Source organism: Lobosporangium transversale (assembly GCF_002105155.1).
Source record: "Lobosporangium transversale strain NRRL 3116 chromosome Unknown BCR41scaffold_3, whole genome shotgun sequence".
In the NCBI taxonomy this organism is placed as follows: domain Eukaryota; kingdom Fungi; phylum Mortierellomycota; class Mortierellomycetes; order Mortierellales; family Mortierellaceae; genus Lobosporangium; species Lobosporangium transversale.
In genome coordinates, this window is record NW_019028981.1 from 884,634 (window position 1) to 1,410,049 (window position 525,416).

General features: G+C 41.3%; 144 protein-coding genes and 2 non-coding genes across 146 annotated transcripts in view; 80 read left to right on the forward strand and 66 right to left on the reverse strand.

The window, feature by feature from the left end:
* The window catches only part of BCR41DRAFT_418819 (hypothetical protein), a gene marked incomplete at both ends in the record, with an annotated part of 1,442 nt that extends 124 nt beyond the window's left edge, over positions 1-1,318 (reverse strand). The window contains 4 exons of the mRNA XM_022029675.1: positions 1-313; positions 425-850; positions 1,062-1,110; positions 1,262-1,318. The exon at positions 1-313 is cut by the window's left edge and continues 124 nt beyond it. Of these exons, the coding sequence (XP_021885522.1) occupies positions 1-313; positions 425-850; positions 1,062-1,110; positions 1,262-1,318 (845 nt within the window). The remainder of the gene's footprint in view (positions 314-424; positions 851-1,061; positions 1,111-1,261) is intronic.
* Positions 1,319-1,642: 324 nt separating this feature from the next.
* BCR41DRAFT_409744 (hypothetical protein) lies at positions 1,643-2,472 on the forward strand. The gene has a single exon (XM_022029416.1). The coding sequence runs from the start codon at positions 2,133-2,135 to the stop codon at positions 2,388-2,390; it is 258 nt and encodes an 85-aa protein (XP_021885523.1). The 5' UTR covers positions 1,643-2,132; the 3' UTR covers positions 2,391-2,472.
* A 5,314-nt stretch (positions 2,473-7,786) lies between these two features.
* Positions 7,787-8,576, forward strand: BCR41DRAFT_409752 (hypothetical protein; the record flags this gene model as incomplete). Its single annotated transcript, XM_022029417.1, has 2 exons — positions 7,787-7,789; positions 7,881-8,576. 2 exons carry the CDS (start codon positions 7,787-7,789, stop codon positions 8,574-8,576), a joined length of 699 nt encoding a protein of 232 aa, XP_021885524.1.
* Positions 8,577-29,907: 21,331 nt separating this feature from the next.
* BCR41DRAFT_346053 (hypothetical protein) lies at positions 29,908-31,124 on the reverse strand. The gene is made up of 4 exons (XM_022022811.1): positions 31,020-31,124; positions 30,850-30,914; positions 30,331-30,744; positions 29,908-30,242 (listed from the first exon to the last, which is right to left on the reverse strand). Exons 3-4 carry the CDS (start codon positions 30,739-30,741, stop codon positions 30,132-30,134), a joined length of 522 nt encoding a protein of 173 aa, XP_021885525.1. The 5' UTR covers positions 30,742-30,744; positions 30,850-30,914; positions 31,020-31,124; the 3' UTR covers positions 29,908-30,131.
* Positions 31,125-35,619: 4,495 nt separating this feature from the next.
* Positions 35,620-38,195, forward strand: BCR41DRAFT_346055 (ras family-domain-containing protein). Its single transcript, XM_022022812.1, has 5 exons — positions 35,620-35,842; positions 36,130-36,204; positions 36,808-36,889; positions 37,585-37,778; positions 37,871-38,195. Exons 1-5 carry the CDS (start codon positions 35,782-35,784, stop codon positions 38,104-38,106), a joined length of 648 nt encoding a protein of 215 aa, XP_021885526.1. The 5' UTR covers positions 35,620-35,781; the 3' UTR covers positions 38,107-38,195.
* Positions 38,196-44,382: 6,187 nt separating this feature from the next.
* On the forward strand, positions 44,383-48,208 carry BCR41DRAFT_299137 (SNF2 family N-terminal domain-domain-containing protein; the record flags this gene model as incomplete). The annotated part of the gene is made up of 4 exons (XM_022020511.1): positions 44,383-44,686; positions 44,793-45,065; positions 45,202-46,004; positions 46,124-48,208. The coding sequence occupies 4 exons, from the start codon at positions 44,383-44,385 to the stop codon at positions 48,206-48,208; spliced, it is 3,465 nt and encodes a 1,154-aa protein (XP_021885527.1).
* A 2,672-nt stretch (positions 48,209-50,880) lies between these two features.
* On the forward strand, positions 50,881-53,070 carry BCR41DRAFT_367386 (major facilitator superfamily domain-containing protein; the record flags this gene model as incomplete). Its single annotated transcript, XM_022026299.1, has 2 exons — positions 50,881-51,432; positions 51,625-53,070. 2 exons carry the CDS (start codon positions 50,881-50,883, stop codon positions 53,068-53,070), a joined length of 1,998 nt encoding a protein of 665 aa, XP_021885528.1.
* Positions 53,071-53,249: 179 nt separating this feature from the next.
* BCR41DRAFT_331523 (magnesium transporter NIPA-domain-containing protein) lies at positions 53,250-56,112 on the reverse strand. Its single transcript, XM_022021803.1, has 5 exons — positions 55,583-56,112; positions 55,318-55,408; positions 54,735-54,895; positions 53,951-54,242; positions 53,250-53,803 (listed from the first exon to the last, which is right to left on the reverse strand). Exons 1-5 carry the CDS (start codon positions 55,803-55,805, stop codon positions 53,419-53,421), a joined length of 1,152 nt encoding a protein of 383 aa, XP_021885529.1. The 5' UTR covers positions 55,806-56,112; the 3' UTR covers positions 53,250-53,418.
* Positions 56,113-59,252: 3,140 nt separating this feature from the next.
* Positions 59,253-60,179, forward strand: BCR41DRAFT_299266 (hypothetical protein; the record flags this gene model as incomplete). Its single annotated transcript, XM_022020519.1, has 3 exons — positions 59,253-59,786; positions 59,913-60,018; positions 60,106-60,179. 3 exons carry the CDS (start codon positions 59,253-59,255, stop codon positions 60,177-60,179), a joined length of 714 nt encoding a protein of 237 aa, XP_021885530.1.
* A 230-nt stretch (positions 60,180-60,409) lies between these two features.
* On the reverse strand, positions 60,410-61,639 carry BCR41DRAFT_346064 (hypothetical protein). The gene has a single exon (XM_022022813.1). The coding sequence runs from the start codon at positions 61,494-61,496 to the stop codon at positions 60,525-60,527; it is 972 nt and encodes a 323-aa protein (XP_021885531.1). The 5' UTR covers positions 61,497-61,639; the 3' UTR covers positions 60,410-60,524.
* A 69-nt stretch (positions 61,640-61,708) lies between these two features.
* On the reverse strand, positions 61,709-62,593 carry BCR41DRAFT_299432 (hypothetical protein; the record flags this gene model as incomplete). The annotated part of the gene is made up of 4 exons (XM_022020522.1): positions 61,709-61,842; positions 62,018-62,133; positions 62,228-62,268; positions 62,465-62,593. The coding sequence occupies 4 exons, from the start codon at positions 62,591-62,593 to the stop codon at positions 61,709-61,711; spliced, it is 420 nt and encodes a 139-aa protein (XP_021885532.1).
* Positions 62,594-62,762: 169 nt separating this feature from the next.
* Positions 62,763-63,967, forward strand: BCR41DRAFT_418828 (hypothetical protein). Its single transcript, XM_022029676.1, has 2 exons — positions 62,763-62,973; positions 63,059-63,967. The coding sequence occupies exons 1-2, from the start codon at positions 62,892-62,894 to the stop codon at positions 63,901-63,903; spliced, it is 927 nt and encodes a 308-aa protein (XP_021885533.1). The 5' UTR covers positions 62,763-62,891; the 3' UTR covers positions 63,904-63,967.
* On the reverse strand, positions 63,918-66,259 carry BCR41DRAFT_346068 (hypothetical protein). Its single transcript, XM_022022814.1, has one exon. The coding sequence runs from the start codon at positions 66,080-66,082 to the stop codon at positions 63,983-63,985; it is 2,100 nt and encodes a 699-aa protein (XP_021885534.1). The 5' UTR covers positions 66,083-66,259; the 3' UTR covers positions 63,918-63,982.
* A 356-nt stretch (positions 66,260-66,615) lies between these two features.
* BCR41DRAFT_383529 (P-loop containing nucleoside triphosphate hydrolase protein) lies at positions 66,616-70,320 on the reverse strand. Its single transcript, XM_022027477.1, has 5 exons — positions 69,515-70,320; positions 68,876-69,419; positions 68,639-68,790; positions 67,269-68,543; positions 66,616-67,144 (listed from the first exon to the last, which is right to left on the reverse strand). Exons 1-5 carry the CDS (start codon positions 70,211-70,213, stop codon positions 66,779-66,781), a joined length of 3,036 nt encoding a protein of 1,011 aa, XP_021885535.1. The 5' UTR covers positions 70,214-70,320; the 3' UTR covers positions 66,616-66,778.
* Positions 70,321-72,128: 1,808 nt separating this feature from the next.
* Positions 72,129-74,762, forward strand: BCR41DRAFT_346070 (citrate synthase mitochondrial precursor). The gene is made up of 3 exons (XM_022022815.1): positions 72,129-72,379; positions 72,593-72,655; positions 73,226-74,762. The coding sequence occupies exons 1-3, from the start codon at positions 72,335-72,337 to the stop codon at positions 74,531-74,533; spliced, it is 1,416 nt and encodes a 471-aa protein (XP_021885536.1). The 5' UTR covers positions 72,129-72,334; the 3' UTR covers positions 74,534-74,762.
* Positions 74,763-74,969: 207 nt separating this feature from the next.
* Positions 74,970-76,008, reverse strand: BCR41DRAFT_346073 (hypothetical protein). The gene is made up of 4 exons (XM_022022816.1): positions 75,726-76,008; positions 75,468-75,547; positions 75,224-75,334; positions 74,970-75,125 (listed from the first exon to the last, which is right to left on the reverse strand). Exons 1-4 carry the CDS (start codon positions 75,886-75,888, stop codon positions 74,982-74,984), a joined length of 498 nt encoding a protein of 165 aa, XP_021885537.1. The 5' UTR covers positions 75,889-76,008; the 3' UTR covers positions 74,970-74,981.
* On the reverse strand, positions 75,941-78,283 carry BCR41DRAFT_346075 (hypothetical protein). The gene is made up of 6 exons (XM_022022817.1): positions 77,899-78,283; positions 77,392-77,559; positions 77,157-77,288; positions 76,824-77,006; positions 76,310-76,711; positions 75,941-76,201 (listed from the first exon to the last, which is right to left on the reverse strand). The coding sequence occupies exons 1-6, from the start codon at positions 77,982-77,984 to the stop codon at positions 76,129-76,131; spliced, it is 1,044 nt and encodes a 347-aa protein (XP_021885538.1). The 5' UTR covers positions 77,985-78,283; the 3' UTR covers positions 75,941-76,128.
* A 917-nt stretch (positions 78,284-79,200) lies between these two features.
* Positions 79,201-80,850, forward strand: BCR41DRAFT_299521 (kinase-like domain-containing protein; the record flags this gene model as incomplete). The annotated part of the gene is made up of 6 exons (XM_022020525.1): positions 79,201-79,368; positions 79,540-79,786; positions 79,930-80,055; positions 80,158-80,460; positions 80,509-80,570; positions 80,704-80,850. 6 exons carry the CDS (start codon positions 79,201-79,203, stop codon positions 80,848-80,850), a joined length of 1,053 nt encoding a protein of 350 aa, XP_021885539.1.
* A 107-nt stretch (positions 80,851-80,957) lies between these two features.
* Positions 80,958-82,025, forward strand: BCR41DRAFT_346080 (hypothetical protein). The gene has a single exon (XM_022022818.1). It carries the CDS (start codon positions 81,058-81,060, stop codon positions 81,874-81,876), a length of 819 nt encoding a protein of 272 aa, XP_021885540.1. The 5' UTR covers positions 80,958-81,057; the 3' UTR covers positions 81,877-82,025.
* A 164-nt stretch (positions 82,026-82,189) lies between these two features.
* Positions 82,190-84,252, reverse strand: BCR41DRAFT_346081 (3-phosphoglycerate dehydrogenase). Its single transcript, XM_022022819.1, has 3 exons — positions 83,948-84,252; positions 83,140-83,500; positions 82,190-83,034 (listed from the first exon to the last, which is right to left on the reverse strand). The coding sequence occupies exons 1-3, from the start codon at positions 84,161-84,163 to the stop codon at positions 82,253-82,255; spliced, it is 1,359 nt and encodes a 452-aa protein (XP_021885541.1). The 5' UTR covers positions 84,164-84,252; the 3' UTR covers positions 82,190-82,252.
* A 1,983-nt stretch (positions 84,253-86,235) lies between these two features.
* On the reverse strand, positions 86,236-89,535 carry BCR41DRAFT_299809 (hypothetical protein; the record flags this gene model as incomplete). Its single annotated transcript, XM_022020539.1, has 3 exons — positions 86,236-87,447; positions 87,640-87,975; positions 89,479-89,535. The coding sequence occupies 3 exons, from the start codon at positions 89,533-89,535 to the stop codon at positions 86,236-86,238; spliced, it is 1,605 nt and encodes a 534-aa protein (XP_021885542.1).
* A 3,168-nt stretch (positions 89,536-92,703) lies between these two features.
* BCR41DRAFT_418837 (hypothetical protein) lies at positions 92,704-98,029 on the forward strand (the record flags this gene model as incomplete). Its single annotated transcript, XM_022029677.1, has 10 exons — positions 92,704-92,885; positions 92,959-93,044; positions 93,312-93,332; positions 93,440-93,506; positions 93,618-94,439; positions 94,583-95,636; positions 95,760-95,934; positions 96,044-96,678; positions 96,787-97,785; positions 97,937-98,029. The coding sequence occupies exons 1-10, from the start codon at positions 92,779-92,781 to the stop codon at positions 98,027-98,029; spliced, it is 4,059 nt and encodes a 1,352-aa protein (XP_021885543.1). The 5' UTR covers positions 92,704-92,778.
* A 1,898-nt stretch (positions 98,030-99,927) lies between these two features.
* Positions 99,928-103,038, forward strand: BCR41DRAFT_376558 (Hsp70 protein-domain-containing protein; the record flags this gene model as incomplete). The annotated part of the gene is made up of 5 exons (XM_022027056.1): positions 99,928-100,086; positions 100,200-100,457; positions 100,543-100,642; positions 100,770-101,134; positions 101,245-103,038. 5 exons carry the CDS (start codon positions 99,928-99,930, stop codon positions 103,036-103,038), a joined length of 2,676 nt encoding a protein of 891 aa, XP_021885544.1.
* A 277-nt stretch (positions 103,039-103,315) lies between these two features.
* On the forward strand, positions 103,316-105,293 carry BCR41DRAFT_418839 (hypothetical protein). Its single transcript, XM_022029678.1, has 7 exons — positions 103,316-103,591; positions 103,700-103,831; positions 103,968-104,228; positions 104,377-104,598; positions 104,714-104,798; positions 104,905-105,029; positions 105,136-105,293. The coding sequence occupies exons 1-7, from the start codon at positions 103,427-103,429 to the stop codon at positions 105,214-105,216; spliced, it is 1,071 nt and encodes a 356-aa protein (XP_021885545.1). The 5' UTR covers positions 103,316-103,426; the 3' UTR covers positions 105,217-105,293.
* A 135-nt stretch (positions 105,294-105,428) lies between these two features.
* BCR41DRAFT_379832 (casein kinase II regulatory subunit-domain-containing protein) lies at positions 105,429-107,883 on the reverse strand. The gene is made up of 5 exons (XM_022027232.1): positions 107,296-107,883; positions 106,812-107,003; positions 106,585-106,697; positions 106,214-106,388; positions 105,429-106,103 (listed from the first exon to the last, which is right to left on the reverse strand). The coding sequence occupies exons 1-5, from the start codon at positions 107,435-107,437 to the stop codon at positions 105,868-105,870; spliced, it is 858 nt and encodes a 285-aa protein (XP_021885546.1). The 5' UTR covers positions 107,438-107,883; the 3' UTR covers positions 105,429-105,867.
* Positions 107,884-108,610: 727 nt separating this feature from the next.
* On the forward strand, positions 108,611-109,834 carry BCR41DRAFT_367402 (hypothetical protein; the record flags this gene model as incomplete). Its single annotated transcript, XM_022026300.1, has 5 exons — positions 108,611-108,788; positions 108,980-109,083; positions 109,193-109,224; positions 109,409-109,524; positions 109,797-109,834. 5 exons carry the CDS (start codon positions 108,611-108,613, stop codon positions 109,832-109,834), a joined length of 468 nt encoding a protein of 155 aa, XP_021885547.1.
* A 36-nt stretch (positions 109,835-109,870) lies between these two features.
* On the forward strand, positions 109,871-111,985 carry BCR41DRAFT_122670 (putative poly(A)-binding protein-dependent poly(A) ribonuclease). The gene is made up of 4 exons (XM_022019456.1): positions 109,871-110,139; positions 110,384-111,054; positions 111,208-111,748; positions 111,846-111,985. The coding sequence occupies exons 1-4, from the start codon at positions 110,044-110,046 to the stop codon at positions 111,972-111,974; spliced, it is 1,437 nt and encodes a 478-aa protein (XP_021885548.1). The 5' UTR covers positions 109,871-110,043; the 3' UTR covers positions 111,975-111,985.
* A 269-nt stretch (positions 111,986-112,254) lies between these two features.
* On the forward strand, positions 112,255-112,586 carry BCR41DRAFT_122688 (hypothetical protein). Its single transcript, XM_022019458.1, has one exon. The coding sequence runs from the start codon at positions 112,323-112,325 to the stop codon at positions 112,545-112,547; it is 225 nt and encodes a 74-aa protein (XP_021885549.1). The 5' UTR covers positions 112,255-112,322; the 3' UTR covers positions 112,548-112,586.
* Positions 112,587-112,660: 74 nt separating this feature from the next.
* On the forward strand, positions 112,661-118,060 carry BCR41DRAFT_122685 (DNA replication factor Dna2-domain-containing protein). The gene is made up of 11 exons (XM_022019457.1): positions 112,661-113,122; positions 113,209-113,634; positions 113,759-113,823; positions 113,934-114,896; positions 115,028-115,141; positions 115,277-115,361; positions 115,482-115,900; positions 115,999-116,299; positions 116,453-117,739; positions 117,840-117,878; positions 117,978-118,060. Exons 1-10 carry the CDS (start codon positions 112,768-112,770, stop codon positions 117,851-117,853), a joined length of 4,029 nt encoding a protein of 1,342 aa, XP_021885550.1. The 5' UTR covers positions 112,661-112,767; the 3' UTR covers positions 117,854-117,878; positions 117,978-118,060.
* Positions 118,061-119,801: 1,741 nt separating this feature from the next.
* On the forward strand, positions 119,802-121,753 carry BCR41DRAFT_346098 (hypothetical protein). Its single transcript, XM_022022820.1, has 4 exons — positions 119,802-120,224; positions 120,433-120,601; positions 120,802-121,411; positions 121,586-121,753. Exons 1-4 carry the CDS (start codon positions 120,095-120,097, stop codon positions 121,637-121,639), a joined length of 963 nt encoding a protein of 320 aa, XP_021885551.1. The 5' UTR covers positions 119,802-120,094; the 3' UTR covers positions 121,640-121,753.
* BCR41DRAFT_346100 (ribonuclease P 40kDa subunit-domain-containing protein) lies at positions 121,604-124,030 on the reverse strand. The gene is made up of 8 exons (XM_022022821.1): positions 123,851-124,030; positions 123,561-123,705; positions 123,397-123,462; positions 123,095-123,187; positions 122,807-122,935; positions 122,452-122,650; positions 122,167-122,325; positions 121,604-122,060 (listed from the first exon to the last, which is right to left on the reverse strand). The coding sequence occupies exons 1-8, from the start codon at positions 123,971-123,973 to the stop codon at positions 121,814-121,816; spliced, it is 1,161 nt and encodes a 386-aa protein (XP_021885552.1). The 5' UTR covers positions 123,974-124,030; the 3' UTR covers positions 121,604-121,813.
* A 489-nt stretch (positions 124,031-124,519) lies between these two features.
* BCR41DRAFT_331566 (hypothetical protein) lies at positions 124,520-128,950 on the forward strand. Its single transcript, XM_022021804.1, has 4 exons — positions 124,520-125,309; positions 125,566-125,651; positions 125,789-128,077; positions 128,212-128,950. Exons 1-4 carry the CDS (start codon positions 124,784-124,786, stop codon positions 128,713-128,715), a joined length of 3,405 nt encoding a protein of 1,134 aa, XP_021885553.1. The 5' UTR covers positions 124,520-124,783; the 3' UTR covers positions 128,716-128,950.
* Positions 128,951-129,002: 52 nt separating this feature from the next.
* On the reverse strand, positions 129,003-130,936 carry BCR41DRAFT_409810 (hypothetical protein). The gene is made up of 6 exons (XM_022029418.1): positions 130,736-130,936; positions 130,391-130,622; positions 130,014-130,264; positions 129,647-129,916; positions 129,385-129,503; positions 129,003-129,282 (listed from the first exon to the last, which is right to left on the reverse strand). Exons 1-6 carry the CDS (start codon positions 130,862-130,864, stop codon positions 129,018-129,020), a joined length of 1,266 nt encoding a protein of 421 aa, XP_021885554.1. The 5' UTR covers positions 130,865-130,936; the 3' UTR covers positions 129,003-129,017.
* Positions 130,937-131,423: 487 nt separating this feature from the next.
* BCR41DRAFT_122830 (hypothetical protein) lies at positions 131,424-133,324 on the reverse strand. The gene is made up of 5 exons (XM_022019459.1): positions 132,911-133,324; positions 132,413-132,768; positions 132,053-132,282; positions 131,806-131,945; positions 131,424-131,652 (listed from the first exon to the last, which is right to left on the reverse strand). Exons 1-5 carry the CDS (start codon positions 133,025-133,027, stop codon positions 131,563-131,565), a joined length of 933 nt encoding a protein of 310 aa, XP_021885555.1. The 5' UTR covers positions 133,028-133,324; the 3' UTR covers positions 131,424-131,562.
* A 3,128-nt stretch (positions 133,325-136,452) lies between these two features.
* On the forward strand, positions 136,453-138,252 carry BCR41DRAFT_299617 (drug resistance transporter, EmrB/QacA subfamily; the record flags this gene model as incomplete). Its single annotated transcript, XM_022020531.1, has 3 exons — positions 136,453-136,669; positions 136,775-136,795; positions 136,922-138,252. The coding sequence occupies 3 exons, from the start codon at positions 136,453-136,455 to the stop codon at positions 138,250-138,252; spliced, it is 1,569 nt and encodes a 522-aa protein (XP_021885556.1).
* A 216-nt stretch (positions 138,253-138,468) lies between these two features.
* Positions 138,469-143,987, forward strand: BCR41DRAFT_346107 (kinase-like domain-containing protein). The gene is made up of 4 exons (XM_022022822.1): positions 138,469-138,729; positions 139,629-139,889; positions 141,266-142,227; positions 143,068-143,987. Exons 1-4 carry the CDS (start codon positions 138,621-138,623, stop codon positions 143,728-143,730), a joined length of 1,995 nt encoding a protein of 664 aa, XP_021885557.1. The 5' UTR covers positions 138,469-138,620; the 3' UTR covers positions 143,731-143,987.
* A 1,015-nt stretch (positions 143,988-145,002) lies between these two features.
* Positions 145,003-147,958, reverse strand: BCR41DRAFT_392315 (hypothetical protein; the record flags this gene model as incomplete). The annotated part of the gene is made up of 8 exons (XM_022028440.1): positions 145,003-145,305; positions 145,440-145,617; positions 145,763-147,128; positions 147,261-147,323; positions 147,456-147,470; positions 147,602-147,682; positions 147,759-147,801; positions 147,914-147,958. 8 exons carry the CDS (start codon positions 147,956-147,958, stop codon positions 145,003-145,005), a joined length of 2,094 nt encoding a protein of 697 aa, XP_021885558.1.
* On the reverse strand, positions 147,940-150,817 carry BCR41DRAFT_122944 (hypothetical protein). The gene has a single exon (XM_022019460.1). It carries the CDS (start codon positions 150,563-150,565, stop codon positions 148,280-148,282), a length of 2,286 nt encoding a protein of 761 aa, XP_021885559.1. The 5' UTR covers positions 150,566-150,817; the 3' UTR covers positions 147,940-148,279.
* A 2,902-nt stretch (positions 150,818-153,719) lies between these two features.
* Positions 153,720-154,199, forward strand: BCR41DRAFT_367412 (hypothetical protein; the record flags this gene model as incomplete). The annotated part of the gene is made up of 1 exon (XM_022026301.1): positions 153,720-154,199. One exon carries the CDS (start codon positions 153,720-153,722, stop codon positions 154,197-154,199), a length of 480 nt encoding a protein of 159 aa, XP_021885560.1.
* A 2,376-nt stretch (positions 154,200-156,575) lies between these two features.
* On the forward strand, positions 156,576-157,202 carry BCR41DRAFT_299149 (hypothetical protein; the record flags this gene model as incomplete). Its single annotated transcript, XM_022020512.1, has 2 exons — positions 156,576-156,684; positions 156,793-157,202. Coding segments are annotated over 2 exons (519 nt in total), but the record flags the coding sequence as incomplete, so codon positions are not given.
* Positions 157,203-158,140: 938 nt separating this feature from the next.
* Positions 158,141-159,736, forward strand: BCR41DRAFT_346119 (ribosomal protein L7/L12 C-terminal domain-domain-containing protein). The gene is made up of 6 exons (XM_022022823.1): positions 158,141-158,230; positions 158,561-158,776; positions 158,942-159,025; positions 159,142-159,261; positions 159,385-159,521; positions 159,605-159,736. The coding sequence occupies exons 1-5, from the start codon at positions 158,228-158,230 to the stop codon at positions 159,499-159,501; spliced, it is 540 nt and encodes a 179-aa protein (XP_021885562.1). The 5' UTR covers positions 158,141-158,227; the 3' UTR covers positions 159,502-159,521; positions 159,605-159,736.
* Positions 159,737-159,814: 78 nt separating this feature from the next.
* BCR41DRAFT_418851 (hypothetical protein) lies at positions 159,815-160,837 on the reverse strand. The gene is made up of 3 exons (XM_022029679.1): positions 160,458-160,837; positions 160,172-160,357; positions 159,815-160,074 (listed from the first exon to the last, which is right to left on the reverse strand). The coding sequence occupies exons 1-3, from the start codon at positions 160,684-160,686 to the stop codon at positions 159,968-159,970; spliced, it is 522 nt and encodes a 173-aa protein (XP_021885563.1). The 5' UTR covers positions 160,687-160,837; the 3' UTR covers positions 159,815-159,967.
* Positions 160,838-162,268: 1,431 nt separating this feature from the next.
* On the forward strand, positions 162,269-163,380 carry BCR41DRAFT_383551 (hypothetical protein; the record flags this gene model as incomplete). Its single annotated transcript, XM_022027478.1, has 2 exons — positions 162,269-162,329; positions 162,494-163,380. The coding sequence occupies exons 1-2, from the start codon at positions 162,308-162,310 to the stop codon at positions 163,378-163,380; spliced, it is 909 nt and encodes a 302-aa protein (XP_021885564.1). The 5' UTR covers positions 162,269-162,307.
* Positions 163,381-166,727: 3,347 nt separating this feature from the next.
* BCR41DRAFT_346124 (hypothetical protein) lies at positions 166,728-167,568 on the reverse strand. Its single transcript, XM_022022824.1, has 2 exons — positions 167,363-167,568; positions 166,728-167,267 (listed from the first exon to the last, which is right to left on the reverse strand). The coding sequence occupies exon 2, from the start codon at positions 167,265-167,267 to the stop codon at positions 166,974-166,976; it is 294 nt and encodes a 97-aa protein (XP_021885565.1). The 5' UTR covers positions 167,363-167,568; the 3' UTR covers positions 166,728-166,973.
* A 378-nt stretch (positions 167,569-167,946) lies between these two features.
* BCR41DRAFT_346126 (hypothetical protein) lies at positions 167,947-168,399 on the reverse strand. The gene is made up of 2 exons (XM_022022825.1): positions 168,373-168,399; positions 167,947-168,254 (listed from the first exon to the last, which is right to left on the reverse strand). Exon 2 carries the CDS (start codon positions 168,252-168,254, stop codon positions 167,961-167,963), a length of 294 nt encoding a protein of 97 aa, XP_021885566.1. The 5' UTR covers positions 168,373-168,399; the 3' UTR covers positions 167,947-167,960.
* A 370-nt stretch (positions 168,400-168,769) lies between these two features.
* On the reverse strand, positions 168,770-171,053 carry BCR41DRAFT_346128 (hypothetical protein; the record flags this gene model as incomplete). The annotated part of the gene is made up of 8 exons (XM_022022826.1): positions 170,997-171,053; positions 170,738-170,860; positions 170,555-170,619; positions 170,373-170,457; positions 170,089-170,250; positions 169,834-169,971; positions 169,594-169,752; positions 168,770-169,454 (listed from the first exon to the last, which is right to left on the reverse strand). Exons 2-8 carry the CDS (start codon positions 170,800-170,802, stop codon positions 168,773-168,775), a joined length of 1,356 nt encoding a protein of 451 aa, XP_021885567.1. The 5' UTR covers positions 170,803-170,860; positions 170,997-171,053.
* BCR41DRAFT_346129 (AAA domain-domain-containing protein) lies at positions 170,992-171,963 on the forward strand. Its single transcript, XM_022022827.1, has 3 exons — positions 170,992-171,239; positions 171,391-171,536; positions 171,667-171,963. Exons 1-3 carry the CDS (start codon positions 171,012-171,014, stop codon positions 171,857-171,859), a joined length of 567 nt encoding a protein of 188 aa, XP_021885568.1. The 5' UTR covers positions 170,992-171,011; the 3' UTR covers positions 171,860-171,963.
* Positions 171,964-172,708: 745 nt separating this feature from the next.
* On the forward strand, positions 172,709-176,732 carry BCR41DRAFT_418855 (hypothetical protein). Its single transcript, XM_022029680.1, has 8 exons — positions 172,709-172,851; positions 172,985-173,075; positions 173,182-173,276; positions 173,382-173,497; positions 173,607-174,108; positions 174,212-174,418; positions 174,517-175,032; positions 175,156-176,732. Exons 1-8 carry the CDS (start codon positions 172,747-172,749, stop codon positions 176,668-176,670), a joined length of 3,147 nt encoding a protein of 1,048 aa, XP_021885569.1. The 5' UTR covers positions 172,709-172,746; the 3' UTR covers positions 176,671-176,732.
* A 1,305-nt stretch (positions 176,733-178,037) lies between these two features.
* On the forward strand, positions 178,038-179,174 carry BCR41DRAFT_383555 (hypothetical protein). The gene is made up of 3 exons (XM_022027479.1): positions 178,038-178,290; positions 178,416-178,620; positions 178,729-179,174. The coding sequence occupies exons 1-3, from the start codon at positions 178,112-178,114 to the stop codon at positions 179,062-179,064; spliced, it is 720 nt and encodes a 239-aa protein (XP_021885570.1). The 5' UTR covers positions 178,038-178,111; the 3' UTR covers positions 179,065-179,174.
* A 60-nt stretch (positions 179,175-179,234) lies between these two features.
* BCR41DRAFT_346154 (mitochondrial carrier domain-containing protein) lies at positions 179,235-181,374 on the reverse strand. The gene is made up of 6 exons (XM_022022828.1): positions 180,948-181,374; positions 180,742-180,794; positions 180,415-180,566; positions 179,945-180,280; positions 179,659-179,825; positions 179,235-179,522 (listed from the first exon to the last, which is right to left on the reverse strand). Exons 1-6 carry the CDS (start codon positions 181,170-181,172, stop codon positions 179,262-179,264), a joined length of 1,194 nt encoding a protein of 397 aa, XP_021885571.1. The 5' UTR covers positions 181,173-181,374; the 3' UTR covers positions 179,235-179,261.
* Positions 181,375-187,731: 6,357 nt separating this feature from the next.
* Positions 187,732-191,084, forward strand: BCR41DRAFT_367422 (hypothetical protein; the record flags this gene model as incomplete). Its single annotated transcript, XM_022026302.1, has 5 exons — positions 187,732-187,747; positions 188,259-189,007; positions 189,120-189,801; positions 189,858-190,997; positions 191,047-191,084. 5 exons carry the CDS (start codon positions 187,732-187,734, stop codon positions 191,082-191,084), a joined length of 2,625 nt encoding a protein of 874 aa, XP_021885572.1.
* A 2,677-nt stretch (positions 191,085-193,761) lies between these two features.
* Positions 193,762-197,196, forward strand: BCR41DRAFT_418860 (hypothetical protein). Its single transcript, XM_022029681.1, has 4 exons — positions 193,762-193,876; positions 194,011-194,966; positions 195,071-195,457; positions 195,596-197,196. The coding sequence occupies exons 1-4, from the start codon at positions 193,767-193,769 to the stop codon at positions 197,116-197,118; spliced, it is 2,976 nt and encodes a 991-aa protein (XP_021885573.1). The 5' UTR covers positions 193,762-193,766; the 3' UTR covers positions 197,119-197,196.
* Positions 197,197-198,662: 1,466 nt separating this feature from the next.
* On the reverse strand, positions 198,663-201,122 carry BCR41DRAFT_123433 (hypothetical protein). The gene is made up of 2 exons (XM_022019461.1): positions 200,565-201,122; positions 198,663-200,480 (listed from the first exon to the last, which is right to left on the reverse strand). The coding sequence occupies exons 1-2, from the start codon at positions 200,762-200,764 to the stop codon at positions 198,908-198,910; spliced, it is 1,773 nt and encodes a 590-aa protein (XP_021885574.1). The 5' UTR covers positions 200,765-201,122; the 3' UTR covers positions 198,663-198,907.
* Positions 201,123-203,817: 2,695 nt separating this feature from the next.
* Positions 203,818-205,617, reverse strand: BCR41DRAFT_392331 (hypothetical protein; the record flags this gene model as incomplete). Its single annotated transcript, XM_022028441.1, has 4 exons — positions 203,818-204,503; positions 204,605-204,826; positions 204,960-205,020; positions 205,159-205,617. 4 exons carry the CDS (start codon positions 205,615-205,617, stop codon positions 203,818-203,820), a joined length of 1,428 nt encoding a protein of 475 aa, XP_021885575.1.
* A 1,500-nt stretch (positions 205,618-207,117) lies between these two features.
* BCR41DRAFT_346161 (hemolysin-III related-domain-containing protein) lies at positions 207,118-209,755 on the forward strand. The gene is made up of 2 exons (XM_022022829.1): positions 207,118-207,783; positions 208,854-209,755. Exons 1-2 carry the CDS (start codon positions 207,368-207,370, stop codon positions 209,713-209,715), a joined length of 1,278 nt encoding a protein of 425 aa, XP_021885576.1. The 5' UTR covers positions 207,118-207,367; the 3' UTR covers positions 209,716-209,755.
* A 380-nt stretch (positions 209,756-210,135) lies between these two features.
* BCR41DRAFT_299494 (hypothetical protein) lies at positions 210,136-211,978 on the reverse strand (the record flags this gene model as incomplete). Its single annotated transcript, XM_022020524.1, has 5 exons — positions 210,136-210,408; positions 210,552-210,741; positions 210,862-211,444; positions 211,570-211,636; positions 211,775-211,978. The coding sequence occupies 5 exons, from the start codon at positions 211,976-211,978 to the stop codon at positions 210,136-210,138; spliced, it is 1,317 nt and encodes a 438-aa protein (XP_021885577.1).
* A 793-nt stretch (positions 211,979-212,771) lies between these two features.
* BCR41DRAFT_346165 (hypothetical protein) lies at positions 212,772-213,950 on the reverse strand. The gene has a single exon (XM_022022830.1). It carries the CDS (start codon positions 213,854-213,856, stop codon positions 212,987-212,989), a length of 870 nt encoding a protein of 289 aa, XP_021885578.1. The 5' UTR covers positions 213,857-213,950; the 3' UTR covers positions 212,772-212,986.
* Positions 213,951-217,271: 3,321 nt separating this feature from the next.
* On the reverse strand, positions 217,272-218,410 carry BCR41DRAFT_392335 (hypothetical protein; the record flags this gene model as incomplete). Its single annotated transcript, XM_022028442.1, has 3 exons — positions 217,272-217,502; positions 217,790-218,078; positions 218,175-218,410. 3 exons carry the CDS (start codon positions 218,408-218,410, stop codon positions 217,272-217,274), a joined length of 756 nt encoding a protein of 251 aa, XP_021885579.1.
* A 5,379-nt stretch (positions 218,411-223,789) lies between these two features.
* On the reverse strand, positions 223,790-225,488 carry BCR41DRAFT_346168 (hypothetical protein). The gene has a single exon (XM_022022831.1). The coding sequence runs from the start codon at positions 225,342-225,344 to the stop codon at positions 224,031-224,033; it is 1,314 nt and encodes a 437-aa protein (XP_021885580.1). The 5' UTR covers positions 225,345-225,488; the 3' UTR covers positions 223,790-224,030.
* Positions 225,489-228,983: 3,495 nt separating this feature from the next.
* Positions 228,984-232,658, forward strand: BCR41DRAFT_367429 (hypothetical protein; the record flags this gene model as incomplete). Its single annotated transcript, XM_022026303.1, has 4 exons — positions 228,984-229,114; positions 229,258-229,653; positions 229,757-230,519; positions 230,625-232,658. The coding sequence occupies 4 exons, from the start codon at positions 228,984-228,986 to the stop codon at positions 232,656-232,658; spliced, it is 3,324 nt and encodes a 1,107-aa protein (XP_021885581.1).
* A 1,216-nt stretch (positions 232,659-233,874) lies between these two features.
* BCR41DRAFT_392339 (hypothetical protein) lies at positions 233,875-237,927 on the forward strand (the record flags this gene model as incomplete). The annotated part of the gene is made up of 1 exon (XM_022028443.1): positions 233,875-237,927. One exon carries the CDS (start codon positions 233,875-233,877, stop codon positions 237,925-237,927), a length of 4,053 nt encoding a protein of 1,350 aa, XP_021885582.1.
* Positions 237,928-241,624: 3,697 nt separating this feature from the next.
* On the forward strand, positions 241,625-245,723 carry BCR41DRAFT_392340 (hypothetical protein; the record flags this gene model as incomplete). The annotated part of the gene is made up of 3 exons (XM_022028444.1): positions 241,625-242,179; positions 242,291-243,428; positions 243,523-245,723. The coding sequence occupies 3 exons, from the start codon at positions 241,625-241,627 to the stop codon at positions 245,721-245,723; spliced, it is 3,894 nt and encodes a 1,297-aa protein (XP_021885583.1).
* Positions 245,724-248,012: 2,289 nt separating this feature from the next.
* Positions 248,013-248,575, forward strand: BCR41DRAFT_123586 (hypothetical protein). Its single transcript, XM_022019462.1, has one exon. It carries the CDS (start codon positions 248,208-248,210, stop codon positions 248,511-248,513), a length of 306 nt encoding a protein of 101 aa, XP_021885584.1. The 5' UTR covers positions 248,013-248,207; the 3' UTR covers positions 248,514-248,575.
* A 1,079-nt stretch (positions 248,576-249,654) lies between these two features.
* On the forward strand, positions 249,655-252,903 carry BCR41DRAFT_383565 (kinase-like domain-containing protein; the record flags this gene model as incomplete). Its single annotated transcript, XM_022027480.1, has 6 exons — positions 249,655-250,191; positions 250,533-250,926; positions 251,142-251,302; positions 251,395-252,037; positions 252,135-252,528; positions 252,615-252,903. Coding segments are annotated over exons 1-6 (2,388 nt in total), but the record flags the coding sequence as incomplete, so codon positions are not given.
* A 1,235-nt stretch (positions 252,904-254,138) lies between these two features.
* BCR41DRAFT_346175 (calmodulin-like protein 5) lies at positions 254,139-255,614 on the forward strand. Its single transcript, XM_022022832.1, has 4 exons — positions 254,139-254,340; positions 254,475-254,902; positions 255,082-255,103; positions 255,237-255,614. The coding sequence occupies exons 1-4, from the start codon at positions 254,338-254,340 to the stop codon at positions 255,255-255,257; spliced, it is 474 nt and encodes a 157-aa protein (XP_021885586.1). The 5' UTR covers positions 254,139-254,337; the 3' UTR covers positions 255,258-255,614.
* A 37-nt stretch (positions 255,615-255,651) lies between these two features.
* Positions 255,652-257,019, reverse strand: BCR41DRAFT_299656 (mitochondrial carrier domain-containing protein; the record flags this gene model as incomplete). The annotated part of the gene is made up of 3 exons (XM_022020532.1): positions 255,652-255,724; positions 255,925-256,709; positions 256,867-257,019. The coding sequence occupies 3 exons, from the start codon at positions 257,017-257,019 to the stop codon at positions 255,652-255,654; spliced, it is 1,011 nt and encodes a 336-aa protein (XP_021885587.1).
* Positions 257,020-258,816: 1,797 nt separating this feature from the next.
* BCR41DRAFT_346178 (hypothetical protein) lies at positions 258,817-260,147 on the forward strand. Its single transcript, XM_022022833.1, has one exon. It carries the CDS (start codon positions 258,880-258,882, stop codon positions 260,107-260,109), a length of 1,230 nt encoding a protein of 409 aa, XP_021885588.1. The 5' UTR covers positions 258,817-258,879; the 3' UTR covers positions 260,110-260,147.
* A 2,014-nt stretch (positions 260,148-262,161) lies between these two features.
* BCR41DRAFT_383569 (hypothetical protein) lies at positions 262,162-264,206 on the forward strand. Its single transcript, XM_022027481.1, has 5 exons — positions 262,162-262,422; positions 262,532-262,691; positions 262,816-263,227; positions 263,352-263,631; positions 263,763-264,206. Exons 1-5 carry the CDS (start codon positions 262,278-262,280, stop codon positions 264,152-264,154), a joined length of 1,389 nt encoding a protein of 462 aa, XP_021885589.1. The 5' UTR covers positions 262,162-262,277; the 3' UTR covers positions 264,155-264,206.
* A 680-nt stretch (positions 264,207-264,886) lies between these two features.
* BCR41DRAFT_t19 lies at positions 264,887-264,958 on the reverse strand. The gene has a single exon. It is a non-coding gene; the product is annotated as a tRNA-Met (tRNA).
* Positions 264,959-266,532: 1,574 nt separating this feature from the next.
* BCR41DRAFT_367437 (hypothetical protein) lies at positions 266,533-268,465 on the forward strand (the record flags this gene model as incomplete). Its single annotated transcript, XM_022026304.1, has 2 exons — positions 266,533-267,559; positions 267,669-268,465. The coding sequence occupies 2 exons, from the start codon at positions 266,533-266,535 to the stop codon at positions 268,463-268,465; spliced, it is 1,824 nt and encodes a 607-aa protein (XP_021885590.1).
* Positions 268,466-268,742: 277 nt separating this feature from the next.
* Positions 268,743-270,210, reverse strand: BCR41DRAFT_346180 (translation protein). Its single transcript, XM_022022834.1, has 4 exons — positions 270,076-270,210; positions 269,823-269,917; positions 269,391-269,644; positions 268,743-269,206 (listed from the first exon to the last, which is right to left on the reverse strand). The coding sequence occupies exons 1-4, from the start codon at positions 270,170-270,172 to the stop codon at positions 268,783-268,785; spliced, it is 870 nt and encodes a 289-aa protein (XP_021885591.1). The 5' UTR covers positions 270,173-270,210; the 3' UTR covers positions 268,743-268,782.
* Positions 270,211-270,535: 325 nt separating this feature from the next.
* Positions 270,536-272,237, forward strand: BCR41DRAFT_317601 (3-oxoacyl-synthase-like protein). Its single transcript, XM_022021284.1, has 4 exons — positions 270,536-270,836; positions 270,941-271,120; positions 271,207-271,627; positions 271,730-272,237. Exons 1-4 carry the CDS (start codon positions 270,585-270,587, stop codon positions 272,203-272,205), a joined length of 1,329 nt encoding a protein of 442 aa, XP_021885592.1. The 5' UTR covers positions 270,536-270,584; the 3' UTR covers positions 272,206-272,237.
* A 208-nt stretch (positions 272,238-272,445) lies between these two features.
* Positions 272,446-274,118, reverse strand: BCR41DRAFT_299747 (NADH dehydrogenase I, D subunit; the record flags this gene model as incomplete). Its single annotated transcript, XM_022020533.1, has 3 exons — positions 272,446-272,615; positions 272,721-273,537; positions 273,807-274,118. 3 exons carry the CDS (start codon positions 274,116-274,118, stop codon positions 272,446-272,448), a joined length of 1,299 nt encoding a protein of 432 aa, XP_021885593.1.
* Positions 274,119-274,527: 409 nt separating this feature from the next.
* Positions 274,528-277,438, reverse strand: BCR41DRAFT_346184 (hypothetical protein). The gene is made up of 5 exons (XM_022022835.1): positions 277,179-277,438; positions 276,871-277,028; positions 276,594-276,738; positions 276,271-276,341; positions 274,528-276,022 (listed from the first exon to the last, which is right to left on the reverse strand). Exons 1-5 carry the CDS (start codon positions 277,264-277,266, stop codon positions 274,646-274,648), a joined length of 1,839 nt encoding a protein of 612 aa, XP_021885594.1. The 5' UTR covers positions 277,267-277,438; the 3' UTR covers positions 274,528-274,645.
* Positions 277,439-277,624: 186 nt separating this feature from the next.
* On the reverse strand, positions 277,625-282,322 carry BCR41DRAFT_346187 (formate--tetrahydrofolate ligase-domain-containing protein). The gene is made up of 9 exons (XM_022022836.1): positions 281,814-282,322; positions 281,521-281,665; positions 281,076-281,260; positions 280,810-280,963; positions 280,462-280,657; positions 280,052-280,350; positions 279,213-279,934; positions 278,255-279,089; positions 277,625-278,158 (listed from the first exon to the last, which is right to left on the reverse strand). Exons 1-9 carry the CDS (start codon positions 282,248-282,250, stop codon positions 277,916-277,918), a joined length of 3,216 nt encoding a protein of 1,071 aa, XP_021885595.1. The 5' UTR covers positions 282,251-282,322; the 3' UTR covers positions 277,625-277,915.
* Positions 282,323-285,638: 3,316 nt separating this feature from the next.
* On the reverse strand, positions 285,639-285,710 carry BCR41DRAFT_t18. The gene has a single exon. It is a non-coding gene; the product is annotated as a tRNA-Met (tRNA).
* A 4,314-nt stretch (positions 285,711-290,024) lies between these two features.
* Positions 290,025-292,559, forward strand: BCR41DRAFT_392351 (hypothetical protein; the record flags this gene model as incomplete). The annotated part of the gene is made up of 7 exons (XM_022028445.1): positions 290,025-290,142; positions 290,357-290,509; positions 290,617-291,040; positions 291,145-291,431; positions 291,508-291,959; positions 292,166-292,339; positions 292,434-292,559. The coding sequence occupies 7 exons, from the start codon at positions 290,025-290,027 to the stop codon at positions 292,557-292,559; spliced, it is 1,734 nt and encodes a 577-aa protein (XP_021885596.1).
* Positions 292,560-292,816: 257 nt separating this feature from the next.
* BCR41DRAFT_392352 (hypothetical protein) lies at positions 292,817-293,340 on the forward strand (the record flags this gene model as incomplete). Its single annotated transcript, XM_022028446.1, has 2 exons — positions 292,817-292,987; positions 293,071-293,340. 2 exons carry the CDS (start codon positions 292,817-292,819, stop codon positions 293,338-293,340), a joined length of 441 nt encoding a protein of 146 aa, XP_021885597.1.
* A 208-nt stretch (positions 293,341-293,548) lies between these two features.
* Positions 293,549-295,286, reverse strand: BCR41DRAFT_331616 (hypothetical protein). Its single transcript, XM_022021805.1, has 4 exons — positions 294,965-295,286; positions 294,513-294,866; positions 294,133-294,399; positions 293,549-294,031 (listed from the first exon to the last, which is right to left on the reverse strand). Exons 1-4 carry the CDS (start codon positions 295,245-295,247, stop codon positions 293,610-293,612), a joined length of 1,326 nt encoding a protein of 441 aa, XP_021885598.1. The 5' UTR covers positions 295,248-295,286; the 3' UTR covers positions 293,549-293,609.
* A 534-nt stretch (positions 295,287-295,820) lies between these two features.
* On the forward strand, positions 295,821-299,991 carry BCR41DRAFT_346195 (hypothetical protein). The gene is made up of 11 exons (XM_022022837.1): positions 295,821-296,092; positions 296,229-296,248; positions 296,582-296,620; positions 296,777-296,882; positions 297,011-297,144; positions 297,230-297,587; positions 297,685-297,765; positions 297,914-298,440; positions 298,558-298,810; positions 298,919-299,749; positions 299,864-299,991. The coding sequence occupies exons 1-11, from the start codon at positions 296,070-296,072 to the stop codon at positions 299,961-299,963; spliced, it is 2,472 nt and encodes an 823-aa protein (XP_021885599.1). The 5' UTR covers positions 295,821-296,069; the 3' UTR covers positions 299,964-299,991.
* A 357-nt stretch (positions 299,992-300,348) lies between these two features.
* BCR41DRAFT_418881 (hypothetical protein) lies at positions 300,349-301,179 on the forward strand. Its single transcript, XM_022029682.1, has 2 exons — positions 300,349-300,583; positions 301,050-301,179. The coding sequence occupies exons 1-2, from the start codon at positions 300,485-300,487 to the stop codon at positions 301,173-301,175; spliced, it is 225 nt and encodes a 74-aa protein (XP_021885600.1). The 5' UTR covers positions 300,349-300,484; the 3' UTR covers positions 301,176-301,179.
* Positions 301,180-309,985: 8,806 nt separating this feature from the next.
* BCR41DRAFT_294195 (hypothetical protein) lies at positions 309,986-310,138 on the forward strand (the record flags this gene model as incomplete). The annotated part of the gene is made up of 1 exon (XM_022020395.1): positions 309,986-310,138. A coding segment is annotated over one exon (153 nt), but the record flags the coding sequence as incomplete, so codon positions are not given.
* Positions 310,139-310,788: 650 nt separating this feature from the next.
* BCR41DRAFT_346205 (hypothetical protein) lies at positions 310,789-313,890 on the reverse strand. The gene is made up of 2 exons (XM_022022838.1): positions 311,480-313,890; positions 310,789-311,375 (listed from the first exon to the last, which is right to left on the reverse strand). Exons 1-2 carry the CDS (start codon positions 313,717-313,719, stop codon positions 310,832-310,834), a joined length of 2,784 nt encoding a protein of 927 aa, XP_021885602.1. The 5' UTR covers positions 313,720-313,890; the 3' UTR covers positions 310,789-310,831.
* A 7,462-nt stretch (positions 313,891-321,352) lies between these two features.
* Positions 321,353-323,485, reverse strand: BCR41DRAFT_124067 (hypothetical protein). The gene is made up of 2 exons (XM_022019464.1): positions 323,363-323,485; positions 321,353-323,285 (listed from the first exon to the last, which is right to left on the reverse strand). Exon 2 carries the CDS (start codon positions 323,264-323,266, stop codon positions 321,446-321,448), a length of 1,821 nt encoding a protein of 606 aa, XP_021885603.1. The 5' UTR covers positions 323,267-323,285; positions 323,363-323,485; the 3' UTR covers positions 321,353-321,445.
* A 115-nt stretch (positions 323,486-323,600) lies between these two features.
* Positions 323,601-325,264, forward strand: BCR41DRAFT_379848 (histone deacetylase 8; the record flags this gene model as incomplete). Its single annotated transcript, XM_022027233.1, has 6 exons — positions 323,601-323,690; positions 323,796-323,919; positions 324,004-324,229; positions 324,331-324,458; positions 324,554-324,796; positions 324,885-325,264. The coding sequence occupies 6 exons, from the start codon at positions 323,601-323,603 to the stop codon at positions 325,232-325,234; spliced, it is 1,161 nt and encodes a 386-aa protein (XP_021885604.1). The 3' UTR covers positions 325,235-325,264.
* A 336-nt stretch (positions 325,265-325,600) lies between these two features.
* BCR41DRAFT_331626 (hypothetical protein) lies at positions 325,601-327,125 on the forward strand. The gene is made up of 3 exons (XM_022021806.1): positions 325,601-326,137; positions 326,251-326,708; positions 326,805-327,125. Exons 1-3 carry the CDS (start codon positions 325,686-325,688, stop codon positions 326,930-326,932), a joined length of 1,038 nt encoding a protein of 345 aa, XP_021885605.1. The 5' UTR covers positions 325,601-325,685; the 3' UTR covers positions 326,933-327,125.
* Positions 327,126-327,468: 343 nt separating this feature from the next.
* Positions 327,469-328,610, forward strand: BCR41DRAFT_383581 (hypothetical protein). Its single transcript, XM_022027482.1, has 2 exons — positions 327,469-327,727; positions 327,800-328,610. The coding sequence occupies exons 1-2, from the start codon at positions 327,680-327,682 to the stop codon at positions 328,241-328,243; spliced, it is 492 nt and encodes a 163-aa protein (XP_021885606.1). The 5' UTR covers positions 327,469-327,679; the 3' UTR covers positions 328,244-328,610.
* An 833-nt stretch (positions 328,611-329,443) lies between these two features.
* On the reverse strand, positions 329,444-330,042 carry BCR41DRAFT_346213 (hypothetical protein). The gene has a single exon (XM_022022839.1). The coding sequence runs from the start codon at positions 329,995-329,997 to the stop codon at positions 329,473-329,475; it is 525 nt and encodes a 174-aa protein (XP_021885607.1). The 5' UTR covers positions 329,998-330,042; the 3' UTR covers positions 329,444-329,472.
* Positions 330,043-330,835: 793 nt separating this feature from the next.
* BCR41DRAFT_317623 (hypothetical protein) lies at positions 330,836-332,820 on the reverse strand. The gene is made up of 2 exons (XM_022021285.1): positions 332,128-332,820; positions 330,836-331,983 (listed from the first exon to the last, which is right to left on the reverse strand). Exons 1-2 carry the CDS (start codon positions 332,397-332,399, stop codon positions 331,104-331,106), a joined length of 1,152 nt encoding a protein of 383 aa, XP_021885608.1. The 5' UTR covers positions 332,400-332,820; the 3' UTR covers positions 330,836-331,103.
* A 1,293-nt stretch (positions 332,821-334,113) lies between these two features.
* On the forward strand, positions 334,114-335,234 carry BCR41DRAFT_418888 (hypothetical protein; the record flags this gene model as incomplete). The annotated part of the gene is made up of 2 exons (XM_022029683.1): positions 334,114-334,275; positions 334,992-335,234. 2 exons carry the CDS (start codon positions 334,114-334,116, stop codon positions 335,232-335,234), a joined length of 405 nt encoding a protein of 134 aa, XP_021885609.1.
* Positions 335,235-337,730: 2,496 nt separating this feature from the next.
* Positions 337,731-340,632, forward strand: BCR41DRAFT_346218 (hypothetical protein). Its single transcript, XM_022022840.1, has 2 exons — positions 337,731-337,963; positions 338,060-340,632. Exons 1-2 carry the CDS (start codon positions 337,761-337,763, stop codon positions 340,374-340,376), a joined length of 2,520 nt encoding a protein of 839 aa, XP_021885610.1. The 5' UTR covers positions 337,731-337,760; the 3' UTR covers positions 340,377-340,632.
* Positions 340,633-340,867: 235 nt separating this feature from the next.
* On the reverse strand, positions 340,868-342,533 carry BCR41DRAFT_124244 (ELMO/CED-12 family-domain-containing protein). Its single transcript, XM_022019465.1, has 6 exons — positions 342,164-342,533; positions 341,934-341,996; positions 341,787-341,832; positions 341,551-341,644; positions 341,323-341,447; positions 340,868-341,232 (listed from the first exon to the last, which is right to left on the reverse strand). The coding sequence occupies exons 1-6, from the start codon at positions 342,167-342,169 to the stop codon at positions 340,988-340,990; spliced, it is 579 nt and encodes a 192-aa protein (XP_021885611.1). The 5' UTR covers positions 342,170-342,533; the 3' UTR covers positions 340,868-340,987.
* Positions 342,534-347,729: 5,196 nt separating this feature from the next.
* Positions 347,730-351,939, reverse strand: BCR41DRAFT_418891 (magnesium transporter NIPA-domain-containing protein). Its single transcript, XM_022029684.1, has 4 exons — positions 351,043-351,939; positions 349,908-350,602; positions 349,557-349,791; positions 347,730-349,455 (listed from the first exon to the last, which is right to left on the reverse strand). Exons 1-4 carry the CDS (start codon positions 351,482-351,484, stop codon positions 347,948-347,950), a joined length of 2,880 nt encoding a protein of 959 aa, XP_021885612.1. The 5' UTR covers positions 351,485-351,939; the 3' UTR covers positions 347,730-347,947.
* Positions 351,940-354,873: 2,934 nt separating this feature from the next.
* On the reverse strand, positions 354,874-355,431 carry BCR41DRAFT_346222 (S25 ribosomal protein). Its single transcript, XM_022022841.1, has 2 exons — positions 355,222-355,431; positions 354,874-355,197 (listed from the first exon to the last, which is right to left on the reverse strand). The coding sequence occupies exons 1-2, from the start codon at positions 355,252-355,254 to the stop codon at positions 354,892-354,894; spliced, it is 339 nt and encodes a 112-aa protein (XP_021885613.1). The 5' UTR covers positions 355,255-355,431; the 3' UTR covers positions 354,874-354,891.
* A 1,480-nt stretch (positions 355,432-356,911) lies between these two features.
* Positions 356,912-359,346, reverse strand: BCR41DRAFT_331640 (nucleoside transporter). The gene is made up of 3 exons (XM_022021807.1): positions 358,868-359,346; positions 358,172-358,613; positions 356,912-358,057 (listed from the first exon to the last, which is right to left on the reverse strand). Exons 1-3 carry the CDS (start codon positions 359,015-359,017, stop codon positions 356,925-356,927), a joined length of 1,725 nt encoding a protein of 574 aa, XP_021885614.1. The 5' UTR covers positions 359,018-359,346; the 3' UTR covers positions 356,912-356,924.
* A 3,215-nt stretch (positions 359,347-362,561) lies between these two features.
* BCR41DRAFT_418894 (hypothetical protein) lies at positions 362,562-367,350 on the reverse strand (the record flags this gene model as incomplete). The annotated part of the gene is made up of 3 exons (XM_022029685.1): positions 362,562-365,148; positions 365,703-365,816; positions 366,993-367,350. The coding sequence occupies 3 exons, from the start codon at positions 367,348-367,350 to the stop codon at positions 362,567-362,569; spliced, it is 3,054 nt and encodes a 1,017-aa protein (XP_021885615.1). The 3' UTR covers positions 362,562-362,566.
* A 1,940-nt stretch (positions 367,351-369,290) lies between these two features.
* Positions 369,291-372,350, reverse strand: BCR41DRAFT_346232 (hypothetical protein). Its single transcript, XM_022022842.1, has 7 exons — positions 371,851-372,350; positions 371,564-371,713; positions 370,861-371,000; positions 370,638-370,735; positions 370,104-370,377; positions 369,675-369,883; positions 369,291-369,526 (listed from the first exon to the last, which is right to left on the reverse strand). The coding sequence occupies exons 1-7, from the start codon at positions 372,135-372,137 to the stop codon at positions 369,353-369,355; spliced, it is 1,332 nt and encodes a 443-aa protein (XP_021885616.1). The 5' UTR covers positions 372,138-372,350; the 3' UTR covers positions 369,291-369,352.
* A 1,080-nt stretch (positions 372,351-373,430) lies between these two features.
* On the forward strand, positions 373,431-374,779 carry BCR41DRAFT_331644 (thioredoxin-like protein). The gene is made up of 4 exons (XM_022021808.1): positions 373,431-373,814; positions 374,021-374,244; positions 374,364-374,497; positions 374,654-374,779. The coding sequence occupies exons 1-4, from the start codon at positions 373,681-373,683 to the stop codon at positions 374,747-374,749; spliced, it is 588 nt and encodes a 195-aa protein (XP_021885617.1). The 5' UTR covers positions 373,431-373,680; the 3' UTR covers positions 374,750-374,779.
* Positions 374,780-376,245: 1,466 nt separating this feature from the next.
* BCR41DRAFT_346237 (hypothetical protein) lies at positions 376,246-378,256 on the forward strand. Its single transcript, XM_022022843.1, has one exon. The coding sequence runs from the start codon at positions 376,422-376,424 to the stop codon at positions 378,150-378,152; it is 1,731 nt and encodes a 576-aa protein (XP_021885618.1). The 5' UTR covers positions 376,246-376,421; the 3' UTR covers positions 378,153-378,256.
* A 2,082-nt stretch (positions 378,257-380,338) lies between these two features.
* Positions 380,339-381,019, forward strand: BCR41DRAFT_299762 (hypothetical protein; the record flags this gene model as incomplete). The annotated part of the gene is made up of 2 exons (XM_022020535.1): positions 380,339-380,536; positions 380,633-381,019. The coding sequence occupies 2 exons, from the start codon at positions 380,339-380,341 to the stop codon at positions 381,017-381,019; spliced, it is 585 nt and encodes a 194-aa protein (XP_021885619.1).
* A 1,065-nt stretch (positions 381,020-382,084) lies between these two features.
* BCR41DRAFT_346239 (hypothetical protein) lies at positions 382,085-382,611 on the forward strand. The gene has a single exon (XM_022022844.1). The coding sequence runs from the start codon at positions 382,173-382,175 to the stop codon at positions 382,599-382,601; it is 429 nt and encodes a 142-aa protein (XP_021885620.1). The 5' UTR covers positions 382,085-382,172; the 3' UTR covers positions 382,602-382,611.
* Positions 382,612-385,167: 2,556 nt separating this feature from the next.
* BCR41DRAFT_346242 (hypothetical protein) lies at positions 385,168-386,063 on the forward strand. The gene is made up of 2 exons (XM_022022845.1): positions 385,168-385,412; positions 385,521-386,063. The coding sequence occupies exons 1-2, from the start codon at positions 385,212-385,214 to the stop codon at positions 386,004-386,006; spliced, it is 687 nt and encodes a 228-aa protein (XP_021885621.1). The 5' UTR covers positions 385,168-385,211; the 3' UTR covers positions 386,007-386,063.
* A 72-nt stretch (positions 386,064-386,135) lies between these two features.
* Positions 386,136-389,179, reverse strand: BCR41DRAFT_124572 (hypothetical protein). The gene is made up of 3 exons (XM_022019466.1): positions 388,487-389,179; positions 388,259-388,393; positions 386,136-388,115 (listed from the first exon to the last, which is right to left on the reverse strand). Exons 1-3 carry the CDS (start codon positions 388,706-388,708, stop codon positions 386,202-386,204), a joined length of 2,271 nt encoding a protein of 756 aa, XP_021885622.1. The 5' UTR covers positions 388,709-389,179; the 3' UTR covers positions 386,136-386,201.
* Positions 389,180-389,407: 228 nt separating this feature from the next.
* On the reverse strand, positions 389,408-390,414 carry BCR41DRAFT_379853 (hypothetical protein; the record flags this gene model as incomplete). The annotated part of the gene is made up of 1 exon (XM_022027234.1): positions 389,408-390,414. Exon 1 carries the CDS (start codon positions 390,338-390,340, stop codon positions 389,408-389,410), a length of 933 nt encoding a protein of 310 aa, XP_021885623.1. The 5' UTR covers positions 390,341-390,414.
* Positions 390,415-390,492: 78 nt separating this feature from the next.
* BCR41DRAFT_392378 (NmrA-like domain-containing protein) lies at positions 390,493-392,344 on the forward strand (the record flags this gene model as incomplete). Its single annotated transcript, XM_022028447.1, has 2 exons — positions 390,493-390,511; positions 391,782-392,344. The coding sequence occupies 2 exons, from the start codon at positions 390,493-390,495 to the stop codon at positions 392,342-392,344; spliced, it is 582 nt and encodes a 193-aa protein (XP_021885624.1).
* Positions 392,345-393,822: 1,478 nt separating this feature from the next.
* Positions 393,823-395,028, forward strand: BCR41DRAFT_346246 (hypothetical protein). The gene has a single exon (XM_022022846.1). It carries the CDS (start codon positions 393,911-393,913, stop codon positions 394,853-394,855), a length of 945 nt encoding a protein of 314 aa, XP_021885625.1. The 5' UTR covers positions 393,823-393,910; the 3' UTR covers positions 394,856-395,028.
* A 2,214-nt stretch (positions 395,029-397,242) lies between these two features.
* On the forward strand, positions 397,243-399,448 carry BCR41DRAFT_346247 (hypothetical protein; the record flags this gene model as incomplete). Its single annotated transcript, XM_022022847.1, has 5 exons — positions 397,243-397,362; positions 397,629-397,764; positions 397,924-398,001; positions 398,102-398,356; positions 398,469-399,448. Coding segments are annotated over 5 exons (1,458 nt in total), but the record flags the coding sequence as incomplete, so codon positions are not given.
* Positions 399,449-400,315: 867 nt separating this feature from the next.
* On the reverse strand, positions 400,316-402,555 carry BCR41DRAFT_383594 (hypothetical protein). Its single transcript, XM_022027483.1, has 4 exons — positions 401,958-402,555; positions 401,770-401,883; positions 401,053-401,665; positions 400,316-400,953 (listed from the first exon to the last, which is right to left on the reverse strand). The coding sequence occupies exons 1-4, from the start codon at positions 402,430-402,432 to the stop codon at positions 400,395-400,397; spliced, it is 1,761 nt and encodes a 586-aa protein (XP_021885627.1). The 5' UTR covers positions 402,433-402,555; the 3' UTR covers positions 400,316-400,394.
* Positions 402,556-404,353: 1,798 nt separating this feature from the next.
* Positions 404,354-406,245, reverse strand: BCR41DRAFT_124617 (hypothetical protein). The gene is made up of 3 exons (XM_022019467.1): positions 405,886-406,245; positions 405,004-405,793; positions 404,354-404,846 (listed from the first exon to the last, which is right to left on the reverse strand). The coding sequence occupies exons 1-3, from the start codon at positions 405,900-405,902 to the stop codon at positions 404,709-404,711; spliced, it is 945 nt and encodes a 314-aa protein (XP_021885628.1). The 5' UTR covers positions 405,903-406,245; the 3' UTR covers positions 404,354-404,708.
* Positions 406,246-408,006: 1,761 nt separating this feature from the next.
* BCR41DRAFT_392383 (hypothetical protein) lies at positions 408,007-408,837 on the reverse strand (the record flags this gene model as incomplete). Its single annotated transcript, XM_022028448.1, has 3 exons — positions 408,007-408,207; positions 408,327-408,542; positions 408,664-408,837. The coding sequence occupies 3 exons, from the start codon at positions 408,835-408,837 to the stop codon at positions 408,007-408,009; spliced, it is 591 nt and encodes a 196-aa protein (XP_021885629.1).
* A 2,249-nt stretch (positions 408,838-411,086) lies between these two features.
* BCR41DRAFT_346254 (hypothetical protein) lies at positions 411,087-411,651 on the forward strand. The gene has a single exon (XM_022022848.1). It carries the CDS (start codon positions 411,153-411,155, stop codon positions 411,612-411,614), a length of 462 nt encoding a protein of 153 aa, XP_021885630.1. The 5' UTR covers positions 411,087-411,152; the 3' UTR covers positions 411,615-411,651.
* Positions 411,652-412,502: 851 nt separating this feature from the next.
* BCR41DRAFT_346255 (hypothetical protein) lies at positions 412,503-413,709 on the forward strand. The gene has a single exon (XM_022022849.1). It carries the CDS (start codon positions 412,592-412,594, stop codon positions 413,534-413,536), a length of 945 nt encoding a protein of 314 aa, XP_021885631.1. The 5' UTR covers positions 412,503-412,591; the 3' UTR covers positions 413,537-413,709.
* Positions 413,710-416,240: 2,531 nt separating this feature from the next.
* BCR41DRAFT_317653 (hypothetical protein) lies at positions 416,241-417,232 on the forward strand. Its single transcript, XM_022021286.1, has one exon. It carries the CDS (start codon positions 416,275-416,277, stop codon positions 417,208-417,210), a length of 936 nt encoding a protein of 311 aa, XP_021885632.1. The 5' UTR covers positions 416,241-416,274; the 3' UTR covers positions 417,211-417,232.
* Positions 417,233-417,662: 430 nt separating this feature from the next.
* On the forward strand, positions 417,663-418,603 carry BCR41DRAFT_409859 (NmrA family transcriptional regulator; the record flags this gene model as incomplete). The annotated part of the gene is made up of 2 exons (XM_022029419.1): positions 417,663-417,853; positions 417,934-418,603. 2 exons carry the CDS (start codon positions 417,663-417,665, stop codon positions 418,601-418,603), a joined length of 861 nt encoding a protein of 286 aa, XP_021885633.1.
* A 1,848-nt stretch (positions 418,604-420,451) lies between these two features.
* BCR41DRAFT_346257 (hypothetical protein) lies at positions 420,452-421,524 on the forward strand. The gene has a single exon (XM_022022850.1). It carries the CDS (start codon positions 420,457-420,459, stop codon positions 421,399-421,401), a length of 945 nt encoding a protein of 314 aa, XP_021885634.1. The 5' UTR covers positions 420,452-420,456; the 3' UTR covers positions 421,402-421,524.
* Positions 421,525-422,337: 813 nt separating this feature from the next.
* BCR41DRAFT_418909 (hypothetical protein) lies at positions 422,338-423,365 on the forward strand (the record flags this gene model as incomplete). Its single annotated transcript, XM_022029686.1, has 1 exon — positions 422,338-423,365. The coding sequence occupies exon 1, from the start codon at positions 422,424-422,426 to the stop codon at positions 423,363-423,365; it is 942 nt and encodes a 313-aa protein (XP_021885635.1). The 5' UTR covers positions 422,338-422,423.
* Positions 423,366-424,946: 1,581 nt separating this feature from the next.
* Positions 424,947-426,186, forward strand: BCR41DRAFT_418910 (hypothetical protein). The gene has a single exon (XM_022029687.1). The coding sequence runs from the start codon at positions 425,036-425,038 to the stop codon at positions 425,975-425,977; it is 942 nt and encodes a 313-aa protein (XP_021885636.1). The 5' UTR covers positions 424,947-425,035; the 3' UTR covers positions 425,978-426,186.
* Positions 426,187-429,728: 3,542 nt separating this feature from the next.
* Positions 429,729-431,522, reverse strand: BCR41DRAFT_418912 (hypothetical protein; the record flags this gene model as incomplete). The annotated part of the gene is made up of 2 exons (XM_022029688.1): positions 431,154-431,522; positions 429,729-431,024 (listed from the first exon to the last, which is right to left on the reverse strand). Coding segments are annotated over exons 1-2 (1,614 nt in total), but the record flags the coding sequence as incomplete, so codon positions are not given.
* A 494-nt stretch (positions 431,523-432,016) lies between these two features.
* Positions 432,017-432,938, forward strand: BCR41DRAFT_392393 (hypothetical protein; the record flags this gene model as incomplete). The annotated part of the gene is made up of 2 exons (XM_022028449.1): positions 432,017-432,371; positions 432,532-432,938. 2 exons carry the CDS (start codon positions 432,017-432,019, stop codon positions 432,936-432,938), a joined length of 762 nt encoding a protein of 253 aa, XP_021885638.1.
* A 1,798-nt stretch (positions 432,939-434,736) lies between these two features.
* Positions 434,737-435,812, forward strand: BCR41DRAFT_317659 (NmrA family transcriptional regulator). Its single transcript, XM_022021287.1, has one exon. It carries the CDS (start codon positions 434,766-434,768, stop codon positions 435,702-435,704), a length of 939 nt encoding a protein of 312 aa, XP_021885639.1. The 5' UTR covers positions 434,737-434,765; the 3' UTR covers positions 435,705-435,812.
* Positions 435,813-436,214: 402 nt separating this feature from the next.
* BCR41DRAFT_279252 (ubiquitin-like protein) lies at positions 436,215-436,942 on the reverse strand (the record flags this gene model as incomplete). Its single annotated transcript, XM_022020212.1, has 2 exons — positions 436,215-436,360; positions 436,849-436,942. Coding segments are annotated over 2 exons (240 nt in total), but the record flags the coding sequence as incomplete, so codon positions are not given.
* Positions 436,943-437,681: 739 nt separating this feature from the next.
* On the reverse strand, positions 437,682-439,299 carry BCR41DRAFT_346271 (ribosomal L28e/Mak16). The gene is made up of 4 exons (XM_022022851.1): positions 438,893-439,299; positions 438,641-438,761; positions 438,171-438,353; positions 437,682-437,803 (listed from the first exon to the last, which is right to left on the reverse strand). Exons 1-4 carry the CDS (start codon positions 438,910-438,912, stop codon positions 437,705-437,707), a joined length of 423 nt encoding a protein of 140 aa, XP_021885641.1. The 5' UTR covers positions 438,913-439,299; the 3' UTR covers positions 437,682-437,704.
* Positions 439,300-442,357: 3,058 nt separating this feature from the next.
* BCR41DRAFT_299541 (ribonuclease H-like domain-containing protein) lies at positions 442,358-443,919 on the reverse strand (the record flags this gene model as incomplete). Its single annotated transcript, XM_022020527.1, has 6 exons — positions 442,358-442,477; positions 442,596-442,773; positions 443,007-443,168; positions 443,283-443,439; positions 443,587-443,623; positions 443,809-443,919. 6 exons carry the CDS (start codon positions 443,917-443,919, stop codon positions 442,358-442,360), a joined length of 765 nt encoding a protein of 254 aa, XP_021885642.1.
* A 492-nt stretch (positions 443,920-444,411) lies between these two features.
* On the forward strand, positions 444,412-446,229 carry BCR41DRAFT_331681 (translation initiation factor eIF-2B subunit beta). The gene is made up of 5 exons (XM_022021809.1): positions 444,412-445,070; positions 445,286-445,390; positions 445,503-445,627; positions 445,738-446,041; positions 446,174-446,229. Exons 1-5 carry the CDS (start codon positions 444,574-444,576, stop codon positions 446,214-446,216), a joined length of 1,074 nt encoding a protein of 357 aa, XP_021885643.1. The 5' UTR covers positions 444,412-444,573; the 3' UTR covers positions 446,217-446,229.
* Positions 446,230-449,953: 3,724 nt separating this feature from the next.
* On the forward strand, positions 449,954-453,906 carry BCR41DRAFT_124849 (hypothetical protein). The gene is made up of 3 exons (XM_022019468.1): positions 449,954-450,321; positions 450,579-452,929; positions 453,054-453,906. Exons 1-3 carry the CDS (start codon positions 450,102-450,104, stop codon positions 453,429-453,431), a joined length of 2,949 nt encoding a protein of 982 aa, XP_021885644.1. The 5' UTR covers positions 449,954-450,101; the 3' UTR covers positions 453,432-453,906.
* Positions 453,907-454,206: 300 nt separating this feature from the next.
* Positions 454,207-456,530, forward strand: BCR41DRAFT_379860 (malate dehydrogenase, NAD-dependent). The gene is made up of 5 exons (XM_022027235.1): positions 454,207-454,355; positions 454,535-454,750; positions 454,928-454,974; positions 455,430-455,578; positions 455,933-456,530. Exons 1-5 carry the CDS (start codon positions 454,346-454,348, stop codon positions 456,495-456,497), a joined length of 987 nt encoding a protein of 328 aa, XP_021885645.1. The 5' UTR covers positions 454,207-454,345; the 3' UTR covers positions 456,498-456,530.
* A 1,316-nt stretch (positions 456,531-457,846) lies between these two features.
* BCR41DRAFT_331686 (armadillo-type protein) lies at positions 457,847-462,819 on the forward strand. The gene is made up of 9 exons (XM_022021810.1): positions 457,847-458,170; positions 458,707-458,765; positions 459,453-459,551; positions 459,666-459,743; positions 459,848-460,048; positions 460,160-460,462; positions 460,628-462,067; positions 462,180-462,276; positions 462,377-462,819. The coding sequence occupies exons 1-9, from the start codon at positions 458,128-458,130 to the stop codon at positions 462,649-462,651; spliced, it is 2,595 nt and encodes an 864-aa protein (XP_021885646.1). The 5' UTR covers positions 457,847-458,127; the 3' UTR covers positions 462,652-462,819.
* A 572-nt stretch (positions 462,820-463,391) lies between these two features.
* BCR41DRAFT_317684 (hypothetical protein) lies at positions 463,392-464,407 on the forward strand. The gene is made up of 2 exons (XM_022021288.1): positions 463,392-463,650; positions 463,837-464,407. The coding sequence occupies exons 1-2, from the start codon at positions 463,450-463,452 to the stop codon at positions 464,365-464,367; spliced, it is 732 nt and encodes a 243-aa protein (XP_021885647.1). The 5' UTR covers positions 463,392-463,449; the 3' UTR covers positions 464,368-464,407.
* A 247-nt stretch (positions 464,408-464,654) lies between these two features.
* On the forward strand, positions 464,655-466,960 carry BCR41DRAFT_346281 (dehydrogenase E1 component). Its single transcript, XM_022022852.1, has 5 exons — positions 464,655-464,972; positions 465,124-465,318; positions 465,591-465,770; positions 465,895-466,214; positions 466,314-466,960. The coding sequence occupies exons 1-5, from the start codon at positions 464,898-464,900 to the stop codon at positions 466,864-466,866; spliced, it is 1,323 nt and encodes a 440-aa protein (XP_021885648.1). The 5' UTR covers positions 464,655-464,897; the 3' UTR covers positions 466,867-466,960.
* Positions 466,961-467,115: 155 nt separating this feature from the next.
* On the reverse strand, positions 467,116-468,524 carry BCR41DRAFT_299429 (ubiquitin--protein ligase molybdopterin-converting factor; the record flags this gene model as incomplete). The annotated part of the gene is made up of 3 exons (XM_022020521.1): positions 467,116-467,747; positions 467,862-468,266; positions 468,419-468,524. 3 exons carry the CDS (start codon positions 468,522-468,524, stop codon positions 467,116-467,118), a joined length of 1,143 nt encoding a protein of 380 aa, XP_021885649.1.
* Positions 468,525-469,594: 1,070 nt separating this feature from the next.
* Positions 469,595-470,200, reverse strand: BCR41DRAFT_367486 (hypothetical protein; the record flags this gene model as incomplete). The annotated part of the gene is made up of 1 exon (XM_022026305.1): positions 469,595-470,200. One exon carries the CDS (start codon positions 470,198-470,200, stop codon positions 469,595-469,597), a length of 606 nt encoding a protein of 201 aa, XP_021885650.1.
* A 3,245-nt stretch (positions 470,201-473,445) lies between these two features.
* Positions 473,446-474,859, forward strand: BCR41DRAFT_317694 (ribosomal protein L18e/L15P). The gene is made up of 4 exons (XM_022021289.1): positions 473,446-473,739; positions 473,902-474,068; positions 474,199-474,352; positions 474,492-474,859. The coding sequence occupies exons 1-4, from the start codon at positions 473,560-473,562 to the stop codon at positions 474,756-474,758; spliced, it is 768 nt and encodes a 255-aa protein (XP_021885651.1). The 5' UTR covers positions 473,446-473,559; the 3' UTR covers positions 474,759-474,859.
* Positions 474,860-476,581: 1,722 nt separating this feature from the next.
* Positions 476,582-477,233, reverse strand: BCR41DRAFT_299749 (protein-tyrosine phosphatase; the record flags this gene model as incomplete). The annotated part of the gene is made up of 3 exons (XM_022020534.1): positions 476,582-476,719; positions 476,840-476,999; positions 477,118-477,233. The coding sequence occupies 3 exons, from the start codon at positions 477,231-477,233 to the stop codon at positions 476,582-476,584; spliced, it is 414 nt and encodes a 137-aa protein (XP_021885652.1).
* Positions 477,234-477,312: 79 nt separating this feature from the next.
* BCR41DRAFT_383613 (hypothetical protein) lies at positions 477,313-478,468 on the reverse strand. The gene is made up of 2 exons (XM_022027484.1): positions 478,008-478,468; positions 477,313-477,896 (listed from the first exon to the last, which is right to left on the reverse strand). The coding sequence occupies exons 1-2, from the start codon at positions 478,440-478,442 to the stop codon at positions 477,357-477,359; spliced, it is 975 nt and encodes a 324-aa protein (XP_021885653.1). The 5' UTR covers positions 478,443-478,468; the 3' UTR covers positions 477,313-477,356.
* A 52-nt stretch (positions 478,469-478,520) lies between these two features.
* Positions 478,521-480,474, reverse strand: BCR41DRAFT_317697 (ribosomal protein S5 domain 2-type protein). Its single transcript, XM_022021290.1, has 7 exons — positions 480,350-480,474; positions 480,101-480,245; positions 479,516-479,954; positions 479,306-479,396; positions 479,081-479,194; positions 478,836-478,989; positions 478,521-478,722 (listed from the first exon to the last, which is right to left on the reverse strand). Exons 1-7 carry the CDS (start codon positions 480,419-480,421, stop codon positions 478,529-478,531), a joined length of 1,209 nt encoding a protein of 402 aa, XP_021885654.1. The 5' UTR covers positions 480,422-480,474; the 3' UTR covers positions 478,521-478,528.
* A 580-nt stretch (positions 480,475-481,054) lies between these two features.
* On the reverse strand, positions 481,055-482,251 carry BCR41DRAFT_299879 (fatty acid desaturase-domain-containing protein; the record flags this gene model as incomplete). Its single annotated transcript, XM_022020541.1, has 2 exons — positions 481,055-481,314; positions 481,498-482,251. The coding sequence occupies 2 exons, from the start codon at positions 482,249-482,251 to the stop codon at positions 481,055-481,057; spliced, it is 1,014 nt and encodes a 337-aa protein (XP_021885655.1).
* Positions 482,252-483,488: 1,237 nt separating this feature from the next.
* BCR41DRAFT_418927 (hypothetical protein) lies at positions 483,489-485,903 on the forward strand. The gene is made up of 2 exons (XM_022029689.1): positions 483,489-483,843; positions 483,936-485,903. Exons 1-2 carry the CDS (start codon positions 483,641-483,643, stop codon positions 485,797-485,799), a joined length of 2,067 nt encoding a protein of 688 aa, XP_021885656.1. The 5' UTR covers positions 483,489-483,640; the 3' UTR covers positions 485,800-485,903.
* A 2,504-nt stretch (positions 485,904-488,407) lies between these two features.
* Positions 488,408-489,919, reverse strand: BCR41DRAFT_418928 (Tho complex subunit 7-domain-containing protein). The gene is made up of 3 exons (XM_022029690.1): positions 489,838-489,919; positions 489,559-489,664; positions 488,408-489,412 (listed from the first exon to the last, which is right to left on the reverse strand). The coding sequence occupies exons 1-3, from the start codon at positions 489,848-489,850 to the stop codon at positions 488,452-488,454; spliced, it is 1,080 nt and encodes a 359-aa protein (XP_021885657.1). The 5' UTR covers positions 489,851-489,919; the 3' UTR covers positions 488,408-488,451.
* A 211-nt stretch (positions 489,920-490,130) lies between these two features.
* BCR41DRAFT_331708 (WD40-repeat-containing domain protein) lies at positions 490,131-492,855 on the forward strand. Its single transcript, XM_022021811.1, has 4 exons — positions 490,131-490,552; positions 490,777-491,284; positions 491,419-492,623; positions 492,726-492,855. Exons 1-4 carry the CDS (start codon positions 490,286-490,288, stop codon positions 492,804-492,806), a joined length of 2,061 nt encoding a protein of 686 aa, XP_021885658.1. The 5' UTR covers positions 490,131-490,285; the 3' UTR covers positions 492,807-492,855.
* A 229-nt stretch (positions 492,856-493,084) lies between these two features.
* Positions 493,085-495,211, forward strand: BCR41DRAFT_418930 (cwf18 pre-mRNA splicing factor-domain-containing protein; the record flags this gene model as incomplete). Its single annotated transcript, XM_022029691.1, has 5 exons — positions 493,085-493,238; positions 493,300-493,499; positions 494,367-494,485; positions 494,737-494,896; positions 495,005-495,211. 5 exons carry the CDS (start codon positions 493,085-493,087, stop codon positions 495,149-495,151), a joined length of 780 nt encoding a protein of 259 aa, XP_021885659.1. The 3' UTR covers positions 495,152-495,211.
* Positions 495,212-495,341: 130 nt separating this feature from the next.
* On the reverse strand, positions 495,342-498,395 carry BCR41DRAFT_379867 (amidophosphoribosyltransferase). The gene is made up of 7 exons (XM_022027236.1): positions 498,111-498,395; positions 497,857-497,986; positions 497,442-497,527; positions 497,022-497,244; positions 496,530-496,906; positions 496,013-496,423; positions 495,342-495,862 (listed from the first exon to the last, which is right to left on the reverse strand). Exons 1-7 carry the CDS (start codon positions 498,204-498,206, stop codon positions 495,644-495,646), a joined length of 1,542 nt encoding a protein of 513 aa, XP_021885660.1. The 5' UTR covers positions 498,207-498,395; the 3' UTR covers positions 495,342-495,643.
* Positions 498,396-498,696: 301 nt separating this feature from the next.
* BCR41DRAFT_346297 (chaperonin-containing T-complex theta subunit Cct8) lies at positions 498,697-501,428 on the reverse strand. Its single transcript, XM_022022853.1, has 8 exons — positions 501,303-501,428; positions 501,036-501,126; positions 500,760-500,896; positions 500,447-500,591; positions 500,076-500,330; positions 499,362-499,960; positions 498,960-499,247; positions 498,697-498,830 (listed from the first exon to the last, which is right to left on the reverse strand). The coding sequence occupies exons 1-8, from the start codon at positions 501,351-501,353 to the stop codon at positions 498,762-498,764; spliced, it is 1,635 nt and encodes a 544-aa protein (XP_021885661.1). The 5' UTR covers positions 501,354-501,428; the 3' UTR covers positions 498,697-498,761.
* Positions 501,429-501,555: 127 nt separating this feature from the next.
* BCR41DRAFT_346298 (WD40-repeat-containing domain protein) lies at positions 501,556-503,666 on the forward strand. The gene is made up of 7 exons (XM_022022854.1): positions 501,556-501,589; positions 501,971-502,015; positions 502,137-502,161; positions 502,263-502,353; positions 502,452-502,603; positions 502,724-502,813; positions 502,965-503,666. Exons 1-7 carry the CDS (start codon positions 501,587-501,589, stop codon positions 503,495-503,497), a joined length of 939 nt encoding a protein of 312 aa, XP_021885662.1. The 5' UTR covers positions 501,556-501,586; the 3' UTR covers positions 503,498-503,666.
* Positions 503,667-504,241: 575 nt separating this feature from the next.
* Positions 504,242-506,834, forward strand: BCR41DRAFT_346302 (concanavalin A-like lectin/glucanase domain-containing protein). Its single transcript, XM_022022855.1, has 2 exons — positions 504,242-505,392; positions 506,485-506,834. Exons 1-2 carry the CDS (start codon positions 504,480-504,482, stop codon positions 506,826-506,828), a joined length of 1,257 nt encoding a protein of 418 aa, XP_021885663.1. The 5' UTR covers positions 504,242-504,479; the 3' UTR covers positions 506,829-506,834.
* A 709-nt stretch (positions 506,835-507,543) lies between these two features.
* Positions 507,544-509,580, reverse strand: BCR41DRAFT_392418 (hypothetical protein; the record flags this gene model as incomplete). Its single annotated transcript, XM_022028450.1, has 1 exon — positions 507,544-509,580. One exon carries the CDS (start codon positions 509,578-509,580, stop codon positions 507,544-507,546), a length of 2,037 nt encoding a protein of 678 aa, XP_021885664.1.
* An 8,826-nt stretch (positions 509,581-518,406) lies between these two features.
* Positions 518,407-520,333, reverse strand: BCR41DRAFT_392420 (hypothetical protein; the record flags this gene model as incomplete). The annotated part of the gene is made up of 5 exons (XM_022028451.1): positions 518,407-518,849; positions 518,973-519,186; positions 519,392-519,782; positions 519,925-520,084; positions 520,198-520,333. The coding sequence occupies 5 exons, from the start codon at positions 520,331-520,333 to the stop codon at positions 518,407-518,409; spliced, it is 1,344 nt and encodes a 447-aa protein (XP_021885665.1).
* Between the last annotated feature and the right edge of the window lie 5,083 nt (positions 520,334-525,416).

Sequence of the window (525,416 nt, forward strand, 5' to 3'; positions counted from 1 at the left end):
TGCTTATAGTAATACGTGATACGGAGTTGCTTCTTTCCCTCCTTCATTGCTAATTCGGGATCCCCACTATCGTCTTTCATGTTGTGGACTAGAAGCTTGGCTCTACATCCGACTTTTTGGCTCTTCTTAAAGACGCGCCTCCTTTTCTTTTGCCTTTGTTCCTGCCCAGGGTCTTGAGGGGAATCTTGAGAGGAGTCTTGAGGGGAGTCTTGATGAGCGGTTTGAACGCGATTTTGGCCTCGCGAGTCATGGTTAGGGTGGCATTCGTAGGTTTGAAAATAAAAGTATTTGCTTCTGCCATCTGCCTTATTATCTCGATGTACACGGCGCATCCAAACAAAATAAAGATCGCGACTATTCCTGTTCAAGCCAAGCGCTGAAGTCCTCCTCGTTCACGTAAAAAATACGGGGCAGATAGTCATACGGTTCTGTACGGGAGTCGTTACAATGTCTTTGATCGTTTTCATCATCGAGAGTCGACTTAATCCATTGGTAATCATGCACCTCCGAGCACAAATCTCAGTTGCTATTTCATTGGCCTTCGCAATGACACTCTCGTCTAGTTCTGGACTCTCTGAGCCACCCGGCATAAGTGAGCTTTCCCCGGTACCAAAATCCGCAGAAGGATGGATGCTAATGGCTTCAACAGGAGCTGCAGATGATTCAGGCTCTATTTCTGGGTCGGAATCCGAAGCCCCACTCGAATAGTCATTGTAGTCAACGTTCCACGAGTCCCGGTCAGAGTCTGATTCCTCGCTCCCATGCTCACAGTCAGAATCGAATTCTTCTAGATCATCAGCGCGATCTATTTCATCTACATCATCAACGACTATCCTCAATAACTTCTGCACTCTACACAGAAAGCAAGGTCAAGGAGAACCGAGAGTGATTAATATATGTGCAAATATATATTATTGATAAGGTAACATTGCCTCCGCACCATAATGCTTGTTCGATGAAATGATCTAAATAATACACATGTTGATTTACATTCAGAGTTCATTCAACATTCGACGCGTAATGGCAACAGTTGCGAGCTGAATATTATCAACGATTTTTACCTGGAGAGACAGAGGTGTATAAGAAGAATTGATTATCAAGATCGCATTTCTGCGTGAAAAAAAAAAAAAAAAAAAAAAAAAAAAAAAAGTATGACGTATTAGAATCGCCTTTATTATCACCCTTAATGGTACCACATCTAAGGGAATTCGATATTTATTCGAATTAAGCAAATTAAATTTCAGAGGCGGAAGTTTATTACCTCTTCTCGCAGGTCTAAGGGACTCCAATAAGACTGCGAAATTTTTTGGAGTGTCATGCAGAAAATCGTTTTTCAATGAATGTTATCGATTTTTTGTTGGCCGGTTCAATGTAGCCTGATACAAGAAGCTGTGCAAGCTCTTTTTGATTCCTGTTAAGCTCTTCATTCCCGATTATGGGAATTGTTTGCTCTCCATTGATTCAGTGTTGATGCTGCTCAAAATTTCTGAAATTTGACTTGGTTTCTTACATAACGCAGAGATTCCTGTAGACAGAGTGCTCCAATTTCGCAAATTCCTTCTTCGATAATACACTGACTGCAATCTGGTTGAACAAATGCGCTGCGGCCCGTCTGCTCCTTTTCTGAGCTGTAGTTACTCACAAGAGTGAAGATGCTGTAGGGCTGCATTAAGTGACTTGGAGTTAATGGGCCCCATGCTCGACAAAGGAGGTATGATTGTAGCTTGTCAATTTGCTTCGAATTTGACGGATTTGCTCCACTTTATTTTCATGCTCGCTATACCAAACGTCCTTGTCACTTGCAATCTCCATTGCTCTATCGATGGATTCCTGTCAAGATAAATCCTTGTGTTGAATGAGTCCTTTCATCTTCAATCAAGAAGAAAGAGTTTTGCCGCCTACGGATGGTTTCTCTTTTCGGTCAATGCGGATTGATTGATGTGACAAGGGCGTTCATTGTGTGAGTTCCGATTACTAACCTCTCACCATCGTTTGAATGCATTGTTGTTGGATACACGCCCACATATCGGTGCTCGTGACTTCCTGGAGTTGATGTTTTAGTGGCGATCCCTTTGGAGACTGGAACGGTTCACACATGAACATCGATATGCTTCTTTCGTCCATACACTTCGATGCAATTTATTAAGAGGGCATGGGAATTGCTTGCTGTGGTTTTCACTAGTATGCATCCTGCAAGGATCTTGGCACATGCACATCTCCGTGCTGTACTCTCTAGAGCCCAGTCTTCATTTAGAAATTGGCTTACTTTCTTGTCCAGCTCACGTACTTCCTCTGTTCAAGAATTGAAGCGTATGGTGAACTCTGAAATACTTCTTTCAAATCTGGTGCTTGAGAAGGTTGGCATTTGGAACATTGCACATCGGCAGTAATATTGTCGGGCAATGCTCTTTCGGTGGTGATAGAAAGGGCCCATTGGAAGAAAGTCGCTCCAGTTTCTTCACATGTGCAAGAAGAACCTCTTCATCCCCTTGATTGTTTTTTACAACGATGGGAACTGCCTCTAATAATCAACAAAGAGCAATGCTTTTTTTTTTTCAGTTTGCGAGCCATGACTTTGCTCTGATGCTTCCAAAGCTAGCTCCCTGAAGGAACGTTTTTTTTGGTCGGTTGTTGCTGTAGACGAGTTCTCCCAATGAGAGCTGGATGTAGCAGGCGAAGAAAGTTGAAGCCGAACTTAGTGGATTGGTTGAAGGAGTAGTGAGACTCTTGATTTCTTGTTGGTTCAAGACGATTCTTTCAAGTTGTGCTTGGCTTTGCTCCTCGATGCCCCCATTTGCTGAAACGTTTGGGTAATCATGCAAAGATGCTGGGTCAGGACCGTTGATGACGCCTTCCTTTGCTGTAGCATTTGGGTGATCATGCAAAGATGTTTGATCAGGAGCGTTATTGATGATTTTCAATGGTATTAGTTCACAGTTTTTGGAAATGTGCTCCTTGATTCCTTTCCTCGTTTTAATTGCCTTTTTGCAAAAAGGGCAAGAAAATACCATTCAACGGGACACGTGCAAGCTTTCGTTGATGCCATAAGAAATTGGAAAGTGTAATGTTAATACTCTCCTTGTGATAGTCGTCATTGTGTCTCTTTAGATGTATTCTTTTTTCGAAGACCTTTGGGCAAATTGAACAGTTCCAGGAACGTGAGTGGGTTTCGCGTTGATCCATGTTTCATGTAGCGGTTACTCTTTTCGAACTAAAACAAAGGAAGAATGGGTTAGTGGAAGCAAAGCAGCGGCAAATGAAAAAAAATAGGGCGCATAGTGAAAATTAAACAGCACAAAAAAAAAAAAATAGGGCGGATAGTGGAAATTAAACAGCACAAAAAAAAAAAAATAAGGCGGATAGTGGAAATTAAACAGCACAAAAAAAAAATAGGGCGGATAGTGGAAATTAAACAGCACAAAAAAAAAAATAAGGCGGATAGTGGAAATTAAACAGCAAAAAAAAAAATAAGGCGGATAGTGGCATCAGCACAAAAAAAAAAATAGGGCGCATAGTGAAATTAAACAGCACAAAAAAAAAAAATAGGGCGGATAGTGGAAATTAAACAGCACAAAAAAAAAATAAGCGGATAGTGGAAATTAAAACAGCACAAAAAAAAAAAATAAGGCGGATAGTGGAAATTAAACAGCACAAAAAAAAAATAAGGCGGATAGTGGAAATTAAACAGCACAAAAAAAAAAATAAGGCGGATAGTGGCATCAGCACAAAAAAAAAAATAGGGCGCATTGTGAAATTAAACAGCACAAAAAAAAAAATAGGGCGGATAGTGGAAATTAAACAGCACAAAAAAAAAAATAAGGCGGATAGTGGAAATTAAACAGCACAAAAAAAAAAATAAGGCGGATAGTGGCATCAGCACAAAAAAAAAAAATAGGGCGCATTGTGAAAATTAAACAGCACAAAAAAAAAAATAGGGCGGATAGTGGAAATTAAACAGCACAAAAAAAAAAATAAGGCGGATAGTGGAAATTAAACAGCACAAAAAAAAAAAATAAGGCGGATAGTGGAAATTAAACAGCACAAAAAAAAAAAAATAAGGCGGATAGTGGAAATTAAACAGCACAAAAAAAAAAATAGGGCGGATAGTGGAAATTAAACAGCACAAAAAAAAAAATAGGGCGGATAGTGGAATTAAACAGCACAAAAAAAAAAATAAGGCGGATAGTGGAAATTAAACAGCACAAAAAAAAAAAATAAGGCGGATAGTGGAAATTAAACAGCACAAAAAAAAAAATAGGGCGGATAGTGGAAATTAAACAGCACAAAAAAAAAATAGGGCGGATAGTGGAAATTAAACAGCACAAAAAAAAAATAAGGCGGATAGTGGAAATTAAACAGCACAAAAAAAAAAAATAAGGCGGATAGTGGCATCAGCACAAAAAAAAAAATAGGGCGCATAGTGAAAATTAAACAGCACAAAAAAAAAAAATAGGGCGGATAGTGGAAATTAAACAGCACAAAAAAAAAAATAAGGCGGATAGTGGAAATTAAACAGCACAAAAAAAAAAAAATAAGGCGGATAGTGGAAATTAAACAGCACAAAAAAAAAAAAATAAGGCGGATAGTGGAAATTAAACAGCACAAAAAAAAAAATAAGGCGGATAGTGGAAATTAAACAGCACAAAAAAAAAAATAAGGCGGATAGTGGCATCAGCACAAAAAAAAAAATAGGGCGCATAGTGAAAATTAAACAGCACAAAAAAAAAAAATAGGGCGGATAGTGGAAATTAAACAGCACAAAAAAAAAAAAATAGGGCGGATAGTGGAAATTAAACAGCACAAAAAAAAAAAAATAAGGCGGATAGTGGAAATTAAACAGCACAAAAAAAAAAAATAGGGCGGATAGTGGAAATTAAACAGCACAAAAAAAAAAAATAGGGCGGATAGTGGAATCAGCACAAAAAAAAAAAAATAGGGGCGGATAGTGGAAATTAAACAGCACAAAAAAAAAAAATAGGGCGGATAGTGGAAATTAAACAGCACAAAAAAAAAAATAGGGCGGATAGTGGAAATTAAACAGCACAAAAAAAAAAAATAAGGCGGATAGTGGAAATTAAACAGCACAAAAAAAAAAATAGGGCGGATAGTGGAAATTAAACAGCACAAAAAAAAAAAATAAGGCGGATAGTGGAAATTAAACAGCACAAAAAAAAAAAATAGGGCGGATAGTGGAATCAGCACAAAAAAAAAAAAATAGGGCGGATAGTGGAAATTAAACAGCACAAAAAAAAAAAAAATAGGGCGGATAGTGGAAATTAAACAGCACAAAAAAAAAAAATAGGGCGGATAGTGGAAATTAAACAGCACAAAAAAAAAATAGGGCGGATAGTGGAAATTAAACAGCACAAAAAAAAAAAATAGGGCGGATAGTGGAAATTAAACAGCACAAAAAAAAAAAAATAAGGCGGATAGTGGAAATTAAACAGCACAAAAAAAAAAAATAGGGCGGATAGTGGAAATTAAACAGCACAAAAAAAAAAATAAGGCGGATAGTGGAAATTAAACAGCACAAAAAAAAAAATAAGGCGGATAGTGGAAATTAAACAGCACAAAAAAAAAAATAGGGCGGATAGTGAAATTTAAACAGCACAAAGAAGAGCTGCTAATGTCAAGGTGCTCGAGGGGAATCTAAGGGTACTAAAAAGGTGTCTTTATTCAAGCGAATTGTGCTGCTGAACTAGATGGAAAAGTGGGCCTATTTATTGCAGCTAATTTCCTGCTGCAAGGAATTCTCCAGAAAATTAGAGGAAATACTGTTGCACAAAATTTGTGATGTAATTTCGCTTGCAAGGAACTTTTTTTGCAACTTCGAAAAAGGGGTGTTAAAATAATACTGTGTCTGGTGGGAAAAGTGTTTTTTTGGTGATTATGAAACTGTTCAGGTCAAACAAGTTGCTGGAGAGCAAAGGGAAAAACAGAAGTTGAACGAGAGGACGTCCAATGATGTAAGGGAAAAAAGCGGTGGAGCAATAAAGAAAAGCGTTGAAAAAAAGAAAAAAGAAGGGTGTACCAGAAGAATAAAACGATGCTGTCAAGACTGACAATGAAAAACAATGAAGAGACAAAGACGTAATATTTTGGAAAGAGGGAAAGAAAGATGCGGAGAAGGAAAAGAAGAAAGAGGGTGGAAGGCATTGAGAACAAAGAAAAACAAAACATCGTGTGAAACAAAAAATAAAAAAAAAAAAAAAAAAAAAAAAAAAAAGAAAAGAAAATGCCCCTGAAAATGGTCTGAACTGCAGTGAAGTTAATCGAGTGCAAAAAAATGAAGAAAAGAGCGGGTTCGAGATTAAAATAAATAACAGCAAAGGACAGGGCAAAAAAATACAGCAATGGACGGGGCAAAAATTTGAAGAGGATGTGGCAAGGAGCTTTGCAACATGGAATTCACATGCAAAAAAATAAAAAAGAAATCGAAATAAATGAAAGGGTGAAGTTGAACAGAAATGGAAAAAGTAACAAACGGTGGGTAATTTGTTCAAATTAAAAAAATTTTGGTGCTTATCCCCATCCCGTCCACGGCAACGCACAGTGTCAACTCTTTTACATACCCAGGGAGATTCAAAGCTTCTCTCGGTGTTAATTAGGCAAGAAGGACAAGAAAACTTACAGAAAATGAGCCGCAGCAGCACTGGAAAGCAGGGAGGGAAAATAAGATGAAAGAGTAAGAAGAGAATAAGCTGATGAAAGAAGGCGACGAATGAGAATATGAATGTGAATGTGAGTGCGAATGTGAATGTAAATGCGAATGTGAATGTCAATGGTCAATGTCAATGTGAATGTGTGTGGAAGAGCAGAGGAAGACAAAGGCAGAAAATGAAAAATGATGGAGGACAAGGAAGAATAAAATATCGTGAGAAAAAAAGAAAAAAAAGGCCCCTGAAAAATGGTCTCTGCGGGATGACGTAGAGGGCATGTTTCCTTATTTTAGTGTGACTATATGAGTACGTAAGCGTGGACTGACAGCGCCAGGCTCTGAATAGGTGCATGTAGGGGACGTAGGATGGTTGCACTTGGAAGAAGCTCTGCTACCATAAAAAAATATATTTTTCTTTCGACCGGTCAAGTTGAAGGACTATAAATCCTCAAATACTGGCTCCTAGGACCTGGTTCCTACATCAATCGATAGGGAATGCTCGGCTATATCAGCATACTAAATTTTGAAAAATTTGGCAAAATCCCCATTGCACCCACCCTAAATGCAGATTCTGAACATTGCACTTACCACAGCACGTGGACACGAAAATTTTCTCTCGATCAGTCACTTTGGAGACCCATAACCTCCCAAATACTGGGACCAGAGACCTGGGGCCTAGATTACTCGAAAGAGGATATTCTGGGCCATATTGCAGCTTAGTGTTCAGTCACGTGCTATTATGATAAAATATTTTCTTACTCTCGACCGGGAACTTTAAACGTCCATAGCTCCTCAAATACTGGGATCTGTTACTCAGGGCTACCGATCCACAAAATTTCGCAAAATCCGGCACAACACCCCCCTTTATTGTCCGAATTCCCTGGGTTAAGGGGGGTGATAAAAGCGATTCTAATACGTCAATCTTTTTTTTTTTTATGCGTTTGCACTTCTCCCCTCCACTCCCATATTCACTTTTCGCTATACACAATTGTAAGCGCATCTTGCCGTCGCCGCGTTGAATGTTGAATGAATCACTGAATTTTGAATGTAGGTTAACAAGTGTATTTTATTTCAGCATTCAATTAGATCATTTCAAGCACATTAATAGAACATCTTCGAACAAACACCATGGTATGTTGACAATGTTATTTTTCTGTCAATAATAAATGCTCACACAGCTTATTTATTTTATCTCAATTTCTCGTTACTATGTTCTTTGTAGAGCTCAGAATATGCTACCTTTAGCTTATTGGATGATGAATTAAACGAAATACATAGTGCTGATGACCTAGAAGAGCTTGCCTCTGACGTTGATTGTCTGAGTGAGGAGCCGGATTCTGACTGTAATGACTATTCGAGCGATGCGTCGGATTCCGGGTCGGAGACAGAGCATGAAACACCTGCAGCACTTGGTGAGGCTAGTAGCATCCATCCTTTAGCAAATCCTGATATCGCGGAAAGCCCACTCGTACCAGATGGCTTAGAGAGTCCAGAGCTAAACAGGGGGGTCGATGCAAATGTCAATAAAATAACAACCGAACTTTTATCCCCTCAATTGCAAGACTATCAATGGATCAAGTCAACTGTTGATGATGCCGTGATAGATGAGATTGTAAGGAAAACCTGCACCACTCAGTACGACTACAAGCCTCGTGTTTTTTACGTAGACAAGGAGGACTTCGACTCATGGCTCGAACGAGACGGTCGTGATCATTTTTTTACTTGGATGTTACGCAAACATCAAGATAATCAGCCAGGCGGTAGAAGCAAGGTCTTTTATGTTGAAACCTACGAATGCCATCGTGGACAAGATTCACGAGGCGGAAGTCGCATCCAAAAGGCTTCTCAAGGCTCTCTTCAAGGTGTCTCTCTCGACCCAGGGCAAGAACCAAGGGAAAGAAAAGAAGACGCGTCTTAAAGCCTAGCCAGAAAGTCGGTTGTACAGCAAAGCTCACAGTTCACAACATGAAAGACGACAGCGAGGATCCCGAATATGCAACCAAGAACGGAAGGAAGCAACTCCGAATCGTGTACTTTTATAGACACACAGGGCACGTTCTAGGCAATGCTGATGATTTCCAGTACTTTACCATGACGGAATCAACATGAGCGCGGATTAGAAACCTGGTTCGTCTTGGCCTGTGCACTAGAGGATGCAAGCGAAATCACTATAATAATTTTGTGCAACATAGTATTTCGCCCATATTTCTAGAGCATTCCTTGCAACAGGATATTAACTAGTATAAATAGGTCTACTTTTCTATCTAGTTCTGTAGCATAGTTCCCCCTGAATAAAGATACCTTTATTGCACCCTTAGATCCCCCTAGAACACTACCTTGACTTTTGCATTACTCTCTTTTATTCCGAGCTCCCCGTTGGCGAGTTCCATGAAGTTGCAGGTGACGTCCTTGGTATTCTCCTCATTAGGCCTAGAAAGAGCATCGGCAACAGGATTATCCTTGCCCGGACGATAGATGATAACATGATCTTGTTGCTCCATGTGTTGGCTCCATCCCGCCATGCGTCTGCTCATGCCTTTTTTGTCGTTTTAAGAACACCAAACTGTGATTGTCGGTCAAGATGTTGACTGTTCTGCCCTGGATATAAGTACGCCATTCGTCGCAAGCGCGCACAATTGCATACAATTCGCGCTCATGTGTTGGCCATTTCTGCTGACCCTCATCTAATTTCCTCGACATGAAAGCGATAGGGTGCATTTCCTTCCGGCCGTTTGAACCAAAGTCCTGACTCAGGACGGCACCAATGGCAGTGAGGGACGCATCAGTCTCGATGAAAAAGGGGTGAGAAAAATCGGCAAGGCGTAGAACGGGAGCTGAGGCGAGGGCTTGCTTGAGGTCGTCGAAGGCAGCTTGTTCTCTCTCGCCCCACGGCGAGGGGAGAGGTCTGGTCTTGATTTTGTTGTTGTCTTTTTCTTTTGTGAGATCTGTGAGGGGAGCGGCCCGAGAGGCATAATTTTTAATAAATTTGCGGTAGTAGCCAGCCATACCTAAAAATCGACGAACCTCTTGAACATTGGTGGGCGCCGTCAATGATTGGATGCTTTCTGTCTTTGAGGGGTTGACTTTCAAGCCTTCACCGCTCACAACGTGGCCTAAGAAGAGGAGTTCAGGCTTGCCGAATTCGCATTTGGACATCTTGACCTTAAGTTGATATTTCGCCAGACGTTCAAGTACCCAACGCAAATGTTCCTTATGGTCCTCAGGGTTGCGACTGAATACTAGGATATCATCCATGAAGACTAAACAAAATTTATCTAGACCGCCTTGCAGAACTTCATTCATCATCCCCTGGAAGGACGCAGGTGCGTTAGTCAAACCAAAAGGCATCACCAAATATTCAAAGTGACCATAGCGGGTACCAAAAGCGGTCTTTTCCACGTCGCTGGGGTTAACTCGAATCTGATTGAAGCCTGATTGCAAATCGAGTTTAGAAAACTCGGTTGCACCTGAGAGTCGGTCGAAGAATTCATCAATGAGTGGCAGAGGGTACTTATTCTTGACGGTAATTGCATTGAGCGCGCGGTAGTCTACACACAGACGGAGGCTTCCGTCTTTCTTCCTAGCGAATACAACGGGCGCTGACCAAGGGGAAATACTGGGCCGAATGAAGCCTTTCTTCTGCAGCTCTTCTAATTGCTCCTTTAATGCATCCAGTTCCTCAGGCGACATCCTCCGCACCGGCATGGCGATAGGGAGGGCCGAGCCAGTCTCGATGCGATGATCAACGTGACGGTGTGGGGGAAGTTTGTTCAAGTCGGCGAAGACGGAGTCTGCGAATTCCTCTATCAGCGCGCGGTATCTCTCTGGGACCTTTTCTGCTCCCTCACCGACGGCGTCAACGGAATTGACCACTAACTCTACTTCGTCCCCACTGATAAAGCAAACTCCATAATCCTCTGTAGTATTCAGGATCTTCTTGAAATGCTTCACTCCGACGAGGCGAACGTCTGTACGGTTCTTGGCCTCATGCTCTGCAGAGGTTGAGATCAGATGATCTTTTTCTTTTTCTGTAGATTCCCCATTTTTTGTCTCCTCATTTGCTTTCACCATTTCTACTTGCTCCATTCCATCGCTCTTCACATTTCCCATTGTTGCTTCCTCGCCCTCTCTTACTGTCGTATTCCACAGTTCGTCTGTGCCTGCCACTGTCTCTGCGACACTTTCTATGACGTCTCCTTCCATTGTCCTTTCTGCAGTTTCCTTAACGCTCTTATTGTCGCTCGCCCCGGTAGATTCAATATTTGAAGCCAGCTGGCCATTATTTTCCTCCCTTACGCTGCGTATCGCCTGCCAACCTTTTCGACCTTGCCATTTGTATATTCCAGTACGCCAATTTACCTGCGGGTTCCACTTTCGCAGCCAGGGTTGCCCTAGGATGATATCGTATCTCAAATTATCAACGACGACTCCCGTTTCTCTCATTACCTCGTCGCCCATACTGAGAGCAAGAGTAGCCGTGGTTGACGAGACAGAGCTTTGGCCACGAGCCATCAGGATCCTGACTGGTTTAGGTAAGGGTAGTAAACGGTAGTCTTCCTTCTTGAGATCCCTTATGAATTCAGAGCAGACGAAGTTACCGGAAGCACCGGAGTCGATCAGCACGCGTGCCCCTAAGGTTCCGACCTTTGCGCGTACTTCGTGCACCGGCCGGTTCAACTCTTTATAATTTTCTGGGGTATTGCCATTCTTTAGGTGATAGGACTGTAAAATATACGATGAAGAATTGCGACCTTTATTGCCAGGGCAGTACTCTATTCTATGTCCAGGGATCCCACAACCGTAGCATCGCGGCTTACTTCTATCTGGACAGTTTGCTTTGATATGGCCGTTCTTGCCACAGTGGAAGCACTTTCGACCCTCACTATGCTGGCGAGTCTGCATGGCCGCAACCTCAAGCTCTTCCTCCGTGAAACGCTGCCGGACATGGTCCAAATCCATGGACATGTCTGGCGCACTTGGCACACTGGACCTGGGGGCGCCGGCATTAGTACTAGCGAAGGACTGCGACCTAAACCCAAGGTTACGACTGCCATGGACTGGGTTTCCCCCCGCATGGCCACTGGTGAGGGATCTGAAGGCCGACAGGTCTTGATCCTTCAAGGCAATCTTGTGAGTGAAGGTCTCGAGCGAATCCTCAGGCCTCATGATATCAACAAGTTTGTTTCGGATATATTGTGGGAGTTTTCTGGCTAACTCCAACTTCTTGTCCATTGTAGACTTGTCATGGATTTTGTTGGCTAACGCTACGTATCTGCTCATGAAGCTGATTAGGGCCTCGTCTTTCTCCATCTTTAGCCCGTCTAACTGGGCCCTCAGGTTCTGTGAAAGATGGGTCTGCGTCCATCTCTTAACGAAGTCTTCCTTGAACGCATCCCAACCGATGTCTTCGCCCTTGTCATCGATATATTGGAGGGCCCACGACAGAGCACCTCCCTTGAGGATGGTGACAAAACTGGGAACTTTCTTGTTGTCCGGCCACGTCTGACTCCGGAACTGCAGCTCGATGAACTTGAGCCAAGCATCAAGGTCGAAGGCGACTTCGTGCCCCGAGAAAGTAGAGGTCTGAGCGGCAAACTGCGGGGCTGGCCTGTGAGGGTCCAGCCATCGGCTTACTGCCGGGGGCGCTGGTGCTGAGGCCAATTGATTATTGGCGAACTCGAGCTGCCTAGTGAGCTCCTCGACTCTTCGCGCGAGCTCCTCACTCGAGGCCTGCTGCAACTGTTGCTGACGCTGTGCAAATATCTCTGCTGCATCCATTTCTGCCGTGGTATAACTTGATTCCGATTCTGTATCACTTGGTGGGCTAAAAACCACCATAAACTATTTGTAAACTGTGTAACCGAATTACGGACAAATAACTGTGGACAAATAAAACTGTTGACAAATAAAAACTGTGCGACCAAAAAAAAACTGTGGACTGATCGTTGATTATTGGGCTCGTTAAGACCGTGGTGCCTTTGCTACCATTGAAAAAATCACTGTCTTAAGAACCGGGGGGTTATACTGAGATGCCCTTAAAAACCGCAACGAGACGCAAATACATAGAACACACTGAAGTGTTGTACCAAGATAAAGGTCTTTATTAGTTTATGATACATATAATACTATACAAGTAACTAGTGCTGAGATGAATGAGGTTGCATACCTGAAGTGTTGTACCAAGATAAAGGTAAGGAACACTTCAGGGACGGAGAGTCCACTATTTATTATAGCGGGGAGGATCGGGTGGCTGAGCTCACGTCCAGGCAGGACGGGGTGGGTTTGAGGGTACCACTATAGGTATACCTCTGGTCCTACCTACCATGACGTCACTTGTTATAGGACGTGAGCTTAAGTTGCCTCGATTTAGGACAACAATGTCGTAGAGCATCTACTAGTGATCTCTGGAAACTAGTAGGTAATGATGAAAAATGAAGAATTGGGCAAGAGCCTCGTGGTTTTGGGATACGATAGTGATCCTAAGTAATGCTTTGAATGATTTTGAGGATGCTGCAAAAGGGCATCGATAATAAGAAGAGAGATCTTTAATAACTGCTAATTTTCTGAGAATTCATAATGAGAATAATGAAGATAAACTCACCTGCAAAAGGGCATCGATAATAAGAAGAGAGATGCCGTTTTTGCAGTGAAGGAAAAAGCTACTTAAATACTATTTAAAAATGGTAGAAAATAGGATGATAGGAAATAAATAAATTGAAAGGAAATACATATTTAGGTAAATGAATAGGCGTCATTTACGACAACAATGTCCTAAATCGAGGCAACTTAAGCTCACGTCCTATAACAAGTGACGTCATGGTAGGTAGGACCAGAGGTATACCTATAGTGGTACCCTCAAACCCACCCCGTCCTGCCTGGACGTGAGCTCAGCCACCCGATCCTCCCCGCTATAATAAATAGTGGACTCTCCGTCCCTGAAGTGTTCCTTACCTTTATCTTGGTACAACACTTCAGGTATGCAACCTCATTCATCTCAGCACTAGTTACTTGTATAGTATTATATGTATCATAAACTAATAAAGACCTTTATCTTGGTACAACACTTCAGTGTGTTCTATGTATTTGCGTCTCGTTGCGGTTTTTAAGGGCATCTCAGTATAACCCCCCGGTTCTTAAGACAGTGATTTTTTCAATGGTAGCAAAGGCACCACGGTCTTAACGAGCCCAATAATCAACGATCAGTCCACAGTTTTTTTTTGGTCGCACAGTTTTTATTTGTCAACAGTTTTATTTGTCCACAGTTATTTGTCCGTAATTCGGTTACACAGTTTACAAATAGTTTATGGTGGTTTTTAGCCCACCAAGTGATACAGAATCGGAATCAAGTTATACCACGGCAGAAATGGATGCAGCAGAGATATTTGCACAGCGTCAGCAACAGTTGCAGCAGGCCTCGAGTGAGGAGCTCGCGCGAAGAGTCGAGGAGCTCACTAGGCAGCTCGAGTTCGCCAATAATCAATTGGCCTCAGCACCAGCGCCCCCGGCAGTAAGCCGATGGCTGGACCCTCACAGGCCAGCCCCGCAGTTTGCCGCTCAGACCTCTACTTTCTCGGGGCACGAAGTCGCCTTCGACCTTGATGCTTGGCTCAAGTTCATCGAGCTGCAGTTCCGGAGTCAGACGTGGCCGGACAACAAGAAAGTTCCCAGTTTTGTCACCATCCTCAAGGGAGGTGCTCTGTCGTGGGCCCTCCAATATATCGATGACAAGGGCGAAGACATCGGTTGGGATGCGTTCAAGGAAGACTTCGTTAAGAGATGGACGCAGACCCATCTTTCACAGAACCTGAGGGCCCAGTTAGACGGGCTAAAGATGGAGAAAGACGAGGCCCTAATCAGCTTCATGAGCAGATACGTAGCGTTAGCCAACAAAATCCATGACAAGTCTACAATGGACAAGAAGTTGGAGTTAGCCAGAAAACTCCCACAATATATCCGAAACAAACTTGTTGATATCATGAGGCCTGAGGATTCGCTCGAGACCTTCACTCACAAGATTGCCTTGAAGGATCAAGACCTGTCGGCCTTCAGATCCCTCACCAGTGGCCATGCGGGGGGAAACCCAGTCCATGGCAGTCGTAACCTTGGGTTTAGGTCGCAGTCCTTCGCTAGTACTAATGCCGGCGCCCCCAGGTCCAGTGTGCCAAGTGCGCCAGACATGTCCATGGATTTGGACCATGTCCGGCAGCGTTTCACGGAGGAAGAGCTTGAGGTTGCGGCCATGCAGACTCGCCAGCATAGTGAGGGTCGAAAGTGCTTCCACTGTGGCAAGAACGGCCATATCAAAGCAAACTGTCCAGATAGAAGTAAGCCGCGATGCTACGGTTGTGGGATCCCTGGACATAGAATAGAGTACTGCCCTGGCAATAAAGGTCGCAATTCTTCATCGTATATTTTACAGTCCTATCACCTAAAGAATGGCAATACCCCAGAAAATTATAAAGAGTTGAACCGGCCGGTGCACGAAGTACGCGCAAAGGTCGGAACCTTAGGGGCACGCGTGCTGATCGACTCCGGTGCTTCCGGTAACTTCGTCTGCTCTGAATTCATAAGGGATCTCAAGAAGGAAGACTACCGTTTACTACCCTTACCTAAACCAGTCAGGATCCTGATGGCTCGTGGCCAAAGCTCTGTCTCGTCAACCACGGCTACTCTTGCTCTCAGTATGGGCGACGAGGTAATGAGAGAAACGGGAGTCGTCGTTGATAATTTGAGATACGATATCATCCTAGGGCAACCCTGGCTGCGAAAGTGGAACCCGCAGGTAAATTGGCGTACTGGAATATACAAATGGCAAGGTCGAAAAGGTTGGCAGGCGATACGCAGCGTAAGGGAGGAAAATAATGGCCAGCTGGCTTCAAATATTGAATCTACCGGGGCGAGCGACAATAAGAGCGTTAAGGAAACTGCAGAAAGGACAATGGAAGGAGACGTCATAGAAAGTGTCGCAGAGACAGTGGCAGGCACAGACGAACTGTGGAATACGACAGTAAGAGAGGGCGAGGAAGCAACAATGGGAAATGTGAAGAGCGATGGAATGGAGCAAGTAGAAATGGTGAAAGCAAATGAGGAGACAAAAAATGGGGAATCTACAGAAAAAGAAAAAGATCATCTGATCTCAACCTCTGCAGAGCATGAGGCCAAGAACCGTACAGACGTTCGCCTCGTCGGAGTGAAGCATTTCAAGAATGATCCTGAATACTACAGAGGATTATGGAGTTTGCTTTATCAGTGGGGACGAAGTAGAGTTAGTGGTCAATTCCGTTGACGCCGCCGGTGAGGGAGCAGAAAAGGTCCCAGAGAGATACCGCGCGCTGATAGAGGAATTCGCAGACTCTGTCTTCGCCGACTTGAACAAACTTCCCCCACACCGTCACGTTGATCATCGCATCGAGACTGGCTCGGCCCTCCCTATCGCCATGCCGGTGCGGAGGATGTCGCCTGAGGAACTTGATGCATTAAAGGAGCAATTAGAAGAGCTGCAGAAGAAAGGCTTCATTCGGCCCAGTATTTCCCCTTGGTCAGCGCCCGTTGTATTCGCTAGGAAGAAAGACGGAAGCCTCCGTCTGTGTGTAGACTACCGCGCGCTCAATGCAATTACCGTCAAGAATAAGTACCCTCTGCCACTCATTGATGAATTCTTCGACCGACTCTCAGGTGCAACCGAGTTTTCTAAACTCGATTTGCAATCAGGCTTCAATCAGATTCGAGTTAACCCCAGCGACGTGGAAAAGACCGCTTTTGGTACCCGCTATGGTCACTTTGAATATTTGGTGATGCCTTTTGGTTTGACTAACGCACCTGCGTCCTTCCAGGGGATGATGAATGAAGTTCTGCAAGGCGGTCTAGATAAATTTTGTTTAGTCTTCATGGATGATATCCTAGTATTCAGTCGCAACCCTGAGGACCATAAGGAACATTTGCGTTGGGTACTTGAACGTCTGGCGAAATATCAACTTAAGGTCAAGATGTCCAAATGCGAATTCGGCAAGCCTGAACTCCTCTTCTTAGGCCACGTTGTGAGCGGTGAAGGCTTGAAAGTCGACCCCTCAAAGACAGAAAGCATCCAATCATTGACGGCGCCCACCACTGTTCAAGAGGTTCGTCGATTTTTAGGTATGGCTGGCTACTACCGCAAATTTATTAAAAATTATGCCTCTCGGGCCGCTCCCCTCACAGATCTCACAAAAGAAAAAGACAACAACAAAATCAAGACCAGACCTCTCCCCTCGCCGTGGGGCGAGAGAGAACAAGCTGCCTTCGACGACCTCAAGCAAGCCCTCGCCTCAGCTCCCGTTCTACGCCTTGCCGATTTTTCTCGCCCCTTTTTCATCGAGACTGATGCGTCCCTCACTGCCATTGGTGCCGTCCTGAGTCAGGACTTTGGTTCAAACGGCCGGAAGGAAATGCACCCTATCGCTTTCATGTCGAGGAAATTAGATGAGGGTCAGCAGAAATGGCCAACACATGAGCGCGAATTGTATGCAATTGTGCGCGCTTGCGACGAATGGCGTACTTATATCCAGGGCAGAACAGTCAACATCTTGACCGACAATCACAGTTTGGTGTTCTTAAAACGACAAAAAGGCATGAGCAGACGCATGGCGGGATGGAGCCAACACATGGAGCAACAAGATCATGTTATCATCTATCGTCCGGGCAAGGATAATCCTGTTGCCGATGCTCTTTCTAGGCCTAATGAGGAGAATACCAAGGACGTCACCTGCAACTTCATGGAACTCGCCAACGGGGAGCTCGGAATAAAAGAGAGTAACCACGACGCAGGTGTTGAGGCGTTCGAGGAGGCATTATTGATGACCATGGAAGAGGCAGAGTTTGACGAGACACTGGAAGATATGGATTGGCCTCTATTAATGGTCGAGTATAAGGAAACGGGCACCCTCGCCGACCCCGCACACCAGGACTTCCTAGGTTTAATGAGGGAGGAAGAGGATAATTTTGTGGTGGAAGACGGGAAAGTGTTTAGAGTGATGGGTGATACGCAAGTAGAATTTTTAAATTTCGCTCGGCGCGCAGATTACATGGCCAAAATGCATGAAAGTATGGGACACCCCGGTGCGCAAGGCTTATTTGAACGCATCCAGCCTAGATATTGGTGGCCTCGTATGCGTGAGAGCATTCAAGAAGCATGCCGTACTTGCAAGGAATGCCAGCTGACTCGCGGAGGAGCAACGGTCACCGAACCTCTCCACACTTTCTCGGTGGCTAAACCCTTCCAACGCTGGGGTATCGATTTCATCGGACGCTGTCCCAAGACTAAGAATGGAAACATGTGGATAATAGTCGCTGTAGATTACGCCACTAGCTGGACAATAGCCAAAGCTACGCCTGACGCCACTGCCGAGACAGTCTCAAATTTCATTTATGAGGAAATTGTCATGAACTTTGGTTGCCCCGCAGAGCTGATTTCCGATAGAGGCAGTCAGTTCATGTCAGAGGTCCTGCGAGAATACCTTAAGAAGATGAAAGTTAAACACCGGCTCACCTCCGCGTATCACCCGCGCACAAATGGCAAAACCGAACGCACTAATGGCATCCTCGGCGCCGCATTAACAAAATACGTCGGTGATAAGATGAAGCACAAGTGGGACCTCTTTCTAGATCAGGCACTTTTCGCCTGCCGCACCAGAATGCATAGCGTATCTAAGAAGTCACCATTCTACCTAGTCTATGGAATCGAGCCCACGATACCTGGCGACCTCACTCGTCCTTATGTATTCGATGGAGCGGTTTTTACAGAGGTTCAAGCCGCGAGAGAGGCCGAGCTTGAAAGATTGAGACTTGAGAGGCTATCAAACGAGGAGCGGCAACAGGAAGCCGCAAGGCTCATGGAGGAAAGGTATAATGAGAGACATGACATCGACCCCGAAGCTCCGAGGCAAGTGTACGAGATTGGCGGCTGGGTTTTAGTAAAAAACATAGCGAAAAGGAAATTTGAATACCCTTGGTATGGACCATTGCGTGTCGAGACGATTACCCCTTTTGGCGCCTACAAGCTTATCTGGCCCGATGGAAAAGCGAAAATGGACCTTGTGCATAAAGACCGTCTGAAACCAGTGAATCTACCCGCGGGTAGTCCAGAACCGACGCGCGCATGGTATAAAACCCGCAACAGTCGCGATGAACTCACCATCCCCATGGAGACCATTCAAGAAGAAGACGAGCGAGGGCCTCAGTCGGAGCCAGAAGTAGGTACAGCAGTGCAACCCATACCCCTCGAAGGTTCATCGCGTACAACGGCCCCATCATCATCAGCAAGGCCCGCAGCTACCGCATCGCCCCCTCCTGCGCGACCACCACGTTCCCTCTCAAGGCCCAATCCAAAGATTGACGCCGCAGGGGCGGCTTGGATTTCTCGTGGGGAGTCTGTCCTAAATCGAGGCAACTTAAGCTCACGTCCTATAACAAGTGACGTCATGGTAGGTAGGACCAGAGGTATACCTATAGTGGTACCCTCAAACCCACCCCGTCCTGCCTGGACGTGAGCTCAGCCACCCGATCCTCCCCGCTATAATAAATAGTGGACTCTCCGTCCCTGAAGTGTTCCTTACCTTTATCTTGGTACAACACTTCAGGTATGCAACCTCATTCATCTCAGCACTAGTTACTTGTATAGTATTATATGTATCATAAACTAATAAAGACCTTTATCTTGGTACAATTTTTTCCTGTTAACAAGAACCCACAGAGGTGAGGAATTTTATTTCATAATCTCGCTCTAAAGTAATGATATCGCCCTCAACTATGAAACAAGCGAAACTCTCAAAGTTCGCACGGGATGGCTGTGAAGAGCCAATTCGTATCCATGTTTTTCTCTACCAATGTACACCGTGATCGGTACTCGAAGTCCATCCTTCCGATGTGGCCTGTTGCGCCCGTGAAAAGCCGCGGAGGCTGGCGTGCCGACTCTAGCTAAGGACGACTTTTAATTTTTTCTATTCGATCAAATCCACTGGCATGTGGACCCAAATCTTGCGGGATTGGTCTGAAATTTCTACTTTGGACTCCGTCAAACTTTGTGATCATCGCTGTCCTAGTCAAGTGGGTGGATGGGGGGATGTGCTGCCAGATGTACCGCTGGTTCGGCTGGGGGGTGGAATATATACCTAAGACATGTGGCCAGCCAGGCGACTTAGGGTAGTGCACCCACGATCTTAGCCTTAGCGGAGAACACTAGGCTGTCTCGGAGAGAAAGTATAAAAACTCAAGCAAATCCCTGACCTGGCACATGTTTGCTTCACTTTATGTGCCTTAACCAGGACTCGAACCCGGCCCCTGGGCTAGACAGGGGGGTGCCCTGACGAGTATACTACTCAGCCATTGGGCAGACCTTTATCTTGGTACAACACTTCAGTGTGTTCTATGTATTTGCGTCTCGTAGCGGTTTTTAAGGGCATCTCAGTATAACCCCCCGGTTTTTAAGACAGTGACTTTTTCAACAATAAGAAATAAGATAGCCCGGTTAGCTCAATCGGTAAAGCGTAAGACTCTAAATCTTAAGGCTGTGGGTTCGACCCCCACATTGGGCGAAAACATTTTGCTAACTCACTTATGAATGAAGTTTAGGATTAATCTATTTGGCAGCCCATACCAATTATAGTAATTTTTGCCTCTATTTGGCAGCCTACTTCGCACTCTTGGGTGGCAGCTGGGCTGCCAAATACATTACTTTTTTTTTTTTTTTTTTTTTTTTGATAACAGGGTCATAACATCAGTGGTAAAACAGGCAGCGTTCTGTGGATTCATTGCCTTGCACAGCTAATGCCACCGGAGGTACTAAGGGCAGCGGCGATGACATCTTCACAAAACAGCCTTCAATGTACACGGTTAGGGAATGATTTATTGAAGACGTCTAGGTAGCAGGTGAGACGCGTTTGCTCCGAGCGAAAACCTCTCATAGGCATTGATCTCCAAATGGCACCTCCAAAACTGTATGAGCTGAAAAATATTTAGACAGTAGTTATCAGAAGCTAAGATAAGTGAGAATAAGATGTGGGTCCACACACCACATCCATGGGGTATTTATTCATTTTCTGGTAGCGAGACTCGTACCAAGTAACTACATATCTATCCAGAAGCGACATGGGATTATTCAGGAACCATGTCGGTGTTTTGTCGCGTTTCTAGTGACGCGTTATTATTATTATAGTTTTCTTAGCGTATTAATTTTAGGAATTCCCCTAGTGCGTTCCTAGTGCGTTTTTAGTATTTTTCTTAATCTTCTAGCTGGGCCGTTATTATCTTGTATATTGAAATATACACTATCATGCAAAACTGATTCAATAATTCATTCCCATGTGCATTTCTTTTTTTCATTCCTCGAAACCGTATATGCATACAACACTCATACTTTGGTTTAATAAAGCTCCCGTCTTCTTCTACGTCATAGTGATGCGTTGTGACATTAGCTTGTCTCATTTGAATAGCTAATGACTTTTTTGTTCATTCAGGTCATTGAATCAGTTTCACATGTGCCCATTCGGTGGCCAAAGATCTTTATTCTTTTGTGAGCCATAATGCAAGCGAAATCACTATAATAATTTTGTGCAACATAGTATTTCGCCCATATTTCTAGAGCATTCCTTGCAACAGGATATTAACTAGTATAAATAGGTCTACTTTTCTATCTAGTTCTGTAGCATGGTTCCCCCTGAATAAAGATACCTTTATTGCACCCTTAGATCCCCCTAGAACACTACCTTGACTTTTGCATTGGTAGCAAAGGAAACCACGACCACACCCAGAGAACTACAATTACCATTGAATTTCACCCCTCGCCATGGAACACTTGAATAACGCCCTTTCGTCCATCGATCTTCCTCTGAACATTCGCGAAGCCATAGCTACTGCTTTTAATCAGGCCCTCTCTACTGCTAAAGCCAACGAAGCCGCTGAGAATGACCTAGCCAGAACCCTCGCCACGGTCCTAAAGCCACAGAAGCCTACGCCTTACGAAGGAGCTATTAACGCTGTTGCAGCCTTAAACTTTGTCGACAGCCTGGAGGAGTATTACACTATTGTCACACTCACGCCATCCAAATGGGTTCGATACGCTGTCCTCAGTCTCAATGGCGAAGCCAAGGCATGGTGGAGAGATTCCGGGTTGAATCTCGATACACCTTGGGCTGACTTCCGTAAAGCATTCCTCCGTCAGTTCACCCCTCCAGATTCTGCGAATGCAGCTCGCCGAGCGTTGGATAAACTTCGCCAGGGAAGGATGAGTGTGGCAGAATATACGAGCAAGTTTAGAAGCCACCTACGACTGGCTACAAATCTCGACAAAGACTCTGCTTTGCAAAAATACATGCTAGGCCTTGAGCCCGAAACAAGCAAGCAGGTGAGACTTAGACAGCCAGAGACGTTGGACGATGCCATTGAGCAGGCGACCATTGTCCACAGTATTCTACATCCCATCGATGCCACCCCTGTATCCGCTGCCCCGAACGCCTTATCACCCCATCATGAGAATAATTCTGGCCCTACACCAATGGATCTCGATAACATGAGAATGTTGGTTGCCAACCTGTACACCTCTCTCCATCAGCAACGACCAAACAGAAACCACTCCAAGCCAAGCTCGCTACCAAGCTCACAGCAGCTGAACGAGAACGTTGCGTTCGTGAGGGGCGTTGTTTCAGATGCCGGAACCGAGGTCATAGAGCCGAACAATGCCAACGCACCTCTGTCTTTAATATAGAAAACAATGACCATACGCTTTCTGAGTCGGGAAAAGAGGAGGGCGAGCAGTAAACCAGGCCTGCCTCGCCCCCTCTAGCCCCAGCCTTCAAGCCCTGGATAATAGAGGGCATGGTCAGTTACAGTTGATGACTACAAATAAAAATCCTTTGTGCACAAATATAACATCCATGCCCCTTTCTGATCACTCTATTGCTCCCACTGCATCTACTTCCTTACATCTACTCTCTAAGTATTCACCTCATCCTGATCCCCATTCCCCTACTCATTCCTCATTGCTAAAAAACAATCCCCTCTCCGACCCTATTTTCCCCTCCACTGATCCTTTCACTGTTTCCACTTCACTCACTTCCACTCATTCATCTACCCCTAGTTCATCCAATCGCCACTCCCATTGTCGTAACGAAATTCGCCTTCAATCCTTCAGCCTTACCTATGACAAACATAAAAACTCTCGCCGACTTCTTACTTTCATTGGAGCAGTGAATGGTCGACCTGCGCGCATTCTTGTAGATGGAGGGGCCGAAGGCAATGTCATAAGTTCCTCTTTCTGCGAGAACACACATGTTCCGCTAATTGAGGGTAGACCCATTCCTGTCATTCTTCCCAACGGTACCGAGACAATTGCTCAGCACACAGCCACGTTCACCCTCGCCCGCAACACGTATCAGGATAAAATCAACGCCATTGTTTATCCTCTATCCAAATACGACCTAATTTTGGGTAAACCATGGCTGACGGATATCAACCCTCGCATCAATTGGCGAACAAATGATCTGCATTTTGAATACCAAGGTACCCCGGTCTTGTGGGCTTGCACTGGCATCGACAGGAAGCCTAACAGCGATCTTCCGTCATATCTGCTCTTAACTTCCTTACCGTTGCCTCGGAACCTGATGCCTCTGTATTCCTCGCCCAAGTTCGAGTTCCAGTACCTGTCTCTAGCAGTAGTTCTGAACTACCGGACTCTATCAAGCAAATCGTTCAAGTCGAATTCCCTGATGTCTTTCCTACAACGCTTCCCGATGGCCTTCCCCCTGACAGAGGTGATAGCATGCGTATAGAGACTGACCCTTATGCTGACCCACCTGTCCGACCTGTCATCAGATTGTCGATCGCTGAGCTTGATGAACTGAAGAAGCAGCTAACTGATCTTTTACAAAAAGGATTAATCTCACCGAGCACCTCACCATACGGTGCTCCAGTCCTCTTTGTGAAGAAAAAGGATGGCTCGCTTCGAATGTGTGTTGATTATCGGGGCCTGAACAAGATCACAAAGAAAAACAGGTACCCCTTACCACGGATCGATGAATTGATCGACAGATTCAGAACAGCTAAATGTTTTACCAAGCTGGATCTACTCTCGGGCTATCATCAAATGCGTGTCCATCCTGATGATAAACACAAGACCGCGTTCCGAACTCGCTATGGCCACTACGAGTTTAACGTCGTACCTTTCGGTCTTACAAATGCACCTGCAGCGTTCTCGACTATGATGCGTAACATACTTGATCCACTTCTTGATAAATGTGTTGTTGTGTATCTCGATGATATTTCAATTTACTCCGATAACGAGAAAGATCACTTAGAGCACATCCGACAAGTACTCTCCCTCTTGCGTCAAGCTGGGCTTTATTGTAAATTATCCAAGTGTTCCTTCATGCAGGAAGAGACTGAGTTCCTAGGCCATGTCATATCCAAGGATGGACTCAAGACGAATGGCGGACTTGTCAAGGCAATAAGGGAATGGCCAGTACCAACAACCCAACGACATGTGATGCAATTCCTTGGTTTGACTAATTTTTACCATCAGTACATTTCTCATTACGCTGATATTGCTCTTCCCCTCACACAATTGTTAGGCTCCAATAAGGAATTCCACTGGGGAAAATCTCAACAAGACGCCTTTGAGACTTTGAAAAGAGCAGTGAGCTCAGCACCAGTTCTTAGGATATTCGATCCTGCCCTCTCTACAGCAGTCGAAACGGACGCTTCAGGTTTTGCAATTGGTGCTGTCCTGTTCCAGACGGACCAAAATGGTGAATCACGACCAGTAGCTTTTACTTCACGCAAGCTCAACCCAGCGGAACGCAACTATCCTACACACGAACAAGAACTGCTGGCTGTGGTGCATGCTCTGAAGACATGGCGATACTACCTTGATGGTTCTCACTTTGTCGTTTATACCGACCATGCCACTCTACAACATTTTCCTAGCCAGCCGAACTTGACTCGCAGACAAGCAAGATGGATGGAGTTGCTTCAAGAGTATGATTTCGTATTCAAGTATAAACCTGGTAAAGATAACGTCGTCCCTGATGCTCTTTCACGAAGACCGGACCTCAAGGACTTGGAGGCTACACCTACTACTTTGAACTCCTTGGATATCAATCTAGACCCTGGCATTCGAAAACAACTAGCCAGTTGCTACCTACACGATCCAATTCTAGGTCCCCTCGTGCATCAGTATAAGGATGCCTCTACCTCGGATCGTTACTTCGTGGTGGATGGTCTACTCTGGATCAACGCTGGACAAGGCCCTCGCCTCTGCATACCCAAGGACGACGGACTCCGTTCACAACTCTTGCATGACGCTCACGACGCTCCTATATCAGGCCACTTGGGATTCGATAAAACGTACAGTAGCATGCGACGAACATATTTTTGGCCACGCATGGCGAGGGATATAAAAAAATACATTGCTTCCTGTGAGCAATGCCAGCGTAACAAGCCTTCACTAAAGCCTCCTGCAGGGCTTTTCCAACCTTTGGCAATTCCAAGCCAACGATGGGATACTGTAACAATGGACTTCATTGTCAAGCTTCCGAAGACAGCCAGAGGTTTTGACGCGATTACGGTCTTTGTGGACAAACTGTCCAAGCAAGTTCATTTCTGCGCTAGCCGAACTACCGACACTGCCTCTGATGTTGCACGACTCTTTTTCGACAATGTTTTTAGACTGCACGGCATGCCTCGGACAATTGTGTCAGACAGAGATTCACGTTTCACCGGCAAGTTCTGGACAACGTTGATGAAGCTCATGGGCACCAAACTTAACATGTCTACTGCCTTCCATCCACAATCAGACGGACAAACAGAGCGCGCCAACAGAACATTAGAAGAAATGCTCCGCTCTTACATATCGTACAAGCAAAACGACTGGGATCTTTTACTGCCTATGATGGAGTTCGCATACAACAACTCTGTCAATCCTACGACAGGCTTCTCCCCATTCTTTCTGAACTATGGTCACCATCCACTAGTCCCTGGATCTCTTTTAAAGCCACCTGATACCAATGTTCCGGCTGTCAGTGATTTTGTTCGAACCCAGTCGATGAATTTGGCGCTAGCTCAGGATGCCATCATCGAAGCGCAGAATAGGCAAAAGGCCCAAGCGGACAAAACTCGCAGGCCTGCTACGTTTGCTGTGGGTGACATGGTGCTCTTAAGCTCGGAAAACATCTCTGTCGCGGGACATAAAAATAGGCCGTCGCAGAAACTGGAACCTGAGTACATAGGCCCTTACAAGATCATTTCGAAGGTCAATGAAAATGCCTACAAGCTGGAACTACCGCCTGACATGCATCAGCATCCAGTCTTTAATGCCGATCTGCTTCGCCCCTATATTGAGTCACCTCGTGAATTCGGCGACCGCTTACCACCACGCCCTGCCCCCGAGCTTGTAGATGGAGAAGAGGAGTATGAAGTCGACAAAATCATTGACTTCAAAATGTTTGGCAAAACTCCTAAGTGGCTCGTTCTTTGGAAAGGCTATCCATTAGATGAAGCCACTTGGGAAACAAAATCTTCGCTCGCAAACGCTAAAGAGGCGCTTGCCGTCTTTGAGGCTTCAAGAAAAACAAGATAATAGGTTTCTTCATGACGGGAAGGATGCAAGCGAAATCACTATAATAATTTTGTGCAACATAGTATTTCGCCCATATTTCTAGAGCATTCCTTGCAACAGGATATTAACTAGTATAAATAGGTCTACTTTTCTATCTAGTTCTGTAGCATAGTTCCCCCTGAATAAAGATACCTTTATTGCACCCTTAGATCCCCCTAGAACACTACCTTGACTTTTGCACATAACCTTACATCAATAAGTAGTATTCCAACCATGGGCATCACTGACAGCTTGGAGTCTCTTATGGATACCTATGATGAGTTTGCGGCAGAAGTCCACTGGGATCCTGTACCATTCAACCGATATTCGCTCCCATAGTTCATCACAGCTCTTAGCTCGCTCGGGACACCTAGAGAGCCGCCTATCCAATTCTGCCCACATGTGTTCAATAGGGTTGAGGTCAGGGGATTGTGCTGGCCACTCTAGAAGTGTACCTTCCTCTTCTGTCAGATGTACTGACTCCAAATACTTCCTAACAATCTTCGCCGTGTGCTTCGAGTCATTGTCGTGCTGAAAGACGATATCGCTTTTAGTTAGGCCCCAGTCATCAAGCGACATCTGTAGATCCTCCTGGAGTAGTTTGATGTAAAGTTGTGCGCCCATATTATTGTCAATCTTTGCAATGTATCCAGGTCCGTACCATGAGAAGCATGACCACACTTTAACATTACCACCCCCAAACTTGACAGTGCCTTGCACCGACCTGCGAGTGAGGCGTCCCGGATTGTCGTCCCAGATCCACTGCACGCCATCAGAGCAGATTCGGTTTATTTTCGATTCATCTGACCAAATAACCTTTTTCCAATCTTCCAGAGTCCATTCCTTATACTAATTGATAAAATGCAAACGAGCTTTAATATGCCGTCGACGTAAAGCTGGCTTATGTACACGCCTCTTTGCTGTCAATCCTAACTCCTTGAGCCGTCGTCTAACGGTGGTCTCAGAAACAGCCGCTGGTATGAGCTGGTTGGCTCTGACGGTGGCCTCAACTGCAGACTTGAGTGTACCTCGTTTCATGTTCACCTTAAGATTCTGCATGATACCTCTAGGTACTTTCCTTGGTCGACCGCCTTTATTGACTGGCATGTACTCCTTATTATGTGCATAGATCCTGGTGGCCGTCGCTATTGATATACCAACATGTCACGAACAGCAAGCAATGTCTAGCTCATGAATTGATGAATGACTTTTGTCTGATTCGAATCTGAAAAAGATCACGTGTGCTTGATTAATTTGTTCCGCTCATTTCCTTCACTCATTCCTCCATGCATAGTTTGCCTGTCAAGCCAAGTCGCGTCTCCTAGTTTTCTAGCTCCGTGAATAGCTCCAAGGATTCTAGAAGAGCTATAAACCAATAACCAAGGCTTATAGTGCCAAGGAACCTTGAAATAAGATTGCACCAGATATCTTCCTCGGATCCTGTGTATTAAGTTAACTCAACACTTGAAGTTCCGCATATGGTAAAAGTCCTTAGGAAATATTTGAGTAAGCTTTATTTAGAGTTCTTGAAGCGCGTCTCCGCTTCAGTCAAACAAGTATAAATATGATAGATTTGTAACATAGTAAACCTCAGTCTGCAATAAAACTATTCGTGAATCCATTCTAGTTCTCAGCTCATTATCATTCTTGTTATTCATTCACTTACCTTTCCTTGCAAACCCTTTGTCAGTCCTTGACATAACACTAGCAGCAGTTTCTCTAGTAGACATGCCTCCCATCATTAACCTCCTGGCTTCGTTGACTTTCCTTTGTGGAGTGGGTCTCATATTCTGTGAAGGTATAGTTAAGAGAGAGTTAAGCAAGTGTTCATAAAGGAAAGAGAGAAAAGTCCTTTTTTTACTGGCATTAAATGACGTCCAAAAGTTGTCATGGGCAACATTTTAGACCACATGTGAAACTGATTCAATGACCTGAATGAACAAAAAAGTCATTAGCTATTCAAATGAGACAAGCTAATGTCACAACGCATCACTATGACGTAGAAGAAGACGGGAGCTTTATTAAACCAAAGTATGAGTGTTGTATGCATATATGGTTTCGAGGAATGAAAAAAAGAAATGCACATGGGAATGAATTATTGAATCAGTTTTGCATGATAGTGTAGGAATGAAAAAAAAAAAAAAAAAAAAAAAAAAAAAAAAATAGTTAGAGGCCAAATAACGCTGGGTAGACTGCCAAGTAAATAATGAATGTTATTTGGCAACTTGGCTGCCAAAGAGAGTCTTGAAAGTTGACTATATTTGGCAATGGGCTGCCAAATAGATTAATCCCGTGCACATCTTATTTGTACGGGGTCTCTATTTTATCTTCAAGCAGCAACGTGTATCCTACAGAGTACATGATTCTAGCTTTTTATTTCGAAGGAAATAAGCGAAGGTCAGTCTAGAGGGACTTTGGAATGATTACTGTTGGGAGTTGCAGCGTCGTAGGAGCTGTGATACTCATCGCGGTCTATTGCATATTCCACAGTATGCAATATTATGATAGAAAAAAATTAGAGTAAAAAACACGAATGCGCTAAAAAGATTAGTAGTAGAAGTTAGTGGCAATAACGCGCCACACAAAGACGGGATAAATCTTTGATATGAACTTTTTAGAACGAACCAATGTCATCCTATGCAAAAGTGAAGGTAGTGTTCTAGGCGAATCTAAGGGTACAATAAAGGTGTCTTTATTCAGGGGAATTGCGCTGCAGAACTAGACAGAAAAGTGGGCCTATTTATACTAGCTAATGTCCTGCTGCAAGGAATGCTCTAGAAAATTGGGCGACATACTATGTGCACTATATAGACCCATATATCGTATACGATGATTTAATTTACCACTCACGTGGGGCAGACGATATCTTATAGTATATAAGATGTCGTCTGTCCAGAAATAAAGACCCCTCTCTTTGTCCTATTGAACTTTGGTTCCATATACATAGTAAGCTATATCAATTAGGTTAAAACATTGCACTATGTTGTACAAAATTATTATAGTAATTTCGCTTGCATCCTACAGATAGATACGTAGTTACCTAGTATAAGTCCCTCTACCAGAAAAGAGTATTTATGTCTCTTTTCTATCACTATAAGTCACGGTCTTACGTCCTGAGGCTAGGGAGTGTACCCAAATGGAGTACTCCCCTTTTTATTCATAGATCAGAGCAATTAGTGACGGCTATGTTGGAGCCTATATAAGACTCCGACCTAGCTAAAATAATAAACAACTTTTGATCTCCTTGACTTCCGACTTACCATAAAATATTTCAGGGTTGATTGTGGACCAGTTTAGAGCTAGAATTTTTTTAAAAGAAGTGGGGAACTAGATGTGTTCAACAACATAATCAAGGTATCATTACAAAGCGTTATTTAATATTGCGGCACTCACAGGTACTGCAGGACTTCAAGCACCCTGTCCTGTATTTTAATATCCTCAGGCAATGGCTCATCTAGGTCATATGGCTTCTGCAGGTCATATCGGTCCCGACTGAGTAACTGACCTAGATACTCAGCACCGTGGCCCTTCAGGGCATGCAAATAGCGTGGTAAGGTATTTAGGCAACGGCGTTGCTCGAAGCTTGAGATGGCGATAAGGCTCTTTGCCTGTCTAACGGTATTTTCTCCTTCGTTGACTAGAAAATGCTGAACAGCTCGAGAGGACATAGTGTTCAACACGCAGGACATCGCCACTCTATATAGTATTAAGATAGAGCATAGTAAATGATAAAGAGCCAACAGACTGAAATGCGAAAGAAATGACATCCAATGAAGACAACATGATCGCATCAAGAGGTAAGATATACTTCTGGACGTCCTTAACCAGGCTCTTGTCTTTGTAAGCCTGTTCCTAGCACTCGTACTCTTTCAGCAGATTGATAGCATGTTGAAAGAGCTGCACATGGAGAAGGGACATGCCTGGGCCAACAACAGCAAAGCGCTCCACTTTTTGGGCATTAATCTAAGGATTGATTAAACCGTGTTAATACCTGCCCCCACATAAACAAAAAAAAAAAAAAAAAACACTTGAGGAGCCTATATAACATTACAACTTGGTGGAGATTCACCGTGAGCTCCTTCCATGGGCTATCCCTGATAATAGCGGTTTTCTTCTTCCGGCCCAATTGTCCCCTGCCCGCAATGTTCACAGTAACCTTCTCTGTTGCATCATCGACTACGAAGTTCGCCTGCCGGGAAGCCCAATACTGTACGCCTTCATTACGCCTCCAACCTTCGTATCTGAGGCTTATCGACGTTCGCACTTTGCTCGGTATATTGTTTGAAGATAAAGGAACCATAAAAGCCTCAAGTGCATCATTTTCGCACAGAAAATTAAATGCTTCACAAAATATGGGCATAGTGACATCTTGCTTCGCTGTGATCTTGTCTTGAAACCATTCCTGTACTATTATCCGAGTGGGATTACTGATGACGGCATAAGGGGACTCTTTTGATTCCATTTCCTACATCAATTTTTGAAGGAAAGTACATTAAAACCAAGAGCAAATATAAGTCGACTATCTGTGATCCACACTGGCCACCAATTTGGGAATGACTAATTTACTCACGAGCCTTTTATCCAACAAAACGCCTCATCGGTTAATGGTGGTATAAGAAAAAAATAATTGCTATACTTTAGAAATGAGAAAAGATATTATTAGTTGGTACAACCATTTTACTCCTACCTCTAATTAAAAATAAAAATAATAATAAAAATAAAAAAATAAAAAATGCTAACCTTCGACGTTCAGAGGAAGTTTTTAAAACAAGATATAGAACGTTCTTGACCCCTCCCCACAAGGTCATTCTCCTCGTAAATCTTTGAACACTCGGCGAGGAAGACCTGTTTGCCTGCTGAATTGCTCTCCGTAATATCTGCAAGAAGACATCTGCTGAATTTGTCTGACTCCTCTTTTCCGATGTTCCTTCGCACTCCAGAGCCGACGATTAGGATTTCGCTTATGTCATCGAACCCCTTCGACGCTGTTTATAGTCCCTAAACAACGATCCAACGTCTGTCTATGTTCGAGATCCAATGAAGTTTTTTGAGACTCACTTTTAGTTGATATTCACTAAAAGTATTATCAAGCCTCGAGACACGTCTTGGTGCTAAGATAATGTTTCATCCTATAGAGAACAATGAATTAAATTGTTAGAATGCGTAGCGACCCATCGCGAATTCATCTACATCGGATTATCTCTATACCTGGATACGCTCAGGTTCTACAGTACCCCATCGCCTTTCCATTCCATGACCAATATGAACAGCACTGGAATCATGAGATCCTTTACCTCATGGTATAGAGAGAGATAGCTCGACATCGGACTGGCTTTGCCTCGTCCTTCACGAAACGTCTCAAAGAAGGCTATGGAACGTTGGGCGATCTTTCAGGAAGTCGGCGAGAGCAATATGTGTCATTTTTACTTGAAGCTAATATTCGATTGTGCAAGATTTGGGATTTGGAAGTAGGTTAGAATCAGAGGGTATTGCAGTTTGAGTCTCTCGAAATTCATTAGAAGTAATCAGGAATGAGAATGACAACCCTAGTCTCCAACCACAGCTTTACCCCTAGCCATCTGAACCAGGAAGGATTAGGCTGACCGCAGCCATTGTTTGAGCATTTGTCATCCAAAATTATCTGAATGTAAACGTGCAAACTTAATTATAAACAGACTCTCTCAAAAAAAAAAAAAAAAAAAAAAAAGATGACCAAGAGATGGAGAAAGAAAGGTAATTAAGAATTGAAGCTGCAAAAACGCAAGGTCGAAATTAATCAAAAAGTTCATAATGACCGTTATTACCTTTTTCTGAGAGAGAGAATGAGAGAGTGAGAAAAAAGGAGCAAAAGTATCCTTATATTTTTTGAATACTTCCAAGTGTATTGGCAGCCTCGTGAGCACATTTACCTGGCTATGTATCAACGCTTGAAGGCGAAATTAATTTAAATATTCGTAGGGAGAAGAATGGTATTGCTCAACCATACGAAATACGATTGTTAGACTTTCAAATTTGTAAAAGAAGAGTTGATCAATTAATCATTGCTACCTCAAGTACTAACGGCGCCAATGAGGAAATCCCTTGGAGTCCTCACTGCTACCATCCTGGGCTTACACTTCTCAGGTCGCATTTGAGATGATATTTGCGCGAGGCACGTCCCACCAAAGTTTCCGGCACCAATCGCATCACGATCAAATACACGACGTATCTACAGCAGTATTTTAACCGTGGCAGGATTGATTCTAGAGGGCTGGTATGGTTGGTATGGTAATAGCGTACACTCACCTAGCGGCTTGCCTTGATACTATCGTTATTGGAGACAAAGACTTGAGCATGCAATCAATCGGTTTTTTAAAGCCTCGAATGACAACCATTTTTAGATAGTATGGAGATTCGGTAACATATCTCTAGCGAAAAAGGACCCAGAAACGTGCTTTGATTTCTTTAGGATGGGGGAAGAAGGAAGGAGTGAAGGCAAGTAAATGGTGGACATAGCTATATATAGGTACAAGCGAAGGGTCAGTCTGGGGAAGTCAGAAGATGTTTATTGTCTGAAGTCTCTCACGCTGCTACGATGGTGCTGACTATTTATACTAATTGGTAGCGGCGCGAGAGCCGGTACTAATATGAGTGATGTACGTTTGCAACAGTGAATCGTGATGATATAGCTTGATATATGGTTTTTGCTGATTTTTTCACTGATTGATTTTTACTAATTTTTTTCTTCCTTGGCATGCAATAGACGGCTATTTTCTGCTAGTAGAAAGCACAGAGAGCCAATGGAGGTTAAATAGACAAATTTGCCTGGTTTATGGCCCAAGGGAAAACTAAGTGTACATGGAAGACATCTCACAATACTGGTACATTTAACATCGTGGCGTTTTTTTTATTTATAGACAATTCGAATCAAACGGGAACCATAACACAAGCATTCTCCAATGGAGCCCCAGAAGAAACAAACAAACTTTATTTTGGTGACCCACTCCACAGTCATGCGAACATCAGTTCTCGCTTTCGCCACGACTATAACAATTCCTTGGAAAGACATTGAAACGCGTCGGTATATTTTATCTCGGCTGTTGTTATTTCGTATACCATATTGTACCCTATGTTTCTGTATGCCTATATTTTGTCGACTGTCCAATTCAGACACACACACCAGAAGGTTACCAATATCATCTCTTGCTCTCCCATCCATCCACAAGGAGCACTGTACAACATTACCAACAAGGCACCGCCCAGCATGAAGAGAGTGAATAAATTGCTTTCACTCCAAGCAATAAAGATAACCAATAATACCGCCCTATCCCCCCCATTGACGCCATTATCTGAGAGCCAATGAATGAATATCTTTGCTTTAACGCATATGTGGTGAAGCTGTTGATAAAAAAGAGAAAAGCTTTTTCTTTTCTTTTATTGCTGCTCTTGACAAGGATTTGATTACTTTCCATACATTTATTAAAAGCACAACTACAAATCCGTGAACGAGCAACACAAATAGAGTGGTAAATGCTTCCTAGGAGATGAATGTTCAGAAATCTTTTATGCAACGGACGTTCTGCAAAATTATAGTTTACTATTTTATTTCAACCAGCAAGAGTTACGTATCCGATCTTAAATGTAACTCAGGAGTCGACCGTGGCTCGTTTTTACTTTTTTTTTTTTTTTTTTTTTTTTTTAAGAACTCAGAAAAGAGATGAAAAGTAATCCCACAGCTCGAAGCTGCGAACAAATGGCTTCCAAATATTTACCCCTTTTACAACAGATCTTAGGGACGATGTCTACTGGATAGGGCTTTTTTTTTTTTTTTTTTTTTTTGACGATCCACACCGTGTCGGTTACAACGTCAATGCTCATAAGGCCTTTTTCAAAGAAAGTAAAGCAAAGAAAGGTAAAATAAGCTAGCGACAAGTGTCTGTTGTTAGTGCACACTTAGGTCCCTGGGGAAGCAAAAAACAGCAGCAACAGATATGTAATACATGTAATAGTTAATTAGATCAGTATAATGAATGGGAAACTCATAATAACTTGCCCATAAACACGCGGAAACAGTTTAGGATATGTGGGGCAGTTCTCATACCGTAAAAAGTTTATGCTCCATACATTGTAGACAAATCTGGCGACGCAGAACAACTGGCAAGTTAAGCTTCATAGTACAAAACTTGAAAGAATGCCCATCAAGAGAGAAGGTTGAATATGCTACTCATTACTTTGACGGCTACTCACAGGCTACCCTTACAAGATAAAGAAGCAAAATGTCGTGGAAAGATAATGTATGGCCGAAGAGCCACAACAATGTTTGTACGATGCGAAGAATACAACCTCAGCATTGAGTTATTGAAGGGCCTACATTGATTGATACTTTAGAACAATCGAGGATGATGGCAGTCGGAAAAAAAGACAATGGTGATAAGCATCATTAGTGGCGGGGCCAGAGATGAAATGAAGTATATGATGTTGAGTGTATTCGGAACGCACAGGATGTGACATCAAAGAGAAATGTGAAAGTCGCCAAACAAAACCAGTTATCACAGCGTTATACAAAGACTTGTATGATGACCTGTCAATCGTAATCTAAGAAGGATATTTATGGATATTCATCCAGCAAAGAGTAATCTGGTTTTTGCAAAGAGGATCATTAAAAACACAAGGCGGAGTAAAATGAGAAAGCATCTTTGCGTTATCGTGCTCAAAATCAACCAGATTGCAACTTTATTATTCCACGTTGCGGCGCTGGTTCCGGACGGCGAAGCAAAAGAGAAATGGCGCGGGAAGTTCATAAATGATACAAGTGTTGATGATAGAAGCCCAAAGCTAAAAAAAAAAAAAAAAAAAAAAAAAAAAAGTTGGGCACTGATGTATATACCAAACTAAGGCTGTCATGTATATCCATCCATGTTCAGCAGCTTCAACTTGATCAACAATGGATCAACAGTGTTGTCTTTCACGTGACTCAAGCTACGCCAGATGGCGGCCAGAACCTCAAAAAAGAGGAGCAAGTCTATGTAGTATGAATTACGGTTTCTTTTTTAGTTGCTTTCCGCTTGGCTCAGCATTTAACGAATCCAAAAGTTGATGATGCAAGAGCAGACACATTAGGGTAGAGCAAAGAGAAATGCCCTGTTGTTCTTTCTCTTTTTCTGAATGCTTCCTGTCCTCTATTCCTTCATCCTCCTTTTCTCTCTTTGCCACATCTCTCTCTCTCATCATCTGGAAAAAAGAAAAAAAAAAAAAACCTTAGCCTTCATCTAGATACATTCCAGCTGCTTCTTCCTTTGCTGACCAAGCCAACGCCAAAACAAACATCAAACAACATCCAGCAACTTTTTTTTTTTTTTTTTTTTTTTTTTCTGCTCTCTCTTTCATTCTCACTTTCTTCCTTTCCATTCCTCTATTCCTCTACACATTTTTCAATTTTTTCCCTCCCGAAATCTTTTCTCTTATTTGCAAACCTTAATTATTATCGTCTGAACCCTTCCCATCTTTTTTAATTTGCAACATCATGGCCAAGCAGCCCAATCAACTCATGCGCGAGTACAAACTCGTTGTCGTTGGCGGAGGAGGTACATGACAATTTTATTTTATTTTATTTTATTTTTCCTTCCATACCTTACACTCTCAACGGCGAGTAGACAAGTTCTATGCCTAGAGGGACTAGACTGGTCCAGCTTTTATTGCGGGAATGGATCATTCAAACATACCAACATACCAGCATACCAGCATACCAGCAATGCGACGACAACAAGAGTGACAAATACATTATATTTATCTTAATAACTCCTGCCACCACAACACAAGAAAGAACACTATCATTGACCTTGGTTTTTATTTTTATTTTTTTTTTTTACAGGTGTCGGCAAATCGGCATTGACCATCCAATTCATTCAGTCACACTTTGTGGACGAGTATGATCCCACCATCGAAGGTAGGTTATTTTTCCCTCTCCTCTCAACGTTCTGATAAGAATATGGATATATTACTTTGACTGAATACAAGAAGGATACCTTCACCCCATCCTTGTTGGTCTTGTACCAATTACTATCTTGGTCTCGGGTTTGACCGACAAAGACATGAATAGTGACAATCTAACAGAAACGTCCAAAGGACTACAAAGAGAGCAAAACAGAGTTTTGTTATTGGGTGCTAGTAACACTTGCAAGAGCATCATGGTGCGATTGTAGCCCAAAAAAAAAAAAAAAAAAATACAGCGGTTGTGACAACTTCATCTTTCTGATACCAGAGACGAGGCCTGTTCCTTGACCTTACCTTAAGCTCAGATGATACATGCGTGCAACTGGATTCGTTATGGAGATCATGAAGGGGAGTCTCTTCATGTTAATGCAATGATTGGGACCTGACACGCACAACTCCCTAATCATTTTTACTGCTTGAGCTTACTGCATACCCCTCTTGATAATATTGGGGTCTCCCTCCTTTTTTTTTTTTTTTTTTTTATCTCACTTTGCTTGAGATGGTGCCTTCTGGAGCCTGATTGTTAACCACGATGTGTTTGATATTGTGTCGTTAGATTCGTACCGCAAACAGTGCGTAATTGACGATGAGGTTGCTTTGCTTGATGTCCTTGATACTGCAGGTCAAGAAGAATACAGGTAAGGCATTGTATATTTTTTTAAAAACGACCTTTCCACACTTGAGTTCATACAACACCTGTCAGTTATAAACAGGGGTTGTCTTGTGAACCTCTTTGTTCTTTTTGTGGGACAAGGATGGTCATGAGAAAGAAATACCACCCTTGAAAAAAAAAAAAAAAAAAAAGACTTTGCCACAGACTTTGGATATTCAATTCATTCAACACTCTGGATTCAAAAATGAGAGGATATAACAGAATAAAGCTAGAGAGCTGGTGTGAAAAGTGAGTTTGGGCTCTAGTATCTTACATACAACCGAGAGTTTTTTTTTTTGGAGAAGGGGCTGGTCTTCAGCACCAATTCAATGAAGAGTCGTCGAACCATAAAAAAAGCTCACTATTCCTGACATGAGCAATGCTCACTATATTAAACCTCCTCTCCCTCTCCCCCCTATCTATCCATGTAATCTAGGGGTTTGCTTTTTTTTTTTTTTTTTTTTTTTCTAAGCTCACATTAATGTTGCAGAGTTATTGAGACAGTTCATCCTTTAATGTCCATGATGATAAATCATGGCCTTGAGCGACTACATTTAATTTCTTTGGGCAATGTATGGATCTTTGAAGAAGGGAGCCATGGTTGAGGAGCATAGAGAGAGTAGGGTAACGATGCATAGAACAAACAGTCTAAAGCCTTTTATCCTCCTTATTTATTTATAGTGCCATGCGTGAGCAGTATATGCGTACTGGCGAAGGTTTCCTCTTGATGTACTCTATTACGTCACGTAACTCATTCGAGGAAATCTCCACTTTTTATCAGCAGATCCTTCGTGTGAAGGACAAGGACTTTTTCCCCGTTATCCTTGTGGCCAATAAGTGTGACCTAGAGCATGAGCGTCAAGTGTCGACCCATGGTATGAATAGCTGATATATAGAACATGTAACTTTGCTGAACAATCGAAATATATATCATAAACTAATCACTTCTTTATCCATGGGGATATAGAGGGTCGAGAGCTAGCTAAAACGTTCAACTCTCGGTTGATTGAAGCCTCAGCCAAACAGAGGATCAACGTTGATGAATCTTTCTACAATCTTGTACGAGAGATCCGTCGCTTCAATAAGGAGACACACAGCAGTCCATCATCAAACGGTGGCTTTGGCTACTCTCAACAAGGACAAGGCTATGGTAACCAGATGGAGGACAAGGGTGAGAAAGGTTGCTGCTGCCTGATCATGTAATAAAATATACTAGTTTCCGTTGCCATAGTGTACCGAGTATTGGCGAATGCAAATACTGGAATAATATATAAAGTAATACTTGTTAGGATACTCAATATGTCCATAATAACTTTTAAAATTGTGTTTATTTGATACCTCAAGGATCAAGTTCTTAATCTCGAAACCTTCTTCTCCTCCCAACACTCTCGTACTTTCACGTCATATAAACCTTCGAATACAATTTTCTTTGCAATGCTAGCCATATAAGCTTGTTAGGTAAGTTTGCATTACGCGATCTGTTCATCAAAACCGGACGGGAAAAAACAATAAAAAGAACAAGGCAAGGTACATGTAGTTAAGTAGCAAATTATGCTGCGCTCATCTTACGGCGCCTCACATTGGAGAACAAGTGGTACAGTTAATGCAATTTTTAATGTTAGACTCCTTTCTTTCTCTGAAAAGAAAAATATAAATATATAAATGACAAATGACAACCTTGGTCCACTTGTCAAGACTATGTCCGTTCGTACTGATTCCAATTCATACTTGTTTTTCTACCTGTCTTTTTGTTATAAATACCCAAGTGCAGCTAAAATTCAGTAGCATGTAAGATGCAACTAACGATGTGTCCGATTTGATAGCCTGCTCAACTTACTCTAATAACGGTTGCTCATTATTGTCCATGTCTTTCTTTCCTCACTTCTTTCTCTTGTTCTTTACTTTCTCTGATTCCAGAATAAATATGTGCCTCTCATTCGATTATCTTTACAAGTAATTTGGAGATATTCGTATTAAAAAAAGAACTCTATATCTTCTACCAAAACTGAAGGTTGCCTTTGGCAACTTAATTATATTTGTTCAGCAGCCTTATCGACGCTCTGTCCACTTGTCGGCGATCCTAATGGCATTGGACCTCCTTACTTCTTTGCTATTCTGTAATGCCAAGCTTGGCGGCACTTTAATCTCTCAACTTTATAAGCAATTGAAAAAAAAAAAAAAAAAAAAAAAAAAAAAAAGATAAATGAAACTGAGCAGGGATTATTGTTGTTTGCAAGTTTGTCTCTCATAGCCACGCTGATTATCCACCTCATCGCGTTAGTCATGATCAAAGGGCCTTTTAAAATGCGGACGGCATAGTGTGGCAATATTATGATTTTCGAGAAACAAAATAGGGACAAGCATGTTTTTTTTTATCTTTACATACTGGTTTTTATTGCTTATTTCCATTTCTACCACCAACACTTAATAGGAATGCATCAAGGCCTTATATCAGCTATTAAGCAACTTTGTAGGTGTTCCATCCGCAAAGGATAGAACATTCCTCTCACTCTGAATACGGTTCATCTTGAGAAGCCCTGACACAATTTGATATCAGATTCTGACTAATGTTTTCCATCAATAGATAAAGTGTAAGTCCATTGGTGTTTACAACGGCATCATCTCTCTCAATTGCCACCTTCCGATGGTTTGGATCTTTTGAACCGATCAGGTCAATTGCGTTTTGAGTTGTCTTTTTTATTTCCAATGGGACTGCATTGCTGAACAACGTAATCTTAGATTGTTCCCGACAACAACATGTTGGATGGCTGCTGGCCACTTGGATATTGCGTTTAACTGCAATTTTACCAAACATTATTAATGGATTTTTTTTACTTTTTTTTTTTTTTTTTTTTTTTTTCAAGCACTATTACAAGTCTGCTTAGTGTGGTGATGGTGTTCAAGTGTTGGGATTCAATTACCAAGGAGGAATATGTCTTTAATCAGATCGAAGCAGAATGTATGGGAGATCAAGGAGTTGTTGAGAGGACGAAGTGCTCTATGGGTGGCAGTAGAACAACACCACAATTACCGCTGCCAAGATGGTTTTGATCGCAATAACTCGTCCATATTGAGTTACATGGCTATAATGGTTTTGATTGGTATGAGTGGCCGTTAATAAATGTTGACTTGGTAGTGCGCTTCGGCCAAGTGAATATGACAACCGGCCCAAGTCTCGCACGACCCATCTGTTATTCATAGTTAGTTTATGGTGGACTCATTGGGAGACATGCTCACATGTACATCGAGAACATGTACGCGTCTGTGGAACGTCTGCATGCCTTCCTTATTTTTGACCAAAGTTGCTTTGTAACCGTCGATGTCTTTAAAAAGCTGTTGGAAACTTTTTATTAAAGGACAGCATTCCGCAGACTGAAGTCATTCATTATCACTCTCACTCTCCACTCTTTTTTCGCGCTGGTGTGTAGGAATGTAAAGAAAGGAAAAAGGCTGTTTAATTTTTGTTTTGGAAAATGTCTTTAACAAAATAAAAAAAACCTTTATTATTATTTTTTTCCCCCCAGCTTTCCTTTCATTATCTTTCTCTCCTCTCAATGTCTTTTATCACCATCACCAAATAAAATATCGCATTACTTTTATTTTCCACAATCACGCATTTCCATTCTAAATATATTCCTTCAACCGATCAAGCCATTAGTCCTTGCTTTGTTTTAGAAGCAAGGCTGATCTGTATTGCATTGGCTTTGCAATTACCCAATCTGATCAACCCTCTTAAGCCTATACAATTTGCATTGGCTTCTTCTGACTGAAACCTTTTACATTCAGTCCTGTTGATTGATGGAGCGTCGCAGTGACAGGGACACGCTCCACAACCCTGTTGGTGACAGCTATCCTGCACACATACATAACCACAATCCCATTCCGTCTCCTCACCACGTCCCTTCTTCCCCACAGGCTCATCTTCATCCACAGCTGTCAACACATCAACATCCCATCATGAACCCACAGCGTGCTAATCCTGCATATTACCGCCCGGTTTCACCTGATCCAGCACCAGCAGCATCCTCTGCTGGACCATCCACATCAGTGCCCCATTACCGCAGACCTTCGTCTCCTGGCCCATACGGAAACCCATCTGGACCCTATGGCTCTGCACAAGCGCCTGCTACAACAGCACATTCAGCTCACTACAGTCAATCTTATGGACGTCATCTCGAGTATTCCAAGGATGACTACCATTACCATTCACATGAACGGCGGCGTGATTACGAGTCGGCAGAGATGGCTCATGATTATTCTCCGATGACCAGGGATCTCTTCCGATCCTCGTCTCCTACACGTATGCATCATGCTGCTAGGTCTGATGCAGCTGTTGCTTCCACTATGCGTAGACCAGCCACAAGTTCTTCCACGCCGTATCACCAGGGTCCACCTACAAGTTCTTCCTCTCATGGCTCAATCTATGATCACGAATTGCGCGATCGTGATCGTCGTGTTGCTCATCCGTCATATAGTTCTGGCCGTTATACTGCCCGCTCACCTTCACCAGGACCCTACGGCTCCCCTCCAGGAAACATTTCCTATCGCCATTATTATGAACAACAGCAACAGCAGCACCATCAACAGCAGCGCCAGATATCACGATCTTACAGACAAGAATACTATGCATCAGATGGTGAAGGCGATGGACCCGTCATGAGCCAGCATCATCACTATCAGCAGCCGCCATCTCATTCTTCAAGAGTATCTTCCTATCGTACTTGGCCCGCGGGATCTCATGAAGCAGCCTCTCGAGACTACACTCCTTCAACAGCAACACAGCAGGTAATGACAATCAAAACAAGTAGGATTGGTTCAGATTGCACAACAGAGGATGTTGACAAGGCACCCTTTTTAATTATTTTTTTTTATTAATCACTTTGATCCACTAAAAGACACCATATTACTCGTCATCACGGCAGCCATTGCCATCGGATCGTTACGAGAGTTCAGGATCAGTACCACCTCCGAGAGCAACATCGCCTTACCAACCATATGCTCAACGTTCTATACCTCACTCAACTCACCCGTCAACAGGGGTATGGTCTGCACAACGTACTCCAGAGCTGGCTTCTCGTCCACCGATGCATTACCGCCGTCGTTCAGCTAGCGTGGATGAGGGTGTTGACAGAGAAAAGGTTCGTCTATTGTGCTTTGTCTTATGGGTGTCTCTAAAAATGTGTGTGACAAAGAAAGAGAAGCAAATTCATAACAGATGCCTCTCTTGTTCGTATGTGATATTCCCTAGCAATACTACTCTCATCATTATCATGATGCTTCATCTATGAGACCCCGTTCGAGGAGTCCACCTCATCGGACTCATTCTCCTCCGCGATACCAGGTAATTTTTATTTTTTTTTATTTTTTTATTTTTATTTTTATTTTTTAAACTATGTTTTTAATCTGAAATATTTTGTATTCATTGATCCTTATAGTATGAGACGAGCCCGTACAATGACCGGGGTCCGCCATCATCATACATAGAACCAACATACATACCTTCAAGATCTCCATCGCCTGTTCGAGTGGTACAGAATCGGAGCGAAAGGAAAGCGCCTGCTATGTCGATTGCACAGCTTCTAAGCGATAAACCTTCGCGGGAACCATCACCTGAGTTCATAGATGAATCCCCTGTAGACGATAGACGATCGATCTATCGCCCTTATATTCAGGAGAATCGGCCTCGTGACATATCGCCTCCTGTACGTTTTCCTGAGCGTGAACCTAATCAGGAAATGACGGCAATCCAGCGCTACAACGAATCAATTCGCAGACCAGGCCAACTCGCCGAGCGTGCCAGAATACTTCCTGCTACAAATCATACGGCAGTTACTGGATCACATGAAGTTTCTACTAGGAGAGAACGCCCTGCATCCAAAGACACAAACACAGGAGCGATAGATAACTATTCTTCAGAAGTCACTTCCGCCTCGACACGTCCTCGGGAGGAGAGAAAGATCGAAGCTTTATTAATACAGGGAGATATACAATCCTCTTCTACCAATTCAACCAAGACAGAAACCTGGCCAGAACAAGGGAGTGAAGATATCGCATCTACAGCCAAAGACATTACAACTAAAACACTATCGCAATCGGTAAAGCGTCGTCCAAAAGCTGCGGAGCAGGATAAGCGCACTCTCAAGCCCAAAGCAGAGGAAAACGAAGCTCCAGTAGAGGAAGCCAAGATCAAAGCAAAGAGAGGAAGGAAGCCCAAATCGAAAGATAATCCATTGGAAGGCTCCGCTCTTTCATTACCGGTGACGCCTGCCCTAACAGAAGCAGCTCCTCGTCCAGAGTCTATATCTAAATCCACTAATGGTGGAGTTAAGCGACAACGTGCGCCTGATACTGCAAATGAAGACCGAGACTATGTCGCCCCTATGATCCAAGGATCGCAGGAAACAGGAGAGCAGGATATTGCGGGCGCACATCCTGACGTTTCTGACTCTGACCAAGATGATTATTCACAACACAAAGAATACATGATCTATATGCTAGAGGTGCACAAAAGAGGGCAAAAAGTACAGAAAGCTTATGAGAAACAGTCATCTGTAAGTCATCTTAATATGCCTAAGCGAAAAATGCCTATTTGCTTGTTTTTTTTTTTTTTTTTTTTTTTTTTTTTGCTAGAGCTGATTTTTTCTTCTTCTTCCCTTCAGCGCAAACGTCGGAAACTCCATGAAAAGTTCTTGGCGAAGCAAGAGAGGCGCTTGGAAGCAAAGAATACAGCCGAAGCCTTAGCCGAGCCTGGCACTGAGGACGAGGAAGTCTTCCTCGGGACACAGGAAACGGCTGTGGGTTCTCCAGCTCTTTCTCAGCCACTACAACCTACAGTTGGAAAGGGTCGTGGCCGTGGAAGAAAAAAGCTCCAACCAGACAACGCTGTCAAGAGAGAGCAGGATGAAGATGGTCTGCCCAAGGAGAGCAAAGCTGAACGTAAAAGGCGTGAGCGCAAAGAAGCAGCAGAAGCAGCAGCTATGGCTCAAGTCCAAGCAATCAAAGCCAAAGCCCGTGCGCAACAAAATGAATTGGCAGCTGCGGCTCTCCAAGAGGAAGTTGAAGAAGAGGAGCAGGATAGGCATGTTCCTCGATCTAATATTTCCGAGGATGAGAGTAATGATGATGACTTTGTAAACGATGGGCGTATTGATTTTGAGGCTTCAGAAGAGGAAGAAAAGGGAACAGCTGAGCAAAGCGTTGAGCCTGATGAAGAAACTCTGTTACGTCGTCAGGAGAAAGAGTATGAAGCCAAGCGTCGCGCCATTTGGGATCTTATTGCTCACAGACAAATTCGTGAGGTAATGATTTTCTCGAATTTAATGTTATATTTCTGAAATGGGGAGGTATTGATGGAGGCCTTCGAGATGAAGATAATATCAATTTGTTTTTGTTTTTGTTTGGTTTTCCTCATTTCTTTACCTTTTTCGTTTAATATTGCAACAGGTCACCAAGATTGTCGCCAACGCAACATCAATCAAAATGCAAAACTGTAAAAAGGTCGCACAACTGTGCCAAAGAGAGGCAAGGAAGGCGGCGGCTCGTTCTGTTAAGCCAAGTAAAGAGGTTCATTCCCGAGCGCGAAAAGCAAATCGTGAAATGCTCTTTTTCTGGAAGCGCAATGAACGTGAGGAGCGGGAGATGAGAAAGAAGGCTGAAAAGGAAGCAATTGAAAAGCTACGTATTGAGGAAGAGATGCGGGAAGCCAGACGTCAGGCCCGCAAGCTCAACTTCTTGATTACACAGACAGAGCTGTACAGTCATTTCATCGGCAAGAAGATCGGAAGTATGTTTTGGCTGAATCATAATACATATAAGCTTGATTCCGAAAGAAAGATTCATTCTGAAACTGAGACATTTTTTTTACTTTGAACACTATTCAACTCATATAGCTGAGGCAGCAGAAGCAGATGATGATGCAGCCCCTGTCCGAATGCAACCATCAAAGGAACCTCATGAAGATTCTATCCAACAGGATCCAAATCATGCACCTGTGGAGGGCGATATTGATTTTGAAGAAGCCACAGATGAAGCACTAGAAGCTCAGGCCAAATGGGGTGCACAACAAGCATTGCTAGCAGCTCAACAGCGCACAAAGACATTTGATGAAGAGGCTAAGGAACACCGAGAGCAAAAGCCTAACATGGCTCTTAACCAGAATGACTGTAAGCTCATGCACAAGTCCTTGCAAACCATTATGTTTTCGATATGTTGCTGAACATTCGATTTAATCAAAGTGCGATATGTACCTTTATACTAATAACATTTATTTTTTCTTTTTTTTTTTTAAAAAAAAAAAAGTGGACGAGATGAATTTCCAAAACCCATCCAGTATGCCAACAGTGGCTGAAATTGAGCAGCCTAAGATGCTTATGTGTCAACTCAAGGGTTATCAGATTAAGGGCCTTAACTGGCTAGCCAATTTATATGAGCAGGGTATCAATGGTATTCTCGCAGACGAGATGGGTTTGGGAAAGACAGTCCAGTCTATTTCGCTTATGGCGTACTTGGCCGAGACACAAAACATCTGGGGCCCATTTTTAGTGATAGCTCCTGCGTCAACATTGCACAACTGGCAGCAAGAGTTTACAAAGTTTACCCCAGATCTGAAAGCTCTCCCGTATTGGGGCAATATCAAGGACAGAAAGACGCTACGCAAGTTTTGGAACAAGAAACAAGTGTACAACAAAGATGCGCCTTTTCACGTCCTCATAACGTCTTATCAATTGGTTGTCTCGGATGAAAAGTATTTTCAGCGAGTCAAGTGGCAATATATGGTACTGGATGAGGCACAGGCAATCAAAAGTTCATCCAGTGCACGATGGAAAACATTACTGGGCTTCAACTGTCGCAACCGCCTCTTACTCACAGGAACCCCAATCCAAAATAGTATGCAAGAATTGTGGGCATTACTGCATTTTATCATGCCTAGTCTTTTTGATTCCCATGAGGAGTTTAGTGAATGGTTCTCAAAGGACATCGAGTCCCATGCTGAAAACAAGGGTACGTTAAATGAGCACCAACTGAAACGTCTTCACATGATCCTTAAGCCATTTATGTTGCGTCGTATCAAGAAAAATGTGCAGAACGAGCTGGGCGATAAGGTTTGTCAAATTAGTGGATTAATTACAGAACAATCGTCGATACTTGTAAACATTAGCTTAAGAATTCATTCATTAACGCCTTCTTTTTTTTTTTTTTTTTTTTTTTATGGTACAAATAGATCGAGTTGGAAGTGAGCTGCGAATTGACAGCGAGACAAAGGGCGCTTTATCGTGGGCTCAAAGAAAAGATTTCTATTTCAGAGCTCTTAGAAAAGGCGTCGTCTCTGGATGATAGCGATTCTGTCGACAGTTTGATGAACCTTGTTATGCAGTTCCGTAAAGTTTGTAACCACCCTGAGTTATTTGAGCGTGCCGACGTAGTATCACCTTTGGCATTATGTGCCTTTAGTCAAACGCCATCAATCGCACGAGAAGGAGACGATCTGTTTGTGGCATACACAACGCGTAGCAGGATAAATTATTCTATTCCTAAGCGCTTTTACCGCGAGGGCGGGCTTTTGCGAGTTCCTTCGGAGCAATCGAATGCAGGAACCGACACCAAATATCTGGATCATCTTTTGAATATCTGGACACCTGATCATGTTGCACAATCCATGTTTGAAGAAGAAGGCACGTTCTCTTTCTTGCGATTCACTGATTATTCACCTTCTCAGGTCACTAAGATATCCCGCAGCCACCTACTGGATCGGTTTGCTCTCCATCTAGAGCTGGAAGACTCACGATCAAGACGTGGGTATGGTCTTGACAGTGTCTGGGACGGCGATGATGTGGCATCAGCAAATTATCCGGGGAATACTTTTGCAAAGTTTGTGATTTCCGAGTCAGTGGATCCATTTTCACAGAACAATCGATCTAGTTTGAACCATATGAAGCAGCTTGGTCATACCCTCTACAAATCCGAACTGGGCGAGTATTTGCCAATGATGGAGGCAGCCTATAGACCCAAGGCGGTGGCCCCTCCAATCGAGATGATCTGTTCTGATCGTACTTTTCTTGTTGACCAATATGAGCAAATGTTTGATACCAGAATACGACGACTACTGCTTGGTGTTCCAGAATTTAGAACAGAGGCTGTGCATCAAGAATATGTTGCTCCAATAATGGATTTATGGCAGGTGAATCAGGGTCGTGGATTGCTAGGTGAGCCATCACTCAGCTCCCAGGGCTATTCGACCATCGAAGTACCTCAGATGAAACAACTGATTATGGATTCTGGAAAGCTGGCGGTCTTGGACAAATTGCTTGTGGAGCTCAAGGCCGGTGGTCATCGCGTACTTGTGTATTTCCAGATGACTAAAATGATTGATCTGATGGAAGAATATCTTACTTATCGACAGTACAAATACTTGCGTCTTGATGGATCTTCCAAGATTTCTGATCGTCGCGATATGGTGACAGACTGGCAGACACGACCAGAGATATTCATCTTTTTGCTTAGTACTCGTGCGGGTGGTCTAGGAATCAATTTAACAGCGGCGGACACCGTTATTTTCTATGACAGCGATTGGAATCCTACAGTGGATCAGCAGGCTATGGACCGTGCCCATCGTTTGGGCCAGACACGTCAAGTCACTGTGTATAGGCTCATCACTCGAGGAACAATCGAGGAAAGAATTTTGCAGCGAGCCAAACAGAAAGACGAAATACAAAAGGTCGTCATCTCTGGCGGAGAATTTAAACAGAGTGTCGAGTTCAAGCCACGCGAAATTGTTTCATTATTGTTAGACGACGACGAATTAGCGACTAAACTGCAGGAACAGCAGTTGAAGCGCAAGGTCGAGGAAGAAGAAGCCAAGAGTTCACGCAAAGGCACATCCAAGGCAGACAGTGGCCGGCCATCGAAGAAACCTAGGAAGGATGGTAAAGACAACAAGGACACTGCAGCTTCTACGCCTACTGCCTCTACAAGTGGTTTGGCGACAAAAGGAAGAACCTTGGATGAGATGTGGGCTGAGATGGATGCACAGGCGGCGGGTGAAGGAGCTGGTGCTGGTGGCGAAAGTAATTCAGGGGCAGGAGTAAGTCCTGTCACGAAAGGCAAGCGAGGCCGCACTCCTAAAGAAAAGCCACCCAAGGAACCAAAACCCAAAAAAGAAAAAGAGCCAAAAGCTAAGAAACCGCCCAAGATAGGCAAGAAGGCTCAAGCAGCAGCAGCAGCAGCAGCAGCAGAAGGAGGAGGACAGCAAAGAGAGAATGGTGATGATGTTGATGTGGACATGGATGCTGATGTGATGGATATGTAATTACAAGGACTGAGAGTGATCGATTGAAGACATTTGTTATTATTATCTTTTTTTTTTATTATTTTTATTATTATCTTTTTCCTCTTTGTAGCTTAATGTCTGAAGTAAATGTTTGGGATGCATTAATTAAAATAATCCAATTCAGAAGGATGATACGCCATACACTTCGTAGAAAGAAACAGTATTCTCTCATCAATAAAGTACGGTGCAATTTCGTAAAAGACAACCACGCAAATACATTTTAAAAAGATCATTCTATCGAACGCACACGCAGTCGAATCATCTTTTACCTGGTCAAGGCTTTAACAAAAAGTCAATGTCGACTATTTAAGAACGCCTAGCTTTAGAAAAAAAAAAAAATACATGTAACCACAGAATAAGCAACTCTTTCGAGAAACATGCCACCATGAATTGTACTCTCTATTTTAGAGTTCACATCATTTTTTTCCCGCCATTTTTTTTTTTTTTTTTTTTTTGAACTAATGTAGACAAGTGCAAGGGTAGAAGAAATGTCAATAAAACACTGCTTTATTCGTGTAGTTGCAAAATAGTAACTTTGGGGACTTTGATGGCACAATGTTACGAAGCACATAGAGGATCAACTACAATTGTTAAATCTCGATTTTCAGTGTCGAAAACAACTGAGAAACTTTTGAGTGACTATGGAAATCCCGACTCAAACTGCTAGACAGACCAGATTGCCTAACTTCAAGTATGGCCATGCCTAAGTTTACACGTGTCGTGTCTATCACAGGGATTTAGCTGTTTTCTTCATGACGTGAATAGTCTATCTATACATGTATAAACCCTTGTTACAGACAACCCAATGCGTACGAGTATTTGTTTGCGCGTTTGTCAGCTGAAAAAAAGGTTTTTCTTTCAAGATCTCGAATGTTTAAATCGACGATTTGCACATTGTGACACACAACCAAAAACAAAGGAGCCTCGCAAAGATAGATCGACCTTCGTGATTTTTCTAAGTTCTGACTTTAGTTCACAAACATAAGCAGCTATGACCGAAGATGCAAGGGCCATTTTTTTTTTTTTTAAACCCAAGGAAAAGGAATAACCTTTGGAACACATTTCGCAGTTATTTTGAGCAAATCATCGGCTATGTATCATGGCGCTGGAGCCAATTGACACTCATGCAAGGACCAACATGCTCACATTATTCGACAACAGGAACCGACCCAATGTCACATTATTCATATAAATGTATATGCAACTCATAACAGGACTCGCCTATAGATTCATTTGTACCACCCCTCATCGCTTTCTGCCTGTCGAGAAAGTTGTGTATAAGTATATATATATATATATATAATCATGCTTCCATTTCTAATTGGAGTCTCAGTCTTTTTTCTGATCTTAAGGATAAGAACAACAATAAGTGGGAAAGAAAGAGAAAGAGGGAGACCCGTTTCAATGTACTCGGATCACACTCATGTGTAGTCAACATTCATTAAGATTAGAGCTACATTACTTTTATTACTTCTCAGGAGCTGTTTAGAGACTTCCGAAGCAGAATAATATGAGCTCCTTATTTTGATTATAAACTCTTGAACCTGTTGGGGAGATAACAATGTCGTTGACTGTTTGTTTGGTTCGTAGGGACAAGAAAGGAGTAGACGATGCATGGATTAGAAGTTGATTAAAAAAAAAAAAAAAAAAAAAAAGAATAAACGTTTATATATTTATATATACATGTACATGTACTATATACTATAGTTCACAGAACATTATTGCGATGCAATATTAGCATTCATAGTCTGTGCCAGAACAGAAAGACAAAGAGGATAAGAGAAGAGAGAACATTCAGCGTGTCTGTCTTTCTGCTTTCCACAATGCACCATTTAGCAGCCACAGGTCAGCAACGTGCGCAGATCAGGGGTTACGCGTGGTGCTAATTTAGAAAAATGTGATGTGTTGTGCAACATTCGAGATTCCATGTAAATAACTAGAGCTCTTTCTCTCTCTTCCATTTTGCTTTTTGTCCATTCAGGACTGGAACAGATAATTCGTTGCTCCTTTCCTTGTTTTCTGGTTCCTTTCGCTTTGTTTGTTGCCTTGTGTCTAGGCGTGGCGTCAATTGTTCTTTTTCTCTTGTATTCAACCGCCTCCAATCTTTACATAAAGATGCAACCATCCCACTCTCCTTTCTTTTTCTCTCTCTCTTTTTTTTTTTCTAACTTGGATTCTTTGTCCTGCAAATCCTTGATCACCTCTGATGAAAGGCTACTCGCAGCTTCGATACCTTATTTGCTTTTGCATCGCATAATCCTCCCTCAGCTTACACTGTATTCATAATTAGCCCTTCTTTTTACCCTCCGTTTCATATTCTTTCTTTTCATCTTTTTCCCTTGACCGTTGGCACCAAGGTTCCACTCAATTTGCATTCATTCACTCTTTCGCTCATTTTCTCACTTTCCGTCTCTTCTGTCTGTGCCATCCATCCATCCATTTATTTATTTATTTTTTTCCAACCTGTTCACGAATATTTATAGCATTTTTTTTGTCCTTTTCCTCACACAAAAATTCTTTTAATTAATTAAAAAGAGGGAAGAGATCCTCCTGGTCCTTTTTTGCCCTTTTCTTGTTGTGCCATCACCATTCGCAGCCCAACTATCACACCACTCCTTCAATCTTCGGGTCCGCCACACACAGATATCGAGATGAACGAGCTTTCTTCTACCCCATCACCTTACCATTCGTCTCTCCGGCCACCCCCTCGACGTGGAACCTCTGGAGCAACTGATCACCATCATCCACACGATGACCCCCGTTCACAATCTTATACACCCTCATACCCTCAACATTCCTATTCTCCAACAACCTCCCCTGCACCTCATCATGCACCCACTGGCTTTGGACAAGACTCTGTAGAAGTTGAAGCCGGTCAGACCTCAACAACCTTCTCCCGTGGCAGCGTCTATGACGATCCACGGAAGCGCCGTCTCGACACGTTGGCACTGGTCGATAATGCAGAATTTGGATGGTTCCATGTCCGAGCATGCATGGTTGCTGGTGTAGGGTTCTTTACGGATGCATACGATTTGTTTGCCATCAACTTGGTTTCGCCAATGTTAGGTTATGTATACTTTAGTCACTTGGGCAATTCCGTACCTGCTGATATTGACCTAGGCCTAAAGATCTCTGCTTCAATCGGAACTTTTTTTGGTCAAATTGGATTCGGTTACCTTGCTGATGTGCTCGGACGAAAGAGAGTATGTGCTTTTGTTTGTCTTGTTGCAAATCATGTCTTTAGAATATATTAGAGAAGGGATCTTGTTTTTTATTGATCTAAAATAGGGGCCTTCTGTTGTTTTTTGTACTTTGTTTCTTAACCACCATCTTTTCCTGTCATTTATCTGTCCATGATGGATGATGAAAAAAAAAAAAAAAAATGATTCTTTTAGATGTACGGTGTTGAGTTGCTCATTATTATTGTTGCAACCTTCGGTCAAGCCGTCTCTGGTGACAGTTATGCGCTGTCACTTCCTGCGAGTATCATTCTTTGGCGGTTCATCCTCGGTGTCGGTGTAGGAGGCGACTATCCCTTATCAGCTGTCATCACGTCCGAGTTTGCAACAACTCATCGACGAGGTGCCATGATGGCAGCTGTCTTTGCAATGCAAGGATTCGGCTACTTGACTACAGGTATCGTCGCCATTGTCCTTTTGCTCGGTTTCCGATCCTTGATCGAGCTCGACCCTAAGAATTTGGACTATGTCTGGCGATCTCTCATCGGCCTCGGATGTGTCCCTGCTCTGGTAGCAGTTTACTTCCGCATGACCATCCCAGAGACCCCACGTTTTGTGCTTGATGTCGAAAATAATTTGATCAAAGCAGAAAATGACGTTGCAACTGTTCTAAAGACAAGAAATGCGCTGCAGAGTGATCGGGATGTGGTTGAGGAACGTCACGCTCAATTCAACATTGTTTACCCCCGAAAAGGCAGTGGCGGTGGCCGTAATGAATATGCTAATGCCATTGAACTCGGTCATATGAACGACGACCCATCTCCCAGGCTCACGGGAGCACAGTCGTATACTTCTCAAACAGCATTGAGAAGGAACAATGGCAGCAAATTTCAGAGCCATCAAAGTAGTTTGCGTGACTTTTGCCGTTACTTCTCTCGCTGGGAAACGTTCAAGGTGTTGATGGGTACTTCCATGACTTGGTTTGCATTGGATGTAGCGTTTTATGGCATCGGACTCAACAACACTTTTATCCTCTCGACCATCCACTTTGGCGCAGTTGATGGTAATGCATATTACACCATGTGGAACGCCACGGTCGGACAGGTCATCATTGTTCTATTGGGCGCCATTCCTGGTTATTGGGTCACGGTGTTTACAATCGAACGCCTTGGACGGATCAAGATCCAGGTTATTGGCTTCGTCATGTCCTGTGCTCTCTTCTGTACTCTCGGTTTTGCTTACAATGTTATCCATGATACGTCTCCTGTGCTCTTTGTGTTTTTGTTCGCGGTTACTCAGTTCTTCCAAAATTTCGGTCCTAATGCTACGACTTTTATCATCCCTGGAGAGTGTTTTCCTACTCGGTACCGCTCCACAGGTCATGGTATCTCTGCAGGCATGGGAAAGCTTGGCGCTATCGTTGCCCAAATTGGCTTCTCCAACATGAAAGACCGTGGTGGCAAAAACCAATTCATCCCACAGCTGCTCCAGATCTTCGCCCTCTTCATGTTCATCGGCTTACTCTTTACGTATTTTGTTCCTGAAACCAAAGGCAAAACTCTGGAGGAGCTCTGTGGGGAAGATGATTATGCAGAGAGACAACTCGAGCGAGAGAGACCTTTTAATAATAATCATCTTTACGAGGAGAAGGAGGATGATTAAAGATTACTCTAGTCTCCTTTTTTTTCTAAAAAAAAATAAATAAATCTGTAATACTAGTAATAATAAAAAAAAAAAAAAAAAAAAAAAAAAAAGCACAGAAAGGTTGGATTCGAAAATGTACAGCGGATATACATGTGTATTCTTTATTGTCATAACGGTCGTTGCGCCTTTTTTTTTTTTTTTTCGTCTTTTTCACCTGCTACTGATGATGCATTTAATGTCCTCATTATTGATCCTTTCTTTCCTTTCCAGCCCCCTGATCTCATTATATCAGACAGACTGAAGATTTCTAGTGGCATATCCAGACCCCTAAATCCCGAGATTGATTGTCTGATGAAAGTATTTTCTTTAATGAAGATGGGAATGACTGCCTGGCATCCTTACTCTCCTGTCCTCATCCTCTGTTAGATCTTCATCTTCGTCATCGTCTTCGTCATGGAGCTGTGTCAAGCCCAAACTCTCTTCATCAAAAGCATTAAGCATTGTCGATTCGCGTGACGTCCTCCGGTCTGCAAAACCAACCCCTCCGTTAGTTATACTGCCGCTCTTGCCGTGTGATTCTACTACTGGGTGTTGAGCATTATTCAGCAGTAGTACACCCGAAAAGATTGTGCCAAACCCACAGAAGAGTGAAACAACATTCACTGTAGATGTCGTGTTAAATCCCTGAAAGAGAATTACAGAGGCTGTGATGGTTGCTGTCGTGAACATGACATAATAGATGGGCATCACACTGTTTAATAGAACCAAATGTCCAATAGTAATAGCAATGTTAGCTTGCTTATTTTTTTTTTAAAAAAAAAAAAAAAAAAAAAAAAAAAGCCATTTCTCATATCTCTCCAGAGAATATTTGAAAATAAACGCGCGATGGGCCACTTACACATTGGTCGAAAAAATGTCAAGAGCCTTGTTAAAGTAATTCATCTGGACAACGATGCAGACACCCACCAAAAGAGCAAAGACATAGGTAGAGGGATGCGTCAGCTGATTCGAGCCAGCAAAAGTCAGCTTGAGCGCAATTCCGAAACCTTTGGATGCCATGACAGTAATTGAGCCGACAAGTGAGCAGATCGAGATATTGACGATGGGTGTTTTGTTGCCCCACTTTGGTACTACACGATAGATCATAAATGTTGAAAAGCCTAATACAAACAGACTGTACATCATAAATGCTAGATAACGTGTGCCAGTAGGAATAGTTATGTTAGTTGCTGATCCAGTTTATTTCTTTGATATATTCAGCACTTGTCAATAGACCATGCTTCAGATCAACTATCCTTGTGAAAGATTTTGCCGTTCTTGTTTTAATACGGTCCAATCACTACAGTTCGTATTTAATCCTGTTGATTAGAAGTTATGAAGTTATCCATTCAGCCAAAGCCCAAGGTCCAGTCTAGGCTGTTGTTGTATTTAAAGTTGATGCTTTCACAGTCTGACATATGTCCTCAATTGTGGGCCATTGCTCTCATTGTACGACCTGAACACCCCAATTGTGATTGATCATCCTGATTTCACTCTGTTTTCACAAAGACCTTATTGCTGTGTGATTCTGTTGGAGAGATTATTCTTTTTTCCAAAAACTTTGGGCTCCATGACAACCTCCTTCCTGTCTTGTGAGCTAGATAAGCGAGAGTATTCATTCTATTCATTCAGTTGAAACGTACCAGGCTGAAGAGCATAGTTGAGAATCTCATCTACAGAATTGATATCCTTGTCCTCGGGAGCATGTAGGACAATTACGACAGATCCAATCAGGCACAGTGCACACCCGACCTTGCCAACGATGCCGAGCTTTTCATGAAGAAAGAAAGCAGCAAGGACAGCACTATTAGCAACAAAAAAAAAAAAAAAGAAGTCAATTTGTTATTTATTTTTGAATAATCTAACACCTGTATCCTCTGGCGAGGCACAACCGCTTTATCTCTATTCCGTTCTAATCCCAACGGTCTTGCCATATCTATTTTTTTTTTCTCGTTCGATTCCCAAGTATGCGAGGTGTTTTTTTTTTTTTTTTTTTTTTTTTCTTTTTTTGTTGTCGAGAGAATATAGAGCTGAAGCAGTGCATACACTTTTATGTTTTTATGTATGTCAATCCTATTCCTATTCCTTGCTCTTACTCCTATTTAATCGTCTTTGAGAGAGTGATATGATTCGAGAAAAAAAAAAAAAAAAAAAAAAAAAAAAAAACAGAGGGGATGGATGTAGAGAATTACAGCGTGAATTTTTGTCTGTCTGCATGTGCCTTACCCAATAATGACGCTCAATGCGCCCAGCGGAGTGACCAGAATGGCAGGAGCAAAGGAGTAGGCAGCAAAATTAGCAATCTCACCAGCAGCCACTAAAAGTGATTAAAGATTGAGATGAGATAAAAAAAGGATGTTCAGATGGGAGTCATGTTAACTTTTGTCGGCTTCATATCCCATCCATGATTGAATTAAGCCAAACTATTTTTTTTTTTTTGATCTGTAAAAATAAAATAAAATAATGGAACAGCAAGAAAGAGTGAACGTACTGGTGAGCATGCCAAGTAGCCAAATGGGGTTTTTAAGGAAGAGATATTGGTCGGATGAAGAGCCAATACCTCCATGTCTATTGGTGGAATCAATAAGGCCCTTTTTGGTGATGACGAAGGAGATGCCGATCATGAGAGATGAGGACACAGCCAACAAGAGTCCCACATACTTGTCGTGCTGAGCATCAAGCGCGGCAAGCGAGGTATTGTCTTTGCTGGACATGTGTGAGTGTGGAGATAAGAATGTGGGGTTGGTGTTAAGAAGAAAGCGTAAGGAAGAGATAAAAGAATAAAAGAGAGAAGAGAAGGATGGAAGGGACGTTAGTTTTTCTTTCTTTCTTTGGGAGTGGATACGAGCGATGCAAGCAAGCAGACAAAGGCAAAGCGAGCAAAGCAAGTGATAAGTAAAAAGAAAAGAAAAGAAAAGAAAGGAAAGGAAAGGAAAGGAAAGGAATGAAAGGAAAGGAAAAGAAAAGGAAGAAAGGAAGAAAGGAAAAGAAAGAAAGAAAAGAAAGGAAAGGAGGATGAAGAGAGAGAAAAAAAAAAAAAAAAAAAAAAAAAAAAGAATGAAGAGAGTGAAGGAATGAACAATTAATAAAAAAGTTAAATCTCTTGAAGGTATGAGAGCATAGTAAAATAAAAAAGAAAAGAGAGAAGCTTGTAGAGACAATTGCTGATGAAATAGACTACGGACTAAACTATTGATAATACATTTTTAATAACAATAAGAATAATTACAACTATAATAATAATTTTATATACTGAATATGGACAGAAGAGCGTTTGCATATAAATCAGAAAGACATGCATCCATTCGTCGATCCATTCAAATGGAGTTGTATACATGGGTTCATCAAGGATCTGTGCCTGTGTTGTTGTTGTTGTCCTAATAATAGTTTTTCTTTTTCTTCTTCTTCTTCTTCTTCATCAAAACATTGATCTACAAAACATACTTGTTTTACATGTCACAAATAGCCTGTGGCCTTTCCTATCTTTGCATAAAAATGTCTTTTCCTCAGCCGACAGGGCCAATGGTCCCCCTTCCTCTTTGCAGTTGCCACAAGTTCACAAGTCTGTGTCTAATTTGATCGTCATTAATGAAAAAATGTTTGTGGGTCCCTGAACAATCCCCCAGGTTCACGCCATATTTGTTTCAACATGTATACATACCTGTATATATTATTTTATACATGTATTATTATATATATTAGTAATTATATATATATATATATATAGATATATATATTATATAAATATGAACTTTTTAAAATGTGTACAACGTTGATCATGGTGATTGAGTCAAAGGAGGCTCACAAAGCTGTGGTCAGTCTGTGCACATGGACCTGGGTCATTTTATGCCTAGATTAATTCATTGGCGGAGTAGACACTTAAGCTTTGGGTATATCTATTAAACGTTTCTTCTTTTTCTTCTTTGCAAAGTGCCTGTGAGGAGCACAATGTGAAGTCTAATAAGCATCTTGCTCTTCTGGACTCGAAATTCATTGGCCTTGACCTTGGCCGTGTCCAGTATCCCACAGAACAACCTATTCATACTCGGCACTCGAACCATATGAAGCCATAATAAAAGTCAGTCAGGAAATCATGTGCCAGCAACCAGACATCGAAGGCTTGAATACTCTGTGGTGCCTCTCATTCACTTGAATATCTGATATTGGAGGCTACAATCGCTTTCCCTACCATTGATGTCGATATTAAATTAGTCAACTCATCCAGTCGACCTGGCCAATTCCCGCAGATGATCTCAGGCTCACAGTTATGGACAAGATCGTTATATACCCGTATGACTGGATGCATCTTGGAATGTAATCTCATCAGCCTCACCATCGCCACCATCGCTAGCACGCGAACACTGTCATTGATGCCGTTGCTGACTAGCTCTTGTCCTTGGGATGGCTCATTGTCGGGCCTAATGGAAATACTACTATCACCATTGTCACTGCACCGTCCTCATCACTATACCTGCACCCTTGACCTCACTAAGACGCGGAGCCGAGTACGCCCTAATAGTGCGTACTACTTTGTGACCAATGATCACCTATCAAAGCCGGCAAAGGAAGCCGAATGTGGAATATGTGTCTAGGATCTGATTCTCATCTGGAACTTATCAATTCTGCAAATATACCTGTCCTTCATGTCGGTCGTTAGCACATTGTATCCCATAGGAGACGTCTCTCTAGAGCCGTCCCACCGCCGATGCGATAACGAGCTTCAAAACCTGCCTTCAAATCAGGCTGTGATATGTATTTAGCCGTAATTGCATATGGTGTTTGTCACCTTGTTGATCTCAGTGGCAGTGGCGTGTAACAACTTCAAAGCTGTAGGTGACCGCGATTTTTTTTTTTTTTTTTTTTTTTTTTTGGATTCTTTTCCACTCTGACCTTTACGGCGTCATCCCGTGATCTTTGGCGTAAGATAATCCAAAGACTTGTCCAAATAAAGATGGGTCTTATATCAGAGAATACTGCCGCAGGCCATCCCAGTCGCTAGACAGATCCATGGAGCTGAGGAGCTGGCCTGTCACAAAGCACCAATTTCTATCTTTCCTTGATCCTCTTAGTTCGACTCACTCAAATACACACACCCGCCAAGCCAATTACAGTGTCAGAGATTAGGTTCAGCCAGTTGACTGGTTCTCTGTCATGCCTAATACATTCAGTAGGCAAAGTTTTATTAATGTGTTCATGTACGTGATAGCACACGAGGTGCAATGTCAGAGACTGTGGCTGTGATGCTGTGTTACTGGTTGATTGGATTGCCAGGTGAACGTATAAAAAAACACTTGAACAAAGTTGGGACGTAATGTCATCCAAAGTTTATTTTTGAAATCTACGCTTTATCTTTGGCTTATCTTCTTACTCTTTAAAATTGCATCTAACATCATTTATCATCATCGTCATCTCTTTCTCATTCATCACATTCTATTCATTCCATTCATCCATTCATCCATTCATCCATTCATCGATCCGTTGTCCTCTCTCACCATCAGATCTACTGCTGGACAGTGCCTGAAAAAAGAAAAAAGATTTTCTAAAAAAAATTTTCAATTGTTCAATTGTTCAATTGTTTAGAGCATTCCTTCGGTGTAGATCTTCATGATAATCATGTCAAGATTGAAACTGCATCAGACTTTACTGATCGCCCTCATCTTCGCTTGTTTTATACTCTCCCCTGGTTCCACTGCCAGCCCTGTTAATGCTGTTGCAGTCGCTCAGAATGATGGAAATCTAGAACGTGTAAGAATTGAATTTTTTTAATTATTCCGAATACAATTCTCCATCAGAGATCATGATCACAAACAGGAACACAGGAGCACGTATACAGCACGGCGCGTCATCAATCATAAACTGACCAGAATATTAATTGTCAATGCTTGCCTTTCTTTTTCCCTTTCTCTCTTTTTCTCTTCTTACGGTGGCCGCACCTATTCTGGATGCATATTTGATATTAGTATCCTCTGGACTTTGGAGATAACTTTGAGGGCGCCTCAGGATCGTATCAAAGTCAAGAAGTGCCACCAGGGCGCCATAAAAATGTAGATGAATTTAGCAACTACGACGCTGGCGAAGAGAACCCCATTGATCCTTCGCAGCGACTTGGTGGAATTGACTTCAGCTCAGAGGAGGCTCAGTCCTTCTTCCTCTCGCTCGCCATGATTGTTGTATCGGAGATTGGTGACAAGACCTTTCTCATTGCTGCCATCATGGCTATGAAACACCCTCGTCTCCTCGTCTTCTCAGCCGCTCTTTCAGCTCTCGCTATCATGACAGTCCTCTCTGCAGCCTTTGGCCACGCAGTTCCAAACCTCATTCCAAGGACATATACCAATTATCTGGCTGCATTGCTCTTCTTCTGTTTTGGTATCCGCATGTTCTATGATGGATACCACATGACCGAAGAAGATGCTAAGCATGAGCTCGAGGAAGTTACGCAGGAACTGCAGGATAAGGAGGATCTCGAGTTGTTGCAACGTGCAGAGGCTGGATCGGCCAATGCAGATGGGAATGCTCAGGACAATGACGTTGCACCGCCCAAAACTCGCTCCAGGAAACAAGAATCATCTGGCTTGATCAATTTGTTCCAGCTCTTGTTCTCACCTGTCTTTGTCCAAACTTTTGTCATGACATTCTTGGCAGAGTGGGGTGATAGATCCCAAATCGCTACCATTGCTTTAGCTGCTGCACATGTACGTCTGTTCCCCATTTTTTTTTTTTTTTTTTTTTTCTTTTTGTTAATGACATAATCAATATAGTCAACCTTAGTGAAAAACAACATGGATTACGATGACCTTTCTCTTTTTTTTTATGGCTAGAACATGACCTGGGTCTCTATTGGTGCCGTATTTGGCCATTCACTCTGCACAGGGGTCGCCGTCATTGGAGGAAGGATGCTGGCATCTCGGATCTCCGTCCGGACTGGTAAGTATTCAAAAAAAAAAAAAAAAAAAAAAAAAAAGTTAATTATGAAACTTTGTTCATAACGCCTATTTTGTTTTCTAATCTTAGTGACCTTGGCCGGAGCTGTCGTATTTGAACTCTTTGCTATTGTTTCGCTCTATGAAGCATATTACGATGTATAAGCTAGAAATACCATCTCTATTTGTCTGATTGCCTGTCTGTATCTCTTCTCTGTCTGTTTCTGTCTCTTTCTGTCTCTCTTTTTCTTTTCATCTTTCTTATTTTATCAACTTTTTAGCAGCTTCTTTAAAATGCCAAATGTACTACTACCTGTTATGCGTAGCTATACATCCCATATTATTTATCAAGTATTTTTCCATCATTGTCAAAAATAGTATTTATTACTCAATTGAAAGAGCCACTTCAAAATTGTTACTCAGGAAAATTCCATCTCTTTTGCTTTTATTCAGAAAGAAAAGAAATAGAAGAGAAGAAGAATATAAAAATCTATATGTATTTGTTGTAAATCAGCCACGTCGAGCAAGCACAGCCGTATAGTTGGAATAGAGAACATCCATAAACTGAGGATCGTTTTGAAGCAAACCCAGAAATTGCTGTGTAAATTCAGCCTTGGATAGTACCTCTGATTCTTGACCCATAAATCCACGCTGTTGCTGCTGCATGAATCCAACAGCACCCATGGCTGCATGCATAGCATCTGCTGGGAAATTTAGTGCTGCCTGAGGGGGTGGTGGCGGAGGTATACCCATAGGGTGACCTGGATGGTGCTGGAACGAAAGAGGAGGGGGCGGTGGCGGACGCATCATTGGTCCACCCTGCATTGGAGGCATCACCAAAGGTGATGGCATCATGCCTGGGGAATATGCGAACGTCGGCCCCTGTAATGGTGATGGATGCGACATCACACCATTGGGTCGGTTTAACATAGTTGTAGTTGTAATGGCCCCAGGAGATGGATGCGAACTAGATAGCTGTTGATGGCCTGCTTGGCCTCCTGTAGACATCTTGGTAGTATTGGAGTAAAGACCATTAGGCATGACAGATGCTGGTAGAAGTTCTGCGGAAAGAGGAGGACCACTCTGGCGAATTGCATTACGGTCCAATGTTGGCGACTTCTTTCCGGTTCCTGTCAATGAACTAAGCAATGATGATTGCGTCGAATCTTTGCCTATATCCTGGGATTTAGGCTTTGGGGAGGAAAGTGACGCGTCTAAGAATTTAGAAGGCTTGCTTTCATCCTTGGATATGATTGCTAGAAGAAACGAGGGTATTTCATTTTTATCCAATGATTCTTCAGAATGTCCTGCAGTTCCTCCTGTAGCCATTGGCTTGATTTCATGTTGCGCGCTAGAAGATGAATGTGTAATTACGTTTTTAGCTGACGACTGCTGGTCCTGATGTTGTGATGGTACCCCTGAGACCTCCGATACTCTTGCTTTAGACATGGCTTCACTGAGCATTCTAGTTAAAGGATCCATAGAGGCTGCCTGCAAAGGCGCCGAGGAATCCTTAGTTTGTTGCGATATCTTTTGCTCGACTGGATGTTCCTTAGATGTTGTCAAGGAGGGTGCAGCACATTGCTTTACAGCGTAGTGTGAATCCTCATCCTTGGCCTTTTTACAGCAACTAGGGAGTATTTTCATGAAGATGAAGGGGAGGGGGTTTTAGGTAAAGTCAGGAATGATAGATATCATGAAACTGCTAAAGGCTCTTGCAACAAGAGTTGGCATGATATTAATCCTGTGAAGATTGCGACATACTCCAAGAGCTTTTCACCGATCCTATCTCGATCTGCCGGTTCATAGATCCAAATGCCATGAATATCTATACAAAATAGAACAAAACCATGATAGGATGATAAAGGGAAAGAGCGTAAGTATGCATAACAAGCAGGATCGAAAATAAGAAGTTCTCTCTGAACTGTGGCATTTACAAAATTGAAGTGCTGAGGTGACAAAAAAAAGAAAAAAAAAAAAAAAGCTCATGCCTTTATCATCACGGTAGATAATATAATCAGAGGTCAGTTGCAGAGCCATGTCGCCAACGAGATCAGCCATCAAATTATCAAGGCCAAGGCGATTCATAATGAAAAATCCATAGGTTGGAGGTGAAGACCTGTTCATTATGATAACAAGAAGAATGAATAATTGTAATATCGAGACCAGCCATTTATCAATAAAAATTGACATATGGAAACAGAACAGCTCACCTCTTGAAGACAAACATTGTTCCTTCGACACCTTTTTTTGTCTGCAGCAGATGAGCACATATTTCCACATAATCAAATTATATTGGGCACAGCACAAGGTAGTCAGACGATAAAGTAGTAACCAGGATGGAGAAGCAGGAGCAGGAGCAGGAACGAGTGAGGAAGAGTAGTGCATTGAGATAACAACGCGCGAGGAAGAGTGAAGTGTACTCATCGATGAAAACGAGCTCTCGTTACCCATGCTTGTGAGTCCTCGTCAAACTTATAGACGACAACATAACTGGAGCTGTCGAGAATGTCAGAGATGTGCGGGTCATGCCGCTGAAGCACGCTCAGGTTAACAGCCTTGCGGGCAGATTTGTTCATGATGGAAAAGAAAAAGAGTGAAAAATCAAAGGGCTGATGGATGATGTCCAATGTTAAAGTGATCGAGCCAATGTCAATGTTAATATCCGCTCTGCAGGAATGAAGAGAGATGGAGTTGGAGAGATGAAAAAAAAAAAAAAAAAAAAAAAGAGCTAACATTTTTTAGCCCTTTCTCTTTTCAACCTTCTCTCCTTAATCGCTCGCTTGCTCATCTTCTCAACTCCATATTGTTGAATCCTCACCAAGGAAAGGTGACCAATCTGGCTATACAAGCCACCATAACGAACAGACACCTGCAATGGCGGCTACAATAAATCCCTATAGTAGCAAACCCAGAATACACCTTGTTGGATCAGAAGCTCTCGTATGGGATATCCAAGGTAAATATCGTGATGACCATTTTTATTTTTGATGGACAGCCGTATTTAGTCCCATCATGACACATCATCTTATGATTATTGTTAGATGTCCGAAAACTGCGGCAAACATACAGGATCGTGGGTTCGTTAACAGGATCTTTAGCCCGTAGTCCAATGCAGAATATCTTCCAGGGCCTTCCACTCCGGTTATTGCCAGAGGAAGTGTACGTCCTCCGGAGCCGCGATCTTGTTGATCTAGTTGATGAAAACCGTTCTTATAATGTGTCTGATTCTGCACCAAGACCTGATGGATTTCAAGCTAGCAATCTGATAGCCCCTGCTGCTAATAACTTGATGTCTGCTACGAGGAGCACCAGTAGCGATAATAGTAGAAATAACAATAATAATAATGCTTCAGAGTGTGCCCATCTCTATCTTCACACGCTATCAGACTGCCTTCCTTATTACAAGCCCATATCCCCTACCGAGATGTCTGTCTCATGGACTTACCCCAATACAACAAGGCAACAACAAAAAGTCGCTATATTTATGCATCTTTGGGAAACGCACAAGTTCTTCCTTGCTCCAGGAATGAAGTTTGGGGGCGACTATCTACTTTACAAAAATGACCCATTGGTGTGTCATGCCGATTTGATCGCATCTGTCGTCCAATGTTCTAACCAATCACTGCCTTTAGTTGACCTGGCGACGCATGCGCGACTTGCCACTACGGTCCAGAAGCAGCACTTGATATGTTGCTGCCCTTCTACTACTGCTGACACTACAACTAATGTGGGTAAGATCTATGAACCACATGAGTATGAAAAAGCCAAAGAAACAAGTACGATCAATTCAAGTCCAGAGTTATGGCCACACGTTAGCCCTCCTGCACTCCCAGTTCCGAATAAGGGCCATATCATGATGTTTGTGGTAGAATGGGCTGGCTTTTAGCCCACAGAACCCTTCCCATTTAAAGCTTTATTTTTTAAGAAAATAAATCTAAAATCGACACGATAGTAATGAAAACCGCTTAGCACGATAGCCTTCTCTCGATGCGTGTTATATCCAGCAGCGCTGCTGCTGACACTGACGCTGACATTGATTGAGGCTGTTTTGTTGTATTGACAATCGCAGTGGTGAAGCTTTCAAAAGGATCAGCAGTACCTTCGACAACTTTCTTGAAGGTATGAATCTGCGAAGCGATAACAATCCGGTTGATCGACGGCCAATGTTGTTCAAACCATCTATTCATAGATTCGCAAGTCCTTAGCCTCTTATGGCCATCCACTTCTGATCCTGCAATCGAGAACTCTCTCAGCCTCTTGAGTGATGCTAACATCTCGACGCCAGCGCCGAGTTGTAGCCGTAGAAAGGATGGTGAACGGATATCGAGGACTTGTAGTTGGGTTTGTAAAGATAGCTGGCTGTACACAATCTGTTCTGCCCAAGCGATCGAGTGATGATTATCGCTGCTGCTGATGACATCAGTATGAGCATGATTGTAATAGCCATTGCCGTTATTGTTATTGATGCTACTGGTGTTGTTTCCCTCGCCCTGTGATCCTGGAGCGATTCCGAATGCGAGCGACAATGTTTCAAGGCCTGTGCAGCCCCAAGGCTGAAGCTTTCTTCCCTTTAATGGATCCTCAACCATATCCTCTACCTGCAGGACTACTCCATGAGCACGAAGATGGCGTAGCCCTATGCAAGACCGCAAAAAGGCTTGCAAGGTCTTACTATAGATCTTGCCAGAGCTTGCTTGATGAAGATCCAACCTCGTCAACCGAGGGCAAAACTGCAGCAGAGCCATAAGGCCTGCATCTCCAAATTGAAAGGACTCTATTCCCTGATGTATAAACGTTGGAAGTTGGCACACGGGATCTTTCAAGTATTTGCATATGCTATCATTTCCATCGGCGCTGTAGTTGAGCATATCCGCGTGACTAGATGGACGTTTCCGTTGCCCCGAAACATCATTAATAATAGTAAAAGCATGCGTCTCAATGTCGCGTAAAGGCGATATTTGACCATATTCGGTCATTGCGAATGACTCGAGCTCAGGACATTGTGCAAGAATGGATATCAAATGGACACCTGTCAAAGCCCGGATATCCAACTCAAGTGATTTGAGCTTTAGAGGCGGCCTTGATTGTCTCGGCTCTTGTTGCTGAAAGTTGGTTTCTCCCGTGACATGCGATTGTGGTATTGGCATTGTATAGAGGACAATTTGAGCATTGGTACGTATAGAGCAATGTTCTAAATTTGGTGACACTCCGAGCAGATTATCTAACAGCAGGGTCTCCCGTTTCACGTAGTTCGTATTCTTAAGACTAAGGTGTTTCAGGGGGATACGGGACCTCTGGATTGTCTTAAGCAACAAGGTCAATTCAAAAGGCCCATCTAACACGAGCGTCCTCAACGAGAACGCATTTTCGAAACACAGTTGATGCAATGTTTCAGTAGTTGGAAAGGAGACCACCGATGGGTCCTGGTGAATTGGCCGTCCTGGACCTGATAATGATTGCATGTTGTTCGTCAGGAATATGGGCGCAGCAGCAACAGTCTGCGACATGGACTTTGGTTGTGTAAAGCTGCCGTTCAGAAGCCTTCCTGATATAGTACTCATCATCACCTTGGGACCAAATGCCCTATATATGGAGACGGGAGGCGCTAAAGAAGCAGAAGGGAAATGAGAAGGAGAAAGATCATGCTGTGAAACCCTGGTGACATGATGTAACTCCCACCAGTCTGCGTACTTCCATTGAAGTGAGTGGACTAAATTCAAGTTTTTACGCAGACTCTTCAAAAAATCAGGCTGGTGCCTGCTTTCCGAAATAGTAATGGATTGCCAGAGAACCGAGTTGAAAATTGCATACCAAGCAGATGAGACTAAGGTGCAGGCATTAAGGTCATGCAAGGTGAGAAAGGAAGAGATGTGAAGAAGGATCTCAGGTATCTCGAGGGCCCTGAACGTCGGGTAAATGTACGAGGAAGTGATTACGGTCCTTATCGACGTAGGTATCGATGGGGATCCTATTGACAAGGGCGCTGACGAGGGTGATGATAGTCTATTGACAAGGTTGTCTTCGGTATTGGAAGTAAATCTGCCAGCAAGGAGATCTTCTGGCATGGCAAAAAAGCTGGATCTTATTTATGCGTGGGAACACGTTTCTCTGAGGTGGATATGCAGGACAAGGAGGCAATAATGCAATGTAGACGAGCTGAAGGATGCGAAGCAGTAGGGGGGGAGGTTGTAAAATGAATTGCGTCTGTTCGTTACTGTTAGGATGAGTGAGTTTGTCAGAGGAAAAGGAGGCAGAGGAAAAAAAAAAAAAAAAAAAAAAAAAAAAGAACAATTTCATATTGAATTGCTCAAAAATGCTCACTATGCATTGTTACAATTTTAGCAACATCCTGCAAAATCAGGGACGTTTCCGAAGTAACGACATTGCACATGGTAGAGAGACATGTTCGATTATGTACTCTATTTGTGCTCTGGAAAGATTAAGTTCAAATTAACTCTAGTCTAATGTAACATGTAAAAAGGAATCAGCTCAGGCCCTGTTTTGATTTCAACCTGCCGTTGGAAGGGTGATCAATGTGCTGTATGCTCCATAAGCTACATCTCGACCACAGATATGCGTCGCATCAGTGGATGGAAAAGTCGGATTTTATTAGCAAACTCATTTTGAGCTTCTGATATACGATGGTGTTTAATTAATGAATGCGAGAATATTTAATTGGTTTTCTAATGGAATAGATATGCTTTACATTGTGCACGCGTTCTTACTTATAGTTTCTATAGCTGGGGGCTGAAATGAACGTTTTAATGCGTTTTAGCTTGGGTCTGCTTATTCCTACAAGGCCGCGTCTTAATATCCTCTAATGCCGTGGACTTGATATGTGCAGGCATCAGTGGATTATGGTGGGCGCTATCGCGAAGACGATCAGCCAGATCACGGATTGAGCCACTAGTAATATACTTGGCACTAGCGCCCATCGGCATTATGCGTTTCTGCAGCATAGCTTTAAGTTCTGCCCGCATAGCTTTGAGGTTGTTCTTACGAGCCGTCATGGCCGAGTTGTCTTCTTCTTTATCCTTTGATTTTGGCCCCGCATTCAGCATATCCTCATCCACAATAATGTCCATAGCCTCAGCAGACTTGAGCATCCAATCATCTTGATGTGCAGCCTAAAGGAAAAGTCATGATCCCCATGCAGCAAGCAATGTAACGTATCATATTTAACTGATTAGTTCGTAGCATGACTTACATTTAACAGCCCATGTCTCTTTTTTTTTTTTTTTTTTTTTTTACCTTCTGGATACGATGCTCTTGCTCATCAATCTTTTTGGCCAAGGCAACGCGTTTCTTCATCTCATTAATAACGCTACGGTCAATTGGGAAATCAACAATACCATTATCCTTCTTAAGTGTCACGCAAATCTTGCGGTATAGCTGTGCTTCATCGGGTCCACAGATCAGTAACGAAATACCCTCATTCTGAGCGCGAGCCGTACGTCCACTTCTATGAACATAGATATCGCCAGAGCGAGGGACTTGATAATGAATGACATGGTCCACCATCGGGATATCCAAACCACGCGCAGCAACATCCGATGCAATCATCATCGCGTGAGAATTTGCCTTGAATCGTTCTAGGTTCTTGAGACGCTGTCGCTGCTGCATCTGAGCATGCATACCCAAGGCTTCAATACCCAACAATTGCATCATCGGTGCCAGATGACGGATTGCATCAATAGAGTTGACAAATACGAGTGTGCGACCAGGATACTTCGTCGCAAAGTAATACAAGTAGAGATCCTTCTCTGTCGTTAGACAATCAATTTTAGCCTCCAAAAGTGTCGAGGCCACGATCTTGTCTGTAACAATATTAACAAGTGCCGGTGATTCATCGTGGAACTCAATCCTGTTCATCAGATCCTCCATTGTACCTTCGCCACTTTGCTCTGCTGATTTGGCTTGATTCTTCTTCTTTGAAAGATTCAAGCTGAGCTCTTTGCTCAGGGTTGCAGTGAAGATGAAAGTTTGGCGGTTGTGTTCATAATCCGTCTGAGCGACTGTTTTTGACACTACAACCCCGTTTGTATTATCTTGTGAACCCTCGTCCGTGACGGCGTGCTGCTCCCAATCGCTGGTCCTTTCACGCTTGCGTTCAAGCAGCTTCAAGATATTGGATAGTTCCTGGAAATGTCCAGACTCCAGCATACGATCTGCTTCGTCCAGGACTAGAAATCGGGTATGAATGAGTCGATCCGAATAGACGGTGTTGGTCGAGATTAATTCCCAAAGACGCCCTGGTGTTGCAACAATAATGGCAGGATTGCGATCCAGTTGACGAACCTGTTTTTGGATCGACATGCCTCCGACAATAGGTACAACATGATGTCCTGTGAATTGAGTAAATGCCACCAAATGATCTTTAACCTGAATAGCCAATTCGCGTGTAGGAGTTAGGATGAGTGCTGTCAGAGATTCCTGGAGCGGAGTATTGTTTCCTACTGCAGAAGTTGCCTGTTCTGCCAAATATTGAATAATGGGAAGCCCAAATGCTAGAGTTTTACCGGAACCCTACAGACACAAGATAGATATTAGCACTCATCTCATTTGTTTGATCCGGTTGAATCATCTGGATAATGCCTATTAATACGAAAACCAAAACGTACTGTTTCTGCTACACCAATAACATCACGTCCTGCCAAGCCCAAAGGTAGGGCTTTCTGCTGGATAGGAGACGGGTTCGCGAACTTTTGCTTTTTGAGGGCATTCTGGATCATGGATGAAAAATTGTAATCCATCCAGGCAGAAATGTCAAACGCTATTTTACAATGATGTACAATCATAATGTCAGAGGCATATAACAATAAAAGATACAATACTGAGAAGGTGGGAAGAAGGATTACATGTGTCGACGCCTTCCATAGGGTCAAATGGCGCCTTGGGTTCCTCTTGAGCCTTGAGGGTTGCCTTGGCTGCCTTTTTTGCTGCTTGCCTAGCCTTCAATGCTTCTACCTTGAGACGCTGCTTCTCTTTCCTGTCAAGTTTTTTTTGTCCCTCATCTCCCGAATGCTCCGTGTTCTTCGCTATGGAGGTGTCAGCCAGGCCGTTCTGTCCGGTTCTAATAGGCCCATCAGTCTCTTTCTCAACAGCTTTCGGATCATTAGCATCCTTTTTTTGACCTTTCTTTTCTTTTACTGACTCGGCTTTGCTTTCTGGCTTGGATGGTTTACTGCATACATCTAAGTTTGAGTCTGTCTTCAGATGCTGCTCAGTTTCTGGTTCATTCATAGCCGTATCTACATTCTGTATCTCCTGTCCCTTTTGGTGCATTAGAAGATCCTCGTCAAATGTATCGATGTCATAATAAATCTCATTATCGCCAACATTTAATGGTTCTGAGTGTCTCACGCTTTTGCCTTTACCAGCTGCCGCCTTTTTAGGATCATGCTGACAGAAGTGTAAAAACAACATTCCAGAAAATTTAGTACAGTTAAAAGACAAAAGTCTACTTTAATGACTTTAACCAAAGTAGAGATCCATACCTTGAAGACAATAGTTCTCCCAGTCTCTTCTGTCCCTTGATAGTCGACCTCTACACCATCCAACTCCTCTAGACATAAAAACCCTTCTGTGTCGTCCATGAACATACCCTCGGTATCCACAGGAGTCCAACCCCAATCGTCCAACTTTCCGTAGTCTGCAGTAACAAATTGGCCCCCTTGCTTGGATTTTTTCGATCCTTTATTTTTTAAGTCCTTGCTATTTTTCCGTGGCTGATCTTGTTTCTTGATATTAGTTGTTGCTGTCTTATTCTGGTCATGCTGATTCTTCTTCTTGCTAGAAGACGCTACAGGCTTGTTGATGATAGGGTCGATCTCGGATGCCGCGGGTAATGCCGGCACATCAAAGAGCGAAATCCTGTTCCAATTTTTTTCATCTTCATTCAGAGGGCGTGCGATCTCATGACGGGCACGTTTACGCTGTGATTTTGACGGCTCTTTCTTGACCTCTGCTTGTTCAACTGCAGTGCCTGTGATTATGCTACTATTCTCACCGTTTTCATCATCTGGACCATTGTTATCATGACTGCTCTCTTGGACTGCAGAGGAAGCCATCTTTTTCCTCTTTGCGTTTGAGCGTTTTTGTGAAGGAGCTGTCGAAGTCTGAGCACTATTACTAATCTCAATCGGGGAGATAGCAGTCTCTTTGACGCTAGCTTTGTCTTGTACAATCCAGGTCATGGCAATGAATTAATGACGATAGAGATATGATGAATGAGTGAAAAGAATGGTCGTCTAAAAGACTCAAGAGATATTGACCTGATGCATTAAAGTTTTCAAAACACACAAAGCCACTTTTTTTTTTTTTTTTTTTTTTTGCTTTAACAGCCACCAAAGAGTGAAGGGCACGCATACTTTGATTAAAAACAGCGTATTCTTTAACCTCTTAAAAAAAGAGTGTCATATCTAATACCCTGATCAAAGTCATACGTGATCTTTCTCTTCTGGAGGACAAAATGAGAGATGGGTGTTTATATAAAGGAAAGAGGAAGTGCCAAAGGCATTTATCCATTTTTGTTGAGATATTCAAATATATATATACTAGCTATGCTATATTATAGATAGGAATGTAACATTTTAGCATGTAGTCGGATGAGCGAATAATGGGAAAGAAAAGTCTTTGTCTTTTTTTGACGTGGAAAAGAACTGTGCTTGGCTCACAGAAACGGTTTACAGGCAATAATCCACGTACATTTCTGTTTCAACGTATCAGGACCAAGAACGGTGATCATCCTTCAGATGAAAGCATTTTCTGAGATCCAGGGATCCGCTAGTATACATGTACATATCTTATTCCTCTTATCAAGAGTTTAATCTTGATATATTTTTAAATTTAAAAGGGAATGAATACAATCACAAATTCACAATTGAGCAAGAAGGTCGGCATTTCCTTTTGTGGCCATTTACCCCGCTCAAAAAAATTTTTTTTTTTTTTTTTTTTTTTTTTCTATTTCTATTACGGCGCATGCACTGTATATACGGATCCGCCATGACGGCCCTCAAGAGTTGATCCTGAGTTGGATTCATGCATGGTATCTAGTATTTATCAGAGACATGAAAGACTCGTGGTAGTCCATCTTATTGTAAATCCATTATAAGTTATATGGCTCTAGAACATGGAGTCGAAATACCGTTGCGAGAGACACATCATTTCAAACAAAGATGCATACAACACGCAGATCGCGTCATGCAATTCTATTGAATCCGTTTTCAGATGTAAAAGCTGATGTGTTATATGTATAAACTGTCAGTTGTTGAAGTGACCGTATTTGGTCAATTGCGGGGCAAGAGAAATAATCATCAGGTTAAAATTTTTTATGGCATCAAAACATGTAGCACAAAGCATAAAACAGAGCAGAGGATGTTTAGGCTTGAAATAGAAACCCTTTGATTATTATATACAACCGAAGATTCTCTTATGTATGAACATTGATAACATTGATATTGAGGAGTAGGAAAAAAAAAATAAAAAAAAATAAAAAAAAAAATAAAAAAATGCAGTGCATTGTCAATGGATCAGTGCGCATGGAACGGTTAAGGCTGAATCTGAGGGTAAACTCTAGAGAAGATGGGTAGATAGATCAATTGTAGTTTTCAATGTGTCTTGCTAAATAGGTACATCACGAATGTGGTGTCAATGGTGCCTGAATATGGGCAAGGCAAAGCAAAGCAAAGCAAGGCAAGGCAAGGCAAGACAAGGCAAGACAAGGTCAGACAAGACAAGGGTTGATCTCTCTTTTCTTCCCCATCCCCAGTAAATGCCAAGTTTGCTGACCAACAGGATGTAGATGTACGTCACTTTAAATGTGTGTGTGTATTGATGATTGAATAAAGCTGAAATGTGTTTCTTTGTCCGGTCCTTATCAGGAGAGGCAGGAGGGTAAACAGCAAAGCCATTTATTTTATCCAATTCAACCGAAGAGGTCATTCAAAGTCCACATGCAAATGCAAAATGAACGTAAATTTTATATATTTATATATATATAAATTATTATATTTATTTATTTATTTATTTTATACTGTTATATATATTATATATAATAAAATAATATATATATATATATAAAAAAAAAAAAAAAAGATTGAACTGATCAAAGCGACAATATGAATGAATGTGAATGTGATTATAGAAAATAAACAAACAACAAAGACCAAAGACCGACGACAAGGACATGACGGGTATAATTATTTCGTCTTCCTCCGATCTTCCTTTTCTTTCTTTCTTTCTTTCTTCCTCTTCTTTCTCTCATCATTTCCTCTTACTTTCTCTCTCCACTCCAATCTTATTCATCCCCTCATACCATGGCTTCTCTCCGCGCTGCCTTCCGCCTCCCTGGCCTTGCCAAGGTATTTTACTATACTCCATTCTTTTACCAGTCTTCTTTACTCTCTAATCTTTGCATCATGGACCATAATCATAGTGATCAACAAATTCACTCACACTTGATCTATCCAAAGAAGAATTCTTGAGTCGCGTTGCAACTATTCAAAGTAATAGTCTTTAATCTTTGCTTTACATTCTAATTTTGATTTTTTTTTTTATTTTTTTTTGTCTTTAAGGTTGCTACTCGTCATAACACTTTCGCCGCTACTGCCATCCGCGCTTACTCCACCAAGCCTCAGGTGCGTTACTGATGATTGATTTTTTTTTTTTTTTTTTTTTTGTTTTTATGGGATGATGGGATGGTTCTGTCACTCCTAAAAATTGCCGGTTCAGTTTCACAGATCACGTTAAATGTATCAAAAGAAAAAAAAAAAAGAAAAAGAAAAAGAAAAAGAAAAAAAAAAAAAAAATAAAAAAGCAGAGGGTTTTAATTTGAATGCGAGGGTTTTCTTTTTGAAAGAAGCTCCTTGTTGCATTAGTCATCGACTAGCGGATGAACGTCCAGGAAGGGGCATATTTCTTAAAGACAACCAGCACATAGACGGAAGCGGTGGCTTATATTTGCTCTGTTTTTGGGGTATTTGTGTTGCTGTCTCCGGCAGGTCACAGTTTTCGTACTGTGGGAATGTTGTTGGGTTGAATTTGTAATTTTTTTTTCTTATCATATCATGAATGGTGATAAAAAAAAGTTATTAGCTCCCGTGGGCGGGCGCCGCTGAGGAAATTGATAGAGGATCATCCGTTTATTATGATCCATTTTACTGATCCAATATCTTTTCCATTAAATACATCATCCCCAACATAAATAGGGCTTGAAGGATCGCCTTCGCGAGTTGATCCCTGAGAAGCGTGAGGAGGTCAAGCAGGTCAAGGCCGAATTTGGTAACAAGGTCTTGGGCGAGACCACCGTCGACATGGCCTACGGAGGCATGCGTGGCATCAAGGGTCTCATCTGGGAGGGCTCCGTTCTCGATGCTGAGGAAGGTATCCGCTTCCGCGGCAAGACCATCCCTGAGTGCCAGCGTGATCTCCCAGCTGCCCAAGGTGGTAGCGAGCCTCTCCCAGAGTCCCTCTTCTGGCTCTTGGTCACTGGCGAGGTCCCTACTTCGGAACAGGTCCGTAGTCTCTCGGCCGAGTGGGCTGCCCGCGCTACCCTCCCCACTTTTGTCGAGGACCTCATCGATCGCTGCCCCAAGACCCTTCATCCCATGTCTCAGTTCTCTTTGGCCGTCACTGCTCTTCAGCATGAATCTCAGTTCGCAAAGGCATACCAGGATGGTGTCAACAAGCAGGAATACTGGGACACCACCTTTGAGGATTCTATGGACCTCATTGCCAAGCTTCCTAATATTGCCGGCCGTATCTATCAGAATGTTTACAAGAGTGGCTCTAGAGTTGGTGAGATCAACCTCGATAGGGACTATGGTGCCAACTTGGCCAGTCTCCTTGGCTTCGGCGACAACAAGGAGTTTGTTGAGTTGATGCGACTTTACCTTACTATTCACTCTGATCACGAGGGAGGCAACGTTTCTGCTCACACCACCCACTTGGTCGGCTCTGCCCTCTCTGACCCTTATCTCTCCTTCGCTGCCGGCTTGAATGGTCTGGCTGGTCCTCTTCATGGCCTTGCTAACCAGGAGGTTCTTAACTGGATCATCAAGATGCGCGAGGAGCTCGGCAACAAGGATGTCTCGGATGAGACCATCAAGGATTACATCTGGAAGACACTCAAGAGTGGTCAGGTCGTTCCCGGCTACGGCCACGCTGTCCTCCGTAAGACCGATCCTCGTTACACTTGCCAACGTGAGTTCGCCTTGAAGCATATCCCCAATGACCCTCTCTTCAAGCTCGTCTCACAGATTTACACTGTCGCCCCTGGTGTCCTCACTGAGCACGGCAAGACCAAGAACCCCTGGCCCAACGTTGATGCACACTCTGGTGTTCTCCTCTCTGCCTATGGTTTGACTGAGCAGCAGTTCTACACTGTCCTCTTTGGTGTTTCACGTGGCCTCGGAGTGTTGTCCCAGTTGATCTGGGACCGTGCTTTGGGCATGCCTCTTGAGCGCCCCAAGTCATACTCGACTGCTGCCATCAAGGCCATGTTCGCCAAGAAGTAAGCTTTTGTGAACATATCCTCCCTCATTATCCAATTCATTCTATAGACGATTGAAAGATCACACCTCCCTATTTCTTGTTCATTATCTGTGTTTTTATTTTATATTGTTATTATTATCATCATAACCATTCACCCACGTCCCCCCTCCATATCCTTTCTGCTTGATTCCATCCATCTGCACATACAAACAAACAAAAATAACTTAATAAAAAAAAAATGTGTGAAATTGACGTATCATGGCAGCTTTGGTATACTTGAAGGTGATGACGATGAGCGAATAGAAGAAAAGACCTATTAGGATCATAGAAGCAGGAACCAGGATCATTATTGACTAAGAGGAAGGAAAGAGGCTGCTAACCTGGAATCATTTGAATTCATGAGTAAATCGATTTATATGTGTTCGATTTTTTTTTTAATTTTTTTTTTATTGATTTGGTATGGAAACTACTTCATCGACTGAACCCATATCCATTGCCAACACCAGCAGCCCTTGATCTCATGTTTGTACGTCCTCTTGGCTCTGTGCCGTTGGCTAGCGGATGTTCTCTATTGTAGCGCTGCACATCAACTAGGCGATTGTCCTGTAACCAATTCTATGCAGTCATCAGGACAAAAATATTTGCGTCAGTCTAGGCAGGGTAATTTGAAGACTACAGGACTACATGTTACAAGCCAAATTAACAAGACTTACTGCTAGGATAGACAGGTTGTACTGGTTGGATTTATAAAAGACGTCAAGGATGTCGCCAACCCAAGGAATCAGACCAACTACAAAATCAATTATTACATTGAGCAACATACGCTAATGAGACGATAATCATTAAAATATGAACGTTAGAAAAGAAATTCAAGGGGATACTGAAAAGAACAAAAAGTCATCATTTTGGATTCTGTGGACATATTCTTAAAAACAAAACAAAAAAAAAAGTCCTTACTAGCATGAGCTGTATTGGGAGACCAAAGAGGAAGCAGAGGTAGACCTGATATAACGATGCAACCAACCCCAAGAAGTCGCCTAAGATATATAGAAAACATAACAAGCCAATAAAGTGTAAAGAAGCACGTGTCAGGCAGTAATATTTTGTAAAAGTAAAAACACATGCAAGAGTTTTTGTCATGTCGTTGACATGCCAAGGTCACTCCATGTTGTTCAGTGTATATAAATGAACGTCCATTGTTGAAACTAAACTAACCAACAACAGGAATAAAGCCAATGATGGCCTCCACTCCGAGAGGGAACCCTCCGACGACTGCAAAACTATCGAGCCAGTATGCAATCTTCCGGATCCGACCATAGAGAGCCTCACGCTCCTTCTCCGTTCGAGGTTCAAGATGATATTGGCGCACAAAATTCATGATACTTTAGTTTGTACTTTTTGCTTTTTTACGAGATCCGATAAATAAGAATGGGGAGTTGCGCTTCGCCTTTTTACTGTTGCAATATAATAATTGTTGAAGAAATGGGGAAAGAAGAGGAGAAAAAACAGTTGAAAGATAAAAAAATCGAAAAAATGAAAATGATGTCATGCCAATGAAACTACAGGACTTCTAATATTTCTATATTGGACAAGATTGATTCTTTCTAATCTTTCCTATTTACTTGAGGCCAGTCATGTAGAACCCAAACTGAACCAGACCCATAATCACAGGTTGCCATACAATCATATATCTACAAAAACAAACAAACAAAAATAAAATAAAAAAACATTAGCCCAATCATCACTTTCTTTGCAACAGTAATCCTTCATTCTGCTTGCAATTCTTTCAAATCAAGTACCGGAGCGCATCCAAGAGATTCAAATAGAGCTGCTGTGTTGTATCCCAAGGATTTGTCTTGAAGGCGCGCAGATCGACCTTTTCTTTGCAGTATGGGCACATATCCTTCTTCCCGATCAAACACCATCCACGAATACACTCCTCATGAAATTCATGACCGCAGTTGAGTTTGATACTTGGCTCAACTGTTCCTGCTACGCCATTTGCCAAGGGCTGGAGGAGAACAGGGGGTTGTAGGTGTCCATGTGCATCAATCGTGCTTATGGCATTTGACACATGAATACCACAAATAGCACAGACACCCAGCCGCAAGTGCTTGCGTGGGAATCCCTCCTTGGTGTAATAGCCCAGTGTAGCCGCCATTGATTCCGTACAAAATTCAACGAAATCTCGACCCAAAATTCTAATTTCATGTAGGATTTTGAAATGGTGTGATGCATAAATATGTATACTATTTTTTTTTTTTTTTTTTTTTTTTTTTTTTCCAAGTAATACCAACTCATTGCGCAACATACCCAAAATAAATTCCGTATGACAAAAATGTTAAGCCCCAAGTGATCAGTCCTGAACTTGCAGGGTCCTCGCCCTCCGGATCCGGAGCACCAAAGCCCATAAAAGTCAAAAACATCATAACGTAACCAATGATTCCAATGACATACGAGATCTGATAAATGATCCAGAACCATTTGTACACAATCCTGGAGAATGTATGAAAACAATAAGTAGATTGATAAGTATCAAGGATCATGTCTTTCGTTTATATCCGTGCATGGCAATGCTTGCCTTCGACGGATCATGAGTTTTTTTTTTTTTTCTTTTTCCTTTTCCTTTTCCTTTTCTTTCCTTACTTGGGTGTCATATGATGGAGTGGTTTTCGGGTGGCCTTGTAAATAATCCATGAGTTGAGGATGGTAAAAATAGCCCAAATTGATGCAAACTGATCCATACGCCCATGAAGTGCAAACATGAACGGGATCAACCTAAGAAGAAAAAGAGTTTTTTTTATTTTATTTTTATGTCAACACTTGAAACAAACCTCAACTGGTTTGCACTCTCATAAAATAAAAAGAAAAATGTATATACCAGAGTCCAATAGTTGTTGTAGCTTGGTATGATCGGTAATGGTGTTTCTTCCAGTATAATAGCACGAACTGAAAGGAAATGAGAGATACGATGATAATAAGCGCCATCCGGCTGTGTGTCTCCTCGTGTCCTGCATGCTCATGAAGGTACTTGGCTTGGTTTTCGATACTAGCCCAAGCAAAAGAAATATCAGGATGGCAAGAGAGCGTCAATGAATGAGGTTCATTAACTTGGATCACTAAAAAAAGCTTCGTTGGTCAATGATCTGTGCGTCAATAGACTTTAGCTGTCCAGGGGGTATCAAGGTCATCCAAACCCATTGTTGCCGTTGCTGGCAAAAAGTCTTTACTTTTTCTTTTCTTTCCTTTTTTTCTCCATTTCCTGTATGTCTTTGGATAACATGCAGTGACATGGCGACTGTAACTGGTTATTGTTGCAATGTTCCTTGTCTCGTCTCTGTCCTGTCTTTTAAGCCAAAGTGTGTGAGTGGGCGTGATGTATACTCACTTGTGAATCTGACCCTCACTCAAGTGGATCTTGCCTTCATGGGCTTCCTCAAGGATGTGATCCAATCGTTGCGCCTCTTGTTCCATTTCTAATCTCTATCGACAAAAAAACTCTCTGATTCTGACAGACTGATTCGACTGGCTCGAGTGGCTCAACTGATTGTCTGTGTCTTTTGTATTTTTTCTTTTTGGTTTGAATGGATATTAGATGGCAATTCAAGATGTCAATTAACCCTTCGTTGTAGTTGTTTCTCCTTGCAAGCGCTCTTCGGTCGAGGAATAAATTAAAAGACGATAATGAGGATGGTGAGGATGGTGAGGATGGTGAGGATGATGTAAAAAAGAAAAAGAGATGGAAAGAAGAGAAAAGAAAAATAAAGTTATTGTTTTCAGTCGGTGTGCACTGAACAGGAAAGTGTGCAGTGTGTCACATACACACAGAAGATCAGCACTCTGTCCTTGTGTAGCTTTGCATCAACCACCCCTTTTCTGATGAATCAAAACAGTCCATGTACATGTTTGTAAAGGCATATTCTATACAAACGTGCCTTGTGCTTCTGAGCTTGAGGCTGTAGGAGGGTGTGGTGTATACTAGGTGTCTTCCGCAATGAAAACGGATCGGAAAAACTAAAAAGACCCATGACGAGATGTGTTTGTTTCTGCCTCCCTCTTTCTCTACAAATATATATATACCTAATGAAGGATATCATTTTACTTGCAGGAAGAGAGAAAGAGACAAAGAGAGAGAGCAATGAAACAAGAGCCTGAGTTTGGGTCCTTTGAGACAAAAAGGGAGTGGAGTATTATGAGAAATCGAGATGGGCACTGTAGTTGTCTCTAGTCTTCTGGGTCCTGTCCAGCTGCCCTGTCCAGCTGCCCCTGTAATCCACATTGTAAAAACCTTTTTCTTTTTTTTTTTTCTTTTTCTTTTTTTTTTCCTTCAATTGCAATTTCCTCCTTTCCCAACCCGACCATGAACATTTCAGTAACACATCCTAATGAACTGCTGGGGCACATTCATAACAACAAGGAGGACAAGACCTCGGTACTATCTCCGCCAACTATCTTGCAGGACGATATGCCTCTTCAGGACCATGACAACAACACGATAATGTCATTTGATTGTGTCCATTCCGCCATGATGGACACAACCGCGCCCTCCGCTCTCACTGATACACTCTCTTCCTTTTCTTCTAACCATTCTGGCTTCTTTGGCGGGGGTGAAAGCATTAACTTTAACAATGGCAACACTCTCTCCACTTATTCCTCCACCGCATCCACAACCGCATCCAGGCGTAGCTCGATGCAGTTCACAAGACCCGTTGAGGTCAAAGAGACGCTCGATGCCTTCGTCACCGAGAACGCTGATGGGCTTCGACAGTTAAAGCAATATATTCTCAAGCAAGAGATTGGCAAAGGCGCCTTTGGAAAAGTTCATCTTGGTGTTGACGAGAACACTGGTACTCCCTATGTAAGCAGTTCTTTTAACTTTTTTTTTATTTTATTTTTTTATTTTTTTCTCTCTCTTTTTAAAAAAAAAAAAAAAAAACCTTTTGGTTCTGTCATTTGGACTCATGAACCATATGTGATGGGAATATCTTTTTCCAATGAATTATAACCATCTTCCTTTCAATAACCACAGGCTGTCAAAGAGTTCAGCAAATCCAAACTCAGGAAGAAGGATAAGACAAATCTTTTCAAATTGGGTCCCCGCGGACGTGGTCGTGGCATGAGAGGACCCTCTGCACCCAGTCCAACCTCTACAGCAGAGTCTTCACCCCTTGATCTGATTCGTGGTGAGATTGCTATCCTCAAGAAATTGAATCATCCCAACATTGTGAAGCTGTACGAAGTCCTCGATGTAGCTAACGATGATTCGATGTACATGGGTAAGTTTCAATACTGAAATACAAAATGCTTTCTTTTCTATTAGCATGCTTTAAAAAAAAAAAAAAAAAAAAAGTAGAGATGTGCTCTATCGTTTGATATGACCATCCTATTTATCTTCTCGGCTATCTTTTTCCCCCTCTAGTCTTTGAATTTTGCGAGAAGGGTGTATTGATGCCCGTATCTTTGACGAAAACATTCAACAAGAGCCTTTTTACGGATGAAATGTGCCGCGATTTGTTCCAGCAGATCGTTCTTGGAATTGAATACCGTAAGCCTCGTTTGAAATATGCGAAATAGGAAATACTTGTACTTCATAGCTTGTCATTATCATATCCTCACTGACATGTATGGTTTTTATACCCGTCTCTAGTTCATGAGCACGACATCATCCACCGCGACATTAAGCCTGACAATTTACTGCTCACAGAGGGAAACATCGTCAAGATTGTTGACTTTGGAGTATCCGAGATGTTTGACAAAAAGGGCAATGACATGACCAAGAAATCTGCAGGAAGTCCGGCATTTATGGCTCCAGAGCTCTGCCGTCATGATCACGGAGAAGTTTCTGGACGTGCGACAGACATCTGGTCTATGGGTGTGACTTTATACTGTCTTCGGTATGGTCGTCTTCCATATGTCTCCGAGTCAATTTTGGAAATGCAGAGGATTATTCGTGAAGAAGACTTTGAACTACCGGATGAACAAGATGCACGGTTCGTAGACTTGATCGAAGGTCTTCTTGAAAAAGATCCAACTAAGCGTGTGACTATCGATCAGCTCAGGGTATGCATTAGTTACCAGTCTCACCAACCTATGAATTCGATATTTGGAGAATCCGAAACTCTGACGTTGATAAATAGCTAACGTTTACTTCATATGCTTCTCATTCCTGCCCATTCATCGGTATTTCCTGAAGGATGACCCATGGCTAACCAACAACGGCAACGACCAATTGATCAGTAAAGAAGAAAACACGATACATGCAGTGACAGAGGTCACAGAGGAGGATCTTCGTGGTGCCATTCAAAAAATCAATGGATTAGTGACAGTGGTAATCTTTTGACTTTAATTCTTGTTTCCCATATGCTGAAAAATTATAATTATCAGTATTGTATAAAGATCTAAAAAGACCCATTAATCTCGTTTCTTTAATTAATCCATCAACATCCAGTTCAAGGCTATTGCCCGATTCAAGAGGGGTCTTAGGAATTCTATTGTGCATTCTGCTGCAGTCTCACCCACTTCTGACATTTTGCCCGAGAGTGAAAGGATGCAAGATGCAGACGAAAGTCCTGACAACAACGAGCAAATTCTCACGCCTTTAGAAGGAACTAAGAGCCATCATGAACAGACACCAAGTGGTTCATTGGAGAGGATGTTGAATCGTGTCAATCTCGAAAATACTTTCAATACGGAAAAGAGTGACGAGAACAAGCCAAAGACTGAAGCAACAACAAGAGTTGATTTGTGTTTAGGGTTTAAAAACTTTGAGCAGGAAAACCCAACATTGGTTGCAACTCAGGCAAGCCAAACCAAGAGTTCACACGAAGTAGCAGAGACAAAAGATGAGTCAGAAGAAGTATCTTTGGAAGAACACAATAGCACGCAAAAGGGACCAGTAGAACCAGAAGGGTACCAGGTGTGCGATATGGAGACTGGATTGTGCTATTGGGTGCCCGCAAACAAGGTCAAATTTGAGCCAGATAATGCTACGCAAGAGAAAGCCAAGCAGGAAGATGTGTCCAAAGAAGGAATCTACGACACACGTCCTTCAGAGACATCAGAGCAACTGCAACCGCAAACACAACTAGAACCAGTGCCAGCTATCGGGATAGCTGATGTACCAGCGATAGTGACCGCAAGCACTACAGAATTCGATCCAGAGCCTCAAGAGCTCGATTCCCATCAATATGATCAGCCTCATGTTAAAATGACTTCAAAGCATTCTGTAGACGACGACAATACCAACAGTACTGACATAGAACCATCTTCTAGCGCCTCTGCATCAGTACGATCTCTGAATCCAGGTCCACGGTTGGTAGGGAAGCTCTCACCTGAACGCTTGGCGATGTTTGAAAAGAACAAATAGGATAGAGAAATGTGTAGTTTAAGTATCGATTATAAAAACGTGTAACTGGGGGTTTGAATGGCTTATTTTATTTATTATCAATGCCAATTTTTATCTTGATGAAAAAAAAAAAGCTGCGGCCGGCCATCAATAGATTAAATATGTAATGCAAGCTTGGAAAATTGTACAGGATTTAAATAATAAACTATGCTTAGGCGTATATGAGTGTGGTATTTGAGTGGGGAGTTGAATCTCACGATGATCCTGTGCTAATGTTGTTCTCCCATTCTTGCTGATAGTGGTGAGGACAAATGTCTTTAAAGCTGTTGAGGCTTTTTTTTTTTTTTTTTTTTTTTTTTAAAAAAAAAACCACGATAAACGCCACCTACTCCTGTACTTAGTACAAGACACGAGTGACGATGTTGGTGGGAGTTTCGCTGACTCGGCGGTAGATTTCTTGAATCTGCTCTGGTGTGACATCTGAAATATCGGCCATAAGATAGGCAATCTTGCCCTTCGAATCTGAGAACTGTTTGTCGACATTATGTTCGGCCAAGATATCGGTAATCTGACGCAAAACACCGGGAACGTTCTGATGGGTGTAGCAGAGACGGATCGAGTTCTCTTCCTCATCACGAATGGCACGGAGATCAACCTCTGGGAAGTTGACAGCTCCGATGGAGGTGCCATTGTTAATGAATTTAATCAATGCTTGTGAAACCTCAATACCAATCATGGACTGGGCTTCTTCAGTCGAACCTCCGATATGAGGTGTCAGAAGAGTGTTAGGGCATCCGATCAACTCTGATTCAAAGAACTTGCCGTTAGCAGCAGGCTCCTTAGGGAAGACATCGACGGCTGCACCGCCCAGATGACCGGAACGAAGAGCCTTGGCGAGGGCAGGGATATGGACGACTGTGCCTCGGGAAGCATTAATCAAGAAGGAACCCTTCTTCATCCTGTTAAGCTCGTGCTCTCCGATCATATTCTTGGTTTCCTCTGTTTCTGGAACATGAAGAGTGACAAAATCTGAAATCTCGAGGAGCTCATTCAACGAGTCGACTTGTTTGCTAGTGCCCAGAGGCATCAAAGGAACCACATCATGGAATCGGACACGCATGCCCATGGCCTCGGCTAGGACTGACAATTGTGATCCAATGTGGCCATATCCGACAATTCCTAGAGGTCAAGGGGTAAAATTTTTTTTTGATTAGCTGATTTTTATTTTGCGATAGAACCTCTTCAAATGTTGTATGGTATTTTTCTTTATCCTCATATTCTTACCAAGAGTCTTGCCACGGATTTCATAGCAATTGGCAGAGACCTTGGACCAGATGCCTTGATGCATCTCCTGGTTACGGTCTCCGAGTTGTCTGGACAATAAAACGATTTCTGCAATAACCAACTCTGCTACAGACCTCGAGTTGGAAAAGGGGGAATTGAAGACTGCAATACCCCTCTGAGCCGCGTACTCCAGATCAACCTGATTGGTACCAATACAGAAACATCCAATGACACCCAGTTTCTCAGCAGCTTCAAGAACCTTTCTGGTCAGTTTAGTCTTGGAGCGGATACCAATACAATGAATATCACGGATCTTTTCGATCAACACATCCTCTGACAGGGCCTTTGCATACGTTTCAACCTGGCGAGAGAAAGAAAAGAAAAAGATAAAGTGCGTGAGCCAATGAATGCATGCGTCGTCAAAGATAGAATAGTACGCTAAATTTTTAAATGTATTTCGAGATAAAAGAGTTCCTTTGGTCTCTCAAACTTCCAAAGGAGGACAAGTCCGGGATAGAAGAAAAAAGATGCTTATCAAAATCTTTCCTTCACTTCCAGGACAGTCATACCAACAAACATCGCAAATCCTCTCCAAATGATAAAGAGAGGGATAGAAAGACAAAGACATTGAATATTCATCTGTATAAAAAAGTTGAAGAGGAAGTGTTCCTTTGTTCGAATCTCCAATAGTTTATTGATTTGGAGACCCAAAAAATAAAAATAAAAATAAAAATAAAATGGACAATTGTCATCTTCCTTCCTTTACAAAATTTGCTTATCTTTTCTTTTCTTTTTTTTTTTTTAATACCTGGTAACCCTGGTTCCTGAGACCGGTGACAGCAGTCTCATTAATATTTTCGAGCAAAAGGATCTTGATATTGGCAGTGTTAAAGGGCTTGAGAAGTTTGACCTTGTTGGATCCACTAATGGATCCTTTTCTTTCAACATTTGCTGGTGCAGAGGATGCAAGTGATCCGTTGGCTGGCACTGCGGGTGCACCGTTGGTTTCATTAGTCGAAGGCATCGTTGTTAATGGAGTAAAGAGACGAGTGAAAGAAAAAGGCAGAGAATGCGTGTGGGACAGGGAGTAGAAAAAACAGAGAAATGAAAAAAGACGTTTTTTTTTTTTTTTTGCTCCGCATCATCTTCCCGTTTTATATGAGCGACGGACAATGAATTACAGAGACAGTTGATCAGCAAGTAACAGCCATCTTTGAGCTCTTTTTTTTTTTTTTTTATCAAGGCTGAGTATTTCTAGAGTTCATTGCAAGCTAAAATACAAGCTAACCTTGTAAACATTACCCCTTCATCCTTTACATTGTACACCACATCCAAGTAATACACCCTGATAATAAAAAAAAGGCGCCATTCGTGACTGCCCTCGTTTCTTTCTTTTGAGATTGAACAAATGTTATCGACCGAAAGAATGAGACCTTCCTAAGGGATCTCTTCTCTCTTTCTTCTTTCTTTCATGTCATTCATGACAAATCAAATGAATACATGACATGTCATATATATCCACATCTCTAAAACATTCGCACGCACAAGGCGCAGGCTGAAATTTTTTTTTTTTATTTGAAAATTTTGATTTAAGAAACCCACATGCTAAAAGAGTCATCGCACTGACTGTTGATATGAAATTTTGTGGGGAGCAATTGCCATGGTGCGGAGATTTTTTCCTTATCTTGTACAGACATCTTAATAAGGAAAGACCTGGGGAAACTGAACTGTTTACATAAACCATTGAAGGATATACAAAAAACAAAAAACAACACTCTTCCTCTTCATGTACTCTTCACAAACAGCAAGTCTAAAGCAATTTGACAACTTTTATGATCTTTATCAAAAAAAACCTTTTTTTTTATGAGGTGTCTACAATAATCTATGATACAAACTACAAAGCAGTGCATTATTATACAAAATAAAAGAAAAAGAAAAAGAAAAAAAAAAAAAAAAACAACAACGAATAAATGCAAATATAAACAACATGTCAATGCAAAGGACTCTCATTAAAATAATTGCAAGGATAATAATAAACAATAGCCAAAAGAGACATTCATGTTGTGGAGGGTGGTCCTGCAAAGACTACGGATATATTAGTGGTTCGCTTCAGATAGACTCAATTTGGGTGATGGTGGTAATGGACTTGACGTCGAATCCAAGCATCCACGAGCAATATCAAGTGGTCCACCTGGCCGGTAAATTTCTTGACACCGGCCGTAGAAAATATTACCAGGAAAGATCGCTGGTGTATTACTACGCATGCTAATGTGGTCAAGATGATACTGTTGATTTGCCGGTTGGTTAGAATTAAATGTCGGATCATTAGCAGCCGTAGGTGCTTGTGAGGGGTGATATAGAGACGGATGTAGAAGCAAGGGCGGCGAGGTTGGCGGAGGATCTGGCCATTCACCAGGTATCGATGATGATGTGTGGAGACGGTTTAAAGGCCTTAAGTTTGCATTCGCACCATCATTATCACAAAGGGCCCATGCTCGATCAGATGAGGAGTCTAGATAGTTAAGGATAACATAGCCATCACCATACTCTTCTCGAATGCTTGTGTGTTTTTCTTCAAGCTGTAGGCTACCATATCGACGTTGCCGAAATGGTGACTTTGGATCAAGATGAGATGAGCACGACACAGGAACAGTCTGTTCGGAATCCTTTAGCTGTAGTTGCTGCTCGCTTGCTTCGAGCAACACCTTTTCGTCTTTATCCCCACTATCACAACCCTTGCTGATATTGATGGGTGTGATGGCAGTGTTGTTGGACGAGCAGGCGCTAGGGAGATTAACAGTCGCATCCTTGCCAGCAAGGGCTACCTCTCGTTTCAAGGCATTTATAACGGCATCCTGATTCATAGTACCATTGTTGTTACTTTCTGTAAAGCGCGAGTGGTCTTGGAGGTCTCGAAGGCACGATAAAGACTTCCCAGAGAGCGACCGCTTAATCTTCCGTAGTGAATGATGACGGTGCGAGCGGTCCATGTATCGTAGTCTCTTGTGATGGATTGGTCGATGCGTACCGGCGTCGTCTAGCACTAATACACCAGCGGCCACTGCAAAAACAAAGAGAGGGTATTGCCATTAGCTTCTACCAAAAGGAAAAAAAAAAAAAAAAAAAAAAAAAAAAAAAAACAATTAACTTGCTCATGTTAAGAACAAGAATGGATCGATTTGCTATCATGCCAAAAAAACTTTTCCCCCCTTCTAAAAAAAAAAAAAAAATACCTGAAACGCGACGGCCAGTTGTCAGATGCGGTTGTATAGGTGAGCTAATGCCGTTAGTCTCATGTGTTTCCGCGACGGTGGCAACACATGTATTCATGGACATATCCTTCGCCGCTTCCAAGGCTTCCTTTTGAAGGAGCCATTGTGCTCGGTTACTGGCCAGTGTCGTAAGGAAAGGCGCTGCATCGGGTAAAAATGCGGCTAAGCTTTCGAAATACGGCCGTACCACAAAGTCGGCAAATCCGAGTGAGATTTGTGCCTGATTATGCTGGTTCCGATCCATGTTGGGAGAGATGGGCAGATTCCGAGCCTTTTCAATATCACCCTGTCGAAAGAACTCTTGAACGATCATATCAGACCATCGTTTGCAAAGTCCCCATGGCTTCACGGCGTTCGAAATATCAGCGGCATGCAAGAGGCAGTTACATAAACTCTGCCGAAGCTCTGGGGTCAAATTAAATGATGGGCGACCCATGTCGAGGCTGTGTGTTGTTTGAGTTGACTCTTCGGAGCATCCAGAGTCACTTGAAGATATAGATGATGTTGAGCTGATTGAGGATTGTCGACGATGGTGATCATGGTGATGGATATGCGATGGTTGCTGAGCGACAGGACAGGATGAAAACCGTGAGCATAATGATGGGATTTTGTAAACAGTTGGTGATGATAATGCTGTACAATTGCAGCTAAAGCTAGACTGTGTGGGTGATGATTGAAGGGAAGTGTCTGGACCAGATTCAGCTTCTGTGGGCTCATTGTCGGAAATGGATGGAGAAGACAAAGGAGTGGAGATGACTTCGATAAGAGTGTTGAGGTTGTTAAGCATGTCATAGTGGAAGGACATGTCTGTAGCCATGATGGCCTTGATCATGGCATCCTTCATTCCGTCCTCGGTCGGATGGTTACCCTCAGGGAGGATAGCATCAGGAGAGGAGGCAATGTTACGGAAGAGCTTATGTTTTGCAACAAGTTCCATAGCGAGCGAGCATGAGTATTTTTCAAGGACTGAAGCCTCTCCGTATCGTTCATAGAGCTCTGTCTTTGCGTTCACTTGAAATAAATTGTTGAGGCCAGGCTAGATGCGAAGCATAAAGAGAAAAGAAAGAGAAAAGAAAGAGAAAAGACGTTTGAGAAAGTAATGGACCCATTCCTTTGTTAATCAATTGAACGTTCTATGTGAAAGAGTAAGAAGCACGTTGATACGTTTTTAAATACTTTTTTTTATTTTTTTTTTTTATTTTTTACTTTTTATTTATTTTTTACTTACATGTCCAATATCATGACAAAGGCCAGCGAGTAAGAGCGTAGCCATGTCAGGCTTGGTCAGGTATTGAGAAGCATTCATGTCAAACAAGATGCGATAGAGAACAGCAGTGACATCGGCCGCATGGTAGAATGAATGATAGTATGTAGCATGATAACCCTTGTCGACATCGATGATAAAGTCAAGGAGATCACTTTCGGAAATGCCTAGACATTCAACCAGACCCAACTTGGTAAACATGCCGAGGATGATGCCGTATATCTCGGGCATGGAGTAGTCCCAGACATTGAAGTCTAAGCCTCTTGGCTCGCATTTGCCCGACAAGAACCTGAGCATCACCTTTGATTGGATGAAAAGTTTAAATTTGTTGTAATCAATTAGAGAGATGAAGAGATTGGTGAGTGACAGAATAGATGATGAACGATAGTCGATAAATGCAGATGTTGGTAAGGGTAACAGGGATGTGAGAGAGAGAAAGGATGAATGATGACACAGAGTAAAGAGGATATGGGATAAAGGAGAGATAAAAAGAGAAAGAATGGGATGGTAGTCTAGTCTTTATATGAATTAATTCCCCTACCACATCTCATCTCCATTCTCCACCCCCCAATCCACCTCCCCTAGAATGGACAAGAGGAGAGACTATAGAAATAGAATATAATGTAATAGGAAAGAAAAAAAAGAGGAGAGAAAGAGGCAGAGTATATTTAAATCCAATCCATCCCTGCCCAATCCAATTCAGGAGGAAAGAAATGAATTTATGGATTGTGGGGTGCAAAGTAAAAAACCCAAAAGCCGTCGCGTGTCTTTCCTCTCCATCACTCCATCAGAAAAGTAATAATAAAAGCTCTTTCATATTTACTCTGAAAGGATCCGTGCAAGGTATACCCAAATGGCTTTAATGGTATTGTAAAAAAAAAAAAAAAAAAAAAAAAAAGTATTCTTTTCTCCCGACATCAACAGGCCGTTAGGCAGTTGAGCATCTTTTTTTTTTTTTTTTTTTTATCGTTCAATATCTCCTCTGTATTGTCCTAGGAACGGACAGACAGTGGAGCAGATGCATGCATCAACGCGACTCGCATCCTTTTCCTTTCCTTTCCTTTGCTCTGTGATGGTTGTGAGCAACAAATAGTCTTTCTCAGTCTCTCTCCACCATGCCACGAAAACAAAAAAACAAAAAAAAAAGGTGCATTGCGTGCATTGACCGACATCCCTTCTTATCCTATCCTATCCTATCCTATTCTATCTCTCTCCAGCCATGTTGCACATGCCGAAGTAAATAAAAGGGGTTGTGATGGTCAAGAACAGGGGGAGGAGCAGAGGTGGGAGGAAGAAAGACGATAAAAAAAAGCTTCTTGCACCCCTTTCTAGTTCATACAAAGTTACATCATGTCATGCCATGCCATGCCATGGACTCATGGGCACACGTTTCACAAAGGAAAACGCAAATGATATGGAGATGGAGACTTGATGATCCAATGTTCCTGCACATCTGAATTTAACCGTTAACAGCAGCCGATCTGGCGCAAGAGGCAAAAAAAGTATATTATAACAATATACGGGCCCATATACAACTCCCTCACTCTCTCCATACCTCTTTACTCATCCACTGAGGCGTTGAGGAGAGGCAATTTTGCATCTTAATGAAAGCAGGGGTAGAGGAGGAGAAATGATGTCGTCGAACAGGATAAAAAAAATTTTTTTTTTTTTTTTCTCATTCCAATGCTCATCCTCATTTTGCCATCCACCATTCATCAAACAAATGTGAATATAAGCCAATGGGGTTCTTTTTTTATTTTGTTTTCTTCTACAAGAAAAAAGTGCATTACGATGCACACTTACCCGTTCACATGTAAATAAGTCGTCTGAGCTCTGTTGACAATGCCGAGTGATAAGCATGACGCTAAAAAGAGAGATGGTAACTTGAAGTAAGATAGGTCTAGTAATGGTTTAGGAAACACAATATACAATTAAGAGGAAAGGAAGAAAAAATGAGAAACGAGAGAAAAAGATAGTTGTGCAATTGCAGACGAGTTCACTCAGTTAGTGTGGTAGGTGGGAAGGCGCATGCTCGGGCACACAACTTCTAAGAAAAAAGTTCGCTCTCAAAAAAAGACTCCGACAGGTGGTCCAAGCGAAGAAGCAAAAGAAATAACACACGTACACTTATTTTTGTTTTTGTTTGAAATGGCAAGGTTAATTCCATCAGTTCATACAATCAAAAAAAAAAAAAAAAAAAAAAAAAAAAAAGAACACGGGCCTTATGCCGATGTCATGCAATGTTTGTATGTTTGCAAAAAAGAAACTGAAGAGAGTTTATATACGTGTGCTTTTTAGATGAAATCGAATGTGTGCAGCCATGCGAACTATCACCCACACAAACATGAGAGAGAGGGGTGGTAGGATAGTGATCTAGTGATATGCTTCAAACCATAATGGTTTAGTAATATTAAACAAATAGAAGACCACTCTTATATGAAGATGTGGTTTCCGCTCATCTAGGCTTTTTTTTTTTTTTTTTTGTCATTCGCGTTATATAGATTACATTTGATGAAAAAGACAAGCATGGAGCAATGGTGACTATATTAAAATTATTCGCCGGGAATTTTTTGGTCTCTACTGATTCACCGTTCAACATGTGTTCATACACTAAGGGAAATTTTTTTTCTTTTCCTCCTTGACCAACATTACGTTGTGATGAGCAGAAGACATGTGTTTGCACGAACTGAAGAACGAGGGATACATCTATTTACCTGTTTCAATCTTCAATAGCTTTTAATAAAAAGAGCAGTTTATAACCCAGATGTTCGAGTGAAGATGAAGAAGAATGTTGTAGTCAGAAAAGAGGACAGATGTTGAGCAGAATCGTGAATAGGGGAAGAAAGAAGGAGAAAAAGGGGAAAGTATTAATTGTGTTTATACTTTATACATTTTTATACATCTTATTGAACCTCCGTTGGGTGTATTGTAATTGGCATTGAACTGAATTGAGGCATTTATTTATTCAACGTGGTGCACTAACATGCATAAAAATACAGATGGCATTGTATTGATCATGATGATGTTGGAGCCACCATCATCATCCTTGCCAACTTTCGTTCTCTGATCCTCTCATTACTATTCGCAGGTCTCTATTTGTTTGCAACAGTCGACTGCACAATTTTTTTAAACATACAATACTTATACGCCACAAATCATTATCGCCTTGACCACTCAACGCATGTGTTTTTTACGTGTATTCATTGCTTTACTTACAAATGTACATTTCCATTGCGTCGTTACTGATTTGTCGTGTTTCTTCTTCTCCAATGTCATGTTCACGGATCACGGATCAGGAATCTTTTGTCACAACAAAATAAAGAGTGTGTGTTCCATCTTTAAAAAAGACCTGACACCAAGACAGAGTCTCACCAAAGAGATCGTTTCTCTTTTTTTTTTTTTTTTTTTTTTTTTTTTCACCTATCCCTCACAAGGGCCATATCGGTACTTTATCTTTTTTTTTGCCTTTGATATCCATCTAGGATAACCAAAGGGGAAGGGGAAGGGGAATGGGATCAGAAGAATGGCGGGAAAGAAGGTCAATCATCTGTTGTTCATTGATAAAGTTTGACAACTACAATAGGCTTTTTTTTTTTTTTTTTTTTTTTTAGAAGGCTAGATAGGCAATAGAAGGGAGTTTTTCATTGGTCATCCCTTCAATTCTGTCACGGTTTAGAAGACCACATTAGAAGATTAAATAGTCAAGCATCCCTAAATGAAATCAATTGGGTTCATGCAGTGTGTAATCATTCCATCCTCTCTTTAGTCAATGTGTGACAGACATCGGACTAAAATAGGGAAGTTTATGTAAAAGTTCACGAACAGTCTGAAAGCGACAGCAACTTTTTTTCTAAAAAGAAAGCGATAAAGCCAAATGAATGGAACCGTAAAGTCCAAAATAAAAACAGGGCTACAAGGGGTTTGCAGGAACAGAATTACAAGAAAACCACACGCACATCCTCATTAAGCCATTAGACCGTTAGGTAATTCAATTGTGGTTTCTGATTTAATTGTTGTTATAATGCAGTAACGATGGATGACCTGCCTCCATGTATGGCTCCTATTGCCGGTAACGTTTTTCTGAGCTGAGAGAAGCCATATCTTTCAGAATCTGTGTTGGGAGATAAGTAGAACGGTCAATATAGCGGATATATGATGGATATCTACGAGAGAAAGATGTACATTTGGCGAGGTCTGCAAGGCTCCCGAAATTCGTGTGGACTCGATATTATGTCGGATAGGGTGTGACTTGGCAAGCCATTCCACCATCGCGGATGGGTGGTTTTCATGATAGTCTTGCAGGCTACATGTACCAAGGTGGACCCATTGTTCCCGTAAGGTTCTCTAGCAGGCATATTTGGTTCTTTTACTAGAGACAGGCATCGGAGAACTTTCTACTCGACGCTTTTAGGGCATCAGCATGATCCGTTATAAGCATGGCAGGAAAATTAGATCCTGTGACCATACAGCGGTATGATTTATCCATCATTACGCGAGCCTAGAAAAGTGTCTGACTCTCCACAATTACGCGAGCATTCAGCGACGTAATTTGGATATTCGATAGTTGATTTGTGTGTATGTCCTTGGGGAGCATTCGCCTGATTTTGGTGTATGGATTTTGATTTCAAGGGATTGACAAAGCTATCAGTCTCTTTATAAAAAGAGTAGAGTAATTCAAATCATTACTTTGCGCTGTTCCTTTCTAAACTGACTCGTGTTGCTCATGTTCTAGCAGCTGGAACCATAGTCATGACTAAAAGCATAATTATTACTATCGTTGTCATCGGTCAAAGACAAAAGTAGGGGGATATCCTCATCTCTGGCGTGGGTCTGGGTTTACTAAAAGTTGATCTGAAGGCATCCCGGTTGGCCTTTTTCGAGAAAAGAAACATCCAGTTAGTAGGATGTCACGTGCGATTTGCCTATAGTACTACTCGCAGCAGTTGGGGGCAAGCGCCGTCAAATAAATATCCCGTAGTCATTACCATTCATGGCAAAAGATTGTAAATTCTTTAATCTATTCATTCCATTCCTCATTCTCCTCTCTTTGCCTACTTTCTCTTTTGCCTACTCTCTCCTCATGCCAACATAGAATAAAAAATTATGGAGCGTGAAAAAGAGGATGATCCATACGAAGCCATTGGATATGGAGACTTTGGATCCTACTTTCGTCGCAAGAAACAAAAGCTACGGCTGCAGCAGGAAGAAATGTAAGGAGTCGATTTAAAGATTTATCCTATTTAGTAGTCCTGTGTTAATTGTATTTCCTTAATTTCATGACAGAGCTGCACAGATTGCACCGGGTGTCCAACAGATCTTTGAGGGTATTGTTGTCTATGTGAATGGATACACATATCCCCCCATTCATGGTAACAACAGATATCTTTTTTATTTAATAATGAAAAAAACAAAAAAAAAAAAAAAACAAAAAAAGGTTAAGTAATCACTTGGATATCTATTGTTTTATCAAGAAAGGTGAAATAATACATCAACTTGCTCTTTATGATAGAACTCAGAAACTTGATTGTACAACGAGGCAAGTATACATGCTCACGCACTATGAGGTACAATGCATCACCTTTTTTATAATCAGGCAAACATTTCAATTGTACTAAACATTGTACATAATATGATAGGAGGTGAGTTCCGGCAATACTGTAAGTAGTGGCAAACCATCTTCAATTGATCAAAGCAAAGTATTTATTTATTTTTTTCATTGCTCACTGCTAACAGATTTATTGTATCATTTCAATATTACCATTAGTATCAAAGAGTTCCACGACGCATATCATTGCGTCCAACTTGACGCAAGCTAAAATGAAGGAGTTCCAGTATGGCTATTACTATCCGATATGGCTTTAAGACCCCTTCTTTAATTTTATACATGGCTGCTTCATGAGCTCACAGTGTTCTTATAATTTATGGCTGGTTCCTTGATTTAGAAACTATAAGGTTGCGAAACCTGAATGGATTGTAGAGAGCGTCAAAGCCAACAAGCTTCTACCTTGGCATAAATTTAGTACTCTGAGAGTCGCTTCATCATTTACGAAGTTCGGGGAGGTATCTTCATCATCAACCTCCGTATTATCCCCAGATGCCTCTAGCCGCTTCTCGAATGCCGGAACAACTACTATCCCGTCTCAGCCTGCAAGTTTTGTGAGCACAGGTAGATTGGCCAATATCCAGAACGAAGCATCAGTTCGAGAAGTTACTCAGAAGGTGGATGATGCGCTCTATGAAGATCAAGCCTCTGAGATGCAAAGGTGCAATACCAAGCTTGAAGAGGGCGAAAACCAGTCAATTGGGGTTCAATACAATGAAGATGAGCTCTTCTCAGGCGAGCTTGATTTGGAGGAACTTCAAAGTCTTCTTACACCTCCGAACGATAATGAAGATCATGAGCTGGAAGGACTACCTGACAAAAATCAGGACCCATCTACCATCAATACGACTTTCGTTCACAATCCATTTGTCAATGTAAATATGCAATCACCAATGGATGCAATGACAGGCGCTGGTAATGATGTGCAGACAAGCGTAGATCACATCGCATCATCTGATGATCGCCATCCTACCCTGATCGAGCTCTCAGTCCCATGGAATCGTCTCAACTCGTCTGTACAGCCTGGTTTTGTTGAAAAATTCTACCAATCATCACGTCTGCATTACCTTTCCGCGTGGAAGGCAAAACTGAGAGAACTCACAGCAGAAATACAAAAGGACCGGGTTCCTCTTAATTACAAGAACAAAGATAAGATCATAATGTAAAATGATATAATTCAAGCCTTCTTAGGCCCATTATTCATGGATCGCATTATTATTACTATTGAAGAAATGCTAATCTAGAGTCTTTTTATTTTTCGATATGTTTGGCGGATTTATTTGCCGCTATTGATATACAATTTAGGCATATTGACTTTGACTGTTTCTTCGCGTCAGTCGCGACGAGAGGAAAGCCCGAGCTTCAAAATCGACCTGTTGCTGTCGCGCATGGGTCAGGAGGGTCAACCTCCAACAGTGAGATAGCATCCTGTAATTACTTGGCCCGCAGTTTCGGCGTTAAAAACGGAATGCATTTGCAGCGTGCCCGGACTCTTTGCCCAGATTTGATGGTTGTGCCGTACGAATTCCAAGAGTACGAGGACATCTCAATTGAGTTTTACAAGATCATCTTAAGTTACGCGGATGAGCTCCAGGCCGTCTCGGTAGATGAAGCGCTTGTCGATGTCACATCAAAGTGTATTCCATATTGGAGTATGGATGGTCATCATCAACAGGCTGAAGAGCTGTCAGTCCAAATGGATCCTGGAGCGTTAGCTGAGCAAGTGAGGAAAGAAATTTTTGATGCTACAGGATGTCATGCAAGTGTTGGCATTGCACCTAATATCCTTCTTGCTAAGTTGGCTACAAAACGTGCCAAGCCTCATGGACAATACATCTGGCCGAGCACTCCAGGCTCTGAGAGGACTCTCCGTGAGCTTCAAGGCTCAGTGTCACTACTGCTACCTGATGTTGACGACGAACCCGATCTGACATTGCCTGGTAGCGACAATGGCTCTCAATTCCACAAGCCCGAGACGCCAGTGGCTAAGAAGTCAAAGTCGCAAAAAGAATTTGCTGTACAAGATCTACCGGGCGTTGGCTATAAAACAATCCAGGAGCTTGAGGAGCGCTTTTCGGCACGAACGCTGTACGAGCTTCAACAGATACCCAAAGAGGAGCTTCAGCGGGTTTGTGGGGTAAAAACAGGGGAAATGCTTTATAATTCTTGTCGAGGAATCGATGAAACAACCCTTGCATCTGACCGTGAAAAAACTCGACAGAGCGTTAGTGCCGAAATCTCTTGGGGTGTACGCTTTGAAAACCAGGAGCAAGTGGATATTTTCATTGCTGATCTAGCTAAAGAAGTTAGCAAACGTTTGAAGGAAATCAACCGAAAGGGCAAATCCGTTGTGCTCAAAGTATGGGATTCCCCTAAATGACATAATTTTAGTTAGCATCCTTTTGGAGGATCTTTGTATGTATTTATTTTACTATTATTATTGCTTACTAATCCATGAAATGGTATTGTGAATAATACGCAGGTGATGAAGCGGAAAGAGCATGTTGGTGGGCAATGGAAGCATCTTGGCCATGGGCCAGTTGATCAATTTGCTCGGACAGGCCAGCTTCCCATCTACACAGATGATCCTGAGCTGATTAGCACCGAAGCACGCAGATTGCTATTGTACTTCAAGTTTAACGTATTGGATTTGAGAGGTAAATCGATCGACTTGTGTATTTGAGCTACAAGCACACGAGGATCCTGGGCAAAGGAATATAGAGGGCTAAGCATTACCTACATTATGGATGCTTGTTTATTGTATAGGGATTGGTATTCAAGTTCTCAAACTCAATAATGATGCTATCAACACTACTCCAAAGCCTATATCCGTTACTACGGACTATATGAATCAGACCACCTTGACATCCACCCTATTCCAACCCAAGCGGCTCCTTTCCACCAAAGCTGCCAAAGATCCTACACCGCCCATCCAGGTTTCTGCTCAAGACAACGCACCCACTTTAAAGCCCACTGATCAAACAAAGGTTATTGCTAGTTACAACTACACTGAGGGCGGCCCAACAATGGAGATTGACAGTGACACTTTCAAGGAGTTACCACAGGAAATCCAAGCAGAGCTCTCGCTCCAATACCGTTTAGTGTTTGTTAACCTAGACCAAAACAAGTCAACAGATGTGCAGGTCGATGTACAAGGAGAGTCTAACACAGTGCCAGTCCAGGAAAAAGCTAAGAGTAGACATATGTCGATTGGAGACGATGCTCTACCCCCGTGGTCTCAAGTGGATCCCAGTGAACTTATGGCCATGTCAACGCCAGCAATACGAGACACCCTGAAGGGATATGCCGTGAAGCATAAAGATAATAATGAAACTGATATTCTTAGAGATACCAACTCTGATCATTCTCTGGATAGTGGTGTTCTGCCGTCTCCATCAAAAGTAAGTCTACGAAGAATTCAGAGCTATTCTGCCAATTAATGTTTCCTGATCGGAGATACTATGTTTCATTAAACATTCTGTTTGTTTTCTATTCTGGATCCATCATAGTTGGATAAATCAGTCCTACAAGCTTTGCCTCCTGAGATACGAGCTGAGATTGAGCAAGAGTATACCCTTATTATGGAGAACCAGGAGTTAATCCAAAAGCTTGCTCAATCTGGTTCGGTGGAGTCTGCTAGACCTACTCCTGGTGGGTTGCTCCTTCAATCATCAGCCTTGATGGAGCGCCAGGGTCTCGGCCGAGGGAAAGGTAGAAATGTAATACGTGGTTCCGTCCGCAGCCGTCCTAGAGGTAGAGGCCGTGGCCGAGGGAGAGCTATTGGCGGAGATATAGTTCCAAAGCGGAACAAGCATGGAGGTATGGAGGGCTTTGAAAACAGTGGGCGATCACTACACCAAAGAGCTGGTCCAAATGATGTTACAGATGCTCAAACCAATCAAATACCGGACCTTGATGAGAGCTTCTTGCTTGCATTGCCTGAGGACCTTCGAGCAGAGGTAGTGGCTGCACATAGATTGGAGGTGGTGAAGAGCCGACGGAGACAGGCCGATCTAGCTGATGCAGCCAAGAACAACCGACCCCAGGACTCGAGACATGGTGCAGAGCACAATAATTATGGAAGAGGATTAGGGGAGAAAGGATTTGTTCTGCTAGAAAGACCAACGCTTATGAACATGCGTGGAGTGGATGAGCTTCGCGGGATGTTGGCGGAATGGGTGCAGTCCACTCTTGTATCAGGCAGCGAACAGCCTTTACAGGAACGTCTTACTTCTGCTACTGCTGAAGACCACTCATCATCATCTTCTAAAGTTGATGTCACACTTTATGATGAAGGACCGAATCCAGAGGATGTGCAGTCTTTCCTAGAATTCCTTGTAAAGATTATTTACATGGAGCGTGATTTAGAGAGAGCTCGATTGCTTCTGCGGTACCTTCGAAGGAAGATAGCACAGAACCAGAGCAGAGCAGCGCCGGCGGATGCGAATCCCAAGCACATTCAGGTGCTCATGAGCTGGCCAGAGGCTCTGCAAAAGGTGACGAGTATTGTAAAAACAGTGGTACTACAGATCTACGGGGGTTCATTTGTCCTAGATTGACTTGCTGTTATCAAAGCCAAATGAATAAAATGATATAGAATTGCTTGTAGAATTGGTAGAGCTGGGGGGCCAGGGTGACATATGTACTTTATGTACTTAGAGCTCGTTCGCAAGGAGCCTGACTCATGCACAGGATTTTGGGGATAGTCATGTTATCTTTATTTTCTCAACACGCTGTTTTGATAAGGATTGACGACTCTACTGAGCTGCACAAGATAAAATCTAATCATTCATTACACTGCTGTTGCCATATTCAAGGTACCACCTTCTTTACCCATAGACTTTGGAGGCTTGAGGTTTGCTTAAACGTCATAGTATTTGATTCCCCATAACACACTGGAATAGCAGGACCCCAGGAGCCAAAAGGCCATGTGTCGGCTGCCCCTGAGGTTACAGAGCATCTGACTGGACCTACTTTTTTCTCTTAGTATTATTAGTAAATAAGCTCTAAAGACAGAATTGCTTCACGTTAGTTCCAACACAGCAACACGGCCAAAAAAAAAAAAAAAAAAAAAAAAAAAAAAATTAGGTATACGGGCCAGAGAGGGACTGCAACAAAGCCTCTTGAGAATTGTTTTTTTTTTTTTTTTTTTTTTTTTGCATTTTATGTTGAAAACTTGAATGCAGCAAACGGGACGGTGTTCCCTATTAAAGCTCGAAAGCCGTGGATCTCACACCGTTGAAGCAGGTCTTAAGATCTAGCCTGCCTTCAAGGATAGTAATACTGATATCTCAGTGTTCGAGAAGTATGAGGTCTTCCATAACTCTTGAATCTTTAGGAGCTTTTCTGGGGGGTGCAGCTGTGATCGTATGCAAATGCGCAGGCACGAACTTCAATAGCACTTATGATATGGAAGTGGGAGAGTGATGGTATGATGGTACTGAACCGCCCACGCACGTTGATCCCTCCAAACAAAATCTCGATATCATCTGCCCTCTTGATCTCCGTATCTAGAGCTGGGAGACAATCCTAGTTTCGGACAAGGTATTCGATTATCATATCCATACTTTGGGAATTAAAAGATGGGAATACCAGAGGTGGCAAGCATGTAGCCTCCGTTAAAGGCAAAGACTGTAGGAAGGATTGCGAAGTATGGAGGGTACCATAGCTTTTCCTTACTGCCCAAGGGGCGGAGTAAAGAGGTAGTGACATGAGTTAATTTTATTTTTGAAAAGAGATGAGCTTAAAGAACAAATATGCTCAAGGTAAAGCTTATGTGGCACCCCAAACACCTCAAATGACTCGAAAAACCAAAAAATGTGCAAAGTATTGGCAACCTCCATGAAAGATACTGATTGAGCCGTGCTGCTAGAGTATATTTTTTATGCACAGGTATTCCTCTTCCACATTCATGTACATAGATATATTTAAGCTGACAATGCTTGTGTGAGTATTTAAGTCTCCGGCATATGTTGTATATTCCCAGTTCAATGGGGGTTATATGTACAAAAAGGTCCTCTCTTGATCACCACTGTCGACTCACCGACTCACGCAGGCGTCCATTGAATTGTTCTAGTGGGTTAATTATCGACGCGTGTTGTAACACGTACAAGAAGGATCGTCAAAACTTTGATCAGGCAAACTTTAAACGACGAACATACGTGCAATTGTGAAATGGGGGCCAATAGAAATGAGCCAGGGCAGCATCCCAGTCTTTTTTTTCCCTCCCTCCCAAATCACATCAACGTGGAAGGAGGCGAGTCGCCCAACGCTTGAAAGAAAAGTTGCCAGAAGATAAAAGAAGCTTTAAAGAAAGGGAGATCTATTTCAGTCTGAGATGTAAAAAAAAATTACATTGCTTTGCTTCTTTCATCATCTCTCCTAGCCTTTTTATTTTGTTTTATTTCTCATCAAGACTGATCAGTAACCATTTCATCTCGCCACATAAATATACAGACAATCCAATCCAATTTCGCTGATATTCCAGTCAATTTGTGCAAACAAAACGAAACGGGCAACTTCACACAGTGTACATACATTAAGCCATAATGGTGCAATCAAAGATCAAAAAGAAGTCCCTGCTGGCACTGGGCGCTGTTGCTGCCCTTGCTGCCTTGTGTTTGGACACTGTGCCGGTCGATGCCGCGGTCATGTCCATTGACTATGGTACTGATTGGTTCAAGGTTGGTCTTGTCAAACCAGGCATTCCCTTTGATATCGTCCTCAACGCAGAGTCAAAGCGAAAGACTCAATCTGCCATGACTATTCGTGGTAACAATCGCGCCTTTGGATCGGAGGCAATTAGTTTGGTAAGACACTTCACGCCTTTTTTTTCATATATATATCATATTTGGATTTTAAACAAAAGTAACCACCAACCTTTGGTTTTATTTTTCTTACGCTTATTCGCCCATTCTATTAGGCTACTCGATTCCCTCAAGATTCATTCATCGGTCTTAAGAGAATCTTGGGTCGCGATTATGATGATAGTTATTGCGCTGAGTTCCGTAACACATTTACCAATAAAATGCTCAAGGATGAGGTCCGTGGCACTGCAGTGTTCGAAACGACGGCCGGTAATAAGTATTCAGTTGAGGAACTGGTGGCCATGCAACTGGCTCTTGCTAAACAGCAAGCTGAAGAGACCGCTGGAGAGACCATCAAGGATGTGGTCCTCTCAGTAAGTAATAGTTGGTACTGAAATGCCGAAAAGTACTTGAAGGAAAAAGAAAAATATCTAATTATACATTTCCTTCAATTTCTAGATTCCTCCTTACTTTAGTCAGTTTGAGCGTCAGGCATTGCTCGATGCCGCCGAATTAGCAGGATTGCATGTCCTGTCTCTAATCCACGATGAATCTGCTGGTATGTACACAGAATAGGAGCTGATGGACTTAAAGCATAAATGGGAGACTAACGAGATGCCTTTTTTTTTTTTTTTTTTTTTTTTTTTTTTTTTAAAAAAAAAAAATGATTTGGTATTGAATTATAGTTGCGCTCAACTACGCCATGACTAGATCATTCCCTCAGGAGCAATGTCACATCTTTTACGACATGGGTGCTGGAAGCACCGTTGCTAGTGTGGCTTGTTTCCAGGACTTGTCCGTGAAGGATGTTGGTAAATTTAACAAAACTGTTCAACAAGTCGAGATCAAGGCTGTGGGTTATGATCGCACTTTGGGAGGACATGATGTTGACGTCCGTCTTCAAAAATTCCTTGCTGAAAAGTTCCAGGAGCAGTCTGGCTCCAAAATCAGTGTACCTGTTGTTCAAAATGAACGTGCGATGGCCAAGCTCCTCAAGGAAGCTAACAGAGTGAAGCAGATCCTCAGTGCTAACACAGAGACAATGGCATCAGTAAGTCTACATTATTATCTTATCGTTTGCGAGCTCAAAAAAAAAAAAAAAAAAAAAAAAAAAAAGAATCCTTAATTGACATCACTCTGTCATATCATTCTGTTGCATAGGTGGAAAATTTGACTGATGAGATAGATTTCAGAATTAAAGTGACCCGTGCTGAATTGGAGGAGATTTCCAAGGATCTTTTTATACGTGTCAGGGGGCCCATTGATGCTGCATTAGCAGAAAGTAACATGAAGCTAGCGGACATTCAATCGCTTGTTTTGGTGGGTGGCGGTGTACGCGTGCCTGCTGTTCAGGCGAATCTGGCTGCTGTTGTGGGCGAAGAGAAGATTGCCAAGAATGTCAATGGAGATGAAGCTGCAGTCATGGGCGCAGTGTTCCGAGCTGCCAGCTTGAGTAGGCAGTTTAAGGTGAAGGAAGTCCGCCTCAAGGATGTTTCTCTCCTCCCTATTGAGGTCAAATATACCGGCGAAGCCAAGGATGCTGCCACTCCTGGAAAGCTTTTTTTGACACCGATCTTCAACAAAAATTCTGTTTTGGGTACCCGAAAGACCATGAGCTTTAAGCGCGTCACAGACTTCAGCTTCGATTTGGAATACGGTCAGGTGTCGAATGAGCATGAAGCAGAGCTTACGAGCAAACAGATTGCACATGTCTCCCTGTCGGGGTTGACGGAAGCCATCAACAAATTCAAGGATGTAAGTGTGACTACTCCTACTGTTAAGGTGACCATTGAGCTCTCTGACTCTGGTTTGTTAGGTGTTGGAGAGGCAGTCGCTAGCATTGAGACAGACAATTCCAAGAAGGCATCTCTTGCAGACAAAGTCAAGTCTTTCTTTGGCGGAAGTGACAAGAATGGAGATGTTAAAGATGCTGAGCCCAAGGACAATGGGGACGAACAAGAGGGCAAGGATGATCAAGAACAAGGTGATGGTAAAGATACTTCTGACAAGAACGAAGACAAGACAGAGAGTAACAACAACAGCAGCACCGATCCATCAGCTAAGAATGAGACTGTTGTGACCACTCAGATTGAGAAGGTTGTATTAAAAGTGCAGACAGAGTATAGGGGCATTGCACCTCTTAGTGATTCTGAGATGAAAGAGTCCTTGAACAAGATTCAGAAGCTGGATGCGTTGGATGCAGCGAAGCGTGCACGTGAGGAAGCCAGGAATGCACTCGAATCGTTCTTATATCGTGGCCGAGAACTATTGTATAAGGACGAGATCATTGAGGTATCAACGGAGGAACAACGGAAAGAACTGTCTGACATGTTGTCGACTGTGTCAGAATGGCTGGATGATAATGAGGATGCGGAGACAAACGAGTTCCAGACGCGTTTGAAGGAACTTCGCAAGATTGAGCGACCTCTGTCAGTCCGTGCTGCTGAGCATGTCTCGAGACCAAAGGCATTTGCATCGCTTACTTCGTCTGTGACGATGGCACGTACAGTGGGTGAGCAATTGTTGTCTGGCGAAGGTGCTTTCCATGATCCTGCTGATGTGCAAAAACTATTTGATGCTTGCGATGATGTATTGGCATGGATCAAGAAGAAGGAGGCTGAGCAGGCAGCGCTTCCTCTCTGGCAAGATGGTGTGGTGACGACACGCGAGATCCAATTGCGTGGAAGTGTTGTGGAGCGGGAAATGCACCGGTTGATGACCATGAAGAGGCCTAAAGTTGTCAAGAAGAAGGAGGATGAAAAAGTCAACACGACCGAGTCGGAGGATGAAAAGAATAACCAATCTTCCAAGGCTGAAGAGGGCGTCAAGGAGAATGAGACGAGGCCTCTGGAGGAAAAAGATTTAGAGGGTAATCAGGAAGACCAGGGTGAGAAGGAGCAGGAAAAGTCAGAGGAGCCCATTGATTCTGTGAAGCACCCAAAGGATGAGCTGTAAAAAAAAAAAAAAAAAAAAAAATCTTTTAAATAGTCCTAGTATTATAAATTTCAGCATCTAAAAAGTAGAAAGTCATGATCAAAATAATCCACGATACAGTATTGCAGGCAATGCAAGCAACAGCTGTTGAACCAAAATAAATTCATAATCAAACATGTATGCAACAGAAGAATATGATCAATGCGTTGATGTTCAAACGAAGCATTTGTCAAATTATAGTGGCTGGTTTTTATGTGTAACCATCGGCTTTTTCACTCTCAGCCTCAGTTGAAGTGAACACATTCAAGGAAGCAACCCATCACTTTTTTTTTATTTTCATCTGAGATCATCTAACATCCTTCCTCTCGTTTCAAAAAAGACACGTTTCTCATTTTAGTATCACCATACCATGACCTGGTCACCTGCCGACTTGCTCTGGTCCCTGACTAATAGAGCATCCCTAACGGTGTTTGAGTCGATATGTGCTAATCTGTTCCTGGTTCTTGTCGCTTCTCTTGGTGTGACTCCGGTGTACAATCTATTGAAGGGCAACCAATTCCCAACCAAGGGCAAGGTAACTATTATATTCATTATAATACCCATAGCTAAAATGGTTTTTATAATGAGTATCAAGCATGATTGTTTGACCTAATATCGCTTTTGTAAAATTGCTTTCAAATAGCATGTATACGTTACTGGAGGAAGTATTGGATTGGGGCGTGCTGTAGCGATCGAGTTGGCCAAACAAGGTGCTCATGTCACTATCGTAGCACGTAAAGAGGGCCCATTAAAGGAAACCGTTGAACTTATGAAGGTTTGCTATTTTTTTTTTTTTTTTTTTTTTTTAAAAAAAAAAATATTAAGATATCCTGGATCAGCTTTTTTTATTATTATTATTAAAAGCTTTTTCTTGAATTTTTTTTTTTTTTTTTTTTTTTTTTTTCTAATAGCAAGCTGCCGCGGCACAGAAAATCAAGAGCAAGGATCATCATGTTGAGCAAAAGTTCCATTGGATCAGTGCGGATGTCTCGAACAGGGAGCAGTCGATCCGTGCGTTGGATGAGGCTTCTGCGTTTCACAGTGGTCAAGTTCCAGAGATCATCATCATCTGTGCTGGCACAGCCATCCCAAAACTGTTTGTCGAAGCTTCGATTGAGGAATTTGAGATGCAGATGAGGCTCAATTACTTTGGAGCGTTATATACAGTTCATGTATGAAAATCTCCTTCAGGATCTTTACAATATTTTTTTTTTTTTTTTTTTTTTTTTTTTTTTGATGGACATAGACCCAAGCATACTCACTCTAGTAATATGGCATATATATGCCTATATACTTATTACTATTATTATTATTATCTAGGAAGCTGTGCGACGCATGGTCGATACGGATGTCAAGGGTAAGGTTGTGCTCACAGCGTCAACCATGGGTTTAATAGGCTTTGCAGGATACAGCAGCTATGCGCCTACCAAATTCGCCGTACGAGGATTGGCAGAATGTTTGCGTAATGAATTTTTGATGTATGGTCTTGGTCTCCACATTTACTTCCCGGGAACCATGTTCACTCCTGGCTTTGATAACGAGGTATTTGTGTGTGTGTTTTTTTTTTTTTTTTTTTTTTTTTTGTTTCTAAAAAAGAGGAAGGGAAAGATATATGGATATATCAACCAAGTCCTAAAATAACGTGCCATTCCTTTAGAACTTGACAAAGCCTTTGGTGACCAGAGAGATTGAGGGAAGCTCAGGCATAACGTCCGAGGAGGCTGCCAAAGGAATGTTTAAAGGTAAATATGGATGGGACGGACTGATACTTTTACAATACAAACAAAGGTGTTTGTATCTATTTACATGTATTAACGACTTTTCCCTATAAATTTACAAAACCCAAAGGTCTCCGAAAGGGATATTACGCAGTAACGACTGATTTTGAGACCGACTTTTTACGGATCTCTGCAAAGGGAGTTACACCCATGTCTAGCGTTGGGTGGGATTATCTTTTAGGACTGGTAGCACCTGTAAGTCATCCCTTGATTAGTCCTTACAGTGCGAGGAGGTTTTTAATAAACAGACAGAAAAATATTCATACTTTTTTATTTTTTATTTTTTTTTTTTATTTTTTAGTTTGGAGCAGCTCAATTTCTATGGGAAACCAACTCCAAGGTCAAGAACTTTGGCAAGAAGCTGCTTAAAAAGGATCTTTAATGCAATCTTTTATGTAATCTGTAGACATTTCAAAGTTCAAGATCTTTATAAATAATATTTTAATAAATAAATGTATGAAAAAGTCGCTGCAATACTGCCTATGGACACGCAAGTGCCTTAACGCGGTCCTGGCCCTGTGTGCAGTCAAGAATTATATTTAATATAATTTTTTTTTTTACTCTTGGCAAAAGAACGATTGTCTTTTTCTTTGGCGCCACTGAGAAGACACAGAGGAAATGTTCAGTCAATGGCCCATTCTTTCATCTTGGTTTGCCGTTGTGATGCTCTTGTAGAAACATCGATCAGACATCTTATCATCACAAAATATCTTTCAGATGAAAGCAGGGAAGAAAAAAGGTAAAAGTGACAGCGCAATAGTATTATGGTGAAAATTTAAATAGTGTGAGTGGGGTGTTGGTGTGAGTAAATGCTTTTTCGTGAATATGAATTTTGAACAGGTTTTTTCCTACTCTATTGCGCCCTTTCTCATACATAAACGATATCAACAACAGCAACAACAACAACAACAACAACAACAACAGCGACGAAGAAAAAAAATAAATAAATAAATAAATAGAGAGGTAGAGAGAGAATTGCCTGGTCAGGAAAACAAAAATGACTAATGTTTTGATTTTTCTTTTTCTTTTTCTTTTACTGTTTGTCGTTTTCATCTTGCTCCTTTGCATCCTTAATCAATCTGCCACTGGCATCCAATGTATTAGGGTCCTGTTTAATCCTGAGCCATTGCATACGAGGTCCACAGCGGCTATACTCTGAAATCTTGAATCCATAGATGGCGGGTGTATAAATCTTGTTTGGAATATTGGGGACCAACTCCGGATAGATGTGGAACAGCATGTGTGCAAACGTTGTTCCAAAGTATGCACCTGATGAAAAAAGAGAGGGAAAAAAAGGGAAAAATGTAGTCAGACATAAAGTTGTAGAGGGCACGGGTATGGTTGGGTACGAAAGCTATCGACTGGAAAAATGATCTTACCATCCAAATTATGATAGCGGGAACTAGGAGGCGAATAAATATCCTGACAGTTGGGGCAGTAAAGCTTTACAGTTTCTACACCTGGAAGGTCATATCGTCCACATGGTACAACGTTTGTTGATTGACAATAAGTTCGGGGACAGCTTCCAAAGTGTCCAGCTTGGTATTTATCCGCCTATCCGAGAGCGAAAGAGAGCGTTAAAGTTTTTTTTTTTTTTATTTTTTTTTTTTTAAAAAAAAAAATTATTCTCTTGGTGTTATTCCTTTTGTTGAGGTATGGCTTCACAGATTTTTCGGAGTATGTTGTGTGTGTGATTGTTTAATTGATCCGATCCTGTGAAAGCAAGGGTTTAAATAAGGGATTACGTTACCATCTGCTGTAGACCTTGCCGTGTGACGATGAACCGTTGGTGAATTAGACCGTAAAGCTGCTCTGCTGAAGCCTCTACAATTGAAACATCTGGGACTTTTGTGCTATCCTCCTCTATTTATCGCCAACATTCAACCAAGAATTGAAAGGTGAAAGTGTCAATGGCTGAGGTGATAGTATGCATTTTAGCATCAGGAAAATGCTATTTCAAATCAAATGTTTGCTCACCAGGCTCAAGGTCAAGAATCATCTCCAAGGCCTCCTTGTAAAAGGGCACGATGGAATTGAGACCTGTCAGGTTGAAGTCATCCTCCACAAATTCGTCGGCGACCTCGGCAAAGTACTGATGTCCTCCAAGGGAACAAAACCAAGCGATCCAGGGCATGGATTCTGTGCCTGAATCGTTGGAGGCATCTGTTCCTAATGTGAAGTGGACATGTAGATGATCATGATGAGCAAGTAAATAAAATCATTATAATAAAAATGTAGCTTGAATAAGTACAGGAACTGAAGTGGTTCGGGATAATGTCGTATCACGAGAAGGCATGAAGAGAGTATAGGATATATTTTTCTTGAGGGATGTTGTGATTCCATAATAATCCGTGATTGTCTGTTGCTGCACTGGGTTTTGTTGCTTCTTTAAGAAAATAAGGGGGATCTTGGCTCAGAAAACGTTGGGGAGTAAGATAGAAATCAAAGAGTTTTTGCTTACCATAATACTCATCAGCTGCATACTCTCCTTGCAGTTGCTCCTCCTCCTCCTCCTCCTCCTCCTCCTCCTCCTCGACATCACCAGCATTACGCATATCTCTCACTTGCTGCTGATGCTGAAGGTGAAGGTCGTGTGAAGACATGGCTCAAATCCCTTGTATTTTTTTTTTATTTTTTTTTATATATATTTATTTTCTATTGATTCCAAGGAGGCTGTTTATTCGTCCTTTTTTCTATGGTCCCTTGTCCTTTGCAGTTTACAATCCAGAGTGATTTGTATGCTGGTTGCGAGAGAAAGGGAAAGGGAAAGGGAAAGGGAAAGGGAAAGGAAAAGGGATAGGGATGGAAGAAAAGAAGATGAGTGTGTGGCCGTGTGGCGAGGCAGGGAAAAAGTTTGTCAAAAGAGGTTATAAGGTTATATGCACCTCTATATTACAATGTATTTAGTGGTTACAAGTCAATGAAGGCAAGGACAGAAGAAGAAGGAGAAAAGAAAAAGAAAAGGAAAAGGAAAAAGAAGAAGAGGAAAGAAAGAAGAAGAGGAGGAAGGAAGGAAGAAAAGGAAAGGAAAGGAAGAGATCAAAAAAAAAAAAAAAAAAAAAAAAGTTAATCTTCAATCGATGGAATGGAAATAAAAATGAGATGAAGTTTAATTTTTTGTGCTTTAGTAATGACTTTGTATTGCAACAGCAAAGGACAGCAAAGCAAAAGCAAAGCAAAGCAAAAGCAAAGCAAAGCAAAAGCAAAAGCAAAGCAAAAGCAAAGAGGACAAAATAGCACGGATGATAGCACGATGGCACAAAGCACGATAGCACAATAGCACAATAGAACGCAGCAGTCTACAGTAATTTTCTACACCCCAATAGCAAAAACCGATGCATTCTGATCTGCTTTGTTCATCTTGATCAGCTTTTTTTTTTATTGTTTTCTTTTAGAGGCTGAAATTACGTCACCATTCTTTTTTTTTTTTTTTTTTTTTCTTCTTCTTCTCAAGAAAAGAGTGTATGGTATTGTATGGTATGAGATGGAGAAAAAAAAAAAAAAAAAAAAAAAAAATCTAAAAAAAAAGAGGACGTTCATAGAGAGATGAAATAGGGAAAGGGCAGATCTCTTCATTGCCTCAAAGAAGAACTTCATTAACACACAAAAGAGTTTAACTCCTTCTCTTTCTCTCTCTTTTATTTTTTTACTTTCTCTCTCTCTTTCTTTTCTTTTTTTTTTTGCTCCCCCCTTTTCCCTTCTCTTCTTACAATTCTTTTTTATTTTTATTTTTATCTTTTATTCTTTTTTGGCTCATTCCATCTTTGCTCTTCGCAATGGCTTCTGCTATTCCCATCATAGCCCCTCCAGGGGTATCAGTCAACGACAATAACCCTAATCCTACCAACAACCCTAATGTCAACTCTTCATCCGCCTCTGAAGCTTCATGGACAGCAAAGACCCCAACCGCTTCCACTCCAAAACCATCTGCTTCAACCACCCCTTCCACTAAACGTAACGGATAACTTTTTTTATTTTTATTTTTTCTTTTCCTCTCCTTTATCTTTTACTGTCAATATCCTAATTGATTTAGAGTGTTCTTTTTTTTTTTTTTTTTTTCCTTTTTTCCTCGCGTGTTTGTTCGTTCAATTGACTGATGATAATCATGTATTTTATACTCTCCTATTGTCTCTTTTCAATCTTAGCTGCCTCCGTGACAAATAGTAATAAAGCTCGCACCTGCCGTAATATCGTGATCCATGGCTTCTGCAAGTACGAGGGCAAAGGTTGCGAGTTCAACCATGACGTCGTAAGCTACTTTGAAGTATTTCAGTGTGTGTAACCGTTGTGGGTGAGTTGCAAGACATTTTTGTTTTAAATAATTCCATGCATATCATGTATCATTTCACATATTGTAGGGAAAACCAACTTCGGTTGCAAGTCCTGAAGTGTAAGCAGCCCCATTTTGTTTATCACCATTTCTATTAAAGACAACCCTCGGACCCATCCTGCCCACCTTTTTTATTTTTTATTTTTTATTTTTTATTTTATTTTATTTTTTTTATTACTCTATCAGATCATACAACAACTCAACTTTTTTTTTTTTTTTTTTTTTTTTTTTTTTTTATTATCAGATCAAAGGCAAAACTTCATGTCAATTCGCCCATCTTTAAACCCTCAAACCTCAGCACAGGCTCTGTCAAAGCGGATGCTATTCATGCTCCCGAGTTTGTTCCCAAGGGAAGTCAAGGTAATGAATAGTCTCTGCATCATCCTTCTTCACACAATCATTTCATATAGTTCTCTTTGGTTGATTGTGCTTTTTATTTTTTCAGATCTTCTAACCTTCAACCTGTCATTATCTCGGTGTTAACCTTAGATTCCAACACGGTCACTGGAGCTGTCTATCCTGATGCGCGTCAAATGTATGAGAACGAGGATACTCCATCATTTAATTTCGATTTTTTATTTTTTATTTTTATTTTTTTATTTTTTTATTTTCTGTCAATGTCTATCTTCAAGAAACCATCTGGACTATGTCGAACCTGCTTTCGCTCTAACGGATCCTTACATCTTGCGTCCCATAATGATAGGACCCATCCTTATACAACACAAAATAATCTTATGACCAATATCAATAATCTCTCTGGCAACTTTTCGCAATTTACTATTAATGATGTGAGTGCCATTATTCTTATCGCTGGATCAGATGGAGGGAGCGATAGGCAATTTGGACTCAAAGGACGTTTCAACCAACATTGTTTGATAGATGTCCATTCCTGGAGCAGTACCCGGGAACTACTATGCTGAAGGTTCCATGAACAACTATTATTTTCAAGGAGGTGGAACTATGGTCCAGCAACCTGTAAGCCTTTTTTTTTTTTTTTTTTTTTTTTTTTTTTCTTTTCTTTTCTTTTCTTTTCTTTTCTTTTCTTTTCTTTTCTTTTCTTTTCTTTTCTTTTCTTTTCTTTTCTTTTCTTTTCTTTTCTTTTCTTTTCTTTTCTTTTCTTTTCTTAAGCAGAGTCTTGAACGAAAGTATATTAATACAAAGATTAATGAAATGAAATGACCATTATGATTTGTGTTATTATTTGATGTTCCAATAATAGCTTCAATATCATTTATATAATACACCGCTACCTCACGTGTCCAACTTGTCACCACATCAAAAAACAATCCATGGATTCTTCATTTCAGATAGTCTTCGTGAAGAGCTGCATCGTAAAAACGAAATGATTCTACAAACCGTCAACGCTCAGGAGTATGGGCTACCAGAGGAACTGCATGAATACCATTCTTTGTATCCACTGGATCTTACACAAGAAAAGTCGACTGAAGTCTTTGGATATCAGTCGAGTGTATACAAGTGCATGTGCAGCGTTGATGGACGGACCTATGCTCTCCGTCGGATCGAGGGCTTTAGACTAACGAATGAGCAGGCAATGCAGACCATCGATGGCTGGCGTAGGATAAAACACGCCAATATTGTTTCGATCAAGGAAGCATTTACCAGCAAAGCCTTTGGCGATCATTCACTTATTTTTGTTTACGACTACCATCCTTGCTCCAAAACATTGTACGACGTTCATTTCGGGCCCCAGGCCCAGTTGGCTTCCCAAGTTGTTGTTGGAGTGCCCAAGACCTCGGACCATATCATTCACGAAAGAATCCTTTGGTCCTATCTGATTCAGCTCACCTCTGCACTCAAAAAAATTCACTCTGTTGGTCTAGCTGCACGTCTAATCGATCCTACAAAGATTTTGGTAACGGGCAAGAACAGGTATTTGCGAAAACCATAGTGAAGGCGAAATTAATTCTACATCTGAAAAGGATTGGCTATCGTTGATGTTTGCAGGCGTTTATTATAAAGCACTCGCTCTGATCTCAACTTTTCCATATTTTTGCAAAAAAAAAAAAAAAAATATTCATGTAGGATTCGACTGAATTGCTGTGGAGTCATGGACATGTTAACATTTGATTCAGCCCCCAACGTTGCTCATTTGCAACAGGATGATATCTTAAACTTGGGTCAACTCATGATGACATTGGCTTGCAAATCCCTCACAGCCACGCACAACATTTCAAAATCAGTCGAATACATTACTCAGCACTACTCACAAGATCTGAAGAACATGATATTATATTTGATGAGCCAGCCTGTACCGATGAAGACTGTAGATCAGATCATCACCATGCTCGGACCGCGTGTTTTGCAGGAAATCAATGATGTACAGAATGCCAATGATATTCTGGAAAGTGATTTAGGACGAGAACTTGAGAACGGACGACTGGTTAGACTTCTCATGAAGTTTGGCTTCATCAACGAGAGACCAGAGTTTGATATGGATCCTGCATGGTCAGAGACTGGAGATCGATATATTATCAAACTTTTCAGAGACTATGTGTTCCATCAGGTTGATGAGGCTGGCTTGCCCGTACTAGACGTCGCTCACGTCCTGACATGTCTCAACAAGGTATATTTGACAATCAAAAAAAAAAAAAAAAAAAAAAAAAAACGCTTTACTTTGCCATGATCTCTATTAGTAACTAATTCTCATGTTGATCATATAGCTGGATGCCGGTGTAGATGAAAAGATTGTGTTGATGTCAAGGGATGAACTATCTTGCCTGATTGTCAGCTATCGCGAGATCAAGGCATGTATCGAGTCAGCATTCCGTGACCTCTCAAAGTCTAAATGAGCTCATACCTATATTTTCTTCCTCAGGACTGGTTCTTATGGGATGTATTTACAACTTTAGAAGGAAAAAAAAAAAGAAAAAGAAAAAGAAACACCAAAAACACTTGAAAACCAAACAAAAAAGAAAAAAAAAAAAGAAAAGAAAAGAAAAGACATTAAGACAGAAATAAAAAAATTACAATTTTGAATCACACACCTGATTTTTGAGATTCAGACAATTTTCCAGAGTCACAAAATTGATCTTAAAAAAAAAAAAAAGCACACCTTGATGCTCTTCCATCCTCCTTTCATTTATTGCATTCCATTTGAATATTCTATAGTAATTTGATTCTTTTGCTTATATTTCTGCATGGGTACCAGCTCCTTGTGGCTACTCCTTTGTTCATCAATATACTCACAATATCGTCTTCGCCTCGCATACCCTCTTACTTTCCTCCCCTATTCCTCCTGTAGTGTGAGGCCGCTATTTAAACACACATGCCCAACGCTCCTAAACGAAAGGCCACAACCAATGCCTCAACAGGCAGGGAAGGTAGCTCGGCAAACACCTTCAAGCGGAGTACCAGCAATGTAGCCTTGGGGACGCGCGCTGACAGCAAACTGAGTCAGGTAAAAAAACTAAAAATAATAAAAGGGAGAAAAACACCCTGATAAATTGATAAATGATTGCATTTTTAAATTTGTTAAAGAATCTCTATAATCTTCAACGGTCATAGCCAACTCTTAGTACTTTTTTCACAAAGGCCCGAGTTTGCGATGCATCAGGAAAGGAAGCACCTCTTTCTGAAGAAAAAATGGGAACCAAATCGTCCTATAGTCTTGTATCTTCCCCTGTAATCAATACATCCTCAGCTCCACGAGCTATCACGTCTACGGCTTCTCTCACAAAAACGCACACAACAATAAAGCCACGCAGAACAATTATCTTGGACGAGGATGGTGGCAACAACGGTGGCAACAGCCATAATACGGATCCACGACAGGAACGAATAGCTGCAAGGTCCGTATTAGCGGCTAGACCATCTCGACCAACGTCAAGGGCCGAAATATTAAACAGGCACTCTACAGGTGACAGGAAAAGGAGCATGGGGCTGAAGCCCTTACGTAAGGAAGATGATGAGACTTTGCCGTTTGAAGAGCGTATGCCAGGTAACAAAAACTTCCTATTATCACTCTATGGCTGGGGATATTCATTGAGCATCTGATATTCAACTATATTGACATGGAAAAATCAGTTTCACCACCAGGTTCCCCTGGAATGAATGCGCGACCACCGTTGTTTCAAGAGCCAAAGCAGGATGCACTGATAACAGCCCAACAAGATCCAAGAGTTGAGTCAATATCAGCGTCGATGATTGCACCTTCTGAGATTATGAACACGGGACCATCATCGGGTCCCTGTTCAACAAATACCGGCCCATCTACGCCCCCAAAGAAATCAGATTCCAACTGTAATACTTCTACAAGTGTGAACACTCCGCCTCAACGGTCAAAGAAAAACCCAAGTCCCTTTAGGACACCAGATAAATCGCGTAGATCCCGCTCAGCCATGGAGTCTCTTGGCCTCTCTCCTCAGGACTCAGTCTTCTGGGTCAGGACCCCACCTATGGAGGCGCTTAAGAAACTAGGAAGAATGAATACAGGACAGTCTCACGAAGAAGGTATTTATTAAAAAGAAAACTTATCATGTTTGTGGATCAAAATGTGGTAATATTCTTCATGAAAATAGCATATCGATTTTTTTTTTTTTTGAAACTTATCTTTTTGGGTATTTTCACCTAATAGAGGTTGCGTCAATCGTCGGTCGACTATATCAAACATCATCCGCAGGTGCGGCACTCAGGTCAATGGTATGACACGTTCGAGCAATTGCACATGTTTATTTTTATCCACGCTATGATATACACATGACTTGAGAACAACCAAGGCTCAATATTGTTTTATTAACTGCACCTTATAGCCTCGGGGGCCCAAAGACAGGATCAAAGATATGCTCAACACCATCCGCATGTCTAGTGCGCCCCCTTTTCAAGACTTACATGAAGACTTGGATGACACGGAAGATGGAGACCCAGCATCTCCTACAAAAAAATTAATGGAAAGGCGCAAAAATGTGTCCAACAGTCGTCAAAGCCTAGTTAAATCAAATACTGCGCTGGAACGTGGGAGGGCTGGACGACGATATGGGCGCGCACATCAATATAATAAAAAGACCTTGAATCAACTCTCTCCGAACCACTCAACGCCATGTCCGCAACGTCGCGAGGATATCCTCAAAATGATTGATCAAATCAACGCCAATATGGCTGCACCTTCTAATCCCGGGACCTCGGATTCAGATGATGAAGCAGCACCTCTTGATTCTCGTTCCTCAATACGTCCAACTGAGTCTGACAGTGTGCCCAAGACACCATTGCGTGACCTTGTCTCGGCCTCATCTCAACTGCACTTTTCACCTGGAGAGTTTGACAATTTTTTCGATGATTTGGACATGGATGATCATGATTTTGAGGAGTTGACACAGCTCGAACTAGTGTCGTCCATGAGTCCCGGCTTTGCAGCAGCGGACATGTCCATCTCTAGCGTATCTACGTCTGCGGCATCATGTGGCGGTGGTGACAGGACTTTCTACGATGTTCGACAGGAATTATCGGAGCTGGGGAGAGAGAGAGCAGAAAATCTGCGAGAAGGGTGGAGAAATGTAACTGATTCTGTAGCCGATAATGTTACTACCACAACAGACACGACCGCTGAGCCTGAGGGGGCAGGTTTAAGCTTGAATGAGGAGCTCATCGTGGAAGAGGTGACTGAATACCAGGAGAGAATCAACATCAAGAAGGCTAGTACATTGTCAAGTGGTGACTTTGATGACTTTGCAGATCTAGGAGATGATTTTGAGCTTGAGGATGATGATCTGTATGATGTAAGGGACTAAACTATGATGGACAAATAGTGTGTCTTCTGAGGGTATATCCTATAGCCCTGTGTCAGCTACATAGCTACATACATCGCTTATGACAAAATCTTAATTCAATAATCTTTTATCTCTTGCAGACCCCTCTGACTTTCAATGTGCAGGCCCACATTGACAGTGTAAAATATAGACGCTTTAAGATCATCAAAATCATGGATGGTATTATGGACCCAAGGTGGTATGGTCCCAGTAAGGTAATATTAAAGTTCATAATCAAGAGAGAATCAAGAGTATCGAACCCGGAAAAAGAGTACTAATATTGCAAAATCCTTTTTTTTTTTTTTTTTTTTTTTTTTGGGGGGGGGGGGGGGGTCACGAATGGATCATAGGCTTTGTTTGTTACAGATGATCGGAATCAAACTCCTGCAAAAATATTTCTACGAGACTCATGGATGACTAGTCGTATTGATATTGGTAAGTCAAGAATACTTGGAGATACTATTCCTCTGCCGTCAGTTGTGGCATCTTCTGTCGAACAATTAATAATCTTTTACTTTTTTTTTTTTTTTTTTTTTTTTTTTTTTGGTACTTCAGGTGACATTGTTCATACGATAAGCGCCTTTATATACAAACTCGATATACTAGAGCTAATGTTGGATGACCATCAAGGGTTTTTGATTGTCAAGCCTGATAGTCTGGTCTCAACGTCAGTTCTTGCAGAGAGCTTCAACTGTATCCGCAAGCCCATCATTGATATCCGTGCTCGAAAGACAGACGAGACGACAGTGCCCTTGATTCATGGGACGATGCTGCATGAGCTCTTCCAACAATCACTGCGGAGCAATGATTTTTCGACTGAATCCATGGAGGCAAGGCTGGACGATATTATAAAATTACATTTGAATGACCTTTGCCTAATTAGCGAGTCGATCGATGTTGCACGGGAGAGGATCTCGGAACTGATACCAGCATGCCAGGATTGGGCTCGAAAATACTTGCGGAATTCACCTTGCGTAAGCTTTGGCTTTCTTTTTTTTTTTTTTTTTTTTTTTTTGCTTTAGGCTTGACTAACAACTATATATTTTTTACTCTTTTTTACTCCCTATAATAGGCAGAAGCAATAGTTGATAATACTATGGGCCATACCCTCAATAATGAATACAGTTTGCTTTGTGTTAACAAAATCTTGGACATTGAAGAAAACATCTGGTCGCCAATGTTTGGGCTGAAAGGCAAAATCGATGCAAGCATTCAGGTGGTGCTCAAGACAATGAAAAAAAACATGGACCCTGCTATAGCAGAGACAAAGATATTGACGGTTCCATTTGAGCTCAAGACAGGGAAAAAGTCAAACGTGATTTCACATCGTGCCCAAACTATGCTCTATACTCTACTCATGACAGATCGATATGGTAAGAACAAGGCCAAAAGGAGATATGATAGAGTGAGAATGTTGATTTAGACACTCAACCACAAGTAGTGGCTAACAACTACTCATTCTATTATTTATTCCTAATAACTGAACTAATGTATGCTAAAAAAAAAAAAAAAAAAAAAAAAAATAGATGTAGATGTTCAATGGGGCTTACTCTTCTATCTCAAGGCCGGGGAACTGATCCGTGTCAATGCACCACATGATCAAATTCGGGCAATCTTATTCCAACGCAATGAGATTGCTGCATATGAAGAACAGAAGCTGTCATTGCCTCCTATGGTGCAGGACTCACAAAAATGCGGACGGTGTTTCTCATTCTCATCTTGTACTGTTCTCCACAAGCTGTTAGAAGATGGGACTGCAGAGTCTTCAGGGCTTGGAGCTATGTTTGATGAGGTAACTGATCACTTGAGCAGTACGCACGCAGAATTCCTGCGCAAATGGAACCGACTATTGGCACTAGAACAAGGAGATGTCGCCAAATTCCAAAGTCAGATCTGGTCCATGCTCTCAGTGGATCGACAAGCAAGCGGGAACTGTTTCAGCAATTTAGAACTAATCGAAGAGCCTAAAGAAAGTAACAATAGGCCCAGAGACCTGTCAAGCAGCAAGGATATTGAGTTTTCAATGTCAGGGCGGTTTGCTCGACATCAGTATCGATTCAAACTTGGCGCTCCTCCATCATCTCTCAGCCAACAGACTCTCTCACAAACCCTTCGAGGCGGCCTGTCACTTCTAAGCTCCAACATTTCTGTAGGAGACCCTATAGTTGTCTCTTCTGAAGGAAATCATTTTGCCCTAGCAATGGGCTATGTTCTTGACATGAGTCTTACGGAAATTACTGTTGGATTGGACCGCCCGCTGCTTGGACCACCTATGAGGCTAGAAGGCTTCGATCAGGAGCGTAATCAATCTTATAGAGGTTTGATTAGTATTGAAAATCCAGTACCGTCCTCTGGTAATACTGAGGAATATTATTCTAATCTAGCCAAGAACAAAGTCATGTTCCGGCTAGATAAGGATGAAATGTCCGCAGGCATTGCTCGGACACGTAATAACCTTGTACAACTGTTCCGTGCAGATGCTGACGGAGGTGATTCGAAGCGAAGACGGTTGATAGTTGATTTGGAGAGACCAGAGTTTGAGCCAATTCATGACTTTAAGCGACAGGATCTTCTTGATCTGAACGGAGACCAATGCCGAGCAGTGGAGGCTGTACTGGCAGCAAGGGATTACGCGCTTATTTTGGGCATGCCAGGGACAGGCAAAACAACAACAATCGCACAAATCATTCACATCTTGGTGAGACAGGGCAAATCCGTGTTATTGACGTCGTACACTCATTCTGCAGTCGATAATGTACTCTTGAAGTTCCTGAAACTGGGACAACGACCAGACACTAATGTTGTACGACTTGGTAATAAGGACAGAGTGCATCGCGATATTCAGAGATTGATTCCAGATTTTAGTCAACCACCGCTGAACACTGTCGAAGCAATTCATAACTTTTATGGAAGGTGCCAAGTTGTAGGAACGACCTGTTTAGGCATTGGAGAGTAAGTAAATCCTGAGTTTGATTTGTATTCTTTAATATATTATAACAAGTGGTCATTGACAGCCCTTTTTTTTTTTTTTTTTTTTTTTCGAACTGCCAGCCCCTTGTTTACAGAAAAACGATTTGATTATTGCATTGTGGACGAGGCTTCGCAGATCACGCTGCCGGCTTGCCTTGGACCGATCCGATATGCAGACATATTCGTACTAGTTGGAGATCACAATCAACTTCCACCATTGGTAAATGAGGCGGCTGCTGCTTAGTCTTGCGTCATTTCAATACTCTATTTGTACTTTTTCTTATACGATTGACATTAACACGCGACTTTGATAATTGCTTTTTCGTTCAAATCTTATGCAGGTCAAGAATGTAGAGGCTAAGGAAGATGGATTTGATCAAAGTCTGTTTAAGATGCTTTCAGATCGATATCCTGAAGCTGTGACCAGTCTGACACAGCAGTATCGCATGAACAAGGATGTCATGCTTTTATCGAACACACTTGTTTATGAAAATCAGCTCAAATGTGCGACAGAAGAGGTGGCGAATAAGGTGCTCGATATTCCATCCATGAATAACTTTAGAGACTACTGCCATTATTATAATAACTCTAAACCAATCGTTCCTACAGCATCTAATGGAACTGAAATCAAGGCTACTGCACAGTGCTTTGGCCATTCTCGAGAAAGGCCCTGTTGGTTAGAGCAGATACTGAACCCAAAGCAGTCTGTCGTCTTTGTGGATACGGATGATGTTCCTGCACGTGAGATACGGGTCGGTCACTCGACACAGAACCCGACAGAGGCATTGCTTGTACGACAGTTAGTGGAGGCATTCATCGGCGGAGGAATTTCTGAACAAGATATTGGTATCATTTCAGTACTACGAGCCCAATTGAAGGTGCTGTCAAGACTCTTGCGGACACGGCCATTACTAGATATTCATACTGTAGATCGATACCAGGGTAAAGACAAGGAATGTGTGATTGTATCATTGGTTCGATCGAATACAGAGCAGCAAGTTGGGGAACTGTTGAAGGACTGGCGTCGAATCAATGTTGCGTTTACAAGGGCTAAAAGAAAATTGGTGGTATTTGGATCGAGACAAACTTTGCAAGGATCACCTGTGTTTGAGCAGTTTTTGAGGTTGATGGAGCAACAGCAATGGACCCTGAAGCTACAGCCGATGGCTCAAAACCAGCATCCATGTTTGTCACAAGTCTCAACAACATCAGCAGCGACAGCAGCGACAAAGGTCGGTATGCTATCGTCATTGGAGTCAAAAGAGACTGGTTGTGTAAAAATGAGACAGCTAGGTGTCTTGGATGAGGGTGCAGAAAAAGGCGATGACGGTGATGAAGAGGTAACAGACAAGGAGAACATTATCCCAACTGTTAATAGTATGAAGGCAACCACATATGCGAGAGGAAAGGACACTGAAAAGGAAAATAAGGAGAAGGGGTGTATAGATGTGGATTCGAACAGGACAAGAAGACAGCCCAAGGTATCACGTCTGCATGCAGAGACTGTGTTGAAGAAGATGCCGATTGTGAAGAATATTGTAGATAGTATGTAGGCGGGTTGATCTTGTTTCATGCATTTAAAAATGAGATAGGATATCAAGCACTTCTATTTCATTTGATAGATCAATAATCAGATAGATGCATTCAATCGATTCATGTCTTTTTATTTACTCCGCCTTTCAGGGACGGAGATTGTTGATTGTGTACAGACCATGTGTTGATGTAATACTGGTAATACATGTAATTGCGGGAAAATGAAGCCCAGCTCGTTTTCTTGTTTGTTGTTTTATTGGCTTATTATCTTGTGGAAAAATGAGGCTAAATGGCACGCTAATTTGATGAGGAGCAAAAGCAAGCAAGCAATTAAATTATCTTGTCTTTTGCTTTTCTTTTTTCTTTTCTTTTCTTTTCTCTCTTTTTTATATACCATCTTTTATTATTTATTTTTATTTTTTTTTATTTTTTTTATTTGATTACCCATTTTATTGCATCCTACTGTCACTTTGCTCATTGACAACACGCTGCATCTGATTCTGTCATAAAAGACGTATTGATTGTGAGGCGAAACAAGTGGAAAAGAAAAGAAACTCTCAGGAGGTCCAACAACCAACTAACGGCAACGGCTTCTACCCTACTCACAGGAACTCTCCATTCCTCTTTTATTCTACAATTTTTTTTACTTTTAACATCCTACAACAATGACTACACCTCGGGCTGTGGAGAGATCACTCTCGGAATTAAACTTGCTTGGTCCTGATGGCTGGCCTGCTTGGACTCAGGTTTTGCAAAAGTCATATAAGACAAACTATGGTCGTAGTGAGGACCCTGGTAAGAAAAAAAAAAAAAAAAAAAAAAAAGAAAAAAAAGTCAAATAAACATGAGCAATATAGGACCCGACCCGTTAATCAAAAGTGAACTATCGATACTTACTATCTTGCTTTGGCTCTTTGTTATGCTTGTTGGACATGAATGACTTGCACTTATTACAACCACAACTATAACTTTCATTAACGTTACCGGCTACAACTTTGCATAGTTTACCTCCATCTCGCGTCCAAGACGCGACTTGGCGCAGTAACCCTGCTGGCAGTACAGTTTCTGGATTTCTTGCAGGAAGATGGGCGATACGTAATGTTTCAGATGTCCATCACTGACCAAAATCTGCTCTCAACCATTCAGAGCAACCAAGTTGGACAACTTGCATGGTACGTCCTTCATTAACTCCCTGTCTCCAGAAGATGTTTTCGTGCTCAAAAAAATAAGTTTGCACGTCAAAAAAAAAAAAAAAAAAAATCTTTTACGTTGTATCAACTGTTTGCGGAAACATGTGAAATCACTCAAGACTGACAAAAAAAATCTCTTCATGACATTGCATGTATTTTCAATAATAAAAACGGATTCACAGGCAGATGCCCAAGTCGCGCGAGTACTTTCATTTGACTGGCAAATTTTACATCTGCTCCGCACCCCGCCAAGTTACTCGTTATTCGCCGCCCGTACTTCCTCATATCAGTGGCACGGCTGAGGATTTGGCTACACAGCGCCAGGTTTCCAACCAATTCTGGGAGGCCAAACGTGTGGAACAGTGGCGCAAACTACCACCCAAGATCAGGGCATCATACACTTGGCCAATGTCAGGCAGCACACCCAAGGCACCTAGTACTTCGTTCCAATGTCTAGCGATGGAGGACTTGACACAACAGGAGGCGGTTGGCAGGAACAATAATCGGGATAGTTTAATGTCACAGGATGGCACACCTTATCCCATGTCATCTCCTTCGTCACCTTCTTCCGTCACATCGTTCCGTTCACGCTGGAATTCTTTTGCAGGCGGTGCAACATCACCAACAACAGATGAGGCACCAGCACCTTTGTCGCCTATCTCGGCCAAGATTCGAAACGACAACCCTGCCAAAATTCTACATGATATTGCCTTGGATAATTTCTGCCTGCTACTATTCAAGCCCTTGGACATTGTTCATTTTGAGTCGTCGCCTCTTCCACCCAAGAGAACTGTAAGTTTTAACCTTGTTGACTTGCAATTGTTTATTATTGTTATTTAAGTTCTTTTCTTTTCTTTTCTTTTTTTTTTTTCTTTTTGCGGTCCGTTGCGCATGGTTCTTTTTTCTTTTCGACCTTACTTGTACAATGGCTAATGTTTCTTAATTTGCTGGATTTTATCCAATTAGATCTACACTGTAGACGCAGCTGGCCAATGGGTAGTGACTGAGGCGAACCCATAAAGAGGGAGGGGGGTTATGTTTTTTTAAGTATCGAAATATTGATAATGGCGATTTGGAATACTTCCTCTCTGATATTATTTTATCCGCCATCTATCTTAATAAATATATACATGCATTTCTATAATTGGTCTATGCTAAGGTTTTCAATTTCTTGTTCTCGTTCTCAATGCAGAACTATGAGTGTAGGTCATGGGCAGCCACATTCTCGAACATGACATATACGCCGGTGTCTGGATGCTCTTTGCCTTGAGGTGAGATATTTGAAGACCAAAGGAAAAAGGAATACATATTCTCGCCGCTGATCAGATGTCCATGTTCCTTACCTCGCCACGAGATGGGCGAGTCCTGAAATCCCCAGACTGTGAAGTTGGCCCACTCTGGCATTAGTTCTGGATCCGGGCTGCTTTCATTAAGCACGGACCTAACAAAAATCATTTTATTAAAACAAGCTTAATGAGGTAACACATAAACAATAAAGCAACAAACTATCGTTTACAAGTTGCATATATAAAAAAATTCATCTTTACCGAAGCAATTCAAATATATGAAGGACAGATGGAGCTGGGATCAAGCCTGTGATTTCAATCAAACAAGCTCTGGATGCTATCGGTGTTTCATTTGCGTTTGCCTGAGGAGGATTAGAGTAGACGCAGAGGTAAGGGTCGATTTTGTCACCTTGGACGATACTATCGATAAAGAAGATCAGATATAACTTGTTTAAAAATCATGTAGAAGGATAGCTTTTTTTTTTTTTTTTTTTTTTTTTTTTCCTCTCATTTTTGACTAAGGACCAGATACTGATGATGATTTACCGATCTGACTGTATGGAAGCCATGCCGATCCATTCAAATAGCCCGGACACGTTTAATCGCCAGCGAAGATTGTTTTTACCAATGGTGCGGATGGTCCGGGTATCTGGGATGATTATGTTGTTGAGAGAGGTACATTGGATTTTGAATCCCATTTTTATTGCTTTGACAGTATCCGGAAATTCGAGCGGCAGGGAAACTCCTTTTATGGAGAACATGAGGATTTAAGAAAAAGAAAAAAAAAAAAAAAAAAAAAAAAAAAAAAAAAAAAAGGGGAAAACAGGTCAGTCGAATATGATAAAAATAAGAAAAAAAAAAAAAAAAAAACATTCATGTATATTTCTCATGCATGTCTTACCATGTCCGTCTACGCTAGCCAAGACCATAGGGAAGACAGTGACAAGAGTGTTTTCAAAACACCATTTGATCCGATCAAAGCCTCGCTTTCCTGGAACCATAGCTGGTGAAAGCATATCAATTTCAACGACTGTAACGTATTCAGGTTGAAATTGAAAGAGTTGCAGGGAAGGCAATGGAAGAATGATTTTAGTAACTTGACTAAATAGGGGAATGAGTCAGTGCAAGGATGGTGTTAAACATTTAAAAAGGTTGAATTGGAAAGGATATAACACTCTGTATTGTATACCATAGCGATGACGGTTCGGATGAAATTTTGAAGGTACACCGGTGAGTCCAAGTTGTTCGTACGTGTCCTTTGTGAGTGAGAGGATCATCCTGCCTGAATGGAAAAAAAAAAAAAAAAAAAAAAAAAAAATAGATAAGATAAGATAAGGTGGAGAAGGTAAAGTAAGGTAAGGCAAGGTAAGGCAAGGTAAGGCAAGGCAAGGCAAGGCAAGGCAAGGTAAAGCAAGGTTTAGGTAAGGAAGGGACAAAAATCTACCACAAGGAAAATTGTTTTCGCGTATCTCTAATTCGTTTGCTATTTACCCTTGCCATCGATACAGATCACATCATGAGTATCGATTCCTCCTTGGACAGAAAGTGCAATCAGTCCTAAAAAAAAAAAAGAAAAAAAAATGTAAAGTTTGTATCGTTCTTTAAAAAGAAGCAAGGATATATGAAAGAAAGAAGGTTATTTGTACGGCATTTACCATTGCGGATGAATTGCATGAAATTTGAAGAGAGGAAAAGCGAGAGCGGGAGATGTGCATGATAGTAGTATGTGTCCTTTTGTAGCGTCTGTATCAATTGGGATGTGATGGCTGGAGAAGATGCTGTGGGAAGAAAAACTTGGATCTGTTAGAAAGTTGGAAAGTAATAAAGTAAATTAATATTATGATTACTATTATTATTATTATGATTATTATGATTATTATGATTATTATGATTATTATTATGATTATGATTAACTGATCTGTTTTTGTAGCCCTTTTGTATTTACTTTTTGGTTAAAAGGGTGCGATAGTATTCCGGTGGCATGTAGTTTCTTTGGTGAATTGAAAGAATAATGAGTCATGTACGAATATGCCTTTGGCGGGTCTGCTTCTGGAAAGAATGTTGACATTGTGTGTCTGTTGCTGATGTTGACAGTAGACCTGTAAAAGATATTTTTAAAAAAAAAAAAAAAAAAAAAAAAAAAAGACAAGAGGGAACCAATTGCAGCCACATCGTCTGTATTTGAAGGATACAAATTTCATGAACCCATGGGCACAAATGAAATGTCAAAGTAAGGTGGAGCAAAAGGCAAAGGTACTGTTGTTGACTTGCTTGCTAATTACTGAATGCTGTTGCTGTTACTGTTGCTGTTGGTGCTGTTGGTGCTGTTGGTGCTGGTCCTGTTCCGAGTACGGCTAGCGACTAAATGCGACTGCGAAGGACTACTGCCTTTGTTGTCGAGTGCTCTTTCCAATAGCTGATACTCTTCTGTACGATGTCATTGCACACGTTTTAACGAGTTTAAATAGGGTTGTGAACTGGGGTTGGATGTCTATCTGTTTTTGTATTCGTTTGAAATCCATTTGAGCTTTTTTTTTTTTTAAAAATGTCTCTCATCAACTTGTCATCACTGTCATCACTTCCCCCCCTTCCTTCCCTTCCTTCCTTCCCTTCCTTCTCCTTCACTCCTTCACTCCTTCTCTCCTTCACCCTCTCACTTTCTCTCTCTCTCTCTCGCTCTCTCTCTCTCTCTCTCTCTCTCTCTCTCTTTCCCTCTTTCTCTCTCTCCCTATCCTTAATTTAAACCTCGTCCAATTCATTGTCTTTGCTTCATTTCATCATTTACTAATCTGCCTCTTCTCATTCATACTGTACAAAAGAAATTAATTAATTTCTATTCTCTATCCATATTTATCCGTCAACAAATACGCCATCTACCATGGGCCAAAAACCTTCCTCGGAGCACCAGCGCATGCATCGCGACTTTGGCTCCCGTCCAGAGGATTGGTACCTACCCAGCAGCCCACAACACTCTTCTCATTCACATCATCACTCTAACCAACGATCATCCCCCAGCAGCTCAACCACTGGACATTACACCGGATATCCTCGTGGAAGAGCCTCGTCCCTAACAGTCAACAAGAACCACTCTACGACCTCCTTCGCCAGCAGTGCACCTGCTCCACCTGCCCCCAAGAGTCCCGCCTATTTACACACTAATCAATCTAGCTCCAGTCTCTCTCAATGGTCTCCTAGTCGCAAGAACTATGCCAAAAAGATTGTCAGCATTGGCAAGCCCACAGATGTGGAACATGGTATCCATGTCGAATACAATCCTGAGCGACGCAAGTTTATGGGCATTCCCGATGTATGGCAGAACGAGGTTCCAACTGATGATCCCCTTGACACCACCTGTATCAGTCCACATCTAGTCCCCACTACCCGCCAGCCAAACCCGACCGAAGGTAATGACCCTTTTTTGCTTCTATCCTAAAATCAATCGATCCATACAAAAAAAAAAAAAAAAAAAAAATTATTAACTCTCTCTCTCTCTCTCTTTCTGCTTTTTACTCCCGTTTCCAATATATCCATTTTTTTTTTTTTTTTTTTTTTTTTTGTTTGTTTGTTTGTTTGTTTTCTTTACTTGTCCTTTTTTTTTTTTTTTTCGTCTCTCTTCTTCTCTCTATTTTATATATATATCATCATCATCTTTAACAACAGAGAGCAGGATTGGATGGCCATACAACGTCCAACATAAAGCTCACGTTGACATTGACATCTCGGAGAATGGCAAAGTAGGACTGAAGGTAAAGAGAATATACTATACTCCAATATACATTTTCATCCCTTTCTTTCATCCCCTGTCTATGTTAACAAAGCCTAAACTACCTTTCGTATTGACTCTCTTTCTCTTCTTCGCTTTTCCTTTTGTTCTCTGATGTAGGGGCTTCCGAACGAGTGGAAAACAGTCTTGGAATCACAAGGGATTAGCGAACAGGATATCAAACAACATCCGCAGGCACTTCGTAAACTCATGCAGTTGCAGCTCAACGATCTGGAACTCCCACCTCCTTCTCGGCCACCGCCTCCTCCTCCAAAGCCGTTTCAGAACAATTTATCTGTACCTTCACGATCTCCTCACGCTCTTTCAACCGCTGTCAACTCAAATTCAACAACACCAACATCAAAACCTCTAAAGCAAAAACCTGATCTGACCATTAATCCCAACCCAAGACGAACCTCTAGCCTCAATCCACCCATTCGTGGCCTACCCTCCCAACCAGAATCCCCTCAATCCTCTAAGCAGCAATCCCAGGCGAGTCGACCTCTTCCGGCCTCGCGAACAAATAGTGATGGCTGGGACTCAAAAACTGTCGTGGGATCTGCATCCAAACCATTCACCAATTACCCAATGGGGCCTGTCAGGGAACATGGCGAACATTATCAGGAATATGCCGCTCGCACCCGCAATTACTCCGCAGGGACGACTGCAGCAGATATACGTCAGAGCTGGCGGCCAATGTCCCGTGCAAGCGAGGAATCAGCTGCATCATCTACCTCACGAACCGCCGACTCAGCATCCACGACACCGAAATATCAGAATTCATCCGCAGTACAACAACTATCAAACACCACCGATCCACTAGATACAAGACGAAACCCAGCATCCACCGTAAGGACACATCAAATGAATGGTAGCGCTCATAATGCCACTACAGCAAAAACTGGTGAAAATATACCCACAGAAGCATCGGGGGCGAGTCCAGGACCTTTATCGCCCGCTACGAATATATCTGGATCTGGATCGACCCCAGCCTCACCTCTACCAGCTTCAGGACTACCAGCACGACCTGCTCCACGCTTACCAACTGACTCTAATCCATTACCAATCTCATCCTATTTTAAGGAACGTTCACAAACCAATAAAAGCAACAGTGCCGCCTCTACAGCAACCAGTAACAGCAATAGCAGCAATGTACAAGACCCCAAAGCACGACAACAACCACAGCACGCTCCCTCATCTGCATCTGCCTCATCATCTCCCACTTCGGGCGCTAGTACATCCAATACCACTCCAACCTCCCAACCTATTTCATTGAATAATGCGCAACATCTACGAAGAAAATCTGTCAAAAGTATGTACGTCAATATCCCTACACCGAGCGATTCAGCCTTGGAAAATGGCGAACGCAGAACAGATGGATCAATACTGGATCCGAACAAGGAACCATTTTCACCTGAAGAAGCAGAGCAGCATCAAAATTTGATGCCAACGCTTTCGGACGATCTATTGCGCAAGTATGCTATGGAATCTGCTGGAGCATCACCCCTAGGCCCCGGAGTGCAGGCAGGAAGCAAATCAGGCACAAATTATTCAGGAGGCAGTAGTGCTAGTGGAAGCAATACTAGCAACGCCGCCTCGCCCTCATTGGACCGCTCAAAAGGCTCCGAGGCTAATCTTTGTAAAAAATCAACTACTGCTGCTACCCCAAAGTATGATATTGCAAAAGAAGATAAGGATGATCTGGCATTCCTCACAGAGTATGGTCTTCAGCATCTGTTGAGCCGTCCACGACCCAAGGATGCGTCAGCTTTGTACTCTGATATTGTTAAAATTGCGGAAGGAGAATCAGGGTTTTTGTTTTCAGCAACTGAGAATGCAACTGGCAATTTAGTTGCCATCAAGATGATTGCCAAGACCGTAGCTGCCAAAATGAAGACCATCCGCAACGAACTCGAGTTGATGAAGGCCAGTCAAAGCCCTAATGTTGTGGCATTTAAGGATTGTCATTTGACTCCAACAGAACTCTGGATGGTTATGGAGCGTATGGATATTTCACTCGCTGATGTGATTGCAATCAATCCATATCAAGGACAACGAAACCCAGATCAAGGACTTTTGCAGGAATGCCATATGGCACGCGTAGCCAAAGATATACTCGAAGCAGTTGCGTATCTGCATCAGCATGGGCGTATTCATCGTGATATTCGAAGTGACAACATTCTACTGGATAATCAGGGCAGAGTAAAGCTTGCAGATTTTGGACACTCTGTACAACTGACGAAGGAACAACCGAGACGGAATTCAGTTGTGGGTACACCTTACTGGATGGCCCCAGAGGTCATTCAAGGCTGGAATTATGGCACACCGGTTGATGTCTGGAGTTTGGGCGTTGTTATGCGTGAAATGTTGGAAGGAGAGCCACCTTACCTTAACGAGCCTCCATTACGGGTACTTTTTTTTTTTTTTTTTTTTTTTTTTGTTTACTTGACCTCTCTTTATCAAATGATACAAAGCAATATGAATTGTATTACTAATTTTATTTGTACTTTTACTTGCGCTTTTATTTTCGATTTTAACCTTAGGCGATGTTCTTAATTGCAAGTGGTGACCTCCCCAGAGTTAAAGATGGTGGTCTCGCATCAATGCGATGCATCACATTTGTGGAGGAATGCACAACAGGAGAGAGTGAGAAGCGACCTACTGCTAAGGAACTGCTCGCGCATCCATTCCTGGATTTGGCTTGTGATACATCCGTGATGGCTACGTTGCTCAAGCGGACATATGAACTAGAGGCAGCTGGTGAGGGTGAGGAAGGAGGTGACGGAGAGGAAGAGGAAGAAGAGGAGGAGGAGGAGACACAACAACAACAGCAGCAGCCTATAAAGAATGGCGCTATGCCGGGAGGATCTGTGGCGACTATGGATTCAAAGACAAGCGGAGTAGGAGGATCTGATGGTGGGGTCATAGCAGGCGATAAGCAAGAACTAGAAGATGAGGAGGAAGGAACAGTGATATCTGTGGCGACTAAAATGTCAGCAAGAACCACTTTTGGTCGAGCCATTTCACCACCAGCGACAGCACACTAGATCCCTACCCTTGGAGCAGATATTTTGCCTTTTTTCATTCTCCCATTATCACTATCGTCTTCTTACACATACACCTCTTCAACCCTTGTTTACCGTTGTTCCGCTAGTCCACATTTTATTTTATTACTGTCTTCCTCCATTGTATTTGTTCCTGTTATTAACTCTTATTACAACATAGATACATTGTCATAATATTATATACTTGAAAACAATGTTGTGTCGATATTATAGCACCATTTAAATGTTTTTTTTTTTTTTTTTTTTTTTTTTTTTTTTTTAATATATTTGCATTGAATATTTCTTTACATGAGACCAAACCCTTCTGCGTTTCCAATGGCTGTCATAAGTCGTTCTTGTAATCGTTCTTTGGAGGAATAAGCACATAGCATGAGGGTATTATAGCAGGTATGAGAAGTTGGTAGTCGCATTGAATCTGGCCCATTCTTAGAAATAGTAAAGGACAAGTGACCAAGACCGCCAATCGGCACGCGGTCAGATCCTGTTGCAAAGAACAGCAGTCGCTTCTTGTCTTTTTCATCATATGCGTGAACTGTTTCCCAGAACCAACTATGGTTTCGTACAAGCACACAGTAAAAACAAATTAGGAAAACCTTTGAAAAATCAACGAGAGGCAGTTTTTTTTTTTTTTTTTTTTTTTTTTTACCTTACCGGATGATCCTTGACTTGGCGTGAAACCCGCCCTCATACTGTGTGATCTTCTCCAAAGCCTGAAAGTCCAGATCCGGAGAGCCACAGATTAACTGCTCAACTTCCTCAGGTCTGAAAAGCTATTCGGATAAAAAGGTCCAAATCCCAGCCGAGTAAAGAAACAGTAAGTAAGGATTGTTGTTAAGGTTTTCTTACTGCGGACAGTATTCAAAGACTGGAAATTACTCTTTTTTTTTTTTTTTCCTTCCGTATAAGTGTATACCTGAATTGCGCTACCCAAGGTGACATGATGAAACCCTTTACTAAACGCGTTGAACTGTTTGGCAATAGATGTTGTGAAATAAAATTTGAGGTATTCCTTGATAAAATCAGAACGGTTATGGTTGGTCAACGGGATGGACGCTCCGTTCGGTACAAGATCATGTTGGAATGTTTGGCCTAAAGATTCGTACTCGATCTGGAACGTTCGATCATATGCTTCCCCAACATCTCCCTCAAATGTCTCTAACTGCCTCAACCCCTTGGCAAGCGTCTATTTTAAATACATGTAAAAAAGTAAGTATGATTAAACTTTGTACATTTTAAGGAGGGCCAGCCGTGGGGGCATATCAACAAAAAGGGTACGTTACTGGATCAATCTCAGCTAAATCATCTAGATCCCACGACTCATCCAATTTTTGCACATCACTATGTGTCTCTGCAGCAATGGCTAATTTCTTATAGAGAGCCAAAGGGAAATGAATATCCAAGATAATACCATTATAGATGGCGAGACCGATCAGTCTACCGATCATGTTGTATTCATCCAGAGCCAACTCATCGTTTAATGGACTCTGTGCAAACCAACAAAGACGGGATTCTTCGTTTGTCGTAAACATCCCTACGAAAATATATATATATGAAACCCATCCACGTTAAAAAAGCTAGCTGGATGTAAATCAAAACATATTGAAAGGGTTGTAAAGCCAAAAAAAAAAAAAAAAAAAAAAAAAAAAAAAAACTATACCGTATTTGGGGTCAATAAGTTCACGCATCGCCAACTGGAAAAACTCCTTTTGGACACCACCCTCATCAATACCCTCTTCATTGACGAACTTGACTTTTAGCTGTTTCTTGAGATCTTCATGAGACTTATTCTGAAGTTGTACAAGCGCATCTTCAATAATATGATCTCTCCGGATAGTCAGCAGTAGGTAAGGTGGATTTACGCCCGCAAAGAGTGCACGAAAGAATGCGAGCTATGTTTTTTTTTTTTTTTTAAAAAAAAAAAAAAAAAAAAAAAAAAAAATTAGAATACAAATTGATTACCATTCAGATCATCCCAAACCCCAAAGGAGAAACCAGATGTTACTTGTAGCTTCTCGCGCATCAGAACGGAAGATTCGAGCTTTAAAATGTTGGCCTTAGTGGTGACAGTCAATACAAATGGAAAGTTACAGAGCGCAAAGTCCTGTTCACGGAACCGCTTAAAATCGTCCATGAAATCAATGAACCGGTTCAAGGACTCGTTGTAGAATTCTGTATATTTGATTAACCGCGCCTCTTGGTTAATGTAGTCTAAAAAAATATAAAATAAAATAAATAAAGTAAGGAATCAGTCGAAAATTTAACAACTCCAAACACATTGGAAGAATCTACACCAATAGAATCAGTCGACTTTTATCATACAGAAGAAGTGAAGGCAATGAAGTGCCGAGATCACGTTATCATCCAGACTTGCAGTACTAGAAGGGATCCCGACCCTCGATACATATCCTTCAATCATTTCCACTCTCATATTGATGAATCGATGCACGAGCCATACAAGCCACGCCATTGTCTCTTCTAATGATGCTACGCCGTTACCAGATGTTGGTCGAGGCGTGACTAGATAATGTTTGAGAACTTGTTGACACTCAGCTGATGATCTCCATACAATCTGGCACAAATGCGCCACCAAACTGCTCTGCCACGGCTTTTCTTTCAGGATTGGATACTATGTTCACATATAACACAAAAAGTTACAAGAATAGAGATGGGAAATAAACATTGAGATTCTGCTCATGACCACTAAATAATGAAAAGAATTGAGTCGAGACCATACCATAAAGATAATAAGAATGCCTTTCATTAGCCTTGGGGTGACAAGGTCAGGTCTTGCTGATACCGAGCTCATGATACGTTCAGCAGCAGATGCGATCAGTATCTGAGCCTCTGGTGGACACTCACGCAGTAACCAATAAGCCTGCTGAACATCCGATAGCAGCAAAGAGAAAGGGTTTTTGGGGCCTTTACTTTGCTGCAAAATCAAAAAAGTGGATTAATAAAAAAAGCTTTTGGTATACTAATCTAAGAATATACAATGCAATGATGTAGCACATACATTTCTGTTGCAATGCAAAATGGAAAAAGTAAAAAAAAAAAAAAAAAAAAAAGGCTTACATCTGCAAAACTCATCGATAACCGAGAGAGCGATGAAAATACGACTTGGAGTCGCGCGAGCAGGGGACCGTAAGATTGCTCAGCCTTACATTGATCAATGAGTGCTTTGAACGATACAATGTCCAAGTCAATTGTCGGATCTAATTAATTTGCAAATTGAAAGACATGAACATCGGTCAAAACTAAAACAAGGCCTAACCTTTACGATATCCAATATTACATATTATTATCCGACTTTTCATATTACCTGCAACGATCTCACCCTGAGGTCCGCTCGATGAAGATGACGATGAAGATGAAGTTGATCGGCTACTCAGTTCAAGGCGCGGACATAATTCGCCGGGACCTTTACTCGCCATTTCGGCAGCCTTGTTCGCTACCTCTTTAGGATCCTTTAATGAAAAATTTACATTTGACGCGCAGTATGGCGTTTGGCAAGAGTTGATGCCACAGCCCTGAAGAAGCTGACGAAGATATCTTTATACACACATACAAGAAGAGTAGGTAGAGACAAAATAAGATGTCAACACAATATTCTTTGTTCCCATCTCCATTTTTGCTACGAATTTACGGCGTTCAACCAAGAATATGGTAATTTTGTGTTTACCTGGTAATCAATTGCTGATCCGCACGAGCAGTCAGCGTTGAGAATGAGGATGATGGTGTGGGTTGTATTGAAGTAGGGGTTAGCGAGCTCAAGTCCGTTGTCAACGTATCTTGCTCATGTGAGGCAGTATCCTCCGGCCGGGTTCGTACGTTGGATAATGACGACGGTACAGAAGAGGATGAAGAGGATAAAGAAGATGGTCCGACAGTAGCTGCATTTGCAGTATGTGAAGATATGCCACCGAGCGTATCCGAGTAAGTTTGGTTCCTAGCATGCCGAATGACTGAGGAAGACTGCTGTGATCTTGGCTGGCGCGCTCCAGTATTGAGGGATTGTGTTCGCTGACGAGGATACGGCTTGCAAGCATTACATATAAAAGCAGCCAGAAATTCAAAAACGAAGACGACTGTCAGTTGGGTAAACATTCCTCGGCTTTTCTTTTTTTTTTCTGTGCAAATCTATTAGTGCCTTTTCGTTTGCTCTTCACTTTCTGATTACCAGCCCCGTTATAGAAGTTGGTGGGTGTCGTCTCCGGCTCTGTGGCGCTCTAACGATCCAATTGCAAAAAAATACAATAAAAGTTAATATAACTTGAATAACAATGGTATCAACCATTATATCTTGTCAAGACTTCCTTGTTCCTGATATCTTTCTCTTTTTCTTTCCTTACGTAGGAGTAGTCGTTCGAGGCAGGCCTACAATATTCTGCATGCCATTATGAGTCATTGATGCAGCTTCATGAATGGCTTCGGGTTGCTGCTGCTGCTGCTGTTGTTGTTGTTGTTGTTGCTGTTGCTGTTGTTGCTGTTGTTCTTGGTTCTGTTGTAAGAGCGATGACGGTGGCAAGCCGCCCATATTTGTCGACTCTAGTGATTCATTAATGCCATTTTCTCCATTGCTTGTTCTGCCATCGTTGTCAGAAGAACTAAGATGGCCTGATGGAGATGAGCCTTGGTTTACTGAACTGTGGTCAAGCGATGTGTCCATTACACGGTCACTCTGATGAGCAGCATCCATGTGATTTGAATCAGCCATTGCGTCTGCCTTGTCCATGTTGTAGGTCCTGTCTGTTTGTTCTTTGTCAATAAATGGTTGTCCTGTCAGTTGGTTCTACGATATTGTGCTATTTAATAATGACCATTGAATATTTACTAGATGAAGTAAAACGTGGACAAGGAATAAGAGTATCAATTGAGTCAACCCAGGAATCATGCATATCCAGCAGCTGACTCAACAGTGCTTGATCTTGATATTGGGTGTGCTTTGCGGTGTTACCAATATATTGAAAAAGCTTATTTTGAATGACACTTCTTACATCCCTAATTCTTTCCCCCAGATGAAGCTCATCACTCTCATAGCATATAACTCTCTCACTATGCAGATTTGGATAACGTTCGGCATATTATATCGTGTATGAGTGTAACGTCGCTGCGGATTTAGAAAAAATATGGTTCAAATGGATTCCCTAAATCCTCAGTCCTATAACCAATATCTTACATTATCAGTCTTTCCCTCCTGTTCACCTCATTTCTCCTTTTCAAACCGAGGCATATGCATAATATGATATGAGCCTTTGCATACACCACAGCAGTGCTTGGCATCGTTCTTCATCCCTTAGGATGCATCGCAAACTTGGAAGGCAGACGCTGCGTGATGCACACCAGATATTGTGTGCTACCTTGCAGCTCCTTCAGATTTCTGGACGGCAGCTCATGAAAGCTTCAAGCTTTTAGGCCCTTGATCTGATTGCTGAATGTAACATTGAGCACATCAAACATTGAGGCAGGTAATTGATGTGCATCTTGTAGCCGAGAACTTGGCGTATTCAGAATCATGACAAGGCTGTCTGAGTTAAGATGGCCTTATGGTGCAAATCATGCGAAGCGCACCACTCCTTCGAGCATCTGTGCTTCAAATATAATATTTGAGCTATAAGTGGCCACAACCGCATATTGAGTCCAGCCAAACGGCCGCCACACATTTGCTATCTTTGGATTTAATTCTTTCAGAACAAACATTGAAGTGAGGTCTGCTATCAGGTTGTCCAGTCGTCCTTGTTCAATTTGGCGCCTCATTCTACCCAAAGACTCATCTGCCCGCGACAGTTGAGATCACTCGCAGGCTCAGATGTAGGATGTACTAAGCTGAAGCAGCACGCAAGCTGCTACAGCACCTACATATATCCTGACTAAAGATTTTTGATAAATGAAGCCATCATACAGTTTCGCTGAACCTAACGTCTTGATGGTAAGCGTTGTTTCAAGTATTACTTGATGAGTCGACCTAGCTTCATACCTTGGTACCTTCGCTGTGTCTCTTAATATTGTCAGAATGGCCTGAGTTGTTCAGTTATATGGCATCCTTGTACAAAGCAGCCACGGCGTACAATGTAACGCTCCAGATCTGACAATATCCCCATTTTTTGATATCTTCAATATTATTCATGTGCCCTAGGTGTAACAACAGACGACTGTCTATAGCCTGTTAATAGTACCCGTTACTGTATATAATTTCCATCCCAAGCACATCACTGAGATCTCACATGTATAAGCCTTATCTACCTTATCCCTCCAGGGGCTGCTGACGATTAATAGTTGATGGTGGAAGCCTTGAGTTGAAATATCATCCTTTTTCTATTTTATTTTTCTGCTTATTGAACGTCAGTATGACTTTAAAGTAATTGTATCCTTTCTACCTTCAAAGAGGCACAATGAAGAAGAGAAAGAAAATGATATTCGGTGTGGCACATTTACACAACGGATTTCTGTCCATGTTGCAACTCTTCACAATGTCTTATTAGCATCATTTGTTACTAGACCTTGTGGAAGCTGCTGTTGAAACGCTTAAGTTGATTACTCGCTTCTTGCTTAATCGGTCTTATTCAGTCCAACCAATTAAATGAGACGTAGCGAGAAGTTTCCTTCCTCCACAAAAAAACCAAATGTTTGTGGTATTTCTAGTCAATCTTATCCGCATGATTGAAATAAATGCGTGGAGTATGCATATTCAATATCGAGGTTTTTTTTTGTAAGGACATCCATGGTTCCGAAGGACAAAAATGCACTGTATTTGTATTGTTTGTCCAACCTTCTTCTTACTACATGTACCTTTGTATGATGCAATAAACAGGTTTGTCGTGCAGAGTCATGCCTAAGAACTGGTATTTTGTGTCCTTTGTTTATCTCAGCTTTTTTGGCTTTGCTCTGTTCAATTTTCTTATTCCCATTAAACTTTTAATCGCGTTAGAGGAATGGTTGTTCTACAAGCACAATATATATGATGTATATACATAACAATGTAGACAAAAGGCTGAATGTCTGAGGTCTCATTTCAGAAATCATTTCTTTCATACATTCGTGCATTCCAAGGCGCAGAAGCGCAGTTGTTTCTGCCTGCTCCTGTCAATGCACCGTATATCCGTCAAAGTGTTGACGAACAAGTTTGGCATCATATCTCCATTTTTTTGTCTTACATGTCTTCATTTAGTAGACAGAAAGGATAGCAACCGACAGAAGGGTAAGAAACTTGTTCAGCAACTGTTGCACATAATGTGGTAATGTATTTATACTCATTATGTCCCATCACTCTACGTTTCTTTCGCTCTTACTTACTTTTTTTCTTTTTTTTCTTAGTTTCTCAGTTTTTTTTTTCAACTCATCTCTTTTTACGACACATTTGCAAAGAAACTGGGTAAACCACAGCTTTCAATCCAGTCAAGCAGCCTTTCTTTTGCCTTATACCCTTCATTTTCCCATACAACTGATGCCCCCGTCTTTACCACCCGAGTCTTCACAATTAGAGACATCAATGCACAATACACAGGATGTAGATGCTTCGTCCCTGCACAATTCTAATGACAAGAAAAATAACATAGTCTCAGCTATCGAAGGACCTCAAAGTGTACCACAGAAAGAAGAACTGGAAACTATTCAATGTGATATCGAACAGCAAGCAGATGGTGCTGATGTCATCAAGAAGGGATCTCAGGCAGCCATTTCCCGTAATGCCGCGGTCCTCTTGTTTATCGGGTAAGCCTATACATGCTCCATTTAAAAAAAAAAAAAAAAAAAAAAAAAAGGACGCTTCCACTCAAAACTACGCCTGGACTTTCCTTATGGCCTCTTAGATTGGCCATGGCCTCGTTCCTGGCAAGCCTTGATGGAACAATTATTGCTACGGCTCTACCCAGGATTACCTCTGACTTCAGAGCTCAATCGGAAATGGCATGGGTTGCTACCGCATACTTGCTCACATTCAGTAAGTTTAAGTTAACTTCTTGCAAACCACAAATATGCCTATATGAATTTAACGTCTCCTTCCTTGCTTTTTTTTTTTTTTTTTTTTTTTTTTTTTCTCAAACAGACGCGTTTCAGCCTTTATATGGTATGCCAAATCTGTAGGATACCTTTTGTTTTTTGCCTTGGTATGAAGATACACCTCTTTGCAATATTAATAACAGACTGCCCACATATTACCTGTATCTCCCTGCTCAACACGCAAAACGTAAAGGCAAGTTCAGTGATATCTTTGGTCGCAAGGCGAGCATACTTTTTGCAACAGTAACCTTCATGATTGGCTCTGGTGGTGCGGGTGGCGCCAACAGTATGACTATGCTCATTGTTTTCCGTGCCATTCAAGGACTGGGTGGATCAGGACTCCTTTCCATTGTTCTGATCATTATTTCGGACATCTTTCCGCTAGAGGAGCGACCCAAGTATCAGTCCATCATCTGGTCTGTTTTTGGTATCTCCTCTGTCATTGGTCCATTATTGGGCGGTGTATTTGTCCAACAGACTACATGGCGCTGGTGCTTCTTGATCAATCTGCCTCTCGGAGTGGTAACCGTCGCCGCAGTGGTACTATTTTTGAAGTTGCCGTTCAAAGCGCAGCGGCTAAGAGAGCAACTGGCCCGTATTGATTACCTTGGTACTCTTTTAATCATTGTTGCGGTCATCTGTTTACTCCTGCCTATCACTTGGGGAGGCACGACTTACGACTGGGACTCGGCTGTGATTATTGTGTTATTCTGCGTGGCCGTAATCTTGATCGCTATCCTGTTGTGGATTGAGAGTCGTGCCACGGAAGCTATTATCCCTCCTAGATTGTTCCGTAATAAGACAGTGTCTGTGTTGTTTGCAGTCAATTTCTTAACAGGCATGAGCTTCTTGGGTATAATCTTTTATGCGCCACTTTACTTTCAGGTTGTGAAAGGAGTGAGCGCTACAAGGTCGGGGCTCCATCTGCTACCCATGGTTCTTGGCCTGGTGGTAGCATCGATTGGTTCGGGTGCGATGTTAAACAAAGTGGGAGACTACCGTGTTTTTATCTGGATCGGGACCATCTTGATGTCAATCGGTATCGGACTCTGTATGCTGTTAGACGCTGACTCCAACATGGGAGAACAGATTGGATTTCTCTTGGTCGCTGGATGTGGTATCGGCTTGATCCTACAGACATGTATGTTGGCGGCTCAAGCAGCGGTTGAAAAAAGGGACATGGCAGTGGTGACCGCAATGTGCGGGTTCTTCAACAGTATTGGAGGAGGGATTGGTATTGCAATATGTTCAGCATTGTTCAACAACCATCTGAAAGATAGCTTCAAGAAATATCCTGTGGAAATACTACAAGTGATTAATGAGTATCATATTACAGAGGCAATCACAGCAGTTCAGCTTTTACCACCGGAAGTGAAGGGTTTAGTGATGAAGGCATGCGTGGAATCATTCCAATTTATTTATAAATGTTTGACGCCAATTGCCTGTGCTGCCTTCATAATGTCATTATTTGTACGCAAGTTGAGGATGCTGGACCCCTCTGAGATCATCATGGGGGCTGCATAGATCGTTAATAAACGTTTTTACTAAATTTTATTTTTTAAACACATCTGTTTCACGGTGCAAAAAAAAAAAAAAATAAGAGACGCGTTTGTTTAGTTAAACGTCGTTCATGTGATTTTTTTTTGGTCTCATCTATTTCTTTTTTTTTTTTTTTTATTTTTATTTTTTTATTTTTATTTTTTTATTTTTTTTTTTTCCTTTCCCTTTTGCATTTCCAAACATCTTTGCGTTCACATAAGCAACCGCTTTGCTCTCTTTAGTACATCCCTTCCTTTTTGCTCCATCTGATTAGCTCTCATTTTCTTCGCTAATATCTTCCCAAAGAAACTCACACAGCAAATAAGCTCTTATTACAACACTCAAGGATTAAAATGTCCTTATTCAACAAGCTTTTGGATAAAACAATCCACAAGTATGGACACAACCATGGCCATGGCCATGGTCATGGTCATGGCAATACCATGGATAGGGATCATGGAGGTAATACTCAGATAAAAAAATATAAATATATATAAGCGAGGTAACATGGTTAACGGGAGAGAGAGTATCGAGGTGATGTAATCTTGCTTCCATTTCCATTGGTCTCTTTTTTTTTTTTTTTTTTTTTTTTTTTTTCAGATTCATCTTAAGAGCTTAATCTAGGGGATCAACGCGGTGGACACCATTTGTTTATCATATACTCTTGTTCGATCTACAATCTCCTCTTTGTTTGTTGAGCAGGACTTTATCTTATTTATTTATTTTTTTAAGCAATGATGTCAATATGTTGATGGATGATGACCGTGCATAAAAAGGGAAATATTAATCAATTATCATTGCAGCCAATCAAAACCGAGACTTTTGATAAATGAAAGAAACGGAATGAATTGTGTGGATCAAGGATGCGTGTGTGTGAATGGCCAAATGCGTGATCAATTGGATATCAATTGTATGCATGAGGATAAATGCATGGATCAACAACCTTTTTTTATTTTTTTTTATTTTCCGTAAGCCAAAGATGGTCGATGCGTTGAAATGAAATTAGCATTGGCATAAAAAAAAAAAATCGGACATGAAATATGAGACCCCAGAATAAAATTAGGTGTACAGGAAAAACAGCCCCGACCAGACCCGACTAGACCAGGCGGATGGCTTTCTTTTGATATTCATAAATGACTCTTTTTGCTATATTAAAAAAAAGAGAGAGAGATTCATGATCGTAATCAATCCATACGTTTGAATATTAGAGCGAATCGCTCTCTAGTTTTTCTTATTATCGCTTTGAATGCCCAAGTTCTTATCAGTCCGGCTATTGTCTCTGCTCTGACAAGTCAAAATTAAAGTGATATTAAGCATAACCGTTTATCAATAACAACAATAACACGATGATACTTATATAGCATCTGTCGATACAAATGATTTTGGACATGACGAGCAGCCTCAATATGAGGCACGATCGACGTCGTCCTCAACCCACATGAATACCGTTCCTGCTGCCACCACCTTGAAAGGGCCGGTTAATTATGCCAATGGCACAACCACGATCAACCACAGCAGCAACATTGGCATCGGTAATGATGCCTATACAGGCAAGCCTGGACAAGGATACAATAGCAATGGCCACGGAGACACAGGCTCTGGGTATATACAAAGCTGTCGAAGTAAGTGGAAACAATATATGAATTAAAAGTACTCTCTAGAGTAGTTTGGCTTTACTTTTCTTTTATTCTTTGTTGTGTTATCAAGAGCAGTTGTGAGGAGAGAGAGGAGAGTATGCTCATATGTTTATGCGTCATTGACATACCAAAGATCTTCTTACCCCTGCGTTGTTGCTGGAAACATGTTATACTTTTTTTATGCTCTTTATGACAGGGTTTGCTTTTTCATTTGCCAAGTGTTCTCGGCAATTCGCTGGAGCTGAAAAAAGAAAAAAAAGAAGTCAATCGCTCTGTTTTATTTCAAGAAACGCATCATTTTTGTTGCATGATTTTATTTTTTGTCCCATCTATTCTTTTTTTTTTTTTTTTTCTTTCTTCCTCCTCTTGTCTTGCACATTAAGGTATATTACACGAGTATATGACACTCCTATTATCCATTTGTACATACACACTGCTATTATTACTTGCTCCATCAAGGCCTTTAACGTTATGAATTTACTGGAAGATTTTCTTTACTTCAGCAGAAGTAATACACTGGAGAATTGGAAATTGCAAAAAGGACTATCAATATTTTCCCTGCGAGAATGCAGAAGCAAGAAACCCATGCTTTATCCACTAAAATTATAGTTATATTCTCTCAGCCCTATCCATCTCGTAGTGTGGGAGTTTTTTTTTTTTTTTTTTTTTTTTTTTACATGAGCACAACAGGTCTATCGGAAAAAGAAGGGTTTTCTCATGAGTAAAATGAATATTGAGTACATCCAAACATACACAAACACTTATGCATTCACCACATATCATTATAATCCCTTCTTTCTGCAAAGATATTTATTATGGCCTTGATTCGCTGTGGTTATTCCCAAGCCCTTGTGCTACTTTTTTCTTTCAGACGCCTTTTTTCACAAAAAAACAATGCAATGTCACGCATTGTACACATTAAGAAGGTTATGACCAATGCGCACTACACCCCCTTTTTTTAGTAACCCTATGGGTGCTACTATGAGAATTCTCGAACCTGTGAATTAAAGGGTGGTGGACATTTTATGAATGAAGGGAAGAGGTGTCTTCAAAAGTGCATTAATAGCATGTCATTGTTTGCTCAGACTAAGCTGCATAGTTCTGATAGCAGAGAAGGTGCAAAGCTGATCATTAATGGAGGAGAGTGGATGCGCCCGATACAAATATTTGTTTTCTTGACGAACTACAGTTTATTTGAAGAGTACGAGAATTCTTGTACAAGAGACTAAACGGAGAGTGTGGGGGTTCTTTACACAAGAATTTTTTTTTTTTCTTTATTACTCTCCTTTATTCACACCCTTTACCATTTTTCTTCTACTTTGTCTCTCTGTATCGCTTCTCGGTATCACTCCTTCGCTTAGCCTCGAACACGTTTCCGGTAACTGACTACAGCACCCACTTCAACGGCTACGGATACAACCACGGCGATTCTTTTGTCCAGCCTACAGTAGAGCCCACTTTAGAACAAGTCAGCCTCAAAGAGAACAGTGTGCCATCTCTTTCAAGTACATTTGGAAACAAAACTACATCCTCATTTCAACCATCGTTGACAGTACAGCAACAAGTGCCCGCTACGACTGTTCAAAGTCCTGAGGGGAATAACATATCTCTCGACCAATTGCAGCTTCACTCGCCAAAGTCATCCTCACCGTCGCCATCGCAGCCTCAGTTCCAGACACTCTTACCACACTCCCAGTCTCCGCAGACAGAGCAGCAGCAACAGCTTCAGCAAAGTGGTGGTATTCCCTCAGCTAGCATGCAATCGGTTGAAATGGTCTCTGTAGATACCAATTTGCCTGAAAATCAACAGCTGGAGCAACAACAGCAAGAGCAAGAGCAACGCCAGCAGAAGCAACAGCAGCAGCAGCAACAACAGCAACAACAGCAGCAGCAGCAGCAGCAGCAAGCACAGCTTCTGATTCAGCAGGCGCAGGCACAGGTACAAGCGCAACAAGTTCCACAGATTCAACAGCAACAGCAGCAACAGAGACAAACACAGCCTCAGCAACAAGCAACGCGTCGCAAGTTCAATTTAGATGACTTCAGGATTCATCGGACATTGGGCACGGGATCGTTTGGCCGTGTTCATCTAGTCCAATCGCGATACAACTCTCGTTTTTATGCAATGAAAGTCCTTAAAAAGACCGAGGTTGTACGTTTGAAGCAAGTGGAGCACACCAACAACGAAAAGATGATCCTGGAACGGGTAGAGCATCCATTCCTGATTAATTTATGGGGGACGTTTCAAGACACCCGGAATCTGTATATGGTGATGGACTACGTTGTTGGAGGCGAGTTGTTCTCGGTACTTAGGAAATCACAGGTAAAGTTTTTTTTGTTTGTGTTGAAGTTTGCTCTTTAAAGCTTCAGAGCCATCAAGTGATTTCCGTATTACCTCAGCAATATGATGCACAACACCATCTCCAGGACTTTCTTCCTTTGCTCTCTAACCTCATTGCTCAGAATGATACCTTGGATCAATGTCTTTGGTTGCGAATGTTTATATCATTCTTGTGCGCGAATAAGCAGGATCTTTTAGAGTTACATTGAAAGGATATGGAACCTGTTTTATTTGTTTTTATTTTTCGCATGAATACTTTAATCTTCTTTCGGGTTTTTTTTAGTCTGGTCTAGGCTGGACTCTTTTTTGCCTATTTGTTGAACTTGAGAATGTGAGAGTAAAATTGAAAGAGTGACATTTGTGTCGCTGCTGAAAGTCTGTTGCACAGATCTTTCTTTCAATGGGATCGTGAGTGCAGGACAAGACAGCGGGAGAGAAAAGGAGTTATGCATGACCAGCCACCATTGGATTTGCATGGATTCGGTTAGTTTAGGTTTGATCTGATGCATGAGTGCGTGGGAGAGGAGAAAAAAAAAAGGCGCGGCAAGAGGAGAGGGCAAAGGGGGCGGCATCACATTGAAATACAATGCAAGAAACGCCAGACAAGGCGGATTTCTTTTTTGTTTGTGTGACATTCACAAATCCTGCTGATTCCGCGTATTATTCTCCCTGCTTCATTGAACCAATGAACCCTCAAAAATTGTACATCGTACATACATATTTAAATGAAACATCTGGATGACTTGATTTATTTACCATACTCGTCTTTTTTTTTTTTATTTTTATTTTTATTTTTTTTTATTTTGCTTATGATGAGCGTAGCGTTTCCCTGAACATGTTGCTCGATTCTACACGTGTGAAGTTCTTCTTGCACTGGAGTACCTTCATTCTCACGCAGTCATCTACCGTGATCTTAAGCCTGAGAACTTGCTTTTGGATTCGATGGGCCATATCAAGATTACAGATTTTGGATTTGCAAAACATGTTCCTCAAAACATGACATGGACCTTGTGTGGCACACCCGACTACTTGGCGCCCGAGATTATTCAATCCAAAGGATATGGGAAAGCTGTGGATTGGTGGTCTATGGGCGTGCTGATGTTTGAAATGTGTGCAGGATATCCACCCTTCTTTGATGAGGACCATATCAAGCTCTATGGCAAGATCATGGCAGGCAAGGTCAAGTACCCGTCACACTTCTCATCAGCATTAAAGGATCTATTGAAACGGCTGCTGACAGCTGATCTAACGAAACGCTACGGAAACTTGAGAGGTGGAGCAACCGATATCAAGAACCATCCGTGGTTTGAGGGTATCAACTGGGACTTAGTATACTCTCGGCAGATTGAGGCTCCTTATCGTCCAACCATCTTGGGCGAAGGTGATGCCAGCAATTTTGATGACTATCCAGAGGATGCAGAGCCTTATGGTGTCTATCCTCCTGGAGAGGTTGATGACCTGGGATCTTATTTCCCGGGGTTTTGAAAGAAAGAAAAAAGAGTACTTTCTATTTTATTTTTACAATCCATTCTCCTTGTATTTATGTCTTTTCCCTTCCTGTTGTTCTATGCTTATTTGTTTGTTTTCAGTTGTGGTTGTGACATCCTTGCAACTTGTATCCTAATACATGAAAATTTAAAAAAAAATGATGGGTGAGTTTTACTTGTCTAAATTATACATACCAATTAAGTAAAAAAAAAAGATCGCATTTACTCTGCTACACTGTCTAATTGAAAGAATCAACGTAATTAAGGTATTTTGTTCTCTCTCACCTGTGTCTCACAACCTTTGAACTTGTTTAAAGCTTGAACTTGGTAGATACCATGTTGTCCAGTGCAGAAGTATCACTACCACCACAAGAACAAGCTTGGCTCTAGCGTGATACTCACGGTATCAATAGCTGGTGTCTTGATGTCGTATCTATTGAGTAAATAGAAGAGAGTGCTAGGCTTGGTTTAAAGTATAAAAAAAAGAATCGTCTTTAGATTCCTGAATCTCTGGAGGCACCCTTTTTTGTGTGTTAGATGAACCAGCTCGATTGTAAAAGCAACAAACTTCCTGATCCTTTTAACCATTGTATATGCTTCAGGATGGCTTTGATACCATATGATCGCATGTCATTGCACATGTCCAACCTCGTTTTGAGATACCAAAGATGTGTGTAGGAGTCATAGTGCGCTTCTATCGCAATCCAGGTCAAGCAATAGGATTGAGTGGGATAAGAGTAGATCCAAGCTAGGCCAGCCCCTCTATCCTGCTGGCACTGCGATTGGGACATATAAACAGCATCAATCGCACACACGTCATTCAGAAGTGTAATTCATATCAAAATTATTATTATAATTTAAAAATACAATATGGATGACGAATACTTCTAGATGATAAGGAACCTTAGTACTATAATACAATAAGCTACATGTGTTGCATGAGGATGTCCTGCATTCTTTTTCTCATTTTCGCAGGCACAGGAGGCTGCTTTAGGTCACAAATATCTGCAGCTTGTTTTCTTTCCGAACGCTCTACTCTTTGATCTTCCTGAAAACGCGCTGTTTCTCTCTTTTTTTTTTTTTTTTTTTTTTTTTTTTTTTTGGGCATTTTTGTCCAATGGAAGACGTCGATAACTCCTGCGACAATAAGGACTCCATCATAAATGTAATCCATTTGTTTCTTTCTACTCCTAATCCTCCGTATTTAACTTTTGCTTGAATGATTAAGGTGGAAAAAAAGATCCCAATGTGTCATTCAACATCTCAAAACTCAAACAATTATATCCATGTCCATGTCCATCTCTGCCTGGATCGCTGCATTATCCTGTTGTAACTGCTGCTCCGAGTCAAGTGATTGTTGCTGTGGTTGATGACTGACGCCGCCGTTGGCCCAATGTGAACTGGCTGGGACATATAGTTTTTCAACTTCACCATCTGCAACGATACCACTTGCAAATCGTTCACTGGTGTTATTTGTAGATTTGTTTAACACCAAGGTCCTATTGGGTGCTCCACTTCCACCAGCAAGATGACGGAATGGACATCCAGGGCGTGTACATGGATTGAATTTGCACTATTTATATAAGCCAGACAAAGACAAAGACAAAGAAATAATGAATTAAGGAAGTTCAGATATCGCAATATGGACTATGAGAATATCGGGGACTAAACTAACAAAAATAGATAGATAAAAAAAAGTATGATTACCATGGGCATATTGGATTTTGCTGCTACAGTGCCGGTGCCATCACGTGGATGTGTAAAATGGCAACCAGGACGGGTACATTGGTCTCCAAATCGACAAGCTGTAGGGATTCGATTCACTCCTTCGCCATTGGTGGAGCCTGACTCGTCCATGCTTACATCCTTTGCTGCTAGTGGCTCACTAAAAAAGAAAAGAAAATATAATATAACAAGATAAATTAAAATAAAAAAATAAAAATAAGTCAATGACAAAAATGTCAAGCATATGATGGAAAACCTTTCAACAGCTTGCCCTCTAAAAAAAAAAAAAAAAAAAAAAGCCTTACCCATAAGGAGGATGGAAGAATGGGCAGTTGGGTTTAGTACAGTTCGGAAAGAAACGGCACAGAGGTTGGCTTGGATCGCCTCCCTGAGGATGGCGGAACTTGCAATCTGATCGAGTGCATCGTGCTCCAAACTTGCATTCCTGAAGTGTCGTTGATCCCAATGCGAATGGCATTTGCAGTGCGTTCGTAATTAATGCTGAGCTGTCGTCTCCTCCCGCACCATTCATCAGGTTGTTATTACTGTTGCCGATCTCACTTTTAGGGCTACGTGCCTTCATAGATTGCACCAGAGCCTGACGAGCAGCAGCAGCAACCTGCTCCGCTGTTGGCTCTGCAAGTGGATGAATGTAGAGGCATGTGTCCGCTGTCTTAGGACAATTGGGAAATTCTGCACAGAGCTCGCGTGGATGCCAATAATGACATGCATCTCCCTGAGAACAGCTAGGCCAGAACCGACATCGAGTCTTGTTCGCTATAGCAGCATCCACGGCCCGGCGTGTAATTTCTGCCTCGACGCGAAGCATCTTCTCTGGGTCTCTAGACCATGAGGCAGGTTGGCTAGGAATATCGCTATTATTATTATAGCCATCGGTATCACTGTCATCATGTAGAGGGCGAGTGCGTGTGCCAAGTCGACGTTCAATATCCCTTAATGCATCCCGATCAGTGCGCTTGCTGTTGCTGTTGTTTTTGTTCTGACGATCTCTCCTGTCATGATAGTCATTGTTGGTGTCCCATGAGCGCTCTCGAGAACGAACACGTCTAGTATCATCATTATCAGTATGGTTATCTCTCCATCCAAGACGACTGTCGATATTTCCCAAACGTCCTTTTAAACGATCTCCTGATCCTCCGCCTCCCCCTCCTCTCCCTCCCTTGATACCCAAACGAGCATTGATTCTAGCTTCATCCTGAGCACGTTCAGCACTGGTCCTTCGGAAACGGATTCTCTCCTCCTTTCCACGACCTGTTGTGAGCCCCTCTCTAGATCGTACGGGACTGGAACTCATTCCACGCGATGTTGCGGGTCGTCGAGGAGACTCGTGTCTCCTTTCCCTCCCTCTGCTGTCGTCTTCATAGATTCTGGATGGAGCCTCTCGGTGTCGAAGAGATGATGTTGAAATAGGTGGTGATGACTCAGATCTGGTAGCACTACTGATTGCACTCTGTAAGAGTCTGCCTGGCGCGCGTCTCTCAGAATTGTGATGGTGATGACGTTGCTGACGAGAACTTAATGATCCTAAATCTGGAGATGTTGCAGCTACAGGAGACTCTTTTCTTACTAGTTCCATTGACTCTGGTATATCATTTGAAATTTGGTCTTGAGAGATGGCCTGCTGAGGAGCTGCAGGATGCGATGAAGTTTCTATAAAAAAAAAAAAAAAAAAAAAAAAAAAGAGAGAGAGAGAGAGAGAGATTAAGTATCAGTCTTCAATTGCTTAAGAGAAGAAAGCAAAAGATCCAGAGGGATTAGAGGGACTAGAGCGTTTCAATATACCTTGTGCCCCTTGATCCACAATATTGTCGATAGCTCCAAACAACCATTCAGCAAATAAGGGTGCTATTTTAATTCAAAGAGAAGAGATAATGTAAAAAGTCAGGGATGAAAAAAAAAAAAAAAAAAAAAAAAAAAAAAAAAAAAGAGATTCGAATTAATGATAATAACTGATACTAATGAACCTATAATACTAACCTTCTCCAGGCAAAACTAATGGGTACAAGAAGAAAAGGCCAAAAAAGAAAATAACAGTTCAATCGATGTGCTCCATTAAGCGTTTGAGCATACCTTTTTTTACCAACACTCAAGCAAGTCAAGGTATGAAGGAATAAGAAACGTACTGTCATTTAGCTCCGTGATTATATCATCTCTAGACTTATCATTAGCGATCATGACCACGATGAAATTGGCGAGAACATCATCTGTTAAAAGAGAAAAAAACTGTTAGTTGTAAACACTAAGTTTCTGTATATCATGATAAAACAGCAAAAAACATACTATCTGCCCATCCATAGTCGTTCAGCTTTGCCAGCACGAGAGCCTAGAGTGTAAAGAAATATTGGCAACATTCTGGTTAGTTGGAGTGCACTTTTTCTTTTCTTTTTTTTCCTTTAAAAAGAAAATAGAAGAGTAAAAAAAGCGCAAGAAATTACAGTCAGCTCTTTTTCCTGAGGTGTTCCAAGCTGAATTCGTGTCATAGTGGGTCTTTTTTTTTGTTGGAATGGATTGAGTCTGATCTGTCCTTATGAACAAAGGAAGCTGATTTTGATGAATGAATAAAGCGTCCTTTCTATCTCCTACATACAGGACACTAATGGCTAAAATTACATCATCAAAATAGCGTCTACATCCTGTTTCTTTATTCTGTTTACTATTGGCTGGGGGAAATAACGATCGACCATGCACGCGAAGCTGTTTGCCCCGAGGCAACTACCCATCCAGAGGCCAAGCTTTATTATCATTATGAGTAGAGGCTTGGATATGTCATTATTATAATATATTAGTATCTCTAATTTTATTCAAATCTCAAAGGCTGTGGCAATAGCTCTTTGGATACCAGAGGACAAGTGTCCGTAGAACGAATGAATTTGCGCTTGAACATTATAAACTCGAGATTTGCTCGAGAGAAACTTCGCCCCTTTTGCGTTTGCGCTTACATCTCCGTTTCCTCCCAAGGATGATGCCGATACTGATACTGAGGCAGGTGAAAGTGCAGTCGTTGTTGAGCATTTGGAAGCCGCAGAAGCAGTTGTAAATGTGGTAGTCGCTGTGGCTGTCGACCGAGTACAGTAACATGTTTGAAATGATGGTAGTAAAGCGGGGCGAAGGGCTTTTTTATGGTTAGATTGTGTTTGGAATGAAGAGGATAACAGCGATGGCTTTGATATTGATTCGGGTATAATCTGGTATTCCAGAGATGGTAACGTTACAGATGTGCTAGTTATGGTACAGTTAGATGATCTGGCTGACTTGAGAGTAATAGACTTCTCCTTAGATAAAAGATGTTGTAATGGGTATCGCTGTTCAGGTGAAAACCTTGGCAGAGAGGTTATGATGTTCCTCCCGGCCTGCTCTCCTTCGTTTTCTTCTTCTGCTTCCACTTCCTCTACTTTAACAATACTACTCTCCCTCTCATTGCCTATGGCTAACTCATCCAGTTTCCTAAACACAGACTTTTTAGTCCTTTTCAACGCTGACGTCGACATCTTTTCATGATTAGCTAATCGCCTCGTCGCTATCGTCATATCATTGTCTATTAAAAAAACTCGTTCTTCTTGATCTGTAAGATGCCGATGGTGGTTCCGCTGGATAGGCCGATACTGATGAGTTATTCCTACAGAGAAATGACTTAATGAGTGTAGGGCAGCTGAATTAATGGTAGAATTTAGAGAGGGTTGATAAATAGGACTCAATTCTGGATCTTCTCCATTGGATTTGGAAGCACTATGGTGGTAAAGCCTTGTATCTTTTAAATTTTTGTTGTTGATGGTGGGGATCGAGTTGTTTGAACCATGTTGTGTAGCCGAATGTTTCTCCGTCTTGAAAAGGCTTGAAAGTAGACTCTGTCTCCGTGGCATCTCAGATGTAGGTATATGCCTCAGCGACGGCGGTGTAGTCGTCTCTACCATGTTACAGGTACTTGCGCCTTGGTGACTATAACCTGGGTTTTTAAATTCACCCATATCACATCTATCAAGGCAGCCGTCCATTGACTGTCTGAGAGATATCGCTGCAGGAGGTGATTGAGAAGCTCTCGGGGATAAAGTAAGAGTCTCAAACTCATCCTCTAACTCCTCTTCGCTATCGTCATCGCATACAAAGAACTTTGGCTTTGAATCTGATCGTGCTGCCATCAAAGGCCCAGTGAAGAAGGCTGTAGATTGGTTTGGTACCTCTGCCTTTTGTGGTAAGGATAATGCATTGGTTACAGCTGTTTGCCCGTTATCGAAATTATAATATGACTTGAGGCGGGATTCAGCCATCACAGCCGTATTATTCGTCACCGAATCCAGCAATCTACTAAAACTTGTCTTTGGTCGCTGTGCCAACAACCCTCTTTGTCCACTGACATGCCGTACAGTCTGCAAAGAGGACGAGATGATAGAGGAGGATGACAGGTACTGTGGAGGTGTTTTAAAGTTTTGGGAAGATGATGGATGCGAAAATATGGGAGGAAATGTTGTTGCAACAGGCATTTCAGAACTAGGATCACGACATGGGCTGCGATATCTTTGTTGTCGTTGCTGCTGCAAGGATAAAGAAGAGGGGAGTGAAAGTGAAGAGGAAAGAGAGAGAGGTGAAGTAACGGAAATAGTCCCCGTCGGCGAAACATGAGCAAAAAGTTGAGGCTGTCGAGGGTCAATTGAAGAAGAGGGAGAAGTGTTGGATGAGAGCGTTGTTATTGTGCGGAGTATGCTTGATAACGCTTTTGTGCCTTGTTCTTGCTCCTGTACAATAATAGTCCTATCGGATCTCATTGGTGGCTCACGGGCCAAGTGCGAGCCCGCATTTGGCCTAGCATCCTTTCGAATTCCTTCTCGGCTATCCTTGTTCAGCATAGCCTCGCTTTCTTTGCTTTCTTTGCCTTCTACTACATCCACTTCCGTGCCCACTACGTCTTCAGTCAAACTTTTGTCGATATTATCTCTCATTGGTCCATGTGCAAACCCGTCAATGTACACACAGGTGCGGGGTCCAAAAGTATTATGCGGAGTATTGCTCATCTCTGCTAGATTAGAGGCAAAGCCAAGAATAACACCCGCTGGTAAGAATGTCGTTGTACTATGAGATGCAGCAGACATCATGTGGCTCAGCACCTTTGTCAGCCCCGATCGTATTCGTGCTCACCAAAAGGTAGCTCTCGATATCAGAGGTACCACTACCAGAATATATTCAAAGTACTCTACTGCTGTTACGGTGAAGGATCGAAAAGTTTTGAATTTGATGTTCTCATAGCTTGAAATAATATTAAAAAAAGAACAATTTACCGAGGAGGAAAAGCAGCAAGTTAATGCATGAAAGTTTTCTGCTATTGGACTAAGCTAAGGCATAGTTGACAGAAAGAATAGCGCAGCCCAATGCACCATTGTTTACAACAAGGCGTGTGCGCCATTTGTACGAGCGCAAAATGAAATCTTATTTATCATCATAATCCCAACCACCAAACACATGGATCTACACACAGACAATCAACTGCACTGTAGAAGGAAGAGGTTGCAAATCTTAAGACAAAGAACTTCCTTCAAAGAAAAAAATCAGGGATGTTGAATGGACAGATGAAAGAAAAAGCCTGAGAACGTCAATATATTATGGGCTTCGCAGAGAGAAAAAAAAGCAACGCACATGTTCTTCCCATTGAAGCAGTGATTTTTAAATTGCTCAGCATGGATGGCCATTGTGACACACAGAACGCGGAAATGAAAAACTTGCATAAACACATGCCATCAAAATGCTCCTCCTTTACGTTTCCCTCTCTACAGAAAGTATGATAACGAAAGTATGGATAGCGGTAGGAAACTCACACTTCTTTCTTCTATCAGGCTGAGAGTGAAAGGCGTGAATTGAAATTTGCAGAATGAGGGCAATGAAGAGGCGATGGTGGTGTAGAAGATGTTTGCCTGAAAAAATACATTGCATTTGAGAGAGTTTTTTAGCCAAAGAAAAGAATAAGTGTTTGATAAGAAATAGATAAATCTACGCTTTTTTTTCTAAAAAAAAAAAAGAAAAAAGAAAAAGAAATGACAACATTTGGATATTCCCCTCAATTCATTGAGCTGGTTGACATGTGGAAATATATGGCGCATAGAGGGGGAAAATGATGGATTGCACTTTGTCCGAATAGTGTGCCTAGAGGTTTTTTTACTGTGCTTTTATTTAGCTTGATGATAGTGATGGATGATTAGAGTGACGTTGATGATAAAGACACAAAACAAATCGTCAATGGCGAGTGTCAATGATGCGTTTATCCATTCAGTGTAAGCAGTGAACAGCGAGTGAACATGTTGTTGACAGAAGTAAAAATAATAAAGCACTAAGTGCGTTGCCTTTGCGTTGTGCGTGTTTGTGTGATTAAAAACAATAAAATGTTTGTGATGAGCAATGGGACAATGGCGTGCGTGATATTTATACTCTGATTGTCTTTTTTTTTTTTTTTTTTTTTTTTTCCACGTTGGGTTTGATTAGCATGCTGCTTTCCAGTTTTGGAGTCTTCTGCTCTCTCTCCCGCAAAGTTGAACAACCAATTTTAATTAAAAAAAAGTACTTTGGAAAGAAGGTAAAAGGAGAGAAGAAAATGGAAGAAGAAAGGGAGAGAAATAAAGAAGCGGCAATCGCTTTCATACCTCAATTTTGTTGTTATAGATGATAAAACTGGGGTTACGAAAGCAGTGATGGATTGAAATATTCGAAAGTCTGTAAAGGAGAAATAGCGGCTTTTGGCGTCGTTGAAGTGATTGGTCAATGACAAGATTGAGGGAAGGAAAAAGATAGAAGAAGAGATGGAGGAGAAAAATGAACGAACCATGAAATGGGTCATGGCTCGAGCAGTAGCAGATAGTGTGGCTGATGAATGGAGTAAGGACGACTTTGCCACCATCTCTTCTCTTTTTCTTCTACCTATTGACTCGAAAGCCAATGTTAATGCCATCATTTTCAGCATTGTTATCTACTACTTATTGCTGGTCCTCTAAAAAATTAGATACGACTATTGTGTTATTCAACAGATTATTGATGAAACTACTATGGGTGCTTCACATCCCTTTCCGGATCCTTGTACTGACATTGGCAAGACTTGATGTTGAGATTTGGTGGGATAAAGTTCATTCTTGACCCTTCTTCAAGTAGGCTGATACATGCGTAAATAGGAAGAATACCAACTCAACCAATCACTTCTACCAACACTTGATCTACTCATATATAGACTGTTGGACACCAACAATACTAACAATACTACTGTAGAAAATGAATTTGAAGTTACAATTACGAATGGTTGTCTCAAATGATAAACCAACGTGGATGATAACCATCGTAGTATCGAGAAAATGATTCTTGATGTTTACACTCGTAATCGAGAAATGTTGTCGTATATACAAACTTATTTTAAAGAGCTTAATAAATAATCAACATTTCGTATCAGCACCTTCAATCGACAATCACAAAGGCAACGGTTGACCATGTCTATTGGTGACTACGGAAAGATGTGTTGCCCTATTGCTGCCAGGCGGCTCCACTTTCCTGAAAGGGCGATGGTTCAAACATGTTGAGTGCGTCCCATTTACTCTTGTTGATATCTCATGCAACAGTGTGTACATGAATGTTTTCTCTTTAGTCAAATGGGCATATACACTGCCATATGAAGCAAAGGACTGTTCAGGCACAGGCACAGTTGATGTTGATCACCATTGACATTGTCAAATAGATCGTCGATTGATACCCTTTGGAATATAAAATAGACCTAATCACACCCTTTTTAGCTCGCCCTGTCACACCCTGGTGTGTGCCTGAAGGGCAACATCAATAAATACCGCCCTTTTTCAAAAATCTCTTCAGCCTGTAGTATCTTTCTTCCATGTTTCGTGTTTTTTAACCCATAGCGACAGAGTGCTCTATAGATTCGTTTTCTACAGTTGCATGGGATGGCTCAGCTATGCCTGAGGGCTCCACGATAGATACCATACTTTTACAACACACTGAAAAGAGCTCTGTCCTGCTTCGCCGCTATGTCCCGAGTCACCTGGGATCGATCCGGTTCAATCTTGGCCCTCAAATTGCTCCTGGAAGGTACTCACTGCTGCTAACAGCCTACAAAGGCCGTATATCTACGGTTGTGGGATGCTCTCTAGTACTCACTCTATGCGTAGTGGATGAACAGCAGGACCAGAAAGTAGTGTCGACGGGGGAAGCGAAGGGAATTTTGAATGAACCTTGTTTCTTAACACCCATTCTAAAGAGTCTAAAATCATGCATGGATCAAAGGATGCTAAGAGCAGAGATCAGTTCCATTTCGCAAGGGAATCAAACGAGGCAATGCTGGTCAAGAAGTCGCTCAGACTCGATTATGAATCCGGCGGCCATTCCATGGTGCTGATGGCGCCTTATATGGTTGGTTGGACTATTCCACCAGAGCTCAGGAGCGCTCTCCACACACGCGTCAACATTCTATTGGTTACGAACAAAAGAGACGTCAATTATAATGGTAGACAAGGTGACAATGGCAGTAGTAATAAGGATAATTCACTCAAGGCTGAGATCGTGCGCATCTTGGCAGCCAACCTGGATGCAAGAGCCAGGCCCCACTTTGTGTTCTCACCCAAGGATCTTTCTAGAGGCAAAAATTATATCTATCATATCCAAATTGAGATGTATGGAGGTGGAAAAAAGTTTATTGGTCATACACATCGCTTCACGACACAGCTGCGAGCGTTTGCAATGGATCCTTGAGCTGAGAGCAATGAACCAAGAATACCTTTATTGTAAAATATATTTTATGTATACTATGATTTATCAGTTGGCATCCTTCATTGTGTTTCCCATTTCAACAGACACAGTTATACTAAAACTTGTAGAAAATAATAATGATAAATTAAAAGTGGTCAGTTCTCCAGAGATTTGGTTTCAATACAAACCGATACAAATGGAAGAAGCTCACTCTTCTCATTCCACATTCTTGGTGGCACACCGTCAACCATGTGCCTGGTGTCTGCCTCTTATTGCGACTTGGGCTGCCTACCAAAACACGATTTTTCTTTTTTTCTTTTTCCTTTGTAGAGGAATTTCCGGTCAGGATTCAGGAACAAAAGCTATGAAGACGCTGATGGATACAAAGCAAATTCCAATAGTAATATGCCTGCTAGTCTCGATCAGATCCTCTCCAATTACAACTGCAAGTGCTTATAGTACTCCAGTTGCCGTTACTGCTATAATGCTTTGTAGCGAACACATCCATGCAGAACATAAGGAAATGCGACATGGAAAGGGGGCGTGTCGGATGGCTATGGGGAATTGGGGCATGAAGAAAGCAGTGAGCTTGCAGTGACATGGAGAATGACATGCTACTTCACACCGCAGCATTGCCTATTCAACGAGAAAGCCGAATTGGAAACCCAAGGCGACAAACACAGGAACAGTTACAAAGAGATAATGGAGCATCATGATAGGAAACCGATCAATTTTGACCATAGCCACCATCAATATCGAAATCGAAAACAAAAAGAACTCAATCATTCTTACTGGTATGCGCCAACAACCAAAGAGGCTTTCCGCAGAAAGGGCAAGATATATGTCTTGCATCAAGATTGGTATAGGGGTTATCGCCGGCGCCGTGGACCTTATTCTGTGGTGCGTGGGTTAACCCTGAGGAATCCGCATAGGAAAAAGCCAGTGGCTAAAATACCCTTAGCAGATGATGGCAACGTTGAAGAAGACATCAAGGACGAGGATAGTAACGACGGTGAGGGCGACTATGAAGGCAATAGCCGTGGCAACAATATTAAAGGCAACAGTAATAACGATATTAATAATATTAGCAGCAATGGTAGCGATATCAACAACAGTAGTAACAACCACAGCAAGAAGAGCTCAAAAGATAAAGGTATTCAATCTCTGGAGCCAGAGCAAAGAGCCTCATCGAAGCCGAGCAATATCCGACACACAGGACTTATACCCAAGGCGCGATCGGAGGCAGCACAGGGGCAGGGCCGGTCGAACTACTGGAGCAAGGTCTGGATGCGTAGTCTTGTTTTGATCGTGGCACTAACCGTGACAAGGATGAAAGTGCCGTAAATAATCTCCAAATCAATAGACTCAGTACACGTACAATTTGGCATAAGACATGCGATCGGTATTCTCTACGGTGATCGTCATGTGTCACAAAAAGCTGTTTTTATTTTATTTTTTTTCCTCATTGCTTCGTTCTCATCCTTTCGTCCATTTATTGATCCCTTTGTTGATTCTAACTGCAACTGTTTGCAATTTGACTTGAATACACTGGTATGTTTTATAATTATACTCACTTTGAGGATAACTCTGTATTCTACCTCAGACCTATCAACCTGTTAATAAGGTTCTCTACGTTGGAGGCAGTTCTACACGAAATACCTCATACCATATGAACTGCTTTCGCATACAAATTGCAACATATCAACGTCAGTCTTTCTCACTGTATGCCACATAAAGCATCTCTGACGTTCGCGAGCTGAGGAAGTTTCGGCTTGAGGATGGCACATCTTTGGATCTTTGAACGGTCAAGACACGTCAGTCTATATCCTGTAGCTGCGTTATTACTTCCATTTTTTCCTTTATTTGAACGCTCGACTTTTGTCCATCTGTATACTTCAAGTTTATCGGCGGTTAATGATGAAGCTAATGGAGCTGTTAAATCTTTTGCCAATCCGCACTTTATAATCAACTTGAACCTTCGACCACACCTCCACATCTGATTCCATTATGAGATATTTATTTTGTCTGATGCGTGCGGAAGATCTTTTTCATGGAGTTAATATGATTGCAATGCTGGTACAACCACATCAAAGATGATGAAGCGAACCTAATAATATTTGCATTACACTTATATAATTTCATTTAGTTCATCACATTTGTTGCAATACCACAACATGTCTGCAGAAGATAAGAAAGTATCCGTCGCGGCTGATGATCTTGAGAGAGATATTGGCGACGAGGTAAATAAAATACTTTCTGTTCTTTTGCACAGAATAATGAGGGATTAATGTTTTGGTCTACATGAAAGTTTGTAATAAAATAAACTTATTCCATCTGCCATGTTTACCAATTCTTTGATTCTTTGCCTGGATCATTTTGCAGGAAATTGAGGCTATGAAACAGCGCGTCAAAGAAATGGAGGCTGAAGCTGCCAAACTTCGAGAGATGCAGGCACAGGCCGAGAAGGAAATGAACATGGTTGAAGAAGGTAATGACTGATGAACTTATAGCAACCATCTGTCTAGTGTTTAATATTTTAATATATCTGGAAGTATTGCTGATTTGGACAGCCGTCTGTTTCCGTATGTGAATGTAGACAAGGAGACTGTTGATTCCAGATCAGTGTATGTTGGAAATGTCGACTGGGGCTCGACACCAGAGGAGCTTCAGAGCCATTTCCAGTCATGTGGAACCATTAATCGCATCACAATTCTGTGTGACAAGTGGACAGGACATCCAAAGGGCTATGCCTACGTGGAATTTGCTGATCCCTCATCTGTCGCAAACGCCATGGTCTTGAACGAGTCTTTATTCCGCAGCCGTTTGATTAAGGTTACTCCCAAGCGTACCAATGTTCCTGGAATGGCTGCCCGTGGTCGTGGTCGTGGTCGTGGTGCATATCGTGGTGGGTTTGCAGGACATGGAGCATACGGTGGATACGGGCAGACGCCGATGTATGGTGCACCCACACCTTATAGCGGTGGATACCGCGGCCGCGGAGGGTAAGCATCAGCAAACGATTTTACGACGAGGAATGAAAGATTGGTATAGTGGATAATACAGAAGTCTAACATTGCCTTATTTATCTATACAATTTTCAGACGTGGTCGTGGTACTCGAGGAGGCTACTACGCTCCTTATTAAGTGGGCAGCCATGAATATGTTTGAACCTTGGACTGGACATTTGGATTATTGCTTAGATTCCAAGGAGCAGGACAAATGCCAGGACTCATGAGAATATTAACGAAGGATATTATGGATATCGTTTAAGCAAAGAAGACCCTCCTTCTCGGCCTCTCTATCTTTTTTTTTTTTTTTTTTTTTTGAAATATTTGTAATTTTTTTCTTTAACCATGTGCATTTAGGAGAACCGATGCTCCGATATCAGTTCAAGATAATAAGAGGAGTCGGCGACATGGTATATGGGTGCGGGTAAAATTAAAATAGGGCAATAGGCATAAGAGGAAAAAAGAAAAAAAGAAAAAAAAAGATACAGCATGATAACTCAAAGCATTAAAGAAAAAAAGAAAGTAACAAAAAAAAACAAAAGAATCAAAGATAAAAAGGCAATGCAATGACACAGAATAAGATGAAGAAAAATTACTCATAACGAACAGGATATGAATAGGACAACAGGAGCAAAAAGAAAAAGAAAAAGAAAAGCAAAGAAACTAACATTATTTCAAGGAATGAGCCATGGTCGAGGCCTACAACTTTTTCGCGTTTTGCTTCCCTTCTCCTCTTGGTGTTCTATGAATACATTGTGTTATCAAGGATGGAGAATGACAACTCAAGAAGGTAAGCAAACCACTGGAGCCTTTGTTTGTCCTGGCTGTATACTCCATAGAAAGATATAAAATAAAATATTGTGACTGTCTCCAAGGGTAGTACATACGATGAGTTGACTTTCTTGCCTTGTCTTTTGTTTACTCTTTCTCCGGTCTCCTCATACCCTTCTTGTTCCATTGTGGACAGTACATTCATTTCCTTTCTACAACCTCTCACACATCCGACTTCCTCAACACTGCACCATGGTAATGATTAATATACATAAGAAAGTGTGATAAAAAAAAAAGATGGAGCAGGACCCTACACTAGACATAATAAAAAAGAAAAAGAAAAAGATACATTGCAGATCGAGCCTTTTTGGTAAAAGCGAGGCAAAAGCTATTGATCAGGACCCCACCCTAGCAGATCAACTATCAACTATTCGTCATGTCAGCTACATTGAATTCTAGAATGGGACTTTGACGGATCATCAACGCGATCTGTCACGTCTACTTGTGCAATTCTAGAAGAAAAAAATGTGTATATTCTCTAATGTTTTTCGATTGGTCCCATTGTTGTCATTTTTTTATATACAGCTGCGTACTATCTCTGCTCGCCTTGCTCCTCGCTCCGCTGCAAGAATCGCACCTCGCGTAGTTGTCAGCAGAGTCGCCAATTATTCGTCTGCTACTGGAGACAAGTTGGATGCCCCTGGTTCCAGTAAGGATGTCGATCCCAAGATCGTCTCCATCGTTGATCAGATCTCTGGACTGACCCTTCTTCAAACCGCTGATCTGGTTTCATTATTGAAGGTAATTATATGTTGGCTCATTCTAGAGGCGCCGTTATATATATATATATATTTTTTTTTTTTTTTCTCTTTTATCCCTTAGTCGAGTAAGTTACATGGGATACATGGTATTGATCGATTGGATAAAGGAGCCTAACTCGTTTTTTTTTATTATTATTGTCTGTAGACTCGCTTGAATATCCAGGAGATTGCCATGCCTGTTGGAGGCGTCTCTCCTGCAGCTGCCCCTGCTGCAGCTGCTCCTGCTGAGGTAAGGTTACGTGCTAGGCTTCTAAATGAAAGTCTTATGGACATGCTTGACCTATTCTAGTCAAATTGTCAGGGGTCATAATTACCTTTTTTTCTTCTTACATTCATGTTTTATAGGAGGAAAAGCCTGCTGAGAAGACCGAGTTCAACGTCAAGCTTGAGAAGTTTGATGCTGCTGCCAAGGCAAAGTTGATCCGTGAGATCAAGAACATCATCCCTGGCATTAACTTGGTTGAGGTAAAAAAAAAAAAAAAGCCGATAATGAGATGATTACAGCCATGTGAAGTCAATTGATTTGGTCCGAGATTTAAAGATGGAAAAATGAAATTGATTGATTTCTTTTTTATATAAATGCAACAGGCCAAGAAGTTTGTTGAGAGCGCACCAAAGGTTGTCAAGGAAGGCTTGCCTAAGGCTGATGCTGAGAAGTTGAAGAAGACTCTTGAGGATCTGGGTGCCACAGTCTCTTTGGAGTAAATCAACAGGAAAAGCATCATGTAAATGAGAATCAACGGAGGGTTATGAGCATTCATGGAGATAGAAGCACTCTTATCACCCAGTATTTACCAGTTTCTCATAGGATCAAACAATAGGTGAAGGCGGAGGATTTGAAACCATAAAGCGGTTTAATACTTGCCAGTAGGAGAGTATGATTTTTCTTTTATTTTAAACGAATCGCCTCAAATATCAACTGGATCTCATCTTATTTTTTTTTTTTATAAAGCATTTTGTACCGTTGTACCGTAGTTTTTATTATTATTATTGTTTTCTTTCTTTTCTTTTTTTTTTTCTTCATTGTTTCTTTTATCAAACATAGAACCCTGTCCGGATATTAAATATATATATATATATAAAGGAAAGAAAAAAATAGCCATTACATATTAAGTACTGATACTGCCATGAAAATGCGGATAATGATACTTTGATGCAAAGGTTCTTTTCTTCAACCCAAGTAGTAGCGTATGTAAATTGCTGCCCATAAGGCGTTAATAGCGGTGGCAGCAAGAACTTTTAAAATGAACGATTTTTCTTCACCCTTGTACTTGAATACTATATATGATTGATTGATTTGAATTTAATAAAGGATACTACAACGTTTTTATACACATACAATATGCAAAAAAAAAAAAAAAAAAAAAAAACTTACAAAGAATTCCAGCCCAGGCACCAATAACTCCAGAGAGAGCCGTGAAGCGCCAGAGATCGCCATCGTGAATCTTAAGGATACCAATATCCCCTCGACTCCTTGCAGAGACCATCACCAAGAAGAAAGTCCAGATGTTGATCACTGTAATCGTTCCGAATGTGAACAAGCTCCAGACTCCAATAGCTCCTGATATATGTGGATATATTATTATATATTTTAAAAAAAGACTTTGGTTAGTTAAAGTGATCGACTATTTTTTTTTTCTTTTTTTTGTAGAAAACGTTACCTTGATGACCACTCTGAACAGCGACAGCTAATCTCCAGATGAAAAACAAGAGGAAGGCGAGGATGAAATAGGCCATGTCCTCGAATGGTTTGCCGTCAGGAGCATCCTTGATATATTGTTCTGATTTTTCGAATAGAGAGGACCCTGCAAATGGATTGGAGTTGACTGCTTGTCTGCGCTGTTGTTTTGCAGCCTTACTAGGCTTGAGTGGTTTTGCTGCTTTGGTCATCACTGGAGATGTAATTGTATAATTGTCTCCCGTCCTCTTCTTATGATTAGCAATTGCTTTGATATGTGTGTTTTCCTTCTTCCTGATCCTGCTCGAGTCTGACGATACAAGAAGTAAAAAATAAAAAAATAAAAAAATAAAAAAAAAAAAGATGGGAATGTGGGATTAGACAAAAAAAGATGATGTGTATGGTGGGAAAATGAAGTGGACCAACCAATCAATATTGTGTGACCAAATTATCTTTAGTGGTGTGCTCTCAAACATTTCAAGATTGATGTCCTTTTTGTCCCACCACGTGAGAGAGAACAAAAAGAGGAAGGTGAGAAAGCAAAGGCAATCATAGTAGAAAATCAATCTACACTCCGTTGAAGGAAAAGAAGGAAGATGTTAAAGGAGAGTAGCATGATCTTATCTAAGTCCTAGTACCTGATTATATCATTCCTTGAACATGAAGAGCAAGCGTTATTAGCAGATGGATATAGTGCTGATGAGGGATGTAACAATATGCAGTTGGCTCCAGCTGTTCCTAGAAAACGTGCATCAACACATTTGAATAAAAAATATGGGTTCATTGAATTTTAGTGGCCATTTTAAAGACTACTTTGTAAATAATACTGTTGAACGCGTCAACTATTTTTCTCTAGGAAAACATGTTGGAAGCCATTAAATATTTGATCCGAATTTCAAGAACAATGCTTGTCCGTGGATCGATATCAACCTTTTTTACGTGCATTAGCATGTAAACAAATTAATAAATAAAATAATAAAAAAGGCTGTTGACCAGAAGCTAGGAGAGTAGAAGAAACAAAAGATCCAGACCACTTTGGTTTTTATTTTTTCCTCTTTTCCTCGCTTCACGAGGTAGAAATGATCTTTAAGCTGAGACTTTACTGTTGCTTTGTCACCTATTTTGTCTTCCTCAGAATGCAACAGCCCAAATGCACATGTATGTTAAAGTTAAACAATATAGAACTTTAAAGATTTGGTGCAGCATTAAAGAATCGGATGCAATAAATTTAAGCTCCAGGTGGATGGGAGCTCAAAGATTCAGGTCATTCCAGAATCCAGAATAGAGCCCAACCAAACTGAGAATTCTCTACCAACAAGTCCCTGAACTTTATTCGTGTCTAGCATATGTACTGTACATGTACTGTACATTCCTATTGCTAACCAAATTTATCTATTTCAAGCACAGTTTCTGTCGAAGAGAGTTTTAATTGTCTGTTCACGCTCTCATCTGATCCCTCTATTCCCAGGATTTGGAGCTGTTTCAAACCCACCAATCTCTGCACTTTACTTGAAAAGTTAACTTGTGCTTTACTTCCTAAAGATACAACAATTGTCCCTTCATTCCTCTCAATTCACTCATATGATTTCTATTATTATTCAGCACCGAAATGCAAGCCTCTGACTCTGTCCCAATCCTAATATAGCACCCAACATGCGTATGTTAAGTACAAACAGATGTTGAGATTCTTGTGATAAACAGGTAACGGCTCTTGTTGAATAGAAAGAAAATATAAAAAGGAGGATATATCCCTGCTCCTAGGATTCTTCATTACAACTTCGATCCTCACCTCCTAGATCATTTTCTCCCCTGATTTGCTCCAAGCCTAACAAGATGCTTTTTAAATCAGCTAAAGGTATTGTTGGGATCAACAACCGTCCTTTGCTCTGCCTTCATCTTAACATGCCTAAAGCTGCTTAATACTCTTTTGTGCGTTAAATACCGTAAAATACACTACTAACCAAAAGGTGATCATTTTTTTTTTCTTTATTTACAAATATATAATTATGATTTTTCCAGTCGCTCTTGCCATAGCACTTCTCGGTACACCGGCCCTTGCTATCTCCCTCGAAACTGTCGGTACTGTCATTGGCAAGGCCTTCGACCTCTACAGTCTCATTTCAGCCGAAAAGTCCAAGACCGCCATTACTGCTCGAGGGGTGCTCGCTAGCGTTGACTTCTCTGGTGGATCATCCCTAGGTGTCTGCTACCATGGTGGTGGGGGTGGTGGATGCACCTGGCTTTCGACTGACCCTAGTCTTACTGGAAATGGCGAATGCTGGCAATCTGGAAAGACAGCTATGAAGAAAAAGTCTATGGGCTCCGGCTTCAGAAACACGGTTATCGAGGTCCATGCTGAAAAGCATGCGCTTTGCATTGATCACTTGTCATTCAGCTATGGAAGTGGTGACATGCACCCCTATGACGAGAAGATCATTGTCACTGGAGATATGACATATGAGTGTGGTCATCACTGGGCTTATAACACCCACTCGACCGGGAACTACCAACACAAGTGCATGTTCATCGGTAACATTGGGTGGTTGCAATTCAAAAATACCTACTCGTTCAATGTCGAGAAACTGCGCACGTTCCGACAGAGTATGACCTCAGGTGTGATGCACGATGCCAGCAAGGGCTATGATGCGATGAAGGATGTCTGCAAGGGCATGTCAAGCTGGAAGAGAGATTCTCTGCCTGGCACCTACAATCGCTGCGATCTCTATGATGTGCTCACCCCTAGAAACAAGGTCAGCAACGCCCGCTACGATGGCAAGATCCCCAAGATCAAGAAAGTCAAGGTCTCAATGGAACAGCATAAGGCTAACCTTAAATCTAACCCCAACTATGTCGGCAATCCGGTCATCGATGGAGTTGTCGAAGTCGAAGTCTATGACAGCGAGTAAAGCATAAAAAGTATTCATATATTCCTCACTTTAGTTCCGTTAATCAGTAATAAGTATATATCAAAGGATCAAAAAGCAACGTCGCAATGGTTCCTTATCTGCTACAAGCTAGCTATTATTAAAATCGGGCGAATCCCTTAAATACACTTACCCTATTTCAACGGCCAAATCAATCAAATGACCCAAAAATGATTTATATTTGGCAAGTCAACATTGTAGGTCTCTATTAGCACCAGAGCCTCTTGGCTATCGACCAAGGCTCCCTCGTTCATGAATGGCCAAAGTCGGGTTGGCTTTGCGTGCCTCTGACAATGCCATTCCATCAACCTCATACTGGTTGTCCCCAATTAAGTTGTCTCCCAAGTTCAGACTAGCCAAAGCTGTGTTAATCTTGAGTGCTTCTGATAGCGCAAAAGCTCCTACATCTCCAATTCAGTTACGTCACAAGCCCAACGTCGTCAAACTTGTGTTAGACTCCAGTGCCTCTGATAATGCCAGCGTCCTTCCTCCACTAATGAGTTGTTAGTCAAGTCCAAAGTGGTTAAAGTCGCATTAGGCTTGAGCGCCTCTAACAATACAAGAACCCCTTCATCTCCAATTGAGTCGTATCTCAAATTCAAGTCGTCAAAATCGTGCTAGTCTTGATTGCTTCTAGCAGTACTAGGCTCCTTCCCCCCAAGTGAACTGCTCCATACTTTCAGATCGGTCAAAGTTGTGTTGATCCTGAGTGTCTCTGACAGCGCTATAATTCTTTCTTTTCCAAATGAATTGTGACTCAAGTTCAACGTGATCAAAGCTGTGTTGCCCTTTAGCGCGTAAGATAATGCCAGAGCTCCATCATTTCCAACTGAGTTATGCCATAAATCCAAAATGAGCAAAGTTGTATTGACCCTAAGTGGCTCAAAAAGCGCCAGAGCTTCTTCAACCCACCTAGTGGTGCGAAGACCAATGTGACCATGCTAGACAGGAGAGTTATTTAAAGAGGTATTGATTTTTATTCGGGCCTGACCACAGCTTATATAATTGTGTGTAATTGTTGTTTGTAGCAATTCTGCCTAAGGCGAGCCCCGGCAAAGCATTAGACTGGTGTGACCGTAAACGAAGCCACCCATACTCACAAGCAGTTTCCTTACTCTCTTCGTTTTCCTTTCTTTCTCAGGAGCACAGGCATGGAAGCTTATTATTATTATTTCTTTCTTGTTTGCTTCCAGTGTTCTTCTCTCTTCAATGATGGACTCTACTGCGGCAAGCAGAACTTTTCAGAGTTGGCATATGTCAATTCTCTGCGCTTTTTTATATCTATGCTTTTTGTGTTTTTGTTGACTAAATAACCAAACGATATATTCTTTATTTCTGACGCTGACAATGTAACATGCCCTCTATATGTACCCCATATATTACTCAATGTCAAGTTGCGGCAAGCGCTAGATTAATAAGCCATACCGCTCCCTAAATGCCAATTATCCATCTTTTTACCCATGGGAGTGTATGCACCTATATCTTTCTAACCTACGTTGCTTGCCTGCCTATCTTCTTTTGCTTTCCCGCCCATTCTACCTCCGCGGGAGCTACCCTCTGTTGGGCTGAACTGTGCTATTGCAGAAATGAAGGTTAATAAACCGTGCCTTTGGGATCACCACAATACCAATTGTCATCTTTATCTGAAAATAATTAGGAATGCCAATCGAGATAACCCTGTACTTTGTTGAAAAATGGTTGCAGATGTGAGGTATATAGTCGGCTGCCGATCCTCCGACTGGTTTTCTAAGGGAGGTCGTTATGGGTCTTTTTTCTTCTATTTGATCAAGTTGTCGATGTTTGGCGATGGCTTACGCTTTAGTTTTTCTTTGAACTACTTCTGATATCCATATTTTCTTGTATCCACTCTTCCTAACTCATTAGGCTTGCTTACATTGGCCACAGTCCTTGTCCTTTTCAAAAATAGTCACTCCACAATACATGTGATTTAGTCGACCATGAATTACTGTGCAGTAAACGCCCGAATGCCGTATAGTTGCGCAGAAATAACCCAAAGCCAATAAGTAGAGGTGAATGTTGACCTTTCTCAAGGAAGTTATCATAGTTATCTAGCCGAATGTGCAACTAGACACGTAAAAAGAAACAAATAAAAAAAAAAAAATGTGTACTAGATGGATGGACCAATAGGTTAGCAGGACAGATGAGATTGCATCCAGATCACGGTGCTTGACCATCATGCGAACAATTATGTCTTTCGCCTCGCCTTTATTTATTTTTACTAGATTACCACCTATAACCACGCGGTCCACGAACGAAGAGGATGATAAGAGAACAGTGTGGCCCACTGATCTACTTTTCGTCACTTGCCAATGAGTGATAGGATTATAATACATACAACCATTCCCGAAATCCATGTTCTAAGCATCTTTTACATTTGCATGCTTCTTCCTCTAGAAGCACGCTCGATGGAAAGTTTATGCAAGCTGTCTCCTTCATATTGATCAACCTAATAAGTTGAAGAGTATGCGTGTGCACGAACTGCGACAACATGGCACGAATTGCTTTTTCGAACTATGGTTGAACCCCTTTAACTTTGGTCAAGTAGAGCTGCCTTTAACCGAGAAATTTTCATTCAGCACCAGCTAGATAGTATTGACAAAACCAGAAAGCTATATTTTTGTGCCTGGCTAGGACTATTACTGAAACTATAGAAAGTCTTTCACGATGGATTGGTCTGAGCCTGAGTGCTACCATCAAAATTTCAAAAATCCATATTGATTCACAAGGGAGAGCTTCATCTCTCAGACAAAAAATATCGATATGGAAGGGTTTCAATCTGTTTACTTTTGTTTTTTTTTAGTTGAACAGCTTTTCCCCATGGAAACAGGAATTTGATTTAATCATTGTAGCATCAAGAAAACATGGCTTAATTGTAGTCTATGTCGGTTTATTGTTGTTATTGTTGTTTTTACTTTTTTTTTTTAAAAAAATAAGGGCACGTTAAGGATGGACAACTTCGATCCCTTTAGGGGCGCACCGGCATGTGTTGTTTCCGGAATAGCACGGCCATTTACCAGTACCTTTGACCTCTTTACATCTTTCAAAGTCGTATGGAGGACAAGCTATCTTAGTGCTAATAAGCCCGTACTGACCACAAGAACAGAAGTTGCAAAGATCATCGCAGATAAAGGTGGAGGGGCCATATGCCTTTATACATCTTTTATATGAATAGCCTGGGTTAGCTGCGACGAGGGAGGCAACCAACAATGTACAAAATACAATAAAAGACTTCATCTGGGTATAGGAGAGATTTTTTTTTTTTTTTTTTTTTAAAAAAATTATAATAAGTAAATCCAAGCAGAATAGCTCTACATGCGGCGAATAAGGGAAAGCAATGAAGGGTTCTCTACCTTGGATTAAAACGAATAATGTCGAAGAAAGACAAAGAATGAGAGTGGAAAGCGGAGAGAAGAGAAGAGAGAAGAGAAGAGAATGAAGAAGTAGAGGTGTACAGCCCTCGATAGTCAAAGGACGCTTTTATATAAATTTAAGGGTGTATTGTAAAACATGGCCTTTAACTTGGAGCTTTTTTATTTTTGGAAGCTTCAGTGACTTTACAGAACGAGGATTTTTACTCCTCTAGGGGCACACCGGCACATATTGTTTCCGGCATTACACGGCCATGCACCAATGCCTTTGACCTTCTTGCATTTTTTGAAATCGTATGGAGGACAAGCTTGATCAGTGCTAACTAAACCATCCGGAGCGCACGCACAGGTGTTGCAGAGGTCATCGCAGGCAAAGGAAGAGGTACCATATGCCTTAATACATCTTTTATATGAATAATCTGGATACGCTGCGGCTAGAGAGGCAACTAGCATCGTGCAAAGTACAACACAAGGTTTCATCTGGACATTGGGGGAGATTGAGAACAAAAAAATATACCCAATTAGTCAAGCTCTACATAGGGGCGAAAGGAGAAAAAGATCGGATGATTCCGTACTTAGTTAGAATTAAACTGAACGATTTTGAAGAGTGATAAATAGTGAAGAGTGAGAAGTGAAGAGTGAAGAGTGAAGAGTGAAGAGTGAAGAGTGAAGAGTGAAGAGTGAAGAGTGAAGAGTGAAGAGTGAAGAGTGAAGAGTGAAGAGTGAAGAGTGAAGAGTGAAGAGTGAAGAGTGAAGAGGAAATAGAGATGTAATGGCGTTTTTATAATCAAAGGGCATCCATTCTTAATATTTCATTATTTTACTTTTTATTTTAAAAAATCATTCATTTTTTGATCTTCTGAGTGACCTTCAGCTTACTTTCCGCTTTTTTGAGACCCTTGACCTATGATTTGGTTGCAGGATGTCCTCCGTTCTTAATGCTTTATGTTTGTCCAACTATTTGCTCACTATATCCCATCATACATTAGGAGATACAGACATTAGCGGCTTCGTTTTGCCGATTGTGCATTTTAAACCCTCAATTAAAAAAAATATCTATTCTGTCCAATTCTTTCCGCAAAAGCCAAAAGCGAATGCGTGCATCAGGAGCTCTATAGATGTTTCTACCTTGTTGAAGGGTTCCATTTAATATTTTTAGGAACTTTATTGATTTTAAAGACCACAAACTTCAATTCCTTCAGGGGCGCACCGGCATATGTTGTTTCCGGAATAGCACGGCCATTTACCAGTGCCTTTGACCTTTTTGCAGGTTTCGAAATCGTATGGAGGACAAGCTTTTTCGGTGCTGATTAATCCGTACCGAGCGCACTTACAGATGTTGCAAAGATCATCGCAGACAAAGGAAGAGGGTCCATATGCTCTTATACATCTTTTATATGAATAGTTTGGCTTAGCTGCGGTGAGAGAGGCAACCAGCAATGCGCATAGTATAATAACAGGCTTCATCTGCGCACAGAATAGGTTTTTTTTTTTTAAAAAAAAAAAAAAAAAAAAAAAAAAAAAAGCCCGATCAGTTAACCTCAACATGGCGACGGAAGAGGGGAAATATCGGAGGATTTTTTACCTTGAATCGAAATGAATAGTGTTGAAGAGACAAAGAGTGGAGAGCGAAGAATGAAGAAGTGAGGATGTAAAGCTGTCTTTATAAACAAAAGGAGTCCTTGTAAAGCTGTAAAACAACACAATGACCTTTGATCGCTCTACTTGCCTATGGCTGTAAGGATATTCTCCGTTCCTGTTCTTTACATCTGCTTAAGTATTTATTTGCGGGATGCATGGGCTATAATCCAGTCTTGGGATCAGACGCATTAGTGACCTTGATTGCTACTACTCCGATTTTTATAAGCTCATGCTTCCATCACACCCATTAGGATATATTTTCTTTCTCTTTTCCTTCTTTATTGTTGTCATTATTATTGTTACTAAAACAGATACTATCTATTGTTAAAAGTTTAAAAAGACTCTTACAGCAGATCTTCATCCTCTTCATCCTGATAGTAGTTGCGACTTGGCGGTACTCCGCCTTGCTGCCCATGTTGCTGTTGAGGATAAGGTTGTTGGCGTTGTGGTGGCTGTTGTTGATGATGAAAATGAGGTGCCGGTGCAGGAGCTGATGGCCCACCTGTTAGGGCTTGCCAGTCAGATTCACTACGTTCCTCTCCAGGGTGCATAGGGGCTTGGCCACCCATAGTAGGCGTAATATTGTATCCGCCACTAGAGATCGTACTGGGTTGCGTGTTATAACCACGAGACTCGGGTCGAGGTGGCTGTTGTTGGTAAGGATTCGGCTGATGTGAAAGATGAGGTGGCTGTTGATGGGAGTAGGGTTGGTTTCCATTATGAGGTGGCTGCTGTTGCTGATATCCACTGTTACCATTGTTGCTGTTGCTATTGCTGTTGTAGACCCCGCTGGGAGGACCGGGGGAAGGGTTTTGTGGACCAGAAGATGGATCAACATATCCACCTCCCGAGATGAGATCACTCGAAATAACAATATTACGGGCGAGACGAGCGACCTCATTATCGAGGAAGCCAACATGTTGGCGCGCAGCGGCCTGATTGTAGTAATTTTGGTCGCGGTGCTCAAATGCATCTAGCATGGCATGTGCTACTGCAGACTCCTCGGAGCGAATAAATCCATCAACGCTTTTTTTTTTTTTTTTTTTTTTTTTTTTGAAAGAAAACAAAAATATGTAAGCGGAGGGATGATCATTAAAAAATAATAATAATAATAAAAGCGACCCAATTCACTAAAAATAACTGCAGCGAAGGGAGAGATCCTTACGCACAAAACTCCTGGAATCTTTTGCCGGCTTCGACTTCGTCTCCTGCTGCGAGCTGTACAATAACAATACTCAAAAGGGTTTTGTAATATGCATGTTTGTTGGCAGAGTCACTCTGCACCTTTCCAAGTCGAAGCAAAATCTCGGTTGCCTTCTCATATCTGCATTGGATTAAAATCAGTAAGCTAACTCACTAATTCAGGCGCATTGGTAAATCACAAAAAAACCTGCAGATTTCTTACCTCTTGTTTCTGACGAGAAGAGCAATGGTTCGCTTATATGTGTCTGTGGCATATTTGGCACGGTCCTCACTTTCATATATGTTGCAGGCTCCGATATACAAATCCATGGCAGCATCTACAGAAATGGGTTCCATAGCTCTATTGTTTTGACAAGAGATGTGTTTTGCCATAGGTGAGGATTTAAACAATAATATGTTGATGGCACATAGTAAACGCCTTTTAACACCATAACAGAGTTTGTCTCTCTTCACGTACTTCGCGCCCTTTTCCAACATTTCCGCAGCACGATCAGGGGTCATGTTTTGGATAAATAATTCACTAGCACGCTTGAAAATGTCTGCGGCACGTTCGGGTTGTCCCAGGTTCTGCAGACATACATTTCCAGCGTTTTCGAGAGCACGACCCGCCATGAAGAAACTATGTAGAGTGATCAAAAATAAATAAACAAATATATATAAAGAATAATGAATCAGAAAGAGATGATAGAAAAAGCACAGAAATGTGGAATTTTACTGGATACTACTTTAGCGGAACCATACCTAGTGGCATTGACCATAGCATCAGAGGCTTTGATAAAGGCTTGAACTGACTGCTCATATGACTTCCCAGCTTTGAATGATTGCGCTGAAAGGATTAAAACAAAACAGAATGTATGAGTGATACAGGTTCAAGTGTGCACATTGAGCTGCATGGTACCTCGCAATTTGGCTGAATACCTTACCTGCTTTCTCGTAGTATTGCGCAGCAATATCCCAGTCCGGTTTCTTAAAGAAGCTCTTTTGGGTGCTGTGGCACAGAAAGGATGAAGAAATGACATGCGATGAGACTCATGGCGTTATGCATTCATTTGACCACATGTTATTTCACAGAATGTTTGTGATAAAAGACAAGCAAATGGCAATACTTTTTCTCTGCCTCATGCATGAACTTGATGGCATCCTTGAGACGCGATTCTTCCAATGCTGCCATGATAGCTGTGTTTGTTGAATTTGAAAAAAAATAGTGGATGTGGTGACGAAGAAAGAGACTAAGGAGACGTTTGCATCATCAATTTGGAGTTGGGCGACAACCGATTCAGCACAGCCCATTTTGTCCTAGAGTGGCTTTTGCTTTTGATCAAGTTGCCTTTTCTTTTTCTTTTTTTTTTTTACATCCTTACCCACCTTCAGAAAGAAAATATGGACTCTGATTCAGGCTCGGATTACGGCGATGTGCCCAACTACCCCCGAAGTTTACCCAACATTCTCATTACAGGGACGCCTGGGACAGGCAAGACTACTACTTCGGAAATGGCAGCTGAAGCGACTGGTCTGACCCATCTTAACGTTGGCGACTTGGTTAAAACAAAATCTCTACATGAAGGACTCGATACTGATTTTGATAGCTATATTCTGGACGAAGACAAGGTAAACACCAGCATACCATTCTTACTTTTAGCTTTTTGTATATTTCACTTTCGAGGCTCGAGTATTAGTAAAAGATCTGAAAGGAAAAATCATTTGTTACTTGCGCAATCCAAGGACGTTTATAAATTAACAGAAAACTACACCTATATAGCTCATCGACGAGATGGAAGACATGATGAAACCAGGGGGGAAAATCGTAGATTTCCATACCTGCGATATCTTTCCTGAGAGATGGTTTGATCTTGTAATTGTTCTTCGCACTGACAACAGTGTACTCTATCCACGTCTTGAATCTCGGTAAGATGTGTATCATCAATTATTCATTCCAAATCAGCTGCCACATCATTACTTTGGTTAATGACATGGCTTTATTCAAATGAATAATAACCATTCTATCGCCTTTTTTCTTCTTCTTCCCTCTCCATAGTGGATACAATGCTAAAAAGATTAATGAAAACATGGAGTGTGAAATCATGCAGGTGGTTCTTGAGGATGCTCGCGAATCGTACGCAGAAGAGATTGTGATTGAATTGCAAAGCAACAGTATTGATGAAATGGAGGAAAATGTGGCAAGAATTAAGGCATGGAAAGAACAGTGGGTTATTGACAATGCCAAGTAAAACCAGCAGTGTTGAAGCATATCCAACTATCGCCAACTCAGTCGTCTCCATCACAACGATGTAAACCATTTGTAACAATAGCTGAATAAAATAATCATATAGACAATACCCGATTGTTTTCTAGGTCCCATCCCTGGATAGACATTTGAGTTATCCTCTCATAGTCATCTACAGTTTTACCTCCACACATTTTCGCTTTAGAAAAAGGTATTGCTTTTAGAAAGGAATGCCATTAAAAAGGAGTGAAAAGATTTGCTCAAACTCTCTTTAGGTCAGTGTCAAAGATTTATCAAAATGACAAAGAAAATATTCCAGTTGCAAAACCAAGGCTCCTTCCATTGGCACCTAATTCATTCAGATGGTGCCTTGCAATAACTGGAAGGGCTACAGTCTCTCGTTGAGCTGACAGCATTTGCTCGAATAGGATCGAGATACTCATGTACATATTCAATTTAAAGCAATACCATTCAGGGAAATATTAAAAAAGAAGGATTTAAACCCGCATTGAATGGAGGAAGGCGTAGTTGACTGAGGTCCATCATGCTTCTCGTCACATATTTGAGAAGGAACAGTTACCTTGGACAGTCCGACCGGTTTATATTCGCTGACGAGACTATTCATCAGATTGGGACCCGCCATTCTTTACACGAAGCCTAAAACAACTTTTATACCCGAAAGAATAGCGAAATCAGTTCCTGTTGAATAAAATTTCTAGGCTTGACAATAATAATCTGATCACCTAAACCGCTCTTTCTTCGTTTACACTGACATGTAACAGAAAAGATTAGGCTGTGGCTTTGACTCTTAAATGGCGCGGTACTTTTTTTTAGTATGCCATGACAACCACACTTTTCATTCTTTAAAAGAAACTTCATTCAACACTCGCAATGTCGGATGAGTCGTATGTACTCATTGGAACACCATTACCGCAGATAAAAAAGACCGACATATATGGTGAACCAAAAAAGCCAAACCCAACTAGGGATCTAGAGGCAAGTCAGTGTTCACCCAATAAAAAAATAGGGCGCTTTTAGACGTACAATAGCAAACACAACACACGCAAAAAACTAGCATGTTCATTTTCCCTTTCAAATACTTTATATCAATTGAAAATATCAAATGCAGGTGCGAGACGAACAAGGACGCAGGAGGTTCCATGGCGCTTTCACAGGCGGATTCTCAGCAGGTTATTACAACACTGTGGGATCGAAAGAAGGTACCAGTTATTTTTTCACAAAAAAAAAAAAAAAAAAAAAAAGAGCGACCAATTGCATTTTCTTTAAGGCATATAAAATACTGACGGCGGAGTTATGACACTGTAGGATGGGCGCCATCAGAATTCGTGTCTTCCAGAGACAAGCGATCGGAGAGGAAAATCGCAAGACCTGAAGATTTCATGGATGAAGAGGACAAGCAGGTATGGTAAATTAACAGATAAGTGTATAGATGCATCAGACTCCAAGCATGGCATCATGGAAATTAATTAATTGGTTGGTATGATTGTTATTTAATATTGCAATAGATGCTTTCGGATTCTGCTCGCCTTGTGGCAACGAGCGACTTCGATACCATTGGGTCTTCCAGGCGTGATCTGGAACACAAGCGCGCGACTGCAAGGCACATGCAAGAGTCCGGAGGGTATGATCAAAGATGTCCCATGCAAAGTTTGAACTGTTCATTTTCTATGGTTTTACTAGGTTTACCATTCTAATGCCTCACGTCATATTTTATATCTATACCGGAATAGTATACTAGGAGCCCTTCCAGATACCTTAATTGATGATCTGGTAGTTCCTAGCTCCGAGCCAGTAGGGATTCGTCTCTTAAAACGGATGGGATGGAAGCCAGGACAGGGAATTGGTCCGCGTGTTTCGAGGCGACAACGAAAACCAGAAGATGGGCCTATCTCAGATGAAGATATTCCCACGAATGTATCATTCGCTCCCATAGATTCTGCTATTGTGATCTTCACCAACAAAACTAATCGCCAGGGGTTAGGTTATGATCCATACAGGGATGCACCAGAATTTGATAGGTCTTTGCAATCAGAGAAAGAGTCAAAATATCTCTCTTCGCAATCAGAAGGCAAAAAGGCTACCTTTGGGTTTGGGGCGTTTGATGACGACGACGATGAAGATGATGTGTATGGATCAGGACCTGGACCTTTGCGCTCGTTTGATCTAGCCATGGATTTAGAGGATAGACCTAGATCTCGAAGGAAAAGTCTCGATGAATCAAAAAGGTTTCAGGTAAAGCAGCTAGCTACTGATAAGAAGTATCTCTTTCTTACTGGGTAACCAAGAAAGAGATTGGTAAATAACAAAGGAAAGATGTTTTTCTGATGACCAATAGCCAGAAGGTTTGAGTTCAATATGCTGCAGCGATGGGAGACGTCCTCTTCCCGGATTTGTACTAGCAGCAGCCCCTTCCAAGCCTATGAAGTGGTATTCAGCTCCGAAAGTGCCTGATGATTTTGTTCCGCACCACATTTTCCCCGATGATGTAAAACCCGTTCAACAGACCAATAAGCACGAACAGCCCAAGCTTACTGCGGACGATGTGTGTAAATTGCCATTTCATGAATGTGTTGGGATCAGAATGTTAATTCTATATCGTATGCAACTCACTCATATATTCCTTAATGTCTTACTATTCAGCGTGCATTGATTCTAGGGGAAACCCCTATCGATGCACCTCGTAGATCTGTGTTTGAATACATGTCTGCTGAAAACAAGAGCCACTTGGATAACATTCTCGGTTTTGTTATGGATACAGAAGGTGACAAGCGCCTTAGAAAAGATCATTGGGAAGTACCTAAAATCGAAAAGGCCGCAGCTGAAGCTGCATTACGAGGCTTCATACCTTTTGGCGACAACATCCCAAAACAGAATCGGTATAAACAATATTTAAACATACAAGCTGGGATCTTGGACGAGAAAATCGAATTGGTTCCAGGATTTTCAGCAGAGGATATGACTAAAGAACTGAACGAATTTGTACAAGCGGCAAGGATATTCAAGCCTCTGTCATCGTCAATGGCTAACAGATTCACAGCTGCCACTAAGGTGATTGAGTTTGCACAGCCTACAGCTGGTCTGAGGTCTGCAGAAGATATCAAAGCCGCAGAAAGGTCAGGGGCTCAAAAGCCAGTTGTCGAGAAAATAGAAGTTCCGGTAAGTTTTGTTTCCCTTCCGCATATCATACTTTATATGATTTGTTAAGCGTCAATGATATACTTACAACGTCCATACACGCATATTTATTTATTTTTTTTTTTTTTTTTTTTGTTTTCACAGAAATCGCAAGCTGCAAGAGCTGCTGCAATGGGTATGTTTGGCCCATTGACTCGTACGGTAGTTGATTTCTATCCGTCGAAACTACTGTGCAAAAGGCTCAATGTCCCGAATCCGCACCCAGATCATAAAGGTTTGGGTTCTGAGGCAGTCAAGGACCTTTTGGATAAGAAGACCATGGAGAGGATGATGATGAACAGAATCCCAGGCGAAGGCATGGCTATAGAGAATAAAAGTACCAAAGATCAGCAGCAGGACATCGCTTCTGGAGAACAGGAAACGGAGGAGGCCAAACCTGAAATGGAGCCCGAAGTTATTCAGGAACGTCCTCCGATGGATATCTTTAAAGCCATCTTTGACGACTCAGGTTCAGATACAGATACAGATTTAGAGGCTGATGATCCCGGATTCAATCAAGGTAATACCACGGTTGAAGCGGCTGAGAAGGAAAAAATACCAGAGCCGGCGTCAGAACAGGGACCTGGGGAGCCATTCCGGCCCGTGTTCACGAGAAAAGCTGACAGAGCTGGTGGATTGTCTGCATCACTACCAACACGTATATCCCAGACTCGATCAAGTAAGCCAGATCTTTCTCATTTGGACGAGGACGAAGAGGATGCGGATGAGATTGGGCCTAAATTATCCATAGCCAAACCAAAAACTACGGCTAGTAAGAGAACCACATCTGAGACTGATACTCGAGTTTCCAGTCAACATGAAGTTGAGCATACTGTTACTTCTGAAGCAGATAGCTTAACTACAGAGGCGCTACGAAATAAGCGCGATCGCTCTGAAAGTCCAGATGGTTTTATTGGGCCACCAGCGCCAGAACTGTCACAGGCACAAGAGAAGCACACAATATTGGATGAATCAAGTGTATCTTTTGGATCAAAGGAGACTGATTCTCATTCCTTAAAGCGGCACAGAACATTGTCACCCTCATCTTCCCATCGACCATCCTCGTCTTATAAGGAAGGATCATCCTCTCGGCACAAGTCAAGGTCAGAAAGAAGTCGTGAACAACTTTCCAACAGCTCCAAAACTCGACACCGGTCGACGTCAAGGTCTCGAAGAAAGAAATCAAGACATCATGATAACGCAGAAGACCACAACAGCGAGAGCTCTGACAGAGATGAATTGACAGACCATGAAGACAATACAGGTCGGAGGAGAAAGCACAAAGAATCTTCATCGTCCTCAAAAAGCAAGAGCAAAAGGCATCGGGAGCATAGGTCCCGTAGTAGAAGCAGAAGTCCATCCAGTCGATCACATAAAGGAGATAGAGATAAGGACAGGGAAAGGGGTAAAGACAGAATTCGAGAGTCAGATAGAAGCAAGCGATCGAAATCAGGCAAATATAAGTCACGACATCGTGATAGGGCCGAAAAGGATGAAGGTTCAGATATGGAGAGTCTTTGGGTGGAGAAGAAGGTTGATATTCCAATTTCCGCGGAACAACTACCGCCTCCTCCTCCGTCCCGACCTCTCCATCGTGTTCGTGCTTCTGATTTCTTTTGAATATACTTTCCTCTTTGTATAAAATAATAATAATAAATAAACCAATCAATCGATCGGTGGACAAGGCTGATTGAACTGAGAAACCAGGGGTTAGAAATGTAGCACTTTGACCTTTTTTTTCAATTTAACGTTTTAAGCTAAACTGTCTCACAGCTGTGCGTGTTTTGTGTAACACGAATGAAAACAAACAGAGCAAACAGAGCACAGCAATGGAATCAATCGAGCTCTGGGCCATTAATCATTTTGCAAGTTTCCAAGTATATCAGATAGCAACTTTAGACTGTCTCACCAAATGGAATGGTTGTCAACCAATCATCTTATACTTAACACAGCAGTTTCACGGGTCCTCCCTTGACCTGGAAATGAATAAAAAGGCGAGCATAGCGAAAGTCAAACAGTATCTCAACTCTCCTCTAGACTATCAACGCCTACAACCACTGTTTTAAATTAACCCTCCATTTTACACAAAAAGGAAAAAGAATATGTCTTCCCAAGCCAATGCCGTCGATGCCATTAGTTCAAGCGAATTCAAGCGTTGTAAATTGAAACATCTTCTAGAGCTTTAGATCTCGTAACTCGAACTCCTTAGTTGCATTTATTAAGCCTTTTTTTTTTTTTTTTTTTTTTTAAAAAAATGACCTCATTGCCATCGCCTTGGACTCCCTTCAACCCATGTTTGACATATCAAGTGAACAATATTTATACAAGCCGAGTCAAGACAGGGACCAGTCTAACATCTGAGGTCGAAAAAGATATCAAAGTGCTGGATGTACTGCTCAAACTCTTGCAAGGCCATGATATTCCCGCAAAAGGCGATGCAGGAGGGAAGATCAAGGAGGTGTTCAAGACCCATGCAAGGATGGATCTGTATACTCCCGATAAAGCGGGTAGCGTTAAAAATGTTACAGAGGAGCGAAAAAGCCTCGTAGGTTATCGAGCGGCGCTCGCGAGTGGACGGAAAGAGGAGTGATCAGTATATTCGAGTGAAGCACTTTATGTAACAGAATCTATTAGAATATACAACGCTTCGCTCAAATTCTAGAGTTTTCTATCGCCAAAATAGTTTAAATAGAACCTCGAATAAAAATTGACTTTATTTCCCTCAGATTACCAATGTTACTTTTGCACTTTATGTCCCAACATAGGCATTTATTATTAGCTTTAATCATTTTCTTATCTGCATCCCGCGCCGTGGTGGAAGCCAGAAGTCAATGCAGTAATGTTAAAGATTCTGAGGTGGAAAGCTGAATGATAAGTTTCATATACGACGCGTAAAGTTTTCTATTTTGGGCAATGCTCACGTGAGTATTTTTTCGATCTTTGTAAGAGAATAATGACATGCTTTTTACTTTTTCATAAATAATTACCTTCAACATCCATTTATACCTCTTACTGATTTGTTTTTTAATCTATCTTAATCTATTTTAATATATTTGTTTGCATGGCTTCTCATTCTTCTTCAACCTCTCCTTCAAGTTCCACTTCTACATCGGTTAATCCTTTGACCATCCGTAAAACACAGCAGCATGGTGGCTCATCAGGAGGTTCCACACAAAAAGGATCAGCTGCGATAGACGACAAACGTATATATGTCGGCAACCTAGACCCATCTCTTGACGAGTAAATATCGAATTCTAGATCTATTGCACTCGTATATTAATTTTGAACTCCATTGCTGGTTCTTTCAATGTCACCCACTCACTCACTCGGCTAATTTTTTTTTTTTTTTTTTTTTTACTCTATAGATACATGGTATTGAAGCTTTTTTCCCCATTTGGCAAAATCACAAAGCTTGACTTCATGTTTCATTGGCATGGCGCCAAGAAGGGTACACCACGAGGATATTGCTTTTTAGAATTCGAGGCTGCTTCTCAGGCTGCAGATGCAGTCAAGTATATGAACCGTAAAAGTATAAAGATGCGTCCATTGAACGTATCATTAGCCAACATGGTATACATTAAACTTTAAAGTTTTTGATCGAAAAATGGGAGGGGATTCTCCGTTATTGTTTAATCGTTAAATATTAACATTTAACGCTTTATTCTCTCTCTACTAAAGGCACCACCAACAGCATCAGATGGGGAAAAAGGTCGTAAACGAACAATGGATCCGAATCGACCCACAGCATTTTCGTTACTCAAGGCTGGAGGCACATTGAAGAATGCAAGCACAGATGAAAAGATCAGGGCTATGGAACGAAAATTGGCACAAATGTCAGAACCAGTCAAAGTACCAGTACCTCCAGCACATGCTTCCTTGCCTCCTAAACCCAGCCATAAAAGTAATAGTAATAGTAGCAATAATAGTAATCATAACAGCCATAGTAATCGGGGCGGGCCTCTCCGTGGTACAGGATCGGGAGTGTCATTAGCAAATAGACGGAAACCATATTAGATTCTTTTTTTCTTTTTCCTTTTTCTTTTTTTTTATTCTATATTTCGTTTCTTGTCTATAATTCGTAATGAGGTGTTGTTAGTTGATAAAAACCAATGTTCTATACTGTGATTGCGCGAAATTTTTAAAAGATTTTTTCAAACTTTTTCTTTTTTTCTTTTTTTTTTTTGTGTTGGTTTTGCTTTGCTTTGCTTTGTTCAGCTGGACGATCCGAATGCACTTGATCCATAAGGCCATTGTCCGAAATGCCGCATGTTCTCTTGTAAATGCAATGCCTGTTCATAAAACACAAACATGATAGCACTCTGTAATGAAGTCCAGAAGACACGAGGTCCTACGCCTCTGAATAACCCAGAGATGATGCCATGATGCTTCAAATTCCATTTGAGTCCATCCCAGATTCCGACATAGTACTTTTGGGTGATGGCAGGTGCTGTTCCTGTTATACTTGAAGTTGGCTATGACCAGTCATATTATTCGATCGTAACAAAAAAAATATATATAGTGTTAACTTGCGAATAAAATAGCGATAATAATAATAATAATAAAAGATTAGGCAAAAAAAAAAAAAAAAAAAAAAAAGTATAAACGTACTGAGGGCTTCTTGACCTGAGTTTGCAGTAAAGTCTTCATAACATCCAAAGGTGTGGTTAAGAATCCAGCCATGCCTCCTGCAATTGCTCCGCAGGCCATCTCAACGGGTATTGACATCTGACCATCTGGACGCCCTTCCCACTTCTTTGCCTCTACTTTAAATCTCTCTATAATTGTAAAAAAAAAAAAAAAAAAAAAAAAGTCGATCGATTAATCTTTTTTTTTCCCTTTTTCTTTTTCTTTTTCTTTTTCTTTTTTTTTTTTTTTTTTTTTTTTTTTTTTTTACCATAGAATGCAAACTGGAGAGCAGAAAAAGGAACGTCTCTGAGCAAAGTAGCACGGTATCCCTGGTACAAAGCCCCTACGCCATCATATTTGATGATCATCTGAAGTGCATGCCATGTATTTTTGTAATTGTATCCACTGATGAATGAAGGGTTGTTGTATCGTCCTTGCAATTGCATCCTGGTCTTGAGAACTTCGGATGGGACATAGATAAATGAAGCAATGAAATCTCCTAAGGATCCTGCTGCAAGGTGAGCAATGACATCAGGGCAACCAGCCCCAGTCAATGTGCGCTTAGTATATTCATATGTTCCAAAGTAAAGCGTTGTTCCTGGGACTGATTGTAAACGTAAAAGGCAAATGTAAATGTAGTATAAAACTGTTAATGTAACTATTTTCTAATGAAAGAAAAATATTTAGACTTTTTTTTTTTTTTTTTTTTTTTTTATAAAAAAAAAAGGAAAACGTTACGAGATCCAGTCATGGCTGGGGCAACACCACTGTAGAGTCCACGAGATATGCCTTCTTCTCGGAGAATGGTACTGTAGGCATGGAACATGTTGTGGTATTTTGGAGGGTTGACGGCTGGCTGTCCTTGTAATCGTGTCTTGACAGTGTCAACACTAGGGGGAAAAAAGTTTATTGTCAAGAGCCATAAGATTAACAATAAAAATCCGGGTAAATATCTTGTCCGTGCACGTGGAAGCGTTCCTGCACAATTTTTGTTTCTCAGGGTCCTAGAATAATATTTACATTAGATCAATAAAAAAAATAAAAAAAAAAAAGATTTCTCATTACCTATGCAAGAGAAAGTCGGCAAGTGTCCCTCCCAATCCTCCTGCAATCAGGACCTGACAGAGAGAAAAGAGGTCCAGATCATAGACCATTAAAGCGAATGAGTGAACAACCAAATCAGCAATAACAACAATACTAATAATAATAATAAGTAATAAAAAGGTTCTCGATTCATCCTTTAATGACTCTGAAAGAATTGAGCGTCTTACATCAACATATGGTGGATCCATTTCTGCATTGCCGTTAATGTTTGCAGGTGTAAGGGCATGTTTTATGGAATCGGATGGGAGTGTTGTAAAGACGCTAAGGGAGTGATTATGGTGTTGGTGTTGTTCACCACTACTGCTACTACTGCTGTTACTATTACTGTTACTAGCTGTGGTGATGGTGGCATTAGGATGTGTGGATGTGAAAGAGTTGCCATTGGAGGACATGGCTCTGTGAAAGAGCAAGGAGACAATAATATAACAGAAAAAAGTTTCTCGATCCGATTAACTATTTGATGAACTGGAATGAAAAACAACCGAGAACGAAAGCAACACACAAAAAAAGAGGGAGGGAGAGGAAGGGAGGGAAAGAGAGTAGTGGGAGTGGAGCGAAGTGGAAAAACGCAGAGGAAAGGAAAAAGAATGATTTCAGAGAAAGCGAACGAGGAAAAAAAAAAAAAAAAATCATTAACGAGGAAAAGAGAGCCATTGAACACCTGCCATAAGAGGGAAAGAAATACATGTAGAAATACATACGATATATGCTATTTTTGACGCGTTCCGAGTGGTCAATGGCCAATGGCATGGTTCTAGTATTTTACGAGTCACATGATGACGACAAAAAAAAGTATAAAAGCATTGAGAACATTCTTGTTCTTTGTTTTTTGTTTTGCGCGATAAGATTATCATTATTGTCTCCTTGGAAAGAACAATACCCTGATGCTGAAGGAAATTATACAACATAAGCATGATGAGGTTTTGATCTTTATTAGCACTACTATGTAATTTAAAAAAAAAAGAAAAAGAAAAGAAGAAGCCAGAGTTTGTCAAATATTATTACTGCTATTACTTTTGTTGTTGTTTTGGTGTTGTTTTACGCCATGTATTCATGTATCGTATGGAACGAGTTATCTGCAATTTAATTTCCTTTTTTTTTTTCCTTTTTTTTAACGCATCATCATTTTTTTTTTGATCTTGGCACAAACATCTCGAAAGATTCGATTACCTTTTTTTTCTCATTTATATGTTCTCCTGATCCTCTAATTGATATTTTTGTTTCTCAAAGAGTGAAGACTCTAGATTGAAAGTAAAGCAGAAAAAAAAAAAAAAAAAAAAAAAAAACAAAGGTGATGTCCAGATCAATTCTACATGATCAGTTTATAAATTCTGATGAAACTTCTTTGCCACCAAAATTGCAACCAACGTAAACAACAGAGGGCAAAGAAAGGAAAAAAAAAAAAAAAAAAAAAAAAAAAAGCTTCTTTCCCCCCCCCTTTTCCTTGGCAAAACATCTTTTCTCTCTTTTCCTCTCTCCCTGTTAACTGCACAAGAACAAGATACCCCTGCTCACATGTTTGATTTTTAACGGATGGACTACAGATACACAGCAAAGAAAGAAAGATCCATGAGGGGCGTGGATATTTATGTTTTGAAGCCTATTGACGAAGCTCCTCTTTCTTTCTGCGACATGTATTTTTGATCATGTAGGCTACGACGTCTTTTTATACACCAACACCAAGTACTAGCTGTCACATTTATCGCTATCCCCATCATCGTCATCATTCCTCCCTTCACTCTACCCAGCCTTGTCCAGCGTAAAAAGACAATAGCAAGAAAGCAATCCATGACACCATGGATAAAAAAGAGGATACCAGCAACAGGTAACTTGTTTGAATTAGCTCAGTTGATCTTTTTCAACTCTTTTACTTCTTTTTTTTTTTGTCTTTGTCTTTGTCTTGTCTTGTCTTGTCTTTGTCTTGTCTTGTCTTGTCTTGTCTGTTGTCTTGTCCTGTCTTTTATTATTATTATTATTTATTATTATTATTATTTTTAATTTTTGCATCGCGATGGAATTGAGGGTGGTTCTGTCAGAGTTAAAACGGGTGTCTGAATAGCGAGTCGTCACAGCTCTTCGATCCTTCCTTTGTCATCCTGGTAGAATAATTGGATTGCAAAATTAAGGAGTTAAGAAAAGAGAGAGCTTATCCCATCTACAACTCTCTTCAACTTGGTCCTCGACCATTGCCAACGTGACTTCTACTTTTTTCTTTCTTTCTTTTTTCTTTATGCCTTTACTCACACTCAAACACATCTTTATCCGTTCAGTCTGTGCGCTGATGCATGCAATCATCACCATCTCAATCATCACATGTGAAAAATGTCATTGTCAAGGGTATATAAATGAAGGACAATGTTGTGATCGTGTTGCAAAGAAAAAACAGGAAAGAGGGGAACAAAAAAGAGGGATAGAAATGGGAGTAAACATAGAACAAGTGAGCGCGGAGTATAGATCTGTTTTTTGCTAATGAAAGGTTCAGATCCGAAAAGAAATAGCTCAGAAGTATATATTTTATATATACAGTATAAATATATAATGCAATACTTTCTTCAGTTTTCTCAATGACCCCCGGTGACTCTCCCAAAGGATGACTCCGATGCCGTTCAGTGGGCAGATCCATTTTGATTAGACTTTTTTTTTTTATTTTTATTTTTCAATTGCTCCAACCTTATGTCGTTTGTCTGTCAGGTTGCTACTGATTTAGGCTTGAATGCAGCTCTATTTTATATATCGTTTTGATTATGTACGCCGTTGGCTTTGTTTGTTTTCCTGTTTACTTTGGGTTATTGATTTTCTCTATTGTACTTTTTGCTCTTTCAATAGGACTGAAATACTCTTTTTCTGTCAATTTTTTTTTTTTTTCTTTTTTTTTCTCTTTGATTGAGCTTTTTTTTTTGTTAAAAAAAAAAAAAAAAAAAAAAAAGACTGCATGCACATGTATACAAAGAAAGACATGCTCTTTTTGTATTCAAATCAATGGTTCCGTATTAGAGCAGAGTGCGAGAGTGATTTTGTTTTGAGAAAAGTTATTCTAACTTCTTACCATCTGACTTGTTTAAAAAAAAGAAAAAAGCCCACCGCACAGCACTAAAGCGTGCCATCAAAAAGCCATTCAGTCACGAATCGGTCCATCGGGCATGTTTATGAGCATACTTCATGATCATGGACTGAAAAAAAAAAAAAAAAAAAAAAAAAAAAGATCGCTCTCTTATTTGCTCCCAGATCCAGCGCATATTCTGACTCTCTCTTCGTATTCAACTTTTTTTTATTTACACCACCAAACCAAACTGTTTGCTGTTACACCTGTTTCCTTCAATCATATTGACTTTTTTCCCACTCCTGACATCTGACTTGTACCTGTAAGAATGTATTTTTACAATTTTTTTTTTTTTTATATATTTCCGTCTATTTCCTTGTCTGTTCGCCTACTCGCTTGCTGTTCTCGCCGGAGAAAGTTTTTTTTTTTTTTTTGTCTTGGTCCTCAATACTGTACATTTCCTTCCATTTTTTGACAAGGAAAAAATCGTTAAAACTGTCACGACAATCGCTTTTTAAATGGAACTCTAATTCTCCAATTTATTATTCTTTTTTAACGTCGTTCTCTCTTTTTTTTTTTTTTTTTTTTTTTTCTTCTTTTCTTTTCTTCAATTGCATTGGCATTCTCGTCCATCGTTACTCATAATCATCTTGTGCTTTAATAACGAATTGTCAGTCTTTGTGGATCAACAACCTCCTTTGTATCTATTTTCTTCAACTCCCAATCCCAATTACTGTCTTTTTATCTTTTTTGTGCCTTGTTGCCTATACTGCAATTCTTCATCCTGTCCATCTCTTTTTCTTCTCTTCCTCTTCCTCCTCTCGTCATCCACATCCATTCAATCTAATCCAACTTCACGCTCTTCTTTTTCCTCGTCTATGTTTGAACAACCTCATTCACATACGCACGCATATTCACTCTCGCATTCTTTGACAGCTTGACTTTATTTTATTTTATTTTATTTTTATTTTATTTTTTTTTTCCTCCATTGTACAAGCATATTTTTTCTAACTCTTATTTTTGTTTTTATAAATTCCATTTCTTCTTCATGACCGCCCCTCTGTCATTTCCTCCACCCATCCAAATCTCATTGTCATCATCTAACACCGTTATCCATAGTCAGCACAATCCCATTTCACCTACATTTTCTTCTCTCCAGCAACAACCACCACCACAACAACAACAGCCACAGCAGCAACAGCAACAGCAACGGCAGCAACAGCAACAACAGCATAAAGCACAATCGAGTCCGACCCCACGGACCAACCATGCGATTGATCTACGCATGTTTGAACCAATTCCGCCATCGAGTTTGCTCAAGATCTACAAGGGATGCGCCAATTGCCGCACCCAAAAGATAAAGTGCAATGGTCAAGAACCATGTGCCCGATGTCATGCATTTGGGCTTACATGTCAGTACATTGTCCTTCCAAATCAAGCAGCTCACCGTCTTGCAGCCCTTGCGGCCGCTACAGCCTATTCAACAGACTCAACGAGCACAGCGAAAGGACAGGAGTCAAAGGCTGGAGCAGAAACAGCAACAACCTCACATGCCTCGCACGCTACTATTCCTGCTTCAATTTTAACCACTGTATCTTCCCACAAATTGTCAGCCGGAAGTGCAACATCACCCATTACCACTACACGAATCCGTGGCGCCAGTAAGTGCACGCTCTTTTTCTCTTTTTTCTTTTCTCTTCTTGTGTTTTTTTTTTTTTTTTTTTTTTTTTTTCTTTAAAAAAAAAAAAAAAAAAAAACACACCAAAGCGACATTTTTAAACGAGTTGTTGTGAACTCGAAATCGACAACGGCCATTAAGATCAACAATCATCTACAACATCAAAAACAAAACGAAAAAGACATTCATTGGTTCCCAGTTTCTGGTTCCTCCCCCTTTTCCTATTTGCCCACATTCAATTACGTATCACACAATCCATGTTTAATGTAACATTCAATTTCTTGTATCAAAGACAACATTATGTGCATTGTGATCCTTTTTCCCCCTTGGGTCCTCCTTTTTTTTTCACTCCTTAAATTCAAAAAACTATGCCGTTTTTTATAGGAGGAAAATAATAATGAGCATGTTCAGGTTATTTGGCATTTTGTGCTGTGTGCATTTTATTTTTTTTTATTTTCTCATTTTATTTTTTCCATTTTATTTTATTTTATTCTATTTTATGTAAAATGCGTTTATTTATTATTTTTGGGGGGACATTCAAACATTCAATCAACCAACACTAGTTTAAGTTTTTCTACGATCCAGATTGAATTTTATTTGTTTTATTTTGAAGTCCATGCAGAGTGATTATTACATTCAAAAATCTCGCATTGATGAGCATCCCCCTCTCTGCTCCCTTCCTCCCCAAAAAAAGGTACAAATGGTCTAGATGGGCAGGTCTAGTACGACAAACTTGCCATTGGTGGACAGAGCACCATGTTATTGAGTACATTAGCATGGACAGGTTTTAAATATTGTAGACAGACTGGGTTACCTATTAATACCTATTAACCAATTATGGTCATTATGATCTTGATGGTAGATTCCATGGGTGGATGGGGTTGGAAGATGGAAAGCAATTGTGACATTGTACACGACAATTGTAATTGTTTTTATTACAACCATTGTTTTATATCAGCAACTCCAGTCGACTGCTGGGGTTGAATGTATATATATTTATATATACAGGTGTATGCATAGTAATCTCGAAAAAGGGAGATTTGATGGATGTTGTCATAAGTTTATGCAAGCTGAGGAAGCAGGGTGCTTGGCTCCAAATGATGGGAACTCTCCTCGCACTCTCTACCCGTCCCCCCGTTGTTATTTGCTTAGTGCATTTTATTACTGCTATTTGTTTGTTGATTGTTGATTTGATATTTGGCTCTCTTGTGGGTCTAAGCTCATTTTTTTCAGTTCACTGTCACTCATCACTCAACAGCAATGAAATCTGGAGAGCAAAAAAAAAAAAAAAAAGAAAATCAAGTCAGGGGTTCTAAACAAGAAAAGAGAAAAACAAACCAAGTCTTGGACTGGTTAATGAAAAAAATGTCCACTCGTTTTTAATTTTAACAACTCTATTTTACTTTACTGTATTACAATTACACATACAATGTATATTATTTATACACAATTAAGTTATCACTTTCCTATCCTCACCTGTCAACACTTTTTTATTTTTTATTTTTTTATTTTTTTCAGCCCTAATATTTTTTACTTCTCGCCCTTGCCCTTGCCCTTTAGAATTATAATACTTGCATTTATTTACATTGGTACATTGACATTTACATTCTAAAGGCGCAACTGCTGTGTCTGTTGTTATCTCTTGCATCCCATTTCATCCCCCTTTTTTTATTCTTGTATTTACTCTTGAATAACTATAAAACCATTATATTGTTTAATAATTGTTTCCAGTGTGTGTGAGTCAGTCAACAACTGCGGAAACTAAAAAAAAAAAAAAAAAAAAAAAGTTGATAAGATGAATGAATGGATATAGTGGAGAAGGGTTTATTTATTTTCGGAAAAGACATGATCTGGCCACTTGTTTCTAATATCCTCATTCTCCTCTACTTCTTTAAGCTTTTTTTTATATGCATTCCTTTTTTTTATCCTCTCTATCTCTATCTCTCTCTCTCTTTTTTTTTTTTTTTTTTTTGCGCCGACGTGCATGTTCGGCTTACAATGATGACATTTTACCAATTGGGTCTTTTTTATTTACTTGATGATTTTATACCTCTGGATATTTTATATATTTTCATCCGCGTGCTTATTCTCGAGTATTTTGTTTTGTTTATATTCATATCCACTCATACATCCATGGGAGAGTGAAAATGACGACACTAAATGGGACAATACTATTAAAGTATCCAACTTTGTTTTATAAAAAAAAAAAAAAAAAAAAAAAGTCGCGTCTACTATGCATGCATGCAGTGGTATGTTTACACAAGGTGGTTGCTTATTGAGACACACACTCGATCACATTTCTTTATTTGTAGAATGGGAGTGGGCGATCTAACGGTTGTACCCTTCATTGGGCACTGCAAATGTGGTTTTATTGTTGATGATGCACAACCTCGTACAATCATCTACTCATCTGTGATATTCCACAAAAACAAACACACATTCCCGTCGCATTCGCATTTACATCCGGCATTTACTGCTTCCCATTCTTTGGTCGCGGCTTCTCGCACACACATGCATTTATCCCACATCCCGCATTCCACAACCATGTCTATTTTTGTGTGGTTTTTTTTTTTTTTTTTTTTTTTTCATCAATCTGTTACCCTGCCACTTGTCTAGTGGCTGTACTTGTTCTAATTGTACTTTGTCATGCCTTCATATTGAACACTACGTTGGCTTTATGGTTTACTATAAACTAAACTAAACTAAACTAAACTAAAAATCGATTCCTTACTCTCATGTTTTTGCTCGTGTCATGACTAGATAAAAAAGTCCGCACAGTTCCTCGGAGAAAGGCTGAAGTGGCACCTTCTCAGCCGCCGCGCTCCCCCAGCCCTGAACTGTCATCTACTCTCGAGACAGTATTTTCGCCAGCGGCACAGCAGTTTGTCAAAACTGTATCTGGGATACCTAATGTTATTCTTCAATCGCTCATTCAAGCTGCTGATCCCGACTCATGCATTGCGAAAGGGTCTCCTATCCCTGATGAACCAACTCCTAATCCAGAAGTGATGCGCGAGCTCATCCAGCTTTACCTGCGCTATTCCCATCCGATTCACCGGATAGTGAACGACCAAGACCCCGATTTTTGGCCACGGCTGTATGACCGTCTCACTCCCGAAGCGGCATCGATTGTCTATGCCATGTGTACCGTAGGAGCTCTTTATAGGAACAGGCCTCCTGGCGCAGAGAACCTCGACGAGATGGTGGGATATTTTTATCGCCGCACAATAGCTGTACATGAGACGCGGTCCGAGGATATCATAAGCATCCAGACAATGTTAATCCTTCAAAACTTTTTAGTGATCACTCTTCGGTCAGAGGAATGTGCCAAATTCCTTGGTCGAATGCTAAAGATTGCAAATGATATTAGGCTAGCAGAGACGGTACAAAAAATAGCCTCTCAACCCACCATGTCCCCAGAAGATGTTGTTGTGCGCAACACATGGCGGTTGCTCATTTGGACAGAGATTATGGGCAACATGCTCTCTTTGAACAACGGCCCTGTAGATGTACGTGTTCTTTACTGTATTTATCTATCATGTCTATCCAGGATCTAACTAGCAAAATGTCACTAAAACTCCATTTACTTCCTCCTCTCCCAATTAAAACTCAACGCTTTAGCCTATGAAAGACCTTACAAACGCATATCTCGATGCACGTCCTGAAGAGATGCCAAGCTCAAAGCTCTCATCGGGTGAAATCGCCTATTATCATTTTGGGTGTCTACTCAAGATCTTTCAAAGCATCACAAGAATCCGACTGCCAATGTCGGCAGGGTACCTTTATCCTGTGACTACCACATTGGATGCTCTTGCCAATTGGCATAATAGTCTGCCAAAGCATATGCGAGTTAATCCTAGGACTGGTGGGGCAGCGGCGCTGTCATCTCATGCATCCAATCTAGATCTTTATTATCGATTGGGCCATATTGTTCTATTGAACAATCTACCTCAGTCAGTGCGATCAAGCTCAACGGGCCTAGGCCCCAGGCGTGATTCACCCTTGCGGATGCTAGCTACCTTTGCCAATGGCATTACCGCCACAGTGGGTGACATCGTTATGGAGCCGGACCTGCGCAACTTTTCCATTATCATTGGCATGCGTTGCCTGACAGAAGCCGCCACGATTCAGACAGCCAACTCAAAGGAGCCAGACCCCGCTATTTCGACACCCGCAAAGGTGAATCTAATGAAGACCCTCTGGTGCATCAGGCAATTCAATTTTGCAGTGACGTCAAAAGCTATAGGAGGCATTTTGACATCATTCGACTTGGCTGCCAAACAGGCATCTGTTCCACAGACAGGTGTGTAAATGGTTATACTACTATATTTCGCTATACATATACACATATTGCATCAGCTAACACTCTCGTATGCCTTCAAACAGCCATACCTACGGATTCTCCTACGCTTCCTGGACCTTCTCATAATAGGCGCGAGCATTCCTTAGCATCAGATTATACCTCCTCAACAGCTTCTACACGTGAGAGATCTTATATGACCAGTTATGAGATAGACGATGCAGGCAATCCAGACAAGGAGCGACCTTCACGTGATAGCGCAACTGCCCCGACGGTTACTCTGGAGTCCCCAATAACTGGTCAGCACAGATCCAATATACCTATGCCCGGTTCAACTTCTCAAAGTGCTGGTGGCGTAACAGACTCATCTACGAAAACAAACCATCGGGTAGTAGATGGTGACCGATCCAGATCGTCCCCAGTATTGATGTTTTCGCCCAAGTTAGAGAGCCCTGGCGGTGCAGCGTCTACCGCTACCTCTGGTAGCCGCTCGCCTATGCCTCCTCCCCCTCAAGCCACCTATGATCGCTCACAGTCTAACACCCAATATGGACAAGACCACAATCAGCCCTATCATAGTCGTCGTGCTCCAGAAACTATTCCACAACGGCACTATCTTGATGGCCATGGCAGCTCACAAACAAATGAGCATGTGTCTAACCCTAGAGCATCTGCCTGGCCGCAACCTCATAGGAGCGACGGGACTGATGGTCAAGACTACTTTGATTCATCGCATCAGCAACAGCACAATCAAATAAAACGTCCTACTGGACCGCAGCCACCTCACCTCAGCACAGCAACCTTACCCCCTAATTCCTCCCACCCTTACCAGCAGAGTTCGCATACGCCGCTCTCTGATGCGTCAGATATTGGCGCTCATCATCATGGATTTAGTACTGGATACTCGCGTCCGTCATCATCTCCTTCTACCTCTTCCCATGGCAATTACTCTCGCCCGCCACGAAGCAATAGAGTTGAGATTGATCCTTATATGGACAGCGCAGGTGCATCCACATTGCCTATGACACAGCCGGACACTGAATATACTTCGCCTCAGCAGAGCACGTCTCGTCCAGGACAAGCACAAGGGCAAACACAAGGGCAAACACAAGGGCAAGCGCCATCCGGAACCGATTCAGCGTTTCATTCATCGCGGCCAATCACCCGTCCTGAATATTCTAGCTCGGATTACAGTCATGGTCAACATTATGTTTACCACCAAGTTAGCCAACCTTTTTTCCATCATAGGACACAAGGAGCAGATTACAATAATGGGAACATTTTGAACAGAAATAGAGAAGAGCGCCCAAGCATTGCGGTTGATACATCAAGGGTGGGATTACGGACCATGTCCTCGAGCTCATCACCACGATCACCGATATCGATCCGCACAATGACCATGGCAAGCGGTAGCACAAGTAGAAATTTTGGCGGAATGGATCCACGTGGACCAGCGTTAGGGGCGCAAGAAATGCCTACAACTCATAATGGTAGGGCAGTTAGGATGGGTCCAGCAGATTATTCACCAACAGCACCAGGACCAGCACCTGTAGCAGGGTTAAAGAGACCGTTAGGATCGATGTACAGCGATAATGCCAATGGACGTGAGGAGCATTATACTGTAGAACACCCTAGCCCTTATGCACCTCTTCGTCATGGACATGTAGGCATCAATGAGGAGGGAGCACGTGGTGATGAAGTATTGATAGTGGAAGGAGGCCAAGAACGGTGGCACTCTGGCGCTATAACACATAATGCAGATTTACATCAAGGTAGGATGGAAGCAGGGCGACCACGAGAATTACGGGGGCCACAGATGCATGAGGGCCTTGTGCAGCAGGGGCAGTACCAACAAAGTCATCCTCGACCAGTACATGGGCGCATCTCAGGATCGGGACACTCACCTGTGGTAGAGCGATATCCATCACCGCCATCTGTGTCCCGGTCACTATCACGTACACCTCCTGTTCCTTTAATTGAGAAGGCTTTACGAGGTCAGCTTGGGGGACAGCAGAATGTCCATACATTTGTTGTTCATTCACATGCACAGCATCAACAGCAGCATCAGCACCCACATTCAAATGGGTCACATTCGCCTTCAGCGAGTCATTCACGTGCAGCTGAGCATGCTCCACTTACTCTTCTTCCTCGTAATCATCAGCAACAGCATCATAAAGATGACTATAATTACGGACAAACCAATCAAGAACAGCATCATCCAAACTACTCAGCCCAAGAGCCACAGTCTCCTTCCACCGGACCTTTACATGTTGGTGGTCGAGAATATGTTTCGCCAACGGTGCCTGTTGGATTAGGATCGTCGGTTCAGGTGGAATATTATCAAGCGATGCAATCACAGCAACTTCAAAAGAATCAGCAGCAGCCATATCAACATCATCATCATCAGCAACAACAACAACAGCATAGGGAGTTTGATCGAGGGATGATGGCTCCAGCAGGCTCGAAATGGCATGGATACAATGTCAGTCATGTGAATGAGGATGGTCATATTGGTGTTGATAGACCGATTAAAGGACCGAATGGAGCAATTGAAAGGATGAAAATAGAAGAAGGAGAGGAGGAGGTGTTGAGACCATCAGTCCGACGCAAGTATCAGTAGATAAAAAAAGAATGAGAAAAAAAAAAAAAAAAAAAAAAAAAAAAAGAAAGATTATGTTAGGTGTAATGACAACGACAATGAGTGATATTTTTTTTTATGTAATTGGGAGTATATTGGGCATGGTAGAGTGTATAAACAAATTGGATGTGAAGAAGAGACTCCATTTAACAGCTTCATTCCGTGTAAAATAAAAGTAAAAAAAAAAATAGTTATGGATATAATACGGATTATAAAGATGTACGTAAATATATATATATAATATATATAAAGTATACATGTTATACATAGAACATGGTAAATGTAAGCTTCTCCCCTGGGAATGTTTGGATGTAAAAAGAGAGAGCACATGTCATTTGTCATTTATTCATGATTTTGAGTGCGTGTGGGGTCTATGTTTGCTGTGTTAGTGATTAATGGCTCTTTTGGATCAAAAAATAACCAAAGTTTATGGGTATAAATACAAGATAAACATGTACATGTACTGTAAATAGTAGATCTACTTTAGTAAACTTTTGATGGTGTACTTTGTAGGGAAAGGGGAAGGAGGCATTAGCATTGGACATAATAAACATAGGAGACGTTTTTAAGCATGATGCAACGAGCATGATAAGCAAAGATTGGCATTGGTGGGCATAGATGAGCAAGCAATGGAAACGTGGTCTGATCTGCTCTGCACAGCTCTTATGGACTATGGGCAGGATATCCATGCCATGTCCAGTGATGTGTTTTGAAAAGAACAAACATTTTATTTCCCCCATGAATGAATCATTCGATCTGGTTTGCATGAAGCAAACAAACAAACAAACAAAAAGGCTTTAAAATCCATCGACCCCTCCTCCCATTGATCGAATCCTTTCTGATGCTGTTCCTTCTTGTTCTTGTTCTTGTTCTTGTTCTTGACTAAATAAAAAAGAGACGGGATAAAAAAAGCTTTTAAACTTTCTTCCCAGCCTCTTTCCTTTTCCTTTTCCTTTCTCCTTTTCCTTTTACTTGTTCCCAACACTTGTTCATCCTTCTGACATTCATCATCTCTTTTCCTTCCACAAATTCATTCGATCTCCTCCCTTTCTTCCTTCTTTTTTCGCTTCGAGTGACCTACACACGTCCAATTGTACGCGTCTATCGGTTTCTCTCTCTCTCTTCGTGTTACGACGATACTCTTCTTCCTTTTCTCTCTCTCTTTCTCTTCAATTACTCAGCGGAAAACAATCCTTCCTATCCCCTAGCTCCTCTTTCATTCACAACCATTGACATTAACGCCTTATTACTTCATACATTCATCTTAATAATAATCATCTCTTAGCTTTTCCTCTTTTTTTTTTTTTTTTTTTTTTTTTTTTTGTGCATCATGTCTTCCGATGCAGAATCTACACTCGATGATCTCGCAGAAAGATCATCTGCTGTAAACAATACATCAGCATCCATTTCTGATAATGACAACCCATCAGCAACTTCAAGGTAAAAAAAAAAAAAAAAAGTTACTTTATTTGTAAAATACAATAGATGCTGATCTTTCTTTATTGTCTCTCCCTTCAAAAAAAAAAAAAAAAAAAAAAAAAAAATTGCACTAAACTTTTTATTCTACAAATCAGAGTTGGACGAACAAGAGGTGGCGATAACAGTAGTAGCAGTGGCGGAACTGGGACTGGATTTGGGACTGGATCTGGATCAGGAGTAGGGTCAAGAGGTCCAATTGGGCCTCGACCTGGTGTGTTCCGTCCATGTGCACGCTGTAGAATGAAAAAGACTAAATGCGATCGACTGAAACCAACGTGTTCCAGCTGTCTAAAGAGTGGAGGTGAAAATGTTGTTTGTGTCTATGATAATGACGAACCTACTCCTGGTGTCATCACAGCATTACAGGATGCTAATGAGTCCATAGCTCCGTCTACGTCTACGTCTACACCCACATCCACTACTGGATCTGGTCCTGGTCTTTCAGGACAGAATAATGAAGGTGGATCTAGACAAGGCAGACAGAGTAGGGCAACTGCTGCTGCCGCTGCTGCCGCTGCTGCTGCTGCTAACATGACAGCGGGAGAAAACGGTAATGGTCATAGTGCCAGTAGAAACCAATCCAAAACTCAATCCAAAGGCGTCGCAACAAAAGGAGTGGATGATTCCTCTACAAAGTCACTGGTTACATCATCATCACCAGGGAACACAGGGAACAACAAAAAGTCATTATCAAATTCAAGTAATCAACAACAACAGCCACCATTGAAAAAAATCAAGACAGGACATACAACATCTGCAGCGATCAAGCCCAGCCCCTTGAGAACCTCCATTACAAGCACAAAGTCCCCACCACCTTCCTCATCATCAAAACGGAAAGCCAGTATTTCAAATGGATCGTCAACAGTAATAGAATCGAAGCCATTGAAAAATGAACAAGATAAAAATGATAGCGAAGGAAGAGACGTAAAGCAGGAGGAGGACGACGACAATAATGACGATGATGCTGGTAGATTAGTCAAGAAGGAACTTACCGAGGAAGAACAAGAAGGCGATGAGGATGAAGATATGGAAACTGAACAAAATGACAAAGGTGAGCAAAATCTTTTTATTTTGAAAAAAAAAAAAAAAAAAAAAAAAAAAAAAAGTCGATCTCAAAACATAATAAAAAAATGTCCTAATGATGGTTATCATTAGACGATGTTGTTTCAGAACTATCGATTAAAGATGTCCGGGACCAGGACATGACGTCTTCGAGAGATACAATAACCGATGCTAACACTGTATCTACGAGCACAGGCAAAATGAATACTACTTCATCTGGACGATCTAACAAGAAACAGTCTTCAGCAGTGCAACAAAATCCAACGACTACCTCTTCTTCTACATTGGGTGGAAGTAGTGGTGGTGGCGTCAGCACAAAGTCAATCACAGGTGGGCAAAACAAAATCATTGTGGATTTGACTCCTAAACCTCCTCCAGTATTTGTCATCGACAAAACTCGGCGAGCACGCAAATGGGGCCGAGCTTCCAACGTCTTCCAGACTCTGGGCGGCGAAGTTATCGTCCCTCTATGGACTTCGGGTAAAAAAAAAAAAAAAAAAAAAAAAAAAAAATCCGATGTTAGCACATGACAGCAATTACCAACAACGTTACTAACTTTTTTTCTTATTTTTTTTAAAAAAAAAAAAAAAAAAAAAAAAAAAAAAATTGCAATAATAGATCAAGAAATGCTTCTCAATGAACCCCGACCACTGTACGTGCAGCAGGGAATCCCATCCATGATGATGAACATGACAGGACGGAAGGATTCTAGTCTAGCAAGGCTGGCAGTGTTGAGTCAACTGGATATGGACATTGACTTGGATTCGCCAGAACGAGGCAACACCCCCGATAGTCTCGATGGTGGTGCTGTTGGTGGTGGAGGTGGATCACCTGGCCCAAGTCCAGCACAGCCTCTGAAGAAGAAGCGTGTATTCAAAAAGCTTAAAGAACAACAACAGTCTTTGAACGAAGACTCGGACACTGGAACCAATACCACCACAAGTAGAATAACTAAACTTGGTAAGGGTCAACAGAAGAAGCGTGGAATGGTATCGGCATCAACATATACAGCAGAATTCGGTAAAAAACCATCTGCAGGGAGTGCTGATGGAGGAGATGATGAGGAAGATGAAATCGATACTGGTACGACAAACAAGGCAGCGAAGTCAGGTGTCCATAAGACGAGTGGTCGATCAACACCAGTACCGCAACGTCCTCGCAAATACCCGTGCTCTTTTGAAGGATGCTCCAAATCATTTATGGACAAGTTCCATTTGGATCGACATGAGGCTCGTCATATCACAGAAGAGATTGTTTGTGGGATCGATGGATGCACCAAGGCTTATAATTCAATCAGCACAGTCCGTCGACATCAGAGTATTATGCACAAGGATCAAAAAGAGCAGGTTGAGCAGGAGCAAGAAAGATTGTTGGAACATGAACGTTTGCAGAAAGCGAGAATGCAGCAAAAGAAAAAGGAGCGGCTATTGCGGGAGCGAGAGGAGGAAGAGAGAGGAGGGGTGAAAAGAGGTGGAGAGGGGGAAGAAGAGGAGGATGATGGGGATGATGAAGATGACCAGGATGAGGAGGATGAGGAGGATGAGGAGGATGAAGATGAGAGGAATGAGGAAGAAAGAGAGATGAAGGTCGATAATGATGAGGACGATGAAAATAATAAGCTCGATGATAATAATAATGAAGAAGAAGATGAGGAGGAGGAGGCTTTGATCCGCTCCAACAGTAAGGACATTAATGATGATTATAATAATAAGACTAAAACCAAACAAAGTGGTAATGGTCGCCGAGGCGGAAGTAATAGCGTTAGAGGCAGTAGAACGGACGCGGGCGGTCCAAAGAAACGAGGTTCAAGGAAATCCAAGGCGACTGCTGCCACTGCAGCGGCTGAAGATGCAGAGGTTGAGAGGGTGAAGATGGCACTGGCCTTAAAGGATGTTAAGGATGCAGCATATAGACCTTGGATGGACAGTAAGGACGCTCAGATTCCGATTCCGATACGAACGTCGTCATTTTCGCCCTCATCTTCTTCTTCAGTTCCAAGGGATGCGATGAAGCATAATAGTACTGAAGGACCAAGGCTGCTGCAACAACAACAACAGCAACAGCAACTGCAACAGCTGCAACAACAGCAACGGAAGGAGCAAGAAAGGAGACATGAACAAGAATCCATCATGATCGATTAGAAATACACAGATGTGTGTCCTTTTATTATTCATCTATTTTATATTCCCTTGATTGTTTTGTGTATCATAGACTATGGCTTACCTTAATTAAAGAGTATTAAAAAAAAAAAAAAAAAAAAAAAAAAAAAAAAAAAAACCATCGGACTTTCTTTGCCTCGAACTTGCACTTGAAGCGATTCTTTACTTCGTTCTACTCTCAAAGTTTGAAGAAATATGACTTTAGAAGGCAGGATAAAGTGCTTTTGAAGGACGGCAGGTCTGTTGAGGGCTTGACGCTGTGTTTTATCGTTGAAAAATATTTTGTAGGCAGGTATGTGAATACGAGGGCAAGTGAGCGTAAGATGTGGGCCCACATACCACACCCAAGGGTTATTTATTTTATTATCAGAAATCAATACATCTAAATCTCACAAGTCTACACGTTTAATCGCAGAACGTCGTATATAGAAGGCGTACACGTGAATGCTTGTATTTACAAGACGTACTATGGACATGTTAGATTTTGATTAAATGATTAAATGATTAAATATACTTTAGTTTTAACGATTTTGCTGGTGTGGAGCTGGTGTCATTTGCGTATTATGAAATATACATCAATCGTCCTTCTCCTCCGCCTCCAATTGCAGCTCAGGCACCTTTCCTTGTAGTTTAAGTATCTCGCTATCCTTTTTCTTTGCCTTTCAGCAGCAAGCCATTCCCCTTTTCAGCCTTCTCTTTGGCTTCCAGTAGCCGACTACTCATCTTGTTGTCCTTCTCTTTGGCTTCTAGCAGCAATTCCACAATCCTCTCAAGATTAGAATTGGTTATCTCGAACCGTGTGTTGTTTTGCATAGATAATGGTAATAGAGGGCCCTGAGAGACTAGATTTGTCGACTTGCTTGATATAGGCAAATGGCTAGCCATGCTTGCTATTGTTGTCGTTGTCACTGTCACTAACTGCGACACTTCTGTAATGACGTCCAGGACCTTGTAAGTATAGAACACAATGCGCAGATGCTCGATTCTAATGAGATGCAAGTATGCCAAATTGGTTTCCTTCGTTTTCTATGTTGAAAAAGTCGCAATTGGTGCGGCACGTACTATAATCAATAATAAATATGCCTGTTTCCATCAGGAACGGAATAGGAAGTTCCTCCAACTTATATCGCAACGCACCGGGAAACACGTCTCGGATGTTTTTGCAAAGTCACATAGCAAGATGAGTTGGCATTGCCCGCAAAAGTGGAAGCAACTCTGACACAGACTTTTTGAATGATGCCAGCCTTTCGAAATTGTTGATACTGATACTCCGCCATTTCGATGCATCGATGCATTGATTCCCTTCCCCCCCTTTTTTTTTTTTCAACTTCGCGTGCAAGTGAAAATACTTATTCGTCAGAAACCTTTTTGGACTAGCTTGATGGAGCTATTGTACTTGATTAACCGTCTTTACTGTTTCTATGTCATGTAGCCTGATATTTTATCATTGTAAGAAGCAGCCTTTCCTTGAATAAGAATGAAGTAATGTATTATTAAAATAAATGGGCTTTCAGCAAAGCTGACATGGGGGAATTACTCTGCAAGTAATCGAAGAACCAATATCGAAGAACTAATATCGAAGGACTAATATCGAAGGACTAATATCGAAGAACCAATATCGAAGAACTCATTGCTTTGAAAAGTCAGTTATTTATTTAATTTTCTTAAATACTATATAAATGATCAAGTTACTCAAATGACGAAAAAAAAAAAGAAAGTCGTGCAGTATCTCAAACAGCAATAAGGCTCTCTGGTTATCGATTGAACACTCTCATTTATGGATGGTCAAGGTTGTACGAGCCTTGGTTGCCTCTGACAGCGCCAGCGCTCCTTTCTCTCCTATTGTATTGCCCTTCAAGTCCAAAGTGATCAAAGTTTTGTTAACCTTGAGTGCCTTGGAGAGCGCCAAAATTCCTTGATTCTCAATTAAGGTTTTCCCTAAGTTCAAAGTAATCAAGCTTGTATTAACCTTTAGTGCCTCTGACAGTGCCAGACTTCCTTTCTTTCCAATCGAATTGCTACTCAAATCCAAAATCGTCAAAGTATTGTTAGCCTTCAGTGCCGCTGATAATGCTATGGCTCCTTTAACCCCAATAGAGTTGCTTCCCAATTCTAAAATGGTCAAAGTTGTATTAGTCTTGAGTGCCTCTGAGAGTGCTACAGCTCCCTTATCCTCAACTGCGTTGCGACATAAGTTTAAAGCTGTCAAAGACGTGTTAGTCCTCAGTGCCTCTGACAGTGCCACAGTTCCATCAACCCTGATCAAGTTGTTCTCCAAGTTTAAAATAGCCAGAGTCGTGCTAGTCTTGAGTGAATTTACAAGTACGGGTAATCCGCTGGCTCCAATTGAATGAAATCCCATCTCAAATGTTAGCTTATGAAGGTGCGGCGGTCTCCTGGGCCATAAAATGAGCAGTTTTATGAGATCTGGAGGTAGAACAATATGTATCATTTTCATATTGCTGAGTTCTATGATGCGAGCAAGCGTTTCGTGCCCTTTGGATGTTGAAACCACTTTTTTGCTGGTGTTTCCTTGAGATCGCCCAAGCCCAAGTCGAAGAATCGATATACTTGAAAGAGTTAGCGCGCTCCCAAATGCTGCAAGATCAGTCTCTGTCCAATCCCAGTCGAATGTAACGTCCAGGTCATAGACACGTTTTGCATTGGTTAGGGCATTGAAGAACTCTTCAGCTCTGTCTCTGGATTTTAATGTGATAGTCGCTTTGCCAAGGTGCAAATCATAACTGCCGCCATTCGTCTTCATTGCATTTTCTAACACTTTCTCTCCACTCTCTTTGTACGTCGAATGATGTTGCACTTTGTCATCCTTCTCCTTGGCCTCTGATTGCAGTTTAAGTATCTTGTCCTGCAGGCAAAGCACCTTGTCTTGCAGCCTAAGTATATCATCACCTTTGTCTTTGGCTTCCAACAGAAGACTAACTATCTTGTCATCCTTTTCCTTAACTTCCAGTAGTAGATTATTCATTGTATCTCCCTTCGCTTGGGCTTCCAACAGATTAATTTTCTCATCCTTCTTGCTGGCCTCCAACAGCAATTCTGCAATCTTCTCAAGATTAGAGTTGATCGCCTCGATTTGTGTATCGCTGGGAGTAATAAGAAATAAATTGAAAGATTGAATCAGATTTGATAATGGCAAAAGTGATTCTTGCGAGGCTTGATTTCCCGGCTTTCTCAATCCAGGCAAATGAATGACTGTATTGCTGTATATGTTGCTGTTGTTGCTGTTGCTGTTGCTGTTGATGTTGATGTTGTTGGGCTGTGGTGCCTCTGTAATGACATCCAGGACCTTATTAGGATAGAACGCAATACATGGAGGCTCAATTCTATTATAAAGAAATATACTGAATTGAATTGGCTTGTCTTCTTTCCAGAGCAATCGATAAGGCGCGTCATAAGTAGCAGTATACCTATTGCCATTAGGGTCTATAAAGAATGGAATAGGAAGTCCGTTCAACTTGAATCGCGCTGCATCTGGGAACGCGTCCCGAATGTCTTGCAAACTCACATAGCAAGATGGGTTGCCATTGCTTGTAAAAGTAGAAGCAATTCTGACACAAACTTTTTCAATGATGTCGGCCTTTCGGAATTGTTGGTATTGAAGTTCCATTTCGGTAACAACTCGATTGATGAAGACAGGATGACAAGTGCCCCCTCATTTCTCTTTTGAGTAAGGGATGCAGTGTAGCTGTTTCTTGTTTCTGTTTTTGTTTTTGTTTTTCAACTGGGCGAGGTCTAATGTGGTATGGTCTCTGAATTTCAGATGCCCCTTCGCAACTTGTTGGGCTTAGTGAAGTTGTTGTGCTCAATTAGCCGATCTTGATCCCATCCAAGGCTCAATACCATTCTATACTATCCATTTATGATCTTTGACCGAGGTTGAAGTAGACCACTGTTGGTTATGGGATTGTTCTTGAATGATATCGGATCTATTATGACTAGCCATGGTGCCTTCCCCCACATTGGCTGGAGAATTAAAAAGCAACTTAAACTATTGAAATGAAGAGGATAGACGTATGATGCGGCTTTGTCGTCCTCTCTTTGGGGATTTCTGGCGTACAGAGTTACAACCAGCAGGCCTAAAAGCTTCATGATGGGCTTGTTTTTGGTTTGCTCGTCTCGAGTTGGCAATTACTACTATCTGATGCAATTAAATGAGCATCAATCAGATCTTCTTCTTCTTCTACCTTCAGCTTGGTATCCAACAACGTTCTTACGGCTGTAAGCATTATTATTGTCAACACTATGTGCTGTAAGTTACGTCCTAATCAATTCAAATGTTTCCGGAATCGTAAAATGAAAACATGGGTCTAGAGAAAGGTCACCAGATATACGATAGGCCTGTATATACAAGCATACTTCTATCTGTCAGCACCATCACATTCTCTGATCTGTTTTCTGACACGGCTGTAGGAGTTGTGGCTGGATCAAAATACCGATCATTAATATTAAGGCTCACTCTTTACTGCTTGGATATGAGCTTGTGTATATGTCTTGGATATTTGCATTTATCGCGTCCCAACGTTGAGAAGTATTGTGATAAAAAGCAATTTCATAACCATCCAAGCCATCTTCCTTTTTGCGAAAGATGGAGCGAGAAATGGAGAAGTGACCTGCAGACAGTGAAAGCACTGCGCGCATCGTATTCGAAGGAGCGCTAGGAGAAGTCAGAACATTAGAGAGATATATAGTATCCAAAGCCAAAGAATCTGGATAAAACATGACCTTCCAAAATGTAGGATACAACTATGGCTTGTTCAAACGACCAGCTCCTACTGATTATGATCGCATCAGAGAACACTACCTTCTTCCAGTAACCGTCTAGTTTAGGCGGCTCTTGGCGAAATGCTTCTTCGAAAGGCATTGTGTTATTTGCTGCCACCCATTGTAGGAAACTGTGCGTTGGCCTTTCATTGAATTAAAATAATATCCCGAGATATCAAATTTTCAAAACATTGACATGTAGACGCCGCTCTGACCATTTGGCTGCATATCCTCCTTAAATACCAGGCAAGCAACTCAAAGCCTGCCAGTTTTGAATGTCTCTGACAGCATCAAGGCTTCTTTTTTTCTTTTTTTTATCGATCGAGGCGCCTTCATTTATAAAGGGTCAAAGTCGCGTGAATCTTGACTACTTCTAACAGTGCCAAGGCTGCTTTCTCCCCTCCAACTTCAAAGTGCTCAAAGTTGTATTAGCCTTGAGTCCCTCCGACAGTGTTAAAGCCCCTTTCTTCTCAATTGAGTTACACCTCAAGTTCAAGGTGGCCAAAGTGGTGTTAGTCCTGAGCGCCTTTGACAGTGCCACAGCTCCTTCATTCCCAATACACACTATGATCAAATAAATAGCAAAATGACTAAATGTATGAACAATCAAGAGCATTGTACAAGAGTAATAGTCGAGGAGTGAGCTGACAACCAAAAAGGAAAGACATGAAGGATAAGAGAAGACAACTCATTTATAGAGATGACCTTGTGGGCCCTCGTAATCAAAAAAAAAAAGGAAAAAAAAAAAGAAAAAAAAATGAAGGTTAGGTGAAGAGGTACCGTAATAACTGAGATTAAATAAGGTACTGTCTATCTACAAAGCATTCTAATAAACAATGCTCCATGTGTAATATCCTAGGTTTTTCTTCTTTGTCATCCTCGATCAGCACCTCGAGTATTTGGGCCTTTATATCATGGGATGGTCATAAATGAAAACTTCTTGAGGAAGACAAGGGGTTCAATAAAGGTTAGGATACAAGACTCATTTGCCACACGACCAATATTCGCCGCGAGACATTGAACAGGGATAGGAGATGGCAACTTGGCAAGTAACGTATCATGCATGCTTCTGCTGCACAGTGTTAATGAATGCCTCTTTTGTAAGCAGATATAGCGGGGTATTTCCTTGTACAGAACCCCTTCGCCAAGGCCATCACCATCGTGTAAAAGCGACGATAGTGCCACTGACAGAAGTATTGGCCAGCTCTGCTGAGATACGTTCATCTGCGAAAAAACAACTATAAGCTCTTCCTTTTTCGGTTATTCCACATATAATACATCCTCAAAAGCCTAACAGATAATCACATGGACCTCTTTGCCAAATGTATAAACTTACATGCTGATTGAGCTGTTTGTCGAGGTTTTCAAAAAAAAAAAAAAAAAAAAAAAAAAAAAATCCATTGACTCTTTTTAGGCAACTGTAGAGGCCACATCGTAATTTTGTTTGGATGATACGGTGGCTAGGTAGTGTCTTCTTCTTTGATCTTCTTCCTTTCCAACTCCTAAAAGACATTCTAGGACCCGATCAATGAAGCCTAGCTTACGTTTCGAGACTTCTGAGCTCTAGTTGCCTGAGTCTATGGCCAGACCGCCGAGGCATAGGGAACACTCGAATGAACAACACTCTGTTTTCCTCAAACAAGCAAATAGAAAAATCCATTCTTTAAGAAGCAGAAGATGAGGAGATCGCTCAGGAGCTTTAATATATAAACATAGCGGCTCCAGGCCTATTTTTTACACAAAGGGGATGAGAAATAGGATAGGTACAACGGTAAGATCTTTATTACTTTTCTTTTTATTACTAATGTAATGAAGATTCTCTTTCCTTTTATCAATGGTAAGAACTGTATCTAATTATGAATGGTATCTAAGCATCATTTTTTATTTTTTATTAATCTCTTAACGTACATAGGCCTTGCCATATTTTTGTCGAATGATCTCGCAACTGGGTGTTCCCATTTTTTGAGCCTCTTGCCACAATTTCGGATCAGCGCCCCAGAAGCCCATAGCTCTATTCCGAGCTTCATCTTTCTTCCGTCTTTCATCCTTACAACGAACCTGCATATCTCTGAGATAAGCCAGCTCCACGTTTTCTTCCATCCGCTTAAACAATGGTCCGACGTGTAGGCCCTGGAGTGTGACATGATCCGGCTTCACGTTCATTTGTCGAGCACCTGTGGATTTGAATTCGAATTGCTGTCCTGGAAAATAAGTGTTCATGAACCGGACGTCGTTTACGAAATAAGGAACATTTCTGATGGTAGTATGACGGGCGGTTGTGTATTGATCTTTTGGACGTAATGAAAAATCAGTAAGGATAGAGTTGGATGGTGATGATGAAGAAGAGTAACTGGAATCAGATGAGAACAAACTTGACGTTAAGGTGACAAGGATGAGTAAAAAGAAAGGGAGCAGTTGAATGAAGCTTCCAAGACCACTTCCAAAGTCATCGTTATTGAAGTTATTGTTCCTAGCTGCACGCTGCTGGCGCTGTCGTTGATGTTGTTGACGATAATGTTGTTGACGTTGTTGGTGATAATGTGTTTGTTGGGCCCGTGGTCTGGCAAAAGTTGTTGAATGTAATGCTATATATATTTTTCGATGAAGAAACCTCTCAAAACGTTAAAAAAAGAAGGAAAAAAAAAAGAAGGCAAGTACCGAATTAGCGAATAATAAATCCACTTACGGGTTCCAAATCCTCCGCCACCGAAAAACATGTTGAAGAGTTCTTCTGGTGAAATTTCTTCTCCATACGCTCCCCCTCTACGAGAATATCCAAATGGATGATGTCCTGTAGGTGTTGCGCGATCATAGTTAACACTGGAGTTCTTATTTTCATCAGGTCCATGCTGATCAAAGATAGCCCGTTTCTGAGGGTCACTTAATACCGTAAAGGCCTTGGACACGACTAAACAATGTTTTTAGAAGGAAAAAAAAATAAAAAAAAATAAAGCTTGGTGGATGAGTATTATAGAGTGGACCATAGATCTGAGGCAAAAAAGAAAAAAAAATTGATAGTAATAATCTAAAGATCATCTTACTCTTGAACGCTTCATCCGCTCCTGGTGCTCCATTTTTGTCCGGATGCATTTGCAATGCCAGCTTTACAAAAAAGAAAAGAAAAAGAAAAGAAAAAGATAAAAGAAGGTCAGAGACGTTGGAGAAGAATCCAAAGGTCTTATAATCAATTGTTGAAAATAATGAGATGTTGGCATTTGGCCTTTTTGTTGCTTGCTTTACCCTGCGATATGCCTTCTTAATCTCCGTATCTGTGGCGTCTTTCTTTACTCCAAGGACCTTGTAGAAATCACCTCCTGAAGATCGAATGGTCTTGACCATGGCCACCTGTTCTGGCGTATAATCTCGTTCTACAGGCTTATGTGTATGTGCTGTTGAAGGAGTCGATCGTGACCTTAGTGGACTTGACGTTGGTCGAGCGGATGAATGCCCTGTCCCTGAAGTAGCTGGTGAGCTGTTTGTTCTATGTGAAGCATTGCCTGAAGCTGATGCCGAAGTTGTCGATGCTGATGCTGATTCCTCGGCTACTGCAACTTTTGTGATGAATGCTTCTCCTTGCGGTGTTGGGAAGAGCGAGATGGACTTGAGGCCAAACTTCCGAGCACTTTGAAAGTTTCCATTGTCCAAATGCCGCTGCGCAATGTCGAGGCATCTTAGAGCCTCATCCTTATTGACTTCCATGGAGATGAGTTTCTTTATTATTTGAAAGTAATCGGATGTTTCCTTTCTGTCTGCGTCTTGTATCCTTTGTGCTTTGTCCGTTACACTTTTAATCTTTTATCGAAATGTTGCCTGGATTTTATTATTGACCTCACTTAGTTTTTTTTTATGACTTGGTTCAAATGAGCTTTGATATGGAAACAAGGAAAGGAGAGTGCCAGTTCTGGGATAGCTTAAGGCTGATTTGGATAGGAAGCCTCGATATCGTGAGAGAAACACTAAAATGACTGGTGTAAATTGGCTTGTTCAGGACAAGGGCAAGAACCAACCTTCCATGGCCACAGAACAGTTAGTTTTCAGTCCAGTAACTGTCACAACAGTCTTAATCCAAAATCTAAATCTGATCACCCAAATTTTGAACGAGAGACCCAAACGAACGATACATGAAAAAAAAAGACCGAGGTTATCTAGGCTTTGGTATCTCCGCGTTTATTAATTGATGAGAAGTATTTTGACAGCCAGTAACGTCTTTCAACAAAAAGGAGGAGGGTCCGGCAGGTTGTTGAGGAGATATTTATTATTGGTGTTTACCGGGTTAGAGATCATTGAGATGAGTCCAAGTCTGTGCACGTCGTTGACTGATGTGATCTTTTTTGTACATGAGTGTACATGTGGCATGCGTACGCTCTAAAATGTATACCTCATGATTGCAATTGGGCATTAAGGGAGTTTAAGGGCTCTTTAGTCTACGACATCGAAACTACTAGGCGAGTTTCTTTAGTATGACTTATGTGTGGAAAAGCTTTGTATACAAAAATGGGTCGATGAATTGCCTCTTTGTCAGCACAAATGCAAGAGATGGAAAACAAATATAAAGGTATATTTAAAGAAAATAAATATAAATTTGAATCTCCTCAATGCTTAATCAAGCCAATTTTATTTTATTTTTAAGAACTATACGGTAGTAAGCCATACTTGCTAGTCTAAAGCAGAGACTTGGGAATGCTGTAAATGTGCATGTTCAGTCATATTCTCATATTCATTACAGGAGTGTAGGACACATTTCATTTTAACATCCACACCATACGCCAACCTTCCCGAAACAAAACAAAGGCTAATGGATTGAGGCTTACACAGAAGAAAATAAAAATCGTCATGGCTGTCGGTGGGCTATTTCATCCGATGACAAAGATCAATGTGTGGAAAAATAAAAAAGAGAGAAAGAGGGTGGAGAAAGAGACATGTCATCCATAGTCCAGCTGCTTTTTAACTAACGATATTTTTTTTAGTGTAGAATGTATTTGTAGATTTGTAGACGAGAGAAAGTTCAAAAAAGGGAGAAAATGAACAACGTTCACCCGTCCATGACCCGACATTGGTCACTGGTCTCTTGCTACTCGATTTGCTCGACTTTGCTTTAGTACAAGATGAGCATGTTACATCCACGCAGTGGGTCGGATGAAGATCAGCTCTTTTTTTTTTTTTTTTTAAAAGACACTTGTTCATGACTTTTTTTTTTTTCTTTTTTCTCTTTTCTCTTCTCCTCTCTTCTCTTCATAAGGTCCCTTGCTCTTTGACCTGTGCCTCCTTATCCCCATCTTCATCCTCACTCTCCTCTCCTCCTTATCTCTCTCTACACTGACATATCTCGATATACCTCTTTCCATCTTTAACATTAAATCGCATCCTAATTCTCAATTTATACATTCATCCCACATCTTTATCTTTATCTTTTTTATTTATTTATTACTTTTGAACCAACAACGCACAAATGGTATCTACGCTTCGTCAGAGGCCAGGCAGAGCCCTTTCCTCTTCCGCCACTACCACTGCCTCTAGCCCATTAGTATCACAACAGCGTCCAGCTTCATCTACTAAATCTAAACTCGACGATGATGATGGCCCTGATGCATATATTGAAGTGGAATCCAATCTCTTGCACAACATGCAAGATACTATTGGGGATTTGCAGGACACAATTGGCGACTCTATCTCTAAAACGAATGAGACTGTCGCAGCAACTTGGCGATCCACTAAAGCCTCTGCAAACGAGACCATCCGGGTGGTAGAAAACCAAATGAGCGAGACCTGGGATGCTTCCAAGGCTGCTTTTGAAGGAGCAAAACGATTGTTGCGGTTTGAGGAATTACCAAAAGAATGGCAGAGTAACCCATACATCTTGACAGGGTAAGCAAAACATCTAAATCGGATTAAATTCACGTCCACTTTATTCCCATCTCCTTCTTTTTCACATATCCCTTTCCCCTTGTTTTCTTTTTCTTTTTCTTTTTTGTTTCGTTCATGTTCTCTTTGTTGTTTTTTTTTTTTTTTTTTTTTTTGTACTCGGGGAGAAATGAAACCTTATCGCTCCACTCTTTTTTCTATCTCCTCTTCCCTCTGCAATACTCTCCTTTTCCCTCTCCTCAGAGCGTATGAAACAGAAAAGATAGTTTCAAAAAGAGAACATTGGAAAGCAACGGGGGGAGAAAGAGGGAAAGAGGATTGATAAAGGATAGAGGATAAAGAATGAAAGAAGTGACCATGATTCAGATTGGTAATTTTTTGCTCTTCCCTTGTTTTGGATTCTTTTCAGAGTCCTATTTCTGTATCATACGATATAACACAACCGTTGGATTTTTTTTTTTCAACACTCGCCCAACTGGATCTTTTTTAAAGTTCCTCTCCTCTCATTCGATCACCCACCATACAAGGAAGAATTATTGTGTATATATCTCTTCTGGCGTGTACCAGTACCAAAGCAAGTCTCCAAACTGCTGCTGTGTTATGCATAGCACTCTTTCTTTCTTTCTTTTTTTTTTCTGATGTAGTTTGATTGTGCAATTTTTTTTTTTTTTCTTTGATATCATTAAAATGTAAACCGGCGAGATCTAAGAAAAACAAACAAAAACAAAGGCGTTCATTTTGGATCATCTCAGTAAGCATGGTGTGACAAACTACAAACTACCCCATTCTCCATAAACGTTGTGCCCGCTTTTTTCTTTTTTACTTTGTTCGTTCAAAGGTTTTTCCCACCATCAACCTAAATGAGGAAGAAGGCTAAAAGGCAGGCGGGCAATAATCTAAATCCAGGCACATTTTTTTTATAAAAAAAAAAAAAAAAAAAAAAAAAAAACGTGCGAATCACATCGTTCGACTTTGTTTCATTTCTTTATATTCTTTATTCCAAGAACTATCATTAAATGACAGAATGGAATATTTACATCTTGACGTTTATTTACCATATCCTACCCGTTTAGGTACCGTTTCTTGTCCTCAAAACGACAGTGCTTGTGGAGCATCTTCAAGATCCATAATGAAACCTGCAACATCTGGACACATATGCTTGGTCTCTTTGGCCTCATTGGCCTCGGTCTATACATCCATACCACGTTCCTGCAACATGGCTCACTCTGGGACCATGCTGTCTTCCTCTTCTTCTTCCTCGCTGCTTCCAAATGTCTCATCTGCTCAACACTCTATCACACGTTCCTTTGCCATTCACGTCTACCAGTGATGCGCTGTGCTGCCACACTGGATTATATCGGCATCGGTGTCCTCATCACCGCCTCGGTCATGGCTACTTTGCACTATGGATTCTTTTGTGACACAGAGCGCTGGATCTTCTTGGCCTTTTCATTCGGCATGGGCATTATTGGTTGTATCCTTCCCCTGTACCCGTTCTTTGATCTACCGAGCTTCCGTTACTTCCGTATCTTCATCTTTGTGGGCATGGCTTGCTCCGGAGTTGTACCCTTGAGCTACGTAGCCTACATGAAGGGATTCATCAACACATGGAACTTTATTGCACCTTTCTTCAAGTCAGGATTGGCTTATGTCACAGGATTGTTGTTTTATGGACATCGCTTCCCTGAGAAGCAGTTCCCAGGTCTGTTTGACCGATGGGGTTCTTCTCATCAATTCTGGCATGTGGCTGTTGTTGCAGGCATCTATTACCATTACATGGCCATGGTCCATTTCTACAACTCTCGATTCACATTTGGATGCCAGGCTGTCTATGGTGGATATGAACATGAACATCATCATCAAATGATGTATGCTGGACAAGGTGGTCCTTCTGCATCGTGGTTTCCAACTGCCACTCTAGCCCCCAGCGCTTAAAAAGGCACAAGAAAAAAGAAAAAAAAAAAAAAAAAAAAAAGTTCAAAAACGAGAAGAGTCTGGCAGGATACTTTACAACGGGAAGATCCTTTTTCGGAATGTGCTGAAAATAGCTCGAGAAGCTATTTAGCCACCTGCATATCATTTACTTCAACCTTGTCCCCTCTTGCATTTCGGAAAGAAGTCTCATTTTTCACTCTAACATAGACTCAATACTAATCATTGTATTTTTACCCCCTCCCAACAACATTAACCGTTCTACCCCATTTTTTTTTTCTTTTTCATCCGATCCACCCTTCATTACCCATTCAAAGATAATTCAAAACAAATAAAGTCAACCTAGATCAACAAAAAACAAAAAAAAAAAAAAAAGAAAAAAAAAAAAAAAAGTTTATTTATTTCTTTTTTATTTTGTTTTATTCAAGGTGTAGGCGCATCTGCAACAGCAGATTGCTTTGCCTGCTTTTCCTTTTCCTCTTCAGACTCAAGCCATTTGGCATATCGATCCAATCGTTGCTTCTCTTCCTGTTCCAATTCCTCTTTTGATTTCTTGACATCGTATTTTGTATGGCCATCATAGATCTCTGCAACCACTTTTTGACCTGCAAAATACCGTCCTGACATCAATCGAACACAGAGTTCTGCAGACTCTTTGTCCTTGAACCGTACTGACACGACTCCTTCAGGATGATGCTATATATATATATATATATTATTGGTATAATGTGAATATAAAAAGAAAGTATGCATTAGTGGATAGCTCACATTGTAATAAGAATATAGAATTTTTTTTTTTTAAAAAAAAAAAAATAAAAAAAAAAATAAAAAAAACTTACGTCGTAGATGATCACGTTGGTAACCTCTCCAACCTTTTCACATTCTTCCCGGATATCTTCCTTCAAATCCAAGAGCAACGTCGGATCTGCCTCCAGTTCCTGAAGTGTGAACATGTGTTTGAGAATACACACCTTGTTCCACTTTTCAGCCTTGACCAAATTCTCATCATCCTCAAACCAATCCAATTTCCTAATTATATACAACAACAACAACAACAAAAAAAGTTAAAAAAATAAAATAAAATAAAATAAGGGTAAACACAATAAACACAAATAGGATAGTAATAACAGGTTTGTTGTATATACTTACTTCTCCAATTTTTGATACTTCTTCTGCACCTTCTTCTTTTGATCCTCTGACAAAGTTGATTTAGTTTGCTCAGGCTTCTCTTTTTCCTTGAATTGTGCTTGTTGCACTCGGACCCGTCCTCTTTCCACTCCAGGCCGGAACTCTGTATCGTCCAACAGATCAATCGCCAAAGCAACGGATTCAGGTCTCAGATAGGAGACCAGACCCTCTCCCGTCCGACGGCCTTCCTTATCTGTGTATAACTTGATCTTGGGCACTCCCTTTTCATCCTCCATAAAAACGCCTCCCTTCTTGAATACATCGGCTACTTCCTCAACATCAGTATCGAACGGCAATCCAGTCACAAAGACAGATGAGATCGGTTTTGGTTTCCGTTCGCGTTCCTGAGGGTTATTATTGTTCTTCTGTCTCTTATTATTCTGTTTGTTAAATCGATTGTTTTTGCCTCCATGCATCGATTCGATCTCTGATAGAAACTCTGCAACATGTTCTTCACCATTGTCATCCTGCTCTGCTGTTGAGTTGTTATCATTGTCGTAATCCTTACGTTTAGATTTGTTCCGCTTTGAATTTTCTGCGTATACTGCGTCCTATAAAAGAATGGTAACACAGGTTAGAGAGTTAAGAAAAATATAATAAAAAAAAATATAAAAAAAAACATTACTTTCCTAAATATGGATGAAAAAAAAAAAAAAAAAAAAAAAAAACTTACATAACTGTCTGGTACTGTCTCTCCATACGCTGATTGTTGCGCCTGGACTAATTGCTCATTAAACTTGATAAAATAAACATAAAAGAAAAAAAGAAAAAAAAAATTCGGCATTAGGAAGACTCTGTCTTTAAAAAAAAAAAAAGAAAAAAAAAAAAAAAAAAAAAAAAAAAGTCTGTGGTCCACCGATTAATACCCTCTTACCATTGGAAACCATGCCTTCAGGTTCTCGTCATACTCGTAGGAAATACCCTCAGCATCTGTGTATGTCCAGCGGCCAGTTTCTTCAATAAAATGCATATTCTGTTGGGCCACCTGTGGTGCGCCACTCATGTTGGCACCGCCACCTACTCCTATTGCTGTTGCTGATTCGTTTGCTGGGTCGTCTGCAGTTGAGTCCGTATTCATATAACCGGCTGTATTGACGACATTTGAAGGATCAGTTGCTGCTGCTGCTGCCACTGCTGCTTCTGCTTCCGCTGCTGCTGAGGCGAGGGCGTCATAAATGTTCTCTGTTGGAGCACTCATACCGACAGCTCTGTTCCTCCTAGTTAGTTGTCGTTGTTTTTTTTTTCTTTGTCTTTCCAGATAAGAAAAAAAAGAAAAGAAAAAAAAGGCGTTCGTTGAATAGCGCGTCGATGAATGATGTCGACGTGTGAGAATGATGTGTGATGCAGTGTTTGAGTAAGTTTCTGAGAGCAGTCACTAAAGACTTCAAAGGCACAGCATTTTTGTGTAACGTGTATTTTTTTTTATTCATGCAGCTAAATCAATCATCAACATCGAGGCCAAAGATTTCATATTGCTTCTTTATGGTCGTTCCTTCCAATTCAGCACACTTTTTTGTTTGTTTGTTTTGAGAATAGGAAAGCATCGAAATAAGAAATCGAGCTTAATGTTAGCTCAGCAAGTTCAACTCTTCACAAGAAAATTGACTTTTAAAAAGATTTACAACAGAATCCTTCTTATTTGAGGAGCATAAATGTACCTTCCCGAGGATAATCTGGCCCACATCCTTGATCTCATTGTATCTGCGTAAATCCTTCATGTGTTTGTCGATGATTTCAGCCGGTGTCCCTTCACCTCTAAGGAAATATGAAAAATGGAATAAAAGTTTGTTTATAAATGTTAGTTGCTGTGGATATAAGTACAGATAAAAGAAAAAGAAAAGAAAAGAAATATGACTAGGCGCTTCATTTACAAAAGATAGACCTTATCGATTTGATGATTTCTTGCTCCTCTCTCTGTAAATCCTGGATTTTGGCTTTCAGTTCTGCAATTCTGACATCCTCCTCGTTTTCCTATAAAGCATCAATAAAAAAGAAAAAGGCGCAGAGACAATCATCAAGTCTATCAAAATCAAGTGTTACATTTGCCCCGAATGAACTTCCATTTATCGAGTGGATCCGAATAAAGCTATATTCCTCCTCTGAAGCTTAAAAGTATAAAGCTTTTTTTTTTTACCATTGTTTCTGTCAGCGCAACCTGGTTCGTTTCTGGCGTATACTTCATTGCAACAGTAGCTTTAAATTCTTCAGGTCTTGTTGATGGTAATACTTCATTTGTATCCCCATCTTCTCCTGTAATTACTGTTGTTTCTATCTCTTCTTCTATTGACATTGGTGGTGGTAGTGTCGCTGTTGGTATTGGTGTCGACCCTGAAGCTATTGACGCTCGTTCATCTCTGGGGCTAAGTGGTGTACTAATCGTCTCTTCAACATTGGTCCGCAATCGTGGAGGAGAGTTGAAATCGAAATTGAGATCTTCCTCTTCAATGTGATCAAGACTGGGCCGACCGGTTGGCTGGTCGGATGTGTCCTCGAGCGTATCCTCAATTGTATCCTCGAACGCATGCTCAGACGTCTGTTCGAGCAGCTCCTCGAGTGTCTGATCAAGTGTTTTCCCACGTGTCTGCTTAGAAGTCTGCCCGAGTAATTGCTCAATCGTCTGGTCAAGAGACTGCTCAAGAGTATGATTAAAGCTGATATCGTTGCGTCTTCGTGATGACCGTGATGAAGTTGGTGACGATGGCTGTGATGATAAAGTTGATGGTACTGAGCCATGATGATCTCGACTTTCTCGACTTCTCTGCTCTCTATCGCGTTCTCTCTCCCTACGTCTTTCTTCTCTTTCTGCCCTTTCTCTCTCTCTTCGTTCCCGGTCTCGCTCCCGATCTCGATCGCTGTCTCGTCGTCCATATCTCTCTCTTTCTCGTCGATGTTCACTCGAGTATGGGCGGTGATCCTCTGGGGAGCCAGGGTAGTCTTGTTGTTCTTCAGACTGCATGAGAATATATTTACGTATTTGAACGTTAGCAAAGAAGGAAATGAGCTAATGAGGAAATGTGAAAATGGAGATTAGAAAAAGAATGAGGAATTAGGATGCTCACAGGTGCAAAAATATTGTTCCAAAAATATTACACTTGCCCTTATTCAAGACATTAATAGCGATAGTATTAAAGAGGACTGCCGCGGCTCGTCCTGCTCCCTTCACAATACCACCGCAATTGGCGAGTGCAAATAGACTATTGTATGTGCCTGGATGAGAGGCCGCCATGCTCGGCAAAGATTATAGGCTGAGAGCTCATAGATTTACTTCGATTTGTTTCGACATGGCAAGTTTTAATCATTCTCTATTTCCGCAAGTTTCATTATCTATTCAATTGAGCCCCGATCCAAGTATATCTTTGTGTTGAATGAGCTCATTTCGTCCTTTAATATGAAGGATGCAGTTTTGCCACCAAGTGATGGTTGCTCTTTTTGATCCAGGCGTAGTGAAGAGGTGATGAGGGCATTAAGCGTCTATGCCCAATCACCATCCTTCAACATCATGGCTAGCGGCAATATGTCTTCATATCGTATTGAATCAGACTCTGGGATTGAAGTCTGTGAAGCTGCCCCTTTTGTGATCTTGAAACTTCGCAGTGGGCATCGACTTTCTTTTTCAAGCATAAGCCTCAGCGCAGTTGGCCAGAATTGCATAAGTGAAATATGCTTGGATCATAATAAGTAACGAGAACGAAAGTAAGATGTTCCGTAGATCTTCGTTAAATAAAAAGGATAAAAATCCTATGTAAAAATCCATATAGAAATGACTGCTAAATGCAACAGTGAGTCTTTCTGGTGTCACTCTGCAAGGATTTTGGCACAAACGATTCCCATAATGCTGACTTTGAAACCCAATCGTCATTAAGAAAGCCACTGAACTTCGTGTTCATCTCAACATATTCTCTCTGTTGAGGAATGTTGGTATAGAATGAGTTTTTATAAGATCGCTTAGTCCTGGGCTGGAACTGGCGTGCACCGAATGCATAATGGCTTTTCAGGGACAATGTGTGTCAATGTTGTGTCCACAGAGACATAAAAAGGATCCCTAGAAGAAAGTTACTAAGCTTGTTGACGTGAGCAAAAAGGATTTCCTCATCCCAAGATAATATTTTGCACAAGCTGGAACCACCTCCATGATCTGAGCTTGCAACAGTCCTCTCTTTCTTTCTGTCAGATCTAGTTTGTTCGAACGCTGAAAGCACTTGCTTCTCTAAGCTTCGCTCACTGGGGTGATCCGAATACTGAGAACCGCTTGTGATGGGATCTGTCTGTGTAGATCAATGAGTTCAGATGATTAAATATCTTGTGGGACAGGCAGATCCAGAGCGTTGATGAGTGTTTATTGAGAATCTCGGAAATTACAGCTGCATTTTCCAAGTCTTGTTGACAGACTTTGTTGAAAATGTGTTTTTTCATTCCGGTTATTGTCTCGATTGCTTAGAACAAAGAGGATATGACAAGCAATCATTTTTTCGGATAATTGGACAATTTCCATTGACACCTTGCGGGCTGACAAATGAAATGTCAAACTCATTGCAATGATAGCCCCTTTTGTAGTACTTGAGTGCCTTTTTGCTGTTGAAGATTTTGGACTCGGAGCAGAATGTACATTTCTGAGGAGAGAGAGGTTGTCTGCATCGGCCATGTTTCGAAAAAAAAAAAAAACTTTGATTGAAGGGAATTCAAAAAGTTGCGAACGAGAAGAGGGTGCAGTGTGAGGGCGACGGTAGCAAGAAAAAAAAATGCCACCACAGAAACAGTTGAAAGAATCTGAAACAAGTTTTTTTTCGGAACCCATCACTTTGAACTCCATAATTCCCCAAATACTGGCTTTTGGGACCATATCCTGACATATACCATTTAAGAGGAAATGCCGAGCTCCTTCAGTTGCTCAAATGTGGGACAATTCCCTAAAGACTCAATAACGAGCAAATATCACAAGAAGGCTGTGAAAATGGACCTGAAACAAAAATTTTTGTTACGTCTCACATTAATTTACTCGCCAAATACTGCGAGCTCTCACAATCAGTCAATTTTCGAATAATTCTTTATAATCTAAAAATGAATGAAATTCAAAGGATATTCCAACATCAAAGAAAAGTTATGAAGAAAGAGGCTTGTGGCGCCGTTGCGGTCGATATCGGCTCTTTCAGTCCTTGCTTCATTAGAATTTCAGGGCGCGTTGTCGATGCCTTTGTTCACCACCGTGACTACTAGAATTTGTTTTTTTATTCAAGGGTAAGTTAATAACATTTTTCAGGACTATTAAAAGCTTGTGATAGCTGCGTGTTTTCAGTAATGTCTTTCATTCCTGGCTTTATTAGAACTTTAGGAGGAAGCTGTCGATGCTTTGTTTTACAGGTAAGAGTTTGATCTTTAAGGGCTTTGCAAGCAGTGTGCGTTTGTATTTTAAGGGCCTTGTGTTTAGGATATGGTTTTCTATTATCATTTCACGCTTTATTTAACGAAGACAGCTAAAAGGGGTGCTACCGCGTCCAAGGCTCAAATTTCATCCCGCAAAGATATGGCACCATCATTTTTCGTGTTCCTACATTTGTGACAAAAGATCACACCTATTTGTTGCTTCGAACTGCAGGTTTGTGTGCTGGTTCGCCCTTATATATTAGTCATAATTGAGCTATAGCGATCTACCTTATCTGAATGACACATAATTGCATCGCCACTATTTTTTTTCTTATTAGAAAATGCATACTTCCTACACTCTGATTAGTACTTGTTAGGGCGTCCTTTGTTCGTGATGATCGATAAGATTTTCATATGTCGAATAAAACAAACAACAGAAAAGAAAAGAAAAACTGGAGCAAATGCAAACATATACCCACGAAACCGCCCCCAAATGTATTTATATTATCACCAGCCGCATTCATACCCTACCTAGGCAGCCCCTTTTGTTGGGCCATTTTACGTCGCAGTGTTGGATCCAGTGATCACTAGCTGGATCTAGCTCCATCTTCTTTGTCCTTTCAGACGACTTGTTTAATTACCTGTCACTCTAAAATACAATCATCATCTCTTCTTCTACTTCCTAAAATACAAGCGCATAGTGTTTGCTTTGAAATCTATGACAAGGGAGCTGAAAAACATCCGCGATGCATGTTCGAAGATGGATGGCGGCGACGGTGAAGATTTAGGATTATTTATATTAAGGAGTCAATATCATATAATCACTTAATGTAAGGAAAAATATAGCGAATAGGAAGCTTGAGAGCGACAATTAATTAAGACTGTATCGGAAGACTGGCAAACTAAGGTGTGAAGTCGTTCATTGTAGCCGACTTCCTTAAAAAGTCACACCTTCAACGTCCGTTGACTGCTACTTACAAAGCCAAGTCGTCAACATCATGGATGCCACATCACTGAGACTTTGATGGAGAAAACACAACAAACGGTAAGTCACGCTTTCGGAGTGGAGGAGCCGTTGATTTTTGTGGTGGCGGCACTGCTGTGGGTGTCGGAGAGACGGGCGCAACAGCATCGAACATGCTTCCTGGAGACGAAGTGGTCTGAGGTGTTGATGCCGACGAGGGCCATACCACAGGTGTAAATGTCGAATGTAATGTAATTGGTGGAGAGGTGTGGTATGCCTGGGGTGGACGCAAGCATAGCAGTGGCCTTTTTAGCATACAAAGCCATGTGCGCCTATGCAGGTCAATCCAGGGTTAGTCGTCGTTCTTGAACAAATAAATATCATACAGTTATCTCGAAGAAAAGTACCCACCCGAAAGCCAAGCAGTACTTCAAACGAACGTGTTCAGGAAAGCATCCAACTTGTTGTATCCAGACGGCAGTCACACCTTCTCTTGCGTCGCTCGACCAGCACCGATAATGTCGCCGTAACGTCGGAGTGCGTAAAAATCAACAGTTAGAGTACGAGTTTCTGCAATAATAGGGTGCCATTGTGCGATGTCAGGGCCTTCTCCTCTAGGGTCAAGAGGATGGCGGTGTTCAGACGGACACTCTCTCGTTGCACGTGGCGGACAAGATCACTGGCCTCGGGCTTGCACTCAAATATACAGATCTTATCTGCCCAGGGCTTATTGACAAAGATTCTGATTACCATGTCCGCTTTTTTAGGGTTCGTACTGGTCGCCATCTTATGGCTGAACGCGCTTTCGGTCAAGAAGCGAGACTCTCGTGATGCCTTACTGCTTAGCTCGCCACTATTCAAGTAAAAGCATAGATGAATATAAAAGTGTTAGACAATAAGTGGTGCGATATTCCGGAAAGAGGCTAAACTTGTAATAAAATCCACTTACGGAATACCACCTAGACCAGAGTGAGCAAAGAGCGTGTTGAATACATCGCTCCACGCACGGACAAACACATGTCCGGGTAAAGGTGCCGTAAATACATCGTTTTCTAGCCAATGCAGGGCTTGGGAAACAATCTTGAGAGCCAAGTACTTCTCTTTAGCTGTCCGCAGTGCTCCTAATTGATTCGAACATATCGAACTCGAATGGTTTCGAATGCATTCGAATCGAAAACGAATCATGGTAAGTTCGAATCGGTTCGAATAAGCCCTTATCTGGATCGATTCGAATGACGGCCTTAAGTTACAGATCTCTGGATAATTCGAGTCGTTCGATTACTTCGAGTACCGAATGGCTCAAATGGTTCGAGTATCGAATGTTTCAAGTATCATGAGAAGCAAGAAAGGAAAAGGAGTTTTTTTTTTTTTTTTTTTTGATAACTAGGGCCCTCAGGAAGAAAGGAAAGGAAGGAAAGAAAAAGCGGGAGATGAGACATTATCAAACGTAGCATTGCTACGCGTAGCGTAAGCACGGTTCATGTGTCATTATTATACCTAATCAAAAAAAAAAAAAAAAAAAAAAAAAATTCATCAATAAAATCATTAAAGGCCCCCAAAAGGTTCTTGTCAATGCTCTTGAAGAGAGCCTTTTGGATGGCTTGCTTCCTTTTGACCCTCACTTCGAACTGCCCGGCGAACTTGATCGCTTGAGCCAAAGCTTTCGCGCGCAACTCTTGTCTTTTGCCATTAGTTGCCTGCTTCTCTAAGCAGGGTCTCCCATCAAGATAAAGGACGGAACTTGCTTTAGAAGCGGTTTCTGAGGTCTTCTGTTCTAGGATAGTATGGGCCGTGTCGCGCGGGTGTGAGGTGTAGGCAAAGCGAATGGCAGTGAGGGAAACTACCTAGATGTCTACTCTTTGCTTATTTGGGCCGAGTGCGAGCAAACGAGAAGCAATATTTGAGCGGCTGATGAAAACTGGATCTTATCCTTTCTCCTTTAGAAGCGGTCATAGCCCTACGATTCCCACGTTGAAAGCTTTGATAACTGGAAAACAACATGGAAAGTGTGGAGATGTCAGGAAAAAAACAGTGGATAGAGTTGAAGGCTTGTATAAAAAAAAAAAACGTACCGAAATCACCAAGGCCTTTTTATACAGCGAGCGCCAAGCAAGAAAGATGGTAACAGATGCGAAGCAGTTGAGCTGGGCTGATGACTGTTCCCATCTGTTTGTAGAATAAACACTGTGCTTTGTTCGTTTTAACCAATTATGTGGATCTGCTCAATCCGACTCCCTTGCGATGTATAATTGAAAGAAGGCTCGCAAGGCAATATTATAAGGTATCCTCCCTCTGTACTATCTTCCTCAAATCTTCCATCAGCTCTTCTCTTCATGTTGTAGATCAACCATGAGATAGTGATTGGTTCTTTGAGTGATTTGATGAAACTCCTAACCTAATATTTTAAGCTTCTCTCTTGACCTTGACGCGTCACTTCCTTTACACATTCCTGTAGTTAATTTGATGCTTTCAACACCTCACATCCATTTATCCTTATCTCCTACTTGATTCAAAGAATGCAAATGAGTGGCCCTGCCAGTAAATTAATTGCGGGTAGGTAAAGACGCACTCATACATAGAGAGTCAAGTTATCAATTTTCATGGCTCTGAAGCTGGTAATCGAAGCCATATAACATTAGGCGAACCCATGTAAAAAAGAAGGGCACAGCAGCAACCGTCTTGAACAGATGAGCAGACTTTCATCCTCCAATAGGGATGCTAGTAAGGATAAAGTTTGAGGAAAGTGGTGACCTTTTTGGTCTACTCGATTGGTTCTTCTGCTGTAGAAGTTCTTTTCTCTATTTTGTACAGTCGAACTCTGGTTTTCCGGACGATACACAATGGAAATCGTCCGGATAATTTTAAATTTACAAAATATAAATGTTCAGGTGACAATGCACTTATTTTTTCCCTTAACTGCATATTCGAATAAATAAGTGCAATATCATATACATACTTTTATTAATATCTGGACGATTTCTACTGTGTATCGTCCGGAAAACCGAAATTCGATTGTACATAAGGTTAATGATGAAGAGTATCAATGGCTTTAAAAATTTCTGCTTCTCATGCTTTGAAGATGAACCCACATTGTTTGATGAGGGAATGGATTTTAGTATCGCCCACAATCACGATGAAGACTCGATTTCGCTTTCAAAATATCACTTCGGGTGGGGTTGATATCGCAGACCAATTCCGCTAATAGGTCCAGTTGTTCTTGAACGCCGCTTTTCTTGTGGCTATTAGATACAAGTATCGTCAATTCATACATGCTATGGTGTACCAGGAACAAATAAAAAAAAAAAAAAAAAAAAAAAAAAAAAGATATCGCCAATTTCGACTAAAGCTTGTAAACCAACTTTTATTATTATCTAAGTCCCAAGTTGTCATCGAGCAAAGCAATTCAAAGAGGAGCCTAGAAGCTGGTGAGTCCCCGGAGGCTACTTTCAAGGTATCAAAAGGCCCATACATTACTAAAAACTCTCTTCTAAATCCTCAGTGACATCTACCGGAATTTCGTTTCCCGATAAAACCAAAGAAAGTAATGGTAGGGTTAAGAGTAGAAGGACATGTGAAAACTGCAGGATTAAGAGCCTTAGAGAAGACAAGAAGCCCACCTCGCGATCAGAATGGGCATGCGTTATATGTAAGGCTCCTCTTTGCTTGAAAGCAAAGTAGAATAACTTTGAAGAATATCACATCAAATAGAGAGAAAAAATAAACCATATTATTTTCCGAACAAAATACATGTAAAAAACTACATGTACCCATTTTTGGTCGCAAAAAATCTTATTTTCACATTCAGGATACGAGATATCATTCCATGTACATAAGACAGTTGCCACCAATTTGCTCTCAATACTACTCAGATTGAATTTCATTGGTTACAGAAACAGATCAGTAATCATCACAAGCAGCGAATGATAAAGCATTATATGCTTTGAACAACAACAATGTCGGGTAGACAGAAACGTTTCTCGCTTCATGGTGGTTAAGGATTCTTTGCAGGCGAATGATGTGGTGGATCCACCGAGACGTAAATATTGAGCTATATTTCTGCTGAAGCGGCATCTCAATGCGTTTATAGCATAAGCCTTTGCACATTTTTATACATAATTAAATCGTGGGAAATAAACTTTCCATGTGGCATCTGATCGTTCGTCACGTGTGTATTTAAATGCTTTCATAATGGAGATAAGGGAAAGATTGTTTAGAAGACAAGCTTTGTGTTGTTGTTGACTGTTGCTGCTGCGCCGACTACAAAGGCTACCAAAGACAAGTATCAAATATCACAAGAAAATAGCTAAATATTTTAAAAACCTTGCCTGTCTCTATAAAGCTCATGATTCGCATGATTGTGGCTGGGATCCAGATTGTAAAAAAAAAAAAAAAAAAAAAAAAAAGAGCAAACTAAACGCCCTCTCATGTCCTTTCACCTTGAAGGAGAAACAAAGCGATAAAAAGATGCAAGTGCTACAGGCCAGGCCCTTTAATTGCGATCACCAGTCCAGAATGCACAGAAGCCTTTGAAACAAAGAAATTTTTTTCTGGAAGGAAAGGACAAGGGTTGGTGTGATTATCACACACATTCAAAAACATAGAAAACCCTTATTTTATTTTTTTTATCTCCTCTCTCTACTGTAAGCAAAAAAAAAAAAAAAAAAAAAAGATTAAAAAAACAGAAGCAATACCAGAAGCAGAACCAGGAAGCGAAGTAGCAATCACCTACGATTGCAAATCAATCTTTTTTATTTTTTAATATTCTCATTCACTCACCCACTCGCCCATTCACCCATTCACCCATTCACACTCATTCTACGTGAACCTATATCTCTGACTGTTTATCTTACATGAGCAACAGGACCAACGCGCCTTTCAGGAATGAATCCAGCGGTTACAATCTTCGGAGTGGGAGCATGACTCAGAATCAAGGCCCCAATCAACATCATTCATATCACCAGCAACATCCCTCCTCATCAGCCACCAATCTAACTTCTCTCCATAGTAACGACAGAGACACAACCACAACCCCTTCCCCAACCTCGGTGCCTGCGCCTCATCCTGCCAATATTTCCGCCGAAGCAGGGCCAGGACCTAGTCACGTTTTGGGTATGCCCCAACAACAGCAACAGCTCATATCCGAAGAGTCTTCTACAGAACAAATGTTATTGGCTTCTTTCAAAGCTGCGGCTCAGTCAGTGACACAGCTCTACAAAGATTCTCTCAAACATCAAAAAACCGAACATGTCAAAGGCTATGATGCCGCCTTACAGGATCTTCTGACCTTTATTGCGAACCATCCATTAGTCCAGGCAAAGAAAAACCAAGGACAGACAGAGGATGAAATTCGACATAATACCAGTCTTTCTGTCGACGACATCGTCACCTATTTGACCAATGCTCGATCCATGAACCGTGCTGCCATGGGGAACGATGTCCAACAGCAGCAACAGCAACAGCAACAGCAACAACAGCATCAGTTGCAAGCTCAAGCTCAGGCACAGCACCGTGCACATGAGCAACAATTACAGCAGCAACTAATGGAGCAACAACAACAACAACAGTTCCTTCGACATCAGCAACAACAGCAACACCATCAACAGCAAGAACAGGACTACCAGCAACCACAACAACAACAGCACCAGCAACAACAACAACAACAACAACAGCAACAGCAACCGCAACAGCAGCAGAATCAATCACAGCAAGATCAAGAACAACAAGAACAGCAGCAACATGGCTTGCTTCAAACTTCATCCGACATTTTAGGAGTGTCTACTCCTGCATCTCCTACACCGCCTTTTCCAAGTGATGCCTTTACATTTACTGCGCCGATTTTCCACCCAGGTTTAGATCAGACCAGCTTTCAAACTATCTTTCCAGGACCTGATGGTGGAATTGGACAGCAGATGTATGTGGATTCATTAAAACGACGGTATGCATTACAAGACTATAATGGGGCGTCGAGTCGGATGACGATGGCAGGAACCAACGCAGCAAGGCTCTCGAACTCTATGACCATGGATTCTTTTTCTGCCTTTCATGATCAACCACCTTTCAAACGTGGTAGAAGACGTGAAGGTGAATAAGAAGGGAATCCTTTTTATCCAAAGGGAAAAAAAAAAAAAAAAAAAAAAAAAAAAAAAAAAAAAAAAAGGCAAGTCGACATGTGGAACATTTCAATTTGCGCAGGGAATATTTGCGTATCAAAGCTGGAGAGAAGGGCATTTGTAAATGATAATGTACCTTTTTTTTCTCTTTCTTTTTATTCTCTTTTTTATCCGCCAAGCTTAATCACTCAATGTAGAACAAAAAAAAACACCTTTGTATACTTTTTTTTTTTTTTTTTTTTTTTCTTTCTTTCTAAAGTACTGTTCTTTTGCATTTCCAACTCTATATCTCTCCTCTCTCAATTTTCTTTTTTCTTTTTTTTTCCTTTTTCTTTTTTTTTCTTTTCTTTACCACAATTGTAAATGTAATATGGCAATAAACTTTTACTTCAATAAATGTGCGCATGCTTTTTGGTTTAGTTTTTTAAGTGATAGATGTATATTGATATTTCTGTGTTCAGATATCTCATGTTTATTTAAACTATTATTTGTCTATGGTTAATTGGTTAATTGTAACATGTAAATGAATGTTCATATTTCTCCCTTTATTGGAAAGATTTTTTGTTATTGTTGTTGTTGTTATTGTCTATTCTATTTCTATCATGTCTATTTTCTTTATTTTAGTTGTTATTGTTGGATGATGGATGAATAATAATGCTGTACTGTGGTAAATATATTGTTTTGTATTGTATTGTTTATGCAAACCAAGACTCAATCTCCTTTGCAACACCATCGTCCGCATTAGAACCGATCACTCGGTCTGCCAACTTCTTCATGTCGGCATGTCCATTCCCCATACAAAGTCCCAACCCTGCGACCTGTAACATCTCTGCATCATTCAAAAGGTCACCAAAGGCCACCACGTCATCGTGTGCGATCCCCTGAGACTTACAGTAGTTGATTAGTCCAAGTCCCTTGTTGACACCTGCAGCTGAAATTTCTAAAAAGTACATCCCAGAGTATGTGATGGATATTTGTGGTGATGCAATTGAAATTGAGTTTGAGACATTTCCTGCTAGTGCTGCTTCTGCATCTATTCCCGCAGATTCGACCCCTGTTGTGCCTGTGCCTGTGCCTGTCATTCTCTCTGTGTTCGTCGTTGTCGGGTTGATTGAACGTAAAGTAGGGGGCAAAGATTCAAAGAGATCTGGTGCAGATCGGTTGCGATCCAATGCCATCAATTTAACAATTCCTCCTTTTGGCATCCCGGTACTTTCAGAGGGGACCAAAAGGGATTGCAGGAATGTCTCCATAGATTCTCGCAAGACTGTATACTCGTAATAGATGGCATGCTTCCGATGAAGCTCCCAGGTCCGATCACAAACAAAAGTTGTGTCTGGAGCGTAGATGACCTCTCCAGTCTTTTCGTCCTTGCCCAAGAACCAGATGACTTCACAGGCAAAGCCTGGTCTTCCAGCCATTCGCGGCTCATTGCTTTGATCGTTTTCAAGGGGAGGCAATGGTCTTAAATCCCCGCCAAGGCCCATTTCATTTGGATTTTTACTGAGAGGAATCCGACTCTTGGGGGTTCCGTAGGTTGAAATCTCTGAGCGGAGTTGTTGAACCACAACAGTAGCTTGATCCAGGGGGATGAACTGAGGATGAGTGATGACTTTAGTGCGGGGGTTATAATTGAGAGCACCATTGCAACAGATCACCGCATCGGGAATTACGATTCCTTCAAAGAGATCGATCACTAATTGGACCGATCGTGGAGATCGTCCGGAGGCGAGCATGATCTGGACATTGTTGCTGTTGTCATGGCTGTTACTACTGCCACCATTGTTGATGATGTCACCCTGGCCATTGATCTGTTGATCGCTTTGATTGTCAGTAATGGGAGAGGATTGAAGAGCAGGACCGGCTTTGGCCTGTTGAAGAAGGGAAAGTGCGTTGATGGAACGACGGGTGATGGAATGTTGACGATTGAGAAGAGTGCCATCTAAATCAAATACGACTAATCGAGGCAGCCTTGTTGTATGGTGAAACGCAATGGGCTTCTTGTGCATCGTTTCTTTTCAAGTAAGCGTCTTTTGGTTGGTGTTGTGTGGTTTTGTTTTGCTTCTTGCGTGTTTTACTTTTTATTTTTTATTTTTTTCTTTTATTGAATGGTCAAATGGTGTGAGTTGTATGGTATAATAATAATAAAAAAAAATAAAAAAAAAAAAAAAAAAAGACTTTTTTGATGTTGCTGAAAAGTAAAGAGTTTTTGTTGGTTGACTTTTTTATTTTTTTTTTTTTTTCCTTCTTCTACTTCAATGCTAGTCTACATTTAAACAGTAAATATATCTATAATATTTATCTTGGGCTTGCATAGCATAGACTTTTTTTTTTTTTTTTTTTTTTTTACCTGACTTACAGATCGATAATCGGAAATAGTTTTTTTAGATCATTAGGTCAATTTTTTTTATGCTTGCTTGCACTTTTTTGCTCTTCCACATGGATATTTCCAGAAGACATGACATGAAAGCTAAAAAAGTAAAGTACAAAAAAGCAAGCCATATCCCAACTATGTTGCGGTACATGAACTGAATGTAGACTAGAGATTGACTTTGGACGCGAAAGTAATTGACTAGGAGTCATATGCTTTTTTTTTTTTTTTTCCTTCAAGTGGATATGTCATTACGGAGGGCTGGGAGGCGCAAGAGGAAGAGGAAGGGGGTGAGGAGGCGAGGAGGTGAGGGGGGAGGGGGAAAGTGAAAAAGGGAAGGGAAGGGAAGGAGGGAAGGGAAGGGAAGGGGAGGGAGGACTTGTAGACCATAGCTGCGGGAAATGAAGGATCGACAGATCCTAAAGAAAAGAAAAGAAAAAAAAAAAATGCAAAAAAAAAAATGTAAAAAATACGCCACCAAAAAAAAAAAAAAAAAAAAAAAGCTGTAATTTGTTTCAAAGGGTAGCTGACTCAAAATTCAAGACATTATCAAGATCATCTTGAACAAGGTCAATCAAATGGTTGCGTTACAATGGAAAAAAGAATAAGGTCCATTTCTGCAAGTCAAACAGACATTCACATACTCGAGTATGAGAATGATTGTAAGATCGTAACGAGATATAGTTCAGCTCTTTGGGTGTCTTGGCTCCGAACATGGATCCGATATGCATGTATATATCATAGCATGTACATCTATACATGTGTATTAACATTCATAGATATTTATATACCATCAAATACCGCCATGATAATAAAGTTTGTTTAAAATTATTGGGCCATACATAAGGTATATGAATTACTCTATTTGTTCATCTTGTGGGCAGCGACGATCACTCTCAATAAATAAAATAGATTAAAAAAAAAAAAAAAAAAAAAAGAATCGTTTTTTGCCTTTTTTAGCAAAAAAGTAAAAAGGGTTACGCAAGAAAGGTTAGTCAAGGCATCGCGCATCGAGATGAAACATGACGCAGGGGCACAGGCATGAATATCTGGGACCAATCATGCATGCATGGCTTATGCTCGGTGGATCCTGTTTGTCGTAATGGTGCATTTCAGGTTCTTGAGAAAAAAAAAAAAAACCCTGTGCAATGCAGTATTGGATCCTGACATGAACTTTTTTACACCAACTGACCGACATGCTTTTCACTTGACTCATTATATGCATCAAATGGATTCATTAAATGCATCAAATGATCTTTATTTTTTTTATTTTTTATTTTTTTTTTTTTAATTTACAAATTTATAAAGACGTTTATTTGTAATGGTTGAGGAATGGTCTATATTTTAGCATCACTTGATTTATTTGTAAGTGCCACATTAGGCTTTTCTTGAATGCTCTTTCCAGGTAAAATATGGGAGCAGGATTAACCGTCTGGAATATGATTTGTCCATTCAAATTAAAGAGGGTTAGTCGTATATGCAATTATCAAAGTAACAGGCGTCTTTTTTTTTTTTTTTTTTTTTTGACAATGATGGTTGAAAAAAAAAAAAAAAAAAAAAAAAGGGGGGGGAGGGCGAACAAGATCCAAAGACCTAGATTCACTTGAATGCAGGCCGCAGGGTCCATCAACGAAGCCTCAAGATTCAAACAATGGACAGATCAACGATACGATGTACAAAACAGTGCAATTGGTTCTCTTTTTTTTTTTTTTTTCTTGTGAAAGGCACATGGAATATCAGAGCCCAAGGCGTATCGTCTATTCTGTGGCTCTGCAAGTTCTACTTGCTGCTATCCTTACTTCTACTCCAGTGATACAAAACACTCACAAGGTATGTAATGAGGCACCAATAGAGGTTCTCCTACAAATGTGTGCCTCTATGCCTCAATGCCTCTCCTCTATGCCTCTAGGCGCTTTCTTTCTTTGGTGCCTCGTGTATGTGTTTGTCTGTCTGCTCCGCTCTAGCCTCCATGCAAGCAATTTGCCTCGACCAAAGAAAATAGCGCGTCCATTCTTCTGGAAACCGAAGATCGGTAATCTATAATGGAATATCCTAATATGCATATATACTTATTTCCAATTTAAAATTTTTAATTCAACGACTATCAAGTGAACTAGGAGGTTTTTAAAAAAGAGGACAAACTGAAGACATGAATAGACACCAAAGCTGGTCATGGGATTGGTTTAGGAATATTAACATCCTTTTTTGGTCTTTATCAATGTTGATCATTTCGTCATCTTAGCGTATAAAAGGGAATGTTACAAGCTTTACATTGAGACAACAGCGACGAAGGAGTTAAAAAAATTAGACCGATTTTTTTTCTAAAATGATCAACAGTATTTTTTTGGTGGCACAAGGACGATGATCAAAAAGTAAAAAAACGATGAACATTAGAAGTCTTTCTTTTTCTTTTTTTTTTTAGTTGTCTAGAAAGGAGTATTTAAAAGATGAACGAAAGTAGTAATGAGTGAGAAAGCGAAATGTGGTTACTGGAAAAGCAGGTCTTCTTGCCCAAGAAAGCTGGACAAGACAAGCAAAAACTTTGTGTGTTGGACTGTCTGGACAAATGGGAGCATGCTTGACTTGGCCATAAAAAATTTATAACCAAAAAAAATAAAAAAAATAAAAAAGGACAAAAAGAGAGTATAAAAAGCCATGGCAAATGCTTCAAAACCTTTGATTCTCTTTTCGCCTTCCTTGTTACCTTTCTAGCCCTTTAGATTATGCCCTCTCTGTTCATCCTTTACACTCACTCTCTGCCGAATTACTTTCATTGCTACCGTTGCTGTCTCTTTCTTTGGTAAGAAAAATATTGTTAGTCGTCACCTGACCACATCCGCCTTTGAATACTGTCATAATTGCAATGTTGTTTCCCCCTTCCTTTCTTTTTTTGTTGATCTCTTAACATGTGTGTGGTGTGGATAGACTTGTGGATGGTCTGTTCGTAACATGTGGCGAATGACATGTAGCCTCAGAAATAATAATAAAAAGAATAAAAAGATGCACAGCTAGACAGTGTACATACCAAAAGTACCATCTCCAATTCAGAGTCATAACCTTTCTTCCTATTTAATTTCTTTCTGCATTTTAGTTTCATCACACTGAATAGTGTGTAGCTCTCACGAGAGAAAAAAATAAAATAAAATAAAACGTAAGAACGGCCTAAGCGTTACATTTTTATTTTTTTACTTTTTTAAAATTAAACGACGTACTCATCAAGTAACAGCATTCATACACTTTACGGCATTATCACCACCTTGATTTTTCATTATCGACCATGTCGACAACGCCGCATCCTTCCCAACAACAACTGTCTTCTCCGTTGTTCATCCCAGAGCTGTTTCATCATATTACATACTATCTCTTGATTGACACTACTCGAAGCAAACAGGACCAAGATCTTAACCAGTATGCGAGTCTGAAGTTTTCCTATATTCCTATTACCTTTAAAATGCTGCATCGCGATATATCCGAGCACGGGCCCAGTCTCAGGAGTTTAAAGTCCTGGCCCATCCTAATACGTGATCCCTATGTCATCTCATCTTTATTAGACTTGAATTTGGCGGAATTGAACTCGCTGCCCATCATCAGTCCTTGCATCAACAACAGAAGTATAAACACGAATACTTGTCTGATCCTGCCGATCTCTACCCCGAAAGGCTGCGCTTAAAACTTCATACACCCGGACAAACACTCGTTATCTGTGCACAAGTCTGTCGATTTTGGTCTCAGCAACTTCTTCCGTTGCTTTGGCACACGATCCGCATCAACCAGTTTGATAAAGTTGAGTCTCTCCTTTTATCTGCGTTCAAGTTAACTACTCCAGCCTCCCTTGGATCTGCCCTCTCATTTCCGAAGGACGCCCGTGGATCTCCTTACTGTTCACGCCGCTTGGATACAGCTCTTTCCTCTCAGGAAGAGTCAACGTTTGTTTATTCTGAAAACAGGTCCGTACCATGTATTCCTGGACGCTATCAAACGTATCATTAACAATCAAGCAATTCTGACACTGTAATTTTTTACTTCCTATCCTTTTATTTCCTCATTCAGTTCTTTGATCCACTCTTCAGCTCCGTCTATTCCTTCTTCTTCTTTTCCACCACCCAAAACTACTCATAGTACCTCATCCCCTATCAGCAGTATTTCTGTGGTACCAGGACACATCTCTGCTGGCATAATCAGCAACGGTCACCTCATCCGTTGTATCTATCTAGTCAACGCTGACTCAGCCTATATATTTAACCATCCCAACGTCTCAGAGTTATTGGAATTTACTTGCACTTTATTGCCAAGTATGGATAACCTGGAGCAAGTCGAGAATATTATCGCTAGGAACATCCATAAACGACTGAAGCGACTAAGAATTGGTCGGACTCTCAACCGTCGATGCAGTTCCGATACACAACACCATCCTAACTCTTACCCTGTAAACCGCTACGGCAGCGCCGGTAATAGCGGCAATATTACAACAATACATGACCAGCCTGAACCATTGATCCATCATAGTGGTAGTGAGACCGGATCAGACTCAAGCTCAGATGTACGACATTCCCGAGGAGCATCTCGTCAGTTTCAACAACGACAAAGCACACATAGATCTTCTCACAGAGCCCATCGCTCCAACCGTTACCATGCCAACATTCTTCCTACATTTCCTCACCCAGAAAGCAATGCCCGTTCATGTCCCTCTCTCCAAAAGGATTTACATTACTCTCCATACAAGGCTCGAAGGCTTAATCGTATCTACTCCGACGGCGACCTTTATGCTTCTAGATCTCAAGTCCTGGAGCCAAATGTCGAAACAAGCTTTTCTGTACGTTCGTAGCTATGCTTCCCCCTTTCATTCTTGAATTTAATATCGTAATCTTCGGGAATATTTTCTAATCGGCCGGCATTGTCCATTTTTTTACTTTACAAGCAGCATTTCTGGTCCGCTGAGGATCACAGAGATACGACAGTGGGGTCTGACCACCAGAAACAACAGCAGCATTATCCAAACTCGCATGATGGAACTTCAGCGATCCGAAATATCCTTATGGAGGGTATTATCCGCCAAGCAGCTCGACCGGTGCTCTTGACCCATCTTTCACTGATGCAGTATGAATTTATAATGGAAGAATGGGTTGAGATGATGCAACTGATGCCCTTACTACAAGAGTTGGATCTAGACATTATCGCAATATTACCAGAAACAGCAGCAGAAACGTTTAGTGACGAGGATCATGTGGGCAGGGGAAGCGGTGGACATATAGCTTTACCAGACAGCTACCATGCACAAACGCATTACAGAGGGCAAGCTCAACCGCAGCAGCATGATAGGCAAATCTCTTCTTCTTTACATGAAATGGACACTTCCCCATACGACACCATGATGGATGAGGCAGAGATAGTTCATGATTCGACGCAAAAGAGCACAGTAGTAGATGGCGAAAATTATTTCGACATGTTATTAGCTGATGTGAATGTTCAACATGATGCTACATATTCGACAGCAAGTGCCAGTGGCTGGCCTGGTAACAATGCAAGATTATCCGCCGGCAGCAGCAGCAGCAACAGTGGTAGTGCGGGAGAAAGCTTCAGCAGTTTCCAGCGTCAATTTGAATATCAACGACTTGTAGATGACGACGAACTCGACGAAGATATTACCGATGTCCGTTCATCATCAACACATAAAATTCAGTTCCAATCTATCCGATCTTTAATCTTCCGCGGCAAGATCATCATCCCAGAGCTGCTTGAATACCTTCCCAACCTTGAGAATTTAGCATTAGAGGAAGCTCCACAAGAATCAAAGGAATCAAGGATGATGGAACATGCTGACCATCAGAAACCCGCACAATCATTACAACCATTCGCAATCTCAGAACTGGGTAACATGATATCAAAGTATTGTCCCCACATCTGTCGCCTTGTCCTAAATGAACCCTCGCTTCAGACAAACTGCCGATGGGCATCACATGTATCACTACTCCTGCGTGCAATTCCTCAGTTGCTTCACTTTGTGGCTGCAACGCAGTTAGTGATCCAGAATCAGGACATTATGGAGGCCTTGCTTCACTTCCATGGAGAGCATCTTCAGTCCTTCCTTGTTCTGGATGAATCCATGAGCCCAGATGATGGATTTTATTCATCTCAGCAACAACAGCAGCCGCAGCATGACTCCTCCTTTTCCTCCGAGAGTGGCTTTTACCATCATCCACTCCACAATGACTCCTATGGCCATGGTCAATATCATCAATGGGTTCGACTTCGTCAACTTTACCTTCAAGTATTGGAAACATGCCCTAACCTGCAGGTATCGGACTGCAAGATCCCATTGCCCTTGCGCGACGTCATTGCCTCCATCCCGAATTGGGCATGTCGATACAACCTTGCGGTTTTACGGCTTGAATTCTCTGAACTGAGTGGTCCAGGAGTGATGGAGATGGATAGTGAGGAAGAAGCTGTCATGGAGATGTTCATCAAAAGCTTGTTTCTTCAGTCACGAAGAGTTGACCCCTCTTCTTCTTCTGCATCTTCTACATACACATCTGACCCTGCTACATCCGCATCCGCACCCGAGTCTGGATTGTCAACAAAACTCTCGTCGACTCCTACTTCTGATTTTTTCGAAGTAACAGTCCCTTCCGAGACATACCTAACTCCAACCTCTACCGCTTTCACTGCCACGAATTCTGCTAACGCATCTTTAGGCGATATTGATGCCTCTACCAGTGGAAACCCGGATGAAACGAATTCATTCCGCTGGCAGCAACAGCAACAACTTGCCAAGGCAACGGCGTTTCTGTCGACATGTGCTAACTATTATCAAGTAGAAACGACTGGAATATTAATGGCACTCCAATTCTTAGTGGAGCACCAACTGTCGATAATGCCTAGTCTGGATCATTTCTTTCTTGGGAGCAAAATGTTTCGACTCCCTCGAAGAAATATAGCGCCTTGCGTTGCGTGAACTTTTTCATCATCATTTAATATGCTTAGATGTATCATATATTATATTATATTATATTATATTATATATATATACATAGTTCTCTTTTTCGCTATTTTTTTTTTTCTTAAACCTGACTAAAGAATCATTTATGATTAAAAGATCTATAAAACCAATAGTGGGATCATTTCGACGTAGTTGTTGTTCTTGAATTTCAGCATTCAGAGTTGGAATAACTAGTTTTTTACAACGCTCTTTGTTCGAAAAATAAAATAACTCGCTATCTGACAAAGTGTTGCATTTCCGTTGTTCTTCTTGAAATATCCTTTCGAGAGCGTTCAGAGAGTCTAAGGAGCATTAGATAGTTGCATGTGGTGCAAAGTGTGGCTTTTTGGTCTCCCTTGAAAAAAAAAAAAAAAAAAAAAAAAAAGTAAGGGTCGCGTGGCCCTAGGGATTTGTTTCTTAGAGCTGCAGAAGAAAATGAGGAATGGGATCCACCGCTCCATGTGACACCCCTTGTAAAATATAGGAAATATCCACACCTTATAGTGTCAGGCAACATATGAATAATGCTCCTTTATGTACCCTAAACTGCCCCACCTTGCTTAATGTACAATGGTGGTGCGCATTACAGAAAAAGTAAAGAAGAGAATGAATAATATACGATAACCACGCTGAATGGAATCGAATATAAACCCTAATCTTGGTGCTGCAACCAACTAAGATAGAGCTATATCAATAACATCATGACACAGCGCAATAGAAATGCAAGCGGAGTATTGAAAAAACCAAAGAAAAAAGAAAAAAGAAAAGAGCAGCCACAGATCTTCCAAAAAAGCGATAAAGGAACTATATGGACAGCAGGCAAGAGTTACAATGAAGTCCGTGCCTATGCAATATTATTTAATCAACTTCTGGCATCAATATGCTCTGTCCACATAGCCCCCCCTCTAAGGAAGAGAACGCGACGCGTCGAGAATAAGAAATAAGGGTCTTTTAAAGAGTAGAAAGGGTCAAATTACACCTCCATCTTTCTTTGTCTTCTCTTTCTCGCCAGAAGGACCATCACTCTTCTTTGTATCAAGAACTATCTCCATATAAACTTCAGTAAGTGCATGCAAAAAGCCAAACCACTCTTCACTCCTTTCTTCTTCATCGCAGCTTCTTATTCTCTTTTCCTTATTACGTACATTCATTTCTCTTCGCATCTCTGCTAGAGAACAAAATAAAAAAAAAAATGGACAACATAACGCGCCAGGAAGCATCGAAGTCTCATGAGCATGTTTTACGTGTCTCACCCAACGTACATTACAAGTCTAAAGCCCCTGTAGTGCCTTCACGGGCCGAAAGTAGATCTATAGTCAGTGATAGTCAGCCTTCAAGTCCCGTCCCCACAGAAAGCGCTGAATCTAGTAGTAGTAGTAGTAGTAGTAGTAGTAGCGGTCGCAGCCACAGTGATCAGTCTCATCGAAACAGAAAAACTCATACGACTCAAGATCCTGGAGATGATTTTGAGGGAGAATCTGATGGTATCGATGACGACGACGAACAAGACCATGATTATCATCCTCAAGCGGATAGGCCATCTACTTCCAGCCATCAGCGTCAAAATACTCACTCGACCCCTCGTCGCCGAGGCCGTAATGCCCAAGCTTCCCTGACTAGAGGGAAACGGCAGTGCCCAGGGCCTACGGGCCAGACCGGTCAGGACCCTGAGCCTGGCGCCAATAACAATAACAACAATAGCAGCAATAACATTAATGATAACCAAACCGAAACAATCCCTAACCATAATGGAGATGGAGAGGACTCGGGTGAATCGGATCAAGAGCCTACAGACAACGATGACATCGCGGATTATCGCAACATATCTTTTGTGGATCCAGATGACCTAGGGGTACTACCCTACGTACCGCGCACCGCTGAATCCATCTATGGCCCTCAACTCATAGAAGAGGACTATACCCCCCACCACGTCTTGGTCCGGAAGACCATTAATCAGCTCTACACTAGCCTCAGGGAGTTGAACAACTCCTTCGTACCTATAAACGCCCAAAGCCAAGTGACGAATGTTCAGCAATTGGTCAATCGTCTAATCCAGGACCATTTGCCCCATTTCTGGCAATACCGAGAAGAACTATTCTATGCCTTGATGATGGTACGAGAGGATATGAAAAAGGAGAAAGACATTCTGAACAACAAATACAATAACGCCGATGCTGTAGATATTGATATTAATGGACACAGTACCAATAAGCGTCCACATGGGTCAGCTATCCTGACGACCTGTGTAGAATGCGGCTTCAAGTTCCATAAGGAGCTGCTGTATGATTGTCCCGCGACAGTAAGGCATGGCCAACGCCGAGCCCGACAGGAAAAGCTTCAGAATGGTCTGGCAACCAAGGGTAAAAGGGGCCCATGGCGGAAACGAGAGACAATTCGCGCAGTAGAATTGTTCCGTCTTAGAATTGATCCAAGCCAACGCGAAGGGGTCTTTGGAGCAACTGAAAATACATATTTTAGTCCCGACGACATTGACAACGCTTTGAACAACAATCGCAGGGACAAGAAATACGATGGTAATTTGGATTACATTGGGATTAAGGAAGAGGGTCATGGTATGCTTGCACGAGCCAAGAAATCGGACCAGGACAGTGAACTGGATTACAGTGCCCATATTAAACAAGAAAATATAGGGTCTATTACTCATAGTAGCCAAAATATAGTCCCAAGAGTTGGGAGTCAGCCACAAAAGAGGGGAAAAGGAAAGGGGAAAGAAAAGGCATCTGAGACTGTAGAGAACGAGATCGGGGAAGAATCTGATGACGACGAAGATCCGCATGACCACATGATGGAGTATGAATACTGCTCTCCAAGCACGAAACTTCATCTTGGCTGGGAGGTTGTATTAGGCCATGACCATTCCAAGATCCCATGCGCCTCTCCAGCTAGTTCATCGTCACCTCTGTACCCCTACTACCCAGCCAGGTCTTTGATGGCTGCCTTTGCTCACATACTGCCTCACAATATCGAATTGACTCAAAACCAACTCAGAAAGCTATTTAGCTATTTTGTCTGGCATCCATGGTTTGATTGTGACCTTCAGGCGATAACCATTCGAAGGGCTTATAGAGAGCTGTGGCCGTTGTTCTTAATTCGTGATGAAGATGAGCTAGGGACTATACCACCATCCTACAACGTTGTCAAGCGTAGTCATCAGGTAGCATTTGATGCTGCGGTTGGCATTGAGGAGGCCTCTCAAACCAAGCGGCAAAGACCAGAGGCTGAAGGGGTGGACCACCCACTTTGCCCTGCTCCATCAGGAACTTGGGCTACATCATCCTCGATGCAACCATCTCCATGGCGCCTACAAGCAATGCCTAACGAAAGTGAAGATGAGAAGAAGAAGCGTGAACAAGGAGAGGAAAAGAAAGGAAAGCGGGCCTTGATAAGGCGCAAAAGGCTTCTATCATTGGAACAGCGGTTTACCACTTCGTTGAATAATGGCCTGAAATTCCACGGCATCACCTGTGAGAGTCGTGACCCGCCGGAGCAACAACGATTACGTCGTGATACACAGGCAAAGGCCTATGGATGGATCTTAGGTCCATCTCCATGGCTTGATACAGAGGGTCGGATTATCGTTAGTGGCAAGCCAAAGAAAGACCAAGAAATCCTGAAGAAGAACCACAAAGAGTTCTATTACGAGATCCGATCCAGCACTATAGATAAGAGCCTTGCGCCTGAACTGCATAATAGGGCTTTTACACAGCCGTGGAGGCCAGACTCGCTAGCACATTTAACAAGGAATCTTCGTAGATTGTCTAAAAGAGCACAGGATAGACGAGAGCTGTCTCTATTCGTCGTCCCGGAGTACATGCAGACCACAAGGATTAAGGCAGAGAAAATATCTGAGACTAGGATCAAGAAGAGATCCCAGGATCAAGATGATCCTGATGTTCACAAGCGGAGGAAAAAGAATAGCAAAACTAATCGAGGTGCCAGCGCTTTAACAGGGCTCAGTAATAGTGAAGTTTCCATAAGCGGGACCGAGAGGAAACAACATAGGAATCAGAAAAGCAGCTCTGGAGGAACTCTGGATCCGGAGAGAACCATATCCACAGCAGAAACCTCTATGTATGATCTACCGAGCCCACAAGATAATGGGGCGTCTTTCTACGGTCATGACCTCACTAACCGCTCCCTTTCCTCCTCTCCCGGTGTACATTCTTCATCCTCAGGCTACACTGGATTGGTGCAGCGATCCTCATTGATGATTTCATCGCTCGGAGGGCAGATGTATGTCCCTAGCCTAGCTCAAAATCATGGTCACATGCATGAGCATGAGCAGGGCCCAGGACTAAACCAAGTAGACCAAGCAGGAGGCCTCCGAGATGCGCTACTCGAGCTAACTAGGTCTCATAACGCGCCATCAGCTATTGCCACAACGCCGGTGACTATGCCGCAAATGGCGATGCCCTTGTATTCTGAATCAACCCTCCTCACAAACTACCCCATCCTTCAGCCGACTTATCCCAATCGCCAGCCAGTGTACCCCTTCCCATTGACTACACTGCCTGCAATCAACGCGAACGCCACCCAAAGCACAACTATGCGCGCGTCTCAAGGATACTCTTTCCCCAATCTACAAGCTCTTGGCATGACCCCTACCCTGAATATTTATGGGATTAACAACAGTAGCGGCAGCAATGACGCTAATAGCAACGGCGATAACAGTAACAGCAATAATGGCAACGGCGGTATTGGTAGTAGTCACCACAGTGATGCATTCTATACCAACCCGGCATGGGCGAACGAGGATATAATGGCCCAATATATCAATTTAGACCCAGAAGATCTTGATGGTTTTACATGCGGAGCTTGGAGTCCACTCCAACCCACCTTGATCATGAAATCACAAGCAGTATCCCCATCATTTTCATTGCTATCGGAACCCCTGGTAGCTCACACCCAAGGCATTGCAACAAATCCTCAATCAATGGTAGTGTTGCCAACTATCCAAAATGATGCCCATAGCCCAACATTAAGCGATGGCTCTCTAAGCAGTGTAGCATCACGATATGTAAACAATCATATCACAACCACAATAACTAAATCAGTTGTACCTGTCGGCAATACTGTGACTAACATGGAGTCTAATTCTAAATTCACTGCGACAGAGGAGGAGGAGCTTCGGGTAATGGATGAGTTCTTGCAGTCGCTTCACCTACACGCTTCCTATCACAATAATACTGAGGAGGACTCGGATCATCATCAATGGGCGTTGTGAAATATCCAAATGCAATGTCCTTTACTTCAAATGCAATCAATATCCACACAAGCGCATGCATATTGACATACACCTTCTTTAGGAAGAAATAGAATAAAATATTTGCTGCACACAAACATTCCAATAAATCTGTACCTTTGTTTTTTTAGACAAAACGGCAAACAATCATTTAAAAGAGCAGACTCGAAAGTTCCTGAGCGGAAGATGAATCCATGTATCTTGGAATAAACATGTATATATACATATATATATATATTTATATAATATATTTGTATATATATAATATATATTATATATATATGTATAAAATTATATTTAGGGTGATCTGCAATTAAAAAAGCTGATGTTTTTTGAGTATGGGGTCTTTGAGAGACAACTCAAAAAAAGAGGAAGCTCAACATGTGGGAAGCATTTGTCTTAAGGAAGCAAATTGAGGGAATTTGAGGAACGTTGGCCCACACGTGGCATGTGGCATGGTTCGAAGAGCCATCACCATCTTGTTTTCAGAATTTCAGATATTGGCTTGAAAGAGCAACCAACATCGCTGCTTGAACTTTGAATATTCACTTTGATTCTGTTACTGTCTATTGTAATCTTATTGCGTTGTTGTTGAATAATTACCTCTTTCTCTCTCTGTTTGGCTTGATCAGGTCGTCACCGTTGTACACAGCAAATCTATACACTGAAACAGAGAATCTACGTATATCGTATTTGAACAGATAACTCAATCCATCTCATCATTGCGCACACAGTAATAGATAGAGTCCTCTCTTCAATATATGTATCTAAAGTTATCCTCTATCTATCCATCTATCTACATCTTTGTTCTCCATTATCTTTCCAGGTGAGGCATATCGCCCGTATATATGTATGAAATAACGTGTTTGCTCAATATCCTCTTGATTAATCTGGTATTTTCTAAAAAAAGAAAAGAACGTCTGAAGAGAGGTGAGCTATGGCGTTATTGAGTGTGAATAGACGAGAAGTCTACATGTATATTTACAAGTATGTCTGCATGTCAATGAGTAAATAACTAGGAATATTATAGATATAACTTTTTTTAATACGATGTTCGAACATGTATCCTTCTGTGTATAAAAACTCTTTCCATGCGAGGCGTGCGTTTTATTTTATTATGACAATAAGTAAATACAAATATTTTTATATATCAATTGACATATTGCGGATCTTGCAACAAGCGCTTCAATATTCTTTTTTCCCCTCAAATGCATTTCTCCTTTGCTGCTTCCTATCATTTAAAGGAAATATTGGCCTGTCTACATTGAGCAAAAGAGCAGCTTGAATCGGGCCAAATTAAAACGTGGCAAGAGACCAAAACTATTGGTAAGGATATCATAACACACATATTGATGGACTGGCTTTGTAGCCGATTGTACCACAGAGAAAGAGGGTATGATAAAAAAAAAAAAAAAAAAAAAAAAAAAAAGGAACAAAATGCATGCATCGATCGACGTAAAAAAGAGAAAAGATGTAAAAGAAAAAATAATGAGGTGATTGACTGTTCAGGACAAGGGCTCATTTTTTTTGACACCACCACAATCAAGCAATGAGTTGTAAGCTGCAATGCTTTGTCATAAACCTCGCCTTTGTCTGGCGCAATTATTAAGTCGGTTATGACGAATCTGCCCACAAAGCTGCGCACATGGGCATATTCAATACGCATTGCATGCCACGAGGGAGTTGTTTACATGAACACTGAGTAAAAAAGCTAAGAACAGGTGTTTAAACAAAGATGCTAGAGGATATAGAGGGGAAAAAAGTCAAGATAAGGCACATTTCTAGGCTACCCTTCCTAGGCCATCCAGAGAAGAGTAAGTTGGGGTATTTGAACCCAGATAGAACCGGATACCCAAGCCGTATCGGCGAAGACTGAGGAGGGACACAGTGATACAGGTTGTTTATTAGACTAGCAGCAGAGTGGAGAGCGTTAATAAAGAAGCTGGGAACACAAGAAAAGGGACCATCGTATACACTCCTGTACATCTCATGTAAGGGACAGACAGGGAAGAAATGGTGCAAGACATTATTGTTTTGGTGAACCATGATATAAAAATCATGCGGCATATGTGTATGTATCCATTTGTTTACAGGCGGCACATTAAAATGTTCAACTTAGCCAAGTTGACAAGAATTCATTGACCATGATTTATATACCGCTATTGATGTTTATGCGGTTCCATAAGAGCGTTACCCCTCTTCTCTCTAAAAAACGATCTTCACTCTCTTCCCCCACCCTCTTCTTCTTTCACTCGATCGCTCCTTCTACTTCTCTTCTCAATCCTCTTCCTTTCAAATCAGCAACATCAACAACGACAGTCATAGACTCATATAACTCCTACTCTGTTGCTTTTTAGCAATCTCATTGACTTGTCTTGAATTACTTAATCACACCTTTACACACCCATTGTCTTTCACTTAATACTTTGCATCTACTCTCGTGCTCATTATTCTGACCCTTTTGCCCCTCGCGCTTTGATTATCGACATCTGCACCCTTCCTTGCGCTTTCACGCCCACTGCTGTTTCAATTGCAAAGAAAGATATCCCTTGTGGCCAAACTGTATACCAATCCGTAAGAAATACATCCTTGAAGGTTTCTTGCTACCAAAAAAAGATGCCATAGATCAAATCGGTCGCACTACTCCTTCATATTGCCATACATACCTCTGCGCGAGAATCATACACTAGCATCTATACATAGCTCTTTTTTTGTGTTCATATCGTCCAGGCAAGAGAGGCGATAAGAGGGTGTGTTTAGTGTTTTTACTTTGCTTGTATATAAACAGCTTAGTCGATGTCCTACTTGTTGTGCCTGATTTTTTTGTGTTTCCAAGTTGGTACAGCCGGATGGTGTGATTTATCGAACCAAACCATGCCAAGGATTGCAGCGTTAATTGTCTGTGTGTCAATTAAATTATGGAATTGCATGTCCTATGCCATGCCAACTGAGGAGCCCTGCTTTCCTTCTTACTCTATATTACATACATTTCATCCTCTCTGATGGTACCCTACAAGGTCCACGTTGCGTGTTGGTGCCTCCACCATGGCCCTCATTCTAAACATGCAAAAGCGATGCATTCTCTCATTCCTCTCTTTAACGATGTGAATGCATTCCGCTCTCTTATGGAAATAACCATCCTGTTGTATTACGTTTTTTTTTTTTTTTTTTTTTTTTTTTTTTTGATAAACGAGGAATGGACATCGCTTGTAGATCCTTCTCCTTACTTTTGACATTAATATATTTCTATTATACTTCTTAATATGCGACCTATGCCTTTCAAAAAAAAAAAAAAAAAAAAAGGGCAAGCACTTTCTCTTTCTAGTCATTTCATACTCTTCTATGCCCCATTCAGGGTCCAAACTTGCCCTCGTGTTACAATTGCTACGTTTTTACAAATTATTGTGGAATGAGGGTGTGCGCAGATGAAGAGCAATTTGCCTCTCTTTTTGATGAATCTCATTTTGACAGTTACACCAACCATCAACATCCTTAACCCACCTATCCTCATCCACTATCCAAGCAAGGAGTTTACATGGCACCAGAGTGGTGTCCATCCACTTGACACCCTCTCCCCTCTTCTTGTTCATCTATTTCATGATCGGGATCCTAACCCAGGTCTTTTTTTTTTTTTTCACCTCGATATTCCTTCTCACTCTAGTCTTTCTAACACTTGCTCATGATCCCACCTGTACAGCAGAGCTCAAGCATCCTTTCCATGTCGCAATATCAACTACAGACCACCAACCTTAACTACAAGTCAACTACATCAATATCATCAGGGGCAAACATGGACCATCATAATAAATCCCACTCGGGGATGAAAGGTTTTTCATTTTTCAAAGGCCATCATCAACACAATAATGAAACTTCCTCCCCACTTGACCACAACAGTAGCATTCCTAGCCAAAAAGGCTCGAAACAGTCCAGCAAAAACAAACCAAGTAAACATGATCACACACCTCTTCCTTCTTCACACATTGACAGCGAAAACCATCACCTTAATCCCATGAGCAGTCGATATCACCATGCGCATACACATACACAACGGGCCCAAACAGACAAATCAGGTGTTGCCTCCTTTAAAGCCATTTTTCAATGCCAAAGCAATCGATTTGATGAGCGGATCATACTGGAGGAATGGCTGCAAAAGCGTTCATCTTCATTGCAACTTGTTTGGAAGCGACGATGGTGTGTTCTACGCGATGGGTGCTTTTATTACTATCGGTCAAATGTAATGTTCATCTACTTTTCGTCCTTGCTTTCCATTAGTCTTTTGGTGTACCAACCGTGATAAAAAAACAAGAATCTTCAAACTTATATACATAATTGACACAAACTTTAGACGGACACAAAGCCCCTAGGTGTGTTGCACTTAGCCGACTATTCAATCCTTTCATACGGGCACGAGGTATCTAGGAAGTCCAAATTCGTTTTCCGACTTTCATCTGTAGAACCCATGCCGAACGAAAATCAACATCATTTGTTCCATGCTGAAACAGCTCAGGCTCTGGATCTTTGGCTGGATGCGATCCAGGGACATATCAATCATGCCTTGGCACATCTAAACGGTGATTTCCTAAACCCATTGGGCATGGAATCAACCTGGGGGCTACCAGGGCCAGGGAAGAGGAGTGATAGCATGTGCTCATTATTGCAGCACCCACCAGAAGAGCAAGAGCAAGAGCGAAACATTATTGACGAAGTCCTAGAGCGTCTACAGCTCGAAGATCCAACCCTGTCGGATATAAACGACCCTTCTACATTAATTATGCCAGTCCAGGAGCATCCATCGAGCCCATCCTATCCTGCTAGCCAACACCTATTGCAGAGGTCGTTTCAAGAAATGCAACTTAGCTTTGACGACAACCTCGATGGCTGGGGTCCATTTTCAACACCATCACTGACGAATCGACTGAATATTGATACCAATTGTGGCGTCAACAATCTCAGTTCAAGCAGCACGTCCCTCAGTGTTGATCATCCGCTACTGGTATATGACGCCAAACAAAGTATAGGCTTACCATTGTCCCCACAAAGAAGTCCAATTGCAACCCATAACGAGGATCGCATCCACAGCAGTGACGTCCCAACCAGCCATTCGGGAAGCTATACTCAAAGTAAAGCTTCCAGTTACACTGATTCCCCTCCTGCACATTCGAGTTTCTCGGAGATTGGCATCCTCACTGGAAACAGCGGTACTATTAGTAGTAGTAGCAAGATGGTAACTATTATCACTTCTAAAAAAGGCTTAGCACCTTATCACCCAATTACTGATTCATACCATCAGGGAGGGGGGGAGGTGAGGGCCCAGATGGACCGCGGAAACCAAGGTCAAGGTGGACGCCATCCGACGTCGCCTTCATTCTCAGAAGAGCAATCCTCGTGCCAATACAGCAACAGCAGCATTGGCACTCCTCAAAGTCCACTAATCTGCCCTTATCGAATAAACGGGCAAGGGCAGTCGATACTATTAGAGATTGGTAAGTTCCCGCCGCTCCTTTTGCAGCCAACCAACAGCTAGCCGTACAGGTAGATTGCTAACACCTACGGGCCCTTTTCTGTTTTTGTTTTCAGGCGGCATTCCGCCATCAAGCAGCAACCCTGGCTCACCACTCGGATCACCAAGGCTGTCATACATGAAATCTACCCCAAGTAGCCGTGACAATACTATCGCTACACCATCCCGAATACCGTTTTCCATGGCCATTGAGGCGGACACTACTCCATCTCATAAACGTACCCAAAGTGAGGCATCTTCAGTATCTATTTCCACGATTGATTCGATCACAGGTGATATGGACGCAACTAACGACGCCAGGATCAGCGAAACGGTTTCCGAGATTGGATATGCTAAACCAACCATACACCATGATCAGAAGAAGAGCAGCAACGGAAGTAACGACAATCATGCCCAAAGCAGTAACTGCTCTCTGACTAACCATATTGATGGTAGGGAAATAAGCACTAGTAGGAGCTATTGTACGGATAATGATTACGACGACCTATGTTACCTTCCATCAGTTGATGAGGAAGGCAATTCGCCCACGGCAGCATCAGTACTAGCATCAGCGAACCCAAAGAAGGCAAAGAAGCTGTGGTCAGTATACGGTGGAAGTGGAAGTGAATCAAGGAAAGCAGAGAAAGCCAGTAATGGCAGTAAGAGGGCCGTAAGCCAGGCTCTGGATGCAGACAACCCGATGCTCAAAAATCTAGTCCTCATTTCACCACCTTCCAAAAAATCTTCTCCTAGCAGGAAAAGCGATAATGGCAAGAAACACAATAAGGTATTCTCCAAGTCCATGACCTGTCTGCCCAATGAACCTACATCGATGGGTCATTATTCCGTGGATACAAGGCCGACTGGCGCGGGTCCTCACTCTGCTGCGCCGTCGTCCTTAGCATCATCTCCAAGGGCCCTGGCCTCAAGGGCACGCTCACCCTCAGTCTCCATTCTAGATGAGGCTTATCAATTAGCAAGCATTGATTATTCACAGAAGCGTGTCATTTTAATGCATCGACAAAATGGGAGTGCTAGCGCTGACCCCTCTGCTGCATTTGAATCATCATTCATTCAACAGTCGGGCCAAAAGCTGCCAATACCTTACCAGGGACAAAGGCAGCAGCAGCATGGTCTGCAATTCAGGCCGTCGAGGGCATCGACCGCACCTATACATACAATCAAGAACGATTGGGGGACACATGTTCAAGACCAAAGATTCTATTCACAACCACAGCGATGTATTGCCCCTGCACTTATTCGACAACAACATCATTCTCAGCCTGCCCAAGTCACTGGAGATGCGAATGGAGCTATATTACGACATATCATAGCTCCTGATGAACTTGCGTTAGCCATTGATCTGGAAATGGAGGAGAGTAGGCGGAAGCAGGAAATAGAGCGATTAGGAAAGCTTCAGGAGCAGGAGCAACAGAAATGCAACGACCAAGAATCCAAGCTGATTGAGTCAGAGCTATTACCGTCTGGATCCCAAGATACAACCGCAAGTATTATAGCCTCCACTACTATCGCAGCCGATGATACTATTGTGAGTGATGTCATATCGCTGAATTCGCTCACCATCCTGGCTGCAACGAATTCAGAGCTACCGCCAACCTCCACGGCCGTAGCGGAGCCAATTAGTGGCAACTGTGACCTTATCCTGGCAGCTGTACGCCCACTGGGCCAATTGAACGACGTTGGGAAGTCGGATGTACCATCTCCATTATCGCGATCCCTTCCACCCCCGAAACGCAGCCTTCGTCGCCAGCCATCCATAATAACAGGTCCCGAAGGCTCCGCGCAACCATCGCTGCACAGAGCAACTATGGTATCACAAGCTTCACAAGCCTCACGAGTATCATATATTTCAATGCCAAAATTAGATGCGTCTTTATTAGAAGACGAGTCTTTCCATATTTTTGAAGATGGACCAACTGAAACCACGACCATAACGAGGAGAGATGATCACATGGCAATACTGGAATTCGCAAAAGGTGATAATGCCGGCGATGGGCCTGAAGACTTAATGGCAATTGAAGCCTCGGTTGCTACGGCTATGACGGATAGTGCTACCACTACTTTGATGGATTCAATTACAACTCTAGCCATGAATAGAAATGAACTAAGTCGAGATGGATCTTCTGCAGCATTATCTCCTGTATCTCCTGTGTCCCCTGCATCCCTGGTATCAATAGATTCCCCTCCCATATTACCAAGGCGATCTCCCTTCCGTGGCATTGTAGCAACGAACACAAGTCCTGTCAGCTCATTGTAGTACAATCAGTTTTCATGCTCTGTTTCCTAGATGTATAATACACAATAACAAATAACTGTTCTCTTCCTTTACAGACAACCGAAAATAAACAGAGTTCCACAGTTGCTTGCAATTGATATCCACATATCCATTACATAGGAGCGTAGCAGGTGAGGTGCCTTCTGGCTGTGTTTATTAGAGCAAATCCACCGGGGTTAGATCTTAGATAAAAATAATAATTTAGGACAGCTGTAGCAGCTCACGATAGATTTTTTGAAAGCAACACCGCAAGAGATCGGGTCATTCTTAAAAAATTAAACGGCATTTTGCTGTCTGGCCCCATTTCAATCGTATCACATCAAAGATCAATATTACATGGGCACTACCTTTTAACTCTGGGGTGTGGTCTCATTCTCCTTATCCTTGAGGTAGATATTCTCCTCAATGTTTCTAGTAGATCTTAAGACCAACTTTATAGTTTTTTCTTGTCTATGGTTGATACTGTATTTACATATTTTGCCTACTTTGAACCCATTGGTCTGCCAACTTTCATGTAATTAACGAGTCGCTGAGCAGAAGGGGACAGAGCGGGAAATTGAAAGCCAGAAAATGTTTTTCATCCGGTGATAAAAAATAATGAGGTTCAACACTGCAAAAGTGGCGCCGTTGTGCAACAAATGAATTTTCCCACTGATCCATGTGCAAAAGATCATGCAAAGCTTCAAACCCAAAATGTTCCAGACGCCCCTGGTCTATTTTATTCCTCCTTCCCAGTTTTGTTAGAATATGGCTATGCCTGTTGTCGGTTGAGAATCGGAAGCATAGACTTAAAAAAAAAAAAAAAGAGAGACGTTTCAATGTGGCGCTCCATACAACAATCTAAATACAGGGGGGGTGATAAAGCTTTCCGTTATTGTATCCTTTCAGTCAGTATCAAGTCTCTAGGTGCCCAAAACGCGTGCTTTTCTCATATAGACGCGTGTGCAATCATACTAGAAAGCACCCACCAAATCTTTGAAAAGAAAATAATGTGAGTGATGGAGGAAAGTAGATGAGATTATAAAAAAAAATAAAAAAAAAAAATAGCATGTCGGCGATTTGATATTGACCGATAACGGGAAGCTGACACATGTTCTGCAGTGAGCGTCATGCACGCGTGTGCTTGTGTGTCCAAACTATGAAGGTAAAGGAAGGCTCTTCGTTTAAGGAAGGGAAAAGGAGGAATGAGGGGGAAGGAGAAAAATAAGGGAGCGAAGGGGAAATATGACGGTGATCGGATCGCATCCTTGGCAGCCTGACTTCGAAAAACAATAAAATGAAGTGTGGCCATCCAGGAGTTGAGTGCAGCGCGTATAAGCCAAAAGGGTGCACGTATGGACACAAGTTATTTTTCTATTAGTGAAGTCTACGACCTTTTTCGAGGGGGTGGGATCAATATATAAGATAGAGCCTAGAACTAAGAATGACTTGGTGTACCTCTTCAGCGTTGAAAGCTTTGTCATCCTGACAAGAAAGAGACAGTAAAAAAAAACTGACTTAACAATGACAGAAGCGAGTGGAAGGCTCTTTTCATCTTTTCTTACATCCCTTCCTCTAAGAAACATTCCCAGACAAGAACTGGAAAGTGGATTTGGATATGTGGGTATTAAGAAGGGGATTTAGAAGCCAAAGGTGCTGCTTCAAACAAACAAAAAAAAAAGGAGGAATGAGAAGATACAAACCATTTTTGCCCCTCGATACAAGAGTTAAGAAACTATTGGGATGCATGGTGTGTTTGAAATGAGGGCTGTGATGAAGGAGTGAAATGTTGAGGATTTGTGCACCAATAACATGTAAAAGAGAGCAGGGGGTTGCCTATACTAGCGAGAGTGGTTCTTCCTTTCTGTACGCTCATATTCATGTAGTCATTGAATAGCAGCATCGGCGCATCCTCTAAAAGTAAGGCTTTACGTTGGAATAACGCAAAAGAAGGAGGATGCCGAAAAAGAAGTAATCCTCGCACAGACCCTGTACACAAACAATGTATGGATGAATGGATAAGTGTATAAACAATCCTCCTTACTCATGTTCTTGGCCCCATGAACAATCTCATTTTGATCTGCCTTGATCATTCGTTTTTTGTTGCATGAGGATCTCATTGTCGTTATTGAGCATTGTTACTTTATTTTATTTAACCTTTGTGTCCTTGTCCAGACGTGAATTTAATATTTTGCCGCGTTTAGTGCAAATTTTCTCCATCTACACGTTGCTCACGTGCATAAATTGATCTCAATCCCATCATTCTTTACTGTAATAATGTGTCTTTGAGCACATCAATTCGTTAATCCGTTATTGTATTACTATTGTTTGCTTCGCCTAAACCCATCCAGGAAAAGGAAACAACGTGTTCTGTTCTGCGCTTCGACCTAAGATATGGTTATTTTTTAATTTACTTCACTTGTAAATATTACATCTGTTCTCAATCAGCACCATTAGTCTAGCCCCTCTTCTCCCTCCTTCCTTCAAATGAAGCGGGCTCAGTACAGTTGCTTGCTACTTTTGCTACTTCTACTTTACTACATTTTGTTTTGCTTACTTTGTTCTCACGAAGACAAAGAAAACCCGCTTACTTCATTTCTCTGCTTCTCCTTTCTTTGGTTCATTCTCCCACTTTTTCCCCTAACTGTTGCCTTCATTCACTCTTTCGGTTACTTCCTCTTCCCTCTGCCCTTCCTTCCTACGCTCAACCGCGCCCAATTTACCGAGCTGCATCTCCGCAGCGACGCTATGCCATCACAAACATCATGCCGCCTGTGTTTCTTCGGGTTTTAAATTTTCTTCCTTTCAGTCAAAGAAACACCTCCTTCCAACGGACTAGCGGCAGCGCATTCACCTCAGCTCCGGCCCCAGTCTCAGCCTCCGCCTTGGTCCAGCCTCCAGCACTACAATCCACACGAAATGAACGGGTTCTATCCTCAGCACCATGCTCATCCCCACTCCCTTCCACTAGCAACGGCAGTAAAAAGAAAAGTCCATGGTCAAGGCGGAGCTCAAAAAAGCCTACACCACATCGTGAGCAACAACCATCACAGCCAAATAAAAATGGACACCCTAAACTAGCCTCAATATCGTCGCTAAAACTGTATATCAGCAGAGCGTTTTCCCCTACGCGCCGCGCGTCGCAATCTACACCCATGGAACCATTGCACGATGGCTATATCACAGCGCCAACAGTACCAACAATAGCGTCACTCCCAATTCAGATACATCAGAAGAAAGCTTACGCTTCAGTACCAAATAATATCATTGATACTATTGTCTGCTGCAATCGGTCTTCTTCGGACGATGTTGACCTAGGGGGTGTCATCATTAAAACTAGTCGCGCGAACACGACGCCCGGGCAGTGGCAGGAGCAAGTTGACGCCTCGCCTTTATTATCCACATCGCCTCCCTCTCCCACATCCTGTTACGTATTAGAGCCCCCATCACACCTACCTTTGGTCTCGACGCATTCAAACATCGCCGATTGCCACAGTGATAACAAAAATAACAATAAAAGCAATGCGCAATGGTTACTAACTGGATCCGTTGACACCCTTGAGCAACTGCAGCAACGCACTGAACATCTCGAACAACACGAGCGTGACGAACACAAGCACAGACATGAACACAAGAACAGCTGCTACCTTCAGGGTGATCAGAAACCCCGTCAACCGCATGAACATGAGACGAAAGAACCGCTTGTTATGGGTCCAGCGCCGAGGCCCGCATTGTTGGGTTGCACAAGGGTAGCAGAAGACGGCGGAAGCAGTGATACAATTCATGCGGGTACAGAAGCAATTACCACAACAACACCTGTATCAACAGTATCACCAGAATTAACGTTACTTCGGCATTCGGCTTTTCAAGCATCATATGGAATACAAGGCGATGGTGGGGAGGGAGAAGTGAAAGAAGAAAGGAAAAAAGATGTAGGGGGGGGAGAAGAAGAAGGGCAAGAGATGAATGGAAAAGACATAAACAAACGAGATGAACACAACCCGCGTCACCACCACTATGCTGAGTGCTCCAAAGATAAACAAGAGCAGTACAACGGTCAGCAGTATCAACAATTTGATAACAGGGGTGACCAACTGAGAAGGATGGATGATACTAGAATAGTACAAGACAAAAAGAAAAAGGCGTACGGTGTCCATTTCTCCAACTCTCACTATGTATTTGATTCTACCTTTTTGCCTCCCGTTTCACTTTTGCCACCATTACAAACCCCCTCTTTCTCTACTGCCAACATGCCAACAGCACATGAGTGTTTTCCGCAGTCAGATTTAAACGAGATAGGACCACGGCAAACCAATGGAAGCAAAAAATGCAGCGGTGTCGAAGAGGTCAGGGAAACCAAAGAGACCAAAGAGATCAAAGAGATCAAAGGGATCAAAGAGAGCAAGAATATTGATCTTTTGAAGAAAGATCCAACAACTCGCTTCCAGATTCTTGAAAAACTTGGATCCGGGTACGTCCTCTTAGCTGTCAGTTTCCATGCATCAAAAGTAGACACACCAAACGGCACTACACATTCTTACTCTATTCATCGCATGCTTTCTTCTTAAAATTACTTTAATCATTCCTTGTACACTCTCGAGACTGTTTCCTGCTTCTTATCATCTAACCTTTAAAAAAAAAAAAAAAAAAAAAAAAAAAACCACCCCAAAATGCAATGCAAATATGCAAGACAAAAAACCTCCGAATTTTTTGTTAATGCTCCCATCTTATTAACACCTTTTTACGGTTTTTATTCGTGTTCATGTGTGCGCACCCCTTTTAAATATTTGACCTCTTTTGTTAAAAAAATAGCTCAAGTGGATCCTCAATCTTCAAGGCATTGGACAGATTAGATGGAATGAAACCGGTAGCTCTCAAGAAGATTCCATTATTGACCTTGAGTGACAGCTTAGAAAGTAACGTTCCTGCTCAAGCAGATGTTGATGCTTTTATTAACAGTATTGCGTATCATAACGAGGATTGGGGACAAGGTGGCGACGAAGTAGTAAGGGAAGAATACATAACTGATGATGGCGGTGATAACAGCAAGAGTAAAATAAGGCAAGAAGGAACAAGATGTTTGGACAGACAGCCGTCAAACAACTGGCCAATATCATCAATGATAGCTTCAAAAATCGCAAGAAAAAAGGGTTATAATCAGGTCATGAAGTGTCAGGACTGTTTTCTCATTGGTAGTGAGTTATGGGTAAGCAATATTTTTTTTCTAGCCTAGTGTAGAAATGGTATCACCATGATAGAAAAGTCGATCCACTCGGAAACTGGGTTAAAAAGAAGGATGTGAGAAAGAGAGGCAGAGTTGGTTTGTTTGTTTGTTTGCATCAACACGCCATCTTTATATCATCAGTCATTGCTCTTAAGTTTGACCATGAAAGCTTTTATTTTTTTGGCCTTATTATTTAGCTACTATTGGAATTTTGTGCCGGAGGATCAGTTGCTGACCTCATTCGACTCTCAGATGGGCCTTTAACAGAGTCCGAGATCGGCTGGATCATGAGCCAGGTTCTTCAAGGGCTTACATTCCTGCATAGCAAGGACCATGTTCATGGTGACATCAAAGCTGGGTATTTTTTTTTTTTTTTTTTTTTTTTTTGGAAGGCTTCTTTGATAAAATCCTAATTTCATTCCTTAAATCTCTTCCATTCTTCTTCTTCAGTAACATTCTACTTACAATGGATGGTCAGGTCAAACTTGGCGGCTCTGGCACAGTCTTGAATCATAAAGAAGGTGCAGGGGAGCGTAAGCGCCGTCGACGATCATTGGCCATGACCGAGTTCCCAGTAAGCTGGCTAGCACCTGAGCTCAACAACTCTGCAGTCTGTTGTCCTTCAGTAATCTCTGGGACAAGGGTCAAGAATTGCCCATTAGGACATGACAACACAAACAATAATACTGAAAACCCAAACAGCTCATCGTGGACACCAAGAGCAAGCACAGAGACAGATATCTGGGCTTTAGGGATTGCTTGCATTGAGCTCTCACAAGGCCGTCCACCTAGGCCAGAAATGTTACTCCTGGCAATGCTCGATGAACAAAAACCTGTGAGTCATCAACAAATAGCGTTATCGTCACCCGCATTTGATATCGTTGATAGGCTTGGTGGGATTAAATTTGGTGGGATAGGATTGGAGTCAGGATCAAGGACTCCAGGATGGGAGAGCCTACAGTCCACTGCATCCTCTGCAAATGAATCACTTGGCGCAGTAGGGTTGGGGATGTCGGAGGAGATGCGGTCGTTTATTGCAAAGTGCTTGACTCCAGACCCCAGGACCCGGCCTAACGTGTATGATCTGCTTCAGGTAAAAAAAAATGACTGGCCTCCTTCCAAAATTTGATACAGATGCGAATGGCCCTATCTGGTCGCTGTTGTCTAATGAAAAATCTGCTTTCCTCCAGGATCCATTCATTATCCAAAACCAGGGAGGAAGTGCAGAACTGGTGGAGAGGATCCAACAGATGATGGAATTCGTGAACCAGTGCGCGTCTATCTCTTCAGAAATGCCGCTGCATCTCCATAACCAGCATCAATCTCTACCTCTTCATGCTTCATCATCGTTACTACCAACAGTAGGCTCTTCCGCATCAGCCGCGGCAAACTCAACTTCGGCTCTGACATTGTCACTCAGTAAGGCATCATTGATGATCGATATGGACCTGGATGAGGCTAGTATCGGACCATGGCTCATTCCCATGGTCCGACCACGTGTTGATTCTGTCTATGACGCATCCAGTTTCTTTGACCAGTCTGGGTTGCCCATAGCCCCACCCGAGCCAAGCACGGCGAATCATAGTACGTAAAAAAAAAAAAAAAAAAAAAAAAAAAGGAATGGTGATCATTTTTTTCTTATGTATTCTGTATTTTTTAAATTTTTCTAGTATCACATTGGAAACATCAACGGGTCAGTCATCCTGTTGTAAAACAAGCCCTGATGTGTGATCAAGCTGGGTACATGATCTTTCGTCATTCGCGTTCACCATCCTTGGCGACTATTGTAGAGAGTCACTTGGAGGATGATAGCTGTAGCTGCAACAGCACCAGCATTAAGGACTTTGAGTGTAATACCACTAACAGCAGTGGTAATAGTAGCTATAATAGTAATAATGGCACAGGTCTTCATCGCATAGGCTCGGATGATCTGAAGATCGATTACGGTGACAATGGGAGTATTGGGCCATTAGATAGTGATGATAACCTTTCAAGCGCAAGCTATCATGATGTGCATAATTGGATTGTTACATGAACATAAAAAAATTAATAAATAAATAGTTGAAGAGGTTTAAAACTGCGTAGTAATGTTATTAACAGTGCAATTGATGTATTAACCAAATTCATGTGAATATTAATCCTGTGTACATAATGTGTTTTCTGTAGGGCTAGGTTTAGGTCCATGTCTGAGAGTAAACTTGTTGGGTTTCCGAAGGGGCGAAGATCAACCTTTAGCCTGGTGGTTAAGTTCAAGATGACTTGCAGAATGGAATCCATCAAGGATTCATTTATACCAAGCAAGCCCATCCCGATCCTCCGAGATCAAATTAAGGAGGTATTCCCCGGCAGGTTGGTCAAGTAGAAAGCACTGACTTCATGATTCAGCAAAGCAAGCAGACCACAATTACTCTCTGGTGTGGACCACTAAAATGATAAAAAAAGGAGCTTTGGAAATCTCTTTATGACAATGTTATTAATATTATGAACAAAGGCTCCCTTATGCTACAACATGCAAAGAGCTTGCATACCTTGTCTCAAACTAATAAAAAAATGGAAGATTCGAAGAATGTAAAAAACAAAATTTTTTTTAATTGCATAGCCCGATGTAGAATTACTTTGCTCTTCACATTTTCGCAGTATGCTCAAATGCCTCACTTCTATTTCTGTCTTTCTTTTCCTAATTTTCTGGGGCTACAAAAAAAAAAAAAAAAAAAAAAAAAAAAGCGTTTTGTGGCATCAAGAGATCGATTGCGAACTGTACAGGCTGAGCAAACAAAAGAAGTCGACTTTTGAAAGCATGTGTGGCTAATTGCTAGTGTGTAACACACACAAAGAGAGAGGAAAAGCTTCACATGTGGTATATATTTATATGTATATAAATAACAGCAACTATTGTTATTCTCTTTGTGTCTCTGTGGCGTTGCGGCCAAAATGGGTTCTATTTTTTCTAAATAGAAATTTCCGCGGAATCCCAAAAGTCCATTATTAATGAATTGTAATGATGCTATTAGTCATAATTCAATAGGTGGTAAAAAAAATAATAATCGATTAATGAATAATTGTTTGCACGTACTGTTCAGAATGCTCTCAATGAACACAATTATATTACAAAGTATATAGATGTACATATATTAAATTGAACGGAAAACTTGCTTTTATCCAAGCAATCATGCACGACATTTTTCCTTTCCTACGTTCATTGTCGTCGTATTTTAGACGTCAAAATAAAAAACCGTTTTAAAAGAAATTTTTTTTGATAATTTTTCTTCTTTTCTTCGTACCAATTTCATCTTCATCACACTCCTCTAACTGTCTTCCATAACCTTTCACCACACTCCTCCAACTATCTTTACATAACCCTTCACCACACTCGCCTCCCAACTACCCACCATAATGGCAAGTCTCCTTGGTTTAATTTCTCACAATGATTCATAATTCCTTGCTTTGTTGACCACGAAACTAACTTTGCTTCTTTCTTGATTCAAACATGGTCCACATACACATACGCATCTATATGGACACATCTTTAGACTAGAGCTGACTTTACTGAATCTCAAATTGTGAACATCAAGATGCAGTTCAAGAGCATGGACAAGGATGGTGATGGCTCCATTACTGAGGGTGAATTCTTGGATGCCCTCAAGAGCTCTAACCGCAACCCTGACGAATACGATCTTCAGGCATTTTTCAATCGTGCAGACAAAAATCGAGATGGTCGCATCACTTTCAACGAGTTCTTGGACGCCTGCCATGAATTGGGTCTAGGTCGCGATTGCGACCCCACAGGCCAACCAACTAAGAAGTCTCAAAAAGAGATCGATGCCATCTTCAAAGCGTTTGATTTAGATGGCAACGGGTACATCTCTCCTCAAGAGCTCAAGCAGGTCATGGCCAAACAAGGTGATTATCTGTCCAAGGAAGAGATCAAGGAGATGATTGACGCTGCGGACACTAACAGGTAATGATGAATAAATAAGTAACTAAAAAAAAAAAAAAAAAAAAAAAAAAAGATGGATGAGTGATGACTGAAGCAACATGACTGGGCAGGTTTTTTTTAAAAAAAGTGCGACAGGTGATGAGCCATTTAATCATGCACTGACAACCTCTTTTTGTCATTGATTGTAAAAATTTTTTTAGGGACGGCCAAATCGACCGTGAAGTAAGTCTAGATTCTCCTCAATGTCTCAATAGCTCAATAGCTCAATCGCTCAATAGCTTGCTCCAATTCTGTGTTTCCCACTAATCCAGTTGACATGTCTTTTTCTCGTCTTTTCCTCTCTCTCATTTATTAGGAATTTGCAAGGATGGTGTAGATATTACGCAGCTCCTTCTTAACGGAATACCACCGCAGCTAATACGAATTGCAAATTTAGTCCTTTCAATTTCTTGAATAATCAGTTTTGTACAACATTTTCAAAAAGAAAAAATTATACCAGCAACTTGTGCACAACTCGATCTATACTCCAATGCTCTTGCTCGATGTTCCTTTAATTGTTATTTTGCATTTACGGCATTTAATATCTTTATCAAAACACTCTCATCGCTATCTTGCCAGTCTTCATTATGTCCTTGTTGTGGATTGTGGTCAGAAAAAGACTATTATTTTCGGGTATACAGACATTCATGAGAGTAAAAATAAATAAATAACAAAAGGGTTATATAATATCAATGCCATAAAATTGTCTAACTGTCTGAGGGAATGTACTACTAATACAGATCGAGTCGCCGGAACACTGCCCTGACTTGCTCCATGAACACAAAGGTGAAAATCGTGTGTGGGCTAAAGTCACAGCCAAAGAACATAAGAAAATCAAACCAATAAAACTAATTGTTAATATTTGTTGTACAGAAAAAGAGCAGATTGCTAATCAAGAGTGCATGTGCGGTGAACTCTTTGGGTAAATAATAAACCTCTTTGATCAGCCGCCTCCCTCATTCACCCGAAGCTTCCTGTCTTTCATCTTTAACCGGTAAACTTACCCGATGCGAAGATAGTGGGCTGTGAACCCCTTGTAAAGAGCTCGGACTCCCTCCGCCTTGACCGTCTTGACAGCGCAATCAAGCGGGCTCTTATATAACATGCCTCCTCTCCCAGTAATGGGATCTGGTGCTTGATTATACATTCTGGTCGAGATAATGTCAAATGGATTCATGACAATGCACAAGAAGAACCCAGAGATTAAACTACTGAGTGCATGGCAAAGCGCTCCATTCTCTAATCCAGCGACCGCAATCATGTTTTGCTTGACCACATCATATAAAGGTAATTGAACGGATGAGCCCACGCCGGTCCTCATCATCGAAGCATCCACACCTCTGTATAAACCTCGGAAGCCCTCAGACTTGTAAACGTGCCTTAATCCATCGAATGTATGTTTGTAGTAGTGCTGATGTCCAACTCGAGAGGCCTCATGGGATGAATAGGATTGTAACCGAGTTTTGACCAAAAAAAGCGGCGATGCCAGCACAGCAGAGAGTACGCCGCCCGTTCCGCCAGCTGCAATGTTGACCACATTGTTATTTTTGGCAGGATCTGTACCCAACAATTGATGAATTGAATGCTTGATGGGATCATACAACCCCAGCCGAGTTCCATTCATCATGATTTGGTACATGTATGCACATCCCAACCCACGCTGTAATCCTCGGATACCCTCATATTTTGCAATATGAACGAATGCCTGAGCAAAGTTGGTGTAGATCTTAGTTGTTCCTGGTGCCTGACGCATCAACTCTCCTTGTAATTGAAGTCTTGTTTTGATTACCTAGCAATAATGAAATATGTATTTATGTGGAGTCAAGTAGACAAGTCCGACAAAAATAGAGCAATACAAGTGGGCAGAGGTTGTTTGTCAGTGCCTTTTCTTCCTCTTGAACAAAAAAGTAAACATCAAATATGGGGAACAATATAACTATTAGTACCTCGGCAGGATTGGTGATAGTAACAGCACCGCAGGCAGCGATACCTCCGGCAAGGAAGCCATAGAGGGCAGAGGGTTTTTTGATAGTTGTGTTTGTAGCTGTTGTGAGAGCGGTGCTGGTGGGGAGAGGCACAGCCTGAGTAGGGACAGCCATAGAAACGGAAGGAGAGCGTAATGTTGAGTTTGACATGTAGACTGATCGGATGATGTTAAATTTTCAATGTCAATGTTGAAATGAGTCAACGAAAGGAAAATGACAAAGTGGAGCCCACAAGAAGGACTGTATTCCTTAAGATAAATAAAAGAAATAGAGAAATCCTTGAGCGGAGACAGAAAAGGAAAAGGAAAAGAAAAAGAAAGCAGAAACAGAAATAGGAACAGGAACAGGAACAGGAACAGGAACAAGAACAAGAACAAGAACAAGAACAAGAACAAGAACAAGAACAAGAACAAGAACAAGAACAGGAACAAGAACAGGAAGGAAAAGAAATAAAGAATGGATAATGGAGCTTGAAGAGTCAACAAAGTCATCTTTAATTGTATGAAATGACATTTAAGTCTGTGCAAAAATGTTTTTTACCACGGGCAATTATAGTTTGGATGGTTTGGTTTCCTATGCTCATGTGTGTCATCACAATAGGTACATAAAATCACATGACGCATTACAACGGATATAAAATAAAGATTGACTGCTGATTTACAAAAAAATTAATAAGTCTAACGCAACAGCAATGACCAGACATTGGCCATTTAAGCGTGGATAAATGTAAAGGCATGAATACAAATGTATATACATGTATCTATATACATTCTTTTCCTAAACTTTGAGGCAGTTCGATCGACAAGTAGCAAAGGAGATATATAAGCAACTATATTTCTCACCATGTTATCAGTTTACGCACAAGATTTTCAGGCGTTGGAGAAAAAAGCACAAATGCGTACTACACATACATGTACCTTGATCTGAAGCTGAGATGACGATGCGGTCGATAACTGGAAGTGTTGTACATATTTTTTCTTATGTGTAATACATGTTTTGGCCCTTGTTTCATTGAATCTCCTTGACATTTCTGTCTAAAGAGTTAATGGCAAAGAGGATTAGGCGAGGGGTCAAATAGACGGATGAGGAGACAAAGGTGTACAAGTGTCCATTTAAAATAAGAAAGAAGGGGGGACCACATCATTTTAAGCACCTCCGTCTGCTCACTTGCCTCACTCTGTCTTCTTGTGGTTCTGCTATATTGGTATACCGCAACAGTAACCATTACAAGACCGGATTAAAAAAGAACAAAAAAGAGAGCAGTATGCAGACAGCCCGTCCGTTCGCATAGTTCAACATCTGACCCAACTTGTGTGGATGTGTTTGATTTACCTCGATAAATAAATAAACTGGTAAGCGGATACCCCTGTTGCCCCTTGTAGAACATAGCATTCCTCCTCTTGAGGAAGATACACATCGTATATTATGTGAAGCGTGTTTACAGTATATATATATATATTATATATATGTATATTCATATATATTTCCTTTTGCCTTGCGTTCTTAGTCCGACATTTATATGTATAAATATTCTTTCCTTGGAGTATTTATATCTTTTTTTTTCGATCCTTTTTTTGCGTCTTGTCTCGTACCCTTATTATATATAGCACTCTCATCTCATCACCCCTAGTCACATACAGTAGACACGTACCGTCCCCATCCCATCGTCATCCTCATCCTCGCTTCTTTTTTCTTTTCTTTTACAACAAGTAGCCGTCTGAATATCACAAGCTCTCCAGTCTTTCAATCCCTCTAACTCCTCTGCACAGCTACTCCCTTCTCCTTCTTCCCCTTTAATCACCCTCTCTTCCACTCTCCTCAGATCTATTTCTCTTCCACCTCTTATTTATTTATTTCCTTTTTTTTCTTTCTTTCTTTCTTTCTTTCTTTCTTTCTTTTTTTTTTTTTTTTTTTTTTTTGAAATCCAGAGATAAACAAATATCTAAAACCCACCTACACCAAATACAACATACCATGGATCCTGCCCCACCAAGTGCAGGTTCACCGACAGAGACTTCTCCTCAACCCTCTTCACCACCAACAGAGCCTCCAGTAACGACCGAACCCCCAAAGCCCCCTACCACATCCAACCCTCCTTCACCTCCAGTCACAACCGATAATCCTTCACCTTCTGAACCATCACCTGAAAAACCAGTGCCAAGCGAAAACCCCAATCCTAACCCGAATCCCAACCCCAATCCTAATCCCAATCCTAATCCTAATCCTAATCCAAACCCCAATCCTGATCCTAATCCTAACCCTGGACCTCCACCATCACAGCCCTCAAGCGGTGGAGGAGGAGGGAATGGTGATAATACGACCAGAGGTAGTAAGAACCCTCCTAAGACGAGTGCTAGCAGTGTAATAGCGCCCAGTCCTGGAAGCAATAATGGAGGCAATACCGATGGAGGGAGGAACAACAGCGGTACAGTCGATGATAAAAATAGCTCAAAGTCATCGGTGATCGGTCCCCTGATTGGAGGTATTGCTGGAGTTCTTGTGCTTGCACTCATAGTTGGCATCTTTGTCATGCGGTATCGGAAGAAGAACAAGGCTAGAAAGCGTCGGCTCGACATCTTACTGGATTCGCATGGGCAAGGTCATGATCAAGTTCAGGCTTTAGGACTAGGAGGTGGACCCTCAAATGCTACTGGTAAACCAAGGCCTAGCTCTGCTCATAGCTCTGTTGCAAGGCCATCGACACATTTGGAGATGAGTGGTACTGGAGCCGCTATTGGAGCGGGACCAATTGCCGGCGCTATGCACCTTGCGAACGATGGATACGACATCTACGACTATAACCATCAAGGCTATCCACCCAATAATATGCCATATAATGGTTATCAGGACCAGTATGAACAATATGACCTTTATGATCCATACTATCAACAACCTATGCCTCCTACGCAAGCTCCAGGCGGAGGAATGGAAGCCGGAGGGGCCCAGTTGCCGGCCGTTGGCTATTATCCAGATTCAACAGTAGCATATCAGCAGCCTGCTCACGGACCGGGGTCTCCATCCATGACACATTCCTCGAGCGCATCGCCACCAAAATCATACCCTCATCCTCCTCCACCACAACAACCGATTTCAGCGAGTGAGACATACGAGCCGTTCAATAAGATCGAGACTGGAGATTACACCAACAGCCAATCGCCTGCACGTAATCCACAGACAATTACAGGGGATCAAGGCAAGATGTAATTGCTCTGAGATCACCATCTAACTAGTTTGGCATGAAGAATAAAAAAAAATAAAAAAAAAAAAAAAATGTGGCCGTGGGTCATCTTGCACACTATTTTCCCCTTAGTGCTTGTTTTTTGTCATAATGATGCAGGTAGACAAGTTAACCTCTAATGGTGTCACGAAACAAAAAAGATGTAGATCAAGGCAAAGACCCCAAAATAGGCTCTTAAGCAAGGTTTTCAAGGTTTTAATGTTTTATATCATTTCAGCATCATCTTATTACCCTTGCACAGAAAATCATTTGAACGCTCTGTAAAATCGGACCACATGCACAAACACAAAAATTAAGGAAAATTCCTTGGAGGATGATGGTATAGACCTAATATTTCTCCTAGCTCTTTATACCATATTTTTAATAAGCAGTATTGGATTAAAATAATACAAAAGCATCGTCTAGACTTTTCTTCCCTTACCATAGTGATGACAATGAGTGCTGGTCGAACTTTAGACAGAAGCTAGTTGATTAAGAGATTTATTTTTGAGACTTGTTAGTCCTGGCCTGGGGAAAAGGGTACGCACGGTTAACTGACATCGCTTGAATACAGATACTTGGATTACCAGAAATGTCATGTTGTTTAACGTTGATTTTGCTGATGAAAAACCCCTTTTATTGAATCAATGGATCAGATACAAATGGGAATCCTTTTAATCTTTGCAAAGACTAACTTCTGGTCGTCCTTTATTTAGAATATAAAGGGTCACTTTTTCATTCAGAACGCGTCGATTGCCAAGTAATTTGGTCAATTTAAGGGCCTAAAACAGAAGTATCCCGCCTTATGTGTAATTTGCGGGATACTCTGGAGCAGGATCTTACGAGCTATAAGACCGAAAGGGACGAGGAAATACAAACCACACAACCTCTTTTTTTAAAAAAAAAAAAAAAAAAAAAAAAAAAAATAAACTTTAACCACGAGTTTAACATTTGTATGGTTTTATGATAGGACGTTCGTCCGATAATGCTGGCCATTGTTGAAGAAATAATTCAGAAAAGATTGCTATTGAACTTTTCGATGATAAATTAACATTTTTCTTGGTACACCCCTACGACGATTTTTTTATTTTTTTTTACCTCCTCTTTCATTTTTATCTCTCTTCACCTCTTAACTTGTATGTCAACCATCCTGTCCATGTTCCCACTCCGATAGCAAGATAAAAGAAACAAAAAATACAAAAAAATGGAATTTCAAAAATATTTCTATAGGCTGGATAACAGCTCTCCTGGGTTTATCGAGTTCAACGAAACAGTCTTTGAAATGTCTGTATGCTATCGAGCACCTGGACATAGTCCATTCGCGACTCATGACAGAGACAAAGGCATGGAAAAACGATTTCTTGCATTGCACTGGCGATTGTTGTTCCTTGGTATCACGTGTCCATTTCCCGTCTTTTTAGGGGACCCACACGGGATCGATTCGTGGTGTCGTCGTGAACAGTGTCCTATTCAAGTTTCTAATGAGATTCAGCTTGCATAGTAACATATCTAGACTGAGTAGTAAATATCTGCATTAATGTTCACTATAACTACTTTTTTACAAAGGACGACCATCACGGAGATATTCGGCCGATACCATTATCCTGACCAGCGATACTATACTATCTCTATATGCAGACTTCGGAACATCATCGCGCACTTGGATTCGATTCAGAGAGTCAATAGCGACCTAGTATATATAAACAATGTCTTGATCTTTTGTATATGTGTTTGTGTTTGTGCAGGGTTGCACCATTGTACTAATATCTCGGATAATTTTACAATAGGATATCCTCTCAACAATGTTGGCTATTGCTGAGAAACGTATCAATCTTAAAACCGGTTTCCTCCAGGTTTAGGTTTCACTTTTTATTTTACATGTGTCCCAATTAATACTTGTGTTCATTGTGCTACATCATTTGGTTCGTGTATGCAAATGTGTTCCGGCCATCCTCATGTCCATGTGGCACAAGTTTTTAGTCGCCGCCCAAAGGCAAAAGTGGAGTACTTGTATACAATTGCTCATTCTCATCTCAAAAGAACAATTTCATTTCATTCACTACCTTTTCATACCTTCTCATTCCTTGTTTTCATTCAACTTTATTCGCTTGTCATTCATCATCTTATCCTACACTGTTGAAAAACACCGGACTCCATGGCATCTCCAGCATCTCCTCTATCCCCACCAAAAGTACTTATTGTTGGTGCAGGTGTCGCAGGCTTGTTGCTAGGAGCTTTGCTTGAGCGTGCCAAGATCCCCTATGTCATCTTCGAACGAGCAGCGACTGTAAAACCGCTAGGTAAAGAAGAAGAAAAAAAAAAACAACGTTCACCGGAACATTCAACGTTTATTTTGAACCCCTTTCTGCGTGTGCAGTCACTAAAGCTATTTGAACCAAAAAAAAATAGGCGCCATCATGTCAGTCAATGCAAGTATCCTCCCCGTATTCGAACAAATTGGAATCTATGATGATTTGATGAAGTTCAGCTACACAACGGATGGGATGTACATCTATGACGAGAACCTGAATTTGATTCGCCACAACAGTAATGAGGGTGTCAAAGAAGCGTATGTTATATGAAGCGATAATTGAGGATGTATAATATATTGAATAAGAACGAGCGCATTGGAGTCAAGCATATGATTTTGTTAATTCTTCATCCTAACCTTTTTCATTTCATTATATCTATAGAATCGGCTATGGTCCCCTCGTCTTCTCTCGGCCCAAATTTTATGACCTCCTTCTCGCTCAGATCCCAACAGATAAGATTCATTTCAACAAAAAGGTTGTTTCGATCGAACATGGTGAAGAAATCGAAAAAAATCCATTCGGTTCCCATGTCAAGATTGTTTGTGCTGACAACACATCCTATGAAGGCGATATCCTCGTAGGCGCGGATGGGACTTATTCTGCAGTTCGCCAAAGCCTTTACAAGGACTTGCGGGAGAAAAACTTGTTACCAAAGAATGATATGCAAGCTTTGAAGATCGGATATCTCACCATGGTTGGCACCACAGACCCATTAGATGTCAATACTTACCCAGAACTTAAGGATGATTTCTCACACTTTCATTTTGTGATTGGAAATGGAAAACCTCACACCGTAATGCTTCTTTATTTGCATTTTTATCTGGAGATGACATGAAGGCGGTCTAATTTTAGTTCCCTAATCCCAGTATTAAAAACTTGTATCTTTTTTTTTTTCCCCGTATTAACTGATCTTCCAGTGGCACACATTCACGGTTCCAGAGAACAAGATGTGCTGGGGAGTCCAGGTTCAATTGACAAAGGATGCTGGATCTGAGGACAAATCAGCTCGAGATGAGGCCGAATGGGGACCTCAGGGCACAGAGGCAATGATCAAAGAGGTTCGTGATTTTACAACTCCTTATGGTCCATTGGGTAAAATCATTGATGCTACTCCAAGAGAACGGATTTCCAAGGTTTATCTCGAAGAAAAACTATTCGATACTTGGCACTACGGTCGCACTGTGCTTATTGGTGATGGTAATAAAAAAAAAAAGAAAAGAAAAGATAAATATTAAAATATGTAATTTAATGTAATTTAATGTATTAGGAAAGATGCGAATTCTGAGATCTCTAAAACTCACCTATTTGAGCTTTTTTTTTTTTTTCAGCTGCCCATAAGATGTCGCCTAGTCAGGGTCAAGGTGCTGTGAATGCTCTAGAAGATGCAGTGATTCTTGCCAACTGCCTTTATGATATTGCAGAGACACCCACATATCAAAACATTACCGAAGCCTTTAAGGAATACAAGGAACAGCGCTTTCCCCATGTTAAATTTCATTTCCAGGACAGCGCCATGAAGGCTCGTCTTGTCTTTGGCCAGACATGGTCCGATCAACTGTTGAGAAAAATCTTTGTTGGATATATGCCACAATATGTTCGACTCAATGAAATCATAAAAGCCGGTACCTATAAGCCCCAATGCCTGTTCTTACCCTTGGCACCTAAACGTGGTACAAAAGACCCTCTCCCTCAAAAGCCTCTCAAGAGGAAGCTCCTATAAAAGCCTGCAGCCAGCTCTTCTAGGCAAGAAATTGAAGTGAAATAAACCAAAGCAAATATAAAAAGTATGTCTTCGCTTCGGTAAATATTGTCTGATAAGTAAAAATGGCTAATCTAAAGGCGACTCCTACTGCCAAGTCCTAGCGGAGCTAAACAAACGAGATGCGAAAGTTTTACAGGTAAAACAAGGAATGGAGGCCAAATAACGCTAAACAGATTGCCAGGAAAACCATGAGGGTGTTGACAGCTACCAAAGAGAGTCTTCAAAGTTGCATCTATTTCTTGTTTACTGTAAAAACTCTCGTATCTCGCTCACTGAGAACAATCTTGTGTTGATGAGAAGCACCGGAGTTATTGTTGAACTTGTTGACATCCAACAAAAAAAGGTTCACCACTGTAGATCAATGTCCTTTTTGATCATGATATCCAACTACAATCCAGTGACAGAAACGGCTAGAGACGCATCAACGTATTTATGCGATCCTAATACTTCCTGTCTATTGACGTTTTTATTGAGAGAAAGCCCACCAATTAAAGGCGGATTTTGTTTGAAAGACTGAATAATAACCCCCCGCAAATAACTTCATTGTTTGGCAGCCCAGTTGCCACCCAAGTGTGAAGTTAAGTGGCTGTTCCAAAAAATAGGCTGCCAAATAATGGCAAAATTACCACATGTATTAAGTATGGGCTGCCAATAATATTTGGCACCTGGGTTGCAAAAACAAAAAAATCGTAGCAAAGGGTGGTTTCGATCCACCGACCTCTGGGTTATGAGCCCAGCGCTCTTCCTCTGGGCGACTTTGCTTTTCACGATATTTTGTGAAAAAATCACTGTCTTAAGAACCGGGGGGTTATACTGAGATGCCCTTAAAAACCGCAACGAGACGCAAATACATAGAACACACTGAAGTGTTGTACCAAGATAAAGGTCTTTATTAGTTTATGATACATATAATACTATACAAGTAACTAGTGCTGAGATCAATGAGGTTGCATACCTGAAGTGTTGTACCAAGATAAAGGTAAGGAACACTTCAGGGACGGAGAGTCCACTATTTATTATAGCGGGGAGGATCGGGTGGCTGAGCTCACGTCCAGGCAGGACGGGGTGACCACTATAGGTATACCTCTGGTCCTACCTACCATGACGTCACTTGTTATAGGACGTGAGCTTAAGTTGCCTCGATTTAGGACATTTGTCGTAGAGCATCTACTAGTGATCTCTGGAAACTAGTAGGTAATGATGAAAAATGAAGAATTGGGCAAGAGCCTCGTGGTTTTGGGATACGATAGTGATCCTAAGTAATGCTTTGAATGATTTTGAGGATGCTGCAAAAGGGCATCGATAATAAGAAGAGAGATCTTTAATAACTGCTAATTTTCTGAGAATTCATAATGAGAATAATGAAGATAAACTCACCTGCAAAAGGGCATCGATAATAAGAAGTGAGATGCCGTTTTTGCAGTGAAGGAAAAAGCTACTTAAATACTATTTAAAAATGGTAGAAAATAGGATGATAGGAAATAAATAAATTGAAAGGAAATACATATTTAGGTAATGAATAGGCGTCATTTACGACAATTTTGCCTGAGTTAGAAAGCTATTTATTACCTTAATATTATGCCGTGCGGTATGTTAAGGGGTATATCTAATTTTTAGGACCTACCCTGTCCCTCTCTCAAGTTAGCTGGATTGTATACATATCAACCTGTGGTCCTCTATCGTTAAGAAGAAATAGCTGGATGCTATGCATCACAACTCGCTTTTCAAGTTGGGAATTTTTTTTTCTGATTCCACCAAAGTTTCTTTGTGACCCTGCGAAACAAAAATTATTTTTTACGTTGTGGTTGTGGTGTTCATATACCTGGCGAAGTAGCGTATGTTAGTGCATGGCTCTTTGAGTTGTGGAAATACCCTTTAGAGAGTAGATGAAAGAGTAAAAGCAGAGTTCTTTGTGCATCTCTGGAAGTGGTTCTCTTCACTAGTAAAGTCTTTTCTAAGGGTGATATAAAATTGGAATGGTATCAGCGCTCCTCGCCTTCCCAACCGTCCTCCAACTTTGCTCACTATCTACTATCAACTGTAAATAAAAAAAAAAGCTTCAGCTTGCGATGACATCCAAGTTACTGTCCTCTTTTCGGAGTACTGTCTGCTCAATATCCAGGACCTATTTAGCCTTCAGGAGCAAGCCAATCTCTTTGTATCCACCTCAGAGACCTTTAAGTGTCCCATACCCTTTTGCCCCCCAATGGGGCATGCCATCTTTATATTTATCCAGAACGAGCTCATATACTCAGAGCTTCAGTTTTACAACATCTAAGATTACCTTGATATCAGGAACAACATACTCTCCTCATTTCTGTCTTCGAGCCCAAAATATGCTTGTCTCAGCCTCGCCTAGTAGACTAGTAGTAGTAGAGCCTATCCTCGCCCCTGCTTCTGTCCACAGCCGCTACTTTCACAGATGTCTGTCGCGCTCATTTCACAGCTCCGTCCGGTCTAATTTCTCTGCTCAGTCTGTACCTGAAGCACTCACGCTCTTCAAGACCGCTGAAGGCGCTAATGCCTTGATTGCTCTCAGCATGGCGTCCTCTACATTGTATTTCCTGCCTTACAAGAAGTGGTTCCAAAAGAGTACTTGGTCACGCCGTCTGTTCGTGTCTTTCCCTATCTTCCTTATAATACTTCTGCTTGTGGTCGTCGTTGAGAGGGCTCCAAACACAGGCCGATGGCGTTTTTTCCTAACTTACTCACAGGGCTCCCAAGAAGGGGGGAAGGAGCAGAAGAATGAGAACAACGAAGAAAAATACAAGGAAAAATGGGATGAGGATGGAAAAAAAAGTGAGGAGAAGTTGCAGGAGGAAGCTTTCAATGCTGCCTTTGGAGACCAACTTATTAAGGATCCGAATGATGAGCGTGTTAAACTAGTGGAGCATATATTCAAAAACTTGGTGGAAGGCGCAATCCATGAAGACGGAGTCACGCTCAAGTCATTTCTGTGTGACCTCAGGGAAATCGAGGCCCCTAAGGGCTACGAGAGAGCTGGCTCAGCAAAGGTAGAGTGTTGTGAATACAATGGCGAGAATAACACGAAAACCATCATCATTACTAGTGATGGAAGTAGCCCTGACCTTGCCGATCCTAAATCGGACACTATTACAGAACCGGAAGGTAGACATCAGAAGAAGCCAAGGGATGCAATACGTATCAACGTCTCAAAAGACGGTGAGCCCAATGCAGTAACCCTGCCTAATAGAAGAATTATCGTCTATGATGGGTTGCTGAAAATGGTTAATTACAATGAAGACCTTGTCGCTGCTGTAATAGCACATGAACTTGCTCATGTGATCCAGGACCATATCCAAGAGAGCAAGGGACAGCAGACACTTTCCCATATCCTCAGTAGTAAGTCATTGCATCCAGCTTTGGCACTGTACTTCTTTAAGATACTGTACCGGTCCTAACTTATACTACCTTTCTTTGGTCACTTTCTTATTTGCTGTTGTAACTTAAGTGGGCGTCTTTGGAGTAATATGGGCCAAGCTCAAGTGTTTAGGGCCTTTTGCTACCAACCTGGTGGGCAATCTACTTCCAACGGCATTCAATAGCGCCTTAATAGCCAACCATTGGCGTCAAGGAATTGAACGCGAGGCTGATATGGTTGCACTTAGGATCATGGCCTGTGCGGGTTATGACCCTATCCATCTTGCTCGCTTCTTTGATATCCTCGCCCGGCTTGAAGAGTACAAACTCTTGCAATACTCGGAGCAAGAAGGGCTGTTCTATCCATCAAGAGACTGGAGGGTTGCGACAAGACACATGGCATTCCCTGTATCTATCAATGCTGATGCCATGTCTGATGGTCGGATTGCATTGCCAACCGATGGATTATGGCAGCCTGATTGTTTCCCTATAATAGGCTTTGGCGACCTTCACGAAAGACTTTGGGACCATTCTTCTTTCTCACCCTCCGCTTGGGATTCTATCGCAGCCGCAGTAATTCAAGAGGGCGTAGAGCACAAGGATTTCAGTTTGTTTTTATCGACATCCTCCCTCTCGATGGAGGAACAGAACAAAGTCCTCAAGGAACACGCAGAGTCGCGTTGGTGGGAGAGCACCCATCCTGGCCCTCGGAATCGACAGCAATATCTTACTAAGGCCATGTATGATGTCCGTGAAAAGTTTAGAAAATCTGAAAAGTTGCGTGTGGCGCCCATCATGCGCTTCTTTTCCAAGGAATGGGACCAAAGGCAGAAGCATATCATTGCCGCCATGAGTATAGACTGCAAAAGGGAGGAGAACAGGGATTGACCAAGAAATGAAAGTACTTAGGCTTGAGACTCGAATAGCAACGGCATCAAAGTTTATGCTTCAATAAATCATCAATAACAAGTAAAATATACCTAGTCTTCTACGAATCCTGAGAACACATAAATACGTGTATATGAGCACTTTGGCTTTGGGACATGGTTAACATGATTAACGATTAACATGCTTAATCAAAAAGGAAAAACATGCACAGATGTATGTGAAATGTATTGTTTTAATAGTTTGTAGGAAAAAAAAAAAAAAAAAAAAAAAACGATTCATACTAATTCTAAGTAAATGCTTCTTCTTTCATCTTTTTTCTACTCCTTCATGACATAGGGGTCGGCACCTCCAGTCTTAGCAACTAACTCTCTTGGCATAGCCTCCACTAATTTGGGGTCGACGGTGGGGAAGGGGAGGGGTAAGGTATCAGCAGGCGCAATCTTATTACCGCGCTTCTTGACTGCGTCTCGAACCTTGACAAACTGGTCGTCGACGCCAGGTACACTGCCCTTGACATAAATCAAGTTCAAAGCGTTATCGATTTTCATGACCTTGAGCGATTGGACTGTAGCCTGGTCTCCTCCCATGCGTCCAGCCATTTTCTTCCCCTTGAAAACCTTGCCGGGATCTTTACGCTGACCAACCGAACCCAACGATCTGTGTGTGAGAGAGGTACCATGCGATGCTGGTTGACCCCCAAAACCATGTCTCTTCATGGCTCCCTGGAATCCCTTGCCAATACTGCCATGTTAATTATTAATATATATTTTCATCCAATTCAATCCAGTCCGGTCAATCCAATCCAGAGTTAGTCGATTCCACACAAGAGCACAAGGGTAGGCAACATCAAGATGGGCATGATTAATACTTTGAAGAAATAAAGGATGGATATAGCTGCAACATCCTGTTGATGGGACAGACTTACGTTGGTGCTGAGCAGTCAACATACTGACCAGGAACAAAGTGTGAAGCAACAAGCTCAGTGCCGACAGGTAGAACAGCATCGGGGGTAACATGAAATTCAAACAGTTTGCGCTTTGGCTCGACACCTGCCTTCTGGAAATGGCCCAAGTTAGGCTTGTTGACGTTCTTTTCTGAGCGATCTGAGCATCCAATCTGCAAAGCTGTATATCCATGTGTTTCCTCATTCAACACCTGAACAACTTGGCAATCCTCAATCTAATATAAGTGTATTGTAACACCTCAGAACGAGGAGACAGAAAGTCAGTTTGGTGGCGCTGGTGAGGTACTTTCCTTTATCCAAGCAAGCAGTAATATGGCTATTATAGAGACATGAAAAAAGAGAAAGCCCATATGGATTTTCTACTTCCTCCTGCTTTTATTATATCCACCGTACCTGAAGGACAGTAACGGGTATCCGAACACCCCATTCATCCCACATGGCGGTCATGCCCTTCTTCCTTGCAATAACTCCCGCTCTTAATGAATTATCTAGAATTAATTTGAAAATATGACAAAGAATTATTAACTGATTCAAGATTTCAATGCATTCATCCCTTTACTCTCTTTCAAGAGCTTTTTTCAAAGGGATCATTCCAGTTTGTGTGGGGTCGATGTTGAACGATTGGTTTAAACATAATTTCCCTTACGAGTCCATGTGGCGGGTTGTGCGGCTGCGGTGACAAGTGGGCGGCATTGTGCGCGAAGGCTAAGGCTAATTCGAACAGAGGAAAGGAGTGAGGCCATTATCTATTTTCTTTTTTCGGTTGTGTTGAATGAATGGAAGAAGCTCAACAGACGGACGGGTCTTGCGCTTGATTCGGCATAAACAAATTCAAGGCTAAGCCACACACCAGATCAAGCACGTACCTGACTGACCTAAAGGTGATACTTTTTATCTTTAATTGCAGCAATAGCAAACAGAGTAGGGTTGGCAGGACATTGACCCATTTCAAGAGAGTAAGCTGTTAAGTAGTTATCTCGCCTTTGTTCATAATGTTGCTTGCATGGTTGATAGCAACCAAACCCTTGTGACTGCTGAGCAGATCAATCGCGCAGTTGGATGTCAAACGCTATTTGACTGCTTAACTGTTATTACTATTTTACAAGATTCCCTTCATCCACATTTCCTTTCCATTACATTCAAATAATAAAGAAAATGTCCCTCCATGCTCGACGAGTCGTCGTTACTGGGCTTGGCCTTGTCACTCCACTTGGCATTGGTGTCCAACAGACATGGTCCAGACTCATTGCATCAGAATGTGGAGTTGTCTCTTTAAAAGACTTGCCTTCAGCCCATGCTTCTCTCCCTGGTTTTGATACATTACCTTCTCAGGTTGGAGCTGTCGTAAGACGTGGAGGCGGACAGGACCTTGGAGGATTTGACTCTACAGAATGGCTAGACCGAGGGGTAAAAAAAAAAGTTTTTTATTTCAGTAGCAACAATCGCAATCATGTTCGACTATTTCTGATTTAATCTGTGCTTTTTATCACATTTTACTCAATATAACGTAGGATGAGAAGCGGATGGCAATGTTCACTCAGTATGCGATCGCTGCAGCAAAGATGGCGATCAAGGACGCAAATTGGGAAGAGATTACTGAGGATCAAAAGGAGCGCACAGGAGTTTGTCTTGGATCCGGAATTGGGAGCCTCGACGACATGGCGAACACAACTCTGTCCTATGCTGAAAGCGTAAGACTTTTTCTATGTAAATGTCTAGATTTATCTTTTCTTTTAGAAAGCCGACCAACTTTTTTTATATATACTCCTCTTTACAGGGATATCGCAAGATGAGCCCCATGTTCGTACCCAAGATTCTGATCAATATGGCAGCCGGCCACTTGACTATGAAGTTTGGTTACAAGGGTCCAAATCACGCAGTCTCCACCGCTTGTACTACAGGGGCCCATTCTCTCGGCGATGCGATGCGCTTTATTCAGTACGGTGACGCGGATGTCATGGTTGCCGGTGGATCTGAGGCCTGTATTCATCCTATAGCAGTCGCTGGCTTTGCAAAAGCCAAATCTTTAGCGACCAGATACAACGACGCGCCTCAAGAAGCCTCCAGACCTTTTGATCGCGATCGTGATGGCTTTGTCATTGGTGAAGGCGCTGGCGTCGTTGTCTTGGAGGAATATGAGCATGCTCGGAAACGAGGTGCTCCCATCTATGCAGAATTGAAAGGATATGGACTCTCAGGTATAAATGAAACACCTCTTATTGCACTCTCTTTCTCGTTAAGATCTGTTGATTTTACTCCGTGAGTACTCATATCCGCATTTACGTGTTAATTTTGTTAAGGTGATGCTCATCATATGACAGCACCACCTGAGAATGGCACAGGAGCCGCAATGGCGATGCGCAGAGCCTTGAAGGCTGCACGGTTAACACCTGCAGATGTCGGATATGTAAATGCTCATGCAACATCAACTCATCAGGGCGACATTGCAGAGAACCGTGCCATCAAGGCTGTCTTCGATGGTCATCACAACTCCATTGCTGTTTCGTCTACGAAGGGCGCTGTGGGTCATCTTCTCGGTGCTGCGGGTGCTGTTGAAGCTATTTTCACTATCCTTGCTGTTAAAAACGATATCCTGCCTCCGACATTAAATCTCCATAACTTTGACGATAATGGCGAGTTTACATTGAACTACGTCCCACGAAAAGCCCAAGAAAAAGTTTTGAGTGCTGCTCTGACAAACTCTTTTGGATTTGGAGGCACAAACGCGTCTCTGTGTTTTGCCAAAGTCAAAGAGAGTAGTGAGCGACGTAGCTAATATATAGGTCTAATAAAAAAAAACACACACGCGCATTACTTCATTAGCGATGGATGTTGAATTTATGTAATTTATTCTAATAAAAAAGAGAAGGAAAATAAGGAATAGAAAGCATCAAACAGTGCAAAAAAGAAAAATAAGTAAATAAAAAGAAATCGTATTCTTTTCTTTGTGCGTATAATGTCATCATCCTCATTCATGGTCATCGTTCATTCCGTCCTCCAGCAATAGGTTAACCTTTTAACGATCGACCTCTCCGAACACAATATCCATGGTTCCAATCATGGTGACGACATCGGGAATGAAGTGACCCTTGGCCATAAAGTCCAATCCAGCCAAGTGGGCGAAACCAGGGGCACGAATCTTGCAGCGGTAAGGACGGTTACTTCCATCGGAAACAAGATGGACACCTAAAAAGTAATAGTTGGTATTAAAATAAATTAAAATTGAAGTTGAGAGATAGCTAAATGAAAGGTAGAGCCTTAAAAGCGATATTACAACGCAAATCTACGTACCAAACTCTCCCTTGGGCGCTTCGACGACGGTGTAGGTTTCACCAGGGGGAACAGAGTAGCCCTCGGAGTAGAGTTTGAAATGATGAATCAAGGCCTCCATGTTCTCCTTCATGTGAGCACGGCGAGGGGGCGAGATCTTGAGATCATCAACACGGACGGGGCCAGGAGGCATGTCATTGATGCACTGGTGAATGATGCGGAGAGATTGACGCATCTCCTCCATACGGCATAGATAACGATCAAAGCAATCGCCCTTGGAGCCGACAGGAACATCAAAATCAACAAGGTCGTAAGCATCATAGGGTTGAACCTTACGCAGATCCCAGTTGACACCTGATCCACGCAACATCACACCGGAGAACCCCCAATCAAGAGCCTCCTTCGCAGTAACACGGCCCACATCGACTGTACGTCCCTGCCAGATACGGTTTCCAGTGATCAATTCCTCAGCCTCATTCATACGGTCTCCAAATTGGTCAGCCCAGACATGAATATCTTCGAGCAATCCCTTGGGGATATCAAGAGAGACACCACCGGGGCGAATATAGGCAGCATGCATACGAGCACCTGAAACACGCTCGTAAAATTCGATCAGCTTCTCACGTTCCTCAAACATCCACAAGAAAGGGGTCAGAGCTCCGACGTCCATGATGTGAGACATGACTGACATGCAGTGGTTCATAATACGGGTGATCTCTGCAAACATAGTACGGATATATTTGGCACGAATTGGTACTTCAATATTAAGAAGCTTCTCGACGGCTAAAGAGTATGCCTGCTCATTGACCATCATGGAACAGTAATCGAGACGATCAAACTGTCAAAAAAAAAAAAAAAAAAAAAAGTATTCAAGCATCGTTGTGAAGTCGGTCCAGAAAGTGTACAGAATTATGTATATATTTTTCCCCCATGGTATCCCGAGCGGTTCCATTTCATTCGAAAAAGACAATGTTGGATAAAAAAACAAAAAGCTATTGTCAGTTCACATCTAGTTTCACTATCATTTACAGATCAAATTATAAAATAAAATAAAAAAAAAAAAAAAAAAGTATTGCATTTTTGACCGGTTCTAAAAAAGAAACTTACGTAAGGAAGGGCTTGAAGATATGTCTTGTACTCGATCAACTTTTCAGTACCACGATGCAACAATCCAACATGAGGATCGCATCGGAGGATCTCCTCTCCTTCCAACTCCAAAATCAAACGCAATACTCCGTGAGCTGCAGGATGTTGAGGTCCAAAGTTGACAGTGAAATGACGTGAGGTAACATCGACACCGTCATCAATCTCATCCTCTGTGATGGTTGTACCCGCGCCAAGAGGAGCAGTTGCACCATATAGATCGCGGTCGAAATGACGATGGTGGTGTGAGTCACCTGCAGCGGTCTCCGTGGACATGCACTTTGCAAACTGCAACCTGCTACTGCGAGCAAGAAGAGAAGGCGATGCCATGTTGAAATATGTCGAAGGGCGAGAAACATTAGCAGCGGTCCTGCTCAACAGTGTTGCCGAACGGCGTGATAAAAGGCGAGCAACAGAAGCCATGTTTGTGTCGTAAAATAATCAAATAATCCACTGATCCTGAAGTTGGGTTGGTAATTGATGTAGAAAAAAGAAAAAAAGAACACAATAACAAAATACCGCAGCAAGACAAGCTTGAGCAGATAAAAAGGATGGAGAGAGAAGAAATAAAGGAGAGGTGAGAGGTGAGAGGTGAGATGGATGTATTTTGTGCTTCGATTGATGTGAAATTCTTTTTTTTTTTTTTTTTTTTTTTTTTTTTTTCTCACTCCAAATCACCGAGCTCCGAGAAATGGCGACGGAAAAATAATTCGAGACAGGCTCAAACTACGTATTAGAAATCATTATAATGCTTTTATTATGCTTTTGAATTTATGTACAGTGTGAAATGACAATGTTTTTCTTTACAGGCGACCAGGCCCATACATTGTTTGTTCATAACTGGGCGGTATTTGGGGCATCATTATATTGCTATTTCTAGACGGCAATCCAGGTGGACTGACCGATCGTGGCCGTGGAAATCCGCCTGGGATCTTCCCTACCGTTGGCGAAGATGATCGTGGATACATCATTCCTTGACCGGGATATGAAGAGCTCGAGGATTGACCATAGTTGACACTCTGCTTATGACCGGCCAAAGGGTTGGCTCTGTACATGCTATAGTTGTCAGACAAAGGCCGAGATTGGGGCAGTGGAGGCGAAGGGTTCGAGGTAGCGGTTTCTGTGGAGCCGGGGGTAAAGGTATTAGAACAAGGAAAGGCGCCAGGGAATGCGCCAGGCAGTGTTGCTGTGGAGGTAGTTGTAGCAGGAGATCCGGCGGGCGATGAATGTGATGACTGTGGTGGCTGCGGTAAGGGCCGCGATGAGTTCCGAGATTGCTGCATCATCGGCTGAGGTAATGGTCGCATTTGTATTTGAGATTGCGGCGGGTACCCGCCCCCAGTGGTTATACTATTAGATGGATACAAATTGGAGGTTGCGAATGGATATACTGGTGGAAGATATCCTGTTCCATTAGGTGGTGAGACTTGGTTATTGATGACAGGCTGCGGCTGTGGCTGTGGCTGTACAGGTGGATAGAGGTTGGTGATGCTGTTGTTCAAAGGTCGATAAGCATCATTGACGTTATTGATATTGTTGTTAATGGGCATGAACGGCGGTGGTACTTGTTGTGGTGGATATGTATTATTCTGAGGCGGATACCCTGTATTAAAGGCATTGTTGCCAAGTTGAGGTGGGTATCCATTGACGGCATTATATTGAGGCGTTGGATATACCCCATGGAGATTGACGGTTGGACGGGGTGGGTATCCGCCTCCATGGATGTTATTAACATCGCTTGCGGCGACATTCATATGAGGCGGGTACCCAGCCGGATAAGCACCTTGAGGGAAAAATGGTTGACCAGCGCTCAGGTTAGGGTGTCCAGGAAAGTCATTCATAGACATATAAGGACTCGCGCTGTATGAATTGTAGGGGTTTTGACCCACAGGGGATATACGGCCCCCTAAAGTTGGGGGTGCCCCTGCGGATGTAGAATTGACGTAAGGATAACCTCCTGCATAGGCGGTTGGCTCTGTGGCAACGGGGGGTTTGTAGACGAGTTCCGAGTCCTCCGTTGCGGTAGTTGTTACTGAAGATACTGATGTTGTTGACTCTACAGAAGGTGAGTGGTCTGAAGTTCCATGAGGAGATGGATGAATAGGGCGACGCAGCGGTGTGCCGGCGGGGATTGGTGTACTAGGGGCACGGTTCATCTTGTGGAGAGGATGTTTAGGATCCTAAAAAGAAAAAAAGTCATAGCGTACACAGATCGTCAGCCGTTTGGTAATACATCATCTAGTAAAATACTTTAATATTCCCATGCGGGAGGAAGACGGAATGGGAAACAAGAAGATCGGGAAGATTGATCATCCATGTCACAGACAAAGCAACGACATCATGATTTCGCGTATTTTCAACCATTTTGAGAATAATCCCGCTGCGTGTGTTTCTTCATGATGCAAAAGCACTCTCCTGGGATACTTACATGAGAGTAGTAGGTCAGCTGTAGCATGAGTTCACCTGCTTCACGACCTTTATAATGCAGCTCGAACCAATCTATTAATACGTAAACAGGGGGAAAAAGGGGAAGGGACATTCAGTCAGGTCTGATGCAATGACAGAATTTTTCTTTTTTTTTTTTTTTTCTGTTGCAACATGGGCCATGCAGGACCAGATAAGTGTGTGCATCCAGCCAATTCTATTCAACTCGGAGTAAACCACATTCAATACCCGCAGTTGGGTAAAGACGCTGAAGCATAACTGCAGGTGTAATTTGGCATCATTCGACTAACCCTTTTTAACACATACCATCATGTTCGCCATATTCCAGAACCTTTGCCAGATTGATAACACAGTCGCCAATGAGCTCATTCTTCTGATGATCCTCATCTAAACATGTTACATACAGCGATGTTGCATCCTTGGCATCACTTTCATACATTGGTATTTTGATCTAGTCAAAGACAACATCAAAGAGAACAAAAAGCAAATATATTCTGTGAGTGGTCTTTTGCCGCTGACTATTACTATTTGTCCTCTTCACACCACTTTCTTCGCGATGTTGACAAACAAACAAAAGTGTTACCTGGTCATCCTTCCATCGAGGCCGCTGTCCACCCCGAACATCAGTGGTGCTTCTTCTGCATTGATTACCAAGCTTGAACAGAATGAATGGGCTTTGTTTTCCAAATCGTTCCCGGTTAGGCAGGTCACGTCCTTGTATAGGAATAATGATCAATTCGCCTAATTGTGTTTGTTGTGCACGAAAACAAAAAGAGTTGAGTTATACGGTACGAAGTATAGGTGAAAGGTGCATGATTCTTGAAAAAAATAAAAAATAAAATAAAACTAATAGGATAAATGTTCCTGAAGAAAGAAAGGAAAAAGCCATACCGATTGGAGTTTTACCCTCATCAGGGTCAACCAAAGGCTCTGGTAATGGTTTATTGACGTGGTGACGACCACCAAATAGTTTACGCATGTGTATGGTAGATGTATTGTATGCTTTGTATTTTGATATGAAATAGGTGTGGTTGAAATAGAATGGAGGATGAAAGAGTGAAAGAGGACGAAGACAGAAAACAAGATTATGTGGATGCTGTGCCTGTTGAAAAAGCTGTTTATTCTCGCTGTTTAAAATGGGGATAAAATCAAAAGAAGACAGAGAGAGGAATCTGTTACCTTTTTATATTTTTATACATGTTGCACCAGCTGACATTCTCCTCGCCATGACCACATACAGCATTGTTACATCTGTGTTTACAAACAAAGAAAAATAAAATAAAAAAATGCTCCGCCTCAAACAATTTCTTGTTTTCTTGGCTCGACCGAACGGAAAAGCCCTGTGTTTATTGCTGTTCACTGAGCCCAAGTGGACTCATCAAAAGAAAGTTATAAAAATGTGATGTGCGTCATTTTTCTGAAAAAGAGTGGCTGAGAGGATTACCGCTATCATTCTTGATCACATGTTGCAACCATAGCTCTGCTTCCCCACTTCTGTTTAAATGGAGCAAAATAAAAATAGAAACTTCTCTCTCTCTTTTTTTTTAACGCTCCATGAAGGAAAGAAAGCAGGTTTATTTTACTAGAAGGCACAATTGTACAAATCAACCCTCATCTAGGACTTTTTCTTAGAACAGACCCACAACGTTGCCTGTTTCAAAATCAATATCAACATCGTAGAAGCATGGACGAGTAGGAAGACCAGGCATAGTTTGCATCGCTCCACAAAGTGGGTACAAGAACCCTGCTCCAACCGATGCACGGATATCGCGAATAGGTATCTTAAATCCTACAGGTCGATTCTTCAACTTGGGGTCGTGTGATAACGACAAATGCGTCTTGGCCATACAGATGGGTAAATTACCAAAGCCCTAGATTGTTCAAGTTAAAAAAAAGCAATCGTTGATGAGTAACAAACCAGCATTGAATATCGATAGCTCCTCGCGTCTCGCGTAATATATTATTACCTGACGAGTGTAGGTTGCAATCTTCTCCTTGGCCAAGTCTGAAAGTTCAATACCATCAGCTCCATACATCTCCTTTGAGATTGTTTCGATCTTGGATGCGATATCCGACTCCAGTGAGTACAGATACTTGAAATTAATTGGTTTACTGCATGCCTGGATCACCGCCTGTCCCAGTTCCACGGCACCCAAACCGCCCTTTGCCCAGTTCTCACACGCAACAGCATTATCTGCTCCTGCCTCCAAAGCAATCTTACGGATCAACGCCATCTCTGCATCTGTGTCGGATGTGAACTTGTTGATGGCTACCACTACTGGTACTCCAAATTTCTTGGCGTTCTCAATATGCTTCTTCAAATTATCACATCCTGATTCCAACAGTTCCAAGTTCTCACTGTTGTAAACCTCAGGTAGGGGCTTGCCAGGTGTGACCTCGGGTCCACCTCCGTGCATCTTGAGCGCCTTGACTGTTGCGACAAGGACAGCACAATCGGGAACCAATCCGCTAGTGCGGCACTTGATATCAAAGAATTTCTCCATGCCAATATCAGCACCAAATCCAGCCTCTGTGACAACATAGCCCATCATCTCCTCATTCTCGCCAGGCTCGATACCAGCCAGTTTGAGTGCAATGCGGTCAGCGATGATGGAGGAATTGCCATGTGCAATGTTGGCGAAGGGTCCAGCATGGACAAACATCGGTGTTCCCTCCAATGTCTGCATCACATTGGGCTTAATGGCGTCCTTCATTAGCACAGTCAAAGCGCCACCAATGCCAATATCATCAGCAGTGACTGGCTCACCAGCTTTGCTGCTAGCAACCACCATCTTTCCAAGACTAATGAGAAGAGGGTTGTAAAAGAAGGTTGAATATATGGTAATATATGGTATTAAAGGCCAACACTACTAAGCACCACGAACAAACCGAGTCTTGTTCAAACTCAAAGGCTAGAACACTTACCGTTCACGCATATCCTTAAGGTCAGTGCTGAGGGCAAGAACTGCCATAACTTCAGAAGCGACTGCAATATCGAATCCAGTCATACGTTCATGACCAGCCTCGGTGTCATTACGTCCAATCTCAATTCTACGCAAGAAGCGATCATTGGTATCCATGACACGTTGCCAAGTAATCGTTTCAGGATCAATATCTAGACGAACGAAACGAGATACTTCTTCAGGTGTCAATTCTGCAGGATCTGTTTTATTGATGCCCAAACGCTGGAGGCGACCCAGCATCACGGCCGCAAAAACTTTCTTGCCCTTCTTAGTGGGGCAAAGGCGACTGAAAAGCGCTTTATCTGACTGGGTCTTCTCATGGAATATGCGCGCGTCGATGGCTGCAGCAAGCAAATTATTGGCAGCGGTCACCGCATGAATATCTCCTGTCAAATGTAAGTTGAACTCATCCATAGGAATCACTTGGGAGTATCCGCCTCCTGCAGCTCCACCCTTGATTCCAAATGTAGGGCCCTGCGACGGCTGACGGACACATCCAAAAGCAATCTTGTCCAAATGAGCACCTAATGCCTGAACCAAACCAACAGTAGTCGTTGACTTGCCCTCACCCAAGGGAGTAGGTGTAATTCCTGTGACGACAACATAGCGACCATTCTTACGGTGTGATAGACGCTCCAAAATATCCAAGCTGACCTTGGCCTTGTACTCTCCATAGAGCTCAAGCTAATATGTTGGGTGCATGAATGTAAAAATAAAAATAAAATAACAGTAAGATCAGTCCTCCATTTCACAGTTGTTCCACTGACAATGCTATTAGACCTTTGCTCGTTTCTCAAGTACCTCGCAAGGCAAAATCCCCAGTTCATCGGCAATGAATTTGATAGGTTTAGGCTTCTGAGCCAAGGCAATGTCGATGTCGTTAGGGACGGGGTCCAAGAGCTGCAATGGTAGAGGGTTAATGGTGCGGTGACGACCTTCATTCAGGAAACGGACAGCTGAAAGATAGGTATTCTGCATCAACATGGCCACAGTCATGGGACCAACACCACCAGGGACAGGGGTAATATGACCGGCGCGCTGCGATGCAGTAGCATATTCCACATCTCCAACCCAACGGATTCCAGCCTTCTTTGTAGAGTCTAGTTTTTGAGTAGGAAAAGACGTTAGTAAATTTCTTCATGAGATACTAAAAGAAAGTGAGATCTTGTTTGTCAATGTATGACAAGAGAAAGTTACGTTATATGCACTACCTTCAACAGCATTAGTTCCGACATCAATAACCACGGCTCCTTCCTTGATCCACTCGCCCTTAATGAATCCAGCACTTCCGATGGCAACAACAAGAATATCGGCAGTCTTAACAATCTCGGGTAGATTCATGGTCTTAGAGTGGCACAATGTGACTGTGCAGTTATTCTTGGTCAACAGGCTAAACACAGGAGTTCCCTAGGTATAATATAAATATATACCGATGCCACCAATGTTTTAATGCCGTTGCTACTTCTGCTACCATGATTTTTAATGCTTCCATGGGTATTTAAGGGCGTCTTTGGATGGCTAAGAATAATAGTAATAAAGGACAAAACTGGGCAACTTACAACAATATCACTGCGACCAACGACAACAGCTTTCTTGCCAGCCATGACCACATCAGTTGACTTGATGAGTTCAATGACGCCCTTGGGAGTACATGGAACAAATGCAGGCTCTGAGGCGCGCTTAGAAAGGTGGCCGATGTTGATTGCATGGAAACTAATAATGATTTTGGAAGCGATGTATATGAAAATAAAAAAGTTACTTGCTGAGTCGACTACAATGGATCTGACTATCCAGCCAATAAAAAGAAAGAATGATATGAACATACCCGTCAACATCCTTCTTAGGATCAATTGCCTCTGTGACGATTCTGTCATCCAAGTGATCAGGAAGAGGGAGCTGAACGAGAATTCCATGTACTTTAGGGTCATTATTCAAGGCTTGAACTCTAGACAACAACTCGTACTGAGTGATGGTTGCAGGTAAGTGGAAAAGCTCAAAATCCATGCCAGCCTATATTTTTTCAGAAGGAATGGCATAAGTAATTAATCTTCTTATACAACCGATGGTAATAAATACTTCCGTCTGTCTTGTTTAAAGTATGTGAAACCGGTCCTGATTTGTGTATCCTTCTTCTGCCAACTTCAGAAAAGAAAAAAAAAGAGTGGGGAACCGATGCGGAGATTCATTTTTTTTTTTTTTTTTTTTTTTTTTTTTTTCATTCTGCTGGAGCGGAACAAGGCTTTGGTTATTTTTTGCTAATCGGATTTTACCTCCTTGGCCGCCTTCTTCTTCATATTGACATAGACGCTCGAATCCTCGCGTTCTCCAACTTGAATGATAGAAAGCTTTGGACTGAAACTTGGAGCTGTCTTGCGCACTTCCTCAATTTGAGACTTGATGTCGTTGCGTAGTTTTCTATACCATTTTTAGATATTTATTTTGCACAAAGCGTGAGAAAGATGTTTTTAATGACTTTGAATCCTCCTATGAGCGCACGATACATCAATTGAAAGCGTCCAAACTCTTTCTCAGGAAAAGAGGGACTCATGCAAAAGAAACTTACTGGGCAATGGCCTTTCCGTCAATAATCTTGGCCATATTGAACGAACTGCGAGTGTTTAAAGCAAGGGTGGAGGTGTGCAAAGAATAAGGATGAAAATTAGAATGCCGGGGTAAGGAGCGAAGCGTGAGGAGGGTCTTGTAACCGAGGGGTCCTGAACGCGGTAAGGTGGAAAAGATGGGTCGAGAGAAGAGACTGAGAGTATGTGAAGAAGAAGAGGAAGGATAAGAGTGATGTAAAGAAGAGAAACGAGAAGTGGGGGACGATTTAAAGCAGTAGGTGAACAGAGAATGTGAGAGCCTTATTTGGGCAGGGACAGGCGTGACACGGCGGGAAAGATTCAATGCACTAGAGAGTGTGAGCACGAAGGATGGATGCAGACACGAATGCTGATGCGAAGAGGCATGAATGGTTCGATCGAGTGTCGACAGGACCTTCATTCAAACAGACTAATGAGTAAGAATGGAGCGTCTATCGCTCCCACGCTCAACTTTCTAAACGACAAAAAGGGGGGACATTCGGGTAAAAATGTCGCGAGTCATAACAAGAAGTCATGATCACGGGCAATGTGATTTTATGGGAACGTTGAACAGCTTTTTTTTGCGCCCACGAGAAGAATATCCAATCAAAGTAAAGTAATGCTTCCGCTACTCATTATAGCGTGGGAGACTAATTGAAAAGGGAGATGATTTGTATGAGCACCACGTTAATTTCAATTTTATTGTATCCAAAACATGCCGATATAATTGGGGTTCAGCCCCTTGATCAACGGTAACAAGGCCACGCTTTGGAATAAAAAGTTGATAGATTGATAAACGGTAGATCTTCCTCTCTTTCATTCAGTATGCATCCTACAAGATGTGTTCAAGTGTCCAGTTAAACGTAGAGTTATCACCAGAAATTACTTCCTTGAAAAATTAAACTATTCTATGTTATTTTATTTTACTTTATTTTATTTCCTATCCTTTTTTTACGTGATATAAACATACACAACGTGTTCTACTCATTCTTGGTGCAACTGTAAGCAACTGTAAGCACCTGCTTACGCCTAGTCTCGCCTTTGGTTGTGAAATATAGCAGGATCGTAATAAGTAATGAGAACGAAAGAAAAATATATTCATCCCCAAACTCCTTCAATTGATTGCCAATATTACCTATGGATTTGCTCAGCGACCATTACCCTCAATAAATATCTCCTTTGTGGATCGAGGTTCACCTGCAACTATTGGTATGACCCCTTTGCATTGTTGCAAAGGACCATTCTCCTTTAGTTTCTTTTCAAACCCTCAAAGAGCTACCCCCATGATTCTGCCGCTGTGCACTCAGGTCTAGTCTCCTTCTTATAGCCTCCATTTTGCTGGAATGAAGCCTGTTACTTAGTAAGGACAAATAACAAGGCTAAAAATGTATGAGGGGTATAGCTAGCGCCTCTATATCCATCTACTAAAGCTCCAAGTAACCCCCCTCTTCTGCTCCGTGGAGAGTGGAAGTTTCAGCTTCCCTATTTGAGGAAAATAGAGTAATAGAGTATTGTTTATTTGGTTGTTCTTATGTTTCAGCAACCTTGATATAGCTTCAGCACTCTTTGATTACTCAAGCGCACAGGCACGTCGGTTTGGGCCCTAGGATGTTTTCTGGAAAAGGATAGGAGGATAAAGAAGAGGTAAAGCTAACTACAACGCTGTCCGACAGAGTTAAACCATGACCTACTATATACCTAAATATCCTGTTTCTCTCTAGGTCATGCCCTGTTTTTACGTTGTCGGCCATGTTAATCTCATCGAATTTCCAGTGATGAAAATAAAGATAGATTACTTTCTCTGTTGAAAACAGGTATAAACCATGTATTACTTGGCTATATGGCTTTGAATCCCATACTCATTCACTAGTCGATTACTATGACTACTATTCACACTGGCTTTAGCAACAAAAACATCAGTGAACGATTCCAGGAACTATTCATGTCCAGAAAGCGATACATATTCACAATTTTTTTTATCAGATTATTAAATTGCTGCCACCGATACCTTCCATCCCTCCACGTACGAGGAAGGCAAGCCTCTGCTGGTCAAGACTGGACTTCACCATGTTTGAAAGCTTAATTCAGTCTTCTTCACGCTCCTTTCGCGAAGCGCCGGGGAATTTGCCTTAAAAATCACGAGTCAATGTTCCCTTTTCGTCTTTGTCACTACAACCAGTTGTGAGAGAGAGAGAGAGAGTAGAGAGTAATCGAAAAGCAATAACTCTCTTTGTCCAGCGCTACGTTGCAGTTGATCCAATATCCTTTCCCCCGCGCAAAGATGATATGATATATGTCCAGTTTCCTTTCACTGTAATAGCGACGTATTAAAAGATCGGCACATCAATACAGTACGTCAATAGCATCTATGCATTCAGCCTGTAGTTATGATCGCAGGTTGACTTTGGACAATGCATATGAATTAATTATAGCAACGGCCATGGTGCCAAAGCCTTATCTTCCACGCATGTGCATTCTTTGTAAATTTCCACATTTTTTAGTGGTGGAGTTGCGTTGCACCATCACTGGAAATAAAAGATGTCAACTTAATTATGTATTTGATCTCGTCGTTGGACGATTCTAGCTAATAGACGCGTTTATCACAAATGCAAGAGCATGCTAGATTTTTGTCTCAATGCAAGGATGAAGTTATTTGCACGGGCCTGTACACACCTTATTTACACTGCTCCCCACGTGCAAATAAAAAAAACTATTTGTACGATGTTTTTATGGACATATCGATATTCTTGGTGCTATAGATAAAGTCACTCATTTCAAACCCAATTGGCCTCGCTCCATCCGGAGCCGCTAGCAGGGGCCGAAGCGCAACTTATTCAAGCGGATTTTACGCTACCTGACGAATGCTAATAGTAGTTCTGTGATGAGTACAGCAGGGCATAGTATGTGACCAATCTAGACAACTATTTCTGAATTAGTGTTGCAAAAACTTGATAAAACCAGTGGAACGCAGCATAGACAAACTCAAAGTCCATTGAGTCTTCAGAAAATATGTATTTCTCAATTTGAAACCAGTCGTGGTAAATATGCGCAAGTTACATAGCAAGAAAAAAAGATTTCCTGTAGGGAAGCTCGGCTGGGTCGCGAAAAATAACAATTATCGGATATTCTGAACTCATTTTCTCAAGAGGCAGTGTATAAAGTATTGAAAATAGAGTCCATATCGTTAGTAATAGCCTAGGCGAGTGATCCCTGCTTTAAGCTCTGCTTCTCAAGGCTCTAGCACAATAATCCATACAGCCATCAAATGACATGGTTTTGCTATTTCTATGGTTATAGTAATGTATACAGGTACTGCTCCATGGATCCTGCATAGATTCTTTTAAGAGTTACTATAAATAGAAGATGACAAGTTCCATTTGTCGTTCATTCTACAGGAGCCATTCATGCTTAAAGTCAAGTTTGTCACAATATTTGGCACAGTCTTGATTAACACTGAACGGACTGTTATATCTCATCTCCTCTTCTGCACATTGGATATAGCAACATGTAATAAGCATTTGGTGCTCGAAGGAAGAACAACAGTTTACAATGTGCGATCCTAATACTTCCTGTCTATTGACGTTTTTATTGAGAGAAAGCCCACCAATTAAAGGCGGATTTTGTTTGAAAGACTGAATAATAACCCCCCGCAAATAACTTCATTGTTTGGCAGCCCAGTTGCCACCCAAGTGTGAAGTTAAGTGGCTGTTCCAAAAAATAGGCTGCCAAATAATGGCAAAATTACCACATGTATTAAGTATGGGCTGCCAATAATATTTGGCACCTGGGTTGCAAAAACAAAAAAATCGTAGCAAAGGGTGGTTTCGATCCACCGACCTCTGGGTTATGAGCCCAGCGCTCTTCCTCTGGGCGACTTTGCTGTCTGTTATGTCCTAAATCGAGGCAACTTAAGCTCACGTCCTATAACAAGTGACGTCATGGTAGGTAGGACCAGAGGTATACCTATAGTGGTCACCCCGTCCTGCCTGGACGTGAGCTCAGCCACCCGATCCTCCCCGCTATAATAAATAGTGGACTCTCCGTCCCTGAAGTGTTCCTTACCTTTATCTTGGTACAACACTTCAGGTATGCAACCTCATTGATCTCAGCACTAGTTACTTGTATAGTATTATATGTATCATAAACTAATAAAGACCTTTATCTTGGTACAACACTTCAGTGTGTTCTATGTATTTGCGTCTCGTTGCGGTTTTTAAGGGCATCTCAGTATAACCCCCCGGTTCTTAAGACAGTGATTTTTTCAGTTATTTATGTTTGATTACCTTAAATACAACACCTTTATCCATAATAGCACTTATATAAGTGCTTCCATAAATGCAAGACGAGTGGACGAATTTAAAAAAAAAAAAAAATCAAGACGGACGAGCTCTTGGCTTAGCCGCCTAATGGCTGAGTAGTATACTCCTCAGGGCACCCCCTGTCTAGGCCAAGGGCCGGGTTTGAGTCCTGGTTAAGGCACATAAAGTGAAGCAAACATGTGCCAGGTCAGGGATTTGCTTGAGTTTTTACACTTTCTCTCCGAGACAGCCTAGTGTTCTCCGCTAAGGCTAAGATCGTGGGTGCACTACCCTAAGTCGCCTGGCTGGCCACACGTCTTAGCTATATATTCCACCCCCCGGCCGAACCAGCGGTACATCTGGCAGCACATCCCCATCTATCCACTTGACTAGGACAGCGATGATCACAAAGTTTGAAGGAGTCCAAAGTAGAAATTTCAGACCAATCCCGCAAGATTTGGGTCCACATGCCAGTGGATTTGATCGAATAGAAAAAAATTAAAAGTCGTCCTTAGCTAGAGTCGGCACGCCAGCCTCCGCGGCTTTTCACGGGCGCAACAGGCCACATCGGAAGGATGGACTTCGAGTACCGATCACGGTGTACTTGGCAGAGAAAAACATGGATACGAATTGGCTCTTCACAGCCATACCGTGCGAACTTTGAGAGTTTCGCTTGTTTCATAGTTGAGGGCGATATCATTACTTTAGAGCGAGATTATGAAATAAAATTCCTCACCTCTGTGGGTTCTTGTTAACACGAAAAAAAAAAAAAAAAAAAAAAACGAGTCCTTGGCTTAGCCGTAAAGCTTCCAGATTAACAACTGAAGGCTATTGATTGAATTCCTGGCGGGGAGCAAGTTCACTACACTAAAATTGAGGCAATATCTCGAGGAAGTCGAGCGATAGGGCCTGCTCCATGGTCTAGAGGTGATGACCCTCTCGGAATGCCGCACGGAACGACCCTGAAAGAACGGCCGAACGCTAGACGAAGCAGACATTGATCCTCACCATCTACGCTAGTTTTATAGTTCACACACACACGATGTTGTCCCTGCTCAGAAATGCGCGATGGAGAAAGACCCTTAGTGGCTAAAAATGTCAGAGGCATCTAGAATAAAAAAAATCTATATATGCATGATATCCTGGATAAGGGCTTTCCAAGGAAACATGGCTAGACTTATGGTGACTGTAAAGCGACCCTCTCCGGAGGACGGGTCATCAAGTATATTCATTCTGAACTAGATAATTTTTCAGTTTTATAGTACTGTTCATTTAGAGACAAATTGTTTAAAAAAAACCATATGCATGCATGACATCTTCTTTTAATGCAGATTACATGACCCTATGATATTGTTTTTTGCTGTTGTGGATTTTAAAGAAATGGCTAAACACCATGGCCTCAATAGAGCTAACGTCTAAATAAATCCTACATGACTTTGTGGGTTCTCGTTATCAAAAAATAAAAAAATAAAAAAAATAACATTATGGTCTCAAACCAGTCGTCGTCGGCTTCAGAGGCCTAGATTATGCCTTTGTTTAATCAGTAATACGATACGGAAAGTAAGCTCAAAAGATAGTGCATATCATCAGTTGTTTGTAGAACACTTTATCCCTTCGTCCGTAAGAAGGACAAATTTCCCATTACAAATGGGCTTGAAATCCAGCAATCCATGGGCATTGCCTCGGAATTTTATTTCGACGTCGAAATAAATGACCGAAAACTAAACTGTCATGGAGCTATCCAGGCTTCTTTATTTGTGCAAATAAAAAAACTCATGAAGACTTTCGTATGACCCTAGCATCCGCTTGAGGGCCCATTGTATCGTTTATTTATTGATTGGTATAATATAGCAGTGATAATATTCGCCGCCGTAGTATTGACTTGAAAGGAGGGCAATCTGAGTTGATTCATCCTACCGCACCATGGAGCTTGACTAACTTGATCTTTTCCTGTACAACTGCGAGACTTGATTTGTCACATCATTTGCTCCCTCGTCTTCTTGCGTTCCCTTGATATACCTGGGTTGGTAAACACTGCTAATAGAGTTTGGGTCTGTTGAAACTAGAGGGAACCACACCAACGTATCATATCCAAGGTGATACATATATCTATGTTGGAGTGAATGGTGAAATGCCTGTGTGATTCAGATGTAATGAACATTTACGGCGAGAGGATGTGAGCGATTATGAGAGCAAGAAATAAAAAGTTTGTATCCCTTTTTAAGTCCTTGGCAACAGAGCATGGGTAGCAGCTGTGATCACAAGTTGATTTTGGTGAGTCCGCATAACGATGGTCAAGGCTCTATCTTCCATGCACGGCATGTGCATTATTATTGTTTCCAGACCTAGGCACCAACCATGGGAGGTATTTTTTTTTCTGGGAGTTCTTTGTGTTAAACAGCCAGACAGAAAGCTTAAAAGACATACAAGCACATCAACGGTGGAAAAAAATGTATATGAGCAAACAGTTGCTGTGCTTCTTTGTTGTCTGCACATACCTTCTTGCATCACGAGGGGGTTTTTTTTTGCAAATCTTGTTTCCTTTTTTGTTCATCAATCACTCTCAGTTGTGTGTACGAACATGCACCAGGCTATTGAATAAACAGCTGAGGCGTCTCTTTGGTTCCTATACATGTAGAAACACATTTTGCATCGCGGCGTTTTTTTTTTTTTTTTTGTTTTCTAGGCAATTCCAAAATACAAGCGTTTTCCAATGGAGCCTCTAGAAGAAATATTTAAACTTTATTTTGGCGGCCACTCCACAATCATAACAATCCCTAGGAAAGAAACTCAAACGCGTCGGTATAATCTCGCTTCTATTATTGTAATTTCGTATATCTTGTTGATATCTGTAATTCTATATGCATATATTTTGGCGATTGGTATCAACTATCAAATTCACACATACATACACACCAAACGACCGCCAAAAACCACCACTCTCGCTTCTGCTCTCCCTTCATCCACAAGACGCTGTACAATATCACCATTAACAAGGCACCATCCAGTGAGAGAGGGTAGTTAGATAGCTTTTACTCCAAGCAATAAGCGCATGCAACTACATCACTCCTATCTCCGCCATTGATGCCGGAACCTGAGAGCCAACGATTATCTCTGCTTTAACGCAAAAGTACTGGAGCTGTTGGAGCAAAGAGCGACATCTGAACCCATTCTCTGATAAAAAAGAAGAAAGAAGAAAAAAAAGATTTTTTTTCTTTTGTTGTTACCTTTGACAAGGATGTAATCACCTGTTTCAAAACTAGTTCATACACACCGAGTCAAATCTGTCAACGTATTTACTACCCCTGTTCAAAATTATAAAATTTTTTTTATTCATTAAATTCCTCACAAAGCAAGGGCCAATGCAAAAAGAAACTGAAAAAAAATTGTATAGCAAAGGATCGACATCAACACTGTATGCTTTATACGGAAATGCTCACTTTGGTATCTCAATGCTATCGTTTCCAATCTGCCGTTCATATGAGAGCTTGTATTTATTTGTCGATCTCTACTATTGACTTGGACAAAACCCCAATCCAAACAAAAGGAACTGAATAAAGATTGATGTGGCCTGTGAAGCAAAGGATCGATACCAAAACTATATGAGATAATGTTAATATTCATCATCAATTTAGGATATAAAAAGAGATCATTGTCTTCCTCCTCTCCCGCTCGTTCACTCCAAAGTCTCATCCCTTTTACCACTGCCACTTGTTCCTGTATCTTTTCACCAATCTTCTCTGCCTGAACGTTTTATTCTTTATCTATTCACTTTGGATCTTTAAACCATAAAAAACTCATCCATTTATACCTTTGTCGCTCTTTTTATTCTTTTTCATTTCTTTTCATCACCACCATTTTCCCCTTTTTTCTTTCTCTTTCGCTTAGATATCGACCATGGGACTGAGGTCCTTCTTCAAACTGGTTGCGGATCGTAGGGTTTTACCTTCGGAAACTGACGTGGGCACTTTCTTGGCGGCAAATCCTGACCATTCTGTTCATGTAGATCTCCTCGGTATGTTCTATTACGACATCCACCGTAGAGTCGTCCATACAAAGATGAAAAACAAATCCGCCATTGATGTAGGAAGGTCCCTGGCTCTCGAGATAAAGGGTCTTTTCAAAACAGAAAATCTGACTATCACATTGATTGGTGACCTTGTACTGAGAAAGAAAAAGCAAGAACAGAACGACAAGCCATAAGATAAAAAAATATGGACGCTTTGGAGAACGATATGAACACCTTCGAGAGAAACTCTCGGACCGAAGTTTGAACTCGTCCTCAAGTCATGAGGCGCATCCAGAAGGGCCTTCGAGAAGTCCACACCCTGAGCGTCCAGGACAAGAATCAGCTGGCAACAGGCCTTGCCTCTGTCTTCGATGTCTGTCTGTGTGCATATGAAGCGAACCCATGCATAGGGTGCCATAATGAGGAGAATGATAGGACGGTGATGTCCCAAGACTTTGATTTTTTTTGCATACGAACGAGTCTGCATCCTAGTGCGACCTCTTCCACACCGTAGACGAAAGTTTGAGGTTTACGGCGTGAACAGCGTTATTCAAGCACTAAACCTACCATCACACGAACATCTGGTGTTATTCTGTGCCATCGCGGGCAATGATTACTCAAGGAACCCCGAGACGTTGGGCTCGATTAATAATCTTCGATTAGTTCGAAAGGTTGCGTGGAACAAGAGCTACAATAAAATGCTTCAAGATTATCTTAGGGAAGCTAGTAAGATGTTGGGAAGGAACGCAGCCTCTGAAGAAGGCCATTTCAGAGTAGCTCTCCGCGTTTTTACTTCCGGCTATCAAACGTCGGCCCAAGCGTTACCATCGAACAATGAGTTCGATAACTTCAAGCAGCGTCTACTCAATGGAAGGGGTCTTCGCCATAGAATGGCTCAGCAAAGGTGAACGCAGCGCCGCAGAACGTAAGAAAGCTCAAGCTATAGTTTTGGCCTTGAAACCAGACGTCCCCTATACTAATCGTTAGTCCCTTTCTTGGATAGTGTAGAGACGCACCATCATTCTATATAGCGGAAGGGTCACATAGAAACCAGTTCCGGCCCATCTTTTCTGACAAGGCGAGCATATTGAATGGGCGCACAGTTGATATCAGTAACTGCCGTCAGCACGATAGGCCGGGCCTTAAGCATCCACCGCGTCGGAAAAAGACAAAAAAGAAGCAACAGAAAAAACAAAAGCGGAAGCACAAAGGCAAGAAGCCCCACAGGGTTAAAAAAGAAGGTGAACCAATTAGGAACTTGAAGGATGCTACGAAGGTTGATTACAGCTACAGTAGTAAGCACCTTATCAAGGCCTTAACAACTGAGTCCCTCAAGGCTTCCATGGGCAAGGAAAGGCAGACTGGACGCAGAAGAAAGGGATAATATTGCAAGCCAGATCCGAGGGGCAGTTGTTATCCTCAACCGACTACGCCGCTATGCATACTGGGCGATTGCCTTGGACATTGAGAGGATCATGCGGCTACCAGGGGCAGCAAGGTCGAGGAAAAAGGCACTGGACGAGGTCTTGGATAGCACTGACTATTCCTTCCGTCCCGCCACCCTTCTTTTAAGTGATCAAGGTGGCCCCAATTCAGCTTACGCGAGGGCAAAAAAACAAGGAAGGGCCGTAGAAACGCCCCACTATCTCCTCGCTTATGAACATTTCAAGGCCACCACTGAACTTTCTCCAATAAAGGAAATAGACATCACATTGGGGGACGTACAAGGCTTTGATCCCAAAAAGACCTCGTTTCCAAGAGCGACAGAGCTACTAATGGGCCAAGTACAGCCATCATTAAGGCAGCACTACAGGAACGCAATGGTATAACCTTGTGTAGGGTATTTTCATGCATATTCTGCAATCAAATGCTCTCTATTCAGACTCTTCTTTTTTTCTAATTTCGATGTCGAGAAAACTAACGAAGACATGGGCGATATTGAGTTTTTTTTGCGGGAGAACAAAGAAGTGGAAAATGCTTAGGCTTCCCTACGTCTCCCTGGTCACTCAAATATGTGTATCTGTCTGAGCACGCCCTAGTTGGCATCCTCTGGGCGAACGAAGATACCAAGCAGCTGCTGGAGCGTATTCTGCCTCTCAACAATCCTTCCAAGACTGCAATGTTTGAATGTGTACAGGGAACAAAAGGGTTTTTGATACAGGCTCTCTTTTGTGACATTGGAGGTGATGGATATCGAGACAAAGTATCTCTACAGTCACAAGACAAAGAAATAACTCAAAGGAGCGATTTCTACTAACGGTCTTGTTCTGAATCTACTTGCCTATGACACAACCCAGACGAAGAGACAGCGGCAGTCTGACGTAGATGAAGAAGACCCCAGTCAGGAATTGGGGCTTTCCCAAGGATTCCTTGACACGACGTGTTCAAAGGCAGCTGCTGAAGGCCTGACAGATGAAGGCTAAGTAAACATAAACTGGAGGAGGAGCTCCAAACTGCTTGAAAACGTTGAGCTCACATTCAACGAACCAGGGCGATGCCCATCCGCAAGCACCACAACTATCGTCGGATGCGATCCTGGTATTGTTAATGCCCTTACGTTTTCCTCGCTGGACCCCCACAACTCTAATTTGCGGCAAACGGTAAAGGTGAGAAGCAGGTTCTTGTACCTTCCCGTCCTCCGCTTCAATCACCTACTGAACAAAAGAGGTGTGAAAAAGGAATGATTGAGGTTGCGAGCGCCATCCCTGTATTTGGAAGGGATACGTACAATGGGTGCTTCCAAAGGATGAGCGAGGAGTCCCAGACACAGACAGAATCAAAGAAGTTGGATGTGCTTCAAGAGTTCTACGAGTCCAGATGGTACCCTATAAAGAGACACCTTGTCACACAGGTATGACTTTTTTTAAAAAAATAAGAAAATCTGGAAAGCCATAGAACCCTTGCTGATAAACGACTGTCATTTGAAACGCTTAGGTCAAAGCACGAGGACACTTCGCTGTAGGGGTGCACGAATTTAACACCAATGCCCGCTGTCCCCGATCCCTCTGTGATAGCTTTTTGGAAGCGCTGTACCCTCGCTCTAAATATTGCCGTGCATGTGAGGTATTCTTCAGCCGTGACGCAGTAGGAGCGGAAAACATCGCAAGAATCGGTCTTGCTCAAATTGAGAGGCAAGAGAGCCCTGCAAAGTACAAACCCCCGGAAGAGTCGCCTGCTCCGGCTGCAAAGCGCGCACGACGCTAGACACAAGCATTTGGGTGCCGACAACCCACAAAGAATTTGTAAGTTCTGCATATTTCCGTCTCTGTATCCTTCTACCTAATCTTTTGCCTCTGAATTCCTGGACTAACTTTAAAAACCTTACAGATCAACAGATAGAACTGATTGGTCTTCGTTTTAATAGTGCTGTTCGATTAGGGATAATTTGTAGTTATAACACTGCATCTTTCTAATAAGAAACAAATTTTATTGATTTCCTCTGCTATTTTTACTTTCTATATCAGCAAGATGTTTCATGATGTAGTTTGTAGAGAAGGCATGGTTTCAAGTCTAGCGAGATCCTTGATATGGGTTACAGTCTTGCCTCTTTCCTCTAACGTTGATGATGTTGATGATGAAGCTACAGCGGTGACAACAGTAGCAGATTCAGCTCCATTTCCTGATAATGCTGTTGTTGGTGACAATAATGAGGTCGATGATAATGATAACCCCTCAGCCACATTAGCAGCAGCTTCATGAATTCTTCGGATCTTCGTTGTATGTCCAATACCGAGCTGTGGCAACCCTTTGTTCAGACCTTCAAGGAGAAGACATGCTTTACAAAGTTCATTGGAAGAAATATATCCACACCGTGTACAATTTGTCATAGTCGGCAGCTTTGTTGATTCATTAGCCTGTACCGAAGCTGAAAGCGCTTCGCCTGAATGGATAATGTCTAAGTGCAGAATAATAGTAATAATAATAAAAAGCTTGTTAGAATCTCGGAAAAAATAATAAAATTGGAAATAATAATAATAAAAAAAAAACGACGCTTACCAACGATAGCAGTACGACGGATGGCCTCCAATTCCTTCAAAAACACACGGGCATAGCCACGATAGGCATTGGGTGAGTAAATGCACTCTGTTGAGAAATAATCCAGTTTTTTAAAGTAGGCATACATGACAATCTCCTTTTCATATGTGTATTTGAATGGCTTTGAGCGTAGGATTTTAGAAGTTTCAATGCCAGAAGCATCATCAGATGTGTCATTAGTAATGATAGATGTGCACCGTTGGAGACGCGGCAGATCACCTCGAAGAACTAACGGGTAAAATTGAATATAATTGATGCATCTACGGTTAATCTCTGAAAGTCTCATATGGAAAGTATATATATATATATATATATAGAGGCCGAGACCATAGTGCACTTACTGTTCATCAAGACAGTCTCGGCAATATCGTCTGCATTGTGGCCAGTGACGATATGGTCCACGTTGAGCATAATGGCGCCGCGATCCAATGCTTGACGACGGAATACTCCGCAGAATGTGCAGTTGTTCTTACGCCCAATCTCTTTGACAATATCATCCATGCTCCATCCATAGAGATCTTTATAGCTGATTATCAAAAGGGGGATCTGATACTGGTCTCTATTCCTTTTGACAGTTTCCAGTGAATCGTCTCTGTATCCAGTAATTCCTTCGTCTATTGATAGTAGTACTAGATCCAAGCCATAGTTGTATCGATCATTCAAAAGCTTCATGACATATGCCAGGACCGTGGAGTCTATCGTATGTGAGATAATGAAATGAGTATTTTTTTTGCCTTTTTAATTTGTAGCAAGCAAAAAAATTTTCTAAATAAAAATAGGCATGAGTTATTACCTTTGCCACCACTTGCACCGATAGCTACTCTGTCACCTTTTTTGAAGAGTTTGTTGTCGACAATGGTATTATGGATTTCTGTCTCGAAAACATGGTAGAAACATTCTTTGCAGAGTTGCTGACCTGTCTTTGGTCGTTTGAGGATAGCTCGGACAGACTGACAGAGATTGCAAGGATTCCTGAGAGGTTTAGTCCCCTTTGATGATTTCACTCCTACTTCAGGCTGTGTCTGTGTATGTTGGTGTGCATGTACGGTTGTATCGGCAGTGTTGGTGAGATGCATTCTGGTCAGTATAGAATGGGTGGTGAGTCTTTTTTTTTTGTGTTCAAGATTGCAGATCAGTTTGCCTCGTTACTTTTTTTATCAAGAAAATTAATGGTCACATGCATTCCCATCAATTTGAAGAATCTTTTATTTATGGGCATTATATAAAGTTCGACTACTTTAATTTGGTAGAGCCATCATCTCATAGAACCCAACCATGTCCGATCGATTAATTGATTGTCCAGGAGAATGACATGGTTGAAATACAAGGCTTTGTTGGGGAGTGAACATGTAAAGTGCACACGATTGTATGCCATGCATTCGACTGTTTGTGCTGGCTGTACCACCCATTCGAATAGATGATAACTAAATCAGTGGACAGACACATTTACTCACACACAGCTGCTCTTTATTCCAGAACAAGACAGTTGACAGACATTCAAAATGTCTGTTGCATGTGTACAGTGGACAGTGCACAGTGCATGTGTAGCGATTGTATTTTGTGCCCATCCATTACTGAATAAAATAGAAATATTACCATTGGTCCTGCAAAATCGTCTGTGGAGTGGTTGAGCACTCACTCTTCTCCAAGTCATTTCTCACACACCCTCAGTATTTTTTTTTCTTCTTACCATTCATCTCCGCCACCCATCGTTTGTCCTCTTCTCAATTCCTTCTCTTCCCTCTTTCCTTTCCCTTTTGCCACAGAAAAAGCGGCATCCCGTGTCCGTGTTCATCTTTATAGGCTCCCTTCTTGGTTTACTTCCCTCGTCATCACATCTCTGTGCCAGTTACAATCTCACCCGCATTTTAATTCCCTCTCTCTATTAAACAGGCATCATGGCCTCTAATAGCCTGACCAGGTCAGTTTACTGGAGACATGGTTAACCTGAGGAGGTCATTCTATTCATTCTATTCCTTGGATGGAAACAAGTCGCCTAACCCAAACTGATGTCACTTTCTTTCTCCTTTCTAAAATTTAATATCCCACCGACACAGGCGACCCATCCGCTTGACTGGTAATGAACAAGACATATCACAGACAAACAACGACACAGGCACACAGGCACACAAATATTCATTTATATCGTCACTTGTTATATTGCAACTCGTCCTACAGCCCATTTCTATTTAATACCCTTAACCTTGGTTAGACAACCATCCTCTACTTCCATATCTCGACACTACAACTTTGAACCTGACTCCAAAAGAAAAAAGAAAAAAGGATCAGTAGATGGAATGCAACATTCACTCTGACTGAAAATAATTAATATCTTTATTTTTTTATTTTTTATTTTTGCTGGACACCTGCAACCCGCCTCTCATATCAACCTTAAAATATTAAACCATAGTCATTGCGGCGGATGGTCTTTACAAGCGAGATGTATTTCGTAAGTTTGGAATGACAGTAGAAAATCTTATTCTTGATAGAACTGTTTGTATAATGTTCTATTTATTATGCTATTATGCTATTATGCTATTGTGCTTCCAAGATATAATAACCTCGCGTCTTTACTTGCCATGTATTTGGAAAATAATATATCTAGGTCTTCCTGATCCCTTCGCTGTAGTCACTGTGGATGGGGATCAGACTCACACAACTACCGTGATGAAGAAGACACTTAATCCATACTGGAATGAAAGCTTTGAAGTGTAAGTTAGCCTGACTATATTATCAAGGACAGCCACTCAATTAAAAGTGAATCCTATATTAATGAACGGAGTATGAGTTGAATAGTGAACTAACGTCTCTTTTTTTTATTTCTCTTTATCCACAATAGGATGGTCACAAATAAGAGTGTGCTCGCGGTCCAGATTTTTGACCAAAAAAAGTTCAAAAAAAAGGACCAGGGTTTCTTGGGAACAGTCAACATTCAAATGGGGGATGTTTTCGACGTGAACATTGGAGGCGATGGTATTTTTTTTTCTTTTTTCTTTTTTAAAGTAAATTCCGTTATTTTTTCAGATCATATTAACATTCGCCATATGGTTTATATTAGAAATGTTGACTACGGAACTAAAGAAATCTGGATCCAACGATGTGGTAGTCCAGGGGAAGCTCATTATCAATATCTCATCCAACACTAGCGGTCAAGCTGTTGCAAATGGTCGTCTCCAAACGCCATCGACGGCTATTTCGCATAATCGATCGTCGTCTGTTATCTCGGGTATGTCATCCAGTGCAGCCTCCTCCTCCAATCAGCGCAATAGTGCTCAGCCTGCATCCTCCAGTTCCTTGGGTACGAACGGACACGTGGCTGGAGCATCTGCTTCTATTACCGCTGCTGCAAATAGTGCAACCAATGGAGGGCGGCAATTGTCAGCGTACGAGGATCAACATGGACCTTTACCACCAAAGTAGGCATTCTAGACCATTTTCATCTCAAACTTTCCCTTCCCTTCTCTCTCTTCAGTGTTATTGACCCCGATTATTGTCATTTGTATTACTTTGTAGCTGGGAGCGACGCATTGATCAGTTGGGTCGTACGTACTATGTAGACCATAACACTCGTACCACCACATGGACAAGACCAAGGTAAAACTCAAAAAAAAAAAAAAAAAGAAAAAGAAAAAAGTCCCCAGTTATAGAGTATGACATTATATGGGCAAGTATATCTATTCTTTTACTCTTAAACTAGTCACTTACATCTAGAAACGTCCTTTTACCCTTGAATATATCGTAGCTTGACAGCAACTACACCAGAGAGGAACCAGGAACTCACAAGTCAGACGGAAATGGAACGGAGACAACACAATAACCGTGGACTCCCTGGTGAGCGTTCAGGTGGCAACTCTCCATTGCCAACGGGCAACTCCACAACTAATCTTGCCGAGACAAACTCCCCTTCGCAGACTATTGCCAATCCTTCAACATCAACCTCATCTTCAAATGCAGCAGGACTGGCTCCTATTAGTTTGAATTCAACTACTGCTGGATCTGGACCTTTGCCTGCAGGATGGGAGCAGCGTTTGACACCCGAAGGTCGACCTTATTACGTGGACCACAATACACGATCGACCACATGGGTTGACCCCCGCCGCCAGCAATATGTTCGGATGAATGATCCCCGAAGTTCGACTACTCAAGTCGCAGTTCACCAACAACCTGTCTCTCAGCTCGGTCCCTTACCCTCAGGATGGGAGATGCGCTTAACTAACACGGCTCGTGTTTACTTTGTGGACCATAACACTAAAACGACAACGTGGGATGGTAATATTTGATGTTACTTTCAAAATTCTTATAGTACTCCGTATAGAATATAGCCCAAACGCTGTATTGGTTAATTAGGGAAATCTCTTAACATATTTTTCATTCTTCCTACAATAGACCCACGTCTTCCAAGTAGTCTGGACCAAAGTGTACCCCAGTATAAGCGCGATTTCCGTCGCAAACTGATCTATTTTAGATCACAACCTGCACTCCGCCCTGTCCCTGGCCAGTGCCATATCAAGGTTCGCCGTTCACACATCTTTGAGGATTCTTACCATGAAATTATGCGTCAGTCACCGACAGATCTTAAAAAGAGATTGATGATCAAGTTTGAAGGCGAAGATGGTTTGGATTATGGCGGTCTATCCAGGTAAGGTGTCATCAGCTTTGAAATACCATCCTCAATCAGTATGTGGTATAACATGATTGAAATTTTAATCTCTTACCTTGTTCATTTGTTTTTATTCCGTATCAACAGAGAATTTTTCTTCTTGTTGTCCCACGAAATGTTCAACCCCTTTTACTGTCTTTTCGAATATTCTGCGCACGATAATTATACCCTTCAGATCAACCCGCATTCAAGTATCAACTCTGAACACTTGAATTATTTCAAGTTTATCGGTCGTGTTGTAGGACTTGCCATCTTCCATCGTCGCCTCTTGGATGCATTCTTTATTGTATCGTTTTATAAGATGATTCTCAAGAAGAAGGTCACGCTTGCGGATTTAGAGTCAGTAGATGCGGATGTATACCGTAACTTGAACTGGCTATTGGACGACCCTAGTGGGGCAGAGACCCTGGACACGACTTTCACAACTAATGATGAGCGCTTCGGAGAAATTGTGACAATAGAGTTGAAGGAGAATGGACAAGACATTGTAGTGACAGAGGAAAACAAGAGGGAGTACGTTGATCTGATGACTGAATGGAGAATCACTCGTCGTGTTGAAGAGCAGTTCAAGGCGTTTGCAGAAGGATTCCATCAATTGATTCCACAGGAACTTGTCACTGTATTTGATGAGCGTGAGCTTGAGCTTTTGATGGGTGGTATCTCTGAGATTGACTGTGATGACTGGAAGAAGCATACAGACTATCGAGGTTATACAGAGCAGGATGAAGTAGTGCAGTGGTTCTGGAAGTGTGTCCGTTCCTGGGATTCGGAGAAGAAGGCTCGTCTCTTGCAATTCACGACAGGTACATCCCGTATTCCTGTTAACGGCTTCAAGGACCTTCAGGGATCTGATGGTCCCAGGCGCTTCACAATTGAGAAAGCAGGAGAAATTGGACAGTTACCGAAGTCGCATACCTGGTATGTTATTGTCTCTATATTATCATGGCTGATTGTCATTAGTTTTTGTTTTTTATACTGGGACTGACTTTTTCTATGATTATTTCCTCTTTTCTCTCTCTGTTCTCTTTTCAGCTTCAACCGTATTGACCTCCCTCCATACAAGTCGTATGATGTTCTTGTCAATAAGTTAACATTGGCCGTAGAAGAGACTGTTGGCTTTGGACAGGAATAATAGGAACAATTAAAAAGGCAAAGTGAAAAATGAAAATGAAAAAAAAAAAAAAAAAAAAAAAAAAGAAAAGGCCTGTTTGACTTGATGAACTCTCCGCTTGAGAGCATGGACTTCTCTTGCATCCTTACTCTTTCCCATTCATTCTTCTCGATACTCTCTCTTTTCCTCAAATATTTAATAAAATTTACTGCCATTATAATTGTGAACTTTGGGTACATGCATGTAGTATGGGATTGTTCCCACACGTGACAATTTCTGGGGAAACGACAAGTGAAACATTTTCAAGACTTCGTGTCTCTCGGAGAAGCCATAGGAGGGCAAGACAAGACGTTTGGTCGTACACGGAAATACCAAAAGCGTTCAAAAAACAAAATGGTCTGATACATTTTGTCTGTCTGCTTTTTTTACTCTTCTTCACCCGACCTTGATAACACCTCTCTATTCTTCGTTTTTCTCTTGTTCATCCATATACTTTTTCTCACGGATTTCTTGCTGCACTTTAACGAATATTTTAAAAAGAAATGAAGACTACCACGTTTGCATACTCTGGAGTTCGTGCTCGCGCCACATTCGGTTCTACTCCTTTGCGAGGTGCTAATTACAGTAATAAAGGCGGCAAGGTAATATATATATATCGACTGTAACTAGTCAATTTAATAAAAGAGAGAAAGAGAGGGAAGGTGCTATTTTTTGTTATTTTGCGGCTTTTTTTTTTTTTTTTTTTTTTAATAAAAAAAATCGTGGGCCATAACGCGCTCCTGATGAGTAATCATCAACAGCAGCAGCAACAGGGAAGCAAAACAAAACAAAAAGATCAGGGCAAGGAAGTCATGATTACAGAGACGATCATAATGCTCCAAGAGTCTCATACTTCTGTCCTATATATATATATATATATACAATTCTTTTTTTCTCCTTCATGATATTCACAAGAAAGCTTTGTTTTATCCATACAACATTTTCCCTCGCCCTCATTAGTTGGCTGACACATTGAACCAACTTTCTTTTTGCTCATTATTTATTGATCTATATTATATATTATTGTTATTATTATTATTACGTGCGTGTATGTAATTTCTATTATAGAGTATTCCTATTCCGACCAAAAACAAGACTGGGCTGGCGATTGGCATGACGGTTGTCCTTGGTGGACTCTTCTTTGCAGGCTTTCTCCCTGGTCAATGGCAAAGATACAAAGCACAGCGTGGATAGGGATGAAAAAACAAAAACAAAATAAAATTAAAAATCTAAAAGTCAGGTTTTGTTCCTGAATGTCTTTTAAGATTCATTCAGGAACCAAAAAAAAAAAAAAAAAAAAAATCAACAGTGGCGCAGTCTCAAGCTTTGCTAAGGTTTTTTTTTTTTTTTAATATTCATGAATGTGGATCTCAGGCTATGAGTGGGACATCCGTAAAGAAAATTGGAGATCGTTACGGGTGTATTACCATGAAGGGAAATTGGGGAATAGCTTTGAGTGTATAGCCTAACATTACTTTGGAGTTATCTTTGACTACATGTTCAATAATAATATTAATATATAATAATAATAACAATATAATAAAAAAAGCCTGTTCTCCCAGCGTATCAATTGAAGTAATTCATACGATGTTCATGCGGAAAATAAACTAGGAAAAAAGGCCGTTTTACATCAATGTGCTGTGACATTTATTCACCATTGCTTTTTTTTTTTTTTTTTTTTTTTTTTTTTTTTTTTTTTTTTCGCCTGTTGGGTGGGATCACAACAGAGCTATTTGATTGACCTATTCCTGGATCGGAAAGAGGAAGACGGGATTGAGGATCCTTTTTGTTTTTTGCTTATATTCCTGGCTTGCATATTTGTTTACGGTTTTCTAAGCATTCTGCTTGCCTTGTTTGGTTTACGCCCGACGCTTTCGTTTTGTTGTGTGTTTGTGTATTTATTCCCAAAAATACATTTTAAAGAGTACTATCGGATAGATACTTGATCTGCTCTGTGGCATCCAAAACAGAAAAAAATACAAAAGAGAGAGAGACACAACGCCACGAGGGATACTCCAACACTTATTTTAAAATGAACAGGCTCAAACGAGCTACTTGTTTATGAGGGAAAAGGTACTCATATTAAGATAAAAAAAAAAAAGAAAGATCTTTATAACCACAAGCCGGGGCCATAATATTTCAATGCTGGATTCCTCGACTTTCATCCATTCTATCCACTATAATGGGAAGAAGGGAAGCAGCAATATAACAATATAAGATTAATTAAATAAAATAGTAAATAAAAAGGCTCTTTGTCTAAAATCAAACTGTCATGAGTATTGCGAACTTGCGGGATTCTTTTTTGCATGTTCTAGGTACATGTACATTTATGAATACTTTTTAAGCATAGAGGTCAATAGAGTGGGAAAAAGGGCAGATCGACTTACAGAACAGAGCGGAGTAAAATAGGGTGGACCAGAAAAGACTAATTGATGGAGTTGATGGAGACAAGAATCAACATAGTGTTTTGTATCTGTATACTGTATTTTGTCATCGGATATGACACGACTTACAGCATCGTGTTATACATTTTATATACTATCCTATCATCCATCATTGTCATCATCATCTTTGAATATCATCTGACGCATGTTTGCATTGAGATCGAGACATAGACATAGACCTACAATACAAAATAGTACAGTACAATACATACAATATAGCCCAACACAATGCAATCCAATAGACTCCTACTACTAGATCCAACCAAATGTGGAGGAGTGGTTTCTCATGATTGAATATTTATAACTACTGCTGTTGTTTGTCATGAAACGATCGTTGTCAATTTTAGCGGACTACCGTTCTGTTCTTTTTCCTGTTTGCCCTTCTTTCCTTTTCATCTCTGTTCCTCTCTTAATACCTTCCATACATTTGCTTCCACTCCAACACCATCCGTTTGAATTATTTCTCTCACGTTCGTTATCGCAGACATATATTCACACATTCTCTCACATTCCACAACACATTGCTCTATCATTCTCTACTTCCACTTCACCTTTCGCTTCCTCGCCCTTGTTTTTATTAATAGAGGTAAATTACTTTCAGGCACTGATCGCCATCGGTCGCTTCCTCTTAATACCTCCTACCTACTTGCTCTTCATCCACCATCGATATCATTCAGCCGAATGAATACGGTTGCCTTCTCTAGAGAGACGGTCAATAGCCCTCCAACCATACCATAATAAGGATTACCGGGATCCAGTTAGGATGAAGTCCTATTTTAAACATTAAAGCATCAGCATTTCTCCAACACCACTACGATGTATTCAACGCGGCCTTTTTTTCATTACGCTTTGTGTCCACTCCTGTTCTAGTAGTGATCTTCGATCCGAGACCTGCTAAAAACGTGATTGGCTGAATAATCTTTCCCCCTGTTCATCACTTACTTCCTTTCCCTGTGATCCTCTTTTTTTCTCTAAAAAAAACGGGGGATTATTGATATCATGATAAGGGGACCGAGACTAGGCCGGTATCGTGAAGATGGAAGGTGTTTATATTTGTGCTTGGCTTCAATTTCGTCTTTTAATGCAGATAAAAGGAAATGGACATTTCTGATGGTGGCTTCTCTTTTAGGGTCCTAGATTTCCTGGCGAGCGCATGTGAAACCCCTTCTTCTATTCCCTGATCAACATGCTTTTTTGCTTGTATTTTTTTTTTTTTTTTTTTTTCAGACACCAGAAAGTATATTTGTTAGTGTGTCACCATGTATATTTTGTTGCCAACTGACGCGTGTTACAGGAATCGCGCTAGAGTGATCGCGTACGTAACGTCACCATTAGTATTTTACTTTTGTTTTACCTGTAAGGAAGTTTTTTTTTTTTTTTTTTTTTTTTTTTTTTTTTACTGCATTGTATAAACGCGCTTAGTGGTATATGGCTGTAGGGGACCATACTTCATTTTTGCTACCATTTGAGTCCCTGCGATATCATTTCAATCCTGCAGAAAGAAGTATAGTGAACGTGTGAGCAATCAGGTCTGTTTGTGTATTTGCGCATGGAATAAAAAAGCAACAGAGGGCTCCCATCACTACTTTGCTCTTGTCAAATTATGGAAATGGGTACCATGAGAGCCATGGCGCTCAGATGGCTCGAGCGTATTATATTCTTGCAAGGAAAGTTGCTCTATTCCCTTTTATACTAGGATGGCTAGCTTAAAGGTCTAGCTTCCTTCCTTTCTCTGTATCCTTGCTCTGTGATTCTCATAAGGGAGTACATTTACGCATCTGTGCTGTGTAACTATTGGCAAAGGAAAAGGGATTGGGGCTGGGTCACAGGCTATCCTACGCGTCGCGTGTGGGTGAAAGGCCTATAGCTATAAATCAGGGCTGTTGCAATAGGATATCAAGGCTATGTTACCTATTATTTTTTTTGTCGTGCGCAGAGCAAAAGGGGGGAGCTACCAATCATTACCGAAAGATATACCTGTATTAAGTTGATAGTGATGATTAGTCAGACTATCAGATGCAGGAGTATCGAACAGTTGGCGAGGCGTTCCGTCTTTTCATCCTTGAACTCATTCGAGAAAGGGAAAAAAAAAAAGGCTCTAATCACACGTTCCTCTTTCTGTTGGGCTGAAATTGGGGCTCGGTGAATATTAGCAACTTTCTATTTTTTTTTTTTTCAAGGACCCGATCAATCAAGCCAAAGGCTCCCGTTAAGATTGTATTACAAAGAAGGCTTTTGGAGTAGAAAGTAGATCTTGACTACAGCCAACAGCACGTTGGGTCAAGAGAGTAGCGTTGGTAGGCGAAAAAGGGAAAAAAGGCCATCCATCATTCAACTCGCTTTACTTCTTTTCTCTCTGTGTCTTCACAGCCCGAGGGGTTTTTTTTTCTTCGTGTTTCGCTGTTGGATAATGCACGCAATCACAGTATCTGCTAGTACCAGTAGCGCCACCTGTCTCTTTACTACTGGTAAAGGACATACACCAAATGACCATATAATTGCTTATTACTTCTCAAAAGCCTAAAAGGCCTACAGCCTGCGGCTTGTGTACTAATGGGAGTTTTTTTTTTTTAAATATATAAGCTATGTAATTCGAGGAGAAAGAATTCAAAAAAGTATTTATGAATCTGGATACAAAAAAAAAAATTGGAGATTAATACAGGTAATGTGTTAACGTGGTAATGAAGAATTTGTAAAGTATGGTGTCTGTCAATACTTTTTTTTTGTCTTTTTCTGTAATGGTATTTGTGATGGATGACAATAGGTTGAGTGCATTGAGAATTCATTCAGGCACAGCCGCCATTGCGCACCTTTATTAATTGTGAGCTTTCTCATAAATGGGGGAGGGGGGGCTATCTTAGAGTGCTTGATATTTTTTATGGATATTCGATTCATTCCCATTGTTGGCTTTTTTGGCCTAGCATAGTGTTTTCTAGGAAGCCTCCCTGTTTAAGATTTGCCCTTCAATCTTAAACGGCATAGAGAGCTCAGCCTTATGCTGATCTTGTTATTGTCGGAGAAAGAGAGTACAGCCCACATGTTCTTTAGTCTTAGACATGACAAAGCAAGTGAGCTGGACAGCTGGACGCACTTAAAAAAGAAATTATATTAAAGAAACAGCCCAACTGCGAGATTAATGGAATAAGCCCTTCCGCGGGACATTTTCTACTCCATTTGTGGTTACCTTAAGCCATAAGACACATGTTCAAGCAGATCATACACCTTCCTATACCACACATGCATTCATACACATACACATATAGGGAGGGAGAGTAAGCAAGGAAGCGCAGCAAGGATGGAATGAATGAGAAAGAGGAGGGAGAGAAGGGTTAAATTCCAAGCTTAAATGGGTATAGAGAAGAGAGGCGGTGAGTGAGGCTGAGGTTTGTACAATTACAACCAATTTCCTGTGATTCTGAAAGCTCATTTGCTACCTCTAATTCCACTCGCTGTCTTTTTTTACTTTTTGTCCCACAATGGCAAATGCTAACGATTTGTCAGTGTCAGCGTCTTGTTTTAGACATTACGAACAAACATTTTTTTTTTTTTTTTTTTTTTAATGTATGATATCAAAAGAGAGCAGTGCGCCCTATGCTCTGTTCCTATGATCATACACACTTAATTTTTTCTTTCCATTGGCGTTGAGATATTTCTGGGGAGCAATCACACAGGTGGATTAGTGATCGGTGAATGTTGTTATTTCAGACAAAGCATGCATGAGTTAAAAAAAAAAAAAAAAATTGGCAACACGGAGCAGTGGCGATGGACAGTGCTGTAGTTGACAGGGTATATGAAACCAAAGAGAGCATGGCTCTCAATTATAACATGTAAAGCAAAGAAATAACAGGGCCACATGCATACAACTCTTTTTTAGTTTATAATTTTATCGTTATTATTTATTATTTCTTCATTTCTGCATCTAATGAATGAATGGATGGATGGATAGACAAAGGATATTGATCTTTGAAATTGGCTCAGACTGCATAGACATGACACACACACACATTCATTTATTTTTATGTTTATATGTCTTTCTGTCTTTATGATACATCTATTGTGATGAGCAAAATAGACATTGGCACGATTTGATCATTCAATGCTATCTTGCTTCGCACTCTTTTACCCTCACTTGCTCCCTATACTGACAATGCTCCGATTGAATCGATTGAAGACGCCTTTGCCCATCATTCATCATTCATCCGCTTTATTTGCATATTAGTGTTTATTTTTTATTTTATTTTATTTTATCTTATTTTTTTTGCGTAATATAAACGGACCAAGAGGACTTCATCCCCCTCGTTTTGGATCTTCCCTCCTTTCATTTCTCCTTTTTCCCTTCCTGCTTTTTTCTCCTTCCTCTCAGCAAACTGTTGCGAAAGCAACTTTATTCAGTCATCAATAACGACCTCTCAGCTCCTTCACTGACGCAATACTGTACCTTCCAATCACGATTTGCTTCATAAATCTTATTCAATAGGGATCGGCCAGCTTAATCCAACGCGTCCTAATCATTTGACTTTATAATACGGTAGGTGATTTTTCCAAATTAACTCCTCACGTTCCCACACCACATTTTTTTTTTTTTTTTTTTTTTTTTTCCTTCTCTCTGACTCATCTCCATATCGGCACTATGGTGGCAACAAGGAAAGCAATAGTCCAAAGGTGTCTTTTGAGATGCTGATGCCTTTAAATGCCTCAGTCCTCCTTTCATGCGCGCCACAAATCATTTGTCAGAAGCAATGCCAACAAGTTTTTTCCTCTTAATTGTATTTCCACTTGCAGCGATACTGGCACGCACGTATGATAATGCTGATCCTTGTTAAGGCTAGTCCGTTTTTCTTCTTCATCCTATTCTATTCCTTCATTTGCAGCCATATACGTTTATTTATTTCAATTTCTTCCTCGTTGGCCAGCTATCCCTTAGTCGCTCTTGAATGTTTATTTATTGTTGCCCTTAATGCTCACCATTCCGAGATTGTGAGATGGTGTTTATTGCTATTCCTCACCACTTTCAATCTAAATCAACGCCATATTATTTTATTTTCTGGTACAGAGATCCAAACGACATCGTTGTTTTCTTCCCTTTAAGTACGAATGGTAGTTTTCTTTATTGTTATTGCTTCTCATATTTGCAACATTCTACATTGTCTTCGCTTCAAATCGACATCATTGCCTGTGATATCCTTATATTCTTTGGCTTTCCATCCACTGTTTCTCCCTTTCTCAACTTCCCACTTTAATCCTATTTGTCATCTTCTTTTCTGTCGCACCCTTCTTCCTCAGCTCTTTATTCTACTTTCCAGCCGTATGTACCCCTTCATCTCTCAAACCTATCTTCGATACTTATTCATGAACACCATTTCCTGTTCTTTATATCATACCTAACGCCTCCATCCCGTTCTTTATGCATTTGCCAACAAAAGCGTCCTGACCATAGCATTTACCTGCTGCGGAGAAAAATATTTCAGATCCCTACCTGAGTTCCCACAGCAAACTTTTTTCAACCAAAGGATAACATTTGCGCCATTAGCATCGTGGTATTTTATATCTCTTTGACCAAGTTCAGCAGCAGATCCCCATAAACGCTGCCCTGGCTTTTACCCTGATAAAGCAATAAAAAACAAAGCAAGGTCGAAGCACTGCAGAATATAACAAAAACAAGAGAGAGAAGACCATTCTTCTTTGCTGCATAGTCTCCTCTTTTGCAAAAGCAGTAGTAGCAAGCTGTGAGTTGATATATTTACTTTGGAAATCCGCCATCCATACTTCTCTTGTTTTTATTTAAAAAAAAAAAAAAAAAAAAAAAAAAAACTCGATTTTTCAACATCGGCAGCTGTAATACGATCGTCTCACTGAGCAGAAACAAATATTAACGACAGTTACAACGGCAACAACAACAATAGAAACAGCGATCGTAGTACAGAAACCCCCAGAAAAAAATATAAAAAAGAAATAATCGATACAAACAACATGACCTCATCGCGAGTCCCACCCTCAGATTACCAGCATGGCTTTTCAGTAATAGACTCGATCATGAGCGATGTGGACCCATCTATCGGTCCTACTAATCCTACCTCCGCCAGTCCATCACAGTCACCACTGACAGTTTCAGCAGGTATAGGGGGGATACAGCAGCAAACGCAGCAGCAACACCCACAATTTCATATAGAAGCGATTGATGTTGCGTCAACCTTTTTCCCAAGCTATAGCTCCGGTGCAATATTGGGGGGGCAACCGAGTTTACTGCCTGCTCCACAGCAGCAATTTCACGGCCAGCATCAGCAGCAACCACAATATCAACAACAAGAGGGGCAACAGAATTGGATGTGGAGCTCTGGCCCTGATAGCCTTTACCCCGATGGCGTAGACCCTTTTCTGCAGTCCACTAGTGGACAGTATCAGCAGCGCCAGGAGTCTTTGATCGATAATCCAGAGTTCCACCACCAAGGAGCTTCTGATCTGCTTCCTTGGCAAGCAACTGGACTGGGCTTCCCTATCGACCCAAACTCCATGGCATTACAGCCTCCACAGCATGCATCGGCATCAGCTTCAATGGATTCCAGCACATTACCCAGCTCACCCAACCCTGGCAATAATGAGAGGGCGCGACGCCGCTCGTTTAAGGCTAGAGGTTTGCTTTCGACGCCAATATCACTGAGTGGTGGCGATACCAGTGCACCTTTTTCAACAGACCACCGCCGACCACGTGCTCGATCAACTACCTCATCTCCGAATATTCATATACTCTCGGAGCCTATTCCCGCCGTCCAGGCCCCACTCTCGCAAGCCACGACGGTCCTGACGCCACCGACAATGATGGGGTGGGAACAAGGACGAGCCGCAGGAATGCATGAGGATATATATTCCCCCACATCCACAGCGACATCCACAACCACGACAAGCATGGATTATTTCAATGCTACAAATAGCTTCGAAGACTCCATGGTACTACCAACAATATTACCACCTTCGGATTCAATAGTAGCTCAATCTTCATTGGCGAATTCAGCTAATCATTTTGGTTTCGATTTGACGACACTACTCTCGAGTAGTATTGGAGCATTAAGGTTTCATGAGGGTCTCTCGCCTCCACTTACGACCCGTTCAGCAATTTCTTCGCCTACTCCGTCCTCTTGCTCCTTGTCTGCATCGCCCTCTCCGACATTATCGACCACTGCTGTTGCTGCTGTAGACCCAGGAGCTACCCCCATTACAGGGACTGGGGTCGTAGAAACTGTTAATGTTTTCGGTACGCCTCATTCAGTCAAAATGAAACAGGTGCTGCTGCCTCCGTTGACTCCATGCCCTGTGTCCGGATGTTCAAAGGCTTTTTCAAAGACCTATAATCTAAATACCCATATCAAAAACCAACATCAGCTGGATCCTCAGGATTTAAATCCCTCTATGCCTCTCTCACCCCAGCCTTCGTCTGTCTCTTCATCCCCATCGCCTCAATCAGCGTCTTTAAAGTCCTTTTCCACATCTCCTCCCCCAGCTGTCCCATATGGGCTTGCTCTTAGTCCTGGATCCAACTCAGTTAGTGGTGGAAGCACATCAGCTCAAGCCAAGACCTTTCCATGTCATCTATGTACACGGATATTTTCTCGTAAGCATGATTTACAGCGACATATTCGGGTACATACGGGATCCAAGCCATATGTTTGCATGAGCTGTCAGAAGGCATTTGCGAGGACAGATGCGTTGTGTCGGCATTACAAAGTAGAAGAAGCATGCCGCAATGTTGTAGTGCAGCTGGAGGCCGATCAAAGCATCCGAAAATTACAACAGAGTCAGGTTCAACAGTCCTTACAGTTGGAAGTCGAAGAATTGCAAAAGGCTCAAAGGTTGAGACAGCAGATGCAACAGCAGCGGCGACAGCAACAGCAGCATCAACCTCAAGGCAAAGAACAGCAGGGGGATATGGAGCAGCTACAGCAGATGGAGCAGCAGCAATGGCAAGAGTCGCAACAAAGCTAGCAGTTACAGACTACAGAAATCTTATTTCAACAGGATTACCTTCAGCAGATGAGGCAGCAACAAGAGCAAGATCTCTATAAACAGCAACAGTAACAGCCTCAACACCAACCTCAACCTTGGCCTCAAAAATATTTCAGATGAAGCACTCCAGCAGCGGTAAATAGCCGAATCCCCTTGAGATTGATTACTTTAAGAATGCAGACGCGAAGAGGGGAAGAGCAACAAGATCTTGCTTGTGCTTTTTGCTTAGATTAGATATCATTCTTTATTGTAGATAGATTTATCAATGCCTGTCGTCATTCATCATTATCATTGTTATTACCATCATCGTTTTAAATACCCTGTACAGAATTTGGTAATTTACCAAGTGCCAATTGTCCAAAATAAAGTTAAAGTAAAATAATAATAAAAAAACTCTTTATAAATTGATCACATTTGTCGTGGACCATCCTCATATATCATTTTGACCGTCGGGAACCGTAGACTCCAAACGAAACTATCCTCACCCTTTACAACTTGACCATTACTCATATTCTCACCATGGCTCTCACGCCTATTTTCGTTCTCCTCCTGTGGTACCCTATTCACCTTATCGCTCACTCCAACTCCATTCTCAGTTTCAGCTCCAGCCTCAGTCACTGTATGGCTGTCAGATGATAATCGTAGTGATGTTGGCGATGACGTCGAGGGCAAAGGTGTTGCTGTTGCTTGTGTCTTACTCTCTTCAAAATACTTGACTGTAATTGTTTTCCCCACAATCAAACTTGGATCCTTTCCATATCGGATTCTTTCCTCGGCTGAAAATCCAGAGCCAACTCGGACACGGTTCCCTCGATGTAGGATCACAACGTTTGTCAAGACATTATCCAATTCCTCGAATTGACCATTCACAGCCAGGCGCATCGATCCGAGCATGGCATCTTGGACAATAAACTCGGCGTCCTGGAACTGCTTGATTTTGAGTAAATTGCGACTATTTAAAAAAAAAAGCGTCAAATGTAAGTAAAAATAAAAATAAAATAAAAGTAAAAATAAAAATAAAAACAAAAAAAAAAAAAAAAAAAAAAATTAACATACCTTCGTTTGCCCTCATAACCGACATCCTTTCGTAGGATCACTCCCTCCCATCCACGCTTCATGCCCTTGACAACCATCGCCTCCAACTGTTCAAAGTCCTTGATCCTAGTTTGTTGCAATACTCGGATCAATGGAGATGATGGCGGTAGCGATGCATTGTTCATAGCCTGAGGCCCTTCGTCAGTATTACGCTGGTGAGGATGGGCCTTCTCCATCTCTAAAGCTTCTGTAATCCCTCTGATGCGTTCTGAAAAGGGTCTTGTCCCTATCCGTTCCTGGAACTCCTCGCCGGTCAAACAGTCAAAGAGACAATAAACAACCACATCTGATCTAGGCAGCAGCCATTTAGAGGAACTACCCTCTTCCATAGTACGTTCTAGCTCTAAACTTTCATGAACTCTTTCCTTTTCCTTATCAACTTGTTTGTTCTGTTCCTTCCCGTCCTCTTTATTATCATCATTTTTGTCCTTGCCCTCATCATTGCCATCGAGTAGCAAGCTCTTTTGACCATCCCATCCACGTTTCGCAACGCTGACCGCCTTCAAGAAGCGTTCCTGGCCTAGCTCATCGTCAGGGCTCCCGATGTTTGCGAGATCAATACTACCACTCGTATAGTTGCTATTATCGTCGCTGTCCTCATTTCCTTGAGCAGAGCTCATGAGATTACTATTGATCTCAGTATCTGGTATTAATGCTGGATCTGTTGAAAAGACACAAAGCTCACCATCCAAGATCAACGTTTCTGGTAATGGCTCCCTTCTCCTTATTGGATGTCCTCCTCTATCGATGTTCATTAAGGATTTGTTCCAACCTAATGCTCGTTCAAAGAATCGCTCCCTTCTGCGTATCTCATCACCATTACTAGCATGATGTTCTGATTTCGAATCCTTTATAATGGAAGAAGAAAAAGACGAAGAAGTAGAAGAAGAAAGCAAACGGCGTAACTCCTCTCGAAGTGGTCCTAGGCTCTCAAACGCTTTTCCAGTCCGTGACAATGTTTCAATCTCACCTGTTAATCGATCGATTCGGATCAAACATCGTACACCATCCAACTTTCTAGATGCGTACCATCCATCCATCCCCACTTCTGCCTTATCGGTAAATGACACCGCTTCCTGTTTTTTTTTTGCTTTTGTCTTTTTCTTTTCCCTTTTTCCTTTTTCATTCGATCCAAGTGAAGGCGTAGATACTGTATCTGAATTAACCACCTTGAACAACAGTCGTGCCTGTTCAAGTCCTCCTGAAAGGCTATGTCCTAATGCTACATGAAATCCTGGGATCAGGTTCGGATATGCATCTCGAATCAAGTTCACATTGCACCCAGCTTTGAGGTTTTTATCGAGAATCCGGAATAAAAGTTTTGACCGTGATGTATTGAATAGTGCTAATGTCCCGTTGATGTCATCGTTTCTCTGGATTTCAGTCGTAGAGCCATTCTGATCCTTGTCAGTTGTACAGAAACGTCGCATGAACAACAGGATAGTATCTAGAGCTGCATGTCCAGAAACAGCCCGTGTTGAAAGCGCATTCAACAATTCAGGGAGCGTGTCATAGACGCCACTTCCTCTTCTTAGCGATTCAGTACTAGCCCTACCGTTACTACTGCTATTACTACTACTACTGAAGCCTTGGGTGGATGGCGGTGTAAGAGCCTTTGCTTCGTTGTGTTGTTCCCGCACTTCTTTCGTTCGCGTTTTTGCATATTTAACAAGTCTAGCTGAGGAGACATTGAATTGTCGTGATGGGTCATAGATCCATGCCAAAAGTGGTGCTGGTCCTGGATACTCTTTCAGCAAGGCTCGTTTCGCAGTCGTGGAGTTTGTGAGCAGAAGCTTGTCGACCAATTCTTGTAATGCATCTAGATCCTGACCTGGTGGTGTCCTGGAATATCTGTAGTCCGATACTTTAGGAGCCCAGATTGGTGTTGTATTCTCTGTATCATGATTAGTAGCGATATGACCAATGTGTATGTTTTGCAATGATGGTCCTGTTATCGTTGTTAATGGTGTCAATACTTCATGGAGTTGCGTATCCTTTGTTTTAGACACATTTTGTTCTGCAACGCCAGTCGCTTTTCCTTTTGCTGCTTCTTCCCCAGTTTTTTTCTTTTTGGTGCGTGCATTCACTTTTAAAGGCTCTTGTCGCTGTCGTGGCTGCTGTTGCCGTTGTTGTTGCTTGTTGCTACTAGCTTTTTTGCTGTGACTATTCTGGCTAAGAGAAGGCTTGCATGTCGAAAACATACGATATTGATTTAATGGGCCAAATACGACGTCTTTGCCTTCACGCTGTAGTTGGTGTTGTATTACGGGCAAACAAGTTGCTGTGGACTGTGCTAACCTGATAGAACATTGATGCCCTTTTACTGATGTGAAATTGTGAATAAATGTTGGATGGAATGCGAAAGATCTTTGCATTCGTCGAATGGGGCAACATCTTGTTTTTGAAAATACTGTTGCCATGTGCGCCATTTGTTTTATTATGATTTACAAAAGAAGTGAGTGTTACAAGGCGATTGTCAATGAGTCAGAAAATTGCCTAATCGGTCGCTTTCATAGCTAACATGATTTGTTATCTCATCTACACAAAGTAGTCGTCCCCTTCATAAAATCTATCAATCACCTCCTCCAACACTTCACCAGCTTCCAAGATCCGGAGCCTGCGGTCCTTAATCTGCTGAACAGCCCACTCCAGATCCGAAGTTCCATTCTTGGTTCCTTTCTGCAGTCGCACACGATGTTGCCCCACTATTGCTTGAAGATCGCTAAAAGGCGTCGCAACGGCATTACAGGCGTTACCAAATCTTCGCCTTGTCGCCAGCAAAACGCGGCCTGAAGATCGTGCTCCATTGGGTTCACTCATCTCCTCAAATAGAGCCACGGATCCTGCAGTATCGTCCCAACTATAACCATGACTAGTGCTACTACTGCCGCCCAATGATGATCGCGAGCGATGGGTTTGATATGACAGACGACGGTTACGATAACTGTCCAAGCTGTGTTGGCTCATCCTGCGTTCCCTTGGTGTGGGAAGAGGTGAAGTAGCTGCGGCTTTTGACGACGAGGATGTGAGCGGTGATGGAAGGTTAGGGGAAATGCGGGTTGCTGGTGGCGATGATGGGACGATGGTCTTTTTAACAAGCCCTAGTGGTGAAGATGCTAACACTGGGATCAAAGATATTGGACTTGAGGTTGGCAAAGATGCCGTCGTCATGTTCGATGCTGTTGGTTGGGATAGTGGTGGTGATAAGAAGACTAAAGCATAATCTTTGTTCTTGACAGGTAATCGCGCTAGTGTCTCAATCAATGCAGCGCTACTATCTTTGCTATTGACCGATTTCTCGCTGCTCTCCTTACCATCCAATGATGATGAAGATGGTAACCTGACTGGCCCTTCACTATCCTGCCTTCCCTTGCGCCATGCTAATACACCACTACCTGGGCCACCATGGGAGCTTGATACTTGATGGATCGATACACCCTTATCTTGCAGTCGGACAACAACATACGTATATATTATTCGTATCACTAGCCTAAATTTCGTATCAAAACTGGAGCGTGTACCCATACCGATTGAGCCGAGCATGCCTTTTGTCGAATCCCGATCTCGACACCAAGTCTCCAAGGCTCTACAGACCTGCTTAAGCGCATTCAAGAACCGACTCTGTAAAACACTATTATAAAAAGAAGGAATAGAGTGTCAACAAGAGTAGTATTAATGAGCAAACCAATGCAACCAACATCATGCAGATATAAAGCTATAGAATACCTGTGCACAGATTCCTTGGCCACTAGATTAAAAAACATTCTCAGTAACAATAAACTTTGGTATGCTTTCCAAGGTTCAATCGCCTGGAGATCAATCTTGGAGATTATCTCAGCTAGTTCTTTTCCCAACCCCAAGACTTCATCGAAATCCAGACTTTTCTCACAGTCCTCAAGTCGTTGTAGGAGTCGTCCATATATGGTCAAGATGGCGCCTTGCTTCAGCCCTTGCTCTAAAAACTCATCCTCACTCAATTCCGGCGCTTCAAGTTGTGTTTTAATTTGAGTCCACGAATTTCGACCCCCTGAGAATTGCCATTGATCATTTTGTCCACTATGACTATTGCTATAGCTGTGGCTATGACGATGTAATGGTGACTTGACATGGCCAACCATCATAGGAATTGGAATAACCATCTGCTGAGTGGTAGAGGTCTCCTCCAGGCCAAACGTGGAACCCGATGCACTATGGTAGCCTCCCCTACTAAAGCCGCCATCAGAAAAAGATGAGCCTTGGCGGCCATCCCAAATGTCAAACTCGCGTTCAATTGCTTCTTCTAGAAGATATACCATGGCCGGAATAGAGTTTAATCTTTGACATATCACTCGGACAACATCGAGCTGAATAGTGTTCACTTCCGAAATCATCCTGGCAAGCCCGCGCTGCACTACTTCAAATGAGTGGATATATGGCGATGACGACGACACTGATGCTGACGCCTTGCCACATTGGTTCAGGATCCCGATAAGGTTTGAAAGAGGGCGATAAATGCTGGGATGCTTCGCTTCATACCTATTTCCTGCCATTCGGTCTAACACTTGGCCAAGGTGTTGAATCACTAGCGGAATGGCATCCATTCTGAAATTAACATTTTGGGAGTCTTGTGCAGAAGAAGCAAGCCTTGTTTGAAGCAATCGAAGCACATATCCAAAATAGATAAGAACCCGCTCTTCGCTCAGATGAATCGTACTCCCTTGAACGTCTTTCAGATCTTCCTCGCCATCAAGATCGCTTTGGTCGATACTTTCGAGGCCTACCGTAATGCGCATCCAGTATAATAGCAGACCCAGTGGACTAGAAAGGTCATCCCATTTTCCGGCTCGATCCCACTGAATGTTCAGTTCTTGGACCTGATTGTTGAGTTCATCTGTCGATAATAAACTCCAATCGCCTGCTTCAAATATAACTGCCCAAAGGCGGTCCAGAAACATCTGCTTCATCTCTATATCACTCCCCGTCACGAGGTCTACGTTTTGTATGATTTTTAGGCCAAGTTTCAAGAATGTCGATTCCGTTTGGTGCCACTCCGCAGTACCTTTTTGTCCTTCAATTTGCAATGCCTGGGGCCGCAAGTTCGAGTCCGCCTTCTCCATAACAAGCATGACAAGATAATTCCAGAACTCGATCCGAACCTCGTCATTTTTCAATTCTGTTGATACCCATAGAACTCTTTCCACGCTATCTTTGGACAATCTTAATCCCCTCCAGTTGATCCTATGGAAATGTTGGTGAATCAGCATGATCTGGTTAATAGATCCTTTCGCGAGTGTGCTTTGATGTATCATCTCGATCCAAAATCCAAATATCTCAGCAAGCATGGGACTAGTATCATGGTAGTACGCATGAAGAGAGCCCACCATCTTGGATATGATACCGACGAATGCGAAAAGAAGCCGACTAGCGCCGCTTTGTTGCCGCTGGAAATGCGCTTCGTCGACTGCATTCACTGTAAGACATTCTAGCCATGGCTGGAATACAGATATAGTGTCGTGCCACATCTTACACTGAGTTGGGATAAGAATTCTGTCTCTAGTAGATCGGCATCCTACAGAGGTTGGGCATTCCATCTGTAAAGGCTCATTCATGTTAAAAAATCCAGCCTTTCCACGCGTCGGGTCCATCCACTTGCTCATATATCTCTCATCACACATCACGACCGTCAAAAGCGACGCAATTGATAGTGCGTATCCATTGTATCGATCAAGCAGATTTCCACGTGCCATCTTCTCCTGACACTCATTAAAGTAGGTCGCTAAGAATTGAACAAGGCGTTCAAAGTCATAATCTGACAACCCAATATTTGTAATAGGTTTGCTGTCCTTGCAGTTTAATAACCCAGACTCATCTAGAGTATCAGCACCATCTAGTAATGCTGGAATCAACCGCGGCTCAACACCCATAATGCGGATAAAGTCTTCCAAAACCTCGGGTTCCAGGCACATGATACCGCATGTGTCAAAAAGGATCCTCAGATAGTCGATAAAGTCTTGCTGTAAGAAATTCAAAAAAAGCGTACCCGCCAGCTCGCGATGCGACTTGATGATTGCAAGCCGATCTCGTGTACTGAGCTCCGTGGATTTTTGGATCTGATCATCATGCTTTTGGAGTTGTTGCTGTGCCACCATAGCTGTAAATGCGACTTCATAAAATGCTAGCCTGTCCTGTACAGACGGATCATCATGCTGCTGCTGTTGCTGTATGTTTTTGCTTTTATCCCGCCCACAGGCCCAGGCTTGAACATCAAATTGCCTTAACAAAACATCTTTGGACGCTAGTCCATACTCTTTGCATGTTGCTACTTTCTGATAAAGCCTCACGAACTCGGATGGTAAGGCTGCAGGGTAAAATGTTTTGTGCAAAATGGCAATTTTGAAATCATCCTTCTGCATCATATCCAAAATAGGTTCTGTCTGCTTAGGATCGTTTGCAACAACCTGGACTCCTAAAGTGTTGACAATGGATGTGAGGAGCATATGAGCTGGTGGATAGGTCCGAGCGTCTTCAAGGAGTTCGTTGCACAGATAATAGAAAGATTGAATTGACAAATCTTGAAAACTGGCATCAGTAGGATTCAGGCTGATGTGCTGTAACAAAGCATCAATAACCTTGAAAATATCGAGCGCTGCAAGACAGAACGATTGTTCGATAGCTCCTAATCGGGCTGTGCGAGCACGTTCGCGGTTTTCAACGATTGATGCCCGGATCTGTTCATTCAAGACAACCTCTTCATAACTCAATTCGAACTTTGCAGGCCGCGTGCATCGGGTATTTGGTGTAATATTACAGGCGATCTCCACCTTTGACGTCTTGAGATCATTGTGGTAGAGCGAGCCAAGTTCATTAAGATATGACGCATCCAAGCTTTCATACGCCTTATTTGTTGCTCGATATGATTTGCAATAATTTTTGATAGTACGCACGGCTTGGATGAACAAGCTCTGGCAGGTCGCTTTGGATTCAATAACTGGAGGCTGCACTAGCATGCGAGGTATAAAAAATACGGGCCCTGGCTTTGCTTGCTTAACAAGACAGTTACTGATTTTATGTTCCTGCCAGGCATGACTGTGTTTCCGTATATCACGAGTTTGGCAGTGCTCTCTAATCCCTGACTGTTGCGAGCTTAACCGGCGAGATGTGGGTGGTGAGTTTGGAGATAGCGAAGACGGTATTTCTGAACTCTGGATAGAGGTGCCCTGATTCGGAGGCTGTCTCTCAAACAGAATATCTTTCCATAAATCTGAACTACATTCCAAAGGGTCTGGTAGTCTGCACGTAAAAAGGCGATTGGGCATCAGATCTTTACGAATCCTCTTCAGATCAATGTCTGCAGTTAATAGTAATGGTTCACTAATCCAACCGTGGAGCGCGATATAGAGCTCGTGTAGAGCTGTCAATGGAGCAGCATTAATGGCATCCATGTCCTGGATCGCTTTGCGAGCCTCCATCCCAAAATAAGCGTATGTCTGCTGTAGCCTATCGCGGAGTTGGTCTACTATCTCCGGATTGGTTTCTAGAAACTTGTAACCATAAAATATGCCATGATGTTCAGCATGGCCGAAATAAAGGTAAAAGAACATTTGCCAAAACAAGGGTAAAAGAAGCGTGTCGAAGGGAAGAATAAGGAGATGCTGCGCCCATCGCCAGATTGCAAAATTATGCAAGGTCTTCCGAGAAGTGATGCCAAGTGTTTTCACAACAGATTTGATGCTGCCATGGGCTTTTAGGTCCTCATGATGTTGACGATAATAGCTTCCGACCTTGATCCTCATCTCCCGTTCCATACTAGTCTCAACTGATAGTACATAATACGCAAACCAGATTGAGTTTGTCTCGACCATAGCCTGTTGCGTTAGCAGGCTCGTGGCAAACGACCTGACTGACCAAGTTCCCATGAGCAAACTGGGGTCATTCGACCCTTGGGGGATGGGTAATGTTTTCAGAAATCGTTCTGGCAACATTTCCATGACTCTATCCAGTCCAGGTTGGGCCAGTTCCATTAACTCGGTCGACATACCTGGTGCTTGCCGGAATTCGATGGAAAGTAGAATCTGCTGTTCTGTTAAAACATCTTTGGGGATTCTGTCTAAACCCGTTTCAAAGCTGAAAAGACAGATAATGTCCATAATCTGAACCCATTCCTGACGCGCCATCCAATCCTTTTGAGAAACTACAGCCGATATCCAAAGTTTAAGGACTCTGGAAGCATTGCCACTGGACTGGGTGCCGGAATGTTCTAGATGGAAATGTAGTAGGCACCAGACCCCTGAAAGCCCTTTTGGGATTTTCGGGTGTGAGAGATTGTGTAATCCGATTACACGTGCCCCCGCTGTTGCAAGCAACGGATCTTGCTTCCATGATGCCATACTCCATAATAGTCGGCTAAATGGTGCAGCATGAGCACACACGTCTGCTCCAGAATTGAGGATCGGGGGAATCAGGTTCCCCGCCAAGATCAGAAAGACAGTTCCAAGTCCAGCCTGAAGAATTGCCACCAAAGTAGCCCAGCCCTCCTGTAAAAAGTGTTCTGCATCACGACTAGCTTCTGTCAATAGAAAGTGGATGGTTCGGGCAAATGTTTGCTGCATTTGATAGAATTGTTGATGCTTTGTCGTCCCTGAGTCTTGTGGATATAGCCTGGAAGCCTCCACTAGCGTTAGCACTGGGACCTTTGTTAGATTCAGTTTGCCCAGCATATTCCAACACCAGTCCATATAACCCTTCATGGCAGCCTGCTCAGAACGATGGATTCCTGACTGCGTTGCAATGTTTGTAATGGCTTGAGGCAGATTAGGGGCGAGGGATGCCGTGGACTTTTGGTCAGACGAAGCGGCGCGCGGTGAACTTACTGTTGAGTTTTCCTCTGCTTTGCCTTCGCTAACCTTAGTATCGACACCAATTTGAGTGCCTCCATGGTAATGTATACATATGTCGACCATTGTGAGCGCCAATTCTTTGCTGTAAACAAGTGGGACTTGTGTTCTCTCATTGCTATGAAAGGTCGAGCCGTCCAAATCTACTTGCCGAAAAAGGAAAAAAGCTATACTCTGTTAAAAATCAATGAAACCCATGGTCTAATAAAACGCGCGCCTCGAAACATGTTGTTTGATACGGGAATGTATACCTTGAGGCACCCAAGGTAAATGGCTAAAAATAAACCTCGCAAATAGGGATTGTGTGCTGCTTAAAGGCCGTGTCTCTAATAGTCGTTTAAGCGCTTTGAAATCGCCTGAAGAAATTTCCCATTCCTCTAGAGGCAAGCCTCGGAACAAATACTGGGCCATGTCATCCATTTCATTAAATTTAGTCTCGACGACCCCAAGCAGGAAGGATATCACTCTTGGGTTAGAATCGCAGATTGAGCTCAGGATTTCCCGTGCAGGCTTCCCAAGTTCTTGTCGGATGTCTAAGTCTATATATGCAGCATCAATGATAAGGAAGGCCACTATGAAGGCAATATTCTGCTCCAATAAAGCAAGTTCCTTGTCCTGGCATGCTGCAGGAGAGCTACTATTGCTCAAAGACCTTGAGTTTGCCATGGTAGCCATAGCTGTGAGTAGGAAGACAGCCTCTCCGGGATTTGTACCAAGTGCTGTCCTCAGTTTGATTGATTCAGGGGCGATAGAGAGTAACTCTGTTGGATTAGTGATCCATTTAGCAATGTTTTCAAGTGCAATCTCTTCGAGAAGTGTAGCTACAGAACAGCTGGACATGAATTTGTAAGGTATTGAAGGTAGAAACGCCCACAACCCACGACCCGGTGATTCAAATAGAGCACTTGTAATATCGATAAATATATGGTCAAGCTCTGTGTTTAACGTTGTAGTGATCTCTCTAGTTTCATTGATAGCCACGCAGTTAATACAATAATATGAAGCTCTGATCAAGCCATAACTTCATGGAGTATTCGAACCTGAACGAAATTACTTACACGCTTAGCTTAATACTAGCGCTTGCCTTACTATGGTCACGCTCAGATGAAGGTCCAAGGATCAACAAGTGGTCGCCCAGGATCTGGGCCAATTGACAGAGTAATTGGGATAAACGCTTTGCAACCATAGTGAAAGCTGTCAGTCGTCGTAGCGCATGTATGATAACGTCAAACAAGTGGCGGGTTGTACTCAATAGTCGCAACGCAGCACGTTCTGAGAGCTCTCGCCGTAGGATCGAGCCGTCATTGGAGTAAATTTCCTTTTGTTCTTGTAGAAGGCGATTGAAAAATAATGGCAAGTCCATTTGGTCTAAAAGAGCCAGATAGTCGTCTTCTTCCAAATGCAATCCGAGTTCAATTAAAGGTCCTGAAAGACAGCTTTGTGGTGACTCCTTGAGTTTATGTTTACGCATTAATGAGCCAGTCAATACTAGCTCCACCTGAGTAATGTAAAAGTCCTGGTATGTCTTTGACCAGGTTATTGGTATCCCGCATTGCACAAAAGTTGCAGCCCAGTTTGATACCTGACGTGTTCGGAGTACCTGCACGGTTAAATACTCATATTCGATGATACCACCATAGTGCAAAAAGGTAGCTGCGAGAAGAGATATCCAGTGCTGAATGGATTGAAGGATTGAGTTTGTGGATGCAACAGTCGGTTCCTGCGCATTCGATGATGTCGATGAAAACAATGGTGACTCTGGGAGAGCCGCATCAGTTTTCCGTTCATCGACTTCCGCTTTAAAATCTGGCTGCCTTCGAGCAGATCTTTCAAATTGGAAGAGAATATCGAGATAGTTCCTCACTCGCTCCAAGTCTTGCTTATTAGGGGGTGTTCCTATCCAAGGTACTTTGCCTATCTCCTCCTGTCTTTGATTCCTATTCATTATCCATGAAATATTACTCAAAAAAGCCGCAAGGTGGTCTTCGATCCAAAGCCGACATGATGTTTCCTCATATTGCATTTGTACTAGACTCTTTGTTCGTTGTTTATAAAGGCGAGCGAGGGACTTTTTAAGTTTCATGGCCACCTCCGGTTCATGATGCCCATGCTGATAGCTATAGTTGTGTGAGATGATGTTTCCATCACCACATGTGGCTTTTGCGACCTCTGACTTTGTTTCAACTTTCCAGAGTCTACTTGCATATCCTTTAGCTTTTTGTTGAAGGTTAAATATTGTAAGTTTGGATTGCTGCACAGACTCATGCGCCTTCTCATAAGACTGCATATGGCTGAAAAACGCATCTAAATCATCATCCGTCGTATCAACAGTTAAGGACTCCTCAAACTGTAGTAGCCTTTGGGATAGCCCATTCAATTGTTCATTTTCATATTGTTGTCGTAAATGCTGGGCGGACAGATTCGCCTGAATACGAAGAGCTTCAACGTCTAGGCTGAGCTGTTGGGCACTGCTTTGCTTCTGCTCATGCGGTATATTATATGTCTGTTCCAAAACTGGATAGGATACAGAAGGTTCTGTGGGATAGAGCTGCTCAGGCTGACTATCGCCATCTGTCGGGCTATATATTGACGTGCACCATGTCGGCTGAGATAGCGGTGAAATGGAAGATGGAGGCGGAGGAGGAGCAGAAGGAGAGTAAGCTAAATCTGGATACGGAGCGAAGGATGTGTGTGATGGGCGTAAAGAGTGTGATGATAGTAGCAGAGGAGCAGAGGGTGGAGTAGAAGGTGGAGCAGAAGGTGGAGCAGAAGGTGGAGCAGAAGGTGGAGCGGAGGGTTCAATTGAGTAACTTCTTGCAGAGATAGGAGGCGGTGGAACGTGCGGATAAATGCTCTGCGTTTGGTGACTATCCATCGCGTATCTCTATTTAGCTCTTTGTATATCATTTCTTTGGTCAGCAGAGAGGCATATGAGATTGGTAAATGTGAGTAATATAACGTATAATGGTACCTTTTTATCATACAGGTGTGCTGTAGAGCCTAAAGAAAGTAAGCAAGTAAACAAAAACGATGGGAAGCGAAGAAAAAGAATTGATGAGAAGCTAAGGAGGGAATGTAATGAAGTTAATTCAAGAGGTCAAAAAATCTCGACACATGGCTCTTGGCGCAGTCCTCTGTATCAGGGCACAAGACCAACCTATTAATTTCCTTTTTGTTAAAGACTCATTTAGACAATTCTCTTATTTACCATGTCTAGTTCCCATGCAAAAAGAATCGCATACATCTACAGCAAGGAGTATGCAGGCCTAGCCTCATTGCTACCCTCCAATATTGACAGAGTAAATCGACTTTGACAGTGACCATAATACATTGAGTGTATTCAAATATGTTTTAATTAAACAAACAAAAGCGTGCATTGTAACTCTCATACGAACAATATTTAGTCTATCACGGTTCATGCCTTGATTGATGCTTATGGTCTTTTAAACCATCCTGACATTACTATTGTCTCACCGCAAAAGGCTACACTTAAAGAGCTTTGTAGATATCACTCACGCGATTACATTGGTATGACTGTCTGTGAGCAGACTAGATTCCTTTTTTCTTTTTTCCCCTTTTCCTTCCGAATTAACCGCTGGCATGCTTCTGCAGAGTTTCTTCAAAAAGTAGAGGAAAACAATGCGTCAGACGAAAATGAAGATTGCATCACAGAGGACAGTAGAATGGATCAACTAGAAGAGTATGGTTTACGATACGATTGCTCCGTGTTCGAAGGCATTGCTCAGTATGCAGAGTTAGTTGCCGGGTCAACAATCAAGGCCGCTAGACTCATCAATGACGATGCTTTTGACATTGTAGTCCATTGGGATGGCGGCAGGTAAGGGCTAGCTCGTACTTGAATAATGTAAGAAAGAAAAGACCGAGTGGTCAGTAACATTCCAACGTGCTCAAAAACGACATTTGTGAATTGTTTGTTAGACATCATGCAAAAAAGGATATGGCAGCTGGATTCTGTATCGTGAATGATATTGTATTGGGTATCATGGAGCTCCAAAAGGTGTATGATCGTGTCATGTATATTGACCTGGATGTGCACCATGGTGATGGTACGGCAAAGACAAAAAATGATTACATTACCTGCTGAATAATACGATCAACTTGGTTGATGTCTTGATTGCTCTTTTCATATAACTGGTAAAAGGTGTTGAAAACGCATTTCAGTTCACGGACAAGGTCCTGACTGTATCTCTGCATCATTATGCAGAAGGATTTTATCCAGGGACTGGCAGCGGCATATCCTCAAACAAGACAAAGGCCGTTGTCAATGTGCCATTAAAGTCAGGCTTGTCACAGAAAACATTATCGAAAATCTTTGACCAAGTCGTGGAGCCGCTTTCCATGCGTTATAACCCAGGCGCCATTGTATTGCAATGCGGTGTAGATGGTAACTTATCTGTTTATGCACTTTTTTTTTTGTCTGTGGATATATAAAAGGTAGAAGACTTAAAAGGTATTGCCCATTATTTTTTAAGGCATGGCAGGCGATCCTTTAGGGAAATGGAATTTAAACATTCAGAGTTATGGTGATTGTTTGAAAAAAATCATGACCTGGAAAAGACCTTTGATAATCCTTGGTGGGGGAGGATACAAGACTACATCAACTGCCAAATGCTATGCATATTTGACAAGCATTGTAATAGGCAAGCAAGATATCTCCGAAGAGATTCCAGAACATGAGTATTTTGAAGACTATGCGCCTGATTTCCAGCTGGCGATCGATCCCAGTCGACAAGTGGATGAGAACACAGACAGTAATCTTGAAGGAGTATATAGACTTGTGGAAACACAGACAGAGACATTGCTACGGACCGAGATGCCGTAAAAAAGTAAAGAGCTTAAGTTTAAGTTTAATAAAAATGGGATCAAATTCATCCCTGATTACGCTTCGTAATAGTAACGTCTATGCCGCGTAGGCATTTTTCTACAACGAGCCTCTCTGGTTTGCATGTGTTCCACGAGTATATAATTTAATTGTAGGCCGTCAAGGTGGGAAATAAGAAAACAAAGACTAAGTGTAAGTGTAAGTACGTAGTGCAATAGGTAAGCGATCGGTTTCTAGAGGGCAAATCGGTCCAATATCCAAAGTAAATTGTTGCATGTGCATGTTTGCATGAAAAAATTGAGCACAGATCTCTTTTTCGGTATAAAAGGTGATGCCCTTGGATTTTCCCAACCACCTCTTTTTCTTATCTTACTCACCTTTTCTCACTCCTCTACTGTTCTTTTTTCATTTTTTCATTTTCTATTTTCTTTATATATCTCTTTATAACAAAATGCTTTATTCTAACGTCGTGTTCAACTCTGCATACTGGAAATCGTTTACCCAACGACCAAAGTTCACTACACATGATATTCCTGATCTCACAGGAAAGGTCGCTATTGTTACAGGAGCCAACTGTGGTCTTGGCTACGCTACTGCAGTGGCCCTAGCTGCACATGGCGCTCGAGTCTTCTTTGCTTGTCGCTCACAGCTACGAGCACTCGAGGCGATCGAACGAGCTAAAGAGGAAATCAAGAGGAAACACCCACAACTCAACCCGAACCCCGAGTTTGATTTCTTGAAACTCGACCTGAATGATATGAGACAGTGTCACCATGCAGCACAGCAGTTCTTGGACAGAGGTCTACCCCTTCATATCCTGATCAACAATGGAGGTATTATGACCACTCCTTTTGCCTTGAGTGCTGATGGGATCGAGCAACAATTCGCAGTCAACCACATGGGGTATGTCGGAGCACAAGAATTATGCGAGCAATGCACCAAAACGCAAACTAGAAAATTAAATATAATTGCTTATGACTTTTTTTTTGCTGACATAAATTTTTTATTTTTCCTAGTCACTTTGTATTCACGATGGCATTGCTGGACAGGATCAAAGAGTCGCAACCTTCACGAATTGTCATGCTCTCCTCGATCGGACACGAGTTGACCGTGAAGGGGGGCATTGATTTCGATACTCTGAATGATAAGAATGCCTCCAACACAACAAGTCGTTATGGACGTAGCAAACTCGCCAACATACTCATTGGTAAAGCTTTGGCTCGTCGTCTAGCCAACGAAAAGGTCTATGTCAATATGCTTCATCCAGGCTTTGTCTATACAAATCTAGCCAGGAATAATAAAAAATCTTTGGGTGCGATTGCTGCAGGAGTGTATGACTTCGCAGGTAAGGTGTGTGCCTCCACTCCGGAAATCGGTGTCCTGAATCAATTGTACTGTGCCACTAGCCCAGAGATTGAAGAACAGGATATCCGGGGCAGATACTTTGTGCCTGTTGGAAATGATTGCCGACCCAGTAAGTACATTTGATTTTTGAGTATAAAGTAAAATACCGATAAAAAGAAGAAGAAAATATTCCGCTTACAATATTGCAATATGTTCTTTTGTGTAGGTCACTATGCGTTGGATGAGGAGTTGCAAGAGAAGTTGTGGACATTCTCTGTGAAACTTGCTAACGAGAGAATACGAGCTCGGGGACCAGAACCAGAATCAGAAGAAGCTAAAGTGGATATGAAGTGATGACTAGTCGAGCTGTATACTTTTCTTTTTAACATAAAAATATATGTTTCATAGTTTATATTTGTCACCTGTTGCATGCTTGCCTTTGGCACCAAACAGGACCGTGACAAAGGATTGTTGTTTCCCATCAGTGAAATATAAATTTTTGCCAGATTTGCGGGCAATTTGGCTCGGACTGGTTCAGCTAATTTTCTCCTAAGCTTTCAGGTGGGAAGCATGTTGCTTGTGTTACGTGGATATTGCCCTTGCTACATTTGCTGTTCGGTGTAGCCCATTTCCTTGTCCATGCAAGGGTAGAAGAGCGAGTGGTTCACCAGGTGGTTTTTCATCGCTCCTATCATCTTCATCACTATTGTCGTTCTGAACTAAGTTGCTTATCAATATGGCTACCAAGCACATTTCATAAAAAAAATAAAAAAAAAGACAAAAAAAAAAACTTGACATGGGTTATGGATTCCCTTTGACAGATAAGCCTGAACTTGTCTGTCCAGCTTTGTGGAGATTGAGCATAAAAGAAAAAGGAAAAGAAAAAAAAAATCGCGACTTTGGCTTTATTTTTCTTAATATCTACCATCCATTTCTAAGTAGATGGTTAGAAGGGGTTGGCGGGCATGTAGGAGTTAGAGTGATAGTCTCGTAGACAATGCAATCCGTATGCTTTGGGTGCTTTTTGTTGTCATTCTCGTGGTGCTTCTTGTGCTTCTTGTGGTGGTTCGTTGTTGTTGAAGCAGAGAGGCTGTCCTCGTGATGGCTATGTTGGTTATCATTTTGGTGCTGATCATGGTGTTGGCCATGGTGTTGGGCATGATGCTGGCCTTGGTGTTGGGCATGATGCTGGCCTTGGTGTTGGGCATGATGCTGGCCTTGGTGTTGGGCATGATGCTGGCCTTGGTGTTGGGCATGATGCTGGCCTTGGTGTTGGGCATGATGCTGGCCTTGGTGTTGGGCATGATGCTGGCCTTGGTGTTGGGCATGATGCTGGCCTTGCTGTTGGGCATGATGCTGGTCATGGTGCTGGTCGTCGTGCTGGCCATGGTGCCCAGCCATATGCTTGATATGGTCATGGTTGGCCTTGCTATGCTCATGGTTGGCCTTGCTATGCTCATGGTTGGCCTTGCTATGCTCATGGTTGGCCTTGCTGTGGTGATGGGAACTCGCTTTAGCGCTCTTCTCTTCATGCTCCTTCTTTTTAGATCCATTGCTCTCTTTCTTCTCCTTCTCTTCAGACCCCTTGCTCTCTTTCTTCTCTGTACCATTAGCCTCCGTGTTTTTCACATCCTCCGCAGCATTGCTGTCACTATTGGCACCTGAGTCCGAGGCATAAACCTGGAAGAGATTGATTCTTGACTCGAGTTCTTCTGCAGAAGGAAAAATGGACTTATCCATCTGTTTGAGCCCCTCGAGCGAAACGAGTTCATCACCGGCAGCATCAACTGAAGCAGCGTTGATGGGGGCATCGTTTGCAGGGACATCTTGAGCCTGGACCTGCGAAAGGAACAGAGCAATAGCTACGCTCAAACTAATACTGAAGATACGCATATTGAAGAACTTTTTGGAATGCTAGTATTAATGTTTACAATATGTGCGTGTATGTTAATTATGCCTGTATAATAGGCTGATAAAAGTGGGGGTATAAAAGAGATATTGGATACACGGACGAAGAATCACAAACACAAAATATTAAAAAAAAAAAAAAAAAAAAAAAGAGGAGTGAAGGGAAAATACAGCGATTAATTAAAGAAGAGTGAAGAGTAAGGGAAGAAAAAAGAACAGATTTGAGAAAGAGCCAATGTTCATTAATGTAGTTCCTGGTCATCCATATTTCTTCTTGTTGGATGCATTAAGAGAGGAGTCTCTTCTACTCCGACATCCCGCCCATTACACCCATTCCCTATTCCAGATATCTACCAGAATTAATCTAATGCACGGCCAAATAATAATAAAGACGGGAAAGGTTGATTTGATCGTAGGATCATTTGAAATGTTCCTACGATTGCCTCCTTCAGCCCCATTGCGATCTCCTTGGCCTGATAACATTCTTGTTGGCCTTGTTTACGTGTGCATGGACGTAGCACGCAACGCGTCTTTTTGTAGTTTCTAGATGGATCTCAAATCATGCTTATTTTTTTTAAATGTTTATTTAGTAGCGGCGAATGTTTAGAATATTATCATTGTAATCTTTTGCAACGCACGGAAAGGGAGAGGTAAAGAAACCATAATTTGAAGAACAAGATCTGGGATGTCTGTAATTTTTTTCAATGGTAAATGCAAAATCACTGCATGTCATGTCATCAAGTAGCTTCCTGACCGGATGCAAACTCCGTTAATATGATTCATTGCAAGGTAATGAAGAGATTGCTGACATTTTTATTATTTTACAACCACAAATCGGTTCTTTTTTCTTTTTCTTTTTTGTCATGGAAGATCTCGCGCATTACTAAATGCTATTGGAGGGCATGAATAGTATAATGGAAAGTATAACGCTTTATTTCATAACTGTTCATTACTCTTGATCGATTCTATTGTAGACTTGTTGGCCCTCAAGTGTATCGTCTCACTTTTGACTTTGATTTTAATACCCTTTCATTCTTCTTATTCGTTTTCTTGAAGTTTGCAATCTCGACGGTATGTTGTATAGCTGGTGTGTTTACAATAGCATTGGTCTCAAAGGACACAAGGTCTGAAGCGTGGTGTTCAATCTCGGGGTGTGAAGGAGACCCCTTTTCACGCTTCTGAAGCCTAGGACTTTTTTCCATCTCTATGGGTGCTCCTGTTTTTACTGTCCCTAATCCATTCTGATGCTCCTGCTCTAGCAGACTCCGTTTTGTCTGCTTCACGAAACTGTTTTGGAGATTGTGGTGATGACGATTATGATTAAAATGTTGTTGTTTTTGCTGTTCTTTTTGCTTGTTATACTTGTTTTTTTGGAGTTTGCGCTTTACAAGGGCCTGATTGAGTTTGACAGATTCGATCCATTCCTCAGGAGCAATAATCTCTTGAGCGAGTACCATCATCGATGCTGAGAGGATAGCGCTGAGGCCAAGGCAAAGCGTAAAAAGATGCATTTATGCAGCGTACAGCAAAAAGCGAAAAAGGTATTTACAGAAGAGGAAGCAATCGCTTAGAAGAAAAAGGAGAGGGGGAGGGTGGAGAATTGCGTGTTTTTATGCAGGCTTTTATACAACGCTCTGCTTGTCATATAGCTTGATCACAATTTCAACGGATAATGTACATATTTTTGTAGATGTACTATTCTACAGACATTCTCGCACACAATGAGGATCCTATACTTGAGGGAACTATGCTTGTTATACAACAGTTTGCTCCACGTGTAATTTCTGTTATTTCGCAATGACCATTCATATTTCGGTATGCTGTGCTGTGCTGTGCTGTGCTTAGTCAGGATTGCAATAAAAAAAATAAAAAAAATAAAAAAAATAAAAAAAATAAAAAAAGGTACAAGAGTTGTCATGAAGGGGATCTCGATCCTCAGGTACTTTTGGTTTACTCCAATGATACATAATGATGTGATCAATAGCTACAGCATTGCCCATTTCCATTTATTATATTTTTTATTGAAGCTGTAATACGCCTATGTATCTTGGAATGCACCTTTTTTTTTTTTTTTTTGCCATGTAAAACCGACATTGAGCATCATTATTGATTATCGTCATCATCGTCGTGATTAGTTGCCGCAATTCCACATGGATATCTTTCAAACCACGGCGATCCAACTTATTCATCAATCATTTCAGATTCCGCCTTTTTTTTTTTTTTTTTTTTTTTCAAAATATCAACCTGGATAGTCTACTTAACATTCTAATTTAACGGATGATGTATAAACGATATAATGGAATCATTGTCCATTCTATCCTTAATTTACTGGAACCCATAATTTAATTCATTCATATTCTATTCTTCAATAAATACATTTTGGTGGACATTGGACATAAAGCCACTTGCTCTACTCCATTTGAATTGTTAGGTATATATATACAATCTTGAGCAACACAATACCAGGAAACGTCAGGGAAAAGAAAACTTCAGAACAACGAACATAGACGGATAATAAACATATATCTTTTAGTGCGTTTTTTTTATTCATTTGTCAGATTCATATTTTAAATATTCTACAATATAAACCATCCCTTCGTATACTATATTCTTTTGTTTATGCAAGGACCAGCCCTGCAACCACAGCACCAACCATTGCCAAGACAGCACCTGAGCTGACACGGTTCTCAACAGCCCCACTAGACAATCCGCTCTTGGTAACGGAAGGAGTAGCAGAAGCACCCGACTCGGTAATAGAAACGGTTGCAGTGACAGTAGTGTTAGGAGTCACCCCACTGATGGAGGGCATGGGAGCCGTGCTTCCAGCCTGGTAAGGCTGGGCATCGCCCTGGCAGACTGGAACGGAAGCAATGGAGATATTCAACTTTTGTCCCAAAGGAATCAACTTTTGAGCCACACCGACCGTCAGAGAGTTCAAATCATGTTCCAAACAATAGAATCCAGTTGAACGGTTGGTCTTTGCATAGTCATTCAATGAGGTCTCAAAAGTCTTGATGACCTGAGATTCGGTCATTGTATCGGGCATCTGCCAATCATTTGTATCAAATTCATCCCCAGTCCAATCCACAGGAATATAACCCAGTTTCTTGAGTACGAAACGAACGCGGTTGTTAATATCACCATAGGGAGGACGCATATACTTAAGTCTGAGACCGGTGGCATCCATCACAGCCTTTTCAGTCCACTTCATCTCGGCCACGATCTGTTCATTGGTCAAGGTCGTAAGAGCGTGATGAGACCAAGTATGAGAGGCCAAATGATGACCCTCCGCAACCTCACGTTTAACAATATCAGGGTACTGAGCCGCATTGGAGCCAATCAAGAAAAACGTCGCAGAAAGTTGTTGCTGCTTGAGGTAATCCAACAATTCTCGGGTGTCAGGGGAAGGACCATCATCAAATGTCAAGCCCCAGGTGTTCTCACGAGGACAAGAGACAATGTCGTCAGCAGAGCACCCATCGCAAGTCCAGTAACACCTAGAAATGAAATAGAATATATAGATGTATAAAATATTAGTTGTTGGTCAAGTCGTTAAATAATGATGGTATGATAATGTGAAGTTTTTTTTTTTTTTTTTTTTTTTTTTTTTGTTGGTGAAAAGAGCAAAGGATGTCGCATACTCATCAGGGATGGGGGGGTTAGGGCAAGATGGGGGAGAACCCTTGTGGAGCTGAATCTTGGGTGCGCCACTCAAGTCGATCTCCTTGAGCCATGCTTGGACTTCAGGTGAGTCTACAGGGGGGATCTGGTTGGCAGCTGGATATTTGATCGTGGCACCTGTGGTTGTAGCAGGTGCAGGTGCAGAAGCAGTCGTCGCCGTCTGTGTCTGAGCATGAGTGGCAGCGATGGTCATGACCAGGACCGTGATAGAGGAACTAAGGAACTTGACCATGGTCGTAATGGATGTATATTAGATATGAATTATGGATAATTTATGTAAAGGTGCCGGATAAATGGATTTTTATGTAAAGAGTAGATGATGATTATTTTGGCGTCAATACGATATATAGAGAATAAGAGAGGACGCCAATTTATGAATAATAAAAGGATGCAGGATGAAGAGCAGAATGAGAAAGAAAAAAAAAAGGAAAGATCATGTTTCCTTTTTATATCGTCGATGGGATAAATGTTCGTTTATATTAAAGCAAAAGAGACAATGCGTACGGTTTTAAAAATAGCGTCAATTAGCTCAGGAGTGAAGGAGTGTTGTCCGTTGATCTCGTTGGATTTACCCATCTTTGGATAGTGACACATGCCACGCGAAGCAGAGGATGGGTTATCATTGACAGCATGAAAATTGTTTTATATTCAATATCTAATTCAGGAACTTGCACAGCCCATCGTCCCCCTTCTCCTGGAACGAAACATTGAAGGGAAACGAACTGATCCCATATTACTCATCCATACCAGCTATTCTCAAGGGCAAGTATATATGCTATACATTCACAGTAAGAAGACCTCAGAAACTACTGTTTTGATAAACGAAGAGTCGGTGAGTCGGAGCAAAAAAAAATTTGTTTATTGTTTTAGTGTGGGCGTTCATTTATTTTTAATTATTTTTCCAGCACGATGACATGAATAAAAGAGCATTTTGCTGTCCAGCTGGGCAAGTTTAACCCATTCCGGGAAAGGATACCAAAAATATTTTTTTCTTTATCTGCAAGACATCTTCATCCCATCTCTGTATCAGTACGTATATCTCTAATACAATGTCTGACCAGATAATTCGGTAACAATAGCTCATGGATGCCGATGATGATGACAACGGAAGCACAGTTGATTCCTCATACCATGTTCACGCACATCCTGTTCTCTTTCAGTAAAAGTGTTTTTAAAAAAAGTAGAGACTAGTTTTCCGCTATCATCCACTTACAGCCTCTTTTGACATTGCAATGTTCGATTCTTAGTTCTGTCTGAGGATCATAAACACAAAAGTAAAAACTTTTTATTTTTGATGAGGATAATGGAGTAGGACCCAGCTTTTTTTTTTTTTTTTTTTTTTTTTTAGATCTCACACGACATTTTAATTGCTCAGGGCCATAACTACATCGGTCTCTCAACTTTCATTTCACTCTTCAAGTTTACCCGGCAGAGGCAATGCGCCAACAATCCATCATTTGAGGGTATTGTGAGCCCATACCATACAAATCCAATATGTAGTCCGTTTACATTCCGTTCCCACCTTGCCTCTCTCAATGGGCTTTGCTTTTTGACAAGATACTGCATGCGGACTAAACCAATAAAGGTGAACTAGGCGTTGCATCCACAATCGATGCCCTTTTGATTGTAATGAGTGGCTAAGCTGACATACTGTTACTTCATCTCCACCTATACCTCTCGTTCTTCATTATTCCAATAAAGCCATACCCTTTCTATAGCATTGTGAAAGTTTACACGCGAATTCAGTGGACTATTATTACAAAAATATAAATAAAAGACCACATCAGAATGAAGAGTACAAGCCCAACGAGGAACAGTTTGATCCTTTAATAAATATATTTGTATTTGTATATAATCGTAAAAAAAAAATCAAAACGACACGCGGGGGATTTTTTAATGCATGAACGTGTAATTGTACTGGAATCCCTGTCCTGCCCTGGATTCTCATGTCTTTATTACTACATCTCTCTGCCACAAGTCCGACAGCTGACTGCACCTCCATCTTCGAGACGTCCGATCGGCCGGCAAAACATTTTCGTTCTATTTATGACGATTTCAACCACCTCAATAACTATTTCACAGCCGAGGAAGGATCATCAGTTAATCAGGTACAAAAGATACAACAACCTGTCAACCAAAGTGACCTGCAGGTGGCAGATTTGTATTTTCTCACCCTTGTCACGCATAGCGGAAAAAAAGGGTCAGGACATTCCTTGCTCAAAAAAGAAATGAGAAAACCCATCATTCCATCGAGTTCTTACCGAGATGACGGAGCATCAGTACCAACAACTCTGAAAGAACGGCATCATTGAAAAAGTCTACGTCAGAGTTGCTTCCACTTTTGCAAACAATGCCAGCTCATCTTGCTATGTGAGCTTGCAAGACATTCGAGACGTTGTTTCCAGATGCACAACCTTCCTATTCCGTTTCTTATAGACTCTAATGGCAACAGGACAAATTCTTGATTAAGACACGCGCTTTATCAATTGCAGCTGTGTGCAGGAAAGAATTTAATTGTTGCTTATTGAGTCACTCAAGACTAACACGACTTTGATAAGTTAAACTTGGGTGGCAGCTCACTTGGGGAGGGAGGAACTTCAGCAGTGTCAGAGGCATTCAAAACTAACATAACTTTAACAACTTTGAACTTGGGTTACAACTCAGTTGGGGTGAAGGAGCTGTGGCTCTGTCAGAGGCACTTAAGATTAATACTACTTTGACGACTTTGACCTTGGGGAGTAACTCAATTCTAAAAGAAGGAGTTGTGGTGCTGTCGGAGGCACTCAAGGTTAACACAGCGTTGGTCACTTTGAATTTGGGCTAGAGCTCAATTGGAGATGAGGAAGCTGTGGCACTCTCAGAGGCACTCAAGATTAACACTGCTTTGGCCACTTTGAACTTGAATTACAATTTAATGTGGAGAGAGGGAGCCATTGCATTATTAGAAGCACTGAAAGCTAATACCGCTTTAATTGCTTTAAGCATGGAGGGGAACTCAATTGGGGATGTAGGTCCGACATCATCGGATGTACTCGAGACTAACACGGCTTTGGCCTTTTATAAATAAGGATGCCTCAAGCGATAACCAAGGAACCTTGGTATTGTTAAAGAGGTTGAGTATGGACTGAGCGGTTTTGAATCTTTTTTTTTTTTTTTTTTTTTTTTTTTTTTCTTATTACTTGATGGACTTGGTCAAAGAAATAGCGTAGGAGTATTTTAGAGAAAGAGTCCGATTAAATAAAGAGCTGGCTTGCAGTAACCAAGGGCCCATACTGGCGTTGCTTTTTGATTCTTCGATATCGGCTCTTCCTCTCCTTGCAAGGCAATTCTCGTATACCAGTGTTGTTGAAAGCATATTTCCTTTTAACACTATAGTATACCATTTTAATTCGATGAGTGACTTGGGCCAAGCTACTCCCAAGTGATCACGAAACGCGACAGAAATCAGTCAATTGAAAGCAGTGATCTCGAACAACCCCATCTCTAATAAGAAACGGGGTGTCCGAATCTTTCAACCAACCAACCGCCCTCATCCCTGTTGTTGAGACAGCTGTGGTTTGCAACCCGAACCAAGAGATAAATAGTTTGGCAAGTGGTCAAGGCAATATAACTTCAAGAGTCGGGTGCCATAGATATGCCCTAGATGTGGCTGTGATAATTTGTCTGAATAATCTCGACTATGGGGCCTTTGAAAAGAACAGGATTTTTACTCAAGAAATTGATTGCTTTTTTCCAGGTGGCTAAAAAGAAAAATTCAATCCGATTCTGCCACACAACTGCAAACAATTTTAATTGCGATGGCATTCGCCTACCAGGAGATTCTAACACCGCTAGGCTGTAAATCTTGTCCCTGATGTTAAAAAGCTGATGTCAAAAAAAGGCACAAGTTGAGCCTTGGGCTTAACTCGATACTAGACTTAACGGATCTCTCCAAAGGCACTCAGTTTACATTATTATTCCCAGAGGCTGAAAAGCAAGCCGCATTCAAACAGAGGTTCCATCCACTTAGAAGATTCAATGATAAGAGCCATAGTCGTAAAATACCTTCCAGTTTTCCAGCAGGTCTCCCCTTTACACTGGGGCATAGTTTGCCGTTTGGCCTTAAGGTAATCAGATAGGAAGGTGTCGTTTACACTTCATGGCCCCTCGAGTTAACCAAGGCTTTTCCATTATCTTACATTTTTTAGTGATGGTCTCCCAAAAGCACGAGCATATCTGGCAAAGGAAATGGTAAATACCACAGAGTTTCGCGTCAACGACCTCACCCTCCTATGGGCCATGGTTGATACGATGATCTCTTATCCATATATCCTTTCACCTGATAGTTCTCAGGGAACAATCAGTAAAAAAAAATCAGTAATACCCATGCATCAAGCTTTATCATCACGATGGCCCTACATTCATCTTTAAATAGCCTCCACTCCTCTGTACATTTCCCAACTTTCACCCTCTTTAACCTAGACTAAAGATAAACAAATACCCATATCTATTGTTTCCTACCTCCTTCGTAATTTCTTTTTTGCTAAAGGTATCTTGCCGAGTCAGTCTCCATACTGGTCTAAAAAATGTTTTTTTTAAAAAAAAAAAAAATCGATTGCAGGCTCGCATCGCTAGGATATGGCGCTGTTGACATTCATAGATATTTTGCCAGCACACTTTGCCATCTGGAATCTGGTTCCGAAATATTGGTGGAAAGTACCTTGCGCATATGGCATCTCAAATGCGATCCAAGAAGTTTGAACCCATCACAGCAGCAGCGAGGACTGCGAGGGGTTTTCGCGTTAGCTCTGTGAAGCGCTCGAGAAAACAATGATTGGGGGAGATCGACTCTCCCTTCACAAATTTGTAAGTGAAAGGGGGTCATTGTTTTCATTTGCTCAAGCAATACCATTCTTCTGCCTATGAAAATTTGAACTAATTTCGACTTGTAACAGATCAAGGGATTTGTCGCGGTACTAGAAGCAAGTTTCGAACTTCCATCTCTGTAACAGCGTTACCCAAATTCAAACCTGTTATCTACGCCATAACCTTAACTACCCGGAAGTATTGTGCGCGATCGCTTGATGAAAAAACGATTGTAGATCAATTGGAAGTGGTTGAAAAAGAACAAGATCTATAGCGCCGTGCATGGGTCAAAAGATCGTGGTATACCCCACTTACAGCAGCCAAAAACAAGATCTTTGTAAAGAAAAGAAGGGCTTGATAGTCCCTGTCAGGTTCAATAAGGGGATTGTAATAATGGCAAGCAAAGAAGCGACTGAAGTCACATCCAGTCAATTCAAAGATGCTGTCTTCGACAGTGATGGTTGGGGGATAGTGTGGGACAGCACTGGTAAATACTGCTATTATAATATTTATATTATATCGAGGAATTAGGTGGTCGCCGAGCGGACCAGGAATTCGAAGACAAATAAAGGGTCGTCCTTGGGGACTTGATGTATGCAATATAAACCTCGTCTCTTAGAGCCTTCCATTACCGCAGCGTGACAATAAAGAAAAAAAAAAAAAAAAAAAAAAAAAAAAGGAGGTCAATGCATCAAGGAAATGAGGAAAGCCTTCTCATCCTGTCTTCATCCACCGAGTTCTTACCGAGATGACGGAGCATCAGTACCAACAATTCCGAAAGAACGGCATCATTGAGAAAGTCTGTGTCAGAATTGCTTCCACTTTTGCAAGCAATGCCAGCTCATCTTGCTATGTGAGTTTGCAAGACATTCAAGACGTGTTTCCAGATGCACAACGATTCAAGTTGGATGACCTTCCTATTCCGTTTCTTATCGACTCTAATGGCAACAGGTATACATTTCTTGATTAAGACGCGCGCGCCTTATCAATTATAGCTATCTCCAGAAAAGAATTTAATTTGGACGTATTTTGTATATATCATATTAGAATCGAGCCTCTACGCATTGCATTCTATCCATACAAGATCCTGGATGTCGTTACAGAAGTGTCGCGGCCCAGCAACAGCAACAGCAACGCTGTCATCCGTTTACCTACATTGAGAAGCTCCGCAAACCTAGCCGCTCAAGAGCCTCTTTTGCCATTATCAAATTCGATTCAGTCTTTCAACTCTTTGCTTACTACTCGCGACAATGCGCAAATCGAGGAGACCAACTCTAACCTTGAAAAGGTGGCAGAGCTGCTATTGGGAGCCAAAGAGAAGGATGACAAAATGAATAATCTGATGGCGGAAATCAGAGAGAAGGACGACAAGATGAGCCATCTACTGTCAGAAATCAAAGAGAAGGATGACAAGGTGAATAATCTAATACTGGAAGCTAAAGAGAAGGATATTGAGATGCTTAAGCTGCGAGACAAGATGCTCCAGCTGCAAGAAAAGGTACATAATCTGCAAGACAGGGTACTTGAACCGCAATTGGAAGCCAAGGAGAGGGGTGAGAGAATGCAACGTCAAGACCGCGACAGGCTTTCTCTCATTCAAAATCATGCTCATGCTATCCTTGCCCAGAGGTTCGAGCTTTACGATTGTCCAATTCCCCAACTCTTTATAATTCTGCCTGCCGACTGCACTAGATGGGACCCAATCAATGTGTTGAAGAACAAGGTCCGCCTTCATTTCCTGTGCGAAGGTACAACGGAGAGCCCAATCCATATCGGATATGAGGGATATGAAATCCGCAACAGCACGAGGTTCTTTCAAAAGTATGGAGAGCACATATTCATTCTCCTACAGTGGCTCAAGTTGAGACAATCTTCGTCTGCTGGTATCGATTGTTCAATCGAGTATATGGAAACGCTCTCTAGAACACACCTGGCCTTGAGCAACATCAGCAAAATCGATGGCTATGAAGGACTCAAAGGATCTGAACTTCAAGAGCTAAACTCATTCCTTCGAATCAATGATGATAGTAATCCTGCCATTATGCACAGGACCACAACCGAAACAGTTGATTTAAAATGGGTTTGTAAAAACCACATTTTTAGGAATGGGCAATGGATGCTTAGAGATGCGGTGAATAAGAATGGTGGCGAACTCGACTCTAAGATTGGTAGAGTGATTATCGCATTGAAATCCAGAGACCGAGCTAAGGAATTCTTCAATGGGCTACGGCCTGTTTACGAGTTGGATATCACATTCGGCTGGGATTGGACGGTGACCGATCTTGAAGTATTTGAGAATGCCCTAAAAGCATCAAATGTATCAATCCTTCGACTTAGACTTGGACGATCTCAAGAATACGTCGCCACAGAGCCAACTTCAATATTCAAGCGATATGAGATACTCGTTCGCATCATAGAACTCAGCAACATGAGAACGATTCATATTGCTCTATCTCTGGGCCTCATAAAACTCTCCGGTTTACGACATAGAGAATCATCACACCTTCACAAGTTATCCTTTGAGATGAACGCTCAACGGGTTGATGCCAATGGACTACAATTAATTGTAAATTCACTCAAGGCTAGCACAGCTTTGACTATTTTGGACTTGAAGGGGAGTTCAATGGGGGTTGAAGGAGCTGTGGCACTATCAGAGTCGCTCAAGGTTAACACTGTTTTAGCCACTTTGAACTTGGGAGGAAACTCAATTGGGGATGAGGGAGCTGTGGCACTATCAGAGGCACTCAAGATTAACACTGCTTTGGCCATTTTAGATCTGAGTGACAACTCAATTCGGAAGGAAGGAGCCATAGCACTGTCAGAGGCACTCAAGATTAACATGACTTTGATTAATTTGGACTTGTTCCGCAACTCTATTGGGAAGGAAGGAGCTGCGGCCCTGTCAAAGGTGCTCATGGTTAATACAGCTTTGACCACTTTAGAATTGGGGAATAGTTCGATTGAGGATGAAGGAGTTGTGGCGTTATCAGAGGCTCTCAAGGTTAACTCAACTTTGACCACTTTGGGCTTATGGGGTAACTCAATTGGGAATGAAGGAGCCGTTGCACTGTCAGAGGCACTCAAGCTTAACACTGCTTTAACCACTTTGGGCATATGGGATAACTCAATAGGAGATGAAGGAGCTGTGTCACTATCAGAGGCACTCAAGGTGAACACAGCCTTGACGACTTTGCATATGCAGCGTAATTCAATTGGGAAAAAAGGAGTTGTGGTATTGTCAGAGGCACTCAAGATTAATACTACTTTGACCACTTTGGACATAGGGGGGAGCCCCATTGGAGTTGGAAGCCTGGTATTATCAGAGGCGCTCAAGACTAACGCGGCTTTGACCCTTTATAAATGAGGATGCCTTGATCGATAACCAAGGGGCCTTGGTACTATTAGAGAGGCTGAATATGGGCTGACCTATTTTTCGGTTCAAGGAATATCGCTTGGTTTAAAAACCACCCATAAAACTACTCCAATTTTTTATTTTTATTTTGAATCAGGGTTTACCAGACCACTACTAGTTCACTGGTGAAATTCACGGAACCCTGCAAATTGAACCCATCCTTGTAAATGTTGTCAAATTGTTTTATTATTGCTTACTTCCGAATGGCCTTCCCTATACTGTGTTCGATGAGGCCGGAGACATATTTTTAAAAATAAATAAATAAACACCTCCTCCGCGTCTCCTCATGTCCCCTATATAGCCTTGTATTTGCTTTTTTTTATTTTTTATTTTTTTTATTTTATTTTTTTTAAAAAAAAAAAAAAAAAAAAAAAACTCTTTAAAGTAGCTATGGATGTTTCTAGCTATGGCTTTATTTTTGATGTTGCTGGTAAAAAAAAAAAAAAAAGAAAGCGGCACAACTTTATTAACAAATGCTTTGTAGTATCTAGTTGTTTGCAAAGACCTTTTTTTTTTTTTTTTTTAAAGCCTGATATGCTCATCTCTAATTTCTAATTTATATATCACTGTAATTTCTTGTTTTCGAGTTCGATTGCTTCACCGTTTTGCTGCTTATTATTAGATACAATGGGGAATCCACCAGAGCCTAGGCTCTCCTTAGTATCAAATCTCAACATCATCAACTTGCGTCTTGCCAACTGTCGCTCCATCATGATCTTGAAGTCCGTAAATACCCGTTCAAAGTCCATCACAGATGGTTTGGGATCAAGACTTGTCCAATACCCGTTGAATCGATGGAATAAATAGCCTGAGAAATAAGAAAAAAAAAAAAGTTAGTAAATTCGTGCGAGTACTTACGCACACATCATCTCGTTATCATCTTGCATTCACTTCTTACAGTAAAGTTCATGGTAGACAGAACGGTCTGTGCCATTCAAGAATAAATAGTACTGCAGCTGTCTAGTCCTTAGTGTTTGCACAGCAAAAGCCGTGATATTAATTCCAACGATGGCAAAAGAATACCTTTTCAAAATGTCAATAAAAGAAATAAAGAGAAGATGAGATTAGTTGAATAGTTCTTGGATTTGAAAAAGATAGAAGACTCAGTATACATAACATTAATTACCATGAGATCTTATCATGCGAGCACTCTAATGCGTGTTTTGAAGAAATAGGGTAGTGCTTCGCATAATAAACTAAATCGTCCAGTCCAAGCATGCCTAAAAGATCAGAGCAGTACAATCTGAAGGTTAAAATCTGATCCCAGTATTGCATAAGATTGCCAAGTCTGTTGATCGGCAATCAGCCTTGGTTCTCCTTTTTTTTTTTTTTTTTTTTTTTTTTTTTTGCGATGGCTCTTACCCATTCCCCTGAAATCTGTTGCAGGATCTTTGCCCTGGAATCCGATCTATTTGTGTATGTAGAAAGTAAGCAATGGTATCATGACAACATCAAGGTAATAAAATAAAAATTATAAAAAACTATTCCAGAAGTCGTTCATACGCATACCTCAGACCACTGCTTTGTGTATCGTCCATCGAGTTTCTCTTGAGGGCGTAAAAGCTCCCAAAGCTATTTGGTGTTCGAAAGTAAAAAAAAAAAAAAAAAAAAACAGGGGGCAAGGTTAGATTCACAAACGTTCTCATCCTCACATCCATGTGTCTTTTGCACAAATGGTAGAAATCATATATCCATTAATGCTGTTATTAATTTTGATTAAGTCGTTGCAGATGTATTACCAGCATCAGCTTGCGTTCATGAGCTGGATTGGTTGAATCATATTTTGTATGTGCACGTTGATTGATCTCCCTTGCAAGTTGATGCGTCAATGCAATCTTTTCGAGCGCATATTGCAGTTTCTTGGCTGCGAGACTAAGGGGAAAGCAAGAAAAAGAAAATGTATTGGGTTAATACCTGTAAGCATTAAAATCATTAAGAATATAAAAATATTAAACGGGTGATTTTTTTTGCTTAATCTATCCTCGATTTCAGTCGTTCATCCATGTCATCCATGTTATGCATTGAGTTGAAGAGATGTTGAAAGCCCATTGTATTAAACACGAGTATGTCAGGCCTGGGAGTAACACACCAGAATATATTTTGTACGTGCACATGTCAGTGAGAATATATTGTGCTTTTGTAAGCCTAATAAATTTCCGTTGGGGTAAAGGGCGTAGGCAACACAAAGATGTTTCGTACTACCAACGCAATTCTTTTCATCAGGGATGAGGAAAACAAAACCAAAAAGCAGCCCTTTTATCATTGGTGCCCTGACTGATCAAAGGCAGTAACCCAAGAGCTATCTCTCGTCCACATCCATGAACATCCCGACCAAAGCCTTGTCTTTGTCCTTTGGCCTCAGACCAAATCTCCTGTGTCATACTAGGCTGCTGCTATCCCGTTTCGTTTAGCTCATCAATGATTGAATGGGTATGCATTTAACACTTTGTTTTCAATGGTCCAAACGCTCGGAAAATTGTTTTGTGTATGAGGTGAAAGGCAAAAGGGGGTATCTAATCTTCCAGTGATCTAGCACAAACGTGGTTCGAATCATGCTTTTGCAATGCATACAATGTGTGTCCTGTTCTGACCCTATTTTGTCCTGCTCCATCTTTGTCCTGACTTTTTCTGTTGTATCATATTCCATCCATTGCTTTCCGTTTTTTTCTTCTTTTTTTTATGCGCCGAGACACGAGTTTACATAGTTTAAATATACATTAAACTATAAAAAAAAAAAAAAAAAAAAAAAAAAAAGAGCCGAAATGCAACATCATAATTATCAAGCTTACGTGTGAGGCGATCCACTGTCAGGGAAGTGTTTCTTGCGTAGGATCAGCTGCGTGATCTGGGCCGCGTCGCTGTTTTCTTGCTCTAGCTCTCTCCTCTCCAACTGCTCCCCCCATGACGATATGGAAGTATAATAGAAATTAGCGTGAATAAGAGTCAATAAAAATACAAAAAGGGTTTCTTCCCGTTCATTGGATAATACAATGATGCATGTCCATCGCCTTACAGTAAGTTGTTTTGAGAACAAAATGCATCGATCTACAAAGAAACACAGAAGCACAAAGAAGAATTAAGAAGAAAAAAAACAATTATTCATGTCAGCATGCGCGCATCTCATCTTTTTCTCTCCCCATGGATTTTTTTCTAAATGTTTCGCAGCAATAATTGCATATGACATCAGAGCAATTAGTTTGGTCCTACTTACCAATCCTGTAAATCATTCCAGCTGCAGATCGCGACTGCCGTAGATCCATCATAGTGCAATTACTGTTACCGTTATAAATATTGCCATTGCCATTGATATTGCCATTGCTACTGCTAGACCGGCTACTGGTTGAGGACACACTTCGTTTCTTACGATGTTTTAACTCACTAGTTCCTGTAACACCAGAAGCGTTACAAGTTGTCGTATCACCTTCTCCAAGCAGTGTAGCTCCATCAGAAGTGGTTGTCACTGTTGTTGAGAGCGACGATGAAGAGACTCTTGCAGCTGTTTGTCGGTCAGGACTATGATTATCCGACCCAGAATCATGCGAGGAATGTGAAGACGAAGACCTGTCAGAATCTGTTGAGGTCCTGGTTGGTGCAGTGGTTGTTCCTGTAGCACGTACAGCAGCACGCAAATGCATATGAGCTGGAAATGCATTCGGACCAGCAATGTTGGTGAATGCAATTGTCCCTAAATGTTTTTCATTCACCAAGTTAGACATTACATTGCCTTCATGATCCCACAAGGGGTCCAAAGGTGTCTTCCAGTCATTGGCTCCACAAATCCGTGATAGTTCTGTTGATCGGGTCAAAAGACCGTATAGAAACTTGAAGAGACGGTAGAGGAAAAGAAAAATGACGTTTTGGTAAATGGAATTGTAAAGGACAAGGTTGATCCATTGTTGGACATGGTACTTGACAGATGCCAATGCACCATTGAGATTGTCTGGTGGCGGCATTTGTAGCTCAATAAGGAAATGTGGGAAAAAAAAAAAAAAAAAAAAAAAAAAAATGAATTTCAAGTGTAGAATAAAGGTGTGGTGTGTGGTAGCGGTAATAGGTGAATAGCACTGGAAAGAAGAAAGAGAGAAAGAAAGAAGGAAAGAAAGAAAGAAAGAGGTCTATAAAAGTTGTAAAGGAGTGGAATTGGCTTTTGAGAGGCTATAGAAAAAGAGCGAAAGAAAGACATGCAGGGTCATAAAAGGCACAAGTTTTTGTGTCATGCCTACATCGCGTGGCGTGGCAGCATCGCATCTCTCTTTTTTTCAAATTTAGCATTAAGGGACACAATCAATACAACAACCACAACAAACACACAGACAGCAGGCACAGACAATAGAATGAAAATGAACATCCGAGTCTTCGGATTCTCTCCACAGGAGAACATCGTACATGAGCATACGGTTGAAAGGAATATGGACTATTAGTGAAAGGATTATCAGTGGACTGTCAGTAACCCAGTGTTGTTAAAAGTTTATAGACAGGGCTTGCATGCAGTTAAAAATGCTTCTATCTGCAATAGGTATGGGGTAAATATCCTTCATACATTTCTATATCTCTGTTGTCATTGTTGGTCATCACGTCTCAAGTCCTCGGAATCAAGCAACAAATCATGTGTCAGGCCTTAATCGACCGGATAGATGAATGGAGAACCAGCGTTTTCCTTTCCATAGGCTTGAAATATCACTCAATATTACATGTTCTCGTTGTGCTTGGAACTAAAGCATGACCCCTGTAAAGTTCTCAATCATGCTTTACAGTTTTTTTTTTTTTTTTTTTTTTTTTTAATTCTCTGCTCTTTCATTCTTCCTTTGTTACCCAGCATCTTCAAGAGGATTATAACGAACCAGCCTGTCTTGAAAATGGCGCTTACGTGGAAAACTGCTGTTGAATGACAGCTGGTCAAGCGCCAGTCCACTCAAGTTTACACAGCCTCCAACATCTAAATATATTTCCATGGTTTCTTATTTTATAATCTCCTTTGTACAAGACATGGATCATTGACCATTGAAACTAATCACTCTTACCTTTTGTTTTTATTTTTTGGTTAATTTACATTTTACATAAAGTAGGGACTAAAAAAAGAGATGGGAATATAACGTACGTTGATTTTACATGCTTTTCCTCTTATAAAAGAATGAAACTAATCCTACAGACGTTTCAGCTTGCAAAACTAGAGAAGTCTAAGTTTGTTCGGTCCTTGGTTCTCACGGATGATGATCGCCCTCACTCGCCCACAGCTCCACGCTGCTCTAGCAATCTCCTGTTAATCTTATTCAATCCGATGACTTGTGGGGTAAAATAGCTAAACATTTGCCAGAGCGTGGGTTCCACAAGCGCACGGTTTTGTCAGCGTTAGCTGAGGCAATATACTGGCCACCCGGCGAATAGACTACAGTGTAGACATAACCATGTCCGTTTAGCACTACGCGATGTATCTCCTTTTCTACCCCTATATGTGTAACACACATCGATCCATCATAGCTTCCGATTACAATCTGCTGACCACATGGTGAACACATCACGAATGTTGCCTCATCCTCAAGATCAAGAGTCGATATCTTTTGATGGATTTGTCCTGTTTCTGCATCCCATAGATACAGCTCCTCTGTTGAATAAATAAAAGCAAGCAATGAGTCGCCTAATAAGGATGCTGAACGTGTGCAGAATCCTTCTCCAATATCATCCTTTATGAAATGCATATCATCACTATCAAGAGTAGTGAGCAACTGTCCGCTACGAGAGTATTTGATATCGGTTACTCTGTTCATATTCTGCAATGTATGGAGAATCTGACCTATTCCTCTTCCTATGGTGGCATCCCACAGTCGTACAGTCTTGTCGTTGCTAGCTGATGCAATGTATCGTCCATCAAGTGAATATTTCACGTTAAAGATCTCTCAAATGTATATTCGAGCATCCCAGTTTTTGTATTCCACACACGTACTGTGCCGTCGCCACTAGCTGAGGCGATTTGGGAGAGTAAGCCACACAACAAATCATTTCAAAGTGCCTCTCCAATCTAGGGACCAGTACCCCTGATGTCGCATCCCATACAAGGATAGAATAACCAGCGCTCCATTAGGCAATCTGGCGACTATCCGGCGAGTAGCTAAACATAGATACACCATGTCCCTCATCCTACTCTGCGCCACCATCCAGTGTATATATAAAGCCTCTCCCATGAAAAAGTGTTATACACAACGATCGAACCATCCTTATTAAGCGCTGCGAGAGTCTTCCCATCAGGGGAATTTGTACCCCATATAAGTGGTGAGCTTTCTTGAAGAATTGGCCATTCACCAAGCTGTATATCTACCATCTTTGCACCATCCAAGTTCGCTTCACGAAGCCAACAATTTTGGAGGTTTACTTTCCTCAGATCTGCTCCTTGTAACTGAACGCCTTCGAATATATCGTTACTCAGATCTGCGCCTGGGATCTAAATACCTCGCAAATCAGCTTCGATAAATGATTCTCCTGCTCGTACCAAGATTGTCACCGCATTAGCTGCTGCAGTCCGCCATTGGCATTGATTATCGCTTTTTGAGAGTTCCACATATTATATAGCTCTTGCTTGAACAATGGCTCTAAACGAACAGGATCAGCCAGAGACTGCAGGATAGATGGATCGCTCACAAGGTTCTTTTGGAGATCATCTTGCTGCTCGATTGGATCAACATCATTTTTATTCTCCTTGTTGACTTACATCTCACAATTAAACGCTGAGCTGTTACTCTTTTAGTAAAAAGTCCGAGATCCTGTTGAATTGTTTATACTATTTCTTTCTTTCTTTTTTCTTTTTTTTTCTTTTTTTTTTTTTTTTTTTGGTGAATCAGTGAATCCAGGAGAGCTTGGCTAGCAGGAGACGATATAGGCTATAGAAACAACACTTATGGAAAGTAGAGTTACCCTTACATTTAGGTTGATAGTGTGAACCAAGAAGCAATGACGTTGTAAGTCGAAACAAGAAAAAAAAAAAAAAAAAAAAAAAAAAAAAAGCACGTTTGGTCACAAGTGTCCATATAGCCCGTTTCATTTGGTCGCGATACCTTATATTTTTTGAATACTTTCGAGTGTATTGGCAGCCAATTAGCTCGCTTGTTACGAGTATTGTTGCAAGTCCGTCACGTAGTGAGATGCCACCAGAACAATTCAATCATCGTTTTTAGATTAAAAATATAAGGTATCGTGACCAAATAAAATTGGCGATATAAACACAAACTCTTTTGCTTCGCTAAACCCCCAAAGGTAAGAAAAAAAACATTTAATATTTTTGTACAAGCATATCAGTCGATTAGACAAAGTCAGGTTTGAAATACAATTTCATTATTATGAGATGCCAACATTTACATTTATATTTTTCTTTGCTAATATACAGTACAATGGTGACTAACGACATGTATGACATTAGACATTAGACATTAGAGAAAAATGAAAATTGAAAAATGAAAAATAAAAAGAAATAGTATGGTAGTAGGTAAAGTGATGAAAATGATTATTTTGAGTTGGATCCTGCTCCGTCATCTCTACTTTCCAACCCCAGCTGTAGCTCCGGAAGTGCCAGCAGTCTTCTTTAAAGTCTCAGGAGATTCTTTTGCCTCTTTAATCTCCTTCAAAATTGACTCTCTCCTTGAAGCTGCCTGCAGTTCAGGGTCTCCTGCATCCTCCTTTGCCAATACGGCCAATCGTTTCGCCAACAGTGCGACTCCAAAGAAGACAATCAATACACCCAAACAGAACAAGGCATATTTCTTGGCTGTGAAACCTGCAAACTCGTCATAATAGATGCCTCCACCCACGATATCCAAAAGGACCCAGATTGTGAAGAAGACAGGCACTTGAAGCAATGCATCATACTTCTTCAGTCCCATGTTAATCCAGTAGACTTGCGAAATCGCCGTCACCACCGTAACAATCAGGATCACCCATGCAATGAACGATGTGAATTGGTTTTGGCCGTCAAAGATACTGGTCACTAGCAGGTTGATCAGTGACTTTGCAAACAACACAGTATACGATGCCATCATTCCTCCAAGTCCCGCGTACGCTAATGGCAGACAGAAACGCAGCAAAGGTGAATTGCGTCGGATCAACTTTTCTTCGGGCAATGTGGGAATAATCTCAATCTGTCGCACGCGCTCCCAGAACGTCAAGGGTACTCCATTATGATGATGTGACTTCTTTTGGCCTCTACGATGGCGACGTGTGGACATCACAGAAGGTGTGATAGACGGCATACGGCTCAGCCCCTGACGTGATGAAGATCCAGTCGCAGCCACAGTATCATGTTCTCCAACAGCTCCTGGAGTGCTTGTTCCCAATTCTGCAGAGCCTATGACTGATCCACCAAACTTGAGTTTGGGTTCTTGTTTGTCTTCAACAGCGTTGGATGTTGAGGATGGGACCTTACTTTCCAGATCTGCAATAGAGTTTTGGCTGCTGTTGCTTCTGCTAGATCCAAACGAAGGTCTCCAGTTATCCTGTGGAGGCTCCGTATAAAGAACAGTAGATGATGCTCCTATAGCTGTTCCAGATGCCTCACTTGTGATCGTGTGATGACTACGACTCGATTTCAATGCGCCATCACATTGTTTCTGTTGTTGGGTGGATGACCGAGCAGGTGTATCCAATGATGTCCTATTTAATGAAATATCATTGAGTTGTTCCTGTCCTTGTTTCTGTTTCTCAGAGCTCGGCTCCTTGGACGTTGAAGTTCTCGCCTTTCGCCCTTCTTCTGCATCACGTAGGTTAGCTCCAGACGACACGAGTGCTCCATGGATGGATGGATTTTTTGACCGTTCCTGAAAGGCCAAGCTTTGGGTGCTTTTGTTGGAGTTGATCCTGTAGAGCCGCCCTTCTTTCTTCAATTGCTGCTCGGAGGAGACACCAATGGCTACATCTGCCTCGTTCTCGACATTTTTCTCAACAAACTGGATAAAAAAGAAGGTAAAGACGATACAGACACCAATAAATGTCAGATAGATGATTGTGGCCGGCTTATGGAACAAGTTGATGAGAACACACAGCTTGTAATCTATTAAATAATTAAATAATAATAAAAGGACGGTATTATCAATTAGCAAAATGTAAGATATATGTAAAGACATATACGAATTACTTTAAGAAAAAGCATACCTTGCGCAACAATGCCTGAAAATACGACGACAATGACAGATCCTGCGACAATGAAAAAGATGCCAGCAATATCCCATCTTCCGAGGACCTCCTTGTTGATTAGGGGTGCGATAATAACGTTGGAGATAAGAGAGATTGATCCTAGAGGTGCTGTCAGCGACTGAGGTGCGAATCGAAGTGCTATGAACCCTCCTAAATTTCCGATAATAAACACGGCAAGACCTGCTGCCCAGAGCTATATCAAATATATATATATATAACAGTTACAGCATTATTACGAAGATCCTAATAAAAATAAAATAAAAACGAGAACTGGTGGTGGCATGAAGAAGATAGAACATAATTATTTACCTTGGAGACAAAAATATTGCGCCAAAACATGTAAGGCTTCAATCGACGATAGAGCTTTCCATGTCGGTTCTCCTTCTCCTCATACAAACGGTCAGCCTCCTGTTGCACCTGTTCTTCAGACCAGCCCAGTTCTTGGCGCCATCGCTCATGCTCTTCTTCCATTTCCAGCTGTTTGAGAACTCGTCTTTCATCATGTTTACGTAGCGCATACTTTTGTCCATTTAATCCCAAGTTCAATACTGTGGATGAGATCAAGGTGATGACCACTCCGATCCAGACATGTTTGCGCTGATCGATTTTTCGACAAAAACCCAATCCTTGCTCTCGCATCTGATCCAATGTGTAACCATGATTGAAGGAAGGATCACTGGAAGGGTGTGCCTCGTCGCCTGGACCCTTCATGACATCATCGAGATCAAATTGACAGAGGTTGTGGTATGCGCAACTATCGACATTGTTTCCAACCAAGGAACAGATCTGGCCTGCAGGCTGTCCTCCACAACAGCTAATTTGGCTATGATCTCGATCGCTTGAGAACGAGTGGTTCGTGGGGGCATAGCTTTCTTGCCAGGGACTACCACAAGTCGACTCTAGAGTGCAGTGACTTGGTGAGCATAAATCAGCAGGGATGGGGATGTTGCGCTGTGTGTAAAAAGCATAGGCTGCGCAGTCAGATGCAACACTGCATTGCTCCCCTATTTCAAAAAAAAAAAAAAAAAAAAAAAAAGTAAAATAAATGAATGAATAATGCAATTTGTCAGCCACGCCGAGAAAAATGAAGGCGATCCCTTTCTGATATTATATTTATTCTGCATCATGGTCAATGATGGAGAGTACAGGCAGTAAAGTTATCTGTGCATTCATCATTGCAATCACGTTCAGGTATCATTTCATCATGTCTTTGGATGATTGATGTCTTCCAGGTCGGAGAAGAATTGAAAAAAAAAAAAAAAAAAGTCTGCGCATGTTACGCAATAAGAATAAACTATTTCCGATTTGGCAATAAAAAGTGGAAAAGCATGGGCTGAACCTGTTTTTTGTTGTTGTTGTTGTTGTTGTTGATAGGAGGATAAGGAAAGAGCGGATCAACAAAAACAATGCAATGGTCAATCATTTTTTGTCATTTGAATTTTACCTGCAGTGACGACAAATTGACAGGTTCCTGTCCTGTTGGTTGCACCGTTTGAGCTACTACTGAAGACACAGGCATAGGTGCCTGCCTGGACCTTGGCATGATTGCGTGGCCAATTCTCAGGACGAGTCACCTGGAGACATTCAAAGTCGGTTGTACAAGTCAGAGGCATCCCTGCAGGGATATCTCGCTTTCGTAGCAATGATAATGATGGAGGTAACACTCTCTTTTGACTGGTTGAGTAATCTAATGGATCGGGAACATCTGCAATCGATTGTCTTGAGAGACCCCCAAGAGGTGTTGGAATAGCCAGCGTTGTAGTTACTGATGTTGCTGACAAGACAATGACCATTACTATCAGCAAGAAAGCAGTAGTTGTCGTCGTCATACTCATGGACCAAATGGACCTCATCGACCCATGTCTTTTCTGTGACAACAATGTCATTTCAAATGACACTGAAATGAGAGTGAATGAACTGTGTGATTCCGTTAGACAAGGCTATTTCTCTTTTCTCTATGTGAGTGGAGTATAGGGATAGGAGATGAGAAATGACACGATAGGTAAAGGAAAAGAGAAAGGGGGAGAAAAGAGTTGATGTGAAGGAAGTTCAAAGAAGGAAGAGGAAGCAGGAAGTTGGAAGCATGAAATGGAGGGGTTACAACAGTTTAGATGCATGCGCGACCGAAAAAGTAGGCAAAGTAGAAGAAGAAAAAGTCGAAGTAGAGGAGAGCATAAGAATAAGAAACAGAAAGCGAAGAATATGAATGGGTAACTATTGCTTCTACTTGCAAACTAAACAACAGTAGAAAACACAAGTAGGGCAATGACGAGAATGAAGGAGAATGAAGAAGAAGAAGACAAAGAGGTTTAACGCGATTAAAGGATTCAAGGACAAAAATGTCGACTTTATATAAAAATATTTATCTGGTTTGTTTAGATTGAATACAGATATATATATATTTATACAATTATATAAATACTACATAGAACAAGGACAAAAACAATGACAATGAACAATAGAAAAACCTGTTTGTTGTCTAATTGCACAAAACAATTGCACTTGACAATTGCGCATTTGTATAGATGACCAAGAATAGTTTCTTCTTTTGCCAAGTTGCCAAGTCTCTGAACAGCCCATTCACTCTTATTCTTTTTTTTTCCCCTCTCTTTCCTCTTCTTGTCAATCAATATCACACGGACATTGACACTCTTACACAACTCATACACACAGGCTAAGAAAAAAGAAAAAAAAAGTCCTCCATTTAATCTTCCGTGGATCTGATGACTTGTCTGCGCATGCCGAGTGTCTGCAGCGCGTTTACGTGAACGCATCTTCTGCAGATTGGTCTGAATATATCCACGGGAGCAAAGTTAACCGTGCGAGATGATTCGATTCAAGAGGAATACAAGTCATCGTTTATGGTAGGACGCTATTCTTAATCAAGACATCAATGTCGACACCATCGACAACATCGACAACATCGACAGCCATTATAATCGATTTATATATATTATATATATATCTACAAGGATTCATGTTGTATGTGTCTATTCTTCGCCATGCACGCTCATTTTAATTTTCTTTTAAGTGAGAGCCTTCTTTCTTTTTTTTTTTTTTTGTTGACAAACAAGGGTCGACAGTTTGCTAAACATGTCGTTTGGAGAGTGTGTGTGGGGGGGTATTTCTTCATGTAGGGAGGGAAAGAGGAGGGGGATCAAAGTTGCACAATATCCACAAATCATGTTTTTATACTTGCTCAATCCGGCGGATTAATGGAAACGCCGAATCACAGACCTCTTCTCTCCCTCTCTCCCTTCATTCGATGTTCTTTTTTCCTCCCTGGGATGGGACTTGTGCACATTGTTAAGGCAAATGCCAGTGAATAAAATATACATCCTCTTGTTAACGGGGGGTTTTATCAAGAAAAAAATTCCAGAAAAGACATTCATGCAAAAAATGTACAGTAGATAGACTTAGAATCCGCAATGGATACTTACCATCCCTTTCCTTTTTCCTTTCCTTTTCTTTTCCCTTTCTCTTTCCCTCTTCTCTTCTCTCTTTCTTCTTTTCCTGTGGTTCCATTTTACACTTTCCCAAATTTTCAGGGAGATGAGACTTCCACCCGTTAGACTGGGCCTTGCTTACCCAGGATTTAGTTGGAATTAAACCGTATTCATCGCCACTAGGATTATTAACATCTTGAGATAACGATCTGCGTCATTACGATTAGTTTGGGGGCTATAGAGCGTTTATTCCTTGGCTTTACGCATTTTTTTTTTTTTTTTTTTTTTTTTTAAAAAAAAAAAAAAAAAAAAAAAAAAAAGAGGAATAGCGCCGCTCGATCTCGAATTCAAGTAGTACAGAATACTAATTTGTCATAAATTGAGGGAAAGTGCTCTCTCTCTTTCTTTATTGTATAAGAGAATCAAAAAAAAAAAAGCCCATCAGCGTTAACTCAATCGACAAGAAAAAATGTTAGCCGCAGCAAAATGCCAAGCTTAGGGAAAAAGCTTGCTTGTATGGCCATATTCAGATTGATTTAAACGCATGCCTGTGCGTCTTTTAATCGCCCTCCCTTTTAAGGTTTTGGTAGTTGAGTTGTAAGGTTCATTCCTGTCGAGGGCTTTGTAATATCCCTGGGCGTAACGTACCACACCCAGAGTAACTTTTTTTTTTTTTTTTAGCCTCTGTCGATCATGATGCAACAGAACAGCGTGGGACGCGTTCCTTCGCGTATGAAGAGCGCTCTACCAAAGCAAAACCAAATGGCTCATTTTATAGCCAAGCTGCAGCATCCATGTAGATATTATATAATTAACTGCATCACTGCTTCACCAGACAGCCCTACGAGATGCATCTGCAGGACAGCCTGTTTTTATATTACAGGATTGCAGGACTCTGGGCGTGATTGTACATATACATGTATATGACATCAAGCGTTCATCTGGCAGTCAGAATAATTGCTACCAGAAAAAACCATCAAAAAATAGCCATAGGTTCGTCTGCAATGCCTGTAGCAGCGCGTCATCATGTGAAAAGATGTAAAGAGTAGGAAGAAAAAAAGGGATGACATAAAGTCAAAAATACTCAAGAAAAGATAAAACGAAACATGTACGCCACCAATAATACTTTTGTCTGATGTCAGGAATGGCGACTGTTCGATGCTTGTTGGTTCTCCAAATCTGTCTTGATATAACCGTATTCAGCGGAGTTGGTTAGCATCCCTTGAATAGCTGCCATCCAGAGGGACTACTTAGAATAGACAGGATTCACTGTGTTGTTCAAAACAATAAAACTTGACTGAAAGTCTGTTAATTCTCAAACCATGAGGCAAATAATGCCTCTGGACGCTTCAATAGGATTGTGGCGTGCTTTTGGGACGCAGAAAAGATAGCATTGTTTCTTTTGAGCAACGGAGGACATAGGATTTGCTCTTTAGAGACAAACTTTTTGAAGTTACGCCTGTTGCGAGTAAAAACACAAATGGTTCTCGTTTTCCGCATACTTCAGCGCTTTCACAATTCAAAGGCTGTGACGTAACCATCAAATGTTACATATTTGTCGAATATTGACACATCCCTTGCAAAAGTTCAGGTATTGTTTAAGAGACGTAGAGAAGTCAATGACATGTGGCAGTGTTCAAGTATTTATACAGTACCATGTGGAGTCCGAACAGTCGCCAATACAAAATTAATTTTCGGGCAATTTTTTTTTTTTTTTTTTTTTTTTTTTTTTTTTTTTCAAAAAAGATGTCCTTTATTCGATCAAGATCAATCGACATATCGACGAATTGCTTTTTGTGTTGATGAAGTAAAACAAAGGTATTTCGCTATTTTTTTTTTTTTTTTGTTTACTCTTCATCATCAGCAGCAGCAGCCTTCTTGGCAGACTTCTTCTCCTCATCGCCACCAGCACCGGTAGCACGGGTGTAGATCAACTGGGCGCCGTGGGTTGAGACTGGGACGATCAAGCCCTGCTTGACCAACTCGCGGATGGCCATGCGGGCGAGAGAGCCGTTAATGCGGAGACGATCAACCAAGACAGAGGGTGAAACCAACTTGTAGGTGGGAACCTCCTTCATGAGCTTGTCGTAGGTGGCCTTGTCAAGGATGACAGCGTTGTTAGCCTTGTCCTTGACCTTTCCCTTGGACCATTTCTATTAACCAAACAAATCCCAAACATAAATCATAAAAGTGAGTTTTATTTCTTTCATGATCTTTCAAAGTGTGTCAAATTAAGACAGAAAGCGAGAAAGAAAAAGATAATGAACAAGACCACTGCGACTCAATCCTTTTGCTTTTCAAAAAAAGAGATGCAACAACAGACAGACTGATGCCTGCAGTAATTCTCGCCCTTTCTTCTTATCTCGCATGTTCCAGTGGTGATGAACAGATAAGAGGAAAAAAAAAAAAAAAAAAAAAAAAAAAAAAAGAAAGGATAGGTGGTCGCTGGCATCATCTTTTGTTGTTTTCTCTCTTTCTTTTTCCCATTTCCCGTCAGCTATCTTTAAAAAGAAAAGGCATTGTTTGTTACCTTTTTCTTGGCTTTGCCACCCGAGGATGACGTAGGCTTAGCAGCAGCGTCCTTCTTAGCCTATTGAACAGTGTAACAACAATAAAAAAAAAAGCATAGGGTTAGTACTACAAGAATATTGAATAAAATGTAAGACGAACCCTGAAAACAAGTGTCGAGTAGTGGATTAAGAGGTTGAAAGTGGTATTTTCATTTCATACTGCTCTGCTCTAAACTGTTGAAGTATAGACCAGGAAAGTAAGAAACTGAACGCCGCTGCTGCCGCAATCACCACTGCATCCTTTTCTTTTCTTTTCTTTTTTTCTTTTTCTTCCTGAACTGCTTGCAAAGCTCAGCAAACGGGTCTAGTTTGAGGCTAGTTATAACTGTCTTCCTTGATAAAGTCCTCTGGTCATTAGGGAAATGCTGATTCATCCTGACAATGGTTCAAGCGCCAGCTTTGTTTTATTTGCTTCTGCTTGCCAACGAGCAAGAAAAACAAAAAAGGCGACTAACGTTGAATGCAGTAGCAAAGCAACATCGTTCCGCATGAGCCTTCCGTAACAGGAAAAGGAAGATACCCTCTCTTTCTCTCTTGCATGGTTCTCAGTATGTCCATTATTGATTCTCATTCACTATTCCCGGTGAGATTCCATATTGATATTCTGTAATGAGTAGTAGCTGTTGTTCGTTTTGTTTGTGTGCTTATCGTAGAATGAGCAAACATCAACTTTAACAAAATAATGATTCTTCAGATGTAATAAAAAAAAAGTGAAGACGCCAAGAGTGTCGATAGTAATAAGCAATCCTGCGTTTCTCCTTGTTGAATATTAACTTGCTTATTGCCTCAATGGTTGTTGCCAATACGGATTTAATGGATTGATGGATCGATGGATGACAAGATATCAATCCATTCATCCACAAGTGTTTAAAAAAACCGTCCTGCAGGGAGACTAACCATTGTGATTGTAAGAGAGGAGTTTCATCAAATCCATTCTGGTCTGCTCCTTATGGACCCTCATTTGACCTTAATTTTTTTTTTTTTTTGCACGTGCACAACCAATTGTTCTAAACGTCAACAGGATCAAGATTGTGTTGTACTTGGCTATTAATTTGGTCAAAAAAAAATATATATATGCTGGATCCTTTCTTTTATCACTCTTCACAATGGGTCACACTGAAGGCTACAATCACATTGAATTTACATCGTATTTTTTTTTCTGTTTTTTCTTGTTATTTGTTTGCATATAGTTACATGGTATATCTGGTATATATCTTTTGGCTGTTATTATATATTATTATTTCTTCTGCTTTCAGCAACGTAAAGCAAAATATCTTTTTTTTTTTTTTTTTTTTTTTTCCCTCTTTTTTTTAGTACTTGTGGATTTCATGATGTCCTCCCATATCAATCTTGGACTCATGCTCTTCAGCAGCAGCGGCAGCCTCACGCTCCAAGCGTTCCTCCTCTTCGATCACATCCAAAGGATCTACATAGATCTCTCCACGCATCTTGCAGATCAGCTTCTGGATCCAGCCGGGCAAGACGTTCTGCCAAGTAAAGCTTTCGCTGATCCATGGTTCCTTCAAATCCTTATCCTCGGGTGAGATACGTCCACCAGAGATCAACTCCAAGATGTAAACAATACCGTTGATGGCAGCATAGGAACCAACACCAGCAATAAGACCATAGGCAATTGAGTACGACAAGGGCATCAGCGCAATGGTCAAGAATGCTGGGATGGCATCTCCAACATAATCCCAGTTAATGGAACGGACAGACTTGACCATCATAGAACCGACAACGATCAAAGCAGGTCCAGTAGCCCATGGAGGGAAGGAGGCAAAGATTGGAGAGAAGAAGAGCGAGATGAAGAAGAAGAAGGCAGTGGTGATTGAAGTCAAACCAGTACGGCCTCCTTCAGTGATACCAGCACCAGACTCAATGAAAGCAGTGACAGGGGGCACACCAAAGACGGCACCGACAACGATGGAGGTGGCATCACAAAGGAATGCAGCAGTTGAGCCATCAAAGTCACCGTTCTTGTACATGTAGCCACCAAATTTGGCCATTGAGTACAGAGTTCCGGTGGTGTCCATGATATCGACATAGAGGAACGTGATCAAAGCAATCCAAACCTCTGAGTTGTTGAGTTGGAAGTCCATCTTGCCAATAGTAGTCTGGATAGGATGGAAGGTCACGACCTTCTTGAAGTAATCGAACGAGGCGTTGCCAGCATCCGAATAAGGGAAGTAGGTGAAGGTTGTGCCACGGATCCAAGAGAGGATTGAAATTGTCACAATACCGACCAAGACTGCACCCTTGACACGGAACAGAAGGCAGACACCAATGATCACCAAACCGAAGATACCCATCCAGGTTGTAGGACCACGCATTTGTGTGCCCTCAATGCAGGCACCTGTACCATCCTTGACACATCCTGCAAGTGCAACCAATGTAGCTTTGTCACCGCCGATGAGGCCAATACCAGCAGATGATTGGAAACCTGTAATCAATGAACAAATTGATAAGGTAAGGTTATTAAAATGTGAATCACTGTTTTTTTTTAACCTTTCTTATTGTGTGGATTATGCCCATGTTTGAGGGAGGAGAAACTTACCAATGAAAGCCAAGTATAATCCAATACCAGCGCCAGTGGCAATCTTGATAGATTGAGGGATCAGACGAGCAAGCCATTGACGGATTCCAAAAAGCGATAACAGGATGAATAGGATACCTTCGATGAAGACAGCAGCAACAGCAGTCTCATACGAGATCTTATTTGATCCATGGAATCCAACGACAGTGTAAGTGAAATAGGCATTCAGACCCATACCGGGAGCAAGACCAATGGGCAAGTTGGCAAACAAACCCATGAGCAATGTAGAGAAGCAGGCAATAGCGGCTGTGGCCGTGACCATATCAAGTTTCAAAGTTGCCAGACAGTCTGCATAACCTGGGTCAGTAAAGCATCCCACATCCGTGGCATTGCCTCCATTGTTGCAGACACACGTTCCACCAGAATCAGTGACAATTAATGAGTTGACTGAGATAATATAAGCCTGTCATTTACATAAATAAATAAAATAAACATGAGTGATATGAAGTCGATTAGTTTAATTGTTTTGTAGAGCATCAATCAAGTTGTAGAATGAGCAATAGAAACGTTAGTGCAGTCTTTTTTTTTTTTTTTTTTTTTTTTTTGATCCCCATTGTGTGTATGTTTTTTTTGTAGGCCATTATGGCAGAGCGTTGAAAGTAAAAGCGGGCACGGCAGCTGTAGTATAAGTAAGACAGTAAAGAGTAAGTGTTTTACCATGGTGACAAAGGTAGTAAGACCAGCACGGAGTTCGGTCGTGAACTTGGATCCAGCACGTTCACGACGAGCGCCAGAACCCTCAAGACGGAAGTACTTGCCGATGCGGGACTCTGCCACGCTACGGTTCAGTCTCTCAAAGAAAGACATGTATATATGTTTTTGTATATATTAAAGGAGAAGGGAATTAAAGGTGCACGAGAGGGTGCCTCAGTTGAAACACCAGCAACTTTAGAGTCGTAGGAAAAAAAATAGAGGAAAGGAACCTCGTGAGGGGGAAGGGAGCGATGGCAATCAGTAAACTGAAAGGACAGGTGCAAAGAGAGAAGAGAAAAGAGAGAAAAAAGAAGAGAGAGAAGAGAGTGGGATGCGGATTCTTTTTATTCAAAGATGAAAATGATGGATCCGAGAGTACATGTACTTTACAATGTTAATACAAAAAAGAGGAAGAAGGGCGAAGAGCGGAGAAGAAAAAAAAAAAAAAAAAAAAAAGAGCGAGTTGGCCCTTTTTATCTTATCGCCTCCCTTTGTCAAGATTCTTAAAACAGTTATGCTTGATTAGACTGCCTCACTTTGTCTTCAGTCTCCTGGTCTCATTGGGTCCGAGAAGGATGTCCTTTAGACTGCATCTGTACAAACACATGGAAAAAAGAGGGTATTAACAAACAAACAAATAAACATTCACAAAGGAAGTAAACAAAAAAAAAAAAAAAAAAAAAAAAAGTGGATCCTACCCTCTTTTCTATCCATTCTCTATCTTGACACATTTCCAATGTCAACTACAGGTATGCGTTTGTATGTTCAAGATCGATCCTTGAAGGACACCATCAAGAGTTCAAGACGAGATTAATTCATTTCCAACCTGAGATGTAATCTTTATCGGCGAAGTGTACCGGAGGAAGCTAAACAGTTTGTTTGTTCGGAGTCTGTTATGGAACGGCAGTGTGAGGATTATAAAACGAAAATGAGCTTTTTTACTTCGAGAGCCAACTTGTCTTTAATAAAAAGGAAAATTGCGGGGAAAAACTTTCTTAATTGAATTGGCTGAAGCGGCCTACTACCACCGATACTTCCTCTTTCCTCTTTCCTCTTTCCTCTTTCCTTTACTTCCCTCACTCACTCGATCTGGCCTTAGTTTTGTCCTAAGACGTGAGTTTTTTATATGTGTATAGTCTTGATGGGCTTTTTTTTCTCTCTTCTGTTTCTTTTTCATATCTTGACTATGTATGCCAACATGCTCACGCGGTTGTCACTTTGGAGAAGCCATGCTTCTTTACTGTTAGAACCATCCTGAGAAAATTAAAAAAAAAAAAATGGCTTGCTCCAAGAAAATTTCTGCTGTCTATCTAATGCCTATTTTTTTTTTTTTTTTAATACTTACATGCGCACTGATCTCCAATAGTCTGTCATATCTTGACGTGTTTAGCTTGATAATTAGAAACGCGCCCAAAGGTTGAAGCCCATTAGACTCGTTCCATCATCTAAAGTCAAAGGGCATTTTCACCAAACTAAATGAGAGCTTTTCGTTTTCCCTTCTTGGACGGAACGTTAAATAGATGTAGACTTCAACGTATTCATTTTGTATGCATACAAACATATTAGTCTGCAGGTATATAATATATTGAGCATCTTTTACATTCGAGAAAAAAAAAAAAAAATGGTATTTACGCCTAACGGATACCCTTCATTTGTCGAGGGTGGAAAGAGGAAAAAGAAAAAGAGTTGGACGACCAGAGACTTCATTTGCCATAACTTTTCCTATCTCTATACCTTTTCAATCCCAGCAACAATGCGACTCATTTGCGTCTTTTATTATTTGTTATCAACGACCTTTAAAAATAGACCGACATCTTTCTTGGTTTGACTAGAGAAATAACACTGAAAGTTCATTTATTTCTTTTAAAGGTACCCTCCAAAAATGGTAATCGTCACTCGAGCTAGGCAAAAAAAAAGACCGTCTCCCAAGTTTTCACAGCTTGATTTACGCCACTCGTTTACTCTCATCTATGCACCTTTGCATATCCTTTTTCCTCTGCTTCCTGTCCTTTCCGTCTCTGAAAGGAGGAAAGGAGGTCGACAAAGAGAGAGAAGGACGCGGAGTAATTTAGCGACTCACAACTCGTAACTCTTTTTTTTTTTTTTTTTTTTTCTTTATTGTTGTTGTTTGATCAAACGTAAAACCACCATTTGTTCTTCGCCCTAACTCCCCATTAAATGTATATGTATAGCACGATTCCAAAAAAGTTTAAAAGCTAAATACACATGTTAAAATGTGAACGATATTTTTTCACTCTTCCTTCTCACTCGTCTCACTTTTTTATTTTTTTTTTTATCTCTATTTGTTTGTTTGCTCATTGTTCATGCATACTTTGTGACCAACGGAATGATTCTCGTCTTCCCATTTGTTGGACGGTTGTCGTACAACGGAACGAGTTCTTTTGGTTGAGAAAAACAAGGACCCGAACGGGTGAATGTGGAAGAGAAGAGGATCATGTTTTGATGTCTTGGCTCGTAGCCTAAGCATGCTAATAGGATAAATATATGTATAAACGTATATATATACATTTATATGGATGTATCGTGTTTTGTTAAAGTTCAAAAAGTAGAGTTGGTGCTTCCCTTAATACAGTACATATATAATGGTCTTTCGGGCATGGGGTATTGCAACTATATTAAAATTGCATCAGGGTTTCTGATTATTGGACCTTTGACTTTCCTCACCCCGCAAATTTGGATCAATCGCAATGCGAGAAATAAAGTTTTTCTCTTTCTTTTTTGCCTTAAATGCCTGTCCGTCTAAATGAACAAAGGCTCAAAAAATTGAGTGTATACATCTACATGATATATACCATATGTATATTCGTAGTCTACAAAGTGGACTGACATTAAAGAAAGTCAACCTGAAGATGAATAATAATACAAGCGTTGAGAAACGAGGATATATATTAAAAGACTAAGAGGCACCATAGCTATATATATATCATTGGTACAAAGTTTATCATGCGGTTTAATATCACGTTTACTATTTTCTACAGATTTTGAGAAGAACGCGAAAAATGTCCTTTTTCTTTTTTTTTCCTCTACTCACATTGGGCTTCCAAGATCGACTTGCGGCTGTTTACTGCAAGCCATGGGCCAAGCCCCTGAATGCAAAAAAGCATTTTTGTTGATCTATAGTTGTGTGGGGTAAGAAATGGATCTTGGCGTCAATGCTTTTTTTTTTTTTTTTTTTTTTATTTCATCCAAGAAATGAAAGAAAGGAAAAAAAGGAAATAGGAATGCGGGGTAGTGCTAGACGTGCGTTTCGTAAACAGATGAACAGAAAGGAACACATGAACAACAACAAATCCATTTTTTCCTTTTTTCTACTCTTCTAAACACGTTTTGACCATCCAAAGGTGCATGTTTGTTTGTTTACTTAAAATGGGTACAGAAAAAATGCGGGGTAAAAAAAAAAAAAAAAGAGAGATTTATGGCAACGCCGCACACAACACCCATGTTTTATATCGTGTCGTGTGGTTGAGAAGTAGAAACACAGGTCAAACCTGTTTATTTATCTGCTGAGACATAGCATTTTGCATTTTTATACACAAGATCAAGAGAAGTTAGTTCACATGAATATATCAATGGATGATGAGCAAATTCTTTTTTTTTTTTTTTTTTTTTTGTGGAGAAGCAATAAAGAAAAAAACATCTTTATCAAAGTCGCTCATCGTTATTCTTAATACTATATCGCATTCCTATCGTCGGGATATATCGACTTTGAAAGATTTTCTCCATCATCTTGGGTCGAGTGTAATAAGCTCTCAAGGTCGATCGATCTCCTCCAGTCTGCAATGTTGTTCGAATCTGTTCCACACTCATGTTACAACCCGGATCCAGAAATACGCAAATGGTTTCTAGCACCTCATACGGCATATGGCACAAGTTCGCCATCATTTTATGCACATTATAGTCGTAGTTGGAAAACATCATCCTTGCCGATGCCGCAGTCGTTGATGGAGATGAAGGAAATGGAGGTCGAAGTGAGGACGGACTAGGCATAATGGACTGCTCCTGTTGTTCCTGCCCTTGCCGTTGCTGCGTGACCCCCAAATGGGTTCCAGCCGGCCTTTGAGAATAAGATGCTGCCCCACTGCTGCTACTTGAATTAGAAGCCTGTCGAAAAGCTAAATTATCTTGTGTAAGGTTTTGAATCATCCCGCCATAATCATCCATAACATTGCCACTGTCCACAACCTCCTCGCCATCTGTACTATTGGATTGCGCTTCTGATGTATGTGTGGAGGTCGAAGGAGCAGAAGACGGTGCTATCCCCAGTTGGCCAACCTTCCAAAGCAAATTCCATGGCCTACTTCCACTACCATTACCACCATTCTTATTATTGTTGCGTTTCTGAAGCTGGTGTGACAATGATAACAGATTCCGTTGATTCACAGGTCTTCCCAAAAGCACAATCCTCGAAAACACCAAGATCCGACATGCTGCTGAATAGATCGCTCTCTGCCAGATGAAATTCCTGGTTAGTGAATGCTGAATAATATTATACAACGCATGACGACCTTCTGAATTGAAATCTAGTTGAAGCCCTTTCATCGATCGATTTTGATTCAAACTGTTGGCTAAAGCCCAATAGCCCTCCACCGATATCTCGGTATTGGCTGTTAAACCCAGGTTTTGTAATCCTTTCGCGGTGGGCAAGATTTTAGCAATCGCCAAGGCTCCGCCTGTAGGAATAGAGCAATTCGTGAAGAGTATGCTCTCTAAAGTCGAGTTGGCAGCCAGTCCCTCCATCAATGCCTCGATCGCTGGTGTAGGGAACGAGTTGAATGACAAATTGATCTCCCGAAGCGCCTTGTTGACCTTGAGCGCCTCAGCTAAAGCCTTCATTCCTTCAATACTCTGTCCATGACCAATATGATTCAACTCCAGGTCCAAGCCTATGAGAACCTGATTCCGTTTCAGGCTCTCACAGATCATGGCCAAGCCTCTGTCACCGATGTTGTTGTGTGGGATATACAGATACATCAGGTTCCTGTTCGAAGCCAATGCGGTCGCCAGAGCTGTGGCTCCTTGACTTCCCATCTCATTCATGTCCAGACTCAAAGATGTCAATGCTCTATTAAACCGCACTGCGTTTGCAATCAGAGTACATCCTTCACTTCCAATTCCATTCGACCCAACGTTCAAATGGCGTAAAACTCGATTTTTGGTCAGTAGATTTGCCAAATGTGGTGCACCCGCTTTCTTGATATTGTTGGATTGTAGACAAAGTCTAGTCAATGATCGATTGTAGATTAAAGCCTCACAAAGCACCTCGATCCCTTGAGCTGTCAGTCGATTGTTGGACAGATCCAACTCTTTAATAGTTCCGCTCTTGCTAACGGCCTTTGCAATGTACTTTATAATCTTGTCGTTCATCCCTGCACGAGAGAAACTCAGCGTGGTGATTGTCTTGTTGTATTTGAAACTCTCACACAAGTATTTGAATCCATCTTGGCTGATCAAGTTTTGGTCCAGCTTTAAGTTTTTGATATTGGCCGCATCTGAGGATTTGACCAAGCGAGCCAACAATCGGGCATCTGATCCTGAAATCGTAGTTCCTTTGATATTAATGGTCTCTAACACAGTCGAGTTCTTGCCCGTCAAGGCCCGGATCAAGGCATCCAGCCTTGAGTCAGAGAGGACCAAGAAATCACCTCGGTGGATCGCAGAGATGACAGCGCTCAGGGGTGCAATCGATGTCCATGGGGCTGTGGCAGCTGCTGAGGATATGGATGAGGAATGAGATTCAGCACTGGTATCGTTATTATCAAGGGTTGATGAATTGATGTTGCCACGGTCGCTTTTGCCACTCAATGTCCTGTTCAGATGAAGGGTCACGGGGAAGGAGAAGGTATTACTGTAGAACCTTTGATGACGACGGCCACGTTGGTTTTCATTCCTCGGGCTGGCGCCATTGTCACTGTTAGTCGAGACCGGTAAACTTTTGTTTCTAGATAAATTGATCATTCTGATGAAGGAGGAGGCTTTAGAGCCTGAGGGCGTGGTTTTGGACTTTTGTTCTTTGCTACTGCTGCGGTTGCTGCGGTTGTTGTTGCAATTAGATCTGCTCTCGCTCTTTTGACTAGCACGGCGATAGACACGACAACTGGAAGTAGATCTGGTGGAGAGAGGAAAGCAAAAGAGTCGTTTTGAAAATAGATGTTGCTCCGATTGCTGTATATGCTCAAGATCTTCCGTGATAATACAGTCGGGAGTAACTTTACTACTTGTTGATGCTAATGATGTTGATATCGATATTACAGAGGAGGAGGAAGAGGAGGGAGTTAACGGAATAGTTGGTCTCTTTCTTGTAAAGTCTCCTTTTTCTATTTGAGGAGGGACAAATTTTTTACATTCGTGTTAGAGAATCGTTGAAACGTTGTATTGGCAATTGTGTAGGCAAAGGATTATCAAAGTCTCGAGAAAGAATAAACAGCTGTTTGGAAGGTTATTTTGAAGTCAATTCATCCGTTGGTCTAGGTAGATGCTGGGACAAATAACACTGACTGATAATGAATGATGAGGAAGTTCAAGGAGAAGGGTAGGGGAACGTTACAGCAGATGTTAAAATGGATAGAGACTGCACTTTCTGATGTCCCGAAGAGAGGGAGGTGAAAGTTCAAAAATTCAAGGGGTACCTTCAGTGTCAGTGTCAGTGTCAATGTCAGTGTCAGTATCAATTGTAATTGAAATTGTAGCGTTAAAAATTAGGATGGTAACAAAGAGGGGAGTAAAGAGAGAGAGAGGAAAGAAGAGGGAAGTGGAGGATAAGGAGAAAGCTATCAGTTACCATTACTATAATTGTTGTCGACACTAGATGTTGATGAGGGAGATAATGAGGATGGTGCAACCGTGGCTATGACTTGTACAGCAGGATCTGGATCGGCGCGAGGAATAGCCGGGTCTAAGCAGATTTGGAAGGGGGAATGAAAATGAATATGAGAAAAAAAAAAAAAAAAAAAAAAAAAAAAGTCTCATTGTCAATAAAAATCTGATAGATGTTTTGCTTGCCACCGCGGTTCTACTCAAAGTGAACTCATTTACAATTGACATTGTCACGTCAATGAAATGCAGAATGCAGAATGAGAATAAAAAGATTAAACAAATTGAAGGAAGAAATAGAGGCACACATTTGCTTTAGTGCATTAGTTATTGCTTAAAGAATGGGTCGCGTGTCGTCGTAACGGTTCTAGATGATGAGTAGGGTATATTAATGGCGATCTATCGTGAGGATGTTATTGTGGTTGTGATGTAGACTATCCCAGTCATTTATCGCTAGCGCGTCATGGCCTTATCATCCTTCTAAACATAAAAAACCCGAGAATAAAAAAAATGCCTCTCTTTCTCTCTCTTTCTTTGACTATCTCTTTTTCTCTCTTTTTTTTTTGGATATTTTTTTACATTCATTTAAAATACCAGGTGTATGAGGGTCTGTCCAAGTTCTGTTGTCTTTGTATGAACTGTGGATGTGTTATAGTCATATTCATATTCATATTGATATCATGTGTACTCTGTGCTGATAAATCAAGCCCACAAAGTTTTTCTCAAATCAAACGCGAACGGAAAAAAAAAATTTCTGTGTGGGACCAAAAGAGGAAAGACCCTCACGCGATGACATGTCCATGACATTTCAACTGATGATAATTAATACAACAATAAAATACATAAACATGTAAAATAAATAATTACTCTCGACAAGGTTTTTGCAAAAGGAAAATGTTTTTTTTTTTTTTTTTTTTTTTTATAGAAAACAGATTGTAAATCTTTATACTACCCATTATTCCCCACCCACCCTTCCAATAACTTGAGATGTCAAAAAGAAAAGTTCATACAAACACAGCAAAAAAAAAAAAAAAAAAAAAAAAAAAGAAAGAAAAAAGCAGCAGACATGAACAGATGGCAGATGGAATGCATAATTAAGATTCCCAAGTCTGACAAGTCGGAAAAAATAATGTCCTGTGAAAGGATAGTAAACAGATCGTCAATAGGAAAAAAAAAAAAAAAAAAAAAAACATTTCATGCAGTCATGGATAATTATTGGCAAAGGAGCTACACGTATATATATTTTCCTTATTTGTACCTGGTTCAACAATGGACCATTTATCGGATGTCAAAGCATCAGCTGGCTGCGCGTTAGAAGACTCAATGGCAATGGTGGTAGTGCATGTAGTAAGAGTAGGAATAGTAGGACTAGTAGGAATAGTGGTCGAATTATTGGTAGGATTGTTGCTCGTGAACATAGTCGAATTTTTAATCATAGCGGCAGTAGCGCCATCAGGAGCGCCATCAGCAGCAACTGGAACAACAATAGGATGATAATGATGATGGGCTCTAATGAGAGCTGTTATTGTTGTTGTTGTTGCTGTTGTACATGTAGATGAACATGTAGTCGAGGTGAGACAAGATGGATTGCCTGCCACCGCGTTCATGTCTCTCATGATTCCAGATATATCCTCCGAGTCTTCGCAGCCTTTTTATAGATACCTCAAAGCTAAGGAATGGGAATATATAACAAGCGGCTTTCTTACTTTTACTTTTTTTTTTTTTTTTTTTTTTTTTTCTTTTCCTTTTATTTTTTCCAATGTTGATATTGATATATAACAGTAGTTCATGGAAATGGCAGATGGCAGAGAGAAAAGAGAAAAGAGAAAAAAGAAAAAGAGAAAGAAAAAGAAAAAGGAAAAGAAAAAGGAAAAGGAAAAGGAAGCAAGAAAGTACAACCTAATTATCATATTCAAAACTATAGTCATAGTCATAATCATAATCATATATAATAAGAAGAGGGACCGGACGGACCATCAAGACGTTTCACAAACAGAAGAAACACCTGTTTTTGTTCATGCAGGTATACATATTTAACATTTCTATATTTATTCATTATTTATTTTATTTTTTTTGTCCAGCTGCACTTTAGTTTCCCCTTTTAAAAATATATATGTAATAAAATAAAACAAAAGGGCCGTATTTGGACAGCATTCCTCGCGCATTGACGCCGGGGGCTTGTAAACAAAAAGATACCAGGAGGCTCAATTAAACATTGCAAACAAGGGATGAGAGATTTTATATTTTATTTTATTGGCATAATTTTATATTCATATACTATAGTAAAAATAGCAGAAAAGCAAATTGATGGGAATAAAAGTGGTTGCAATACAATGCCTGCGATGCATGCAGAGATCAACGTCGAAACAGCTCCACAAAAACAAGCCGAGAACGACAATCTAGCGATCGCATCCGCTTGACCAGGCACCAATATCAACCTTGTCCTCAGCTGTAAAGAATCCTGAATCCTGACGAACGATCCAAACGCTGCAAACTCGTTAAATACAAACTTGATCCTCATAGTCTCTGCAGAAGGCAGCAAGTTCCTGTGTTGGAATCCCAATCAACCACGCTAACGGATAAAACAACCCATGATGTAAGCCTTTGGATTGACATCTCCAGAGCATAAAAAAAAAAAAAAAAAAGATCCAACCCATAAGCCCATTAACGAGTCCCAACAATGAGATCACAGCCAAGGGGACTGCAACGATGACAATACAGTTTCATCCCAAAGATGGCTCTGTTCGAAATCGCATGGATTGCATTGGATTCCCGACCCTCGTGCACTGGTGCCACAGTCGTACCCTTTCTCAAGGGTATTTATTTCTCTGGGAAACGCATCTTGGAGATGACAATCGCGCAGGGAACAGCCATCATGCGGCAGGTCAACAATGCAGTCACGTCAGCTCCAAAGGCCAACAACCCCAAAGGCCCCGATCCCGAAATCGTTGCAAAGCCAGAAGTCAAGACTTGATGAAGTTCTGATTTTGATATCCCGGAAACAAAAGGTCCCATCAACATGGATGCTTCACACATGCCCACAAAGGGTATAGCACAGGCAGTAACACATTCCATACCAGAGATATCAATAATATGGATCACAACTTTAGCCATCCTCGCAACCACAGATTGAACAATATTGTAGAAATAAAGACACTGAATGACGGCTGCAAACAAGATGATGGCTGGTAAGGCCAAGACTGTAAAGGACTCTACAAAGGGAGTTTTGTTTAAGTTTTATGTAAGCCTTAAAATCCTAAATCTACTCTTTGATATCTTCAAATACCCCCAAGCGGTCAAGGGGATATATGTGATGCCGCATTGTCTTTGAGAAATGCAGATTGGCATAAATGTTTGGTTGTTCATTCCACACGATGATGACAACGGCTTTGGCTTTGAGAAGTACTATTAAAGGGCCTGCCTTGCTTCTAAATGACATGGTATAACGACGGCTCACTTTGTACAGAGCATTGCAAACAGTCCTGTGGATTGATATATGTATGTTGGTATGCTTGTATGCTCTATTTATTTATTTATTATTTTAAATGGGAATAAATGATGGGTATGAGGATATCTAAAAGTGAATGTTTTTTTTTTCTTTTTCTTTTTTCTTCTTCCTTAGAAAGTGATCCTTGGCTCTTGTGGATGACCTTTTACGGATCCACGATCCGGTACTTGAGGAAGGAAATGTAGTTGAGGACGATAGTGTAATCGTTGAACATTGGATGCCCTGGCTAGCTTTTCTGGCATGTGTGCTAAAAAGATCTTTCGAATAAGCCGAGATACAGGACCCTATAGAAAAAGAAATGAAAGAAAAAAATGAAAAAAAGAAAAGAAAAGAAAAGAGAGATCGGTAACCCATTTTATAATACAACGTATGCATCAAAGCGGAATGAACCAACATTAAAAAAAAAAAAAAAAAAAAAAAAAAAAGACTTACTCGATCACCCATCACCTTGCCGAACTGCCTTGACTTTGTGAGACCAGCTTTTGCAATATGCGCACGTTGTTTATAATAGGTTTGAAAGACCTTGGTAATATTCCTTTGATTGACCACAGGTATGTCCACCAACAGATTACATAAATGAACACCTTCAAGAATAGCCAGGTTGGCACCCAAGCCTGCACTTGGTACAACTTTGTGGCAAGCTTTTTCCAAATGTACCAAAAATCCAAAAGGCGAAGCAAAAAAGAAAAGCAGAGCAAATAATATTTATAAAAAAAAATAAAAAAAATAAAAAAAAATTAATCAGCCTCATTTGTATGTCCAGCATGCATTTCACACAAACAAATGAAACGAAACTAGGGACGCAGGAGGAGAAAACAGCTACAATAGCAAAAAAAAAAAAAAAAAAAAAAAAAGTTTTACCATCACCCAAGAGGACGACGCGATCCTCATACCAAGCCTTAAAGAACTTTTCTTCCAACATAATCTTGGAAATCATGGGCGATTTATCAATGATATCCCCTAGCGTTCCATTAAAAGGGTTAGGTTGATGCCGTACATAATTAGCCATCTCCATCGTGGCTTCTGGTCCCCATTCCGAAAATCGGAACCCTTCACCCTTTTGTGCATCCCCCCGAGGGACGTTCTGGATCACAGCCCATGAAATTCTATTGCCTGGTAGAGGCATATAAATGGCCTAGATTTTTTTTTTTTTAAAAGCAAAAAATTAATTTGAGCTTAAACTTGAGCATTCATCAACAATAACAAAAATGATCCAAATTGCTTTGCCTATTTGTTATTTATTTGTTTGTTGTTTGTCGCTGGTCCCTGGACCTCTCTTCCGCGTCATGTAAACAAAACAACAAACAAAATGGCAAGCAATTCGGAAAAAAGGCAAAAAGCGACATACTCTTTATATTGTAATATACACGCTATCAAAAAAAAAAAAAAGCTTACATAGAAAGGATCATGCTTGGGTATAACAATCTCAAAATCTGCAAAATCTCTTTTAAGAATAGGGTATCGTTCTGGATCGACAGGCTCGGTCACTCCGACTGTACATGTGTATGTAATATGTATTAAAAAAAAAAAAAAATTGTCAGCATAATGTAAAAAAAAAAGGGCTCAAATAAAATAAAAAGGAATCATAAAGACAGGGAAGAAGCATGTAAACACTTACCAAGGCAATGCTGATTATAACCAAGAGGTTTGTCATCTGACTTTGAGAGTTTACCCTTCTGCTTCAAACTCTTGTACATGTTTTGTCGTATGGCTGAATATGCTCCATCAGCACCAATGATAATATCGCTTAAATATGCGCTGGAAAGGTAAGAACAAAAAGAAAAAAAAAAAAAAAAAAAAAAGTTAGTTTATCGGTAACATGTCTATGATTTGTGCATTGAACAAGGTTAAATCCGAGAAATATATTCACATATTAATTTCAGATGCTAATTTCTTTTTTCTTTTTCCTTTTTCTTTCTGTGTGCGTAAGAATAAGGACGAAGAAAGGTTGTTGAAGCAAGAATGAGGAGAGGGAAAGAAATGGACTATCAATTCAAAAGCATAGTTCAATTGAAAAGCTGAAGGAATGAAGGAGCGGGGAGCAATTGGGACATGTAATTAAGGTGGGTGGATATGGTGGCGGCGCTGGCCAGTGGGGTTGACGGAAGATGAACGGACAATTGACAATTGATTGAGAGCAAAAAGTGGTTCGAGGCAATGGGCCTGCCCAAGAAGTAATGATGCCCATGATGGAATACTGATAAAATAGATGTACCGTCCGTTGAGAGCCCATGTATGATGCACTGACAATGCGCCAAATGAAAGTAAAAAAAAAAAAATTTTCATTGAACATCATTTCTTTCATACTCCAATCTCCCTACCTTCCGTCTGCACACTTGACAGTGACACCTTCAGTGTCTTGGACAATAGAAAGAACTCGCTTATTATAGAGGATCTTGTCCTTGGGCAAATTTTTAAGCAAGATGTTGTAAAACGAAGGTCGATCTAAGATGATGGCAGGGTATCCGCCACTAATGACAACACATTATTGTTCCCCCACAGTTAAAAAAAAAATTTTTATAGTCAATAAAGGTTCATTCTCGGACGCCGCTAATTATGGTGCTCGGAACAACGTCTTTTTTTTTTTTTTTTTTTTTGTAGACTGTACATTTCTTCCAGATCTGAAAAGTCAACTTTTCCGATGGGTTTCAAGTGCTCGTTGTAAAAGTTGAAATGACGTACAGGGTTCGAAGCGCGGTAGAAATCTTCGAGGAGACCGAGCTGTTCCATGACTGGTAAGGTGGTGGCATCCAAACCAAGGGATGATCCTAGGGCTTTGATCTGTGTGGCTTTTTCGAGGATAATGTAACTGATGTTGGCCTTTTCAAACATGTTGGCCAATGCAAGCCCGCCAATGCCACCGCCTACAATGGTTACTCTTATGTCGGAGGGCATTTTTTTATTTTTATTTTTATTTTTATTTTTTTTCGGTGATTCGTAGTTATTGAATTTTGCTTGACAGTCAGTGATTAAAGATTCAGTCGACTTGAAGCTGTATTGGTTTCGACTATATATGCAGAGGAAAAAGGGGAATGAGATTCAGAAAGAAATGAAGAATGAAGGATGAGGAATGAAGAATGAAAAAGTGTGGAAGAAGAAAAAAAAAAAGGTGTGGGAGAACGTGAGCGAGAGAAAGAGATGATTCAGGAACAAACACAAACTGGGCAGTTGTGATTGAGGGAGAGGAAATTAGAGTTGAAATAGGAAAAGAAAACAATTGAGATTGACATGAACTAAACAGCTAAGATTTTGATAGATCAACAACATAATCTGTCCCGCAGAAGGGTGTAAGTACATGTGCAGTATAATATATTTGAAAGAGGACAAGGAGCAAAGAATTAAAAGGACAAATGATTTGAAAGAACGAATGGTGCCCCTCTTCTGAAGAAGTTACACAACAGAATAATGGTTTTCTACATTCGCGCACACCAAAAAAAAAAAAAAAAAAAAAAAAAAAAAAAAACGATCTGTCATGCCAATATATATAATATCTATATCGAACATGAACTAATCAGTTTGAATAAAGTGGGTACATGTTATATGTATGGGATGTGTATTGTGAGTAATTCAACTATCAATCGATGGATTGGTGGATGATCATCAGGAAAAGATATCGTTTAAAAGGATACTTGTTTAAAATCGATATCTGTGCAGATGCTAACTTTGGGAGAATGCGACTCTTTTGAATATTAATTTAGTTGACTTTGAATGACAACTGTGCTTACTGTCTGAGAAGAGTGTCATAGTGTAATGAACGTAATGGCTGTGCCTTTTTTTAATTTCTGTTTGCCCGCAATGGAAAAGTGCACTGTGCACATTTAGTAATATTATTTATAAACGAGGATTGTTTTGTCATAAACGCAATATTCCTTAATAAAAATATCTTTTGACTATTAGACAACTTGTTTTCATCTTCATTTGCCTGGCTAAACTGGTTACGAGGCCCCATCAGTGTACCATACTCATAGCGGGATGTCAATTGTTGATCGGTCCTAGGAACTAATTTGACCAGACTAGCGTCAAGCGTTATCGGGGGGAATAGGGAAAACTAAACACCTTCAATTGAATCAGTCAGCCAGAAGTAGATTGCTGGCCAATCAGGAAGCTAGACCAAATCATTGACGTCACACTGGTTTTTGTTTTTTTTGTTTTGTTCTTTTTGGTTCTTGGGACCACTTCCCTTTTGGTAATAGGCAATAGGAAGAGTCCCAGCAGCTCATGTTAAATAGACCATCTCATAAATATTTCAAGCTCCACCCCTTCGTTCTTTAGATTCAGATACACCCCTCCCGTGGACATCCTTGCTGGGTTTTTCCTTGTGCAAGTATAAAAAGGCATTCTTGATTCACTTCATTTTCACTTTCTCTTCTTCTCTTTACATTCTTCACTCCTCACATCCTCTTATCTCAAACACACACACAACACATTTTTATTCACCATGGTTGCTTCTGTTGGAAAGATTGCCCCTGGTTTCAAGGCCACTGCTGTTGTTGATGGAGCCTTCAAGGAGGTTTCCCTCGATGACTACAAGGGTCAATACGTTGTCCTTTTCTTCTACCCTCTTGATTTCACGTAAGTTGTTGTTCCTTTTCTTTCCCTTTCGACTACTTTCTTTCACGTGCTGATTGATCAACACTCACACAAAACACACAGACAAAAAAAAAAAAAAAAAAAAAAAAAAAATCACTGCGCAATGTCTATGCCATGCGATCATTTTTCCAAGAGAAAAGAGCCTCCTTTATTAACTATTATTCAACACATAATATTTGATACAATAGTTTCGTCTGCCCCACTGAGATCGTTGCTTTCTCTGAGGCTGTTGAGCGCTTCAACGCTCTCAAGACTGCTGTCTTGGCCTGCTCCTGCGACTCTGAGTTCTCTCACTTGGCCTGGGTCAACACCCCCCGCAAGCAGGGTGGTCTTGGTGAGATGAAGATCCCTATCATCTCTGACTTTACCAAGAAGATCGCCACTGACTACGGTGTCCTCAAGGAGGATGAGGGTAAGTTTATGTCTAGATGAAAGGATTTCCCTGAACTGCGCAGTTAGACAATAAAAGGGTGCAGGGAGTGAACGTTGTATACTAAAGATATCTTATCTAACTTGATCTTTTTTTTTTAGGTGTCGCCTACCGTGGTCTCTTCATCATCGACCCCAAGCAGGTTGTTCGCCAGATCACCATCAACGATCTCCCTGTTGGCCGTAACGTCGATGAGACCATCCGTCTTGTTGAGGCCTTCCAGTTCACTGATGAGGTTAGTTTTGTTTACATGCATGAAAAAGAGGCTTGGGCGTAGTCAAAGTTGGAACACCACCAGCCCATAAAAAAAAAATTACAAGCCTTATCTCTGATGTTTTTGAGGCTCATTCATCTAATGCCGTTTTTTGCTTTTTTTTTGTGACAAATTTAGCACGGTGAGGTCTGCCCCATCGGCTGGCAAAAGGGTCAGTCCACCATCAAGCCTGATGTCAGTGGATCCAAGGAGTTCTTTGCTTCCTCTGCTTAAACAAGAAGCAAAAGATACAAAAAAAACAACAAAGCATTTCACACATAAAACAACCTTTCATGCACATATATCAAACAGTCATCTCCTTATTGTCACATAGCATCCTTTTCTACATCTTGTTTTACTACAAAGTAATACAGGAATAAGAATAAAATAGATAAAGAAAAAAAAAAAAAAAACAAGCATCATGTGTACTACAATAATGAGGGTCCCTATTTGAAGAGTAGTTGTGTTGTGTATTTTGATAGTCGTCATTTACTTTGAGATTGAAGGGCCAAATATGGTTGATCCGTCTTCCGTTAGTCCACGTTAGCCCATGGTCGTACAAATTTTCCTTTTTTTTTTTTTTTACTCTCTTTTTCTCACGAGGATTTATTTAGTGTTCAGTCTTCCAGAAAAAGCGTTGATCGACATGCCGCCGTGAAAATCACCAGAACTTTCTAAGCCCAATGGTGACAAGCGGCTATTTGAGTGGCGCCAAAAGTGAACAAACTATGTACATACACGTGTGTTAAATAGAACAGGACATGTGGGTTCATAAAAAAGGCAATGGAAAGTGATGCTTGCACAATATTCATAGTCACAGGTAAACATGAACATGGTTGGTCTTGTCAACTGACTTCTACTTGCCTTGAAAAAAAAAAAAAAAAAAAAAAAAAAAAAAGCGATAAAACTAAGAAAGTCGCTTCAAAGATATTACCGTATGGGCTCTTGAATACTTGATTGAAAAAATACCCCACTTTTTGGTTAGGCACCTGGAGAGATGTCGGTTGAGCTGAAGAGCGAATTCCTTAGGCAGTTCAGATTGTGTACAAATACATGCACATGCACCCCTTCTTTCTTTTTATGCCTTAGTTTTCCTCTTTAGTCTAAACACTTACATAGTTGTAACAGATTAAAAATGATCGTCTGTCATGTCATGTCATATTGCTAGTATCAGTCTTTTGCTCTCTTTCATGACATTTCTCCATCTGTCGCCCCATCTTTCCTATGCTTTCTTTTTTCACATTGAAGTTTCATTGAGTTCCTGCACCCTTCCTCCTCTCCCACTTCTGTCTTAAGCAATGTAAAGATGTGTATACACATCCGGTATCGCACTTACTCCTGCTTCCCGCTCACCCCGGAGCCTCAATTTTAACTTTATTATTACCATTGTGCACGGTCATTCCTTTCACGTTATAAAAATATATATATATAAATCCTCTTCTTTCTTTTATTTTGTTATTTAAAAATAAAAAAAAATAGAGCACATGTGCAATGAGGATCAAAAGGATAAAGATAGAATCTCTGCGACGAACCATAGAAGTCCTAATGTTTAAAAAACTCGGTAAAGAATGAAGGTTGTACAGATACCAGTAGATCTGAGTCTTACCGTTTCTCTCTCTCTCTCTTTTTTTTTTTTTTTTTTTTTTTTTTTTTTTTTAAAAAAAAAAAAACCAGAAGAGTATAAAAGGATTCCATGGGTTCCCAGAATTTAGTTCTTCACTCAATATCAAGTCCTCCCCTCTCACTACGTGAAAGCAAACTCGCTTACTTTGTATTAATTATACTACCTAAAACACCTATACCCTACATACAATAATCCCATCCTCCCTTCTTTCCTTCTTCCTCTCTGTCTCTCTATTTTCTTTCTCCCTACTTCTTTTATATATACATACCTATAAATCTAATCATGTCTCAATCAAAGAAGAATACCTCCAAGATCATCCTCGCTGCCTCATGTGCGGTTCTCTTGGTTTCCTCCATTATGATGTCCACCCAAGCTGCTCCTGTTCCTATCTTAGATCTCTCAATTGCTACCCCTGACCCTACCATCTCCAACTCGGAATTCGCTTTATGGCGCCGTCGTGTTGGTCCTGTGCTAGGAGACATTAATGCTAACAAAAACCCTGTCGGTTATGTCGCTAGTCGATCATTGAAGTATCGCGCTGTCAATGAGCCTGCCAGAAAGGGTACTCGGCACTTAAAACGTCAAAGTACTGATGCTGGTGTCGATGCAAACATCGATGCAAATACCGGTGTAGACGCCAGTATTGATGCCAATGTTGATGCAGACGTTGGTGCCGATCTTAGCGCGAATGTGGATACTAATACTGATGTGGGTGCCGATGTGGATGTGGATGCCGATGTTGATTTTGATGCCTATGTTGATGCCGGTGTTGATGCCGGTGTGGATGCTGACATCGATGCTGATATTGGTGCCGACGCCAATGTCAATGTTAATGCTGGTGTCGATAGCAACGTTGCTCCAGAGGTCAATGCCGATGTGGATGCCGATGTGGATGCCGATGCGGGCACTGGTATTGATACCGACGCCAATGTCAATGTTGATGCTGGTGTCGATAGCAACGTTGTTCCAGATGTCAATGTCAGTGTGGATACCGATGTGGATGCCGATGTGGATGTGGATGTGGATGTGGGTGCTGGTATTGATGCTGGTGTGGATGCTGACATTGACACTGATATTGATACCAACGCCACCGTCAATGTTAATGCTGGTGTCGATAGCAACGTTGTTCCAGATGTCAATGCCGGTGTGAATGCCGGTGTGAATGCCGGAGTCGATGCTGGTATTGATGCCGATGTGGATGCTGACATCGATGCTGATATTGGTACCGACGCTAATGTCAATGTTAATGCTGGTGTCGATAGCAACGTTGCTCCAGAGGTCAATGCCGATGTGGATGCCGATGTGGATGCCGATGCGGGCACTGGTATTGATACCGACGCCAATGTCAATGTTGATGCTGGTGTCGATAGCAACGTTGTTCCAGATGTCAATGCCAGTATGGACACCGATGTGGATACCGACGTAGATGCCGACGTGGATGCTGGCATTGACGCTGATATTGATACCGACGCCACCGTCAATGTTAATGCTGGCGTCGATAGCAACGTTGTTCCAGATGTCAATGCCGGTGTGAATGCCGGAGTCGATGCTGGTATTGATGCCGATGTGGATGCTGACATCGACGCTGATATTGATACCGATGCCAATGTCAATGTTAATGCTGGTGTCGATAGCAACGTTGTTCCAGATGTCAATGCCGGTGTGGATACCGATGTGGATGCCGATGTGGATGCCAATGTGGATGCCGATGTGGATGCTAACACCGGTGCTGGTATTAATACTGACGCCAATGTCAATGTTGATACTGGTATCGATAGCAACGTTGTTCCAGATTTCAATGCCAATGTTGATACCAATGTGGATGCCGACGCCAATGTCAATGCAGAGACCGAAGTAGATGTCGATTCCGATGCTGGTGTTGATGCTGATGGTGTCCCCCATGTAAAAGTCAATGCTGGTGTTGGTTCCTATGTTAATGTCAATGCCGGTGTCGAAGCTGGTGTTGATGCCGGAGTCGAAGCTGGTGTTGATGCCGAACTTAGCCGTCAATAATTAGGTCAACGTTCCTTGCGCTCCCCCCTATTTTTACTATTATTTTTACATGTCATTATTTCATCCAAAAGGCATTTCTTAATGCCACAAATTTATTAAAAAGCAACTGTATTATATGTCAAATATACGACCTATTGAAGGATCATTGATCATGGGAGTTATTTTGAAGAAAAATGATTTACTCCATTGCAGTCCATTGCGTTTAATACCCCGAAGTGCAAGTCTGTGCACAAATAATAAATAAATACATGTATAATATCTATATATATATATATATATATCAGTTCACAATTAAAGACTCTGACTCTAAACCCTTGTCTTTTTTTTTTTTTTTTTTTGCATTGGTGTCGTGTTAATCAACATAAATCGCGTTGTCTTCCAAAGTGTACATGTGTATGTAAATATATATTGTAGATCCCTACATTATATATATTTATATACAATAAGCTGCATGTGTTTACTCTTTGTTTTTTGTTCTGTTTCTTCTTTGGCCGTTTTTTTGCTTTTTGCCTAGTGCAATCAGTCTGTTTTAAAAAGCAACAAAGAGCGATGTATATATATATTTATATACATGCCTTTTTTTTCTTTTTTTTTTTTTTAAAAAAAAAAAAAAAAAAAAAAGAGCAAAGCATCAATTCTTTCAATTTGTAAATATAGTACATGTACATGTACAGTTTTACACTGTCATAGATCCCTGTAAGATCGCTAGCCTAGAGAGCAAAATAAAAAGAAATCAGAGCGCTTCCTTCACATTACACTGTTTGTAGGCATTTCGGTACACAAATATTCGAGATAACCGTGTAACCATTGTTACCTAAGTACGTGTATATTATATATAAATATAATAAAAAAATGTACTGAAGTGGTGTGTTGTGTTTAAGATGGATCAGCTTAAAAAAAAAAATAAATAAACAAATAAAATTCTCCTAGTGTAACATCCTAATGTAACAATCCTTAGTGTAACGGTTGTAACGGTCAATTTCGAGCAACTTTTTTTTTTGTTCCTTTCACGTAGCTATCCCTTCAAATGTCATCTTTTTGGTAGGATGTTGTTTTTTTATCTTCTTTTTCCCATGGTAATCTTGCATTACTAGAGCTTATGTCATCTCTTCCTTTTTACCTGCATGCTTTATTCTCCCTTCTTTTTCTTTTTTTAATAAAACCTGTCGTGAGAATGTACTTTGTAATTCACTTCACAGCTCCTTTTCCCTTTGTCTTTCCCCCCCTTTTTTTTATGCGATGCGATACGAGAGGAGGAAAAAAATAAAACAAAAAAAAAAAGAGGAGTGAGAGCGAGAGATACAGAGCATGTTATCGTACGGGAGGCAATTCTTTTTTTATATTTTAAGTCAGGTCTAAGAATCTCATCTTATTCTGTATACATGCACCCCAAAGATACTTAATTGAGGATAATAAAAAATTTGGTGCACAGTAGACTTTAACACGTTTAAACTTTTTTTCTTTCTTTTTCTTTCTTTTTTTTTGGAGGAGAGGACTGGGATATAGAAGGGCGAAAGGGACCTTACAAGCGTTCCAAAAATAATTGAGCACAATGTCTATAGGATATGGAATAAAGATAGAGAGTCTACTATACATCACCATAGGAAAATAAGACGCTAAAAAGTCCTGCAGGGGGCTTAGGTTACACATATTATTGACGTGAGCCCTTTATTGTCTTTACAAGGTGCCTTTGTGAGCTTCAACCGTTTCTATCGGCTAGAATGCCGTCTTAATGGAGTGGAGGGTTTAAAAGAAAAAAAATGGTATAAAAGGGTCCTACATGAACCCTAGAATTTGGTTCTTCACTCAACTACTCCAAAGTCCCCTCACACTACAAAACAAGCAAACGCGCTAAATACCACCCTACTATCCCACATACACATACACTCACATACTCTCCCTCTTCCCTTTATCAAATTAATCCAAACATGACTCAGTCCAAGAACACCTCCAAGATCATCCTCGCTGCCTCGTGCGCAGTCCTCTTGGTTTCCTCCATTATGATGTCCGCTCAGGGTGCTCCTCTCCCTGTCACAGTCCCATCTGCCATCAACCCATCCGTTGTCCCTCCTGCGTCCCTCCCATCCGTCCCATCCGTCCCATCCGTCCCATCCGTCCCATCCGTCCCATCCGCCCCATCCGTCCCATCCGCTGTGGATGATGTCTCTCTAACTGACCTACCCTTGATGCGCCGTGCTGTCCAGGTCAATAGCAAAACCGTTGATGGAGTGAAGGAGACAGTCGATAACACTGCTGGCGGTGCTGTTGAGAAGGTTAAGAACACCGCTGATGGCGCTGTTGAGAAAGTCAAGGACACTGCCAATGGTGCTGTCGAGACAGTAAAGAACACCGCTGATGGCGCTGTTGAGAAAGTCAAGGAAACTGTTGACAATGTTGCAGGTGTGAAAGTTGGCGCTTTGAAGCGCCGCGCTGTCCAGGTCAATAGCGAAACCGTCGACGGAGTGAAGGAGACGGTCAAGAACACTGCTGGTAGTGCTGTTGAGAAAGTCAAGAACACCGCTGATGGCGCTGTTGAGAAAGTCAAGAACACTGCTAATGGTGCTGTCGAGACAGTAAAGAACACCGCTGATGGCGCTGTTGAGAAAGTCAAGGAGACTGTTGGCAATGTTGCAGATGTAGACGTTGAAGTTTTGAAGCGTGACATCTCTGTCGATGAGACTGTCACGACGATCAAGGATGCTGCTAATGAGGCTGGCTCCAAGGTCAAGGACGCGGTTGACCCCACTGTCACTGCTTATGAGAACCCCACTGCTGAGGGTGTGAACACTCCAACTTTGAGACCTCGCCGTCAATACTTTGTTGCAGGACATGGTCACCGTCATCAGCGCCATCACCGCATCCTTTAAATGAAAGGATCTTAAAAAAAAAGATCCCTGCGACGATCAATATCCGCAATCATTAAAAAAAAAAAAAAAAAAAAAAAAGAATAAGGCAGCCGGTTCCGCCTCAGTCTTTTTTCATTTATTTATTTATTTTTCTTAAAAATATAATATTACTCATAATCCAAATAAAAAAAATGTAACAAAGAAAAAAAAAACACATTGATGTTGGCTCCAAAGTAAGCTTTTTCATAAACTGTTTGTGCGCTTAGTGTAACCAAGGATATAAAGGGATCAAAAAAGCACAGCGTTCCTATTTGAGTTGTTAGCAACTAAATCTAAGCATGAAACAAAATCAGACAACCATGCAACCTTAAAATTATCAGGTACAAAACTACGATCATTTATTAATACATGAATGTCCATCAAACATTTTGCTGCAGAGAGTAAAAAAAAAAGGGGATCGGTAAACACTTTGTTTTCTTTTATCTTCTTTGGGATGTTGTAGCATGGCCTAAGTATCAACTACGGAACAATTAGTCCATTAGTCCATCAGTCCACTAGTCCATTTATCCAATCTTTTTTTTTTTCCTCATCAATAAAGGAAAACTAAAGTTTGAAGATTGTGTAGATTACTCCTATTTTTTTAATTCTTTATTACAGTTGAGGCTCGTGGGCTTAATAAAGATAATCAATGTTGACAATATGATAAATGTGCCTCCTGACTTTTTTTTTTCTTTTTTTTCTGCTCGGATATTTTTCGTCCTGCTAGTGAAATAACGTAAAGGGATGAGGGATGAATGAAGATGTAAAAAAAAAAAAGATGAGAGTCTCCTCTCCTGGTACAGTAGTAAGGATGGAAATAAATACAAAAAAAAAAAAATGAGTGTCTTTTGATTCTCTTGATCTTCGAAAGGAGGGGAAAGAGGGAGCAAAAAAAGACACCCGTTGTTGCACAATAATTAAGCCCCTTCATCACTCATTTTTTATTTTTTTTTTGATCCTGCATCCAGGTCCCCATTCATCAGAGCGATATTTAATTGACGCCTTCATTTCCCCTCTTCTTTCTTACTTTCTTTCCTTTTTTTTTTTTTTTTTTTCTTTCGTCATAAAAACACTATACCACAACTCTGGAACCTTTAATCCTTGTTTTCTCATTGCAAGCAACGTTAAGATAACAATGTCTCTCTGCAAAGGAAGTTTCATTCAACCTTCTCGCGTCATCAATGTCAATATCAATCAATCAGCCTCTTCCTTTTCAAGAAGAACATCATTAACCAAGTGGATGGCTCGGACAGCTGTTATTTGGGCCATTCTGTTTTTACTTTCAAGTTGTAATACATCTGTACAAGCCCTTCCAATCCTAGACTCTCATCCATCTCACTTAATACGCCCCTACACAACCTTGTACACCCCTGCAGAAGGCGCCTCAGTACCAGCATCAGAGGCACTAGAAGCATCAGCAACACCAGTAGTAGCAGCCATATCATCTAGCTCCAAGCCCCTTGCAGAGAAACAACAGCACCACCAAAATCAAAGAAGGACTCGGGGCTTTCAGAAACGATACAGGTGCTATTATGGGGCATGTCACTCTAAAGATAGCAAGTAAACAAGTGAAGTTGAAAATAAAATAAAATAAGAAAAAAAAAAAACAAGGAATGGTGCCTTCTAGCATTAGGATTTATAGCCTTCATTCGAATAATTTTTAAATGAATATGGCTGTTCAAATTTATTGTTCCCATTCCCATTGCCTTAATTCCCTTTATGGCATCTAATAATGTTCAATGATATTTATAAGCTCTATATCTTTTGAATCTATTCGGTTGGTCGGTCATATAACAACTCTCTGGCCCACCCTGGTCCATTTAGTCTCATCTGCTAGGACTTTCTAAGTTGTTTATAGTGACCCAAAATACATTGTTTCCGGTGTTTATTTGTATTTTTATGTCTTGCCAAGCTTTTTCTATCAATAACCGTTATTGCTTCAGGAAATACGGGAATGTGAAATTGCTATGCTATATTCATAGCACTTCAATAAGATCCGAGAGCCCATATCTACTCTGGATGTGAGCGAGTCTAAGTCATCAGTCTATTACATGCGTAGCTAAGTCATTGTCGCAAGAGAGCAATGCCAGTGGGCAAAAAAAAAAGAGAGAAAATGCGCATTTATTTATTTATTTATTTATATCTTAGCCCTTACCAGAGATCATTGTGAGCAAGGATATTACACCGCCTTCGAGCCAGCATTGACGTAGTTGGTCTGTCCACAGCTCCCTTCTGCATTAACAGAGCTGACTTAGGCCATTCACACCATGCAATTAAGCACCTCGTGGGTTTAAAATTGCCTGGTTCATACTCGATAGAGTCGTCTAAAGCTGCTTGTCTGTCCTGCGGAGCCACGACACACCAAGGACTCACTAGAAGTGTTGGTGCACTAGTGAAATCCACCGAATTTACAAGAGATTGAGAGAAGCAATGTTGTAAATACATGTGGACGCTGGTGTTCCGCTGCTGTTGAAGTAAGAGAATAATAACATTTCCCCTGACTTGATGCCTAAGCTGTTGTCGAAGGAAGGATAAACCATTTGGGTTACCTTTGAATGTCAGTAATTACAGTATCCTGAAATCGGCTACGTCATGAAAAAAATTTTGAAAAAAATAAAAATAAAAATAAAAATAAACATTGAAAAAATCTTTAATTTTTTTCTTTCTCTTAACCTAACTCTTCAAAAAATAAGCAAGGTATGGCCTTTAACTCATTCGACTCATCGAGGGTAAAAGCGACTATGATGACTTGATCGACCCACATTAAAAGTCATTTCTAAATTACCATTGTGTTGAACAAATAACAGTTTCAGCCTTGTCTGAGTCACTTTTCTTTTCTCTCTTCTGTTCTTCGAAAGCAAACATTTTTGTATAGCTCGAAGTTTGATCATTTACCATCAAATTAATGAACTGACTCGTTAACAGTTTCGTGTTTATTGTATTAGGATTTTTCTTAAATCATGGATTGAAAAGCCAGGAAGAAAGAGACAACAAGAAAGGATGGATCGCAATGGAAATGAATGCTGAAAACAAAAAATGTATGTACTTTTAGAATTATCTTTTATTTTATTCTCTATTTTCTTTTTCTTTTGTTTGGCCCTTGAGATCAAGGGAAAGGAATTTATTAATGATTGGAATGCATGACGGGCGGTCGGAACGTGTTCGTACAAACACATCAATTATGTCGAGATGTCATGCCTCTGAAATATCATCCTATTCCACACCATATTTCTTGTCATATCATTATAGCACTGGGGAGAAATGATAATCAGTCAACTAAATCATTGTTTATGGTTTTTTTTTTATTTCTCCAGGTTCTTTATATATATATTATTATTATTTTTTGCTTGAAGGCTCGGTACGCGCTCGAAGCTTTGTAAATAACAGATGGTAAGTAAGCAATCCATTCTCTCGTTCCCCTTAATATCATTGTTTATTGATCTATTGAAATGGGGGGGGAGGATGATAGTTGCCTACTTTTTTTTTTTTTATAAAAAAATTACAAAGATGATTTTAAAAGCATGTCAAGCTCAACAATCTGAAACGGGTGGAGACCCCACCTGTAAAGTTGTGACTCTTCTATCCTGAGACCTGCAATTATCCCCCTCCCCTACATTCTATTGATCCATCCAACAGCGGAAGATCTACATTTTCATGACAGCATATTTAACCAGAAATTTTGTTTTCGTGTCTGTATTTTGGATACAACAATAGGCTTGACAAGACATTTCCTTAGGCCATGATCGGATACCGCTTCAAATAGAAACTTTTTGTTTCAAGGTAAGTCATCAAGAGTAGAAGAGATAGTAATATTCGACTGTTAAATAAATATCCTTTAAATAAAAAAAACTGGTATAAATTCCTAGTCTTTGCTTCAATATGATATGAGAATGTATTTTTTTTTCCCAGCTTGTGTTCCTGACATCCTGCTGTGTTCATGGATGCGTAGTGTGAACATAATCCATGAATGATGTTTGTACACAAACACATTCCGATGCGACACAAATCGCCAGAAATAACCAAGCACGGCTTTCTTTTTTTACTCGCGGAATAAAAAAACGTACTGTACCCTTTTTTCTTTTTTTTTTTTTTTTTTTTTTTTTTTTTTTTTTTTTTTTTTTCCCTTCATCCCTTCATCCAATTCCTACATTCATCTCTTTCATCTTTTTTCTCCATGAAGAACCAACCGATGAATTCGCGTTTCCATCATTCCCCTGCTTCGCTTTTTGTGCTCTCCACAAAGTCCACAGGCGTTATTGCGGCTGTCTCGGTAGGACTGGCAGCAGCTGCACACCCCTATGGCGCCAGATTATCACACGGCGGACTCTTGCTGTCTGTAGGCGCATTACAATGCTGCTGGCTTGGAGCAAACATGGTAAGCATACGATACTACAACGGATACATTAACGCGTAACAAAAGGGGTCCTGATTATCGATCAACTCAAGATTTTCATTAATACATCTTTACTGTTTCCAAACATAGGCTATTTCATTCTTCGAAGCCCCTGTTAAATTCCTTGCTCCAACGCCCGCTCGTCGAACTCTGATCGACGTAGGCCGTCATGTCTTTTCAGCTTTCAACAAGGTCGAGGTCGCCTTGGCAGCATTTGATCTCTTGGGATGGTATTTGATCACACAACGTGGACTTATCAACAGCTCTGGCTCTGCTTTCACAACTACTACCACTTCAGGCTCCGGTACTATTCGCTCCAGCAGTTTCTTTACAGGACTTCGTCAGTTGAGTGCTCACCAATGGGTTTTCCGATTCGCTCCTAGTCTCATCGTCTTTGTCTTTGAAAGCTTCGGATTCCTACCAGTTCTTCGTGACGTGGGTGCTCGTTATATCGAAGGACGCCCTGTTGAGACTAAGAGGGTCCATGGCATCTATGTCCTCCTCGAGGTCGTCAAGGTTGCCACCTTGGCCGTCAGCACCCTTCGCGTTGGTAAAACTCTTTTGAAGATGCTCTAAATAAACATATTGCCTTCTCATTTTTCTTTTTCTTCTTTTTTTTATATCCTTTGTTCCTTTTTTTTTTTTTTTTTTTTTTTTTTTTTTTAAATAAAAAATAAAAAAAATAAAAAATAAATGTATATTTATGTATTTATTATTAGACTAGAGTACAATTCACTAATGTTATATACTACTGGAACAACTTTGCTGACCTCAAAAGTTCATCCGTAATCGTCGATTCTCTTCCATTAATCGCTCATTTTCCTCTTTGAGTTCCCTGGTATCTGTGTACTGTTTCAACAATCCCTCAATCTGTATCTTTTGAATCTGAAACTGTCTTAGCAGCTCAAGATGCATATTCTGAATATCATTCCGGAGCCCTGCTCGAAATTCCATTAAACAATTCTCAATAACCCCCTCCAATAGCTTAGACGGGAAGGACCCTCCCGAGTTCAACGCAATTGAAAAAGGAGAAGCAGATAAACCAGACGTCTGCTTTGTTGTTGTTGTGGCTGTTGTAGCCTCCATGACTTTTTCTGTCCCATTCATCGGAATAGATGATGATGAAGGCGGTACAGATCCCAACAATGAAGCCCCTAAATTCATAGGGCTTTGAAGATTTGGGCTATCTCCTCCTTTATTTTCGAAACCAATTTGCATCCACAAATCCTTTATAGGCGCCTTGAGTTTCGGTCCCGGCTCCTCTACGGGCAACGCTGTCGCTGTCATCATTGTAGACGAGGTTCTTTTAAAGTCTTGAACTGATTTCTGCCAAGCTTTCAGTTCTTCTTGCGCTGATTTCATAGTCGAACGGTCGCTGCTATTACTTTGGCTGCCACCACCAGTGGTTTCTGTTGTTGGAGGATCCAGCAATACGTTCCTTACGCGATCTACAATTTGACCTCTCAATATCTCCATCTTCTCGTCCGACAATTCATATAGAGATCCGGGTGAGGATGTCCCTCCAGAGGCCAGTAATGCCCCCAATGATTTCCGCCTTTTAGCTCGGGATGACCGTAATGGAGATTTAGATGTCGAGTCAACAGACGGATATTGATAATGATAATGTTTTAGATGAGACTGGCTGGAGGATACAGATATGCCTCCAGTAGCAGGGGTAGCAGTAGCGGACGATAGAAACCCAGGTGATCCCGGTGGACTATTTACAGAAGGTGAAGATGCAGAGCTCTCACCTGTGGGTGATGGTTGTGATTGCATGGTCTGGAATGCAAACGGTGAAACGGTTCTAGAATTGGGATAGCTGCCACTACTCCCTTGGTTTGGATGCTCTTTGACTGGAGTCGTAGGAGTAGATTCCATGCCTATTGATGAGGCTGAGAATGTTGGACCTGAAATGGAGTGTATTATTGATTTTGACGGCGACCTTGCGATTGATGATGTCGACACTATCGTCCCCGTTGCTGTCCCAGTTCCAGAAGCTCCAACTCTCCCTAGTAGTGCGCTACTGGAAGTGGATAGTTGTGCTGGTACAGTAGGTCGCTTAAGCTTAAAAGATAACTTTTCCTCTGCTGGTGCTGACATCGGTCCGGCCGTGTCTGAGGTGGTGTGCTTAACCAAAAACATGTCCAAGGCAGTCTTACTGGTATTCTTCCCAACGCTGCTCTTGACAATCTCTGTAGTAGGGTTTTGTCGGTTGAGTGCAATAGTTTGGTGTCTCTTCATGGATGATGATGGCTTGCCTTGGAAATGCACCGCTGTCACTGGAGCATCAACCATAGTGTCTACGATGCTGATGGGTCGATTAGTTGAGCGCAGATCATACAATAACACTTTTCCTTGATCCGTTCCAAATGCGAGAGAGACACCATCATTCTTAAATGAGACTGATGTAAGAGCATAATCTGTCATTGTAGCCTTGATCACTTTCTTCTTTTCAACATCATATAGCGCATAACGTTTGTCTTGACCAACTGTGCAAATGAGATAGCGATTGAACGGACTGAAAGCCATGCCAGTGATTGGCATCTTATGTGTCGGGTCGAAGCTGTGGTAGATCGCTGTTGATCCGCTCTCGCCCGTATTCCAAAGCCGCAGACTGCCGTCATTACTTCCGACACCGCCTAGTATCGATTTGCTGAATACAGAATACTCTAGCTTATTCACGACCTAGAGAGGGATTCAATATGAAGCTTGTTGGTAAAAACGAGTTTGAACAAATTGCCCTTTTGTAAGATGATTTTTTTTTTTTTTTTTGTGTGTGTGTGTGTGCTCCTTTTTGCCTGCTTTTAGTATCGACTAAAAAGTATTACCAATGATGTTGGGGTCTCTAGTCGTGCGCTGCTCCCTGTTGCGCGATTGATGACATCTATACTGCCTGTAGTTTGACCCACTGCAAATAATATGTCTTCTGTGTTGATCGCTAAAGCATTGATCCTGGATGATAGCTAAATATTATGTGTACATTTCAGTTAGTCGCAATCTTCATATCGGGGTCATCTTCACAGGTTTTAGCTTATTTAGACAGCGTAATATATTACTTCGAAGCTTTCTGCAACGCGCTGTAATACTGAATCCCATGTCATGACTTTATTCCCTTTTGCGAAGTATAGCCGCTGTGGTTTAGGCGCCCAGGAGATGACACATCCAGTGAAAGCCGATTGTGAAAGCTCTATCACAGGTTCGTTTACAAGTGCCTCCCGAAACTTCCCTTTGCTGTCATGAAGATATATCCGTCCATCCCGGGCCTCTACAGCCAACATCGTGTCTATCAGCCCCAATAATTTGAAATGTGAGTAGTCATTGTATTAAAACGAAAGAGTAAAACAGAAAAAACAAAAACAAAATAAAGTGTTAAAGATAAAGCGTACTGTCAGGGCTCCATTTTAGACATGAGACTGCAAGTGAGGTCCGTTCATTGGACATCCGAATGCCTTCGTACTCCCCAGGCTGTGGAATGGATGGTTGCTGTTGCTTGGAGGCCGTAGGGATGATATTACCGGTATTGATAAATTCGTATGTCATGACCTGTGTCCCCGCTGCTGTTGCCAGGAGACTGGTCGGGAATGGTGCTGGTTCAGGGTGCTGTGCATTATTGCTGTTATTATGGATGTTACTAGACTGAGCTGCTAATGTCTCTTCTTCCTGTGATGAGTATGCGGTTGTTGAATAACTCCTTTTCCGCTGTGTGACAGGGCGCGATCGAGGTGCATCCATGAGGCAAGAAAACGAGAAAGAGCAAAAAGTGTCATGCAGCAGTTAGGTGCCTGTCGTGTTGGGTTCACATGGAGGATTGCTGTGGCTTGGTCAAACAACTTTTTTCTGTACTTCTGAATTAGGCGGCACGACGCGAAATACTTCTCAAGCAGACTTATAAAAAAAAAGAGAAGTGCATGATTGATTCGATGATGTGGTAGGCATTACTAATAGCCTTTATTTATTATATATACATTATTTGTAGATCACTGCAGATGAAGGGGGTTCTTTTGGAAGTACTCTTCAAACGTGGTCAGCTTGCCACGAGCATTCTTGACAGACCATTCTACAAGCTCTCTTGTTTGTGGACCAAAATAGCCGCAATCCTGGATGTATAGCTGCATACGAGTCAGGTATTTGCCAAGATCAGCTGGCATGGAGCTCGCATAGGCCTCCGCTGAAATTTGCTTATACTTGACTGTCTTGCCTGTTGATTTACTGATCACCTCTGCCATTTCCTCAAAAGTGAGAAGCTCTGTTGAAGCATTAAAGACTGTACCCTCATACTTGTCTGGTTCTGCAAGAATAGCACCCACATATTTGCCAGTGTCACCAGGAGTATCGATTAATGGAAGCAAAGTCTGAGGAGAGATTATATTAAGAAGTGCGTAGGTTTCATCCCCTTGAGGTTGAGGAGCAGCGTGCCTGGAGTAATTTTGCATAAACAAGCCTGGTGCAAAAAAGGCGCTCTTGATGGGTAAAGAGCGAATGTACTCTTCAATATCAGCTTTGACGTTGAAAGACTCCACTCCAGGATGTTTGCCGTTAGAGAGTTTGCCTGCGTGGGGTAAAGAGCTGAAAATGAAGTATTGAACTCCTGCGGCGACAGCAGCATCCGCTAATGCTTTCCCTTGAGCGAATTCTCTCGAATAAAGGTGCTCATCATAAGATGTTGTGGTAACTCCAAAGACTGTATGTGCGTCTTGGAGAGCATACTTAATCGATTCTTTATCGTCCACATCCCCTTTAACGATATCGACTCCTTGTTGCTGCAAGGTTTGAGCAGCTGGTTTAGAAGGGTCGCGTGTAACTGCTCGAATCTTGAATTGCTTAGATAGCTCTGGATCGTTGAGGACATAGTTGACAACAGATCCTCCTTGTTGACCAGTAGCGCCAAAAACGACAAGAATCTTGGACATTGCTAGTAATAGAAGCAGTTTAAAGGAAAAGAAGAGGAACAAGAGGAAGAAGAGGAAGAAGAGGAAGAAAAAAGATGTTTTTCAATGTTGAGAAGAAGGGAATGCTATGCCGTCATTACATCTACTTTTATAGACTCTCTGAATTTATCTTCATGGTAGGCTCTGCCAGACGTACGTCAATGTTTATTTGAGAGCGGGTTCAATTACAAAGCCAACTTCATTACATGTTTATAACATGTAGATTTCTGACTAATCCATGAATGTACGTTTTCAGTGTTGTGGATTTCTAATGAGAATAAACTTTTCCGAATGAAAATTAACGCATTGCCACGTCTCACTGCGCCCCATACCTCTTCACACAACGGCTCTCGTTATTGTACTGGACTGGAGCAGATTTAGACTCGTCATTTCTTGCTACTATTAACAACAGCACTCACCTACGATTATTAATGTAGAGTCCTCGCCAAAAAGTCGTCGACTAATATATTTCTCACATTTTTAACTTGAATAAAATACCCTCGTTTTTAGACAGAAAAAGAAACCTTGACGTAAACTTCTGTTTTTCAGATTTTAATTCAAATTGAATAATTTAGAAATATATCAGTCGACGACTTTTTGGCGAGGGCTCTAACCATCCAGAGGCAGATAGGAAAGGACGTGATCGAGTGTTCTGTTCAGTCCTGATACTTCTTCCAAGCGTTAACTTTGAGCGTTGTCTCGTTGGGTCCAAGATATCTTTTATAATAGCATAGTACAACTTGTGCCCAATGTCCAATGGATATTCACAAGTATGGTCGGTTAAATTTCTAGACGTATGCACTTTGAAGATGAATACAAAATCAATCACCAGGCTTTACCTCTCTTGCATTTATGGATACTCGACAAACCGCAGTGCAAGGCATGACTAAGGCAGTACGCTGATGAAGGACCTTTTAACTAGTCGAAGGTTGCCAAAATACCTAGACATTTTTGATAGCAACATAAGATATGATCGGTTGCTTGTCATATAAACTTTATCGTTCGTGAATGACAAAAGAACGAGCTCAACCCTCTCCAGTTTCTCCTAACGAGGAAGGGAAAATAACCAAAGGTTATGGAGTGAAACGGTGTAAAAGACTTGATTACTTACTTTTTTCTCCATTCTTGAGCAGCATATTCAACTTTTCCCTTACTCCTCGACAGGCCTGTTGCAAAAAAAAAAAAGGATGCATTGTCTTTATGCTCAACAACCTTAGTAGATTTAAAGAGACACAACGCATGTCACTTTCTATACCGATTCTAACACGCCTACAAGTTGCAATACCTTTCTCAAGAATAAGGATAATCCTTTATAGTCTCATTGTCTTTCTAAAAAATGAAATTTTCGCCTAAAATCCTCACAGTCTTCGGAGCCACTGGCGAGCAAGGAGGGTTTGCTATCAATTATGTCCTTAATATCTAGAGCTATCCAAACAATTCAAGCTTCGAGCTGTGACATGCAATCTCTCAAAGCCTGCTGCCCAAGCCTTGCAGGGGCGAGGAGTTGAGGCCGTCAAAGGAGACCTGTATGACAAAGAATTACTCAAGGATGCTCTCAGAGATGCACACACTGTTTTTGGGCCCACTTTCACGAGTTTTGACGACAGTCTCTATGCTAAAGAAATCACTCAAGGCAAGCATCTAGCAGGCGCAGCCCTCGACGCAGGTGTCCAGTATATCATATTCACCACTTTATGCCACGCAGGTAATGTCTGCAATGGTAAATATCAAGATTTGGACCTCTTCAACGTCAAGGCCGACATCGAGAAATACATTCGCTCTCTCTCCATCAAGAGTGCCTTTTTCGCACCAAGCATGTTTTATCAAGACTTCTACATGTTTTATTTGAGTCCTCACCCCCAAGACGATGGAACTTTTGCGATATTCGACGTAGTCTCTCCTCAGAGCGTGTTTCCGTTTTTCGATGTAGGCGACACGGGCAAGTTTGTGGGCGCAGTGTGCAGTAGCAGAGCTCCATACATTTGAGGAGATGGCAGAGATGATCGGTAAAGCAATAGGCAAGGCCGTCAAGTATAAGCAGCTGTCGGTGGATACGTTCGACAGCGTATTGGCACTTCTTATAACCAAATCTTCGGCTACAAGATGCTCTTCATGGAGGAATTCGGTTACTTTGGTCCAGAAGGGAAGGAGCTTATTGAATGGTCAACCAAAAATATTCATCACGTTTGAAGTGTGTCTCCAGAGGACCTTCTTCATCTTTAGCGAGTCTGTGAGCCAATAACGCGTTTCACTCTCGAGGCAATTTAAGAAGGAGGATCCCTTTTCCTTTTTTTTTCTTCAGAGAAATGCGTTTTGATCAACACTAAAATAAAAGTCTGTGTCCACACATGCAATGGATGACCAAGGCAGTAAGAAAGATTTAATTTATGCAGAGTTGCAGTTGTGCGATGTTGTCACCAAAAAGGAAGAAAGGATTTCACCTCCTAAACTTGACTTTCGTATCTTTCTTAAACAATATTAAATTGGTGTCCAATGTAAAAGAACAAGTAACATGCTTGTATGTAACTGGTGGAGGATATAGAAACCAGCCCAGATTCATTTCAATCGTCATTTTACAATAACAATATATTATGTGCAAACTTCGCTGAGATACTGTAGTGGGAGGTAGATAGACTAGAACAATAGAAAGGTAGAGAAAATGACACTGAGGTAGAGTGCCCTTCCAATGACTTTCTATTTTAATTCAATCACGACCGTAAACTTTATGTATCCTTTTTTTCTTTATTTTATTTTATTTTATTTATTTATTTTTTTTTTTTTATAAAAAAATTGCCTACGTCGTATTTTAAAAGTTGGTTAAAGGAATAGCGAGATCAACGAACTTTCTCTTGAAGTTCCTCTCCTTACGCCTCGCTTCATGACATATTCTTTTTTTTTTATATACTTTATACAACATCTTCTTCAACTTCGGTCCAGCAGGCCTTAACATTCCTGTGATAATAATACAAAAAAAAGTAAAGGGAACAGGTTTGTTAAGATCTTTGCATTATAAAGAAAGGTTACTACAGATATCTACAGATAATGCAAGACAAACAGCAGTAATAATGTATTAGGTAGTGAAGGCAAGTGTTTTTATTACCATTAAAGGCCTTTTTATAGGCTTAAGACTATTTTCTGTGACAAATAACATTCACCGCATTATTACATTATTTGTACACAGCAGCTCCATCTCGGGGTTGGATCCTCCCTTGGTCACCTTGCATGCGACCAATCATATGATCATTGAACTTGATAGCCATCCTTGAATGTGGTTCAAGCTTGCTTGTGTTTATTGCACAATTGCTATACCGCTGTTACGAGGGAACATGAATGAAATATCAGTAGTGGTAAATATGATATGTTTTGACACGTCGGCGGTATACCATATTAGTTAGCCATCAGTGATGAGGTGGAAATATAAAGACTTTAAAATGCAGTAAAAAGTATTTAAACAGATGCCTATGCTCATCACTTTCCTCCTCCTCCTTCAGCTTACATCATCCCTCTCAAGAAAAGAAGAACAGCCTTTACCCTATCGTCTCTCCAAAAAAAATGAACCCATCGCCTAAAATCCTCGTCGTCTTTACAGCTACTGGTCGACAAGGAGGATCTGTGATCAACTATGTCCTCAACCATCCAGAACTATCCAAGCAATACAAGGTTCGAGCAGTTACACGCGACCCTTCCAAACCAGCCGCGCAAGCCTTGCAGGAACGAGGAGTCGAGGTTGTCAAAGCGGATCTATTTGACAAAAAGTCGATCGACGCTGCTCTCAGTGGTGCCCATACTGTCTTTGCGAATATTGCCACCAGCTATGATGAGAGTGTCTATCCTAAAGAAATGCTTCAAGGCAAGAATTTAGCGGATGCGGCCGTCGCCGCAGGAGTCCAGTATATCATCTATAGTACTTTATCACATGCACGCGAAGTCAGCGATGGCAAACATGCTCATGTGGATGCTTTTAACGTCAAAGCCGACATTGAGGGGTACATTCGGTCTCTCCCCATCAAGAGCGCCATTTTCGCACCAAGCATGTTTTATCAAGACTTTTATCAAACGTTTTTTGTTCCTAAACGCCAAGATGACGGGACCTTTACCATATTCAGTGTTGTCTCTCCCGACAGTGGGATTCATTGTTTTGATCCTGTTGCTGACACAGGCAAGTTTGTGGGCGCTATTCTCGCAGAACCGGACAAGTTTGAGGGTAAAACCTTGTGTGCAGGAGCAGACTTTTGTACGCATGAGGAAATAGCAGAGATGATCAGTAAAGCGACAGGCAAGACAGTTAGGTACAAGCAAGTGTCTGTGGATGAGTTTGATCATACCATACCAAGCACTTATAGCAGAGTTACCGCTGGCGTTATGCTTTTCCTGGAGGAACACGGCTACTTTGGTCCAGAGGCGAAGGAGCGTGTCGCTTGGTCTACCAATCACATCCATGATAAGCTAACCACATTTGAAGAGTTCCTCCAGAAGAACCCTCTTCATCTGGAATGAGCATTCATGAGAAAATCCATTGATGTGTGTTCAAAACAAACTTCTCAGGATACAAATAGTATAAGCGAGTTCCAGTGCTGGTGAGATTCAAGTTAAGCATAAGCCTCAGATGGTGGATACATATTTCAGACGAGTAAAATATGCAGAGGTTCAGATAGTTTGCAAAATAAAAGCTTATTTCTATTCCTCAACTTCAACTTTCGTTGAAAAATAACACAGCATTCTTGAGTAATCTGGGAAGTGGATTTAGATCTAACATCCTACCTTCCATTCCCTATTACCATTAACCGAGGCCCATATTTTTATATCCAAAAAGAAAAAAAAAAAAAAAAAAAAAAAGAGTCCTAAGTTTCTGCGGTTCTTTTTTTTTCTTTGACTTGGTAGCCGTTCAACATCGACCATCTGAAACAGCCAACTTCATAAAATTTCTTGGAGCTACAGATCAACACGGGGTTCGCCACCAACCACGAAGCAAGTAGAACCATATTTTCATACTACTCGACGCCATCAGAATTTTCACACTACAAAACAGAGGAAATCTATCAGTAAATGCTGATGTCGTCATTTTTTTATGTCAGCTTCGGCCTTCTCCCAAGTATAAATCCAGAAGTTTGCCAAGACAGAAGTCATTAATGTGTCCATGCAGGAGCACTATTATCTGATTTTACAGTTCTTTAAGGGCTTACAGACAATAAAAAGCCATCGTTTCTTATGTCATTGCCCTATACCATGCGCTTATCAAATTCATCATTGATAATAAAACATATCCTGGAGCTTTGGGAACTTTTGGTTGACTTTTTCATCATACAATAAACCTTTTCTCTTAAAAGTTTGACAGCTATTTTAATTGGAACAACCGAGTAGTTTTCTAGAAGTGCTATTTATACGTGCTCCGTAGTCTCTTTCAAAATCGAAAAGAACAAAACGTCCATACGGGATAGACATCTCTATTGGTCAGAAGAGGCTTCACCTGGCGAAGTGTCTATACTCCAATAATATTGCATCGTCTACCCCCTAGTCTTCGATTTTTTGATTTGCGTGACCATTGTTATTCAACAATTTAATTCTTTATTCTACGGCTTTTCTAAACAAATCTCTTGTTACTGGGAAATGTCTGTCACTAAAAAGAGTGATAAGTTCAAATGGATGCAATATTATTGGAGATAAACATCGCATCAACCGAGCACTCTGGATCAATAGGAGCGTCTATTTCGTATAGACCTGAATCTCTATACGACTTTGAACATGCCTCTGCAGAGAGAGAGCAGTAGGAGCTGCTGTGGGGGTTGGCAAATTTCGAGGTCTACACGCACCTGCCATAGGACCTTAATGTGTATCATTCGGATCCAAAAGTGCGTTTTTTTTTTTTTTTTTTTTTTTTTTTTTTTTGGTTTTGGAGACAATCTAAGAACATAACGGAGGGTTGAACAAATGATGGATTTAAAGAATGCATGGATCTGGTATACGTTGTCCAATTGAATCTCAGATGCATTTTAATGCCCCTTCAGACATTTTATATGTTAGTTCACTCCATTGGATTCTGATGGAGGAATAATACATGTACATGTATATGTTTCTCACGGGCCAGGGGTTTCCATACAAGAAAACCGCATTCTTTTTTTTTTTTTTTTTTTTTTGATAACAAGGACCCTCAGGGTCATGGGATTTATTTTCAAGAAAACCGCATTCCTTATATTCTAATACAGTTGCCTAAAATCTCAAGCGCCCGTCATTCGAAGCAAATACGTTTAGAAGCTTTGGGTGACTTCTTGTGGGCTTTTCAACATTCAACCACCTATTCTTCTTAAATACTTGATGCATCAACTATGATTGCCAAAACTTATTTTCAAGCGCTGAAAGCAGCTATAGACTTTTGGAGTAACCACTAAAAGCGGCTTTAGAAAGCCCAGCCTTATCGATGCACATATGGGGAAGCCCATTTGAAGGGCTAACTGTCATAAGTGAGCTTCTGCATGTGTTTTTATTACTTTTATCAATATACTTCAATACTCTCGAGTAGGTTTAAATGGATAAAAGAATAGATGGATCTGTATGCGCCGTCTCATTCTTTCCTCGAGTAAATAATGCAAAGTGTGATGTCCACTGAATTTTCACACGACAAACCGCAGCATGGAAACGTACAGTTCATTATCCAGAAATAAAAAAATAAAAAAAAAAAATAATGAAAAACACGTGTGTGGAGAAGGAGCGGAGCATTTTTTTTTTTTTTTTTTTCTGATATGATTGGGTTCCATTTTTTTTTTTTTTTTTTTTTTTTAAGACGTATCTATCGTGGTCTCAAAGTCTTTTGATGACATTTTTTTTTCCGACAAATTCTCATTGCTCCAGACTGACGAATTTTTTTTTTTTTTTCTCTTTAAAAAGACCAGTTTCTAGATCAATCAGGACAAGATTTAGCACAGTGTTGTTATCGTCTTTTTGATTCAGATCTGTTCCAAAACAATACTCTCAGCATCACTTCCACCATTAGTGATCGTGCAGTCCAGGTACAGTTTTGATCAGAAATTGATTATAGAGATAGGGCTACAAATGATGTAACAGGTTGTTAGGGTATGACAGAAAAAAAAAAGGAAACGAATGTCTTTATTCATTTAAGAAGACTAAGGATTGCGCGAGGGCTGTGCGAGTCATGCATGAATGAATGATATGATATCATTTTTAGAAAAAAAAAAAAAAGCGGACACACAGGCGTATTATACCCATTAATGCTAGTTTACTAATTGTGCAAAAGAAATCGGTTCATCCTCTTTAGAACCAAGCCGAAGAGGATTTATGGGTTACATATCATTTTCTTTACTATGCGGGCATGGTAACACCCAAGGCCTATAATTGGATGCTAACCAGCGAGTTCTTTGCAAAACTCAAGTATCAAATTTTGCGGATGGGTGGTAAGAAAAAAAAAATAATACAGAATAGACAATGGCTATTTTTTTCATCTTCTTCAGTACCAGGAAACGGAGGCAACGTGGGGGTTTATCAGTGGCTGATCTTTTCATATAATTTTATCTTTTTTTTTTTTTTTTTTTTTTTTTTTTTTTTTCATTTAGGCATGCGCCTACAACCTCTTGCTATCACTTTAATGTATGAGATCTGTCGGGTTCAATCTTTGAAACCCCAAGAGTTAGGTAAGAAGGACTCTACAAATGAACCTCTACATGTGCTTTTATGTACCTTTTATATATATATATACTAAATATTATGCCTGTATGGAATGCTACTATATAGCGATTTTGGATGAAGATTTCCTTCATTACTTGCTGGATCTCGTGGAGCGGACGAGGACGGATGAGGATGAAGGAGTAAACTATAGCATTATCAAGCTACTATTAACATGTAATGAGCAATTCATGTTGAACCAAACAGCTTGCAAGGCTGCTTACAATTATACACCTTCCAACACTCTACTTGTTGTCCTGGCAGACCGACCTGGTGCAAGCTGTACATTTGGCGAAAACCTAATCTTTATGTTAAACCGAGCAGGTAAAAAAAAGAAAAAAAAAAAAAAAACTGGATATTCATATGAAACTCAAGGTTTTGGACATGGTTGATTAACAATTTTCTTTCTTCTTTCTCTATAACTTTTGCTGCATAGATGATCCATCTCTTCAAATGTTAATTCTCAAGCTTCTCTATCTCCTCTTCACATCGCCGAAAATACAACTTCGGCACTTCTTTTATACCAATGATCTACACGTACTTGTGGATGTAATCATTCGAGAGCTTTGGGACCTACCTGAGGAACAGGAGCCAATCCGGCATGCTTACCTTCGAGTTTTGGGGCCATTGCTCAAGAACAGTCAACTCGCACAGGAGCAGGATACATATAAACGTCCGGAAATCCTCAAGCTATTGGCACAGTTGGGTGGTGAAGAGATGGATGAATCATTGAGACAGCATTTATGGGAACAGGAGATGAGGGAATTAGAGAAGCTACAGGCAGAGAACGAAAATAGAAAGTTGACCTATCGCGATCGACAGAGCAGCAATGCCACTATTGCATCTACATCTACATCCTCAACTACATCTACGCCACTTTCTTCTTTTTCTTCGCGTCCACAAATGAGAAGCTCTAGCATCAGCAGTTGTAGTTGCAGTAGTAGCAGTAGTAGTCTTTGTAGTAGTCCTATCGTAGACAAAAAAACAGCACATGCCATTCAGAGACCAGCATCTTCTTCTTCTGTAAGCAGTGCTGGGTCAGTGATTCTCGAGAATGTGTTGCCACCAACAAGTGGTCATAGTAGCTGTCCTGTTCATATGCACATGGCCTCACCACCATCAACACCAGGAGCCATATCAGGATTCATTGAGCGACGAGATTCATCTCTACCTCCTCGATCTGCCAGCCCAACAACTCAACGGTTGGTGGAGCGGGTGTTGCGGGAATGGCTCGAGCATGAACTCAAGGCTACTGCTGCTGCTGCTACTGCTGCTGCTGTATCATCTACCACCACTCACTGTTAATTAGGAAAGAAGGGGAAAAAAAAAAAAGCGCCACACCTTTACTTCTTTTTGTAATATATAATGATTAATTCAATCAGTCTCACTCTTCTGATGCATAAAAGCTTTACCAGCATTATTAAATGACAATATGGTTTCTTTTTCTTTTTTCTTTTCGACCTCCAAAAGAGGTCTTGCAACACATCACCCAATTCTACTAAATCTCGTTCATGTTGATTATAAGTATCCTCTGGCTCATTCAACACGCAGTCATGACTGCTGAAGGACATGAGTTTGTTTCTAACTATTTGCTCCACAGATACCGCCTTTGTAGTGCCTACATCAACACCAGGCACCTAAGCATTCACTCCTCCACATTGTAGGGGGAGTAGTCCTATAAGACGTGTTTTGGCCATGAGCATCCTTGTATCAGAAATGGTCACCAAGCTATCCTAAAGGACCACGCTAGACATTGGACTCAAAATCATTGAATGGCCTGGGAAAGATGAGATTAATGGTGATTGCTTAAATCATTGGATGCATTGGTATATGCCGCATATGCATTATCATTAATATTGCAATTACAATTACTATTATTATTACCACTCTTACTACAGCTGCGGGACAACGGACTTCCAAGGGAAAATTTTCTGATGGTGAAGTTGCGGCGAACGAAAAGAATTTGGTTAATGTTGGTAAGATCTCGTGATAAAGCGTATATCCATATGGTAACTAGGGTTTGATTGATTTGAAGCCATTATTCCTTCTCTTGTTAGCTGATGCCTATCTCATTGTAAGAGTCGCTTTTTCCATCTGCACACAGGATGTTGTTTTATAGCTTATTGTTTGGAAAGCTATCGCTTCTGACATTGTCAGCCAATTGGAGGTCTCGATCTCAGTAAATACAATCAATATACCAATCCTTGCCATATTTTCCGCATTTAATACAGATGTCCTGCAAGTGTATGTTTAATTATATTTATTATATTTATACAGTTTATACAGGGCTTATATATTATTTTACAACTTTCCACGTGTAATAGTACTGTACATCTTTATGCCCTTTATCCAAGCGAAGGCTTCACTTACAACTGTTCTTATTCTCCTTCTTCAACTCACGAACCTCTTGAACGATGGACACGTCTTGTTTAAGAATGAGAGGCTCATAGTGATATGTGCCACGCCTCCATCCTGATTTCAAAGAGCTCCTTCTTTGTCCTTGTCTCAACCGCGTCAGTGTGTCTTGAATGACTGCCTTTGCCGCAAGAAGAGGAGGGGCCAGAGCAAAGAAGGCACCAAAATAGTACCTGGACAGGATAAGATCAAACGAGCCCAAAAGGGTCGGCACATACAGTGCTTCATATGGCAGCGTCATGTTCCAGACCTCCACCCGGTGTCCCTGAGCGAGGATGCCAACCACAGGTCCATCTACTCCGCAGTCAAGAAGGCCGTCCAAACAGCGCTTCATTTCGATGAACAGCTTCACACGATCTCGGTCATATTCATGATCGGATCCATCCATTTTCTTGACCTCTCCGACAAGGACTGTGTGCTGAGGAGTGGATGTTGTCGATAGCATGACATCGGGATAGAGGAGTTCACCCTCGCCGATATGTCCTGTCTTTAGAGTGTTGCGGGTCCTATTTGTGATTTATAAATGCAGTCTCTTGTCAGTAAAGATGTATATGGATCTCAGATCAGCCCTAACAGTAGATCAACAGATGCAAAGATGCACTTACCAACATAATCTTGCCTCTGTAAACTGTCCAAAGAATGCGTTCATAAGTGGTTTGAGGAAGCGTTCAATGAAAGAGTCTTCATTGTCTCGGACAAGGACAGTATCGGCCCACAGCACCGATGTCGACATTAGGCTCTGGGCGGCTAGGAAGAGAGGTGATGTGATGAGATCAAGCTTGACGCCCAGAGAATACAGGGTTCGTAGTGCCTCTTCGCGTCCTTGCTGGCAGCATGCCTCTGCTAGGCCTACTATAAATGCCTTGTCGCTATCGCCAAGGGCTCGCCTCCATTGAGCCAGCTGCTCGTCTTGGAGGTTGTGGATGAGCGGATCGAAAAACACAAAGTTCAAGGATAGAATCTCCTTTATCTGAAAATCCTGCAGAAACGATTCATCTTCAACTTGGCGACGCCTATAGCTCATGAGCATCGTGGAAACACACATGCCATCCTTGTAGTACAAGGAGTCTCCACTGAGTTCCGATGTGCGAGTTCCTGGTCCCACAAGGCGGCAGATTCCGACTGGTGGTGAATCTTCCAAAGTACCATCAGAAAAGCAATCGCTGTGAAGCGACGAATCGAACGGATCGGATGATGGTAGCTCTAGCTCACCGATATCTAAAAAAAAAAAAATAAAAAAATAAAATAAATCATGTCTCGCCGTTAATAAAGAGCATAGAAATATAACCTGAACAGAAATACAAAGCTTTCTCAGGACGTACTATGCGGAAGGTCTAGACTTTGAAATGAAAAGCCCACCTCACCTTCTTCACTTCCAGAGATGTCAGACTCTGCCGTCTCCTGGTTCTCGTCCCCTACGTTTCCAAGGTTACGGACTGGGTCCACTGTATGTTAGTATATTCACTCCCCTTCATCCCATTCATTGTCCAAAGATGAGTTTGATACATACCATTTGAAAGTCGAGTTCGCTTGCTGTAGAATTGATATGTGTCCTCGAGCTGGTCTACAGCATTCTCTCGTACAGCCACTAGTTGTCTCTTGTGATTCAATTCATCGCGCCGACTTAGCTCTTCAGTAAGGACCTGCTCCCAAAAGTTCTCTGTTGCTCCTGTCTCGCTCCACTCGCGCTTCAGCCGTTTGTGCTGCTCCGAAAGGCGCTGTATAGGGCTGTGCTCGATGATAGATAAGATATCGTGCCCCCATAAATTATGGTAATGGGCTTTTTGATAGTGGTTGGGTTTGCAGTGTCGGAAGTACTCTATGTGGTTAATAGAGCTAGGGTCCTTGAGTGAAGAGAAGTAATCTGACCCAGTAATGCCCATGAATGCATCCGACCACCTCTCATTCTTCTTCACAGAGCGAGGTTGTGACCCCTTCGAGCCGCTTGCCTGAGCCCCCTTCTCCTTCGACGCTTCTTTAGGCATGCAGACGGCTGAAATATTGGCTCTATAGATTGAAAACAGCGAAGCCTGTTGTCACGAATGTAATCGAGGAATGTGAAAGTGACCAACTGTAACTGCTCGCTGATGCTGAGGGATATGGTTCATTTGCCACCCAATTCATTTGTTTCATTTTAGAATTGCTTCTAAAAATGGCCATGACGCTGTGGCTTTGAATAATTCAAATAAAGGTTATGCTTCCGCGTCTTCACATTCAGTTTGACTTATCCACATCTCGTTTTCACATCGCCTGTTGATTGTCGCTCTGGAGACTCACGATGTATGCTGCCGGGGATAGTTCATCAGAATGGATGGGTGATCAAGTATGGATTATGCTTGATCCCTTCATTTAACCGGGCTCTCCTGAGAGCTGCCGATGGAGACCTGGTGACGAACTATCTTCTGCAATAGATGGGCGCTTTGTTCAGCTAGGGCAGAAGGTCGAGCAAGGAGCTGCACCATCTTGGTATACAGGCTTATAACAAGTCTTTCGTGCAATGATGGCACCGGGGGTAGTTCATCAGAATGAAGAGTCGATCAAGCATGAATTGTGCTCGATTCCTTCCTTCAGTCAGGTTCTTCTGAGAGCTGCCGATGAAGACCTGACGGCGAACTATCTTCTGTAATAGATGGGCGCTTTGTTCAGCCAAGGCAGAAGGTCGAGCAAAGAATTGCATCATCTTACCATCATGACCAGGAAATGACATCAATACCATCAACCAGCCATCATTCGTTGGCATACCCAATACCCAAGCCACGAGCATGCCTTGTTTTGTGTTATTGTTCGTCTGCGTTTAGAAACTAGATGTCTGCACTGACATGACCTCTTTTTGCACCAAATAGGGCTTTTGCTTAACTTCTAGAACGCACATGATGTTATCAGTTCCAGCGTTTAGAGCTACCAGTAGGCGTCGACACTCTGTTGAGAACTACTCCGGATCCTGTCTAAACGAAAGTCTCAGGACCAGAAGTAGTGTTACTTCTGTTTTTTTTTTTTTTTTTTTTTTTTTTTTGTTTCTATTTTCTGTCCTTTCTATAGCTCTATGTCTTTTTTTTTTTTTTCCCTTCATCGGACTATAGGTTTAATGTTAGATCCTGTATTTCACAATAAAATTTTTATCCGCTTTTTTTATCTTGGTCCGTACAGCATGCGACAGAGCTAGAGTCTTTGTTGGTGTCCTGAAGGAAGAATGAAGAGTCCATTCTCATTGTATTCTACTAGTAGACCAGCTGTATATTTCATCAATCAAGTTTACCATGAAAAAAAAAAAAAAAAAAAAAAAAAAAGATCTGGGTTTTGGTGTACTGGCTGCAAGGATACTATAATACTCTTATCCTCACATTCTCTTGAGATCATGGGGGGAATAGATGCCTACTGAGTGAATATCGGGTGTCCGCTCTTGGCGTGCACTCCATGAGATGGATGTACTTGTGCGTATTTTATGATTCAGTAGTGAGAATATCATGAAGTCGACGGTATCATAGCGTTATTCTGGTCTACCGGTCAGAGGACACCTCTGCGCCTCCTACAAGGGTTTATCAAATTCGGCTTTTAATTTGAACTAACCATTCTACAAGCACGATTGATGTAGACAACAGGTATAGTCTGTTGCTGATTGTGAAGCAATCTGCTTTGTGGATTTATCCTACAAACATACCACATCCTTCCTGTTCATGAGTGTGATATCTGCCTAGTGTGGTCTTCTTGCGAATACCAGAGTAACCGCCCCTGGCGCCATAAACGACTTTATTAGCTCACCTAAAAATCAATTACTATATTTTTAAGGTTTTAAATTAAGTAAAGTACTTCCATGTCGACAAGGTCAAGGTGTTCTTAAAGCGCTGATGAAGTAGGAGATCTAACAGGGTGACATTAGATTAGGACAGATAAATTCTGCCTTTTTACCACGTCAGAAAATTTAATAATGCTTTTTTGTTCTAAATTGAGGCACTATTTTTTACTTCTGCAAAGCCAAAATAAAAATAAAACCAAAAAAAAGTACAAAATAAAGCACAAGGATATAATACACTATGAAAAATAAAAACAATTAAAGGCCATCAAACAACTAAGTATTATTCAGTATTGGATAAGAGTGTTAATAGAACGCCAGAAATAAAGGGTATAGAAATGAAAAAACCGAAGATCAAATGAATTGTGACTACAAAGCATCCTTAAAGATAATGCTTAATTCCTAACAGACCCATTTCATTTAAATCCATCTTCCTACTCTTGATTAGATGCTCCTTACGTCACCTCAGCTTTAGCTTGTATCGTCGCTATTATTGGGATGGATCATTATAGGGGCGATATGATAGGAGGGACGACAGAACTGACCTTTGGGTGATGGATTTGAGGTTGGTCGTCGGCGCAGTGTTTTTCTTGTTTCTTCAACCAACTCCTACAGTTTTTTTTTTTTTAAAAAAAAAAAAAAAAAAAAAAAAAAAAAAAAGGCAAGCGAGGCTTAAAACATACTGACTCTCGAGAAAAAAAAAAAAAAAAAAAAAAAAAAAAGAGCTGACCAGAATCGCGCTGAACAGACCAGAAAGAAATAATACCTTGGCCTTCACAAATACTGAACAGATTGAAAGAACTTGTGCCATCTGGGTGTGGTCTGCAATCAAGTGAAACTGACCGACGTTCCTCAACTCATACACAGCTTCGTGCTCGAGTGCCATGTAGAATACAAGGACTTTCCACCCTTGTACCAACAGCCCAACCACTGTGCCATCTCCATAGCCTTGTGCGATTTGATGATCGAGTGCTGATTTCATCAAGTTTGGTAGTTTGATGAAGTCGTCATCAAGCTCATCCTGGGAAGCGCTTGGAGGTTTAACCTCGGCGATTGCAAGGTAATGTTCTCCGAGGGCCTTCCTGTAGCACTCCATTGTGACCGCGAAGTCAGGGAATAAGAGCTCCTTATCTAGCTCATATCCGCAGGTGAAGCGGTCGCCGTTACCCCTCAACTTGACATCAGGAAGCTGACCAAAGGCACATGTCAAAAAAGGGCGAACAATGTTGGTGTAGAAGCTATCCTCGTTTCCTTTTCGCTTGCTTGTGTATTTAAGAGGACTCCACAAGGTCGCTGTAATAAACATGTGGTCCAACATCTTTTGAAGTACCTCCCATTTTTCTCCATGCTCACTCTCTACTTCTATCGATTCTCGGATCTTTCTCCATTCGCTCACCGTCGCGAGGTATCCATCGTTGGCTGCTGTGAAAGCCAGCTCTGATATAGCGAGAGCTATGGACGATGAGCGGATGGGTTGGCAGCAGGTGGTTGGGGCGAGTTCTTTTGCTTCGGTGATGTCGAGTATTACATCCTGCGTGAAAATAAAATTTAATTGCCTAAATATCCAATCAATTAATGTTAATAGTTATATCAAGAATGGTTAAAACTACAGAAATAAGGTTATAAAGGCTTACAAAATCTCATGTACCGCCTGCAAATCTTCATGACATTTTACTAACGATGCTCGGTTTTGCATCAACTTCTGGGAAACATCTTGATCGCCAAAACACCAGTGATCAAGCGTAAGAGATGATGACTCTTGGCCTGGTCCAACAAGACGTACAATCCGTTGGGGACGATCAATAATAACTGAGTACTCTCCTGTGGAGTCTTCCAAAGTCGTTGGTATAAAGCTTTCACTACTGCTGCTATCGTCCTCAAACGGATTACCTGGAGCCATAAATCTTGATTCATCCAAGTCAAATCGTAACTTCTTATTTGATTCCTGATTACTCTGTGGAAAGACGGCAGCTAAAAATAGAGTAAAAACGTAATCAGTATATAGTACAATTTACTAAAGGCAAATTGAGCATCTGAGAATCATAAAACCAGTTCTTAATTTTGCAAGTTAAGCTTGTGGATGATGGAGATGGTGATGGGTATCTTGGCAAATAGGAAGCACTACAAGCCTTGTATATCTTTTAATCAATAGCACACTTACATTCATTATCATTCAGAAGCCGTTTTCCTCGTGGAGAACGCCCGAGTAGAAATGACAGTCTTTTAGATCGAGTTTAGGAAACAGGCCAAAAAAAAAAAAAAAAAAAAAAAAAAAGTAGCGACAGGAAAGTGGAAGTTAAATATCAATGGTTGTCAGTAAAAAAGTTTCTATCATGATGAATATGCACTCGCCAAAAATTACTTGCCTTCTTGGACTTCATCAATATGCTGATCTTCTGGAGTTGTAAGTGATGGAGACGCTAATGTTTCGGTAGGAGCCTCAATGATTGCTCTATCTGCGTCCAATTGTTTCTGTAGTAAACCCTCAGCATTCCGAACAACTCTTTGCGCTGTATTGCCCACCGCTCTCCTAGTGGAAATCCGAATGGCGTTCACGGTCCAAAATCTCTCACTTTTCTTCTTCTTCCACGTATTAAATTCATCGATGAGCCGATTCCGGAGCTCTTTCTTTAACTTATTAGACCGAATTAAATTGTCGAATGCAGCTTCGGCCGAGGAACTCTCAGTAAGGTTAAATTTGTTTACAAACTCTGGGAAAAGAGTTGCATAGTTTTCCTTCTGGTCTGCGAGCCAATCAAGGTGAGTTCGAGGCACAGAGTTGGAATTATTATTGGCGTCCATTGTACTGGTGTTTTTCAATTTGATTTTTCTTAGAATTAAATTTTAAACAAAGATGCGTCAATTGACTTGGCTCATCACTAGCTTGTGTGGCTTATGTGCATTGCACTAACGCTAACTGGCGTCACGAGCCTATCGGTGGCTTGGCTGTTGTGTGTATATAAAGATACAAAAATATGAAAAAAAATGATTAAGTTTGTATGAAATCTGGTAAGTCTATTGAATACAGTTTGAATACGACTTAATTGAATGTACCGAGCACAGCCATGTCACTTGCGTCTTGCAGGGTTAAGTTTAGTTCGCGGCGAGACCATCGGAGGCGGGGTGCGGCATGTTGTAAGGAGTGTAGACATATTGTTTGGGCTACATTTCGTTTCGGTGCATGTAAAATTGTAATCTTCCAACAGTGTCCGAAAGCAAGAATTATGTTTGAGATAAATTACATCTACTAAATTGATATGTTCTTAAACAACTGCTTTGAGAATAAATGATTAAAAGTCTCTTATTAGAACCGGTGTTGTTCCACTAGTTCCACGTCAAGTTTCTGGCAAGGAAGTCCTGTGTATTGACATAGCACCGCAAAGGAAGCAATATCGGGTGTAGACAACCTTTTCTGGAACTCAATTCCAATCACCGTTTTTGCTGGGTATCGACGCTTAAATTAATTTTTGGAACCCCTACTATCGACTAAAATATAAATAAATGCATTGTAACTGGATAGATAAGATGTATTTTATTTTTATTTATTTTTACTTTATGATCATGAATTCGTAGCGACATGGAGGAAAACAGTCTGCAATAATAAACGACAACGAAAGGCTAATATATAGCCCATCCCATTAAAAGGATTTTCCATCTAAAAAGAAAATACATTAATAAAAAAAATATATTGTCAAGCTCATATATACTTACAACTTTTTTTAAAACGAAGACCCTTCGAGGTCTATTAATGTTTGTTGTAGTAGAAGTTCTATTGTTGCTGCTCGCTTGATGTCTCTCCTTCTCCTGAGCTCAACATAGGTTCTTTTGGTGGCCTTGATCCCTCCACTCCTTCTCCGTCATCTGAGAACTTTCTTTTGGTGGTGCCATCATCACCTCCACCACCGGCGAAGGCATCGAATGATTTGTTAAATTGGTCTTCAGAAAAATCTTGTGTGCCACGATTACGGACCTCTTGAAACATAATAGCATCACGTCTTGAGTATTGGGGTCAATGAGGTTTCAAATAATATCTGCGTTTGTGGTAAGGCCAAAGGTTGGGATATTTGGGGTGTAATCGTTATCGGATACAGTGCCATAGACCAGGAGTTGTGCATCGTGTCTAAACTTGAGGGCATGCAGGACCTCATCTTTCTCATACAGCGCATACTTGTGATGGCGGCGTTGGACGAAGAACTCTTTAAATTTTACAATAGATGAGAAGATTAGAGTCCCCAGATACAGCGATACCGTTATTACCACAGGACTTGGCAATACATACATCGGCCTCACTCTGACAAGGGCAGACTGTAAAGCCATATTGCCCAAATGGCGCTAAGAGTGCCACCTTGTCGCCATCACTGAATGTGAAAAGCTATCGAAGATTCTTTTTAATGGCGGCCATATTGCTTCGAGATCCCCATTTCACTTCTTTGGACTTGGCTTCCATGTTGGTTATGAGTGTATCGAGCTTTTCGTCAGCTTTTACACGCTTAGCATATCGGTCTTCATAAGCGCGGGCTTTTTCAACGCAGCGAGACCCATCAAGGTGTATCGTCACTCTGGCAGCAGGACCAAAGATTTCTCGAATGATACTAGCCATAGCATGGCCGCAGGCAGCAAAAGGCTGATGAACTTGCCAGAAATCTGTGAGCCTCGTTCAACAGCGAATAGAGGGAATAGCATAGACAATGTTATTGTGTGGTACTGTTGTGGCTGATTATCAAGTTATCTAATTAATTTTTCTATTTCAATATTTTGTATACACAGTTAAAGAAATCTTTACTCGCCTAGAAAGCACCACAGTCAGGTCCATAGACTAGATTTTAAGAGCTAGAGAAACTCCCTTCAATAAAGTATTCAGTTTCTCCCATACGTCTTATTCTTGTTATTATCTTTTCCCCTTTTCACACCGACCATTTTGTGAGCTCGTCTATAAAGCTCCCATCTTCTCTTCTTTGCCATCCTATGGCGCTGTTTGTCGTCAAGGTTATTTGCCTTTATTTTCTCTTGATATTCCTGTTGACACTGTCGTTCCCTGATTTTGTGTCTATCTTTCTCCCCCTTAAGCAAAGATACACCTATTTAATAATATTATTTACAACAATATCAGCACAGATGTCGTTAAAGTACTGAATCCAGTCGCTTCTAGTGGAAGTCTTTCTGACCACACCGGATCAGGCCAATATTTTATATTAGCGAGCGCATACTGTAGTGCAACCTTTCTGTGGTTTTCAGGTGCATTGAAATGAAATTAGAGAACCATAGTTACTACTGAAGTCCAACTGACGCGTTTAGAAAACATTCTAGGTACATGAAAGGAAAATGAATTGTTGCAAATCAGAAAAAATAGCATGCACCAATGAAGTCTCCTTTAAACAACACGAAAACTGCATTTTTACATGAGGAATCCGATGAGCCATTAATCGCTAGTATTTAAGTAGGAGTGTACAGATTTTAGTATTTCAGGACTAGTATGACATACTAGTACTAATGTTGGAGAATTTAGTGCTGATTTTTTTGTCACTCTTTAGATGCATGTCACGGGAAAGATGTCTAGCAAATCCCTTTCCACAATTGCAAAGTGTTCACAAAACCTACCTGTTGTCGAATTCTTCACACATAAACAAATTGTATATACAAACTAACTGAGGACGGTATTAACCGAACTATTTATACTTGCTATAATGATCAGAACCAAGTAAACGTCCGAACAGACCTATCCAAAAACGAGGGAGCTTGTCGCTCTCCTTCAAATATAAATGGTTTACTTAACAAAAATCTTATAATTGAGAAGGACCAACAAATAATACAAAAAACCACTTTTCTCTCCTGGTCTAAAATTAGAAATTAAGTTTGCCGCACAAAACTAATGTAAAAAAATGGACTTACAAGACTTCGACAGCTAGATTATCGCAAATAGTAAAATAGGCTATTGCTGGATGTATATCGATTATAGAAAAAATGGATGAGGTATCGGGGGATATAAGGCTTTGGTACTTACAAAGCAAGGATTTTTTGATCTTAATCCTTGAAGTATTTATGGAATTATTGCCGTTTAAAGGTTATAAAATGGTCGAAATGAGGTTCAATGTCAAGCCAAAGTGTCTGCCTTTCCCTCAAAAATACATCAAAGCGCTTTTCCACATAGTATATGATAGATACGTTACATAGCTTTGTATAGAGTCTTAGTTTTCCAAAATCCAAGCATTTTTCATAGACTTTACTTATAGCTGAAGAGAGAAATATATCATTTTTTAGGGATTTTTCGGTTTTATTCATTAAGGAACTTCGGATTCCTTTTATAAGAACACGTATGGTCCCTTAGTACATTATATTATGCACTACATATTCTTACTTTTTGGAAAGTTTGGTCAGTTTTGGAAATATTCTGATGGCTCTGCAATATTTTGTCTAAAAGCTAGACAATTTCCGTAGAAACCTTGACTTCAAGATGCCCTAGTTCTCAAACTTTTGAATATAAACATTTTCAATTTTTACCCAAAAATACAATTTCCTGTTTTGAAAGATATATTTTCGGTTGCTTTATCGACTCTAGAAGTTTCAACACGTTTGGGGCCGAAATGAGGGACTTTACTATAGAGTATCTGGTTTTCTATGGATCCTGAGAACGCGAATATGCGTATATGGAGCACTCAGGCACTTTGGGAGATGAACCCCGTAAATGCATATTAGTATTATTTCCATCCCGCCCCGAGCGCCCATTTTTTTTTGAGAGCACATGGAAGTGATACTAGACATTCATAAACAAAGATGCAAGTGATACTAACACAAGAGTTGACATTCATAAATAAACATGCAAGTGATACTAACCTAAAACTTACCCGCACAAACCCCATGGAAAGTGATACTAAGATCTTCTTTCCATGATACTAAAATGTGGCTCGCACAAATCCAATGCAAAATGAGGTTGAATATTTTATTGTCCTCTTTGAAAAGAGCAGAACTGAGGCGCCACATGTTGATGCCAGCCACGGAAGCTCTGAAGAGGATTCAATTGAGAGCCACGGAAGCTCTAAAGAAGATCCAAAGGTGGATTGTATTAAGCAGCCACAGAAAGCACAGCAAAACTATCCATTCAGTGTTCTCACCGACGTCGTTACCAATAAGGGAAGGTTGCCAACATGTGAGGGCTGCAATAGTCAGCTGGAGAGGCAAGCTAAAAGAATTGTAGTCAAGGTCCCAAGTAACATCAAGAAAGGGTGGTTTATTACAAGGTCCTACCACTTTCTTCGGACTTGCCTCACTAAGCTGCCTCAAGAGCAGTACGATGTGGCCATGCGGCAACTGGGAGTGCGGGTAACACGATCACAGCATCTGCAGAGAGTGGAACTATTGGAGAATAATAGTATTGCATAGAACAAGTAGTAGTATCACTACATATGATTTGTGCGGGCGTGTTTTTAGTACCAATGTATCTTTAATGTGAGTGCTTAGAATCAGTGCATGCTTGATTGATTGTTTGTGGAAAAAAAATGGCATTTTTGTTATTTTGGTACGCAGTACGAGTATGTCATACTAAATTTTCGTTATTTTAGTACGCAGTACTAGTATGTGATACTGGTACTGAAATACTAAAATCAATACGATCTTTAAGTAGTGATAAAGCGTATTTTCATGAGTAGAAGTCGGTTGAGTACAGAAAAAAAATATGTTTTTATACACTGTTATCCCTTGTAGCTCGTACAAACCTTCATAGAAAAGAGAAAAGCGCCTCCCATTTTATTATCCTAGTATTTTCATACCATTTCCTGCTCTATACCAGCCCCTCCAGTAAGTAGCATCCAAAAATGGAAACATTTTGATAAAGATGCACTTACGGAGAGGGCTGGGAACGAGCCTAATATAAAATAGCACACTCAATTGGTCAAAGGGATATTACCATTAAAGGCCTTTTTATAGGCTTAAGGCTATTTTCTGTGACAAATAAGCATTCACCGCATTATTACATTATTTGTACACAGCAGCTCCATCTAGGGGTTGGATCCTCCCTTGGTCACCTTGCATGCGACCAATCATATGATCATTGAACTTGATAGCCATCCTTGAATGTGGTTCAAACTTGCTTGTGTTTGTTGCACAATTGCTATACCGCTGTTACGAGGGAACATGAATGAAATATCAGTAGTGGTAAATATGATATGTTTTGACACGTCGGCGGTATACCATATTAGTTAGCCATCAGTGATGAGGTGGAAATATAAAGACTTTAAAATGCAGTAAAAAGTATTTAAACAGATGCCTATGCTCATCACTTTCCTCCTCCTCCTTCAGCTTACATCATCCCTCTCAAGAAAAGAAGAACAGCCTTTACCTCATCGTCTCTCCAAAAAAAAATGAAACCATCGCCTAAAATCCTCGTCGTCTTTACAGCTACTGGCAAACAAGGAGGGTCTGTGATCAACTATGTTCTCAATCATCCAGAACTATCCAGGCAATACAAGATTCGGGCTGTGACCCGCGTCCCATCCAAACCAGCCGCGCAAGCCTTGCAGGAACGAGGAGTCGAGGTTGTCAAAGCGGATCTATTTGACAAAAAGTCGATCGACGCTGCTCTCAGTGGTGCCCATACTGTCTTTGCGAATATTGCCACCAGCTTTGATGAGAGTGTCTATCCTAAAGAAATGCTTCAAGGCAAGAATTTAGCGGATGCGGCCGTCGCCGCAGGAGTCCAGTATATCATCTATAGTACTTTACCACATACACGCGAAGTCAGCGATGGCAAACATGCTCATGCGGATGCTTTTAACGTCAAAGCCGACATTGAGGGGTACATTCGGTCTCTCCCCATCAAGAGCGCCATTTTCGCACCAAGCATGTTTTATCAAGACTTTTATCAAATGTTTTTTGTTCCTAAACGCCAAGATGACGGGACCTTTACCATATTCAGTGTTGTCTCTCCCGACAGTGGGATTTATTGTTTTGATGTTGTTGGTGACACAGGCAAGTTTGTGGGCGCTATTCTCGCAGAACCGGACAAGTTTAAGGGTAAAACCTTGTGTGCAGGAGCAGACTTTTGTACGCATGAGGAAATAGCAGAGATGATCAGTAAAGCGACAGGCAAGACGGTTAGGTACAAGCAAGTGTCTGTGGATGAGTTTGATCATATCATACCAAGCACTCATAGCAGAATTACCGCTGACGTTATGCTTTTCCTGGAGGAACACGGCTACTTTGGTCCAGAGGCGAAGGAGCGTGTCGCTTGGTCTACCAATCACATCCATGATAAGCTAACCACATTTGAAGAGTTCCTCCAGAAGAACCCTCTTCATCTGGAATGAGCATTCATGAGAAAATCCATTGATGTGTGTTCAAAACAAACTTCTCAGGATACAAATAGTATAAGCGAGTTCCAGTGCTGGTGAGATTCAAGTTAAGCATAAGCCTCAGATGGTGGATACATATTTCAGACGAGTAAAATATGCAGAGGTTCAGATAGTTTGCAAAATAAAAGCTTATTTCTATTCCTCAACTTCAACTTTCGTTGAAAAATAACACAGCATTCTTGAGTAATCTGGGAAGTGGATTTAGATCTAACATCCTACCTTCCATTCCCTATTACCATTAACCGAGGCCCATATTTTTATATCCAAAAAGAAAAAAAAAAAAAAAAAAAAAAAGAGTCCTAAGTTTCTGCGGTTCTTTTTTTTTCTTTGACTTGGTAGCCGTTCAACATCGACCATCTGAAACAGCCAACTTCATAAAATTTCTTGGAGCTACAGATCAACACGGGGTTCGCCACCAACCACGAAGCAAGTAGAACCATATTTTCATACTACTCGACGCCATCAGAATTTTCACACTACAAAACAGAGGAAATCTATCAGTAAATGCTGATGTCGTCATTTTTTTATGTCAGCTTCGGCCTTCTCCCAAGTATAAATCCAGAAGTTTGCCAAGACAGAAGTCATTAATGTGTCCATGCAGGAGCACTATTATCTGATTTTACAGTTCTTTAAGGGCTTACAGACAATAAAAAGCCATCGTTTCTTATGTCATTGCCCTATACCATGCGCTTATCAAATTCATCATTGATAATAAAACATATCCTGGAGCTTTGGGAACTTTTGGTTGACTTTTTCATCATACAATAAACCTTTTCTCTTAAAAGTTTGACAGCTATTTTAATTGGAACAACCGAGTAGTTTTCTAGAAGTGCTATTTATACGTGCTCCGTAGTCTCTTTCAAAATCGAAAAGAACAAAACGTCCATACGGGATAGACATCTCTATTGGTCAGAAGAGGCTTCACCTGGCGAAGTGTCTATACTCCAATAATATTGCATCGTCTACCCCCTAGTCTTCGATTTTTTGATTTGCGTGACCATTGTTATTCAACAATTTAATTCTTTATTCTACGGCTTTTCTAAACAAATCTCTTGTTACTGGGAAATGTCTGTCACTAAAAAGAGTGATAAGTTCAAATGGATGCAATATTATTGGAGATAAACATCGCATCAACCGAGCACTCTGGATCAATAGGAGCGTCTATTTCGTATAGACCTGAATCTCTATACGACTTTGAACATGCCTCTGCAGAGAGAGAGCAGTAGGAGCTGCTGTGGGGGTTGGCAAATTTCGAGGTCTACACGCACCTGCCATAGGACCTTAATGTGTATCATTCGGATCCAAAAGTGCGTTTTTTTTTTTTTTTTTTTTTTTTTTTTTTTGGTTTTGGAGACAATCTAAGAACATAACGGAGGGTTGAACAAATGATGGATTTAAAGAATGCATGGATCTGGTATACGTTGTCCAATTGAATCTCAGATGCATTTTAATGCCCCTTCAGACATTTTATATGTTAGTTCACTCCATTGGATTCTGATGGAGGAATAATACATGTACATGTATATGTTTCTCACGGGCCAGGGGTTTCCATACAAGAAAACCGCATTCTTTTTTTTTTTTTTTTTTTTTTTGATAACAAGGACCCTCAGGGTCATGGGATTTATTTTCAAGAAAACCGCATTCCTTATATTCTAATACAGTTGCCTAAAATCTCAAGCGCCCGTCATTCGAAGCAAATACGTTTAGAAGCTTTGGGTGACTTCTTGTGGGCTTTTCAACATTCAACCACCTATTCTTCTTAAATACTTGATGCATCAACTATGATTGCCAAAACTTATTTTCAAGCGCTGAAAGCAGCTATAGACTTTTGGAGTAACCACTAAAAGCGGCTTTAGAAAGCCCAGCCTTATCGATGCACATATGGGGAAGCCCATTTGAAGGGCTAACTGTCATAAGTGAGCTTCTGCATGTGTTTTTATTACTTTTATCAATATACTTCAATACTCTCGAGTAGGTTTAAATGGATAAAAGAATAGATGGATCTGTATGCGCCGTCTCATTCTTTCCTCGAGTAAATAATGCAAAGTGTGATGTCCACTGAATTTTCACACGACAAACCGCAGCATGAAGGTGTACAATGCATAAATAAGGCGGAGGGGCTTTTAACAAATGCCATTTTACCAGCCCTACAATGTTATCACCAAAAGTAAATGCACTACTATGAGGGATGAAGAAAAAAACGAAGAGATAACCCCTAGGCTCAACTCAACGCCTCCCTTCTCAACACACACAAAGAAAACGCCTACGAAGTGGCCTTAGTCACCCTGCATTTGCCAATTGAATACTCCTCCAATGGATGCATTGCCATCTATTGAACGCGGAAAAATCACTGGTCCGCGAGCCTTCATCCCTGAATGTGATTCTGAACTTTTTGTATTTGTCATTGATAGGTTTATTTTCACACAATGGTACACTTGTGTTACCCACCATTGAGCTAGTTGTGTTACTAGCTTTATGCCTTACTAGTGCCGACGATACACCGTGCTGAGAAACGTCAATAGTGAAAGATGAACACTCCATTGGAGGAAAAAAATCGTGGTAACAATAGCACAGAAAATATAAATATCTTAGTATTCATCACTTTCCTTGTCAATCCACGTCTTCAAGCTACACCATCATTAATAACAAATCTTTATAGCCTCATAACCTTTTCAAAAAAAAAAAAAAAAAAAATGAAGTCAACGCCTAAAATCCTCGTCGTATTTGGAGCCACTGGTCGACAAGGAGGGTCTGTTATCAACTATGTCCTCAATCATCCAGAGCTATCCAAGCAATTCAAGCTTAGAGCTGTGACACGCGTTCCCTCTAAGCCAGTCGCACAAGCCTTACAGCAACGAGGAGTTGAGGTCGTCAAAGGAGACCTGTATGACAAAGAGTCACTCAAGGATGCTCTCAGAGGTGCATATACTGTCTTTGGGGCTACTTTCACGGAATATGACGACAGTCTCTATGCTAAAGAAATCATTCAAGGCAAGAATTTAGCAGATGCAGTTGACGCCGCAGGTGTCCAATATATCATCTTTAGCACTTCGCGGCACCCAGGAGAAACCTCCAATGGCAAACACCCTCATGTGCACGGTCTCAACGCCAAGGCCAACATCGAAAAATACATTCGCTCTCTCCCCATCAAGAGCGCCTTTTTCTTACCAAGCATCTTTTTTCAGAACTTTTACAGCTTTTTTACTATCCCTCAGCCCCAAGGTGATGGAACCTTTACGATATTCAATGTAGTCTCTCCTCAGAGCGTATTTGAGTTTTTTGATCCTGTTGCTGACACAGGCAAATTTGTGGGTGCTATTCTCGCAGAACCGGAAAAGTTCGAAAGCAAAACCCTGTGTGCAGCAGCAACCTTTTGCTCATTTGAGGAAGTAGCAGGGATGATCAGTAAAGCAACAGGCAAGATCGTAAAGTACAAGCAGGTGCCTGTGAATGAGTTTAATCATACCATACCGGCGACTTACAGCCAATGCTTCATCCATATTATGCTTTACCTGGAGGAGTTTGGTTTTTTTGAATCAAAGGAGCATGTAGAATGGTCTACAGAAAATATTCATGACAAACTGACCACATTTGAGGAGTTCCTCCTGAAGAACCCTCTCCATCTGTAATGATCCATCAATGTATGAGCCCAAAATAAAAAAGTTAAAAAATATACAACGTTGTTGAATGACCCGTCTACATTCATGGCTTGGAGGAGTGCACTTCAATACATAATCATTTATTTTAAGCCTATTTCTTCCTAGAGACACCAAGAGAAGAGTGGCAGAATATTCTATCCAGTTCTGATAATTTGATCTTTGCACAGCAAGAGTAAGTTGATAGAGGAGCTTGTTACTATTCTTTAAGATCACCAGATCGATTTGCGATTTTGTCGCTCTGAGAAAAGGCAGGATTATTAGCTGTACCATACTATCGCCTAACACTTACCGAAGAGGAACGAGTCCAATGACAGGGAAAAGATGACGCTGGTGTCCCCGTGGTGGCACGCAGCACAAAAAAATCTATTTAAACAGATGGCAATGTCCTTAACAGCCTTTATAGCCTCGTTACAAAAAAAAAAATGTCCTCATCCTCTGAGACCCTCGCCATCTTTGGAGCCACTGGTCAACAAGGAGGATCTGTTATTAACTATGTCCTCAATCATCCGGAGCTGTCCAAGCAATTCGTGATTCGAGCTGTGACTCGCAATCCCTCCAAACCAGCCGCCCAAGTCTTGCAACAGCAAGGTGTTGAGGTCGTCAAAGGAGATCTGTATGATAAAGATCGCTCAAGCATGCTCTCAGAGGTGTGCACACTATCTTTGGCCTAACTTTCACGAGTTTTGACGACAGCCTCTATGCTAAAGAAATCATTCAAGGCAAGAATTTAGCGGACGCAGCTGTCGCCGTAGCTGTCCAGTATATCATTTTTAGCACTGTGCAGCACGCAGGTGAAGTCTCTAGTGGCAAGCATTCTCACGTCCATGCTTTCAACGCCAAGGCCAACATCGAGAAATACATTCGCTCTCTCCCCATCAAGAGCGCCTTTTTTGGGCCAAGCTTCTTCTATCAAGACTTTGCCAGCACATTTTTTGTCCCTCAACGCCAAGACAATGGGACCTTTACGATATTCAATGTAGTCTCTCCTCAGAGCGTATTTGAGTTTTTTGATCCTGTTGCTGACACAGGCAAATTTGTGGGTGCTATTCTTGCAGAACCGGACAAATTTGAAGGTGAAACCTTATATGCAGCAGCAACCTTTTGCTCATTTGAGGAAGCAGCAGAGATGATCAGTAAATCGACAGGCAAGACTGTCAAGTATAAGCAGGTATCTGCTGATGAGTTTTATCAAGCCATGCCAGCTCTTAGCAGTATCAACGTTCACCTTATGCTTTTCGTGGAAGAGTTTGGTTTTTTGGGTCCAAAGGGAAAGGAGCTTGCCGAACGGTCTACCAAGAACATCCATGCGAAATTGACGACATTTGAAGAGTACCTCCAGAAGAACCCTCTCGATCTTCAGTGAGCAATAAAAATGTATGCACGAAATTTGGAACACAAGTGTTCCAGGTTTTTATGGGTACTAAATGCATGCCACACCATATGATAAGTGTGATTTTAAAACTAGCACCAGGTAGGAAACCAGCACTGATTCTGTAGATGTATTCGAAAAACGGCAAAAACCTCCTAATATAAATTGAAGCGCGAATCGACTTCCTTTAAGTAAGGAGTCTCATAGCCAGTTATTGAGAAAAACCTTTTTATTTGCAAATCGAAGAAAACATTTATAATTTGTATGGTCACGATGCGAACCATGGAAGCTCAGTGCCAGTTTCCACCTTCTTTGAAGAAATAAATTAAATGCATGCAGGAGGCTTGTATCCATTCTGGCAAATCTTTTAGGGGTGTCCCATTGGTATAAAGGCTAATAAATGTCAACAATACCTTGTTTTCTCCTTTTTCCTTACATCATTGTCTAATAGCGAGCCCTCATCGAATCCTTCATCAAAAACAGAATATTTCCAGATGGTTTGCGGGGTACAGTGTGCTTTTTACCACACATTGGCTCTTTTTTCTTTTAATGCTTTACACCTGTTTAAGCCCTGGTAGGTTTCTACAAGCGATTTTATAACCATGCATCAACAACGGTTATAAAATTATAAAACTATAAAACCTCGCTTGCAAGCGTCGAAAGCTCCAATATGTTTTTGAAGCTACTATTGCAAGCAGCTATAGGGAGCCTAGCTTGATTAATACATTTGAAATGCGCTTGTCAGAGGGTTGACCTATTTCAAACGTACAGATGGACATTTCATTTGCTTCTCTCAAATAACCAAAAAAAATGTCTAAGTTTGAAACCCCTAATAATATTTGATAACCGTAACGTGCATAAGCAATGCATGACTAACGCAGAACGTTATGGAGCAACTTATAGCTAAACAGGTTTGCTGGATTGATTAGTCAATCCAGCTCAACGATGTACTATTATAAGGAAAGGCAGAGCTATGAGGAATGATTCAATGCTTACTGCATGTAAACAGCCTCGACCCAAACCCTGCTAAAAACATCTTACCAAGGACCTTTAGTAATCCTACACATGCCCAATTGCACGTTCCCTGCTTTACGAAGACGACAATGAGTGTCTCATGTTTATTATCCGAATTAGCGACCTGTTCTGTCCCACCTCTTTTCTCCCCTCGTGGTTTTTTGCTTTCTTATCTTTCCCATCGAAAGGTGTAGACCAGAGACAGCTGTGGCTGGGATTCATTTTTCTTTGTTTCTATGGTTTTAGTTGGATCCCCAAGTGGAAAGTAAAGAGAGATAACGCAGTAAGAGTTGCTGTTCTTGGTTCGTGGTAGATATATCTGGCAACCATCGATCTAATACGAAAGGAAATAATTCGCGAAGAGCGTTTCATCTATGAATGGGCTCTGACTTTTTTTCAGTCGTGGTTCATATTGTTTTAGTCACGTGTAGAGGGTTCGCCACCAACTATTTAACGAGCAACAGCTCAGGAAAATCCGGCTCCTTGTTCCTTATTTTTACACAAGAGCCATTTGAGTACTGACTGTTCTCGTCCAGTCTTAGAGTAGTGTGTGTGTTCTTTTATTGTGTTAGAATTATTTTATCTATCTGCAGCTGGAAGTGACCGGCTTCATAATCCACCAAAACGACCGCATCTGCCCCTAAATTTTGCAACAATATGATGCACTCAGCATGTGCACCGCACTGAAATAAAATAAAAAATAAAAAATAAAATCTAGATATCTACCTACGTTTATCGTTTTCCTTCTCAATTAAATAGCGCCTACAAGTTGCACTATCTACATGTACCTTATTAATAAAAACAATATTCTGTGATCTCATCACCCCCAAAGAATGAAGCTAGCGCCTAAAATATTGGTAGTATTTGGAGCTACTGGTCGACAAGGAGGATCTGTCGTCAACTATGTCCTCAATCATCCAGAACTATCCAGGCAATACAAGATTCGAGCAGTTACACGCGTCCCACCCAAACCAGCCGCGCAAGCCTTGCAGGAACGAGGAGTCGAGGTTGTCAAAGCGGATCTATTTGACAAAAAGTCGATCGACGCTGCTCTCAGTGGTGCCCATACTGTCTTTGCGAATATTGCCACCAGCTTTGATGAGAGTGTCTATCCTAAAGAAATGCTTCAAGGCAAGAATTTAGCGGATGCGGCCGTCGCCGCAGGAGTCCAGTATATCATCTATAGTACTTTACCACATACACGCGAAGTCAGCGATGGCAAACATGCTCATGCGGATGCTTTTAACGTCAAAGCCGACATTGAGGGGTACATTCGGTCTCTCCCCATCAAGAGCGCCATTTTCGCACCAAGCATGTTTTATCAAGACTTTTATCAAATGTTTTTTGTTCCTAAACGCCAAGATGACGGGACCTTTACCATATTCAGTGTTGTCTCTCCCGACAGTGGGATTTATTGTTTTGATGTTGTTGGTGACACAGGCAAGTTTGTGGGCGCTATTCTCGCAGAACCGGACAAGTTTAAGGGTAAAACCTTGTGTGCAGGAGCAGACTTTTGTACGCATGAGGAAATAGCAGAGATGATCAGTAAAGCGACAGGCAAGACGGTTAGGTACAAGCAAGTGTCTGTGGATGAGTTTGATCATATCATACCAAGCACTCATAGCAGAATTACCGCTGACGTTATGCTTTTCCTGGAGGAACACGGCTACTTTGGTCCAGAGGCGAAGGAGCGTGTCGCTTGGTCTACCAATCACATCCATGATAAGCTAACCACATTTGAAGAGTTCCTCCAGAAGAACCCTCTTCATCTGGAATGAGCATTCATGAGAAAATCCATTGATGTGTGTTCAAAACAAACTTCTCAGGATACAAATAGTATAAGCGAGTTCCAGTGCTGGTGAGATTCAAGTTAAGCATAAGCCCCAGATGGTGGATACATATTTTCAGACGAGTAAAATATGCATAGGTTCGAATGGCTTGCAAGCTGATAGTTTATTACTATTCTTCAACACTTATTAGTAATATGAACAGAAAAGCATACTATTCAAGGAAGCTGACCTTCGATATATCATCGTCCATTCTCAAAACGAAGATATAGATCATGCTTATTTATTCTGTAGCTTCAACCATCTAAATGGGGAAAAATATAAACCTATGCAATGCATAACTAAGATAGTAAACTAACAATGTTTTAGCCTATTCAGATTTTCCAAAGCGATTAGGCATTATCAGCTCTACGATGCTGTCACTATAAGGAAAAGCAGTATCGTGAGGAAAGATCTGTTAATTGTCATATTGTCACAAAGGCCTGCCGCCTATGAGGTAAAAAAAATAAAAAGCAGAATATGAGGTCACTCTGTTTATGTCCGATTGAAAACTCCCTGAATTCGATGCTCACTGATCTGACGCGGACAAAAAAAAAAATAAAAATCAGCGGGAGCTTTACATCCCTGAATGTGGTTCTGACTTTTTGCATTTGTCATGCGCCTTGACATGTCCTCCAACTCGTTTGGTCAGTGATTCATATATTTTCTATTCAAAAAACGATGATTGAATTGATTTGGTGGCTGATTTTGACATTTCACCCTCCGTGACGAACTGGTCCCAAGGAATATAATTGGCTCCCAATTCAATCAAAAAATATGTGAATCGCTGACCAAATGGGACGGAGTATACTGTATCAATGGTGAGAGGTGTGCACTGCACTGAAAAAAAAGAAAAAAAAATATTTAAACAGATGCCAGTGTTCACCACTTTCCCCTTCACAACTCAAGTTTTCCAATACTTTTATAGCTCTATCGCCTTCTCAAAAAAAAAAATAAAAAATAAAAAATAAAAAATGAAGCCATCACCTAAAATCCTCGCCGTATTTGGAGCTACTGGTCGGCAAGGAGGATCTGTTGTCGACTATGTCCTCAGCCATCCAGAGCTATCCAAGCAATTCAAGATCCGAGCTGTGACGCGCGTCCCTTCAAAGCCAGCTGCTCAAGCCTTGCAGGAGCGAGGAGTCGAGGTCGTTAAAGGAGATCTGTTTGATAAAGAGTCGATCGATGCTGCTCTCAGAGGGGCACATACTGTCTTTGGGATTATCCCAACGAATTTTGATGACAGCGTCTGTACTAAAGAAGCCATTCAAGGCAAGGTGTTGGTAGACGCAGTCGTCACTGCAGGCGTCCAGTATATCATCTTTAGCACTTTACGGCATGCACATGATACCTCCAATGGCAAACATACTGACGCCCATGCTCTCAACGCCAAAGGCGAGGTTGAGAAATACATCCGCTCTCTCCCCATCAAGAGCGCCTTTTTCGCACCAAGCATATTTTATCAAGACTTTTCCAACATCTTCTTTGTTCCTAAACTTCAAAGCGATGGAACCTTCACGATATTTGGTGTGAACTCTCCTCAGGGTGTGTTTGAGTTTTTCGATGTTAGAGACACAGGCAAATTTGTGGGTGCTATCCTTGCAGAGCCGGAGAAGTTTGAGGGCAAAACCTTGTGTGCAGCAGCAACACTGTGCTCTTTTGAAGAAGCAGCAGAGATGATCAGTAGAGCAACAGGCAAGACTGTCAAGTATAAGCAGCTATCTGTGGATGAGTTTGATCGTGTTATGCCAACGACTCACAGCAGAATCACCGCCTACAGTATGCTTTACTTGGAGGAATTCGGCTTCTTTGGTCCAGAAGGAAAGGAGCTTATTGAATGGTCAACCAAAAATATACATGACAAGTTAACCACGCTTGAAGAGTTCCTTCAAAAGGACCCTCCCCATCTGCAGTGATCTATCAATATGTGCAATCAAAGTGACCAAAATAAAGAGACTGAGCCAATGATATACTGCTTCTATTGAATAATTTGTCCATGTCTATGAAGTGAATCACTGATGTGTATTCAAAACAAAGTTCGCGGGATACAAGCAGCATAAAAAGTGCAGTAAACCTCTGGGCCATATGAAGCGCGAGCTCTAGTGCTACTGATCCAATGTAAATAAAGCTCAAGCTACAGTGAGCGAGGGCTTTCTAGAAGAATAGAAATAGTGTCTGCGGCAGAGAGTCATCGACAAATATTTTTTAAAATCTGTCGATGGATCAAAAACACTAATTGTCTGAATTGAGAGTATTTATCCAATTTAAAAATCTTGAAAACATTTTTGTTGACAACTTTCTGGTAAGGACTACTCTATGCATAACCTGAAATGACTTTCGAGATGAAATGAAGGATTATATATTATATACTATTCCTCTATCTTTGATGAATAAAAAAAAAAGTTGACTTTAAGTATCTGTTTCTATTATTTTTATTTTTATTATCATTTTTGTTTCTATATTCATCCTTATACTCATTTTTATTTTATCTCAATTTTTATTTTTGTTTTTCTTTTTGCAAAATTGATCAGAGCAACAGAACAGCCGTCTTCTACGTACCCCTTCGTTTTATACTTGCTGAAAGAGTTGGCCTTTAGCTACAATACATAGGTCGGCTACAGGGGATCCGTCATGAAACGAGGTTTTAAGCTCCCAGTGTCATTTTTTTTGGCATAGTCTCCGCCCCTTTTTTAGAATGCAACGTACTCATGCATACGGCGGAGCATTTCACACTTTTTCTCAGAGTCTAGGGATTTCCAAGCGTTCATTGGATTCACCATTGGATATAAAATACTTCGGGGGACTTTTAGTGGGCTTTTCACCACACAACCGCCTATTCTTCTTGAGTACTTGATACTTATTTTAAAATGGGGAGCTCAGATAGTTTCAAAGAGCTGAATTTATGTTCATGCAACAACCACCATCATCAGCTCTCGCTTTCAAGTGTTGAAAGCAGCAAGAGGCTTTTGAAATAAGTAAGGAGAAAATGTGATGGGGATTTTACTCAGGACTGCCGCACTTCTCAAGATGGGTTGGAGTGGATCCATGGCTCTGGTAGGCATAATCTAGTTGGGCCCGAGGTACATGCACCTTCTTTTGAAAGGGCACTTTTTTGCGTCTTTTTTTTCTTTCTTCAGGCAGGTCCATTTAGAAGGTCCTTCACCCTTTATGAATGTATGCAACACATTACTAAGATAGTAAGCTGACGGAGTTTTTAGCCTATTAAGGTTTTCCAAAGCGATTAGGAAAAGCAGTATTGTGAGGAAAGATTTTTTAATTGTCACATTGTCACACAAGCCTTGCTACCGCCTTATGAGGTCTTTATGTCTTATTGAAAACTCTGGACAAAAAAAATAAAAATCAGCGGAAGCTTTACATGAATGTGATTCTGACTTTTTGCATTTGTCATGCGCCTTGACATACTGTATCAATGGTGAGAGGTGTGCACTGCACTGAAAAAAAAGAAAAAAAAATATTTAAACAGATGCCAGTGTTCACCTCTTTCCCCTTCACAACTCAAGTTTTCCAATACTTTTATAGCTCTATCGCCTTCTCAAAAAAAAAAATAAAAAATAAAAAATAAAAAATGAAGCCATCACCTAAAATCCTCGCCGTATTTGGAGCTACTGGTCGGCAAGGAGGATCTGTTGTCGACTATGTCCTCAGCCATCCAGAGCTATCCAAGCAATTCAAGATCCGAGCTGTGACGCGCGTCCCTTCAAAGCCAGCTGCTCAAGCCTTGCAGGAGCGAGGAGTCGAGGTCGTTAAAGGAGATCTGTTTGATAAAGAGTCGATCGATGCTGCTCTCAGAGGGGCACATACTGTCTTTGGGATTATCCCAACGAATTTTGATGATAGCTTATATGTTGTAGAAGATCTTCTAGGCAAGATGTTAGCAGATGCAGTCGTCGCCTCTGGCGCCCAGTATTTTATTTTCAGCACTTTATGGCATGCACATGATACCTCCAATGGCAAACATACTGACGCCCATGCTTTCAACGCTAAAGGCGACATTGAGAAATACATCCGCTCTCTCCCCATCAAGAGCGCCTTTTTTGCGCCGAGCGTCTTTTATCAAGACTTTTCCAACATCTTCTTTGTTCCTAAACGCCAAGATGATGGAACCTTTGCGATATTCAGTGTGACCTCTCCTCAGAGTGTGTTTGAGTTTTTCGATGTTAGAGACACAGGCAAATTTGTGGGTGCTATCCTTGCAGAGCCGGAGAAGTTTGAGGGCAAAACCTTGTGTGCAGCAGCAACACTGTGCTCTTTTGAAGAAGCAGCAGAGATGATCAGTAGAGCAACAGGCAAGACTGTCAAGTATAAGCAGCTATCTGTGGATGAGTTTGATCGTGTTATGCCAACGACTCACAGCAGAACCACCGCTTACGGCATGCTTTACTTGGAGGAATTCGGCTTCTTTGGTCCAGAAGGAAAGGAGCTTATTGAATGGTCAACCAAAAATATACATGACAAGTTAACCACGCTTGAAGAGTTCCTTCAAAAGGGCCCTCCCTATCTGCAGTGATCTATCAATATGTGCAATCAAAGCACTCAAGATAAAGAAGTCGAGCCAATGATATACTATGTCCTTGAAATGAATCATTGGTGTATGCTCAAAGCAAGTTTATGTAGCAAGAGTACGTCCTTTCTAAATGAGTAAAACATGCATAAATTCAAATGGTTCATCTTCCCAAGATCAAATGAAGGGGTTGTTTAATACTCTTCTATGGTTGCATAAAAAAGAGTTGACTATTAGGTTCATGCATCCCCTTTTTTTCTTCTAGCAAATAAACAAATTGAATGGAGCAACAAAACAGCCATCCACGATGTTACTCTTTCGTTTTTGCTTGCTGAAATATCTGATCTTAAGCTACAAAGCATAGGCACTTTCAGGGTGGTCCGAGTTTTTAAGTCCTTGCCAGAAAGTCAATATTTTCATTGAATAAAGTAATTCAAATTTTAATTCAGTTTATGACTTTTAGGCGAGGAGTCGATATCTTTTTTTTTTTTTTATTTTTTTTATTTTTTTCCCAGACCAAACCCATTGCTGCATGTTCTTATACAGTAAGATCTTGAAAGCCTTTTACATATCGATAGTGCGCTTTTCCCACGACTCAGGGACTTTCAAACAGAGAAAAGTACCATTGTTCCCCTAATCAGCTGCTTAATATCAAGCACTCATCAGTTTCCTTTTTTTTTTTCCCTTGTATACCTGATAATTATTTTTACTTGCCAAGCTCTGCTAGTTTCCTAGAAGCGGCAAGTATGTTCATGCATCAACTACGATTATAAACCCTCGCAGGAAGCAGCCTTAGGCTTTTGGTGCCACTATTGGAAGCGGTTATGGGGAGTTCAATTCATTCATTACGCGCGTGGAGAGCCTTCCCCTTGATCGGCTTGGCTGCCATGCTTCAAGACCTGCTGACACCTATCATTGGAATTTCGTGTATACTAACATGCGGTCTCGCACATTCCTTTGGGTTTGAGTTTGGGACACCATTTTGCTGTGCAAATGTTTCTTTCAAAGACGATCTAAGCAAGGATATGATGTAGTCTATCCAGTTGTGGCAATCTGTTTAAGAAATGAGCTCAAATGAATCTTTGAATCATGTCAAAACAGTTTCCTTTGAAGTGAGCTTTTCTTGCTCTCAGGTGTTTTCTTTTCAGCATACTAATGAACTTTGATGATCCTCAGCACGAAAAACGAGAAAATACAGCCAGAAAGTTGACGACTAATATTTTAAAATACTTCCTTTGATTGTATATCTATGCAAGTATGCCCAGATCGCATAGGGATTGCGAAGGTTGGAATTATAGGCAGCACTACGAGGAGTGATGGTAAACTTATCACATTGTTCCGGAAAAAGTAGCCTTCTCCTTACGCTCATTTGTCTTTTTAGTTAGATAAACAATTACACAAACTCAAGTCATATCATTGGGGTATTGCTTTGCGGATGAAAGGCTGTATTGAGGTGAAAGCGGGGTTTGTTATGAATCTCCTGTACACCAAAATTTTGTTTATGCGGACGATTTACTAAGGAAAACGTCTGTATATTTTTAAGGTTCCAATGAATTGGGGAAGTATTCTTAACTGTACAAAATATGTAGGCACATGTGACATTGCATTCACGGGTCCCCATAAATGCACATTCCCCGGACGAAAGCTTGGACAAAAGGCCGGACGCAATTACACTTACTCATCTCTTCATTACTTTCGCAATCAAGATTTCATTTTATCGAAATGGCAATTTCAAAGCGCTCCGCAGCATCGGTCCCCAAGAATCAATTGCCAAAGAAGAAATATACAATGTCCGAGATAAAGTCAGCTGAAAAATTGCGGAAGGACAGGTACAACGACCTTTTAAACTGTGCAAGGGATCGCAATATGACAATTCCACTTATTCTGCCTACAGCTGACAACCATGGCACTCCAATGGCAAAGGTGTGTCTGACTCTAAAGAAAAAAGTAGAGCTCCTTGATATATATGATTATCTCTTGCTCCGACGAAAGGATATTAAACAAAAAGTCTCCTTAAAAAATTTCGGCAACCTCATTGGATATGACATTCCGAAGAGTAGTTTTCACGATATCGTCAAAAAAAAAGATGAACTTCGAGCACAGGCTCCATTGTATCCAGAGGGTGCGTGTTATATCGTTCAGCGAAAGAATCTACAGCTTGAGACAGTGCTTTTAAAATGGCTAGAGGATCAGCGTACACGACTCAATCCAATTAACAAAAGGATGATACAAGATGCGGCGAAAACCACTTATGTTATCCTCGCTGGCCTGAAAGATCCTGAAGGTGACCCGAGCACCAGCGGCATGATGCCTTCTTTTTCAGTTTCCTGGTTTAATGCTTTCAAGAAGCGTCACAACATAACGTATTGTCAGTTACGGGGAGAAGCAGGATCGGTTGACCTTGAAGCGATTGAGCCTGAGCTCGTGGCCATCCGGAGTCTCTGTTCCCAATACACACCTGACAACATATATAACTGTGATGAGACAGGATTCTATCTCAAGGAGTTGGACCACAAGTCCTACACAACGCAGGTCTCGGAGGCTGGAGTCAAGGCAAATAAGAATTGTCGTGTTACTATCCTCTTTTGCATCAATGCTTCTGGCACTTCGCTCCTCAAGGCAGAGTCCATGGATGCATTGAAGCCACTCGTTATTGGTAAGGAGTTTAACATTTTATTGAAGGTATATTTAGGCGTTGACTTGAAATACTATATATTAAATATCATATTTCATATATTAGGTAAAAACATCGCCCAAGGTATTGACATCGAGTCAGGAAAAAAAATGATTGTGAGAAAATCTGAATCAGGGTGGATGACAAACAATATCTTCGTGAATTGGTTGAAAACATTCGATGATCAGCTTACAGAGCCAAGCTTACTTCTTCTGGACTCTGCTCCACAGCACAACAATATTGATATGCGCAATCCTTCCACCAATGAACCGTGGAAGCATCTCCGCATTCAACGACTCCCGGTGAACTCGACATCTGTTACTCAGCCCCTTGATGCAGGCGTTATCAGTGTGTTCAAGCGAGCATTTCTAGAGATACTTACCCACGAGTCACATCTCGTCCGAACATTTGATATGACGAAGGCTATCTCTAATGGACACGCGTGGTCGATAATCCCATCAGCATGGAACTCCGTTAAAGCGATGACACTAAGGAATTGCTTTGCTAAAACCCCAGTCCTTCCCGAAGAGATGCGAAAGCACATCAGAGCCATGTCAAGTACCAGTGCAGAGCGATGCCACGAGGTCCAGTACACGCGAAGTCACCTCTATAAGGAGCAGGAAAGGGCGTACTTCGAGCATTTGATCGCATCAGTGAGTAAAGGGAATGAGTGGGTGCTGGATCGCATTGCGGAGAAAGATGTGCAGGATATTTTGGAAGAGGAACATGGGTCATGCACTTCTACGGATGGTAACTCTCATGAAATTGTCAATGGAAACTATGAAGCCACTCCACTCTCTATAAACAGTAGTCCGATATCGAAGGAGTCATTCCACAATTCGATCGATTTATTGACCAAATTGTCTAACGGGCATGATATAAGCAGTCCTGAAGGGATGGAGGCCATATTTGAAAATACAAAAAAAACAGCATGAAAAATGTGCGCCACTTTTTGAGGAGTCTCATAAGAGCTTGTGATAATGTGAATATGGAGCAGACATCTTCATTAAGAGAGACGCAGGATGACCCGCAAGACGTATCGACGCTAGAAAATTTCCTGGACAACCCATTTTTATAATAAATGCAGTTTGATAATATCTTTTATTTTGGACTGTTTTGTACACTGGATTTTCCAAACCTCTTGTGGCTCAAGGACGTTATCGATGGTTTCCTGCCTCTTGTAGTTCAGGCCACGTCTTGGTATTTCCGCCTCCATCTGTCTCATTAACCATACAATACGACCAAAAATAGCTTTCGCACTCTCCTCCCAACCGGCGCTCCCATAATCAACCTTAGGAGCCAGTCTCGATACCTTGAATTTCGGGCAACTTGCCACTGAAGACGCGCATCGAGATCGATCTATACTACATTCCACAAAATACCAGGTCATGGCATCCGTAACGATACCATATGCTTTCATTGGGTTGGCCTCATCCTCCTCCTTTCCATCGTCGTCGTCTGTACGCTTGCGCTTTCGATTCGTCAATGAGGATTCCAGCTGCACCAGGTTTTGGGCCAAACCCTTCTTGAAGTCCTCTCGCTTTACCTGTGTGACACCTAGAATGTGGTTCATACCGCCAACGGCTTCGATGGAAAAATCCACCCTTCCATGACCATGTTTACCGCGAAGTTCTCTTTGTTGAACAAGTGTTAACGTTTTCTCAAAAAGCAATACAGCCTGTGTGATGTACGAACAAACAAAGGTGGAACAAGTTGCTTCGTTTGATGGTAAGCGGCTTCCCATTGTTCTTACTCTTGCATCAAGCTCCTCGCACAGCTTCCGCAATGCATCCTGGTTTATGCTCTCTGTCAATATGTTGTCAAATGATGGCAGATCAGGGATGTCGGGTGCCTCCATGTTCGATATACCGTACAGAGTGTTGACTTCTGCAAGCGTAAAGTCTGTATATTTTTTTGTTGGGGTCTCCAGCGCCACTACTAGGGTCATTCCACCAGTCTTCCTTTGCTGTCTTAGGATATTTCTAAAGTGATTGTCGTCGGGGACTTCTGAGCGGCCATCCACGATTACTGACAGAACAAGATCTCCTTTTCCGTCCTCTCTTTCTGGATATGCACGGAAGATCGCGCCCACAAGCTCTTTCACTGTTGTTTTCTCGACATCGGCTGTCCAGCGAAAGGACTTGTTCTTGCTTGGCCGTACGATGACGTCTAATACGAAGATACTCTGCACATCCTCCAATTTTTTTTTCTCTTCATGTAATTGTTCCTGTAAAGCTTTTTTCTCTTCATGTAGTTGTTCCTGTAAAGCTTTTTTCTCTTCATGTAATTGTCCCTGTAAACCTTTTATCACTTCACGCAACTGTTCTTGTGATTTTTTCATCTCTTCTTGTAATTTTTTTTTCTCTTCATGTAAATCTTCTACTTGTAATTTATAAGCATGACATAGAGAGTCTTTCAGCATATATATCAAGCTTGTGGAGGCACGCTAAATGCCTTTCTGGCATAGATAGCGATAATGGGACGAACATGGAAAAGCAGTTGACGTACCTTTGGGCTGCTCGACGATAATATGGATCGTGGCTTTTGGAGCTCCGTCCTTGAACACATCTTGCAGTGTCTCCATTGAGTGGAGCTGACGCTTGAGATCAATATTACCAGCAATGAGCTGGTTGTCTGTGTCCACATTCCAAGGAATCATAGCGCACCAAAGAACAAGTTTGCCAACAATGATTTGTGTGAGGTTGCTGATTAAGCTTTTGAGATGACAGACAGTTTTATCGGAGGAAATCTCAACGGCGAATGCTTTTGAGGCAGGGTCACCACTGATTAAACAGAGCAGTTCGAGCGTGGCTGCTGTGGGTGTCATTGTTGGGTGTTCAAAGTGAATGGTGGAGAGTGTGAAGAAAAAAGGCTGGTAATAAATATGAGTGCCAAGACACGCTGTGGCTTCGACCTTTTCGTCCAAGACACATTGTGATTTCGACCTTTTCGTGGGAACTAAGGATGTCTGTCTTTACGTTCTTTATCCGAACTAGCATAGGAAGGATAATGCATTATGGGAACCCATAAATGCAATGTCACATGGGCCTATATATTTTGTAAAGTTAAGAATACTCCCCAATTCATTGGAACCTTAAAAATATCCGGACGTTTTCCTTAGTAAATCGTCCGGATAAACAAAATTTTGGTGTACATGATGAGGGCGTCAAAAAAAAAAAAAAAAAAAAAAAAGCTATATGTACACCACAGCACAACAAAAATATTTAAACGGGTGCCACATTCGTCGCTTTCATTCTCCAACCAAGCACGTCTTCAAGTTGTATTATCTTCCTTATTAATAAGAATAAAATCCTTAAAGCCCTATTACTTCCAAAAAAAAAAAAAAAAAAAAAAAAAAAAGAAAGAAAGAAATGCACCCATCACCTAAAACCCTTGTCGTCTTTGGTGCAACTGGCCAACAAGGAGGATCTGTTATCAACTTTGTCCTTGATCATCCAGAACTATCTAGCCAATACAAGATTCGAGCTGTGACACGCGTCCCATCGAAGCCAGCTGCTCAAGCCTTGCAAGAGCGAGGAGTCGAGGTCGTTAAAGCAGATCTGTATGATAGAGAATCGCTCGATAAAGCTCTCAGAGGCGCACATACTGTCTTTGGGATGGTTACCACGACCTATGATGACAGTATCTACACTAAAGAAATTATCCGAAGCAAGAACTTAGCAGACGCAGCCGTAGCTGCAGGTGTCCAGTATATCATTTACAGCAGTTTGCGAAATCTCTGGTGACAAATATATTGAGGTCGACACTTTCAATGTCAAAGCCGACACTGAAAAATACATTCGCTCTCTGCCCATCAAGAGTGCTTTTTTCTCACCAGCCATGTTTTATCAATGCTTTCACACCTTCTTTTTCCTCACGCGCCAAGATGATGGAACCTATGTGATATTCAATACTGTTCCTCCTCAGAGTGCGATTGAGTGCTACGATCCTGTTGCTGACACTGGCAAGTTTACAAATGTTATCCTTGCTGAACCGGATAAATTTGAAGGCAAGACTCTGTGTGCAGCAGCATACTCTTACTCGTTTGAAGATATAGCAGAGCTGATCAGTACAGCATCAGGCAAGACTGTCAAGTATAAGCAGATTTCTGTAGATGAGTATGATCGTATGATGCCAGTTCAAAACAGAATTATCGGTGACCTTATGCTTTACGTGTCAGAACATGGTTGCTTTCATCCGAATGAGGAGGAGCATGAATGGGCGACCAAGCATATCGGCAAGTTGACCACGTTTGAAGAATACCTCCAGAAGAACCCACTCGAGCTGCAGTGATCAACTAAAGCTAGAATTCGAAATGTAAAAATCAAATAAAAAGAAGTACAGCACTATTGAACAGGGTATGTGGCACGAGCCATACATAAGTCTTTAGGCCGTTTGGAACACGTATTCCGGCACTAATAGGGCCCAAGCAAAGGAGTGAATGTCAGACAACGATGAAGGCCTCTTTCTTAAACGAATGTAATAAATAAGGGTCCAAGGTGTATTATCATCCCTCATTTTGCGTTGAAGAATAAAGAATGGTTCATTATAAGGCATCACTGGAGCTGAGAAGCATTGCATAGAGCGACAAGATTCTGATATCCGCTCGGCATGTGCTGTACTTGCTAAAACAACTGACCTCTAACTACAAGAGAGATGCATTTTAATGGAGATTTGTAATAGACTGATGGGGGGATGCAAACTGTAATAGGCAATGGTGAGGCTTGGGTAGGGTCAAGGATATATATTCAACAAAGTCTAAGCCTGGTCTAACAAGAAAGAGCCTTTTTAACACTGATTGTAACTGCGGTGCGAGCCATGGAGGATAGATACCAGAGTCTGTCTTCATTTCTGGAACTAAATCGAACACATGCTAAATGGATGATTCTTTAAGGTGTGATCAGACTTTTGCTGGTGTATATATTTTTTTTATTTTTCACCAGCACGTCAGAGCCCATATATTTTTCTTTTTCACTGGTGGAGTTGACTACTGATCTACAGATACCGACGTGAAGTATTCTAATACGAGATATCCCAGTGTACCCTTGGTATACTACAACAGGAACCGCTGGCTGTGGGATTTCTTGGGTGGTGTTTGCCACACCGAGAAAAAAAAAAAAAAAAAAAAAAAAAAAAACATACCAATAATGCAAGATGCGCCACGGACCATGCGATCCATCGATGTCAAAACAGATAAATAATAAGATAAATATTTTAGCATATGATGGCTCTCCTATTTACTTGGATGCTTCAATCTGGGAAGCCAAGATACTTTTCTGCAAGCGATTTTTATGTTCATAGCTGCTAGTGTGGCTGCTTAGAAGGCCGGTAGCAACTTTCGGTGCTTAATAACGGCGCTTAATAGTCGTAGTGGATGCATGGAGAGTCTAGCCCAATCGATGCAGATGCAGATTAGGTGACTTCTACTTTGCGGGCCTGGCTGTCGCACTACATGCATTACATGCATCTTTCCATATGATTTAACGCGCCATTTCGCACGCCCTCCCTTTTTTTTTTTTTTTTTTTTTTTTTTTTCGTCGGCCTAGTTGACCCCCAACAATGCCCCTTGTTTGAGGCCACCAAAGAGGGATGAGGTTGACGTTCTATTCAATTCATTCAACCTATTCAAGCGATAGGCTTGACTGGACTCATAAACCTGATGTAACATTGTCTTATCATGTTCTTTGGGAAGGGGGTTTTGTTTTTCTCTCTATCTCAAGTCCATGCAGAGTTTGTGTAATTCGCAGTAAGGACGCATGACAGAAACAGTAGGTTGATGGAGGTGACTTACTTATATGGGATCGATATCAATTAGGCATTTTGGCAGATTTGCTATATCAAAACAGGTTGGCGTTTATTTCTTTCCACTTGTGGGGAAGTATGAGCTCAAGAACATCAAAAAGATGACCACAAGTGCTCTAATGGTTTACTGAACCAAAAATATATATATATATATATATATATATATTTAAATAGATGCCGCTTTTCGCTTTTGTTACCAATTCACGCCTTCGAATTATATCATCCTCCTTTCCTCTTTAATAGCAAAAACAAACCTTTACAGTTTTTTAATTCCCTTGCGCTTCCCAAAAAAAAAAAAAAAAAAAAAAAAAAAAGAGAATGAAACCACCTAAAACCCTCGTCGTCTTTGGCGCAACCGGCCAACAAGGAGGATCTGTTATCAACTTTGTCCTTGATCATCCAGAACTATCTAGCCAATACAAGATTCGAGCTGTGACACGCGTCCCATCGAAGCCAGCTGCTCAAGCCTTGCAAGAGCGAGGAGTCGAGGTCGTTAAAGCAGATCTGTATGATAGAGAATCGCTCGATAAAGCTCTCAGAGGCGCACATACTGTCTTTGGGATCACTTGCACAATTTTTGATGACAGTGCTTATGTTAAAGAATACCTTCAAGGCAAGAATTTAGCAGATGCGGTTGTTGCCGCAGGAGCCCAGTATTTTATCTACGGTACTGTACGCCATGCAGGTGAAGTCTCCGGTGGCAAACATTCTGCTGTCCATGCTTTCGACGTCAAGGCTGACATCGAGAAATACATTCGCACTCTGCCCATCAAGAGTGCTTTTTTCACACCAAGCGTATATATGCAAGACTTTCACAACTTTTTCTTCACTCCTAAACGCCAAGAGGATGGAACCTATGTGATATTCCAGGTAGTCAAACCTGACAGCGTATTTGAGTTTTTCGATCCTGCTTCTGACACCGGTAAATTTGTAGGTGCTATCCTTGCAGAGCCCGACAAGTTTGCAGGCAAAACCTTGTGCGCAGTATCCACCTTTTGCTCATTTAGTGATGTAGCAGAGATGATCAGTAAATCAACAGGCAAGACTGTCAAGTATAAGCAGGTGTCTTTGGATGAGTATGACCAAATCATGCCAACGAGTCATAGCAGGATCGTTGCTAACGTTATGCTTTTCCTGGAGGAACACGGTTACTTTGGTGGTTTAAAGAAGGAGGTCGAATGGTCTACTAGTTGTCATCATGAGAAGTTGACCACATTTGAGGAGTTCATCGAGAAGAACCCTTTCCATCTGGAGTGAGTGGTTTTCAATGTATGGACACCTGAATAGTCTTTTCTAAAGTCTGGAGCAATTGATATAATAACACCAAAGCAATCTTAAATAAAGACAATCAATTTCAAAGTTTACCATTTTACTTAATTGGTGTCTTCCAAAAGAAAAAGTCTCATTCTAGACGCGTCTGTTTACTATTTTTTTCTCTCTCTCCCATATCCAAAAAATGCTTTGCAAAACTAAGGAAAATGTCTGTCTGTTTTATTTAATTCGGAAGGGCTTGTTTTTCCTTTCTCCTTTCCTCTTTCTCTCCATCCATAAACGGATATGTATGTCTGCTGAAAAGTTAAAAAGAAAAGAAAAAAAAAAGAAATCGACAAGAGACCAAGTAAAATTTATTTACTTCAGCTTCTTCTTAATGCGGAGCTGGTTGGAGTGACCGCACTTCTTCTTACGGCAGTTAGTGGCACGAGGAGGAAGACGGGCATAGCACTTGCGGCAGATCATCTTGTCGCAGTTGAACTTGGAAGCCAAAGCCTTGAGCGAGGGCTCAATGATACCACCACGAAGACGAAGAACCAAGTGCAAGGTCGACTCCTTCTGAATGTTGTAGTCGGACAAAGTGCGACCATCCTCGAGCTGCTTGCCGGCAAAAATCAAACGCTGCTGGTCTGGGGGAATACCTGTTATGTTTTTTTGTTGTTTGTTTTTTATTAAAAAAAAAGAAAAAGAAAAGACATGGGATAAGTTTAACGGCGCGGCACTCTTTTCTTAGAGGAAAAAAAAAAAAAAAAAAAAGGCCCTTGTAATATGAGATGTGCGATTGGGTTTTGCAAAAATCATTTTTGGTGACAAAATATGATCCCGATATCTGTTCTGTAGTTTTTTTACCCCCTATTCTCAAAGTCCACTTCGCTGATCCGACTGAAAATATATATATATATAAAAGTACTTATTCTACTCTGTCGGCTCAATATGCAATCAAACAGTCAGCATTACGCTATTCCTGATGTTAGTGAAGTTGAATACATATAGCTACTGCCTATTCCGTGGCGCTGATATGATCCTCGATGGCCTTATGATACAGCATGAATCATGAATGGGTGTATGATAAAGAAAAAAAGTAAAAAAAAAAAAAAAAAAAAAAAAGAAAAAAAAACTGATGACGCACCCTCCTTGTCCTGGATCTTCTGCTTGACGTTGTCAATGGTGTCGGAAGACTCCACCTCAAGGGTGATAGTCTTTCCAGTAAGGGTCTTAACGAAAATCTGCATTTTCCTAAGAATACAGAAGGAACGGAAATAATAGGTAAGTAATTGTTCTGACGCGATTACATGACGTTGGAAGGGTGGAGTTTCCCAAATGAATTCTGTTCCTTGCGATGATTGCATCAAAATAGTTTGCTGCCTCCCAGTAATCCTGAACTAACTAATGAAATACAACTTCCAAGCAACTTGGGGCTCATCCTTATCATCCTTAAGTAACCTCCAGAAATATTGAAGAAAACACACAAGCCTTTTTGATGGTCTCTTCTCTTTTCACGTAATCCTTAAAGTAATCCTTGATGGCTGTCTGATGATAGTCTTCTGGGCATAATTCATGGCTCCAAGATATTTTTTCCTAGTTGCCCAGTCATATGGCATCTAATGCAGGTGGCAATATGGCATGTTTTTACACACTGCTGATGGATACTATCGGATGGATGCTTTATATGCCCTGATGGATTACTCATGATATCAATGCCATAATAGAATCTCTCCGCACCTGTTTTTCGTACAAAGAAAGAGGAGGAACCCAAATTCAATCACCAACCAGATGAAATATGTATTTTCAAGTCACACATATAAAAAATAACCTATACATATTTAAGGGGGTCGTCGCTCCGCCTCATAAAACCATTTTACGATCCAGATCAGACCATTATAACATATTCAATACATTCAGGCAGGAATAGCGACACTATCTTTATGTTTCACGAGGCCATCATTTATTGTTTTATTTCATCCAACTCGAAGTACATCTACAAATTAGTTCTTGTTGGCACGGATACCCTTGCCAGTCTTCTTGGGGATAGCCTTAACGGGCTTCTGTGAGTTGAGGACGGCAGAGACGCGAGCAAGAGCAGCCTAGATACACATGTAAAGCAAGTTTAAACCACGTATTAGATACGATACCCATCGATGAAAAAAATTGTAATGAAAAGAATAAATGGACAGATAGAAAAATGGAAAGTGGCAAGACAATAGGAGATAAAGAAATGTTTCCACGTTGCTGTCGCAAAACTTTGAATATAGAGAATAACTCATTGTTTGATAGTGAAGCAGAACATTGGTCTCGAGAAAAAAGTCATTTGATGTCTTTCTTCCTTGTGGTCATCTTGCAAATAATGTACGCCCAGCTTTCATGTCAAATGAATCTGCTGGGTTCTAGCACTTTGCGAAACAGAAGACAAATACTAAAAAGAGTTGATAAAAAAAAATAATAACGCATTACCTTGCGGAGATCAGCACGGTAGCCATTGCGAGTAAGGCCAGCAACAGAGCGAGCAGACTTGCGGATACCCTTGGTAAGAGTAACCTTGTTGATGGCCTTAGCAGGCTTGAAGGCAGGAACGCTAGACTTCTTGGTAGCAACGACAACACCACGGCCAGAGGGAGCAGCAGTGATATCAACAGTCTATGATATATTCCAATGAGGACAGCCGTTGATGATTAACAAACGAGCTTAACAGTTGTGTTCAGCTTTATAAGTAATGAGATGTAGTAGTGTCCCATAAACGAAGAAATAATTCCTGCATATATATTCTACATCCCATGGACTACAGGTTTCTTCACCAAATATGTTCATATCTCGACGCCGTTTTTTAGAAAAGAAAAAATACGAGCTGCATCTTGGGTGTCTGCATCCTGAATGTCATACTGAATACTAGATTGTTTCCATTGTCCTGTTTACAATAAGCGTACCTTCTTGTTGGCAAGACCAGAGTACTTGAACGAGTTCTTGTTCAACAAGTTTCCAGCCTCCGAGGAGAATTGAACGCCATTGCGCTTGACCAAGAAAGAGTTGTTCTTCTTGATAAGAAGCCTGATTGATAACCATTGTTTTAATAGAAAAAATAGTAATAATAATAATTGTCAATATCGCTGCTATATGCATAAGCCAAATCATTCCATTGTCCCTTATGTATTGCTGCCTCGCATTTTTGTGAACCATACCAGGTAAGATCAGCCGACATGTTTGTCTATTGGCCCAGGTAAGATAAAAAAATAAAACGGCAAACTCGATTAGATCATAGGCTTTTAAAGCAAGATTTCACTAATCCTGGTCTGACGTTAATGTTGATGCTGTTGTATACAATTTGAATCCTAGTCATTAAATGATCCGGAAAAATCAATTTTGTAGCAAGCTGAATGCTGAATCAAATGTTCCGCTTAATTCTGCTAAATTAAAGTAATCCAGAAAACAAAATTATGCACCATAATGATGAAGGATGATCATAATTTCCCGAATTCTGCTGCAGAAGTCAAGAGCACGATAATCCTGTTATCCTGTTCCTATGATACATTGCCAAAATGATCGAATCAAGCACATTACAATGATCCCAAATGAATGTGAAGAGAAGGATTTCTACTCTTCCTGAACCACTGTCCCTCAAAAGGGCAGGAAGAAAATCCATCGGGGTGGCTTGTGAACTCCGAACATTGACCATCACTATTGCCTAACCTGGAAGGCAAGAGCACGATTGGACAATTTAATGAAAGGAAATAAAAGCCGCCTCCTATATGAGATCACAGTCTTCCATATTCGCTTAATCGAGAAGTCTGCTTACTCAGGCCAGAGAGCCTGCAATCCTTATAATCAATATGCGCTCCAGAAGGTCTATTCTCATGTGGCAAGTAAGATACCTTGGTTTCACGATGTCCGTCATGCAGATTTTACATTCACAGATCAGTAAAACTTTGCAACCGACACTTGCTGTACTTTGCAATTGGTGACTACCACCATCAGCACCTTTAATAAGGTCGCTCACCAAACGAACGTAGGGACGTCTACCGAACAAGAGCGCTATTCCCAGCTTAAGAAGCTACTTGAGGCATGAGTACTTTGGTGCAAAGCCCAAACCCACCACTATTTAAGATCCTATCAATAAAGAATCAAACTGTCTCTCACTAATGCTTAACTACCTATTATTTCGAAAGACATAAATAGGGAGCAGTAGTAGATATAAGAACGTGTATCACTTACATCTGTATAGATGTTATTAAAAAGCATTACCTACTTCAAGGCGAATCACTTTGGTGTAATGCCTTTGACTTTTGTAACTTTGCCTCTAAACAGACAGCTCATGCTCAGATAGCCATCAATTTCGTCTTCAACTGTCAATAGATGTACGCATTTAGGACCATTCAATATCAGTATTTCTCAGCAACAAAGCTACAAAAGAAGTTTATATATATGATCAGCCAGAAAAAAGTATAGTCAAGGCATACTGGAATCATTGTCAATCTTCTTCTACTTAACTGTTTGCAACAGAGAACTCACTAGCCTGAAAACGATTAAAAAATAGACAGATCATAACCCATTCCTTGCAAGGATAGATTAAAACAATTAGTCTTGATTGTGCACAAGTTTACATTCATTCAAGTTGATTGGAATGTAGTGAATGCTGTACGACCATGATGTGGAGAGATTAAAAAGATAGACAAGCGCAAGGCACAGATCGACAGGATAGATGCAAAATGTTCAGGGGCTAATTAGTCCCCTTGATCTTGATAAACATCCCTAGACAACATTACTGTTTGCCCGTCTACGAGCTTTCTCTCTATACCTTTTTTAATTTTTTAATTGTAAAGCATACTAAGCCCTATTATACTTAAAAGTGGCCCTGTGAAGGCATCAGACAATTAACCGATGATCTTGATGACTGACTCTTGCTGTCGCTTGTGGCGGTCTGATTGATCATCAGTAGGCGCCGTTTATCGTCGTAAAAGAGGTCGAATAGAGATGCGGTTGTAATGCGACTTCAGGGCTCCAGACTAGTTTAGGGAGGCTTTGGATTTGTCGCTGGCTTGTTAACAAGAACGCTTGGAGCGGGTTGCTGACAAGGTATTTCCAGATGAAAGTGTGTCGTAGTGTTGATAATGCATCACTTCTTCAGTGAAGGAGCATTTGTTCGGACGAGTAACCAAAATGTTGTTCCTGTTGAACTGGGAAGCATTGGACAAGCTTTACAGCACATCTTCCTCAGCGCCAACTACTCTTAGGTATCAGGACAGTCCCTTGATATTTCGCCTTCACATCAAAGTATTACCGACTTTTTGATACCTATCTGGTCACTGTCATTGAAGCACAGATAGACACCCACCTATTACCAAAGCTCGCACCATCCGCCATCCGGTCCTGGAACGAATATGATATCCTCAAGACTGTGATCGATCGACATCATAAAGGCCATCATTGGTGCCATTTTTAATACTTTGTTTTCGATTTGACCTTGATACAATGCTTCTTAGTCAGAGTATTGTCGCGGTGTTGGAGGCTCATATCAGTCCATTACCTCATTAGGCCTAAAGTCTCGAACGTAAATAGGTAATTCTTCATTTCAATAAAGGCAATCATCTTATCCTTTTTTTTCTTTAGATACAAGAGATAGAAGGAAGAATAATTCAAAGGAAAGATGCCTCCTATGCCAGTCTTCTCACTCTTGATTCACATTGGCTGCACTGGTCGCTGCTGAATATGGCAACGGAAGAAGAAACAACAACCGAGTGATTACATTCACTAATGCAAGCCACGCATGGTAACAAAGTCTTGTTGAAAGCAAACTATAACTGTCCAATAGGCCAATGACTACCTACGAGATTACCATTGTCACCCAGCAAAGGAAATCTGATAACGACTTCTAGGATGGATCCTTGCCAAGGAACACTAGAGAAGACGCGCATGACTCTTTTGCATTCCCCATTAACATGGCCTGATGATAGTGCGTGCAGCCATTTTATAATATTTTAATCAACTTGTAGAAACAGTTTCTACTGTTATTGAGTATAAATTGTAATTGGTTTCAGGAACACTGGATCACTATAAATGGCTCCATTTTCTTGATCTACTCATATTGTAGCCTTCTTTGGCGTGGCGAACAACGAATCTAAATTGCCAAACTACAAGCTAAATGTTTTAGCCTATGCTAAAACAGAGGAGAGAAAGAAAACCGTTCTCTATCCGATCTTGGTATTCGTACAGAAATATATACGCTTTGAGGTAAGAGACATTTGAAGCAAAGATCAATCATTAAGTCATACATCATCTCTCTTTGTTGAATTATTCCAAGTAAGATTACAGTAAGAATAACCATCGGCCCTTTGCAGTGAATATACTTTATAACTGCGCCTTTTTTTTTTTTTTTTTTTTTTTTTTTTGAATTAGTTAATGTTTATTGTTGACTTCTGGAAGTTATTAGGCTTGCCATTAGGTGTTGCAGACTGGTTTGTGATCAGTGGGCTATCATTCCCTGCTGCAGAGTTAAATGTAGCGATTGAGTTGGGCTGTGTAGCACTAGAGCCTACTGCTGAGCCAAGGCCATAGAGATATCCACTATTAATCAAATGGAGGATGAACAAAATATAGAGTAAGTGATTGTTATGAAGCAATGATTCGTCCTTCATTCCTCAATATCAAACTTACAGATACTTAGCGTCATCAATCTTGTCCTCAAAGAAAATTTGACGCATCTTAAAGAAGGTTGAGCATGTCAAAAGGCTATCACTTCCTGCTTGATGTTGTGATCCAATTCTCACAACCTATCACCAAAAAAAAAAAAAAAAAAAAAAAAAAAAAAAAAAAAAAAAAAAAAAAACTCAGTAATCCGTCATCAGTTAAAAGGAGTATCTAAAAGTTACGTTGTCCTTCATGATTTACCTGTAAATCATTTGCCAATTCCTGAAGACCACCTTTCAGATTTTTACAACTCTTCATCAGATACTTGATGTCATATATGCAAGGGAAATATGTCCTCAACAAATCAAAAAAGTCTCCTTCCTCTGCAGGTAGAGGACTGCATGTCAGAATCTTGAGCAAGTATCCAAAATCGTAGCCACTATATTATAAAAGAATGATTTTGAGATGTATGATCTTAATTAGCAAAGTAAAACTCTCTCTGCCTATCTCTCTCTTCCTCTTTCCCTTGATATACTGAATGTTTTTTTACCCCCTTGCACCATTTCTAACAACTAAAAAAAAAAAAAAAAAAAAAAAAAAAAAAGATCTCATGAGAGCTATCAAGTAATTGGCCCTTTTTTTTTTTTTTTTTTTTTTTTTCTTCATATATACCTGTGAAAAGAAATCCATTTAACTTCGTCCAGTAGAACAAACCCGGAACTTATAAGAAGTTCACCGAAATGATGAACATCGATCCCATAATCTTCATGCTTCTGAAAGTTGATTCCAGACTTTGTCAATAGATCAATCGAATCCTGTGCGTACATGTCCTCACTATGTAACAAGAATAAGGTAGAAGATAAAAAAAACCACGTCCAAATATGAATTGCTAATTTTTTTTTCCTCCTTCATCGCCTGAGTATGTGGTTTTTGGTTTGGCAAACTTACGCCAAACTAAACTTGAAATTGAACTGCCAGGTACAGGCATCCTTTGGTATGTTTCCATTCTCATCTGCAAATGTGACACCAAGCTGGATCATTTTAAGTAGGTCAACATTACATCGTAGAGTTTGATAGTGATAATCGGCCGAGGTACGGAAGTTGCCTTAGATGTATCACGGAAGGAAAAGTAAGAAAAAAAAAAAAAAAAAAAAAAAGAATCATTCACCGCGTCAGCATAACGGTTCAACTTGATTCCTTTTTGTAATTATTCAACGTCTTCCCGCTCAGTCATAGTATATAGGAGACATACCGATAGGTCTGGCAACAACACCTGGAAATTCCGTGTCCTGTTGTGATAGTGTCACATCAATTGAATATAAATAGAATTACGAAAAAAAAAGCAGATCAAGCCCAAGGTCAGTCCTTTTTGAATATGCTCATTGGTGCCTGCAAAAAAAGAAAGTCTCGCATTCCCACACCCCTCCCCCATGAGATGCTTGTTGCCTAAGAATTCATGATGACGCAAGTGTACCATGGCAAGATACGGATACTGGTCGACGAGGTCGCGCAAGAGTGCCATCTCCTGCTCCAAGTTCTCGGCCCAGACTTCTCTGATAATTGCTCTCTCGTTAGGACTAGGCATAGCGCGTCTGTTGTTGTTGCTGAAGCGGACTATGAGAAGCGTGTGAGAGTATGAAAGAGAAGAGGGAGGCTCTACACTGTGAGCTGTTGAGTTGTGTAATGGACAATAAGATTAACTAGCAGGTAGTAAAATGGAATGTTGTATTTGAATGAGCATTTGCATGAATTAGTGGCAAGTTGTGATCGCTCAGACAGGAGAGTTTGCGATGGAATAATTCTACAGTTAAAAAAAAAGAGTACCTGAACAGCAAGTAATGAGATGCTTATGGTGTGAGTTTTTTTTTATAAAGAAAGTAAATCTGTAAGGTTATCTCTTTTATTATATTGTGCTCTCAACGAATGAATGATGAATGCTTGCAAAAAAAAGTTGATGCAAAAAAGTTCAGGTCGTCAGAACCGAACAAGGTTTGATCACATGACCCGAAACATGCCTTTAGTTCACGAATAGCAAATTGCTGAAGGAAAAGAAAATAAAAAGGTGGCAAATCCACAATAAAAGTTATTTCTTTTACCATTGGTAAGGATCGCGTTGAACTACAGGGCAGTAAAAAAAAAAGAAAAAGAAAAAAGAAGATAAATCAGCGAAAAGTGCACCCTTTCTTTTTCACTTCAATAATAACAACAGACAACAGCGACCCACAGTGACTTTCAAATAATGAGCAAGAACAATGAGCTTGTCGACGATCTGGTCGCAAAACTCAAGAGGCGCCAACTTGTGGGATCGTCAACTGTGGCGCAGGCGACACTCAAACTGCTGATTGTAGTCATTTCCAAGAACAACTGGACAACTTGCAATCAACTTGTTACACTAGTTAAATCAGTTGGTCGACGACTAGTTCAAGCCAATCCTACTGAGCTTGCTGTTGGAAACATCATCCGTCGTGTCCTTCATGTTATCAGAGAAGAATTTCGGGAGGCAGAGTCCATTGCTTCGCATATGGACCAGAACGAGACCCATTCAGCACCCCTCACCACTTCTTCGTCCATGTACAACTTGCTTGGAGAAACAGGATCAACTCCAGCAGAAAAAAATGTTCAATATCCCAGTAGTTTGAGAAGTAATATTATTCAAGAAATTCGTGAAATCAAGGATGAATTGGAGAACATTTACGAAAACATTAAAAACCAAGCCTCCCTTCAGATCCACTCAAAGTGAGTCATAACGGTTCACATATCTTTTTCTTTTTTTTTCTTTTTTTTTTTCTTTTTTTTTTTTTTTGTTAATTACCTATACAAGTTATCGATTGCCTTGCGCTTGAGGGCTCGTTTCTCACATAATTGATGTTAACTTGATTTTATTTTATTTTTTTATTTTTTTTTTTAAAAAAAAAAAAAAAAAAAAAAAAAAAAAAAAAAAAAACAATTAGCGAAATCATTATGACAGTCGGCCGATCCAAGACAGTGGAAGAGTTCTTGAAGATGGCTGCTGTTAAAAGAAAGTTTCAGGTCTTGGTTGCAGAGAGTGCACCCTCGTAAGTTTTGTTCTTTATCCTTTGGACAAATGAAAAGAAAAAGAAAGAAAGAGTCGGCTATCTCTATTGCTTTAATTGACAAAATTTCAATCTTTTACCTATTGAACATTAGTTATTCTGGACAAGAGATGGCCCTTGAGCTCTCGAAAGCCGGTATTGAGACGACTGTAATCCCAGATTCAGCTGTTTTCGCTGTCATGTCTCGTGTCAACAAGGTCATTCTCGGAACTCACGCTGGTAAGTAAAAAGAAATGAAAAAAATACAAAGCTCAAAGTTCGAATAGAAAGTCGAGAGTAGAGTTGATTTATGATTGTGTACTGACAGTGATCTTGTGACCTTGCTATAGTTCTTGCCAATGGAGGGCTAGTGGCCATTTCAGGGACACACATGATGGCAGCAGCAGCAAAACATCACTCAATCCCTGTGGTGGTATGTACGGGATTATACAAACTCTCGCCCTTATACCCATATGACGAGGATAGTTTCAATGTCACGTTCAATCCTGATTCCGTACTTGGATTTGAAGAAGGCGATCTGATCGAGAAGGTGACTGTGACGAATCCATACTACGACTATGTATCACCCGATTTTGTGAATCTGTTCATCACCAATCAAGGTGGCCACCCGCCCTCTTACCTCTACCGTCTCATGTATGTTGAACTTTTATGTGTGTGTATATATAAGATTAATAATGGTTGTCGGATGTATGTCTATGAAGGGTAAAAAGATAAAGTGTTTAATTCCTCTGCATTTTTTATTTTATTTTTGATCTTAATGAATAGTGTTGAGAACTACGATCCAAACGATCACACGTTTGATCTTTAGAGAATAAGGTGTCTTTTTTTTTTTTTTTTTTTTTTTTTTTTTGGCTAGCCGCTCGTTCATGTATGTACCATTGTGTCCTTCAATCAATTACAGTAAAAAAAATTTTTTAGTGCCCTTGCATTTTTTACTTTCCAAAGCAAAAGAATGAATAAAAAGCCTTGCCTTTGCATATTTTTTTCTTGGTAAAATATAAAAGATGCAAAACACCAAGAAATGTTCTCCTGGATAAGAAGTACATGTGTCAATTACATTTGATTTGTCCTTAATTGTTTGATATTCCAAACCCAAAAAATAACGAAAAATGATTTGTGGTCCGATGGAACAAACGTATTGACATTCATATTTTCTTATTTGAAATTGAATTTGAGTTTTCCTTACGTACGGTTCAACTACCCACTCCACTCTCCACTCGGGCCTTATTGATCTTGATGGCGTATGTTGAGAGTCTCAGCCCATACAACGCTTTTTGTTTATCCCATTCCCATTCATGTACTTTTTTTTTTTTTTTTTTTTTTTTTTTTTTTTGCTTATAACACTCATGGCCCGGGGGTACCAAAAGATGTTTGCAATGTTTTTTTTTTTTTAAAAAAGTAATAGTGGCATTGAGCAATGACCAACTTCTGTCCCCGATCATTCAATTTAATAAGCACACACTCACGTCATTCTACTAGATACCAGGGCGGGATGTTGAAGACCAGAAAATTTGGAAATATGGAGATGCAAAGAAACAGAAACGGGAAGGGGAATGGAAACAAGCAACAACGGAAGCACACGATGGTGCCATATTGTTTGGCAGCATGCATCAGATCGGAGAGACCATTGAGCATCTTCTAAATAAGACATGAAAGCATAATTTAAACAAAGTTGACTTGGTATCTCTTTCAGACCAAGAGCATGTTATCCTCAGATGTGTGTTTGCTTGGTTTAGATAAGAGGGACCGAGAAAGAGCGAGGGGAGGAAACAGATCATGAGTAAGGATATGGACAGAGGAAAAGCCAAGGAGACCCATGAATTGCCTTTTTGTCAATTGGGTGTTACCTTGCACATTGTCCCATCACGTATTGTACAATTTTAGAAAACTGACAATGACGGCCCCTTTCGTTCATCATCCATGCCAATGGGCCAATGGTCCATACTGTTTTTGCCGTGCTTTCTGCTACAACAGTGATTCAGCCTCTTACTCTTGAGAAGAATCCTCCTTTTTATTTAATTTTTTGTTTTCTCCGCAATCTCAGCCTAGACCAGATTTGTAAACTTGCGGATCTCTTTTGAAGGCGTGGATTTTTGGACAATTTTGACTTTATCTTTTCCAACCAAAGAATTTCTTTAATCTCTTTATTCTTTACTTCTCTTTCCTTCTTTCTTTCTCCTCTCTCTCTCCTCTCTTCTCTCCTCTCTTCCCTCTCTCCTCTTGCTATTCGTTGGCTTTCTCTTTCCATGTCTAGTCTCTGCTGTACGCCGAGTCTGACCAATAGAGTGAGCGTCTCTAGGAGACGACGCAGCTCTTACTCCCATTCTCTTTTTTATGCACATTTCTCTCAAATTCCTTTTCATGCTCACATTCAACTCCATTCTCATTCACCCATCTTATTCAGGCACAGGAACGAGAAGAGACTTTTGTTTCATGCACACTCCGACTCTCTTTCTTACATGATACAAGATTCAGTTCACCTGTCTACAACTGAAGTCGTGCCTGTATCTGTGTTTAGATCTGCAGCCACAACTGCTGAACTAGTAAATGCTGAAGCAGAAGCAGAAGCAGAAGCACCTACAATAGTCAAAGCAAAAGTAAAAGCCATCAACATGATACCTTCGCATTCGATGTCTATCCCTGTCCCTTCTCCTTCCCCTCTTTCCGCTTCTCCTTTTCCTACGACGGATACAACAATGACACCAAGAAGAACAGAAGCTTCGACCACAACAACGCTAAATATATCAGCAGTTTTCACATCACTACAATCGTTTGCCACTACTGCACAGGCAGTAGCAGCGTGTATGCACTTTGGAGATCAGGCTCCGCCCCCTGGTGTTCAGTCACTACGAGGACCAACGCAAGTGCAAATCAGATCATCAATGCCATCATTAACTATGACCACTCCTAGTACACCATGCATGAGCCTTATAGGCCCTTGTTCCTGTTCTCGTTCTCTAGAACCATGGTGTCTCCCCGACCTGTTCCGTAGAAGGGGGAGGAAAAGTATAGCTAGGGAGAGCGGGCTTAGGAGGAGGCGGAGATGGAGAGGGGTGTCATCGTTTAAAAGAGGAGCTACAGCAGAAACAATGCTATCAATAGCAAAGATAACGACGATCTCAACAACAACAACACCGCCATCATCAGAGGCGATCAAAACAACCATCCCGACACCTGCACCAACGATCGCGACAACAATTCAAGATGCAACCTTCAAAACAATAGGAATAAGGACAAAAGGAAATATCTCAACAATTACATTCTCATCAACGAAGACCATGTCATTCTTCGCCACATCTTCAGTTATCCTCTATTCCATCCTCTTGACTATGATGGCTATCATCACTCCTCAACTCGCGCTCGTAGGGGCTGCGGCTGTTTCGCCAAGCTGGCGTGCGTTTCACGGGGCTGCAATCATAGACACGGATATGGTCATCTTTGGCGGGGTCACAGATTCGTCCAAGAGTCCCTACGGCGCCAACATGCTGGGCTCTAATGATGTTTGGGTCTGGAGCACGACCCTGCGTCAATGGTCGCAGCCCACGATTCAAGGTTCACCTACATCTACGCCTGCGCCCCAAAAGTTCCTGGATTCGATCGCGTTACAATCACAGGGCAAGATGATGTCCCTGGTCGCCAATGCATCTTCACCAAGCAATTCTTTACTGATGCTGGACACATACTTTTGGGTCTGGTCTATCCCTAACTCACGTAATCATTATTGTTTTGATACCTATGCTTCTGTCGTTTTTTTTTTATACCCATTTTGGTTTATGATTCTCCGCCCGGTGACTAAAATAAGAACATCAAAAAACAAAAATAAATGTTTTATTCACAAAAAAAAAAAAAAAAATCCTCATGAATAGCGAACCCTGCTGTGGCACCTCAACTTCGACTCGGAGCAGCTGTCGGAATGGCTGATTCAACTGTTTTTGTGCACGGAGGAGCATCAGTTGGGTCCGATGGTTTTGCGAGCACGGGCGTTCTGAACGATCTTAGCAAGCTGGTAATGTTGTTGTTATTTTTATTGTTGTTATAGTCGATCTTCAATCAATCTACTCTTCTATTTATTCCTCAATTGTTTGGATGTTTGGTGTCCATCTTGCTTGTATCTTTATTTTTATTTTTGTTTTTATTTTTTCTCTCATATCTGCTTCTGCTTCCTCTTTTCTTTCAGTCTTGTTCTTTTTATCTTTTTTATTGCTTTTACTAAAAATTCAAGTTCACTGACTCTTCTACACGATGAAAAGGGTGTGGGAGTGAAAGGGGAGGAGGAGAAGATGGTGAAGAGGGATGATGGTGTTCAGTATCTATATTTACCTCAATACACTGGAGGTGTCTTTTTTTTTATTGTCTGTTTCTCTCTTTCCCTTGTGTTCAGACCGCCGCCCAACCCAGATCTATTTTTATGATACTGACAAACCAACTGGGCTATACAAACACAGACTGTGGGAAAGAGACGGGGTTTGGGAGAATGGGAATGGCCTTGAAAAAACATCATTGTTTAGTAACAGATGTTTTTTTTTTCTTTATACTGACAAGACATTTATGCTTTTGTATTCTTTGTAATGATTATTTTATCTTGCATAAATATCAACCATCATATTAATAATTATAATAATTATAATAATGATAACAATAAAAGGATGAGAGTACGTTCCAGTGGACTTCGATCGCCAACGGACCTGCGTTGATGCACCACACTATGTGCCGACTAACAGGACTCAATACGATGATTGTTTTTGGTGGTAGCGACCAATCCACAGTGGCATTCAACACTGTGCATACATTTAATCTCGATGTTGAAGTTTGGGTACTCTCTAAACCTGTCTACGCTGGTATCGGAGGTACGATTCCGTCAATTCGCAAAGGTCATTCGGCTGTTTGTTTTAACAACACGATGATTGTTTATGGTAAGTTTGAGTTTGAGGATATGGTAAAGACATGATCCCGCCAAAAAGAAAAGGAACGAATGATATGAAATGCTTGTTTGCTTGTTGTATCACATTCCACAAACCACATGTCTTTTTTTTTTTTTTTTTTCGGGACTGAAAATAGAATATACTCTCGAATATACTCTCATCTCCATCTACATCTACATCTCAATATCTCAAATTCTAACATGGTTGCTGCAAAATTTTATTTTTAAAATTTTATTTTTTTTTCACAGGTGGTGGGCCAGATGGGCCTGTAGATGACGACGTATGGGTGCTGGACGCGTCCAAGTCTGAATGGACGTGGAATAGGATGACGACTAATAAGCAAATGGGACCTGGGCCACGTACTGGACATTCAGCACTTCTCAATGGAACCAACATGCTTGTCTGGGGCGGTTATGGTACCGCTCTCCCAAATGACACCAATATTTATATTCTAGATACAGAAACATGGCAATGGAGTTCGTCCAGAGATCCTAGCCCTGCGGCACCGCCTTTACCAGTTGTTCCACCTCCCCCTCCAGCCGAACCCAAAAGAACCAATCTACCATTGACGTTAGGTGTTGTCTGTGGCAGTGTAGCTCTTATTGTAGCCTTTGTAGGCTTCTTACTTCTTCGCAGGAGATCTCTCAAGAGGAAACAGGATCGAGCAAAATGTGCATCACAAGGATCACAAGGTGGTACTGCTAGTTTTATAACAGATGGTGAACTGAGCCTAGCAAGGGACGCTGTTGGAGATGATAAACAACAACCAGGCTTTGTGTATAGTGGCGGCGGTATTGGTGCTGGTACAGACAAAGATTCTGGTACGTCATCCTCAGGAGGGAAGCGCTCTTTTCAAACTAGTAATATTCCCTCTCAGAGATCGATACCAGCACATTCACATAGTTACCCTATGCAGTCTATGACAGCATTTGCAGCAGCGGACCATGAGTCATTATCTCATCGTGCAGAATCGAGCCGGTCATCTGAGCAGTATCGACAGCCTCTGACAGCTTCATCACAAAAGGAGGGCAGTGTCGGCCATGAGCGAGCAGGGACCACAGGGACAGGAGGATCCTTAGTAGAAAATGCTGCTAGAGTCGGATCCATCTCTTCCGACCCTTTTTATCCAGCATACCTGGCAGAGGATGATGAAGAGGATGCAGACCGATGGACTTTTGCATCATCACTTTCATTTGATCAACGAGATAATCACCATAGCTTGCCGACGTTACGGTATATACCCACGCGTGTTCATGGAACATCAGCGAGATCACAAGGTCAATCTACAGGAAGCATTGGCGGAACTAGCTCACAACGAATGCCCATGATGATTTATCATAGTGGCGCTGGTGGTTCAAAGCCACTACGAGGTGACCGCAGTGCAGGAGGAATGTCTATACGAACAGGAAACGGATCGTCGATCGGACCAGGCTCGGTGTCATTGGCTGCAGCCGCCGTAGCTACATCGACCGAGGTTCTGAGCCGAGATGGATCCACCAGTCCTCGGGATGCGACTCTTTTTAACGCTGTCAGTCCATTGGATAGAGTGACGCTAATGTGCTCTGGAATGGATATTGCTAGTTCGCATCCCGAAGAAGATGCTCCTGTGTTTAATTCTGGTGCAAGCAGCTCTGTACAGCTACATCAGCGGCAAAAGCAACGGAATGCAGGCGGTAACAACAAAGGTAGCACTGTTGCTGCTGGTACTACTACCACTGCTGCCGCTATTATTCCATCTGAATCTCAGCAGATACAATTCAAGGGACTATCTGAAGAGGCTACGACAGATCTTCGGCGCAAGGATACTACATCGACCTCGACAACAAAGTCATCAACCAATTATACTACCTTGGACAACCCAGCGTTAGTAACTTTGGTCCAGAACTTGCCCGCTCGATACAAACTTTCGAAATCGCCGAGCCCTATACATGGAGAGTCGAATGACATCCTGTTTGCCATTGATTCAGATACTCAGCAGCCGATTGTAATTAAATCATTTGCCAGGAAAGAGGCATGGGAGCGTGAATGTCGAATTTTGAGACGGCTGAGAGGCCCCAATATTGTGGAGCTGAAGCATGTAGCGACGTTGGTCTTGTCCGAGACAGATGATCCCAATAAGCCAGCCAAGATTCGATTAACAATATTGGAGCGACTAGATGAGACATTGGCTCAGATGCTAAAGAATGCTAGAAAAGCCAAGAAAGTGGCCTTACGCGAACAAGCAGGACCGAATGAAATGTCTGAACTGGATTTAACAGGCTCAGCTCTGTATCGATCCGGAACTGCGCTGGATGAAGGATATATCCGGGATATTGCGAAGGGAGTACTCCGGTGTTTGAGTTGGTGTCATTCGAAGAAAATTGTCTATTGTGACCTGAAGCCCTCGAACGTGATGCATAACCGGGATGATCCTCGACAACAATGGAAATTGATTGACATGGAGTCTTCACGCGTAGCGAGCGAGGAATGTATTGGAATCGGAACTGTTCGGTATTGTCCACCTGAGGTGGCTCGAGGAACCACAGTTGATAAGCAAGCGTCATCAGGCGTTACAGCCAACTATAGCATTGATCTCTGGGCATTTGGATGCTTGGTCTATGTAAGTCAATGAAAAGATGTTTCGTCACGCCTTTTGCCTTCCTCCAACAATATTTGTTCAGTCAGTAATGCTTTTGTATGCTAATATCTTATTTATCTACTATTGGATCTTGAAATATCTGTAGGAATTGTTTGCAACTAGGCCATTGTTTCCTCTATCGTTGTCAGATGACACGGTGCTTCACTTTTTGGCGCACCCTTCTCCAGACACACCATCACTGGCGAATGGTCTCCGATGGAATTCAGCACGTGAATTGGTGATTCCTGATTTCGAACTAGCTGTCCCTAATGAGAGTGCTCGAGCATTGATCCGTATTCTCTTGCACCCAGATCCACAACGCCGTGCCACTATGAATCAAGTCTTGGTAAGAGGCTCCTCCCTTCTTTTTCCACACTTTTTGTCAATTGTCGCCATTGTTGTCTCTTTCCTTAGATATCACCCATTACTTACAATATCCAATAATAACAACGTTAAAATACTAATAATTGGATATTTTGATTAATAGGCTTCAGATTATTTGGGCATTTCTCCAGAGTCAAGACACTCTTATACGCGTGAGCGTGAATTATCTTCAGCTGACGAGCGTCGATCTGCATCGATCGCATCGGAAACGCAGACATCATTGCAGGCCTTAACTTGGTCCCCTCAGCAACAACAGTACAGCGATAACAATAGTAACCAATAACCAATAACCAATAACCAATAACGGCAGTGGGCTTTACACAAAAGGTCTCGGCCACAACCTGTAGAAAAGGCTACTTACTCTTATCTATCTCAACGATCTTAATAAGTCAGAAGCCAACGTGAGCTTTTTTTTTGAAATATATCTATCCTCAATATTATTATCTTTATTATTATTTTATTTCGCATAGATCAACTGTAGCCATCATCTACCCAAGATTTACTCTTTATTCATCCAACTATTTCATGTATAATAGACTCTTTCATAATTATAATAAAAAAAAAATGTTATCGTGTAAATTTCAAGATAAATAACAGAGTCATTAACAAATGTAATAGTTATCCAATCCTGCCAATGCCAACACATCACTCTTTTTTTTTTTTTTTTTTTTTTTTTTTCGTGCGTTGGTCAGAGAAAAGACTTGTATGCGTATACAGTTCTGCTGAGAGTGCTGCTAGATTTTTATCATGAGCTTATTTCGTGTTGTATGCGTTGCATGTGGCATGTGCGTGTGCAAATTGAATAAGAGTATTGAATTGTACGTATTAAAGCCATATAAAAGATATGAATGATTGCATCTTGACTTGAGCAAAAACACACTTTGTCAACAAACATATTTTTCTTTTCCTCATTTCATTCTTTTTGTTTTTCATTCCTCTTCATTCATTCCGTTTCTTCGATACTTGACATACTTTGTTTAAACTCTAAAGCTTTATATCCAACATATTCATAACATGGTCAAAGGTAATTCGATGTGATATACTATGCTGTACTATACAGTATCTGCTTTCTTCTACAATGCTTTGCTGTCTTATGTTGCACTTGATTGACTTCTCTTAGTCATGTAAAAAAGAGGTTGACGTTAGAACAAATGGCACTCTATCTTTTTGCTTAATATACTGCATTTTTTTTTACTTTTCTAGTTACTATTTGTGGTGCTGCTGGCGGTATCGGTCAGCCATTGGCGCTTCTCCTAAAGCAATCAGAGTTGATCACACATTTGGCTCTGTATGATGTCGTGAATGCGCTCGGTGTGGCTGCAGATTTATCTCATATCAATACTCGCTCCAACGTTACTGGACATGGAAAGGAAGATATGGACGAGGCTTTGAAGAATGCACACACTGTTGTCATTCCGGGTAACGTATACATTATTCTTTGCTTTTTTTTTTTTTTACTGTTACTGTTATCATTATTAACGCCGTTATCATGTCAATATTAAAAGAAGGAGTTTAAATACGCGTGATTTTTTTTTTTTTTCCCCTTTCTTTAATGGTGTGTTTGTGCTTTCTTCAACGTCTTATTGAAATAACTAGCTGGAGTGCCTCGCAAGCCTGGTATGACCCGGGATGACCTTTTCAAGGTAGGACATTTATTTTAATTTTTTATATAAGAATATAAGATTGGGATCCAATGGGAGAAACGGGGCTCGGAGCTTTTTTTTTTGTAGTCAGTGTGAGTTAAAAAGAAAAAAAAAAAAATACAAGATTGTTGGGAAGATAAGAGTAAGGCTTTTACCATTGAACCATTGATCATCAGATATGGCCATGGCTAGAAGTATATGGATGAGAGGATTAGTATTTTTTTAGTCGCTTATCAGTACTCAGTTATCATAATGCTCCACGTTTTATTCTTTATCTCATCATGAAATAAGTTAACTGTGTGATATGAGAAAGATGTATTGATTATCAATTAATTCTTTTTGTACACCCATTAATTGTCTTGCCTTGTCTTGTTGCTCTCTTTTGATTATTTACTTCGGTGATGTGCTCCGGACATCTCGGTATTCTAATTTTTTTTTTCTCCCCTACTCAACAGATCAATGCAGGCATTGTCCGTGACTTGGCTGCAGGTATTGCCAAGAACTGCCCCGAGGCCCATGTCTTGATTATCTCTAACCCTGTCAACTCTACAGTGCCTATTGTGTGCGAAGTCCTCAAGAAGCATGGCGTTTTTAATCCCAAAAAGTAATTGAGAACTTTTTTGTGTGACAAGTACATTGGGAAGATGCTTTGTGTAAACATGCTGATATAATCGATATAGTCGATATGGGATTGATTTAGTGTGTTCAGGGAAGATTGTGACCAGATCGAATGTTAAAAAAAAAAAAAACTGCGGAGAGGTCCCCATTCTTTACTCTATTTCTGTCAAGGACAGGGTGAATAGTTCTTGAGACATTGTTATGAATTATCAGTGTATTAGATATATATGTGGAGAGAAAAGAGGGAATAGGTTACTAATCGATAATCACGCAAAGCCAAACATATTTCGCTTGTATACTAAATAACTATCTGCTTTTCTTACTGTATTTCATCCTTTAGAGTCTTTGGCATCAGTACGCTGGATGTTGTCCGCTCATCTAGGTTTGCGTTCGAAATTAACAATGCGATCGATCCACAGTCAACAAGGGTTACTGTAATTGGTGGACACAGTGGGGTTACCATTGTGCCGGTCCTCTCCCAGATCCCTGGACAAACCTTTACCAAGGAGCAGCTCGAGGCGCTGACACACCGCATTCAATATGGTGGGGATGAGGTTGTAAAGGCAAAGGATGGCGCAGGATCTGCAACACTGTCAATGGCTCATGCAGGTGCGCGCTTTACCAACGTAATCCTTCAGGCGACGGTTGCAGGCAAGGCTGGTCTAATCGAGTCGACCTTTGTGAACTTGGAAGCCGATCCTGAGAGCACAGCTGGTTTCAGGGCCAAGACTCATTTGGATTATTTCGCACAGGATGTCGAATTTGGTCGTGAGGGTGTGAGTAAGATCTTGCCTCTTCCCACCCTCTCAGATTATGAGCAATTATTGCTGGGTGCTGCTATTCCTGAGCTTAAAGTTAACATTATCAAGGGAGCTGCTTTCATCACAGACGACGCCAAGATCTAAGCAGGCGTTTTTTCTTTTTTTTTTTTCTTTTTTTCTTTTTGCTTTCTGTTATTCATTATCTTTTGGCTTCAATCTCTTGAATATTTATTTTTTGAAATAAACGCTTCTGCGTAAAAAAAAAAAAAAAGGCGCATACCTCCCATGCCTTCATTCATCTTTTCTTCCAGCATAATTCCTCCATTTTCGGCCCTTGAACTTGCTCTCCTTGTCGTGTTCAATTGACAGAATACCTTGGTAGATCTTATGAATTTAGCTCTGAACTCCGTTGATGCTCTTGCAGGTACATGACAAATAGTCGGCACCGCCTGCCTAAAATCCTTGAGCCATAACTTCGCTAGATTGACAATCTTTGTACAAGAGGGACTTAGTGCTTCGCCCAAATATACTTTAGATTATGTCAAAACCAAGACCTTGCATGTTTAGTATAGTAAACTAAGCTCGGCATCTTTGCAGCGAGCCTGCCCTTTTCCATGTATTCAACGTCCTTTTTTTTTTGCTATGAACTTGATTGAATATTTTTTTTTTCTTTTATGTTTCTAACACTCTCACATTGGCTAGACCATTTCCCTACAACAGCAACAGCATTGGCGTCAAGAACCTTTGGGACTTTACTCGGAGATAAGGTAACGATCCTCAAAGCATCAATTTACCTCAACAACAGCAGGCTACCATCGGCCACGTGGATTTACAGCGCTACTCCTTCCTGATGCTTTGAGGGATGGGTACTCTTAACCACCAAGACGTGGTAGCTGTGTAGAAATCGCGAAAGTCGTCAGAGTTCAATTGATAAACAAAGAGTATCTATTCTATCTTCACTCCGTTAGGTCCCTGGTTAGAGTTGAGAAGGCGACACCGGTGCCACCACCATCATCAGCGCCAGCAACAACAGGGGAATGCGTATAGTCTCGGTGAGGCTCGAGGGCAGAGGGAGCCTTCGACCTAAATGCGATTAGTTAGTGCACAGGAAATACGTAGCTCGAGAGAAGGTCTAAAGCAAGATTTCGGTGACGTAAATTGGACTCTCATTGCGCTATACTCGGGTGCATTAATGCACGGAAAAAAAAAAGCTTGTGCGTAAATGCCGATGGCGCGCAAAATGGGGGTCATGTTGTCCAACAGGATAATATACACGTATACACATCACACGGGTACCGAGTAATTAAAGCTATAAATGCGCACCCTTGGACCAGGCTTTTCTTCCTTTTCTTTTTAGTTCTTTCTGCATGACTGTGTTGTGTATCAGTGTTTTACATTTACCTATAATCATTAAAAGATGGATTCAGAATAAATCGCGCCCAAAAAATTTTTTATTTTGACTCTTTTTAATGCTCTCTGCCTTTTTTTTTTCTCTGCTCTTTCCCCCCTTTTTGACTTTTTTATTCTGCCCGTTTCCGCGTGCTTCTTTTTTTTTTATTGCCTTTTATTGTAGCTTCCTCAAAATCACTCTCCGTCCATTGCTCCCCTGCACAAACTAAGGGACATACACTACACCCTTTTATTTTATCTTATTTTTTATTTTTATTTTTTATTTTTTATTTTTTGTCTCTTTGTCTTCGAGCTCTTTGTCTCATTTTCCCTTCCCCTCCCTCTCCTCCACTGCATATCCCTATTATTCTCTTCGTCTCACGTCATGGCTTCCATCGGAGAGATCCTCTTGAACACCCTCTCACAAGGTAAGCATATGGGATCCACTACATGATCTTTTTTTTTTGCCACCATGTCGCAGACATCCTTCATTGCAAAGAGCTTCTTGCTCATTTCCAAGGGACCTGCACTGCCAATCATGAATAAAGCAAAGATGTATATGTAAAAATAAAAAAAAAAGGCGTGCAATAGGAGCAACGTTCTTCAATGCTGTTTGTAATATGGCGGGAGACGTGCCAATTTAATTTTGCTACTCCAAGCTGACAAGGCTATGATGACCCTATAGACAACAAAAGCGTAATTCCATATTCGTTTACTCTTGCTCTGTCATCTGATGTTCAGATGTCCATAGAGTAAAAACGTGGCAAATGGAGAGCATCAGGTCTTTTTTTTTTACGATGGCGCTTTGTTGTTATTGTTTAATTGTTGCTGCACTATGCAGCAATCTCTTTTGTAATCCAACTGTGGATGCATACAACACCTGTGCTCTTAAAAAAGAAACTTCTCATCATTCACTGACGCATACATCCCACCTTCCAATCCTTTTTTTGTTTTGCCAAAATAGATCAACAGATCCGTGAAGCCGCAACCACTCAACTCGAGACAGCAGCCAGCGAAGATTTTGTATGTCATATCGCTATTATTATCTTTTCTTTTGTTTATCTTCTTGGGTCCACGCCACTACATTCTTGCTGGCGTTGCAGCATATTTTTTTTGTGTGGTGAACCCTTTGCATGATGTGTTGTCTTCAAGTGTGGTCTTTGAGAGGAGGATGGATTCTTCAATAGGATGTGGCAGGATGCAACAGGACCACATCTGTCGTGATATACGCTTGCTGCGACAACAAACTCGCCACCAACTTTCCTCATACAATATTTATTAGAAAACGTGGCATTTCAAGGACAATTCTGTGGAAGGAAATACAATACCTGTGGAGCCATAGTTGCTTCGGGATGACAGTGTTCAATGTCGATGTAACCTTTTCTGTTATAGTCTTACCAAAAGCTAAACGCCCATAGAAATACTTGGATGGTGGCAGTATCAAATGCGATAATAGTATTAGTGTTTAATCGCGTGTAGATTTGGGCATTCAAAGTTATCGGATGAAGAGAAGGATTGAGGGGATGAATTAGACTTTCAATGTTTAACCCCTTGAAGCGCCTGCATCTATCTTTTGATTTATTTGTGCCGTCTTGAACAAGGGAAACATGGTACCGTTAAGAGTACAGAACAGACCAGCTGACGCTTTCTTTTTTGTTTTTATCTTCTTTCCAACTTTGTACATATGTGGGATATTACGCCGCTGAATAGAAACAATATGTGGTCATGTTGTGCCAAGAGCTCGGCAATGAGCAAAGTCAAGCCCGTATCCCTGCTGGTTTGGCTCTCAAAAACGCATTGACAACAAGGGTAAGCCAATTGGAGAATAGATCATGTGTGTCACTTGACTCTGTTAAAATCCTAATGCATATCCAGATAACGGTTCTTAACATTGCATTGATTTGTACATGTCAATATCTTTAGGAAGTTATTCGTCGTAATGAAATCTCTGCTCGATGGTTGGGTATTGATGAATCTACAAGAAGCCAGATCAAAACCTTGGTAAGCCTTTTTTTTTATTTTAATTTTGTTAATCATAATTTGATGCATGACGACGTCATTTTAGCTTGTATCTAATAAATGAGCTCTCTATTGCACGTTAATAGGTCTTGACTACGCTTGGTACTCCTGATCTTCGTGCCGGTCTTGTCGCAGCTCAAGTTGTAGCAGCCATTGCTACTATTGAACTCCCAGTTCAGCAATGGGAGGATGTTATTCGCCTTATGCTTCAGAATCTCCAGACCACTGACAACACCAATCTGAAACAATGCACCCTTCGAGCTATTGGATACATCTGCGAAACGATTGTAAGTACTAATTATATTTTGATAATACGTTTTTTTTTTATTATGTCTTTATTTTTTTTTCGAAAGAAAAACTTCTAACATGCAAAAACGTCGCTGTATCATATTTAATAGCCCCGCAAAATCCTGACATCGCAATCCAATAGCATTTTGACAGCGGTTGTTCAGGGTGCACGCAAAGATGAACCAAATGAGGCTGTTCGTTTGGCTGCCATCGGTGCCTTGTACAATTCATTGGAGTTTGTTGAGGAGAATTTCAAGAGAGAGGGCGAACGTAATTACATCATGCAAGTGGTCTGTGAGGCTACTCAGAGCCAGGATGTTCAAGTTCAAATTGCATCGTATGAGTGCTTGGTGCGCATTATGCAGCTCTATTATGAATACATGCCATATTATATGCAACAGGCCCTCTTTGGAGTAAGTTTAAATTAACACATTTAGATCTGCTGCGTTTATCCCATTAACTTTTTTTTTTTTTTTATTTTTTTTTTTTATTTTTATTTTTTATTTTATAAAGTGCTTGTTTTGATGTATCAATCGACTAACGCATCCTATGACTCTATCAAATAATTTAATTTCTAGCTTACTGTCCAGGGTATGAAGCATGAAAACGAGCGTGTTGCTCTGCAGGCTGTCGAATTCTGGTCAACCGTCTGTGAGGAGGAGATTGATTTGGAAAATGCCAAAATGGATGCTCTTGAGAATGGAGTAGTGCCTGATACGACCAACTATTACTTTGCTAGGGCCGCCTTGTCCGAAACTTTGCCTGTTCTCTTGCAATTGATGGCCAGGCAGGATGAGGACGATGAAGAGGATGACTGGAACCTTTCTATGGCCGCAGGAACCTGTTTGTCTTTGACTGCACAGTGTGTTGGTAATATTATTGTCGCCCCTGTTATTCATTTCGTTGAAGCCAACATCAAGAGTAGCGAATGGCAGTACCGTGAAGCATCCGTCATGGCCTTTGGTTCTATCCTCGAAGGTCCAGGACATGATCTGCTGATCCCCCCTGTATCACAGGCGCTTCCTTTCCTGATTGAAATGATGAGGGATCCCGTGATCAAGGTCAAAGATACTACCGCTTGGGCTTTGGGACGTGTTTCACAGTCTTTAGTAGAATGTATTAAACCCGATGTCCACCTTCACCCCCTCATTGACGCTCTCATCCGTGGATTGGGCGATTCAAACAGAATTGTCTCAAACTGCTGCTTGTCTTTGATGAACCTAGCGGAGCAACTGGAGGGAGAACAGGGTCCTGATTCGCCTACCAGTCTCATGTCGCCATTTTTTGATAGTATCATTACAGCTTTGCTGCAGATCACTGACCGAAATACCAACGAGGCATTCTCTCGCACCTCTGCTTACGAAGCCATTTCAATCTTGATCAGTCATAGTGCCAAGGACAACTTCCCCGCTATTTCGCAATTGACCTTGACGATCTTGGACCGCCTGGAACAGAGCATCGCTGTTCAGAATCAAATTGTTGGAGTCGATGAGCGTAACGCTCACAGTGAGTTGCAATCCAACATTTGCAGTGTGTTGACCAACATCATTCGTCGTGTTGGAGGAGCGATTTCTCCCATGGCTGACCGTATCATGACCGCGTTGTTACAGTTGTTGACTGCTGCTTCAAGACAATCTACTATTGTGGAAGATACATTTTTGGCTGTCGGTGCTCTGACTACTGCTTTGGAGGCTGAGTTTAGCCGCTACTTGGATTCTTTTGCCCCATTCTTGTTCACTGCCCTTCAGAATCATGAGGAGTACCAGCTGTGCTCAATTGCTGTTGGTTTGATTGGAGATATCTGCCGCGGTTTGGGTGCACAGTCAGCTTCCTATTGTGATAGCTTTATGACGACTCTTTTGCAAAACTTACAGAGCCCTGTATTGCACCGCGCTGTTAAGCCAGCCATTCTTTCATGCTTTGGAGATATTGCATTGGCTATTGAGGGTCAGTTTGCTAACTACCTTGATGTAACCATGAGTGTCCTTGCACAGGCTTGTAACATTACTGCTGGATCCGTAAGTGTATTAGAAACTCGTGTTTTATTTTATTTTTATTTTTATTTTACTTCTGATAATATTAACAATCTTTTTATTCTTTTTTTTATTTATTGCGCGCGAATATAAATAGACTGATTATGACATGATTGATTATGTGAACCAACTTCGTGAGGGTATTGTGGATGCCTATGTTGGAATCGTTCAAGGGTTGAAGAGTAGTGGACAATGTAAGTAAAAAAGATTTTAAAATCAGTGGTGAATTAAGATGTAGGGTGTTTACATACTGGCATTAACTCAACTTTGTGCGTGCTATATTTTGTAATCTAGCTGCTCTTCTGGCGCCTCATCTTCGTCATGTGTTTGAGTTCCTCTGCGCAGTCTACAATGATCCTGAGCGCTCGGATACGCTCTTGCGCAACATGATTGGACTGATTGGTGATTTAGCGGACTCGTTCCCTGGTGGAGATATTCGTGACTTCCTTGTAGCGGAATGGATTGGTCAATGCTTAAAGGAGGGCCGCAGCAGTCGCCAACACTCTGTTACGACTAAAGAGGTTGCACGCTGGGCAAAGGAGATGGTCAAGCGTGCTACTGCCATGTAAAGATTTCATCCCAAAGGAATTGCAATCACCAGAACGACCTTTTTTTTCCCGCTTTCCTTTAATCGTACGCTCGCTTTTTGTATTGCAATGATGAATTCCATCTCTTTCTTTCTTTCTTTACTACTTCACCACTGTACTTTTCCTCCTTTTCATACTCTCTCTTTCCATCACAAAAAAAAAAAAAAAAAAAAAAAAAAGATAAAAAAAGAAAAAAGAAAAAATTTATGAAGAGATGCTGATAGAGCGCATCTTTTTCCATTTTACCCCCCTTTCCCTTTTTTATCCTTTTTTTTTTCTTCAATTGTAGCAAGCTCCTTTTCCCATTTGTTCATACACACTTTCTGCTTTATTTTAGGTCGTTCTTTCGTTTCATTCCTTTCTCTTCCTTTTTTTCCTTTTATCTTTTCGTTCATTCATTTGTTTATAGATCGACCTTTTACATTTTCTTTTCAGCAAGTATTACTTCGCCCCACTCCCATTTTCTTATTTCCCCATCTTCCCATTTTTTCTTCTCTTTCCATTCTCCCCATTTCCCTTTTCTTCCTATTTCTTTTGTTGGAAAATAAATAAAAAACGCAAAAACAAAAAGTAATCGTTCTTATTTTGGGATTGTATGGGCCCAGCGCCACCAATTGCTTCTTTTGAAATGTCGGTTGTGTGTACCTGAATTCAATCCAAACTATTTTGCAGTCACACATAAACAATGCGCTTTTTTTTTTTTTTTGTTCTTACAACTTACAAGAACATCATTTATTTATTTATTCATCTCATTTCATTATTCATCTCGGATTATTCAGCATGGTTTCGTTTGTGTGTGATACTTGCCAGGAGACGGTTAAGAAGCCGAAGTTGGACCAACACTTTAACCGTTGTCCATATGCACAATTTTCTTGTATTGACTGCTCGGTTTCATTTCAAGGTACAGAGTACCGGACCCATACATCATGTATCAGTGAAGCTGAGAAGTATCAAAAGTCTTTGTACCGAGGACCCAAAAAGGTAAAATAAAAAAGAAAAACATATTTTATCGAGCATTGATGCATTGATAGTTACTCTCTTCCTAATGGTGATTGTAGAAGAAAAACAAAAACACTAATATATATACACACACTTTTATACATATATATATAAATATATGAATGATCTATTTTTTTTTTTTTTTTTTTTTTTTCCTTGGAAATGTAGGGAGGTCATCAAAACAATGGACAAAAGAATAGCAACAACAGTAACAATAGCAACGACAAAGGAAATAACCAAAAGAGTCGATCTGAATTAACTGTTACGTCAATAACTGTGTCTACGTCATCTACTCTGATCAAGCCCGATGGAGATGTACCGTTGTCGATAGTAGAGGAGATGAAGCAGAAGAACAAGCGTAAAGCTGAAGAGCCTGCAGAGGACGAATCGCCAGCCAAGAAGGACAAGAAGGACAAGAAGGACAAGAAGGAAAAAGAGGACGAGAAGGAGAAGGAGAAGGAAAAGAAAGAGAAGAAGGAGAAGGAGAAGAAGGAGAAGAAGGAGAAGAAGGAGAAGAAGGAGAAGGAGAATAAGAAGGAAAAGGCTGAAAAGAAAGAGGACAAGGACGGCAAGCCTGAAAAAGAAAAGAAGGAGAAGAAGGAAAAGAAGGAGAAAGAGGATAAAGCGGACAAGACTGACAAAGCGGACAAAAAGGAGAAGAAGGACAAGAAGAAGGACAAGAAGAAGGATAAGAACTAAAATAGACTATATATCCTCCCATAATCTGTTTTGTGCGGACTTAATAGAATTGTTTTCCATTGCATAAAAAAAATGATAGATTGTACCATGATGGGATGGCGAGGCAGGCATTCAATTTGTAAAGTGAATGATCTGTGCAGCCTTGTATATCTGTATTTGCGTGTGTGTGTGTTTTTTTACGCGTATGTCGTTTTGTGAGCAGGAAGGCTATTACATCGCACGTGCTGCACTGAACATCGCATTTACTTTCCCACGGCCCCTCATTTTTTTCCCACATCCCTCTCTCATTTTTTTACTTCTCCGCTATTTTCTATTTCATCCTTTTCTCCCCCATTCCACTCCACACTCTTCTCTTTCTTTCTCTTCTCATCATCATCTCTATTCTAGCATCTCTTCATTTGGTTGTGCAAGTGGTTCATTCCTCATCTGTACATAACAACCTCTTACCTCCTCTTCTGCTCCACTCTCCTCTCTTTTATTCCCTCTTTCCTATTTTCTCCTTCTAAACCCCTCCAATTGCTCAACGCATAATGTTTGCAAGGATCCCCGCCAGAGCTGTCGCTAGGGCTATCCCCTCCAGAACACTTGCTGCCACATCCGTCAAGGTGCGTAAATATAGTTTAATAGCCCTCCCCATCTCTTTTCACTTTATAGATAATTACTCTTACCTTGCAAGCAAGCATATAGCCAACCTATTGAATGTATATACACTTTCTTTTTATTTTATTTTTTTATTTTTATACATACAACTATTAGGCATTCGCAACATCTGCTGTGTCAAAGGATATTTCTGCTACTTCTAAGAAGGATCGAATCAAGGTCAACTTCCCTGGTGCACTTGACAGTCATTTCTCACAGAAGCTCGAGATCCGCGAGAGGATGGAGCCCATTGACACATTCCGTGTAATGGACACAGATGGAAAGGTCCTTGATCCCTCTTTGGAACCTGATGTAAGTTTTGTTTATCAATTCGATTTTTATTCTTTATTTTTTATATTATGATTTAGAGTTTGAGACGCTATTGCAAAAAGGCCAAGAATGTGTGGGAAAAATCCGAGGCATTTTTTTGTTTTTTTTGTTTTAATGATCATTCTCTCTCTGTAGACATCATAATACCCAGACCAATTCGCTTTATATATACACATTTATACCTTTAATTCATACTAAATGATATCCTATTCTGAATACACTTTTGTTTCTTGTACATCCTGTATAACTCTCAGGTCACTGAAGAGTTTGCTATCAAGATCTACAAGGACATGTTGACCCTCAACAATGTGGACTTGATCTTGTATGAAGCCCAGCGTCAGGGACGTATCAGTTTCTACATGACCAATGCTGGAGAGGAGGCTTATATTGGAAGTGCCGCTGCTTTGGATCCTGAGGATGAAATCTTCGGACAGGTAATAAGAATTGAACACACTTTGTAGATATTTGTTTATTCGCCTCTCCTTTTTCGCCCTGCTTCCTTTCCCCATTTTGATTTTGGCTTTTGTTTGCTTCTTTCTTTCTTTCTTTTTATTGTAGTATCGTGAAGCTGGAACATTGCTGTACCGTGGATTCACTTTGGATCAATTCATGAATCAATGTTACTCTAATGACTTGGACCTTGGTAAAGGCAGACAGATGCCAGTTCACTTTGGATGCAAGGCTCTTCATTTCCAGACTATTTCTTCCCCCTTGGCGACTCAATTGCCTCAGGCTTCGGGCGCTGCCTATGCGATCAAGCGTTCTGGTCGTAAGAACTGTGTCATGTGCTACTTTGGAGAGGGTGCTGCCTCTGAGGGTGATTTCCATGCTGCCTTGAACATTGCGGCCACCACCTCTTGCCCCGTCATCTTTTTCTGGTAATTTTTATTTTTATTTTTATTTTTTAATTTTGTCTAATCGTTTTTTGTCCTTTCCTGACTATATCTAATCTCCTTTTATTTTCTTTATTGTATTAGCCGCAACAATGGTTTCGCCATTTCGACACCTGCAAATGAGCAGTACAAGGGTGATGGTATTGCTAGCCGTGGTGTTGGTTACGGTATGCACACGATCCGTGTGGATGGTAACGATGTCTGGGCAGTTTATAAGGCTACACAGGAAGCTCGCAAGATTGCAGTCGAACAACACAAGCCTGTTTTGATTGAAGCCATGACATACCGTGTGGGTCATCACTCGACCTCAGATGATTCCTCTGCTTACCGTTCCAAGAAGGAGGTTGAGGATTGGAAGCGTCATGATAACCCGATTGTGAGGATGCGTAAATGGTTGGAGAACAAGGGTTGGTGGGACGAGACCAAGGAATCGAGCCACAAGTCATTTGCTCGGTCACAGGTCTTGAAGAGCTTTGCGGCGGCCGAGAAGCGCAAGAAGCCTCCAGTGTCAGAGATGTTTAATGATGTCTATGACAAGTTGACACCCAATTTAATCGAGCAGAAAAAGGAACTTGAAGAGTTGATCAAGAAGTATCCAGATCATTATGATACTTCCAACTATGCTCCTGAGAAGTAAAACATTGACAAAAAGGGAAAGGTGAATGGGTGCAAATACCTGTTCAAGAGGGGAGAGAAGATCATTTATACAGCTATTTCGAATTGACTTCCATTTTATTATTATTATTATTATTATTATTATTATTATTATTATTATTATTATTTGTTTCCAATAAACATTAATAGACATTCCTAAAATCCCTCACCATTGCGTTTTACATCTTCTCTTATTTCTCTCTTTTTTTTTTTTTCTCTAGTTCTTTATTCCCTAACGAAGACGACTGATTTCTGCTTCTTCTCTAAACTTGGCTTCCACATAATCGACGACCTCGTCACCATAAGCTTCTCTAAGATCAGCATCGGGGGCCAACATGTCATGTTTAACCATTTCCCCTTTGGTCATCACGACCACATTCTGTAGACTCAGAGGCTCAGTTCGTTTCCAACGACAGAGACCAACCTTGTGAGTACTCTGAGAGAGCACACTCTTACCTCGGAAGATCTCCTCTAGAACATAACCAATATCTCGACGATCCAAAGCAATGGTCTCGATGGACTTGTCTATTCTCTTTTCTCTAACAGTGAGCTCTCGATGGAGTCTTAGATAGAGGGAATCTCGTAACTTGATGGGTAAAGGATCCATGGGCCAATCTGCGAGCTTGCAGACAATAAATGTGGCCATCGACATCCCAAACATGGCCGGTAGAGGACCCAAGACCGGTAAGATACGAGAACGGAAATCGGGAAGAGCTGAATATTCATCTGCTTCTTGAGCCTGTGTCTCATCTAAGGGGAGGAGTCTCACATGATGGGGCTTTTCAGTCGAATAGACCACCTCGATTCCAGTATCGACCCCCATTTTCTTGATCCTGCGACGTACAGCTCTTGCAAGCGGATCCTCTAGTAAAAGAAATGTATATATTCATATATATAAGAAAAGGGATTCATATCATCTTAATACTTGAATACCATTCACTTTTTTTTTTTTTTTTTTTTTTTTTTTTTTTGCTTTACCTAAGGTTTCAGAGATATCACTGATCTGAATACGAGAAGGATCTGCCTTTGCGCCTGCGCCCATAGAGCTGATGACGGGTAATTTATGGTCATAACAAAACTTGAGGAGGGCCAATTTGGTATTAATATTATCGATAGCATCGATCACATAATCCGGGTTTCCCGAGAGCAAGTCCTCAGCATTGTCTTCTTGAAACAAATCCACACGAGCATCGATATCACACCAAGGTGCAATCAATTCAAACGCTCTTTTCATGGAGAGGACCTTGGGGGTGCCCACATCCCCCTGGACCGCGGTTGCATGTCGATTCAGAGATGAAAGAGAGACTTGATCGAAATCAATGAGACGGATCTTGCCAACTCCACTTCGGATCAACATATTGGCTGCCCAGCTTCCGACTCCACCTTTTTGATGGAAATTATTATTATTATTATTATTATTATTCCGTGTTAGGAGGATGGAAAAGAGAAATAAATATCTTGGTCAATGATATGTTTCAACTCTGTATCTGGATCCATGCACATTTTCGCTTTCATTTTTTTTTCTTTTCTTTTACCTGCGCCAACAATGATGACAAAAGAATTGCGCAACTTTTCAATCCCGTCCTTTCCCAGGAATGCAAGATTATTTGAAAGTTGTTCCTTAATCAGATCTTCATCCATTAGGCCTTGTTGGGATAATCTATCCCTCAATTGCTGTTGTTGTCGTTGTTGTTGTTGTGATGAGGACATTTCTTTTCCTGTTCCTCCTGTTGTTGTTGTAGTATTTTCCTGACGATGATAAGAAGATGAGAAATAGGTCGAGGACCTCATAAAGGAACCCTCCTCATTCTCGTTATCATGACCGTGAAATGCCGGGGGTGGAGGGATTGATTTCCGAAGTTCGTCTTTTAGTTGTCGAACACGACGTTTCTGTTGAGATCCTTGAACACCCAAGATGATGCTTGCGGTGGTGAAAGAGGCTGCAGCCGCTACAAGAGCAAACTTGGTAGCTTGAGAATTGAGAATAGTTCCTGAAGAGGCTGAAAGTTTCTCTAGAAACGAAGACGACGCCGACGTTGACGACATTCTTTTCTTTTCTTTTTTCTTTTTCTTTTTCTTTTTTTTTTGTTTGTTCGTTTGTTTGTTTGTTGTCGTTGGTTTTGGTGTTTCCTTCTTTCCTTTCCTGTTTATTCCTTGAGTTTATTTCAAGTCAAGAAACGGAAAAAACAAGAAAAAAAAAATACAACTTTTGTTGCTTGTTTTTTTGTTGTTGAGAGAGAATGAATGAATGGTCAATGAATGAAAAAGAAGAACTGGCTGGTCTGCTATAACGAGTTGTAATGGATCACAGTCACATCATTAACATTCGTTGTTTACGCATGTTCACCCGAAATAAAGTTTCGTGGAATGCCCTTCCCTTTTTTCATAAGCGCGCCACATGTGCCTGCTTGAACAAACCACTTGAATATGAAGACAAAAAAAAAAAAAAAAGAGTATTTTTATTGGAATGTGCTTTGCAGGTATGAATGTCGTTGAGGTCGCGTTGGAAACGTGGTATATCCAGATCCACCGCCCAAAGTGCTATCCATCAAGATGTATCAATGTAAAAGAGACATACTCAAAGTGAAAGAACATGCGTAAATAAAGAGACGATTGCGATTCTTCATAAAATGCAAGTGTTGGTCCAAAGGAGGACGTTTAAAAAATATTTAATCTGCCATTGAAATCCTAAAAAACCATGAAAAATCATGCTAAAGGGCCAAATCGCTTTGTTTAAGCTCACCAAAGCATATGTGCCTGACTTCCGGATATTCAAGAGCCTTGAGCTTGTGGTTTGGTAATCCATGTTTCCCGGAAGCACCTTCGCCAAAATCACCCCTTCCACAAATGTAGATAACCTTGAAGTCTTTGCGGAGAATTCCGTCCTTTTTGACTTCAAATCTCTTCCTGATACCTCTTCCGATCAAAATTGCTTCGTGGAACCCACCAAATGCAGCGTCCAGATATTCCTCGATTTGATTCTTGGCACCAGGTCCTTTGTCAAAAGCAAGCTCAATCATTGCTGATTCCTTATCATAAGTTTTAAAGTCTCTGACCGACACTTGAATGAACCTGTAGCCTTGGATGAAACTAAACCGCTCATAACCTACATAACAACGCACTAGAATACCCATGCCATCTCTACCAAGCATTCTGGGAGGTTTCTGCATTAGTTCGTATCCTGTGGCTCCCAGATCCACGTCCAATGGATTTTCACCTGCAAGGTTTGTCGTTTGGAGTACCAATCCAGGGCTACGAATAAGTTGCTGAAACAAGACATCCTCAAATCCTGCGCCATCCAGGTTTTTTCGATACATTTCGGGTAAAGGACATGTTTTGTATAAGTCCAAAAGTGCAGCCTTAGCTGCTGGAGTAGTTGGACTGTACGATAATGAATCTTTATACTCGTGTCCATATACTAATCCATAGTCAAGGAAGCAGCAATCAAATGACGCATGAGGTCGATATTTTCCAGGCAGGAAAATCTTTGCAAGCGCGAGGCGGGATCCATCCTGTGAACTAGGTGGAAGCTTCCTGTAATGGTTTTCTATAGCGGAATAAAGTTCATCACGTCGGCGATTGTTGAATAGCTGTAGTTTCTCCTTAACATCCTCAACCGTGAGGGGGCCCGCTCCAATCTCTTTTTTCTTTGTTTGTAACATTTCAATCTCTTTTATAAAATTAACGAACTCGCGTGGCATATAGTTGGGGATGCTTGCGATTCCACCTTTTAGCAAATATATAGGATTGCGAACAGATATATCAAGCCTCCTTACAGTTGTTTCCAGTAACTTATTGAATACTTGTAGCGACAACGGACCAACATGAATGAGGCATTCTGGTGCATCTAACTTAAGATAAGATCTCTCAAGTGCTGCATTATTTATGAAGACTGCTCGCGCATTTGCCTCGTTCCAAAAGCTGAAAGAGTCTAAAAGCTCCAAATTCAGAAGCCATGAGGCTGCAGCAAGCTTGCCTTCTGAGGACATAGCACCGTGTTTGTCGACAACGAGGAGTGTTTCTCGACCCTTTTACTGGAGTAGGCGACCCAATATATAGCCGGCGCATGTAACTGGAACAAGATTCACAATAGGCTGCAATGTGCCTCCGAAATCAACCAGTTCAGAGAGCTCCCGTGATCTTAGAATGTCTTGATTGAGGGCCAGAAGCGTTGACAGATTGCGGTTGATGCCTGCTCTGAGGTTTCAGTATTACTAGGGGCTTCCGCGTCAGCAATGTAAAGGACTGGCCATCCATGCGCGTATGCCTTGGCGGCAAGGAACCATGCGATATGCGACTTTTCGACACCCGTCGGACCCGATATGCATTTTTGTTTTGGACGTCGACTTTTACTCGTAAGCTCTTTCCATAAATCCATCATCTGCTCAGTCACAAAGAATTCATGGCCCTGATATCCCTCCCCAAAGGACTTTGGGGTTTGACCAAGATTCATTGCTGTAATTTGATCTCCAGCTTCTACCTTCAATAGCGTAGAGAAATCCGTGCGCGGCTTTGGTTTGAAGTCGTTGCTCTCGAGCATAGCTCTTATAATACGAGGCTGCGGCACGTTAACAATAATGTGAATGCAACCATTTGCTGCACCATCTGGAAAATAAGTGTGGAGCTTTTCACGCTCCTCACCGAGCAACACAAGCGATTTTTCAGGTAGGTTCTCCAATTCTTCCTCCTTTACACCGCCAGGGACAAGGCTGAGAGAGATATCCTTCGGCTTGGTGGAAGGCGATGTGGTAATTTTGGGATAGATGGCATTCTTTAGGAGACCGACTATTTTGCTGGAAAGGATCTTTACTGGGAAAGATGTTATTTCCCCTCCGACAATGCAATTTAGCTCCAGCCATTTGGGTGAAGGAGAGGCTCCTGTCTCTAAAGCCGAGATGGCGCGCTTTTTTTTTGTTTTTGGGGTTGATGCTCGGTTTGTCCGTTTTGTTTATTGGGTGTGGAGATCTTCCCATGATTTTTTCCAGTTGTTTTATACGGATTATTTCGTGTTTTGCTCCTTGTATCGACCATTGTTAATTGTGGTGAGTATGCGAAGCAGGGTTTGGTTAAATGAACAAAGATATAAGGATAGGCAATGAGGATATAGTGATTAAAAGGAGAAAAGATGTGATGCCTGGAAAATCTGTTCCTTTTATACGTTCCTTCTGTCAATCCAACTGCTCTGTGTCATTGAAACTTTGCCATTTGAGGAAATTTTAACGCAGATTTTCGCTATTGAGGCACGCCGTATTCAAGAACGTGCCTATGTCCAATCCCTTGAAGGCCAGGCGATTTTTGACCATTGAAAAAGCACTCTATGCCCCACAACGATTCTCTCAACAAGAACATAACAACAAACGAACACTCAAGCCTCCACGACCCCATATGTTATTAAGCAAAGTAACATAAAGCAGCCGAGGACTTTGCGAGTCAACGAATGGGTCCATAAATAACCATCTCATCTTTTCCAGACCCTCTAAAGACCCATTCAAGATATTGTGTTTCGTCTGACTCACCCTCTCTCTAAAGCTAAGCGCCTGAGGACACCAAAGAGGAGGGCTTCCTGGACTCAATAAACACAAGATTCATGTTCATCAAATTCATCCTACAACTTTCCAAACTAAGCCTTGAATGCCCGTATAGTTTTGTCAGCGCTTGTGAGTGTTAAGCCCAAGTAAGCCCTGCGTAGAAGATCAGGCTCCGTTTAGGAAAGGTTGCAAAGGAGCATCTTTATAGCGGAGCCTCCAAGGGCTGCTCCTATTCTAAGTTAGCAGATAGACGATCCCCATGTGAAGATGCAGCCAAAGATATTTAACATCGTTCAGGTGAATAAATTGCCTCTTGATCTCCTAGACTTTTAATAAAATATTTCATTAATATATTTGTATTCAGCAATGAAAGCGAAAGAAACAAGGATATTCTTTTGAAGTACATGTACTCTTTATTTTTTCTATTTTCTCTTCTACTTTTTATTTTTCCAACTGACGTTAAGAATATTGTGTTTTTTTCACGGAAGCAGCTCGGAACGATTGGTGATAGTATCTGCAGCAATCTCTCATAAAAACCGGAAAGGGAAAGCTGGCGCCAGCACACAGTCCATTAACGGGATCGGAGAGCATACACTTTCTAGGGGTATGTTTTAGCATTATGATCCGGTTCTAGGACGTCTGGATAAGGCCTTTAACTAGCGGATGCATGCATTTTAGAAGAATACGGGGAACCTTCAGCGTGGCTGAGAAAAGTGGCCTACAGAGCAAACACATATCAGCCAGACTTTTCCCATAGCAGTGGAATGATCCAATCCTACTTTGTGCAAAAGATAAGTAGAAGCTACTTTTTTTTTTTTTTTTTTTGTTACTGTTACTCTCTCTGATCCAATCTTCCTTTGGGGGTGCGCTCACTTGGTTATTTGATTGTTGCAGTCAATGGATACTGTAGTGCCCATCCAGTGAGGACTTTCTTGAATAAGTTCGACAAAGCACCCGATTTACCTCCACGGTGACGTAATTCAGGCATTTATTGTGCTGTTCCCACTAAGACTCGCCCAAATAAACAAGATCTCCCTCTCACCTTCGCCCGAACCCTCACTAATTGAGCCATTCCCCCACCAGCCTCCACTTTTCTTTCCTCCCTTTTCCCTTCCCTTCTCCGCCAAACCCTCTATAATACATAAACCATGTCGATGCATCGCTTGGTAACAAGGCTTTCAGGCCTTGGCTTATACCCTACCTCAGCCACAGCCACAGCCTCTCTTCGGACTTGTGTCACTACAGCCTCAGTATCCCGTTATTCAACCGTTGTTCCTGGAAAAGTTGATCTCTCCAACTTGAGTGACAATCCTGGATCGAAATCACAGGTATACATTGAAAAAAATAGACAACAAACAACGAACACAATGGACATTTAGATTAATTTAAGGACGAGGAGATCATTTAGGCAACAACAAAAAAGTCAAACTCGGTCCAGTATCTTAATCTTCATTATTGCTATTACTATCATTGTTACTATTATATAATAGCGTCTCCGTGTAGGTCGTGGTCAAGGTTCAGGAAAGGGTAATACGGCTGCTCGGGGTCATAAAGGTCAGAAGGCTCGTGCCGGAAACAATGGTCAACCAAAGCCTGGTTTCGAAGGTGGTCAAACTCGTTTGATCGATCGTCTTCCAAAGCGTGGATTCAAAAACTCGTAACGTTATTCTTTTCTTTTTTTTTTTTTTTTTTTTTTTTTTTTTTCCTTTTTTCTTTCCTTTTTGTCAATTCCCAATAATTGACATCTCCAATTAACAATGGGACCTATGTGATCCATCTTCCAATAGTGAACACAAGGACTATCAACCATTGAATCTGGATCGCCTTCAATACTGGATCGAATCAGGACGTATTGATCCTACACAGACTATCACCATGAAGCATCTTTTGGATTCACGATGCATCCATAAAATTCAGGATGGCGTTAAGCTCTTAGGAGATGTATGACATCGTTTTTGTTTCTTTTCTTTCTTTCTTTCTTTCTTTCTTTCTTTCAAAAAAAAAAAAAAAAAAAAAAAAAAAGCTGATCAGATTGTATTCTATTTCACTTTTTTTTTTTTTTTTTCTTCCCACATGACAGGGTAAGGCAGAGTTCAAGATCCCAATCAATATTGAGGTTTCAAGGGCTTCCAAATCAGCTATCAAGGCGGTTGAGGCAGCAGGTGGCAAGATCACCAGCGTTTATTATAATCAATTGGGCTTGCGTGTCTTGACCAAGCCTCACAAATTTGAAGAGCTGCCTAAATTCGCACGACCTATGAAGAAGAAGGACATTGCCTTTTACACAGATGAAGCAAATCGTGGATACTTGGCTGGAAAGACTGAAATCGTCGGCATGGATCATTAAAGACTTTTTTATTTTATGAGTGCATCTGGAGGAGAGACAAGGAAGTGAGAAGGAGAGGAAGATATTAGAAGACTGGCATTTTGTTTTTTTTTTGTTCTTGTTCATTGTTATTATAAAAATAAAGAAAGATATTGTTTATTATAGGCATGACTTTTTATGAATTCCATAAGAGTCAAATCACTTTTTTTATTATTATATGATAATTATTATTATAATACAATTGGACACAGTTTTCAGGGAGGGGTCCAGATGTGTAAAGATGTTTTAGAAATCAGCGCCTTCTAATGCTAGAGCCTTGAGAGACATGGATACTTCGTAATATTCTTCTACAACTTCTGCTACTGGTGATGGGGTAACCACAGAGGCTGATGACATCGCTGGAGATTGTTTCACCATATTGGACGTATTGTTGTTATTGTTACGATCCTGCTGCTGCTGCTGTTGCTGCTGCTGTTGCTGCTGCTGTATTGCAGGTGAGTTATTTTCTGCTGTATTATTATTATTACCACTGTTGTCATTGCTGTTCGATTCATCTGGCCTTTGTCCGGTACTGGATGAAGAGGCATCACCATCTTTACTAGCTGTAGCTCCTGTTCCCGAAACTTCCGTTGAACCATTGTCACCACTTGGTTCATGGATAATAGAGATAACGTGGGACATCACAGAATCCTGATCATTTGATCCACTAGCTGAGGTAGAGCCAGAATTTGATCCGCTCACTTTGACACCAGAAGGAGAAGGAGATGATGACGACGTCAGCGGCGGTGTATTTGCAGCACTGGGGTTTTTACTAGATGATCGAACACCTAGACCAGTCATTGAACTAGGAGAATCTCCTGACTGATCCTGTTGTTGTTGTTGTTGTTGTTGTTGCTGCTGCTGCTGCTGCTGTTGCTGCGACTGTTGTGTTGACGTGCTAGAGGGGCTCAACAGTCCGCGTTTGTTTCTTATGGCGCTGATGGTAGGCGTAGGAAGAGTCGTTGTCCTTGATCCAAGCCCTAAGGAACCTGTGAGATCTGTCCGGATAGTATTCTTAATATTACTGGGTCGATCACGCATATTACCCATGGCAGAGGATCGACTAGCGTGGCTCATGAGACCAGTTGGAGCTGACAGGGTTGGATCTCTAGTGTTAGTTCTTCCTTCTCCTCCTGAATTGTTTCCGCTACTTGATCCTGATCCTGAGGTGCTGGTATTTGAAGAATGATTTGGATTGATGGATCCCTCGCCTCCTCCTTCAGTCATGGTGGTATTTGCAGAGGCGGAAGTAGTGTTGTTAGTGCTATTACTGACAGTAGGTTGATTCTGATTGTTTCCTTGCTGCTGTTGCTGTGTATATCCCTCGCCCTGTTGATTCGGAAACATGACGACAGGCGAGTTACGGCTACTATGACCTGAGAGAACAGGTGAGGATGCAGGTAAGGCTGATGTAGTGCTGGATACGTTGGAAGCAGCAGCAGCAGCAGGAGGGATTGTAAATTTGAGTTTCAGTGTAGGATGCTTTTTGAATGTGATCTGACCCTCCCAAAGCCAAAGTGGGATTGGTTTTGAAATCTCGATTTCGGAACTGAACTTTTCAACAAACACAGCTTCTTCTGAACTGATCACTCCTCCACGCAAGTATCTTTTTTTGGAGGGAATGAGTGGTTTTATCAAAGAATTAGGAAAAATAAAAAACTAGTTAGAGAAGAGGATGATTCCTTTTGAGACGAGTATGTTTTTATTATTATTATTATTATTATTATTATTATTATTATTATTATTATTATTATTATTATTATTATTATTATTATTATTATGCTATTATGCTGTGTTGTTATATGTTACCTTAGAAACTCCCCCATGGCGGATGGAACACTCCAGGTTTGAAGCTTGCGAAGACAACAAACGACCAATCCGGTGACGCTTGCTCCATCCAGACAGTGGATATAAATCGGTAAGTTCTCTTGATCAATGATAACCTATCATATCATGTCATATCATACCATTCCAAGTCGTTCATGTCAATCAAAAAGAAAAAGAAAAGGAAAAATAAAATAGAATAAAATGAAATAAAATAAAAAAATAAAACAAAGCTTTACCTGAACTGCTTCGACAGCACGATTATAAGTGAGGGGTACATTATCCTTGACTTTATCCACTGGCAAATGGATCGATCGGATTCCTTGTTGAGCACAGAATCCCTGAAAGATAGCATCTGGTGCATCAGGAATAAGTGAAAGGATCGTCTTGAGCTTCAGTCTACGTGGATGTTTGTTTATGAAATGTCTTAGTCTTGTTTCCTAGTACCATTGAATAACGCGAAAAGTGGGGAAAAAAAAAAAAAAAAAAAAAAAAAAAAAAAAAGCGTTTCCCATACCGCTTGAGGTAGCGTAGATTGCGTTGCTTTGGATATGCACCCCTATAGACCTCATGTTCCACTGTACCAAATCGGAAGGGTGGAATGAGTGGTGATGGAGACCATGAAGCAGACATGGAGATGTGCAAAATGTAAAATGTTATGAAAGGTGCAGAAAGTCCTGTACCACAAGTTGCACAGGCTCTATGCTTTTATAGACACTTGTGTTTTATTAATGATCGGTCACACTTAAATCCGTGTCACGGCTCATAGACAACATCTGTCCTAAGCACATACTTGAACCCTCGGTTTACCAACAGGGCCTCGTGGAGCATACAATCATCGCCATGCTTATGCACCAACAGCATCCCTCGCTCTGGCTTCACAGCGACCCCTCCATTCGGAAGTACATATGAAAATGAGGATCCAGAATTACTACTATTGCCATTGCTTTTGCTACTGCTATTGTTCTCTTGATTGTTGGAGGCTGATACTGACGCTTTTGATCCCTTTTTCGATTGTTTGCCACTTGCTCCTCCAGCTCCTTCTGCTGGCAATGTCTTCATACCCTTGGGGTAAAAGACCGTCTCACCTCCCAAGAGTTCTGAATCCCGTTCACCATTGAGATAGATCAAAACTGTGTACTCAGAAACGGTCTCGCCTAATTGATCCGAAATATCTGTCACGGACTCGTCGTAATGAGGACCAAAGGATTGACCGGTTTGATAACGATACATTCGGATATTGTGACTCAACCCAACTGCATGGCGTACTCTCTTCTTGTTCCTGGGACCTGATGTCTAAAGTAAAAAAAAAAGAGATTGAGCTTGTTATCTTTCTGTTCTGAAAAAAAAAAAAAAAAAAAAAAAAAGAGAGAGAGGTTCCACAACGAGGGCTTTTTTTTATTTTACAATGCTTTCTCCATGGACGCTTTCGAGTCCGTATTTAGGATGTTGCCACAATTCTGTCCATCGATCCCGTAATCCACACTTGTTCCATAACATGCTTGCAAATTCCTCTGATTGAAATTGGATACGATCATTGTCTCGGAATGCATATCCTGGTTTAGGGACTGGACGTGGCCGAGGCTTAGTTGGGTCGATCTTGTCATCGATCTGGATCTTCATCTCTTGTTGAATATATTCAATCAAGGAACCTGTGTCCTGAACAGATAAGAAATTGGGGAAAACCAACACCTGAGTCGGTCCAAGGACTGTGACCCAACGTGGAGCTGGTCGAGTGGACGAATAAGAGGGCGATGATAAACGCGGCCATTCTAATAAAGACGTTTGTTCCTCTGTCTCAAGGGTAGAAGCATCGTCGCATGTGAGTTTCTGGTGTTGCATGTGTGAAATGAAAAGCTTCAATAGATGCAAAATAAAAATAAATTAATAAAAAATAAGAATAAAAATATTTTTTATTTCGTTTTTTTTTATTCAAAGTACGTCCAGTTGTGGGTGGCTGCTTCAAAGTATGCCTTATCATGCGACAGGAACTCTTCGATCGACATGGGCTGTTCTAGCGTTAGGATACCTGCCCCGTGACCACCAACCTGGGTCTCCATGCATTGGAACCCCTCTGCTTCCAGCAATCGTTTCACTTCAGCTACGGTCTCTGGGCTGACATCTAGGTTTCCCCAGAAAAAAAAAAATTATACGCGTTAGGATATCAAATATCAAATTTAATACTTGCTGATGTTGGTCTTTTTTTTTTTTTTTTTTTTTTTTTGGTGCCATTACCATCTCGGATCAGAGTCAATGCACACCCTCCACCTCCAGCTCCAGTTAGCTTGGACTTGAGACCAATCCTGGAAGAAATCTCACGCACCTTCTCGAGCACTGGATGCGATACACCCAATGCTGTCAACAATCCGTGATTCACGTCCACCAATTCCTAGTAAAGATGATGATGAAAAAGGTTATTAAACAGATATTAAAAGTTTCGAATGTTTTTTTTTTCTGTTTCTTCTTTTAGCTCATCTTACTCCAAAGCGTGTCAATAAATGGGATCTATCCAATCCAGGCTGACTAAAGAGTTCTTCGCAAGAAACACTAATCTCATGGATAGCATCCAACATTGGATTAACAATATTAGGGAACTAGAAAAAGATAAAACAAAACAGGAATATATCAGGCTTCCATCGGTAGATTGATATCTTGAAAATCTGGAAAATCTGCAGTATGAGAAGAATAAAGAAAAAACCCCTTACTTTATCATGTAGCTTTCTAACATTAGCAACCTGAACTTGCGTTTCTCTTGGGACACGCGTATTTGTAAGAAGGAACCTCAACGACTGGAATCTGAAAAGTAAAAAAAAAAAAAAAAAAAAAAAAAAAGGTTAAAGAATATCCATATATAATAAAAGTTGGAGATAGTCCTTACTCCTACAAAGCTGAGCAATGCATTTGAGAAACTTTACCCAGGCAAGGGCTTAATCTTTTCACCCTTCTTGAACATGACAGCTCCCCCAAGTGTGCTAACTGTGTTATCGATTCCACTTGGATTCCCATGGATCACCTTCTCTGCTTGAAATGCCCATTGATTCACCAAATCGCGTTGCTCTGCCACTGTCCATCCCGCTGTTATTGATGATGACAAATGTCCATTCAGTTGAAGTAAGGCGGTCGCTAAACAAACGCTGTATGATGCAGATGAACCCAGACCTGCTCCCACAGGAAGATCCGATCGTACACTAAAGTCGTATCCAGAACTGGCAATCTCATCCGTCGAAAGGTATGAATGAAGGTATAAAAGTGCAACGGCTGCATGAGATCTGTTCGTATGCTCTGCCAAGTCCACAAACTTTGTCAATTGATCCACAAGTTCGGTATTCATGGTCGAAGGAGGATAAGGGTATCCTTTTTAATAATGGTTATTGATCGTCAAGGAATAGAAAAGAATCTCAATGAGACATTAGTGATGGTTTGGACGAGTTATGGGAAGAGTAACGCCTTTTTTTTTTATTACTTCGCACTGTCCTGATCCAATTGAGGGATATAGTTACCTTCCCACCGCGCTTGACGTGGAATATCACTTGATCGCCATGTCCTGACAAGTTGCACATCTGGGAAATTCACTTCAATAGCACCGTCTGTCCTTTCTTGAACCAGATTGTAGGATCGTAGACCCAAAGAACCAGCGGTTGCCACCTTTATTTTTATTTTTATATTTCATTTTCACAATAAGGGACAACGTTAGATGACTGTTTCAGGGTCGCACAGACATATTTGGCCTGAGAGAGTTCGATGAGTACCTTGCTGTAGACTACAGCGTGCTCGCCAAACAAGATGACCTTGCCAGGTGCAGATGTAAAGTAAGACGGCATGAGGCAGTAAGAAGTATTGAATTACGAGATGAGGAGAGATGAGTTGAGAGATGGGATTAAAAAAAAAAAAAAAAAAAAACGTTCGATATTTCATCCCATGGGGGTGACTGTCGCGATATGAATAGAATAGGAATGCAAATAGGTGGAGTTGTGAACGATGAAATAGATTCAAACATCATACGACAAGATAATGAAAGAGGATCCAATAGTATGCAATTACATGCACATGTACTCCGCTCAACCTCAACTTTTTCCCATCAACAATCAGAAAAGACATTTAAACTACTTGCAGATGGATATGAAATTAGTTTTTATTGATACGTAAAAGGAAAAGAAACAGAATAAAAGTGAAAGTGAGGGTAAACTGTTAAACAATAAGGAAGCAATAGTAATGGCAGTAAATAACAAAGAAAAGAGATATGCTATGTGTTGTAATAAATGTCTTGGAAGAAAAGAGGAAAAAAAAAACTGAAAAGAAGAATGGCGTGAATGAGAGACAACAAAGTGCCAAAAACAAACATCACCCATCTTTTTTGGTATCTGCACATTCATACTCCATTTTCAATGTCATTCGTCCTGTTACTCTGCTTGCCCAACAAGGGAATTGCTCCGAGATAGAGTTGTCCTGTCACTTTATTCCCCTTTCGCCCTCTGTGCATCCAGAGCCATCTCTTCATAAGCATGCTCATCCGCACGACGAAGCTTGCCGACCTGCTTGCGAGCAGTCTTGTGATCCTCCATGGTGCGTCCAAGACGGGACTGAGGACCATAGCCTGGCTCGGTGATGAACTTCCAGTGAACAAGGAGCCATGAAGTATGGTAGGCCATAGAGTCATAGAACTCGGGTGCCATAGCACGGATTTGAGGTAGACGCGACCAAGCGACCTTGGTGACTACAATGAGAGAGACACAGGGATAACAAAAAGAAAGATTAGAATGAGTGTCTTAAGTCTTACACTATTGCAGTCTAGTGTGATAATTTGAAATGGGCTGATGTCTAAAAAAAAAAAAAAAATAACGAATCAAATTCATCCCGGGAAAAGAAAAGTAAACATACAAAGTTAAAAATTACTTACAGTCGTGGTGCTCCATGTGGAGACCAATGTTCATGTAGGGTTTGTTGAGGATACCGTAGTAAGAGTAGGTCTCCTGGCCATCATCAAAGGTATAGTGCTCCTGAATGAAATGAGCTGCGCCAGGGTGAAGACCGTATCCGAACCAGAGCGAAGCAAACAGATAGAGCAATCCACGTAGTCCACAGTATTTGGCCACAAGTGCATCAGTGCAGACAGTAAAGATGATGTTATAGATCTCCCAGGTCGAGGGCTTCTTCTTCATTGCTGCACCACGGACAACGTACATCACAGGGTAGATGAACAGCCAAAGGAGCTTGAGTGCTGCATTGCCACGAATCATCTTCTTTTCCCATTCAAGAGGAAGATCAGGATCCATTCCGGTGACACCCTGATAAGTGTGATGTTCCAAATGGTAGCGACGGAAGGAAGCATAGATCGGTACAGGAATACCAATGTTGGCTGTGAGACCAACAAGCTTGTTCAAGAACACAGTGGGTGCAGCATGATTATGAGTGGCCTCATGGATCAGGACACCGTACAATGCTGTGATGGATCCTCCAACGATATATGAAAAGGCGATGAATCCCCAAGTGGTCTCTGTCCAGACCTTGCCAAAGAGATATGCAAAATAGACCTGAGCAGCAGCAGCGAGGATGGTGATGAGGGATGTTCTAGAGTCATGACCATAAAGAGATTCAATCTCTGGATGCTTCTTGAGGATAGCCAACTTGCGTTTCATATGAGGCTCATCCATGTTATCCATGGCTAGGTCATCATCTACACGAGGATCCGACTTTTTCCAATCACCCAAGTACAAAGGGAAACGCTTATCGAGAGCCTTGGGATCAGTGGGCAACTGCTCCTCATATTTTGCCCGCTGGTTGACTGTGGGCGATGGGTTGGACATGATGAAAGATGAGATGAGAACTAGGATGAATGGAAAGGACGGAGATGACCAGATGAGAAGGAGGAAGATGAGAAAAAGAAGAAGAGAGAGAAAGGAACACAACTAATATTAATTTTATATTTTACAAAAAAAGCGTTGGACACACATTGCTTTGATATGTGAACTAGGAACCCTTCCCCCTGAGTCCTCCATTCAAAAATAACATTCCATTGCACATCTAGACACAGGGCAACCAATGAGAGAGTTTCTCATTCCCATCGACCACTCTTATCTGCCCTATCTGTCGATTCTCTGTCTATTCTGCCTATTCTGCCTATTTTGCCTATTTTGTCTGTTCTATGGTATCACTTCCTATTTGACATCTTAAACTGGTCCACTTTCATCTTTTGTTCATACCATCCAGGAACCAGATCAACCACTCGGTTAATTTATTTTTATATTTACTGGTTGAAGTCACCTCCAGCTTATCAGATTCTAATGCTTGTCACATGAACACAGCCATTTTGCATCAAATCGCGTTCATTTTTCACACCTTCACCTTGCTCTACTTGTTCTACTTGGTCTACATATCCCAACTTCATCGAAAAGCCCTTGAACTTCTCCTCCTGACTTGAGCACAAATAACAAATAGATCTTTTCAGCTGTCTCTACCAGATACAAGGGTAGAAAAATAGTCAAAAGGACAAAGACAGGGATTGGAAGAGTCAAAGGTCACTTTCTAGATGTATTGCTTCGCTGCCTCTATACTTCTGCAACTCTCCTCCTCCGACCAAAGTACTAGAGACAAAGATAGATAGTGTCGTCAACGAGATCGAGCATGATTAAGTGGACAAACACAAATATAGAAAAAGCATGAAAAGTCGCTGGTTCAAGCTTTATATTTCTGCGCACAAGGAGTTTCCTAAGAGGATGGCAAACGCGCACCATCAATTGATTTCTCAAGTGCAATGTACTGAATATGACAATGCTTTTCGTTTCAATGATTCAGAGCGCGCTTCTATACCTCCAATCCATTAAAGAGGGGTATTACGGTGGACTACAATAGATGCAAATTCATTCGAGGAAACATTTTCATGTCCACTCAGGCTATTTCATCCTCAGCAAAAGATCGCGAACGGACAGTGGTCAACCTTCATCATTGGCGAGGTTGAAAAAGAAAAAGGGGTCAGTGCACCTTGCTCAAAAAAAGACAAAGAAACCATTCATCCTCTCTTCATCCATCGAGCAATTGCCGAAATGACGCAGCATCAATACCAGCAATTCCGAAAGGACGGCATTATTGAACACGTTTGTGTTAGAATTGTCTCCACTTCTGCAAGCAATGGTGGCCCATCCTGCTATGTGACCTTGCAAGATATTCGAGACGTGTTTCCAAACGCACAACGATTCAAGCTAGACGGACTTCCTATCCCGTTCCTTGTAGACTCTAGTGGCAGCAGGTATATATTGATTATGGCACGCCTTATCAACTTCAAGTATCTCTGGAAGGAAAAAGAAATGAAGGAATTCAATTTGGAATATATCTTCTTAGAATCGAACCGCTGCGCATTGCGTTCTATCCTTACAAGGTTCTGGATGTAATTGCAGAAGAACCACAGCTCAGTAACGCTAACAGCGGTAGCACTGCTGGCATTTGTTTGCCCACATCGGGGAGGTCGGCAAATCTCGACAGACTTACTACTCTTCAAAAGCATACTCATGCTATCCTCATCCAGAATTTAGAGCTTCATGATTGTACAATCCCTCGACTATTCATAATGTTGCCTGTCGACCACACCAATTGGGACCCGTTGAACATCCTGAAGAACAAGCTCCGCCTTCATTTTCTATGCGAATGTGGGGGCTATACTGCAAACACGAGCGAGAGCAGCCAGAACCAAATCCATATTGCCAAGCACGACGGATATGAAGTCCGAAACAGCATAGAGTTCTTTCGCAAATATGGGAAACGCATGCTCATCCTCTTACAATGGCTTAAAGTAGCAATACCCTCATCTGCTTCCCTGGCACCGGTCCCACATCTGGTCGATGCCGGCATTGATTATTCAATTGACTATATAGAGGCGCTCTCTAAGGAGAATCTGACCTTGAACAACATCAACAAAATCGATGACTATGAACCACTTGAAGGAGCCGATCCACAACAACTACTCTCATTCCTCCGAACCAACGATGAGGATGAGCGACTTGGCAACTTGTACAAGATCATGACCGAAACAGGCCGTGTTAAATGGATTTGTGTCGACCACTATCGTTTGGCATATAAAGAAGAGGAACAAAAGGCATTTGAAGGTGTAGTGGGGGAGAATAGAGGCAACTATGACTTACACCTTGGTAAAGTGATGATCATATTGAGATCCAAAGTCAGAGCTGAGGAATTTTTTACTGCCCTGGCGAATGTAAGACATGTTTACGAGCTGGATATCACATTCGACTGGGATTGGACCGTGAATGAGCTTGAAGCATTCGAGAGTGCTTTGAAAGTGTCAAGCATATCGGTTCTTCGGCTTGATATTGGTCGGTTTCAAAAAAGTATCAATGGGGAAGTGCTTTCAACGTCTAGGCAATATGACGCACTTGTTCGTATCATAAAACTCAACAATATGAAAACGATTCATATTACTCTATCGCCGGATCTCATAAAACTCCCCAGCCTACGACCCAAACAATCGTCACAACTTCATAAGTTATCCTTTGGGATGAGTTTTCGATCGATTGGAGCCAGTGAATTACTATTAATTGTAAATTCACTAAAGAAGAACATGGCTTTAACCACACTGGCCTTGAACGACAATTCAATTCGGAATGAAGGAGCTCTAGCACTGTCAGAAGCGCTCAAAAATAATACAGTTTTGACTACTTTGGACCTGAGTAACAACTCAATTGATGAATATGGGGCTGCGGCATTATCAGAGGCACTCAAGACCAACACAATGTTGACTACTTTGAATTTATGTGGCAGCCTAATTGGAGATGCAGGAGCTCAGGCACTCTCAGAGGCGCTTAAAGTTAACACCACTTTGACTACTTTGGACTTGAGTGACATCAATAATTTCGCGTCATGGATTTTCAGAATTGAGGACCGAGGAACCTTAGCACTGTCAGAGGCACTCAAGGTCAACACGGCTCTGACCACCTTGAGATTGAGGGGCAACTTTATTGGAAATGAAGGGGCTCTTGCATTATCAGAAGCACTCAAGATTAACAAGACTTTGGCCACCTTGGACTTGGAGAGAACCTTGGTTGGGGAGGAAGGAGCTCTGGCATTATTAGAGGCGCTCAAGATTAACACTACTTTAACCACTTTGGAAGTAGATAGAGAGAAAATCGGGGCTAGAAGAGCTTCGGCATTATCAGAGGCACTCGAGGCTAACGCAGCATTGACTTTTTATTGATATGGGCGTTGCACCCGATAACTAGGGGCCCCGGGGACTGTTAGAGACGCTCGATATTGGTTGATCGACTCTGGTTTATTTGATGGCTGAAATAATATTCAAGGAAAAAGCTCAACTTAAATAAAAAAAATAAAAAAAATAAAAAAAATAAAAAAAGCTTGCGGCGGCTTAGTAGTCATAGTGATGTTGCTTTTTGATCTTTAGATGTCGGTCCTATCTCCCCTTGCAGTGCGATCCTCGTATCTCGGCGTTGTTGAAAGTTCATTCTTTCCAATAGTACGACATTTCATTTAAATTCAAATGAAAGACTAATGTACAGCTTTCTACAATAATAAAGGCTCTTGCTTGTGATCTCTATCCATGGGAACGGGAAGCTGTCAAGACAGTGTATCCAAAGGGCTCTGGATTTCCATCACTTCAGCTCAGATGGTCCTGAGAAATAGTAGGGGAAGTATTGCGCCAAAGGTGTCGGGGTCGATCCATGATAGTCGCTAGTGGAGCCAGAGCGTACTTCGCTCATCAATTGGCAGCAAGGATCTTACTCTACATTAAGGCCAATGGCTTGTGGAATCGACTGAAGGAGTGTTTCTAGCGTGGTGTGCCGCCAGAGGTATTAGTAAAAAAAAAAAAAAAAAAAAAAAAAAAATAATTGAGCCCAATGAAACTTGATTGCTCCTCGCAGGGATCGCTACGTGCATGGCAAATCAGCAAGCAGGGTCTGCAGGAGATACTGTGGCACTTACGCGCTCCATAAGCGACCACTCTAAGAGAACGACACTGAGGAACCCATTGACAAGGTGCAAGACAATGAGTTTGACCGCTATTTCCGGGTTTCCACGAAAAAACAAGATGGTTGGCCTCCTGGATCGGTGCAAAGCAGTCCTTCACTATACGCAAGCATGTCAACACTATTCCAGCAACCTCAGTCGCTTCCGAGCAGATGCTTAGCATATACTGTAATGTGGTCTTAACAAGAGGATAAGGCTTTCCACCCTTGTGCTCTGCAGCTATGCTATGATGAATCCTTGATTACAAGCAATAAAAATAATGTCAGGGTCTGGCACCTGAGGAGATGGGAAATAGGATGGAGCAATGGTTTCGTCTCCTCGCATTGAGTTGCCTTTGGTATGTGCTTCCATAAACCCCAAAGCCGAGATGTCTTTTTATGTGATCGTAAGTTGCTCCTTGTTTATTATATCCTACAATTGTCACATCTTCTTTAAGTGGCTCGGGAGTACTGTTACTACATTTGGATAGAGAGGATGTAATTTCTACTCTTACCGCAGCACGAACGGCCGTCTCCCGAAGAAAAAAAGTTGACGCATAAATGTCGTGAGGAGCCCCATTCAAAAGCCGCTGATCATGCTCAAACCCTCCTGGATGCCTTACAAGAACGGTTTGAAAAAAAGCTCAGAGTACAAAAGCGCCATTTTGTCAACATTAGCAAGAAGATAAATACTGCCTTCCACTGGGAAACGGATTCTCGCTGGCTTTGCTAAGTACATGAGATCTAAAAATTGAAACGTTCAAGAATTCAAGAATGCCCTTATGAAGCTACTTTGCAATTACTAGTGACTGTTTCCCTGGCGACATTATTGTATCGGCAGACAGCGACATGCTAGCATATAACGATATAATGACCAGCTGGCGGCCCATGTTTAGGTATAAAGGCTATATCTATCACGTCCCGACCATGTGAGGCCACTTGGGCATCTCAAGGGAACAGTTGACCGCGCTGTGAATTGTCTCGAAAAAAACTACAATTATAACATCGCACAAATGGGGTTCACCGCCTTCGGGGATGTCAACCAAAAAACATCAAGATTTTGGGCCTTAACTTCGGTCAAGCGTGTATAATTGGTGCCGGTGCTTTGTTGCCAAGTCATGGGAGCGCCAATGGCACAGCCACACAACCCAAGTTCTATAATCTGACTATCAAGCAAAAGGCGGTGTATCGCCAATCGTTTACTCAAGATAGTGAATGGTCCAGTTGAGGCAAAAAGAAAAGAGGCCGACAAGGCTGTGGTTGCTGTAGGTCTGGGAAAGTTTTCTTCCAATACCAGGCTTTCTTCCTTACATGAGCCGCTCCAATTTTACTTCATTCAAATAGTAAGTATTTTTTTTTTTTTTTTTTTTTTTTTTTTTTTGGTTTTCTTACCTTATAGCCGATATTAATACATCGACACTTCTTCTAGGCCAAATCCCTTGGATAGTGGGAGCGAATATTATACTTTTAAGAAGCGCCCGCCCGAGCTGCGAAGAATTTGTAGGACAAGTTGATATTCACCGGCTCTATTGTTCCAAGTGCAAGGCTTTTATGCACAGGGTTGTGATGACTAGCCACAACATAGCTAACGTCGTCCGCGGTCATCTAATACACCAGCAGCGACCCCTCTACCTTGAGCTGATAGACAAGGATAGAGCATATCCATGAATGAAAGACCATTGCTCAGTGTACGCCAAACGTCAAGCACCCTTCAAGGCTGAGGAGGAATCAAGGAGCCGTAAGAAAATCCACTTATAGTTCTTAAATTAGTGAGTCTAAAAAATATGCGTATTAGCAAATACGTTTAGACTAGGTCACAGTCACGCCTATGACGTATTTAAGAGAGGTTTGTGCTGTACTTCGCCAGCTAACTCGGTTTATTATTATTACAGGAGGGTGTCTACATTCATAGATGTATCGTTATCATCAACAGGAATAGGGGTGCCTACTTCAGACCTTGGCGGTAGTGTAGGCGAAGGTTGGTAGCCTATTCTAGGTGTCCCCGCTGGTGTAATACCTAAAGAGTCTGTTGAGTGAGTACGGTGGAGACCCATCCTGAAGGAACCTTCTTCTCCCGATTGTCCTATCGTCCCATTGGTAAGTGTATTCGTCGGTCCTAAAGCAGGACTTTGTGATCCAATGCTGCTATTACTGCCCTTGCCTGATCCACCCAAGGACAATGAGTGCTGCATTTCATTCACAATAACAGATATCGTTGAGGCGGGTCTGGGTGTAGTTGTACCTCTAGTAGTGGCTCCATCACCCGCACCATTGCTGTGAGCACCATTACCACCTCCATCACCTTCTACGTCCGCTGTGACATCTAAGCTTCCTTCTTCAGCATGTGCAAAACCATCCTCCTGTTGGTCCTCCTCCTCATCATCCTCCGGATGTGTCCTCTTCAAATAAAGTCTCCTCTGTTCTTCCTGTTGATCCTCTTCGATCGAATCATGAATATTCTGAAGACATGAAAATGCATCATAGAACTGTTTCTTCCTCAACTCCATAACAAGCCCCTGTCGAACAGCTTCATCTTCTAACTCTTGGATCTCGGATTGTAGAGTAGCAATGCTCTCCTGATTAGATTGTCGACTAGGAAAGCGTGAAACCTCGGTCGCTAACTGATCATAGAGGATTTTGTTGGCACGTTCTTGCTTGGCTTCCTCAAGCTCTCTCGTCAAGACTTCGAGTTCTTTTTCTGATCGTGCAATATTTTCTTCTGTCCGTTGTTGTGATTGTTCATAACTGAGTCGTTCCCGTTCTGCCATCTCTGCTACAAGCTGTGTCTTGGAGATTGAGAGCTCAAAGTAGGTTACTTCATGCAATAAACTCTGAAGTTCCCTTTCACTGTTTTTATAAAAGAAAAAAAAAAAAAAAGGTTTTTTTTGAGATTACGATGATAATACAGAGCGAGTATGGTTGCAAAAGAACGTGTCTTTCTTTTATTTTTTTATTTTTGCTTCTTTACAATCAACATTATTACATTCTCTTACATGTCTTCATTTGTACCAACAGACAAAGCTTGACACCATTTATGAAAGCGAGTTGTTAATATCCTAAGAGGCCTCTCATTGACGTTCAATCGCGCCCTGATTATATCTTTTCCATATATCAGCCAACAGTGAAGTAGGATTGTAAAAATAATGAATAATTGTACAGATCAGCCTATTGCCATTATACCGATATTTTTATCCATGAACATGTCTCCCTTAAAGTGTATTTCGAAAGTGGAGGAAAAAATAATACACTAAAGATGGATGGACAAAACCTACCTTCGTGGTCCATGACTAAGGTTTAATGAAAGTAAATGGTATTGTCAATTAGAGGCGCTACAAGAATGCTGATCGCCTTGTGCGGAGCAAAAAAAAAAAAAAAAAAAAAAAAACTTCAGAGGTAATATGGATGGAACGTTTAAACAAGAAAAGTGCATCTGTTTCTGTTCGTTAATGGAATCACGTGCACTGTGCCAGATCAAGTCGCGAGGGAAAGTGGCTTTTGTTTATTGAGCCAATCGCTTTGCTTTTTTTTTTTTTTTTTTTTTTTTTTCCCCTCCTATAGCCCTATTGCTTGAAAACATAGTCTTGGGTAGTCAGGTCTTCTACCTTCACCTTTGACTTTGCTCTGTAAATCCTTCACCTACTCTCCAGTCCCATTCTCTTCTTCTTCTTCTTTTTTTTTTTATTCTACTGTTCAACAAAAAAGTCAATTTCATAAACAACCATGGTGAAAAAGGCCCAATCGAAGACCACCTTTGACACACTACAGAACCCAGACCAAGTGTCTGGTACTACAGTCATTGTTCATTCTTCATTCTCGCCCGAGGGTGGACATAGTTACTGCATTGTCACACCAGGTGCAGATCACTACCGTCTGCGAATCTTTGATACTACCACAGGAGCTATCAAGAACAACTATGAGCAAAAAGAAGGAGACGGCAAGTGGACTTGTATCCGCTGGGGAAACATTACTGAGACTGGATCCAATGGAGTATGTCCTCCTTTTTTTTTTTTTTTTTTATGTGTGTGTAAGAGAGTGCGTGTGCGTGTGAGAGTGCGTGTGCATGTGTGTTTGTATTCTTGCATATGCACTAAAATAATGACCATAGTTTGGTAGCTGGACTTTGATCAGGAGTTTTAATGGTGTAAAGAAGCTTGTCGTTTTGTATTCTATTTACTAATTTGGTATTGATGGGGTTCAATTGTTTTGTTTAGACTTCAAAGAAAAAGAGGAAATCATCTACTGGAGGCTCCCATAGCCCAGTCTTGGCTCTCGGTCATACAAACGGACATATTTCGATCTTCTCACTCGTACATGGTCGAGTTATCAAGGAGCTTTCTGGATCTCATACTGGCAAAGTCAATGATTTCTGTTTTTCAAAGAGTGGCAACCGTGGATTTTCAGCTGGCGAGGATGGTCTGGTGATCGAGTGGGATATTATGCAAGGCGTAGAGATGAGTAAGCTGAAGACAGAGGCCAAGTCCGTCAAGAAGATTCAGCTCAACCATGAAGAGACCATGCTGTTGACAGCAGGACATAATATGAAACTCTGGGATCTTGAGACTCGTGAGACGATCAAGGACTTTACAGGACATGCCAGTGCGATCACAAATGTTGTATTCTCTGCAAACGATAAGTTCTTGGCATCCACAGCCGAGCAGGACCGCTTCATTAATCTCTGGGATTGCACGCGCGATAACCAACAGGAGGGTAACATCACAGGTACATACAGTTTTTTTTTTCTTCTTTCTCATTGAGGAAATTTAATTCGATCTTTGGGATAGAATATTATCGAGTAACTTCATTGAAATAACCGGAGTTTTTATTATTTTTTCTTTATGCTGCCTACTTTATAGCCTTGACCCTTGACAACACCGTCTCGCATATCGATATCTCGCCCAACAATGCTGTTCTTGCCATTTCAGAAGAGGGTACAGCTGGTCTTTGGCAGAATGCACAGAGTGTAAGTGGTACCTCGAGTAGCAGCGCCAAGGCCAACAAGAAGAAGCGTTACACTACTCGTGCATGCGATTGTTCAATCAAGATCGAGTCATCTCGTGGGGACAGAGCCCTCATCCCCTTGCTTGCAGGAATCTTCACACCTCAAGGACAGATGATCCTCGCTCGTGGATCAACCATTAAGCCCGTATTCGAGAAGATTGATTTCCAGAATGAGGATGGCTCATTGAAAGAGAAGGAAATGCTTCTGACCCGTGCACCTGTCACTGGTTTCTTGTTGGACGAGGCAGCCCAGGCAGATAGTAATTTGAAAGCAACTAAGAAGGCATATGATGAGAGTGCAGTAACAGTGGTTGGTGTAACAGATTTCGCATTGCCTACGGCAGGTATGGCAAATGCTGAGGATAGTGAAGGCGAAGATGGTGGAGACAAGGACTCTACTCAGATGGAAGGACGTACCATGGAAGAGAAACTTCAGGATTTGGCAATGGACGAGTCAGCAAACAGTCTGACAGAAAAGAAATCAAAACAGTCTGCTAGCGGTAGTGCCAAGAACAAATATCCTACACCCAAAGCCAACTCTCTGCAACAGATGCTCATCCAGGCATTACATTCGAATGACTTGCAGCTCTTGGAGGCATGTCTGACCTTCAATAATGTGGAGGTGATCAGGAACACAGTTCGTCGTCTTCCTACAGCTTATGTAGTCCCATTCTTAACCCAAGTCATCCACAAGTTCCAACAAAAGCCTAATCGTGGTGAAGCGCTTTTGGAGTGGATCAAAGCAGTATTGCTGATCCACACTGCATACCTGATGACAGTCCCAGACTTGATGAAGAAATTGTCCAACTTCTACCAGACCTTGGATTCACGCGTTTCTGTGTTCCAAAAGATGTTGAACCTTCATGGTCGCTTGGATCTGGTAATGAACCAGATTGAGATGAGGCAGCAATATGTAGCTGAGGATGTGACAAATGAAGCAGCAACGGTGTATGTGGAAGACGAGGATGATGAAGAGGGAGAAGATTTGGATCTTGATATGGATGACGATGATGACGATGATGATCTTGTTGGTGAGGCAGATGCGTTTGATGAAGAGGAGGTAAGGATACTTGACTTTTTCCTTGTTTTCTGATTAGTTGTTATCTGAAGATGTCGAATGTCTAATCCTAACTAATTATTTATTTGTTTAATATCATGATAGCTTGGAGAGACAGACGAAGAAGAACTTGAATCTGAAATGTCGGATGATGACGACGATGAAGTATCCGAAGACGAAGAATAAGATAACAAGATCCAGATACATCCTTTTCTTTTTTTTTTTTTAACTGAACATCCCATTTTTAGATAGAGAAATCCATTTCCCCTTACACAAAGGTCTTCCATCTCAAACCAACCAACCATACAAAGTTTAGCCATCTTTTTTCAAATCTCATCTCGCACTTGAATTTTTCACATGTAATAACCCCCCTCATTAAACCGAGCATATATTTTTTATTTTTATATCACCATTATCATTAACATACCCAAGGGCATCATGCTCTAGTCATCATCAGAGTATTCATGTCTATCAGTTCTTTCATTGAGTTGATGTCCATGTTCAAAGTGGTGTTGATCTTGAGCGCTTCTAGCAGTGCAAGGGCACCTTCATTCCCGATTGAGTTGTACATCAAGTTCAAAGTAGTTAAAGTCGTATTAGACTTGAGCGCCTCTGACAGTTAGTTCCATAGCCCCTTCATCACCAATTCGGTTACTTCCCAAGTCCACATTGGTTAAAGTTGTGTTGATCGCGAGTGCTTGGATATTCGTGAAGCTCAAAATTTTGAGCGAGGATAGTATGAGCATGCTTTTGAAGGATAGCAAGTCTGTCGAGGGCTTGATCTTGCATTTTACTATCCTTCGCCTTGGACTAAAACTGCAGTTGAACCATCATGAGAACTGGATCTGGCCTGCCCTTGAGTTGATGAAATCTAAATGGGTAAATTTGCCCGTTCTACGATCCAAGAGGTATTTTATAGATCCGCAATACTTTGCTTTTTTTAAGCGGAAGTCGCGTATTGCTCGTATCGCAAAGGGGCCCGATCTCTTTCACACGTCTATCATTTCGCTATTATTCTGTCTAGTCAATTCAGTAGTTGCCTCTCTCTCTCTATTCTTTTTCTTTTCTTCTCTTCAGTTCTCTCTACCTCTAGTTGTCGTAGCAAAGATGGTGAGAGATCATCAACCGGGGGTAATAGCAGGCGGCGCTAGAATAATATCGCATAAATACATTACTTTATTGATAGGATACAAACATTCTGAATATACTGTATATATAACTTTCTCTCAACTGGGCTATCTCTCACCGTGGCTTCTGCAGCATCCATATCAAGTCCAAAAGCTTTCCTATCCTTTCCGTACTGTGAGATAGTTGCCTTTTCTGACACGAAAGCACTAGACTTTAAAACCAATGTCAAGTTACAAAAGTTTACTTATCACGTGATTAGAAACCACCGTGTGATGTAGTTTCAGATACAAATCTACAGATTTCTTTTTTCTTACAAGATTTCCTCCTTGGAATACCATTTATTATATTTTTTATACACATAATCTAATCTTTCTCATCATGGATGAAATAAGTCAAAAACGAAAGGAAAAGCTCGAGCAACTCAGGAAGCGGAAATTGGCATCAACGGGGAATGGCGACAGTGATGTCAGGTACAGTTTGATTTAGTTTCTAGATCAAAAGGGCCTTATTCCGTGCAACTATACATATATTACTTGAGGATAAACAGGACAGCTTTCTTTGCGAACTATATATATTTCTTGACGAGAAAAAAACTTGAAATGCATGGTCATATATAAGTATCAACAACGACAACAACAACAACAACAACAACAACAAAAATCAAAATCAAAATCAATCCCGAAAATATCCTTGGAAATTTTTAACGTTCAATTGTCGCGTTCATCCAATACCTCAGAGTACCTATTGAGGCACTCCTTCCAACTTGATCAGGATCTTCATTTGAGGAGCCCTTTTCTATATACTAATCAATCAATCAACAAACATCAACCATCAAACTGGAATATGAGTGTGCCTATGACTTACGAATGAGAAAAAAAAAAAGAAAAAAGAAAAAAGAAAAAAAGTCTAACTATTCCTTGTACTCTTTTCTCTATTTCTCTTTATTTTTTATTTGTTTGCTTCGCTGTGATCAATTGAATCATGCTAGCCTATCATTCCGTAACTACACGCCAAATAATGAAGAGTTGAAGGCACCAGACTCCAAGATCTTCACACCAGCAGATATCAACGAAACAGTAGAGAAGAAGATGGAGGGTGTTGTTGAGAAGGTCATTCAGGAAGAAGAAGAAAAGCGTGCTAAAGACGTTGTATGTATTTATATATATTTGTATTTTTGGATGTGTATGTGTGTGTGTATGTGTTTATACCTCCGAGTTGACTGACGAATCCTCTTTTTTTATTTCTTTTTCTTCCAGGATATTTTCACACTGGCACCCAAGACCCCCAATTGGGATTTGAAGCGTGATATTGAACCAAAGTTGCTCAAGCTAGAAAAAAGGACTCGGGCTGCAGTGATTGAATACATTCGGAAAGAACGACCTCACGACTTGAGCATGGCATAAAAAAAAAAAAAGTCCTTTATTTCATTAAACATTTTTTTAATGGTAATTAGGCAGCCCTGTACAATATTAGAATTTCTTTATCTCCAGAATTAAAAAAAAAAAAAAAAAAAAAAAAAGCCAAAGTGGAATAGCCATCGATATCGTTTCCTACTTTTTTCAAAAGACCATTATTATAAAGAGTCAAGATATCGATATTATACAACATATTTTTTATTTTATTTCTTTATAGTCTATGGAAAAGTGAATGGGATCGTTATCTTTAAATATGCAAAGTAATTTATGACCCATTTCAAGTCCTTAACTCAGGGTTACTTGTTTAAATAAAATAAAGAACAACAGTAAAGTGAGTGAGTGTATGTATGTGTATGTGCATAATATCTTGAACAGATGTGAAATAATTACAAAGAAAACGAGAAAACGAGAAAACGAGAAAAGGAAAGAATAACTGAGAAAAGGAGATCGATTCTCTTCATCCAATTTTTTTTTTTTTACTTACTTCAATTGCAAATTGAAGTTGTAGAGTCCAAGAGTTTCTGGGCTCTGAGTATCCTCAACCTTGTCCTTCTTTGCATCTGATCTCAAATCCTCCAAATGTTGGAGGTACGCGTCATCCACCTTGCCAGTGATATACTTGCCGTCGAACACAGATGCATCCCAGGACTTGATGCTAGGATTGAACTTTCGGCAGGATGCAATCAATCCCTCAATATTCTGGAAACAAAAAAAGAATTAAAGTACACAAGTAAGTAAATAAATAAACAACTCATCTTTCGAAACTCAATCTAGAATACATGATCTTCAATGCCGCCATTTTTTTTTTTAGCAGTGAACTGTATCCTTGTGTAGGTTACATGCACATACCTGGAAAATGACTCTGTCAACACCAAGAGCCTCAGCAATCTCGTCATCGTCCTTATCGTGGGCAATAAGCTCCTTGGGAGTAGGCATGTCAATGCCATAGACATTGGGGTATCTGATGGCGGGTGCACAGGATGCAAGATAGACCTTCTTTGCTCCAGCATCACGAGCCATCTGCACAATCTCCTTGGATGTTGTGCCACGGACGATCGAGTCATCTACAATCAACACGTTCTTGCCCGCAAACTCCAATGCCATTGCATTAAACTTCCGTCGAACCGTCTTCTTGCGCATTGCCTGACCAGGCATAATGAACGTGCGTCCAATGTACCGGTTCTTGATGAATCCTTCACGATAGGTGATATCCAACTTGTATGCTGTCTGAAGAGCAGCCACACGACTCGTATCGGGGACCTTGTAGTCATAATAAATAATAATATATATAAAAAACCTGATCCAACACCATGCCATAATAATAATTCTTTTTTTTTTTTTTTTTTTTTTTTAAATAAAAACTTACAGGAATGATCACATCGACATCGTGGTCGGGGCCAAGCTTCTTCAAGACCTGGTCCGCTAAAGCCTCACCCATGGCCAAGCGGCACTTGTAGACCGAGATCCCATCAATGATGGAATCAGGGCGAGAGAAGTAAACGTATTCAAAAATGCAAGGGGAAAAGTTGGCATCTGGAACCAACTCACGACGGCTGACAAGGCCAGCCTTGTTAACAATGACAGCCTCGCCAGGTCTGAGATCCTCGAAATCCGTAAAGCTGCATCCATCACACACAACACTCTCTGAAGCAAACATGTAATCTGTACCCTTGGGTGACTGGCGTTTAGCAAAACCAATAGGACGAATACCATGAGGATCACGGAAACCAATGATTCCGAATCCTTAAAAATAATAATAATAAAAAATAGAGAGAGATGGCGCAAGTCAGGAAACTTTGATTTTTTTTTTTTAAAAAAAAAAAAAAAAAAAAAAAAAACTACAAATGCAGTCACTTACCAGCAATCATGGCAACGCAGGCGTATCCTCCATGACAAACATCAAAGATACCTTTGATGGCAGTAAAGATATCTTCCTCATTGATACGGAACTTGCCAGTCTTTTGGAGATTGTTGGCAAAGATGTTGAGTAACAGCTCCGAGTCGGAATCGGTATTGATGTGACGATGCGCATCCTGGTCGAGAAAGGTACGAAGCTCATCCGCATTCACCAAGTTGCCGTTCTATTGGTTATTTAGTTGTCATTATCCATATGATGAGTAAGAAACCATAGGAATGATGTTTAATAAAGGAAAAAAGGAAAAGAAAAAAGATTGGTTCAGTGAACGCCATAAAATAAAGTTTTTTCTTTTTCTTTTCTTTTTTTCCCATGGCAGAAATTCACTTTATAAAAAGTCCGATGATTCATGTGGTTACATACATGAGCAAAGACGATTCCATAGGGACTGTTGACATAGAAGGGTTGGGCCTCTGACATTGATGATGATCCAGCAGTAGGATAGCGAACTAGCCACAGGAAATAATAAAATGTAAACAAAAATAAAAAAAATATTAGTCACTCTTCTCTCGTTCTCGTAACGTTGTTTGACATTCCCTTCCCCTTTTTTTAAAAAAAAATTGTGGGAAAACATGTACTGGGCGAAGGGTGAAACAACCAGTAACGAAATGATGAAGATGTCTTTGTGCGGACAGAACAACAGTATAACAGTATAACGGTATAACAACATAACAGCATAACAGCATAATAGCATAATAGCATAATAGCATAATAGCATAATAGCATAACAGTATAACAGTATAATAAACAGTAACTCAGTAAGCAAGATTAAACATACCATGACCAACACCCATGCTTCCAATAAGTTGCTCCAACTTGGGCTGATCAAAAACATCACGGACCATGCCATTGCCCTTGATCTGGTACAAACGACCCTTGTTTCCACAAGTAACAATACCAGCAGCATCCTACAATTGTGTGAAAAATATTTTTATGACAATCTCAATGTTAACAAAACAAACGAGTTTAAATAAATTACCCAACGCAAATAAGCAATAAGACAGAGTAAAAGATTTTTTTTTTTCCACTTGCCTGACCACGATGTTGCAACATGCCAAGGCCCTCATGCAATTCAGGGCTGGCCATCAGGTTGTGATCAGCAAGGAGAAGAGCAGTGATTCCGCACATTGTTGTTTCCTTCTTTTTCTTTTTTTTTTTTTTTTCAGTTGAATGAAATTGGTGGCAAGAAGAGAGGAAGGGGATTATCGCTGTCACAAGAGAAAGGACAAAAGAATAATCCAAAGGGTAAAGGGAAGGCAAGAAGAAAGAATGAGAGTGAGGGTGAGAAAGAGCGGGCGGAGAAAGGGATGAGGAACAAGTTGTGCTGAGTAATGAGCGGAAGAAGAGCAAAGAGAAAAGCTGATCAGAGACTTCTTTCAAAAGAAAAAATTTCTCCTTGCTTTATACTCTAATAACTCTACCCCGCAACTTCCTTTTTTGGATCCATTTATATAATCCTACACACATGTAACTTGATTGGATTGGACCTGCAGAAGCTTACAAGTTAAAACATTCACATCCACATTCATCATTAGCAGTTCGTACGTGTTATTCAAAACATCCTTTAGCACATAGCTTTAGTAACTTTGACAAAAAAATATATTTCAAAAAAAAAAAAGTCCTAATGGTCATGGTTTCTCAAAAATATTCTAATATAAAAAAACCCCCTCCAGTTCATCCGACTTAATCCTCATCCCAATGTTGCTGCTTCTTGGGTGCAACGGGTCCACCAGCAGCCTTGGACATGATCAGCTACAACAAGTACACAGGACAAATTATTACAACAACATTAATAAATAAAAACTTTTAAAAAAAAACCTTCTCCTGGAATTAAAATCTCTAAATGACAAAGATAAGAGAATATATAATATCAACACATACCTGATCTACACGGAGGACCGTAATCGCAGTCTCTGTTGCAAGGCGGATGGCATGTGACTTGGCTGCCAAAACATCATAGATCTTAGCGCCATGAGCATCAATAAGACCGTTGTTTTCGCTCTCAATATCAACACCCATCACACCTGAATCATCAGCATGGTGGGACGCATACAATTTGGAAATGATCTCTGTAGCATCAATGCCTGCATTCTCTGCCAGGGTACGAGGAACAACCTCAAAAGCTTCAGCAAACTTCTTGATCGAATGCTGGTTCAAACCAGGGGTTTTCTATTTCATCCAGAAAATATATATATATTCCAGGGTTAGAAATCTCTTCTTGATCAGCCAAGTACAACGTGTTGAAAGCATTTTTTTTTTTTTTTTCCTCAATCAAGTACACACCTCTCCGACAGCCAGCAAACGCTTGAGCAACTCCATCTCCGATGCACCAGCTCCAGGAACAAGGCGAGGATCCTTCACAAGAGCCTTGATCACATTTACACCATCATCCAAAGCACGCTCAACATCATCCAAGTGATTCTGGGTGGCACCACGGATAACAATGGTGGCAGTCTTTGTGATTTCCTCCTCCTGTCTGAATACCGTCACACGATCTCCACCAATCTCAACACTCTCAACGATATCGCAGTATCCCATCTCTTCCGCCATTGGTGCACCTACTCGAGCCAATGCAGTGGCACCAGTAACACGGCACAATCTTCTCAGGTCAAATTTGGACAGGACTTTAACCACCATAATGCCGAATCTGTTGAGGTAATGAAGAGCAAGATCACCAACAGTGTTACCGGTAACAACCACCTTGACGCCAGCGTCAGCAATTGACTTCAACATGTTCTCCATCTGCTTTTCTTCGCCCTTTGTGAAATCAAGCATCTCATTGGCATTGTGAATCAAAACAGTTCCCTTAGTCTCAGTTTGTGCAATGTCCAGAGGGCATGTGAAAATAGCGATCTTGGCCTTCTTTGCATTTGTAATAACACCTAGAACATTATGAGAATTCAATTTTTTTTTTTTTTAAGAATTTGTGTTGATAATAAATAGTTTGACATATACACAGTGTCAACAATATCGAAACTAGATTTTTTTTTCTTTTACCTTCAGGGGAACGACCAAAGACCATTCCTTTGACGACTCGGCTCTCATAAAGACTGCTACCCATGATCTTGACGATGCGAATGCTATCGACGTTAAAGTTGGCAGCCTCCTTTGGCATGACAGCAAGAGCAGCATCGCAAACAAGCTCTGTCAGCATATCCTCGTTTCCGTACTGCTTGGAAGCAATGGCAGTGTGAACAGCTTTAATGAGATCCTCCTTGGAGTGCAACTTCTTGACCTCGTCAACCGATAATTCTGATGATAACGAGATGATAACGAGATGAACACAAGGAAAAAGATCAGGTTAATCATAATCATTTAAATGCTTGAAATAGAAAACATAAAGGCTTTTTGAGTTGGACATGACAAACCTTCGAGGATCTCCAAAGCTTTATGTAAAGCAACTTCATATCCTTGGACAATATCACTGGGATGAAGACCCATACGAAGCAAGCTTTCAGCCTTCTGCAAGAGCTCTCCTGCAATAATGCTAACCAAGTTGGAATTATCACCCATCTAATTCATTGAATTGAAATATACATTGAAAGAAAAAGAAAAGAAAAAGAAAAGAGTACTGCGAGTTTGAGCGAATTTCATCCAAGGCACTCTGGATATTTGTTTGAAAGAAAAAGAAAATAAAGAGTTCTAAAAATATCAGTCACTATAAAACTTATAAAGCTCTACCTCAGCTTCTTGTTGCTGTGAGGCCATGACCAGGAGTTTGGCTGCAGGGTGGACGACTTCAAGCTCACGGACAATAGTGGCAGCATCATTAGTTACAAACAACTTTTCCATGTGGTTGATAATGATCTTGTTGCGACCTGCGTCATTAAAAGGAAAATATATAAACTGGTGAATTAACAGATCTACTTTGATCCACTGTGTCGTTTTTCCCTTGCGGATATTAAGCGTCAATGTAGTCGTGCCAGACTTTTTTTTTTGTGTCGCTTTGATTCATACCATTAGGACCAAAGGAAGTACGCGTGATTTCGGACAAATCGTGGACAGCTGCAATGTTACGAAGGACAGCTTCATCAACACCTTGCAGGTGCTATTAAAGAGACGCGATACATGAAATGTGGTTGTGAGATGGTCATCATTGTCATATTTGTCAATTATGGTGCCGCAGGTAAAAACTGAAAAGTCATAGTAGATCAGATTTGATAGCTGGGAGCGTGTCGTTTCATAACGAAGTAGATCTGTGGATGAGTGGAACACTATTGATACCTTGTAGCCATCCTTGAGCATTTGAGTTCCCTTGGGGATTCTGAGAGCCATGATGTCAAGAAGAGTGTTGAGTAGATGGCGATGGAGGCAAGGGAATTTGAGAGTAGAAAAAAAGGAAAAAGTAATTTAATCGTCTTTGCTTGAATCCCTCGTACACATCTGTCTAATGCTTCCTCAAGCTTCTTTATGTGCACGTGATTAGATCAGTTAGAAGAACCCAACTGGCCCTTTCATCAGAAACTTTTCATTTCCTATTTTTTTCAACTCCATAATCGCCAGTAACCATGGTAAGATTACAGGACCTGGAGAAAAAGAAAGAATAGTCTAAGGACTAAATCAGAGGCTACATCCTTAATACTATTTGCTTGAACTATATACGTTAACATCTCATTCTCTCGTACTGAAGGTCTCGACAGATGATTTTAAGGAAAAAGGGAAAAAGTTAAAGAGCAATTGACATGGATAGTTGGATAGTTTATATATACCCATCGTTCATATCAAGGATTTTCTCAAACGGAATGAAGACGCTCTGGCTAGCTGTAGTTGGGGAATGCTTTGAAAGAATATCTTTAGATGGCAACCTCGGTCACTCTTTCTCACTTCAGGTCGCGTAAATATAATGACTAAACGCCAGATCAATTTTGTGATATGTATCATGTATAAACTAGGCTGCCGCACAAAACACGCTGGAAACCCAGCATGAAGATATGATTGTAAGAATAAAGACTAGGCTTTCTTTTTATGTTTGCTTTGTATGATCTTGGCTCTCCAAATACCGGCAACTAAATATTACTATATCTGTTTATAATTTGGCAATAACAATTTGACCCTTAGCATGATGCTCAATACGATTACTATGGTATGCTTGAATATTTCGTAGCATAGTATTTTATTCAGTTTGCTATGATGTGTAGGTACGATGACTAAACACAATGCTTATGGACGTATGATATCTATTAGGCAAGCGCTTGGCTACTTGCTCTTCAGATCGCTCTATCCGCATCTTTGATGTTGATGGTGAAAACCATCGCTTGGTAGACACACTAAGAGGGTATGCTAACTAAGGAGTCAGAAATCATGAAGCATGGCATCGAATTTACATTATACATACCGGGATCCCTATTCTAATTTTCATTCTCTTATTTGTAGACATGAAGGGCCAGTTTGGCAAATCTCATGGGCACATCCTAAATTTGGATGTATTCTTGCCTCTTGTTCTTATGATGGCAAGGTCTTTGTTTGGAGAGAACAGAACGGCCAATGGTCACGCATTAAGGAGCACACTTCCCATACTGCTTCAGGTATGGCAAGACCAATGTATTGAGTTAATATTATCATTATCATTTTAAAAGCACTCATCAAGTAGGTGATTAACATTATATGCGGTGCACATGTTATTCAATTTGGATATGGATTAATAGTGAACTCTGTTGCTTGGGCTCCCCATGAGCTTGGACCAATCCTGGCCTGTGCTTCATCGGATGGCCGTGTATCAATCCTGTCTTTCAAAGGTAAGCCGATAAGTAAGGATTCAGGAGCAATTGTCCATGTCTATTTATACCATCTGGAACTTTTACTAGTTTTACTAATACCTTTCTTTGTATATTTTCTCTTGAATGCAATAATAATAATAATAATAATAATAATAATAATAATAAAAAGATGACGGATCATGGGACACCGATATGCTGGACGCACATGCAATTGGATGCAACTCTGTAGGCTGGGCGCCTTCAACTGTACCAGGATCGTTGACATCGCAAGGACCCAATAATGGGAAAGCGCCAGTAGCAAAGCGCTTCTGCTCAGGAGGCTGCGACAACTTGGTCAAGATCTGGGTATATAGGGAGGATGCCAAGACTTGGAAGGAAGAAGAAATCTTGGAAGGACACACGGACTGGGTCCGTGATGTTGCCTGGGCACCCAGTATTGGTGTGCCTAAGAGCTACCTCGCCAGCTGTTCACAGGACAAGACTGTGCTCATCTGGACACAAGATACCCCGACATCACCTTGGCAGAAAAAGGCCCTCCGCAATGAGAAGTTTGCAGATGTGGTTTGGCGTGTGAGCTGGTCACTGAGCGGGAATATCCTTGCGGTTTCATGTGGCGATAACAAGGTTACGCTATGGAAAGAAAACTTGAGTGGCGAATGGGAGTGTGTTTCTGAAATGGAGGAGAAGAACCTCGGTAACTGAACAACGGTTAGCAAGGCTAGTCTAGAATAGAGTGAAACAGCTGTGGTGTTCCTGTACCTGACAGCCAATATGGAATTCGATGTCGTATATAAAACCTCATGGCTTATTGTATTGCACAAATGCTATTTTTACATGTAATAAAGACAAGATGGATAGAACGGTTAGGAAGGAAAGAAAGGGTCACACGTGGCCCTGTTTCTTTCCAAGGGCTTTTCCAGGTTAAAAAAAAAGAAATGAATGATTTCAAATAGCAGAGCAAGTAAAAATAGGATTGGGTTGTAAGTTTGTAACTGTAAAAGTGATAAAAGTGTGTGTATCAGGCGTAAGGATGGATTCATATCATGTGCCCCAACGACATTATAATAAAACATTCCATGGGTCAATAAATATATATATGACGCAGGAATGTGGCGTAAGATGTATTCAAGTTAGTTACCAGGGAATAAAATTAATTATTTATCGTTTTTGTCAATGACAACTTTATTTACATTTATTTGTTTATTCATTTTTATTTTAGCTGCTACTAGTTCTTTAGTCATTGACGTCTTTTTCTTTTTTTCTGTAATGAATATGTATTTATTTGGTCGGAGGTTGATGATGTCTTTGTTGGTGCCTACAATTGTTATTGTTGCCGTTGTTGTTAAGGAACATCCTTCTTTCGACACGCACAGGTCTGTATGTTTCCATGCTTGAACCAAACTATATAAAACACATCATCTTTAAATGTATTCGACAATCAATCAACTCTGAGTCTTTTCTTTGACGACCTTCTTCTTTCTTCCCCTTCTTTTCTTTTTATCTTCGTTCTCTTCATTTACATCTATTCTTATTAGCTCATTTGCTATCCTCCGGATTTTTCAACTGCAACGTTCTTCGCTTCGTCTTTTATAAACTACTACCTCTCCTTTTACCTTCTACCTTACCAACGATTACCCTCATAATCATCTTTCACATATATCCCATTAATAAGATCAGCATCACGATGCGCTCCTTGTCCGCTCTTACTATCTTGCTGCTATCGGCTGCTATCGCTACAGCACAGCAGGCCCATGGCCAACCTGAAGCCCTCATCAATCCCGATATGACCTCCCAGCGTCCCAAGCTTGCCTTGGCCACCTCACCAACTGGATGCAAAAATTCACCCTTTGGTGGCAATTGCCCTTCAGACGCGCCTTGCTGCAGCGGTGCAGGCTACTGTGGATCAGATCCTTCATTTTGTGCAGAGGCCTGTCAGGCATCTGGATCATACGCCCCTGACTCCTGCTGGCCTTTACCCATGGCCGTGAATTTGCACGACGAGTTTGCAAATAAATCAAGAATGGTCTCTATCTTGGACTTTAATGGCTTCCCAGACACAGCAGACTGGGTGATCGACCGAACCCCTGGCACACAAGCTCATGCAGTCATCACAGACGATCAAAAGTTGGTGCTGAAACTCAACCGAATCGAAAAACATCCAGAGACTGGTGGTGGAATTGGTGCCACCGTCCATGCCTCACGTTGGATGAAGTACGGCACAATTGAGGCCCGTATCAAGACTGCTTCCAATCAACCTGGCCCTGTCTCGTCCTTCATCTTGATCTCATCTACTTCTGGAGATGAAGTTGACTTTGAGGTTGTAGGGAAGGATCCAACTGACGTACAGACTAATTTTTATTACAAGGTTCAACCCGGTCATGAGGTGAACTATGGTAATGCGAAGCATATCGACGTCGGAGTCGATACTTCACTTGACTACCATACCTACAAGCTGGAATGGACTGAAACCGAGATGAAGTGGTACTTTGACGATGTTCTCAAGCGCACAACAGCTGCTGTCGAGGCTGTCGGACAGTATCCTGATACCCCAATGCGAGCTGCCTTTGGTCTTTGGGATGGAGGCTATGGCAATGAAGGTAAAGTGATAGTTGTATTCCCCTCCCTCAGAATCCTGTTTTTTCTGTTCGAGTGGTGATGGTTCATTGGGGATGTTGATTTTCGGAGGAGGGTCTGCACAGCATTAGGTCTTTGGAATCTTTTATTATTTCCGATCGTTTGTCCTGAAGACTATATAGAGACCTGGGTATTACAGATATGGAACATTCAATGACGAATGGGTTGGGCCGGATGTTCGCTTTTTAGACCGTTTGAGTCGTTTGTTAGAGACACAGCAAAAGTAAACCCCTCGAAGAGAGCGTTTTGACCCACTAACAGGAACATATTTAAACTCATTTGGAGAGGAAGGAACAATCCTTTACGCCAGTTTGTCTTTGGTTTGCTTTTTTCTTTCTTTTTTAATTGGGGGTGACTTCCATTGTTTCGGCAATCCTCATTTCATTTTCTTAAACTAGAAATTTTTTTTATATCCACGACCCAAATCTGTCCAGCAACATTACTGTTATTGCCTGGAAGCGAGGGAGGCCCACTCGTCCATGACACGTATTTGGATTGTGCACAAACAATATTATTATACATACCTCTGAAATTCGCCAAAGTTTCCTCCATGGGCCTTTGTTCTTTCACGAGAACATTTTCAGGGTTGTCCAAAAAAAAAAAGAAAAAATCTATTTTTGAAGCATATTTATTTTATTTCCGCGTGTCTTACTACTGTAATTGGACAAAGAACAGAAGCGAGTTTATCCAATAATTGTGCTTGTCCAAGGGGCCACGCGCCATTTCCTATGGCTTGTGTTTGTGCGTGGGCGTAGGATACATACAAATTTCCTGCGCTTTCTTTATTCCGCATCTCTTTATACACCTGGAATATCTTGAGCAACATGGGAACATGGAGAGTCTACCGAGAGAGAAAAATGTTGTTTTCAGGAACGACTTTACCTCCATCGTTACTTCTACTCGTCTCATACAATACATTTTTTTTTTATTCATTTCAAAATTTTATTTCCGTACTCTGCTCCGATGCCCTCTTGTTTCTCATCTGAACAAGTCAAAACCCTTCTAACTCAGTTGTCTCAATTTTTTTTGTTTTGATATGTTTTCAACTGATATAGGTACTGCGGAATGGGCTGGAAAGAACACATCTTATGAACCTAATGATCAACGCGAATACCAGATGTGGATCGACTGGGTCAAGATCACACCCTTGTACCCCGATAATTCAACGGAGCCATGGCCTGGCGCAAAGTACTTGGAGCAGATGAAGACTGGTAATAATGGCGACAGTGGTTCAAATGGAGGCATCGGAAATGGTGGCGGCCAAAAGGATGGTGATAATAATGGACATATTAGACCAGATGATCACTCTTTTGACAGTGCCTCAAGCTTCATTTCTCCCGTTGGCAAAACTATCCTGCTGGTTGCATTCACTACACTGGCCGCAACCCTCCTTGCATAAAACAATTTTTTTTTTTCTATTTTCTTTCTTTTTTTCTTTTTTTTTTTTTTTTTTAGAAAAAGTATTTCTTCATATTATACCTTTTGACGACTTTGTCATCCTAGTAATTTAAAGTTTTTAATGTAATAAGATTTTTAGCAAAATAAAAAATAAAATAAAAATTCTAGCAGTTCCTGGATTGTCGTTTATTATGGAACAATGTTTCTTCGCTGAATGGTTTATACACATTCATTTGTTATATATATATTCAACTCCAAGCTGAATGCTATGCACATGGATGGAGTCTTTGAGTTACCATCCAACTACCTATACAAAAATAGTCATGGCATGCAGTTTACAGTAGTTTTGTATTTTCATAACGGTCCAGTCCATTGGTTGCAAAAAAAAAAAAAAAAAAAAACAAAAAAAAAACATGTATATATAATATGAAATCGATTTAGGTAGTTTCATTTTATTTTTATTTATTTTATTTTTCCGGCGGGAAATGCAGATACAACAATAAAAAGTGACATTAATTAACTTTACGCGATACTCTACGCCACCAAAATATGGCGTGTGGCTATGTCTGTTTAGCAAACAGACCAATAGCATTTTGGAAAGAGAAGTTTATTCCTCAGGCATAGTTTTTCAAAAATGTTTAACATGCTTGTGCCAAAGTAAGGGCTACTTGATTAGAACACTGCTGGATACTTTTTTTTTTTTTTTTTTTTTTCTTTCAATATCCATGCACAAAAATATTCGCAGATCGTAGAATTTTTGTTATCCTTCTATCGGTTTCTTCATCCTGGCAGTTAAAGTTCCCCGCAATATCACGCAGTTGTTTCCAATGTCGAACTATCCAATAGGCTTCCTCTTCAGCCATATACTGTCGAGTCGAAAAAAACCGTACTCTCCTCAACCGTTTACACGTTGCCATTTTGAAAAGACCCGCACTTAACCGAAGATCGATTGCAGGCCGACCATTTTCCTCATAGCACATCTCCATATTTGCATCATCCTCATCATCAAAATCCGGATCCATGTCCAGTACTTCCAAATTATGTAACCGTGATAGCTGTTCAAAGGCCTTTCCTTGGATCTCATTCATCTCTGCATCTCCTACAATGATGGAGACCATTGATGACCGTCTTGCAAATATGCTCACACCGTTGATCAACTCACTATGACTACTACCTCCTGTTCCTCCTCCTCCTCCTCCTCCTCCGCCTCCTCCTCCTTCTCCTCCTCCTTCCTCTATACCTTCCATGAACCTATCTTCTGATACATCTAGTAGTTGCCTTGCGTCAAAAAAGACACATAGTTCTGTGAGCAACCTACAGACCCATGGTTGGCCTTTGGCAATATCCTGAATATATATCCGATCTGCATAAAGTTTCCTCAGTTGTGGACAAGACTCCATAATGGTTTGTATCCAGGCGCTTGTGATATAGGGCATACAATCCTTGACGTCCAAAACTTCAAGGCTCTGGAAATGACCATATTGTTGGAAGGCGTCAAATGAGAGTGGACCATACCTTGCACGAGGTACTTTCCAATGACGACATGGAAAAGGCATTGTCCTTAGAATCAAAGCCACTGTTGCATCCGAAAAATCAAAGCCTTCATACGCAAGACCACAAAGGCGGGGCCACGTCCTGGTTTTTATGGTTGTAGTTGTAGATGAAGATATGGCTGTGGCTGTGGCTGTGGCTGTGGCTGCAACCGTCTCCCCATTAATTGTTTTCGTTGTCGTGAGCAATCGGATAAGTTTGTTCGAAGCTTTTTCGCCGCCGTTCTTAATACTTTCATCATCGCTCTGTGGTGCGGTATTAGTGGCAAGGAGAAGGTACTCCAGATTAGGACATTGTTCCGCAAAAAGGATTCGGTTACTATCCCAGGTAAGAGTATCTTCACTTGTAATCCGCAACGTTCTGAGTTTTGGAAATAAAAAGGTATTATCTTTTCTGTGGTTGCTGCTGCTGCTTTTGTTGTTTTGTCTCATCTCTCTATCAATGCTGTAGCCTCCGCCTCCACAATCAGGATTATGACAATGGTAAAACTCATCATGATCATCATCCTCTTCGTCATCATCATCGAATCGGCCATGGTTCAGAATATAGGACATGTCTCTTATAGAAACATTGTCCAAAATTAAGGTCTCAATATTTCTAAAAGTTCGCCAAAAATATTTTTCGGTCCTTTTGGAAAGATGAGAACCCCAGACGGTGGACACACGCAGTTCCTTGAGATGTTTATGTTTGGAAAGAGCCTCCCAGTGGACGAAAGCATGTGAGACAGAGACTCGACGGATATTTGGAGTGGATCTTACTTGAAGTGTGGCAGCTTTTGATGTCCGTGGGTTTGTTGCTGCTGCTGTAATGTGTGCTGATGAGAATGATGATAGTGAGTACAAGGGATTATTGTTATAAAGGAAATCACCCATGATGTTGCTTGATTCCCGCGGTACACCATGGATGCGAAGGGTCTCAATATTGGGGAAGACTAGTTCTGCTAAACGTGGATCCATTATGCCGAGGATCGTGAGGGAATGGATAAGGTGTCTATGGCGCTGGATAGATTGGATACTCTGGAATTGCTCAGCGATCAATCGTGCGTTGATGGTACATTCTTTCCAAACTGCTGATATGAAGGAAGCATGCCAGGCTCGGCAAACTCGAATACATTGAAGGAAATCTTCTTTTGTGAGATAGTTGCCGACAAGTGATCTGAATTCTGGAAGGTCAAGTGGATTGCTGACGATGCTACCAGACATTACTTCTATTTTTGTGCTTGTGTTGGTTGTGTTGGTTGTGTTGGTTGTATGTGTTAGGGATGAATAGAGAATGAGTGAATGAGCGAATCGGTAAAGTAAAAATGAAGTGAAATCTAATTTCAGGTGAGGATAGGAAAGCGACTGATCAAAATGAGAATGGGAGGAGTGAGGAATGAGATTCGCTAAACTAAGTGAATGTCTTTAATGGGCCAGGAACACACTCCACACAGCACACAGGGCACAGGGCAACAAAGCGACTATGCACCCTTATTTCCGTGCAGACAAAACATGTTATAGTCTAGCACAGTTTGTGTTCAGATCCAAGTTCATGAATAATTAAAAATAAACGGCTCACAAATCTACACAATTGCAGATCGAAGATTTTTTTTTGTTTTCGCAAGATTTTTTTTTAGTACTACAAATATAATCTTTACCATACAGGTCGTGTGTATGATTATGATACACGACCATGCACATGTATAAGTGGGATGTTTAGTGTACATAAACATAGAGAGATAAATGCTTGTAGTCCCCGCTTTTTCAAGTGCCTCCGTCCTTATCTCAGTTTTGATCAATGCCGTAAGCATCTAAGCCTAATTGTGTAACGAAAAAAAAATGGAATAAACCTTTGCATCTAGTGTGCTTTGTCCCTAATTTGAGCATTTCTTTGCTTTCATAATTTGCAGACACTTCCCTTTTACCATCTCCTCTCTCTCCTGAAGAAAAAGACTGATGGGATGGATTGTGTGGTTTTTTGTTTTTCATTCTTTTTTTTTTTTTTTTTGCTGTCAATGCCACAATGATTGTATGATATTGTAATGTTGCATAAATCATCTATTCCATCTATTCATATTATTTCCCGGCCTTCCCGTCCCTTGCTCTCTTGGTGTTCTTAGTGTGAAAGTAAAAGAAATTAAGTTCTCTTTCCTGCATGGTCCCGAAACGGGCCATTGCAAACAATCCAACAATCCAGCGATTCAGTCCTTTTTACATGCGCAAAAAATACATCAGGGCCTTTGTTTGCCTAAAATATATCCTTATTTTTTATTTTGCTTTTTTCCTTACATCTCTCTTTCTTTCCCCTTTCATTCCCCCTCCTTCCTCTCTTTCCCTCTTATCTCCTCACTCACCCAACTCTCACGTTCTCACGTTCTCACATTCTCACATTCTCGCATTCAGGCGCCCAAACATCTCCATAACACACGCCCTGCTCCCTCACTTCGATTTTGATTTGTCATTCTTAAACCTCTTCTGATCCAACAAAACTTTTTTCATTGATTTTTTTTACTGCATGTTTCTGATTAATCATTGGGCATAACGAGACAATCGCTGTATGTCTACAAATCTACAAGTACTTCAATACGCTTCTACCAATTTTTATCCAACAAGCCCCTCCTAGAACAATATTCATCCTCATTTTGACTGACCACTTCACCAATTTTGTCTTTTCTAAACATTTAATAGCAAAAAACAGTATGGACTGGTTACGTGGCGTCTCTCGAGAGTTGCTTGAGCCTCAAAGTGCTCTCAAAGTGGCTATGATGCATCTAGAGAATGCTCGCAAGGCGATCGGTGCTCCCGAGTTAGAGGTTGCCCTATGCTTAGATGCATATAACGCTCTCTTGCGAATTCGAACTTCTGACAGAAAGACCTTGGTTTCGGCTTCGTCATCATCTTCTGGTCGTCCTGATCAAGAGGAATTGCGCAAGAACATCGCTCTTACCATCAAAGAAATTGCTTCCAAACTTCATACACTCGGTCGCCATGAACATTCTCGGAATGTCAAAAAGTACGGCAGAAAATGGGGCCCAGTCCCATCGGAAGAGCCAATGTTCTCTAATAGAGATTCATCGTGCTCATCACATAACAATGAACCCACCTATCCACCTTCACCCACCATTCCAGCAACTCCCTTTCCCTCTGCCACTCCATTTTCTACCATTTCCCCAGCCACTACATTGGTCACCAACAGATCGTTCCCATCCAGCTTCAACAGCATCAGCAAGCCTATGATCAAAGAGACGCCTTCTGCACAGCTGTCTACCATCCAAAGCCCCTTACCCAAATATTCAGACATTTTCACCATGGATGTAGCCATTTCCATGAAGATAAGTTCCTTACCGAAGGCTGATGAGCACCTCACCGACATACATCAGCTTGTCCATTGTCTCAGTCTACTACCATCTTCACCTCTCAAAAGGGGACATCATCTCAGCCCTGAAGAAGAGGAGTGGTCCTTAGCCATTTCTAAAAATCAAGAAGAACAAGAGAGACTACAAAACCTGGCATCGGATGTACTTGAAATGTTTATGAAGGATAAAACCAAAGCAGAAGCAAGCGTTACTGAGGTTGTATCTTTAGCACCAGTCCTTAAAAAAGAACTGTTCAGGACACTTCTCATGGAACTGATCAATGGAATCGACAGCAATGTCATGCTTCATACTAATCTACTCGACGGATTGGCTCAGCTGATACAAGGCGCTCCTCCTGGACATATTGATCCAGACGATCTTGTCAAAATATTGAATGTCCTTAACAAACGCCTTCACCAGACCCACAATCAATCGAGTGATTTCATTTATCGGCTCTCTGTTGCTGTCTCACGCGTTTTAGACGCCATGGCCAACAGTCATGTCAAGGAACTAGATCGTGTACATCTTCATGAGCCGCTCAAAGCATACATGGATCAACTAAAAAGAAGTAAAGATATATATCAGGTATATCACGCAGCACATGCTTTCCAAGCACTACTGTATATCCCTGATAATGAAACAAAGGCCCAAGCAACCTTACGGCGCACCACAACAGTCATTCGAGGACTATTTGGGATGGTGAGCGCAGTCAAGAGCATGAATGTCAATGATTTCATAGACCAGCTAGGAAATATCCAAGATGGACTCCCATCGATAGAGTTGCTGCTTGACCTTAGCTTGTCTGTGTACAATAGCATGACTTCTTCAGCTGAGCATAGTACATCGTTCATGGAATCTCTAAGAGTGGGCTTCAACTTTTCTCGCAAGGCAACATGGTATCCAGCTTTGCGTGGAGCCGATGTACTACTCCAAACAGGAGAGCTCTTCCAGTTCAAGGCCCTTGTACATAATGCGCCATGCCGACACGATCCAGCATTCCAATGGGGCCTTTGTCAGCGCTTGGGACAGATCGCAGCTGACACAAAATGGGACATGGATACTCGTCGAGATGCCATAGTGTTTCTGGGCGAAATTTACAAGAATGACCACCACTGGAAGGACTACATCCCCACCAAACAATGGATTGTTACCATCCTCCATAAACTGTCTGCTTTATCAGACAATAACCTACTAGGTTAGTACGGATGGCTATGCTTTTTTTTCTTAATATCAATGATGTCTCTGAAGTAAGCAAAAAATGTTTCTTATAACGAACTTTACTCTTGATGCAATGCATCTTTTGTAGGTACAAACCACTTATTAGATGAGCTCGCTATGAATGGCAATGAATCGAAGCAGCAACTCTTCAGAGATGCCCTTCAATCACCGGTATCGTATCCTCTCGTTAACACGCCAGCACCCATCGCCTCTCCTTCTTTACTTGATCGCGTCCAGAACAAGCCTGATGTCGAGAAGCGTCTGCGCCAGCTTATGAATCAACGGTTGGAGGCCACAACTAGCGGTGGTGAATTTTATATCCCACAATATGGCAAATCGAGCCTCCAGGCGCGCGATGACGACAAGTTCATATTGATGGACAAAACCAAAGAGTTCCTGGATAATGATCAAAAAGTCCTTCTCGTCCAGGGTGATTCCGGTGCTGGAAAATCTAAATTCAATCAGACGTTGGAGCACGACTTGTGGAAGGCATACAGGAAGAAAGATGGAAAGATCCCATTGTACATCAACCTCCCGGCTATCGAGCACCCAGACCGGGACCTAGTATCTAAACAATTGCGCAAGTATGACTTTGAGGACGCAGAAATCAGGGAGCTAAAAAAGAGTCGAAAGTTCATACTAATCTGCGATGGCTACGACGAGAGCGGTCAGAGCAATAACTTGTATGTCACCAACCGACTGAACCAGCCTGGAGAGTGGAAAGTCCAGATGGTGATCAGCTGCCGCAGTGAGTACCTAGGGGCAGACTATCGAGATCGCTTTCAGCCTGCGGACCGCAACTGCCGAATCCAAACGCCTTCATTTGTCGAAGCTGTTATTGTCCCATTCTCCATTGAACAGATCGATGATTTCATCAAAAACTATGTGGTTAATGCAAAGGAAACAAGGTGGCAATTTGAAGATTACCATAGAGCATTCAAATTAATCCCTAGTCTTCTGGAACTTGTCAAGAATCCATTTTTATTAATCCTGGCGTTAGAGGTTTTACCAAGGATGATGGAGCCTCATAATATTGTGCTTAACGCAGAGATCAAACGTATCTCGCTTTACGATCAGTTTATTGAAATGTGGCTGGAGCGTAATAAGAAGCGACTGAGCGAGTCCCTACAGTGGTCGGAAGAAAGGAGGATTTTTGAAATCCTGTCCGAAGATGGCTTTACGCAGAATGGAATCAGATATCTCACTGCCTTGGCGAAGGCAATCTACATGTATCAGGATGGCAACCCTGTGGTGGACTACTCACATTTCGACCATAAAGGGACATGGAAAGAGAAGTTTTTCAGCAAATCAAAGAAAAAGAACCTGTTACGAGAGGCAGTCCCACTGACCCGCACCGGCAATCAGCACCGGTTCCTCCATAGGTCCATCCTGGAATATTGTCTAGCGCGAGCGGTTTTTGAGCCTCAAGCAAAGACCAGTACATTTGTGAGCGTTGACATGGACGCTAATCTGAAACAAACTAAGGCTGTTGGACTTAGTCGCCAGAAGAGCTTCAGCTCTTGCTACAGTTTCGAGGCCACAGGCAAGAAAAAAACCGAACATCATCACCACAGCGACCCAGAGGCCCCTAACGAAGCGTCTCCATTAGTATGGAGGAGCTTAGTGAACGAGCCTTCCATCTTGCAATTCCTTGTAGACCGTGTTCGATTAGAGCCTGTTTTCAAACAGCAACTATACAATTATGTTGAATTATCAAAGGTAGATGACAAATGGCGGATCGCCGCTGCAAACGCCATGACGATCTTGGTACGAGCAGGTGAAACATTTATTGGGGCCGATCTCCGTGGTATTCAGATTCCAGGCGCAGATCTCAGCCGTGGTATTTTCGAATCTGTGCGGCTACAAGGGGCTGATCTGAGGAAAGTTAGCTTTCGAAACTGTTGGCTACGAAAAGCCGATATGACAGGCGCGAGAATGGATGGTGTACAGTTTGGCGAATGGCCATCCCTCCAGGAAGAGAGTGGGGCAATGTCCGCAGCGTACTCGCCTGATGGGAAGACATTCGCTGTTGGGCTTCTTGACGGCCCCATCAGCGTCTATGAGACTGTAACATGGACAAAGCTCTGTACCTGGCATGACCGCAGTGATGCATTCTTCTTTACATATTCGCCCGACAGTCGACATATTGCTGCTTGGAATGATGACCACATGGTCGTTGTGAGAGATGCTGCGTCAGGAGCATTGGTTCACAGCATGCAAGGCCATATAGACAGAATCCGTTGTGTGGCGTACTCACCAGATGGCCAGTATCTCGCTTCAGCTGGAGACGACGGAACAGTACGTTTGTGGGATTCACAATCAGGCTTACTCAAGTACTCATTGGAAGGACACACCGGTTGGACTCTGAGCTTAGCCTTTTCCCCTGACAGCGGCCAACTTGTATCAGCCAGCAGAGACAGTACGGTACGGATATGGGATATGGCATTGGGAAAAGAGTTGAAGGTGCTAGAGCACGAGAATGAGACTGTCCAAGTCTTGTATTCGCCCAATAATAGTCATGAAATCATCTCCCGTGGGAACGACCATAATGTTTACGTATGGAATGTTTGCTCAGGTGAATTGGAAAGGACATTAAGGAACGAAGATCTGGTAGAGGGCATTCAGTATTCACCTGATGGGAAGTTTGTCGCTTCATTCGCTTCTTTGAGTGTGACTGTATGGAACTTGCAAACTGGAGTTGACAGCTACAAAATTCATATTGACGCAGACAACATCCTAGATCTGAAGTACTCGCCTAGCGGAGACCAGATTGCCATTTGTGGTAGTGACAATGCTGTGCGAATTTGGGACTCTCGAACTGGACGACCGATCAACACACTTTATGGTCATACCCCATGGGTTTACGCTATTGCCTATTCACCCAGTGGTCACCAGATCGCATCCATCCATAATGACTCCACGGTCCGTCTTTGGGATTCTGCTCTGCCCTGGCAGTCGTCTCACGGCTCAAACATCCACACACAACCAATTCGATCTGTCGAATTATCGCCCTCTGGACGGCAGGTTGCCTCGTGTAGCGATGATGGAACAGTGCGTGTGTGGGATGGGCGTACAGGACACCATATCTATATGCTACAAGGGGACATGCAAACAAAATACAACATCAAGTATTCACCTGATGACCGATTCTTGGCCTCTTGTGACAACAAACAGGGTTTACGCCTTTGGGATTCAAAGACGGGTCAGTTTATTCGCACCTTTGAGCCCCTAGTAGAGCAGAATGGTTTCATCATGGCGTTAGATTTTTCGCCCGTTAGTGGCCACCAAATTGTCGGCGGGCATAGTGGAGGGAGCGTGATCCTATGGAACACACATACTGGAGCGCACATCCACACATTCCAGGAATCTAGCTATGCAGCCTGGTGTGTAATGTTTTCACCTAAAGGCGAACAAGTGCTTTCATGTGATCGCACCGGCAAAGTCAATGTCTGGGATTTACAATCTAAAGACCTTGTATGGTCCGCAATGGGAAATTTAGCTAGTATGGCTCTACGCACTGCTATGGTATACTCGCCTGATAGTTCGAAAGTCGCATTTGTGCACTCGGACGACAAGTTGGGTCTCTGGGATGCAGAGACAGGCCTCATCTACCAGAATGTCGACCTTCAAGGGCTGGTACAACTGTCAAGTGCATTTTCTCCATGTGGCCAACAGTTGGCTTTGGGATGTAAGGATGGCGCTACCGGCGTTATCGATACTGAATCTGGAAGGTATTTGCTTTCTCTTCAAGGACATACTGGCGATGTCCTTGCCATTTCTTATTCGCCTGATGGCCAGTATATTGCTTCAGGCAGTAAAGACAGAACCGTCCGGTTATGGGACCCACGGTCGGGTGAGAACTTAGCTACGATCGACCATGTGGGTGGTATTATCAGGACATTAACGTGGAACATCACTACAGAGGGCTACTTCCTGGTGACTGGATGCGACGACTCTTCTGTCCGAAAATGGCAAATCGTTAATGAAAAGGGTGAAGCGAGCAGCAATGGCGACCTAGATGAACGTCAATATCATTTAAAATGGAGTACTGGAAGGACAGTTCTGTATGTTGATAAAGCGTGTATTCAAGGTGTTACTGGACTAGGTGATGCCAATAAGAAACTTCTGAAGGAGCGTTGCGTCGTTGGAAATCCATCGGAACGTTTGAATATCCAAGAGGTGAGCAAGAAGTTCCTGAAAGCAGCAACGGCAGCAGCAACAACATCCAAGAAATCATTCTCTGCTAGCAACAAATACAACCGACCGCGCTCCAAATCCAGGCCAAAGTCGACCGAGTTTAACAGATTCAGTATGTCGAACGTGACCCATATGACCAACATGTCCAGCATGTCCTTTAAGGAAAACAGGACTGTGTCAGCGATAGTAGAAACAGATAGTAGCGACATCAACTATGATCATAAGCACAACGACAGCCCTGACCACAACCACAACCACAACCACAACATCAGTCAGAGCAAAGCCGATAACAGCAGCACCGCTCTTAGTCACATCAATCACAACCACAGCTATAACGCCGACCACAACGGCAACAGTAACAACAGCAACAGCAACAACAATAGCAGCAACAGCAGTATCGCTCGTAACCACGTCAGCCACAACCACGACCATTCCCATAACTTTAATAGCTCTAAAGGGCAAATCCTGATATCATGGGGTGATTCGCCAAACAGTGGCCTGAGACTCTCGTGTACTACATGCAGTTTTGTACAGACATTTCAATGTAGCTGCAATGGCTGTAAGCAACCTAAAGAAGAATAACAATAATAATAGCAATAATATCAATGATAATAATAACTGCGATAATGCTAATAGCAATAATAATAATAATATATAGTAATATTAATGATAATAGTAATAAAACCCCTTTGACCTTCTGATTACTGCGATAATTTTTTCTATTTGGACAATCGATATAATTACATTGCCATACTCTTACAATAATATGTGGGTCTAACTGATATCACAATCCCTAATAGGATGCCCTACGATCAGCTACAGGCTCCTCCAATGGCCAAGCGTCCACTGAATCTCTTTGATTTCCATCTTTGGTGCCGTGCGTATAAACTCAACTCAATGGAAGGCAAGTAATTGCAAAGCTTCATGTTGATTGATATAGTCTTTGTGTATGAAAAGCATTCACTGATAATTAGGGTGACACATGACTTTTTTTTTTAAATATCAAAAAGTTATTATGCTTTAATTAAATGAAATGCTGAGGATGAATTTCAGATGCCTAACGAAGTTAGAAAGTGGAGACATGGTATATAAAAGGAAGGTGGATAATAGAAAGCGCAGTACTTAATTCAAAAGGAGAAGAGGTTGACTGATAGATTAAAGAGGTAAAAGAGAAAAGTGCTTGTTTCTTGAAATGAAAATGACTAAGAACTGCAGTCATTACACAAATGCTTTGGAGACCTTAAACAGGGTGTGCGATATATTAATATATTGATAATGCTTATTTTTGAATGGCAATGTCTCCGTGCAAACGTTCTGATTCCTTTGTCTGTTCTGCTGCATAGCGCCTCGAGCTTTTCTGTGGTAAGATTGTGCATGTGCCGCGTTGGGGTGCAAGTGGGAGGAAAGTACATTGGGGTCGATATCCTGCGGCTTTGAGCCCATCTCGGTTAAGAAATGAAGTGGGCATATATCCCATGATCAGTTGTCGTAACAGCCGGTCGGACCATTTTTGACCAAACATGATCTTACCCTGCATCTTGCTCGACTTGAACTGAAATTCAACATATGGATGCCGCTGTTCTTTATAATCTTGAAAGGCAGCCGTAATGTTTTGTGGTGTTGCACAATCCGCAATTTCATACAGACAGTTGGCCAGGATTACAGCATCTTGTAGTGCATTCACTGCACCTTGACCGCGGCTTGGTGACATTTTATGTGCAGCTTTGAAATGTTTAATAGCAGATATTCAACAGCAAGAGCAAAAATTCGCATTAGAATGAAATATAAAGGGTGCACATCTTCTACATTTTTAACTTGATCTTTTTTCTTTCTTTTGGCACCTACCATCCCCAATCAACACGGTACGGCCATGGTACCAGGTCTCAAAGAGTTTTTCTTCTAAAAAGACCTTGGATATTCTGTTGCGCGGGGTTGCGTCCACAATCTGCCCGAGAGGCCCATAGGATGTAGGGAAGTTGTATACTTCTTTGATCAGGTCATCATTCCCTTCGGGTCCCCATTCTGAGGTGCGAAACGCCATATCATCAGCTGCAGAGGACTTTAATTGCATTTGCACCCCCCAACATATCTTATTGTTTGGTACAGTGATTGTATGCCACTACAAATTTGTTTGAGATGTGTGGTTGTGAATATGGATGCATATCAAAGCAAACAAACAAACAAACACAAATATGAGCTTAGGAAGTCAGAAAGTCGGCCAGAGAATGTAGAAAGTATACAAATATTTGCTCACTTTCACTTACAGTATAGGGCTTCCCTTTACCAAAGACAAATCTGAAATGGGTATAGTTATCCTTCAGGTCTGGAATCTTTTCATTGTCTAATGGATCTGTGGTCCCAACCATAGTCATGTATCCAATCTTGAATCCTAGAGTATCGCTGATCGGTAGTAAATTTTGTTGTCTTAGATATTTATAAAGACTTTGACGGACACCTGAGTAAGCCCCATCTGCACCGACAATAATATCTCCTAAATAGGACGAGTTGTCCGAGCAATGAATGATGACTCCACCTTCAGCTGGATGCTCGATGGAGAGTACTTTTTTCCCGAAGAGGATCTTGTGTGATGGCACTTGAGCCAATAATAAATTGTAGAACTCTGGTCGAGAGAACACAAAGGTTTGATAGCCAACCCTTGTTTTGGGACAATAGTAGAAATTAGAAAAGGTTAAATTATGATTATTGTACTGTGACAAAAAAGAGGAGTCCATGTGTTTACAGGAATAGACCACCATTTGCAATATAGGAGATGTAAAAAAGAGAGAGGTCGTCATACTTATCAACGAAAGCTTTGCCTTCTTTATATCGGATCTTGGTCATGTCTTCATTGTACAGGTGCATCCCGGGAATTGAGAAGCTGATCTTTTTTAGCTCATCGAACAAGCCTAATTGCTCAAATACTGGAAGGATGTTCACGTTCAGTGCTAGGATGGCGCCTATTGCAAAATAGAGAATAACTTTATTTTAAGTTTCCAGCATGAATCCTATATAAACGTACATGGATAAGGGAGGTTGCCGTCAACATGTATTTACATTGCCCTTTTTTTACCTAATGTCTTCACTGTTGTAGCGCGTTCAAAGATAGTATATGGTATGTTGGCACGTTCTAGGAGGGTACCCAAAAAAAGGCCTGCGATACCACCGCCAACTATCATTACATTGGGAGGGTTGGTTCGAGTATTCATTATTGAGCTATAAAGTTAATATATATGGTGGGTACAGAAAGGTAATATCGCAAAAGCGTGAGACTAACAAGTGAATGAGAAACAGTGGGCGATAGAATGAGTGAATGAGATGGTCGCAATTAGGGAAGTGAGGAAGAGAGAGGGAGAGGGGGGGGAGAGGGGAGGAGAGGGGTATAAGAATGTTTTCATTGAGATGCAACCACATCTATGCTCCTTGTCTGTTGTTTAACCATCCAGCAATGGTGGTTGCACAGAAAAAAGAATGTTAGTTAGTAATTGCGTTCAGACTCCATGCGGCGACAATCAATGTATGGCAGTTTTGTGTTCTTAGATCTCTTTCTCTTTCTCTTTCTCTTTCTCTTTCAGAAGAAGAAATAATCAAGCTCTTCCCCTGTACAAGTTTAGGAACAGACGCTTGCACTTCACTGCAAACAGTAATGTGCATAGTTGGCGGTCATGGACATGGACATATTTGCAATCCATCTATCCTCACATGGCAACTTTTTTCTCTCTTACCATCCAGAATTCGCAATGCTCTTTTCCACTGTCCTTCATTTAATCCCAAGAAAAAAAAAAAACGTGTGCTCTCGTTTCCTTCAAGGAATATGTGCTACCAAATGAACATGAAAATATACTTCTCTTTAATCCTTGTGTAACTGTGTAACCTGCTGCTCAATGGTCACTGCTTATTACTGTATCTTAGTCTGCCACACTTTCTCCTTCTCCTTTGGAATATATTTTTGTCTGGCATCTTTATTTACTTCTGCTTGCTGCTATGAGTCAAGCTTACTACTTTCCTTTCCATACATCGATAATCATGTATACTCCTTTTATTCTAAAGGTGCATCAAAATTGGGGTCATACATGGATATGGTTGCTCTCGTCCTTAGTTACAATGTCGACAAATAGCTCATTAAAGGATAATAGTACCAATTCCATCCTGACTTCAGTGTAGCCATCGCTGTCATGAGCAACGAGACGAGACAGAAGACATATACCTATGTATCACTGACCGCATTGTATAATGCCCGCTCAATGATAATAATCGTGAATACCGCTGTGTTTGAAACATAAGTCAATTCCAAATACTCTTAAGGAGGGCCTCGTGTCGATAACGGACTTCAATGCGGATAGGCTACCATCGTTAAACCTTACTCTAATACTCGCAGTGAAGCATTGGCGTGATCTAGGCGGCCTTTGAGGCTTGTAAATAAATAAATAAATAAAAAACAAAATATAAAAAAGTTCGTTATTATGAAGAATGTGCATAAGCCTTGTTTATATGATTATCCTCGTAGCCATGGTCCATATGTGTGACCTCTTTTTATTCCTTCTGACCGAGAAAAAACTAAAAATAAAATAAATAAAATCTAGCGTTCGCTCTGATCTACTCTCTATCTTCTTTTTTCTCGCTCAGGAACACATCCAGCGTATTGAAGTTCCAAATGAGCGAGTATGACACTTCTGATCCAATTATACACTCTCTCCAGAGCCAGCTGGCTACACTCACCAGCCGGCTTGAGGCTCTCTCGACTAGCTCTGAATCCAGTCGATCGAACCCCTACTTGGTTCCAAAAGAACCAGCTTACGAAATTACACCTGACGACTCCATTCTCGTCCACTACCCAGCAATGGACGGGAAAGATTTTTTCAAACATAAATCTGGAAACCGTGCAGACGATCTTGCATATGCAACAGAAATGGCTAAAGAGATGCAGTCTTTTGCCAAAAACACAACCCAAACCTATTCTGCACCCAAATCGGCACTCATTGACTGGCCCGACTCTTCCTCTCACCACAGTTCCACGGACAAAACAATCTCACGCTATCAATCACGATTGACAAACCTTACAAGACCACTTGATCAATTTGCCACGGAAATGTTTTCCTACGAAGTTGACCCTGCGGTCGCACAAGCGTGTTTACAGCTCGCACAGACAATGCGTGAACATATTGCACACCTTGCACAGCAAATGTCAAGCGACAGGGAGGACCTTGTTTACCAAGCGCACAAAATTTCAGTCACCAAGGACACAGTTGATCCACCAATTGTCTCTACTTCAGACTTCATTGAAGCCAGCAAATTGGCAAAGAGTGTTCGTCAGGCTACTAACCCGACAAGACAACGGGCGTACAACAGGAGGACTCAAAACCGGAGTTTCTTTAGCGCAAATACTCATCCATCGGGTCAAACTCAGACCGCCCACTATCAAAATGACAATGGTTCTTTTTTTGGGCGAGGCCAAAATCCAAGGAGAGGGGGACGAGGCCGAGGCCGAGGCTACCAAACCCCTCAATCCAACCAGACAAGTCAGGCACAGACTGCAGGCCAGCAGTAGGTGGCCGTTTACAGATTTACAGAGAAGCATGGGCTCTCATAACCGACAACGAATGGGTCAAGTCGGTCGTCTCCGAGGGATTCAAAATCCCTTTCCACAAACGGCCACCGATATCCAGTTCAACAGCGTACCAAGCTCGAGTAGCAGCGGAGGAAGAGAAGGCGATCGATCAAGAGGTAATCGCACTCTTAGCCAAAAGAGCAATAGAGGTCGCTTCGGGCCCTGGTTTCAAGAGCCGAATATTCACTATCCCCAAGAAAACCGGGGACATTCGTCCAGTCTTAAATCTAAGACCGTTGAATGCCTACGTCTCAGAGCGGCACTTCAAAATGGAGACGATGACGACAGTATGCGCAATGTTACAGAAGAACGACTTTATGACAAGCATCGACCTATCAGACGCATTTTTTCACGTACTAATCCATCCAGATTATCGTCATTATCTACAGTTCCAATGGAAGAACCGGAAATTTCAATTCCGTACACTTCCCTTCGGGCTCTCACTCTCTCCGCTAGTGTTCACCAAAGTTCTCAAGCCTTTCCTCAAATGGGCACGACGACGAGGAATTCGCATATCAGCGTACCTAGACGATTTGATAATCCTAGCCAAGAACAAAGAACAATCAATCCAGTTCACTCAACTAGTGCAAGACAAGTTGGCAGCGCTAGGATTCCTCATCAAGGAAGCCAAGTCTACGTTGATCCCGTCACAGAAAATAGACCATTTAGGCTTCACCATCAACTCCCGGGATATGACTGTCACAGTTCCGAAATCCAAAGTCAGGGACATACGGCGCGAGGCAGGAAAGCTACTACGAAAAGGCGCCACTTCTTTAAGGGAACTTTCTTCGTTCGTCGGGAAAGCAATGGCAACATCTATGGCAGTGTTCCCAGCGCGATTCATGACACGGAATCTGCTTCACCTCAAGAACACAGCACTAAAAGCCAAGGGAGCTTCTTGGTCGGACACGGTCACCCTCACGGAACCAGCCAAGGAGAACCTTCAATGGTGGAAGGAGCAATTGACGTCATGGAATGGTCTGTCATGGATTCAACAACAGACACAGATGGACATATACACGGATGCATCGGACACCGGATGGGGGATCGTGATCAACAATCAAACATGGAGTGGCAAATGGACTCCACAAGAGAAAGACCACCACATCAACTGGAAGGAACTACAGACAGTTCTTCGAGCTGTTCAACTACCAATAACACAGGGCAAAATGATCAACATCATATGCGACAACACGACGACGATTGCACACATCAACAGGTTCGGAGGGACGAGGTCTCCGGAACTAATGAGACTAGCGGACACGTTATGGCGTCACTGCCTAGCAACGGGGACTCGACTTCGGACGACATACATCCCATCTGCATTCAACCCAGCGGATGCACCGTCACGGCGAATGATATCGCAATTGGAATGGAGGATCAGTCGCCCATTCTTTCAACAACTGGAACACCACTGGGGGCCACATCAGGTGGACCTATTTGCGTCGGCACAGAACAAACAGCTACCGACATTTGTCTCATGGAAATTCCATCCAGATGCTCTGAAGATAGACGCCCTTCAACACAACTGGACAGAGATGGGCAACCTTTACATTTGCCCCCCATGGAATCTTCTATCAATCATCTTGGAGAGGATACAGACCCAGAAGCTGACAGCAACAGTAATAACCCCATGGTGGCCGAGTGCAATATGGTTCCCAACCATCAAGGAGATGGCAGTAGCACCACCAATCCCGATCCCTCGGGAAGCAGTCCTACCAGCCGTCGGAAGCGCAAGCGATCTCCTCAGCAAGAATCCACTCTGGTCATTGACAGCATGGAGAATAAGAGGCGACGTAAAGATCTAGATGCAGGACTCTCACCATCCGCTATCACTCTACTAGATTCAGCAGGTGCCAACAGCAAAACACGTCGACAATATCTGCCAACTCAAGAGGCTTTCGCAGTATGGGCTCAACAAGAAGGCTTCGACCCTAGTACGCCAAATGCAATTGCTGTAGTTAACTATTTATGCCATGCGCGGATTATCTATTCTTGGAGTAGGAATACCACTCTTAACAAAAAATCAGCCATCTTAAAGCTTTACGACGACACATCCGTGATCACAGGCAATATCTACTTTCAGCGGTTCATGGCAGCAATGAAAAGTACTGGCGTATTTCAAATGGAGCACGTATCCGCACTCGACATTTCACCCATCCTTTCATACTTCCGCATGGAGGACAATGTGGATCTTGATATGCCTAAGCTCTCTCGCAAGCTCTGCTGGCTCTTAGGCGTTTGTGCGTTTCTCCGGCCAGATGATATCGGTTGCATCGATGTGTCAAAGTCAGAGACCGATGAAAAGGGTCTTCTCCTTACCATAGTCTTCCCTAAGGAGCGACGCGATGGGCAGCGCATCATAAAGTCGATCTTCGTAGGTAGACACCCTAACGACAAGAAAATTTGCCCAGTCGAGGCCTATACAGAATACACCAGACGGATAGCGGACACACCTCTCGAAATCGAGCACCACAAAGATCAGGATTATAAATTCAATCCTCTTATGCGCTTTGTGAAAGACAAGTCTAAAGTCCTTAGGGTCAGTACCATAGGCACTTTTATGAATGAAATCACACGTCGAATTCCAAATCTTCCGTCGAAACGGCCTCCACCAAAGCCACGCGCTATAGGATCAACCTTGGCAGCCATCGCTGGCGTATCAACCCAAGATATCATGGTTC

Excerpts from the sequence above, each read along its gene's own strand:
- BCR41DRAFT_346255 (XM_022022849.1), top strand. The coding sequence starts at position 412,592 with ATGAAACCATCGCCTAAAATCCTCGTCGTCTTTACAGCTACTGGCAAA.
- BCR41DRAFT_346187 (XM_022022836.1), bottom strand. The coding sequence starts at position 282,250 with ATGAAGGTCCTGTCGACACTCGATCGAACCATTCATGCCTCTTCGCAT. Across the intron at positions 279,935-280,051 it reads TGGGGATTTTGCCTTGCGAG|CTTGAGCTCTATGGAGAGTA; the intron begins GTACTTGAGAAA and ends CCAACATATTAG. Across the intron at positions 279,090-279,212 it reads CTTAAGGATATGCGTGAACG|TCTTGGAAAGATGGTGGTTG; the intron begins GTAAGTGTTCTA and ends TCTTCTCATTAG.
- BCR41DRAFT_331708 (XM_022021811.1), top strand. The coding sequence starts at position 490,286 with ATGGTGAAAAAGGCCCAATCGAAGACCACCTTTGACACACTACAGAAC. Across the intron at positions 490,553-490,776 it reads CTGAGACTGGATCCAATGGA|ACTTCAAAGAAAAAGAGGAA; the intron begins GTATGTCCTCCT and ends TGTTTTGTTTAG. Across the intron at positions 491,285-491,418 it reads ACAGGAGGGTAACATCACAG|CCTTGACCCTTGACAACACC; the intron begins GTACATACAGTT and ends CCTACTTTATAG.
- BCR41DRAFT_124849 (XM_022019468.1), top strand. The coding sequence starts at position 450,102 with ATGCACCACACTATGTGCCGACTAACAGGACTCAATACGATGATTGTT. Across the intron at positions 450,322-450,578 it reads CAACACGATGATTGTTTATG|GTGGTGGGCCAGATGGGCCT; the intron begins GTAAGTTTGAGT and ends TTTTTTTCACAG. Across the intron at positions 452,930-453,053 it reads CATTTGGATGCTTGGTCTAT|GAATTGTTTGCAACTAGGCC; the intron begins GTAAGTCAATGA and ends AAATATCTGTAG.
- BCR41DRAFT_346075 (XM_022022817.1), bottom strand. The coding sequence starts at position 77,984 with ATGGAACAAGAGGCGCAACGATTGGATCACATCCTTGAGGAAGCCCAT. Across the intron at positions 77,289-77,391 it reads ACAACAACTATTGGACTCTG|GTTGATCCCGTTCATGTTTG; the intron begins GTATATACATTT and ends TTTTCTTCTTAG. Across the intron at positions 76,202-76,309 it reads AATCTCTTGGATGCGCTCCG|ATATATGATTGTATGGCAAC; the intron begins GTACTTGATTTG and ends TTGTTTTTGTAG.
- BCR41DRAFT_418927 (XM_022029689.1), top strand. The coding sequence starts at position 483,641 with ATGACGCAGCATCAATACCAGCAATTCCGAAAGGACGGCATTATTGAA. Across the intron at positions 483,844-483,935 it reads GTAGACTCTAGTGGCAGCAG|AATCGAACCGCTGCGCATTG; the intron begins GTATATATTGAT and ends ATATCTTCTTAG.
- BCR41DRAFT_383555 (XM_022027479.1), top strand. The coding sequence starts at position 178,112 with ATGGCTTCTCATTCTTCTTCAACCTCTCCTTCAAGTTCCACTTCTACA. Across the intron at positions 178,291-178,415 it reads CTAGACCCATCTCTTGACGA|ATACATGGTATTGAAGCTTT; the intron begins GTAAATATCGAA and ends TTTACTCTATAG. Across the intron at positions 178,621-178,728 it reads ACGTATCATTAGCCAACATG|GCACCACCAACAGCATCAGA; the intron begins GTATACATTAAA and ends TCTCTACTAAAG.
- BCR41DRAFT_346205 (XM_022022838.1), bottom strand. The coding sequence starts at position 313,719 with ATGTTTTCGACATGCAAGCCTTCTCTTAGCCAGAATAGTCACAGCAAA. Across the intron at positions 311,376-311,479 it reads GGTTATGAGGGCAAACGAAG|TCGCAATTTACTCAAAATCA; the intron begins GTATGTTAATTT and ends TTTTTTAAATAG.
- BCR41DRAFT_346124 (XM_022022824.1), bottom strand. The coding sequence starts at position 167,267 with ATGAAACCTTGTGTTGTACTTTGCACGATGCTAGTTGCCTCTCTAGCC.
- BCR41DRAFT_346053 (XM_022022811.1), bottom strand. The coding sequence starts at position 30,741 with ATGGAATCAAAAGAGTCCCCTTATGCCGTCATCAGTAATCCCACTCGG. Across the intron at positions 30,243-30,330 it reads CGGTGAATCTCCACCAAGTT|ATTAATGCCCAAAAAGTGGA; the intron begins GTAATGTTATAT and ends ATCAATCCTTAG.
- BCR41DRAFT_418839 (XM_022029678.1), top strand. The coding sequence starts at position 103,427 with ATGACCTGGTCACCTGCCGACTTGCTCTGGTCCCTGACTAATAGAGCA. Across the intron at positions 103,832-103,967 it reads AAACCGTTGAACTTATGAAG|CAAGCTGCCGCGGCACAGAA; the intron begins GTTTGCTATTTT and ends TTTTTCTAATAG. Across the intron at positions 104,599-104,713 it reads CTCCTGGCTTTGATAACGAG|AACTTGACAAAGCCTTTGGT; the intron begins GTATTTGTGTGT and ends CCATTCCTTTAG.
- BCR41DRAFT_331523 (XM_022021803.1), bottom strand. The coding sequence starts at position 55,805 with ATGTCCAGCAAAGACAATACCTCGCTTGCCGCGCTTGATGCTCAGCAC. Across the intron at positions 54,243-54,734 it reads CAACTATGCTCTTCAGCCTG|CATTTATGATGTACAGTCTG; the intron begins GTACGTTTCAAC and ends CACGTTATCTAG. Across the intron at positions 53,804-53,950 it reads GACATTTTTTCGACCAATGT|TGTGATGCCCATCTATTATG; the intron begins GTAAGTGGCCCA and ends TCTATTAAACAG.
- BCR41DRAFT_346218 (XM_022022840.1), top strand. The coding sequence starts at position 337,761 with ATGACGGAGCATCAGTACCAACAATTCCGAAAGAACGGCATCATTGAG. Across the intron at positions 337,964-338,059 it reads ATCGACTCTAATGGCAACAG|AATCGAGCCTCTACGCATTG; the intron begins GTATACATTTCT and ends ATATCATATTAG.
- BCR41DRAFT_122944 (XM_022019460.1), bottom strand. The coding sequence starts at position 150,565 with ATGATGTCTGCTGCATCTCATAGTACAACGACATTCTTACCAGCGGGT.
- BCR41DRAFT_379867 (XM_022027236.1), bottom strand. The coding sequence starts at position 498,206 with ATGTGCGGAATCACTGCTCTTCTCCTTGCTGATCACAACCTGATGGCC. Across the intron at positions 497,528-497,856 it reads AAGCATGGGTGTTGGTCATG|TTCGCTATCCTACTGCTGGA; the intron begins GTATGTTTAATC and ends TCCTGTGGCTAG. Across the intron at positions 496,424-496,529 it reads ATGTCGATGTGATCATTCCT|GTCCCCGATACGAGTCGTGT; the intron begins GTAAGTTTTTAT and ends TATGACTACAAG.
- BCR41DRAFT_124617 (XM_022019467.1), bottom strand. Across the intron at positions 404,847-405,003 it reads CAGTATTTGTGAAGGCCAAG|GAGTTGGTTGAAGAAACAAG; the intron begins GTATTATTTCTT and ends AAAAAACTGTAG.
- BCR41DRAFT_346297 (XM_022022853.1), bottom strand. The coding sequence starts at position 501,353 with ATGGCTCTCAGAATCCCCAAGGGAACTCAAATGCTCAAGGATGGCTAC. Across the intron at positions 500,897-501,035 it reads TACTTCCTTTGGTCCTAATG|GTCGCAACAAGATCATTATC; the intron begins GTATGAATCAAA and ends TTAATGACGCAG. Across the intron at positions 500,331-500,446 it reads AGCTTTGGAGATCCTCGAAG|AATTATCGGTTGACGAGGTC; the intron begins GTTTGTCATGTC and ends CGTTATCATCAG.
- BCR41DRAFT_346161 (XM_022022829.1), top strand. The coding sequence starts at position 207,368 with ATGGTATCTACGCTTCGTCAGAGGCCAGGCAGAGCCCTTTCCTCTTCC. Across the intron at positions 207,784-208,853 it reads AACCCATACATCTTGACAGG|GTACCGTTTCTTGTCCTCAA; the intron begins GTAAGCAAAACA and ends CTACCCGTTTAG.
- BCR41DRAFT_317697 (XM_022021290.1), bottom strand. The coding sequence starts at position 480,421 with ATGCCGTCTTACTTTACATCTGCACCTGGCAAGGTCATCTTGTTTGGC. Across the intron at positions 480,246-480,349 it reads ACGCTGTAGTCTACAGCAAG|GTGGCAACCGCTGGTTCTTT; the intron begins GTACTCATCGAA and ends ATAAAAATAAAG. Across the intron at positions 478,990-479,080 it reads ATTTATTGACACGCTTTGGA|GAATTGGTGGACGTGAATCA; the intron begins GTAAGATGAGCT and ends CATCTTTACTAG.
- BCR41DRAFT_346242 (XM_022022845.1), top strand. The coding sequence starts at position 385,212 with ATGAAGAACCAACCGATGAATTCGCGTTTCCATCATTCCCCTGCTTCG. Across the intron at positions 385,413-385,520 it reads GCTGGCTTGGAGCAAACATG|GCTATTTCATTCTTCGAAGC; the intron begins GTAAGCATACGA and ends TTCCAAACATAG.
- BCR41DRAFT_346254 (XM_022022848.1), top strand. The coding sequence starts at position 411,153 with ATGCAAAATGAGGTTGAATATTTTATTGTCCTCTTTGAAAAGAGCAGA.
- BCR41DRAFT_418828 (XM_022029676.1), top strand. The coding sequence starts at position 62,892 with ATGGCGGCTACAATAAATCCCTATAGTAGCAAACCCAGAATACACCTT. Across the intron at positions 62,974-63,058 it reads TCTCGTATGGGATATCCAAG|ATGTCCGAAAACTGCGGCAA; the intron begins GTAAATATCGTG and ends GATTATTGTTAG.
- BCR41DRAFT_346073 (XM_022022816.1), bottom strand. The coding sequence starts at position 75,888 with ATGAATTTTGTGCGCCAATATCATCTTGAACCTCGAACGGAGAAGGAG. Across the intron at positions 75,548-75,725 it reads TGGCTTTATTCCTGTTGTTG|GCGACTTCTTGGGGTTGGTT; the intron begins GTTAGTTTAGTT and ends TATATATCTTAG. Across the intron at positions 75,335-75,467 it reads TCCCAATACAGCTCATGCTA|CGTATGTTGCTCAATGTAAT; the intron begins GTAAGGACTTTT and ends TCGTCTCATTAG.
- BCR41DRAFT_346107 (XM_022022822.1), top strand. The coding sequence starts at position 138,621 with ATGTCCTTATTCAACAAGCTTTTGGATAAAACAATCCACAAGTATGGA. Across the intron at positions 138,730-139,628 it reads CATGGATAGGGATCATGGAG|CATCTGTCGATACAAATGAT; the intron begins GTAATACTCAGA and ends ATACTTATATAG. Across the intron at positions 139,890-141,265 it reads GTATATACAAAGCTGTCGAA|CCTCGAACACGTTTCCGGTA; the intron begins GTAAGTGGAAAC and ends TCCTTCGCTTAG.
- BCR41DRAFT_346180 (XM_022022834.1), bottom strand. The coding sequence starts at position 270,172 with ATGGCCTCACTCCTTTCCTCTGTTCGAATTAGCCTTAGCCTTCGCGCA. Across the intron at positions 269,918-270,075 it reads ACAACCCGCCACATGGACTC|ATAATTCATTAAGAGCGGGA; the intron begins GTAAGGGAAATT and ends AATTAATTCTAG. Across the intron at positions 269,645-269,822 it reads TACCCGTTACTGTCCTTCAG|ATTGAGGATTGCCAAGTTGT; the intron begins GTACGGTGGATA and ends CACTTATATTAG.
- BCR41DRAFT_346064 (XM_022022813.1), bottom strand. The coding sequence starts at position 61,496 with ATGGATCCTTTAACTAGAATGCTCAGTGAAGCCATGTCTAAAGCAAGA.
- BCR41DRAFT_331681 (XM_022021809.1), top strand. The coding sequence starts at position 444,574 with ATGAGCAAGAACAATGAGCTTGTCGACGATCTGGTCGCAAAACTCAAG. Across the intron at positions 445,391-445,502 it reads GTTGCAGAGAGTGCACCCTC|TTATTCTGGACAAGAGATGG; the intron begins GTAAGTTTTGTT and ends ATTGAACATTAG. Across the intron at positions 446,042-446,173 it reads TCTTACCTCTACCGTCTCAT|TGTTGAGAACTACGATCCAA; the intron begins GTATGTTGAACT and ends CTTAATGAATAG.
- BCR41DRAFT_331566 (XM_022021804.1), top strand. The coding sequence starts at position 124,784 with ATGGGCCAAAAACCTTCCTCGGAGCACCAGCGCATGCATCGCGACTTT. Across the intron at positions 125,310-125,565 it reads CCAGCCAAACCCGACCGAAG|AGAGCAGGATTGGATGGCCA; the intron begins GTAATGACCCTT and ends CTTTAACAACAG. Across the intron at positions 128,078-128,211 it reads TTAACGAGCCTCCATTACGG|GCGATGTTCTTAATTGCAAG; the intron begins GTACTTTTTTTT and ends TTTTAACCTTAG.
- BCR41DRAFT_346213 (XM_022022839.1), bottom strand. The coding sequence starts at position 329,997 with ATGCATCTTTTTACGCTTTGCCTTGGCCTCAGCGCTATCCTCTCAGCA.
- BCR41DRAFT_409744 (XM_022029416.1), top strand. The coding sequence starts at position 2,133 with ATGCAATTTATTAAGAGGGCATGGGAATTGCTTGCTGTGGTTTTCACT.
- BCR41DRAFT_346178 (XM_022022833.1), top strand. The coding sequence starts at position 258,880 with ATGGATCCTGCCCCACCAAGTGCAGGTTCACCGACAGAGACTTCTCCT.
- BCR41DRAFT_418855 (XM_022029680.1), top strand. The coding sequence starts at position 172,747 with ATGTCGGATGAGTCGTATGTACTCATTGGAACACCATTACCGCAGATA. Across the intron at positions 173,277-173,381 it reads TGGATGAAGAGGACAAGCAG|ATGCTTTCGGATTCTGCTCG; the intron begins GTATGGTAAATT and ends ATATTGCAATAG. Across the intron at positions 174,419-174,516 it reads CCAAGCTTACTGCGGACGAT|CGTGCATTGATTCTAGGGGA; the intron begins GTGTGTAAATTG and ends CTTACTATTCAG.
- BCR41DRAFT_383581 (XM_022027482.1), top strand. The coding sequence starts at position 327,680 with ATGGCTATGTTGGTTATCATTTTGGTGCTGATCATGGTGTTGGCCATG. Across the intron at positions 327,728-327,799 it reads TGATCATGGTGTTGGCCATG|GTGTTGGGCATGATGCTGGC; the intron begins GTGTTGGGCATG and ends ATGCTGGCCTTG.
- BCR41DRAFT_418851 (XM_022029679.1), bottom strand. The coding sequence starts at position 160,686 with ATGACCAAAGCAGCAAAACCACTCAAGCCTAGTAAGGCTGCAAAACAA. Across the intron at positions 160,358-160,457 it reads TGTTCAGAGTGGTCATCAAG|GAGCTATTGGAGTCTGGAGC; the intron begins GTAACGTTTTCT and ends CACATATATCAG. Across the intron at positions 160,075-160,171 it reads TGCCTGGGCTGGAATTCTTT|TATTCAAGTACAAGGGTGAA; the intron begins GTAAGTTTTTTT and ends AATCATATATAG.
- BCR41DRAFT_122670 (XM_022019456.1), top strand. The coding sequence starts at position 110,044 with ATGTCCATTCCTGGAGCAGTACCCGGGAACTACTATGCTGAAGGTTCC. Across the intron at positions 110,140-110,383 it reads GAACTATGGTCCAGCAACCT|CTTCAATATCATTTATATAA; the intron begins GTAAGCCTTTTT and ends TTCCAATAATAG. Across the intron at positions 111,055-111,207 it reads TTGGTAACGGGCAAGAACAG|GATTCGACTGAATTGCTGTG; the intron begins GTATTTGCGAAA and ends ATATTCATGTAG.
- BCR41DRAFT_317653 (XM_022021286.1), top strand. The coding sequence starts at position 416,275 with ATGAAGTCAACGCCTAAAATCCTCGTCGTATTTGGAGCCACTGGTCGA.
- BCR41DRAFT_383613 (XM_022027484.1), bottom strand. The coding sequence starts at position 478,442 with ATGCAACACCAGAAACTCACATGCGACGATGCTTCTACCCTTGAGACA. Across the intron at positions 477,897-478,007 it reads GCGTCCATGGAGAAAGCATT|ACATCAGGTCCCAGGAACAA; the intron begins GTAAAATAAAAA and ends TTTTTACTTTAG.
- BCR41DRAFT_346175 (XM_022022832.1), top strand. Across the intron at positions 254,903-255,081 it reads GACGCTGCGGACACTAACAG|GGACGGCCAAATCGACCGTG; the intron begins GTAATGATGAAT and ends AAATTTTTTTAG. Across the intron at positions 255,104-255,236 it reads ACGGCCAAATCGACCGTGAA|GAATTTGCAAGGATGGTGTA; the intron begins GTAAGTCTAGAT and ends CTCATTTATTAG.
- BCR41DRAFT_346281 (XM_022022852.1), top strand. The coding sequence starts at position 464,898 with ATGTTTGCAAGGATCCCCGCCAGAGCTGTCGCTAGGGCTATCCCCTCC. Across the intron at positions 465,319-465,590 it reads ATCCCTCTTTGGAACCTGAT|GTCACTGAAGAGTTTGCTAT; the intron begins GTAAGTTTTGTT and ends TATAACTCTCAG. Across the intron at positions 466,215-466,313 it reads TGCCCCGTCATCTTTTTCTG|CCGCAACAATGGTTTCGCCA; the intron begins GTAATTTTTATT and ends TTATTGTATTAG.
- BCR41DRAFT_409810 (XM_022029418.1), bottom strand. The coding sequence starts at position 130,864 with ATGGACGATTTTAAGCGGTTCCGTGAACAGGACTTTGCGCTCTGTAAC. Across the intron at positions 130,265-130,390 it reads ACTTATTGACCCCAAATACG|GGATGTTTACGACAAACGAA; the intron begins GTATAGTTTTTT and ends ATATTTTCGTAG. Across the intron at positions 129,917-130,013 it reads ATTTAGCTGAGATTGATCCA|ACGCTTGCCAAGGGGTTGAG; the intron begins GTAACGTACCCT and ends TATTTAAAATAG.
- BCR41DRAFT_383529 (XM_022027477.1), bottom strand. The coding sequence starts at position 70,213 with ATGACCTGGATTGTACAAGACAAAGCTAGCGTCAAAGAGACTGCTATC. Across the intron at positions 68,544-68,638 it reads TTATTGGTGTAGCAGAAACA|GGTTCCGGTAAAACTCTAGC; the intron begins GTACGTTTTGGT and ends TTGTGTCTGTAG. Across the intron at positions 67,145-67,268 it reads AAGAGCATCGTATCCAGAAG|GCTGCACATCAAGATGATTG; the intron begins GTAAAAAAAAAA and ends CTTTTCCTTTAG.
- BCR41DRAFT_346098 (XM_022022820.1), top strand. The coding sequence starts at position 120,095 with ATGACTACACCTCGGGCTGTGGAGAGATCACTCTCGGAATTAAACTTG. Across the intron at positions 120,225-120,432 it reads TGGTCGTAGTGAGGACCCTG|TTTACCTCCATCTCGCGTCC; the intron begins GTAAGAAAAAAA and ends AACTTTGCATAG. Across the intron at positions 121,412-121,585 it reads CTCTTCCACCCAAGAGAACT|ATCTACACTGTAGACGCAGC; the intron begins GTAAGTTTTAAC and ends TTATCCAATTAG.
- BCR41DRAFT_331644 (XM_022021808.1), top strand. The coding sequence starts at position 373,681 with ATGGTTGCTTCTGTTGGAAAGATTGCCCCTGGTTTCAAGGCCACTGCT. Across the intron at positions 373,815-374,020 it reads TTCTACCCTCTTGATTTCAC|TTTCGTCTGCCCCACTGAGA; the intron begins GTAAGTTGTTGT and ends TTGATACAATAG. Across the intron at positions 374,245-374,363 it reads TGTCCTCAAGGAGGATGAGG|GTGTCGCCTACCGTGGTCTC; the intron begins GTAAGTTTATGT and ends TTTTTTTTTTAG.
- BCR41DRAFT_346080 (XM_022022818.1), top strand. The coding sequence starts at position 81,058 with ATGCAAGATGCAGACGAAAGTCCTGACAACAACGAGCAAATTCTCACG.
- BCR41DRAFT_346168 (XM_022022831.1), bottom strand. The coding sequence starts at position 225,344 with ATGCACAAGAAGCCCATTGCGTTTCACCATACAACAAGGCTGCCTCGA.
- BCR41DRAFT_346232 (XM_022022842.1), bottom strand. The coding sequence starts at position 372,137 with ATGCCCTCCGACATAAGAGTAACCATTGTAGGCGGTGGCATTGGCGGG. Across the intron at positions 370,378-370,637 it reads CCAAGCATGATCCTTTCTAT|GCCATTTATATGCCTCTACC; the intron begins GTAAGCTTTTTT and ends AAAAAAATCTAG. Across the intron at positions 369,884-370,103 it reads CGTCGTCCTCTTGGGTGATG|CTTGCCACAAAGTTGTACCA; the intron begins GTAAAACTTTTT and ends ATTTGGAAAAAG.
- BCR41DRAFT_124067 (XM_022019464.1), bottom strand. The coding sequence starts at position 323,266 with ATGGATAGTCACCAAACGCAGAGCATTTATCCGCACGTTCCACCGCCT.
- BCR41DRAFT_122685 (XM_022019457.1), top strand. The coding sequence starts at position 112,768 with ATGGGAACCAAATCGTCCTATAGTCTTGTATCTTCCCCTGTAATCAAT. Across the intron at positions 113,635-113,758 it reads AGGACAGTCTCACGAAGAAG|AGGTTGCGTCAATCGTCGGT; the intron begins GTATTTATTAAA and ends TTCACCTAATAG. Across the intron at positions 115,362-115,481 it reads GACTAGTCGTATTGATATTG|GTGACATTGTTCATACGATA; the intron begins GTAAGTCAAGAA and ends TTGGTACTTCAG.
- BCR41DRAFT_317684 (XM_022021288.1), top strand. The coding sequence starts at position 463,450 with ATGGTTTCGTTTGTGTGTGATACTTGCCAGGAGACGGTTAAGAAGCCG. Across the intron at positions 463,651-463,836 it reads TGTACCGAGGACCCAAAAAG|GGAGGTCATCAAAACAATGG; the intron begins GTAAAATAAAAA and ends TTGGAAATGTAG.
- BCR41DRAFT_346237 (XM_022022843.1), top strand. The coding sequence starts at position 376,422 with ATGTCTCAATCAAAGAAGAATACCTCCAAGATCATCCTCGCTGCCTCA.
- BCR41DRAFT_418881 (XM_022029682.1), top strand. The coding sequence starts at position 300,485 with ATGAAGACTACCACGTTTGCATACTCTGGAGTTCGTGCTCGCGCCACA. Across the intron at positions 300,584-301,049 it reads ACAGTAATAAAGGCGGCAAG|AGTATTCCTATTCCGACCAA; the intron begins GTAATATATATA and ends TTTCTATTATAG.
- BCR41DRAFT_346129 (XM_022022827.1), top strand. The coding sequence starts at position 171,012 with ATGGACTCTGATTCAGGCTCGGATTACGGCGATGTGCCCAACTACCCC. Across the intron at positions 171,240-171,390 it reads ATATTCTGGACGAAGACAAG|CTCATCGACGAGATGGAAGA; the intron begins GTAAACACCAGC and ends ACACCTATATAG. Across the intron at positions 171,537-171,666 it reads TATCCACGTCTTGAATCTCG|TGGATACAATGCTAAAAAGA; the intron begins GTAAGATGTGTA and ends CCCTCTCCATAG.
- BCR41DRAFT_346154 (XM_022022828.1), bottom strand. The coding sequence starts at position 181,172 with ATGTCCTCCAATGGCAACTCTTTCACATCCACACATCCTAATGCCACC. Across the intron at positions 179,826-179,944 it reads TCTCCAGTTTGCATTCTATG|AGAGATTTAAAGTAGAGGCA; the intron begins GTAAAAAAAAAA and ends TTACAATTATAG. Across the intron at positions 179,523-179,658 it reads CTCAGGTCAAGAAGCCCTCA|CCAACTTCAAGTATAACAGG; the intron begins GTACGTTTATAC and ends GACTGGTCATAG.
- BCR41DRAFT_123433 (XM_022019461.1), bottom strand. The coding sequence starts at position 200,764 with ATGGAACTTCAATACCAACAATTCCGAAAGGCCGACATCATTGAAAAA. Across the intron at positions 200,481-200,564 it reads ATAGACCCTAATGGCAATAG|AATTGAGCCTCCATGTATTG; the intron begins GTATACTGCTAC and ends TCTTTATAATAG.
- BCR41DRAFT_383594 (XM_022027483.1), bottom strand. The coding sequence starts at position 402,432 with ATGCCTAAAGAAGCGTCGAAGGAGAAGGGGGCTCAGGCAAGCGGCTCG. Across the intron at positions 401,884-401,957 it reads GCGAACTCGACTTTCAAATG|TCCGTAACCTTGGAAACGTA; the intron begins GTATGTATCAAA and ends CAGTGGACCCAG. Across the intron at positions 400,954-401,052 it reads ACAGAGGCAAGATTATGTTG|GACCCGCAACACTCTAAAGA; the intron begins GTAAGTGCATCT and ends AATCACAAATAG.
- BCR41DRAFT_124244 (XM_022019465.1), bottom strand. Across the intron at positions 341,833-341,933 it reads ACACAAAGCAGTGGTCTGAG|ATCGGATTCCAGGGCAAAGA; the intron begins GTATGCGTATGA and ends ATACACAAATAG. Across the intron at positions 341,645-341,786 it reads AACAGATTTCAGGGGAATGG|GCATGCTTGGACTGGACGAT; the intron begins GTAAGAGCCATC and ends CTGATCTTTTAG.
- BCR41DRAFT_331640 (XM_022021807.1), bottom strand. The coding sequence starts at position 359,017 with ATGTCTTTCTTTGAGAGACTGAACCGTAGCGTGGCAGAGTCCCGCATC. Across the intron at positions 358,614-358,867 it reads TTACTACCTTTGTCACCATG|GCTTATATTATCTCAGTCAA; the intron begins GTAAAACACTTA and ends TGTAAATGACAG. Across the intron at positions 358,058-358,171 it reads ATTATACTTGGCTTTCATTG|GTTTCCAATCATCTGCTGGT; the intron begins GTAAGTTTCTCC and ends CATTGATTACAG.
- BCR41DRAFT_346239 (XM_022022844.1), top strand. The coding sequence starts at position 382,173 with ATGTCTCTCTGCAAAGGAAGTTTCATTCAACCTTCTCGCGTCATCAAT.
- BCR41DRAFT_346100 (XM_022022821.1), bottom strand. The coding sequence starts at position 123,973 with ATGTCAACATTCTTTCCAGAAGCAGACCCGCCAAAGGCATATTCGTAC. Across the intron at positions 123,706-123,850 it reads CGCACCCTTTTAACCAAAAA|ATCCAAGTTTTTCTTCCCAC; the intron begins GTAAATACAAAA and ends ACTTTCTAACAG. Across the intron at positions 123,188-123,396 it reads GATCTGTATCGATGGCAAGG|GCAGGATGATCCTCTCACTC; the intron begins GTAAATAGCAAA and ends TTTTCCATTCAG.
- BCR41DRAFT_418891 (XM_022029684.1), bottom strand. The coding sequence starts at position 351,484 with ATGACATTGTTGTCACAGAAAAGACATGGGTCGATGAGGTCCATTTGG. Across the intron at positions 349,792-349,907 it reads GCAATATTTTTGTCTCCAAG|CTCTGGGCAGCAGGTCTTGC; the intron begins GTAAATAATTAT and ends TATTTGATATAG. Across the intron at positions 349,456-349,556 it reads TTCAGGCATTGTTGCGCAAG|ATTACAAGCTGTGTGTTCTC; the intron begins GTATGCTTTTTC and ends ATTATTTAATAG.
- BCR41DRAFT_317601 (XM_022021284.1), top strand. The coding sequence starts at position 270,585 with ATGTCCCTCCATGCTCGACGAGTCGTCGTTACTGGGCTTGGCCTTGTC. Across the intron at positions 270,837-270,940 it reads CAGAATGGCTAGACCGAGGG|GATGAGAAGCGGATGGCAAT; the intron begins GTAAAAAAAAAA and ends AATATAACGTAG. Across the intron at positions 271,628-271,729 it reads GAAAGGATATGGACTCTCAG|GTGATGCTCATCATATGACA; the intron begins GTATAAATGAAA and ends AATTTTGTTAAG.
- BCR41DRAFT_123586 (XM_022019462.1), top strand. The coding sequence starts at position 248,208 with ATGAAGCGGGCTCAGTACAGTTGCTTGCTACTTTTGCTACTTCTACTT.
- BCR41DRAFT_331616 (XM_022021805.1), bottom strand. The coding sequence starts at position 295,247 with ATGCATCTCACCAACACTGCCGATACAACCGTACATGCACACCAACAT. Across the intron at positions 294,400-294,512 it reads CGAGACTGTCTTGATGAACA|TTCTTCGAGGTGATCTGCCG; the intron begins GTAAGTGCACTA and ends TTTACCCGTTAG. Across the intron at positions 294,032-294,132 it reads CCGTCGTACTGCTATCGTTG|ACATTATCCATTCAGGCGAA; the intron begins GTAAGCGTCGTT and ends TTCTGCACTTAG.
- BCR41DRAFT_317694 (XM_022021289.1), top strand. The coding sequence starts at position 473,560 with ATGTCGATGCATCGCTTGGTAACAAGGCTTTCAGGCCTTGGCTTATAC. Across the intron at positions 473,740-473,901 it reads ATCCTGGATCGAAATCACAG|CGTCTCCGTGTAGGTCGTGG; the intron begins GTATACATTGAA and ends ATTATATAATAG. Across the intron at positions 474,353-474,491 it reads GCGTTAAGCTCTTAGGAGAT|GGTAAGGCAGAGTTCAAGAT; the intron begins GTATGACATCGT and ends CCCACATGACAG.
- BCR41DRAFT_418860 (XM_022029681.1), top strand. The coding sequence starts at position 193,767 with ATGTCTTCCGATGCAGAATCTACACTCGATGATCTCGCAGAAAGATCA. Across the intron at positions 193,877-194,010 it reads AACCCATCAGCAACTTCAAG|AGTTGGACGAACAAGAGGTG; the intron begins GTAAAAAAAAAA and ends TCTACAAATCAG. Across the intron at positions 194,967-195,070 it reads AACTGAACAAAATGACAAAG|ACGATGTTGTTTCAGAACTA; the intron begins GTGAGCAAAATC and ends GGTTATCATTAG.
- BCR41DRAFT_346184 (XM_022022835.1), bottom strand. The coding sequence starts at position 277,266 with ATGCGTAAACTATTTGGTGGTCGTCACCACGTCAATAAACCATTACCA. Across the intron at positions 277,029-277,178 it reads TGAGGGTAAAACTCCAATCG|GCGAATTGATCATTATTCCT; the intron begins GTATGGCTTTTT and ends AAACACAATTAG. Across the intron at positions 276,739-276,870 it reads CTCGATGGAAGGATGACCAG|ATCAAAATACCAATGTATGA; the intron begins GTAACACTTTTG and ends GTCTTTGACTAG.
- BCR41DRAFT_124572 (XM_022019466.1), bottom strand. The coding sequence starts at position 388,708 with ATGTTGGCTGTAGAGGCCCGGGATGGACGGATATATCTTCATGACAGC. Across the intron at positions 388,394-388,486 it reads GCGTTGCAGAAAGCTTCGAA|CTATCATCCAGGATCAATGC; the intron begins GTAATATATTAC and ends CATAATATTTAG. Across the intron at positions 388,116-388,258 it reads TAGAGACCCCAACATCATTG|GTCGTGAATAAGCTAGAGTA; the intron begins GTAATACTTTTT and ends ATCCCTCTCTAG.
- BCR41DRAFT_346257 (XM_022022850.1), top strand. The coding sequence starts at position 420,457 with ATGAAGCTAGCGCCTAAAATATTGGTAGTATTTGGAGCTACTGGTCGA.
- BCR41DRAFT_346119 (XM_022022823.1), top strand. Across the intron at positions 158,777-158,941 it reads ATCTGGTTTCATTATTGAAG|ACTCGCTTGAATATCCAGGA; the intron begins GTAATTATATGT and ends TATTGTCTGTAG. Across the intron at positions 159,262-159,384 it reads CTGGCATTAACTTGGTTGAG|GCCAAGAAGTTTGTTGAGAG; the intron begins GTAAAAAAAAAA and ends TAAATGCAACAG.
- BCR41DRAFT_331686 (XM_022021810.1), top strand. The coding sequence starts at position 458,128 with ATGGCTTCCATCGGAGAGATCCTCTTGAACACCCTCTCACAAG. Across the intron at positions 459,552-459,665 it reads AAAACGCATTGACAACAAGG|GAAGTTATTCGTCGTAATGA; the intron begins GTAAGCCAATTG and ends CAATATCTTTAG. Across the intron at positions 462,277-462,376 it reads GTTGAAGAGTAGTGGACAAT|CTGCTCTTCTGGCGCCTCAT; the intron begins GTAAGTAAAAAA and ends TTTGTAATCTAG.
- BCR41DRAFT_346081 (XM_022022819.1), bottom strand. The coding sequence starts at position 84,163 with ATGCCTTCGACTAATGAAACCAACGGTGCACCCGCAGTGCCAGCCAAC. Across the intron at positions 83,501-83,947 it reads TCAGGAACCAGGGTTACCAG|GTTGAAACGTATGCAAAGGC; the intron begins GTATTAAAAAAA and ends TTCTCTCGCCAG. Across the intron at positions 83,035-83,139 it reads AATCCGTGGCAAGACTCTTG|GAATTGTCGGATATGGCCAC; the intron begins GTAAGAATATGA and ends CTTGACCTCTAG.
- BCR41DRAFT_418910 (XM_022029687.1), top strand. The coding sequence starts at position 425,036 with ATGAAGCCATCACCTAAAATCCTCGCCGTATTTGGAGCTACTGGTCGG.
- BCR41DRAFT_379832 (XM_022027232.1), bottom strand. The coding sequence starts at position 107,437 with ATGTCTTCACACGACCTTCACCTTCAGCATCAGCAGCAAGTGAGAGAT. Across the intron at positions 107,004-107,295 it reads TGCAGCTGATGAGTATTATG|GAACAGATGCCTCCAACGAT; the intron begins GTAAGCAAAAAC and ends ACTTCACATTAG. Across the intron at positions 106,389-106,584 it reads GGCAAGGTCTACAGCAGATG|GCGGATAAATACCAAGCTGG; the intron begins GTAACGTAATCC and ends GCTCTCGGATAG.
- BCR41DRAFT_418928 (XM_022029690.1), bottom strand. Across the intron at positions 489,413-489,558 it reads GTTGGTACAAATGAAGACAT|TGAAAGGGAACTTCAGAGTT; the intron begins GTAAGAGAATGT and ends TTATAAAAACAG.
- BCR41DRAFT_346070 (XM_022022815.1), top strand. The coding sequence starts at position 72,335 with ATGGCTTCTCTCCGCGCTGCCTTCCGCCTCCCTGGCCTTGCCAAG. Across the intron at positions 72,380-72,592 it reads GCCTCCCTGGCCTTGCCAAG|GTTGCTACTCGTCATAACAC; the intron begins GTATTTTACTAT and ends TTTGTCTTTAAG. Across the intron at positions 72,656-73,225 it reads CTTACTCCACCAAGCCTCAG|GGCTTGAAGGATCGCCTTCG; the intron begins GTGCGTTACTGA and ends CAACATAAATAG.
- BCR41DRAFT_346302 (XM_022022855.1), top strand. The coding sequence starts at position 504,480 with ATGCGCTCCTTGTCCGCTCTTACTATCTTGCTGCTATCGGCTGCTATC. Across the intron at positions 505,393-506,484 it reads TGGAGGCTATGGCAATGAAG|GTACTGCGGAATGGGCTGGA; the intron begins GTAAAGTGATAG and ends CAACTGATATAG.
- BCR41DRAFT_379860 (XM_022027235.1), top strand. Across the intron at positions 454,751-454,927 it reads ACACACTGTTGTCATTCCGG|CTGGAGTGCCTCGCAAGCCT; the intron begins GTAACGTATACA and ends TGAAATAACTAG. Across the intron at positions 455,579-455,932 it reads GGCGTTTTTAATCCCAAAAA|AGTCTTTGGCATCAGTACGC; the intron begins GTAATTGAGAAC and ends TTCATCCTTTAG.
- BCR41DRAFT_346126 (XM_022022825.1), bottom strand. The coding sequence starts at position 168,254 with ATGAAGCCTGTTATTATACTATGCGCATTGCTGGTTGCCTCTCTCACC.
- BCR41DRAFT_346222 (XM_022022841.1), bottom strand. The coding sequence starts at position 355,254 with ATGAAAGAAATAAAACTCACTTTTATGATTTAT. Across the intron at positions 355,198-355,221 it reads AACTCACTTTTATGATTTAT|AAATGGTCCAAGGGAAAGGT; the intron begins GTTTGGGATTTG and ends TTTGGTTAATAG.
- BCR41DRAFT_383569 (XM_022027481.1), top strand. The coding sequence starts at position 262,278 with ATGGCATCTCCAGCATCTCCTCTATCCCCACCAAAAGTACTTATTGTT. Across the intron at positions 262,423-262,531 it reads AGCGACTGTAAAACCGCTAG|GCGCCATCATGTCAGTCAAT; the intron begins GTAAAGAAGAAG and ends AAAAAAAAATAG. Across the intron at positions 263,632-263,762 it reads CACTGTGCTTATTGGTGATG|CTGCCCATAAGATGTCGCCT; the intron begins GTAATAAAAAAA and ends TTTTTTTTTCAG.
- BCR41DRAFT_346195 (XM_022022837.1), top strand. The coding sequence starts at position 296,070 with ATGGCCTCTAATAGCCTGACCAG. Across the intron at positions 297,145-297,229 it reads CGTGAACATTGGAGGCGATG|AAATGTTGACTACGGAACTA; the intron begins GTATTTTTTTTT and ends GGTTTATATTAG. Across the intron at positions 299,750-299,863 it reads TTACCGAAGTCGCATACCTG|CTTCAACCGTATTGACCTCC; the intron begins GTATGTTATTGT and ends TTCTCTTTTCAG.
- BCR41DRAFT_317659 (XM_022021287.1), top strand. The coding sequence starts at position 434,766 with ATGAAACCACCTAAAACCCTCGTCGTCTTTGGCGCAACCGGCCAACAA.
- BCR41DRAFT_346165 (XM_022022830.1), bottom strand. The coding sequence starts at position 213,856 with ATGCAGTCTGAAGAACAACAAGACTACCCTGGCTCCCCAGAGGATCAC.
- BCR41DRAFT_346246 (XM_022022846.1), top strand. The coding sequence starts at position 393,911 with ATGAACCCATCGCCTAAAATCCTCGTCGTCTTTACAGCTACTGGTCGA.
- BCR41DRAFT_346271 (XM_022022851.1), bottom strand. The coding sequence starts at position 438,912 with ATGTCGGCTGATCTTACCTG. Across the intron at positions 438,354-438,640 it reads CTGGTCTTGCCAACAAGAAG|ACTGTTGATATCACTGCTGC; the intron begins GTACGCTTATTG and ends AATATATCATAG. Across the intron at positions 437,804-438,170 it reads ACCGTGCTGATCTCCGCAAG|GCTGCTCTTGCTCGCGTCTC; the intron begins GTAATGCGTTAT and ends ATGTGTATCTAG.
- BCR41DRAFT_346068 (XM_022022814.1), bottom strand. The coding sequence starts at position 66,082 with ATGCCAGAAGATCTCCTTGCTGGCAGATTTACTTCCAATACCGAAGAC.
- BCR41DRAFT_346298 (XM_022022854.1), top strand. Across the intron at positions 502,162-502,262 it reads TGCTCAATACGATTACTATG|GCAAGCGCTTGGCTACTTGC; the intron begins GTATGCTTGAAT and ends GATATCTATTAG. Across the intron at positions 502,814-502,964 it reads ATCAATCCTGTCTTTCAAAG|ATGACGGATCATGGGACACC; the intron begins GTAAGCCGATAA and ends AATAATAAAAAG.
- BCR41DRAFT_317623 (XM_022021285.1), bottom strand. The coding sequence starts at position 332,399 with ATGGTCAAGTTCCTTAGTTCCTCTATCACGGTCCTGGTCATGACCATC. Across the intron at positions 331,984-332,127 it reads AACCCCCCCATCCCTGATGA|GTGTTACTGGACTTGCGATG; the intron begins GTATGCGACATC and ends TTTCATTTCTAG.
- BCR41DRAFT_346055 (XM_022022812.1), top strand. The coding sequence starts at position 35,782 with ATGGCCAAGCAGCCCAATCAACTCATGCGCGAGTACAAACTCGTTGTC. Across the intron at positions 35,843-36,129 it reads CGTTGTCGTTGGCGGAGGAG|GTGTCGGCAAATCGGCATTG; the intron begins GTACATGACAAT and ends TTTTTTTTACAG. Across the intron at positions 37,779-37,870 it reads GCGTCAAGTGTCGACCCATG|AGGGTCGAGAGCTAGCTAAA; the intron begins GTATGAATAGCT and ends ATGGGGATATAG.
- BCR41DRAFT_331626 (XM_022021806.1), top strand. The coding sequence starts at position 325,686 with ATGCTTTATTCTAACGTCGTGTTCAACTCTGCATACTGGAAATCGTTT. Across the intron at positions 326,138-326,250 it reads TTCGCAGTCAACCACATGGG|TCACTTTGTATTCACGATGG; the intron begins GTATGTCGGAGC and ends TATTTTTCCTAG. Across the intron at positions 326,709-326,804 it reads TGGAAATGATTGCCGACCCA|GTCACTATGCGTTGGATGAG; the intron begins GTAAGTACATTT and ends TCTTTTGTGTAG.
- BCR41DRAFT_122688 (XM_022019458.1), top strand. The coding sequence starts at position 112,323 with ATGGGTACCAGCTCCTTGTGGCTACTCCTTTGTTCATCAATATACTCA.
- BCR41DRAFT_122830 (XM_022019459.1), bottom strand. The coding sequence starts at position 133,027 with ATGGTTGATACCATTGTTATTCAAGTTATATTAACTTTTATTGTATTT. Across the intron at positions 132,283-132,412 it reads GATCAGCAATTGATTACCAG|ATATCTTCGTCAGCTTCTTC; the intron begins GTAAACACAAAA and ends GTGTGTATAAAG. Across the intron at positions 131,946-132,052 it reads TCAGGGTGAGATCGTTGCAG|ATCCGACAATTGACTTGGAC; the intron begins GTAATATGAAAA and ends CAAATTAATTAG.